Below are 576,716 nucleotides of genomic sequence, written 5' to 3' on the forward strand. Positions count from 1 at the left end.
TGATTCTTTGTTAAAATTGTGTTAGAACCATTGATATCCACTATGCCAAAAAGAACATTAAAGGTTCTTACCTTAATTGTGGTTTTTAAGCTATCATCAATAATCCTACCAATTTCACTCCAAAATGTGTTTAGGTGATGACATGAGTGAAACATGTGGATATCATTTGCTTACCTCTCGCCACATTTTAGACATTTCTTGGTCACCTGGGTGTTCATTTTTGACACTTTTTCGGGGGTCCAATACGATCTGTGCAAAGTAAACAAATGATTTTTCCTAAGAGGTGTAGAAATAATAATGTGCCATAAAAAAGTGCAGGATACTTGCCAAGCTTGCTGCAAGTCTTGAACCGGGTAGATCTTCTTCCACTTAAGACCTCTAGTTTCATTTCCACATTCCTTCTTCTCCACCAAGTGCCATTACCACTTCGATACTTCTTTCTTCCCAAGGCCTTTATGAAGTTCGCCCTCTAGGTTCTCAACATAGACTGGCCACATCGCTTGATCCAGCTGGTAAAACTTGAACCTAGATATTTCGTTCTTCGTCCTTTCCATTAACTCGTCCCAAGATTTGAAATTTCCGTCTTCCAACACCTCTCCCCACTTGATGATCCCAGCCCTTTTCAGTGGAAGTGCTAATGAGTCTTTCAGGCAATCGGAGGTTCCTGGAGAGTTCCATATCGGTGCTAGGTGACTATAGAATGGATATCGCCATAGTTTAAAGGCTCATCTTGGCTCCTTTAGTCAGATTTTTTTAAGAACTTTTGATGGCTGAACTTATAGAGGCAATGGTCATGTTTAGTCACTGCTTTTTGGTAGAGAGGGTATGACTCATAATTCCGAAAGAGATGCCTTATGTTCTTAAAGTGGAAAGCTTTATAATATGACATGAGATCCGGGCTAGCTATCCCGCCTTGCTTCTTTTTCTCGGTCAACTTCTTCTAGGTTATCATAACACTCTTAGACGCCCAAATAAAATAATGTATCTCACCCTGTATTTTTTTTATACTCCGTGAATCAAACTCCAGAGGTATTGTGTTGAAAACAAAAGTACATTTTGGTAGGACAGCCATTTTTATGGGAGTTCATTTTGCCATAGAAAGTATGATTAGTGCTGCAGAAAGAAAAATTAGGGCATATTTTGAGTGACTTCTCAAATCCTCTTCTATTTCATTAAAACATTCTTAACATGCAGACTGAAACATGCACTTTCATTATCAGCAGCAGACTTCCCTGGTGAGCAGTAGCTTTACTACAGTGATCTAATAAGCAACTAGAGTGCTAACATTCAGAATTTATGGCAAATGTGTGACACATCTGAATACCTTCTTGATGGAATCAAAGTAATAAACTGAAAGCATTTCCTACTGAGGAGACTGCAGTAAATGAGGAAATTAGGAAACTTCATAACAAATAAATCTCCCAATATGGCCACCAGAGACAAAAGGGCCCAAAGGTAGCACAAATGTCAACCAGATGTAGCCCACATGTAGCCCAATGACAGAAGTGTGCAAAACACTTTTCATTGTTTGTGTTTTTGCAGTTTTATATAGGGCAGACTTGTCATGTATTGGAGTGCTTTACATGAGCATTGGTTACATCACACAAGAACAAATTCATTTTGGTTTTAGACATGGGGAGATTAAGTGATTTGACCAGAATCACAGAATGTCGAGCTGAAGCAGAAACTCCCACTTGGTTCCCCAGTTGCAAAGTCTGCAGCTCTGGAAGTAACACCACATCCTCTCCCCTAATTGCAACATTTAATCAAGTGGTCAACTGGATAAAAAAACATAAAAATAACAAATAATTTAAAAGTGCTTTGTCGCTATTTGAAAACTCAGAAAATATGTTCTCATTTTAGTTTTTTAGAGCACTAACCATAATTTAGATGCAAATAAGACCCTCTCATATATGTAATTTCTAAAGGAAATGCCCTAGGTATTACAGTTTTGATTACATCAAGATGACGTCCACACTTTTGTGATAAATATAGAATGTTAGCAATGTAGCTGTCCAATAGGATACAGTTGAGAGGCAAAGACCGGAGGCACGGACTCTGAAAATTGAAGGCAGGTAGGAGGGCGCAGAGTCAACAATTTAACCACAGTAAGCAGGCAGGAAGGGCAGTGGCAGCACAATAGACTATGGAGGGCAGTGGAAAGGGGGCAGGGGCAACAAACCAACAATACAGGACTAGCAAGAGAGGCTGTGGCAATATAATAAACCATTGTGGGCAGAAGGAAGAGGCAGTGGTAGTACAACCATACATGCTTGCCAACAGACCCGATTCAGCCAGGAAACGTCCAATGTTTTTAAGCCCAAGTGGGCTTTATTTGATCTGTATACTGTCTACAATCTTCTCTTTTTCAATGTAAGTGAAAGGGGAAAATCAATATCCCAGTTTGTTTTCAAAATCTCCCTCTTACCAAGTTCAAAATGTTAGCAAGTATGGTACATTGGATCATGGAAGGCAGGAGGAATTGGGGTAGGGACATGGACTCGGATAACAGAGGACAGGAGGGACATGGAGAGGTGCACCAAACTGACCCTACATGGCAGGCATCAGGGTTTGCAGCAGCACAATACATCACACAGGACATGCGGGACGGGAGTGCTGCAGAACAATCCGTAGAAAGCAATAGGGAGGGGACAGGACCATGCACATGTACAACAGAGAACAGAGGGGAAAGAGGCAATGGTAGCTAGCTGACCATAATGGACAGACAGGAGAGAAAGCTGCAACATAACGGACCATAAAGGGCAGGAGGGACGGATCAGTGGCATTACAATGGAACAGACAAGCCAGGAGGGAGGGAATAGGGGTCTCAACATGGAAACAGAGGGCTGGGGGAAAGGGGCAGGGCAGGAGCAGCAAGATGACCATGGAGGTCAGGTAGGATGGCCACTAGAAGCAAGACACACCATGGAGAGCAACAGTGAGACTATAATGGCATGCACACATACCATGGAGGGAAGGTGGGAGGGGGTCAGTGGCAGCTAGCTGACCACACAGGGAAGGTTGGAGGGGTGGTGGCAGCACAGAAGACCATGCATGGCAAGCGGGAGGGTTAGTGGCAGCACAATGGCGGGCAAGAAGGAGGGTGCAGGGTCATGTACAAAGGACCATGGAGGATAGAAGGGAGGGTCAGGACCAGGGCACAGACAAGAGAGTTCAGGGGAAGGGGCCTCACAACAGACCATGCAGGGCAGGCAGGAGGAGCAGTTGCAGCACAACAGACCAGGGAGGACAGAAGGGTGTGGCAGTAAAATGGACGATGGGGGACAGGAGGGAGGGGATAGGAGCATGGAATGTGAGCAGGCAGGGTGGAGGTGACAGGGACAGTTTCCAGTCATCTAACAATGCTAGGCAGGTGGGAAGGGAGTGGCAGCTCAACAGAACACTCAGAGTAGATAGAAGTGGCAGGTCCATGGAACATGGTGGGCAAAAAGGATGAAGCAGGGGCATGCACACAGACATCGGAGGGTAGGGCGAAGGAGAATAGGGGCAGCAAGCTAAGCACAGAGGCTAGGCAGGAGGTCAATGATGGGGCATATGAATTGGGCAATGGAGGGCAGGAGGAGTGGACTGGCACATCACGCTAAATGGAGGGCAGTGGCAGCACATCGGACAATGCATAGCAGGAGGGAGGAGGCTAGTCCATGTATTCAGACAACAGAAGATAGGGAGAAGGTGAGTGGGGCAGCAAGCTAACTGTTCAGAGAAGGCAGGAAGACCAGTGGCAGAACAACGTCCACACAGGGCTGTAATAAGGGAGCAGGGTCATGGACTTGGACAATGGATGGCTGGGAGGAGGGCAGCTGGGGTGGGCGCAGCACAATGCCAGGCCCTGCTTCCAACCCCCCACCATCCACTGTGATATGCATCTTACTTAACGTTAAAAAAACTAGAAATTTGCTGAAAAAAACAAAGATTACAGGGACGGTATAGTTAGAATCATATTTCACTCATACACAACCAGTGAAATTCAGCATTTATAGTTACCTGGGCTAACTATAACTTACACCCCTGCAATGTACTGCTAATGACCTCAGATATTACATCATTCATGACATGGTCAGTTACATCACTCATGACATCACTCATGACATCTCAAATGTACTGTGAATAGAATGGAACTATATTCGCTAGAACTTTATTTAGGGATAGTGTGTGTGTATATTAAAACCCCTTTTTTTCTTTTCTTTCATGTAAGAACCATTATAATACGCAACGTACTCAGATTTATATGGCCAATAGCCTTTCTCTTTAAAGTAATGTGTAGTCCATTGTTTATGTTGATGTTTGCAATCCTAAGTATGTTTATTATGAATAAGTCACGTTGATGAACATACAGGTATGACGGTCACGAGACAAGATATGCTGAAATGCCCTTGTGTGCATATTAACACTTGTTTTCTTTTCTTTATTGTATCAATTCCTGAATTTTCACATTGTGACTAGGCCAATATGGCCACATGCTTTATGGATTAAAGTAATATTATGTAGTCCTTTGTTAATGTTGGCAACTTTAGGCATTTGTGCTTTTAAATAAGGATGCTACAATGACGTCTTGTATCGCTATCAATGTTCGGACGAGCCAAAACGCATGGATCACGTCCTTTGCAGATTAAATACTTTCAAACTACAACCTGAGTGCTGATTCCGTGAGAGGAGATTAAATACATATATATACAATTCACTGAAAGAAACACAAGTTTCAGGGACATTATAGTTAGAAATTAGCATTTAAAAAACTTCAGAAATTCACAGAAAAAAACCACAGGTTTCATGGACGTCATAGTTAGTTGGACATTTCACTCGTACAAAACAAGAGAAATGCGGCCGTTATAGTTAGTTGTGCTAACTATAACTTGCGCCCCCGCAATGCACTGCTGATGATGTCAGATATTAAATCACTCATGACATGGTCAGTGACATCACTCATGACATCACTGATGACATCTAAAATGACATCACTGATTACATCATCCACATGATCATCTAATGCACCACCTCACACCCTAAAATACAGACTAACATTCTCAAAACCATAGACACACCAATACTAGTACAGCTACAATATTCTGTGCACTATGCATGCAGACCTCTAACCAGCTACATACTATTGATATGCTCTTCTAAATACCCAGTTAGTACCTATGCAGTCTAGGAATCCTCCTGTCTGTCCGAAGCATTTCTCCAATCACCCATCCAGCACTATCTACTTATCCTATTACTCCACCAATACCTAAGCACTTATACATTCACTATACACCCTGTTTGTAATACTGTATTTATTCTAGTTACTAGTCATGAACGTATGGAATGGCCTAGCTACTAACACAATTACAGCTATAATATTTTGGGGCATATTATCAAGGGATTTATCTCCGCTTTTTTGGCATTAAAAGCCAAGAAAGCGGAGATAAAATTATCTCCCTATCAGCAACAGGGTGCTAACACGCAAATTCGCATGTTAGCACCCTTTTTCTCTATGCTTCCCCTTGCATCCCTAATGAGATGCAAAGGGGGCGTTCCAGAGAAAAATAATAGGAGAAATGTTGTTAAGCGACATTTCTCCTATTATCACTGCTTTTTAACACCTGGTTTTTTTCCTGACTTAGCCATGATATCCTATGGAAGGTGGATATCATGGCTAAGTTTGTGAGCCCCTATCATCAAGCTAACGCCAAACTTCGAGAGATTATCGTTGGTTTTCCAGCGATAATCTCTCATTTGGCAGTTAGCGCGAGGATTTTTATCACTTCTTAGATAAACCTTGCTAATAGCAAGTTATCTCTGAGATAATTTCCGGCGATGCTTAGCGTTAAAAAATTTGTTGCTAAGCATCGTTAGCGATAAATATCGCTAATCGTTGGTAATATGCCCCTTTGTGCACTATCCAAGCAGACCTCTAACTAGGTACATACTATTGATACACTCTTCTAAATACCCAGGGCCTTATTTATGACAGCCTTGCGCCTCCGGTGCATCACTTTTTCCCATGTTAAAAGTGACGCACCGGCGGCGCAAGGTCTTCATAAATAAGGCCCCCAGTTAGTACTCATGCAGTGTAGGAGTCGTCCAGTCTGTCCCACGCACTTCTTTAATCACTTATCTACCACTATCTACTTATCCTATCACTCCACCAATACGTAAGCACTTATAAATTAAGTGTTCACTCTGCTTGCAGCACTGTCATCATTCCAATTACTAGTGGTATTCTTATAAAAATTACCCAGGCACCAACACGAGTACACATAAAATATTCTGTGCATAATCCCTACAAATCTCTAGGCAGATACATACTATTGGTCCACTCCATTAAATACTGAAGTAGTACCCATGCAGCGTAGAATATCTCCTGTCAGTCTCATGCAATTCTTCAATCACCCATTCAGCACTATGTTCTTATCGTATCAGTCTGCCAATACCTAAGCACTTATGGGGCGGATTTACAGGCACCCTGTGCCACCAGTACTTTTTGTAAAGTTGTGATGGCGCCAGGCACTCTTTCATATTTACAAGGAGAGGAATAGCCACCCTGCATGGTTTTTACTTTCCTTGTAAATACGACCCCTTCATACACGGAACTTTGCATTGAAGGGGCATTCCATAGGTGTTGCTGTGGGTGTTCCCACGCAACACCCATAGAACAAGATACATCTCCAGATTTATGAGAAATCGAACATCTGGAGATGTGTGTGAATGCTGCGCCATCCTAGAGTTGGTGTAGCAAGGCGCAACAAGGAGAATTGTTTTCATTTCTCCTCATTTTTTCCTCTTTCAATGCATGCTGCATTCCACAGCATACATTGAAAGAGGAAAATGCCTTTACGGATTGTTTTTGTGCAGGAAGGTGTCCCTTCCTGCACAAAAACAATCTCCGCATGACACAGACATCCTTGCACCATGATGCAAGGGTGCCTGTGTCACCGCATGGCTGCAGTTTGTTCAGCAGTGCAGAAGGAAGCACAGAAATGCAACATATTCATGTACATATGTCACATCCCTGTGCTTCGGAAGTGCCACAGTGCAGTGCAGCTAAAGAGCTTGGAGTGTCACGCTGCAGTACTTCCTCATAAATCTTCACCGATAAATTCACCATACACTACTAATGCATTCTTTCAGTCAATCATGCTAAATACATATAATCAACCAAACTTTCACACATTTACCTTGTAATTATAGTTCTTTCTTTAACAAGATAAGGAAGTTCTGATAAAAACTTTTTTTTTCTTTTTTCTTTTGTAATTTTTTTGTGGACAAGTTTGTATTTTTTGGGGTGTTTTTTCAAAAAATGAACATAAAAAGAATGAATAAAACAGGAAACTTTGGGAATTACTTATCATTCCAAAAACAACAATAAAAAAATTAACAACGATGGTTGCGTTGAGCAGCACAAACAGCATCCACCGACTGTTCACGAAGCATATAAGTTTCTTACACTTCACGCAGTGTTGCTTGAGAAAGGCGAATTCTGGCCTAATGTCCATTGCAGGTGTTCCTGAGGACGCTCAAGACGTACTTGCCACAGCAGGTGAGGGGTTCAAAGCAGCTAGCCTCATTTCCTCCCGAGCAAGATTGAGAGGATGTGTGATCCGGAGATGCTTGTACATAGAAGCAGTGCCACAAGAGTATTTTTTTTTACTGCCTCTTGACAGGACTCGGTCAGAAATTTTGCACGTCACCTTTCTCGCATTTACTATTTTTCTCTCCAGGTGGAAAAGTGCAGAGTTTCCACACAACAGATTCCGGCCTCTGTGGAAGTGGTGCCTCCTGCAAGAATTCTTCTTCAGAAGATACTTCCTCCTACTGCTGCTGTCCAGATGCCATTTTGTTTGATATTTTTTGAAAAACACCAAATAAAACCAAGTAAAAAGGGTTCTTGTAGGAAAAGAGATGTCTCTCTAAAGATGCTTCAACAAGAATGATTCCTCCTACTGCTGCTGTCCAGATGCCATTTTATTTGATATTTTTTGAAAAACACCAAAAAAAACAAGTAAAAAGGGTTCTTGTAGGAAAAGAGATGTCTCTCTAAAGATGCTTCAACAAGAATGATTAAAATGGGTTGGGTCCTTCAATAGTTACAGTGGAAATGTTATGAACCAATTAATTGGTTTTTTTTAGGTCTTATGGGATCCACGCATTCTGCGCTCATGAAGCCCGCACCCGACGCGACTTCGTGAAAATATATTTAGAAATAAAATACGTTTATTAAAAGTACAATTATATTATTTTTATGAATATCTTAGATAATCTCTTGCTCTAATATGTATATTAAAGACACATAAATATCAATTTAGTACGTAATTTTTTTTGCGGGAGCCGCGCACCCAGCGTGCCCCATCACGTATATGACGTCATGCGGGACCTGCCACCACGCATGCTTCGCGTACCATAATGCCATGTGTCGCGAATGCGCGGGAGCAGGAGTCGCGGACTGGTCGCATACCAATCGCACACATCACGTAATATTAAAAATATATGATGTAACTGAAAAACACGCTGCGATCGCAAACCGTACGTGGATCCTTCACGACTTTTCTAAAATGGCGGCTAGAATCCACACACCGACCGTGATGTGTACGCTTTGGGTGCGTGACTCGGAAAAAAAATGGACAGAAAAGAAAATAATATAAATGTATTTTAAAATAAAAAACACGGAAAAAAACAATAAAATTATATTTCAGTTTGAATTTTTTGTAAAAATGTTTTTGCAATTCTCAGAAAAATATATAATGTTATTTAATGAATAAAATATTTGTAAATAAACAGTTAGAAAACTGTAGAACATCAGCACAAAAAATATGTATAACTACTATTATACTTAAAAATTTGCATTTACAAAACCTTTCAAATTCACTGAAAAAAACATGATGTTAGATGTGACATCATCAGCAGTGCATTGCGGGTGCGCGAGTTATAGTTAGCAGAACTAACTATAACAGAGGAATTTCTATGGTTTTGTATGAGTGAAATGTCCAGCTAACTATAACACCCCTGAAAGCTTTTTAAATGCTAATTTCTAACAATAACGTCTCTGAAATCTACTTTTTTTCAGTGAATTTCAAAGCTTTTTTAAATGCTAATTTCTAACTATAACGTCTCTAAAACCTATGGTTTCGTCAGTGAATATATATATATATATATATATATATATATATATATATATATAAATATATATATGTATATATATATATCCAAAAACACAAGGTTGCCCTATTTCAAGAACGCCAACACAATTGCGAGTATCTTCCTCTTTTTTATTGTGGTCTCAAGCACAGCTTGGTAGCTTCCCCATGAACAGTGCATTTCGGGCTCCTGCCCTTTCTAAATGGCTAAACACAAAAGTCCCGGCAGCTGTAGAGACTTTATACCATTTGTCCTGCCTCTTTAGGACTTTGTTAATGCAATATATGATGGGACTGGTAGTCCGTATATTTACCAAATGGTTGCTTGATCGGGTTTTCATGCCACAAATTTCATTCCCCAAGTGGGTTTCCATGGAGAACCGCCTTAAGCTCCACTTAGAGAGGTCTGAAGTGGGCATGATCTTGGCAACAGATGATGGGATGGAGGAGGAGACTGAACCTCTTCCTGACCTCCTGTCAGCCTCAGAACAACATGGGTCAGTGCATGGTGTTAACCTCTCTTCCACGGTTTGACGGGGAGGACCCGGACTCGGGCCCTCCTGTTAATCTCTCCCCTCTTTTTGCCCAGCATACAGACTCCTGGAAGACGCCAGGGGACACGACCCACAACCCAGGGACACGTACACCGGACCCGTGTTTCTTTAATTGGGCGGAGCTGGAACCAGACACCGCCCACCTGCCGCCAGTAAAGCCCAGCCCAGACTCTGCTCAGGTGTGTGTTACACCCGAAGGAGGAGAGAGTTGGCGAGGAGGAGACGAAGCGGAAGGAACGGACTGGAGATCGAGGAAAACGGGAGACTGGTGGACGGCGGAGGAGAGGTCGGAGGAGGAGGAGGTGCGAGGAGTGGCGAGGTCGGAGGAGGCGAGAGGAGAGTCGAGGACGGAGGAGGCGACCCCGGAAGAGCGGAGCCTGGAAGGAGCCGGAGACGGAGACCGTGACTCCAACGACAAGCCGGGAGGCCAACGGGACGGTGCAGCGCCCAGCCACACTTCCCGAGAAGTGTGGCTAGAACAGGTACGGGCTCGTTTCACGGGCTGGACTGGACGGAGGTGGAGCAAACCTCCCTGAGGGCGTATTCGGCACGCCTAGTCTGTAAACCCCCCCCCCTCACTTACCGGCACTGAGACAGGGTTTCTAAACAGCACGGGTGTGTCCTCACTACCCCTCCCCTTTAGCACCGGCAAGAGGGTGCCGCACTAACGCTGGTGTCCTTTTCTTCCTGGTACCTGTTGAACCGGCGAGGACAACGGCGGAGGGTCGGCCTACGAATTCCAGGAGACACCGGGAGCGGAGACTGGGAACAACGAGAAGCGTAACTGGGGAGAACGAAGAACCCCTCCCTTTCTACCACCTACTAGCGCAAAAGCGGCGATTGTATAAAATAATAAAGCCCGCTTTGCCAAGCACTCCGGTGTCCGCGAGCTTACTCGATTCCCCAGGCGAAGTGCCACACACCCTGACCCATGAGCAACAGAATGACTGCCGCCAGTTGCTGGGACAGTTTTCTAATCTGTTCTCCCTGGTTCCTGGTGTCACAGATTGGTGCGTCCATGCTGTGGACACAGGAGACAGCTTACCTGTAAAGCATAAATCCTACAGGGTAACTGACAGGGTGAGGGCTTGCATGAAAGAGGAGGTCTCAAAGATGCTTGCGCTAGGGGTGATTGAGTCCTTTAGCAGTCCTTGGGCCAGCCTAGTCGTCTTGGTCCCGAAGGCTGCAGCGCCGGGAGCCACACCTGAACTCCGGTTCCATGTGGACTACAGAGGGCTCAATTCAGCCATGAAGACTGACCCCATCCCCAGAGCTGATGAGCTCATTGATTGGCTAGGGGCTGCACGGTACCTCAGCATGTTTGACTTGACGGTTGGGTACTGGCAGATCGCTTTGACTGATGGGGCAAAGGAGAGGTCAGCATTCTCCACACCAGATGGGCATTTCCAGTTCCGGGTTATGCCCTTTGGGATAAAGAATGCCCCTGCTACCTTTCAGAGGTTGATCAACCAGGTGTTGGTTGGACTGGATGAGGTCAGTGCTGCCTACCAGGATGACATCGCAGTGTTCAGTGCCAGTTGTGAGGAACATCTGCGCCACCTCTGGGAAGTGTTGTTGGCGCTGCGAAAGGCAGGCCTCATGATCAAGGCGATTAAGTGCCAGCTTGGGCAGGGTTCCATGGTGTTCTTGGTACACCAAGTTGGGAGCGGCCAGGTGGCGCCCCCTACTACCCAAGATTGAAACCATGCTGTCTTGGGAGCCCCCCCAAAACCCAGACAGAGGTAAGAGCCTTTTTAGGACTCACAGGGTATTACAGGAGGTTTGTCAAGTGGTATGGCAACATTGTTGCACCGTTGACAGGGCTGACTTCCAGGAAGCAGCCCAGGAAAGTGATTTGGACTGACACCTGACAGAAAGCTTTTAAGGCCCTGAAAGCTTCCATGTGCATGGCACCCGTGCTCCTGGCACCCAACTTCTCAAGAGAGTTCATCGTTCAGACAGACGCTTCAGAGCATGGTGTGGGGGCTGTTTTGTCACAGATGAATGAGGAGGGCCTAGATCAATCTGTAGCCTTGATCAGTAGGAGGTTACTTCCACGGGAACAGAGGTGGAGTGCTATTGAGCGTGAAGCATTTGCTGTGGTCTGGGCACTGAAGAAGCTACCATACCTGTTTGGGACTCACTAACGGGTTCAGACAGACCACAGGCCCCTCGGATGGTTAATGCAGATGAGGGGTGAGAATCCCTAACTGTTGAGGTGGTCTACTTTCCTACAGGGCATGGACTTTACGGTGGAACACCGCCCTGGTAGAGAACATGCCAACGCTGATGGTCTGTCAGATTTTTCCGCCTTAGTGATGAGAACTCCCGGGAGGTAGGGTAGTTCTCCCCACATTTCAGCTGGAGGGGACACGTGTTAGACCTGGCAGCATCGGCGTGGGTTTCCCTTCCATTTTTGCTGTTGCCTCATGTGTTTTTGCTGGTGTTAGATGCTTTGGGCACTGTGTCACTGCTGTTCAGTGCCACAGTGCAAGTGCTCCCTATTGTAAATTGAGATGTTAATCAGTTGTTCCATGTTTGGCTATTTGGTTTACTTGTCAGACCCTAGTCTAGTGCACCAGGGGTGCCCAGGGCTTGTAATCCAAATTCTGATAGTGGGCCTGCAGCACTGGTTGTGCCACTCACAGAAGCAGCCTTGTAAAATGTGTCTAAGGTCTGCCATTGCAGAGCCTGCGTGCAGTCTGGTACTGTCATGCTGACTGGGCAAGTGCACCCACTTGCCAGTCCCTAAACCTTCCCTTTTCTTCATATCAGTCACCCCTATAGTAGGCCCCAGGGCAGGATGCATTGTAAGTATAAGGTAGGATATGCCCTGGTGTGTGTGGGATGTCCTAATAGTGAATTACAGCCATTTTCGTGTTTCACTATTGCAAGGCTACCTGTTATCCATAGGCCAAAATGGGCTGTTAGAATTGTTACATTTTATAATCCTAACTGACTCAGAGAACATGGTAGAAATTCAAGTTTAGTATGCCTGATAAAATTCATATCTTAGTGAAGTTGTTTTTTTATATTCTGTGTTTGAAAATACCACTTTTAGAAAGTAGGTATTTTCTTGCCTAACTTTTCCAGCCTGCCTCTGCTAGGTTGTGTATTCCTTGGTCTGGAGTTTGTGACTGACAGGGCTGGGGGATTCCAGGAGACAGGCTGGGGCAGCCCAGTGGTGAATAGAGGGATCTGCATCTAGATGGGAGGGAGGAGTTGCATATGGGACCTGAATAGGGCTGGGCCTTCCCTCTACAATGCTGGCTCCACCTCCAGTGGTGTGTCTGATGTATCTGCCCTGCAAACTGAAAGAAGAGAAGGAATCAATCATGTCAACAGAGGGCTCCAGGGCTGTGCCTTCCCTTCCCTGTGCTGGCTCCACCTCCTGTGGGACGGCTGATGTGTCTGCCCTGCACGGTGAATAGAAGGAAGGAGTCCTGTAAACAAAGTGCTCTGGAACTGATTTGGACTAGGTAAAGGCCCCTCTACCCTCTGAAAACAAAGGATTTTGGGTCATAAATATTGGGACCCTGATCCCAAGAAATTAGATCACTTTGGACTACAAAAAGAAACCTTTGCTGAGGAGAGGAACTTGAAGAAACTGAGGAGAGACTATCCTTAAGCTGAAGTGCTGCTTGTGGGATATGCCTGCAGTGGTTGCCTGACTGCCAAAGAAAGGAAAAAGAACTTTGTGTGCTTTACTTTCAACTTGTGAAGGATATCCAAGGGCTTGGAAAAGAACTTGTCTCCTGCTAAAGTCTCAGGGACAACAGCCTTCACCCACCAGCTCCTCAAAAGACTTCCTGAAGTGCTTGCAGCTGTGCTGGACTTTGTGGGGGATTTGCGTTTTGCAAGGAGTTGGAAGCTACGCAAGATTGAGAAGCGTGTCGCAGAACCGCCGCTGCCACTTCACAACACAAAGAATTGATGTCACAGCAGATGCTGACGCATCCCCGGGAAGCGTGTCGCAAGAGAGAAGGATCGACGTTGCATCAGAAGCAGCTGCATCTTTGAGAAGCGTGTCGCAGGGCCTGTCGTGGCTCATCACCGGAGAAGAGGATCGACGTCACCACAGACGCCGCCACAGCACCGGGAATAGTGTCGCAGGGCCTGTCGCTGCTCACATCGTTGTGGAAGCACCTTGCATTGCCAGTAGAGAAGATCGACGTTGCCGCTGATGCCGCCGCATCGCTGTGAAGCTTGTCGCAGGGCCAGTCGCGACTCGCATCTTGTAAAGTATCGCGCATCGCCAGCGCAGAGGATCGACATCGCCACAGACACCGCCACAGATGCCATCGCATCACTGGGTACCAGGTAGCATCAAGGAGAGAGCGTCGTTTTTAATTGTTTACACCAGAACTTTGCCACATTTCCCTTGCTGCGACATTGCTTGTCGTGGAAGCGCATTGCATCATAAGGTACATTGACGCAAAGTGTTGCATCTTAAGAACTGAACTTAACTAAGCTAAAACTACCATCTGAAAGTACAGTATTGTGTATTTTTGTTATTTATTGGTCTTGTGGTAACTCTATATAAAGTATACTTATTTTTTATATAAACCTTGTGTGGTGTCCCTTTGTAGTGTTGTCACTGGGTTACTGTATGTGGTCACAAATGCTTTACACCCTGCCTCTGAGATAAGCCTGTCTGCTCGTGACAAACTACCAAGGGGGTGATAAGGGGTTATTTAGGAGTGTAATCCCCTTATCCTGACTAGAGGCAAAGGTTCCTATTTGTCACAAGTGCCTACCTGTGCCAACTAAAGACCCCCAAATCTAACACAGGTATTATGCCACCTAATGGGAGACCATTCAAACTATCTCCACAGGCCTGCAGCCTGTTTAAGCTGATGCTAGCACCACTTATGAAATATATAGTTTTCACTATATCAAAGATCACTGCACTTAAAACCTAAGTCACCCCTACAGCTGGCCTCCTCAATCCTGAAGGCATGGTGCTTGGTTCTAAGTGGGGGGGTGCCCCTGCATGAGAAGGACATCCCTACAGCCTTTGGAGTGCATTCTCCCAGGTTGTAAGTGAGACAGCCATATAACATATAGATGGGCACTGCATCGTTACAAGATGACCATCTCGAAACTGGCTGTACATACCCCCGCACTGTAAACTGTGTGGGTGGTATGATTCCAAGCACTGTAAATGCCTTCTGTTAGGCCCTCAGTGCTCCCGGTACCAGTCTACTAGACCTGGACATAACAACATGGCTGCTGCCGACCAGAGACACAATTCTGCCCTCCTGCTGCTGAGCCAAGCTCGACCAAGGGAAGGCAGAACAATAGGCCTCCTGTCACAGGGAGGTGTGACCACCTCCCAGACAGGGTTTAGTGTATTGGGGCAGGGTGAGGGTGCTTGCCAGTGCCACATAGTTTTTGTGCAGAGCACATTTGGTGTCCACCATACATAATCCAGCTCAATCCAGTGCAGAGAGCCATTGGCTCCTGCTCTGGTGTGAAACTGGACGAAGGACAGGGGAGTATCCTCCCCCTTGCCCAGCCCCTTCTTAGGGAGGGACTCCTGTATCATCCTAGCCCTTTCCTTAGCGTGTTTAAGGGCTTACCTGTGGGTGGGTCACAAGATTCTTCATGGGACATGATACAACTCAGACACCACTTCAACTTCGACTGTCTGGGCACTCTGGACTTCGCTGGACTTAGCTCTGGGCATCAAGGCTGCAACCGGGAGGAGTCCTGCTGCTCCTGATCTCTTTGCTCTGCTCGTCTGCTGCAATGTCCATGCCTGTGGTCCATACAGAAAACCTTCTAAGGCCTGTAGGGATCCAAGACACCTGAAGGAATCTCCCTTGAAGTCAAGGAGTCACTTCCCTGCTTCTGCAGGCACCACAACTTAGCTGACTGGTTTGCTGACCCTGGGCTCCCACGGACTCTGAAAGACTCAGCAACACAGGTGGTGGTTCTCCACATCCCTTGAGGCCTGCCCTGTCCTCTCACCTAGTTTGAGACCAGTATCCCTCATCGGAGCTGCAGGAACCAAACCTCTGTGTACAGCGTCAACTTGCCGTTGCAGAGGCTTGTTGGCTTCCTTCCATCAAGAGCTTCAGGCTCCAAGTAGCACCAACTGCAAGCATCTCCAGTGACCAGAATCGTTGACAGCACCATATTGCTTGCACCATGGGCCTGTTTCTTTGGTGAGCTGCTTGAGATCCTCTTGCAACTCCAGGACTTGTGATTAGGGTAATTTTTTAATTCCTTGGGCTTCCCTGATTACTTTTGGCCTGCCCTGAGTCCCCTGCTGGTAGTGAGTCTCCTGGACCTTGCTAGTCCCAACATTGCACCGTTTTCAACTTCCACATTGGTTGCAGTTGCCAAGGATTGTTGGGGCTCCCACCGGGCACTGACCCCTTAACTGTCAACATCCAACATGGGACAGCTCGTGTACGGCTTCTGGTCTTCCACAGCATCGCCTGGTCCACACAATTGCAGTTCCAAGGTTACCATCAGCTCTCCTGCAACACCTGACATCGGTGGGCATTCAGCTTCTGTGCCTCCTGTTCACTCCTGAGTGGCATGGACTCTGTCGACTCTGCTTACAGGTTCTTCACAGCTTGAATTCACCTTTGGGTTCCACCGGACACTTTCACCTTCTCTAGTTGCGGCATCTTCCTGAGGTCTCCCATTGAGTTCGACAATGGTTTCTGACACTTCACACCTATGCACCCGGCTTCCCTGGTGCAGGGAACCTGGTTCCAAGGGTATCAATGGCTAGGGTGGCTCACCAACCTCTTGTCTTACACGGGGTTTCTTCAGGGTCCACTGGGAAGAGTCTTCTCTCCTTAAAATTGCAACAGCGACTTACACGTTGATTTGTAGGGAGAATGCGGTTGTGTTTCTACACTGCACACAACCTCCGGGGGGCTCCTTGATACACACCTTGGATGGTTCCTTGGGTCCCCAGCACTTTTACATCCTCTGACTATTGTCTTGACTCGAGTTGTGGTTCACCTTCCACTATTTTACTATATGGTTTGGTCTCCCCCTGGGGGCCACTGTGTTTTTCTGTGCTACTTACCTACTTCTATTGCAAAGTATTTTGTGCATTGTGTATACCTCTGGCTAGTACCTTGGAGTGGGCATACATATTTTCTCCTATCCTGAATTGGCATTAGCCCTCCCTTTCTTAAGAAAGTTGCGTTGCTGTACTCGGCTCCGACGGCAGGTTGAGGATCAATGGGTTAGTGTTCCCTTCAATCCAGGTGGATCAGGGTACACGGCAGGCCTCTTTCCCCACTGCTATTTGCTGTGGCTGAATTGCAGCCAGACTTAGGCAGTATCATGCCATGTGTGGATTTGACTTCACTCCGCGAGTGATACTTGTATCCCTGTACGCGTACGATATGACTTTATATGTCCAAAACCCAGCGGAGAATCTGGACCCCCTAAAAATGGGAGGTGATCCGATTTGGGGGTGTTTTGGAGGTCAACATAAATTGGGGGAAATCCATCATCTTTCAGCTCACACCCGTCACTGTCCCGTTCCAGTCGGAATTTCCGCTACAGTGGGCAGATTCTCCTGTAAAATACTTGGGGGATCAAGCTAAGTCGGAGCACTGAGGTCTTATGGAGCTACAATTATGGCAGGCTGATGAATTGGCTGGAGAGCAGCTTAAAAAGGTGGAAGACAATCCTGCTTTAATGGGCGGGTCGACTGGCTCTTGTCAAGATGGTGGTTCTCCACAAGTTTTTATATATATTTGTCAACCTGCCGCTCCCACCAACTGCGTGGGAGACCCTTGCGCTACCGTTGAGCAGGGAGGAATGGGAGCCCCAGATATGGAGTTGTATTACAACTACCCCAGGTGCAGTTTGGTTACCACTGGGTTTACCTGGCATTATTCGTGGCGCACACTGCCCCGGAGAGCGATAGAGTGGCTCCAACTCCTCTGCACATGGCGATGTTTGGACCCCAACATGTACCCCGAGCAGAGATTGACACGGTGGGATGTACAGTGTCTAATAAGCAGGGCTCGTTTGGAGGCACTTTTTACCCCATCTATACCACTTCTCAGACACCCTGCACTGCCTTTCACCGCAGAGATGGCGTGTGCCAAAGGTTAAGGAAGCTGCAACTCCACACAATGGGGCGAACATCCCTGATGGAGTATTCATTACCCTAGACAGAGCGCTAGGGAATGAAAACACCAGAATGCTGGGCAGACTGACATATTATCAGCTGAGGGCACTTTTTGAGTCTTTCCCAGTGACGCCTCCGACATTCCTGGTGCTGGAGGATTTCCTGATTAATCCCTCGCCACCAAAAGTTATCACTTGTTTGTACGCCGGAATGCAGCGTGCATCGCCAATATGTGTTCCATCTGTGCAGTGGGAATGGGAGGGGCCCCATTAAAGAGGGAACATGGTGTTTCCTGTGTGGGGTCATCAGGGTTGTGATGCTTGGGCTTCGCAGTTATACCGGGCGACGGAAGGCTTTAAATATCTCGGTGTGTTCGTATCCCCATGCCCCACAGTCTCCTGGGCTTTAATATTACCCCATTTTTGGCTAGTCTCAATAGTGAAACAGCAACATGGTCCTCCCTCCCCTGTCCTTATACGGGTGATCGGCTATCTTTAAGATGGTGTCGCTGTCCCGGATCTTGTACCGCCTCCAAAACTTCCCTTATCCTATTCTGCGCTCTTGGTTTGCACAGGTGGATGCCATACAAAATAAATTGCAACATATCTTTTCTTTTAGTTAAGCTTTTGAGGAGGAAGCTTGAGGATGAATGGCCAAAGCAGAGAGGACATCCCTGGTGGAGGGGGATAGCTGGTCATCCTTGAATATTAAACTTGCTAGTTGGCTTCGGTGATGGTTGCTCTCCGCACATGTGCACAACCACGTATTGCGGAGGGATTGCGGCAGCAGATATCTATTCCTTTTATGTGGCTTCTCACATACTAGTGGTGAATGAATGGTGGTGCAACTCCCCCACAGACCCGGCATATGCAATTGAACATCCTGCTGGGAAGGTCACGATCCAGCTGTGGCGGGCAAGGTCCAACAGATGGGTTGGAATGGGAAGCATACCCAGGCGACCAGACTTTAGCATGGCACATATCTCCGCCCTGTGGCCGCCCTGAGAGGGTTCTGGGGATGGGACTTAGTGGGAATTTATACCCTGGGAGATGTGATGCGGGGTACGACACTGAAATCCTTCCAACAACTACATGCGGGGTTCGACCTACACAAATCACAATTTTACAAATTTCTCCAACTTCGTCATGCACTCCTCCTTTGATCCGCACACTTGAGACCCTCCCGGAATTCCACCCTCTGGAAGGCCGACTTCTCATGGGCGACCTTGGCCTCCATAAGATAAGGCAAATATACCAAACCCTGATGACTCACACACCGACGACACTAGACAAGACGCATATGGCGTGGAAGGCTGATATCCCGGACCTGACGGATGATGACTGGGCTGAAGCAATTGCCAGCCCACGGGGCGAGGCGGTCTCCACCTGATACCACCTGATATAGTTTAAATACCTACATTGGGCGTATTACACATGGACCAAATTATGGCGGATGGGTGTTATTCAGTCCCCTACATGTTTGCGGTGTGACCGGGAAGAGAGGACATTCTTGCACACAGTCTGGAGTTGCACGGTGTTGCAACACTTTTGGTGTAGAATTAGGTCCTATCTTGGTGAGGTTCTTTCATGGGAGCTTCCGCTTGACCCACGCCTCTTCCTTCTGCACAGCACTGACGACATCAGGGGTAATAAGTATAAGCAACACTTATTGTTTTTAGATCTCACTATTGTCAAGAGGGACAATGCACAATTATGGAAGACAACATCTCCCCCGACCCTGGGCAAATGGAGACAGATCTTGACAGATGTAGGGTGCCAGGATTTCAGTATTACTAGCACTTGGATGCCCTGCAAAGTATAGGAAAATATGGACCTGTTGGGCATCATACCGAGGCATAGAGCTTCCCTCTCCCACCGACAGACCCTTGAATGGTGCCCCATGCCCCTGTATGCTCTCTAAGCGGCCCAGCCTGTATTGTCTGTCACCAGATCGCTATAAAAATATAATTTGTAGTCAAGTGTTGAGATCAAAAATGGTCTGCAGTTTGTTACATTTGTATTACTGGTATGTTCGGCCAGTATTGAATATTGGTAAAAATGCTGGATTTTTCGTGATAGTAATCCTTTTTCTCCTACAGGACACTGTAGGGCTGTTGCCTGACCCTTTATCAAAAGACCAAATAAAATATGTTGTTAAAAAAAAAGGGAACATGGGCCTATTGTTGCGCACAGATAAAGGCGATGTCACCTAACTATAGGTTGTGACATATCCACTTCAAGTTTCTCCATCTGTTGTATAGAACCCCGGCGTGAATGAGCAGAATTGGGTTATGGGAGGATGCATGTTGTGGGTGTTGCCGAGTGCTGGAGGCCTCCTTCTTGCACCCTGCCTGGGAGTGTCAGGAGGTAGCGAGGTTTTGGGAAGGCACCTTTGACGCGTTGAATGCAATGACTGACTGTAGACTTGAGCTTTCACCCTAGGTGGCCCTCTTAGGATATGTACGAGAGTGTCTGCAGAACACAGGAAAATGGTGGTGATGCAGCTCTTGCTAGCAAAGTTAAGAGTGTCAGTTTGTTGGGGACCACAAGCATGGCCCGAGAGTAATTGAATGGCTCAGGGACGCAGCGTTTTGCCACAATCTGCAGTAGGATTATTGGGAGTTAATGACTGCACAAGTACACCCGAAGGACATATGGGCACAGCGGCAACACTATCTTGACTCCCATTCTCTCGAGAACAGAGAACCCACCTTGGCGGGGACATAGATATCTCAAATGGGTAACGGGAATTCTCCGGCGACAACGCTGCACTAGCTGTTAAAACTGGTGTGAAGAACACGTGGAGGCCTAGAGAGCATCCTCTCTCTCTACCCCTATCCCCGTGAATCTCCATCCCCGCTTCTATTTCAACTTTCTCTCTTTCTCTTTTCTATTAAGCCTGAAGCCATCTGTCAACTCATAGGTAACTAAGAGCTGGACATTCGTCTAATCACGAAGTATAAGAATGATGATCACTGCTTGATATGCTCGCCACTATTATCTTGTAGCACGAAATGCAAGCAAAGTCTTTTGCTGCTTGTCTTCCTGTTTAGAATTGAATAAAAAGAATTTATAAATAAATAAATACCTCTGGCTAGGAGATATCTGTATGTGTTAGTGAGTGTCCTATAATAAATACATATTTTTATAAATACACCTTGTGGTTCTTTTTCACTTAATCTATACCTATAAGATTATGTTCTAGTAAAACAAGCTGCTTTATACTCCTTCTGGACTAAGCCTGAAGGCTGCTCGCCACAGCTGCCACTTAGAGAGCTTTATAAGGTTGTCTAAGAAAACTAAATTCACCATAAGGGTTGTCTGGATCAATGCAAGGTGTCCACTGATATAAGTGTACATTATATACTGAGCCAGCCTCTCACAGTGGGCCTCTGTGGGTCTGTGGGTCTGTGAGTGGGTATGTGAGCGCCTTTGCGGAACTCTGAGTGGGTGTTAAAGTGCCAGGAAAGTGGTTCCAGCACCAGAAATATATAATACTAATATAATACTAATGTCCTAGGAACAGTTATGTATTGAGCAGAAATGTGGGGTATCTCCACCACTGAACACTCTCAGTTTACCAGTCAGCACTCCCCTGACTCATATTTTCTTGATTTGGCCCAAACGAAATTTGTTTACAAGCTGGACTACAAGCACTTATTGTTCTGGTATTGCCTATGGATGATTGAGGAGCTAGCTCCCTATCGAGTGGTAATTAGGGATCTTATGTCACAGCACAAGATAAACACAATCGCCTGTTGTTGCGACTTGAGGGAATTAATAAGGAAATTGGGGTTGAAGGATTATTGGTCAAGACCGGATTACGTAGACTAGGGCAAACAATATTTTTGGGAAATAGATTCAGGTGAAGGGTGTGCCAAATTCTATGGGCTCACTTACTCTAGAGTTTATGGATTTCAAACCCTTCTTGGAATAGGAAACTTTCAATAAAATGATTCCACCTCTTGTACGGAAACTGTTCCTTCAATTCAGATATAAGACCCTTCCAACCAATTTTTTTGTGTAGCAAGTGGAGAAGCAATGTATCCTCCGGATGTAAATGTCTGGCTTGCAAAAGAAGCCTTGAATCCATAGTCCATTTGTTAATCTGTTGCCTGTTTTACAAGAACTTGAGGGCCAAGTGGATTATTCCCATGTGTAGTCTCATCAGACCTGGCCACTATCTAGATGTGCTTAGAATCCTTATTACAGATATCCGTAGAGTAGTGGTCTTTGGCCTAGCAAAATTCCTGTTAGCTCTATGGATCAGATGCTCAAAGGGCATTGTATAATAATTCTTATAGTGTAGCTATTTTATTAATATATATTTTATATAGATGATATGATTTTTATATGGCTTTTATTCTCACATGTCATTTGTAAGTGTTTTTATAGAATGTTTTATTATTTGGCCTTTTCATAACCACCTTGCTGTCTGTAATCTATGTTTGTATATATTTGGCTGTGATGTACTTTTTAAAATCGTTGTGATCGAATTAAAGTTATGATGATGATGATGGTAAAGTGCCAGCATAGAACTGTGAGTAGGTACGTGAATGTCTGTGTAAGTATGTGAGTAGATGTGAGAGTGCCTCTATGGTTCTGTAAGTAGATATGTAAGTTGATGCATGGTGTATGAGTGGGTGTGTGAGTATTTGCATAGTTCTGTGAGTGGTTCTGTGAGTAGGTCTGTCAGTGGATTTTTGAGTGTCTCTGTGAGTGCCTGCATGGCTCTGTTAGTGGGTCTGTGAGCGCCTGTGTGGTTCTGTCAGTGGGTGTGAGTGTGCATGTGTGCGTTTGTGAGTGAGTGTTTGAGTGGTTGTGTAGGTCTGTCACAGAATGTGTGAGCTCCTATGTGGGTGTGTGAGTGGGTCCCTGAGTGCCTGTATGGGTCTGTGAATAGGTGTGTGAATACCTGCATGGGTCTCTGACTAGGTCTGTGAGTGCCTGTGTTGGTCCATGAATGGGTCTGTCAGTGCCTGCATGGTATTTGAGTTTGTGCATAAGAGCCTGTGAGTATGTTTGTGAATGTCTGTGTGGGTCTGAGTGGGTATGAGAGTATCTGTTTGGGTCTGTGAGTGGGTGTGTAAGTGACTGGGTTTGTCTGTGAGTGGTGTGAGACTGCCAGTGTGGTTCTGTGAGTGGGTGTGTGAGTGGATATGGGGGCCTGTGAGCGAGTGGGTAGGTGTAAGAGTACCTGTGTGAGTCTATCCCCCACATGCATCATTTTGCACTTCCTAATTTGCGAAAAATAAGGAATCGCAAATTAAGAAGTGCAAAATGCTATGCATCATTATTTTCGGTATTCATTTGTGATTCGGTAAAAATTGCGATTTCATCCCAAATGAATACCGAATTCTTAAGTTAATTTTCGCAATTCCCATTGATTCCTATGGGCCAAAAGGCCCATAGGAGTCAATGGGAAGGCATTAGCAAATTGCGAGTGGCACTTTGAAAATTTCATGGGTGCAGGGGGGGGTCCAAAGGACCCCCCCCTGCACCCCTGAAATGTATTTTTCGCATCATGTTTCACACACACATGTCCTAAGGACATGTGTGTGTGAAACATGAATGTTGAAAAAAAAACATTTTCAGCATTTTAAACATTTTTTCCAAATTTACCGAGTGGTTCAACCACTCGGTAAATTTGGCACCCTAATTGCGAATTTTACACTTTTAAAAGTAATGATGCATTGCTTTTAAGAAATCGCACATCTGCGACTTCTTAAAAGCACCAGCAATTTTAGAACTCGCAAAAATGTTACGAATTCTAAAATTGCTTCATGCATCCCAAAAAGCACTTTTGCATTCGCAAACGGCCGATTTTAAGGAATCGCACCGTTTGCGACTACAAAAATGCTTGATGCATGTGGGGGTAAGAGTGGGTGTGTGACTGGCTGTGTGGGTCTATCAGTAGCAGTGTGAGCGACTGAGTGGGTCTATAGATCAATGTTTGAGCGCAGCTCCGCAACTACTGAACTGCTTTATAGCAAATCACAAAAAGGGCTATTTCTTGACCAGGAGCTACATCTCTGTAATTTTTATGTAATTCTATCGAGCAGTTTGGGCGGTAGTCATGTTTAAAATCCCTAAGGGAAATTGCATGAGAATCAAACATTTGTTTAACCCCCTTTTTTTTCAGCCCCCACTTAACAGAACACTCCACAACTTTTCATACAGGCCTAGACATACCTGGCCACTTTTTTTTAAAGGTTTGTGAAGATTTGTTAAATGTAACCAAAGTTATCAGCAAAACAAAAAATGCTTTTCCTATGGATAACTACCTACTGGCGACTGTCTGTAGGTCATATATCAATATATGTTGCCACTTCATGCTTGCCAAACACTTTTCAAAGTGGGTGCTCCATAAGTGCAGGTGGCTTCACATTATTAATACCAAAACAAAGCTCCATATCAAGCCTCAATGAGCACTCAGTAGGTTTCAGCAATCCAATGTATTTACTAGACAGACATGTTTTGGCACACATTACCTTTCTCAATGCTAGTTATGAAAGATTATAGTATCTAAAGTCATTAAATTAATCTTGGCTCACTCCCATTGGAGGATCTGTCATAGTCATGGGTAATGAATCTGCTTTTCGCTAAAAGAACACACCCTAACCCAACCCTCCCAAAAGGCAAGGCAAGACCCAGCACTTCCTTAAGGCGAGGTAAGAAAACAAATCCAAATGTAGGTAAAGTAACACACACAAGTTTATTAATGCAACATTTTAAAAAGACAAGCCAAATAGATCAGTCATGGTAGACTCAAAAAACTGTTGATTAATGCAGTGTTCAAAAAGGTAAGCCAAATATATCAGTAAATGCACACATTCCCAAATGTCAAATGAATGATTAAATGAACAATTGAAATAGAATGCAATATATATATACACAAGTAGCAAAGAATAGAAAATATATACAAGAGAGAGAGAGAGGTTAGGAACACCTCATCGATTGAATTTGCATCGTCCTTGCCAGCTCAAGCTATAGGAAGTCCATCAACAGACCAGGAAGGAGTTTCAATCAGTACTCAAGTTCCATCACTATTCAACAGAAATACGTCTATTCTGTGGTGAACGTCCCACCTGGCCCCCGTCAGCTCCGAGCTTAAATATCATTATTCAACATGAGGCGAAGCTTCTAGAAAACCTCGCCCTCTTCTCATTGGGAAAAACCGAGCAGGCTGTACTAGTCTGCGTCAAAGCCAAGACGGGGGCTGGCCAAGCTCCCGTATTTTGACCTCGAGGCAGAGTTGCACATTCTACATATAATATCCAGTTCACTCTGGTCAGTGAGGTGTGAAAAACAAGTGAGGAGCAGAAAGACCTTGAATATGAATCACAAGCACTGCTGTGTAAGCAGGAGCAAGGCAAAGTCAGACATGAGGCCATGTCAAATCCAATAGTAAGAACTCATAATTCTGTGCATGCAGAAGCAAGGTAAAGTCAGAAAGCAAGATGAAATGAGACCATGTCAAAGCCAAATGTCAAAGTCAGAAAACAAGATGACATGAGGCCATGTCAAAGCCAATAGTCAAAGTCAGAAAACAAGATGACATGAGGCCATGAGGCCAAGTCAACGCCAATAGTCAAAGTCAGAAAACAAGATGACATGAAGCCATGTCAAAGTCAATAGTCAGAACTCATCAGCAAAGCAAAGCCACAAAACAAGATGACATGAGGCCACGTCAAAGCCAATAGTAAGCACTCATAATTTACAAGCAAGGCAAAGTCAGGTCAAAGCCAATAGTAAGCACATATAATATAAATGTACTGTTCTACTCCGTGACAGCTCTCACTGAAAGACAACAAGATTGGAAGACAGAAGAGAAGCAAGCATATGCAGGACCGTCTCATTTATCCAGGCTAAGGTAAAATAACACACTAAAGTCAGTTAAAATGATGGTATTTGAGGGTCATCATAGGGTGCCAAATCACAAGAGCGCCTCTTTTACTACATCATCAAAGGGAGGCTGCTCGTTGTCCATAAGTTACCTCGTTATCACGCCACCATCATTGCATGGTGTTTCAGACCAAAGTTAGTTCCAATCATGGTGTCCATATACTTATCACAACTTCAGTAAATATGTTTACCCACAATGGGTGTGGGCCTTCTAGTGCACCATGGTCCATTGCTGGAATGCTCTATCAGTGGGTCTATGGGTGCCTGTGTGGTTCTGTCAGTGGGTGTGAGAGTGCATGTGTGCATCTGTGAGTGAGTGTTTGAGTGTTTGTGTAGGTCTGTAACTGAATGTGTAGGTGCCTATGTGGGTGTGTGAGTGGGTCTTTGAATGCCTGTATGGTTCTGTGAATATGTGTGTGAATACCTGCATGGGACTGTGACTAGGTCTGTGAGTGCCTTTGTTGATCTGTGAATGGGTCTGTCAGTGCCTGAATGGGTATGTGAGTGTGTGTGAGTGCCTGTAAATATGTTTGTGAGTGTCTGTGTGGGTCTGTGAGTGGTTGTGAGAGTCTATGTGGGTCTGTGAGTGGGCATGTACGTGACTGTGTGGATCTGTGAGTGGGGTGAGACTGCTTGTGTGGGTCTGTGATTGGGTGTGTGAGTGGCTATGTGGGTCTGTAAGTGAGTGGGTATGTATAAGAGTACCTGTGTGTACTTGTGAGTGGCTGTACTGGTCTATCAGTAGGAGTGTGAGTGATTCTGCAACTACTGAACAGATATACAGCAAATCACATAAATGGCTCTTTCTGGACCAAGACCTACCTTTTAATGTAATTCCGTCCAGCAGTTTGGGCGGTAGTAATGTTTGAAATCCTTGAGGAAAATTGCATGGTAAACAAACAATTGTTTACCCCCTCTTTGTCTCAGCCCCCACTTAACAGATCAGTCCAAAACATTTCATACAGACCTAGACAAACCTGGCCACTTTTATGGGGAAATGTTTGTGAAGATTTGTCAAACAGTGCCAAGGTTATTAGAAAAACAAAAAATGTTCTTCCTATGGATAACTACCTACTGGCAACTGCCAGTAGGTCATATTTATATGTTACCACTTCATGCATGCCTAACACTTTTCATAGTGGGTGCTCCATATGCGCAAGTGGCTTCACAATATTAAATCCAAAACAAAGCTCCACATCGAGCCTCAAGGAGCACTCATCAGGTTTCAGCAATCCAATGTATTTACTAGGCAGACATGATTCGACAAACATTACCTTTCTCGATGCTGGTAATGAAAAGAGTATTGTATCTCAAGTCTTTAAATGCAACTTAACTTACTCCCATTGGATGATCAGTCATAGTCATCAAAGGCGAACTGCTTGTTGTCCATGAGTTACCTCGCTATCATTACAGAGTTTTTCAGACAACAGTTAGTCCCAATCATGATACCCGTGTACTTAGTATAATTTCAGTAGATATTTTTACCCAAAATGGGAGTAGTCCTTACGGTAAAGCAAGGTCCATTGCTGACATGCTGGCTTGGTTAATACATTCCTCCTTTTTTACGCCAAGGGTGCAGTTTCACTTGAATAATATATTACTCTGCGCCCCTTGCTTGGCCTCCAGTGGCAAAGCAAAGTGTCACATACAGTATATGCTGGTTTCAGTAGCCCACGCCTCCATTTGGTAATGTTGACTCAGTATTAGCCAGTTGGACAATCCATCTTGGCTGCGATGATTTAAGCAGAACTTGTTAAACGCTTTAACACAATTGCCACTTCATGTCTTCCAAACAATTTTCAGAGTGGGTGATCCATACATGCAAGTGGCTTCATGTTATTGAATACCAAACAAAGCCCTACACGGAGCTTCAAGGAGCACTGAGGGTTTCAGCAATCCAATTAATTTACCAGACATACAGGTTTTGGAACACAATGCCTTTATCAATGCTGGTTATGAAATAAATATTGTATCTCAAGTATTTAAATGCACTTTAACTCACTCCGATTGGAGGATCAGTCATAGTCATCAAAGGTGGACTACTTGCTGTCCATACGTTACCTCACTAGCATGCCGCCATCATTACATGGTGTTTCAGACCGTAGGTAGTCCCAATCATGGTGCCCGTATATTTAGTACACCTTCACTAGATATTTTTACCACCATCAATCAATCAATCAGGATTTTTTTTAAGCGTGCTACTCACCCATGAGGGTCTCAAGGCACTGTTGGGTGAGGGGTGCAGCTCCGGGTTTGCCAAAAAGCCAGGTCTTGAGGCTCTTGAGCTGAAGGTGTGCAAGATGGGGGCCTTACTGTGCACCAAGGTCCATTGCTGGCATTTTGGCTTGGTTAATACATTCCTACTTTACTTACCCCAAGAAAGCGGTCTCACATGAATAATTGTACTCTGCCCCCTCATTTGGCAGCCAGTGCCAAGTCAAAGTGCCACACACCGCATACGCGGGTTTCAGTAGCAAATGCCTCCATTTAATTATGTTGACTAAGTGTCTCCCGGTTATACACTCCATCTCATCTGAAACAGCTCAGACAGACTTAGTAAAATACTGTACCACAATTGCCACTTCATGCCTGCTAAATACTTTTCAGAGCAGGTGTTCCATGCATGTATCCCGTATCTTACGCAGATGATACGCAACTCCTTTTCCCCTTCAAAACTCTTTCCACTGAGGTTAGGAACTCTTTCTCATCAGGCATGAGAGAAGTGGCAAAATGGATGTCTACCACCTATCTCCAATGTAACGTCAACAAAACGGAGATCATGTTATTTGGGGAGGCTAAGATACTATGGACTCCGGAATGGTGGCCATCAGAGTTAGGAGCAGTCCCTGAACCTAAACAGGTCGTGAAGAATTTGGGAATTCGGCTCGATCACGACCTATCACTAAAACAACATACCAGCTATATTTCAGGGATATCCTTCCACACCATCGGCTTGCTCCGCAAAGTCTTTCCACTCCTACCTGACTCAGTAAGAAAAATTCTCGTTCAAGCACTGATCCTGAGTCGGATCGATTACTGTAACGGTTTGTTACTCTCTGCCAACGAAGGAGTGCTGGATAAGCTACAAGTCATTCAGAACACGGCAGCTCGCCTTGTTCTGAATGCCCCCCCAAGAACTGCCTCCAAACCCCTCCTTAATCAACTACATTGGCTCCCAGTTAGACAAAGGGCAAAATTTAAAATATGTTGCCTAATCCATAAGTGTTTGAACGGACAGGGACCCGTCTATCTTGAGCGGAGATTTGTTCCTTATGTTCCAGCACGATCCCTCAGATCAAGCAACAATCTCCTCCTTGTGGTCCCCCATGTCAAAAGGGTCAGACATGGAGGTAGAGCTCTGTCTACCATGGGTCCTAAGCTGTGGAACAAATTACCCCTGGCTCTAAGACAATGCAAAGAGCACCTAATATTCCGTAAACTTCTAAAAACTATCTTATTCAAAAATGAAATCTAATTCCATCCCTACATTATGTCCGCTGATTTACCGGTCAAAAAGCGCAGAGATACTCCTGGCGGAGTGATTCAAGCGCTATATAAACCCATAAATAAATAAATGTAAGGGGCTTCATGTTATTGAATCCCGAACAACGCTCCACACAGAGCATCAAGGAGCACTCAGCAGGTATCAGCAATCCAATTTATTTACCAGACAGGCGCCTTTCACCACACATTGTCTTTCTCAATGCGGGTTATGAAAAGTGTATTGTATCTCAAGCTTTTAAATGCATCTCAACTCACTTAATATATGATCTACTGGCAGTCGCTTAGGTAGGTGGTTACAGTTAGGACCTAGTTTCCTTAGGAAAATTGTTTTTTGTTTTGCTAATAACTTTGGTGCCGTTTTGTGAATCTTCATTACATTTTCAAAACTGCTTCTTGATGGAAAGGTTCAGCTGCTGTCTGGAAAATTTGGTGGTGACTCATCAAGTGAGGGCTAAGAAAAACAGGCAGTTCCAAAATGCATTTTTCCCATGCAATTTCCCATAGGGATTTTAGATACAACTACAGTCCGAACCGCTGAATGGAATTACACGGAATTTGGCAGAGAGCAAGACTTGGTCCGGAAAGAGTGCTTTTGTAATTTGATGTAAATCTGTTCAGTAGTTCTGGAGTTAATAAATAAGAAATATTTATGTTTATCTAGAGACATCAGTCCATCATGGTGGATACGTGGATCCACCCGCCAATGGCAATGCCGTGATGGGCCGACCGCAACCTGAGAAAAAAGTTGCGGCTGCCATTTTGTCTTGAAAAATAAAACTTAAAACTGATAGCAGGGGTCAGGGGAGAAGAAGACAAGGGGATTTCCAGTACCTACAAAAAAGTGAGATGTAGTCATTTTTGGACTTATAGAGGTTCGGGACAAAATGGCAAAGCTCCATGCCAAAAGAGGCAACCTCTGCAGCTCCAAAATTGTGATTTGTCCTGCTCTGAGCTTTTACCATCAAAGTTCAAGGCTAATGTGAGACCGTTGAAAAAAACATCCAACTTTCATGAGAGCTCGTTATTTTTATCACCCTGCCTTGCACTGCTGGAGGATTTTGAGAACCAAAATGGTTACTAAGTCCGAATTTAAACCTGGACAAAGTACAAACTTATTCCAGTGGCAATATGACATCAGCAGCTACAGAATTTATTTTCTTGGTGTCGAAATCAAAGAACTAGGAGGGACTCTACCTATCTGACTTTGAGGGACCCTCAGTGGCTAAGCAGCCTCCGTGCCCAGTGTTGTAGTCTGTATTCCAGAAAAAAGACTGAGGGGGCGTATTTAGGGTTTAGTAGAAGGAAAGGAAAGCCTTAAAATTGCCCTCCTCCTGACTATGAAACCTCTGGTACCTTCACCAAATTTAGACGCAACAGCACCATTATGTTACCATTAGCCGAGCTTCAGGTGGCGATCCACCACAGCATCACTAGGTACTAGTGTCACTCAGACAACCCTTACTGATTTTTCCTGCCTTTATCCACCATGCAAGATTTGGCCGATGTGGACAGGGAAAATGTAGAACTCCTCTTCCCCACACACATTGGAAAACAATCTCCATGTGTTGCTGCTACTTGTTGTTTGTTTTGGAAAACTGTTTTCCTGTTTGAGAGTTTGTTTTTTCTAAGCAAAAAGTCTGTAGAGTTGGTGCTGTAAACGTGCCACATACTTCTAACGTGTCATATACTAATATGACCGGCCAGAGAAGCAATTTCTAAGCACACCCCTGGTAAATCACCCTCCAAGTTCCAACTAATCCACTAAGTTCTAAAACAGGTTTTGAGATTCTAAGATAGTATGGTAAATTTGTAGGATTACCCCTCCTAAATTAATAATTTAAAATTTCACAAAAGAACTACATCCTACTCTTTACTTTACCAATAATATTTTCCAATGCTTTCTCAAAGCCACAATGCAAGGGGGTACTCAAGAAGGTAACTTAGGTTTGTGAATAGTTTACATATGAAGTCTACACTTACACCTTCATGTAACTTTACTTCTTTGTGCTATGCAAAAAGTCCAAGTGTAAAGTTTCTCAAAAGTATAGACTTACACATCTCCACCCTCTGAAAAAGGGAGTGGAGCCAAATTTACAAGCTTATGTTACCACTACAAAAAAAGAAACAATATTAAGTCCAGCACCACAAAGGGACACTCAGTAGATAATAATGGTGGTAGGGACTTAAATTATATTAAATTACTTAAAACAGTTCAAAATATAAATAAATATAATTTAATGTTTTATACAATAAAAAAATTAATACCACACTGTGCATGCTTGGATCCGGGAGACCAATAGGCACCTCCCGTGACCGATCCCGAGGGCCCCAGGTGAAGGAGGGCCTGCTACGGCCCCCTGAAGTCCGATTCCCACAGCTGATTGTCTCACTGAGACCGAGTCGATACGGAAGTCCAAATCATGCATTGTACTCGCTCGTTCAGAATCCAGCTCCATTGCACGGCAGGATTCAGCTGCGAATGAGTCGGGTGGGCAGGATTGGGTTCGGAAACGATTCGGTCGACGCGGATGAGGTCTTCGCATCGCACTTGGTCGTTCAAGACAGGGGGCGATTCGGTCGTAAAGATTGGATCCGAATCAGATTTGCACATTCTGGAACCTGTCTGTAGGCCTTCCTAATGACATCGTAATCTGCCCCTTAGTAGTAAATATTCCCCATTTTCCAGCCGCTCCACTCTCCCACATTTACTACTAAAACATATACTAACGTGTGCGGAGACTCCAGAGTCAGAGAGGAGAACAAGCTATGGGGGTGATTACGTGTTTGGTGCGGCGGCTCTTGCTGTACTGGTGGTCCGACCACCCTTTTTTGAGTTTGGTGGGCATATCGACACAGGCCTGCTGCAATTGCCGGGGAACCTCAATTCCCCGGCAGTGTTGCAGCTGTGTGAGGCAGTAATATGCTGGGGGTGCCATTGATGCATTGCCAAGCATATTGCCAGTTTCCTCACTGCCAGGCTTTTCATGGTGGTGAGCCTGCCATGAAAAGGCTAATGATGAGGGAACTAAGGGAGCCCTACTGGGGCCCCTGGTGGCTCATGCCATAGGGATGCATGCAGAGAGGAACATGTTGTGCCCCCTTGTGTGCATGTGCCCTCTTTCCTGCACAGTATGACTGCAGAGTCCAGGCCATGCAGGAACGGGCTTTGGCGCTCCCATTGCAGTACCTTTTTGAAAGGCACCGCCGTGGACCACCAAATGACCATCCGCCAGATAATGAGAAACCTCGTAATCTCGTGGGTGGCTGGTGTTGGACTTTGTCGGTGTGGAAGTGGCAGCTTCACTCCCACACTGCCAAAGTCATAATCAGGCCCTTGGAAAGGTAGAGGCCTAAACTCTGCACATACATTTGTAATTAGCATTTTGTAGCATCTTGTAGTACATTGTACTACTACAAAACATACTACAAAATGCAGTTTATGATTAAGCCCCAGTGTTGGCACGTGTAATTTATGGGTTGTGTGTGTGTAAATGAGCCTTTTTAGGGGCCCACCGGTGCAGGGGTTCACCCTAATCTGTCCACTGGTCCTTGAACCAACAAACTGGAGATTGGCACTGAAGCTGGAATATCAAATAACAAGTTTATTAATCACTCATGAGCGGGACTACTTCGATACAACACCCTCGGGCACTGTATGAGGTAGTACAAGGAATAGAGAAACCAAGGGTCTTTTATACCCAGTTTGTTGCACAGTAAGCATGGAGACTGTAATAGAAGGCAGAAGCAAACACAGGAATAGCTATTGATTAACATGGTCAGACATATATCACTTGGCCAGCAAAGTGGGAGGATAGACAGAACTGCTTACATCAGTTGAAATAGCCTGACAGTTACATTCTAATACACAAGTGCATTCTAGCAGCTACAGGCCTTTCTTAGCTTACACAGTGCTCTTGCTCAGTACTGAAGGAGTTAACCACAGTTGATGACTCAAGCAGAATAGAAAGGCAGGCAAGAGTGAAGACGGCAGAATCACATGGCTAACAAAATGGGTGCCACAACTAAAATGGCTTCAGCCTTATCTAACTGCAATTTCTGCGATTTCCACAGACAGCCCTTTTAGCATTAGCTGAAGACATCCGCTATGCAATAGAAGAAACATGAAAGTTATCACCTATATCAAGTTCTCTTATTTCTTGGTCAGTTACTAGTCAGGCATTTACATTCTTGGCATTTTGTTTGGTTGGTGTACATGAGGTACAGGTAGCAGCACAATGGGAACAGAGCATCAGGCCGTAATGAAGACACAGATAGTAGGAGAAAATAATGGCTATTATCACAAACAGAACTGACAATATTTTCCTACCCCAAGCAGAAAGCAAATCCCAAAACCACCCAGTCCAATTCCAAGTTCCAGGGCTCTGATGTATTTCAGTGGCTATCTTATTCTGTTTTGGAAATAGCCAACAGCACATGTTCTTTGTGAGGGCTAGAGTACCAATGATATGTTCAGGGGGCAGAGTAGTATTCATCAAATTGTACACAAATATGGTATAAAAAATATGAATATTAAAACAAATACAATCATTGTTCCAAAAACAGTCTTTGTTTTGGGGGACCAGGAGTGCCAAACAGGGCCAGGGGAATTAGGACGAGGAGCCGCAAAGGGCTGCTCCTCCTCAAAAATGGGACGACCAAAGGGGTGCATTGCTAACAAAAAAGGTACTTGGGGAATTGAAGCCACTCTACAACTAGTCAGAGGGGTGTCTTCTCCCTGTGTCCGTCTGAGCCTCACAGGCAGGCTCTTATCGTTCATTAACCGCCTGATTCATCAAGCTAAACTGCACTCGCAAAGGGCAAGATTCTCCGAATCTTGCCTTTTGCGAGTGCAATTTTTGCATTTGGGATTCATCATCCCAAATGCAAAATTCGCTATTTAAGAATTCGCAAATTTGCGAAGAATTGAATTTAAGGAATCTCTATTTGAGATTCGTTAAATGCAATTCATGAAGCATTTTAAAATTGCGAAAATGCAATTTTGGGCCGCTATTTACCGAGAGGTCAGACCTCTCGGTAAATAGCAAAAACTTAGAAAAATGCATTTAAATGCATTTTTCTAAGTTGCATGTTACACACACACATGTCCTTTGGACATGTATGTGCGCAACACCAATGTAGATTACATTTCAGGGGTGCTACAGGGTGTCCTTTGGACACCCCTGCACCCTTGAAATCGCATCCTTATTTGCGATTAGCTAATTGCTAATCGCAAATAAGGAATAACTCCCCATGCATTCCTATGGGCCTGTAGGCCCATAGGAATGCATGGGGAGTTATTCCTTATTTGCGATTAGCAATTAGCTAATCGCAAATAAGGAACATGTAGGAATCGCAATATTTATTGCAATTCCTACATGAATCCCGTTTTGCAAGTCCTTAATAGCGATTCGTTATGAATCGCTATTAGGGGCTCGCAAAACCGGAGATTGATGAATCAGGCTGTAAGTGTTCACTTCTCCCACGGTGGAGCTACACAACTTGCAACCCAGAAAAACAATCACGGCCCAGGCTAAGGAAAAAGTCTTTCTTTCAGGATATGGCAATCACCCTCCAGGGCAAATACCCTCAACAATCCTGTCCAGTGTCTCAGGCAGTGCACCAGTATTCTTCACTCCAATCTAACAGGCACCAAAGACACAGCACCTGTATCCTAAACTCAAGTCCTTCCCTAACTCCTGCGTTGCTCTGCTGGCGCACTGCTCTTTTGTAGGGCCGCAGTTTGTACCTAGTGTGCCCAGGCACCTCCTTATCAACAAACAAAGGTGCAGACTTGCTTTAACTTGGAGACCGGATCTCAGAGGCCTAATGCACAAAAACTGGAGTATCTGAAGCAACCCTTGTTTCATAGAGGGTCCCCTCAGGCAAAACTTATTTGCTTCTTGTTATGGGTCTGTGCCTCTCTTACCTAGACATCAGAAAACAGGAACAAAGTGAAGAATCAGCTCTCCATCCTGATTTGTGACCCCGTCTTTCACCCAAGAATTATCCAACAGTGGTAGGGGTACACATTTCACGTCACTTTCATGGACCCAGTGCTTCCGGCCTTCTACCTTCACTGCGGTCCTAGATGCCAGCAACACCTGTGCAGGTTCCCTTCACCTCGGCTCCAAGCAGGACTTACACTGAATCCCCAGGCTGGATCTGATGTCTGGGCCCCTCTGGCAATGGTTGTAGGGCAGCAGATATCTGTTAGTGAACAAAACAGAAATCTTTAGACACAACATATAAATAATCAATCAAAAGAGGAAATTCTATTTCAAAAACGCCCCTATATTATTCATCTGAGGAATCTAAAAAAAAAGGAATTTTGAAAACAACTATATTTTTTAACAAACTTGTACCTAATAAGTCATAGAAATCACAATACAGCTTATACTTTGTGAACCTTCGCTATTGTGCAAACTGCAGACACCCCTAAAATGATTTGTCTTACATAAGAATAACCATGTTTTCCCCTTCATGACCATGCTCTCATAATATAGGTGTAGCGGGTAACTCTAAAACTGTGAATGTAACAGAGATCCATATTACATGAATAACTGGTAAATTAAAAATAACCTAGTAGGTACAAGAATTTTCGAGCAGAACTTGTTTGTGACAGACAAGAAAACAAGCAAAAGAACATTTTGTTCTGTAAAATGTGTGCTAATGGCATATGGGCATCTTACCTAGCATTGTGAACCATATGCATCATACTTTTCATGATCTGGGCCATGTAATATCATAATCAGGGGAGAAATCTATTCACCAGCTCTAGCAAGGGCTGTCAGCTGGATTACATAGACTAACTAATGAAGGGCTCGTGATGCCTCTGCGACTTATGTAGTGCTGTAATAACGTCAACAATAATTGTGTTGCCACCTGGGAAAGTGGAACAAAAATCAACAACATATAGTTCTCCTTAAAGGTCAAATAAGGGGACATCAGTCTATTCTACCCATCCCTTTCATCCTTATCCAATTCCAATTTCATCAGTTTACAGACAGAATGGGCAGTTTTATGGCGTATTTATTTATTCATTTTGTTAATTCTAACAATTTGTTCAAACAGTATTGCTTAATAGCCAATTAGATGTGCACTGGTGAGGTGCTTCGTCTCTATTTATTCAAGAACATATTGACAGCATCCTGTGAAATGAATGACTAAAGCGAGCCCAACCGATTGTCTCATGGCCATTCCTAGACAGCTTAGACAGGCAAAAGAGATGGAGAGAGAGAGAGAGAGAGAGCACAACAACAAGCTGTCCTGCGTACTTTCCACGCAGAATAGCTCACAATACTACACATAATAGACACATAAACCAAGAAAAAAGACACAATAATACATATACCAAGCACAAAAAATGTGTGTTACTTAATTTTGCTTACCCTTAATTTGCCCAGGAGCTAGTCTCCTACCCCCTTTGACAGTAGGTAACCTAAGCAGGTGACCTCCTGTCAACAATACTTACCCCCGTTGGCAGCTGGCCACAAACAGACTTGTAGGAGGTAAATAGCTAGGGGAATCCATACCAAGGAGGCCATGTCCAATACTATTGGACTGTACCACTTTGTAAATTTTGCTGTACAAGCACATGGAGCTAACTAAAAAACATTAACACAATGACCAACTACCAATTCCTTTAGCTCAGTTCAAAACGTCTTTATTTCGAAATTTCTTCATAAAAGACAACAATAAAATATATACATAGTACAACATAATAGATGTTAAAAACACAATTCATTCATTACACAGTAAAATAGGATTAAATAGTATCGTAAGACGTTACATGAGTCATATAAAAAAAAAGAAGTTGTTTGTCAGTCATAAAACGTGGTGATTTAAACAGTTAGTTCCTACAATTGACTTGTTTATCTTTTCCCACCAGATAAGTGTCTAGCTCTGATGATCCAAGCCCATCCAAGGAATTTTGCCATACCTATAGATATCCACTCTGTGCTGTTAGATCTTAACATTACCAAAGCTTCCGCACACACACGTAGGTTGATCCTTCTGCAAATGGGTTGAAGCCATTTGCGACGGGGTGCGTAATAAGCTGGACAAGCAAAGAGGAAGTGGCCAACAGTTTCTTTTAGCTCACTACACCAGGGGCAAAACGTAGTTGATTGATTATGCCATTTATTTGTAAATGCCCTTACTGGTAATGTGCCAACTCTAAACTGGTGGTAGAGTTTCCTGTCTGCGCTTTTAGTAATATTGTCCCAATAATTCTCGGTATGAGGGACCAATTTGTGAAGCAGAAAAAGACCAGTCAAACTGGATGTCTGTGAAAGCAAAACTTAGTCCTCTGTTACTGTTGTCCAAAAAAGTAGTTTAAATTCTTTTTTCGACGGGAATACCTGATTTCCCGGATCTGACCACTGTGAGTGAAGACCCATTTTGTAAAGTGTGGCCTTCACAGTCTTAAACCAAGGTAGGTTACCTGACCCCAAAATCGATCTTACATCCAGGATCTCATTAGCAAACATAGAGAGTTCTGGTGTAGACCAAATGCGTCTCCATAGGGCAACCATCCTGTATCGAGCGTGATTTTTAATCGAATGGCAGCCCATGTCTAACATAAGGGGAAGTGATGGTGTTGATTTTGGGAGCCCTATCAGGCTACGGAAAAACTTGTTTTGGATTTTATCTAAAGGGGCAAGATCTACATTACCCCATAAATCCGAGCCATAGAGGATGGCGGACCTAATTTTTGCGTTATAGATTTTAAGTGCTGGTAGAACCCTTTTGGTTTGGGAGCTGCGCTGTTCCTTAACTAAGCATCCCGACAAACGTGCACATTTTAAGCAAAGTGCCTCGATCTTCTCCTTCCAGCGAAGCCTGTAGTCTATAACTACCCCTAAGTAGGTCATCACCTCTACTTGCTCCAATATAATACCATTCATTGTAACTTGACCCCTTAATGGTTTGTTCTTAGTCAGGACCATTAATTTGGTTTTCGAAACATTAATTTTAAGGTAATTTATATTACAAAACTCCACGAATTTATTTATTGCAGTCTGGAGTCCCCCCTGTGTTTTTGCCAATATCAAGGTATCGTCGGCAAAGATTAGGAGGGGAAACTTAGTCCCACCAAGAGCTGGTGCATCTGTCGGTGTATCTGCTAAAAACTGCACTACTTGATTTATAAAAAGTAGAAACAGGGTAGGTGCCAAAACACACCCTTGTCTTACACCAGGTGACACTGGGAAGGACTCAGTCACCTGGCCCTGACTACCCCATCTAACCCTTGCGAAGTTTTGGTCATGCAATCTAATAGTTAATTCGAGAAGTTCCAGTGGCATACCCATTCGCCTTAGGGCCATCCACATCTTCTCTCTAGGGACCAAATCGAACGCGGATTTGAGGTCCACGAACGCTGCGTATATAGTACCTTCACCTAAGTGCACTGTCTTCCAGTATATCAGATTAAATCTTAGCACTTGGTCAACAGTGCTTATACACACCCTGAAGCCAGCTTGCATCGGGGACAGTATGTTTTCATCGTTCATCCAAATCTGGATTCTTCCTAACAGCATTCTAGCTTTGACTTTCTGTAGGGCGTCTATAAGGCTTATTGGGCGGTAGTTCCCTGGGATGGTCTTATCGCCTTTTTTAAATACGGGAAGGATTTCAGCCCCTTTCCAGCAGTCGGGTACCCTGGCACCTCTGGCGATGGCATTAGCCAGTGTAGTTATGTAGGGCACCCAGTTATTCAGATCATGTTTAAGGAGATCCACAGGGATGCAATCCATGCCTGGTGCCTTGCCAGTTTGGACCAGCCTTAGTGCATTTGCCGCCTCAACTTCATTAAAAACTAATGGCCCACTATTTACCTCCGAACAAAGTAACATATTATGCACCCCTGCATTGTTACTTTCCATCAGCTTGCCGCAAAACTGGGAAGAGAAATACTCAACCCAGACATCAGCAGGGACGTGGTTTGTTGGGGTTTGTAGGTCTCTCGACCCACCCCACTTCACTACCTCCAGAATTTAATCTGATTTGAGGACATGCTGGCCTCATAAAGATCCCGCCAGCGTAGATCATCCCATGAGGTCTTTGCACATTTTAATGCTTTCTTATATTTCAGCCTTTCCTCTTGGATATCAGCAGTTACTCTTGAATTAATAGCAACAATCAGGGTGCTATGGGCGTTACAACAGGTTTTATCATACCACTTGGCACCTGAGGGTTTACCACCTTTTTTCACTTCAACCCCAGTTTTTGTAAAAAAGGTTTTTAATTTGGCAAAAAGGGACTCATGGATTGTACTAATTTGGTCGAGGAACCCAATTCGTCAAATATTGACCTTACTTTTGTAACCGCCTCCGACACCTCACAAGAGATTTTTCCAATGGTGTCAGGGGCTTCCAAAATCCTGCACCAGCGAACCCTATGACAGTCGTTAGTAAGGGCAGTCTCAGCTGTAATGCAATTTGTTACATTTTTACTATACAAATCAACATAAATTTTCAATTTAATTGCCAAGGGATTATGATCACTTTCTGGTCTCCCAATGATTTCCATATCTCCTAGTAATGCCCAAAACTCCATTCTAATTAAAAAATAATCAATCCGACTCGAGCAATAGCCATTATCAAAGGTAACATTTCCTGCTAAGTCGGAATTTGACCTTCCATTGGCTGCCCTTAAACCCCACTCCAGACACAATCCAAGCCACTGCAGTACGGCCTCAGTGATCTTTTTAACAGGTGGTATGGCAAGGCTGGGGATATTCCATAACTCATCTACCTCTCCATAACAACCATCATCCAAGCAGGACAGAGGTTCGAACGTGCAGTTTAAGTCCCCTGCCACTATGACACACTTATCTCTGCCAATCGTATTCAATAAAATCTCTAGGTCCACTATTATTGCAGGGGCCTTTCCTCCAGGTAGACCCCTTGCATAAATATTGATTATATACAGGTCCTCACAGTTTGCTCTACTAAGTTTGAGCCCCATAATGTCAGCATTTGGGGTAGGCAACATGAGGGGCCTATAACAAAGTGATTGTCTAATCCAGACAACCAGCCCACCAGACGGACGACCCTTTGTCCCCTTGAGGGCTGGTTTGAAAAAATGTAGATATCCTAAACGTAAGACTGCCTCGATTGACCAGCTTTCTTGAAATAAAAGGATATCGTACTGCTCTATAAAATCACCCCATTCGGCCCCATCCAATTTACCTTTCAACCCCGCAATGTTCCAAGAGGCTATCTTTAGAGAGTGTGCCTGAGCAGCTACATCATTGCAGTGTGCCCCCTACTACTCTCATTTGGTAAAAAGTTATTTTCACAGCCATCCACCAGATTTTTGACGGGGGGGCCCTCTCCTTCTAAATCCCCTGGTAAATCTTCTACAACGATTGTAGTTCCTCCATAAGGGCCTGTCTCCTTATTTCCAACCTCTAAAATCATTACCTCCTGAACCTCTACCTCGTCTATTACCAATCCCACATCCCAGTCACCACCAGGAAGATCAGATTTCCCATTCCTACAATAAGATGACTTTCCATTCAGTACTTCGTCATAAGAGGAAACTTTACCTGGGGTAATAAAAATACCCGTACAATCTTGATTGGCCTCTGAATTGGAGAACGGAAAAATGAGTCAATCATTAAAATCCAACCCCGAAAGTGGTTCATACAGGTTTTGCAACGGGATGTTCCAAAACTCATTATAGTTGGTGAAATTAGTATGATTATTTGGTGTGGGGAAGTGACTAGAAGGATGATGACATAGAGGAAGGGGAAAAGGATTGTTGAAATTATTGGCTGGGCGGGAAAAAAGTGGTGCACGATTGGCCATATTCAGAGGGTGAGTGTATCTGTTAGGTTTAGAATAGGAAGGGGGTCTAAACAGAGCCTCTGGATAAAAATAACTTAAGTTTCGAGTTTAAACACCTCTTTCATTGTTTCCTGGGTACCAATCACTAATATGTGAAACAACTTTGTGGTCCTTGAAGTTAATGATCACAATGTCTCCCTCGATATCTTTCGGACGAAGACCCACCCAATTACATCTTCTTACCGAGATTATATCACCGTTTAGGTGGGCAGGGAGGGGTCTATTAGTTCTCAACCAAAAGATAACTTTATTTTTCAAATTTGCATTGTGTTCACGATTTCCACCTGAAATCGGGGGAACACCAGTTAAAAGGATCACGAAGTTTGCCGACTCTGGCGGTAAGTCCACTGTGGACCTACGATTTGTGTTATAGCATTTGATTTAGTTACCCCTGAAAACATAGTTGGCTTGGTCTTAGGAGGAGGTGATTTATTCGGAATCAACAGCGTCTTCTCTTTGACTGGCTTAAGTACTGTCGTCTGCTTAATTGAGGTTAGGGGGGCACTTGTGTTATTAGAGGTTGCCTTTACATTAGTTTTAAGAGATCTACTAGAGATTAAAGTTTTTGTACTAGGCTGGCGATTCAAACAGGGCTGATCTTTAGAATTCACAGGATCAGGATGCGTGTTCAAGTCTGCAGCTGCCATGAGGCAATCCATTTTTTCCCCCAAAACCCTCACTCTCTCCATAAGTGGGAGCATGTACGATTTTAGAAGCTGTTCAAAGAGGTCGATTGTCTCTTTATTAGACATAGGTGAAAAATCTTCGATGAGGGGTGGCACAGAGTGGGTTCTTAATGAGGCCTCACTCACAAGTGGATCAGTTAAAGTGGTTTTGGGACTTACTAATAGGGGTACAGGACTCGAGGGATTTTGACTTTTCCGTTTTAACCCACCTTTTCTCCTTTTTTTCCTTGGCGGAGAGCAGAATGCCCTTTGTGAATTCAAGGACTTAGTCTTGGTCTTACTAAGAGTATGTTTTGGAGATGTCTCGGTGGTTGCTACTATATCAAATGGATGAATAGTCAATGTTGAATGGAGTTGCGGAACTATAGTCGGGGCAACTGGAGTATTCAAATCGATAAGGCTATTAGAGACAATAGGAGGACTATTTATATTGTCTTCACTAATAGTAGCAGAGTGCGCAGGAGTTATATTATGATCTCGGAAAATATTAGGGATATGGTCGGTGCTAAATAAATCAACATCTAAGTCCGACCTACCAATACTGCCCAAATCTTGAGTAAAAGTTATATCTTGTTGGGAAGTCATCGGTTTCTTTTTGAATTTTTCAATAGAGCGACGACGCTCTGCACGTTTCTCGGCTAATGAGAATTCTTTATCAATTGCCTTATTTGCCTTCACAAATTATTTATCGAGAGGCCCAAGAATCGAAACCCCAACACAGGAAGGTAGAGAATTTGACATATCTAAAAATGACCTTAACATGTGAGGCTCCCCGGAGACCAGCTAACCTGAAACAGCAGTAGGCAGGATATGAGAAGTGTGGATGTAAGAGACTAGGCCCAGCCCAGCCTCCTTCAGCCCCTGACGGCCACAGACGGCCTGCCCTTGTTCCGGGCTTCTCCCGGGACGCTCCCGCGCGCTCCCGCTCCGCGGTAAGTGATGATTGCAAATATAGGTATTTGGTTGGTGGGGAGGGGCGAGCAGGGAGAGCGGCCAGATGACAGAGGCTCGGGTTACCAGGGCTCCTGGGATATGAAGTCCGGGTCCCGACGCTCGCAGCCCTGCACACAAGTCCGCACCCACAACAGCTTCCAGAGGTCCAGGGGGGGTGCACACGGCGCTGCGTGACCCGCGGAGCGGGTTCCGCGAGGTATGGAGATTTAAAGCTGGTGTGCGCAGTAGACAACGAAAACCACGGGTCCAGTCAGGTCACAAACAGCGTCCCCTTTAGCTATTGTGCTGTTTTAACATGATGGCCATGAATGCAAACTTAATTTCATTGCCTCCTTATCTAGTCATGGCACAGCAACTTGAAGTTGAAAACCATTATTCTGTAAGCATGTCAGAGCTGCTCTCTGCACATGGCCCACAGACACTGCTGCCCCTCCTTCTCTCCTATGGCTTCATAGAACCTGCCTGGTCTTTTGCCAAAAATAATAAGCAAAGCTTCCCCTCTCTCTCTACGCTCTGGCCCCTTCCTTCGGAATGTCTTCCAAGGTCGAAGTGCCAGAGCAAGCCTGTCAGAAAGAAACCATCCTTTGTGGGTATTTTGCTTTCAGCCATGCCAGTTTGCTAAATACAGAACTTGCCCTCTGACCCTTAAACCTGTTGTCCCTCGTCTGAGCAAAGTTATCCCCATGTGGACATTACAATTCAAAGTAACTCTTTCAGAAGCATGACTAAAGGCATCCCTGCTCCGTGCATGTGTGCTGATATTTTAAAGGTAGGATGTAACTTTTGCGCTTCATTTTTTATTCTTGTGCACTGTGCGTTCTAGCACCTAAAGAACTGGCTCAAAAGTTTAGTTTTCAGAATGCCATAATGAGCCCAGAACAATTGTGCATTAAGGCGTGCTATGTAATTCACATGTCTCTAAAGCTACTCTTTTTACATAACTTTTAATTGTATTTGAGACTGCAGCCATTAGGCCATACTAGAAATCATATTTTTAAGCTTGTCACTAAGATACAGTAATATTGTCATTGCTAGAGAAACGAATACTCACCTTTTTAATTTTGATGCACAATATATTTAGCCATTTAAACATTGAAATCCTAATGCACAGTTTGCACAGGGTAATTTTTTACATCGCTAAATATTATTGAATTTTCACAGTGGTGTTATTAGACATTATAACAATCATAATAATACAAAAACGACTTTAGTACCATGACTTTTAATAATTTTTTTCATGTAGTCATTTTTTGAATAATGATCACTAACCCTTTTGTTGTTTTTACATATGAAAAGAAAGCCTCATTCATTTCCTTTTGTCTTTAAATGCATTTGTTTATAACACTTACAAAACTTCTTTTGAAACTAAGCACAGAAGCTTTACTGAAACATAGAATGCTTGTTCCACCCTTTTCAAAGGTAGTAATTATTTGCCATCAGATCCACCTCCCTCTGCTCCGACAGACAGCTTCCTTTGGACAGACAGCTTGAGCAGCTGTTAAAATCCCTCTTTCTGGTGCTGTGAAGGAGGATCAGTTCATTCTATTAAAAACAAGGCATTCAAAGCCAGGCAAAATCTATTGCTTTCAGTATGGTAAAAGAAGGATGCTTTTATTTTGGCAGCAACCAATTACTCATATCATGTGAATGCCTTTTAATATTTAATATGATGTATCTAAGGATAGTGCTGTAATGTTTTGCGCAGCTGATAGGCAGTACTAACATGTTGGGCATCTATTTTTTATTTTGTTAAGTTCTAGTTGTGTAAAACACACAAATTTGTTTTTCTCTGTGAAGCCTACTTTTCCCTATTGAGTGCCTTTTTTTCTAGGTAAAGTTAGTTGTAACATTATATAGCTCTAACTATACCCAAAGGTCTCAGAGCGCTTTATTTGTTGTGAGATAACATTTTCTCTTTTTATATAGAATGCTAGGCAATTCTGCCTTGAGTTTCAATTCTAATTTTTTACCATTGTGGCAATATAATAACTGAATGTTCATACATCTATACTTTGTTATCGCTTTACTTTCCATGGTAGCATGCAGCTACTTAACATATTTTATATCATTCATTCTTTGAAATTTAAAGTGTAATTCTTCCAATGGCATCTGCAGAACACAATGATGACAGCAAACCAAATTGAGCTCATTCCAGGCATTTTTCCAGAAGGGGCCACACACTCATGACACACAACACAGCTTGCTGAGGCAAACCATCCTTACACAAAGAGCACAGTCGCTACTCACTCAAACAAGTACTTCACAAGCATTGCCACCGGTGCCAAGACACCCAAACACACAATAAACCCACAAATCAACACCAGGACAAAAACAAGAGGCAGCCCACAGACTGTACTCAAACCAAACCAATTGTAAATACACAATCAAACGTATCTTGTCGACTCTTTCTATGAAACAGACACTGCTCAACATACTGAACCTTCTTAAAATCAAAAATGACACATTTGCTGGCCATTATAGATCAGGGTCCTTTTTCGTATATTTGTTCCATAGTGTACTATACATTATGGAAGCAATACCATATTTAATATACATAAACCTATTAGGTGTCCCCTCCAGGGGAGCCAGCTGACTTACTAGATCCATATTTCAGATCCTCCAAGACTACAACACATTCTACAAAGTGTGCTAGGAGCAGGCATGCCAAAAATATTAACATAAAATATAATATTATAATCAAATAGTATTTATCCTAAGTATAAAAAGTAGGGACAAAAATCTCCTCATTACCTGACTTTGTTTATTGCAACAAACAAACAAAACCAGAATCTTGGCCAAGCAAATCCAAAATCAAAGTGCCGCTTCAGGACCTTACCAAAGAAGCCCCAGACTTTTTGCAAACACTCTGTGTCTTTATCAAATCACAAGGCATGCCTATTACAGGCATCCTCAGATCCATTCAAAACAAGATAGGGTAAAACCCCCAAGCCTTTGCAAGAAGAGACTGAATTACCAAGTGGCCTGGTGGAACACTCAAGAGCGTTCGGTATCTCTACTTACGAATTTTACTAAATGACAAAAATCTCCAGCCTCCACCTGCCAAGCTCTGGGTTGACCTAATGGTCACTGCAATACTTACGCCGAAAGAGATCTCAGTCAGGACCGGCCAACACCGGGAGGGTTAGATCTTGAAAACTAGAAAAACACGTTGGTCTGCAAAGACAAAGAGTCTCCTCGGGCACATGTGGTTTTGTGCATAAAGATAATACCAACAAATGATGTAAGAGACAAAGTACCCAAGCTGAAAACGAGCTGTGACAACCTAATGCAAACTGGAAATCAGGCTCTGATAATCCCACACAAGTTACCTGGGGCCAGATGCACCACCATTCCATTTTGCGGGTTGCAATTTGCAATTTTTTGCAACTCACAGTTTGCGACCCGCAAAACAGAATGTACTAATGTGTCTCAGAAAAATGTTGCATTTCCAAAGAGGTTGCAAATGACCTGCCTCATCCATATTCATGAGGCAGGTTGCAATTTGTCACCCATTGGGAATGGCCAGCGCTCACAGGGATGGTGGCCTGCTGGGGTCAGCAGACCACCATTTCTGTGACTGCTTTTTAAAAAAGGTTGTTTTAAAAAAAGTGCAGCCCATTTGCCTTAAAGGAAAATGAGATGCATTTAAAAAAGAAAAATGAAACGTTTCTTTTTTATTTTCTAAAAATAGGCAGTGGTCTGTGGGACCACTGCCTGCTCTTAAAACATTTTTTCACTGCCAGTCACTAAGGGGAAGTGGCGCCCTAGGGATCCTTTCCCGTTTGCGACTGACTTACCATCTATGGAAGTAGGTGGTAAACTGCAATTGTTTGGCAACCGCATTTGCTGTCGCAAAACAATCATACATGGCCATGCGACTCGCTATTATGAAGTATGAAGACACGCCCTTGGAAGCCCCCTCTCTAATAGCGACTCGCAAACCCTATTTTGCAAGTCGGAAATAGGTTATTGACTTGCAAAATAGGGTCGGGTTTGTACATGCTGCAACCCTTTTTAGCAGTCACAAGCGGCCCGATTTTCTGTTTGTGACTGCTAAAAACTGTCTTATATCAGGCCCCTGATGGGTAGAGCAATCAACAGATTAAGTTGGATTCCTAATCTGCATAGCTAGCGATTAAAGGCTCTTTACACATTGGCAGCGTCTGTTGAAACACCAGAGTTGCCTCAGCGTTATTAAAGGGTTTTTGTTTCTTGTTTGTGTTAACCACTGTTATCAGTTACTGGCAGCGACGCAGTAATGATTAGCTATCATTTCACAAACCAAAAGATTGGTTTAAACCTATTTTGCCTCCTACATGTATGTTTTACAGTACATTCAATGTGGTTGGCACCTCAACTGTCAGAGGCACCAATGCGGTGATGATTTCTACACATATTTTACCATGCTGCCTTAGTTATAATGATATTTTAAGCAACCTACCACTCTACTGCAGAAGTGTAATCCTTTGTGTGTGAAAAAATAATGAATTCCATGAAGCTATTTGCTAAATCTAACTTTCCCATCTGTTTCAATTATTATAAGACACAGGGAAGTACAGTTTTAAACGTATCTTTGAGAAAGAGATGCTGCATGTAAGTACAAGTATTTGAAATCAGGACACTGTTTTTATTTCAAAAGAGGAGGATGTTATAAATCCACTACCAGCACGCAATATGTATTTTGAAGAGCCCTCACCATGTCTTACTTTGGCACAGAGGGGCTTATTTACAAGCCCCTTGCGCTGCCAGTGCATAATTTTTTTCCCATATTAAAAGTGACGCAGGGGTGGTGCAAGGGGCATGTAAATAAGCCCCAGAGTGTTTCACCATGAGACTAAATCCTAAGTGTTAGCACTTTTGTCATAAGAAATCATGAACTACAACAACAGTGCAATAACGCATTGTTTAGCTAAATTGAGATGAAATATTAATATCTAGAAATATTAACAATGACACTACTGCTAAGACATTAGAACAGCACCTCTGTTCCTCCATTGCATTCTTGTAACAACCACGGGGCATATTATCAAGAAATTCTATTTCCTAACTGTAACCTACATGTAACCTTTGTTTTTTACTGTGAATTTCTATGGCTTTTTACATTTTAATTTTATTTTTGTCATAAGAAATCATGAACTACAACATTAACACATTGTTTAGCTAAATTGAGATGAAATATTAATATCTAGAAATATTAACAATGACACTACTTCTAAGACAGTAGAACAGTACCTCTGTTCCTCCATTGCATTCTTGTAACAACCACAGGGCATATTATCAAGAAATCGCGTTAACATTATCGCCATTTTAGCTGCAGAAAACTGCCGCTAAATCGGCGAATATGGGCTTGATAATATGCTGTAGAGAATTCCCATAGAAGCCCATGTTGACACCAGAACATGGGCTTCTATGGGAATTCTCAAGGGCATATTATCAAGCCCCTTTTCACCGCTTTAGCGGCAGGAAAGTGGCGATAATGTTATCGCTGTTCTTGATAATATGGCCCAAAGTTCTTTAGACAAACAATAGTTTGTGTACTTTGGAAATTGTTGTTGATTGACAATGTACTGCCACGCAGCAGGGCTTTCAGACACAGGCAGCCTGAATCCAGTCAGAGCCGACACTCCCTGACCACAACCAGCCTTTCTTACTCTGAAATTCACGGCTAAACAGGCGATAATTTTAACGCCGTGCTTGATAATATGCCCCCACGTTTTCTCGGATTGTGTTCTAGAAGTGTGACAGGCTTTCTCGTGTTAGTATCACAATGCTGTGGGGCACAACCGGAGACGGATTTCACTTTCACCGAACAGATGAATCAGCGGCACTAACTGCATAACACTGCTAACTGTACAACCAATACTATAATGACAATTAACCCCTTCACTTTGCCTAAATGTGTGAAGGCATTTATCAAACCAAAGATGAATGAGCAAACAGATTATCAGTTAGAAAAGAAACGTGTACACACAAGAATGCTAGTATACTTAGTATTCTATTTCATAACTATTCCAACTTGATTCTGCACATACAAGTTCAGAAGCTACTGATTGAATCTGCCTTGAAAGCCTCATTTTATAAAACTCAGAACATACCGAGGCTCTGGTTTTTCATACTGTTTTAAAAGAACAAAACCACTGAAATTCACCACTTATAGTTATCTCAAGTAGCTATAATTCACACCCTAAAGCAGCTGTGACTTGGTCCCTTGCCATGCACTGCTAATTAGTTCAAATATTACATTGCTCATGGCTTGTCTCTGACATCATTGATAACATCACTGCAATATCTGCTGTGACATCATTGATGACAATACACTGCATGACAGGGGCATGAGTTTTAGTTACTTTAGGGCTCCATGTAGAGTTACTTGAGATAACTACAACTGATGATTTTTGTTTTCTCTAGTTGTCTGTCTGCAACATACATGAGAAATAATGTTGCAGGCAGCCAATACAGGACTGGGGGACTTAGTCCCCTGTGCTGGGAGTTTAAAAAAAAAATTATATAAGGGGGCAAGGTAAGGGTATCATGCCCCCACCCCTTTTTTTAAGTGCGTGATCCTGTGGCAGTCCCGTGTGACTTCAGCAGAATTGCAGCCTAACTCTCTGTGGCTCATTGAGACACTGTTGACCTCATCTGCCAGGGCTGAAATATGAGAATAAGGAATGACGCCCCCCCTCACTGGGCCATCTCCTGGGACTCAGCACAATATGAAAGGGGAGGGGAAGCACAAGCCCCCACACTGAGCCTCACTGGAGTCCCCGGGAAATGTGCCCCTGCCATGCACAGCTAATTACCCCACATTTTACATGATTCACGACGAGTTCTATAACATAATTGAAAACATCACTGCAACATTTGAAATTACATCATTGATGGCAAAACTGTGCGTGGTCGGTGTGTGATTTATAGTTTTCGTAGGGCATGAGTTACAGTTACTTGAGATAACTATAACTGGTGAATTTCAGTGATTTTTGTAGTTTAAAACGTTCTGTTGCCACTCAACTTTCTTCCACTTCAGCTTTTTCTGAAATGTTTCATGCTAATTGACCGCTTCGCCGCAGTGTGGCGGAATTTGATGCATGCGCAAATCGGACGGCCCCCGGCCGTCCAACGCACACACCCACCGGACGTATCGAAGAGGTTAATCTAAGGAGAGGCAAGAAAAAAACAGGGGGTTAAAAATAGTGCAGAAAGCATGCTTTTTGTGATTTGCTGTAAATCTGATCAGACATTTTCATGGAACTAGTGTTTAAAGAGGTGCTTGTGTTGGCCATGAAGGGGTTAAAAAGTTAAGTATATCTGGATTGTTGGTGTACAGATATACTCTGATTGTCCAATTTAATGGGGACTAGTCTATCTTGAATGACTGGCCACGACCTGAACAATATGTTTTGACAGCTATTACAGGGTTCAGAGATATGGTCTCTGCATCCTGGAAATCAAATTAAGAAAATATAAGGGGGGAGGGTGCGCACACCTTGATCCCAAGGTGAATGTAGCTAGGGGTAGGTGCCAAAGGGACAGCCCCTTGATTGGCTGGCCACAGCATTGACAAAATGTGTCACCTATTACAGAACTCGGGGATATTGTCCCCATTAAAAGGCTCTGTAGTGAAAGCCCATTTTTTTAGGATCACAGAAAGGATCAGCATAAACGGTGATAACAGAATTTAGTCACAATATTCATTATTTATTGGTGGTACCATACTAGTTTTAGGAATAGTGGTGTGTTCTATGGTGATTTTACCCTTTGAAAAATGCTGATAGTTTGCTGGGATTTGTTGAACCAGGTTTGAGTGAAACAATTTTCTCCGATGGTTTTCTCATAGGTGCCGAGGAAGCTAAAATTAGAGTACATTTCCTACACATTCCCACTATCTTCCCCAGCCCTGTGAGAATAAAGTCTGATATTCTGAGTACTAACCAGGGCTGGGGAGGACTTTATTGCCTTTTGCCCTTTAGGCTATTGGATATTGGATTCGAGTCTGGAAGACCCAAGCCCTCGTAGTGTTTCAGAAGACCCTGCAGGACCTCCTGAAAAGTCAGAACCGTAGCAGTTTACACTGGTTCAGACATATCGAGCACATTCTTAAGTTAATAGTCTGCTGGGACCTATGGCACAACCCAGATATGATGGAAAAAGTCATATTACAAATGGTAACAAAGAAATATTGGTCCCATATGCTGCAACAGCATGAGGCCAAGAAAAGTGCCCCACTGACAAAATATCTGGCTTTTAAGTCCAAACCTCAGTGGGAGCCATTCCATGATCTGATAGTTCCTCACAAGAAAATGCCTCTATATCTCAGGTTTAGACTAGGAACTCCAGAGGTTCAGTCCTTAACCAAATAATGGTCCAAGGCCCCCAGTCGCAGAGTTGACAAGTGCTGCTGTTATTTGGGCGAGGAACAAACACTTACGCATTTTATGCTTCTTTGTGTCATTTGAGATGTCATCAGCGATATCAGGAGTGATGTCACTGACCATGTCAAGGGTGATGTAATGTGTGAGGTCATGAGCAGTACATTGCACGGGCTAAAGTTATAGTTAGCTTAGCTAACATAACTGCTGAATTTCTCTGGTTTTCTATGAGTGAAATGTCAACATAACTATAATGTCCCTGTGACCTTTGTTTTTTTCAGTAAATTTCTAAGGTATTTTAAATTCTATTTCCTAACTGTAACCTCCGTGTAACCTTTGTTTTTTACTGTGAATTTCCATGGTTTTTTACATTTTAATTTTATTAGTATAACATTCTTGCAATCTTTGTTTTTTTAATACATTATAATATTTTTTTCAATTATGTTCATTAAGTATAACATCTTTCTCCTTTTTGTTATGTCAAAATGTGTTATTTTTTAATGCTGTGGTAGATTGTCAAAAATAAGTCTGCTACAAGCACAGTCAATGGCCAATCCCGTAGCTTAATATTAGTTAACACAATAATGAAAAAAAAACAATATGCAAATACAAAATATGTGAAAAAGGTGAAGGATTCATTGTTTAGAAAAATACAATCAGAAACTACTGTAAATAATATAAAAATAGTAGAGCGAGGGCAGTACATTGATGCAAAAAGGTAGAAAGCAATACAGTACGGAGTTCAAAACTAGATGAGATACGAGTGATAATCATAGTAAAATGTATATATTGATAGTACATTTTTTGGGCAAACAAAATTGAGCTCTAGTAATATTTTATATGTAAGTATTATAACTGCATAAATGTTTTGTTTTCAATAAAAATTGGGATCTGCTGATTTCTTGCAGAACCGCAGGCTTGTCCGGTTCTAATTCTATGATTTATGTTCTGATCACGTAGTAGCAACAAACTTACAGATCCAATCCTGTGATTCACCGAAATACTAGACAATCATTTTAGGAGTATAGGAACTGTATAATTATATTACAGTACCAGACTGAACCAATTTAAAACTTTTTTTAATGTTTCTTTTCAATTTCCTGCTGAAATGAGCTATTTTATTACTAAGCGAATCTGAGGGTTTCCATCGGAACCCGCGGACTTGCTCAATAATAGAAGCCAAAGCTTTATTTCTATTGGTTCCACTTGAAATACACCCAAATTTTGTGGAAAAACACACCCAAAACGAGTTTTTGTTTATTGTCTGTGTTAAACATTGTTATCAGTTACTGGCAGCAACACAGTAATGATTAGCTATAATTTCACAAACCAAAAGATTGGTTTAAACCTTTTTTGCCTCCTACATATATGTTTTACAGTACATTCAATGTGGTTGGCACCTCAACTGTCAGAGGCACCAATGCAGTGATGATTTCTACACATATTTTACCTTGCTGCCTTAGTTATAATGATATTTTAAACAACCTACCACTCTATTGCAGAAGTGTAATCCTTTGTGTGTGAAAAAATAATGACTTCCATGAAGCTATTTGCTAAATCTAACTTTCCCATCTAAGTACAGTTTTAAACGTATCTTTGAGAAAGAGATGCTGAATGTAAGTACATGTATTTGAAATCAGGACACTGTTTTTATTTCAAAAGGGGAGGATGTCATAAATCCACTACCAGCACGCAATATATATTTTGAAGAGCCCTCGCCATGTCTTACTTTGGCACAGAGGGGCTTATTTACAAGCCCCTTGCGCTGCCAGTGCATCATTTTTTTCCCATATTAAAAGTGACTCAGGGGTGGCGCAAGGGGCGTGTAAATAAGCCCCAGAGTGTTTCACCATGAGACTAAATCCTAAGTGTTAGCACTTTTGTCATAAGAAATCATGAACTACAACAATAGTGCAATAACGCATTGTTTAGCTAAATTGAGATGAAATAATAATATCTAGAATAATTAACAATGACATTACTTCTAAGACATTAGAACAGCACCTCTGTTCCTCCATTGCATTCTTGTAACAACCACGGGGCATATTATCAAGAAATTCTATTTCCTAACTGTAACTTCCATGTAACCTTTGTTTTTTACTGTGAATTTCTAAGGCTTTTTACATTTTAATTGTATTAGTATAACATTCTTGCAATCTTTGTTTTTTTAATACATTATTATAGTTGTTTCAATTATGTTCATTAAGTATAACATCTTTCTCCTTTTTGTTAAGTCAAAATGTGTTATTTTTTAATGCTGTGGTAGATTATCAAAAATAAGTCTGCTACAAGCACAGTCAATGGCCAATCCCATAGCTTAATATTAGTTAACACAATGATGAAAAAAACCAATATGCAAATACAAAATATGTGAAAAAGGTGAAGGATTCGTTTTTTAGAAAAATACAATCAGAAACTACTGTAAATAATATAAAAATAGTAAAGTGAAAGCAGTACATTGATGCAAAAAGGTAGAAAGCAATACAGTACAGAGTTCAAAACTAGATGAGATACGAGTGGTAATCATAGCAAAATGTATATATTGATAGTACATTTTTTGGGCAAACAAAATTGAGCTCTAGTAATATTTTATATGTAAGTATTTTAACTGCATAAATGTTTTGTTTTCAATAAAAATTGAGATCCGCAGATTTCTTGCAGAACCGCAGGCTTGTCCGGTTCTAATTCTATGATTTATGTTCCGATCATGTACTAGCAACAAACTTACAGATCCAATCCTGTGATTCGCCGAAATACTAGACAATCATTTTAGGAGTATAGGAACTGTATAATTATATTACAGTACCAGACTGAACCAATTTAAAACTTTTTTTAATGTTTCTTTTCAATTTCCTGCTGAAATTAGCTGTTTTATTACTACGCGAATCTGAGGATTTCCATCGGAACCCGCGGACTTGCTCAATAATAAAAACTAAAGCTTTATTTCTATTGGTTCCACTTGAAACACACCCACATTTTGTGGAAAAACACACCAAAAACATTCAGCTTGATCCTGGCTGTTGGTGAAGAAAGGTGCAAAGCTAATTGGTACCTTCCATTATAGCCGAAGCAAATGTATCAGCCTGCTGGAGCTGCACAAGAGGAAGAAGGAGTCGTGGAACAAGGAAAAGTTAGTTCCACCAGAAAGCAGAGTGATATGTGTTACTGGTTCATTGTCCTATCTGGAGAAAAGAAAGCCACTTCCAGGTATTTTAAATGCAAGTTGTGTGGGAAGCAGCTTTCGAGAGGTAATATGTAGGAAAACAATCATTTTTTTCAAGTCACCAAAACTTTAGGGATGTTCCTAATACCATTTCTAGGCAGAGGATACAAGGTACTTCCACAACACTGTATTTTTTCTGAAACCATTATCAAGTGAGGCTGGCCAGGTTCCAACCAATATCAGGTAACATTTGTTAAAAGCAAATAAGAGCTGTTATTTAAAAGTTCATGATGTATGGGAATAAATGCAAGGGCTGAAACAGATAAGATACAACCAAGCCCTTGAATAAAAGCACCACACATTCCATGCAAAGATATAGTGTCACACAGAAGGGAGTGTCCAAAAGGATTTCTGCAATTTGCTGGACTTATACACAGGGTCATCCTCCTTTTTATTTAAACAGATGTAGGTGAAAGGAAATGTCCATGAATGGAACAGTTGTGAATTGTTCATGGTTTCATACCAACCAATAGATTTATATTTTTAACAGTCATGAAAATTGTTATGGGTAAAGAAATAATACCATATATTAAACAGGTATTATTTCAATGGGGTCGTTACTTTTTCCTGTGTGGTGCATTTCATTCTAGCTGAATATACAAAGTATTACTACTCAATAAGTAGCATATTGTGGTGAGTTGGTCAACCCTTTTATATTCTCTTTGACATTTTTTTCTCAAGACCTGAAGAAGAAAGAAGACAAATGAGATTTCCTCAAGTTTATATAAGTGTCTCCATGTAGCCCTTGCTGAAAGTTATTATTGCCCCAGTGACTTTTAACTCCTATTGTGACACTTTCTCAGAGACACCTGCTCCTTCCATGCTATGTAAAGATGAAAAGTGGCTACTGAGCAGTGTCCCCCTTTCCTTAGGCAAGTTAAACCAGGTTTGACTGAGAATCCTTGGTATCCTGACATGACAGTTGGCAACATCAACATCTCTTATGGTCAACCACTATTGACCTATGGTGATGATAGTTCTGCAGAAGCAATTGTAGGAACTCTAACAGTTATTTATTTAGAACACCACACTTTAGCAAATCATAACCCCATAAATCCTTTAATCACCCTGTGGTAGCACCAAGTACTCTCTGTTTTTCTAGTTATCCATTCAGATCGCCAATTGTTAGTATATCTCACTGAACTATTTTCTTTCCACTCCATGATTTTTGCTCATTATCGAGCCACCATGAAGAACTTGGATGGTCCCCGAACAGCGTTATTCTGGTCCCTGTCACCGGTGTCCTCCATTGACCATAGTCTAAATGAGTATTCCGTTTTTGGGCTAGTTTTATTAAGATGTTTCAGTGTACAGTTAGACCATTTTTAGCACAAGTCGTCCCATTTGTCTGCAGCATTGAAAAAGAAAGAAAAGCCAGGTCTCTTCAAGTCCTGCTCAGCTATATTGGGTACTTAATAACTCCTTATGTCAAATGTCATTGGTCTACAGTCCACCATAGACCTTGTAAAAAACGTTTTCTGCATTTTTGTCTTTTTCCTTTTTTGTCACCCTTTCACAGAGACATTGCTCTGTCCACGCTGTTCGGTTTTGTGAAGAAGCAAAGTGGGTATGGACGGGACTTGTCCTTACTTTGGACAGCCTAAACCACATCAGACTGAGTGTCCCTCAAATCCTGCACTTGACGCCTACATTTAGTGTCATTGTTTATTCTAAGTGCCTGACACCTCAATACCTCACAAAGAGGTCTAAGGTAGGATGATCTAGTGAAGGCTGTGCAGCACCTGTGAAGTTATGGTTAAGCCACAGGCTCATTTAGAACCTGGTGGAAGGCCTGCCTGCCTGTCTGGTCAGTGAATTCTAGGGCCACTGCGAACCCCGACTCAGCACATGAACCCCCCAAGAAGAATTGGACGAAATCTTCTTATCTGCTCGTAACAAACTGCCGTCCCAAATATCTTCTTTCTTGGAAGTAAGAATGAACCTGCATTCTTCCCACCACCTGGTACGACAGGGTCTGCCATATAAGAAAACTGTCTATAGGCTCAAATGAAACCAGCCCCTGTGCCACTAGAGTACCTAAGTTGTGCAGGAATCACGGACAGACCAGCTGCCTCTAGCCCTAAAACAATCCTGGGGCATGCACTGCCACAAATGTATCAACTCGCTCCAGGAACTCAAGTTGAAAAAAGCAGTCCCGGCCCGGCGCAGGCCGCATGTTGGAGAAAGCTAAAGGGGGAGGGAACAACTGGAGGTGAAAGTGTATGAAATGTAGATTCAGAGAGGAGCGTGATGAGGAAGTGGGTCAAAGGGCCGATCACAAATATTCCCATTCATGACACGGTAGCCCAAAGTCACACATTTCTTATTGTCGAATGCATGCTTTTCATCTCAAACCATCTTGCGAGTTGCGGCTAATACTAGCATCACTCACATTGTACAGCAAAATACTCCCTGCAACAAAAAAATAGTTTAAAAAAAAGCTTTATTTTCGCATCTGAGAAGCCACCGCATCTCTCGTCATCTCTCATCTGCCCAGAGTTCACTTCGATAGCATACATAACACTGCCTGCTTCTGTTTAGAAAACTCCGCATGTTTAAAGTCGTCAGCGCAGGGCTGTAAATGACAAGCGCTTGCTTTCAGTGGCGGTGACCCCGCACACCAGAAGCGAAAAACAAGCATTCTGGGAATGATTGAGTTCATTTATTCATAGCAGACAGGCACCTCTCGGTGCGCGAGCGCGATAAATACCGGCTCAGTGAAACAGGCGCGCAGAAGGACTCAAAGCAAATACCATAAGTGCACTCGAAGGGGAAAAAAAGTTATGGAAAATCTATTTTTTCTGTATCCTATTTGAAATCAATCTGAATTCATTTCTAGCCAATGCATTCTTAAATAAATAAATCATACGTGTTTTTTTGCCAAGAGACAAAATATGGCGGTCCTATCTCATCTGATGTCCACGCACACTGAAACACACTTTCTTTAGTTTGCTATTTACATGTTTGTTTTTGCCTTGATTTGAAAGCTCTCTAAATGCTTGCAATCTTTTCGCTCTGATAATGGGATTCACGTTTCTTTATAGCTGTGATTATGCTGCTTATAATTGACTATCAAGAATCACAAAATCCCTAATTTGTTTAACACGGTGGGGCTTGATAGAGCAGGTTGGTTGAACGGAGAAACCATTAGATTAACCCTTTTTACTTCCGTTCTGATTTTAATTGACCTCTTCGTGGTGTAACAAACCCTTTACGTCAACAAGCTGTCACCCTTGACGTTGTGTGTCAGTGAAGCGTAGACAGTGGCTGCAGCTGCCCCTCCTGGTTTGCCCTTTGGCTCTTGCTAGCCCCACTCTCACTGGTGTGACGTCAGCACTGTTTACTTTTCACTATCTGCTCTTCCGATTGCATCTCAATGGGGCAATGGTTCAGCACTATAACAATATTGGGCTCAAAGGGTGCATCACCCCTTTTTCTGAATAAAAGGCTCCGACACATTAATTTAAACCTCCAAATCAGATACTGATCATATAAGTCGCTATATATTTTATTTGCTCCAAAATTGCCAAGCATACTAGTATTCAATTTGTAGGTGTGAACTGTGGCAGTTAAATGCAAGGAAGTCCAAGCTTGAAAATAAATCTGTTCTTTTGTACTGTGTAAGTCAGGAATAGCCTCTGAATAATGCAGAAGTCTGATAACACTTCAGCTTGCACACTGCTCGATGAAAAGACATTCTTTCCTATATAGTGACATCCATACTGACAGATTACATCTTCCTTTCTCTTTGAAAAACAATGAGTTGATGCCTAATTTCTAATCAAAATGTGCATGCAGAAGAGCCAGAAGTGGCACAGAGAGAAAGACAAAATGATAGACAAGAAACACTGAAAAATATGTGAATAGAGAACTAATGTCATCAGGAATATCAGACTCTGTGGCCTCATTTAAAGGTCCGTTGAAACTGTGGAATTGCTCAATATTAGCACATAGCTCTAACACTCCACCAACTTTTGAGTAACAAATATTGTAATTCTAAAATTTAGTAATACCACATTGCAGTATGGAAAACCATGACCCATTAACACTAGCATATTGTAGACTGTACCTTAAATCTCATAAAGGTAAACAAAAAAAAAAAAACTGAGGTAATTGTAGTGCCTTCAATTAACGAGTCGTGGTCAGGCAGAGCCGCCCTCTTCATATATTTATTCAGGACATCAGACTCACGTACTCTTCCCTCAGCACTTTCACCAACTGTGTTGTATATATTTTATTTCCCTTTCACCTTTCATCCCAAACATTTTCCTATATCACAGTACATATTGGACACGTTACTTACCTTAGGTAAAGCTTTATTCTGGTGGATACAGTATCTGCCTGTGGATTCCTCGCGTTTTTTGATTACCCCTTGCACCAGCATTCCACAGAAACTATATACTATGGGTGCATGAAGTGCAGAAAAAAATGTCAGTAATTATGCTTTCTCTAGATTACACATCCAGGTAGCAGGAGGTTACATCACAAAGGGTCTGCATTGGAGCACTTCGGCCTTGAACTTTACTCCGAAGATAAAGGAATCCTTCTACTCCCCATACCTGCCGGCCTACAGAAGTTTTTGTATGCCTGACAAATGCCAAGGTTGCTACAGCCAATAGGTATGGCTAAAACCAACATGTAAAAATTGTGTTTTCATGTGTTAGGACAGTACATTCGGGTCTTCTGTGATTGATAAACCATGAGTTAAAAAAAAAAAAATTGCATAGTTCTGGGAGTCTTTATCGAATCACCTCGAAAGCAGGCAACATAATGGACCATTTGATCCCTTTGTGCATCTCTGCCTTTTTAATTTTCACAGAGAGCTTTAAAGGATTGCTCTGGTGTGTATTTATGTGCCACCACTATCTTCTGTTCGGTGTCTAATTAAATCATTTTCTATCAAATAAAACCACCTAATCTGAGATTTCTGCTAACTGTCTGCAGTGCCCTAATCAGAGTTAATTTGCATAGAAAATTGATCGCAAATATTAACTTTGGTCTGAAGGGACTCGCCTAATAAGGGCTCAATTATTTTAATATGCATGAAAATGAGGCATCCAGTTTTATTGTCTGAATCATCACTTGCTGATCAAGCATAAAATAGTGTTTATAGTATAAAACCTTCGCAGAACTCAGATCTTTAGATCGAGGAAGAGGCTTTTTTTCTGCAGAGGCTTTACAGCAGGAATTTCATTCCAAGAAAGGCAAGGGATATTCTTTGATATTTGAGCAATCTTAATGTATTAGTCTTAGAGTGTAGAGCTAATTAAAACCTGCATTCTGGAAGGCACGTTTTCTGATGCTGGGCATCCCAGAGGCCACTCATTTCGTTTTATCAAACATATGCTAAATGTACTATTCATGGAAATCCTCCAAGTATTGCTTCACGCTCTTATAGTGACAGCAGCCACTTATTAGGCCAGTCACTTGAATTTTTCTGTACAAAGGAGAATATGCATTAAGTGCAAGCTGCACATTGCCTGCAACCGAGTATCTTGATAGAGCTTGATTTTGTTGAGAGGCAAATTCTAGGAAACATCACACCGCCTTTTTCATATATCACCTACTTATTGTTGCATAGGGCTTGCACTGTGAAGGAAGTGGCTCATAAGAATGTTCTGGCTTTGGAGTAAAGCTTAGGAGACATACGGCGTCTTTTTACAATCTAATGTAGCAGGCTCCATCTGCTCTCGAACACGTCTGCCTTAGGTGTTCACAGCTATCAAGTGTCAATCATATTGTTTCAGAGGCAGGCAGTGAGTGTTGGCCTCTGACATGAAGTCAATTGGAAAGCAGTGAGCCGACAGTCATTTTTATTCATCAAACCCTGCATGCACTTCCCATGCTTTTATCACACCATCACAAAACTCACCTGCAATTTGGATAATACATTTAATAACTGGTGACTCGTTTTTTTTTTTTCTAGCATTCGCGATTTGATAATGATGCTATTTTCGGTGGTGTGGAAATTAAGCATTTCTTACCGGACCATGCACACACCTGTTTGCGAGATTTAAAAAAAAAATGATTTTTATGCTTGAATTCAAGGGGAAATGAGCAGGCACACATATGCAGATATTTACAACAACAACCACTGTCTGCTTCAGAAGGCTTGGAAGCAGCAACGCTTTAAATATATTTTTAAGGTACAGCAAGGTGTGTTTCAAAAGCGAGCTCTTCCTTCACAAACGCGTTTCAGACGTTGCTATGGCGCGTGAGTCCAAGACGGCCCACTTTATTCCAGGAAACCGAGACCACCCAGAAAAGACGGAGTCGCACGCAAGGGGGGCTTGGGGGAGGGAGCTGACCGAAGGGAGGTCCCCTCCCCCGGGCGTTTTGGGAGGGTTGCGAGGGGTCCTTCTAGAAAGGGGTAGATCCTTCGAGAATTGGGCTGGTCTAGTAGTTTTGACCAGCCCAAATATAAATTCAGGTTACTCCGCCCCCTAGACACCATTTTAGGTTTGGTGACCTGGTGGCTAGGTGGGCTGTTAGCGTTTTTTGTAGTTTGTGAGGTAGTTTGTTCAGGTTTGTGCTACTTACTTCTGTGTCATGGAGGATTATCGTGTCCTTGAAGCCATGCGCCTCCTATCCGAGGCAGGTCGCATGGATGTGCTGGTAGGAGGGGGGCCGGCGCGCCCACAGCGCCAGGCCTCTGCTGGCGTGTCCGCTGCGGTTTTGGCGTGCTCGTCGCCGAAGAGGAGACGCCCGAGCCAGGTAAGCGAAAGGGGCCGGTCCCGTACGAGGAAACCGGCCCCTCCTGGGCATGCGCGCCTGGTGGTGGGGGATGGGGAGGCTCCGGCGGTGTCCGGCGCTTCCAACACGGGCGTGAGAGCGATGCGTGTGGCCCCCGCGTCTCAGGTGAGAGTCGAGGTAGAGGCGGGGGGAGCTCAGGTCATTGCCGGCGCTATGGAGGGGCAGGCGCGTGGTGCAGGAGGCGCGCTGCCTTTCCCCCCGGCTGTGAGGGCGGGCGGGGCGGCCCGTGTGGAAGCGTTGGCTGTGGTTTCTGTGGCGGCGGGAAGGCGGGGGAGAGGGGGTCGGGGAGGGAGCAAGAAGCGCTCCGCTTCGGACCCGCTGGTCGAGCGGCGGTTACCGTCTGTGGAGGTTCTCTCTGCACGAGGAGCGCGCAGAGGCTCCGTGCAATTTGTTTTGCAAGGGGCACGCCAGGAGCTGGTGGAGCCCATTATTGATGTTTTGGAGAGGGTGGTAGCTGAGTCACAGTTTGCTCCTGAGGCAGGGTCTCGTTTTTTGTTATCCCCCTCTGGACAATTAGTGCCAGAGCCACGTGCTGTGGAGGGGGGGGGGGGGGTCAGGTGTTTTTGTGTCAGGTGTGGTGGGGGGCCCTGGGGGCTTGGAGCACCATGGTGGTCAGGTGTTGTCTTCCCATGTATCTGGTACTGCTCTGGTGGATTTGGAGGGTAATGTGGGCAGCCCTTTATTGTTTTCCACACCTAGTTCATCGGTGGGTGCTGCTTTGTCTGTGGGTGGGGGTTCCAGGGGAGAGGGAGAGTGGGCCCAGATGGGTGAGGGGGGCCCCCTTTCTGGTTTTGCTTTAGGACAGGAGGCTTCTCGGCCGGGGGGTTTTGGGTCTTCTGGTTTTAGGGAGGTCGTTGACTGTTTTCAGAGGGAGGGTAGGAGTGTGTCACAGGTGGGCCATGGTTCCTTTTCTTGCGATATTGATGTAGTGGGACATGCACCTGGTGCAAGTTTGTCGGGGTTTGGAGGGGCAGTTGTGGATACTCTGGTGGGGGTTTGTCAACAGGGGGTTAGGAGTGGAGGGGGTGTGGGTTTTCCTGGCAGGATGTCGGGGCATGAGGGTGGTTACAAGAAAGTGAGTGGTGGGCCTGTACAAGGACCTGGGAATGCGTTTCCTTGTGGGATAGGGGATGCTAGAGGCCCCTACATCATGTTCGGTTCTCCTGGGTGGGAACATTTTGGTACTGCAGGTCTGGCGCAGCGGAGTTTACAAAAGGACGGTGTAGGTCAGGATTGGCGCGCGAAGGCTAGGGTTCAGGCTCCTTCTTCAGCGGTGGCGGTTGATAATTTGGATTGTAGTGAGGATGAAGAGGTGATAGGTGATTCTCCGGTCAGGGAGGTGCCTTCGAGAATGGGAGTTCGAGGACGTTCTTTAGACAGATTTCGAGTGATGAGTGTTGGTTCACGTTTGCGGGAGGCAGATTCTGGTTTAGGTGTGGTATTTAGGGACCCTAGCACACCAGTCCAAACTTTTTCTTTTCAGGACAGGGATAGGTGCGGCGGCCCAGATTTGGCAGGGCGTGGTCCAGTCCAACTACGCCGAGGTGAAGTGAGGAGAATGCCTAGCGCGGCCCTCTCTTTTCCACCGAGGGAACCCGACGCGGTCAGCACACGAGGGTCCGGCGTGACCCCGCTGGCCCCAACGAATAGCAGGTCTAGGTGGTCTGCCTTACCGGCGGCTATGGAGCCACAGAGTCAGCGCCAGGGGAGGTACAGGCGTGTACAGTCTGCTCCCCCTCATGGAATTTCTACACAGAACTTAAAATGTAATATGGCTGATGTTGGGTTAGGTAAGACCCGTGGTGTGGTGTTTCCTGCTGAACTTGATTCAGTGGTCCTGGATTACGATGAAGATAGTCCAGAGGAAGGAGAGTTGCGGGACGTGGAAGGGGGGGTACCCTCTCATGTTTCTGGTAGTGTTTTTCAGGCTCCAGCGGTGCAAAGACAAGTAAAGGAGAGACGAGAATGCGGCCCGTTGGTCAGGGCGCCTCCAAGACGAGATACATTGGTATCGGCACCACAGGCTGGGCCTGCGAGAGTGGTCTCTTTGTTACCAGGTGAGCAGCTAGCTACACAGGCCAAACCAACTATGGTGTCTGTGGGCACGGGTGGGACAGAGGTTCTTGGGGTTGGTGAGGGGCGGTTGGTAAAGGGACGTTATGTTAAAGACACGGCTGTGGGCACTGATGAGGTTTTGGACATTACAGGTAAAGTTGAAAGTAGTACTGGTACAGAGGCCTCAGGTGTTACAAAAGAGCCATTGGCCAGCAAAGAATTGAAAATTAAAAATGTGCCCTATATGGGAGTCACGAAGCCTTTGGGTGCCCATTTAATGTTGAGTACAAAAGAAAGAATTTGGAAGGGTGAATATGTGGAACTTCTTAAGTTGCTACACAGAGAAGTCCGGTCCAAGGAAGGGTCCAAAGAAGAGGAATTTGAGCTGGCAAAACGACCTAGAGTTCTCTTAACCATTGAAAATTGGACGGCTGCGTTCCTTATATATGCGAGTGTGTACTGTGAAAAATTCCCTGAGCGCAGCGTGTCTCTTTTTAAATACATGGATGTTATACGCAAGGCGCAGCTTACTGGGGGGGGTTTGCTTGGTCCCAGTATGACGAGGAGTTTAGGGCTAGGATGGCTTGGGATCCAGAGGCCAAGTGGGGGGAACTGGACACTGATTTATGGCAGCACACTATGGGGTCGGCTTCGGGGGGTAAGACGATTTTTACAGCCAGTGGTCTCCCCTTAATTTACCGGCCCTTTCAGGGCAAGCCCACCAGGGGAGGGGTGGGAAGTAGCTCAAACACACAGCCTGCAGTTGGCGCGTGCTGGGAGTTTAATAAAGGTTTCTGTACTAGAGAGTACTGTAAATTCAGACATGAATGCTCAGGTTGTGGTAAGCGACACCCCTTGTCTAGATGCTGGGAGAACAAGCCAGCAGGAGGTCAACAGGGGGCACAGTCAGGTGCAGGGGGTTCGGGGACGTCCCAACAGTCTTCAGGGGATAGGGGTTTTAGAGGTAATCGGGGTTCTGGGCCCAAGGGCTCATACACCGGTTAAGTTGGAACAGTTGCGCCTTGCACTTCAGGATTATGATGATGAAGCTGTGAAAGAGGAATTATTGGAAGGTTTTGAGTTTGGATTTCGTTTGGGTTACATGGGTTCCAGACAAAGGAGATGGTCTGCTAATTTGAAATCAGCGTCTGAGTATGGCGCAGTGGACAAGACAAATTAAACAAAGAAGTACGTGAAGGAAGGATGGCAGGCCCTTTTCATGATTGGCCGATCCAGAATTTGATAATATCACCGGTTGGAGTAGTCCCTAAAAAAGATCCGGGACAATTTAGGCTTATTCAGCACTTGTCATGGCCGGAGGGGTCGTCTGTGAACGATTTTATTGACCCTGATTCTACTTCAGTCTCTTATTCCTCAGTTGACGTGGCCATGTCACTTGTTGTGACCGCGGGCGCAGCTGCTGAGATGTCTAAGTGTGACATTAAGTCTGCCTTCCGGCTGCTGCCTGTCCATCCAGATGACTGGTGTCTACTGGGCATACAATTTTCAGGACTCTGGTATGTGGATAAGGCATTGCCGATGGGTTGCTCCATATCCTGTGCTCTTTTTGAGCGTTTCAGCACTTTCCTACAATGGTACTTTACTCATCAGTCTGGTCACTCACTGGTAACGCACTACCTAGATGACTTTTTCTTTGTCGGGTCCCCGGGCTCCGCGGAGTGCCAGTCTGCTCTGGACATCTTCCAAGGGCTTATGGAGGATCTGGGAGTTCCTTTGGCTCCCGAGAAAACTGTGGGTCCTGCTACTGTCTTGTCCTTTTTGGGAATTGAAATCGATTCAGTGGCAATGCGGGCTCGCTTGCCAGAAGACAAAAAAGTAAAGATGCTGGAGTTGCTTGAAAGAATGTTGTCAAGACGGAAAGTAATGGTGAGAGATATTCAGGTGCTGCTAGGTCACCTCAATTTCGTGTGCAGGGTGGTAAGAGCAGGGAGAACTTTTTGTCGCAGATTAGGTAGGGCCCTTGCAGGCCAACATTTGCCTCACCACCGTGTTCGCTTATCTGCTGGTGTAAAAGAGGATTTGAGAATGTGGAAATTTTTTCTCTCTTCTTTTAATGGGGTACCTTTGGTTCGGGATGTTGATTTCCAGTGGGATGTACAAACGTTTTCTGATGCGGCAGGTAGTGAGGGATTTGGCTTGTACTGGAATGGCAGATGGTGTGCAGAACAGTGGCCGGCTGAGTGGTTGAATGGTGGTCGGAGCATAACCTTTTTGGAGTTTTTCCCTTTACTAGTGGCTTTGACTCTGTGGGGGGAGGCCTTGGCACACAAAAAGGTGCTGTTTCGTGTGGACAACATGGCTGTGGTGGAAATTGTTAATCGACAGTCTGCTAGAGATGAACAGGTGTTGAAGCTCATGAGAGTTTTCGTGCTGGGCTGTTTGAGACACGACATTCATTTTCGTGCTTTGCACATTCCTGGGGTGGACAATGACATTGCAGATGCTTTGTCTCGTTCACAGTGGGGGAGATTCCGTGGACTGGCCAGGGAGGCGGACAGATCACCAACACCGATGCCGGATCATCTGTGGCACGTAGGCAACGTCGGGTCTTACAATTGGTGGTAGGTTCTCTATCTGTGTCTACACGTTCAGCATATTCCCTGGCTTGGAGGGAATTTCTGGAGTCCGGCGCTTGCAGGCGTGAGGAGGTTTGGCGTCGTTCTGAGGATGTGGTGAAATTCATGCTAGATCTCATGGATAAAGGCCTGACTAGAGTAACTATTGCTGGAAAACTTGCGGTAATAGCTTTCATGGGTAAGTTGGTGTGGGGTTATTCTCCTTTGGCAGGTGAGATTGGCAGGAGAATGCTTGAGGGATGGGCCAGGGAACAAGGTCATTCCAGCAGAGCTAGGGCCCCGTTATCTTGGCAGATGCTGGCGCGGTTGATAGCTATTTTGCCTTCGGTTTGTTCTGATGATTTTGAGTCTTGCTTGTTCTCGATGTTAATGGCATTTATGTTTTTTTGAGCTTTCAGGGTGTCGGAGTTGTTGGGCTCAAAATGTAAGCCTGGAATTTGTTGGCGTGATGTTTTTCGTTCTGATGAGGGGGTACATGTTTGGTTAGCTAGTTCCAAAACCGATCAGAAGCATTTGGGGAAGGGAGTGTGGTTAGAAGCGCGCTCTCCTATAATCACTTGCCCTTTGCTGTTGGCCCGGCGCTGGCGCTCTTTATCAGGGGGTGGTGATGGGACTCTTGTTTTCCAGCATATTAATGCCACCCCTGTTACAGCATACCAATTGCGCATGGTTTTGCGCAAGGCACTACAACACTTGGGTCTGGATGGGAATTTATATGGTACACATTCTTTTCGAATTGGTGCTGCAACTGAAGCTTTTAATAGAGGATGGACGCCAAGGGACATCATGAGGTTGGGGCGTTGGTCTTCTAACTGTTTTCAGCGTTACGTGAGAACCCAGGCGGAGGAGGCGCTTGCTTCATCTTCCTTTCCATAAGCATTAACTATGTTTTCTTTTATAGGATCTGTCGCTGGGCCCCGTTCTCCAGTGGTGACGGTCTGGATAGTTGGGCACTCCTTCGTGAAATGGGCCCGAGTCCAGGCGGCGCAGAGTTACTTCGGAGAGCTATTGGGTTTTAATGATCAAATGTTTAGCATCGTTTGGAAGGGGAAAGGTGGTATGCTCTGGAGAGAGTTAATTCCATGTCTCAACAACAATATGGTGGGTGGGCTTTGTCCTGACATTTTGGTGATTCATTTAGGAGAGAACGACCTCTGTACCACGAAGGGTGTTGTGTTGTTGCGGGCTATCAAAAAAGATTTGGGTTTACTTAAAGAATTTTGGGCTGGTTGCCACGTTTTTTGGACTGAACTAATTCCGCGTAGGATCTGGAGAGGAGCGGTAAACCCCTGAGCTGTAGACAGAGCCAGGAAAAAGGTGAATTCGGAGGTTTCTAGATGTTGCAGGTCGCTTGGTTTCAGCAGGATTTCTCATAGAGAGATACGCTTTGAGACAGTGGGGTTTTTCAGGGATGATGGAGTTCATCTTTCTAAAATTGGGATGGACCTCTATTTGTTGGAGCTTCGTGAAGTTTTGGCACGATCGCTGTCGATGCAGCGTTAGCTTTTCTTAGTCTCTGCTTCCATTTTCCTAGTGAGGGGGCAGAAAGGGGGGTGGTGTAGTTTTCCTCCCCCCCCTGCCTTTCTGGGTGGCGGGGTTTTTGTTGTTTCGCTGCTGTTTATTGTAAAGTTTTGGTGAGTATTGGTCTGATTCATTGATTGACAGGTAAAGGGGAAGTTGGTCATTGCTTGACCGTTCAGGTTTTGGGGGGTATTGACAGGGGTGTAGGGTCAGGCAGGCTTTTGGTTATAGAGGGCCTGGTTTTCATTATGTGATGGGGATTGTTGATGACGTAATATGTTAAGTGATGACGTAATAATTTAATGGATGATGTAATGCTTTATTCATGATATTATGTTTATAATGTTATTGTAATGTTTAATGCTGTATTGTTGGGTGGGGGAGGGGCCAAAGAAATTTAGGGGAGGGGGTGGGGGCGGGGGCTTGAAGTTAATTATTTATTTAGTGAGGTCTAGTTTTGTCAGGCGTTGCCAGGTTTAAATATTGTAATGTGCACCTGTTTCCTAATAAAGCGGCCTTTTTCACACTCAAATATTCTGGTCTACTTTTCTCCCTCACCCCTCGCCCTCCCTCCCAAGGTGGGAGGGAGCTGACCGAAGGGAGGTCCCCTCCCCCGGGCGTTTTGGGAGGGCTGCGAGGGGTCCTTCTAGAAAGGGGTAGATCCTTCGAGAATTGGGCTGGTCTAGTAGTTTTGACCAGCCCAAATATAAATTCAGGTTACTCTGCCCCCTAGCCACCATTTTAGGTTTGGTGACCTGGTGGCTAGGTGGGCTGTTAGCGTTTTTTGTCCCTCCCTCCCTCCCATCTTGGGATTGTTACTGTTTTTGGCGTATTTTTTCCGTCTCCTTTATTTTGATAGTTTTCGAAAGCTTGTTCCTTTTCTAATTTCTGTTTTTTGTCCAAAGACTGTTTTTCTGGGTGACAGGTGTACAGGGGGTTCTGATTTGTATTGTCGCTAGGAACAGGGGCGGTGCGGGGTTTTTGTTGTTTCGCTGCTGTTTATTGTAAAGTTTTGGTGAGTATTGGTCTGATTCATTGATTGACAGGTAAAGGGGAAGTTGGTCATTGCTTGACCGTTCAGGTTTTGGGGGGTATTGACAGGGGTGAAGGGTCAGGCAGGCTTTTGGTTATAGAGGGCCTGGTTTTCATTATATGATGGGGATTGTTGATGACATAATATGTTAAGTGATGACGTAATAATTTAATGGATGATGTAATGCTTTATTAATGATATTATGTTTATAATGTTATTGTAATGTTTAATGCTGTATTGTTGGGTGGGGGAGGGGCCAAAGAAATTTAGGGGAGGGGGTGGGGGCGGGGGCTTGAAGTTAATTATTTATTTAGTGAGGTCTAGTTTTGTCAGGCGTTGCCAGGTTTAAATATTGTAATGTGCACCTGTTTCCTAATAAAGTGGCCTTTTTCACACTCAAATATTCTGGTCTACTTTTCTCCCTCACCCCTCGCCCTCCCTCCCAAGAATTGTAGGTGGGTATTTTGAAAACCTGACACGATGGAAGCCATTCAGTGCCCTGGTGTAATTTATTTGATAGGACAGGATGATAGCTGTGTGCGATGTAAATATTCTACATTTTAAGAACTGGTGAGTAAAAAAAAGAGAATCCTCATCCACGGTGTGCTCTACAATTGGAAAAATGCACGTGGCAAGTTACAAGCCATACAGCTGTTTTTCAGCAGGAGCTATTTCCAAGGAAGTGCCATATCCCCAAGGTATCAATGCGGCCCTTTTCTATTTTGTACTACACCCAGCCATGACACAGGTGCACAGGGGCACACTGGATCACATATACACGAATACGTATATGTTTTTAGTTTTGATACAGCAACGAAGAATACTTGTGCCCAAATAAATACAGCAAAGAAGCAAGGTTACAACTATATGTGTCACAAATAAATTCATGTAGATAATGGAAGTCCCATTCATTCTCTCTATTGCCATGTGAGTTGAAGGGGAATTGCAAACAACCCCATACCTCAATTCTTGCACTGCCTTCATTGTCAAATGTAGACAGTGCTGTCAGGTGGTCCCTCGTAATACCCATGGGTAATACCACATAGCCTTTAATGTCATAAGCACTCCATCTTTGAAAATACTTGACATGAGATGAGGGCAGTGTATGAAAAGTGATGGTTCTCAAAAGTCATCGCCTGCCTTGACGTGTCTGGGACATCGAGGAAGCTGCTCCTCCTTCTTGCACGTGCACCTGACCCTGATAACACAATGTTCTCTCCAAGAAGACTCATTTAAAGCTGCCCAGAAATGTTTTCTGTAAAGCCATATTTCTTAACAACGTATAAAACCCAAACCTAGGTCAATTTCCAGGCAGAACAACATTAAGCCGTTTTATGCTCCGTGGCCAACCAATATTCACATCCATCACAACAGCACTTCCTCCCAACTTCCCATTATGAGGTCCCCGGATGCAGGAGTGTTCATTCTGCACCACTGGAGGTATTGATATCGGAGCTCCCGTTAACTCTGGAGGTGTGAATTAATTGGGGCCCTTGGAGGAACTCTGAACCCCCCCCCCCCCAGGAATTAGAAAATACAGGGGAATTGATCATTCCCGGTCCAATTCCCGAGGTAACCACCGTGCCTACCACGCAGTTAAACACAGACATTTTGACTGCTCTTGGCGTGAAGAAAAGAGGTCTGCTTTGGTAATTTGGTGGACCTCATAATTCCCAATGGGGAGCAGTGTTATTGGCACTATCGGGAACTACAAGCCTCGCCCAATGTCTCCTAACACCTCTAATCCCCTTGCCTGTCCCAGGTCGATCTTCACTGCCCGGCACCCTAAAAGGCTTGCCGAATAATTTAATAAAACATCCATAGATGAATGATCCTTAACACAGCATCAGGCGCTCGGCATCATTAAGAACTGGCCAGTCTACGCCAAGCCCATTTGTCCATGGTTTCATGTCTTACTGGAACGCAATTAAATGATTTATTTTCCCCAATTCTCTGTTATCTGTTCCCACCTAACCATAATTCCTTAGACAACAGAACCCAGGAAATGAGGTGGACTGGCAGACAGATCTCGGAAGGGATCACAATTGTATGCATTAACTGTCCTGAACGCACTTTCTCTATCTCTATCATTCAAATCCCTCAATCAATCTATTCTGATGCCACAATAATATGCTCTCCTTTGAAACCCGTTTATTCGCCAGTTTCAACATGTTACTGTCCTCCTTACATAGACTCAATCGCCATATCCATCATAAAAAAAAAATTGTAGGCTTAACCCAGGAAATCCCAGTGCCACCCTTTGTCATTGGGCACACAGTCATCTCAAAATTCTGCTTTAACATAGACATAAACAGACAAAATCACCCTAAATTATGGGTGGATTACTTTACCATAACTTCTTTCCTGAGTATTGGCGTTTCCTCTTTAAAGGAGCTAACATCAGTAGAAAAAACAAACATGGCTAAAAGTTTAACCGACAATTAGAAAAGACCCGGCATTTTCAAGATGCCAATAAACTTGGCTAATAAGCATAACATGTTAGAAGATTAAGAAAAGTGTTCCAGTCCTGCATATAGGTTCAGCAAGGCATCGAATAGCATGGGAAATCAGAACCATAAAAGAAATTCGGATCAATGTATCTGTTGAATAGGATTTTTAAATGGAAAAAAGCCCAGAGCCTGTGAATTTGTGGAAGTGCTGAGAGGGATTTAGTAAATTCAGGTGGTAGAGTCTGAACAAATTGCACGGCAAAAGAATTACTAGGGCCCTCAGAATGAGTGATCAGGTAAATAGGCCAGATTTTCTCGGCCCATTACACATACTGGGGTCCCCGGAAAATGACCCATTATGGCTTGAACCCTGAGGTTCAGCTAAGAAATTAAGAATTACTACGAGGTAATTCCTCATTTTGACCAGATTTTCACCCAGTGATTAGCAAAATCTCTGGGTGAAAGTTAAGAGACTTGCATTGTTCCCTTGGATGGATTAAATCAAATGGGGCCATTAACCTTTATTACCAGCCCCATTGGAATTAACAAGCCACTCCTAATGAGGCCCTTATGTTCAAGAATGTATATAAACTAAGGAGTATAATAAGGACAATGTTAACAAGAAATAAGAAACAGTCACAAAACTGATACATCAATATGTCCTCATCTCTTCTCCTGTTATACCAGAAGAACTCTGTTACAATACCACTAGATATTTTCCAGAAAAACTCAACACCAAGGAAATATATTGGCAAGACCCATCTACGAGTGAATGCATGAGTATGGATTCACATGTAACAACGTCCTTCAATATTCACTGCCAATTTTCGCTTGAAAACCCCTTACTGAAAGTGGCTTAAATTTTCTTTTCCAACTTAGACCACAACCACATTTAAAGTGTTCTACGCAATCGCTGGCTCTCCCACATCAACACTGTACTGCAACTGGCACTGTGCTGGAAGTCTCAAAATTGTGTGTACCATCCATCCATCAAATAGGTGCCTATTAACCTGCTGTGCCAAACTTGAATCCAAAGTCCAGCTACATTACATCCAGGACTAATTACCAAACTTGCAGCATATATCAGTGAAGATCTACTCCAAACTATTTACAATGATGACTCTGTCGTAACTGACTTCTGGACATCCATTCCATTTGATGCTCTGGCCAACAAGACTCTGGGGCTGATTCCGATTAGGGTCGGAAGGGCTCCAAACCATGTTCGGAGCCCTTCCGACCAAATCGGTACGTGTCGGACGGATTTCTTTCCGAATGGGTCATTCCGATGGGCTTGGTCGGAAAGGAATCCAACCTGGATTTCTGGATGGCCTACAATGGGCTGGAAGAGCCCGTCTGCCATCCGGAAATCCTCCTGTACTCCCCCGGTCGCCTCTTTACGACCGAGGGAGTAAGATGGAAGTTTTTCACTGCCTTTTCGTGCCGGTGTGTCTGGCATGAAAAGGCAGTCGGAAACTGTGTCTGGGGGCCCCCAGCAGGGCCCCCATGGGTGTGAGGCCACCAAATGGCAGCCTGGGTGCACCCATAGTGCCCCTCTGTTGATCCCTGCACCCCTGATTGTGAACCATACGAATGCGACCGAACAGGGTTCAGTCACGTCATACTAGCAGGGCCGTAACCGACCACAGCAGGTCGGATGGTTACGGCTCCTGACCGATGAGTCAGTCCGACATCGGAATCGGCCCCTCTGTCTTCACAGATTTATAATATGGTAAGGTACCAAAATATTGTGGCCTAAATATCGTTTACAAAAAAAACAACCCTTGGAGTTATTAAGAGAAAACCTACACCCAAGTGAGAAATATTCATATTATCGATATTCTGATATAAAACAGTCCAATAGGAAGGGGGATGATGTAGTCTCTTGGTGTGTCTGTGTATGCAAAGACTGAGATGACATGCTTTAGAATCTCGACTGTCGATGCTGTGAGAATGCAATGATGCATTGAATATTTAGGTCTGAGTGTATTGAATGAAGGTCAGCAGTTAATTACAGCTGGAGGGAGGAGGGACCTGACCTGATCTATCAGGCTGTGGCTGTACCTAAGGGCCTATAATGAATTAAGAAAAATAACTCCTACCTAATATTCTCTTCAGTCACTTATGCTGAAGACTCTGCCCTTCAACTACAACATTTGGCGACGAGATTTTGAACACGACTTGCATGGAGGTGCGGCAGGACTCTGACTGCAGTGAGGATCTGTTCTTGTGAAAGGTGATGGCTAGTGAGGAGCTACAGAGAGGCCACGAGAAGAAGAAGGATTCGTTTGGGTCCATCCAACCTCAAGTTTGCCATCAAGGGGCATCAGCATGCACTGATGAGGAGGCCCAGTGGTTGCGCGCGGAGAATAGAGGCCTACTAGACATTTGTCAGAAGACATTTAAATGTCCTTGTGAATGCTGCCTGGAGGTGCTGTATTGAAATCATACATCTGACATAATGGTCAGGAGAAGTTGAAGAAGGGCGAGACTGCTGTTTAATTTGTGCCACCTCGACCAAACATGTAGGTACTGGAATGGAAAGAAAGGGGTAGGGACTTCCTCATTCCAATGCTAACTCATGAGGTCAGGCCTGCGAACCACAAGACCCAAGACAGTACGAGGCTTTGCAGTTTATAATGCCTCTGGAGAAGCCAGTGGAGGTTGGTGCAAAAGAGTGTTCAGGAGTAACTATGCAGCACCCTCAAGAATCTGTTGTGCCACTGCAGGTGGTGCCCTTTACAGCCACCATCGTATTGTTCAGTAGGTGAGTAGTCTTCAGTCATTAACTTCAGCATTAAACAGACAACTCTGGAAGTACAGGGCCCAACGTCAGGGACTGTGTGCTGAGTCCCACAGGAGAATGAGGTGTGGTTGGAGCGCAGACTCACAAACTGCCATGCACTGCTGGGGAAGTGTATGAGAGTGCTCTCATCGTGGTTTAAATCACTCTGCGGTTATGCATCCAGTTCAAGGATGTGATGTGCCGATTTTATTTCGGGATCTAGAGGAATGCCTGCAAGCCTACAAGAAGAGGATAACGATGAAGAACTTGCAGTTAAGGATGACTACCAGAAGAAGTGGAGATAGGACCATGAATGCACTTCAGTTCAGAAAAAAGCCTGTGCGCTTAGTCCGTTACGTGGCAGCACAGTGAGTAGCTTGTGGAACACTACAGTTGTCTTGAAGGCCGTCTTTGGTGATTATTCACTTTTCCAAGACAGTAGAGCAGTATCATGCAAAATGGCTTTTATGGTTGAGATTTGTGCTTGGAAATGCTTTTCGATTTTTTAACTGTCTGTTTAGGAATAAGTGTCGGGAAAATATATTTATGCAAATCGAAAGTAGGTACCTCTTTGGTGTAGTGTAAGATTAATGACATTTTAAGAACGTATGTGAGAAAATAGAATATGTGTTGGGGAACAGATAGATCCTGAATAAGTAGGTTAGTGAAAATGTTTGAGAACAGTTTGACTCTGTACTATTTATCAAACGTAGGGCCTTGTCACAATGCGCAATCTTGGCTTTGCCAACATGGGGCATGGGATTACCCTGTTTCTAGTGTGTGAATATGGGAAAGTGTACTGTACTCAAATCAAATCAAATCAAATTGAGCTTTATTCGGTTGTACGTAGAACATCCATAAAAGCACAGTACATATTGCGTCTAAAAAAGTACAATTAAAACGGTTGTATTAAAAAATGGTACAATATCAACAATATGACAGTTTCCCAAAGTTCCATTCGTCCCGTAGATAGACACTTTTTACTCCTTTATATGGAAGCTACGACCATAAGAGTATAAGCTGCTAAAGCATAGACATGGAATGGGCCAATACAATCGAGGTAAAAAAAGGTTACAGGTTAAGATGAGTGACAAACAATGCGTCATCAATTATTATAAAAATACAGTAGAATCTAAAAGAAAAATAGAACTAATCTATTTTACAGATACACAAGATACGAGTCACTGTTACTCTAAATTCTGGCTGTGCTTGATAGTCAATTTCAAGAAGTTTACTATTGATTTAGCGAAAGATTCAACTTCTAGAAATTGAAGCGCAAGGAATGCCGGGCGACACCTACAGAAGCCCATAATTTTTAAAATAGGAGTGAGCCACTGTTTCCTCAGATACTGGTAAAACTTGCAGAAAAGTAACGTGTGGATCTTAGTTTGGGGGGAGCAATCATCGCAGGGGCATGGTTGAGGGTCTTTTTCCCAGCTATTGATCTTAGGGAAGGTGACTAGATGGTGGAAAATGTTAAGTCTTAATCTTGTTAGCAAAAGTCTCTCATATCCTGAAAACTCAAAGGTTAAATAAGGCTGGACCATCATTGTTGTCTGAATCTGTAGTGAGTGTTGCACAGTAGATTTAGAAACCTCATTGGATAATCGTAAAGATTCTAGGTGAGTCGGACACGCCTTATTAAACTGTTTCCTTGGTATTGCTGCAACTGTAGAGGGCAAATTGAAAAACTGTTGAATACCAAGGTCGCTCAGGGATTTCCTGACATATTCTAACCAGGTGATGTGGTGGCCCTTATCTAGGGAAATACAGTCCTCAATGAGCTCCCTACAAAGAGAGGTTTCACTGGTGGACCATATGCGGTGCCACAGAAGAAGGGGTTGGATCCTTATCAGATCTGTTATAAAAGTCAAGCCCAACTCCATGTGGCAGGCATAGTTGGAAGTTCCCTTTGGGACAGCCAAGATGAATTTTAAAAAGTTGTTTTCCACCCTTTGGACCTCCTCAAGCTTGGCAAAGCCCCAGATCCCGGCACCATATATTGCGCTCGAAATACATTTGGCCTTATAGATTTCAAGAAGTTCGACCGGGGGGCGCCTGCCTAGTTTATTAGCAAAATTAACCAAGGCCGCTGTTGTCCTTTTAAAGGTAAGCTTCCTTGATTCAATTGCAGGCTTCCAGGTGCATTTGTTGTCAAATACTACTCCCAAATAGGGATAGGTCGCTGTGGAGTCCACATTTGGGTTTTCAATATAGATGGGCTTGATATTCTTCAACCTTGGGCCTGCGGACATAACAAACGTTTTTTGATGTTAATCTTTAGGTCCAGGTTAGCCATGAAGTTGTGATACTTTACAAGGGCACGCTGAAGCTCTAGGGGGGTATGCGCTAATATGACAGCGTCGTCAGCATAGAGTAGGATCGGTATAGGGCGCTTATTTATAGTGGGGAGGTCCTTGGAACCTGCAACCATGGCTTTTTCCAGGCCATTGGTATAGAGATTAAATAAAAACGGGGCTAGGACACAGCCCTACCTTACGCCGCGCTCTACTCTAAATGACTTTGTTAGTTTACCCCCAACTCCAAATCTAACTCTAGCTGTAGCATTTGAATACAGTTCTCGCAAGAATGTTAACAGGGACTTATCCACTCCCATGTCAGCTAAAATAGTCCACAACTTATTGTGAATGACGCAGTCAAATGCTGCTATAAGATCCACGTATGCCATGGAAATGGCCCCGCCTTCGCCATGACGTATTTGTCAATTAATAGGGATAAATTAAGGGCTTGCTCTATTGTGCCCAGTCCCTGGCAGAACCCGAACTGGAGATCGGACAAAACCTTGTTATCTGAGGCCCACTGCTGTAAACGCTCTAAAATGATGCGACCGGCCACTTTCCCCAGGGAGTCCAACAGTGAAATAGGCCGGTAGCACGACGGTAATTGGCGATCCCTCTTCTTAAATATGGGCACAAGGATGGATTGGGACCATGAGTCGACAAAGCCCACCTCGCAAGTTGCCTGGAGGACCCAAGTTAAAATGGGCGACCAGAGTTACATAATAAATTTAAAAAGATCGATGGGGACGCCATCGGGGCCTGGAGCTTTGCCATTTTTGCTAGCCATCAGGGCTGTCTCCACCTCCTCATGAGTTATATTAATGGGCATCGGGAAAGAAGTTAAATTTAGCCCAGAAGAAAAGAATCGAGTTGCAGATGAGGGTGAGCTGAAAATCCGCTCAAAATAGTCAACCCACGTCTGCTCCTCGATGGCAACGTCAAGGCTGGGGTTCTGCGTTGTACTTGCTAGCAAGGGGGATTTCAAGATCTTCCAGAACACAGCACTATCTCTTATGGCACAAAGAGGAATGTAGTTGGATCCAAAGCTCTTTTTTCAGCGTGTTCTTCCTGCTTCTTAGGGCCTGTTTATAAATATTTCGGTAAGCGGCTATTTCCTTAGAGGATCTATCCTTTTTATGTAGCGCTATTTTTAAATCCTGGTAGGCTTTCGTACAAGCGCTGTCAAACCAGCCCTTATTGGTCGATTTCCCTGTGTTCTTTTTAACGAAAAGGGATTCTCTGATTGTTGTTCTTAATGTTAAAAAACTAACCATGATCTCCTCACTGGTAGTGGCTAAATCAAAGAATTTCTCAAGAACTGGTCTTAGCTTGGAGACCAGTTTGGTGGTAATAGCCTGAGGATCTGCCATTTCCCACTTGAGGGAGTATCCGTTAAGTTTATCTAGGGAGAGGTTGTTTTGGATAAGGGTCGACTTGATGTTAAACCGTTCCGTTTTCTTAGACAGTTCCAGTGTAATGCTATTTGGGGAATGGTCACTAAGAATTATATCATGAGTTTTACAATTAATCAGGTCCCTTGATACGTTTGCTGAGATAAAGATAAAATCAATTGTACTTAAACAGCCTCTACCGTTGAACGTAGGAAAAACGGGGATAGGGGGGTTCACCAGATCATTAGCCAGGTTCAATTCTAGGCCACAAAAAATTTCGTTCAGACACTGGCCAACCGCGGTGTGGGGAAAATGAGTTACAGGGCTCCCACTTTCATCCTCAACCACACATACTATACTCGCACTCTGTTTACAAAGGGTCTGATTGAAGTCCCTGCCCCAAATTATAGTCAGTTCCTTTTGAACCTTAGCTAACAGTTCATAGAGGAATGCATTTATCTCCTTTAGGGTTTTTATTAGGTCAGCTGTGTGGAGGTTATTGTAGAAATTCACAATAACAAGGGGTTTAGAGTAGCTAAGGTGTAAGACAAGGATTTGAAAGTTTGACTCCAGTTTTAGTGGGGCAATGTTTGTAAAATGGAGGAGGTTTGAAACAAAGATGGTCAGTTCACCCTTAGCTCTACCAGAAGGAGAGGGTAATGCTGGGGAAAAGTATGTTCTGTATCCCTCCAGGTGTATCTCTGAGGTGGCCCAGGTTTCCTGTAAGCATAAGATACTGAATCTGATAGTGAAATCTAACCAGACGCTATTCCCAATCTTTGCACGGAGCCCTGCGACGTTTCAAAATAGGATCCCCATAGTTGAAACGTCTTTGTGTGTTACCGGTTCCGTGGCTATTCCCGTATGTTCCTCATGATGAGCGGGATTGCTAGTGATTATAATTGTATCATCACTCTGCTCCGTAATACCTTCATTATTCCTGTTCGTGGTAGGTATAATGTCCATATTATTTGAAGTAGATACTACAGGGTCAAGTGCTAGCTGGAAATAGCCACTGTTTCCACCTGGTTGCGCCTTTTCTTTTTGTGGGGAAAAAGATCCTCCCTCATTTATTTTAAAATTGTTATTGTCTACTAGATGTATTCCCTTGCTCCTTCCTTTTTGACCTAACCTTGGACTGCCCATATCCAGACATTGTAGTGGGATTCCAGTGTTTTCAATAGTTTGGGGTTCTATAAATACACAATGGTTACGAACTGGAAAGTCCCCCAAAACCCGGGTGCAGAGTCAATCGACTCCTTCCAACCCTGCAAGCATAGAATAGTGATTTAATGTGGGGATATTAAAGCCGGGGTAGTTGATATTGTGACCATGTATAAAAGGTGGACGAGGTGGTCTCTCCAGTTGGGACTGAGGATAAAAATAGGTTAAGTCCCGTGTTGTGATTCCTTCCCCACTTCTGCCGTCAAACCATTCCCCAATGTGTTTGGTTACTCTGTGATCCTTAAAGTTTACAATGATCACGTCCCCCGTTAAATCCTTGGGTCTATGGCCCAGCCACCATATTCTTCTAACGTGCAGTATTTCCCCGTTTATGTTTGGAGGTAGCGGCCTGTTGTTTGCCAACCAATAGACCACTTTGTTTTTCAGAGTTCGAAAGTCTTCAGTTCTTCCTTCCTCTAGTTCTGGTACCCCCGTCAGAATCACTACGTAGGGCACAGCCTGTGGAGGGAGATATACGTTCCTCCTGTGCACCCTTGGGGGATTGGGGTGGAATTGAGTCTTACTTTCTTCCATCCGGGTTTTTCTAATTTGGCCGTTTCCTGGTTTTTGGACCTGTCCTTCCCCCATTTTATCCTTAGGGTTTGTATATCCCTTAGATGTTTTATTAATGATCTTGCTTTCCTTCACTGATGGGTGCTGTGCTTCCTTACTCTGTTTTTTATCTGATGGAAGAGATGATGAGGGTGGGTTACAGGTGTGCTTTTTATAAGTGTTTGTTATTAGCTCCCTGGTCTGGTCTGCATTCCTCTGTATCATTGTTTCCAATTCCCCCACTTTTTCTGATATAATTTTTACCCTATGTACTAGGGGAAGTATCAGTGACCTAACTAATTGCTCCATGTTCCCCATTAATTCTTTCATGAGGGGAGAATACGGAGGCTGATACTCCAACCTGCTTTTCCTAACTGGAGGGCAGGGTTTCGTGTGTATTCTTTCCATCCTCGGAGGATTATGTACTGTTTTTAAAGACTTAGCACTTCTGCCTTGGTGATTACCCCCCCTACGTTTTCGCTTTTTTTGCAGGTTGATCTGAGCCTGTTTCACATTTGGACGGTTGGGTGTTGGTGAGTCAACAGAAGATTTCTCCTCAGATGAAATTACCAATGGTGTTTCTACATACGATGCGTCTTTGTTAGATTCGATTGATTTATTCTGATCCCTTAGCTGAAGTGGGATACTAATGTCACCCTCTTGATTTCCCCCCAACTCTGATTTGCTGGAGAATCCTTTCAAGTTTTAGTTTAATCATGCAAAAATACATATGAATACTCAGATATTTTGACTATATATAACCTGTAAACTGATTACCCCATCAGTTAGGAACATGATATATACTTAAGGGAAACACTGTGGAATGACATATAATGTAATTGTTAACATGTAAATGAATGTAATAAATTGTCTGTATATTGCTAAGGTTTTTTTGATTATGTGTTTCAGAAGAGAGAAAAAATTGTGTGGCTCCTGAAGAAGGCGTCTTGCGTACGCCGGAACGCGCGTCGACCATATTAGTGCCACTATTTTTTAGTCATTATTATAATATTGTTAATTTGTGGTTATTTTTTTAACAACGGTTTTATCTTTTTTGAATGCGTATGTACATTGTATATTTCAATAACGAGACCATTTTTTATGATGAATACATTAAAAACAATGTTTTTATAAACTTTTGATTCCGATGTGTTTTCCCTTAGCTACTTGTTCTTGTTGTTTCTTCTTGTTTATTAAATGCCTAGGATATTACACACATATATTGTTTTACCTGTCCTAGGATTTGAATAATTTTCTATCCTGGGGGCCCTTGTTTTTTTGCATCTTACCATCTATGTTAGAAAACAACTGATCCATAAGGCGTTGGAATACACTAGCAGCAGACGCAAGTCCGAATGGCAAGCGTTTATACATATAAACTCCAAACGGAGTAATAAAAGTTGTCAAGTGTTGGGAATCCATAGCCAAGGGAATCTGGTGGTAGGCAGATTACAAGTCAATAGTTGTAAAATATCTGCTACCACCTAAATTCGCTAACATTTCCTGAATTCTTGGCAACGGATGGCAATCAATAAGGATATTGCGGTTCAGTGCCCTCAAATCAGCACAGAGCCGGATCTCGCCGGAACTCTTATGTGCTACGACACTAGCAGAAACCCATTCAGAAGATTCTACAGGGGTAATAATGTCTTGAGCACACAAATCCGAAAGCATTTTTTTAAGATCATCACGAGCAGATAATGGAATGGGTCTACATTTCTGAATAACAGGCACAGCGTTCTCCTTAAGAACAATACTATACTCAAAACAATTAACTAATCCAACCTTATCAGAGAACACAGGAGCATATTTACATAGTAATTTTGATAAAATAGGATCATCAGTAGTCATTGAAACTTCATCCGAAACAGAGAGGTAGGAAGCTCACCCAAAACAACTGGATCTGCATGCCCTGGTTTAAGCATAATTCCCAACTTTGCTTGATCCTGCCAGCCCAATATGTCACGACCGTTAACGGCCACATATACTTTAGTAAAAATTTGTCTCCCTCTGAAGTTGATAGAATCCGAAAAATAACCACACATAGTGATATCGAATTCACCAAATGCCTTAGGCTTAAGTAAAACATTGCTCCAAAATTTTTCGAAGGTTCTCAGATGCAAGATGGTGATTGGAGAACCCGAATCGGCCATGACATTGATATTGACTACCCCAATCAACATATTGCACAAAGGACCCTTACACTTTTTTGTGTCACTATCCAAAGTGTTAATCTCTATTGTAGAAAGTGTATTACTCATAGCTTGGCACAACTCATCCTCATCAATTTCAAGAGAATTTACCTTTTTCTTATATTTTTCAGTTCTACATTTAGTATTAAAATGCCCAATTTTCTTACAGGAGATACATTTTTTCCGATGAGCTGGGCATGTAGGATTGTTGCCCATATGGTATTTAGAACCACATCTATAACAAAACCCCTTACTATTAAAATGTGGATTAGTGTTCTTAGATTTAGTAGCAACAACACTAACAGTAGGATCATTGCCTTTTATACTGGTGGAAGGATCCACAGTAGTGAACTTTCCTGAAGTCTCCTGTGTTAAAATTTTTGAAGAGACTACAGACCTTTCAATACTACGAGCGATATCCATAACCTCATCCAGAGATGGATTTTTACAAGTTAAGATGCGGTCTTGAATTTTTTTGTTGAAACAAATGAAAACCAACTGATCCCTAATGCTGTATCCAAATAATCACCAAACTGACATTTGGAAGCTAAAACTCTCAAGACTGCCAGGTAATCCTCTATTGACTCATCTTGCATATGCTTTCTTTTGAAGAAAACATGCCTTTCTACCATGACAGAAGGCTCATCAACGTAATTCCTTCCAAGCCTAGCTAATGCCTCCCTATAAATATTCCAAGCGTCATCACCAGATGGTGCTGGTACGACAGGCAAATTGTCAAAGACGTCCTGGCCAGCACTACCTAAATGATTATATAATAACGCTCTCTTTCTCGAGGCAGAATACTTAGTAGCATCAATAGAAGACATATCTCCTAAATAAACATGCACTGCTGAAAAGAAATAAAAGTTAAATAGCAAGGTAAAAAGGCATAATAAATAAAAACACATTTTTAAAAAAAATATTTGCAGTATTAGAGAATATGAAAGTCACCATATGAATTGTTTTATCCAATAACTTGTGCTTATCACGGAAGTATAAGCACTAGCAATGGAGAAACGAGGTAGTGGCTTCTAAACAATAAAACTGTGAAACATGGAGATAATTCCTTGGATTCCTCACAAATAACTTTTTCCGCACTAAAACGGCAATTATAAGCTTGAGTCCCTCTGAAAACACGATCTCCGCAGCACCCAAGCCGCAAAATGCATCCAAGATGGCTCCTTGGCGTGACCTCCACGCTCAAACTTGACGTGATGACACGGTAGCTTGACCTTCTACCGGTACGTCACAGCAGAGAAAGAAGGAAGACGGACGTGTCAATGGTGGAATGCAGAGCACGCAGAGAGAGATTCTTTACTCACAAAGGCTGACGCGCTGATCGTGAAATGGAGTGAACACAGGAGGAGATTCTTCGCTCGAGGAAATAATCATTGGGCACAAGGCAAGTCTTTTAAATGTCGCACAAAGTCAATTAACGTGATGAAATATGCGGAGGGTGGTGAAAGTTCACATAAATATCTCCAGACACTTGGATGTGTCTAAACACAGAATTTACGGCGCTCTAGTGTTCAACAAAATGAAAAGAAAACTAATATCGGAGCGATTTTGGTGGTTAAACTCAAGTTAGCATATGAAATAAAATGAAGCTAACGCTGGAGTAAAAACCAGTATCAATCCGATAATATTAAAATGAAACAGTACCTTAGAAGACCGAGTAAATAGTTGAAATTAGTGTCCATGAAGCCTTTTCATAAACAATGTCCATCCAAAGTCGGTGGGTCTTTAAAACGTCGCCAATAAATGTAGGAAGTGAAATCCTTTCTCCGAATAAAAGAATAATCCAAAAGGTAGTTGAAAAGATGTCAGATTTATTCCATACAGAAGACCCACGACTGAACACATCAGGAACTGCCACAGGACTGAAAGATGCATCTTAACCATTCTAGAATGCAGAATACATAGACACAGAGCAACATGCCTAGCTTAAAGAAGTACACTCTCTACAGAGTGTTGGCTCTGACAGAATTCAGGCTGTCTGTGTTTGAAAGCCTTGCTGCGTGGCAGTACACTGTAAATCAACAACAATTCCCAAAGTTCACAAACTCTTGTTTGTCTAAAGAACTTTGACCTTTGGCATACTTCCCCTTATTGTCTGCACGTCCTTTGCTAGGCACTTGTAGTATAATGTTGCTGCAACAAAGACCCGGCTTAATGAATCCAGGATTTCCCTTGCCAAGACCCTTTGCTTTTCTAAATGATTTTTATGGACATTTGGATTACAGAGATATATGACATCAGTGATGTCACTGAGCATGTCATGAGTGATGTAATATGTGACTTCAACAGCACTGCATTGCGGGGGGTCGAGTTATAGCTCTACTAACTATAACAGCCGAATTTCTCTGGTTTTGTACGAGTGAAATGTCCAACTAACTATAATGTCCCTGAAACCTGTGTTTTTTTCAGTGAATTACTAAGGTTTTTTAAAAGCTAATTTCTAACTATAACGTCCCTGAAACCTATGTTTTTTTCAGTGAATTTCTAAGGCTTTTTTAATGCTAATTTCTAACTATGACGTCCCTAAAACCTATGTTTTTTTCAGTGAATTTCTAAGGTTGTTTAAATGCAAATTTCTAACTAATTTCTAACTATAACATAGCAGTCGCGTTTGCAAAGTGGTGGAGAAAGGTGAGCGTGGCCTCCGAACACCTCTTAGCAATCCCACACATTTACAGGAGATAATAGGAGGGGTAGTTAGCCCCCAATATCAACCTTGGGTGCCAACTTCCCCTCCTATTACCCCCAGTACGTTCCACACAGCAGGATTGCTAACTTCCCATCCCAGGCCAAGCCCCCTTTCTCCACCAAACACAGCCCCATGCGTTGTAAATTGGGGAATTAATTCCCCTTGAATACTGAGGGTCCCTTGGGGCCTACTAGCCCACCACAGAGCTGGATTGCAGAGTGATGATCCAAGGCCACGCCCCTTTTTACACCACTCCGAAAATGCGGCTCCTGACGCACTGCTGCTCAGAGGATGAAGTCCACTTGTTTCCTGAGGTCCTCAGGACTCAAGAGGACTTCATCGCCCCACCATCAGTGCGCCTCTGCAATTCAGCTCTGTGGCACTTACTGGAGGTCTATTCAAGGGGAATTAATTCCCCAACTTACAATGTGCCAGGGGGCGCTTTTGCAGAGTGGTGCAGGGAGGGGGCGGGGCCTCCGGCGAGCTACCAGCTTTTGTAAAAATATATATATTGTTTTTAGAACGGGGGCTGTGTGGCCCCCCTTCTTTTGCATTTTTGGGGCCATGGGGACCCCATCCCCAGGGCCAGACCCCTTTTTCTAAAATGTTTCTTTTAAACGGTAAGGGGGCCGCGTGGCCTCCCTCCCGAGGCCAATTTTGGCCCAGGGGTTCCCATCCCCTGGACCTTTTTATTATTTATTTATTTAATTATTTGGAGGGGGCCACGTGGCCCCCCTCCTCAGGCCACTTCTGAACCAGGGACCCCATCCCCGGGGGCCTGGTCTCACCGTTGGGGACCGTGGGGGAGCCCCAATGCCCCCACAGTCCCGCCGGCTCCCTGCCTACTGCAGGAGCCAGTATTGCTTTTGCAGAAGGGGAGATGCTGACATGCAGCTCCCCTTGTACAAAAGCAATTCTGCTTTGGTATTGGGAAGCGAAAGCAGGTTTCCTGCTCTCGCTTCCAAAAGCTAAAGCAGTGTTTGCTTTGACAGGACGGGAGCTGTGCTCACACCCTGTATAGCAAACATCAAAGTTACGGGGGTGGGCACCCTGTGACATACCAGGAGCCGGCCCGGGTGATGGTCCCCAGGGCCATCAAGGGCTCCTGGAGGGGTGCTATGCAGCCCCCCTCCCTTCATTTGTAAAGCCCCGGGGAGGTGGTGGTCCCCAGGGCCGGGGGGCCATAACAGACCCCCAAATTAAAATAAATAGTGCCCCGGGGAAGTGGTGGTCCCCGGGCAGAGTTGGGGGCTTGAGCCCCCCACACACATTATTTATTTTAGCCCCGGGGAGGTGGTGGTACCCAGGGCTTGGGGGGCTCGTGAGGCCCCCCATCGTATTTTAATAAAGCCCCAGGGAGGTGGCGGTCCCTCGGGCTTGGGGGGCCCGCAAGGCCCCCCACCGTTATTTTAATAAAGCCCTGGGGAAAGGCGGTCCCAGGAGCTGCAGGGGGGCCTTGTGCCCCATGAATAAATTATAGAACCCCAGGGAGGTGCAGGGCCCGGGGCTCTGGGGGGGCCCACGGGCCCCAACTACAGAAATAAGGATTGCCCCAGGACCTTGCCCACCCAGGGGCTTTAAAAAACTAATCGTGAAAGGGCGCGCTTCGTTTTATTTTTTTCAATTCCATAACCTGGCTGAAAATGTTTTTAATAAAATGCTTTTTTAGGCCTTGGGGTCCCTGTGGGACCCCCTGAGCAGGCCTGGGGGGGGGGGGTCAGGGTGGTTCTACCCTGCCCCATTTTTAAGTTTTTTAATGTTTCTCATACCTTTTTCCCTCTCCCTCCGTCCGGGGCACTGATGGCTGCCAACACTTCCTGGTTTGAAGTGTTGGCAGCCAATCAGAGGCAAGCTCATGCTCAGCCAATCAGATGTCAAAAGTCTCAAATATTGATATCTGTAAATCTTTAAATATCTCAAAAACCACTGAACGGAATTACACCATTTAAATGTGTGCTCTCTGGACCAAGAGCTATCTCTCTGCCAAATTTGGTGTAACTCCGTTCAGCAGTTCAGGCTGTAGCTGTGTCTAAAATTTCATATGGAAATTAACATGTAGAACACACGTTTTGAGACCCTCTTTTGTTCTCGGCCCCCCTTGACAAATCACCCTGAAACTTTCAAGACAGGAGCTGATCTGAGTGAACAATTAGTTTTAAAAATTTTGTGAAGAATCGTCAAATGGCGCCAAAGTTATTGGCAAATCAAAAAGCGCTTTTCCTATGGAAACTAGGTTTTAACTGTAACTACCTACTGGATATATACATATATATATATATATATATATATATATATATATATATATATATATATATATATATATATATATATATATATATATATATATATATATATATATATATATATATATATATGCTTGTAAATTACCCCCCGTGGGCTGCGCTGGGGGCACCTTCCCTCTGTTGCATGCTGGATACAGTAGTCCCACACGGAGCCTATCATTATCCTTAAGTAGGTCTATGATAAACGATAATATTTTTTAAAAGGCATTGTTTTGCCCCCAGTGTGTCTCGAACAAGCCTCCAGTTAAATCACTTCCAGTGGCTTTTGCTGCTTACCGGAAAGGAACAGTTCCAATCACACAGCCTCCTTCAAATCCTTTGGATGGTGCTACCCCCCACGGTCTAGGCAGCGGTGCAGATATTGTCCAACAAAATGCCACAGAAGCTTCGGGGTGCACACAAAAACCACTGACACCATCCGGTTTATTTATCAGGTAACTTGCTGCTTTATTCAGGATTCCATTTCTGACCTGACGTGTTTCAAGAAAACTCTCTTTTTCAAAGGTCATATCCCCTCACGGGCGGATCCGTATATGCATGCTTGTAAATTACTACACGTGGGCTGCGCTGAGTGCACCTTCCCTCTATTTCATGCTGGATACAGTAGTCCCACACGGAGCCAATAATTATCCATAAGTAGGTCCATGAGAAACAACAATATTTTTAAAAAGGCATTGTTTTCCCCCCAGTGTGTCCCGAACAAGACTCAAGTTAAATCACTTCCAGTGGCTTTTGCTGCTTACCGGAAAGGAACAGTTCCTATCACACAGCCTCCTTCAAATCCTTTGGATGGTGCTACCCCCCACGGTCTAGGCAGCCGTGCAGATATTGTCCAACAAAATGCCACAGAAGCTTCGGGGGTGCACACAAAAACCACTGACACCATCCGGTCTATTTATCAGGTAACTTGCTGCTTTATTCAGGATTCCATTTCTGACCTGACGCGTTTCGAGAAAAAAAACGGATGGTGTCATTGGTTTTTGTGTGCACCCCCGAAGCTTCTGTGGCATCTTGTTGGACTATATATATATATATATAGATATATATATTATTGCTCCACTGCCAAAAACCTTGACACACCAGCACTAACAGTCGGTTAAACCTTGTCAGGTTTATTGCACAAAAAAAACAATGAAACAGACGCGTTTCAGCACTTGCCTTCGTCAGTGTCAGCTGGCGACGGCGAGGCGGAAGTTCATAAAGGCAATCATAATCAAAATAAAAAATGGACCAGGGTCCAAATCATAAGCGCCATCTTGAAATGGCAAAAACCAAATTACAATTTCATCAATTCAAGTACATCAGTTCAGATTACTTTTAGAAAAGTACATGTGGTGTTTACTATTACATTACACCAAATAAATAATTATATATATATATATTACCTACTGGCGGTCGCCAGTAGGTATATATAGTTAGGATTTTTTCTCTATGGGTTTTTTGAAAATTCTATGTCTAATAACTTTGGCGTTTGTGGACGAAATTGGCTGCAATTTTCAGGAAAATGGCACATTTTGTTTCTGAGCAGCCCTTGAAAATTTGGGGGGGGTTCGTCCAGTGGGGGCCGAGAAAAAAGGGGGGTCCCAAAACGTGTTTTTAACATTGAGTTTTCCATAGGGCGGTTGGCCTCACTTTTAGCCCGAACGGCTGAATGGATTTGCACGAAACTTGGCAACATTGTAGGGACTGGTAGCCCGATGTGCCTTTTGTAGGTCTCAATATATGTGCTCCAGTGGATTTTGAGAAATTAACGTTTAAAAAAAGATATATATCTGTAACAGCGGACCGGTTAGCGCTCTGGTTCGCGGACTTTTCGCGCAACGGAGCTTTGTGAAGCGAAGCTGATTGGTTCTCCGGCGTCTGTCAACATTCCAAACAGTCCGTAGCGGCCGCCATCTTGTCTCTCGGTAGGATCGAGAGACAAGAGGAGGCGAAAGCGAAGGGGCAAATGACCATAAGGGGGAATAGTAGATCCTCGCTGACCCCCTAGGTTTGATGTGGAGGTTTTAAAAGGGCCCCGCGGGGCAAAAAAAAATAATAATAATAATAATCGAACGGCTGAATGGATTTGCACGAAACTTGGTAAAATATTAGGGACTGGTAGCCCGATGTGCCTTTGCTAGGTCTCAATATATGTGCTCCAGTGGATTTTGAGAAATTAACGTTCAAAAAAAGATATATATCTGTAACAGCGCTCCGCTTCGCGTACTTTTCGCGTTACGGAGCTTTGCGAAGCTGATTGGTTCTCCGGCGTCTGTCAACATTCCAAACAGTCCGTAGCGGCCGCCATCTTGTCTCTCGGTAGGATTGAGAGACAAGAGGAGGCCAAAGTGAAGGGGGAAATGACCATAAGGGGGCATAGTAGATCCTTCCTGACCTCTTAGGTTTGATGTACCATTTTGCCAAGTTTGGTGTAATTCCGTTCAGCCATTCAGGCTGTAGACGTATGTAAATGTCCTATGGAAAATTGCATGGGGAAAACACATTTGAAAGTGTTGAAATTTAGAACCAATTAAAATGTTACTTTGGTTTTGTATTTGTGTGTGATGAAAGTTAATTGGTTATGTATATATGTCAAATGAGAGGAAACCACAGCCATTTTGCGATACTACTGTCTGAGGTACATTTGTGAGGAATTTTTGGTGGTGAATTTCTGGTGTTTGATTTACACAGTACTAACACTTCTGCTACTTTTAAAAAGGTGAGTGGTTAATTTGTAAGGGGAACTATGTTGTACACTTGAAGATAATTTGAAAAATGTTTTCTGTTATTTATTTGCAGTCCTTCTGTTATACTAAATACTTGATGAAGTTAGTTTTATATTATGTATTACTAAAAACGATAAATGAAAGTGATTATTTTTTTCTGCAATTTACAGCAAGCAATTTCAAAATAAAATGGCTCACAATGAAGAGACCGTGGCAATTTCTTTTGAATTGTCCACTACATTGATTGAAATTGAGAGCACCAATAATGAAATATTGTCACAAGGAGGACATGACTTGTATGATTCCATTAGATTGATTGAAATGGACAGCACCAAGAATGAAATATTGTCACAAGGAGATGACTTGAATGATTCCACTACATTGATTGAAATTGAGAGCACCAATAATGAAATATTGTCACAAGGAGGAGATGGCTTGTATGATTCCATTAGATTGATTGAAATGGACAGCACCAATAATGAAATATTGTCACAAGGAGGAGATGACTTGAATGATTCCACTACATTGATTGAAATTGAGAGCACCAATAATGAAATATTGTCACGAGGAGATGACTTGAATGATTCCACTACATTGATTGAAATGGACAGCACCAATAATGAAATATTGTCAGAAGGAGGAGATGACTTGAATGATTTTTTTGATCAATCTCTTGATGGCGAATTTATCGAGTGTTTGGAGACCATAGAGTTACAAGAATCATCATTGCAGACTTTTAATGAGGAGATTCCAGATGAGATGATTGAAGAGGAAATTACTGATGAGGACATGTTACTAGTTGTTTCAAATTTAGAAAATTCTGAAGAATAAATTTATATTTAGAAATCAAAAATTGTTTGAGACATTATTTATTTTTATTTTTAATTTATGAGGTTGTAGCGAAGTGATTGTAGTATAAAATGAGACTTATAGTATAGAGTGCAACATTTTTATGTTACATGGTAAGTTTACTCATATTTACTTCCCTTCTGCCACTATATTATCTCCAATGTGTATTTGACATGTCTTCTTCATCTCCGGCCTCCTTTCTCTCACTGTGTGTCTCCGATGCATCTTATCGCTGGTATTTTGTGTAATTACAGAAGAGAGTAAAATAAAATAGTTCGGAACGTGAAAAGGGGGCAAAGTAGAGTACTCCTCACCCCCTAGGCCTTTTTAGGCGGTCCCAAAAGGATCAGTTTCTGCTTTCCTGAGAGATTATGGTATGAGTTCCATATACCACAATAACTTGCATTACAACATGCAAGATATCTATCTCCTATTACCAACTTTTGGAGATATTCGCGCTAAGCGCGAATATCTCCAAAAAGTAACACCTGCCCTGAGCAGTTCTTAGCCATGTTATCCAATGGGAGGTGGATAACATGGCTAAGAGTATTAGCTCGGTAATGCATGAATATCGCTGAGTTTTTAGCGATATTCATGCATTGCGGCCGTTTATTATCGCATTTGCGATAAACCTTGATAATAGTAAGGTTTATCTTCGATAATTTCTGACGATGCTTAGTGGTAAAAAATTGGTTGGTAAGCATCGTTAGCGATAAATATCGCTTAACTTTGGTAATATGCCCCAACGTCTGTTAACGTTCGATTCGAAGGAAATGAGGAAGTGTTGAAAAACATTGTCTGCGCCATCTTGCCTTTTTTGAAATGCCACACTTTTGTCGTGCACGGCAGCCATTTTAGATGTCTTGACCAGACCCACTCTCTGCACGCTGTCGATTCGTAGCATGGCTCCTCACCCTCGCAAGCATCTTCCCCAGGCACTGGTCACCCCCGCTCTCTGTCTTATGCATGGGCAATAAACCTCCCCCCATCTGCGCTGCTCTTCCCTGAGAATCACACTGTGCCCGCCCGACACCTCCCTTTCGCCCTATTCACTACCGCACCCTGTGACACTCCTCTTCCTCTGTGTCCGATTGTCCAGGCTATCAGCTAGCCCTGCAGATGTAGTTTATGGCCCCAGCTGTAAAGAATCACCCCTCTTCAAAGGAGTTATAGTAGATCAAGGCCCACACCCGATGAGATCCGTCACACCACACGTGTTCCTACTATCTGAAAACTATCCTGTATTGTGATTGGGGAGGGGACCGAGCCTGAAGCGGAAGATTCCAGGAATGACTCTTTGTACATCAAAGTTTTTACAATTATGTGTCACATAAAAAATATATAGCACTCCAACAAAGTAGTAGGAATATAAAACTTTAATAACATATAAATATATACAACAAAACAAAAACAGTAATAGATTTATTGAAATTGACAGCACCAATAATGAAATATTCTTGTCAGTAGCGGTCTGTTGTGCGAATAGTTCCAAGGCAGCAGAACGCGCTGAAATCTGGATGTCACGAAGGTGATGTCTAGCAAGTTGCCGCCCAGCAAATAACGGCGTGGGGCGCCGCGGGGGTGAGTGAGTCCAGTAGGCACCACAGCTATTCTTACCGGCATTGCAGAATTACTGCTGGGGACAATGCCTGTGCTGGAGCAGGGTCACAGCAGAAACAAAAAGGATTCTGTTGAAGATGTTGTTGGTTTTCAATTTGAAAACAGTTCTGGTGTCAACTGCTATGCTAATGTAGTGGTTAATGTTTTGTTTTCTCTAGAAAATGTAAAAGAGGGGGAGGCAGTCCAAAGTTCCGTTAAAAGGGCAAAGGAAAGGATCGGTGGTTTGAACTATCAGTCAAAAAGGGGAGGGGGTGCAACAATTTTTCCTACCGGGTCACACTGTGCTTTCACCGGAAGTGAGGTCTGCAGGATTCTAGTAATTCAAAGTGAGGCTGGCGCCGACGTCCCGCGGATACAGTTTCGTCACTCCACGGGTGATCATGGCAGTCATTCCCCATCGGGGGTCGGAGACTCCCGCGGCTCCTCTAGAATCTTCAAGGTCGTGGAGGACTACGGTGGTGGAGTCAACCAGTGACCGGGCCATTTCTTTATGCTGGGCCCGCTCTTGCCAGGTCGACCGCCATTTTGAGAGTTCGGTAGCTACTGGCGATCGCGGGGTCAAATGAGCGGACGGGCTCCACCCTGCCGGGCGAGACGTTGCAGCATGGCCACAGTGGAAGAACTCTTTTCCGGGCGCCTGGACCGCTGAGGGTGCAGCTGGGAAGCCTCCACTGGGGAGGCGGGAGAGGCCTGTTCGCACCGTCTCTCCCTCCCAGTGCACCCCACGGCGTCTCGCTTGAGATTTGTTATGGCCGGACCAGGCGATGAGGACGAGGGGGGGGGGTCGGAGGCATGTGCAAGACATCCCCCCCCAGGGTTGTTGCAGCAATTATACAAGAAAGAAGAAGTGTCCCGTCCGTCTTCGGGCCGGGCTTCCGGTAGATGTCGGCCGGACGCCCCTGGCTCTGGCCCCATGAACGGGTTTCTTGGTTTATCGGCTGCAGCCGGATTCCGTCGGTCTCGGCCCCCCGACCGTTGGTGGCCGGACCGGAAGAGCATGTGGCGGGACTACCTGCAACTCTCAAGGGCCACCGCGGCCGGACTGGGAGAGAGAGGGGAGGGTCGAGGAGACATTCCCCCCCCCTGCAACTGTTCAGCGTTGTAAAGGCAATTCCCTGGCCGGGTCCCGTTGGTCTCGGCCTCTCCTCCGGCTACACCCTACGTTAGGATCTCCGAGGCGTGGCAGCAGGACCTGCCTTATATGGGCTGCTCCCGGCTGGGCGTAGCCGGAACCCTGCCCCACCTTGGAAGTTTCCAGAGTGGGGGCGGATGTTCTACTGACTTGCATTTTCCCTAGTCTATCGATTTTTTTGGCGTGGCAGGCGGTGGGACAGCGAGGGGTGATTTGGTTTCTCTTACTGTTTTTCTGGTCTCTCACCACTGGCATATTTTAACGTTTTCTTGTTTCTAGGACATTAATAGGTTTTATCATTACGTTATGTTATCGTTTCTTTGTTCGTTGTTTAATAAAAGTTCATGTTCATCAGTGGCCTACTGATTTTCGTTTTCCTATTCTTTTCTTTCCAGGTTGTTTCATGCTAAAGTTTCTGTTAACAGGATACAGTGATCACTTCGTTATTATTGCATATGTCCTTTTCACTAGGGGTGCTCTCTGGTCGGGCCAGATGACGTATGTCTAGTAAATGGTCCGGGTGAAACAGGTGCATCAATCAGTGGGGAGTAGATAGGCATGACAGATTACAACGGGGGAGAAAGGTCCGCATTACGTACCCTTTCACTACTTGCAAAGATTTTCCTACGTTTATTTGCAAACAGGGAATACCTCCAAAAAGAACTAATTCCCAAACAGTCAATGTTCGGACAATCAATCAATCAATGAGGAATGAAATAGGTACGACGTGTTAAAGGCTTGCGTTACCTACCCTTCACTATCTGCAAAGGGAGAGAGAATATTCCTATTCTTCCTCGTTTGCAGGTAGAGAAGATCCTTAAGAGAATTAACATCGAACAATTCAATGCTCGATTGAAACAATCAACAAGGGGTACTGTGAACACAAATGAACGCCGCTTATGTACATACGCATTGCTATTTTCAACAGGTTGTTCCTAATGTTTCTATTTTAGCGAGGTCAAAAAGAGATCCCATTAGTGGCCTACTGATTTTGCTCGATTCCTTTTGTTTTTTTACACGATTTTTCGCTATCTGCAAAGACTAAACAGAGTATTGCGACTCTGTGCTTGTTTGTAAATAGAGAATGAACCAAAGAGAACAATCAATCAAATGGAGAGAGAAGCAGGCACGACGGATTACAAAGGGGGCAAAGGGCTGCGTTAACTACCCTTCACTATCTGCAAAGAGAGAGTACTCCTAATAGAAATGAGGGGTGGGGGGCAGCATTCAAAGCAGATCAGTGTGCATAAACACGAAAATGTTTTTACTTACCACGTACTTGACATTCGACAGCTTATGATATTTGCTATTAAAAAACCATTGAAATTCACTGAAAAAACCATAGGTTATAGACCATATATAGTTAGGAATTAGCATTTACAAAACCTTGAAAATTCACTGAAAAAACCATAGGTTATAGACCATATATAGTTAGGAATTAGCATTTAAAAAACCTTATTTTACTCACACAAAACCATTGAAATTCCATATATAGTTAGTTGCACTAACTATATATGGCGCACCCGCAATCCACTGCTGATCATGTCACATATTACATCATTCATGACATGGTCAGTGACATCACTGATGACATCACTGATGACATCTCAAATGACATCACTGATGACATCTCATTTGACATCATTCTTGTGCTAATACGATAAACCTCTTCAGACTCTAATATAACCTTAGATACACTCAGTGTATACAGACACTCACACACTGCCACTCATCCATGGAGTTACTCACACACCCAGTCAGTCATGCAAAGAAACAATCTCACCTCCATTTCTTCAACTATACAGTTAAACACACCTTACTTATTGAAACATATACTAACACATATTTACTCTCTTATACAATCCCTGATACAAGTTCACAATGATCGATACAACCACTCACTCATTCAGTGGCTCTCATGCACAGTTATTTATATATGCCAACTCTCACATGTACTGTGTTTTACATATGTACTTACTATGACATGTAGCATTGAGATATCCATTCACTCATCAATACACTCATGCACACAGTCAACTGCCCATGTAGCTGTTTCCACATGCACTCTTGAACTCATACACCTAGTGAATAAACTGCTCACACATCTATGCATAGAGTCTCACACCTTCCAGCCACCCCCACACAAACTCAATCTCCCATAGAAATACTTGGGCAACCAATTAATAACACATATAGCCTCTCGTATAGCTAATGATCAACACATGCAGCAGTTTACAGAACAACAGACATAATGATGCACAAATTAAGACAGTTTAGTCACTAACCCATGCATTCAGTGAGACACATTTAATCACTCACTCATACAGTCAGTCATGCACCTACTAAATCCTTCATCCAGACACTTATACATCCACTCAAGACATATTTTAACTTTACAGAAAAATACAGTCACTGGATGTTGTCATCAGTGATGTCATTTGAGATGTCATCAGTGATGTCATCAGTGATGTCACTGACCATGTCATGAATGATGTAATATGTGACATGATCAGCAGTGGATTGCGGGTGCGCCATATATAGTTAGTGCAACTAACTATATATGGAATTTCAATGGTTTTGTGTGAGTAAAATAAGGTTTTTTAAATGCTAATTCCTAACTATATATGGTCTATAACCTATGGTTTTTTCAGTGAATATATATATATATATATATATATATATATATCCAAAGTTACTGTTTCTCGCCGCACAGTTTGAGGGCAAAAACGGATAAGGACCACAAATGTAGGTGCTGAGTTTAATTTGATCACATGACATAGTTTGGCATTGTCATAGGCTATTTAAAGTAACCAGTGCAAACATAAGCATTGACACATGATGTTAATTTACAATGAATATAAACGAAAGACTTGGCGGGTTCAGGTTTCAGGTTCATATAAAAGCATTTCAATTCTAAAATCTTTCATCCAATGCTTCACCCCAAATTATTGTAAATTTTTAGTTTATAATATCCAGTGATATAAAGTACCCCTTTTATTGCTCCCCCCCTAAAGCTAGAAGCTACCAATTTCTCGATCTTAGGAGACCTTAACTTGCATTTTAATGATCCCAACTGTAATATTAGCCCCACTTTAATTACTGACTTAGCTGCCTTGAATGTCTTTATATGTAATTCTGGCCCCACCCATAAGGCAGGTCACAATTACACCCTGTCTTTTCCAACTTAACAAATATTGCATGTGAGCCAGCCCTCCCCTTACTATGGTCTAATCACTTTTTGGTTGGCTTTATGCCAAAACAGGTTAGAGGACGTGAGCCTTCGTCCACCACAGCTGGAAAATCTGGTTTCAGAAGCTGGAAAAAAAAATAATATTGACTGTCTTAATCTTCACCTTCTGCACTCTATGCCGGCCTTTACCACAGTTAGTACTACAGACGCTGGCGCTATTAGAAAGCTGACTAACTTCGTCCATTGACACCTGCCTTCCTCTGTCTAAGAATAAAATAAATAGGCATCGCCCCCCTGCCCCATGGTTCTCGTACAAACTCGAAACAGAAAAAAGAAGTGCAAAGCGCTGGAGAGACGCTAGAGAAAAGACTACACTCCGGCTTCAAAACATGCTTACAAACAGGCCATCAAAAGTTATCATGCCCTGTGTAATGCTGCGCGCAATAAATTCATAACTAATAACATTTTGCTGTCTCAAAACAGCCCCAAAATCTTGTTTAAGGTGAAGCAAGAACTGTCTATCGCTACGCACCAACTCGAGCCTCCAGTGCTAACCGAAACCCAATGTGAAGATCTAGCGTGTTCTTTATAGAGAAAATTGACCAAATCTACTATGAATTTGATATTATTGGAGAACCACTTTCTAAGACCAACAATACACTGTCAGATTCTACTCCTTTTCCTGATAAGTTAGCTAAAAAGGACAGACCTGATAATATACTTGACAGTTGGTTACCCCTTGATATTATGTCTTTTAATCACATCCGAACTAGTATCAAATCAGGCTCCCCTAAGGGTCCCTTTCCAATTTCTGTTCTTAAAAAATTGGATCCCCATATTCTTAGACTTATCATGGAACTTATCAATGCCTCGCTTCTTGAAGCAGTAGTGCCAGCTGTGTGGAAACATGCTATGATCCTTCCTCTGCTAAAGAAAGCAAATGCTGATCCGGAAGTTCTCTCCAACTTCCGCTCTATCTCGTTGCTCCCCGCATTTTCCAAAATCTTGAAAAAACATAACACCCGCCAATTGACACAATTTGTGGACTCCCAAAACATTTGACATCTGCCCCAATCCGGTTTCAGAAAAGGTTTTTCCACCGAATCAACGCTTCTGGGAGTCACCAAAACTATCCGCCAACAACTTGATAGGGGAGACACGGTGGAACTCATGTTACTTGATTTCAGTGCCGCTTTCGAAAACGTGTCCCATGAGACCCTTCTTCAAGTTTTACATCCTAAAGGCATTGTCTACATAGCACTAAAATGGCTGGCACGTTTTCTATCCAGTTTACACAACAAAGAGAGGAGTACCCCCTGTCGGCGTAGCAGAGAAAGTCTCTGTGCCTAAAGCTTAAGGCTTCATGAAGAGCTTGTGCCCAACCCATATATAGGACAAAGCATGTCCTTTATGAAGACCTATGCATTGGGACAAACCTCTCTTCTCTTTTAAAAAGGCGAGGAGTATCAAGGATGCAGTGGTGAGCACCAGACCAGCGACAAAAGCGGTGGAGAATGAAACTGTACTGAACGCTTGGGGACTACCGAAAGTCACCGGCCACTACAAGTGTGGGAACTGCAGCGTTTGCCCATTGACAACTAACACCAAAACCCTACAACTGGAACCAGAGAAGATCTGGACAATACGAGGTCACACCAATTGCAACTGCGAGAATGTGGTCTATCGAATAACGTGCCCCTGTAATCTACACTACGTTGGTATGACCAACAGGAAGGTTAAAATACGTATAGGGGAACATAGAAGCACGATCAGGTGCAAGAAGTCCATGACCAGGCTAACAGAACATTATCTCTCTGCAGGACATACGCCTGACGACCTTCATTGGACAGTTATTGAACAAATAAACCCGGGTCACAACCTGACTCAACGTCTTTTTGAGAAAGAGCAGAGATGGGTTTACAGGCTGTCCACCCATAAGACAGGTCTGAATGACAATATCCAGTGGGGTCCGATCATGGTGTAATTTGCTTATACATTCACTGCTAACTTCCACCCTCTAACGCAGAGTTTGAGGTTTTACCGTCCATGCCAAACGGCGCAGCAAGATTTCTTGTGACCTGAATATAATATAATATTGATATGGATTTGGTTATAAAACTGTGTTTAAATCGTCTTTTCCACCCAATGCCTATAGATGAGATTGCCACATCCCAATCGCCATTAAAAAAGAACCGGAGGTGTTATACATACTGTTTAAGCACCTTTCCTTCCCGTTTTTCCCCCCCCCGCTGATACCGATTTTTTGCCGTGTCAAAAGAATGCCAGAACGACACATCGGTGAATCCGTCTTATCTCGGCAAGTACTATGGGCGTGCAGGGTTACCATAGCCACCGCGTTCCAAGCCTCACTTTGGAACCGCAGCTCTGGGATTGGTACCACCAACCCATGTGACCCTGCCAACACGCCCTTTCCAGGAATACGGAGTTCCTAATATCAAGCTACCTGTCTCCTTACACTTCAGGGATTCCTACGGGGCGTACCGGTGTGGTAACCAAGTAGGTTGGCCGACTGAGGAGCAGAAGCTAAGTTCCAAAAACACGGTCCCCCTGGATTATGTTGTTTTGGATTATGTCCTCATGCACGACTAGTCATCCAGCCACTGACGGCGTTCTTGTGCCCGCTCTTACTATCACTCCCCAGGTGATGTAAGCATCGCCCTTGGAACCCTGGACGCCTATGAAGCGGAATCTCTCCGCAATCTGAGTAAGCATTGTGCTTTATTGAAACTTAGGTACCCTCATAGAAAATCGCTAGATTTGCGATCTGTGTAGTCTTAACGGTTCAGCGTTCTGAGCAATACCACCATACTCTCTAATAGTGCTATTACAAATCTGCATTGATCTAATTCTCCCGAGGGTAATATCGTAAAATACGGTGCCAGCACCCAGGTATCGACATAGGTATACCTCTACAGTCATACAATCCTTGCACGTATCTCTCACTTGCCGACTTATATGTAGGGCACCAAAGTGAGTGCGGAGAGTGACTATGTTATATACCTGCTACGCATATTGTGGGGCTGGCACCCCCTCTTTTATATATATTTTTATATGTTTTGTGTACCACTTCTATGTGTTTTGTGTACCACTGTATGTCCTTTGTCTTGTGGTCCCAACCACCCACTATTCTGGAACCTTTTGTCCACAGGTTTTTCTTCCAGATCGGGAAGGAGAAATTTTGAATAAGAAACATAATTTTTTGTTTCCAATTATCACTGACCGAGGGCAGAACGCACCTTAGCGTGTGCGGACCACCCAGGTCACTCACTGGTCCTGACGAATACCCACAATTGTTTGATGGTAGAAACATGTAGACCTATATTTTTAATTCACATAGCACACGTCGCTATTTTATACACTACACGTCTTGAGCACCGAGGCATAGGTGTCACATTTCTTTTATAAGGTGTCCAGTCACTCAGGAATAAAGTCTTGGAGTGAGTAGTACTGGCCCCTTTTTAAACCACTTACCACCGTTTTATCACTGCACATATAAAAGAAACTATTACCCGCTCCACTGTAATCAGGTGTCGTAGCACACCCTGTTGGCCTACGGGGTGGGACCCCGATGATGAAGCATGTCACCAACTAGGTTGGTGAGTGAGGGGTCTTCATAAAGGACATGCTTTGTCCTATATATGGGTTGGGCACAAGCTCTTCATGAAGCCTTAAGCTTTAGGCACAGAGACTTTCTCTGCTACGCCGACAGGGGGTACTCCTCTCTTTGTTGTGTAAAATTGAACAGGGGAACAGGAGTTCCCACCCTCCATTCTTGTTAAACACCCTACTCTCTCTTATTGTTTTCAACGTTTTCTATCCAGCCAAAAATGTCAGGTTTTCTCCCCAACGGCCAGCTCCAAATCCCATGCTTCCCCTTACGGAGTTCCCCAGGGCTCTATTCTAAGCCCTTTGCTCTTCAACATTTACATCAGCCCTCTGGCGACCCTAGCTGAAGAGGTTGGGCTAACCATATATTCATACGCTGATGATACCCAGCTCATCTTTTCCCTATCAACTAAAGACACTTCTAAGGGATCCTCTCTTCAATCAGACTTACAAGAAATTGCTGGATGGATGCACACTAACAAGTTGAAGCTGAATGGAGGAAAAACTGAACTCTGTGTTAACAAAGCTCTCTGGGGCCCACAACATTGGCATCTGCAAATGGGTGCCCTTCCCCAACCTTCTCAATCTGTTCGCAACCTTGGCATTATTATAGATGATCAACTGTCTTCGCAACAGCAAGCGGTCAAGGTTGCCTCAACTGGCTTTGTAATTTTGAAATGGCTTAGAAAAATCCTATGGATGCTCCCACCACTGACACAAAAAACTGTGATTCAAGCCATAATCGTGTCCAGATTGGACTACGGTAATGTTTTGTACTTAGGTACCAACAAGGAGGTGATCCAGAGGCTGCAAGTGGTCCAGAACTCGGCGGCCACACTTCTTTGCCAGCTACCTCGAACGGCCTCTATCACAGGGACTCTCTGAGACATACACCGGTTTAAGATAGAAAATCGGTCTAAATTCAAAGCCCTCTGCTACATGCACAGAATTAACGCTGGTATGGCTCCTCGTTACCTTCGTACCTTAGTTCACCTGTACAATCTTACTTGCCTTCTCAGAACATCAGAACAGGAAAAGTTTATTGTCCCTAGGATCAAACTCACTCGAATGGGTGGTCGGTCCTTTGCTTACTTGGCTCCCTCCTTATGGAATTCTCTTCCACTCCTACTTCGTTTTGAACATAACTATGTCAAATTCGAAAAAGCCTCAAAAAGTGGTTATTTAACCTCCGAGCTCTGACTTTCCGTTCTCTTTTTCCTGCATGGGTCTGTAGGCGCTGGGAAACCTCTGAGTAGGTGTTGCGCCATATAAAAATGTAAATATAAATATGAAAAAGTACCTCATTCAATTGTAAAGATACAAACTTTGATTGATATTGATTTCCTCATTGTGCCAACAATTAATACAAAGTGCAAAATATTATTAAAGTGCAAACAAAAGTGCATGATAACATTCATCAAAGATGTGACATCCAATAATGTGCATATTGCTTCTTATATACTGTTACATGTATCTTGCTACAGTAACTACTGCTTGATCCATTGACTCGATTATTTCCTGGTACTGGGGCCCCAGTTACCCTCATTGAACTGTTTAGCCAAATGGTGTTATCCTGCTTCATTTATATATTTGTGAATCGTATTTTTGTTAATGTTTATTGATTTTTCAGTTATTCATGTTTTTCATTTTTATGTTTCTTCAGGTATACCTTTTGCGTTCTTACGGTTTACGGCGACCACCAGTAGGTTGTATATATATATATATATATATATTCGCTCGCTTTCCACAAACATTCCCGTGCACTCACAGGCGGGTGCTATTAGCGGCTGTGGAGCGCCGCATAACATAAGAAAGAAGAAAAACAGCACTCCGGAGGGGGCAATTTCAACAGGCTTTATTATTCAAGCGAACAAACGCGTTTCGGTGTTTAGCCTTCGTCTGTGTCAATGACACCCTACTCGTGACCGACTGATAAAATTCTCGCAATGCAGTGGCAATTGACATAGGACTACATCCCCCGTACATTATACAGCGCCATCTTTGAATGTGTTGCACTATACACAGACCTATGTATGTTAACATAAGAATATAATTTAGCCATAAATCGGCGTACTTGTGGTCGCATATAATTACAGAGGGTATACAAATCAATTGGTATTGCCGTTGATCGGCTTAAGTCCCTCAATACATAGCCACAAACATTGCGATAAATATCAATTTCCGCAAACTCATTAATAAAACAGCACGTTTTATCCCTACCATTTAGCACCCATAGCAATCTATTTATCTCATAGACTCGATCAAACTCCACTAGATAATCTAAACATCAGTATTTCATAGATGTAAATACTTAGAATAATTTCATAAATATAAGTACATTAAAAAATGTAAATACATCAAAAAACATCAGAAAACAGAACCAGCTTATAATCAAAACCAACATTCAAACTTTTACTTTCCCAGATGAACTGCCAGTTCCTCCCCGCTGTTCAAACCTTTTGGAGATTTAGTTGACAGGTTAATAATATATCTTGACTCAAGCCTACGCAGTTTCCTAAGTCAATCCCCTCCTCTAACTTTCACTGGTATACAGTCTAGTCCGAAATATTGCAGTTTCTTCCTATCCTTATTGTGATGTTCAGCAAAATGCCGGGCTACCGGATATGCAGGATCTGCCTTATCGATCACCCGCAAGTGCTCTAGAATTCTGATCTTCAATTGATTGATTGTGCTCCCAATGTAGCGTAAGCCACATGGGCAGACCAAGCAATACACTGCAAAAGAAGTGCCGCACGTAATGAACTTCTGTATCTCCATAGTTCTTCCTGTGTCTGGTAAGTTATAGGTGAGTGACTGCTCGCCCTGCAAGCCTTACACCGGCTGCATGGATAGAATCCTTTCATTTCTTTCAAGGTATTCATTCTAGGTGCAGGTTTCTCAAGGTGACTTCTCACCAACATATCCCTAAGGGACCTAGCTTTGCTAAAGGTGACCAAAGGATATTGTGGTAAGTCATCCTGCAGCACATTGTCTGTTAGAAGAATATGTCAATTCTTCTTCAGCATCTCTCTTAAATGATTCGCCTCCAGAGAGTACGGGGAAACCATCCTAAATTTTCCTTCATTCTCGGTTTTCCTATTTACAGATTTATTGCTCAAGAGTTCCTTCCTTGGAATCTTTCACACCCTCTTGAGTGTTTTTTCCAGTGCTCCCTTGTCATAGCCCCTTAGACTAAATCGTATTAAGCATTCAGAGGCAGCCGCCTCAAAATCCTGATCTTTCTAACTATTCCTACATAGTCTAAGGAGTTCACCATAGGGTATCTTGTGGACCAACTGGGATGGATGATTACTGCTAGCACAAATGATGGAGTTGCCAGCAGTTGGTTTTCTGAAAAGTGCAGTGTGGATTTGCCCACTATCAACAAACACCCTGAGATCCAAATAGTCCATTGCCACTGGACTAATGGAACCGGAGAAATGCATGTTGTACTGGTTGTTGTTAAGAATATCAATATATTTTACAGCCATACTCATCGTCCCTTGCCACACAATGAATAGGTCGTCTATGTAACGGTAACATCGTACCACCTTACCACTTTCCTGTCCCACTTGCGCAGCTCCTGGGCACCTGCTCCTCCCACCAGCCAACGAACAAGTTTGCGTAGATGGGAGCGAAGCAGGTGCCCATTGCTGTCCCTGACACCAGTCTGAAAAATTGATCTTCAAACAAAAAGATATTATTAGTGAGACAGAATTCCACAAATTCCAAAATCATCATATTATGCTGTGCAAAGCGTAATTGCCGTTGGTCTAAATAGTATCGGACTGCAATCAAACCATGTTGGTGTTCAATACTGGTATAGAGGCTGGTAATGTCCAATACCATCAGCAGATAGTCAGAATCCCAGGTGATATCTGAGATCTTATTCAAAAAGTCCTTAGTGTCTTGAATATAGGACTGAAGGTTTGCACCAGAAGGGAACAAAAAATTGTCTACAAATCTGGACATGTTTTCTGTCAGGCCATTAACAGAAGAAACAATAGGTCGGCCAGGTGGACATAAGTTATCTTTGTGAAGTTTAGGGAGATGGTAAAAGGTTGGAGTCATGGGATTATCACTCCGTAAGAAAAGATGTTCATCACTGCCCAGCATGGAGAGATCATACCATTTTCGTATCAGGTTATTGTACATTTTAATGCTCTGCTTATATACTTCATTACAGGTTACCTCATTATGTTTTTATCTGACAGTTGTCTGATTGCTTCTTGATGGTAGTATTCTCTACTGATTCAGAAAAGGGGGTGGTGATGGACAGAGCATCTGAGTTAAACAGAACACTCATACCCAGTCAAAAGATCAGGGCTTGATCCATCACTGTTTTTTAGCTCACTGCACCATCCCAGTTGAGAACCTGGCTACATGCAAATTAGTCTGTCCCTGGCCCTGTGCATCATGGGAACAGGGCAGACCAAACTACCAAGCCAATTCTTTGCTGGAAAGGAAACAAGCTTCCGGGGACCGGTTTCTGGTATTGCAGCCGTCTTCGGCCCGGCTTGCTTGAATCCTGATGGTGCAGTGAGCAAGGGACTCATGACTTTCTTCTCTTTCTTGGTCCACACCATGCACTAATGCTCGTTGCGCCATGTTCATATTGGTACTTGGATTGAAGTCCTGTTCCAGTCTCAAATCCTCTAGTGCTTCCAAGCCCAATAAATCCTTGCTACTCAGTATATACATAGCTGTCAGTCTCATTCCGTGTGTCTTAGAGTCTTTGATGTGAGGTCTCAATTTGAAGTATTTGTGAAGCTTGAGCTTACGTGTAAAACGGAAGAGGTCAATTCGTGCTCGTGTGTATTCCAGATTGCTGCTAGGGCAGAATGTCAAGCCAAGACTCAACAATTCCTTTTCTGTGTCTGTTAGTACTCTCTTGGTTAAATTTACCACAGTCAAAATCTTGCTCTTCCTCTTCCTCCTCCTACCGCACCCTGCTCTTCTGGTCTTCCTGCAGTGGCCTCCGGAGGTTTGTTTCCCCCCCCCCGCAACCATGATTGTCTTATGATTTTGAACTCGTTGTGAAAAGGGACCACATTGCCCCTTTGATCCATCCTAGGATGTGACAACTGGTCATCACTGGAGTCATTATCTGTAACCTCAGATTCAGAGGTCACCACATTTGGGTCTGCTGCTGTTTGCACATTTTGGCGGAGTGCCTTTCTAATTTATATATATCTTCACTCTGCGTTTCTCCAGAACTCACTCTTCCAATACGGACACGGACCATTGATTTTGTGCTAAATTAGTTTATTGCTGTGCCACATATATATATATATATATATATATATATTAGTTATAGTTAGGATTGTTTTCCATAGGTAATCCGCAACATTCTATTGGGAATAACTCTGGCGCCGGTTGAGGAATTTGTGTGAAATTTTCCAAAATTGTGGCCAGCTCCGTTGCACTCCTTCCCTGAAAGTTTCGGGGGGGATTTGTGCAGTGGGGGCTGAGAAACAAAGGGGGTCCCAAAACGTGTTTTTCCCATGTTAATTTCCATAGGACCGTCTGACAAGTCTACAGCCCGAACCGCTGAACGGAATTATGCCAAACTTGGCAAAATTGTAGGGACTGGTACGCTGTGTTTTCTGAAAATTGCTCCAGTGTTTTTTTTTTAAATTAACTTCAAAAACACATATATATATATATATAGGCGCGCTCCGAGTGCTCCCGGGTGCGTGTACCGGGGAGCGCACCCGGCGCGCTACGGGAGTGCGCGAGCGGAAAGCTGATTGGCTGTCGGGTGTCTGTCAACATTCTAAACAGTCCGGAGGGTCCGCCATCTTGTGTCTCGGTAGAATCGAGACACAAGAGGTGAAAAAAGAAAGGGGGATATAATTAAAAGGAGGCAGAGTAGACACCCCCTGACTCCCTAGAAGGACCCTGAAGGGCAAAAAAACATATATATTTTTTTTAATTTTCGCGGGGTAAGCGCTGGCTGCGCTCATCGTTGCGCTCTCCGGTACGTGCACCCTGAGCGCTCCACGGGGAAAAACAGTGTAAAAAAATTGAGTAAAAAAATAATGTAGAGTGTTTAGTGGTAAGTGAGCTCTGAAAAGAGCTGTTGTGTTAAGTGGGTGTTTTTTGTACCTACAAGTAGGTACCAATGCAGAGTCTTATATTCAAGAGGAAAACTCTATTCCCCTCATCTGTAAAATGAATACCATCTCTCCTATAGATGTCTTGCATGTTGAAACGCAAGTTGTTATGGTAAATGGAACCCATACCATAGTCTCTCATGTAAGCAGAAACAGATTTATTTACATGTTTCCTTGCTTTCTCAATCTGTGGACAAAATAGGTTGGACCAGTTCCATTTTTGCCTTTGGCATATATTAGAGAATACCAAGGCAGTTTTTGGAAAAAGTGACATCAATTGCCCAAAGATGTCCGTTAAAAGCATTTCCAGACATACCCCACTTAATGTGCCTAAATCATTTCCACCACAGTGCACAATTATAAGGTCAGGTTGTGGTAAATGCATAAAGGATTTTACCAATGGTATCAATTGGTGACTTCTCAATCCTCTTTGTCCAATCCATACAATGTCTACATTTGGTAAATCAAGGTTGTAAATACCTCTGTTAGTTGCATATTTTTGAGCCCAGTGGACATAGCTATGCCCCACAAACCAGACTTTTGTCATTTTGAAGATAGGTGTGTGAAGGTAGGTGTGCTTCTAGTCAGATGAGTTGTGGAAATGAAATGGCAGTTTGATTATGAAAAAAAAGTGTTTGAGAATCAGTGCAGATGAATAAGTAGATATGATTGGAGCTTTCTTAAAATTCTCCACTGAAAATTAGGCTGCATGGTTTTTTTTTGTAAGAAGTCATTTCAATGGTTGAGAAAAAGTCATTTAAAGAAACATTGCATTTTATTAGCTAGTAGATTGAGAGGTCAAGCAGGCTTGATGGATTTTTTGCAACATAGTAAAATGAACTTGTGAACTCTGTGTTGGTTTTAGAGGGAGTTACCATGGTTACTTGGTGAATGAGCACTGGGGGGATGGGTGAATGTTATGTGAGTTTTAAAGTCTTGAAATCTTCAACCAATTCAAATGTGTAGTTTGGTTTTGAATTTGGGGGGGGGGTGTCATTTTAATTGGCTATGTGCCAGAATATGGCTCTGAAATCAGAAAGAATCTGTGCAATTATTGAAAGGCTCTCAGTGAAGGAAGCATTGTTCAGAGATTCTGCTTAAGAATATCTGTTGACTGTGACTGACACTGTTTGACATCTTCCAAACCATTTATAAAGGTGAGTAATGAATCTTTTAAAAAAGATAGAGAGTTTAAATATTTTTTACAAGTATCATAGTGTGTGTTTCTGTGATTTAAGGAATGATATTTTTACCTTTTTCTATAATGTTAGCTGTGTGTTAATAAGGTAGTCTTTTTTATAAATTGTTTTTTATGCTTGGATTCAATGCTGGTTTAGAAATTGTGTGATGGTTTCATTGGAGTTGTAAATATGGTCATTTTTTTTCAAGCACATTGTGCAACCTGTAGCATGGGTGGAAGGAGTGAATGTCTGGAGAGGGATAGGAATAGCAGATAGAAACCCATATGAAATGGTGGGGAGATGCATAAACACACAGCTATGTCAAAGGTTGTGCACGCAGCTTGTAAATATGCAGGCAGACAAAGCAATCTTTGACATAGCTGTGTGTTTATAAGGTAGACTCTCACAGTTATAAGATCTCTCATGGCATTTCATATTCTTGTCTGGGTGTATATTTACAAGCTGTGTGCACAATCTTTGACATAGCTGTGTGTTTATAAGGTAGACTCTAACAATGTTAACATCTCTCACATTACATAAGATAAGGTCATGGGATTGTTCCATGTGAAAGGATGTATTGCTGGAAATTATTTTTTTTCTACCATTTTTTACACTGTTTTTCCCTGTGGTGCGCTTGAGGGCCTCATTTATGAGGCCATGCGTCACTTTTATGCCACCGGTGTGTCACTTTTTGTGACACAGCAGTGATGTAAAAATTGCACCTTGTTGAGTTATATTTACAAAGTGACGCATTTAGGTAGATGCGTCACTTTGTAAAGCCCTGTGCCATATCATATGTGCGTCAGATGTAATGTATGCAAAGGGGGCGTATTGACGCAAAGAAGGGTTGTACAAATGACACAGTGAAATCTATGAGATTTCACTGCGTCACTTTAAGGATGCTGTTGTGTGAAATTTTTGCACCTGTCTCACAGCAGGTGTAAGACTGACGCAGGCCCTTTCACATAGAGCTTGCCCCATGTGAAAGGAAGCATTGCTGGAAATTATTTTTTTAAATGGTATAAATTGAGATAGAATATACAAAAAAAGAGAAACATATTTATAATATGCGTGCGCAATCTTTGACGTAGTTGTGTGTTTATGCATTTTCCCACCAATGCTGTGAGAGATGTTAACATTGTGAGAATCTACCTTATATATATGAATATTGTGGACATGTGCGTAAGATCACACTGATGGGTGAATTAAGCTTCACTCACAGTGTGATCTTAGGCAGATTAGCAGGATGTTACATGTAATGAGAAATTAATGTTATGTGTTGCTTATATATAGGTGGCCTGTTTTTCATCTGTAGAGAAAATGAAACAATATGAGCAGAGACACACATACTGCTTGCAGAGACAGACATGGTACATTATATCTAACATTCTGATCATGTGCCTAAGATCACACTGTGAGTGAAGCTTCATTCACCCATCACTGCGATCTTAAGCAGAGTCACACATACTGTTGGCAGAGACAGACATGGTACATTATATCTAACATTCTGATTATGTGCCTAAGATCACACTGTGACTGAAGCTTGATTGACCTATTATTGTGATGTTAGGCAGAGTCACATATACTGTCGGCAGGGATAGACATGGTACATTATAACTAAAAATTTATTAATCTGTCTAAAATCACACTGTGAGTGAAGCTTGCTATAATGAACAAATAGAGTGCTAACATTTAGAATATATGGCAAATGTATGACACATCTGAATGCCTTCTTGATGAAACTAAAGTAAACAAGCATTGAAAATACAATAGATTTGGTGTGATATTAGGCACATGTGCACCATATTACATGTAATCTACCATCTCTATGTCTGCAAGCAGTATATATGTTTCTGCTGATATTATTTCAAATTATTTTCAGGCGAAAAACAGACAACCTATCTATAAACAAAACATAACATTAAATAATAAATAATATTTAACATTGTGGAAGCGGTTTGTAAGTATGCCAATGAAACCTTTACACTATTTCTGGACCAGCATTAATATCAAACATTGAAAATGTATGGCAAATGTGTAACACATCTGAATGTCTTGTTGATGGAACCTAAGTAAACAAGCATTGAAAATGCAATAGATTTGGTGTGATCTGAGGCACATGTGCACGATAGTACATGTAATCTACCATCTCTGTGCAAGCACTATGTATGTCTCTGCACTGAGTATTTCTCTGTATCTACAGGCCAAAAACAGACCACCTATATATAAACAAGACATAAAAATTAATTAGTTAATCGTTTTTGACAGAAAGCAAAGCACATGTAATGTAAATGAGCCTTTTGTTCTATACTAGTGTTTATATTGTTTACTTATTGCAATTGCTATGTAATATGTTTGTAGTGGTCTATAATATGTTATTTTTTGTGTTCCACAGATTACAATCATCTATACAAACAAATGAAAAGATGCCTTCTAAAAGAAGAACAGAAAAAAATTATAAACTAAAATTAAGGTCTAAGGAAAAAGAAATTCAAGAACCAACCAAAATAAAATCTTCAGAGAAAAAGAAAAATGCTCCTGGTAAGCAAAGTAGAAATTTTCTGAGGAAGTTAATGAAATGTGAAGCAAAAAAAAGTTGTTTACCTAAGAAAAATGAAACACCTGTATTTTAAAAAAAGACAGGATATCCTTCTAAAAATGTTAGACGTGTACAAGGAGATAATATCTTGCAAAGAAATAGAAGAAGCAAACAATTTTCTGACATTCGTAGATGAATGTTTTACAACAGGATTATATCAAATTTATTAAAAAATATAAAAAGTTATAAACAAAAGACAGCTTTTTACAAGAAAAAAAACATAGTTAAGATCGTGGATGAAGCATTTAAAGTGAAAAATAAATTGTTTTGTTTAGTAATGAATAGAATTCGTACACTAGATAAGGTAATCAATGTTTTCAAATCAAAATGTAAGTGGAGGAGAGTAATTAATCGGACTAATTTTTGTGATGTTTTTTCTGGAGAATGGAAGCATAGTTCAAGTTGTGAGCCATTTTTTAATGAAGAAAGTTACTTTCAGGATAATGATTTGGTGCATGCAGTTGACACCAGTGGTCGAGCATATGAGGTGAAGGACTGTTGTCCGGTTAAAAAAGAAGAGATTGTGCCTAGAAATACAGAAGAGGTGTTAGCTGATGAAGTTTTAGGGAGATGTCCTAAGGCTCCAGTGTATACATGGAATTGTAGTAGTATTTGTAGTGTCCGACAGGAATCAATTGATTTGTTTCGCACTTTCTTACGGACATATACTAAGAAAACTGTGAAACAAAAAATGAAAATTTTACAAGAGTTAGATCCTTGTAGAGTGAGAGAAAAAACAGGTTTGCAAGGGCATTCACTGGCTTGTCTTTCAAGAAAAGTATGTCAGAGTGTTTTTCACCATTTTAGGATGTTCGCAGTGCATCATAATAAAGTGAGGAAATTAGTGAGAAGGTTGTACTATGCAAAAAGTCCAGCACTTAAACTAAAACAATTAAACAGTGCTCTTTTGCATGGAACTGAATTAGATGTCAAAAACATTTGTGATGAAATTGAGTTTTGTTACTTTGGTGAAAAAGAGGTTAGTGCAGAAATTGATACAGTAATGGAAGGTAATGTAGAAGAGAATGTAGAGATTTTAAGTACAGAAAAAATTGAAAATGAAATTATAAAGTTTAAGGTCAATTCAAGTGAAAGGCCTAATTTTTCTTGTGCTTGTTGTCGACGGACTCATTATAAGCATCAGACTAGATTAGTTGATTTATATGTAAAAAGCGAAAAGATAAATAATAATGAGTGGAAGGATTTTGCAACTTATTTGTTGGTTGAAAATTGTTTTGATTTGGGCTCTGATCAACGTATTTGTACATATTGCTATAATGAATTAAATGAAAATAAAATGCCTGCTAGAGCTGTTCATAATAATCTGGAGTTGGTAGACATTCCTTCTGAATTGATGGATTTAAATACCTATGAGTCTATTCTGATTCAATGTGTGTATCCTTTTCAGGCTATTGTTCGCATGGAGCCTAAGACAGGGAAATTGCCTCCTTCAGATTTACAGAGAGGATTAAAGGGAAGAGTTGTTTATTTGCCTCTAGATTTTAAGAAAAATATTGATACCATTGGTGTTGAAAAAGTAGAAGAGGAACCTCTGGTTATTCTAGTTAATGGTGTTCCGACAAAAAGTAAGAAAATCTGGCAAGAATTAGTGGATGTTAGGAAAGTCAAGAAGGCAACGTTGTATCTGGTAAAAAATAATCAGTACTATAAAAATGTGCATGTGGAAGATGAGGAAACAACTGCACAAGACGACACTGATGTCTCTGCTGGACAAATAGAAAAAGTTGATGTCTCTAGAAGTGAAGAAATTTACGAACATTATAGTGTTCATCCATTGCATTCCAAAGACGTAATGGGGAATGCTATTGACTTGTTTCAGATGAAAAAAGCCGAAGGAAGTCCCATTAGTGTATGGGAAGAAAGTTTAGAAGCTCGTTGCTTTCCACAGTTATTTCCAACAGGTGAAGGTGGACGATATGACGACCGACCTGTTCAAATTCCTGCATCTGAATACCGGACTTTAAGATTATATGCAGAAGATCCAAGGTTTCGTCAATGCATTCCATATTTGTTCCATCTACTGTTTGAGAGTGACTTGTCTGGACTTTCCTATGCAGTAAACCATATATTGAAAAGTGGAGCACATCTGCAAAATGTTTCGGCAAGGGACTTTATGGATAAAGTAAAACTGCAAGACAGTATTTTGGAATCTCAGCTAATTAATCTCATGGCATGTCAGTGTGGTACTAACGAGTATTGGTACCGTCGTCATGGGGAATAGAAATGTATGCTAAGAAACTTAGGAACTGCTACATGGTTCCTCACTCTTAGCTGTGCTGAGTATGCTTGGGAAGACTTACTTGAATTTCTACGAGAGGCAAATAAAAACATTGAAAACGTTGAATACAAGACACCTGGAGAACTGTGCTCTTTGCATCCAGTTAATGTATGCAGGTATTTCAATCATAGGTTTGAAGCTATGATGTCTTTTATTACAAACAAACAAAAATCCTCCGCTTGGAGAGGTGTTGGATTTCTTTTGGAGAAAGGAGTATCAAGCAAGAGGTGCTCCTCATATACATATGCTGCTATGGATTAAAGATGCACCAAAATTTGGAGCAGATTCAGATGAGAAAGTGATGAGTTTCATTGAGCAGTATTCTACATGTGCTGTTCCGAAAAGTACAGAAGAAAACAATTTAAGACATCAAGTTTTACGCTTTCAAACCCATTGTTGTGGGAAATACTGTCGTCGAAAATACAAATCCAAAGACAAGTTCTACACGAAATGTTGTTTTGCATTTCCACGTCCAGTAACATCGGAAGGAAGAGTCAACAATTGGATGTCTTCTCTCCGACATACTGTGACAAGAAAATCACCCAAAAATACATACAACCTAAGAAGAAATGAGGAATCCAAATTCATAAATGACAACAACCCAGTCATTTTATCCATGTGGAATGCTAACATGGATATTCAATATGTGGCTGACAACTCTATTGCTGTGGCTCGATATGTGACGTCTTACATCACAAAATCAGAAAAGACGGAACTGAAGGAAATGTGGGAAGATATTTCACATGAAAAGAGTCTAAGCAAGAAATTATACAGTTACAGTCTAAAGATGTTGTCGCATCGTGAAATTGGAGCGTATGAATGTTCTGATCGGTTGTCATCAGCAAGTCTATATGCCAAATCTAGAACCATCATTTGGGTGAGTCTAGGTCTTGCTGCAACACGAAACCGAGTTTTAAAATCTGTACAAGAAATTGAGTATTTGGCGGAGAAAGAACCAGACAGTACAGATATTTTGAAGACAAACATGTTGGATACATACTATCCAAATAGAAGTACTCACCTTGAGAACGCTTGTCTCTATGAAGTTCTGCAAACCTACACTTTTAAAAGGAATGTCAAAGAAGACATCAATAAAGGTGTATATGCTGTAATTGGATGTGAAGGCTGTTTAGTAAAACAAAGAAAAGGCCATTGATTAATCATCAAAAATTGAGTTGTGATTCTCCAGACAAAAGACAATTTTATTACTTAGCACTTTTACAACTCTTTAAACCTTGGCGTAGAGAAGAGGAACTACTTGGAGATTTTCTTACTTATGAAGATTCGTTCAATGCAACCAAAGATACCATAGAATGTCCTGTTTTTTCAAGTTATCTGCAAATGTTGAACGAGGAAATAAAGCAAGAATCTACAATTGCAGCAGAGATTGCTAGAGACAGTTCTCAAGACAGTCAGAGTTCTGCTTCATTGAGTCAGGATTCACTAGGAGGACCAATTATACAAAATGAAGCTGCCACTGCTATGGATGAAGTTGAAAGAGCCATGGAACAAGCTCAGGAGGATGTACTTGATTTAGAAGATTTGGAAAAAGAACTAAACATTGAGCAGAGACAAATATATGACGAAGTCACACAACAAATTGAGCATGGTTTATCACATGAGAAAAAAGAGTGCTCATGTACATCATTTGTGCCTATCCGACTATATGTCAGTGGAGAAGCAGGAACTGGGAAAAGTTTCCTGATTAAAGTGATTGCAACATATTTGCAGAAAACAACGGAATCATCGCTCTCTTGTGTTGTTACTGCTCCAACTCGGTTGGCAGCACACAACATTGAAGGAATTACTTTACACCGCTTATTGATGCTGTCAGTGGAGCATGATAACAAATTACAATACCACAAGCTATCTGGAGAAGCTTGTTGTGAAGTTTCAAGAGTACTAAAGAAAATGAAACTTCTTATCATTGATGAAGTAAGCATGGTATCAAATGTAATGCTTGCTTTTGTGCATTTAAGAATGCAAGAAACTCTTAAAACAGACTATGATGTGTTATTTGGAGGAAAACACATCATTGTTTTTGGAGATTTACTGCAACTAACTCCAGTGAAAGGACAGCCAGTGTTTAAAATGCTTACGCATGAAGATACCAGGAAGTGTTTAGGAAGCATTGGAAATGTTAACATATGGCTAAATTTCAAATATGCAGAACTGCTTCAAAATATGCGACAGGCAAAGGATGAAGATTATAAAAATATTCTACAAGATGTAAGAATTGGAAAACTAACTGAGCATGGCAAAGAAGCTTTACATGCACGATTAATTTCAAATTTGTTTCCAAAGGAAAATATTCTCCCAGAGAATATTTTTAAGAAAATTCCTGAAAACAAGTCTGTCATATGCTTGATGCCAACTCTGCAAGAATGTTCAATCTTCAACACCAAAATGTTAAAGTTGGAAAATCAAGAGATTGTGAAACTGGAAGCTATTGATAAAATAGAACATGAAGGAGCCACTATTATTTTGTCAGAAAAGTCTAAAACAAAATTGGATTCTTTAGAGAAGACAATATCCAAAACTGCTGGTATGGAAAAGACTCTGTATGCATCTTTAAATTGTCGTATAATTTTACGACGTAATTTACATGTGGAGAGAGGTTTAGTAAATGGAGCAATGGGTCATGTTGTAGATTTTGTGAATTACCGAAATAGAGATGGAATAGAAATTATAAAAATTAAATTTGATGGTATTGAAGAAGTACAACAAATCACTCGTTGTTCTGCTCGCTTTTTGCTAGTGAATGATAAATATGTCCGCAGAAAACAGTTTCCTGTGTCTTTAGCATATGCAGTAACTAATCATAAATCTCAAGGTTTAAGTGTTGATACTGCTTTGGTGAATATTGGAAATTCTGTGTTCAAGGAGGGCATGGCATATGTTGCTTTATCTCGAGTCGGATTGTACTTGATTGATTTTGATGAGACAAAGATTAATGCAGATCTTAATTGTGTAAAGGAATATAATAGGTTAAGAAGAGAGTATGCTCCAAATTTACCACAATATCCTCTGTTTGAAAAGCGTGTGGTAGGCCGAAAAAGAAGAAATGAGAAAAATTGTAGTGAAGTTCTAGCAAAAAGAAAAAAAGTAGATGAACCAGTAATTGTAAGCAGAAAGGAAATGGATTCAGTTAAAGATGTTGTTGGATATCAGTTTGAAAATAGTTCTGGTGTCAACTGCTATGCTAATGTAGTGGTTAATGTTGTTTTCTTTCTCCAAACTGTAAAAGAACAGATTGCTGAAAATCGTGATCAAACACTTTGTATTAAATTCAGTGTTTGGGAAATGTAGCAGTGATAGAACAAAAATACAAAGTATTTCTGAAATTAGAAAGGTTTTAGACATATGTTCTGGTCTAAATCAATTTTCACAGAATATTCAGCAAGATTGTCAGGAATTTCTAATGTATATGCTTGTTGTTTTACAAGATGAAGGAGTAGATGTAGAAAATCTTTTTGGCCTTTCTTATAAATGGCAACATGAATGTGACAATTGCTCCTTTTCAAGTAGTACTACAGTAGACACTGAAAGATTTATATATTTGACTTTACCAGACTGCAAATCAGTGTCTTTTAATAATCTAGTTAGAGCAGCAAATCAAAACATGGTGTGTAGTCAATGTAAATCTGAAATGTTATCAACTTTATTTTTAATAAGATATGGACAGTATGTTATTTTAATGTTTCAACGATGTAGACCTGATGGGACTAAATTGACAACATTAATTAAAAATTTTGTGGCTTCTCAGTTATCAATTTCAGGAAGAACCTTTACAACTGCAGCAATTATTTACCATGATGGTCCTTCAACAACATCAGGACATTACACAGCTTATTTAACATGTCAAAAAGGTTGGCAGCTCTGTAATGATACTCAATTGACTTTCAAATAACGTTTGCCTTCTGACTTACTAAATTCTTACCTGGTGTTCTTACAACCGAAATTTTAGGGAAGGTAATTGACCTATGAAGATTGCAGCAGTTAATATAACTTAGTTTACTCTTCAAAATTACTTTCTGAATGAGAGTGATGAAGGTAATAAAAAACATGTAGTTCTCATAGAGATAGTATATGTTTATTATTTAAAGTGCGCTGTGAGTATTGTAGGAATTATTTATTAAATGTAAGCTAGAGATGGAAGTAAAACTCTTGTTTCATAACGTGAAAGATGTTGGAGCTTTTCTTTCAGAAAGTCGGGTAAATGAGACATTACGAAAACAGTGGACTAATTTCCATAAAAAAGGACTTTCCATATACTATTTGGCCTCGTGGAAAAGTGGATGGATCAAAAGTGAGTTTAGATATGGTTTTTAAAAAATTACATTATTTTAGTAATTATTTAATGGGTTTTTTAAACACAATCATTTTGATTGTGGTTTTTGTTGCCCACTGTTATATGATGAGTACTTTTGAAGTCACTGTTTTAAGTGAAATTCAATATATTCTGAGAACAGCAAAAATAAACCATTTAACATGTTAACATTATTTTGTATTTTGTATTATTAAATATATAATATTATCCCGTTCTCTTATACTCACTTACCTATTTCCACCCTCTATCACTTCTCTTAACTTACCTTCACTGGCCTTTTTTGACTCTCCCTCACCTCCCTTCCCTTATTCCATTTTCCACACTTATTCTCATGAACCACTCCTTCACGGCTCATTACCTCTATCCCATCCACCAATTTCCAGCTGTCACTCACTCTACTTCACTCCCCTTCCCTTTGTTTCTTTTGTTTATTCCCTCAATAATGCTCCTTCTCTCATTCACCTAATTACACTTCACTCACTTATTTTCTCACTTCCTATATCCTCTCACATCCTCACTCCCTTTCCATCACAGCCTGTGTCTTAGCTTCAGTCTCTGGATCCTCTCAATCTATCACTCCTCTTCCATCATGCTTACTCCCTAAAAATGACCCACACTCCCTTCCTTACCTTGCTTTGCTCTCTTACTCAGTTCCTTTGTGTCACTGTTTCCTTTACTAGCTGTATATTCTCACTCCTTTACTTCATTTGTCTCAAGCTCACTTGCTTTTATTGTCTCTTTATTTTTCCTTTTTCATCAACCTTCCTGCATTTAACTCACCCTCACTTACCCTTGTTAATCTCCTACTTTGTCTCTTGTATTGTAAAATATATATTATAAATATTGTAACTTATTTTGTTTTGTCTTTCACAGATATAAATTTAAATGAAAATATCAAACTAAATTGAAATTACTTATAAGGTAAGTTTGATGTAGACTATTTATTTTCTCTATACTATTTTCCATAACCTCACTACTCTTCTTTGATACTCCCACACCTCTTTTTTCTTTTGGCGCTTGCCTCACTTATTTTAAATCCCCACATTTACTCTCTTTTTTCACACTCTTTTCTTACTCTCACCTTCTTTCAGATGTACTCTTTTATTTTATATCCTCTGTCTTCTCTTACTTTTTTGTTTTATTTTTTCCCTTCCTTTACTGTCTTTACTCCACTTCACTAATTCCTTCTCTTACTCCCTCTGTCCTCTTACTTCTACACTCCCCTTACCTCATTCTCTCCATTTCTTTAGTCTCTCACTCGTCTTCTGTCGAGATCACTCCCTATAACTTAGTTATAGTCACACACTCTCCTTTTTTGATACCTTCTCTTTTACTTACCTTCCTCTCTCTTCCCATCCTTTGCTTTTTCATTCTTTTCCTTTCTCTTACTCTTCTTACTCCACTTCAATAACTTCTTTTCTCAAATCCTCTGTCTTCTAATTTATTCACTCCACTTTTCTCAGTCTTTTTCTATTACCCTCAAATAATTTCCAGTAATGCATGCTTTCACATTGGGGCAAGTCTCATGTGAAAGTACCTGCATCAGTCTTACGCCTGCTGTGAGGCAGATGCAAGATTTTGACACAACAGCGTCCTAAAAGTGACGCAGTGAAATCTTATAGATTTCACTATGTTACTTCTATGAATTTTACTTGCGTCAATACGCCCCCTTTGCATACATTACATCTGACGCAGGTATAATGTGGCACAGGGGTTTACAAAGTGACGTATTTACCTAGATGCATCACTTTGTAAATATAACTCAACTAGGTGCAATTTTTACATCACTGCTGTGTCACAAAAAGTGACGCACCGGCGGTGTAAAATTGACATATGGCCTCATAAATGAGGCCCTCAAGCGCACCACAGGGAAAAACAGTGTAAACAATTGTAGAAAAAAAATAATTTGAAGAAATGCATCCTTTCACATTGGGGCCAGCCCGATGTGAAAGGGCTTGCGTCAGTCTTAGGCCTGCTGTGAGGCAGGTGCAAGATTTTAACACAACAGCGTCCTGAAAGTGACGCAGTGAAATCTCTTAGATGTTACTGCGTCACTTGTACGACCCATCTTTGTGTCAATACGCCCCCTTTGCATATATTATACCTGGTGAAGGTATAATGTGGCGCAAGGGTTTACAAAGTGACACATCTACCTAAATGCATTACTTTGTAAATATGACCCAACAAGGTGCTATTTTTACACCACTGGTGCGTCACAAAAAGTGACGCACTGGCGCAGTAAAAGTGACACATGTCCTCATAAATGAGGTACTGAAGCGCACCATAGGGAAAAACAGGTCTTCTCTTTTATTTTATTTCCTTTCTTTTGTTTTAATTCATTGTTTTATATATTTCCCTTATTTTATTCTCCTGACTACACTTCAATTACTACTTCTTTTTCTTTGTCTGTCTTCTTAGTTCTACGCTTCCCTTCCTTTAATGTCTTTCTGTTAGCCTAATTCTCTCCATCCCTTTAGTCTCTCACTTTTCTTCTGTCACGCTCACTGCCTATAACTCGTCCATACTCATACACTCACATTCTTTCAGACCTTATACTTTACTTTCTTACCTCTCTTTTCCCATCCTTCACTCCTTCACTCTTTTCACTTTCCTTACTCCTCGTTCTGCAGTTCAGTAAGTGCTTCTGTCAATCCCTCTGTCCTCTAACTTACTCACTCCCCTTTTCTCACTCTCTCTGTGTTACCCTAATTCTCTCCGTCCTCTTAGTCTCTCACTCCTCTTCTATCATGCTCACTCCCTATTAATGAGCCATACTCTCACACTCATCTTCTTTCAGACCTTCTCTTTTACGTTCCTTCCTCTCTCTACACTCCCCCTTACCTCATTCTCTCTCTGTTAGTCTCATTCTGTCCGTCTCTTTAGTCTCTCGCTCCTCTTCTGTCAAGCTCACTGCCTATAACTTAGTTATACTTACACACTCACGTTCTTTCAATCCCCCTACTTCACTTCTCTTCCCCTCTCGTCCCTTTTTTTCCTCCCTCACTCATTTTCTTATCCTCTCTCATTAAAATTAGGACTGGGGATGGCAGCGGTGGTTCTCTAATGCTCAAACAATGATCATAATACTTTGTTCCCCGTAACAAAGTCCGGCATCACAATTTTTGCATTTGATGGAGGCCTCATTAAAAACAGGTTGATTATTTGGGATCCGCTGCTCTGGTCGCCCCCTGACCGATGCAGTTATTCCTCTAGTTGAAGTAGAGGCACTATTTCTTGGAGCCTCTCGTGCCAGAGCCCTGACACTCTTTCGGGCATAGTTCTGGGTGTGCCTCCTCTGCACGTGCCGAATCATAGTTTGATTACCAAAATTGTACTTCATTCTGGGGTCTTTTCTGCAAAATATAGTATGGCACATATTGAACTCCACGTTTGGAGTATTACAATTCTCTGTATTCTGAAAATACAAAAAAAGGCGGCGATAGTGTACATTAGAGAGAAATAGTGAGAGAAAGAAGGCATGAGATGAAAAAGAGATGTGAAATGCACATTGGAGAAAATATATTGGGAGAAGGGAAGTAACTGTGAGTAAACTTACTATGTAATACAGAAATGTTGCACTCTATACTATAAGTCTCACTTTATACCACAATTATTTCACTACTATCTCATAAATTTCAAGTACAATAACAGAAAAAATGTCTCAAACAATTTATAATTTATAAATATAAATTTATTCTTCAGAATTTTCATAATTTAGAAGTACTTCTAGCATTATTTGATCAGGAATCTCCTCATCACAACTCTTCATAAATGACTCCTGGAACTCAACATCGTCCAAACATTCCAATAATTGAGCATCCAATGTTTTATCATTAAAATCCTCCATTCCATCTTCTCTGAAAAGAAGGTCTTCTACATGGATAGTATTATGAATAGGATCATTTGACACCTCAATCAAACTCTCCTCAACGAAGGTTGCAGAAATTTCAAAATTAATATTAATGGTGTCCTCATTGATATTCATATTCTTTTCAAATTTCTTGCTGTAAATAGCAGAAAAAAATCACTTTAATTTATCGTTTTTAGTAATAGATAATATTAAACTAGCTTTATCAAGTATTAAATTCGCCTTGCAAATTAATAACTCACCTTTTAGAAAGGAGTAGAAGAGATAATACTGTGTAAATTTCACACCAGAAATAGAACACCAAATATTCCTCACAAATGTACCTCAAAGAGTACTATCACAAAATGGCTGTGTTTACCTCTCATTAGAGAACCATTTCATTAGTAGAAAACCAACGACACTTTATCACACACAAATTCAAAACAAACCAAAGAAACATTTTAATTGGTTGTAAATTTCAAAAGCTAATTGGCTCTTGGGTGTCTGTAAACATTCTAAATTGTCTGCATAGTCCGCCATCTTGTGACTCTGAAGAACAGAGACACAAGATGTGAAAAATAAATGGGGAAATAATTAAAAAGGGGCAGAATAGACACCCTCTGACCACCTAGGTTTTCTGAGGAGGGCCTAGAAGGACCCTGACAGGCAAAAAAATGTTTGCGGGTAAGCGCTGGGTGCGTTCCCGGGTACGCTCTCCGGTACGCGCACCCTGAGCGCACCATAGGGAAAAATAGTGTAAAAATTCAAGTAAAAAAAAAATAATGTAGAGTGTTTAGAGGAAAGTGATGCATTGCTGGAATGTGTCACAAAAATGATGCAACTCCAGCAATGCATTCTTTCACATACGGCCAGTCTTATGTGAAAGGGCCTGCATCAGTCTTACGGCTGCTGTTAAGCAGGTGCAAGATTTGGATGCAAGAGCGTCATAAAAGTGACGCAGTGATATCTCTTAGATGTCACTGTGTCACTTCTACGACCATTCCTTATGTCAATACACACCCTTTGCATACATTACAGCTGGCGCAGGTATAATGTGGCGTAGGGGTTTACAAAGTGACGCAACTACCTAGATGCGTCACTTTGTAAATATGACTCAACAAGGTGTATTTTTTACACTACTGGTGCGTCACAAAAAATGACACATCGGTGGCGTAAAAGTGACACATGTCCTCATAAATGAGGCCTTCAGTCTTCTACTCATGTGTCATATTTAATTTATGACGCATTATGTCAGAAGTACTTACAGATACATCAGTATTTCTGACGTATCTGTAAGCGCAAAAGTGAAGCAATGCTGGAGTGTGTCATAAAAGTGACACAACTCCAGCAATGCATCTTTTCACATGGGGCCAGTCCTATGTGAAAGGGCCTGTATCAGTCTTACGCCTGCTGTGAGACAGGTGCAAGATTTTGACACAACGCCGTCCTAAAAGTGACATAGTGAAATCTTTTAGATTTCACTGCGTCACCTCTACAACCCTTTCTTGCGTCAATAAGCGCCTTTTGCATACATTACACCTGATGTAGGTATTATGTGGTGCAGGGGTTTACAAAGTGACACATCTACCTAGATGCGTCACTTTGTAAATATGACTCAACAAGGTGCATTTTTTACAGCACTGGTGCGTCACAAAAAGTGACGCAACGGTGGCGTAAAAGTGACGCATGGCCTCATAAATGAGACCTTCAGTCTTCTACTCATGAGTCATATTTAATGTATGACACATTATGTCGAAAGAAGTTACAGATACGTCAGTATTTCTGACGTATATGTAAGTGCAAAAGTGATGCATTGCTTGAGTGTGTTACAAAAGTGACACAACTCCAGCAATGCATCCTTTAACATGGGGCCAGGCCCATGTTAAAGGACCTGCGTCAGTGTTACGCCTGCTGTGAGGCAGGTGCAAAAATGAGGCCTTCAGTCTTTTTTTTCACTTTCTCTGTTTCTTCACTGCCTTACTTACCTGGTCTCACACTTACTTGTCTTTATCCAGTCTGTATCTCTAGTCTTTCCAAAACATCACTGCTCTTTCCTTACCCTTCCACACCCCCGTTCCTTTACTACATTTTCTTCGCATATCCACATTCCCCATATTCAATATCCTTCTCCTCACTCTCCTTCCCCACACTCACCTTCTTTCAGTCCCCCTACTTCACTTCCCTTCTCCTCTCGTCCCTTTCTGTGCTTTCTTACTAATTTTCTTCTCGTTTATCAATGCACTCCACTTCACTTACTCTTTTTCATTTTTTTAAGAACACAGCTCTTTGACGAAAATTGGAGGTAGTTCTGAAAAGAACTTTTTTTTCTTCTTTTTTCTTTTTTTTAGAACAAAAACAAAAACAGGGAATGGGAAACTGCTCAACAGGAGCAAAAAAACAAAACAAAATTAGGGCTGGGAACGGCAGCGATGGTTCTCCATTGCTCGAGCCATGAGCAGAACACTTTGTTCCCCATAGCAAAGTAGCTGATCGCAATACCTTTATTAAAAGCAGGCTGAATGTTAGGGATCAGCTCTTGTGATTGCTCCCTTCCTGATGCAGTTTGTCCTCCGGTTGAAGTAGAGGCCCCATCACTGGGAACCTCTCCTGCCAGAGCCCTGACTGTCAAAGGCTCCAGATGCTTCGCAGAGGCTGAACTGCTGCTAGTCCCAAACTCCCACTCACTGGTGTCGCAGCGAATTTATCTACTAGACCAGCAAGGGGGGGAAAGGGGAAATGGAGTGAGAAAGAAGAGACACTCTGTTGCTGGCACCCCGGTCAGATTCTGGACTCTTCTACTGCTTCTCCTGACATCTTTAGTGGGGTGTCTAATGCACACAAAGAGGGGTGGGGGTTTGAGAACACTACACTCAGAGTCATTTAACATTCAATACTCTACATAGCCTTTATCCTACCAGCTCACTGCAGAGTCTCCGCCTCTCTTCTATATTAAGTAAGTGTAGGGTTTGAAGATTCTATCTAAAAGAGAAATAACTACATTAATAACTTTTTCCCATGCAGCAGAAGGATTCTAGGAATGCTCCACTCAGAACTAGCCTACCTGTTGAATCTCCAGAATGGACTTTCTATTGTCTGTACCTTTATTGTCTCTTATTTCCGCTGAACTTATGTACAAGCTGTGCAAATCTTCGAACATCCGTAGCGCGCAAAAAGGAAACAAGGAAGGAGAGAAAGGAAGGGAAGGATAAGGATAAGCGCACGAAGGGAGGTTCTGAACAGCAACAGTACCTTTACGTCAAACAGACTGAAGTCCAAGTATACGAGATTACTGGCTTGTCTCCAATGTCTCTGAACAGCTAGCACTGATGAAAGTCTCAGAACTGGCTCATGCGAACTGCTTACTGCTTCGAAGGTCCACCAATCGCCTTCCTGACGATGAAGGGAAAATTTATAAAGGAGTTCCGTTTTTCACCCAACGGACTAAGAACTCACTCTGACGTTTCACACTGGAACTGCTAGATAAAGAGGCTTCTTTTATCTCCTGACTGAAACTACTCTGAAATACTAATTCCGTTTCCTCCCGCTATGAAGACAAACGCGGAGGAACGGACACAGACTTCTCCTCAGGGAACGTTCAAAATTGAAGTGCGCAGCTCACCCGGCTCGCGCGCCCCACATCAACTAAACCGCCTAGCCAAGCAACTACTTACAGCTACCTGGCGTCTTTGGCGGCCATCTTAGGAAGGACGTTAAAGTTACAGATACTGCCATACGTTGACAGTTCTAGGTTTGATCAGGAATCGAGAGTGCCTAACCCTTCTAGAACTATAAACTGCAGCCACGACATGCCTCCTGACAGTACCCCCTCTCAACGACCGATTCATCGGTCCTGGCTTGGATGGTTTCTGTGCATGAAATTTTTTAATCAGGGAGGGGGCATGAATATTATCTGCTGGCTCCCAGGATCTGTCTGCAGGACCATACCCCTTCCAGTCAATCAGATAGTGTAATTTCCCTCTTCGGAATTTAGAGTCCAAAATATCTTTCACCACATGTTCCGGATGACCAGCAACAAGTATAGGATCAGGTGGCTTAGACAATCGCAACTTAGGAGCAACTGGTTTTAGAAGAGAGACATGGAACACCGGGTGAATTCCTAGCGTAGCCGGTAATTTTAATCGGACATTGACTGGGCCCAATACCTCCTCAATTACATAAGGACCTACAAATCTTGGTTGAAACTTCCTGTTACCTTTCAAATGTAAATTTTTTGAAGATAACCAAACCTGATCTCCTGCTTTGTATGGGGGAGCTAATTTCCTGTGTTTATCTGCACCTTTCTTGTAAGACTGTTTAGCTCTGATCAGATTAGTCTCAGCAGATTTGTGTAAAGAATCCATGTCTTTCAGCAAGGTTCCAACTGCAGGAACCTCAGAATCAGCATTTATCAAAAATGGATTAGGATGACGACCAAAATTCAAATAAAACGGAGAGTACCCAGTCGAAGCACTCTTCGCATTATTGTTAGCGAATTCAGCCATCCACAGCAGGTCCGCCCAATCACCTCCCGCTTCAACCAGAAACAAGCGCAAATATTGCTCCAGTTCCTGATTTATGCGCTCTGTCTGCCCATCTGCTTCGGGATGATAGCTAGTGGTCAGTCTTCTCTCCACTCCCAATCCCTGTAAAAAGGCCTTCCAAAAATGAGACACAAATTGAGGACCCCTATCAGAGACTACCACTTGTGGAATTCCATGAATCTTGACGATATGTTCACCAAACACTCTAGCTAACTCCGAGGCAGAAGGGGACCCCTTCAAAGGAATGAAGTGACTCATCTTAGAAAAAGTATCCACCACCACCAAGATAGTATCATAACCCTTGCTCTTAGGAAGTTCCACAATAAAGTCCATTGAAATAGTATGCCAGGGATGAGTGGGGGTGGGCAAAGGCTGCAACAACCCGGAAGGTGCCTGTCTGCTAGGTTTACTTCGAGCATATAACTCACAGGATAAGACATAACTTTTGACATGAGAGGATAACCCAGGCCACCAGAAGTACCGCTGCACCAAATCCAAAGTCTTCGCGATTCCTTTGTGACCAGCCAACGGATGGTCGTGACATTTCCGAAGGGCCTTCACTTGTAAAGCTGTAGTCGGCAGATACAAGGCGTCTTTGTGATACGGCAACTGCTGGTGTACTCTTCGATCACTATCCTGAGCTGCCCAATCCTGCATTTCTTCGACGGACAAGCTTTTCCCTACTTCCTCTTGAAAATTGTCTATGGCAATGGTACAAATTATTTTGGAGGCAGGAATAATAGGCTGAGCTTCCACAAGATGTTCACTTTCTTGCGTGTCTATGCGTGACAAGGCATCCGCTTTTCCGTTCTTGGGACCTGGACGGTAGGTGATCACGAAGTTGAAGTCAGCAAAATAAAGAGACCACCGCAACTGTCGAGGCGTCAAGGTTTTGGCAGATTTGAGGAATTGCAAATTCTTATGATCAGAATACACGGTAACAATATGCTTAGCCCCTAGCAAATAGTGTCTCCAGTCCTCAAAAGAATCCTTCACCGCCAATAATTCTTTCTCGGCAATCGTATAATTCAACTCTGCAGCACTTAACTTCCGTGAGCGGTAGGCCACTGGATGAAGTTGCCCAGTGCTCCGATGCCTTTGAGAAAGTACCCCTCCAATTGCCTGATCCGAAGCGTCTGCTTCCACATAAAAAGGTTCAGAAGGGTCAGCATGAAGGAGAATAGGAGCCGACGTAAATCTTTTCTTTAACAGACGAAAAGCTTGCTCAGCATCAGTTGTCCATTCAAATCTCACTCCTTTCTTAAGTAGACGAGTAATGGGCACGATGAGCTGAGAGAATCCTTGAATAAAACGTCGATAGAAGTTAGCAAAACCCAGAAATCTCTGAATTTCCTTCACATCCTGAGGTGATGGCCAATCTTCCACGGCACGCACTTTCTTAGGATCCATTACCACACCTGAGGGAGATAAGATGAATCCCAAAAACTCACTCGTGTAGTATTGAAGACACACTTTTCCAACTTTACATACAGGCGATATTGTTGTAAACGTTCCAAAACTCTTCGAACATGCTCGGGATGATCTTTGGGATCTTTGGAAAATACCAATATGTCATCCAAGTAGATGATGGCAATTTTATCAAGGAGATCTCCCATCACATCGTTGATAAAATGTTGGAACACTGCTGGAGCATTGCAAAGACCAAAGGGCATTACCCTATATTCAAATAGACCAAATTTCGTACGAAACGCTGTCTTCCACTCGTGTCCCTCCTTCATACGAACCAGATGATAAGCACCTCGTAAATCCAGTTTCGTAAAGATCTGCGCCTCCTTTACCTGGTCTAGGAGAACCGAAATCAAAGGTAAAGGGTAACGATTCTTGATAGTTACCTGATTCAAGGCGCGGTAATCAATACAAGTCCTTAATTTTCCTTCTTCCTTCTTTGGTATGAAAAACAAAGGAGAGGACACAGGAGACTGAGAAGGTCTAATAAATCCATTTGCAAGGTAGCGATCTAAATACTCCTTCAAATGTTGATTTTCCGCTTCTGTTAACGCATAGATCCTACTGCAAGGAAGAACTGCTCCAGGTTCTAGTTCTATGGTACAGTCATATGGACGATGTGGTGGCAAGTGTTCCGCTTCCACCTCACTGAAGACGTCTTGAAACTCTTGATACTCCTCTGGGATATCGACAGAATTGATGACTCCAATGAACTGCCCTCCAAATGATAACAGATTGGCTAGCGAGGGAACCTCGATCCTTTTCGAATCCTGATAACAATGTTCCTGACAAAAGGAAGACTGCATCCTCACAGTCCGATTTTCCCAATCGATAGTCGGATTATGCTGGGACAACCAAGGCAAACCTAAAATGAATTGAAACTGTGGGGCATCGATAAGGTTGAACTGGAGGATTTCTCGATGCCCATCAGCTTGAATTAACTCCAGACATTCCGTGTGACTTGTAATAGGACCAGACGACAAGTTGGTACCATCCACTGCTCGTACCGGTTCACTTTTCTCTTTTCGAATGGCCTGAATGCCCATCCTTTTAGCATACTTTAGATCGCAAAAATTGCCTGTAGCACCAGAGTCCAACATAATAGCCACACTAGGAAACTCATATTCTCGGAATTTTAAAGTCATATGAAGAATAACGTGTGGTGACATTGTCTGCAAAGTATTCATGATCAAATGAACTTCAGGAGTCGTCTTAGCTTCCTCGACCACCAGAGCGACTCCGTCTACTGGTGGCTGGAGTCGTTTCCCTTCATGGGAGTCTCCGGACGCTTAGTACATTCTCTTACGAAATGACCTGGACTTCTACAATAAAGGCATAATTTCTTCTGCCGTCTTTGCTCTTTTTCTTCTTTACTCAGAGGGCCACGGACAGCTCCGATCTGCATCGGCTCTGCTTCATTACTACCTTTTCCACTGTCAATTTTCATTCTATCCAGACGAGGAAAATTCATTCTCCAATCCTTCCTCTTTTCTCCTTTCCTCTCAGAATTTCTAAAATCTAATTCCAAAACAAGATCCACTAAAGCAGATAGTTCTTTAGGTCTATTGGGTATCTGCGACAGAATGTCTTTGAGCTCATCACGCAATCCTCGGTAGAACAAAGCAGCTCGTTTCTCTTCAGGCCAATTGGTTTCAATAATAAGCTTATTAAACTGCGTTAAATATGTCAGCAAATCCTTAGTTCCTTGACGCAACTCCAACAGTTCATTGTTGGTGGCCTGAGAAACCCGTCTCCTGTCCAAAATCCTCAAAAATTCCCTCTCAAACTGGACAAAATCATAAAGAAAGGGGTCATCTCGGGCTACCAAAGGCATAGCCCAATTTGCCGCATCTCCACCCAAATAGGAAAGAACAAAAGCTACCTTTGCTTTGGCATCAGGAAATAAATTTGGGCGGCACATAAAATGTAAGGAGCCTTGGGTCAAAAATAACTGAACCTTTTGGGGATCCCCCTGAAACCTTTCTGGGGCCGCTAAAGGAATAAGAGGAGAGACTGAATGGATAACCTGAGCCACTGTTTTTGGGTCCGTACTGTGAGCGGGAACCTGTGTGGACGAAGACCCACCCGCAGGATTCCCCATGGCCAACCCATCCACCTTCTGGGCCAATACTTGAGTCTCCTGTCGGGACGCCCCTAATTCTTGTTTCAAAATCTTATTTTCCTCTCGGACTGCTCTTATCTCTTGCTGGATTCCCCCCAACATCTCTCCCAAGGCCTTCAAATCAAATCCCTCAGCCATTCTGCCCAGGCGAAGCAAACTTCTTGGGCACTTCAATCTGTCAAAGGCTCCAGATGCTTCGCAGAGGCTGAACTGCTGCTAGTCCCAAACTCCCACTCACTGGTGTCGCAGCGAATTTATCTACTAGACCAGCAAGGGGGGAAAGGGGAAGTGGAGTGAGAAAGAAGAGACACTCTGTTGCTGGCACCGCGGTCAGATTCTGGAATCTTCTACTGCTTCTCCTGACATCTTTAGTGGGGTGTCTAATGCACACAAAGAGGGGTGGGGGTTTGAGAACACTACACTCAGAGTCATTTAACATTCAATACTCTACATAGCCTTTATCCTACCAGCTCACTGAAGAGTCTTCGCCTCTCTTCTATATTAAGTAAGTGTAGGGTTTGAAGATTCTATCTAAAAGAGAAATAACTACATTAATAACTTTTTCCCATGCAGCAGAAGGATTCTAGGAATGCTCCACTCAGAACTAGCCTACCTGTTGAATCTCCAGAATGGACTTTCTATTGTCTGTACCTTTATTGTCTCTTATTTCCGCTGAACTTATGTACAAGCTGTGCAAATCTTCGAACATCCGTAGCGCGCAAAAAGGAAACAAGGAAGGAGAGAAAGGAAGGGAAGGATAAGGATAAGCGCACGAAGGGAGGTTCTGAACAGCAACAGTACCTTTACGTCAAACAGACTGAAGTCCAAGTATACGAGATTACTGGCTTGTCTCCAATGTCTCTGAACAGCTAGCACTGATGAAAGTCTCAGAACTGGCTCATGCGAACTACTTACTGCTTCGAAGGTCCACCAATCGCCTTCCTGACGATGAAGGGAAAATTTATAAAGGAGTTCCATATTTCACCCAACGGACTAAGAACTCACTCTGATGTTTCACACTGGAACTGCTAGATAAAGAGGCTTCTTTTATCTCCTGACTGAAACTACTCTGAAATACTAATTCCGTTTCCTCCCGCTATGAAGACAAACGCGGAGGAACGGACACAGACTTCTCCTCAGGGAACGTTCAAAATTGAAGTGCGCAGCTCACCCGGCTCGCGCGCCCCACATCAACTAAACCGCCTAGCTAAGCAACTACTTACAGCTACCTGGCGCCTTTGGTGGCCATCTTAGGAAGGACGTTAAAGTTACAGATACTGCCATACGTTGACAGTTCTAGGTTTGATCAGGAATCGAGAGTGCCTAACCCTTCTAGAACTATAAACTGCAGCCACGACATGCCTCCTGACACTGACACTTTCCCGGGCAAAATTCTGGGGGTGCCTCCTCTCCACATGGCGAATCATTGTGGAGTTACCAAAAGAATATTTCTTAGTGGGGTCACCCCGTGACAGGACAGTGTGACAAATCCTGCACTCCACTTTTGGAGCATTTACTTTCTTCTGGTCATCAGGAATAGACATTTTTTTCCAAATAAAGTGTTCTTTTATTTTCGGCTGAGTAGGCTCTTCATCAAGAAATTCATTGGAGTCATCTTCACTGCTGGATGGTCTGGCAGCCATGATAATCCAAGATTTTATTCCCACAAATATCCGACAGCAAAAAGGCAGGTCTTGCAGTCACAAAAGTGAAAGAAGAAGTGAAGGAAATGGGTGGGGATTGCATTCTTTGTAAAAAAAACTGTTAGGAACCAATGAAAACAGTTATTTTAAGGTCACATGACTTGACGCGCTTACGCTGCGCGCACCGGAGCGCTTCCGGGGGCGCTTACGCGGCGCGAATGTAGGCGCTTCCGGGGGCGCTTACGCGGTGCGCCTGAGTGACGTTTTGGTAGCCTTACGGAAATGCAAAATCATTTTCATTTCGTAAATCTAAAATAATGCTTTTTTAAGTATGGTACTGAATGTCTTGCATTATTATTTAGTTTTCATACATATATTTTTTTACGAACGCAGAAATAGCGCTCACGCTGCGCTCTCGGAAGAGCTTACCGGTGCGCGCACCCTGAGCGCTACAAGACAAAATGATACGGGTAAGCTCACCTGTGCGCGCACCCTGAGCGCCCCAGAAAAAAAAAACATTTGAAATAAAAAAAAAAAAAATAATTTATTAAAAATTAATACTTATAAAAAACAGCAAATAAAAAAAAAATCATAGGTTACAAACTTGATATAGAAAGGAATTAGCTTTTAAAAAACCTTTGAAATTCAGTGAAAAAACCAAAGGTTTCACAAATGTTATAGTTAGGAATTAGCTTTTAAAAAACCTTTGAAATTCACAAAAAAAAACATAGGTTTCACAATCGTTATAGTTAGGAATTAGCATTTAAAAAACCTTTGAAATTCACTGAAAAAACCATAGGTTTCACACTCGTTATAGTTAGGAATTAGCATTTAAAAAACCTTTGAAATTCACTGAAACAAACATAGGTTTCACACCAGTTATAGTTAGCTGAACATTTTACTTATACAAAACCATTGAAAGTCCCACGTTATAGTTAGTTGGACTCACTATAACTCGCGCGCCCGCAATCCACTGCTGATGATGTCACATATTACATCATTAATGACATGGTCAGTGACATCACTGATGATATCACTGATGACATCTCAAATGACATCACTGATGACATCATCCATGTGATAATATAATGTATTCTGACTGGTGAAGTTGAGATTCATAGTATTCTCGTTTAGTTCACGTACAAAATTTTCAGCACTCTTTCTCTCTCTCTCTATATATATATATATATATTCACTGAAAAAACCATAGGTTATAGACCATATATAGTTAGGAATTTGCATTTACAAAACCTTGAAAATTCACTGAAAAAACCATAGGTTAGAGACCATATATAGTTAGCTGGACATTTTATTGACATAAAACCAATGAAATTCCATATATAGTTAGTTGCACTAACTATATATCGCGCACCCGCAATCCACTGCTGATGATGTCACATATTACATCATTCATGACATGGTCAGTGACATCACTGATGACATCACTGATGACATCTCAAATGACATCACTGATGACATCACTGATGACATCTCAAATGACATCACTGATGACATCATCTAGTGTCTGTGTGTTTTTGTAAAGTTTAAATATGTTTTACATATTGAAGAATGAGTGGATGTATGGAAGACTGAGTGTGTGTGTGGCTGGCTGGGAGGTGTGTGACTCTGTGCATATCAATGTGTACTTGTATCAGTGATTGTATAAGAGAGTAAGTATGTGTTAGTATATGTGTGAAAAGTATGGTGTTCTGTGTTTAACTGTATAGATGAGGAAATCGAAGTGTGATTGATTCTTCACAGGACTGACTAGGTGTATGAGTGCATATGATAGTGTTGTAATAATGAGTGACTGTATGTATGAGTGATTGTATGGGTGAATGAGTGAATGTGTGTGTAGACGTAGGAATCAGTGAGTGCGTATGTAGTAACTGGTATTGGTGTGTCATGATGTCATCAGTGATGTCATTTGAGATGTCATCAGTGATGTCATCAGTGATGTCATTTGAGATGTCATCAGTGATGTCATCAGTGATGTCACTGACCATGTCATGAATGATGTAATATGTGACATCATCAGCAGTGGATTGCGGGTGCGCGATATATAGTTAGTGCAACTAACTATATATGGAATTTCATTGGTTTTATGTCAATAAAATGTCCAGCTAACTATATATGGTCTCTAACCTATGGTTTTTTCAGTGAATTTTCAAGGTTTTGTAAATGCAAATTCCTAACTATATATGGTCTATAACCTATGGTTTTTTCAGTGAATTTCATTGGTTTTTTAAAAGCTAATATCTATAGCTGTAAAATATATTCTTTATTACGTGACGTATCACGTAGCCACGTGAGACGCCTCATGACGCGTCGCATAACCGTGACGTATCGGCTCTGCAGCGCAAACAAAACCCGTAACGTAAGCGTGCCGGAGCAAAATCCACACGTGCACATATCTTGAGGCCTTGCAAAGGCACATCAAACAAACAGTCCCTACAATTTTGCCAAGTTTGCTGGAAATCTATTCCCTTAATTTTTTTTTTACTGTTTCTCTTGGTTTTCCCCTTGTTATGCTTACCGGGACGCTACCCGGTATGCGAACCGGGCGCTCCAAAAACACAAGATGGCGGACTCCCGTTACGCTGCCGGTTAGCTGCCCGGTTCGCGTACCGGGAAGCGCCTCTACCGCGAAAAATCGCGGGGGACTTTAATATCCCCCTCATCAATCCTAGGGGGTCAGGAGGGGTTTACCTTGCCCCCTTTCCTTCATTTCCCCCTTCTTTTTTCACCACATCTTGTCTCTCGAACCTACCGAGAGACAAGATGGCGGCCGCTCCGGACTGTTTACAATGCTGACAGCTACGCTGCCGGTTAGCTGCCCGGTTAGCTGCCCGGTGAGCTGCCCGGTGAGCTGCCCGGTTCGCGTACCGGGACGCGCCTCTACGGCGTAAAATCGCCAAAATTTTTTTTATTTTTTTTTGCCCCGCGGGGCACTTTAATATCCCCCTCATCAATCCTAGGGGGTCAGGAGTGGTCTACCTTGCCCCCTTTCCTTCATTTCCCCCTTCGTTTTTCACCACATCTTGTCTCTCGATCGTACCGAGAGACAAGATGGCGGCCGCTCCGGACTGTTTAGAATGTTGACAGACACCGGAGAGCCAATCAGCTTCGCTTCGCGAAGTTCCATTACGCGTCAGGTACGCGAACCGGGGCGCTAACCGGAGCGCTGTCACAGATATATATATTTTTTTAAACGTTAATTTCTCAAAATCCACTGGAGCACATATATTGAGACATAGCAAAGGCACGTCGGGCAAACCATATCTACAATTTTGCCAAGTTTCATGTAAATCTATTCAGCCGTTCGAGCTAAAAGTGAGTCCAACCGCCCTATGGAAAAATGAATGGGAAAAACGCGTTTTGGGACCCCCCTTTTTCTCGGCCCCCCCTTGACGAAACCCCCCCAAATTTTCAGGGGCTGCTCAGAAACAGAATGTGCCATTTTCCTGAAAATGTCAGCCAATTCCGTCCACAAACGCCAAAGTTATTAGACATAGAATTTTCAGAAATCCCATAGAGAAAAAATCCTAACTATATATACACCCACTGGCTACATATGCATGTAATTTACATGAAAGTTTTAAAAACACTAATAAAAGCAAAGCTAAAAAGCCACCTCATTACAAACAGAATGGCTTTAACTTAAACGAGGGCGAGATCTATTGCATTTTCAATGCTTGTTTACTTTGGTTCTATCAAGAAGGCATTCAGATGTGTCACACATTTGCCATAAATTCTGAATGTTAGCACTCTAGTTGCTCATTAGATCAATGTAGTAAAGCTAGTGCTCACCAGGGAAGTCTGCTGCTAATCATGGTTTGCAGCCATTTTCCCGCATTTTTTATCCCGCAGACTTTCAGTCCGCATACCATTATCCCGCAAGGTCATTGACCTCGCATACCATTATCCAGCATTTTTTCAAAACGCATGTGCATTTATCGCGCATGCCTTTACAAAGAATTACGTTTTAAAGGCATGTATGGTAAATGCATTTGCGTTGTGAAAACCACGATGACGAGAGAGGTAAGTGGGTTTGTGTTAATTTTTTCGTGGGTTAGTGATTGTGTAGTGTAGTGTAGTGTTGTGTAGTGTAGTGTTGTGTTAGTGTAGTGTAGAGTTGTGGTGGTTGTTTAGTGTAGGGTCATGCTGGGGGTAGTGTTTTAGGGTTTAGGGTTGTGTTGTAGTGTTTGCGTAGTGTAGGGTCATGCTGGGGGTAGTGTTTTAGGGTTTAGGGTTGTGTTGTAGTGTTTGCGTAGTGTAGGGTCATGCTGGGGCTAGTGTTTTAGGGTTTAGGGTAGTGTTGTAGTGTTTGCGTAGTGTAGGGTCAAGCTGGGGGTAGTGTTTTAGGGTTTAGGATAGTGTTGTAGTGTTTGCGTAGTGTAGGGTCATGCTGGGGGTAGTGTTTTAGGGTTTTGGGTAGTGTTGTAGTGTTTGCGTAGTGTAGGGTCATGCTGGGGTGTAGTGTTTTAGGGTTTTGGGTAGTGTTGTAGTGTTTGCGTAGTGTAGGGTCATGCTGGGGGTAGTGTTTTAGGGTTTTGGGTAGTGTTGTAGTGTTTGCGTAGTGTAGGGTCATGCTGGGGGTAGTGTTTTAGGGTTTAGGGTAGTGTTGTAGTGTTTGCGTAGTGTAGGGTCATGCTGGGGGTAGTGTTTTAGGGTTTAGGGTAGTGTTGTAGTGTTTGCGTAGTGTAGGGTCATGCTGGGGGTAGTGTTTTAGGGTTTAGGGTAGTGTTGTAGTGTTTGCGTAGTGTAGGGTCATGCTGGGGGTAGTGTTTTAGGGTTTAGGGTAGTGTTGTAGTGTTTGCGTAGTGTAGGGTCATGCTGGGGTGTAGTGTTTTGGGTAGTGTTGTAGTGTTTGCGTAGTGTAGGGTCATGCTGGGGGTAGTGTTTTAGGGTTTAGGGTAGTGTTGTAGTGTTTGCGTAATTTAGGGTCATGCTGGGGTGTAGTGTTTTAGGGTTTTGGGTAGTGTTGTAGTGTTTGCGTAGTGTAGGGTCATGCTGGGGGTAGTGTTTTAGGGTTTAGGGTAGTGTTGTAGTGTTTGCGTAGTGTAGGGTCATGCTGGGGGTAGTGTTTTAGGGTTTAGGGTTGTGTTGTAGTGTTTGCGTAGTGTAGGGTCATGCTGGGGGTAGTGTTTTAGGGTTTAGGGTTGTGTTGTAGTGTTTGTGTAGTGTAGGGTCATGCTGGGGGTAGTGTTTTAGGGTTTAGGGTAGTGTTGTAGTGTTTGCGTAGTGTAGGGTCATGCTGGGGTGTAGTGTTTTAGGGTTTTGGGTAGTGTTGTAGTGTTTGCCTAGTGTAGGGTCATGCTGGGGGTAGTGTTTTAGGGTTTAGGGTAGTGTTGTAGTGTTTGTGTAGTGTAGGGTCATGCTGGGGGTAGTGTTTTAGGGTTTAGGGTAGTGTTGTACTGTTTGTGTAGTGTAGGGTCATGCTGGGGGTAGTGTTTTAGGGTTTAGGGTAGTTTAGTTGTTTAGTGTATGCTAAAGGCATATTCGTTCTAAAAGTTTTCGTTATTTTAATTTGCGGCCTAATAGTACATGCGGGATTTTTTTTGCGGACTGATGGTATGCGGGATTTTGTCATATATTCGCTAATCATACTTTCTATGGCAAAATGAACCCCCTCATTTTGTTCCTTTTTAAATTAAATGTTTTAAGAGTTACCACTTTATTCCAAACAAGATGGCTTCAGGTGTGCCATACCTTTGTAATAAGTAGGACTGTTAGCACTCTAGTTGTTCTTTAGAACACTCTGGGACATTCTGTCATTGGGCTATAGTTGGGCTACATCTGGCTGATATTTGGGCTACATTTGTTTTTTTTTGTCTCTGGTGGCCATCTTTGGGCTACATTGGGCTACATTGGGCTACATTGGGCTACATTTGGGCTCCAACATATATATAGCCCAATGTAGCCCAATATATATTTTTCAAAGTTAATTTTCGTAAAAACCACTGGAGCCTATATCTTGAGACATAGCAAAGGCACATCGGGCTACCAGTCCCTACAATTTTGCCAAGTTTGGTGTAAATCCATTCAGCCGTTCAGGCTAAAAGTGAGGCCAACCGCCCTATGGAAAATTGCATGGGAAAAACACGTTTTGGGACCCCCCTTTTTTCTCGGCCCCCCCTTGACGAAACCCCCCCAAATTCTCAGGGGCTGCTCAGAAACAGAATGTGCCATTTTCCTGAAAATGTCAGCCAATTCCGTCCACAAACGCCAAAGTTATTAGACATAGAATTTTCAGAAATCCCATAGAGAAAAAATCCTAACTATATATACACCCACTGGCTATCGCCAGTAGGTAATATACATATATAAACATATATAATCTGCATATCTATATAAATATAAATGCATGCATACATATACATATATGCATACATATGCATGTAATTTACATGAAAGTTTTAAAAACACTAATAAAAGCAAAGCTAAAAAGCCACCTCATTACAAACAGAATGGCTTTAACTTAAACGAGGGCGAGATCTATTGCATTTTCAATGCTTGTTTACTTTGGTTCTATCAAGAAGGCATTCAGATGTGTCACACATTTGCCATAAATTCTGAATGTTAGCACTCTAGTTGCTCATTAGATCACTGTAGTAAAGCTAGTGCTCACCAGGGAAGTCTGCTGCTAATCATGGTTTGCAGCCATTTTCCCGCATTTTTTATCCCGCAGACTTTCAGTCCGCATACCATTATCCCGCAAGGTCATTGACCTCGCATACCATTATCCCGCATTTTTTCAAAACGCATGTGCATTTATCGCGCATGCCTTTACAAAGAATTACGTTTTAAAGGCATGTATGGTAAATGCATTTGCGTTGTGAAAACCACGATGACGAGAGAGGTAAGTGGGTTTGTGTTAATTTTTTCGTGGGTTAGTGATTGTGTAGTGTAGTGTAGTGTTGTGTAGTGTAGTGTTGTGTTAGTGTAGTGTAGAGTTGTGGTGGTTGTTTAGTGTAGGGTCATGCTGGGGGTAGTGTTTTAGGGTTTAGGGTTGTGTTGTAGTGTTTGCGTAGTGTAGGGTCATGCTGGGGGTAGTGTTTTAGGGTTTAGGGTAGTGTTGTAGTGTTTGCGTAGTGTAGGGTCATGCTGGGGGTAGTGTTTTAGGGTTTAGGGTTGTGTTGTAGTGTTTGCGTAGTGTAGGGTCATGCTGGGGCTAGTGTTTTAGGGTTTAGGGTAGTGTTGTAGTGTTTGCGTAGTGTAGGGTCAAGCTGGGGGTAGTGTTTTAGGGTTTAGGATAGTGTTGTAGTGTTTGCGTAGTGTAGGGTCATGCTGGGGGTAGTGTTTTAGGGTTTTGGGTAGTGTTGTAGTGTTTGCGTAGTGTAGGGTCATGCTGGGGTGTAGTGTTTTAGGGTTTTGGGTAGTGTTGTAGTGTTTGCGTAGTGTAGGGTCATGCTGGGGTGTAGTGTTTTAGGGTTTTGGGTAGTGTTGTAGTGTTTGCGTAGTGTAGGGTCATGCTGGGGGTAGTGTTTTAGGGTTTTGGGTAGTGTTGTAGTGTTTGCGTAGTGTAGGGTCATGCTGGGGGTAGTGTTTTAGGGTTTTGGGTAGTGTTGTAGTGTTTGCGTAGTGTAGGGTCATGCTGGGGGGTAGTGTTTTAGGGTTTTGGGTAGTGTTGTAGTGTTTGCGTAGTGTAGGGTCTGCTGGGGGTAGTGTTTTAGGGTTTAGGGTAGTGTTGTAGTGTTTGCGTAGTGTAGGGTCATGCTGGGGGTAGTGTTTTAGGGTTTAGGGTAGTGTTGTAGTGTTTGCGTAGTGTAGCGTCATGCTGGGGGTAGTGTTTTAGGGTTTAGGGTAGTGTTGTAGTGTTTGCGTAGTGTAGGGTCATGCTGGGGGTAGTGTTTTAGGGTTTAGGGTAGTGTTGTAGTGTTTGCGTAGTGTAGGGTCATGCTGGGGGTAGTGTTTTAGGGTTTAGGGTAGTGTTGTAGTGTTTGCGTAGTGTAGGGTCATGCTGGGGTGTAGTGTTTTGGGTAGTGTTGTAGTGTTTGCGTAGTGTAGGGTCATGCTGGGGGTAGTGTTTTAGGGTTTAGGGTAGTGTTGTAGTGTTTGCGTAGTTTAGGGTCATGCTGGGGTGTAGTGTTTTAGGGTTTTGGGTAGTGTTGTAGTGTTTGCGTAGTGTAGGGTCATGCTGGGGGTAGTGTTTTAGGGTTTAGGGTAGTGTTGTAGTGTTTGCGTAGTGTAGGGTCATGCTGGGGGTAGTGTTTTAGGGTTTAGGGTTGTGTTGTAGTGTTTGCGTAGTGTAGGGTCATGCTGGGGGTAGTGTTTTAGGGTTTAGGGTTGTGTTGTAGTGTTTGTGTAGTGTAGGGTCATGCTGGGGGTAGTGTTTTAGGGTTTAGGGTAGTGTTGTAGTGTTTGCGTAGTGTAGGGTCATGCTGGGGTGTAGTGTTTTAGGGTTTTGGGTAGTGTTGTAGTGTTTGCGTAGTGTAGGGTCATGCTGGGGGTAGTGTTTTAGGGTTTAGGGTAGTGTTGTAGTGTTTGTGTAGTGTAGGGTCATGCTGGGGGTAGTGTTTTAGGGTTTAGGGTAGTGTTGTACTGTTTGTGTAGTGTAGGGTCATGCTGGGGGTAGTGTTTTAGGGTTTAGGGTAGTTTAGTTGTTTAGTGTATGCTAAAGGCATATTCGTTCTAAAAGTTTTCGTTATTTTAATTTGCGGCCTAATAGTACATGCGGGATTTTTTTTGCGGACTGATGGTATGCGGGATTTCGTCATATATTCGCTAATCATACTTTCTATGGCAAAATGAACCCCCTCATTTTGTTCCTTTTTAAATTAAATGTTTTAAGAGTTACCACTTTATTCCAATCAAGATGGCTTCAGGTGTGCCATACCTTTGTAATAAGTAGGACTGTTAGCACTCTAGTTGTTCTTTAGAACACTCTGGGACATTCTGTCATTGGGCTATAGTTGGGCTACATCTGGCTGATATTTGGGCTACATTTGTTTTTTTTTGTCTCTGGTGGCCATCTTTGGGCTACATTGGGCTACATTGGGCTACATTGGGCTACATTGGGCTACATTTGGGCTCCAACATATATATAGCCCAATGTAGCCCAATATATATTTTTCAAAGTTAATTTTCGTAAAAACCACTGGAGCCTATATCTTGAGACATAGCAATGGCACATCGGGCTACCAGTCCCTACAATTTTGCCAAGTTTGGTGTAAATCCATTCAGCCGTTCAGGCTAAAAGTGAGGCCAATCGCCCTATGGAAAATTGCATGGGAAAAACACGTTTTGGGACCCCCTTTTTTTCTCGGCCCCCCGTCACGAAACCCCCCCAAATTTTCAGGGGCTGCTCAGAAACAAAATGTTCCATTTTCCTGAAAATTTCAGCCAATTCTGTCCTCAAACGCCAAAGTTATTCGACATAGAATTTTCAAAAATCCCATAGGAAAAAAATCCTAACTATATATACCTACTGGCTATCGCCAGTAGGTAATATATATATATATATATATATATATATATATATATATATATATATATATATATTCACTGAAATGATGAATGATGTAATATGTGACATCATCAGCAGTGGATTGCGGGTGCGCGATATATACTTAGTACAACTAACTATATAGGAGCAATTTCAATGGTTTTGTATGAGTAAAATGTCCAGCTAACTATAACACCACTAAAACTTATAGTGTTTTAAGTGAATTTCAAAGGTTTTGTAAAAGCTAATTCCTAACTATATAACTCCTGAAACCTATGGTTTTTTCAGTGAATTTCAAAGGTTTTTTTAAATGCTAATTCCTAACTATATAAGGCCTGAAACCTATGGTTTTTTCAGTGAATTTCAAAGGTTTTTTTAAATGCTAATTCCTAACTATATAAGTCCTGAAACCTATGTTTTTTTCAGTGAATTTCAAAGGTTTTTTAAATGCTAATTCCTAACTATATAAGGCCTGAAACCAATGTTTTTTTCAGTGAATTTCAAAGGTTTTTTAAATGCTAATTCTATTAGCGGATAACGTTTAAATATATTAATATCCTATTGGGACCACCTGAGCAGCCCTAGGGGGTCAGGGTGTTCCTACCCTGCCCCCTTTTTGTGTTCTACACGTTTGTTTTTCTGCTTTCTTGTGCCTAATTCCTAACTATATAAGGCCTGAAACCTGTGTTTTTTTCAGTGAATTTGCAATTTTTTTTAAATGCTAATTCCTAACTATATAAGGCCTGAAACCTATGGTTTTTTCATTGAATTTGCAAGGTTTTTAAATTGCTAATTCCTAACTATATAAGGCCTGAAACCTATGGTTTTTTCAGTGAATTTGCAAGGTTTTTTTAAATGCTAATTCCTAACTATATAAGGCCTGAAACCTATGGTTTTTTCAGTGAATTTCAAAGGTTTTTTAAATGCTAATTCCTAACTATATAAGGCCTGAAACCTATGGTTTTTTCAGTGAATTTCAAGGGTTTTTTAAATGCTAATTCCTAACTATATAAGGCCTGAAACCTATGTTTTTTTCAGTGAATTTCAAAGTTTTTTTAATGCTAATTCCTAACTATATAAGACCTGAAAGCCCACCAGGAATCTCCAGTATGCACCAGGGGACTGCATTGCAGCGAGGTGTAATTAAGCCACGACCCTTTTTACACCTCTCTGCAACGCAGCCCCCGTGCATGTTTGAAGAGGGGGAACTCATTCCTCCTGCAAACTGGGGGCCCCTGGGGGCCAACTAGCCCACCTGGAACCTCCAGTATGCGCCAAGGGGCTGCATTGCAGAGGTGTAATGAGGCTATGCCCCTCGTTACACCTCTCTGCAACGCAGCTGCCTGGCGCGTTTGCAGAGGGGGAACTAATTCCCCTTGCATAATGGGGGTCCCTGGGGGCCAACTAGCCCACCAGGAGCCTCCAGTATGCACCAGATGGCTGCATTGCATAGAGGTGTAATGAGGCCACACCCTTTTTACACCTCTCTGCAACGCAGCCCCTGTGCATGTTTGAAGAGGGGGAACTAATTCCCCTTGCATACTGGGTGTCCCTGGCAGCCATCTTGTGCCTTGTTCGAACAAAGGCACAAGAAAGCAGTGAAACAAAGGTGTGAAACTCGCAAAGGGGCCAGAGTAGAAACACCCTGACCCCCTAGTCCTGCTCAGGGGGTCCCACAAGGACCCCCAAGGCAAAAAAAATATATGTTTTTTTTTTAAAAAGTCGCGGGGTACAAAAAAACAATAAAAAAAATATAAAACAACAATAAGAATAAAAAAAACAGAACTACCTCCAATTTATATAAAAATGCTACATTTTTAAAAAACTCTGTCTTTCTTTTTTTCTCCAGGGTACGCGTACCGGTACGTGTACCGATACGTGTACCGGGGCGCGCACCCCCTCAAAAAAAGAAGAAAAAAAATAATGAGTGTGTGTGTGTGAGTGGTGTGTGTGTGGGGGGGGGTGGGTGTGGGGTGTGTGTGTGTAGGATGTGTGGGGGGTGTGTGGGGTGTGTGTGTGTGGGTGTGTGTGTGGGTGTGTGTGTGGGTGTGGGGGGGTGAGGAATGTGTGTGTGGGTGTGGGTGTGTGTGTGTGTGAGGTGTGCGTGTGGTGTGTGTGTGTGTGTGTGTGGGGGGGGGGTGTCAGAGGTGTGTGTGTGGGGGGGTGAGGTGTGTGTGGGGGATGTGTGGGGTGTGTCTGTGAGGTGTGTGTGTGTGTGTGGGGGGTGAGGTGTCTGTGGGTGGGAGTGTGTGGGGTATGTGGGTGTAGGTGGGGGTGTGGGGGTGTATGGTGTGTGTGTGGGTGTGTGGAGTGTTTGGGTGTGGGTGGAGGTGTGGGTGTATGAGGTATGGTGGGGGGTGTGTGTGGGGGGGTGGGTGTGGGGTGTGTGTGTGTCGGGTATGTGTGTGGGGCACCCCCTCAAAAAAATAAAAAAATAATGAGTGTGTGTGTGGTGTGTGTGTGTGGGGGGTGAGGTGTGTGTGGGGGATGTGTGGGGTGTGTCTGTGAGGTGTGTGTGTGTGTGGGGGGGTGAGGTGTGTGTGGGTGGGGGTGTGTGGGGTGTGTGGGTGTAGGTGGGGGTGTGGGGCTGTATGGTGTGTGTGTGGGTGTGGGTGTGTGGGGTGTTTGGGTGTGGGTGGAGGTGTGGGTGTATGAGGTATGGTGGGGGTTGTGTGTGGGGGGGTGGGTGTGGGGTGTGTGTGTGGGGGGTATGTGTGTGGGGTGTGCGTGTGTAGGATGTGTGGGTGTGTGTGTGGGGTGTGTGTGTGGGTGTGTGTGGGGGGGGTGTGGGGGTGTGTGTGAGAGGAGTGTGTGTGTGGGTGTGTGTGTGTGTGTGTGAGGTGTGTGTGGTGTGTGTGAGGTGTGTGTCAGAGGTGTGTGTGTGTGGGGAAAGGTGAGGTGTGTGTGGGGATGTGTGGGGTGTGTCTGTGAGGTGTGTGTGTGTGTGTGTGTGTGTGTGAGGGGGGATGAGGTGTATAGGTGTGTGTAGGTGTGTGGGGTATGTGGGTGTGGGTGGGGATGTGGATGTGTAAGGTGTGTGTGTGGGTGTGGGTGTGTGGGGTGTTTGGGTGTAGGTGGGGGTGTGGGTGTGTGAGGTGTGTGTGGGGTGTGTGTGGGTGTGGGGTATGTGTGTAGGATGTGTGTGTATGTGTGGGATGTGTGGGTGTGTCTGTGAGGTGTGCGTGTGTGTGTGTGGGGGGAGGTGTGTGTGCGGGATGTGTGAGGTGTGTCTGTGAGGTATCTGTGTGTGCGTGTGTGTGTGTTGGGGGTGAGGTGTGTGTGTGAGTGAGTGTGTGTGGGATGTATGGGTGTGGGTGTGGATGTGTAAGGTGTCTGTGTGGGGGTGTGGGGTGTTTGGGTGTGGGTGGAGGTGTGCATGTGTGAGGTGTGTGTGGGGAGTGTGTGGGTGTGGAGGTGTGGGGTTGTGTGCGTGTGGGTGTGTGTGGGAAAATACTTGTAGGTACCTAAAACAGCCACAGAACCAAAAGCTCTTTTCAGAGCTACCCTACCTGTAATCACTCAAAATGATTATTTTATTATTTATTATTATGATTATATAATTTTTTTCACTATTTTTCCCCATGGTACGCTCCCCGGTACGCTCCCCGGTGCGCGTACCGGGCGCTCCCCCCGCGAAAAACTAAAAAAGAAAAACATTTTTTTGCCCCGCGGGACCCTTTAATGGCCCCCACATCAAACCTAGGGGGTCAGGGGGGTCTACCCTGCCTACTTTTGGTCATTTCCCCCTTTGATTTTTGCCACCTCTTGTGTCTCAATCCTACCGAGACACAAGATGGCGGCCGCTGCGGACTGTTTCGAATGTTTACAGACACCCGAGAACCAATCAGCTTCCCGTGCGCAAGTCGCGTGGCGCGCCCGGAGCGCTCCCCGGTGCGCGTACCGGGGCGCGGCCATAGATATATACATTTTTTTTAACCTAAATGACTCAAAATCCTCTGGAGCACATATCTTGAGACATAGCAAAGGCACATCGGGCTACCAGTCCCTACAATTTTGCCAAGTTTGGTGAAAATCCATTAAGCCGTTCGAGCTAAAAGTGCGACAGATCGCCCTATTGAAATTAACATGGGAAAACACGTTTTAGGACCCCCCTTTTATCTCGGCCCCCGCTTGACGAATCCCCCCCAAACTTTAAGGGAAGGACCGGAGCGCCGCGAGGCAAAGTTGCTGATAAATTCAGGCAGATCCCTCAACCGGCGCCAAAGTTATTCCCAATAGAATGTTGCGATTTCCCTATGGAAATCAATCCTAACTACATATATATACCTACTGGCGACTGCCAGTAGGTAATATATATATATATATATATATATATATATATATATGAAACCCCTCATTTTGTTCCTTTTCAAATTAAATGTATTAAGTGTTACCACTTTATTCCAATCAAGATGACTTCAGGTGTGCCATACTTTTGTCATAAGTAAGACTGTTAGCGTTCTAGTTGTTCTTTAGAACACTCTGGGGCATTCTGTCATTGGGCTATAGTTGGGCTACATCTGGCTGATATTTGGGCTACATTTGGGCTCTTTTGTCTCTGGTGGCCATCTTGGGAGACTGCATATCAGAATTTTTTTATTGAAATATAAGAGGATTTGAGAAGTCACTCAAAATGTGCCCTCATTTTTCTTTCTTCAGCACTAATCATAATTTCTATGGAAAAATGAACCCCCTCATTTTGTTCCTTTGCAAATTAAATGTTTTAAGTGTTAACACTTTATTCCAATCAAGATGACTTCAGGTGTGCCATACTTTTGTCATAAGTAAGACTGTTAGCGCTCTAGTTGTTCTTTAGAACACTCTGGGACATTCTGTCATTGGGCTATAGTTGGGCTACGTCTGGCTGATATTTGGGCTACATTTGTTTTTTTTTGTCTCTGGTGGCCATCTTTGGGCTACATTGGGCTACATTGGGCTAAATTTGGGCTCTAACATATATATAGCCCAATGTAGCCCAATATATATTTTTTCAAAGTTAATTTTCGTAAAAACCACTGGAGCATATATCTTGAGACATAGCAAAGGCACATCGGGGTACCAGTCCCTACAATTTTGCCAAGTTTGGTGAAAATCCATTCAGCCGTTCGAGCTAAAAGTGTGACAGACCGCCCTATGGAAATTAACATGGGGAAAACACGTTTTGGGACCCCCTTTTATCTAGGCCCCCGCTTGACGAATCCCCCCCAAACTTTCAGGGAAGGACCGGAGCGCCGCGAGGCAAAGTTGCTGAAACATTCAGGCAGATTCCTCAACCGGCGTCAAAGTTATTCCCAATAGAACGTTGCGATTTCCTTATGGAAATCAATCCTAACTATATATACCTACTGGCGACCGCCAGTAGGTAATATATATATATATATATATATAGATATATATATATATATATATATATATATCTATATATATATATATATATATATATATATATATATATATCTATATATATATATATTCCATCAAAAAGAGCTGCCCTGGAGAGGAAGGCACTCACGGAGTGCGGACTTCTAGACATGAAAGCTGCAGCAGCTTCGTGGTTTACCTTATTCTTGCAATTCTGGCTCAACGCGTTTCAAACTGTCTGCTCTTGTTCACGAGCCCTTCGGGTAAGGAAAAACACAGCGACCAACGGATCTGGGACACCTGCTTTTTATTGGAAATTGTTAAACCCATGTGGGCGTGTTAATGTTCACCATATGCCACAGTGTATTCTGGTATCCGCAGTCCCAAAATCCATAATTACTGCCCAAGTGGGTGGCGCTGTGATCCCAACATCCTTTAAAATAATATCCACAGTGGGGTGAAAAAAATAAAACCAATGCAGTCAGTTGCTATATTCGCACTATTCATGCTGCACACTCCGTTTCCTTTGGTGTTTGGAAGATCCGAACACCTGCGCAAAGGCGAGATTCAGACGAGGCGTCAGCACTACAGGTGGTAGTGCATAAACCCGAGAAACCTATAATTAATATATCTGATTACCAACTGTCACCCACCGAACAGGACGTCCTCTCGAAAGGACTATCTTTTGTGCCTACAACAGTACCTAATAATTTTAATTTGAAAATTGAATTGCAGCAATTCTTTAGAAAGATTCGTCTGAAACACCATTTCTTAAAAGTTCCCTACAATCCTGTCTTCTCAGGCAGTGGATTAAGACCTCCCTCTAAATTTAGTCCTCCTACACACCTGTTGGATCATAAAATAATGGCATACGAACAGGTGGTAACACGTGATGTGGAAAGTGTACTAACCAGACGGCAGTACGTCCCTTATAACATAAGTCGACAAGAAAAAGCTGCCTTACACTCCTTGAAAAACAACAATGATATCGTAATAAAGCCCGCCGATAAGGGCGGGGCTATAGTGATTCAAAGTCTTGAAAAATACAAAACTGAAATACTCTCCCAACTAGCTGTGGAAGGGAATTACATCTTACTCAAAAAAGATCCCACCAAAGAGATAAGTGAGTCCATCTCTAAATTGACGGAAAAAGCATTGGAAGATGGGTTAATCACCAAATACGAGCATCAGTTTCTTAACAACAAGCCTCCGCGGATGCCGACCATTTATACTCTCCCAAAGGTGCATAAAAATCTGGATGCCCCACCTGGTAGGCCCATCATATCAGGTTGTGGGTCTTTGCTTGAACCTTTGTGCAAGTATGTGGATGTGTTTCTAAAACCTATTGCCATCTCCACACCCACATACATAAGGGACACGATGCACACTATCCAGTTGGTTGAAGGACGTCCATATGATAGTAATAAGTGCTTACTATCTACTATGGATATTACAGCGCTATACACAAACATCCCTCAGCAAGCAGCGCTGGAGTGCATAGAATATGTCCTGAATAAAAGAGATGCCCCGCATAGAGTTCCTACGGAGTTCATTATTCAATTACTTTCAATTGCCATGTCAAAAAACTTTTTTATGTTCCAGGGTAAATATTATATTCAGACTAAGGGGACTAAGGGGATGGCTATGGGGGCAAGCTTTGCCCCCAATCTAGCCATCATCTTTATGAGTGAATATGAAAGAACATACATCTTGAATCAATACAACCCATACCGGAATAATATTTTACTATGGGTCTGGTATATTGACGACGTCCTCCTTATCTGGGAGGGCAGTAAAGTTGATTTAACGGAATTCCATATATGGTTGAATGATTGTTCAAATGACATCAAATTCACGGTTGATTTTGATAACAACTCAATCAACTTTTTGGACATACATATTAAGACAGAAGCTGGTTTTTTGTATACTAACTTGCACAGAAAGAGCAGTGAGGGAAATACATTGCTCAGATACACCAGCCATCACCCGCAACCTCAGGGACAATTTGCCCTTTAGGCAGTTCCTGAGGTTGCGGAGGAACTGTTCCAAGAAGGAGGATTTTTTTGATGAATCGTCACTCCTGATAGCAAGACTAGGTGAACGAGGGTATCCCCTAAGGCTACTGAAATAGGCACGTAAACGTGCGTGGCATAACCACAGAGAACACCTGTTGAGTGTGAAACCAAAAACTACTGAGGACAGACTGGTATGTGTTACGACTTTTAACACAAAAAGTAATGCCATAAAGAGATGCATAAATCGGCATTGACACCTGATTAGTGGAGAACTTGGAGGGATTGGACCACCACTACATGTGTTCCACAAGGGTAGAAACATCAGGGAGCATTTGGTAAAATCCCTACTACCGATGAGGCAAACCGTGAATCAGACGACACTTTGGGGCTTACCTGCGGTGGTAGGACATACCAAATGTGGCATGCGTAAGGCATGTCCACTGACAACAGAGTGCACCATCTTTAGCTACAATGACTGTACATATAATTTGAAGGATCATAGTAATTGCAATACCGCAGGGGTAATATATGCCATCATGTGCCCCTGTGGGTTGTCGTACATAGGGCAGACCATACAGAAGGTCAAATGCCGGATCTTGCAACATATGAGTCGTATACGCTGCAGCTCTCCGGGAGCACCGTTGGTGGAACATTTTTTGAATTTTAAGCACTCTGAAGACAGTTTGAAGTGATGGGTTGTAGAAAAAGTATCAGCCAACCAACGTGGTGGAGACTTACATAGCATCCTCAACAGAAGGGAGTGTACATGGATATATTCCTTGGGTACAGTGAACGCTGGATTGAATGAGCTGGAGGAAATTAACAGACAAGTTTCATTACTGGGGGTTTATACAATGAGTAAAACATCTATCTGTAATCCATTACATCTGTTTGAATTATATTCTTAAGGGTGAAGTGTATTCTTGTATGTATCACTCTCTAAATTATGGTGAGCTAATGATATGTATAATAGCCCTGTGTTTTGTAAATATTCAACTTAATAATTTACTGAAATTGTGGATAATTGGCATGTTTTCCTCTGATGTATAACAATTCCCTGTGTTCTGCAACTATAATTATTTGTGACCCTAATTGAGTACAGCATCGGTCGGTGTAATTCTTACACATTGGGTCTAGCTGTTCCCAATCTAAAATGGCGCCCGTTCAATCGCGTCCGATTATAGAAATCTGATGTAAATATAAATTGCGTTTTTTTAATAGAACTGTGCACTAATTCAATGTAGCATTGTAAATAGAAATACGGACAAATGTACTCTAAATTAAATATCCGGGCTCACGAAGAGTCCTTCTACTATGTCCACCATGATTGGGTACAATAGGGATTCGACACATGAGTCATGTGATACTTCCTGAAACACGGAAGACTTTTGGAACGATTTGGAATTTGGGGATTGAGTAGCCTGCAACTACGGCAGTATGGTAAGAGACTCCCTTCACAACACGGAGGTTTCTGCTGAGTCCTGCCAGTATGTGACATATAAGTCACTTTGGGAGCGAATGGTAAACGAAGCATCGCTTTTTCTCTCTTCTTTCCACAGCTTCCTGATCGCTTGGGACAGGAGCGTTTTTTTGTGAGTTGAGGCACTATTTTAAAGGTAAACATATTGGGTGCCATTAGAGTGCTGACTTTTTATGTATTATAAGTCTAATTGGACATATCCTTATGGTATTCCTTCTTTGTAACAGTTTCCTGATCGTTGGATACAGGAACTGGATTCGAGTCCTAGACACAGCTGATTAGAAAACTCCTGAATATGTTGAGAGATGGATGATTTAATCATCGAAAAGGTAAAATATAATGCATAGATCCATGTGATTGCGATGCATGCATGGTCTAATAGTATGAGTTGCCTACACCCTGCATTAATTATGTCTTGCAGAAGTGAATTCTACTCGGTCCAGTAAGGAGGCACACCTTGTTGGCCCTGTACCCGAGGGTAAGCACGCTGCCCTTGTGGGGGGTTTTAATTAACTCGTAACAATATTTCACTACAACAGGGTAATTCCCCTTTTATTTCTTGTAGGGTCACCTGTTACCCTCTGTTGCCCATCCAATTTCTGTCCTGATGAAGACTCGCACGGTCCAGGTTCAAATTACCGGACAACCATAAGTCGAGTCGAAACGTCGACGATATTATCTCTACCGTGGACCCATACTTGTGATAAAAAAGTGCACACAATTGACATTTATGTCTTTTTATTTGAATTATACTGACATTAGTTGTTACGATTGTTTTGTGTGGCCAGGTAGTTTCAAGACGGAAAACGTGAAACCGTAATTGTATAATAATATTGTGAACATTCTGTCTATTATAACTTTGATTTTCCTTTTCCTTTATTCACTGTATACACTCTTTTGATCACTCTTCTTGTACACGCTCCTTTGGGCAACTTTCTATTCTGAAAATTTGTGAATTATCAATTGTACGATCAAGAGACAATAAATTAAATATTGTACTCTGATTTGATTTAGTGTTGGTGTAGTGATATCTCTCCTTTTTGTGCTTGAAGTAACTGAGTTCATTAGTGCATAGGTGCGGATTCTATGGGAACGCCCATGAACAAACAAGATTCTAGCCTGTCTGCCTAAACAAAAGAGCAGCGCATTCCATGTATGATCAAGATTTGCCTTCAAAATTGGCTTCCCTTTGAAGCGCGTCTTTTGTGCTCACACCCACTCTTGGCCATCCTGCCAGTTGGAGATCACAGCTCCTCCCACAACATATCCATTGTTTGACTTCCTGGGAGTCACTCTCACTTTCTGCCAGAAGTCTTGAGAACTGAAGCTTGTGTGCAACTGTGAACAGCTACTGGAGACTTTGAACAACAATGTGGCAACCTTCTACGGTTGCCCTTTGTATAAAAGTTACATTAAATTCAACTTGAGCAACAAGTCAGCTTTAATGCTATGAATCGTTTGATACCTTGAATGACAATGTTTAGTAGTCCCATTTAGAAGTTATCACTGCCGGGTTGTAAGTGATTTTTAACTCTATACTCATCAATGTGGCTAGTAGCCATTCCACAGTATAAAACGACATTTCAGGGCTTCTACTGCCAGGACATGTAAAATTAACAAAACACATGTCCATCCTTTTAATATAATGCACCCTGCCTTTAAGGCACGGTAGGATTGCCTTAGGGGTGACTTATAAATATAAAGTTTGACTGGCAACGTCGAGTGAGCAGTTTTAAGCTGCTCTGCAAGCCTGCAATGGCAGGTTGGTAGTCATGTTTTCCTTTCTCATACTAGTGTTAACACAATGAGTGCTTCAATCCATGAGGGACACTTAGATTACAGTCACTAAGTACCTCTGGTACCACACACTAATGGCTTATAAGTAAATTAAATTATGCTATCTGTGGGTAGACTAATAAGACATATACCTTTTAAGGGTCATAGTACTAGCACTGAAGGCTGTTTAGCAGGACATTTTTAGTGGATAACCCAGCAGCATCAATCCAAAAGTTAGTTGGTGATCGTGCAAAAAGAGGTGTTTCCTTACATGCAAGTTACTTAAGCTATATCCTTGACCAATAGAAGTAGCAGAGTGGAGAAGTCCTGTGTCTTTTTTTTCTCTTGTTTAACCCACATCTGCCACTGATCTGCATATTCATGTAGATACGGTCACTGGTTGAGCAGTGCGAGACGGGGAGGAGCATTGCTTGTGCTGCATCCAAGCACAAGGTTACTGCAACCTGGCAGAGCAGTATGCAATTGGGGGGTATGTATTTGGGTGTTGGGAACATGGGTAAGAGAAGTAGCCCTGTAAATAGAAGAAGACAGGTGAAATGTAATATCTTTTGGTGTTGCAACTGCTAGTCACATCTTCTGCTTATGTGATCTTGGAACATTTGCCCCTGAGTAAAATCTGAATGTTTTCATAACTGTGTCATGCTGAAGGGAGAGTACATTAGTGTGAAGCGATCTGGTTGTTTTTGTTTCACCTGCATGTGCTCTGCAACCAGTTGTCACTCACTTTGTACAGGTGGGTATGGTTTGACTGGTGTGTGGTACTAATGGCAGAATCCATTGATGTTTGTTTGTTTTATTGTGTCAGCTGGTTTTAAAAATTGAAGTAATGTATACTGTACTGCACTTCGTGTCTTATTTTGTCAATAGTTGCAGCTGGTCGTACTCGGACAGTCATCATTGTGTTCAGGAGATGCTAAATATGGTGATTGCCTTGCATCCATAAGACATAATGCTGGGTGCAGCATCTATATGCTTTCATCAGTCTGGCATTTGGATATGTTGGTCTGGCTGGTTAGTGTGACTGTGGTCTGGCCAGGTAGTGTGACTGAGTGTGGGACATTTTGTGTAAGGAATAGGATGATGTAGTGTCATTATGTGACTGCGTTGTCCTGTGTGTATGGGTGATGGATGATGTACCTTCTTGATGAGTCTGTGTGTGCAAATGCTGAGTGGGCATGGTGTGGAATATTAAATGCTCTTACATTGATAATATACTGATGCATGGAATGTTGGCATGTGTGAGCTGGTAAAAGTCTGGCAGTTTTTTCATATGGAGTGAGGATAGAGCTAATAGGCTGTTGGTCTAACTTAGGGCTTGTCATAGAATAAACAATGTATCACCTACCTGCCTGGCACCTGACTTCTCAAGTACAAAATTTGTGGCTATCTTTAAAAAACAATTTGATGTACAATATGGGATGGCTTAGCCATATAATGGTCTAAAAATCATATTCAAAAATATTGCGTCTTAAATATCATTTGCACAAATATTACCAGTTAGAGTTAGTAATAGAAAATCTGTACCCAAGTAAGAGATAACTTTGTAAACAATATTTTTGCCATGATATGTATGTCAGGTTATATTTTTACTATCAATATTCTGACGTACAACCATCAAATATTGTAAGAGCCTGTTAACTAATCAATGCGTGCTTCTTATCCTTTTTCTACAACAGGAGGCAACCATTACATGAGGGGTTCTATCATTTGTTATTCCCATTCTCACCCGTGATGCTCTGGAAGTGTTCAATATTATTCAACATGTACCTTGGAATCAATTCATCCCTCCTTGGAATACTGACTTGGTCCAGCTTTGCCATTGCCTCTCGAACGACTGTAAGCAGGACCAATCAAAGTGCACGAAAAGTCCAAGCTATGTGGCACTGATGGCTAAAGTTTGTGTCAGGAAGAGTAAGCATTCACGGCCTAATAGGTGAGTATATAATTTATTAAGCTCAGTCTATTAGGAAAGATATCTCTAAGCTTTAGAAAGTTCACACGTAACAGCTTAGCAATGAGATTATATATACTGAGTACACCATTGTTTAATACTGTCCTCTGGAAGTCCCTTTTGCTTCTCAGAGTGAGGTGTGTGTAAGATAAAAACATTTTGCTCTTAACTTCAATCTACAAGGACCAACTTTTTAAAAATAGGATGAACCTTAATCTTTCTGCTAATTTATTCAATGGTTTCATATCTGTCCCTAAGGATCAGTATGAGGTTTATTCTGGGAACAGAATGGCCGTTGCTGGCTTCATCCCTATCCATTTCCTACCCAAAAAAATAAATCCCTCAGCATGTCATTTAACTATTTATTTTCCCGAGTTTTATTGGGAGGCCTGTAAAAACTTGCAGAAGCGGCATAAGTAGAAGTAGCTAAGTCTCTTTATTAAAAGTATACCCTGACACCAAGTTGCGTGTTGTCTCTTCAGTAACCAAGCAGCAACCGCCAACCTCAACTGCTGCCTATACCCAAGGTTCCAATTGGAATGTGACTTTGTCATGAAGCCTTGGGCATACGCTCACACCAAGGAAGGATCGCCTTGCAGGCATTAAGTAAAACACAACACGTCTCCTTTTTATCAAACAATTAAGTGCAATTTCTTCCAGGAGAACATGGAATACTTTCCAAGAGGAGGTAACAGAAATAACCAATAAATGAGTATGTGCAAGGTGATGAATGCAAAATTGGGAGGAAAGGACAGGGAAAGGTTATGGAGGTAAATTCCACCATAATAAAGTACAAAAAAACAAGAGGATTACCTGGAGATAACAACAATAGATAATTCACCCTACACATGTGGAAAAAATAAGTTAGGTGCAAATTATTCACACACAAAATCCCGCAACTTAATGGGTACTTTTTAACTTCCCTGCCCTGTCTACTCACATGGTATTCTCTCCTAGTAAATTCCGCCTTATCTGAGTCATCGTGATTGTAACCACCATGTTCAACAACCTCATCATCCATGCCTTGTATTTCTCTACCCCTAAGCACAGCTTGAGCATCAAATTCCTCTTCCTCATTATCATCAGTGGCACCATCATCCTTGCCCTCACTCTGCACACCACTACCACACCACACCACCATTTCAACCAAAATGTCACTCACGCCACCTTCAAGGGTTCCATCCTCTATGATTTCATCATCCAAAAGCCAATCAAACTTGTGGTTGCCCGATATCCTGTGGCATACAGGGTCAGATTGCTGCTGCACAGCCATTTTCTCCCCCTTGCACAACAACAATGACGAGAAATGCTAAATCTTGCCAATACTCAGAAGAGCAGAATTACAGAAAACTTTCACAACCACCATATTTTTTACTAGTGCTCTGAGAGAAGTTTCTCCTACACACCAACCAAACACCAAAAAGCGTTCTTGGGTGCTGACAACCATCCCACATTAGCTTTAGTGATGGGAGTTCTACCTCTTAATAAAACAAAAGGGCTCAAACCTGTAGATACACGGTGTAATACTGAAAGCCTGCAGATTGTGTATTAATTGATTTCTCCAACTTAGATCATTACCATTTGCTAGTTGAACTATCCCTTTAATCATGCGATTGAATCTCTCAACAGCACCATTACCTGCTGCGTGGTACAGAGAGGTAGTCTTGAGAGTGATGACGTTGTCCTTCATAAATTTCTAGAAGGTATCCGAAATGAATTGGTACCATTGTCACTCACAATGCATTTGGGTAAACCCTCTCTCAAAAATAACTTCTGCAAAAAATTATTAATAGTGATGGTATCAGTTTTAAGTACAACCTCTACTTCTGGCCACTTTGAACAACTGTCCACTAAAACGATGAGGTACAACTGTTCTCCATTCTCTCAAATGGGACCTTTAATGGCAATCCCCAACCTTACCGGAGCATACTGGGACTAGAAAGAGGTGGCAAGGATGGTCTAAAAGTGTGTTGGGATTTGTGCGAATTTTCGCAAGCCGAACAATCCTTCACCTTCCTTTCAATTTCTAAATCCAAACCTGGCCATCAATACGAGTTCTTCACTCTAGTTTTCATTTTGCCAATGCCTCAATGTCCCTCATGACAAATATCAATAATTTTTGACCAAAAACTATCAGGAGATATTACTTTAACATTTCTCAAAATTAGCCTACCTCACAAGACAATTCATGTCTCAACTCCCAAAAAGTATGCAGTTTCGCCGGGATACCTTTTTTTGCTGGCCAACCATCCTTGACATACTTGACATGACATGACTTGACATACTTACATCAATGTCCTGGACCAGCAACCATTCCGATTGTGAAATACAGTGAATTTCTTCCTGAATGTTCCCCACACAAAATGACTCTAAATTAACTCCGGGCAGAGACCTCGGCTCTGCCCGTGGAATGTGCAGAAATTTGCCTTCTCCACTTTCCAAGGAGAACGCAGAGAAGGCAAATCTCCACATACTCCGGAGCGGAGTTTGCCAGCCCCTGCCTCCACCTCCCTATTAAGAAATAAGTTAACTATAATTCTTGAGAAAACTTGCGAGAAATGTGCATGTGCTGGAGTGTGCGCATGCACAGTTTTCTCAAGCATTACTGGCACGTTAAGGAAGAGGAGGAGGGCAGCCCAGGGACGCTGCGGTACACAGGTAAGTGGTTTTAAGTTTCTTTTTACTTAAGGTTAACTTATTTCTTAATAGGGGTGGAGGCGGGGGTATAGCGTGGTGGAGCAGACTTTGTTTGCAACTCCGTGGACCTCTACGTAGCCCCACTACGCACACTTCGCTCAGACCTGCTGTAAGTCTGTAACAGAATCATTCTTACAGGGTAATGGCAAGTGACTCAAAAAATCTGCTACCACGTTTTTACACCTGGAAAATATTGTACTGTATAATTGAAATCCATCATTCTCACCGACATACATGCTAAACGAGGTGAAGCACTTTGCAGACCTTTTGTAGTTTGAACCTTCACAAGAGGTTTGTGATCACTTCTGGGAGTAATCCTGAACACCTAGATTTCGAAGAAACACATATACTGAATAACGTGAACCCTTACCAACAACAGATACTATTCTGGAAACGTTACATAGATGACGTTGTCCTAATCTGGGAAGGGAACAAGGAAAGTTTGGAGGAATTCCACACCTGGTTAAACACCAGAGACGAATGGCTCAATTTTACACTGCCAACAACAGGAGTCTAGATTTTTGGGATATCACCATCTTTGTAGAAAATGGCACCCTACAAACTAAAACCTTCTTCAAGCCGACAGCAGAGAACAGTTTACTCTCATACAAGAGTTTTCATCCCCGTCCTCTGAGGGAAAATCTCCCGTACAGCCAATTCTTGCGGCTACGGTGTAACTGTAGCCGAACTCAGGACTACAAGCAGAAAATTTGTGCACTAAATTGAGACTTCGTGAACACCCAGACAAGACCATAAAGAAATGTAAAAAGAGAGTCTCTAATTAACCCAGAGAGAGCCTACTAGAGACTACCCCGAGAGAGACAGAAAAAGATCAAACAACGTGTGTTACAACTTACAATATAGCCTCTAACAAAATCAAGAAAATTATCAATAAGAACTGGCATATCATCACATTGGGGGTCTTGACCTGGCCAAAACCTAGATTCGCAAACAAAAGAACCAGAAACCTCAAGGATATCCTGGTTCACACTCAACCATCGCCACCAAAACGAGGCAAACAAAGACCACAACTGGGCCATTATCCTTGTGGCTCATGCTCTGTATGCAATCTAACAAGCATAACAAAAAGCCTACAACTACTCCCTAATTTTAAATGGACAATCAAGTATCATACTAACTGTAACACCACCCACGTGATATACATGATTACTTGTCCATGCAGTTTACGCTACATTGGAATGACCTGCCACAAGGTTAAACAACGGATAGGTGAAGATAGGAGCAATGTGAGATGCCAAAGAATAACAACAAAGATGAGTAGCCACTACATAGAGGCCAAACATACAATAAATGATCTGAAATGGGTGGTACTTGAGACCCTCACCACATAAACACACAATGCAGAGAAAATACTTTTTGAGAAAGAACAAAGGTGGGTGCATCGCCTTCGAACCAATGAATTTGGACTAAATGATAATATCCCTGTGGTTAAGTCTGAGCAATTGATGGTCTTGCTAACTCAATAAATCTGGATACTAACAAGAATCTCTCATGAATCATGGATCTGAAACAAAGCCAATATTATTAACATCAGGTAGACACTTCACTAACAGACAACTCTAATTTAGACATCCTGTGGTTACTCTACTAAATCCAAATGCTTGACTCAGACACTAACCAGCAGATCATATCTTTAATACTGAATACAAACAAAAAAACAGAACTCACAACTCTCCTGTAATAACCACAATCATTGGAGAGCCTTAGCTAAATCATGCCTCCCTATTTGACCTTAGTCCAGGTCTTCTATGATTCCTTCCCATATTCCTTTATAGCAATTGTCTTACAGTAATTATTAATACCTTTTTGGGACTGCAAATGATGATATTGCATCCTTAAATAACCGGATAATTACCCGAACCCCCTCCCCTGGAATCCTGTACCAATTTCCCACAAAAGTATGAATTAAAACGATGAGTCTGTTTTCTCTCTCGGCCTTCTCGCAACGAAACACGTTAAGAGAACAGGAAGCACATTGCAAGCCTCGACCAGGGACTCAGAGGCAGCGACAGCACAAGCGTGGCTCACCATGCACAAGAGGTCAACGCGGCGTCCGAGCATCGAGTCTCCACACCAGAACCGTAATGTACCAAACAACTGTGACAAGTTAAATTAACTATGGTTACTTTTCAGCAGGCACATACCTCTGGGATCACTCGATGAGGTCAATCAACTTTGACGCAGAGGTACGCGATATGAATTAAGCAGGGGGGTACCATGATATAACCTATAATCTTGTGTTTAGTATTTACTCCTCTCGAAAACTAACATAGTCATCGTATTAATTACAATTGACAACTACGCTCATAGGCGCTGTTTAATGAATACGAGTCACGGAGACGTGAACAGAGACGCCTGTAACGAACAGTATCGGTAATAATTCCCAACCTTTGTTAATATTTACAATACATACGAGCCATCACCGGGGGTCCTGGTCATTTTTGTAGAGACTTACACTCACCGGCAGATTTTGAACACCGTGTCATAGCCGCATCGAGTCATATGTCTTCAGGAGGACATTAGTACATAATACGGGCTGTTACTAGGGGCTCTTACTAACAGCAACACCTTCATATGGACCATACTAGATTATCGTACAACTACACAGGCACAGATATAATGTGATGACACAAAAATTATAAATAATGAGAGAACATTTGCCATGAATAATGAGAGAATATTTGCCATTGTTAAATGAGCGGGAATTTGCCATGCCATGCAGAGAATTGCCATTTTTTAGTTTCTTCCCTTTTATACAGTTTTTACCAATTTGGTACAAATACAGCATCATGTTTAATGTAAGACTGGCTGACATATTATGTTTGCACGTTCTGTCTTCCCTCTCTTTTCTTCACAGGTACTGACAGACCTCACCCCAGTTAGGATAATATTCCTAGACTGATCTAACCTAAATAAGTAAGGTCATTTTCTCACTACTTTTGGTCCTGATGAAAGCCTATTTGACCCCCTCTGGGCACACGAAGGCTGAAACATGTCAACCTTTTTAATGGACTAATTACAGTGCGGGAGACCCCTAACTCCTCTTCCTTAGCACGCCGATAATTTTATCTAGCCTGAACCCAGACTCAATAAAAACCTAATTCTGGATATTCAAGCTTTTTTAACAAAAATTTTTTTTCATTCTTTTACCCATTGACAATTTTTGATCACTGATCACTACTGGTTTTACCAGTGGTTTACCTCCAGGTGGAGGAAGCATAACCACTAAACCCAATGCTGCCACGTACCTTCAAAGGCGGAGAATCAAAATATACCGCCACCCGAGCCTAGGCACGTGATTGAGGGTTTTTTATCGGTACTGTGACACGAAAGAATAAAAACCCTGGTGACCCAGGACAAGTGATCCTTCCCCCTCTGATTTTTTTAACTATACATTAAGGAAGCTGAATGGATCACGACCACTTCCTTCTCCCCCTCCTTGATTCTACACCCAGATGTACTGACTGAAGTACAACAAACCTCACACACATGCAAGAGCCTCCCGTTCTATGACACAGTACCTCTCCTCCGTAGGTGTACTAGAAGGGAGGCAAATGAATTGTTTCTTTTGTTGCCTTTCAAATCAATTTGACTCATCACTGCACCAAGACCCCCTACCACTGGCATCCATAAACACGATACAATGTAAAGAGGGGTCAGAGTCATGTAAGGGCGGAGCCTCACAGATTTCATTCTTAAATTTTTATAATGCTTCTTCGCATGTACCCGTCCATCCAAACTTATTTTTCTGCTTTATGAGCTGTCTTAATTAGAAAGTCTTAGAGGAGAAAAGCCACACGAATTAGGCATAGAACTCTGCGAGACCTAACAAGGCTCCTACATCATCCATCTTCCTGGAAGATGGGGCTTCCCTTATAGCTGACAGTAACTCTTTCTTGAGTTTCATACCTGCTCCAGTAATCTCATGCCCCGGGTAGGTGACACTAGTCTCAGCAAATTTGCACTTGCTAATATCAGCTGAGAGACCTCTGTCATCCAGGATTTTCATAATTTATCCAGCTTAGCATTGTGGTCTTCTCTGTTAACACCCATGACCATAATGTCATCTTGAAAAATTAATAAATCAGGCTCATCCTTGAAAATAATCTGCATTAATCTCTGGAACTTTGCTGCAGCAGAGGCTAACCCGAAAGGTACCCTTTCAAACCTAAAACATCTAAATGGTGTTACAAAGGTAGCAAGACACCTGCTGTCAGGATGAAGTGCTATTTGATGATATGCAGCAGTGAGATCAATTGTGGAAAACCACTTGATTTCACTGGTGTGAGACAGCATCTCGCTAATTTTAGGTAAAAGGGAATTGATCAATAAGAATATTCTTATTAAGATCTCGGAAGTCCACACATAAGCAGAGTTTACTATTAGCCTTTTTAGCAATGACTAGGGGGGGGGGGGGGGGTGACCCATTCTGTAGATTCATTAGGTTTAATGATTCCAGCCATTTGTAATTCACAAAGCTCTTCCTCAACCTTACTCTTAATGGAGAATGGAATGCTCCTTGACTTGTGTACTTATGCAACAGCACCCTGTTTAAGATGTATTCTGTGTTGGAAACCCTTAAATTTACCAATTTTACTGAAATAAACTGTAGGATATCTTTAAGCAATAAAGGTGTGAAACTCTTCTTCTGATTGTAGGCACAGTACAGGATCTTGAGTATTGGATCCAATATTATTCTCAATTCACCCAGATCCAAGCATCCAAGCACTGAAGGACCAACACCAGACACATACAGTTTTCCCATCATTTCCCTGCTTTTGAATTGGAAACAAAGTTCCCTATATCCCAACCAGTAAACTTTTTGGGAGAGATGTCAGATTCACTAAATGATTTCCTATAACATGTACACATTTATCCAACCACACCTTCTTGTAAATTATGGTTTAGGGTCATACTGAATCTGCCAGTATGGAGACTTCAACACCTCCAATGGACATTTTGCACATGGGTTGCCTCCTTATACCTTGCACATTGAGAACATCATTATCTACATGTAAAACGCTCAGATTCAAATCATCATCATCAGAGAAATAAGATTCATCAAAACTAACTGGTTCCACAAATTTTGCATTAACATCCCTCTTCAATTTACTTTGACACACTTTGAAAAAATGCCCAACAATCCTGCATTTGGAACACTTCTGCTTGTGTGCAGGACAATTCTTGTTGTTTGCTAAATTAAAATTGCTCCTACACCTAAAAACAGGTTCTATCACCATCCAATTTTGCTCTTGTTTGTTATTTCTTTCCTACTATAAATAGATTCAGTTGAGGGTTTATGAGAAATATTCCTTGTATTTCTGACTCTAGCAATCGTAGCATTCTCCCCAATACCTAATTACTTGTTTTACTCCGACAAAACAGCTTTCTCACTCTTTACAATGTTGATCACCTCTTGGAGTGAAGATTCCCCTTTCGCCCACAATTTATTCCTGTATATTGCAATTGACAGCTTGCGTCACAATTTGATCCCGGATAAATTCATCATGTAGTATGCCAAAATGACATGTTAATGCTAGGTTTTTGAGCGCAGCCATGAGACCCTCCACAGATTCCTCCACCCTTTGTTTCCTGTGAAAGAATTTAATTCTGTCAACTGCAATGCAAACAGTGGGTTTGAAGTAATTAGAAACGGTACACAGTCAAAATATCGAGTTTTAAATATCGACCTACCAAAATATCGTGTTTGAAATTTCGAAGGTCATGAATATCGATGTCAAGAATATCGTTGGACAGAATATCGATCCTAAGGTAAGTAATATTGAAATTATTTATATCGATGTAAGTAATACCGAAGTTAGTAATATCGATAGCATATATATCGATGTAACTAATTTCGATGTCACTAATATCGATGTAACTAATTTCGATGTCACTAATATCGATATTAGTATTATTTTTATGTTTTTTATTATGTATGTGTTGTATGTATTTGTTAAGTATTTAAATTAATTTATATTATATGTGTATTTTTTTATATATTAATAAATACATTTTTAAGTAAATTATATGTTTTAGTACCGGAGCGGGTTGTGGGTTTATAGGGGATTAGGGTGGGAAGTAATTTAATTGTAAATAATTAATGATTTTTTTATGTGTAATTAATTTTTACTTTAATTATTAATTGGCAATTAATTATTTTAATTGATAAATTAATTATTTAATTGGTATTTATTGTAAATTTTTCTTAAATGTTATGTTTTAGTACCGGAGCGGGTTGTGGGTTTATAGGGGAATAGGGTGGGAAGTAATTTAATTGTAAATAATTAATGATTTATTTATGTGTAAATAATTTTTAATTTAATTATTAATTAGCAATTAAATATTTTAATTGATAAATTAATTATTTAATTGGTAATTAATGTTAATTTTTATTAAATGTTATGTTTTAGTATCAGAGCGGGTTGTGGGTTCATAGGGGAATAGGGTCGGAAGTGATTTTATTGTAATTAATTAATTATTTTTATGTATAATTAAATTAGTAATTATTCATTAATTGGCAATTAATTATTGTAATTGATAAATTATTTTTAAATTGGTAATTAATGTTAATTTTTATTAAATGTTATGTTTTAGTACCAGAGTGGGTTGTGGGTTTATAGGGGTATAGGGTGGGAAGTAATTTAATTGTAATTAATTAATTTATTTGATGTATAATGTATTTTGTAATTATTTATTATTTGGAAATTAATTATTTTAATTGATAAATTAATTATTTAATTGGTAATTATTGTTAAAATTTATTAAATGTGATGTTTTAGTATTGGAGAGTGTTGTGGTTTTATAGGGGTATTGGGTGGGAAGTAATTTAATTATAAATATGTAATTCTTTAAACAATTTTTTTACTGATAAATAATGTATTAATTAATTATTAATTGGCAAATAATTATTTTTAAACATAATACATTTATTTAATTGGGAATTAATATTTTTAAATCGTAATTATTTTTTATTAACTAGAAAAAATCATTCAATAATTGGTCAACTGTTTTACAATTTATTTATATTTTGTATATTGTTTCTTAAATTTTATTTGTAAATTAAATCTAATTTATTTTTTATTTTTATGATAGTTATTTTTATTATTTTCATTATTTGGTGAGTAATATTTAATTATTATTATTTAATGGTGTTTGTTGTTAATTTATTGTCAATTAATGTATTTACATTTCATTGGTTTTATTAATTAGTAATTGTATTTTATTGACGTTGATGTATTTAAAAAATTATTTAGACATTATTTCAAATATAAGAATAATGTATAAGTATGTTAAAATAAAATTCTACGCTATTAAACACTTTCCCTGGTGTTGCACCCTCTGGAGTGGGAATAGTAATTTTTACCCACCCACTATCCAACGTTTTCCCTAATATTGCACTCTCTGGAGTGTAAATAGTAAATTTTCCTCCTACGCTATCCAAATGTTTCCCTACTGTTGCACTCTTTGGAGTTGGAATAGTAATTTTACCATTATGCTATCCAACGTTTTCCCTACTGTTGCACTCACTGGAGTGGAAATAGTAATTTTTACCCACCTGCTATCCAACGCTTTCCCTACTGTTGCACTCTCTGGAGTGGGAATAGTAATTTTTACCCACCTGCTATCCAACGCTTTCCCTACTGTTGCACTCTATGGAGTGGGAATAGTAATTTTCCCCCTACGCTATCCAACTCTTTCCCTACTGTTGCACTCTTTGGAGTTGGAATGGTAATTTTTACCTGTACGCTATCAAACGCTTTCCCTACTGTTGCACTCACTGGAGTGGGAATAGTAATTTTTACCCACCCGCTATCCAACGCTTTCCCTACTGTTGCACCCACTGGAGTGGGATTAGTAATTTTTACCCACTTGCTATCCAACGTTTTCCCTACTTTTGCACTCACTGGAGTGGGAATAGTAATTTTTACCCACCCGCTATCCAACGCTTTCCCTACTGTTGCACTCTTTGGAGTAGGAATAGTAATTTTTACCCACCCGCTATCCAATGCTTTCCCTACTGTTGCACTCTCTGGAGTGGGAATAGTAATTTTTCTCCCTACGCTATCCAACTCTTTCCCTACTGTTGCACTGTTTGGAGTTGGAATAGTAATTTTACCCCTACGCTATCCAACCCTTTCCCTACTGTTGCACCCACTGGAGTGGGAATAGTAATTTTTACCCACCGCTATCCAACACTTTCCCTACTATTGCACTCTTTGTAGTGGAAATAGTAATTTTTCCCCCTACGCTATCCAACTCTTTCCCTACTGTTCCACTCTTTGTAGTTGGAATAGTAATTTTATCCCTACGCTATCAAACGCTTTCCCTACTGTTGCACTCTTTGGAGTTGGAATAGTAATTTTTACCCACCCGCTATCCAACGCTTTCCCTACTGTTGCACTCTCTGGAGTGGGAATAGTAATTTTTTCCCCTACGCTATCCAGCTCTTTCTCTACTATTCCACTCTTTGGAGTTGGAATAGTAATTTTACCCCTACGCTATCCAACTCTTTCCCTACTGTTGCACCCTCCGGAGTTGGAATAGTAATTTTTACCCGTACGCTATCCAACGCTTTCCCTACTGTTGCACTCTCTGGAGTGGGAATAGTAATTTTTACCCACCCGCTATCCAATGCTTTCCCTACTGTTGCACTCACTGGAGTGGGAATAGTATTTTTTACCCACCCGCTATCCAACGCTTTCCCTATTGTTGCACTCTCTGGAGTGGGAATAGTAATTTTTCACTCTACGCTATCCAACTGTTTCCCTACTGTTGCACTCTTTGGAGTTGAAATAGTAATTTTACCCCTATGCTATCCAAAGATTTCCCTACTGTTGCACCCTCTGGAGTTGGAATAGTAATTTTTACCCGTACGCTATCCAACGCTTTCCCTATTGTTGCACTCACTGGAGTGGGAATAGTATTTTTTACCCACCCGCTATCCAACGCTTTCCCTACTGTTGCAATCTCTGGAGTAGGAATAGTAATTTTTCCCCCTACGCTATCCAACGCTTTCCCTACTATTGCAGTTACTGGAGTGGGAATAGTAATTTTTACCCACCTGCTATCCAACGCTTTCCCTACTGTTGCACCCTTTGGAGTTTGAATAGTAATTTTTACCCTTACGCTATCCAATATTATTTATATTTATTTATGTATTTAATATGTTACATAAAGTGGTTTTTAATTAATTTTTAAAATATTGAAAGTATATTTCATTGTTATTTATTAAATATAATTATTCATTATTATTTATGTTATTATTTTATGAGTGTTGATGTATTTTTAATTTATAGTATTTGTTAATATTTTTAATTAATTTAATAAATATATATATATCTTAATTAAGTATATATTATATATTGTTTGTTTAATTTTAATTAAATGTTTAATATTAAATATGTATTATTTATTCATTTTAAACATTATAAAAAAATTTAATCAGTTTAAATTATATATAAGTAATATTTATTTAATGTAACTTTTTTTTAAATACGATATTTTTAACATCGATATTTTATTTTCGATATTTTTGTACTTACCATGTTGTAGATAGGGTGTCGATATACTTGCCTTCGGTATTCCAGCGCCGATATTTTGTCTGTCGATATTTGCATTCTCGATATTCTGTCATAGATCCATTAGAAACATCCTCTAAAGCATTTATATCCACATCACCTTGGCCAGCTTGTCTTTGTTTCTTGTTGATGCAATTATTAATTTTCATTCCTTGAGCACCTAAAGAGTGTAGTAAAAAATGTTTTTTTCCTATCCGTGGTAAGATCTTCATCATCGTCAAAAGTAGTAATTTAATTTTCAAAATACTCACGCCATTCCTTCCAGTTGAGTGAAGAGTTCCCAGACGTTGGTATAAAGGTTTGTGGAGGAGAAAGATTCCACATTTTTCCTGAAGCCATCCTCACAAGAAGTGAGATTTAAGAACAAAACAAAACACATTTTAAAGAACCACTTAGACCCAGAAGGTTATGAGGACTAAAAAGAGATAACAAAAAGAAATATGAGTATTAATGTTAATAATACCTCCCTGCTGGCAAGTGAATGGAAAGAAAATGTTGAGATTTGAATAAAGTTAGACAATGTGCCAAAAAGAAATGTGCACACCACTGAACCAATCAAAATGCCAGAATAAAAGATGAAACTTTACTGAAAGGAAAAAAACTTCCTAAGTTTCCACAAAGTTCCTAATATAATATTCCTTTCAATATGTGTTTTTTTCCCTTTTAGCATGAGACATAAATGCGCGAATGAGTGAGCACATCACTGAAGAAGACACAGGAGTAAGGAAAATGCCAGTGTGTAACAACACAATAGAATTAACACCTTCACTGCTTGGCCTTTCCCCCCCCACTGCTAAGCCTTTTTTTGGCTATTTGGGGTAGTGTGCGCTTAGGCCCCTGTAACTTTTTGACCACATAAGATATCAACGCCAAATTTGTGTCCTTTTCTTCCAACATCATGGGGTTTCTAAAGGCATCCAGGGTTTGTGGATTCCCCTGGAGGGGTCCCAGAAACTAGTAAAAAAACAGCATATATTTGATTTTTGGGGGAAAAAGGGCTGCAAATGAAAGTGTCTGGGTTTTTCCCTGCAAATGGTATCAAAAAAAGGGTTTGTGGGGCTGAAATCACCGTACATAATTTCCTCAGAAAACCAACATTTTTTGCACAGTTTTGCCATTTCTCTGGGTCATAGCCTATTTTTGCTATTTTGTGTGCTTTCAACCTCCTTCCAGTTAATGGTAGAAATTAGTATAAAAGCAATAATGGATGCTGGAAAGCTATATATTGTAGAACAGTAGACAAAATTCTGAATTCAGCAAGGGGTCATTTATGTAGATCAATCAAGGTTTCTTTATAGAAACTAACAGTTAAATATAGGAAAAATTGAAAAATAGTTGAAAAATACGGCCTTTTGTGTCCACGTTTTCACCTGTAACTTCTACTAATTATGACAAATCTTGGAAAGCAATATACCGTTATATATGCTGGATCTTACTGGTTGTGGGGATATATAGGTCTTGTAGGTTCACCAAGAATCCTACAAACCCAGAATCAAAAACTGAGCAGCAATTTGCAATGGCTTTTTAATATGTACCGGGTATATAGCAATTATTGTGGGAAAATGTACACATGGAAAAATAGGTATGAAAGACACCTATGTATTTCGGAAATGGGAACAAAATATAGAGTTTAGAAACAGTAGATATTTGCACATTTCTGAAATTGGGAATACTCATATTAGCATGAGAATTTTCTTTCATTTTTCAAAATGACTTCTTTTTTACACAATATCTTTCATTTGGAAGGCAGAAATGCATCGAAAGTCAATAGGTAATAACAGTTGCTTTACAAATATGAATTACCCTAAGTCTCCCGAAAAAGTGGTATCTCACTTGTGTGGGTAGGCATAGTGCCCACAACAGGAAATGGCGCAAAACGCAACATGGACACACCCCAATTTCACAGTGAAAAATGACCGTTTTTTTGGCAAAGTGCCTAGCTGTAGTCTTTGAGCCCTAGCTCTGTCGGCACCTAAGAAAACCTAGCAAACCTATACATTTTTGGAAATTAGACACCAAGGGAAATTCAGGATGGGGTGACTTGACTGCCTTTCACCAGGTTCTGTTACCCAAAATCCCTTACAAACCTAAAAAAAGTCAAAAAAACAAATTTTCCTCACATTTCTGTGGTGGAAAGTTCTGGAATCTGCATGGATCCACAAATTTCCACCCACCCTGCGTTCCCCAAAGTTCTCTGAGGAAAATGGTACCTCACTTGTGTGGGTAGGCCTAGTGCCCGTGACAGGAAATGGCACAAACCGCAACGTGAACACACCCCATTTTCACAGTGAAAAATGACCCTTTTTTGGCCAAGTGCCTAGCTGTAGTTTTTTAACACTAGCTGTGCCGGAACCTAGGGAAACCTAGCAAACCTATACATTTTTGAAAACTAGATACCCAGGGGAATCCAGTATCGGGTGACTTGACTACCTCCCACCAAGTTCTGTTACCGAGAATCCCTTGCAAACCTAACAAATTGTCAAACAAAACCCATTTGCCCCAGATTTCTGTGGTGGAAAGTTCTGGAATCTGCCTGGATCCACAAATTTCCATGCACCCGCGTTTCCCAAAGTCTTCCGAGAAAAATGGTACCTCACTTGTGTGGGTCGGCCTACTGCCTGCTACAGGAAATGCGCAAAACGCAACTTGGACACACCTCAATTTCACAGGGGAAAATGACCCTTTTTTGGCAAAGTGCCTAGCTGTAGTTTTTTAACCATAGCTCTGCCAGCACCTAGGAAAACTTAGCAAAACTATACATTTTTGGAAACTAGACACACAGGTGAATCCAGGATGGGGTGACTTGACTGTGTCCCACCACTTTCTGCTACCCAGAATCCCTTGCAAACCTAAGCAATTGTAAAAAAAAACACACTCCCCCCACATTTTTGTGGTGGAAATTTCTGGAATCTGTGTGGATCCACACATTACTACCCACCCCGTGTTCCCCAAAGTCTTCCAAAAAAAATGGTACCTCACTTGTGTGCATAGGCCTAGTGCCAGCGACAGGAAACGGCGCAAAACGCAACGTAGACACACCCCAATTTCACAGTGAAAAATGATCCTTTTTCGGCAAAGTGGCAAGCTGTAGTTTTTTAACCCTAGTTCTGCCGGCACCTAGGTAAACTAGCAAACCTATTTATTTTTTAAAACTAGACACCCAGGGAAATCCAGGATGGGGTGACTTGACTGGTTCCCACCAGGTTCTGTTACCCAGAATCCCTTGCAAACCTAATAAATTGTGAAAAACACACATTTTCCCCACATTTCTGTGGTGGAAAGTTCTGGAATCTGCATGGATCTACAAATGTCAACCCACCCCGCATTCCCCAAAATCTTCAGAGAAAAATGGTACCTCACTTGTGTGGGTCGGCGTAGTGCCCATGACAGGAAACAGCAAAAAACGTAACGTGGACACACTTCAATTTCGCAATGAAAAATGACCCTATTTGGCAAAGTGCCTAGCTGTAGTTTTTTAACCATAGCTCTTCCGGCACCTAGGGAAACCTAGCAAACCTATACATTTTTGAAAACTAAACACCCAGGGGAATTTAGGATGGGGTGACTGGACTGCATCCCACCAGGTTCTGTTACCCGGAATCCCTTGCAAACCTAACAAATTGTCAAAAAAACACAAATTTTCCCCACATTTCCGTGGTGGAAAGTTCTGGAATCTGTGTGGATCCACAAATTTCCACCCACCTAGCGTTCCCCAAAGCCTTCCAAGAAAAATGGTATCTCACTTGTGTGGGTCGGCCTAGTGCCCGCAACAGAAAACAGCGCAAAATACAACATGGACACACCTCAATTTCGCAGGGAAAAATGACCTTTTTTGGCAAAGTGCCTAGCTGTAGTTTTTGAACCATAGCTCTGCCGGCACCTAGTGAAACCTAGCAAACATATACATTTTTTAAAACTAGACACCGAGGGGAATCCAGGATGGGGTGACTTGCCTGCCTCCTACCAGGTTCTGTTGCCCAGAATCCATTGCAAACCTAAAAAATTGTTAAAAAAAACACATTTTCCCCACATTTCTGTGGTGGACGAAAGTTCTGGAATCTGCGTGGATCCACAAAGTTCCACCCACCCCACATTCCCAAAGCCTTCCAAGAAAAATGGTATCTCACTTGTGTGGGTATGCCTAGAGCCCGCGACAGGCAAGGGCCCAAAACCTATTGAGGCGACATCAAAATTTCCTATCACAAAACAACCTGGTATTGCAAGGGGGGTCCCATGAGTTTTTGGCCCCGAGCTTGGCGGCCATCTAGGGAAATGTACCAAACCCACACATTTCTGAAAACTAAATACCTGGGGGATTCCAGCAAGGTATGGCTTGCGTAGGTCCCCCAAAGTTTTCCTACCCAGAATCCCCTACAAACCATAAATGTAGCTGAAAAAATCACTTTCTTTTCAAATTTCTGTGTGGAAAAGTTCTGGAATCTACATGGATCCACGAATTTCCTCCCACCCAGCATTCCCCCAGGGCGCCCGATAAAAATGATGCCTCACTCATGTGGGTGGGTCAAGTACCCCCGACAGGCAAGGCCCCAAAACCTATTGAGGCGACTTCAAAATTTCCTATCACAAAACAACCTGGTTTTGCAGGGGGGTCCCATGTGTTTTTGGCCTCGGGCTTACGGCCATCTAGGGAAACCTAAAAAACCCACATATTCTGAAAACTAGACACCCAGGGGAGTCCAGCGAGGTATGGCTTGCATGGGCCCCCCTAACGTTTTCCTACCCATAATCCCCTGCAAACCTCAAATTTTGCCAGAAAATGCCCTTTTTTCTCAACATTCTGCATGGGAAAGTTCTAGAATCTGCGTGGATCTACAAATTTCTTCCCACCCAGCGTTCCCCCAGGTCTCCCGATAAAAATGTTACCTCACTTGTGTGGGTAGGCACAGTAGCTGCAACAGGAAATGGCCCAAATCGTACTGTGGAGACTTCAAAATTACCTATAAAAAAACTACCTGGTTTTGGGGGGGGGGGGCACCTGAGATTTTCGCCCCGGGCTCGGCAGCCATCTTGGGAAAGTACCAAACCCAAACATTTCTGAAAACTAGACACCCTGGGGAGTCAAATGAGGCATGGCTTGCGTGGATCCCCCAACGTTTTCCTACCCAGAATGCCATGCAAACCTCAAATTTAGCTGTCATTTTTGCGGGGGAGGTTGTGGGGACTTGGGCATGCCTGTTTTAAGCAGCCTAATTCAAATTTGCCCAAAAAGAATCCCTGGTGACTAGTGGGCTTTTTGCGCCCTTCCCCCGGGGCTGAAAGTCCACTAGACGCTAGGGAGTTTTTTGGGAAAATTTTAATTAGGGTGGGGGCTGCCCAAAACAGGCATGCCAATGCCCCCACCCTAATTAAAATGTACCCAAAAAATCCCTGCAGTCTACTGGGCTTTTTGCCCCACCAAGGGGCAGATTGGGGGCTCATGCCCTCATCTGCTCCTCGGGGGGCAGAAAGGCTGTAATTTTTGTGGGGGAGCGGTGGGGGCATTGGTTTGCCCATTTTTGGCAGCCCCCAGCCTAATACAGATTTGCCCAAAAATATCCCTGGTGTCTAGGGGGCTTTTTGCCACCGCGGGTGGGCAGATTGGGGGCTACTGCCCATCTGCCCCCCAGGGGTGTAAAAAGGCTGTAATGGTTGTGGGGTGGAAGCATTGGCGTACCCGTTTCGGGAAGCCCCCACCCCAAACCAAATTGCGCAAAAAAATCCCTGGCGTCAAGTGGGCTTTCTGCCCCTCCGGGGGACAGAAAGGCTGCAATGGTGGCATTTAGTGGACTTCCTGCCCCCCGGGGAGGCAGAAAGACTGAATGTAGCCCATTTCTTTATGGGGGGAGCGAAGGCCCTTGCCCAAGGGGCCGCTCCCCCCTTCCTGGTGTCTAGTGGGTGGATCCCTGGCGATCCCCCTGCAGGGGTACCTGCTTGGGGAGAATCTCCCCTTTCCAATGATACCTCTCGCATCTTTCTACATGCCCGGGGGGGCTAGGATAGCCCCTTGAGCACATAGAAAGTGAAACTGAAATGAGCCTAAAGGCTCATTTCAGTTTCGGTTTCTGTGCAATGATGACAGCGCGATGTGCACATTGATCTTTATGGCACAGAAACCAGGAAGGGGCCTCGGGAGCAGGGGAAGCTCTTCCCCAGCTCCCAAGGTCACAGGGGTGAAATAGAAATCCCTCTGCTGTCTGCAGCAGAGGGATTTCGTGCCCCATGCCTCATGACGGAATGGTTCCGTAATGAGCACTGGGGCACCGATGCTCATGACGATGATCATAAATCCATGGGCATACGCTCACGGCAAGGAAGGATCACCTCGTGGGCATTAAGTAAAACACAACAAGGCCCTTCAGGACTAAGGAGTAAATATTGCAGCCCTATAGTGTTCTGCTCTGGTGGGAAACCTTATTCATTCCTCTCAGAGAATATATATAGAAAAATAAATTGAGAGAGAAGTAAGAAAAGGAGAATAGAACTGTCATTTCTCAGTGGGTGGCAGCCATCCTACATCTTGTGATCATCATGCCAAAATCAAAGAAAGTTTAGTTTCGCACAAGCATGTCGTAATTATAGTTGCACCAAAGGTTATTGCACTTAGTTTCTCATCCACATTTTAAACATTAGTAATGAATTCAAAAGGGCTCGTTGCCAGGTCCATGGACTTAGTTTAAGTAGAGAGGCTAAGGACCTGTACAAAGTGGATGTGTGGGTCTACACCATTGACACTACATGGCGGGAAGATCAAATTAGGGACTCCCCAATATTAGTGCACACCATACTTGCCCCTGAATATCACCTGACCTGCAATCTTGGGTTCTTTGGAACCACCCAGACAAACAAAAAGGGGTGATCCAGCTGCATATATGGCCAGGAACATTTGCCGTTATAGTCCCTTATTCTCTTAGGACATAGCAAGTAGTACACAAGCTGTGATCTTAAAGTCACTGAAAGCTGCCACATCAATGCCACTTAAATGAATCAGCGAAATCACTGATATATGCAGAATCTGAACTGAGTCCAGCAGCAGCCTTCTGTTCAGCAAGCTTGTAAAAGGGGAATATTGGTAGAGACCCAGATAATAGCTCCACAAATATCCAACTTAGACACTCAGCAATAAGCTGGTAAAGGGAAGTACATATGCCTCTAACTTTGACAACAGGAATAACAGGCAAAAGAAAGAAGCAGCTGTGGTCTATGGGTAACTCAAATCCTCATCTTACACCCACAGAGTGCAACCTAGACTCATTCTCTGCAAAAGGACATAGGAAGGACTGAAATGGTCATCTGAAAAGGAACACTGAAGAACTACAGCAGTGGCAACATCCTAAACCCTCATTGGTTGGGCTAAGGGACCATGACCACCTATGAAGACATACCTTACATTCAATATTTTCCAGTTTCTCAAAGGGAGTTGACTGTGAGCCCTACGAGATCAGAGTCTGGGAACCTGAGGGTCAGCACACAGTATGAACTCTGCAGAAAGCAAGGGGAATAATGTTCTGTAGACTTCAAATGGTCAAGAAATATGCCAATGGGCTTCTGGTTAAAGTGACAGAGAGATCCCCAAAAACTTTAAAACACATTTGTAAAGTATCTCAACAAAGGGAATATGTACTTATGGTTACAAGATAGGGGAAAGGCGAACTGTGGTGGTTTTCTCCTTCTACCAACCTTGCCTTCAGAGGCTGTGCAGTGCAAACTAAATGCTAACAACTACTGAGTTGTGAGAGCCTCTTAGAAATGGCTATTGAAGCCAATCCGGGGTGATGAGAGGGAAAGATGTCTTCCAGAGACATCAACCTCTGCCAGAGGTAGGAAAACCATGAATTAACACCCAAAAAGAAACTCGCCAACACCACTAGTGTACCCTACAACTCTTTGTGAGAGCCCCCACTCTCAGGTGATAGGGGAGAAAAGCAAACAGGATATCCTCAAACAAAGGGGGCAAGTTAGCATCTACCTGATCCCAAAGAGCCCTCACTCTGAAACTATAGCTGTCAGAGAGAAAACAGCATTTGGTATATGTACAATTATAGCACTCAAACCACATTACAGTTAAGAAATAATTATTTAAAATCCAAAGTCAATTTAGTTAAAAGGATACAACCTTAATCATTTTAATGCTATCAAAATTAAGATAATTGAATGTAGGGATGAGGAGATAGTAAAACAGCTCTATAAAAAGCAATGATACATCAAAGTCAATGTAAGTTAATTGGGAGCAGTTGACAGGAATCTAGGCACCCTCCTTGACTAATCCGTAATGGGAGCATGGTTAGAAGCAAGCTGTTGTTTCATCTAGATGAATAATTAAAAAGGGCTGAGTTCTATGTACCCTGTGTGGCTGTCTGGTTAAAGAGTAAGTTCAGGGAAGAGTTAGTGGATCATATCAGCCACACTGTTACTATGTAATTTTCTGCTGAAAATGCCATCCTTGTTCAGTAGGGCAAGGGTGGAAGGCGTAGCCAGTGAAAGCCCTAAGATATTCTATATATATTTCTACACTCCTTCTGTATTATTGAATTCTGTAAAAAACATTCGGTGGACAAAGTCTGTAACCAGCAAAATCAGATTGTTTTGGGGCAGCCTTGACATCCTTTCCAGTCCTCCAGAGAGGAAACCTTTCTAAGCCTTGGTATAAAAAGCTAATTCTACCTTCTTCCATGGTGCTCCAAATTTTCAAACAAAGTCTTATTGAACATCAAGTTTTAGGAAAGCGTTCTGAGTGCACTCTCTACAACTCCCAGTTAGGTCCACAGCCAAAGGTCCAGTTCCAACTGGTATTCTTCTAAGTTGATAGTGATTTTTCTATCTCGAGAACCTTGTTCACCTTCCCACTTTCCAGGGAAGTTCCAACAGTCAAGCAAGATTCCCTTAACACAACCTCAACCCAAATGTCTTTATTGGTCAGTCAGCAAAAGGCTTCCTTCCTAGTGCAACTTTTCCAGTCCCACTGATTCTAGAAAAGGCTGGAGGCCATTCACCCCACAGCCCTTTATCAGGTAGATTTAAGTACTTCTATGTCAGTCATCTTTCTTCATGAGAGTATTCCTACTGCAGTTTTTGAAAGTGCAAACATATCTGTCATTGGCAAAACCCAAAGAAGATTGAAAGATATCAGGTTACTGGTTGAGGGGGTGGAGCCCTTCTCAAGCAGCAACCACAATTCTTCTAAGGGTGAAGTCACAAACAAACCCTAAGTTATCCTGCGCTCAATCCTCGGGTAACTATGGTACAGAGCAGTCAGACCTAATTCAGTGGCAATGATTAAAGTATTTGTGCAAAACTTCAAACAGTAACACAGTGAAAACACACCACAAAATGAGCCCACAAAAGGATTAGAAAAGTAGAGTAATCTTTCAAATAAATCAAGACCAAAACAACAAAAATCTAATCAATAGACTTGGAGATATTAAATTGTAAAGGCTTCAGTAAAAATAGCGCCAAAAGGCTACTTAAGTGGGTGCCCCAATCAGTGCTGCAGGCCCACTTGTAGCATTTAACTTACAGGCCCAGGGCATAGATAGGGCCACTTTACCAGGGACTTACAAGTAATTTAAATATCTCAGTTAGGTATAAGCCAATGTTACCATGTTTTAAGGAGGAAGCATATGCACCTTACCACTGGTTAGCAGTGGTAAAGTATGCAGAGGCCAGCAAAAGGGAGATCAGCTCAGCAAGAAAGGAGGAGGAAGGCAAAAAGTTTGGAGGAAGACCACCCTAAGGCTGACAAGTCTACCAGAGATCAAACTAAGGTTCTTGGAATATATATTCCAAAGGTTTGCTACAGTGTAACCCAGTTCTTGTGTTAGAAAGCTAATTTATAGTAAAATATAAAAAAGAATGCTTTGTGCTACAGCAAAGTCAATGTGCCAGCATCTCCTAATCTCCTCTTCAACAATCCTTAAACCCCCCCAAATTTCAGAACACTCCTGCCTGTAAAGTATCAAACAAAATACATCTAGGTGTCATCTGTCCTCACTCAAGAAGGCTCTGTTTTATCTGGACGGGTACTTCTACAGAAAGGGAGCCTTTGTGAATGCTAATGATGACTACGATATGTACCCTGGATGTGTGGCTCTGCTTTCCTGGGCCCATTGCGTTCAAGCTCCAGAAGTAAGCAGTTGGCCACGGTGCTACAGAGATAATAAGACATGAAGTAAGACAGTTAGCTGCGAGCCATAGGGGGTTTGCATAGGAAAAGGAATTAGGCCTTTTACTAACATTAAATTAAGTTAAACAAGCAGCCCAGTAGAAGGTCAGATAATCAAAATCCATCATTTCTGTTCATTTTGACATATATATATGCATCTATTCACTGCACATTTTGAGTTTGCAACATTTCCTTAACAAAAATTAGCAAAAACTAATTAAACTCAACATCCAGGAACACATGTGTACTATTAATAAAAGGAAAACGGCCAGTAAATTGGTGATACTTTTATGGAACCAGATCATCAACCAACAAATTTCAGTTGGGATATATTGGAACATCTGATCCTACCACACCACAGGGCTGATAAAACAAAAAAGAAGAAGCACATGGATATTCTCTGAATGTTTTGAGCAAGATAGATTGAAGGATGTCATTGATTGGAATCATCTGGTGGCAAAGTGAGGTGCCATGGTTAGATACATCTGTAATGTATTTTACATTCTTGTAGTAGCGGCAAGTCTGCATGGAAAAAAATGAAATAGGAGAGTTCTAATACCTTATTTACTCGTCCACTTCTGGGATTCCAATTTCTTTGTCGTTTCTGAAATGTAAGTAAGTAGAAAAATTGTAGAGAACGTGATTGCTGAGGCGTCTTGGTGCTAGTGGTTACTGAAAATGGAACTGAGTACAAGTTGCAATTTATTAACAGGCCATGCTGCTCTTAAACAGCCATGTCTTTAAAGACTTCCTGAGAGAAGAGTGGTTCAAGTTCCAATGGCATCAAATTCAAAAGTTTGTAAGTTACAAAGGAGAAACGTCTCCCTCCACAAGTTCCGCTTATTCCTGTGTTATTATAGTACAGTGTCAATCATTTTTGCTTTATTGTGGTGCTCGAATTGTTGTGCACAAGGTAACATTTACACAATGTTGTGTTTATAGTTACATAGTTCAAAGTAATCTTATTACAGGGACCTTTTTTTTTAGCATTTTCTGCTTTCCAATTCATTTCCTCAAGCACATAGTAATCCCAGGGAATATGTCCCTCATTGTGGCTGACCCACAAGCACTTGTAATGCTACCTACCTGACCTATTAGTGTGGCATCATTAGTTTCACCCATAATGCACTAATACCAGTACCTTGCAGACCAGACACAGATTATGTCTTGAACCTCTGAGCCAAGGTGTCCTAATAACCAGAAAAACACCAGCACTACTACTAGGGGCTACATTCATCACATACCACCTCAAGCAAGAAAGGTAACACGCACAAGTCCTCCTCCTCCCAGCACTAGCATGCAGAGCAACCTCATGACATTTCTAACTCGTAGTGCTGGCAGCCTCTGTCTTCTTCTCCTCACTGTCGAGTATTAACCAAGCTCCATAGCTCAACCTCCACTTTCCTTTCACCTTCCCATTCTCTTTGCAGGCGAGTAGCTCTGTAGCTTTACTGCCCCTTTTTACCCCCACATGTGCAAATAGCTTTGTACCTATTGTCATCCTATGCATCAGTAAACTGAATTTAAACTGTAATTCAAAATATTAGCTGGTATATTGGAAATGCCATTTACATTTTATACTTTTTCTTATTTGCAAAATACAAAGTAAGCACATGATGTGAAAACATACTTAGGACACTCAATGTTTTTAACGGCCATGGTCCTGCTAGAGTTGTGTGTTAACATCTATATGCTCATGGAATTGGAACATACAATAATGCATTTTCAAGCCTCGATCTCGTATAAGAAACAGTAATAGAATGAAAAGATCAATTAGTGTGAACCAGTGAATGATGTCACATTAGTTCTCAAAACTCAAGCAGATATCATCAGACAAATGAACACCCAAGGCTGGTGCAGGTAAGATCAGTGGGGCGGGGTGATGGAGGAGTCAACAGATGACGATGAGGGAAAATTTAATCACGGCGAGCGCAAGGTAAGTGTCTTTCTTTTTTTTAAATGTAATTTTCCCTCATTGTCTGTTGACTCCCCACCAACCCATCCTCCCCCCACCTCAGCGCTCTTACCTGCACAGGCAGCAGCTGCAAATGAACATTCGGGAATGTATACTGTAGCATACAGATTTTATACTCACTTGGACCATTGTGTTTCTGGGGCAGATCCTGTACAGGAAGTACATGATATGCGGGGATGTGTTAGGGAGTGATATGGGAAGTATGATATAATGCACAGTGTGCAAGTGAATGCTGGAGGATAAGGTTAACTGCAGCTCCCATGTGGCGTAATCTATTTGCACGCTCCAGAGTTGGAGAAGATGCTACAACTGGCAAAGAGTAGGGGATCCGTGCCCAAGAAAAACTAGACTGCTCTCCCTGAGAGTTTGCAATGGTACGTCAAAGTCTGAGACTGGCATATATGGAGTTAAAGCCCTTCTCCAGCCCATTTACAGCTACTGAAGAAGTCGTAGGCCCTGCAGAGGAGCATATTCAGATGGCCACCAAAACCGTTGGTGATGTGGTCGATAGAAACGCTGTGCTGCACCTTGAATACAGAGCAAGTAGTCAGAACAAGCAAGAAATAATGATAGCATCAACAAGAAACAACAAACAAGAACTTAATCACCATCTCTGGTGATTGAAGCATACTGTAACTCATATTCAGGCACAAGGATGGCAGTTGCAGAAGTTGTCGGAGCCAGCCTGCACTGTGATCACCTGAACGGCATGTGCCAACACAATGGTGTAGAAGGGAGCGTGATATATAATGTAGCTGTGTTCCCGAAGTCACCACCCCCTTCCAACACTTTTAAGAAACAGACCATTGGTGCCAGGTGGGCTGCATGGATGAAACCTTCAATAACTTTATAGATGCGCTAAAGGAAGATGACAAGATGATCATCAAATATTTGAAAAAGCTTGCAGGTGATGGAGTGAAAGACGTGCAACAGAAATTTTCACAGACTGAAAAGTAATAGAAGTGCTCAGAGCCAAGTTTAATCCAATGGCAAATGTCCAGTATGAAAGGTACAACTCTAACCAAGCATGACAACAGGTTGGTGAAACAATGGATGAGATTGTTGAAAGACTTGATGCACTGATTAAACATTGAAAGTTCTGTGACTTCCCCAACGAAGAAGCCATGTGCCTTAGAATCATCGATGGCTGCCTTTCGGATTCTTTTAGAAAACATATGTTGAGAGAAACATATAGTCTAGAGAAAATGCTGATGGCTGCAAGAGCAAACGAACAAGAAGAACGACAAGCTGCTGACATGGAAGCAGGAACATCACACAATGAGTTAACAATGACTGTGAAAAGCAGTTACAAGTACAAGCAAGATGCATGTAAGTTGACGTCTTCGAAGAAATCAAAGCTGTGTTTTCGATGTGGGTTTTCATTTCCCCATGAATCTAAATGTCCCTCCCTAGGACAAGTCTGCAAGGGTTGTGGAAAGGAGAACTATTTCATAACTGTTTGTAGAGCCAAGGACAAGTCAAGTGTGTCACATTTGAAAGAAAAGATGGATGCAAGAACATTCCAGAAGCACTCTCACCACACCCATAAAACCAAAAGCAACATCAGCTACAACAAATAGAAACCAAGCAAAATAATTTGCCGTCAAGTTGATCATTTGACGGTTCTTCAATGTCACTTTTGAGTACTAGCAAAGGAGGTGGGTGTTCGCTGATGATATCTACCAAAAGACGGTGTGCACATGCGGTGTTACTTGCCTGTAAAGAAGATCACAGTTCAAACACAACCCAACAAGCAAAGTGCCAAACTTCATTTTGACACCGTCCCAAAATCATATTGAAAGTGAACAGTCACCCGATACTCTTCACTAAAGACAGTGGTGCATCAATTAATATCATGTCAGTGGAAAAGTTTAATAGGCTTTCCCCTGTGCCCTACCATACTCCATCAGGCACAAAGGTATATCCCTGGGTCGCCCATGCCTTGCAAAGAAAAGGGTCATTCACAGTGACAATGTGACGCAAAAATACATCAGTGCAGGCCACCATTCAAGTTCTACAAGGTATCTCGTCTAGTACATGCTTGCTCAGCTTTGCCATTGCTGCTGACATGGGGTTGTATCCATCAACTACAACCTCTGTGCGCAGGTTAAGATCACATGATGATTCCCTTCGCTATTCCTAGGCCTAGGAAAACTCAAGACTATGAAAGTGAAGCTCCATATCGATGACGATATTTGCCCTGTTGCTCAGCTACACCATAGCATTGCTTTTCATCTACAAGAAGCTGTAGAGAAAGAGTTGGAAACATAGGTAAAACATGACATCATTAAAAAGGCAACAGGCCCCTTCCTAGGGGTTTCGCCCATAGTAGCTGGATCAAAAAAGAACAGTAATCGAGGGGTGAAAATTTGTGTTGATATATGCCAGGCAAGCAAAGCAATTGAGACAGACACCCGGTCCACATATAGCAGACCACATCATGCAGTTGATCGGAGCCAAAGTCTTTTACCATCTTAACCTGAATAAAGGATACATCAACTCAAGCTGGCATAGAACTTCAGGTATATTATTACCTTTTCGACTCGTGCTGGTTTGTTCGGATACAAGAGACTTTGTTTTGGAGTATCTTCAGCTGCTGAGATATTTCAACGGTGTCATTTGTTAAATAATCCAACCTATTACATATGCTTTCAATTATAGTGAAGACATACTGGTTTTTAGAAAAACACAGAAAGAACATCACATAGCCCTTACCCAAGTATGCAAGTATGCTAGCTACTTCCTAATGCAGGTCTCACTCTGAATGCTCAAAGTGTGAGTTTCACAAAAACAAACTTACGTTTTTTGGGAACATATTCCCTGATGGCAGAATGACTCCAGAGCTCGATAAGGTGCATGCACTGTCATCCACTTGCCCCCGCCAGGATGTTATCATGCTGAGATCTACTCTATGCATGGCCTGCTACTGTTCAAGATACATTCGCAACTTTGCTACAGTGAGTGCCCAATTAAGAGACTTGACAAAGAGAAATGTATCCTTTCAGTATGGACAAACTTTCAAAGAAACAAAACATGCAATTGAGAATACAACTGAAATGGCCAACTTCAACCCCAAGTTACATACTGAGATAACAGTGATGCAAGCCTGGTGGGGTTAGGGGCAGTTCTTGCTCATCACAACGGCACACGAATGCTCAGTTGAAGCCTGTCTGAAACAGAACGTGCCTACTCTCAGCTGGAGAAGGAGAGTCTGGCTATGGTGTGGGCCCACAAACAATTTCATGTATACCTCTATGGAAAACGATTCACCGTCATCACGACCGATCAGGCGTTGTTCACTATCTGTGGAACTCCAAAGGCTAAGAGATGCCCCCTCTCATCGAGAGCTGGGGGTTGAGATTGCAAGAGAACGACTATGAGATTGTGCACAAACCTGAGAAAGACTAAAACCCACCATATTACTTTCCCAAATTCTGCTACATTGTTATAGTTCAACATCTAGGACAGATGAGGAATGTCTGATTTTTTGGGGGAGTTCTGGCACACTTTATCTGGAACAAATCATTGCTGCCACCAACACTGACAAAGACATGACCATCATCAAAGAACTCATTACAATGTAATCATTGAGAAAAAGTACAAGACCCCTTGCCGCTGATGTTGAATTCCAGAAGTTCAAAAATCTATAGGAAGCGTTACCAGTTAAACAAGAAGGCGTAACATTAGGAGACTGTAGAATCGCCATTGCCGAGAGCCTAAGGCAGCGGATCATCAAGCTGGCCAAGAAGGATATTGTGTCATTGTAGCCACCAGAAAGCCTTAAGAGAGCAAGTGTGGTTCCCTCAACTGGATGAGCGAGTCGAGAAAGAGTTGAAAGCATGCCACATTTGCAATTGCTTGTCCCCCAAGGTGACACAGTACCCAGTGACAATGTCTGACCTACCTTCCCATGCCTGGGAGAGTGTTTCAGCTGACTTATTTGTGCCATTAGGAAATGGACACTATCTCATTGTAGTCATTGGTAAATATTCACTTTTTCTCTTTGGTAGAAACCCAGTCTTTGATAATCCATGACAAAGTCATAGAACGGATTGAACCTTGGGTGTCCGGGAGATCCTCAAATCTGATAATGGTTCGACCTTTTTTTTTTCTTTTTTTAATACTTTATTTGTCATTTTCACAAGCATCGCACAAAAACCATCAGCAGTGTAAAGAGCACACACCATTGTATATTGAAGTACATCAAGTCCGTCACTCCATAGCACAGCAGTAAATATTAAAAAAGGGAGGGGGTAGCTATCGCAGTGGTTCACAGATACAAAATAGCCGCGAGCTCAATAACATCCCCATATATCACATGCATTTGGTACATTATTAACATTGTAAAGAGTTTGGTAATACCGTGGGTTAACCCACCCCTTCTGGGTACAGTTGGTTGTCCAATTGTGCTTGACGTTCCGCCGTAAGTTTGGCAATATAAGTGCGGTATGGTCCCCATATGTCCAAGGGTCGAGATGGAGTGGGAATGGTGGAAGAGTATTCGACACAGTTAACATTGCAGGAGGCCAAGCTTTTTAGCCAGGATTTCACACTTGGACTTCTTTTGGAGCACCAAAGCAGGACCACCTCCCTCTTGGCCAACAAGAACCCCAGTGCCGCGGTCTGCGGACTGCCTGTGGAAATTTTGACACATAGCCCAGCAAGGCAATTTCAGGGGAGGGAATCAGGGGAACACCCAGTATCTTACCAAATGTAGTATGTACCTGTAACCAGTAGTCATGCAGTCGAGGGCATGTCTTTTTTTTTTTTATATATTATAAAAAAATGGTTCGACCTTTAATAGCAAAAAGTTCAAAGAATTTCTTGTTCGACTTAACATCAAACACCAAAAGAGTACACCCCTCTGGCCCCAAGTCAATGGTGTAGTTGAAGGATTCATAAGCACCTTCAAGAGGGTCATTCAATGAGCATCCACCAACACGACTCAGAAAAGAAAGATGAGAGTGTATGCAGATCAGCGCCACCATACCCAAGAGACAGTCTTTGACAAAGGAGACTGGGTACTGGCCAAGGACGAAAGTGGAAAACAGACACTCCTTTTATTGCTGACCCTCTACAGGTCGTGGCATGCAAGGGACACATAGTGACAGCACATTGTCCTGAAAAATACATCACTCGGGACACATCACACTTTAAACACCTAACTTGACACTTGTTGACTCTTAAGGCCACAAGGGAGGTGACCCTGCCCGCAGGTCTGACTCAAGCACCTAAACTTGTGTTGCTGTTGCCCTATCAGGGTGGACCTCGATCACCCAAGCCGGCAGACAAGTGCGAGTGCCTTGCTGATTAATTGAGGAGATTTTTTAATGATGCCTGCCACTTTTCATTTAACAAAGGGGGAGATGTAGCAGATTGATTTTATACACACTAGAACCCTCGTGGTTCTGGGGTGGATTCTGAACAGGAACTATGTGATATGCTGGGAGGTGTTAGGGTGTGGTTATGAGGAGTATGATGTAATGTGTAGTGTGCGAGTGAATGCTGGAGAATAATGTAATGCTTAACCACGGCTGTTGTGTGGCATAATCTATTTGCAGGGCTGGGAAAGATGCTACACCTGTGATGGTGGTTCTGAAAAATGCAGGACTGGGTAAAGGGAAGTTCTCTTTCTCTACACTTAAAAGCTCCTTTAAAATGGGTGGGAGGGGCGTGACCAAGATGGCAGACTAATAGAACATGCCTTCTTGTCCCTCCACTGCCGCTGTCTACCTGAGATTGCCGTCCTCCCTCCCAACCGCTAAGCCCGGGCCTACTGTGCCTCTCCACACTGCAGAGATGGCCTAGCACCAGGGGACATCGGCTGAGGTGGCGAGGCTTATTTCTGGACCACGCAGAATCGCCTTGCCCCACTGTTGTATTCAGCGGCTGGCTTGCAGTCTGTCGGGTTGGACAGGCTCTCTGCAGAGCAGACAGGCTTGGAGGTAAGCCGACGTGAGTCAATAATTGTAAAAACGGGCAAACCTTCCAACTAACTGGAACTGATCTTGTCACAAACCATCAAGCTATTATCTTATTGACTGTGGGGGACAGAAAGTCAGGATCTAAAGAAAAAGGGCATTATGAGGTCAGGCCGTATTCGTGGCAATGTAACAGCTAAACGAGAGTCAAAAAAACGTAAACGAAAAACCAACATGTTGGAGGACGCAAGGGATGAAACTTCAGAAGAAGCTGGTCAGGCAAACTTGAAAAATAGTACTCTCACTGAAATAGAAAAACTAGCAGATAGAAACTCCTCTGTATCAGAAATGAGTGGGTAACTATCAAAACTGGAATCTTGCAATAAATCAACAATGAGGCAGTTCTCATATCAACCAAAAATCTTTACGAAATTTAGCTTCTTAAAAAATGTGGGGTACGCCCTTCTTTCAAACACAAAAGAGGTGCAAGGGCTTCAATCACCTCTTCAACCTTTTCAAATAAAACAATCATCACCAACCACAAAAGAGCGGACTTCAACTCACAAAGGGTAAAGTCCAGACCAAAAAAGAGTCAACAATAGAGCAGTCAAAAGCTCTCTACAAACAACTTCAACCCCGCAATCCAACCAAACATGGATGACGTTTGAAAATATAGACAATACACAAATAGGTAAAGTCGAAGTCGTCCAAATTCACAGGCAATTTGAAACAAACAAAAGGGCTGACGACTCACAAAAAAGAAATCAGGATAACCTTGAAATCAGCTTGGATCTGATCAGTGTCAATAGACCAAGTAAAAACAAAAACAGACTAGGTAACTGTGCAATAGCTATGACACCAAAAATGCACAGCCAAATAAGCCCGCTGGAAAAATCCCTGCTGATGTGCACTAACCCCAACAAAGAAAGGAATGGGGAAATACAGGAAAAAACAAGCAACCCAATTCTAATTGACGCAACATTAAACTCCCTGTTAGAGTCATCTACTGGGGGGGGAGGATTCAAAGATAGGATCCTGGGACCAAACCCAGCTGGGAAACTAGAAGAAATAGAAATGGCCTCATACTTTGGAACGGAGGGACAAAACCTAACTGGGAAAACAGAAGGAACAGAAATCGTCACAGACCCCGGAATGGAGGACTGGGAAGGTCTTATGGCTGCTTATACTGATGGTATACCCTTTCTCCTCTGTCGCTCCACCCTTTATTCTATGTACACCCTTCCTCTCTCTTTCGCTCTCTCCACCCTCTCTAATTGGGCATTATATCTTCACTCACTCTGGGCAACTCCACAGCATCACTCAGCATCACCACAGCAGCACTCAGCACCACCACATTATCACTCAGCACCACCACAGCATCACTCTGGAACACCACAGCATCACTCTGGAACACCACAGCATCACTCTGGAACACTACAGCATCACTCTGGAACACCACAGCATCACTATGCGCTACCACAGCATCACTCAGGGCCTCCACAGCATCACTCAGGTCCTCCACAGCATCACTCAGGGCCTCCACAGCATCACTCAGGGCCACCACAGCATCACTCAGGGCCACCACAGCATCACTCAGGGGCACCACAGCATCACTCAGGGGCACCACAACATCACTATGCGCTACCAAAGCATCACTGAACGCCACAGCATCACTTGTCGCCTCCACAACATCACTCCGCGCCATCACTGCATCAAATAAAATACACTGAACATAATCTTCACAAAAGTTATTTACAAAAGTTTAAGCTATTGCCATTATAAATTACAATAACTTTTATTTAAGTATAAATTATTTAAAAAAATTAAAAGCCATTGTTATTGGTCATATCAATACATCTAAGTCACGTAAATACAAAACATGTTGCATTACAAATGCCATAGGTGCCACATTTGCAACAGTTAAAAGTATTGGCATTGTAAATGACAAAGCTATTTTTGTTTTCAGGTATCTGTGGTAACCTCCGTTGGTGTGTGTGTTCGTGTTTTTGTTTAGGCTGTGATATGTGACTGTAAGTGTGTTTGAGGTTTTGTTTTGCTTGTTTCGACTTGTTAGTAGAGTCACTTAGTAATTTGTAGAGCGAGGAGACGAGCTCCTCCCCGAATGTCTGCCTTTCAATTGAAATGATGTCAGCCCGAGTTAAAATGCAGTCTGACACTTTGAAATGCCCACAGTGAAACCTGGAGTCTGCTGAGGCTGTCCCCCTGAGCTCTGTGTACAGAAAGCAGGTCGGCCCAGCTGCCCATGTGGGTATCTATCTTACCAGACATCATCTCAGTTCTCGGTCACTCAGCATATACTAGCTACCACACCAATGTTTTTCTTTCTTCCTTCCTTCCTTCCTTTTTCTTTCTTCCTTCCATTTCCTACCTTCCTTCCTTTTTCTCTTTCTATCTTTCTTTCTCCTTCTTTCTTTCTCTTTCTCTTTTTGTTTCTCTTTCTTTCTCTTTCTTTCCCTTTCTCTTTCTCTCTCTCTCTCTTTCTCTCTGTTTCTCTTTGTTTCTCTTTCCTTTATTTCTTTCTTTCTCTCTTCTTTCTCTTTCTTTCTCTCTCTTTCTATCTTTCTTTGCTTCTCTTTCTCTATCTTTATTTCCCTTTCTTTCTCGCTCTCTTTTCCTTTCTCTTTCTCTCTTTCTTTCCCTTTCTCTTCCTTTCTTTCCCTTTCTCGTTCTTTCTTTCTTTCTCTCGAGTCAATGGGTTTAAAGAGTAGATAAGGGGGTGGGCAGGTGGGATAGTAGTGGTGTCACCTAACTGTAAGGCATACTGACGCATGTTTCTATTCCTCCAGCTAAATACAGGGCCTTTTCTGCGTTCCAGTCACGCACTAGTGGGGTTCAAGCGAAGTTCAGAAAAGTGACACCCACTCTATCTATCGCCCTCACTCTATCTATCTATCTATCTATCGCCCTCACTCTATCTATCGATTACCCTCACTCTATCTATTTACCTATCTCCCTCACTCTATGTATCGATCGTCCTCCCTCTATCTATCGCCCTCCCTCTATCTATTGCCCTCCCTCTATCTATCTATCTCCCTCCCTCTATCTATCGCCCTCCCTCTATCTGTCTATCGCCCTCCCTCTATCTATTTATCGCCCTCCCTCTATCTATCGCCCTCACTCTATCTATCGCCCTCCCTCTATCTATCTATCGCCCTCCCTCTATCTATCGCATCACAACAGCATCACTCAGCAGCATCACTCGTCGCCACCACAACATCACTCAGCGCCACCACAGCATCAATCTGTGCAACCATTCAACAACAACTGGTTCAAATATGTTCTCTCAATGTTTCAAGCTTTATTACAAATATCACAAAAAGTTTTTAATATTTCACTTCTGTTCTTGGATTTTCGTCACAATATTATACACTGAAGATAATCTTCACAAAAGTTATTTACAAAAGTTTAAGCTATTGCCATTATAAATTACAATAACTTTTATTTAAGTATTAATTATTAAAAATAAAATAAAAGCCATTGTTATTTGTTATATCAATACATCTAATTCATGTAAATACAGCACATATTGCATTACAAATGCTATAGGTGTCACATTTGCAAAAGTTATAACTATTGCCATTGTAAATTACAAAGCTATTAATTTTGCTATTTTCAAAACCAACACATAAATAAAAAAATTGTCATTTACAATACCAATAGCTCAAACTTTCCTAATGTGAGACCTATTGCATTGCAAATGCTTGTTTCCCTTTCCCTACACACTATAGTCTAAGTGTAGTCACCCTCAATGCAAAGGGGCTTAACATCCAACTAAGTGCAGAGCGATTCTGTCTTATCTGTCACAGACTGGGGCTTATTTGTAACTCCTATAAGAGACACACTTGACATGAGACTGGCATAGACTAGGGTCTTGTGACTTTGCAGCAGTATTCCTCCTCCACCAACTCCAAAACTTCTGGAGTGGTCATTTTGGTCTCCTGCTCTTTTCGCGGCTGGGTAGGTTCTAAATTATCAGACATCAAAGGGCGACTGTTGGCATATAGTGTGAGTGTTAGGGACTCAACATTTACATTGGCTTCCCTGTACGGTTCTAATGACGGTCGGTAATGCTTCCTCCAATGAGCTGTTGCAGAGGTGATGACCTCCCAAAATTGACTGGTGCTGTTGGGGGAGGGACCTCAACCTAGTCTTCTACAATGATCAGAACTGATCAGCACATCGCTAAGGTCACACTGGGGCCCATTCCCGGCAAGGAGCACACTGGCTGCGGGAGACAGGCCTACAGGATATTTGGTGAGACCAGCATCCCCAAGAGCAGGACTGCACATTCCACTTGCATGTCGATAAGATGTAAGCCCATCTTGACTATTTCCTGGGTATGTGGGAGGTCCAGACTTTGGTTGCAAACATAGAGACAGTCCTTATAAGACCATTATGCTGTATCATTACCCTTGCCCTCTCCTCCCAGTGCGGCGCATTTTCCGACCATAGAGACTGCGAGAGAGCCTACTTTAGATGCCTGACACAGTGAAAAAGGTTACCCAAGCCATAACTGACTACCTTGCCATCAACGACACTGCTGAGACCTCCATCACTACACTCTGGGAGACCCTTGAGGTTGTGATTCAAACTCCGCCACAACAAAAGGGAGAGCCTACATATGACCAGGAACTGCAACAGATCCACAGATGCACCGGGACCCCAGGGTCTGGCAATAGCTAGTGGCTGCACATGTGCAGTTAGCGGGACTGGACATGTACAAGGCTGAATATGCATTGCTCAGACTGTGACACTCCTTCTCTGTAGAGGGGGCGATAAATGCGGGAGGCTGTTAGCGAATAGACTCAAGGCAGAACAGCAAGTCCCTTCTTGAGCTGGATAGTACAGACATCGTAGGAGATGTCCCCATCGCGTCTGCCTTTCAAGACTATTATGTGTAGCTCTACACAGAGCAGGACCTAGCCCTAGCAGGACCTAGCCCTGGAAGGTCCTGATATCGTCCTCAAAGCGGCACGCATGCCACACCTGACCCCTGACGAAGCAGAGTCTCTGGACTGCCTGATCCGGATAGAGAAAGTCATCTCTGCCATTGTCAGACAGAACCCACTTAAATCACCAGGACCGGACATCTTCCCAGCCCTCTTTTATAAAACCTTGGGCACGGCTCTAGCCCTGATCTTGACCCGGCTCTTTAACTGCATTGCTGGCCCGTCTTTGATGCTGGATGCTTCCATTGTTATTATTCCCAAACCTGGGAAAGACAAAAGGACAAAGGCGTTTGATTGGGTGCATTGGCCCTATACAGATGTGATGCTCAAACACTTTGCTATTGAGGAGAGATTCTGCACCTGGATCCTCAGTAACTATGGGGCACTGTGAGCAATGCTCAAGGTTAATGGTCAGATCTTGGCTCACTTTCCTATCAACAGAGGAACTCGACAGGGGTGTCTGCTGTCACCCCTGCTGTTCATTCTGTATATGGAGCTCCTGGCCAAGCACATAAAGGGCAATCCGAGCAACACACCACTAGCCTCCATGCTGACGAGTTGATAGTAGCACTGAATGACCCGATCAAAGACTCCTGGTCTTTCAGGATGAGATCGAGGACTTTGGAAATGCTGCCAGGTTTCGAATTAATCTTCAAAAATTACAAGCCCTCAATCTCTCAGTCCCTCCAGCAATGGAGACATTACTGAAACACCAGTATCGGATCCAATCGTCAGCTACTACCATCCCCTACGTGGGGTCCACCTGGCACTGACAGTGAAAGCGACAGCAGCCCTCAACTCTCACACCTTACACCGGCAGCTGCGGAGGGATCTGGCCCAATGCAAACACTACCACTGTCCTGATGGCTGAGTGGCTGCATTAAAGATGACTGCCCTCCCAAAGGTCCTGTTTTTATTTCAGGCCCTCCTGATAGAGCCTCCAATAGGCATGATTCAGACGTTGTGAGGGAAGATGTGCTACTTTGTCTGGGCAGGGGGGATGTCAAGATTACGGTCAGAGTGTGCCGCTGTCCGCGTAATGCGTGACAAACGGCATTCCACCCGGACCGAACTACAGTACCCAGTACCACAAGCGGCGACGTAACGCAACGACGCCCAACACGCAATACCAGGAATTAAAGTGCGGTGGAGACTACGGATGGCACCGATAATTCTTGCAGTGTTTGCGCTTTGGTCGGTAAGCGAGGTAGCTGCGTTACCGTGAGTATCCAACCCCCTTTTTTTGAGTGATTTCGGGTGGCGCCCGGCTGGGTGTCACATTGGGTTCGAGGACGGCTGTCCAAGGATACACGCGGGGGTGTGTATCAGGCATAGTATAACGAACATTGGTTGTACGTTGAACTAACGTGGTTTTCCCTGTTGGAGGAGAAGAGCGGCAGCTCTCTCATGCAGGGAAAATAATATCGGAGACTTGTTCAAGAAAACATGGTAGATGTTCCGTTTCAGAGCCTGTGTTAGGAACTTCTTTCAACCCTCGCTTTTGAATAAGGTGAAAATACTTAAGACAGTTTTAGGAGTATTTCACCTCTCTAAACAAAGACTATTCCTGTATAGGAAGGATTCATTCCTGTTCATGAACTTTACCTGAATCAAGAAAGGATTGTTGGTGATGTAACCTACGGTGTCCTATTTTGTTTCATTTCATGCACAACCTTTTTGCATTATTCTTTTCTCCAGTACAGGAGAGAAAATCCCTGGTGGGGGTAGTACACAGAGAGACTCGTGCAGCCCAAATCAGAACACAGCAGTAATGTGTTAGTTGCTGTCTCTGGTATTACCCTAAGCCTATCTCTCCTGTATACAAAGCCTGGGTTATTTTCCTTTTCAGGTAGGGGTTCTGAGACAAATGTGATTTCATAACACTCTTAGTTGAGAGGAATCCACAGAGGTTAAGAGGGGGGGTTTATTCTAAGCACCGTGTTTTTTGTCGTTACAGATCTCCCTCCCCGCTGTCCCCTTCCTTTCCCGCGCTCGCGGAATGGTTCTGTGAGTCTGTGTATAACACTTCAGGCTCCGGAATTGTTGTGTGGGTGTGGGTTTAGGCATTTTCTGCACAGCCCCGAGGAGTAGTGCCTGACAGAATTATCGGCCCAAGAATACTGTTCTCCTCTTGGCTATGTTGAAAGGAAATGGCCTCGCTTGACGATGTTCTGGCAGCCTTGGCCTTAGTTCAGACGGAGCTGGCTGCCTCCAATAGAGAGGTGGCAGCTTCCAGAACTGAGAACGCTCAATTAAGAGCCAGGATGGATCAGTTGCAGGGGAATCCTTTTGATGTCGGGGATCAAGCTACACCCACCCCCTCCTTAGTTGTAGAAATGCCCACACAAATACCACTAGCTCCCCCTGAACGGTTTTATGGGGACAACAAAAAGGTCCAAGTATTCTTAACTCAAGTGTTATTACACTTCATGTGTAAGCCAAAAATGTTTTCAACTAACCAGGCTCGGGTGGCTTTTCTCATCTCTTACCTTGGGGGGGAAGCGGCTCAATGGGCTGTCCCAGTGGTTAGGAGAGATGACCCCCCCTGCTCTATGATTGGGACGAATTCATAGTAGAGTTCGAGAAAACGTTTGACCGTAGAGCTGAAACGTTTTCAGCAGATATAGAGCTGTTGGTCCTTAAACAAGGTAATTCTGACTTAGTAACTTACCTGAATAGTTTCCGTCGACTGGTAGCAGAAATTGATTGGCCTGAAGCGAAACAGTCTGCGTTATTCTATCAAGGCCTGTGCGATGAAATGAAGGACGTGTTGGCACACATCGACCCTCAACCACGTACCTGTTCCGCTCTTATTGACCTTGCTCTACGCCTGGACCACAGGATTAGGGAACGAAAAGGTGAACTAAAGAAGAAAGAACCAACAGTGGCGGCTTATGATAGAGGAGTTGGAGAAGAAAAGACCACCTCGACATCTGACTCTATGGAAATAGGAGCTGTTATGGCTGCCTTAACTCTCAACGAAAAGGAATATCGTCGGAAGAACGGTCTCTGTTTATATTGTGGCAGGAAGGGGCATTACCTAAGGGACTGTCCGGTGAAACCCAAGACCGGAAAATATAAGACAGGACAAGTCGCAGCAGGAGCTTCTGACAAAAAGGCGGAAAACTCCAGTGCTTGAGAGCGAATGGAGGGGAACTCTCAAGCAAGACCATCATCCCTTCGATCACTCCTTGTTGTGAGCAAGAAAAGAACCACGTGTTTTTGGCCATGTCCCTGATGGTCGAGTCGGGAGAAAAAGAAATCAACGCTATGGTGGACTCTGGGGCGACTGGTTGCTTCATGGATTATGCAGAAGCCGCAAGATTGGGAATCCAGCTCATCACCAAAAAACAGCCCGAAATGGTATACGCAGTGGATGGTAGTGAGTTGATAGCCGGTCCCATAAAGTATCATACACCTGAGTATAAACTAGTGCACAACGACATGCATCAAGAGATGATAACATTCAATATTATCCAAGCCCCGCAATATGGTGTCATATTAGGACTACCCTGGCTCCAAAAACATGAACCTCAAATTCATTGGACATCCAAGACGATCAGTTTCGTTTCTGAGTTTTGTAAAGAGCAGTGCATGGTAACATCGGAGTGCCCGTCTCGGAATCTGGCCTTGTTACATAAAGTCGCCACGGCCGCAGAGAAAGAAGTGGTGTTGCCTTCTTGTTATTCTGCCTTTGAAAAGGTGTTCAGTGATACCCAAGCCGAAGAACTTCCACCACATAGGCCCTTTGATTGTCGGATCGATCTCATTCCTGGATCTATCGTTCCGAACGGAAGGCTCTATGCTCTTACAGTGCCTGAAAACGACTATTTGCGCGCTTATTTGGATAAGTATTTGGCTATCGGGTACATCCGTCCTTCGAGATCGCCAGCATCGTCTCCTTTGTTTTTTATCCCCAAGGCGAACGGAGAGAAGATGTGCTGTATCGACTATCGTGCCCTCAATTCCATCACGATTAAGAACCAGTACCCGCTGCCATTGATCCCGGTTTTATTGGAGCAAGTCAGAGCAGCCAAAATATACACATAACTCGACCTGCGAGGAGCATACCATCTGGTTCGCATAAAACAGGGGGATGAATGGAAGACAGCCTTCAAGACGCGGTATGGGCTCTTCGAATATCTGGTGATGCCCTTCGGGCTTTGTAACGCCCCCGCCGCCGTTCAGTTTTTTCTGAATGAGGTGCTAAGAAAATTCCTGGATATCTTTGTTGTCGTTTACATCAACGACATCTTGGTGTATTCCGACTCGACAGAAGAACATCGCATACATGTAAGCAGGGTGTTGGGTGCCTTGGAACATCATTGTCTCTATTGCAAAATCACAAAATGTGAATTTCACGTAACCACCGTTGAATTCCTGGGGGTAATGCTCACACCATCCGGTCAGGTTATGGCGGAAAGAAAAGTTAAAGCTATAAGAGACTGGCCTCGTCCATGCACTGTCAAAGATATCCAGTGCCTTCTGGGATTTGCTAACTTTTATAGACGCTTTATCTCTGGATTTTCTGCCCTGGTTACCCCCTTAACCCGTCTCACGAGAAAGAATGTTCCTTTTCTTTGGGATATCGAAGCACAAAGCGCTTTTGATGGATTGAAGGATGCTTTCACACGGGCTCCTGTCTTGACCAATGCCATTCCGGAACTGCCCTTTGTGGTGGAAGCTGATGCCTCCGAAGTAGCGTTAGGGGCTGTTCTATCCCAAAGACACAAAACCACCGGTAACCTACCTCCCATTGCTTTCATGTCCCGGAAACTTAGTCCTGCAGAGATCAACTACACCATAGCGGAAAAAGAACTGCTTGCGATACGGGATGCGTTTATGGAGTGGAGACACTGGTTGTTAGGAGCAGCTCATGAGGTTACTGTGTATACTGACCATCGCAATCTGCAATTCATCAGAGCAGCCCGTCATCTCACCCCCAGGCAGCTGCGCTGGATGATGTTCTTTGAGGAGTATAGGTTCACCGTTACCTTCCGGCCCGGAGTGCACAACAAAAAGGCTGACGCTTTTACCCGGCAAGAAAATCCTACCATGCATACCATAACTCCACAAAGATCCATCATCGATCCCTCCAAAGTGGTGGGGGTCACACAGTCAAGGGATTTTTTGCGAGCGGTGCGGTCAGGGATACAGTCCTGTGCCTGGAGAACATGGCTTCGTCGCCATCCTGAGTGGAGGATGAAGCAGGGAGTGGCCGTGAAGGGGTCACAAGTCCTTGTACCTACCAAGGCCTTGCAAAAAACTGTGTTTAACTGGTGTCATGATACCGCTAGTGCGGGACATATGGGATGGGCAAAAACACTCGAGAAGGCGTTGAGACAGTTTTGGTGGCCTTCCATACGCCTCAATATGGGCCTTTGGGGAAAAAGTGTGTAACGTGTGCTCGCATGAAATCAGACCGTCAACAGCCCCAAGGCTATTTGCAACCACCGCCCACTCCTGAAGCACCATGGGAGAGTATCTCTGTGGATTTCATTGTTGGCCTCCCCAAGGACCAAGGCAAAATGGCCATTCTGGTAGTAGTGGATTTTCTCACAAAGATGGGACATTTTATAGCTTGTGACCAGGTTCCTACAGCAGGTCGTTTAGTCCATCTCCTACTAACACACGTGGTGAGGTTACATGGTCTCCCGAGGTGCATAGTGTCGGACAGAGGGGCACGCTTTTGGAAGGTCTGGTGTGAGGCCTTGCACATATCTTCTTCCTTATCCACTAGTTTTCACCCTCAGTCCGATGGCCAAACGGAAAGGCTTAACCAGTCCTTGAAACAATATCTCCGTTGTTATGTTCAGGCTGATACAGATTCATGGGTCGATTGGCTGTGGGTGGCGGAACTGGCATACAACAGCACACAACACTCGTCCACAGGTCATTCACCTTTCTTCAGTTCATACGGTCCTCACCCTAGAGTTAATCCCCTAGTGCTACCTAGTAACACAGTGAGGCTGCCGGATGTCAAGACAAGATTGGTGCGCATTCGCAGAGTTCTTCTAGCGACGCGTAGGAATCTTGTTCGGGCCAAGGGGAAGTACAAAGCACAGGCGGACAAACATCGCAGGCCGTGCCCAGTGTACAAGCCGGGTGACCTGGTGTGGTTGTCTACCAAACACATTAGATTTCGGAGACATAGTGTGTTTAATCCCAGGTTCATTGGCCCCTATTGGGTGGTTAAACGGGTGAATCCTGTGGCTGTTATGTTACGTTTGCCTGCTCATTTCAAAATCCATCCCGTTTTCCATGTGTCTTTGTTGAAACCCTCTCTTGTCCCTGTTCATCGTGCTCCCTTGCCTCTATGGGTGCAGCACGACTGTGAATATGAGGTGCTGAAGATCCTTGATTCCCGGTGGGTGAGAGGGCGATTGCAGTACCTAATTTCCTGGAAGGGCTATGGCCCGGAGGAGAATTCCTGGGAACCAGCGGGTTCGGTGCATGCTCCCAGACTCGTGTCTCGTTTCCATAAGCTACATCCCGACCGGCCCGCCCTCGGACAGCGTCCCTTGTGAGGGGGGATGTAATGTCAAGATTACGGTCAGAGTGTGCCGCTGTCCGCGTAATGCGTGACAAACGGCATTCCACCCGGACCGAACTACAGTACCCAGTACCACAAGCGGCGACGTAACGTAACGACGCCCAACAGGCAATACCAGGAATTAAAGTGCGGTGGAGACTACGGATGGCGCCGATAATTCTTGCAGTGTTTGCGCTTTGGTCGGTAGGCGAGGTAGCTGCGTTACCGTGAGTATCCAACCCCCTTTTTTCGAGTGATTTCTGGTGGCGCTCGGAGACTTGTTCAAGAAAACATGGTAGATGTTCCGTTTCAGAGCCTGTGTTAGGAACTTCTTTCAACCCTCGCTTTTGATTAAAGTGAAAATACTTAAGACAGTTTTAGGAGTATTTTGCCTCTCTAAACAAAGACTATTCCTGTATAGGAAGGATTCATTCCTGTTCATGAACTTTACCTGAATCAAGAAAGGATTGTTGGTGATGTAACCTACGGTGTCCTATTTTGTTTCATTTCGTGCACAACCTTTTTGCATTATTCTTTTCTCCAGTACAGGAGAGAAAATCCCTGGGGGGCTAGTACACAGAGAGACTCGTGCAGCCCAAATCAGAACACAGCAGTAATGTGTTGGTTGCTGTCTCTGGTATTACCCTAAGCCTATCTCTCCTGGATACAAAGCCTGCGTTATTTTCCTTTTCAGGTAGGGGTTCTGAGACCAATGTGATTTCATGACACTGTTAGTTGAGAGGAATCCACAGAGGTTAAGAGGGGGGGTTTATTCTAAACACCGTGTTTTTTGTCGTTACAGATCTCCCTCCCCGCTGTCCCCTTCCTTTCCCGCGCTCGCGGAATGGTTCTGTGAGTCTGTGTATAACACGTCAGGCTCCGGAATTGTTGTGTGGGTGTGGGTTTAGGCATTTTCTGCACAGCCCCGAGGAGTATAGAGACTGTGCCTGACAGAGGAGACCTCGCATGAGTTGGGAATAGAGTTATCAGTTCCCACGAGAAGGGGGTCCGGGGATCCCCAACCTCCTCCACTACTACCAGGCAGCACAACCCCACTATATATGGTGGAATGGACCAGGAAAGAATCTGAGGAATATTGGCTGCTTATGGACAGGGGGGTAGCTGGGATGCATCTGTAGAAAGTCCTATTTCAATGATGCGCACAGAGGGCATGGGGTCTTTATTCCTCCCTGGTCACTAAAGCCACTCAACGTATGGGATCGGGCAGCGAGACGTAAGAAGTTGTCATCATTCCTTTCCCCACTGACCCCGATCGATCCAATGCCCTTTGTAAACCTTGAGATATATAGGGTACTTTACAGCTATCATAGGAGCCTGCCATATGAATTAGTTTTTTTATAATACACTAGGAGATCTTATTCTCCCCCTTAACGTTCTGGTGAAGATATCCCAGTCTCTTGCACGAATCTCAACTGCTGCTCCTAAATAATAGTATCTTTCCATCTTTTCAGAGGTTTTTCCCGATATGAGAAGTCGTGTCAAACAATATTAGTTGTGTTTACGTATTAGCTCACAAGTAAGTATAATTGTGCTTGTCTATTACATGAATTAACGAGTAGCCGATTAGATCAACACACAGTGTGTGTTATTCATTATAATCGATTTAGATATAAATTGACCTGTGACAAAAAATATATATTAATACTTAGAAATGGATTTTGTAAGTATCAGTTAGAAGAAACTGAGAGACAAACGAATCACAGTCCTTCTGTCCTCTCTCCATATCTTTCTTTTTCATTTCCTTAATAGCTTCATATACATCTTTGTAGACCTATCTATCATTAACTGTCTACTATAATTTCATTATTATTTTTGATATCCAACTTTGCGTTTATCATGTCAAATGAGCACTGAAATCAATATTCTTCTCTATAATTCTCCCTTCTGGTGGGATTACTTGTTTATTTGTTGGGTTCGCTTAACAACTGTACCTACTTCCATTTGAATTTCTTTGACAGTCTATGTAAAATGTTGTAATATAACGTTGGCTTTGATCACTTTTTCGAATTATGAATATGAGTAATTACTGCTCTTTTTTAATTGTTTTTCTAATCTGTGAAATCAATGAATGTATTTCTAGATTAGTAACTATGTTTTTATATTTAGGAACTTGAAAATCTGTTTGTCTTGAAGAAGGCGCTGGTCGCCGAAACGCGCGTCGACAACATATTTTATAATTAATTCAAGAATTGACATTTTGTCTTTGGTTTTATGAAATTGTGATTATTGTGTTTTATTTGTCTTTATTGTAATTCTTAATTATTTTTGTGTGTATTATAATTCTGTTCCAACCAATTTTTAAATTAAACACGAATGCCTTTGTGGCTTTCCATGTATTTTGCTTTATTAAAATAAACTGTCTTGTTTACGGAAGTAGGTTGTTGCGTCCTATCACTATTATGTGGGCAAGTTTTACAATGGGGCTTGATCTTACCACTTACTGGCAATGGCATACAGCGGGATGCAGATCCATAGGCCACCTCTACGCTGAGGTAGGCTCTATCTCTTTAGAGCAGATAAGTAAGGACTATGGATTGACAGTGTGTTCGTGGATGTCCTGAGGCGGAAGCCGGGACTTGTATGTGAGCGTGTGCTGAGCTTACAATATTACGATATTATAATTATAATTTTTAACTGCACTTGTGACCGTATTTAGCATTTATATTGCTGAAATTTTAAAATTGGGTTATTGCGCTTTTCGCACTGGCACTGACCCGCTTAAAATCGTAGCTGCCCACCTTGCCAGCTTGTCCATCCCCATTGCAGCCGATTAGGCGCTGCTTGGGGTCTAGCATTTCAGTCGACATCTTGGGTGAGGAGCAGGCGAGCGGTCTAGTGCTCGGCCCATCCCACCCTCACAGGCATAAAAACCCTGACAGTTTCCGCGTGCACCGATTGACAGTGTGTTCGTGGATTTCCTGAGGCGGAAGCCGGGACTTGTATGTGAGCGTGTGCTGAGCTTATGATATTACGATATTATAATTATAATTTTTAACTGCACTTGCAACCGTATTTAGCATTTATATTGCTGAAATTTTTAAAATGGGTTATTGCGCTTTTCGCGCTGGCACTGACCCCCTTAAAATCGTAACTGCCCACCTTGCCAGCTTGTTCATCCCCATTGCAGCCGATTAGGCGCTGCTTGGGGTCTAGCATTTCAGTCGCCATCTTGGATGAGGAGCAGGCGAGCGGTCTAGAGCTCGGCCCCTCCCGCCCTCACAGGCATAAAAACCCTGACAGTTTCCGCGTGCACCGATTGACAGTGTGTTCGTTGATGTCCTGAGGCGGAAGCCGGGACTTGTATGTGAGCGTGTGCTGAGCTTACGATATTACGATATTATATAATTATAATTTTTAAATGCGCTTGCGACCGTATTTAGCATTTATATTGCTGAAATTTTAAAATTGGGTTATTGCGCTTTTTGCGCTGGCACTGACCCGCTTAAAATCGTAACTGCCCACCTTGCCAGCTTGTTCATCCCCATTGCAGCCGATTAGGCGCTGCTTGGGGTCTAGCATTTCAGTCGCCATCTTGGGTGAGGAGCAGGCGAGCGGTCTAGTGCTCGGCCCCTCCCGCCCTCACAGGCATAAAATGGTTCCCCTGTTTCAGAAGCGCAGCGGACGAGCGCAGGTGGCACACCAAAGGCGATCCCGTCTGCGCCCGTCCGCGACCGGATGGGACCTGGGGCCGGACATGCTGCCCGTCTGATCCCATATTCCCGTAACGAACTTCTGAAATACAATGAAGGACATAGGTACATATCAAGGGATACGTGCAGCAGGGCCAGGAGACAAGGGATCTGGGCAGACTGCACTACCCTCAGAGAAATCCCTAATACACCGAGCATTGGCCCCTACAACCAGGTGGAGCCTGCTCCCTATCCACACTCCTTGACCATCTTTTATCTAAATACCCGTTCCTTCGTGAAACATCAGCAGGACATTTTTTTGCTGTTGGTCACTGATAACCCTGATATTTTTTTATTAACTGAGACCTGGCTGACCCCAGACTCTGCCTCTGATATAATAGCAGCACTCCCTTCGAATTACTACATTATACACGCGGACCGCGCGTCAGGCAAATCTGGCGGGGGGTTGCAGCAATTATCCATTCTACATTGAAAGTCACCACCCTCACATGCCTCAATTTGCCGGACACGGAAAATTTAGTATTAAAACTTGAAACCCTTTATACTACCATTTCTTGTGTACTTCTGTACAGACCTCCTAATTCCATGCCATCTTTCCCTCTTATGCTAAGTGAGCAAATTGCTAATTTGGCTATGGAACATGCCAGGATTTTTCTGGTAGGCGATTTTAACTATTGGTTTAATGACCCCTTGGAAGGGCCCCATTCAAGTGAGCTCACAGTGCTTCTCATGAACTTGAACTTTTCGCAACAAGTGCACTCGCCAACCCATTGCAAAGGACATATCTTGGATCAGATTTGGTCCAACTTTTCCTTAACCACAACCCCGGTAATTATCCCTTGCCTTTGGTCGGACAACCTTCTTCTCAAATTTAAGCTTACCTGTTTCCCCATTAAGACAATCACCACTCCAGCTGGTGGTAGAGCAAGGAAATGGAATACATTAGATAAAACAGAGTTTCTACATACATTAGCTAACACTGTTCCACTTCCTCACCCTGACATCAATTTATCTGAATCCAATCTTGCTGGCTGGCTTCAAGCAGCAAGTGATATTCATGTACCTTATAAGGAAATCAAATTGGCCCGGCGCGCAGACGCCCAACGATGGTTTTCGCAAGAATTAAAAGTTAAGAAACTGTCCTTGCGCCAATTGGAGCGGCAATGGCGTCGCAGCTACTCCCCTGATCTAAAAACCAGATTTATCACGGCCAGGAAAGACTACATGAAGGCAATCCTTTCCACAAAAGCTGCCTATTTTTCCTCCCGCATCCTCAACTCGTCTGATAGACCTAAGGACATTTTTTCTATTCTTAATGAGCTGACCTACTTAGACAGTGTCTGTCCTAGTGTGACTCCAACTCAGACCTTCTGTGATTCACCTAATGTCTATTTTATCGATAAAATTGCGGCCATCAAGGATAGTATCCCAAAATCCTTAATTAATACCTCCTCTGAAATTCGTATCACTAACAACACCGTCTCACTTAATAGTTTCCTACTATCAGCCCAGAGCAATTTCAGGAGCTGCTAGTAAGAGTTAAATCTGGTACCCCCTCGGACAAATGTCCCCCTTATATTCTTAAAGAGTGTTTTTCTGCCCTCCCGGCCCCGGCCTATACTCTGTTGAATGACTCCCTCACCTCGGGTTTAGTGCCCCTTGCATTTAAGGAAGCGACGGTCATACCGCTCCTGAAGAAACCTGGGGCCGATCCAACCTGCATGGCAAACTATCGCCCTATCTCTTTGCTTTCCTTTTTAGCAAAAGTAATGAAGGCCCACGTAGCGAGATGCCTGTCCAACTTTCTGGAGGTATCAAACTGCCTAGAACCCCATCAGACAGGGTTTCGTCCTGCCCACTCAACCGAGGCAGTGGTAGTCACGGTTCTAGATACTCTCCGGGACTGTGCTGACAGACGTTCCCCCCAGGCCTTGGTGCTGCTTGATTTGTCGGCCGCGTTTGACGCGGTCGACCATAACATTCTGATCGACCGTGTCAACCGGGCCGGCATTGGGGGCATAGCAGCCTGTTGGCTGAAGTCCTTCCTAGAGAACCGATTCCAGGCAGTTCGCCTTGGAGATCTGGCCGGTACAAAACAGACCATCACATGTGGAGTACCACAGGGCTCTTTGCTGTCACCCCACCTGTTTAATCTCTATATCCTCCCGTTATTCCAGGCCCTAAGAGACAAACAGGTGACGGTGTTCAACTATGCAGATGACCTGCAATTGCTCTTTACTATCGATAACTCTGAAACTTCTATTTCTCATTTTCAGACCTCTATGAGGTTCATCCAAGCATGGATGAACCAAAATCATTTAAAATTAAATCCGGGAAAAACTGAGCTGGTGCTCACAGGAGACAGTGCTAAATATTGGGGCTTGCATTATTGGCCATCGGATATGGGCCAAGCCCCAACCCCCTCATTCTCAGCAAAAACACTTGGAGTCACCCTGAATAGTGATCTCTCACTAAAAGCGCAAGTGGGTCAGGTGGTCTCCAAGTGCTTTTTCCAACTCAGGAAAATCTGGAAGGTGCGACGTTTTTTCATCCCAGAGACCATTATCCAGGTGGTGATCGCCACTGTGCTCTCTCACCTGGACTATGCAAATTCCATCTATTTAGGCCTACCCCTCTATCTGCTGAGGCGCCTTCAGATGGTGCAGAACTACCCGGCCAGATTGATTCTGGCTCAACCTAGATGGCAATCAGCCACCCCATTGCTTAGGAACCTTCATTGGCTCCTCATGGCCCAACGTTGCTCCTTCAAAACAGGCTGCATGATTTTTAAATCCCTTCACTGCAAAAGCCCTAAATTTATTGATAAACTTATCACGAAACATATTCCTTCCCGCAACCTGCGCTCAGCCCACCTGGCCCTCCTCCAGAGACCTGCTTTTAAACGCAAGCGTGCTGGGAGTTGCAGATTTGCTATTTTGGCTCCCCGTCTGTGGAATACCTTCCCTCTTGAGATCCGGACTTGTCCGGATGTCCTGTCATTTAGGAAAGCATTAAAGACCTGGCTCTTCAGACAAGCATAACAATAAATCCAGCACGCTTCATAACCTCAGGCTACGTTCTCTGTCTCTTATCAGCGCCAGGAAACCAATCGGTGGCAGTGCGCTTAATAAATTATTTTTAACATAACATAACATATGCGTTGCCAGAAATGGAGCTAACGCACTGCCTCCAAGTCTGATATTGGCTTACTCACTCAAAAGTCTGCACTGGGGCGCTTCACCCACTCACCCCTTTTGAGAAATGGCTAGCACTTAGATCACAGAAAACCACCTTATCAAGGAGCTATATGCCATCCTCCAACAGACTACCCCTGCGACCAAGACTTCAAGGCAGGAGCGATGGGTCCTTGAATTAGGGTGGACGCTGACACCCAAAGACTGGGATGAGATTTACTACATGGTGCAACACACAGCTCACAACACTGTTAGCATTGAGACAGCTACTAAAATAGCTACGTACTGGTACCTCACCCTAGTGTGACTGCATTGGGGAAAACCATGCGCGTAGCGCTAGGCCAAAAGAGGAAGTGTGGGTATCCCGGGACGCTGCTTCACTTGTTGTGTGGCTGCCCTAAACTTGCACGGTATTGGGACATGATTCTGACTGATATAGACACCTACTGTGACACGCAGTTGCCTCGCTTCCCCGCATAGACTATTTTGGGGCTCCTGAACCCTCTTACCTTCCCCCTTAAATCCTGCAATGGGTGGCACATTGGTCTCTCACTGGGGGCAGCACTGCAAAACATCCTCTCACTCTGGGGCCGATAAGCTACTGACATACCTCGGGTGGTTGCATCGTCTATGGCACATATTAGGGATGGAGAGACTAACCGTCACACTAACCAATCAGAGTGATTCCAATAGAGAACTCTGCCCTCCTCAGATTGCCCTCCTCTCTGTGAAATTTTGGGAGCTGACGTGCCCAAGATACTTTGGCCTACTGCCCTTGGTGGGACCTAAGACCTTGGCACGGAAAGTGAAGGAACCCCGAGGTGGACCTGCAGAAAGCAAAAAGTGCGTTACTAAACACATGGGGCAGATTTACGAGCCCCGTGCGACACATTTGCACTGCCGCTGAGTCACTTATGTGACGTAGTGGCGGCATAAAGCAAACGCCACACTGCGACAGATTTACAATATGACACATCTAAGGAGATGCGTCACGTCGTAAACTCCTACCCCACATTATACCTGCATCAGGTATAATGTGGGCGTACTGTCGCAGTGTGGACGTTCCGTCACAGGAAAGCCTCGGAAAAGTGCCTGAGTGAAATCTACAAGATTTCACTCAGTCACTTTTCCGATGCTGCTGCGTCAAAACCTTGTGCCTGCTCAAAGCAGGTGTAAGGCATGACGCAGAATGTTAAAGATAGGCCGGTTTGGAACAGTGCTGGAGTTGCGTCGCGACACGACTTCAGCACTGCGCCAACCTTACGCCAGCAGATACAACACGCATCTACCTATCCTTGCGCCACGGCGTGCCACATTTTGAATGCGGCCCATCCGTGGTGGCGCATGGGTGGGTTTGCGTGACGCAAGTTTACTGGCGCATCCCTGCTGGTTTGCAGAGATGCGCTAGTCCTTGTAGATCTGGCCCATGGTCTTGGATGTGAGTAGTCCAGAGTGTGGGTGGGTGGTGGGTTTGGGGTTGGGAGGTAGAGATCATTTTTGGGTCCTTGATTTCAATTCAATTTTGGAAGCGATAATTCGCTTACTGTTTCCTGGTTGTATTCTTGAAATGCAAAAAAAACAGATCTGAACCTTAAAATATACCTTTTTTCTATTATTTCCATCTAAACGTATTAGTTTCCTGGTGCTAGACATTATTCTAACGGTCGCTTGGTGAAAATTAAGAGTGTATAAATGCCCTATTACAGTAAAAAATTGAACGGGCCACCTGGCTCTTGCTCAATTTTCGGAAAGGTTGAATTAAATTATTGTTTTAACACCATTCTTCTAATTTCTGACTGCTTCGCTGTAAGGCCACGTGTTTAATGAGCGTGATTGCCAACATTTGAATTGCACAAATATATGCGAACATATATATCGATGCTAGCTTGAGCCATGTCTCTTTAAGGATTTTGGAAAAATAGACTTCTAAGCACTACATTTTGGGCGGAATTATAAACAACCTTGGTAGTGATAAACTGTAGAGCTGTACTATTTAGCGCCATGCTGCATATTGTAAGGGTATGATATTTTTTCGCGGATTCATTTGGAACGGTTATTTCTATTTTGTCGAAACAAAGATTAATGGGTCTTGCGTCCTGTATAGCAAAACATTAACATTCAATACTGCTGCCACAAATTTGCTCTTTTCTCGGCAAAAACCGAACAAAACAGCAAACCTATGCCATTCTTAATATGGCGCTAAAAACAAACGTGGTGCTCTCTAAGGGCAGTGCTGTACTGACCATGACATTACTACGCGGATTTAGCCTCTATGCTGTATCTTCCCTCGAGAAAAAAGCTAAAACAAATTCTGTTAATTATTTTGTTGAGAACTGCTAAGTGACTTGACTTTAAAGTCACCACTTAGCTCTTGGTGCAGTGTATCATGAACTACTATTTTCGAAAAGACCTTTAATCCTGTCATAAAGATTCCTAATGGGTTTGTGTTTTTGTAAATTTCTCTTGAAATCTACGATGAAAAAAAAAACAGCTCGGGAAAGCTGCAATAACATGAAATATTTTTCTGAAGCTAACTTGAAAGCCTCACACATCCCGGGATATACAAACGGCACAACCTTTTTGCCTGGTCAGCTGGAGGCCTCCTAGCGCGTGGCCCTCAGATCATGTGTCTCTTCTTCCGACATCCTGCTGTTATCTTTTGTAACATCATCCCTCTGTGAATACACCCGTGTTTGGAATTGTTCCCTGCTTTCTGGCGATTTACTGGAGTCATCAAATTTAGCCTTTGTCAGCTGCTTCCCTCCCGAGGCCTGTTTTGTAATTCTTTCATGTCTCTGTTTGTAAAGGAACTTTCTGGAACATCTATTGATGCATATCACCTGGAATGCCAGATTCACGTTCAAGGACTCTTACGCCTGTATCTATGTCAGGAATTTCCCTACACGCAGGTCCCTTTTCCCTGTCACTAGAACATGCATTTATGGGGAGGACGGGGGAGTAAGAAACCTGTGCAGCACAGCCCTCCATGGAGAATGACGCATCAGCATGTGTCAGATGCTTCCTGATGCACTGGCTGCCTTGAGCCATGTAGAGACAGGGCCTGCTGCCGACGACGGGCCTCCACCCCCTTAGGCGAGAGAGCTCATATCCCTAGACAAATCTCATCCAGGAGAATTAATCGTATGTGCTTGGACTCCTAATTTGGGTGTACATTTGAAGTGATGTACACTGAGACTCAAAGCCTGTGTGAGAGTTATGCTACTGAAAGGCTGCACACTCACACAGTGGAACTGCGTGTTAGAATTTGGGTTGTAGCTTGGCTGGGGTATGAGCCATAGTCAAGCAGCAACCACAATCCTAGTCAGGGTAAGAAACAGGCAAACCCTAAAATTAACCTATGCTCACCCTCTGGTAGCCTGGCACAGAGCAGTCGGGCTTAACTTAGAGGCAATGTGTAAAGTATTTATGCAACACTTCAAACAGTAAAATAGTGAAAACACCAGACAAAAAAGATTCCACACCAGGTTAGAGGAATAAAGCAAAATGTAATAAATAAAACATGACAAACACAACAAAAATCCAATAAGTGGAACTTGAGATATTGAATTTTAAAGTTCATGGGGTAAAATAGCACCTGGAAGCAAAAAGTGCTTATTTTGGGATATCTGGTCGCACAATACTGGAACAAAGTCAAAAGTTCAGGCTGACTGCGATGAAGCGCAGGCCAGCTATAGGGACCCAGTTTGGCTCACTGAACCAAAGTACGTGAATCCTAGTTGCAAAGTGCTTGCGTGGGTCTGCGTCAAAGATGAGTAGTGCAGTCTACACAACGCATCAGTTTCTAGATACGACGAGGCTGCACTGCGAGGTCCTGATGTGGCAACGACGAAGATCCTGTCAACTGAGCTTGGGATGCGAAGTCCGGTGTTGAGGTGTTGAGGATGAGAGGAGCAGCAGAGGCGATGCATTGGTTCCAATGAGCGGTGAAGCTGCGATATGGAGATCCGGCATTGCCGTTAAGGCTGCCATCGACGAGGGATGCGAGGAGCTTGCGCTGGGTAAAGCATTACAGAGTGGTGGTTCTGAAGGGAATGCGTCAGTCCCAGATGTGGGAGGCTGTGGTGGTGCGGGTCTATTGCAAAGGGGCCAACCCACGCAACAGCGGTGATGCGTCAGTTCTGCTCAAAGATGTACTGCTCAGTCGAGAAGATGTATTGATTCTGCTTTGGGTGCGTGGCTCAGCAGAGTATGCATCCATTCCGCTGGTGATACATCATAGGCCCCTTTCCAAGGGTGAGGGGACTGGGGTGGCACCACTTGGCAGGGCAGACTCACAGATGGGAGAGTTTAGGTGCAGAAGCAGGTTGGTTGGAAGTCTTTTATGTCCCTTAGACTTTAAATCAGGAGGCCGGCCAGCTAGCCCATGGAGTCATTCTGGGTTCAAGAGATGCAGGTCCAGTCCTTCTCACCCAGGCATGAGGGCAGCAGGCCAGCAGGTCAACACAGAAAAGCACAAGTCCAATAAAGAAGCATTCCAGAAGAATGGCAGTCTCTTTAGTAGCACAGCAGTCCTTCTTCCTAACAGAGTCTTCACAGGTCCTGATGTGTACTGAAGTGTTGGTGTCTGTGGTCCAGTACTTATTCCCAGTGGCGTCTTTGAAGTTGGGGAGACTTCAAAGACAGGGTTTTGAAGTGCACAGAAGCCTTGTCCTTCCTGCCCTGGCAACAGACTCACTACAGTGGGGTATGCAACCCTTTGTGTGGGGACAAGGCACAGCCTATTCAGGTGTAAGTGAGGCTGGGTCCATCTCCTCTCTCCCATTCTGCCAGAGTGACCCATCAAGTCACACATAAGTTCCCATTCTGTGTGGCTGTCTAGGGGGAATACACAAAGCCCAACTGTGGCCCACATGTGATCAGAGACAAGCAACAGGCACCAAATGGCTAAAGTAAATCAATGCAAACATTTCTGAAAGTGGTACTCTCAGAATTGCAATTTAAAATTTGACTTCACCATGAGTTTTAAATTGTGATTCCAGCGACACAAAACTTGAATCAGTGATATCGTCCTATTTGGAAATTACTCTTTAAACTCTAATAAGGTAATCCCAATGTAATCCTATGTGAGCTATAGGCCTTGTTGTAGTAGTGAAAAACGACTTTCAGAGGTTTTCACAACCAGGACATGTTTTACTTCAAAGTACATGTTCTGCCTTTTAGATGCAGTGCATCCTACCCTCTGGGGTGTCCATGTCCTATCTTAGGGGTGACCTATATGTATAAAAAGGAAAGGTTTGGGCTGGGCAAAAGTTGTAGTTTGCCAGATTGACATGGCAATGTAAACTGCACAAACAGGCTCTGCAATGGCAGGCCGGATACTTGTTTAGAGGGCTACTTAAGTGGGTAGCACAAGCAGTACTGAAGGCCCACAAGTTGCATTGAATCTACAGGCCCTGGGTACATGTACCACACTTGACTAGGGACTTCTAAGTAAATAAATATGTCAATTGGCTATGAGCTAATATTACCACATTGAAGGGGAAACAGCATCTTGCACTTTAGCACTGGTTAGCATTGGTAAAGTGCTCAAAGTTTTAAGAACAGCAAAAACGAATAGAACAAGGAGGAAGGCAAAAGGTTTGGCAGTGACCTTGCAGAAAGGAGCTATTTCCAACATGACGTATATCACAATATCATCTCCTTCACATGGTCACCTTGTGAAGAGCCGTTATCACGAGGTGGAAGAAAAGGGGCACTTGAAACCCCTGCAAAGAGAATGTTTTCAGCTCATTTTTGAGGTATCTAAACAGCCAATGTCCATTTTGGGTTTTAAAAAATTAAGTGGGGTTTAGAGGAGGATCATGTTAGCCACAGAAACATTAACAAAAGCAGTGAAGGTAAACTTCAAGTTATTTTGCTCCAAGAGAAAGGATATGGATATAGTGGCATCCCCGTCGATCAAAATATACATGATTGCTTGGACAGGGAGAAGGATGTGCGTGACTGGGCAAACCTAAGTAATGTGGATTGTGGGGGGGTGTTCTGTGTAAAGCATCCGTTTATTTTCCTGGAATACTCACGGACGAAACAACATAATGAGATTGCATGTGTTCAGAGAAATTACAAAGCAGTGTTCAAATTTATGATTCCAGGAAACATGGCTGTGCAGAGAGCCCCCGCAGATAGATGGCTTTTTCGGGGTCTATATGAAGGCAGTAGAAAATACCTTAGGGCGACCCTCGGGGGCACTGTCAAAATTAGTATCCATTAAAATCACCTCAAGCGCATGGCAAGTTAAAACAAGGTGCAAATGAATACTAACTTGTGGTAATCAATTAGCGAGCATATGCAGGGAGAAGCAATGTATTATTGTTTTAAATATATCTATATGCATGCAAGAAGCACTTCTGATTATAATAAAAATATCGAATTGTTTAAAGAAGATGTGGTTAATATAGGTATTCTGTATTCCTACAACTTGATTATTTTGATGGGAAATTTTAATCATAAACTGCTTTCTGAGATTGTGGATGAAAAATATGAGGATTGTTTAGCTGCTTTTAATATACAACATGTTTGTTTGCGGTCAAACGAAGCTTAAGGGATGATGTAGCCTTGTTAGATGTCCTTGAATTAAATGGTCTGGTGAGTCTAAATGGTTGAGCGCCCAGCAGGAAAGTTTTCCCATTTGTTAATCAGTATTATCCTATTAATTATGTGTTTGTACAGCTATGGGCCTTTGAATTAATTGAGAAATTTGGGGTCCTTCAGTTGGAGGCGAGTGATCATAACCCCCTAAGTACAACCCTCAAATTGGATATTGTACCTAGGCAGACAAGGGACCTCCCTTTAAAGGTTGGTTGTCCCAAATGTGTAAGAACGAGACTCTCGGAAAAGCACTGTAGCTTATTGAAAGTCCTCCAACATAATTATGAAGGATTGTTCTCTGGAAAAGTACCCGTGTATTCTTTAGCCTGGTATAATGAAATTATAAAAAAAGTTGTTGATTGTTTAAAAATAGAAGTCACAGCCTTCAACGCTACACATAATAAACTTAAATCCTTGGAACAGGCGTGGAATAGCTGGTTTGATATAGAATGCAGAATTCTAAAAAGTTATATTTGGAAACTTGAAAGACACCTAAGGTATGCAAGAACTAGGAGTGGGGGGGGGTAAGCCTTCTTAGCTTAAAGAAAGGATTAAACATCGTGAATGCTAGGAAGAAGCAGGAATTAAACACAAAATGCTGGGAAACTATGATGGAGACTACACAGACGAAAAATATGATGACATTTTGGAAGTTGGTACAGATTGGGATAGGATATTCCTAGGGCCAATCATCTGGCTCCATGGGTGAGGACGCATGGATAGAATTTCTAGAGGAGGCCTATAGTAATGACGCCACTACTGTCCAGCGCCCAATTAGTTTCCTTGTCAAGAAGGAGACAAAGGAGATGTTCTCAGAGTTAACAATTACAAGAGCTGCCGGCCCTGATAATTTACTGGTGGTAATCATAAAAACAAATACTGCATGGTGGTCCAGTCTGTTTATCATCCTCTTCCAGGAAATACTCTCAACAGGAAGATTCCCGGTTAGCTGGAAGGGAGCGGTGATTAACCCCTTGTGTGCTGTTGAGGAGCTCAGCTCATCATGAGGGACGGTGGAGCTGCCCTCATGACGAGCTGAGCTCGTCACAGCCGTTGGAACGTTCGTACGCGGGGATAATTTCCCCGCTGCGCTGAACGTTCTAAAAACGGGTGTGGTGTGACGAGCTCAGCTCGTCATGAGGGCAGCTCCGCTGTGCCTCACGGCGAGCCGAGCTCGTCAACAGCACAGCAGCGCTGCGCGCGGCCCCCTCCCCCCCGCTCAGCGGGGGAAAAACACCCCGCAGCGAAGGGGCTAAACCTATGTATAAAAAAAGTGAGTTTGCCCTCCTAGGAAACTACTGACAAATAAGCCTTTTGGATTTAAATGGTAAGGTCTTCTCAAAATCCTTTTAGGGATACTAAAGGAGGGGGCATAAGCAAATTCTATTATCCCTCAGGGACTGGGGGGTTTTAAGGAAGACCACTCAACGATTGACCACTGCTTTAGCATATGGGCCATTGCTAAGTAATACATAGAGCAGTGCGGAGTTTTGTATTGTTGCTTTGTTGACTTCAGCTCTGCATTTGATTCTGTTGATCAAGTCTTCTTATGGGAAGCTCTAAAGAAATATGGGATCCCTAAAGATAAGCTTTTAATTTTGCAGTAACTCCACAGGGATAATTGGGGCCAATTTGAATTGGACAGTGGAAGATCCATGTCTAAGAGAATTAACATAAGAAATGGCCTGAGACAAGAGTGTGTATTGGCACTAACATTGTTCTCCTTGTTTCTGGCTTATCTCCCTAATGTCCAAAATCATCCAAATGCTTTGAGCCCAAAAATGAATTGTGTACACATTAGCTCTCTCTCGTACAAAGATGACTACGTGATTTTCAATTTGACAGGAATTGGGCTTCAAAGAAAATTAGATAGATTTATGGGTTACTGCAAGAAGAAAAAAATTACAAATAAATATAGAAAAGGGGCAAGTGTTCGGAAGGGGAGGGAAACATAGGAAAAGCATGAGTTGAGTAATAAATAAAGTCAAAATAGAGAGAGTTAATAAATACAAATACCTAGGAGCATGGTTCTCTCATATTTTAGGATGGAGGGATCACCTTGCCTCGACACAAGTCAAGGCTCTCTCGTTGGTAGGGGGAGTAAAGACATTTGAAAAACACTACGGGGGCCCCTCCATGCCGCCAGTGCTGATGGCCTATCAGACCATGATAAGGCCACAGTTTCAGTATGGTGCCAAGGTGGTCAGTGTAGAAGATTTAAAGATTTGGGACCTTGAAGAAGGAAGGTGCCTAAAAAGATTACTCCCACTCCCATCTCCTAGGGTGAATGCATTTAGCACATGCAGAGCGTTAGTCTCTGCATCTTTAGCATGGTTTCCCCTGACATTTTGCCTCTTCCTCATGTATTTTTGATGCTGTGCTGGGTTTCGTTTTTGCTAGCTTAGATGCTTTTGGCACTTTGCCACTGCTGATCAGTGTCAACGTGCAAGTGCTCCCTGTGCAAATCAGGGAGAACAATTGGTTCTCCCTGATTGGCACATTTGATTTACTGGTAAGTGCCTGGTAAAGTGCACGCAGTGTGGCAGGGCATGTAAATCAAATGCTAATAGCGGGCCTGCAGCACTTATTGTGCTACACACATGAGCAGCCCTGAAAAGGTATCTCATACCTGCCACTGCTGTGTCTGTGCGCAGTTTTACACTGCCATGTCGAACCTGGCAAGTTCACCCACTTGCCATGCCCTAACCGTCCATTTTTTTCCACATGTAAGGCACCCCACAGGTAGGCCCATGGTACTCCCCTGGGCAGGGTGTAGTGTTTGTGAAAGGTAGGACATGTACTAGTGCGTGTGACATGTCCTGATAGTGAAATATTGCCAATTTCTTTTTTCACTATTGAAAGGTTATCTGTCCCGTAGGATAGAATGGGAAATACTTTGTTGCATTTTACAAGTATAACTTCCCATTGGGACAAAATGGAAGAATAAAGTTTAGGTTTTCTGAACTCAGAATGTAATAACTCATCTTTTAGTAAAGATGTTATTTAAATTTTGTGGTGGAAAATGCCACTTTCAGAAAGAACGATGGATTTAACCCAGCTCTTTTGACTGGGGAAGAATGTGTGCATTGTCAGCATTCCGTCCATCATTTGTTTGCTGTAACACTTTTCGCCATTAGTGGGATGGGTATGCCCAGATGTGGGTCCCTTGCTCAGTGTGCCACTGGATTCAAGCTAGCCTGGCTGAAGAAAGGTGATATACCCTGAAACCGGTCCCAGGATGCTTGTTTCCGGTCCAGGGAGGACTTGGCCTGACAGTTCGGTCTGGACTGTTCCCATGGGGCACAGGGTTAAGACTGATTTGCATATGGCTGGGCCCGAAGTGGGTTGGCGTAGTGGGCAAAAGAACAATGGATTTAACCCAGATCTTTTGACTGGGGGAGAATGTTTGCATTGTCAGCATTCCATCAATCATTTGTTTGCTGTAACACTTCGCGCCCTAAGAGGGATGGGTATGCCCATACTTGGGTCCCTTGCTGACTGTGCCACTGGATTCAAGCTAGCCTGGCAGAAGAAGGGTGACATACTTGAAACTTTCACAGGATGCTTGTTTCCAGTCCAGGGAGGACCTGGCCTGGCAGTTCAGTCTGGACTGTTCCCATGGGGCACAGGGTCAAGACGGATTTGCATATGGCTGGGCCCAAATTGGGGTGGCGTAGTGGGCAAAAGAACCATGGATTTAACCCAGATCTTTTGACTGGAAGAGAATGTTTGCATTGTCAGAATTCCGTCAATCATTTGTTTGCTGTAACACTTTTTGCCCTAAGTGGGATGGGTATGCCCAGACATGGGTCCCTTTCTTCACTGTGCCACTGCATTTAAGCTAGCCTGGCTGAAGAAGGGTGCCATACCCTGGAACCGGTCCCAGGATGCTTGTTTCCAGTCCAGGGAGGACCTGGCCTGGCAGTTCGGTCTGGACTGCTCCCATGGGGCACAGGGTCAGGACTGATTTGCATATGGCTGGGCCCAAACTGGGGTGACGTGGTGGGCTAAAGAACAATGGATTTAACCCAGATCTTTTGACTAGGGGAGAATGTTTGCATTGTCAGCATTCGGTCGATCATTAATTTGCCACAACACTTTTAAAAAGTAGGCATTTACTTGTTTAATCATTCTGTGTGCCTCTGCCTGTTTGTGGATTGACTGTCTGGTTTTGAAGTGTCAGGGGCTCGGGATGTGCATTCACTGTAGACAGCCAATGGGGGGGGGTTGAGGTGTTCCCGGCCCTTCCTGAATGACTCAGAGCTGAGCTGAATAGATCATGGCTGCATTTAGAGTAGTGGAAGGAGATTTCCTTGCAACTGAATAGGTCATGTCTCCCTTGCACAATGCTGTCTCCATACCCTGTGGTCAATCTGCCACAGTGAGGACAGAACTGGGTTGGACTGGGCTCAGAGACCCTTGGACAAAGAGGAACAAAGACAAAATGGGGTAGAAGTAGTGGAACTTAAACCCCAGAGTTTTAGATCACTTCTAGACTCAAGATGAACCTTTGCCAATGAGAAGAACTGGAGAGCTGTAGGGAGGAGTACTACCCCTTTTGCTGTGTACTGTGTGGGGTTGGCCTGCAGTTGCTGCTTCTGCTATGGATAGGACAAAGACTGGAACTTTGCTGTGATCCTGCTTGATGAAAAATCTCCAAGGGCCTGTGTGAGCTGGATATCTGTTCTGATGAAGTCTCTGGGCCACAAAGACTTCACCCCCTACTCCCCTAAACTCGATTGCGGACAGTTCTGACCTGCGAGGTGCCTGTTCCAGTTTTGGCCATCTGGAGGTTGTTCCTGCTGTTGGGAGCTGGAAGCAACTTGAAAAAAGCAGGAAAAGCAAGCTCTGAGTCCGTCGGCGACACCCCCGGGACAGAGTGACCTGCAAGGAGCACCAGCCGGCCTGCACCGCACTCCCACGGCCTTCGGTGCCTGCAGAGTTTGCAATTATCGACATTTCCCAACACCAGCACTTGCACCAACTTCGTCATTGCCAGCACCGGCATCCTGTTATCATGGCACCGATAACCGCCGAGAGTGACTTGATGAACTCCTCAACTTCTAATCATCACTGGAACCGACGCCTCACCGCCGATGCAACCGACTTCCCCTGTCCTGGATTCAACACGCGCCTCCTCGCAGACACGACATCTCACCTCCCCTGTGGCAGCCAGGGAGCTGGCCTCGACCACGGCACTGAAGCATCACCTCTGCGACGCCATGCATCATCATAGATTTCACTATCCAAATTACCATTTGTTTGGGGGTCCGCATGACTCCGTGCCCGATTTCGCGCACCTAGCGGTCGGCGCCATACTTTGGATTTATTGCTGTCACGAGATCATAATAGCCCCAGGTGGAGCTATTTGTTTTGTACATTCTTTATTTTGGAAATAACTGTTTTTGAGTGCTATTTTACCACATGTATGTTGCATTTTTGTCGTTTTGGTCTTGTTGAGTTTAGATAAAGATACTTTATTTTTATAAACTGGTGTGGTGTCCATTGGTGGTGTGATCACTGTATTACTGTGTGTTTTGAGTACAAATACTTTACACATTGCCTTTGGGATAAGCATGTCTGCTCGTGCCAAGCTACTGAGGGGGTGAGCAGGGGTTATCTAAAGTGTGTATCCCCCTTACTGTTACTAGAAGCAAGGTTTCCTATTTGGACAAAGGTACCTACCTCTGCCAACTTGAGACACCCAGTTCTAACACAGAGATAAAATCTACCTGTCATGTAAAAGGGAGATCTGTCACAGTGAGCTAATCTGAGCTAGTGGAGTTAGAGGGAGGATCCAAACATGTTGTAGGGAATTAAAAATAAATGTTGCAGATGGTGCCAATCGGATAGGAGTGAGTAAGGCGGCGTTATGATACTAGAGTAAGGGTGCAAGCAAATAAATTATTGGTTTGAAATGAGATTCCTAGATGTAACGTGTGCCATGGGTCGATTTGTATTGTCTTTTGAATCCTTTTTACAGTCAATCTGAGATAAATGAATTAACCTGGATGGAGTTCTTCTTTTAATCCACTACGATGTTTTAGAATATATACATTTTATTTCCTGGTTTATTTGTGTTTTATTGGTTTTTTTTAACAAGTGTTTGTCTTATACTTTAATATTATATTGTGTCTCAAGAATATGTTTAAAGGATTAAGGTCTAAATAACATATGTTTTGACTTACTGACTGGCAATGGGAAGGCAAGAGACGAGCACAGCCAGGCCCCTTCTTTTGTGAATAAGGAGCATGACAGCCTTTGTACTTGCCAGGGCATGTTCATACATGCAAATTGTAAGCAACAGCTGTCCACATATGTGCAACAAACGTTGGAAACAGACACCGCAATTGAAAACCTGTTTTATAAAACCAAGAGTCCAACTACTGTCCACAGATGAAAAAGGTTTACCTTTCTGACCCACTTTAATCATGTGTCTCCTCCTGAGAGCTCCTTTTATCTACTTCTATTTGAATCTTCCTACTCAGCTATTCAATGCACCTTTTAGGCCTCGGCTACAAACAACTCCACTGTCTCCTGGCAAGACTTATGTCTATAATACATTACGTATAGTTAGAGTGGACTTTTGGTCATTCCCTTGCTCATAATTAGATGTCTTTGATGTCTTCCTCACTTTCCTGCTCCTGCTTCAATGGCTTTCCTGCTAATTCTCATGTTTGTCCCACCCAGGAGCATTTTGATCTCACAGTTTTTAAATTGGTTAATGTATACACTTCCACTGCCAACGTTAGACCTTGCATAACAGTGCATGCAAGGGACTTTTTCGCCCCCCTCTCGCCCTGTTCCGTATTCCAACTGTCTTGTATTTTTCGCCCCTTTCTTCTTGTAACACCCGCTGTCCACAGATGTTTTAAGGCAAGGGTAAAGAGGAAATTGCCCAGGGCCTCAGCCTTGAGGGAGAGCCCTGGAAAAGTTAACTTTATCTCTTGTTAGCTCACCTCTGTCTATTTCTATATTTGCACTTCTCTTCTTCTCTCTGCTACGTCTACCTCTGCCTCTCTTTGCTCCTCGCCATTTTAGGGATTTGTGGGGTCCTGGGTAAGATATATTACAACTGTGTTTGTGCTACAATTAGCACAAATGCGAGTAATACAATTCAAGGTTGTTATGAACCAAGATATATCTTGCCTGGTGCCCCAAAAATCCTTAAGATGATACTGCCCTTCCATAGCCCCACCCAGCATCTTCTTGTATCCACTCCCCCTAGCTAATTTATTGCAGCCCTCCATTCTATCAGTGGGCAGCCATTTTAAAATGTTTTTGACCATTTCAAGTTATCGCATGCATGTGTACGTGTGGCCAGCATCTTTCCTTAGTTTTGTTTTTATTTTTACCAATCAGACTGTTGTGGATGCAGCAGATATCAGACGACCGAAATTCTCCTGCTCAATGTACCACTGTGTGCCCCTTATGCCTTAAGAACTTGCTTCAGTGCTTGGCACAGCTCATTGTTTGTACCAGACTTCGCAATCAGCGGTCCTGTTATGTTAATAGAAACGCAATGATGTTACAATACAAAAGCACTTCTTTTACTCTGCATACACGCATCCCACGATATACACATACATTTGTTATAGTTCCGAAGCTGTTTTTACTTTCCATATGCTTTTTACCTCTGTAAATGTTTTAAAAGCAATTGTGTTTCTTTGGGTGCACAATGGCATCGAGGATTAAGCTGTAATGCATGTTTATATACAATGACACTATTGTATGTACAGTAAAGCCAATGCTTGTGATATAGCACGTGCATTTACAGTAACACAAGGCTGAGCATAGTAATGCAGCCAGCCTTCTAAATGCATGCCTAGCAACATATGTGCATAGCAATATGTATGTGCATTGTAATGGACATATGAATGTTTAAGTTAACTGTATGCACAATAACACAAGTGTGGTTGTATGTTGAAAAGAGTATTAATTGTTAATCCAAAAGTTATTGTCGCATAACTAAAAGTTTTTTAATTTCAGTACTGGAACCTATGTCCGTTCACCCTAGCAAAAGAGGGTGGGCATTATGTCTTTGAGAATACGGTGCAAGAAATTATCTGTACACCAAAGCACTGGTAACACTCAGCTATGTCTTCAAGTTTCCATTCCCTCATATATCAGTCTCTTAAGTATTTTCTAGAAAAGTGATATTAGTGTTCTTAACTAATATTTTGAAAAACGAATTAAATGAATGTTTTAGGGCCATATGTATCAAGCAGAATTGCATTCGCAGAGGCCGTAATTCGCAGAATTTCGGCGTTTGCGATCGCAATTTTGCCAAATGGTATGTATGAGGCAAATCTGCGTGTAAAATAAGGAATCGCAAAATGTGTGATTCCTTATTTTGCGATTGCATTTAAGGAATCGCACATTTTGCGATTCCTTAAATGCAATGTAAGAAGCGATTTCTTTGAAAAATGCACTTTTTTGCATTTTTCAAAGTGCACTGTGAAGCACATACATGCCCTTAGGGCATGTATGTGCGCCACATGTGCACCCATGCTTGTCCTTTTTACACCCCAGCACCCTTGAAATTGCATTTTCAATTTGCGATTCACTAATTGCTAATCGCAAATTGAGAATGTCTTCCCATTCATTCCTATGGGCCTTTCAGCCCATAGGAATGAATGGGGAGGTATTCCTTAATTGCGAATCGCAATTTGAGATTCGCAATTAAGGAATATGTAGGATTTGCAAAATTTATTGCAAATCCTACATACGTAGCATTTTGCGATTCTCAAATAGCGATTCGCTTTTGAAACATATGGCACTTAATGTCTTCTTCTCTAAAACTAACCCCCCCAAAACTAAATTGCTTCAACTCCATATAAGCAATTCCCCTCCACTAGTCCAAACATGGTTAGAGTCTCTTCGCTCAACAGGCATCACACCATATCCAGTACCATCAGTGAAATTCATTGGCTTCATTATCGACTCCAAACTCAAACTAGGTGAAAACATCAATAAGTTAACCAACTAACTATTTCATGATTGTTGTTCAGTTTCTCATCGGTGCTGCAGTATCAGACCCCAGTAACAAAAGCTGCAGAGTACACTTGTGTACCCCTTGGGGGCTGGTCCCAGAGCTAATTTGGGTTCTCAGTCTGGCCCTATCAGAGTCAAACCATATACAACTGCCGGTTAGATATCAACAAGAGGAAAAACTGAAATACCTAAATCAAGGAAACGTAAAACAGCCAAACAAGCCTTCTCCTGCCTGTCCCTAGACTTTGGAACTCCATCCCGGATACCCTCAGAATGAACTCAAACCTCCTTTCATTTAGGAAAGATTTCCAAACCTCATCTCTTCAGAAAGTATTTTCTGGCCTTATCTTCTACTTCTATGGGTCACCTACTCCCTGCTCTGTCTTAATGCTATGTTCCCCTTCTCAAATGCTCTCTGTAAAGTGCTCCGCTACCATTGTGGCTAGGACTATGCTAAATAAATATATAAAAGTGCAAAGACTGTGTATACACTGCACAATTCTGAATAACAAGATTTGCTTACCCTTTGAGTGCAATGAATCCCACTCCAGTTACACCATAAATTGGGACAAATCGGTCCTATATCCCACTGGTAGGTTACTGGAGTTGTTGGCCCTCCCTGGAAGGCTGCAAACAGGCAGAGAGGGATTCTAATATCTTTGGATGTATGTCACTCCAGACTGAGAGAGGTTCCTAGATCAGATTCTAAAAAGGATGATGGAGGAGTTTCAAGTGGATGCAGACTGCTGGAAGACATTGCTGTTAACGGTAATGGGTAGAGCAGCCATGTTTAAAATTGTTACCCTCCCAAATTTCCTCTATATTCTCCAAATACTTAGAATGAGATCTCAGAGAAGCTATTTATCAGGAATGATAAAGGAGTCAGGAAACTCTTGTGGAACAATGGGCATCTTAGGGCAGCATTTCGTACTCAGCAGAGCAATCCATATAATGGAGTATTTCCCTCCCTGATATTCAATCTTATTATTGGGTGTTCCACCTGATCGGTTTCAAGGATTGGGGATACGTGCCGGGCAACTACCCCGACATGTATGCTAGAAAAGACCCAGTTTCATGTCCAGCTCTTGTAACATACCCTTTATGTGGGGGAAAGGGACGAGAGACCTATTCCCTGCAACTCAGGTGATGATTGAGGCATGGACCAGGACCAATAGGTGCATAGAATGGACAAGAACGATCCCCCAGGGGACCCCACTCTAGATGGGGGTGAGACTCTGGGAACTTGGAAAGTTGAAGGATTTGGGGCCTTGGGACATTATTGGTATCTCAAAGGTTGGCATCATCCTGGAAGAGGGCAGCGTTATACCATTTGAGTCCCTTCAGAACGACTACCAACTCAGGGTATGTAATACTTCAAATACCTGCAACTTCACCATGCCCTGGGTGCAGAAGGCATTGATCCAGACTTGCCGGAATATGCAAACCTAGAAGACTGACTGCTTTTAGGGAAGTTTGAAGACAAAATGATCTCCTGCAGCTACAAAACCATTATTAATAATATACCAGACTCCCTGAAGAAATAGAGGTAAATATGGGAAGGTGAGGTAGGGGAATTGGATGACTTGGATTGGGAGGCAGCACTAATGTATCTGAGGGAAGTGGCCATCAAATCTAGGCTGTGGTTTATACAATTCAAAATCCTCCACCTGGTCTACTAACATCATGTACGAATGCACAAGATGGGAAGAGTGGCATCCCCAGACTGCTTCAGGTGTAGGGAAACAGAGGCTGCTTCTTACATACACTTTAGACATGTCCCATCATACAACCCTATTAGCAACAATTATTGCATGAATTAGGCAAGATTGTTGGGGCATCCTTCCCTTTTGAACCCAAATATGCTCTCCTTGTTATCCCCACAGATGTGGATGTTCCACATGCTAAGCTGCTTTTCTGCAATCTGGGACTGGTGGTGGCAAAGAGAGACATGGCCAGGCATTAGGGTGCTCCTGATATACCATCCCTCCAGGAATGGAAAGGGGAGATGGATCTATATATGGCTGTTAAAATGGTCACCTATAAAAGTAAGGTGTGCCAACGCAAATTCTATAAGTTCTGTGGTGGTTGGATGAAATATTATGATCTTGAGCTGATGGAGAATGATAATGAGACCCATGTCGAACAGAACATGTGACCAGAATGATGCCTTTACATGTACCTATTTGCTCCTTGTGTCTTGTTTGCTGGAACATCAGTCATTTTCTGTGAAATGTGTACAGACTGATCTTGTGCTGCTGCTCTTCTGCTCTGCTGACTTTAATGTTGTTGATGCATTTGTGTGCTCCTTTTGTTATTTTTCACAACAAAAAAAGTAAAAATAAATAAACAAAGATTTGCTTACCCTTGACCCCGGTATTTCTTATAAACGTTGAAAGAGGGTCATAGTTTCCACCATTGATTCATTTATTGTAAGACCTTTTCTCAACCCCTTAGTTGATGTTTCATCTATATGTGGTGCGCCAAGCCTCTAGACTCATATGTATGCTACTCCTTAAGGTGAACTTGAGCCCTGTTTCATCACTTGAACCCAGGTCTACCAGAGTGATCCCAGGGGCTAGTTGTCTGGGCTCCTAATCAGCACCTCAGAGAAGGAAAAGACTCCAACCATCTTGCACCCCCACCAGGACCCATGCTGAGTGAGTCCTACTGCCCCCAAGTGGTGCCCCTTCAGTACTGGTCCCTTAGAAGTGGTGCTAAAAATACCAAACTTGGGACGGAGAAAATGTTTGCCTAAAAACTGCTCTGAGAAGCAGAGAAAGGACTGGGCCAAACCGGCTCACCTATTTGACCAAGGTGCATTGCTGGTTGGTCTGATTTTGCAGCAGCTCTTGCTACATTGTTCTCCGAAGCAGCAAATTCTTATCAGCTGTCCTTCACCAAAGGGTACCTGGCTTCATCTAACTCTTCAATGGCTACAGCCTCCAGCCTAGTCCCACTGGAAATTTTCAACTTCCAAAAAAGAGACTAAACCTGAATGGAGAAATCTTCACTGCATCTTCGTCAATCGGCTCCACAAAGATGACTCACGCTCCCTCTTTGGACATCACCTGCAACCTTGCCCTGCTGAACTTTACCATCTCAGAACACTTTTTATCAAAATGTATTTTAAGTCCAAAAGTAAGCGCCGACCAATTCACTTGTTATATCTAACTATCGCTCAGCCATATTTTTAATTTGACCTGGTCTTACGCAACTAGATGTCCACGGTTGGTGCTTTGATCATTTAGGCACCATTTCTTAACTTAAACTTTAAAAAATCATAACTCTGGTTCTACTAGTTTGATGTTTTTGTTTATTTTGATGTCAAATAATGTATTACAATGTACTCTGCATTTGTAACATGGTATGGGAATTTGTTTCTTTTACTTTAATATTGTTTGTGTGCTGCATTAATGGTCCTAGAACCTAGTTCAAAGAAAGCTGTGAATCAAAAGGACATTAGTATGGATAATTGATCAAAGTACAAAGGAGTTTAGTACCAAATTATTTAAACAAACTCCTTACACCTAAGTCAATGATTTGGACATCTAATGTGAATTCACCAGAATCAGAAAATAAATTAATTGGTGAATATATATAAAAAAACTGTTTGGTTTGTTGCTGTTTGACTTCACATTAGATGTCCAAATCATTGACCTGCACACCAGACTGGATATGTTGCTTTGCTCGAATAGAATGGCTCCGATGTTGTCTAATGCAGAATACCTGGGGAGATCCATATCTGACGACAGCACCCTGCTATTGCGATTTGCCCCTACTCCTGAGAGGGCCCCCAACTCGTTGTGTCGACTAGACCTCACCCTACTAGAGGAAAAAAGCTTTAAACAGCGTCTCTTGGATTCTATTGCCGCTTTCTTTGAAAACAACCAGGGGGCCACTAGATCCCTCTTAGTGGAATAAGATGCATTTAAAGCAGTAATCCGAGGAAAGTGTCAGGAACAAGTGGTGGGAGCCAAAAGGGAGATCACCTGGAACTTGCTACCCTGGAGGATCAGATTCTGTCATTAGACAGGGAGATTGAGGGAGAGGCTGAAGCGCAGAGTAGACTTGCAGACGTAAAAACTATTTATAACTCCACATAGGATAGGCTGAGGACATTGGACTATCGTATATATACCAAGAACATCAACATGTGGAGGGCAGTAGGGCGGGTGAGGTTCCGTGACAATTTTAAGTGATGTTTTTTGATTCGCACGAATATGGTCGAGTCTGGTATCTAAGAACCGCAAATGACGAGTTTAGTAAGTGTGCGCAGTTTCGCTGTGCTAACTTAAACCGTTCATTTGATATGTGGGTTTTTCATCTGTACCCACGGGTTCCATCTTAGATACGGCATCCATTTTGTCTCTTGCCCTCAAGTAGCCAGCGAACGGACACTGTCCGCTTCGTCACCCTGGGACTCTCAGGATATTTGTGGAAGACACATGTACTTTGTAAATATCTTTTACGATGAGGGGGATGATACTGTAAGGCAGATGGCCCCGCTCGAGGCTCATCTTGCCGTCCGGTTTATTGTCTCAGCCGTGCATCTCATTAGGCACGTCCCTTTGATGCCTGTATCTCGTGTTTCCCGATACCTCCCCTTTTACACCCTTTTCGATTTCCCCACTGTCTCCATCTCCCTCTGCACCTGTCTTTGTCCCTATTTCGATCTGTTTTACTGCCGATTGGAATTCACTAATGTTGGGAAGATGGGTTTTTACAGTTGGGAACCGCCAAATGTTTCCGCACTTATGTTCCGGACCTTATGTGTACCAAAGTGACCAAAGCGACCCCTCTGGGGGATAATTATGGGAACCAGGTTGTAAACTTTTGTGTACCATGTTGTCCTATGAGTTAATTTTGTATAAAAGGAGCGATCCACAGAACCAATTTGAAGCAGTCTCCCCAAGTTGCACGCGTTGTACTTGTCGTGACTTCTGTGTTCCCTGCAGCAATAAACCTTGAATCTTTGACGCCGAAGGAAGTGTCCCGTGTCTCTGTAGTTTGTGCGCCGAAACAGGTATCCCATGAAGGTTATAGGTGTTGTTCCCTGGCACCGCTGGTACTGTTAAAAAGTCCAGTCCTTCAGTTGGCGCCCAACGTGGGGCGACTTCAGCGGTACCGGTCCGGTCCAAAGCCTGATGATCGTGAGGAACTTCGTGTGAAATCTCCGAGGGAAGGTGCACCCCGCTTCATCGATCCTGTTGTCGAAATAAGTGGCCCGAAGTTTTTCCCTGCGAAGATTCCCGCCTCCTGACGGCTGCGACGGACCGATGCCCTGACTGTCGACCTGTCTTCGACGCCCGGCGTAGACCTTATGTACAAGCGAGACGATAGACGGGCCTTCCTGGTGACGCCATTGAAGTTCTGAGTTAAGTATTTGTGGGTCGCTCCCAGTCCTTAGTGGTTGTTCTAGCTTTTTGAAAGCTTTGTGGTTAGCCTTTAAGGCTTTGTGGTAATAGCTCTCCGAGCTTTGTAATAGCCTTAAGGCTTTGTTGTATTGCATGGTCCCATTGCATTTGTGGTTCTTAGTATTGGTTCTTAGTATTATTTGACAGTTGCAATTGCCAAAAACCGAGGGTTTTGACTTACACGAGGTTTTATTGCTTCGGTAATCCTTGAAGTTTGATACTAGGTTAGTGTGCACGATGCCTAGCCATAGTGATTTGTTTCGTATTTTCAAATGTTGCGCAATGGATTCCCGGTTGGAGGACTCGTGTCCGATACCTCCAGTTGGAACTCCGATACATGATCTATATAGTCGACATGGGGTGGGTCCTATAATCTATAATGATTACTGGATCCGCTATACAAAGAAAGACGGTGACCTTAGATGGCCACCACACGGAACTTTTGAACTTTCGATTTTAGATAATCTTGAGGCTAAATTATTTTTAAAGAAAGCTAGGCCAGCTATGTTTGATTCCTTTCGGATATGGCGTAAAGAGGCCAAACAGAAAGAAATCAAACAACTTAAAAAGGATAAAAAGCAAGAGTTTGTTCCGATAATGCAAGCTATAAAAGAATGTAGACAAGACAAAGAAGAAAAAGATATGGAAATCGCTACTAGATTGCATCACATGAAAATAGATAAATGTTACCCAGTCTTACCGAATAATCTAGAAAAGAAAGAAGAAGATTTAAAGGAGGATTCCTTGCTATCATACTTGATGAAATCACCACCTCCTTATGTACAGGGTGCTACTGCTCCTGTAGCTCCTCCTATAGCTCCTCCTGTTGTTCCTCTTGTTGCTCCAGCGGCTGCGGGCCAGCCCGCTGTTAACCCTACGTTTGTTCCACCACCTGTCCTCGTTCCTACTGCTCCTGTACCTGTACCTTTGCAGACTGTTGTTTCTGCTACTCCGACTATCTTGTCCGTTCCTACTATGCCTTCCTTCACCTCTAGTGTTGTTGCTCCTGTTTTTCTTTCTCCTTCTGTTCGTAAGCGTGTTCCTAACTCTGTTGCTACCCTTTATTCACCTCTTTCCGGTCCGTTATTTTCGTCTGATTCATCTGAAACTCCTCAGAGACGGAGTCAGATCCCTAGTGGTAGGGAGAAAGAGACGTTAGTAACAATGGCACATAGGTGGATAAGACATCCTGCTAATTACACTCCGCGTGTAGTATTTGATACGTTTTCTCAGTTTAATGAGCCTACGCAGAGATTCGTATTTGAGGAAATGTGTAACTTTTTGAGAGAAGAATGGTACAATAATGATGTAGATGATGTACCGTCCGACATAATTGAACTCCAGAGTCACTTTTCGAACGGTATGATTATAGGAGACGATGTACGACGTGCCGTGGAACGCTTATTAGCATTCAGACCCACAGCACATTCTCGGGTGTCATTAGATGATACCACTGAGAACTGGAAAGCGGTTCCTGGTCAGTATCCCATGAGAGAAGTCCCGCCACTGTGGGTGCCTGGAGATCCGCAAGCTAACCCTGCGGTTTTACCACATTTTCGAAGGGTGTGGATACATCTTCCATGGAAACGATCGGAAGTTTTGCAAGTGAAGCAATCCTTACCCGATCCGCGTAAAAATCCGGCTGGTTATTATAAGGAGTTATCACAACTGATAGAAGCTTCTATTATGAATATTGCCGACATCGACATGTTGTTTGGCAATGTTGTACCGCAACCAGTTTGGGCTAAAATTCGTCAAGCCAATCACGCAGCTGAATTAGGGGGTGATTGGGCTGCACTGCTAGCAGCTGATGCATTACAAGTTGGTGGGGCTAAACCTGAACAGTTGATCTTGGATTTGCCTCAGAAAATCATTACGCTCATGAAAACTCTCATGCCAGCGATGAAGGTGAACTGGGATAAGTTATCAGCTTGTAAACAAAAGAAAGACGAGAGTGTCTCGGATTTCTTTACAAGGTTTGAGGAAGCGTTTGTCGACCACAGCGGCCAGGACATGGGCGCTGAGGGAGGTCAGCGGTTATTCGTTGACAAATTTTTGTCAAATTTGCTGCCTGAGCTATGCAACAAATTAAAGAATTCAGAAAGTGCGTGGGCAGTTTCAACCCCTGCGCAAATATTAGCAACGGCTCAGTATTATGAGAATAGGGAAAAGGAAGAAAGTGATCGTGTAGAAAAGAAAACGAAAGAACTCAAAACGAAGGTTTTGTTGCAGCAAGCATACCCTCCACGATCAAACCAAAATGATGCACAACAGCAGTATCGACCACGAGCACAGCTCGATAGAACACAGCCGCGCTCTGACAACTTTGATCCCAGATCTTCACTTGGGTATAATCAGTGCGCATATTGTAGGAAAGAGGGACACCTAAAATATGATTGTCTTGCTTTACGGGACCGTCTGAATGGTGTGTCGACACGAGGAAATCGTGGCGGTGGTCCTCAGCAGGCACCACGTGGTAGAGGTCGTGGTTCATCCCACAATCAGATTGATCGTCATCAAAATCAATCGGATGCAAATAATTATTTTGACCAGCGAAATGCGGGGTCAGTTCGATCTGCACAGTATAATGTTGATGATTATTATATAGACCACGAGACTGTTGTAAATGACCACTACTAGGACAGCCAACGACAAAGAGAGGGAGTAGTGTCAGTTCCGGTCGATCAGAGTGGGCCTTACGTTGCAGTGACTACATCGGGTGTAGTTGAGCCTTTTCTGTTAGACACTGGTGCGACGAAAAGTTCCATCATGCATTCAAAACTCCCTGGCGCACCTTTGTCTGGCTTAACGAATGTTTCCGTCGGATTCTCTGGCGCCCCTGTTAGTAACCCAGTCTCTAACCCTTTGCCTCTTATGATTGGATCTCGTGAGCTAACGGCTCCACTGATTCTATCTACAGGTTGTGGTGAAAATCTTTTGGGCCTGGATTTGTTGAAACGATTATATGCAACATTGTATTGTTCCCCTGAAGGAGTGGAGCTTACATTGGGAAGGAGAGTGATCTCTCCCATGTATTTATCGGTTGATAAATTCCCACCGGAATTGAATTCCCTCCCTGCGTCCTTATGGGCCACAGGTCCCAATGACGTGGGCCTGTTCGACATTCCACCCTATGTGATTCAATTAAAACCAAATGCGCGATTACCGCGTTTACCTCAATATCGTATTTCTCTTGAGGGCGAACGAGCGCTGTTAGAAATCGTTCATGATCTCATTGGAAAAGGTGTTGTTGAAGAAACTCGTGGAAACGTGTGCAATAGCCCTGTATTACCAATTCTGAAACGAACTGACCCAACTAAACCTCCTGTGTATCGTTTTGTTATAGATTTGAGAGAGGTAAACAAAATAGTGGTTCCGCAATTTCCTGTGGTCCCTGACATTACGGCTTTATTAACAATGATTCCGGCATCTGCCTCCTGGTTCACAGTGATCGATCTAAAGAATGCTTTCTTTAGCATTCCGATTGCAGAGGAAAGCAGAGACCTGTTCGGATTCTCATTAGGAGGTCGCAGTTTTAGGCTAAAACGCGCTCCACAGGGTTACTGTGAGAGTCCATCAATCTACAGCCAAGCACTTAAAGGTCAGCTTGATGCCTTTGTATTGCCTAAAGGTGCAGCTTTGATTCAATACGTTGACGATCTTTTAGTGGCAGCTGATACAGAAGCTATTTGCAAAACGGCTACAGTATCATTATTGCACTATCTACATGACTTGCACCACAAGGTATCACCTTCAAAGCTACAGTATTGTTGCCAAGAAGTTACCTATCTAGGTCACTTATTGTCAAGAGAAGGGAGAAGGTTGACCCCAGAGAGAATTGCAGCGATTTCCCGAATGACTGTGCCAAAAACCCAAAGAGATGTTCGTGCCTTTTTAGGTATTACGTCCTACTGCAGACAATGGATTCCAAATTTTTCATTGTTGGCGAAACCATTGATAGCCCTTACGTGCAAGGATGTTTCATCCCCAGTACCTTGGTCTGAAGAATGTCAGAAAAGTTTTTCTGAATTGCGTGATGCGCTGTGTTCGGCTCCTGTGTTGGGTACCCCTGACTACAGTAAGCCGTTTACACTATACGTTCACGAGAGGGATGGTTGCGCGTTGAGTGTTTTGACACAATCTTTTGGTGGTAAGCAACGCCCATGTGCCTACTTTTCTTCGACTTTAGACCCAGTAGCAAGAGCCTTGCCAAGTTGCTTAAGGGCAACAGCGGCAGCTGCGGCGTCCATTCGACAGTCTGCAGGTCTAGTCATGGATAATATGCTCACGGTAATGGTTCCGCATGCAGTCGACACTCTATTGAACCGAACGAAAACTCAACATCTGACAAGTGCAAGATTGTCTGGATATGAGTTGACATTGCTGGCCAGTCATATACGGATAAAACGATGTAATGTGTTGAATCCAGCAACATTGCTGCCGATCGACGCAGAATCAAGTGGTGAAGCAGTACATGACTGCTATCTCAAAACTGAAGAGGAAACCAAGGGTCGCATTGACCTAAAAGATACTCCATTGACAAATCCCGATGGTACTTTGTATGTGGATGGTTCTTGTTTCAAGTTGCCGAACGGTGATGTGACGACTGCGTATGCTGTAGTTACATTGAGAACGATTGTGGAAAGTGCAAGATTAAATCAAAATTCGGCTCAGGCTGCTGAGCTAATTGCTTTGACGAGAGCGTGTGTATTGTCTAAAGATAAACGGGTGAATGTGTTTACAGATAGCCAGTATGCATTTGGTGTGGCACATAGTTTTGGACGACTGTGGAGAGAGAGAGGATTCCTTACGTCACATGGTACGAAGATTCAGCATGGCCAGCTTGTAAATGATCTTTTGGATGCACTTACGTTACCTAAGCAAGTGGCGATTGTTAAATGTAGTACGCATCGTAAAGTGATGGATGATGTTGGTCGTGGTAATGCGTTTGCGGATGAGACTGCTAAGGAGACTGCCCGGAACCTTAGCACTCGAATGTATGTGACGAGTTCGGTTAGGTGGCCTGCAGAATCAAGTATGTGTGAGAACACTATCGAGAGTGTGAAAGCAATTCAGAATGAGGCCACCGAGACTGAAAAGACGAAGTGGAAAGAAAGTACGGGAAAGTTGGATGCGAATGGTTGTTGGACTGACTTATCGGAACAGAAAAGATGGATGTTGCCTGATGCGTATGTGCTGGCTATTGTGACTATGGCACACGGGTTAGCACATATTAGCGCGAAAGGTATCTGTAAATTGCTGTTTCCTGTGTGGAAGAATGATGGTATTACGAAATGTGCTGAACGCTTGGTTAAGAATTGTATGGTGTGTTTGATGCACAATCCTGGTAAGGGCACTCCCACTCCACCTGGCCATTTTGCCCCTCCTGCGTACCCTTTCGAAGTTATCCAGTTGGACTTTATCCACATGGAGAGATGTAATAATTTGAAGTATGTGCTGGTTGTGGTGTGTGCATTTTCTAGGTGGATTGAGGCCTACCCCCTTAAGGATAATACGGCTTTATCCACGGCAAAAATTTTACTCAAAGAGTATTTTTCCCGCTACGGAATGCCTCGGGTTGTGTGGTCAGACAACGGAAGTGAGTTTGTTGGGAGCGTGATGAAGAGTGTGTGTCGCGGGTTAGGGATTGTACAGAAATTTCATAGTGCCAATCATCCTCAGTCAGCCGGTTTGGTTGAAGGGTACAATGGCACCCTTAAACTAAAACTAGCAAAGATTCAGGCCACGACAGGTCTTTCGTGGCCTGACGCTTTACCCGTAGCATTGCTGTCAACAAGGGCAACTGTACACTCCCGAGTAGGGCTCAGTCCCTATGAAATAGTGTTCGGTCGTCCTGCCAATGTTTGGGGGGTCCCTAGACCGGGTGCCTTTTGCGAACTTGAGTATCCAATGTTAATCGATTATCTTCATGACTTGACTGCTAAACTGAGGTTAATTCACCAACAGGTTCACGAAGCATTGCCGACAGAGACGGAGGGTCCAGGCCACCAGCTCCAGCCCGGAGATTGGGTGGTAACGCGCAATTTTTCGCGCAAGAACAATTTGGATCCCAGGTTCACTGGACCCTATCAGGTCCTCCTTGCCACGAGAACTGCAGTTCGTCTTGAGGGGCGGAAAAATTGGGTGCATGCCACCCATACCAAGAAAGTCCCCATTCCGTTGCCAGCAGACTCGTGGGTAAGGAAAGGCATTGCATCAACTGAAACCGAAGGATTGCCGGCGTTGGTACCTTTCAGCGACGCACAACCTGTCGGAGAATCCTCAGTGCAGCAAAAAGGCATTATTGAACACTTGTCATCAGAAGACTCAAGACCAGAACATTCAGCTGATCAACAGGGCATTGTCCCTTCAATGGATCTTTTGTTTAACGAACAGACACGTCCTGGGAAAACCCGATATTTTTTAAGATCCAGCACTAAAGACTAATAAAAAACCCCGTTCTGTCCCTTGACAAGTGCATTATCCCGTTTTCCATGATCAGTTTGAACACTCATACCATTGTAATTATTTTGTATATATTCATTGAGCTTCGTTCCTTACACTTTTTGTTTCCACAGCTGAGAGACATTTGTTTTTATACATATATATATATATATATTTGTGAAATAAAGGCCGTAGGGCCGCGCGTGTACTTCCTCCTGGTTAGTAGGTCTTGACGCTAGGTTAAAGACCGTCGATTCCTGGGAACTCCTAGGAATTGACTATTGCTACACAGAACGAAGTGCGTCAAGAAACGTTGCGGACGGTCATAGGGAATGGCATTTTTGAAGCTGATGGACTTGGAAAAAGCTCAAGCACAAAGATTCAAGCTGCAGCAACTCAGTCGTACCAAATGTTTTGTGTTCCAAATATTTGTACTGTTTGTGACTGGTTCTGCGTTATTAGCGGGTGGAGTGTATTACACAATGTCTTACTTCTTGCCTTCTACTATACCTACTCCTACCCCTAATCTTAAACTCATCTCCACTGACTCTCCTCATTCTTTTCACATCTTACCTGAACACGAGCAGGCTAGACGTGCAGAATTCCGCAACAATTCCTTTATTCAACTCCTTCATCAGCATCAGTTAGTGGTTAACACTACTAATTGTTGGGTGTGTGGGTTGATGCCACATACTACGGATAAGGGAATTCCATATCTGGTGTTACTGTATAGCTCCCAAGGGTCTGCTCGAGCATTTCAAACAATGTTTCGAAGCGCACTGGGTTTCCACCCCATTCGAGAACCACGTTCCCCTTACTCTGGTCCTACCTCGTACCAAAAATCTTTGTCTATAGCTATAGAGGATTTAGATAGCGATATCTATGATCCCTCGCTTATCCCTGAAGAAGAGGTACAAGCCTATAGGGTCCTAAGTAGAGGCGAATATAGTGTGTTCACTGGTGAAAAACAGCTTAAAAGCTCGCCTCCGATATGGGTCGTACCCCACATTGGTAATTTTTGTTTAATAGGTCGCGGCCGTAGATCGAAAGCCCGACTTGGAGAGAGTGCTTGCACTGAAAATTATATATTGCCAATGGTCTCGTCCCCTGTGTTTTTGGCTGCCAAGGGTACATACTTTATTTGTCATGATCGTGCATATGCATGGTTGCCCTCTGACTTCATGGGCTCATGTTTTATCGCAAACTTGTTGCCTCCGACGTTTACTGTAGATGCAGATTATCACAAAACTAGAGTTGTGAGGGGCGTAATTAGCGAAGAGGATACTGCCGGTCAAGAGGCAGGAGACTTTTTCAAGGGTTTCCTCCCATTTTGGGGACCAATGGTTAATAGTAGGAACCTAAGACAGTTGACTCGAGTGGTAGAATCGACAGCTAATATTACTGCCAGTGCCCTTGGTAATATCACCACAGAACTTCAGGCGGATAGACTTATGACGTTACAAAACCGTATGGTTTTAGATGTGATCTTAGCAGATCGAGGTGGGGTATGTAAGGTGATCCATTCGAGCTGCTGTATTTTCATTCCTGATAACGCTCCGACTGTCTATCAAGCCATCTCGAAGTTGCATAAGATCTCCGAATCCATACACGTGGATGTAGGGGATTGGACGCTACTTGGATGGTTTTGGGGCCTAATGTCGACTTGGGGTTGGAAAATTCTGACGATCATTGGAGTCGTTGTAGTGTTCCTGTTCACTTGTTGCCTTTGCGTGCAGTGCGGTCCTGCCTTATGTGGCCTCTGTGCTACAACGTGTATGAGACAGCCACCTGTTACCAAAGGGTCTCGGTTGGACAGAGCTATGCTACAGCAACATCTCGAGGGTCTGATGAATATCGAATATGATTCCGACTAGTGCTTGCCTACATGAGGGCAAAAGGAGCGTCTGAGGTTCCGTGACAATTTTAAGTGATGTTTTTTGATTCGCACGAATATGGTCGAGTCTGGTATCTAAGAACCGCAAATGACGAGTTTAGTAAGTGTGCGCAGTTTCGCTGTGCTAACTTAAACCGTTCATTTGATATGTGGGTTTTTCATCTGTACCCACGGGTTCCATCTTAGATACGGCATCCATTTTGTCTCTTGCCCTCAAGTAGCCAGCGAACGGACACTGTCCGCTTCGTCACCCTGGGACTCTCAGGATATTTGTGGAAGACACATGTACTTTGTAAATATCTTTTACGATGAGGGGGATGATACTGTAAGGCAGATGGCCCCGCTCGAGGCTCATCTTGCCGTCCGGTTTATTGTCTCAGCCGTGCATCTCATTAGGCACGTCCCTTTGATGCCTGTATCTCGTGTTTCCCGATACCTCCCCTTTTACACCCTTTTCGATTTCCCCACTGTCTCCATCTCCCTCTGCACCTGTCTTTGTCCCTATTTCGATCTGTTTTACTGCCGATTGGAATTCACTAATGTTGGGAAGATGGGTTTTTACAGTTGGGAACCGCCAAATGTTTCCGCACTTATGTTCCGGACCTTATGTGTACCAAAGTGACCAAAGCGACCCCTCTGGGGGATAATTATGGGAACCAGGTTGTAAACTTTTGTGTACCATGTTGTCCTATGAGTTAATTTTGTATAAAAGGAGCGATCCACAGAACCAATTTGAAGCAGTCTCCCCAAGTTGCACGCGTTGTACTTGTCGTGACTTCTGTGTTCCCTGCAGCAATAAACCTTGAATCTTTGACGCCGAAGGAAGTGTCCCGTGTCTCTGTAGTTTGTGCGCCGAAACAGGTATCCCATGAAGGTTATAGGTGTTGTTCCCTGGCACCGCTGGTACTGTTAAAAAGTCCAGTCCTTCACGGGGAGGCTATTGACCTGGTTGATTAGACCAGAGAGCAGGGGAGCTTCAATACTGGGCTTTCTGGTACGGGGGAAGGTGTACTTTGCTCTCTTTGGGGCATTAATGAATCTTTCTGGGACTATTATGAGAAACTATATGGGAAACCAGGGACATACGAGCAGATAGATGAACTGACTAATTGGAAGGGTTCATACTACAAGAATTAGATCAAGACGCTCAAGATACTCTGGCACTCCCGGTAAAAGATGGGGAACTCAGAACGGCCATTAAAGAAATGGCGCAGGGGAAACACATGGGCTGGATAGCCTGCAGGCAGAATTTTACTCCTCCTTTATGGATTTATTGGCCCAAGGCTGGAGCAGATGTATGCAGCAGCTTTAGTGGAGTGGTGTGGCTCACTGGTTAGAGGTGGCAGACCCGGAAGCAGAAGTCGGCCCGGGACCAGGGTTCGATTCCCGACGCGGCAGGGTCGTGGGCCAGGGTCAGCGGACTCGATAATTCTCGCTTCGGTGCCTACTCTAACCTGGGGTCGCACTCGGCAACTCTGGGCATTAGCTTGCCTAATCTCTACAACTGCCCCATCAACACAGGGGATGCCTGGCTCCACCTTGGGGATTCCCAGCAGGGACCATCCCACAGGGAAAGCCAGGACGGGTTCCCCAGCGGTATACAGCACCAGGACGCCGGCTGGCAACAGTGCGCTTTAAAAGTATACACATTACATTACATTTAGGGGAGAAACAACTACCACCATTGGTAAGAGAGGTGCTAGTGATTCATTTACCAAAAACCAAGAAAGAGGTAGCAGAAGTGACAGAATTCCAACCATTGTCTATGCTAAACCTGGATTTTAAGGTTTTGAGCAAAGCGCTGGCATCTCGGTCGTTGCCGCAGATGCAGAGATTGGTCCATACAGACCAGAGTGTGTTTATTCCCTCATGTTCCACCTCTAACAATTTGAGGAGATTATGCAATATTTTGTTCCACAGAGACCTGGTGAGGTACCCTGAAGCCGTAGTAGTGGCTGTAGACCTAGAAAAGGCCTTTGATTCCTTGAGATGGGATTTTTTAATGGCAGTAATGGGGAAGATGGGACTGGAGATGGTTGGCTGGAGTGGGTCCGTACTTTATACGAGAATTCCCGCACAGGTAGCACAGCATCTGCCCCATATCTCTTTATAGAGGAACCCGCCAGGGATGTCCCCAGTCGCCGTTGCTCTTTGCCATGGCGATGGAGCCCTTGGTGGAACAGTTCAGGCAGGAAGGTAAATGCCTTGGATTGGCTCTTGACGGGACTGACCATATAGCTTAGTTATATGTGGACGACATACTGAGCTATCTCTGTAAAAACCAAGTGGGATCCCAACAGTGCTGCGCATCCTAGCAGAGTTTGCTGATCTCTCAGGACTGCGTGTAAACAAAAAAAATATGTATTCCCATTAAGTCCTGCTCTTGGCCAACCGTTGAACTTCCCACCGGATCTGGAATGAACACCGGGCTCTTTCAGATACCTGGGAATTCAGATCTACCATCGTCAGGTAGACATGTTAGAGGGGAACCTCGGAGGTGCCCTGAGCACGCTACTGGCAAATGTTTCCTTCTGGCATTAGCTCAAGCTGCCGGTGCTGGCCAGAATGGCATTGTCCAAGATGGTGAATTTTCCCCGACTCTTGTATTTTTTTGTTAACCTGCCAGTAGTGATCCCGAAAAGCTGGTTTCAGACCCTGGATACATTATTGAGAGACTTGGTGTGGGATGGGGGATGCAATAGAGTATCCTTACAAACACTGCGATTGAGGTCTGGGTGCTCCTGACTTTGAAGCCTACTATTTGGCAGCGCAGCTCCAGTGGATGGCCAGATGGCTAGATGGAAGGGGAATGGAAACTTTGTCACTTCCAGCTAAAACTGTGCAAGGGGCTCTGTACCCTAGAATGCTCAACCCCCGCCAGAAGATCAAACACATGGGGACACCACTTTCAGTGGCCGTAACATGTTGGGATGGATGCACGGTGAGAACTGGGGATACACTGCTTTAGACACCAAGTTTACAAATCACAGGACTACCACAAGTGGGAATGGGTCCCCCTCTTACACAGAGGTAGTTACAGGGTTGGGAGGAAGCAGGTGTGTTCACGGTCGGGGATTGTTACCGGGATGGCGAACTGCTCCCCTTAACTGAGTTTCTAGAATACCATGACTTACAGCCTGGACAGTTTCTGAACTATCATAAGATACGAGGGGCTTTGACGGAGCTGTGGGGAGTTGCCATGAACAAACCACCCACTCATGCGGCCTTACATGAGATGGTGACTCTGGGCTAGGCAGGACAACTGGTAAAATGGTTGTACCTGGCCATAACTGAAATAACCCATCGACCTTTGCCCTGACTGCAAGCGAGATGGGAGGGCACCTGATTAGGCAGCTGAGTGAGAGGGAGTGGAAGACGGTCCTGGGAAGCCCAAAAAAAGTGTCCAGGAACACTGCCTTTAAACTCATACAATTCAACGTACTCCATGAAACTTACCTTACTCCTCATAGGTTGAACGTAGTATATAGTAGGGAAGACCAGGTGTGTGCCAGGTGGCCGCTACTTGACGTTGACTGTGACCACATGATATGGGCCTGTCCTATGGTTACATACTTTATACCTACAGCCCTGAGGAGTCGCGGAAACAATTTGGTTTCTTGCGATGAAACACGTGTCGGCTGGCTTTCTATGAATAATAAAAGAAGAACTGATATATTGGGGGACCACTTCTTCGCCCATGAATTTTGAACTTTATGTCCATTGTGACATCATTTTTTACTTTAATCCTCATATAAGTGTGCTGCAGAAATTGTTTTCATTGCATTTGATGTGTCCTCAAAACACATCTTGAGGGGTTACAGGGAATTGCCCCTTGTCTGCATGCACCTTCTGCCTCACAGCATTTCTTTGTGCGTTAACCTGAGCAGTGCGCCCAGAATTTCCCTCACATCTAAAACCCTGTCCTCTGTAGTTAATTTGGGCCTGTCCGGGGCTCCGAAAATACTGGATCAACATTGTAGATACAGTAAATGAGGTTTTGGCTCGGAAACTGACCTGCTCCCCGGAGGTATGCCTGCTGGGCCTTTTCCCGAGACCCAAATCCAAAAGAATGGGTCATAGGTTTGTAGACTTGGCTTTCCTCCTGGCTAAATGGAGAAGAGCGCTCAGATGGAAGGCAAAGACGAACCCTCGAATCGTAGACTGGGAAAATTATATTTCCTGTTGGGCCAGGGCAGAGGAAAAATCTCTGAACCGGGATTTCTAGATCACGAAAAGATGCATACCCCTGGCGGAACCATGGGCTGACATACTGAGGGCTTGGGACACACGTGATGCACCTGACCGAGATTCACAGGGGAGCACATCGGAATCTGAGGGAATAGAAGAGACACGTGCCCATTGACCACATAACAATATTATAGAGCCCTGGTGAACCTCTGGGACCCTGGGAGGGAGGTGGGCTTAGCCTCTTGATGCCACAACGCCTGGATGTAAGAAGAAGCAACAATATCTCAACTGGTATCATTAAGAGTCCTGGCCCTGTGTCTCCTGTCTGAGCCTTCCCACAATCAACTGTCCATACCTCTTTGCCCTTCGGATTGATCCTTCCTGCCAGACTGTGGACATGGATCCGTGCCCCATCCAGGTCTCCAGCCTCTGGCCCCACCATACACTGACTTTGCTCGCTGCGCCCCTTGTACCCTCAGATTGACCTTTCCTGCCATGCCCCGTCCAGCCTCCTGCTCCGCCAAACACACCACCCGGCCAGAGCCCCAGCACTGCTCATCCTGCAGCCCAGTCCTGAAGATGATCCTGATTTAATAGGATTGAAACGTCGTTGACTCCTCAGAGCAACTGACGGCGCATAACCTAGTGTGGTTCAATCAAATTACTCAGTCATTTCCTATCTAATCATTGTAAATTATTGCCTTGAACCACTGATTTCACTGTACATATTTCACCCATTTGTCACCGTGCGCCTTTCCCTGATCTCACATTGTCACTTGTGTCGCCACTTTTTTGAGTCACGAGCACAATTTTGCACCAAGTCCAATTTGGGTTGCCTATGCATTCCTTGTCTACAGTGCTGTTACAACTGTACTCTTTTATTTTGTGACTTTAATTATATGATGCCTTGTGCACATTTCAAAAACTAACCCTGAGTCTCCCTTCGTCCTTCCTTGTAATGTATTGTACATACTTGTCTAATTGACTCCCTTAATCATACCAGTTGAGTTTTCGTTGCTTCTTTTTACATACCTATCCAGATCTCAACCTGGGTTATGAGTTATACTCCTGTTGTTTTCACAACAATACCTGGATGACACCATCATTTTCTTCGGTTTATTTGATACTGGTCTTTGCCCCAACATCCTGTGAGCCTTCATTGATTACCCTTCTCGTCTCCCCCGTAGCAGCCCCCGACCCGATAGAAGAATCAGTCGAGCAGTTTCATACATACCGATAGACAGAGGACCCCTGGTGGATTTATCTAAGTTTTAGTGGAGTGTCTGAATGGTATTTAAAATGCACTGAGTTTGGTTTTCCTTTTTCTTTCCTATTATTTTTTATTGAGTTCTTGTATGGCAGTTACACAAACGTTGTGCAGAATATGTAAATACGAAATGATCAAGACCGCAGGCAGACTTAGATACTCCAGGTAATGCTCCCAGCTGCACCAGGGAATCAATATGCATTAGTATAAACCTGCAGGGTATCTAAAACTACATTGGATAAAATCACTGGGAAACATGATGTTGGAATAACTATTGTTTACTCTATATCCCTACAAATGTATACCTGAGCTTGATATGTGACATGATTTTGTTTTTTGAAACTGTGTAGTATTCTAGGGGTTTTGAACCTACATTGATTGTATCGAAGATAATATTATAAATGTCAATGAAATAGATATTTTAAAAAAACCTGTATCCATGCTTCCGTATCGAGGCTTCGCCAGGCTGACATTGTTTATTCTCTTGTGATTGCCATGTCGCCTCATGGATGAATAATAAACAACAACATTTGCACAAAATATATTTGAGGCCTTGCACTAAATGTTCAAGATGTCGCTATAGTGTACTTATGAAGTAGAATCGTAAGCAATTGGGTTTCAGAGAAAATAATCCCTCACCGTAATGCAAGTAAATGGGTGTCAAAAGTCATTGTGTAGAACAGAAGGCAACTTAAGAAATGTGTGCATATAAAAGGACAGTGTTTCTTCCCGGGCCTAAAATACCCATGCAACAATTTGGACATTATGCAGATGGGAATTATACTATGAACCAGTGATTTATATGAACCAGAGAACCTTCTGTGCTCTGAAAGATAGCAAGTACAAAGGAGAGGGTCAGGAAATGGTAGAAGTGGATGGGGTTGGACAGTGCATCTTGAAGGGAATATCGCAGGGGGAGCTGTGGGGCTCCAGCTATTAGGCCTTACATGGTTGACATGGGAGCAAGTAGACTTTGCACTTTGTCTGGGGGAATAGTTGCCCAGAGCATCATGTAAGAGATAGCTGCCAAGCAATATAAGTGAAACCACTTCCTTGATCAGCCCTTCGGGGCTTCAGGAATACTAATACTCTGTTTAAAACTGCTTTTTTAATTACAAAAAGTTGAAAGTTTAATTAAAGTACAATTTGGAGTTGAAAGACGGATGAATTTGCATTTTTGCGCAATGCCTAGTAGTGGAATGTAACAGAGATGTACCAGTTCGAATGCAAACCTATAAGCAATGGGGGTTTGGGACATGCTTAATAGCCTGTCAAAACTCACCCTCTACCAAAGTTACAAAGCTCCCCTAAAACGGAGTAATCAGGTACATGCAAAATCTGTTCAATTATGCCCATGCACATGTGGAACAAAAATAAAGCATCAGGCATTTCTACATTGTCATTCTTTTTACAATCTGCCAAAATTCACCCTTCAAAACCCCCGAAGTTCCTCCAAAATCAATAACAGCGCCTTCGCCCACGATTCTCAACAGTCACTCCTGCTTCCCCTCCGCAGACTTCATCCAGCCTGCCAAGATGTAGCAGCGACTGTGACCTATATAGCATAATGAATCGGGTTGACCTATGTTATATCAAACTCAAATATGTGAAACATTCAGCCATTTTGGGGCTTGACCAAATAGGTTTGCCTAGTCTTTTCTGTAAATTCCATTTTGTGTATTAGTATCGTGAGGATATCCCAGGCATGCCCGACTTTGTAACCAGTGCAACATATTGCAAAGGATGAATGTTTAAATATTAGCGCCCATGTTTAGCATGTTTTAATTCTGCGTAATGCAGCAAGTCACCTTGCTGCGCTGAGTGAAAGGGAAATGGCAGAATGTGCCATTTTTACCAATATACGGCGCATTCCTGTCTTTTCCTAGCACTGGCTCACCTTTGGCTGTGTAGCCCCAACACAAACACCCATGCGTCATGGTGTAAGCGTGCCTGCATTGTAGGCAGGATTGTTTTTGTGCAGAAAGGGACACCATCCAGCACAAGGAACAATAATCCTGAGATGCATTTTCATCTTTCTACATGTGCTGCAGAATGCAGCACACATAGAAAGAGGAAAAACTAGAAGAAATAAAGATGTTTCTCCTCGTTATGCCTCCCCAATGGAGGTGTAGCATTTTGACACATTTCCAGGTCTACCACTAATAGTAAATGTGGGAATGCACCAAAATCCATGGATGGATGCATGGGAACATCTACGCTCAACCCATGGAACAGATCTCTGGGGCAGAGTAACACAAGTCACTGCTTTGTGTTACTCTAGATTAATCAAGTCATGCAGGGCCACGAAAGGTGACCTTGTGTGTCTTGATAAATCTCACTTCGATTTTGCGTGGCCCGCAAAACCTTGACAAATCTTTCCCTAAATGTTCAAGGCATCTCTTCATTTGCTCCAGGAAATGTGTCTTTATGTTTGTAATGTTTTCAATTGAAAAACGCCGAACTTCATATCTAACCACAAAAGTCGCATTGTTCTCATAACATTTTATGGTTGGGGGTGAATAAAAGCTATGTCAAGTAGCTTTGCAACTCAACATTTTTATTCAAATTCCTCAAGGGACGTATTTGCAGTTTCTCACACAAAGCACCCTGCAGCCGGGATTACTTTTCAAAACTAGGCACTTTAGTAGGTAGATTTCAGGCAAATGCAGGCAGTTATGACCTGTTGGTCTTGGAAGGTGTTACTATTCATAATTTCCTAGCAGCTCAAGCATATAGCTCATATATAACCGTTCACCAGTTCACATATATCATGTCTGATTTCGACATTACTCCTCAGAATAAGAATGCCATACGTTGCACATAACTCACTCAACAGTCGATGCTCAGAACTTCAAACTTGTTAATGCTGTCTTTGCAAGCAAGACCTTACCACCCCATCGTTTGATTTCTCCTGGAGAAGGGCTGCATCAAGAGAAATATAACACCCTGGATCTATGTGAATTATTGCAAGACAAATCTAGTGCAAAACTTTCCCCTACCTATAATGCACTTGGAGGAACAGAAACACGCACAACGCAGGTTTATTTCAACAAGGGTAAGGTATAAAACATGCCCAGATACCTCCATCTGTATGCCGCGTACACTGTAAACTAGTCAACAGAATGTAGGCAAGAAGTTCATCTGCATAGTTTTAGAAAATATTTTAAAACAATGTAAAATTATTTAGAGGCCAGATGCTGCTATTTTTTCTGTATCGCGATACCACTCAACATCCGTTTGGGTAAAAGAGCTGCTATTTCTGCTGCATCGCCCTTCCTTCTAACATGCGTTTAGGTGAAATAGCTGTTATTTCATCTGTATCATAATATGTACTAGCATGTTTGTATAAAAGAAGTTATGTTTTCTGTATCACAATACCTACTAACGTGCGTTTGGGTAAAGAGCTGTTATTTCTTCTGTATCGCGATACCTACTAATGTGTGTTTAGGTAAAGAGCTGTTATTTCTTCTGTATCACAATACCTACTAACGTGCGTTTGGGTAAAGAGCTGTAGGGGCATATTCTCAAGGAATCATTGCAGATTAATCGGCTCTTTATCGCAGCCAAAGAGGCGATAATTTTATCACCCCATTCACAAGCTGGTGCTAACAGCCCATATCACCAGTTTACCTGTGATAGCCACCGATGAGACCCCGTCAACTAACGCTAATGAGATGCAGAGTAGGCGTTCCCGTGCAAAAAGCAGCAAACACACCACTCCGCAACATTCTCAACGACCAGCAAGATCGGCGATAAGATCCCAAAACAGGCAATAAGGCGCGTTAGCCACATGAATATAACACCTGCTCTCACCTGGTGTAAAGTCCAACAACAACCTGCACCACAAAAGGGAGCCCAGCCCAGAACAACACCAGAAGAACAACAGATGCCATGGAGCCAACAAACATGCAACTCGGACACCCAAGAAGGCCACAATACCCACTGCCACCACACCCATCGCTGCCCCCCCCCCGGTACCACCCTGCCACCCCCGGACTACCACAGAAGTAGCGCAGACATGGACGGCGGACCTGCAGAAAACGCACCAGCCTCACAGACCTAACACCAGAGGATGTCATTGCCCGCTACAGGCTCAAAAGGACAACCATCCGCCGCATCCTGAACCTCATTGCCCACAGGCTGGCGGTACCAACACAGCGGACAACCAACATCACACCTCAGACAAAGCTGCTGGCTGTGCTGCACCTGTTGGCCTCTGGTACCTTCCAAATAACAACTGCCTGAGTCGGATGAGTCTCACAGCCAGCCCATCACAGTTCTTCACAACTGTCTTGGATGCCATCTTCAGCTTGGTACCCCAGCACCTTCACTTCCCCCACACTGCGCAGGAACAGCTGGAGACCAAGACAGGCTTCCACGCCATAGCTGGCTTCCTACACGCGTTGGGGCAATTGACTGCACCCATGTGCTACTTGTGCCCCCTGCCAACACTACACACAATAACCGCAGCAGAAAGTGCACGCATTCCATCAATGCACAGGCAATGGTGGACCACCGGGGACTCTCCACCAACGTCAACGCCGACCACCCAGGCAGTGTGCATGATTCCTTTATCTTCAGCCAGTCCATTATCAACTAGCGCTACCAGGATGGCACCCACAAAAATGAACTGCTCATTGGCAAGTACCAAATGAACACACCACACACCTCAACTCCACAATCATGCAACTCACAACACTGGGATTACACATGTTACAAACTCACATACAACATGCCAAACAACATGCCCACCCACCAGACATGACAGCACAACTTACTGTGGGAACCTGGGCCAGCAATGTACATGAGCCTTCAATGGCATGGCACTGCAGCCACACAATAGCAGATTGTGGGGAGAGGTGCGAACAAGGCATGTGCGAAGGAGGCAAGTGACCCATGAATGAGAATGTACACAATGCCAAGTGTGGTGTTGATGTGCTGGACAGACTGCAATATGCAGACCACACACATATCCATGTCGACATACACCGCTGGTGTTTGGAATGTAGTGGACAGTGGACGCAGCCATGTCAGCCCAGCCAGTGGGGAAGCTTGTGGAAATGTAGCTTGTTACTTCCCCCCGTAAGCGTGAGTGGAGTGGGCTGGCCCGGCGTTCGCCAGGCCAGAGTAGGGGTGTCAATAAAAAGCACGCAACTCTGGGTTGTGGTTCTCTTCCGGAATGCCCAACGTCTCTGATTTGTAGTTTTGTAAAGCGCGCTATTGCCCATGGGCGTCTTGGCGCTGGGAGATGCAGGAGACCTGATAGCTTCCAAGTTATATATTTTCTAGCCTGCAGTGAACAGCCAGGTTTTCATCTCTTTCCTAAATGAGAGCAGCGAGGGGCTGTTTTTGATTGCCGTCGGGAGCATATTCCATGTCTTAGCTGCATGCAGCAGAAAGCTCCCCCCCCCCCCACCGGGCTTGTTTAAATCTGGGTACCTGAATCAGTTTTTGATGACTGGATCTTAAGGTCCTAGATGGCTCATACCGTTTCAGGTGAGTTCTCAAAAACTGGGGACCCATCCCATAGAGGGCTTTGTAGGCCAGACACAGGGATTTGAATTTTACTCTTTTTCCTATTGGGAGCCAGTGGAGAGATTTTGCGCTATTGGCTCATACCTGGGAATGTACAACACCAGTCTAGCTGCTGCATTTTGTAGACGTTGTAGTGTTGCCAGATGCTCGGCCTGGATTCCAGCATATAAAGTGTTTCCGTAATCCAGCCTCGACAAGGCCAGCGTAGTTACCACTGTTTTGCACGACTCCTGGGGGATGAACGGCAGAAGTTTCCTGATCATTTTCAGAATGTACCAGATGGAAGAGGCTAATTTGTTAGTCTGTGTCTCATATGTCAGTTTAGTGTCCAGGACTATTCCTAGGTTTCTTTCCTTATTTACAGGGGATGGGCCTTGGTCCAGGTTGTCAGGCCACCAGTTAGGTCAAGCAAGAAATCCCTTTAGGACACCTTTTGTAGTGACACAACGTTCAGCAAATAATAAAGACAAATAACATTAACATAAAACTATACTTATGAGGCAAGACACAAACAAAATTATGAAAAGTCCTGAACAATTTATTATACAATGCAAAGTTAAAACATCATTCAACACAAATTAAAATAACGGGGAAGAGCATAAATTAAGGAAATATTAGATTCCTATTTCATAAAAAGGCGGCATGAACAGAAAATTGAATTCAGCGAAAACGTCAGAATTATTTTCTAGGCATTGTAATACACAATCCTCCTTATATCATGCGACGCGTTTCGGTGGATCAAATGGTTAGACCACCTTCATCAGGTTTGTACATAGTTTCTTCCCCACAATATTCTGAAAAACAAGAAAAATCAGTTTTGAGAATGCATTGTTGGTAATAACCGTTTTTTTAAAAAAGGATAAAAAGAGTTTTAGCTCTATCACTTACATTAAAAAATAATTGTGCACAACATATTTCACAATGACCTCATTGTAATGCCTCCAACTATACACCAATGAACATTATACCAATAAACATTATAAACAAACCACACATAAGACTGTATAACAAAACCATTACATCACATTTCATTATCATTTTATTACATTTTATCACATTTTGTTACGTTTTATCACGGCTAGATATACAAAAAAACTTAATACCATTCTACCCAGCCAATTGATAAACATCATGTGACACATTGAGAAAAACCTTCATTGCAGAAAATTCTAGCATAGGGTATAAGCAGTGCATCCTTTCATTTTATGTTCCTGCCGATTTATGAGTAAACCCTCATGATAGATAATTCTTACATATTAGCAACGTGGGCATAGACCTCACTCCTACTCAGTGACTAATGGACCCATTGAAGAGTGATAAATAGGTACCTCCTGGGAAAGATCAAAGGCGAAAGCAGTAATAACAACCAAATACTGTTAGATGGTCTATAATCACGTACCTTAAAACTCTCAAACCTTATCGACTTCTAATGAATGGTTCCTACGTTAATGGAACACCTTATCTCGCCAAATGAGTTCAAAAAAACCTCTCAGGCTCAATAATCTGTTTATGTTATATATTTGCTTATAACGCGCACTAATAGTCACGACTGTCCTGGCGCGGGAGAGGGTTCAAATATCAGCTAAAAAGAAAGCGAGTGGTCTACAAGGTTTGCCTAAATAGGAAAGTTTTTAGATGTTTTTTAAAATATGTGAGGCTTGTTGTATGTCTAAGATGGTCGGGGAGTTTGTTCCATAGCTGGGCGGCTCTGACCACTAGGGATTTACCCCCAAGACGAGTTCTCTTGAATCTGGGAGTGACCAAGTGTCTGAGGGAGACAGATCTCAGATGCCGCGGAGGATGGTAGAAAGCAAACCTATAATCTTAGGTAGGACGGGCATGGGCCGTGTAAGGCTTTGAAAGCCAATGTCAGAATCTTAAAGCGCACTCTGAGAGCTACTGGAAGCCAATGAAGCTCAGAGAGTTGCTTCCGCACACTAAGACACCTGGGAATGTTAAATAGGAGCCTTACTGTCGCGTTCTGGACTACTTGCAGTTTGTGAAGCAGAAAGTCGGGAGCGCCCACATAAAGGGCGTTGGCGTAGTCCAGACGCGAAAGTATCAGTGCTCTGGCCACTGTTTCTTTAGCTTCCTGGGGGAGAAGGGGAAAGAACTTCCGGAGGGTGGTAAGGGTCCCATAACAGGTTCCCGCCAATCGCATGATCTGATCTCGGAAGCATAGATCAGCTCCGAACCAGATCCCTAGGTTCTTTGCAACCCCGCAATTCCCAGTGGGGCACGGCAGTCCCATGGGCCAAATGGATTCTTTAAATCCCGCTGGAAAGTGGCCGTACAGGAGAATCTCCGACTTGTCCTCATTGCATTTGAGATCCGCCTGGGCAAGCCAGTCAAATACTGAGGACAAGCACTGCTGGACTCTCTCTGTGCAGAGATTGTTCTTGTCCCACGTGAAGAGAAGTTGGGTGTCGTCGGCATAAGCCATTATTTTCGCACCCAAGCTCTCAGCAAGATAGACAAGGGGGGTCAAATATACATTAAAAAGTAGGGGACTCAAAGTCGACCCTTGGGGGACTCCAGTATCTACCCTGCTGTTCGAAGAGTGATAAGGGGGAAGCCAGATTTGTTGGAACCGGTCTGTGAGAAAGGATTCGACCCATTTGAGAACCGCGCCAGTAATGCCAATATCCTCAAGCCTAGGGAGCAGCTTGGCATGGGGAACCGTGTCAAACGCGGCAGAGAGGTCCAATAAAATTAGAGCCGCTCTGCCGCCCCCGTCCAGGCACTCCCTGATGGCCTCGGTGACCTCCACTAGCGCGGTCTCAGTGCTGTAGGAGGAGCAGAATCCGGATTGGGCAGGATGTAACGCCCCCGTAGATTCCACAAACTTCTCCAGCTGTCGAAAATCATCCTTCTCGCAGACCTTGGCTAGGGCCGGGAGCAGGGAGATGGGCCTATAATTAGAGGTAATCAAAGGGTCCGCTGTAGGTTTTTTGATCAGTGGGAGGAGTTTTGCTTGTTTCCACTGAGGTGGTACATTACCGGTTAATAAAGACTCATTAACCAGGTCTGTTACTGTAGATGCAATAACCTCCGCCACACCGCTCAGAACTCTAGCAGGGCAGGGATCCGCGGGGGACCCAGATTTCAGCGCTTTAAGAATAGCCAAGACATCCTTCTCTTCAACCTTTATAAAAGAGCACAATGCCTTTGTGCCGATGGATGGAATAAAGAGTTGAAGAGAGATGTCTTGTTCATGGGCCTCCTGACCTGGTGAAGGGTGTTCAGAGCCAGTAGGCTTAAGACTCTCTTGAATTTTCTTTATTGTATCTGTAAAGTAAGTTGACAGTTTCTCACACCATCCCTCAGCTAAAGGGGCCGCCTGAGTTTCTGCCACCGGGGACGTAAAACTTTTTACAATAGAGAAAATGTATCTACTGTTGTTTTTTGCTTTTTGAATCCTGTCTGCGTAATAATCTCCCTTAGCCCTCTTAATTGCAGCGTAATACTATTTTTGCCCTGCTCGGAGTTTCGCCTTAGCTAGTGGGCAATACTCTCGCCTCCATGATCTTTCCAGCTCCTTGCATCCTATTTTTAAGCTTTTAAGATGTTCCGTGTACCAAGGGGATGGCGGAGTGGCTCGCGGTCGAATTGTCGCTTTAGTATGTGGTAACAGGCTTGCCGAGGTTGTAATCCATGTCGAGAAATTCTCGACTGCTTCTTCCAGATTTCCCGACTTGTCCGGAACAGTGTGAGACAGGGATGATGCCAGAGCTGGGATACTAATCCTCTGGGGAAAGGGGATCTTTTGCACACCAGCTAAGGCGCAAGCCCTGTCAGTTTCCCAGGAAAAGCTTACCAAGAAATGGTCTGACCATGTGACTGGGCACGGGGTATCAATTATAATACTAAAGTTGGTATAGACAAGATCAAGGCAATGTCCTCCAAGGTGAGTAGTATCCTGACCTTGTGTTCTGAGATGCGCTAAGGTACATAGATCATCCAGGTTCCTGACCCCCAGGGCTGTAGGAACATCCATATGTATGTTGAAATTCGCCAGGAGCAGAAACCTGGGGAATCTCAGTGCTCTGTGGGAAACGAGCTCCTCCAGAGCTTCAAAGAAGGAGCCTAGCGGGCCTGGAGGGCGATAGATCAGCAGCCCGCCCAAGGTGAACTGCGAAGAGAGAGCAATCGAAAATTCCAGTGCTTCTCCGTCCTCAATGGCACCAGAGCATTCCTTAATCAGAGACCATTTGTCTCTGTAGATAACTGCTAGTCCTCCTCCCCTGCCCAAACTACGATCTAACCTTGTTATCTTGAAGCCCCTGGGTATGGCCAGTACAATTGTAGGGGCACAGTGAGAATGAAGCCAAGTCTCAGTAACGAATAAGAGGTCAAGCGAGTTATCGATTATCAACTCGCGAACCTCTTCCGTATGCTTGACTAAGGAGCGGGCATTGATGAGAACAGCTCGGATTCTGGAGTCACCCTCTTCATTGACCAAAGAAGAAGGAGAGGGGGGACCCGGTCTAAGTTGGAACTGACATACGGGGCAAACCACATCAGAGGAATGTTGAACCTCCCATACCTTGCAGTCGCCGCACAAGTTTTTATTAAGGGATAGGAGTAGATCTCTACTATACGTGATATGGGAGTTCGACTGATGGGGCCCAAACCGAGCAGCCTCTCTGGCCCTGCGCGCTTCCGGGGCGCGGACGGGCGCAGACGGGCTTACCTTAGGCGCACCTAACAAACAAAGATAGAGAATATCTATTTACTAATCACCTAAGTTAGAGCTTTACAAGATTTCAAACAAATGATTTCCGGAGTTAACGACCAACCTTTATGGCTGCTTAAACATAAGGTAAGGTTGGACAATCTCCAGCTGTGCTCTGATCAGCCACCGATGTCAAGCATGGTATACACAGTAAACCTGAGGAACGATAAAAAACAGGAAATGCCTATGAATATCTATTTTATCCCGCTTTCAACGAGGAAGAGAGACCGTGTCTACTTTTTCACTTACATTCGTTAAGATTTCGAGGCACTCAAGGGACACACGGTACAAGCGAGGCAGCGTCCTCCGTCAGTAAGAGATGCATAGACACAAAGTTGCCGTGCAATTGTGGTTCCAATATTAGATATTTTCGGATACCACCAGATCGCGCCTACGTTAAACAATGAAAAGTATAAATAATTAAAATAAAGAATAAACCGAAGGCTCAAAAATACGATACTGTCGCCGCAAAGAACGCGCACATGCTTACCGAGATTGGTTAGAATTCCGTCGTTCCGTGTGTCGGTAACCTTCACCTTTTGTGAACCGCCGAGGTACTGACCCGCCGTTTAAGTACTCCTGCAAACGCGGGAAACCGCTAAGGTACGGCAGCTGTGACACCTGTTCAATGACCCGAACTACAACAGGCATGAACAGCAAAAAAGGACCATCTTTTACACAAGACCTTTGTTTATATAGGTCATTCATTCCATCCAATATGGCCGAAATAGTTGTAAGTTGCCAATTAATTATTTGGACAAGCTTAAACCCGCGCGCAAACTATTCCTCAGAATAAGCTCAAATGCCGACTAAGCTCAAATGTCGACAATTCGTCCATAAGTGCCACACAAGCATATTAATGACTACTCTATCCACGCTACGGATCCATATCCTAATTGATATCAGAAGAGGGTATAGATAAACCTCAATATTTTTGGAATCTAATGATGGAAAGTGAGACACTGTATGTCTCTCACTTCGGGAGCAGCCACCAAATATTTATATAACGCAACTGCCACGTTGCCATGTTACAATTGACAATAATCAATCCGTCATCAGACACCGCCCGTCTTTAGACTTGGACATCGGGCCAGTATAACAAATATATACTTGCAGAGTTACATTACTACATTTAAACTTAAATAGAAAGACTGTTACTCAAGTACATAGAGAGGGATAATTTTTTTTAAACTAATAATTCCCTCGGAAAAATCTATAAGTATACAACTGACCAATGAAACACTTGTGATCATAATGCCCAAAATAAATTTTGAGCACACAAAATATAGCAGATGGAAAAAAGAAGAATATAACAAGTGGGAAAAAAGGGGAGAATGCCCACAGTGCAACTAGAGGGCCCCAATAATTCAGTCCCATTCCTCTCTCGAATTCAGACCATTTCTGACAGTATTGAAAAAAGAGATATACCATTGCTCCCTTTGTTTACGAACAGTGGTGATATTACCACCCCTCTTGCCAATTTTCACCCTCTCCAGGATGAACCACCTAAAATCACTCTCTCCATGGTTCTTCTCTAAAAAATGTGTCACAATGGGAGCTGTAATCTTTTTGGTTTTTATCGCTGATCGATGCTCTTGGAAGCGAATACGTGCTTCTCTACCTGTCTCTCCAATATAACACAGACCACATGGGCACTGGAGAAGATAGATAATATTTTTACTTCTGCAGTTGTTATGCGTTCTGCATTTCATCGTCATTCCATTAGTAGTGAACTCTGAAGCGACTACACACTGGGGGCATATATTACATGAACCACATCTCGAGTTCCCAATAACTTTGGTGTTGTCCAATGTTCTTTGTGAATCAATAACATTGTCCCTATAAGTGTGAACCAGTAAGTCACGTACGTTTTTATTCTTCTTAAATGCATATAGGGGTCTCTCAAGGGATACTTCCTCATCATGATTCAGAATGTGCCAATTCTTATTGACCACGTTTTTTATCTGGTTACTAAAACCAGAAAATGTCTGTCAGGCCACCAGTCCTGGGACCAAATGTTCATGTCTGTCCCCAATAGCATGACTTCGCTTTTATCCTCATTCAATTTTAGGCAATTGCCCTGCATTCATTGGTTAATTTGTTCCATGCATTTTTTAAATCTATCTGCCGTCTCTTTGACATTGTTTGCAATTGACACCACGATTTGGGTGTCGTCAGCAAATGAGACTGGAAGGAAGCCGCAGTCCCTTATTATTGCTGCCAGGGGTGCCATGTACAGGTTAAATATAGTGGGACTTAGTGATGACCCCTGGGGTACCCCACATGGGGAGCTGAAAGATTTAGATTTTGCCTCTTCCAACTCAACCGTGAACATCCTGTTGGACAAGCAAGAGGCCAGCAGAGATCGAGCCGACTCGTGCACTCCTGCTTATGTAAGACGGCTGAGGAGAGTGTCATGGTTTACCATATCAAAGGCCGCTGAGAGATCTAATAGGATCAAGGCGGCCTTTCCTCCACCATCCAGTACACTCCTAAGTTCCTCAGTAGCCATCGACAGGGCTGTGTCTATTCCATGCCCTTCTCGGAAGCCAAATTGTGAGTGGTCTAGGACATTTGCCTCCCTGAGGAATTAGGACAACTGTCTATTCAGTAGTTTCTCCAGAACTTTGGCGGCAAACGGTATTCTTACAATGGGTCTATAAGTACCCGGTTCTTGTGGGTCTAGGGTAGGTTTCTTTAATAGTGGCAGTGCTGACGCTGTTTGCCATGCCTCAGGGAAGTGGCAGGATTGAATTATTTTGGTGAAGAGCAGCCCTAATTGCTCACTCAATAGTTCGGGGAAAAGGTGCATCACCTTAGGTGGACAAGGATCAGATGTGCCTCCAGATTTCGTTAACCTAACCACCTGGAGAATCTGTTCAGTTGAAGGTGCCTGAAAGTAGAATGAGTGGTCCCTTATAGGTGGTGAAATTTCGGCATTCGGTTCAATGTTGGGGAGTGTGTGAGTAGGATTTACTGTCCTTTTAAAGGATTTGTATACCCTGGAGACTTTATCTACAAAAAACTGGCCCAGGTTGTTGCAAAACTCTGAGCTTATTTCTGTTAAAGTTGAACTGTCAATTTTTGGTAATTTTTTAACTGTGGAGAAGAGTTCTTTGCTCGAGTTTTTTGCCTCCTCTATTTTTTGTATGAAGTATTTACTTTTTTCTGCTAACATTAGTTTCTTATGGATGGCCAGCGTTGTTTTGTAGTCCTCTCTTGGCCCTTACTCATATTTCGACCTCCATTTTTTTTCTAACTTCCCGCAGAGTTGCTTTTGCAATTTTAGTGCATTTGTAAACCATGGTTGTCAAGGGGTTTTCCTCCTTGAGGTGTTCTTTTTTTGAGGAACTGCTGCTTTTATGGCCGCGTTGATCCAACTTCAAATTTGGTTTGTGGCAACATTACAGTCCTTGTCAAGTTTCGGGATTGACATTGTTAGATGATCCTTTAAAATAGGGGAGTTAATTTTTTGCCAATTAAGAGAAGTAACGTGCTTATGATGTGGTGCAGCTACTGCTATGACTTTTCCTATTTTTATAGCAAATACTATTGCCTTATGGTCTGACCATGGCACCGGTAGGACTTCTAATATTCTGATGTTCTTGTTAGATGTGAATATCCCATCGACCGTGTGGCCTGCCTCGTGGTTGTTCTGCGTTGTGATTTGTTCCATGGCTAGATTAGATAATGCATCTGACAGTGTTGTTAAGCTGGTATTGGAGCTCTTTTCCAGATGCAAATTGAAGTCTCCCAGAACCGTGAAGTCTGAGTTCTTCACACTGGATTCCAAAAATGGGCTTAATAATTGTATCAGAGGTGTTTTTGACCTAGGCGAGGTTGGTAATGTTTATTTGAAAGTGCAGAATCTCACAATCTGGGTTACCACTCTCATTTAGACCCTTGGCCCTTAAGTCATTTCTATGGATGATGGCCAGGCCTCCCCGCGTTTCTCCTTCCTGCCTGCCCTGATAATAGAGTATCCTTCAAGAATCGCTAGTGCTAGGTCAATATCAGAGGCCTGGTCCGCCCATGTCTCAGTAATGAGAAGAGTGTCAAGATTTTTGGCCTCTATGAGTTCTGCTGTTTCAAAATTATGCTTGACTAGTGACCGTGTGTTGATTAACCCTCCCCCGAAGGTCTTAGCTATAGGCCTGTTACTCTGAGTACACCGCATATTTCGCCTCTGACTCTGGGGGGAATCAAGGATAGGTGACATGTTGGGCAGGATTTATCTTCTATCTGCAATGGTAGTTTGGGGCATGTTGATTTAGGTCTGAGAGCAAGTAGGTCATATCTGGAGTAGCCAATCCTTATTGGACCTGTCTCAAATTGTGTAAGGGTTGTGGCCTTGGCAGCCTCCTCAGACCATCACGGCCTCCGCGACAAAGGCCGCACTACTCCTTTCGCTTTGACATACTCCACTGGCATACACAGCGGACTAGTAGGTCACACATTTGGAACTGAGTCTTGAGTACACTATGGCAGAGAACATTATTTATGGCAGTGTTAATAACGCTATACCCCCTTCGATGTGGTGCCACCAAGTCTGTGTATAGCATTCCAACCACACGTGTCTGCGGGCCCACGTGGACTACTGCCCTCGGGTCACACAACGCTCGAGTTGGTCACACATTTGGAACTGAGTCTTGATTTTTCAGTGGCAGAGTACATATCATTGCATGCATTTCAGTCAGGAGGAAAAAAGGATCATCGTTACGGAGGTGATCGAACACTACCAACAACTGCCCTGGTGTTACTAACTCTGTGCATCGTGAGCCAACGACACATGGCTCTGGGCCAGTGCTGACCTCTGCCTCCGGCCTACACTGCGGTCGAGTAGGTCACACAATTGGGACTGAGTCTTGATTTAGCAATGGCCGAGTTCATATCATTGTACCAGCATCATTGCAGACTGCATCCCCTCTCAGCCCCGGTGCCACTAAGTATGTTCCCCAAAATTAATGGACACTCTCTGGTTGAACTTTGGTGGAGTCTGAATCTATGGACTGGGGGTTGTCTTCATCCTCATGTAGCTGATACTGAATTGGTGGTAAAAACGAGGCTGTAGCATTCCACTCCTCCATTTACTGCTTCCGCACGGTACTGCCCTCTGCATCATGCCCCTGAGGACACCTTCCAATGTTCCCCGCAACTCTCCACCACATTCACCTCGGACATCGATGAGGACCCGCTCAGTCCACGTGGACCTTCCTCAGTGCACCGCAAGTCACCGTCCTGTGGCGGTGTGCCTGTGCCGGCCGCAGTGCATCCAGGGCCACTAACTCTGTGCAGCTCAAGTCAGGGACCCTGTAATCTGAGATATTGTATGGCCTCTTAGACGATAACCTCGGGGTCATCGACGCCATGTGTATGTGGCTCTGCGCTGTCCACTGCTTCCGGCCTCAACAGCAGTCCACCAGGGCTCACATATCAAATCAAATCCTGACCGGCCCAGATGTCACATCTCTGCAGGAGGCACACGCCACCACCGCCAGGACCACCTCCAACCGCCAACTGCCAGGGTCGAAACAGACTAACGGAGTTACTCACAACTGTCGTGGATGCCATCCTCTGCCTGATACCCTGCTCAGCCCTCCAACTCAATGCACCACAACACATGGACCTTTGCTGATTGAGTTTTGTGCTGTGTATAGGTTATGCAGCAATGTCACCTCAGGCCGTGTGGGAAACTTGGGACGATGATGAGTAAGATGATGCAGGTGTAACACACCCCACTGCAGCTGCATCAGGTATATCCCAAAGGGACACAATCCTAGACAATTCATTCACATGAGCACGCTCAGCTCTAGTGCCCAAACCTCAGTGCACTGCAACTCACGTACACTTATGTTTGCATATTGGGGTGACCTCTGTACTTACTCCGGCTACCACCATGATGCTTCACATTTGTTCATGTAATGCTGGTGTTTTCTGTTTCCATTTTAATAGTGAACACTGTTCAAGTTGTTGCCAGCACCAACCACTCAGTGAGGGCTGGCTTACACTCACCCCACACCCATCCAGCACAGGTGTCAGTGTACATGTGACCCTGCCAATAAAGGTGCCAGGCGCACGTGCCAGTAGCTAGTTCCACAAACTATCTGCTTGTGTCCATGTGGTTATAATGTATGCATGAGTGCCGCGGGCCCCACAACATTACATTGTGCTGTGTACAGCGGATGCAACTATGTCACCGGAGGCAGCGGATTAGAGCTTGGACATGTAGCTTTGTCGTCACCCACTCAATACGTAAGAGGTGTGGACTGGTCCATCGTACGCAGGTCCGGCGTGGGGGTGTGAATGATAATTGCATGCCTCTTGGCGTGGTTCTGTACTGGAAATGTGCATATGCATGTGTCTCTTTCGCAGTGAGGGTCTCCTTTGTGGGGTGTAGGTGGTCCCTGAAGGGAATTAGACACCTACTTATGTGATCTAGTTCGTCTTCCATGGGTTTGGATCCCATCCCCACCTGTTCGACCACCTCCTTTTGGCATTCTGACACCTGGCATTGGAATGCCATGTGTGGCTCGGTGAAGTGTTGGGAGCCAGCCGTGCTGGCAGGTGCTTCCTGCTGTGTGGTCTGTGCAGAGGCTGGGTTCTCCTCTATGTAACTTGGCTGCCCTGGCCCTGTTGGTGGGTTTCCTAGGATGTCCATAAACTGTTGTAGGGCATCAGTGTCGGAGGTGTGGTGGTCCTCTCCAGCATCACTGATGAGTGTTCTGCTCTACTCTGCTGGAGGTGTTTGTTCCTCTGCAATGTGAAGGGGAGATGCATGTTGACATTGTGTTGACATGAATGATGGCGCATTGTTCTTGTTTACATGCAGACTGTATGACAATGTACATTGTGACTGTTTGGGAGGTGCTGGAGTTAGATGCGGGACAGTGGACATTTGGACTACATGACGGATGTGAGGTTGTATGCGTACATTTCCATCTCACAGTTTCCTGCTCTGTTAGATGTAGTCGACCTGCTTTTTGCGCAGGTGCGGAGCCAGTTTTGTCCTCTGTTCTGCAGTGTTAGGGTTGCACATTGTACCACATTGTCGTCAATGTGGATGTGCTGTTATTGCAATGTATGTGTGCTGGGGTGTGCCACGAGGATCGAGGGTCAGTGTGGGTGTGTAGTGATCTACACATCTTTGTGCATATGGGCCATTGTGCCCAACTCCCCCTGGCCCCCCAGTCCCTGGTCGTTACTCACCCTGTTGATGTTGTGTCAGGTCCTCTCAAGCTGTGTCCAGACTCCCAACTCCTTGCACCGTCTCCACACTGATCACTGACGCCCCCATTTCTTCCAGCTCCTCATGTCGCCATTGCTGCCTTCCTGTTGACAGTGGGTTTGTGCTTGGTTTAGATTTTCACATCATGCCAGGGCCTCTTGGCCTCCCCCATTGGCCTCCTCGACACTCCGACTGCATTCACCTTAGTCTAATTGTGGGTCAGTTGATGGTAGTGTTGTCACCTCTGTGACGCTGATCTGGTTTTCCAGCAGACTGCACCCCGTCTTCCTCTCCCTCTTCTCCTTGGCCTTCCCAGACCCCGTTGTTCCTTGCTGGTGGTCTGTGGGACTTGTGGGGTTCGCGTTGACCCTTGCACTCGGTCCCGGTGCATGTTGCTACGCACTTTGAAATGTTTTTGGTGTGTTCTTTTTGTTGCTTTTATAGTGCATTTTCCTGCCTGGCGCGTGGGATTTTGCAGGCCTGTTCCTGGTTTTAACGGCTTTTTGTATCGCGATTGGCCTCATCGCAACTTTTTTTGTGTTTGTGTTTTGCAATTTAGCGGTGTCGCGTTCACTTTATCGCGGACATTTGCTGCATTGTCATGAGCCTATTGCATTTTACCTCTGTGTTGTGAATACTTAGTTTACACGGCGTTATTTTCCGCGATAGACTGCGATGTTGAAAGTTAGGTTAGGCTAATTTTGCGATAGTTATCACACGTTCTTGAGAATATCCACTGTTATTTCTTCTGTATCGCGATACCTACTAAAGTGCGTTGGGGTAAAGAGCTGTATTGTGATACCCATCAACCTGTGTTTGGGTAAACTTACAATATAAATGTGACAAATATGAATGTTAACTGGGGCTGACGGGGATAAGAGATGCTATCCCTGGTTCACCCCGGCACAGCACTAGCGCCCCCCGGTTTCAGGATGACTATGATCATAAGACAGCAACAGGAACATAAGTTGAGCTGTGAGCTTATAAACATGTTTTCATTCTGGAGCCTCCATTCCTTTCCATTATTCTAATAATTTAGCAGCAAATAAGATGCTGTTGAGAAGGGGAGGGTGATAACGGGTTAAATATGTGATGTCACAACGTCAGAGCGTGCCTTTTCTACTACTCCTGGCAGGTTGGTGCATCAACCTTTCTGGCAATAAATCAACTGCATGTGTGTATACAAGACCAGACGTCTCTTGCATTTGGCTGCATGCTTTTGAGTTACCTTGTTTCTGGTTGTTGCCAGTTTTGATCAAATCTTCCTGATCCACTTAAATTGCAACCCGGTGCTGCCTAATTCTTCTTTACTGGAAACTGTCCATTGTTACCATATCTAGTTAGAGCTCTAATGCACTGTAACCAGACTTTATGGGTGTGCTCGTTTGCTGTGATTATGTTTATATGAGAAAACATGTACAGCTATATTTCGGTTTATGTTCCGTTGATGGGTGGCACATCCTGTGAATGAGCGGAGGTGAACGCCATTTTGTTTTCATGATAGACAGATGAGTAGCCACTAAGCTCCAGATGATCTTTCTATTGGAAATCTGGCAGATGGATACAAATTGTAAAAAATAGATGGTATCTGGACACATTGTAAAGACAACAGCTGCTCTACTATGCCTCTCTAGCTCACATTGTGCTAATTTACAACCTGTAGGCTACAGCAGTAATGAACATATGGGTTGTCAATTGTAATGCATCAAACTGACATTGCAGACATTGGAACGTAAGCATTTCTCGGCTCGCAGGAATAGCAGCACTGCAGTGTTTTTTCATTTTACCTACACGCTATGATAGGTCATTGTGGTTTTATCAAACACATAACAGTGTTTGGAGCCATTTCATAGTGCTAGGAAAATGAAATGCCTGAAATAGAGACAGAGGGAAATGAGCAATACATTATGTAGGGGTATGGATGCCAGTAAGGATCAGTTACTCTGTTTTCTGTAGTAAATGTGCATTGATGCTGGTACATTATTGTATAATGTAATAGAGATTTACCTATTGTCCTCGCCAGTGTGTGCTTCAGGTCATTTAGGAAATATATCAGAATATCGATTGTCAGTTCACTCTGCAGTTTTTTGAGTCAATATCACACTTACTTGAAGAGAAGACAGAATACTGTTTCCCTCAGTTTCAGGTTGCTAAAAATGCTTGGCGTTTACTCTGGCAGAGATTTTGGTACTTACTACTAAAATCTCTTTCAGGAACTTTTCAACAGAAATGGATTGCATGTTGAAGTTAAAGAAATCTCCATTCCATTCTACCCAATGTTAAATAATTTGAATTTGAATCTAGAATTTATAAAGTGCATAAAACCAAAAGCCATTGAAGCACTCATGCTAAATAAGGTACCAAAAGGAAGAAGACAGCGCAAGCAAATTAAGAGCAGACAAACAGGCCAGTGAGTCACCCAGGCAATAAAAGTATAGAAATGACCAGGTTTTCACTTGCCTATTGAAAGTAGCATAAGTTCCACAACATGACAGCTCCTACTGTGAAGGCTTGTTCCCTCACCTCACTTTCAAGAACCTCTAAACTATTACCTTTCTCTGTCCTGCTGATCTCAGGAGTCTGCTAGGAGAATACCTATTAAATGTGGCCCTAAGATGACATGAGCCCTGTTGATGAAGAGCCTTATGTACCAGGCACAGGCCTTTAACATTTGGCCGTTTTCTCACCGGCAACCAGTGGTGAGTCCTCAAGCACTCTCTAACTGAGATGTACTTCGGAATCCCCAGGAACAACTAGGCAGCAGCATTTTGGATGGCCTGAAGCTTATTTAGCGAGTACTGGTTGGCATTTAAGTAGAGGGCGTTACAGTAGTCAAGGCGAGATGTAATAGGCGTAATGACCCCTGACACACTTAGCTCCTCAGGAAGAAAGGGGAGAATCTTCATTAAGGTCTTAATGATCCAAAAACAAGAACTCACAATTTTATTGACCTGGGTGTTAAAAAATTGTCAAAGATAACCCTCAAATGTTTTGCCGTGGCCACCGGAAGAGGATGTGCACCACGAGTTTCCAGCCACCAACGTTCGGTCCAGATCTAATTTTCCTCCCCAAAAACCACAATCTAAGGTAACCTGGGCTTCTATGGTAATTCACAAGGGCATATTATCAAGCCCATTATTGCCACTTTAGCAGCAGTTTCCTGCCGATAAAAGCGGGGATAATGTATCGACCTTTCTTGATAATATGGCCCTCAGTCTTTTCCCCATTCATTTTAAGCCAGTTCTCCCTCATCAGAGTACTGACTTTGGCCATAGAAGACTCAAACCTATCTCCCACCCCTTCCCAATCATCAGAAATGGAAACGATGATTTGAGTGTTGTCAGCATAAGATGTCACCTTGAAACCAAAGGAAGACACCAGCTTCGCCAGGGGGGCAACACGCAGGTTAAATAAGGAAGGACTGAGGAAACAACCCTGTGGAACTCCGCAGGGAAGCTGGAAAGGTTTGGCCCTAAAATCATTGCAGTTGACAGTAAGAGTCCTGTTCACTAAAAGTGACTCCATCAGGTTTAAGGCAGCATCCCACAGCAGAGCATGCCACAGCCTGTGTCCCAAAACAGAAGGTGATATGGTGTCAAAGGCTGCAGACAGATCAAGCATAACCAAAATAACTGCACCTCGGTATGACTTGCTGGCGAATTGAAACGTCCCCCGCCAGTAGCACAGATTCAATGCTGTGGTTCCTCCTAAACCCATTTTGGAAGAGTCCAGAAGTTCATGGTCGCTTTAAAACTGAGATAACTCCTGTTTAATGTGTTTCTCAAGTTTTTTAGTTGGGGTTGGCAGCAGGGAAATCGGGCAAAGATTTTTAATATCACCTGGATCTCTATTAGGCTTTTTCTTGAGGGCGGTGGCAATCACCTCCTTCCAGCACGGGGGAAATGCTCCTGAGTCCAGAACCTGGGAATAAACGTTCTCCAATGTTTCTGTAATTGGCTCAGAGGTCTATTGCAGTACACTGGGTGGACAGCAGTTATCCAGCGATCCCAAAGGGATTTTCCCTAAAAAGGGTTTTGATTTTATCCGCCAGAAAGGGAGAGAACCTGATTAGATGACGGTTACAGGACTGTCCATGGGTGTTGCCTTCCTCCTCCTCAGCAGCTGTTTGAACACCAATTCTTAAATATTAGTAGGGTAGAATTTACAGGTAACTGTTGTAATGCAGTAAATATTTAAAACTTAGCTAAGATACTACCAGTGAACCCATGAAAGATTCCTGCAAGTGACACTCGCTATTGAGAAAACCGATTATTTGTATTGTTTTGATGGTTAATTCTTTGATTTTAAAATTGAAATCTCCCTCTTGATTAGAATGTACCGAGCATCTGGGTTTGCATATTTTAATTATTTAATGCTAGAAAATGAGCTCTTTCAAATTTCATCTATTCAATATTAAAATGAAATCCATGTTGAGATTCGAGATGCCATGACCCATAAGGCAGTGTTATGATCAAAAATCCTCATCTGCTTTTCGAACCTGGGAGATTCTTGGTCAAGATGTCAGAGGACATGGAAGACGAGAAGGATTCACAGCCTGGAAGCAGAAACAATGATACAGTAACCCTGTTTATAAGCTTGCCAGTTGCAGGTGGCACAAAACAGTAGGGTTTTAGTGGGATGTGAGGGAGGGGTAAATTTTTCGATGCCTAATCAGAGGGCAAACGTGGAACTGGGGCTGCGGTTGGCCTATCTGCAATTTTAGCCGGGCCTTGCCAAGGCCCAGTTCTGGAGCTTGTTTTACTGCATCGGGACATAACTTTAATTCTACATTTGTAAAGCGCGAACATATCACCCCTAAGGGTATCAAGGCACTGGGGGCGTCAGGAAGATTAAGTGAGCCTTCTCTCAGAGTCACATGGTGATGAGCTGTGTTGCCGCAGGTACCGGGGATCGAACCCTGAGACCCACGCTCCGGAGACAGTCGCAGGGTATCAAGGCGCTGGGGACTGGGGGGGGATTAATTGAGCCTTCGTCCAGAGTCACATGGTGATGAGCTGTGTAGCCGCCGGCTCCCAACTGTGAACCCCCCCCCCATCCCCCCTCCGGAGTCAGTCGCTCTGGCCGCTGTGCCACACCTCTAATTGGGTACTTGCGAATATGACTGTTCGGCACATAAAGTGGCCACAACGTTGTACATGTTCTTGGAAAGAACCATTATCGCTGAACAGCATTACTAAATGTGAGAGACTGGCACACATGTTTACTAAAAGAACGGCACTGCTACAATGGTCAATTGGCAGCGGTGCCAGTGGCACAGAAGTCTTTTCACATGGCCATCAGGGCCACAGGCAAAGAGAGGCACCAGTTCCCTTATCACAGGCTGAGTGGAGCGAGTGTGGGCAAACCTGTGCTACACATTTAAGGTGCCTCGCTCTGAACTAATCTGTGACCTGTACCACGTGGCGGTCTGGGATTGCCTTTTCAGTTTCAGAGTTAGATTTAGATCGCAGTCAAAGTTGACCCAGGGGCAGATAAGTAGCCTTGCCAGCCATGTTTTCCACTGAATTCTTGTACTTGTAGTTTATTTTCTCAAATGACGAACAGCAGTAGGCAAGCGTCTCACCCTGGACATAAACCACTCAGGATGAACCAATCTCTAGCATGCAAGAGTGAGAGAGGAACAAAACAAGCACTGCTTCTGCAACGTACACTGTCGCATTACCTGGGCTGGATTACTCACTACCAGCCACAACCATATCTTATCTTTTTGCCAGGCAATAAAAACGAACCCACCTGTGTTTCTTTGTTTCGAAATGTGTTAATGAAAGTCCTTAAGAAGAAGTTAAGAAGAATAACGTTTTCACCAGCTCTGTAGACCTGCATCTTTGACATTGTTATGGAAGTGTGATATTTGCAGCCCATCTCAGCTTTAAAAGTGGATCCCTGCATGGCTGCTTGTTGTTGGTGCTTCTATAATGCTGCACCTCTCTAGGAGGGGATCTAAGGAGCTCTTCTTTGTGATACAAAGGTGCATTGCTGACTCAGGAACTATGTCAAGGAAAGCGAAATACTGACAATGGTGGCAATGGTGGGCACCATGGAAGGCCCCAGCAGCTAGTGGAGACCTTGAAGAACATCTTTAATGCTCGTCTCTTCTATGTTTTACAAATTGAGCAATGCCTGTAGGTCACTAGCTGGAATTTCAGCCAGCTAAACTCGGCCATCCATCCATCAACTTCTCCAACGCAGGTCTGCCACCTCACTCGGTGCCACCCTGTGTCACAACAACAGCTCCCTGCACACGCTCACCAGCTGAAAAGCAAACATCACTTCTGAAAAGAAGCTTAGATGGAAAAGATGTGTTTATTTAGACCAATGGCCTTTAAACGATACAGCAGTGGAGAAGTGTGGCTCAATGGTTAAAGCGGCAGACCCTGATGCAGAGGTCTGGCCCGAGACCAGGGTTCGATTCCTGCCTCTGATGGTCTCGGCGGATTGATTTCTCGCCTCGGTGCCTACTCTAAGCATGGGTCCCACGCTGCAACTCTGGGCATTAACTTGCTTAGTCTCCACAACGGCCCCCAACAGCGCTTGGGATGCCTGGGGATGCCCAGGAGTGGACATTTCACGGGGAATAACCAGGAAGGGTTCCCTAGCGGTATGAGTACAGCGCCAGGACACTCAGGAGTATCAGTGCGCTTTACAAATATGTCTACATTTACATTACATTAAAATATGGTAACAAATGCATATATAATAGTAATTTCCATCTAGTAAAACCATAAATAAGTTGTTTTCCGATAAAACTTATATTTCAATAAAATCGGTATACAATTCTTAAAAATAAACACTGCATTAACTGCCCTCATAAATCTACCAATAGTACATGCTATATCTAAGAAATGCATCTCAGTTAAATCCCTACATCCGTACACAGAACAGGTATCAGTTCTACACCTCTATAAAGTCATTTAAGGGGTTTTCCTTCAGCCCAGCTACTAAAGCCTTTAATTGTGTGTTTTCGGCACGGTAGGAGAGGCTGCCCTATCCACATGGGCTCTAAGTCCTGTCCCCCCGCGGTGTCACCCACCCCTCCATGACATTTTAGATAGTAAGAGACTCAAAGCCCTACATCCTGCATGCCCAATCAGCTACCTCACAAGGTGAAAAATGTTTCCTGATTGGTAGGAAAAGTAAGTTACATTGAATAACACTAACGCCTAATATTTACAATGCTTAAAGATTCTTGGCTTGAAGCACTACTTTAAAACAAATAATCATTTATAACATTATTCTTATAAATACCTACACGTGTAAATGTCAGCAGTTACTAATTCTAAGAATGATTTAATTCGAATTTGCTCTGACTGACGAATATATCGCACAAAATTTCTGCGACTTCAGGCCCACTAAGTTCACTCGCTCACCTCCCTTCTTGTGGCTATTCAGTGGCCCCATAGTTTTCAGGCCTGGGTCTGACCAGCCCTGATAACACAAAGGGAACACAGGGACCGCCCTAATTAGAGGCACCGTCACTGTCTGAAAACTGTTGGCACGTGGTTGCAATATGTTTCACATATTACCTAATTTATAAATTTTAAAAGTCTACAGCTCGAGTCTGATTACTGAGGCAGACAATTGCAGCCATCTGTTCAAATGATTCCAAGGGCACTCAGTAAGAGGCTTTATTACTGCACAACGTGAACGTGATGTAATTAATCTAAACAATTGCATATGTTGATGGAGGGATGTTTGGAAATAATTAGGTATTGGCATGTGTGTTTATTAAATACTTTATAATTACAGATGGAACTGTTATTTTATCCTCATAGCTTGCTTTAGTAAACTGGAGCGGGCTGCCGCAAATCACGCTGGTTCATCATAAGGTGGGTGGCACCCAAATTCCAGTTAGAAGCTGTTTTGAATTTGTACTCAGCCTATCTACTTAAGAATTCAAAGGGATTCTTTCAATCAATAAATGTATTCAAGCATGAGTGTTGGAGATTGGGTTACTGTTTGAGGGGTTAAGCCCTGCTCAAGAAGCAAACACAATCTCTCTCAGGGTAAACCATAAGCAAACCCCAAATTAACCTATGCTTAACCCTCTGGTAGCTTGGCACAGAGCAGTCAGGCTTAACTTAGAGGTAATGTGTAAAGTATGTTTGCAGCACTTCAAGCAGTAATAAAATAAAACACAACCAAAGAAAAATTCCACACAAATTTAGAAAAATAGATCAAAATGTAATAAATTATTTGACACCAAAATGTAAAAAATCCAATCAGTAGAACCAGAGATATACAATTTTTAAAATGTAAGAAGTAAAAACAGTGCCTAGTATCAGTAAGCACCAACTGTGTTTATCTGGTTTCTCTGGACTAGAAACAAGTCACAAGTTAATGCCGACCGCAATGGAGGGCCCGGCCAAATACAGGAACCCAGTTATGCCAGCTGAACAAGAATACCTCAAAACCTGCTTGCAGAGCGTTGTGAAATCCTGCATCAAGGATGCGTCACACAGCGGAGGCAATGCGAGGTCCTGATGTGGAGATGCGTTACGCAGCAGTGATTCTAGAAAGCTGTAAGGCTGTGATACAAGGTTCTGCCTCATCGTCAAGGATGCCACTGACGAGGGGCTTGCGATACAAAGGCCTACGTCGAAGATGCGTTGCGCATCTCCGATGAGGCTGCGGGCTGCGATACGAAGTCCTGCATCAGAGATGCATCTCAAAGCAGTTCAAATACAGACCTTTTGTGAGGAGATTGTGCTGCACTGCATTGGTTCTGCTGGGACCACAACTGGGCTGGCAGAGAACCTTCAGGTCTACTTCCAATGGTCCAGGATGATGAATTCAAGGTGGTCCCTTAGACTCTTCTCAGGAGGCCAGCCAATTATCCCTTGGATTCACTCTAGTGGCCCTGGTTCAATTATTTACACTTGGTGCCAGCTTTGAAGTAGGAGAAAGTTCTGGAGGTTTCCAGCCCAGAGGAGCTTGCCTGCCTCCCCCCACCTGGTTCCAGAATGTCTGGGGTCACAATAGGCTAGTGTCAAACCCTTTGGGAGTGTGATCAGGTGGAGCCTTTGTGATGGACAAGTGTCATATGTTACACCTCCGCCCCCCCATAAAGTTAGAGATGACCCATCCTGCAGACACTTATTCTCCCTTTGTCTCATTGTCTAGGAGCAATGCAGAAAGACCAACTGCTAGCTACACTCAGTCAGGTGATCAAGGATACAGGCAGCAAACACCAAATGGTTGGAACACGAAAATGCCAACTTTCTAAAAATGACATTTTCAGAACTATGACTTAAAATCTCACTTTACCATGAAAAGGGCTATTAACTCTGATTCTTTATAATCCAAACTTAATATTCCCACCTGCTCCCAATTGAACTTTATCACTTATTAAATGTAATAAGGAAACCCAATGTTATCCTGTTGGAGATGTAGGCCTTGCAGTAGTGACAAATAAAGTTGAGTGTTTTTACTATGGCATGTGGAAAACTTGAAAGTACATGTCTCACTTTTTAAATACACTGCACCCTGCTCTATGGACTGTTTATGGCCTACCCTAGGGGTGACTTATATGTATCAAAAAGGAAGGTTTAGGCAGCCAAAAGATTAATTTTAGCAGGTCAAATGGCAGTTTTTGAACTGCATACATAGTCTGCATTGGCAGACCTGAGATGTTCAAAGGGCTACTTAAGTAGGTGGCACATCAGTACTGCAGGCCCACTCATAGCATTTGATTTACAGTCCCTAGGCACGTTTAGTACAACTTTACTAGGGACTTACAAGTACATTAAATGTTCCAATTCAGTGTAAGCCCATTTTATCATGTTTAGAGGGGAGGGCACAAGCACTTTAGCACTGGTTACTAGTGGTAAAGTGCACAGAGTCATAAGACCAGCAAAAATTAGATCAGCGAAAAATGGAAGAGGAAGGAAAAAGGTTTGGGGGAGCCACCCTAAGGCTGTCAGGTCTAACAATGAGTTATCATTTTGCCTTGCCTCATTGGAGTAGCCAGCAAGGTTGCTCAGTGTGATGAATGTTTGCTGACTACAGCTCACAAGTCTTAGTCCGGCAAGGATAACTCTGCCTTCTATCCTTCCAAGTCTGTAAAGTGAGCAGCATTCAATTGTACTGATTAAGCATTTGTTGATTACAGCAGAGAGAATCAACACTAGCAGAGTATGAGCAGCTATAAAAACGAGTTACTATTATTTGTATGAAAAGTGATTTATTAAGGTAACCTAGCCACACATTCGCTGTTCGCTAGAATACATAGAGTTAATGTTAGAATGGTTAGGTGCCAAGAAGTGGCTTATATTACTCGTAACCTGTCACCACAATGGTTCTAAAGTTAATAAGTAGAGATTTAGAGAAAATAAAGCAGAGAGCTGTACCATATGGAAGGACTTATGAGAGAATATCAGATAATACATCAACAGCAGTGACTTCCAAAAGGGCAGGAGATATTAACATAACTTCATGTCTGCTCATGAGCAAGTCCTGTTTTTTTTTCCATTAGCAGCTGATACATTAACGTTTTTTGCTCTTCTCGATTTTCAGTACGATATTTTCATAGCTAAAGGTATTTTGCTAACCATTGAATTGTATTGTCTTATTCACATATCTTTATTGCATGTGAAAATGCAATTTTCCAACCGCTTCCATCAGCAAACAGGAGCAGCATGTTGACTTGCATTCCACCTGAGATGAGCAGAGGCTGCATTACACCCTTGCTTTTCCCCAGCAAGATCATCTGATGGCCTGTGCATGTTCAGCAGCACACTCAACATCCATTTCATGACTGCGTTGAAAAATACATTTTTTCACTTTCTCTGTCTCATACTGTAATTGTAAGACATTGAAGAGCTCTTTCAGTAAGTAGCACACTACTTCAGCACCCAAAATTAATAGTTTGTAGGCCAATACAATTTTCTTTTCTTTCTTGTGCATTAGTTGTGTTGTTTGTGCTCTTGATTTCTTATGTGTTTAGTACTGTTTATAATGGAGCTAGAATGATTAGAGTGGATTCGAGAAGAGCAAGTAGTACGATTGATTTTGTACGTAGTGGTCATGTGTGATTGTTAGTTGGGTGGCATGGCTAAGAAGAAGGGGTGAAAGGTTGAGAAGGATGTTTGGGAGTTCATAGTTATCAGAAAGAGTTGGGATGAGTCAGAGGGAAGAGGGATGGGAAGGGTGGATGTTGTTTTTTAATAGCAAAATCTGAATAATTTATACATCATGATCGAAGCTTCAGACTCGGATCTCATTAAATTCGCTGACTTCTTCTCCACCCACAAGAAACAAGTACTTCACTCCTCCAGGTACCCCCTGGGCCTGCTGTCACCCCCGACTCCCTTCATAGCACCGGTCCACTCAACTCCAATTCCAAGGGTAAGGGCCTCCCATCTAGGCCTACTAACGCTGCTGCCACTCCCCCTCCTAGCCCCTCTCTCCCTCCTACAGGTCGGATTGCAGCGAAGCCTCGCAACATCCTCTCCAATCAGTCCATATCCAGAGACAGCATCTCCCCCAGTGCGGTCAGAGAACTTCTCTCCACCTCCCCCTGACCTCTTGCTTCCGCCAATAAGTCTACACCACCGTCCCCAACCGCCTTTCCTCACCCCTCACCCTCTCGCTTAGCAACCAACAATCTCCTCACCCTCAGTTCGCCTATCTTTCCCTGCAGCAATCCCGTAACCTCCTCCTCTCCGAGCTTGCCAAGCCCTCCTCTCTCACCTCCTCCCAGTAACCAAGACTCAGGGGGATCGAGCTCCCCAGCTGGGCCTCCCACTCCTGCCACCAGACCCTGTTCCGAACCTCCGGTCCCTTGTCCGCAAGCATAACCTACACTTTTGGATTTTGAAACCCTGAACACCAGAGCATCCTTCATTTATTTATTTATTTATTTATTAATTTTCTAAAGCGCAACAGCTACCCAACAAAGGGTTTCCCGGCGCTGAGAGACACTAAATTGCAGAGCAGGATGTTAAACTCTGAGAGGGAGGCTAGAACAATTTACTGGTTAAAAAGCCACGTTTTGGTTGCTTTGCGAAAGTGGTCATAGCGAGTTTCCAGACGTAAGTTCAGTGGGAGAGTGTTCCATAGCTTGGGGCCCAGCAGTGAGAAAGACCTTCCTCCGATCGTAGCTCTGCGCACTTTCGGTACGCAAAAGAGGCCTTGAGATGCCGACCTGAGACAGCGGGCCGGCATATAAGCCTGCACAAGGGATTGTAGATATCTGGGGGCATTACCCCATTTGATTTTGTGCATGAGGCACAGAGTCTTAAATTTCACGCGATTTTCGATTTTTAACCAATGGAGCGCCTTGATGTGTCCAGATATTCTCTCCCTTCTGGGGCACTTGCAGAGTAATCTGGCCGCGGCATTTTGGGCAAGTTGGAGACGTCTCTTGACTGCTTGTGTTGATCCCAGAGATCCAGAGAATCCAGACATCCCTATTTGATTTGAAGAACCCTCTAACCCATGCTGCTGGCCTGCAGACACATTTGCCCTCGCAAACTTCCTTACTACCTCTCGAGGAGGAAACTCAAGCCCTCCTCTCATCCTACATGACCTCTCCCGGCGTCCCCCTTCCTCCTGACAAGGAAATTGTTTGCCCGATCCCTACTATCGCAATCAACACCAATAGATCCTCATCCCTCTGTGTCATGATTACGAGGCAGCATACAGCCCCCTACCCGCACCTTCCAGGTTGCGCCTGACATGTACGAAAGTTGAATGGACTACATCTCCCATAAGGCCAAGGGACATGTAGCAGGCCGACAGGATGGAGCGCACTCCTACTTAAGTCCCGCCTCCGGAGAACACGGCGCTTGACAATCTGCCGTCGGAGCCTGGTTGCTGTTTGCCGTGACCTGTCGTACTTTCATGTACTCCGTGCGTTTTTGTGTCGGAAACAAAACGCATGCTTTGAAGCGCCACCGCGCTTTACCTGATTCTGCCTGTACTTTCATGTACTCCGTGCGTTTTTGTGTCGGAAACAAAACGAATGCCTTGAAGCGCCTCCACGCTTTACCTGATTCTGCCTGTGCTCGCGGCTATCCCGAGGGACCGAGGGAGGAGCCGCGTCCCTGTGTTCCTGAAGCCGCACAGGAGACGCCGACCCTTGCGCTGTGTGGGAGAGAGGTGTAACCTCTCCACAGCGGTACTTTGTTCTTTTTACCACCAGTAGTCTCGGTTCTGGAACCGAACCTCGAGACCTTGGCCATTGATTATTATTTACCTTTGCACGTGATTTGCACCTTGGAGATATCGGAGCCTCACAGAACTGGAAGGCCACCTTTGGGGAACCTCCGTTGCTCCGAAGATAGGAGTCGCAGGAGGTATAAAGACAGCGCCTAGCTGTGTGCAACGGTGCCTGCCGGAGTTCTTTCTCCTCACGCTGGGCTAACACTCCCAGGCGCCCTCCTTCTCTGTCACCCCTCAACTCTACGAATAGTCCGGTGGACACATTCAGGACTCATTCATGTAAGTGTGTATGGATGGTGTGTGTCTGAGTAGGTGGGGGAAGAATTGCGGTACTACTCATTCTGTTCTTGTTTTCTCCCTACTGCAGGGGTCCAAGAGGGAGTATAGAACAGGTCTCCTATTCCTGTGACTGGAACAGGCTTCTTTATTATTTTGTCCCCTTCCCCTTTTCCCTCGAATACTTCACTACCCATAGTGCTCTGCTACATTGTGGTGGGTGTAGTGTTTTGGGGACATTGGGAACTACTCTTCACGGCATCGTTCCTGCTGGCTGTTCTGAAGGTTAGTGGCTTAGTATTGTTGGCGCTACTGACACCTGACAGATTGTCAAGCCCAAGTTACTAGCCAGCCCGAGCGATGGATACTAATGCAGTACTCACCTCGCTCTTGGAAAGTTTTAATGCCTTACAGCATGAGGTTCAATCCTCTAGACTTGAAAACCAAGAACTTAGGAAAGAGATGGGTACCATAAGGAGAGAGGTAGCGGGGATTTCTAGACAAGGAGGCAGATCCTATATCCGGGAGGCAACCCTACCCCCTCCTTCTCAGGCCACCCAGCCCACCACGGTCACTCCCCCAGACGGAGGGTTCTTTACTCCCAGTCCCCATGCCCAGATAGCTGCAGGACCCGTTCCTAAGGTGCATGTTCTTCAGCACTCCGGAATCCCATTGGCCCCTCCTGAGAGATTCTACGGGGATCCGAAGAAGTTCGAAACTTTTCTGATCTGAACCAGTGTCGCCTGCATTTCTTGTGCAAACCTGCCATATTTCAAGACGAAGCAACCAAAACAGCGTTCATGATGTCTTATTTGGGTGGAAATGCGGCGAGCTGGTCTATACCTCTAATGGAACGCAACGACCCTGTATTACAGAACTTCGCAGAATTTTGCCTTGAGATGAGAAAACTGTTTGATCGCAAGTCACACATGCTAACCTTAGACCGAGAGTTGTTGACCCTTCTGTAGTGTAGCTCCTATTTTCCCAATAGGCTCTGCGCATTGGAATAGTACCTACAGCAGTAAAGGCCTAGGCCAGACGTTAACTAGGTCTACTACTGTCGAAACTAGACTTAATTTTTGGGTTTGCCAGCTAAGCTCAGAGTTCGCTAGAAACTTTCTCGAATGTTCAAGGAAGGATGAACTCCCCTGATTAGACAAGAAGGGATTTAGTTTCTGACAACCATAGAACATGACAACTTTGCTCTCCCCTAATCAAGAGTCAATCTCGAGAGTCGTGTGAGCACAAGGCAATTATTTTACTCAGTCAGTACGTGCATTCTTAGTCTCATCAGAATGTAGAGAAAAGGAAGAGACGGGCGTGTTCAATAAAAGATGTTATTTATTGATCAGTCTCTTTTCTCGTACAAGAGAAATGGATCGATATTATTGCAATACTTATAGTTAAGTAAAGTGCATACATTAGAAGCAATAGTATAAAATAATACTGTAAAAACATTGATATGGTTTCTGAGCCATATGATGTTTAAAATGATTAAAATATATTTACATACACATATACATTTGACTAAACGTGCTCAACTGGTGTTTCTAAATACGCCTACCCCGTGTACCTGACCTAAGTCTAATGCGTGGGCGGGAATAGAAAGTTACAGTTTAGTTTAAGTTTGTTTTTGCCAAGTGAATAACTAAAGAATTCTCTAGGAGGGGTTATTCAGTTCTGTACCTGGAATTTAGGATGAATGAGGAATGGTATCTCTTTCTCTGCTCTCGATATTCCAGGCTGCCTGCGAGGGCTGCCCAGAAGCGCCGGTGCTGGGTCTCTCGGCTTGAGATAGCAGCGCGTCTCTCAGCGCGTCAGGAAGGCGGGGCTGCTGCCTGCGGGGTCTGCTTCTGCTCTCCGCTTCGGCAAGTATGGCTGCTCCGTCTTGTCACCACGCGTGTGTTTGCATAGGGCAAGGTCGGCAATATTTATACCTTAAAGGTGCCGAGATTGACGTAAGGATGGACATAGGTACGTCAATAAAGATGTCATACGACTTGCTCGTTAGCACATTCTTTACTAAAGTTCTCTGTGAAATCAAAACAATGGCCGCACGGATTATCCAGGTTGTCATAGGTTTGATTTGTTATGAGAACGTCGTATGCCTTATCAGGGGCTGGAGGAATATCGCTTGTCTAATTAGATCTCAAGCGTTATGACCTAATCAGATAACACGTTCCTGTGCCGTAGTGTGACTGCGTCAGATAACGGTATCTGCATCATGGGGGATTTCTTGCCTCATGGGCTGACTGTTAGTTAACTAGCTAGTAAGTTTAACCAGAATAGGGTCAGGAATAGGGGGATCGAATCAGAACCTATAGAAATACACGACACCCACTCCACGCTAACTATGGTCATATCTACTAATCTATGCATAGTATAACATAGTACAACATACTATAGAGTATAGTGTATACCTTACCACCCCAAAATACATAAATGCATTTCGAAATTTTCAAATATACTGAAAAATTGCAGTCATATATATTGTATGCACTTAAGCTATGAATTAAATGCAAAAGTGAACACGCATTGTTATGCATTATTGATTGTTGGTATATGATCAATACACATGAAATGGCTCTTAATATGGCTATACAGAAAAAAAGTCGAAACCATTTCATCACATAAAATCTATTGCGAACATACCAGCGGGCAGCTAAAGTCTATAAAGTCTATAAAGTATCTAAAATAGAAATCTTAGTTCTCTAGGAATAGTCTCTTACTTTAAGCAGAAAATCAGTGTCCCGGGAAAAAATATATAGAAAAATATTTTAGGGGCTTGCTGAAAAAAGTTGCTGTCCGTGAACTGGATTGTAATTGTTCATGTGACTTTATTTTTAAAGTTGAAGGCCGAATTCAGGGAACGCCGTGTGCGAGTTTACTCAAAAGTCTCTATTTCTGTTCCGGAGAGAACATCATATCATTCAGGCTTTCGAAAAAACTGTCAACAGCTTCATGGGAAAGTTCCTCTAAGTCGGAAATAGGGGTAACCATGCATTCATGCGCATGATTGTCTCCATTGACATTCTGATTTGCATTGCTGACAGAAGGTCGTACCTGTTCGATGCTGCTTTCATCTTGAACTTCACTACTCTTCAATCGCAGTGGTGAAGATTCCAGGAATGCCGTCATCAGAATTGGCAGCCTTTGAGGGCAGCACAGTGCGTGAACCTTGGTAGGAACCAACAGTGTATCTGCATCCACCGGCGCATCCGATTGTAGCGTCAGACAGGTGTCTAACACGCATTCTTCTCCGCATAGCAGACACCTTAGTACAGGTAAAACACACCTTTGCCACATTGGTCGAAATGATAGAAACCAAGTCATGTTTAGGTCTCTAAGCCGGGATAGTCCCAGGATTTTTGATATCCGGTCCCGGTATCCAATGGCTAGGATCGTATCTTCCATTGTCGCGAGAGTTTGATCTGTGACATGGGTTGCCATAACGAAAAATAAGGACTAGGAATAGGATTCCTGCAATTAGTCCTAGGATCAGGGGAAGTCCGCCAAAAATCGAATGGACGAAGTCTGGAAAAATACCCAGTATGGCTTTGAATGGTGTTAATGCCATCGAAAATACTGTCTTAAATACCTTTGAGACCCCTGTGGTATCAGAAATATTTAAGATTTCGCTCAGGATTTCCGCGAAATGTACGGGGGAATTAGTTGATAATAATGTATGTATCTCTGCAGTCGTCCTTGCGACTTGTAGATCATACGTTTCTTTAGATGACGTGAGCCTTGTAGGCGTCTGAAGAAGCACTGTTTTCATTCTGCTTAAAGTGTCTATTCGAATAGAAGTAATTTTCAAACTGGGCCATGCCCTCGCCTCCCTGTCTGGAAAGGAGCTGGGGAACAAAGAACGTCCACAGCACTTGACCTTCGCCGTCGTAGTGACGAGATAAGGAGTCCCGGGCATAAGACTACAGCATCTGCGGTCTACAATAAGAATGTAACTCCCATTATAGAGTCTTTGAAAGAATGGTTCTATTTCAGTTGCAGGTGCGCCTTGCTGGTGACATGAAAGGTTGTATGAATTCCCTTCACAGGCTCCGTGCAAACTAATACCGTTACACAGAAGCGTGCCGCTTAGTGACATAGCACAATTGATGCCACTAAGAAACACTTTCTGTCCTTTGTTACTGATACATGCATGTGAATAGGGCAGGTTCCATGTTGTTTTAAGGTACCCCTTTCCCAATTTCTCGTACATGCCAGCCTGTATATATTTTTGGCAGTATTGAAACCTGAAGGTTGAGATTGGAATATTTATGATTCCGTGGATTATCCATTCACTGACAGGTCGTTCTGACATTGTCAACGGTAATCTTTCTAGTTTTTCAATGCTCAAGATTGTATAATCAGCACCCTTCTGCGCCATACCGATTTGTCTATCAGTAAGGTTAAAGATTTGAAATAGTGACGTTGTGTTGATTAAACGCCAAGGCACATAGCCTGAACGCAGATTTTGTAACGTCCAGCCAAGCTGTACAATAGAACGCAATTGTGACTGACCATGTTGTAATAACAGTAAGTCTTGCGATAATATATCGATTGCTGAAGACACAATGCTGTCCAATGAAAAAATTCTGGAGGACAGAGTCATTAACCCATTGTCCACTACAGAAAGTGATTTTTCCAAATTAATACGGTCAATTTCCCGTATTCTTTCTGCTGTCTCAATTTGAGTAACCTTCCAGGCCTCATTGTATGCTGCATATACAGAGGCTGCTATGAAACGCTTTTGACGCTGTTTGCGTGGTCCCATTATGAAATCACGCAAGTCAGCACCATCAGTAAGTAAAGTTAGGTGTTGCTTAATTTCAGGCAGTGTGGAAGTTTGTAGCCATTGAAGGCATAATTTGCCCACACTGTAGGTTGTTATTATCCCTGGGTGATGTCTTTGGGGATATCTAGGGTCTGGCCTGTTCATTTTGAAACCCTGTGTTTTATTCAGGAATCTATCTTGACAGTTATTTGTATCTGTGGGCCAAATCAACCATTGTTTCCAATCAGGATGTGTTCTGTTTTGGTTAAGTATATGGTTTATGTCTATTTCTTCATCTGTTTCAGAGTTATTGCTAAACATTGTTGGCTTTGGAATAGATAGGTTATTTAAATCTTTGATTTTGGCTAAGCCAAGACAGGTGGTTTGTTGAACGGTGTCATTTAAAAATATCATTTGTTCTGGGATCATGCAGGCTCTAAACAAAGCTTCTATACCCTGTACTTGCCATTCTTTTGTACCCCAAACACTTTTCAAATCAACATGTTTGTCCCAATAATCAAATCCAAAAGTATTCATTTTTTCAAAGAAAGAATCTGAATATATCAATTTTGTGTTGGTTATCATGGTTTTCATCCCTGTCTTGTTTGATAATTTGTAATAAAATGTTTCAGCATTAGTTATGTTAAAACCTGAAAAATATGAATATTTGCCATACACGGTTCTAGAGCTCCCTTTTGGAGGTGTAGCACAATGTTCCCATTGATTAAAATTTAAAACATTTCTAGGTTGTGCAGATTTATGCAAGAAATGGTTACCATAATGGTTATAGCAGTACATGCTGTCATAATTTGTAGAACCCTGCAAATAATCATGTTTTGTAAATTTAGCAGACATTACTAAGTCAGACATCATATTGTTTATACTTTCAAAGTCCCAATCATCAGCAAATGAGTTTGGTTTTGCAAAGTCACTCAAGGAGATCTTGATTTGGTGTGGATATTTCAGGATCTCGACCGGACCATAAATTTCATAGTCAGTGTTGTCCCAGGCTACCCCACCAGATATTGGAATTGCTGTGAAGTTGGCTGAAGAAAGTTCTGAAGAAAGTTCTCTTTTCTCGACGTGTGAAGATGTGTGTGGTTTGAGGACCAAGTTGATGTTCTGACTTGCTGTGTCCATTTTAGCATATTTTCCCTCAATGAAGCGTCCCAAGGTAAATACCATGATGAGCCAAAGTATGAGGATAAATGCACCAAAACCCACCCAAAATTCAATCCATGGAGAAACTAGATATGTTTCTTTCAGTTGTTTCAAAAGTTCCTTCGCTTTGTCTTTAAAGGATTTTGATGATGGCTGTGTCTTTTGTTCGCTGAAGCCTTCAGAGGAATCATCGAAGTTGATGAAGTAACCGGATGCAGTTCTGTCAATTGTTCCAATTGGTTCAGGATTTTTGTTTCTTGCATTTTCACTTGGTACTTCTGTATAGATTGGTGTGTCTCTGCTAAATGTCTTTATTTGGGTTTTCAGAGGTCTAAGTTCTATTGCATTGTTGCATAGTCCTTGTTGTTCTTCTGTAGGCGTTTCGAATGTGATGAGCCTCTTTGATAGGACCTCTGTACTGGTAGCAAACCTTGGTGTTCTGCTACTTATTGGGAGTCCACTTGGCCTACTGTTGGTTATCGGCCACATGTTGTGGTTTTACCAGGTCGATGGATACAACTCGGTTCTCCTTTTTTCCAGCAAGTGGCGGTAGTACAACTGATCTTGTCCCGTTGACAGACAATACAGGAACTGCTTTTCTGTAAGAAGGCCCAAATTCCTTCTTTACCGCGATCTTCTCCCTGACTAGATCCCCGACTTTTGGAATCCAGACAGGTCTTGCTGGGACAGGTGGTGATTCTTCAGTGGTCGTTGGCTGTTCTTTCAACTGTATGTTGCTCAGGTCTTTTCTTGTTTTGTTTAAGTCCTGCAAAATAGCCAAACGGTCTTTGACATCAAAGCTTTTTTCTGTTACCACTGAAGTCTGACTATCAAGGTCAGAGATCAACATCCTAGTTCCGAATAATAATTCGTACGGACTGAATCCCTTCAGAGAATTTCTTGGCAAGTTATTTAGACTACGTTGGACACTTATTAGATGTTTGACCCACCCAGCTCCCGAACCTAATATCCTTTCTATTATAGATTGCTTTCTGTCTTGGTTTTTTCTTTACACCATCCCATACCCTCAGGAAGGAAGTGAGAAGATTCCCGCTGGGCTGTGCTCATTTGGCCATTCTTTCCCCCCCCCCAGGCTGGATTGCCTGAGAAAAAGAAAAAAAATGGTCGAACGTAGCATGCTCTTAGCGTATATGCCATTTAGACTCGCAAATCTTGTATAACAGTCCGGACGTCAGCCGAGTGCTGTGGATCTACATTATAAGTGGGAACTAGCCTGTATATGTTAATCGCAAGCCCTTCTTTTTAGTGGTGATGTTATCTGCCTTGATACGACGAGGTATTAAACTGCTTCTCTCCCCACTGCGATCTCTGTTGCAGTTTGGGCAGTTTTTTACAAACATGGTGTAGTGCAGGCTCATGCCTGGCCACCAGTACCGTGATTGTAATTCTTCCAGAGAATCTTTTAATTTAAGGTGTCTGAGACCCTCGCCCATGTGTGCGTCTGCGATTAACAAGTTTCTCCTGTCCATGTTTGGAATCACTCTATCCCCCACTCCAGGGATTCGAGCAAAAGGAATGGAGTTTGCATCTATGATGTATGTGTAATTGAGTGGATAGTTGATCGGTAACGCCGAGCAGTCGCCTTTTGATGACGTTTTTACTGCCAGCACTGTTTCGCCGTCAATGTATTTTAATGTACGCTTTTTTCGATCTACGGGAGCCGGTTTACTGGCTGCCGCTGCGGCTGTTTCAGCCAATGAATTCCCTACAACGTGAACGCCATCACGCTGGTGACTCAGTGAGTGTGTCACGTGAGTCTTTGGTAGTTCTTTTTTCAAAAGAGCTACCTGTTCCCAAAGCAATCTCTGATTTATTGGTGCATCCGTGTCATCTTTGTAATCGTTCTGAATCCAGGTCTGCAAATCCTTGTTATATGCTTTGACGCAGAAATATGAATCTGACACTATAAGTGTCGGGAATTCGCGATCCGCATTATCTAGCGCCATTTTCAAAGCTAATATTTCAGTTTGTAGTTCTGAATTAGTTTCTACTGAGTGTGATTTTGTTAATAGAGGTCTTAGTTTACCTCCGTGCCACACTTCTTTTGTAATCTCACATGTGGGATTGTATGCATGTTCTCCCCAAACGGAGGGTTGAGCATGTCCGTCTGTATAGATTACACAGGCGTAATGTCGTAGAGGCAGAATGTCGATTGGCAGAGGATACGTTTTTTCATATTTTAGATTTTTTAATTCTTCTAGTTCTTAAAAGACTGTTAACCAGGCAATACTTGATAATTCATATCCTCCGTACTGGATTTTCAGATGGGCAATTCTGGACTTTTTGAAGTTGAATTTGTAACCCTCTGCAGCGAAACCAAGTATTATGGTGTTCACTCTTTTCAAGTGAGTCTCCAAGTCATCATCTGTTAAGTAAATGTCATCGACATAAGATAATGCTTCATCATCATATAGTTGTAGTAATTCTGTTACTCTCGCTGAGAATACCCCCGGGCTGTTCTTGTACCCCTGGGCTAACCGACAGAATTGTTTTTGAGTGCCATTTACTGAAAATGCAGTTAAATATCTGCTCTCTGGTGCTATGTTTTGACAAAAGAATCCGTTGGAGATGTCCAAGGTTGTTTTGTATTTTTTGCGCACTATGTTATTCATTAGTGCAGCACTGTGTGAGTTTTGCACTGCAAAAGTTTTGCAACATGTGTTAAGGTGTCGGTAATCCAAAACTAGACGGTACGAATTGTCTGGTTTGGAGACCGGAAACAAAGGATTGTTCATTTGTGAGGTGCAAGTTTCAATCACCCCCTGGTATTCTAGCTGATCTAGTATTTCATTTACTTGTTTTTTAGCTTCTTGCTTAATTGGGTACTGCCTTTGTGCAGTAGGTTGTGATTTTAACTGGACTTTGTGAGGAGGAGAATCCTCATCCCATCCTACGTGATTTTTATATAAAGCAGGTGCTAAGGCCACTGCCCACTTTCTAGCAAGTGTGTATTTTTTATGAATCGGTATTTGATTCGAGAAGGCAGGCATAATTACTTCTTCGCCATGAGGGCACTCCCTGACAAACTCCGGTGGCCAGTCTTTTTCAGCTAGAAGGATGTCATAGCCCTTGGATAGGTTATCCCAAAATAGTCCCCTTATTTTCCTAGTCTTATCTCCCTCTATACGTAATGTTATCTCGTATATTTTGTGGGGCTTGCTAACTCTGGTATCTGCAGTTTCCACTTGAAGGTATTCATTCGTGTCCACTGTCTCCAGATGATTCATAAGGACTTTGCGAGCTATGCTCACCTCTGCTGCGCTGTCTAGCATTGTCTGAGCCCATTCTCCGTTTTTCAGTTGTGTCCTCAGTATTCTCGGCATTGTTAACTACCTTGATACTGGCTACCTTCTTTTTTGGAAATTGTGATTTCTTTTTCAGTTGAGCAGGTTCCTTGTCTTTGGACTTGGCGTGCTCTTCTGATCGTCCTCTTCTTTCCGATTTCTGCGAGGAATTCTGAAAAGATTGAGACGGACGTGTATCAATGTCTTGATATCTATCAGGTTTTTTAATATTATCCCTATTTCTAAGGTTATATCTATTCCCAGAGGGTTCACTCTGAGGTGACCTTTGTCTCGGGTTTGGAGATTTCTCTCTTCGCCTAGGAGACCTTCCTCTGGACTGGAATTTCTTTTCTTTAGGATTGGATTGTTTATTTCCATCCCAGTTCTTTTTTGGTGAATTATTATTAAAAAATATTTTTTCTGGACTTGTAGTCAGTTGCGGTTTTACTGGTATTCCACCTAGACTATCTCTGCCTAGTTCTTCATAGGATTTTTCTATGATTCTGGCAATTTCAGCTGGTTGGTCTGCTATATCTGTCTCTTTTAACCTCTGGCGGATCGCCACGTTTGCTGCTTCACCCTTTATGTTGGCTAGTAATATAGCCGAGACCTGCTTGAAGTCTTTCAGTAATTTCATACCAAGAGTTAAAGCAGGTTCTGGACCGTATTCATCTTGAATTTGTTTTAGCACATCTGGTATTACCGAAATGGATGGAACACCGTGCGTTTTTGTGTAGATTGAAGCAAAGACCGTACCCCAAGTGTCACAGTCCTCAATGTGTGGTGCGATTCCCATTGGGAGACATATAGTCAGAATCCTGTGCTTTTCTAATGGGGTGGTGTCAGGAAACACCGCCTCTATTTGGGTGATTTTCTGTGCCAACCAGAATGGTATCTGTTTCCGTTTAGCTGGAACTTTACCTAGGCAGGATTGGATGTTCTGTGGTGTGATTTTATTTGTGTTCCCCTGGTGAGGGGTCAGCTGTGGAATTTTAATCGCTGGCTGAATTGTTGAAGTCCGCATTACATACTGAACTAATTGTCTGTGAATTTTTAGTAGTTGTTTTAGCTGTATTAATAGCTCTGGTGCAGTCATCTCGTCGATGTCTGGATGTGGTGTGTATCCGGCTAAGACCGGCCACGTTGCTCCTGGTCTTCCTAAAGGACCGAGCCTTGTAATGTGATTATTATGTTTTAGGGCGCCATCAAATAAGAGCAAATGCTCTTGGAATTTGAGTGGTACTTCCACCTCCTCGAAAGGAGTGTACGTTTCAGGAGGTTCCTCTACTTTGTAATAGTGGAAGTACTTTGTTACAGCATTTGCTGCTGGAAAATGTATCCATGTATAGTATACCTCTGTCTGCCGATATTCGTGTGCCTCAATTACGAATATGACTGTGCCACCTCTAGGTGTCAGTCCATTTTCTATAAGTTTTAAGGTTATAGATCTCCTTTTGGCGACCTGGATGAGTATTATATCCGGGTCTGCTGTTTGCATGGTAGCATCAGCATCTGCTATTTCAGTAGCTAATCTAATTGCCTCTCTTTCTCCATCACTGTCTCCCATTTTACTGACAGGATGGTATTATTTTTATTTGCAGATCAGGTTTCTTTATGGAAACAGAGATTAGGTGCACAATATTTTGGAACTGTTTTATCCTTCAACGTTGACTAGACCAAGAACCATACATAGGAGTTCCCTCCTGCGAGGTTTTGGAGGATATAATAACCTTTCACCCACTCCAGACGTCTTTGGAGTATTTGGGAGAAGGGGTCTGAGTGAGAAAGCACGACTGAGTTACTCTAAATGTCTTACGTTAGTTTTATCGCCCTTTCCAAACACGTTGGGCGCCATGTAGTGTAGCTCCTATTTTCCCAATAGGCTCTGCGCATTGGAATAGTACCTACAGCAGTAAAGGCCTAGGCCAGACGTTAACTAGGTCTACTACTGTCGAAACTAGACTTAATTTTTGGGTTTGCCAGCTAAGCTCAGAGTTCGCTAGAAACTTTCTCGAATGTTCAAGGAAGGATGAACTCCCCTGATTAGACAAGAAGGGATTTAGTTTCTGACAACCATAGAACATGACAACTTTGCTCTCCCCTAATCAAGAGTCAATCTCGAGAGTCGTGTGAGCACAAGGCAATTATTTTACTCAGTCAGTACGTGCATTCTTAGTCTCATCAGAATGTAGAGAAAAGGAAGAGACGGGCGTGTTCAATAAAATATGTTATTTATTGATCAGTCTCTTTTCTCGTACAAGAGAAATGGATCGATATTATTGCAATACTTATAGTTAAGTAAAGTGCATACATTAGAAGCAATAGTATAAAATAATACTGTAAAAACATTGATATGGTTTCTGAGCCATATGATGTTTAAAATGATTAAAATATATTTACATACACATATACATTTGACTAAACGTGCTCAACTGGTGTTTCTAAATACGCCTACCCCGTGTACCTGACCTAAGTCTAATGCGTGGGCGGGAATAGAAAGTTACAGTTTAGTTTAAGTTTGTTTTTGCCAAGTGAATAACTAAAGAATTCTCTAGGAGGGGTTATTCAGTTCTGTACCTGGAATTTAGGATGAATGAGGAATGGTATCTCTTTCTCTGCTCTCGATATTCCAGGCTGCCTGCGAGGGCTGCCCAGAAGCGCCGGTGCTGGGTCTCTCGGCTTGAGATAGCAGCGCGTCTCTCAGCGCGTCAGGAAGGCGGGGCTGCTGCCTGCGGGGTCTGCTTCTGCTCTCGGCTTCGGCAAGTATGGCTGCTCCGTCTTGTCACCACGCGTGTGTTTGCATAGGGCAAGGTCGGCAATATTTATACCTTAAAGGTGCCGAGATTGACGTAAGGATGGACATAGGTACGTCAATAAAGATGTCATACGACTTGCTCGTTAGCACATTCTTTACTAAAGTTCTCTGTGAAATCAAAACAATGGCCGCACGGATTATCCAGGTTGTCATAGGTTTGATTTGTTATGAGAACGTCGTATGCCTTATCAGGGGCTGGAGGAATATCGCTTGTCTAATTAGATCTCAAGCGTTATGACCTAATCAGATAACACGTTCCTGTGCCGTAGTGTGACTGCGTCAGATAACGGTATCTGCATCATGGGGGATTTCTTGCCTCATGGGCTGACTGTTAGTTAACTAGCTAGTAAGTTTAACCAGAATAGGGTCAGGAATAGGGGGATCGAATCAGAACCTATAGAAATACACGACACTTCGTCAGGGTTCCCAAGACCTACTGTCGTACATTACCACCTTCAACCGGTTGGTTGTGGAATCTGACTGGCCTCCAGCGAAAAGGACTTCCCTTTTTTATCAAGGACTACGGGGGGAACTCAAAGATGTGCTCTCACAGGTTGTGCAACTACCGCAGACATGCGAAGAAATGATTGATCTCACGGTGCAACTGGATCACCGATTACTCGAAAGGAAGGGAGACCGGTCCAAAGCTGACGTTCGTTTTATGCCTTCTAGACCTAGACTAAATCAAGAAGAACCCTCAAAACAGAGCGACAAATCAGAACCCATGCAGATTGGGGGAATCCGGGGCCCCCTGACGACTGAAGAGCGAGACAAAAGAAGGAAAATGATGCTCTGCATGTATTGCGGAAAAGCAGGCCATTTTATCAAGGACTGTCGAGCTCGAGCCCAAGCCTCTAACCAAAAACCGAACTCAAAGGGACAGGCCGTAGTCCGAGGAATAGAGGGGTCGGGAAACGAACAGGCCTGAACCAGGAAGAGGTCACTGGTTCAACATGCGCCTGGACTACGATCTCTTCAGTGATAGCAAACACCCTCCAGAGTACAGCAGCCCACCTCACTGTGGAAGTCCGGTTCTATCCAGAGGAGACCCATCAAATCATGGTGGCTGCCCTGATAGACTCAGGAACGACCGGTAATTTTATCGACCAAACCTACTCTCGTTTGATAGGTGTGGAATGGCAGAAGAAGAAGGCCCCCACGCAAGTCCATGCCGTGGATGGAAAAACCCTCACGTCGGGACCTGTCTGGTATCATACAGTCCCTCTCCGTATGAAAATGGGAGAACAGCACTATGAATCCATCCAATTCGATGTCATAGATGCCCCGCAGTTCCGGTTGATATTGGGCATGCCATGGCTCATGGTACATAACCCTACTATCAGATGGGCAGAGCGCTCAGTACAGATGGACTCGTTGTACTGTCTCGAACATTGTACACGCCAGAGGATGGCAAAGGAGAAACCACATGAAATCAACAGGGCCGTTTGCCTCGCCACCGCTTGCCCCCCGATGGAAACATGCAGCACAACCCTCTTGCCTGAAGAATACGAGGCATATCGCTCGGTGTTCGATAAACAATTGGCTTCACAACTACCCCCGCATCGGGCATACGATTGCCGAATAGAGCTGATCCCGGGAGCTGAAATCCCTTGTAGCAGGGTATATGCTTTAACGGAACCGGAAACGCGTTATCTCCGTAATTATATTGATGAACATCTTGCCACTGGTTTCATCAGGCATTCCTCCTCACCGGCTTCGTCGCCCCTCTTTTTCATCTCGAAGAAGGATTGTGATGAACTTCGCACCTGCATCGACTATAGGGCCATTAATCGTATCACGATCAAAAATCGATACCCATTACCCTTGCTTCCGGTTTTACTGGATCAACTAAAAGGGAGCAAGTACTTCACGAAGTTGGACTTACGCGGAGCCTACCATTTAGTGAGAGTGAAACAAGGGGACGAATGGAAGACCGCCTTCAGAACCAAATTCGGACTCTATGAATACAGAGTGATGCCATTCGGGCTCTGTAACGCCCCTGCAGCCTTTCAGTACTTCATGGATGAAGTGCTGAGAGGACTGCTAGAGACCATCTGTATCGTCTATATCGACGATATTCTAATCTACTCCACCACTCTTATTGAACATGTGCAGCATGTAAAAACCGTATTGGAACGTCTCCGACTCAATTCCCTATACGCCAAATTGGAAAAGTGCTTGTTCCACGTCCAGGAAATAGCCTTCCTTGGGTATATCATAAACAAGGACGGATTCCAAATGGAAAAAGGCAAGGTGGAGGCGATAACCTGTTGGAAAACACCTTCCAATGTCCGAGCTGTCCAGTGCTTCTTGGGATTCGCGAACTATTACAGGCGCTTCATCAAAGACTTTTCGCGGATCATCCAACCCATCTCTAGCCTTCTCAGAAAAAACACCCCGTATGTATGGGGAAAAGAAGCGGCGAGGGCCTTTGAGACGCTCAAGGAGAGATTCACTAATGCACCAATCCTACGACATCCAGACACCCAATTGCCTTTCATCCTAGAAACAGACGCGTCCCAATATGCACTAGGAGGAGTGCTCTCCCAAAGACATCCATCCACGGGGCAACTCCACCCAGTGGCCTATTTTTCGAAAAAACTGACTCCTAGTGAGATCAACTATTCCATATCAGATAAGGAGCTCCTCGCAATTAAGAGGGCATGCGAAGAATGGAGACATTACCTTCTTGGGGCTCGGCACGTAGTTGAAATCTACACCGACCACCGAAACCTGCTATTCCTAAGGACAGCAAAGGCGTTGACGCCCCGGTAATTGAGATGGACGTTATTCTTTTCCGACTACGATTTCATAATCAAGTACAGACCAGGACCCCAAAACGGTAAGGCGGATGCCTTGTCGCGGAACGAAGATGTTCATGAAACAGGCCAGGAAGAAAGAACCGACATACCCACTATCTTACCGGCATCCTGTTTTACGGGCTTGCATCTAGGGTTGATCGAGTCCCATGACTTCCTGGACGACCTAAAGGTGGCGAACTCAGCACTAGACAGCGATGCTTGGATTCAAGAGGACCCCGAATCCCGCACAAAAAAGGAAGACCTGCTGTACCAGGCGCATGCCCTATATGTCCCACACTCAGCTCTCCAGAAAAAGGTGTTGGCATGGGCTCATGACTCCAACTTGGGAGGACACTTGGGACGGAGTAAAACCATCGCCACCATAGAACGCTCATTCTGGTGGCCTTCGCTGCGAAGGGATGTGGAGAAGTACTTACAGACCTGTGCAATATGTGCACAAGGAAAGGCAAGCCATACAAGACCAACATGACTTTTGCACCCTCTCCCCATTCCTCCTAAACCATGGCACACCGTTTCTATGGACTTTATAGTCGAGATGCCGCCATGTGATGGTTACACCACTATCTTAGTCGTGGTGGATCACTTGTCTAAAATGGGCCATTTTATACCACTCAAAAGATTACCCACATCCACGGAGCTGGCATTCGTATTTCTCCAGAACATTGTACGATTACATGGAATCCCAAACGTTATAATCACTGACAGAGGGTCGCAATTCATCTCCAGTTTCTGGAAGGCAATGTGCAAATCCATGTCCATAGAAGCGAAACTGTCTAGCAGCTATCACCCCCAGACTGACGGAAAAACGGAACGCCTCAACCAAACTCTGGAGCAGTATCTTCGTTGCTTTTCCCTACAGAACGCCACCGACTGGTATCCGATGTTATGGGCTGCCGAATTCACATACAATAATTCTGAACACAGCACGTTAGGGTGTTCCCCTTTCTTTTGTGTCAACGGAGTCCACCCTAACATACTCCCGTTTGAATGGCCTCTACAGTCTCGTCTGCCAAGTGTTTGTGAACACCATGCTCACCTAAAAGCGCTATTGACGGATGCAAGGCGGCATTTGCTAACCGCCCAACGCGCTCAAAAGCAGCAAGCAGATAAGAAGAGGAACCCTGAACCCGCCTACCAAGTTGGGGACAAAGTCTGGTTAAGCACGAAAAATCTGCCTCTGAAAGGCGCGAACAAACTGAATCCCCGATATGTGGGACCCTATGGAATTGAAGAAGTCATCAACCCTGTCGCAATGCGACTGTCCTTGCCCGTTTCCTGGCGCATCCACCCTGTTTTTCATGTCTCTCTCCTTCTCCCATGCCCTGTGAGCACTAGGTTACCAGTTCGTCCTACACCCATCGAGGTAGAGGGTTGGGAGGAGTACGAAGTGCAGTCCCTCCTGGACTCCAGAGTGGTGCGGGGAAAGGTCCAATACTTGGTGGACTGAAAAGGGTTCGGGGTGGAGGACAGAACCTGGGAACCTGTAGAGAACCTCCATTGTCCTGAACTGTTGGAGGAGTTCCATTCCACCCACCCGGGGAAGCCAGGTCGACCTCCGAGTCGGCGGTCCTTGAGAGGGGGTTCTGTCATGATTACGAGGCAGCATACAGCCCCCTACCCGCACCTTCCAGGTTGCGCCTGACATGTACGAAAGTTGAATGGACTACATCTCCCATAAGGCCAAGGGACATGTAGCAGGCCGACAGGATGGAGCGCACTCCTACTTAAGTCCCGCCTCCGGAGAACACGGTGCTTGACAATCTGCCGTCGGAGCCTGGTTGCTGTTTGCCATGACCTGTCGTACTTTCATGTACTCCGTGCGTTTTTGTGTCGGAAACAAAACGCATGCTTTGAAGCGCCACCGCGCTTTACCTGATTCTGCCTGTACTTTCATGTACTCCGTGCATTTTTGTGTCGGAAACAAAACGCATGCCTTGAAGCGCCTCCACGCTTTACCTGATTCTGCCTGTGCTCGCGGCTATCCCGAGGGACCGAGGGAGGAACCGCGTCTCTGTGTTCCTGAAGCCACACAGGAGACGCCGACCCTTGCGCTGTGTGGGAGAGAGGTGTAACCTCTCCACAGCGGTACTTTGTTCTTTTTACCACCAGTAGTCTCGGTTCTGGAACCGAACCTCGAGACCTTGGCCATTGATTATTATTTACCTTTGCACGTGATTTGCACCTTGGAGATATCGGAGCCTCACAGAACTGGAAGGCCACCTTTGGGGAACCTCCGTTGCTCCGAAGATAGGAGTCGCAGGAGGTATAAAGACAGCGCCTAGCTGCGTGCAACGGTGCCTGCCGGAATTCTTTCTCCTCACGCTGGGCTAACACTCCCAGGCGCCCTCCTTCTCTGTCACCCCTCAACTCTATGAATAGTCCGGTGGACACATTCAGGACTCATTCATGTAAGTGTGTATGGATGGTGTGTGTCTGAGTAGGTGGGGGAAGAATTGCGGTACTACTCATTCTGTTCTTGTTTTCTCCCTACTGCAGGGGTCCAAGAGGGAGTATAGAACAGGTCTCCTATTCCTGTGACTGGAACAGGCTTCTTTATTATTTTGTCCCCTTCCCCTTTTCCCTCGAATACTTCACTACCCATAGTGCTCTGCTACATTGTGGTGGGTGTAGTGTTTTGGGGACATTGGGAACTACTCTTCACGGCATCGTTCCTGCTGGCTGTTCTGAAGGTTAGTGGCTTAGTATTGTTGGCGCTACTGACACCTGACACTCTGTAATAGAGGAGTAGATAGCAACAACTTAACCCACGTACCCTTATCCTCCCCTTCTTACAACATTCGTACTGACGCTCCTCTCTCTGGCCTCCTTCTTAACTGCCGTTCTGCTGTGAGACACGCCTCTGACATTGCCGCCCTCATCCTAAGCCATAATACAGATGTAGCTATCCTTACAGAGTCGTTGCTCAATGAATCGTCATCTCCTTACTTTGATTTATTGGTCCCAACATGCTATAACATCAGTAGACTGGATAGACATATAAAAAAAAGGAGGAGGCATTGCATGCATCTACCGCTCTGACCTCTGTATCAAGGAACTCCATGCAGAACCCACGGACTCCTGTGAATATCTTGCTCTCTCCATTAGTAACAACTCTACTCAGTTATGCAATTTGCACATCTTCTACCACCCCCCAGGCAAGCACAACACATTAATTGATCTCCTCATGGAAATCATTACCTCTAAGGTCTCCCCCCACTCCAATGACATTTTCCTTGGTGACTTTAATCTGCACTGGAACGACCCCAATGACTCCCAGGTCAACGCTGTCAGAGTCTTCCTCGCTGACTAATCACTTACCCAAGCATGCACCCTGCCCACCCACTCAAAAGGTGCAACCTTGTACTGGATAACCGCTAAGGCAATGGTGGTCAGGCTGATTTCTATAGAGCCTTGAGACTGGTCAGATCACCATGCCATCACCTTCATAATACCTGACTACCACATGAAAAGACTTGGGCAACCGGTGAAACCGAAACGCTGGCTCAAAGACACTAAGAACCTTGACCTCGAGAAGCTGACTACTCACTGCAAGAATGACCTACACCCCCCCCCCACCCAAATCTATCTACGGTCAACGACCTCACAGTGCACTACAACTCGACTATGACCAACATTTTGGATGATCTAGCCCCACTAAAGCTCAAAAGGTCCCTAACCAAAGACAAAATACCCTGGATCAGCGGACCCCTCAATAGCGAAAGGAGAGCTCTTCGACTCAAAGAAAGGAACTGGAGACAGCATCCCTCAGCCTCCCAACTCAATCTTCTACGCCAGGCCAGAAATACCTACAACACGAATATCCTCACTTCCAAAAAAGAATTCTTCAAGTCAGAACTGGAAAATGCCAAGAACAGACCCTGCAAACTCTTCGAATTAGTCAGATTCGAATCTAACAAGCTAGCGAAGTCATCCAAAGAAACGACTAAATCCCTAATTACGTGCAATGAGTTCTCCTCCTTCTTCACAACCAAAATCAACTCGCTAGGAATCAAACTTAATGCTACCTCAATCTCCCCTCCTCCTCCTACCGAGTCCCTTCGCTCCTCTTGTCCCCTCCTAGTAACACCCAAAAACAAAGCTCACTGGTCCAACTTCAAACTTTGCGATGACCACTCCTTCTCAAAAATTCTATCCTCCTTAAAACCGAACACCCACTTCAACAACCCCCTCCCCCCCAACTGATTGGCAGTGACCTCCCTACTCATCGTTCCCATCTAAACCATAATTATCAACGCTTCCCTTCTTCAAGGGTCCATACCTGACTCTCTGAAAACTGGGCAAGTCCTCCCCATCCTAAAAAAAACAACTCTGAATCCGGAAATTCCAGACAGCTTCAGACCAATTTCGAATATACCTCTTCTTGCGAAAGTACTGGAGAAATGTGTGCAGCTACAACTGAGCCAGCACATCGCTAATTTCAATTTGCTTGACGATTTCCATTCAGGGTTCAGGCCAGGGCACAGCACTGAAACTACCATTCTTTACATCATTGACGACGCCCTCCTAGCCCTTGACCAAGGCAAAACGTGTCTCTTGATCCTTCTGGATCTTTCCTCGGCATTCGACACAGTCAACCATGAGAAACTTCTTGAACGCCTTGAACATAGGATGTGTCTAGGAGGTACCCTAATCAAATGGATTGGTTCCTTCCTCCAGAACCGGACACAGAGATTCTTGGTCAACAGCAGTCTATCTGCTCCTTCCCCGATTTCCATCAGTGTCCCACAAGGCTCTACTCTGTTCCCAACCCTCTTCAATCTCTACCTTGAGCCATTGGCTGAAATTCTTTGCACGGCTAACATATCCTTCCACATATACATTGATGATACTCAGATATACATCAAAATCTCTTCTCTTAGGGAGATTACCTATCTGAATGATGCCCTGAAACTGACTGTTCAATGGCTTGCCAACAACCAGCTCAAACTGAATTCCCCAAAAAAAGAGGGCCATATTATCAAGGAACGGCGATAACATTATCGCCGCTTTAGCGGCAGGAAACTGCAGCTAAAGTGGCAATAAGGGGCTTGATATTATGCCCTTGAGAATTCCCATAGACGCCCAGGTTCCCACCAGAACCTGGGCTTCTATGGGAATTCATAAGGGCATATTATCAAGCCCCTTATGGCAGCTTTAGCTGCAGTTTCCTGCTGCTAAAACAGCGATAATGTTATCGCCGTTCCTTGATAATATGGCCCAGAGTTCCTTCTCATCTCTCTCTCAAAAAAATCCAACAACATCCTGAAATGGATTAACTCAATCACAGCACTCAACTGCACACCAACCGTAGTGCACTCTGCCAAATCTCTCGGGATAATCTTGGACAGCAACCTGAATATGCATGAACATATCAATTTGATGGCCAAAACTGCTAGGTTCCATCTGAGCTATTTGAGAAAGCTGAATCCCTTCCTTTAAACTGCCGACCTCAAATCCGCTGTTCAGGCGTTAGTTATTTCCAGAACTGAATATGGCTGCTCTACACCATCGGGCCTACCAAACACTTCCAGAGCCCCCTAAAAGTTTGCCTCAATGCAGCAGCTAGACTCTTATCGGGCACAAACATTTTTTACCACATTTCACCACATTTGAAGGCCTTGAACTGGCTTCCTCTTGAAGGCAGAATCCAGCTTAAGCTGGCCTGCATCACACACAAAGCCTTGTACACAAACTCCCCAGCATATCTCGCCCAGAATATTGTGGTATCTGGGAGTTCCAGAAACTCCTGGTCCGCCAGAGACCATGTACTCCAGCCACCCCGCTTCCACAAGGAGAACATTTACAACCGAGCGTTCTCTGGGTCTACACCGAGAATCTGGAACTCGCTACCTTCCTCTATCACTAAAACACTGTCTCTGTCAATCTTCAAAAAGGAAGCCAAAACCTTCCTAATGAGCAAATCCCTCCATTAACTCTCTGTTGTTGTGCACTCCGCCTCTTTCACAGCTTTGGTTTCTGTGCATAATCTCCTGTAATGCTTGGCCCTCTCTGTATACCAATTCCCACTCCTTCTAATGTTCTGTCAGCTCTCTATGCCATTTCATTTCTTTTGGTTCGCTCGATTACAATTGCTGGTTTTCTCCTACTGTCGCTGACATGTCGCGATTTTGATACTATACCGATTATTGTATATAACTTTAGCCTTTGTTCTATTGTAGTCAATTCCTTTACGCCGATTTTGTTACTGTACTGATCATTGTACATAACTCTGGCCTTGTCCTATTGTAAGCAATTCCCTCACCCTCATCCTTATATTTTTGCCTATGCCTAACCTGTACGTAACGTGATTATCCCTGTAAAGCGATCTGATACCCTAACGGGTCATGTTTGCGCTATATAAAACCTCAAATAAATAAAATAAATAAATACATATACATGTATGTATATACACACACATGATTTTTGGAAAAGTTGTGTTTTCCCGATGAAACCCCTCAACAGGAATGCCCATATGTACATTCAAACAGCAGTATTTATATGGTCTGCAGTTCACATTTTTCATGTGGCATATTTTTGTATGATTTCAAATAACTCTAATTATGGTATATATTCATATATATACACATCACACTTAATGTAGTTATTAGTAGATGGCTTAACCCTCAATATATGTACCTATATGTATCTAGAATCAGCAGTTTTGACAAGGTCTGATATACACAAGTATCTTGTGGTGTAATATATAATTTTCCTCTTATATAAATGTATATTGCTTATAACAGGCGGCATAGTTCAAAGTACAATGATGTTTACTTGTATGATGACAGCTCTATTCCATACTGGTGGAAGTATAGCTGTTCATGTCTCAGTATACTGTTGTGGTACATTCTTGATTTTTGAGTATAACCTCAAGTGGGCACGAGCCAGCTCTTGACTAATCATCTGAAGTGGATATGGTGGTCTATGCATCTTATGTTTATAGTTTGGGAGTTCTATAATCTGGCTGCTTGAACAGAGAAAGATGTTCCAGTTATATTTGTCCTCATGTATGAAGGAATTATGAGTCTGGGAGCACTTGAAACTGCACTTTATTTGTACATCTCTGCAATGTTAGACTATTGCTTTTGCATGATTTAATGCCTATTTTGTGATCCATTGCTGTCTTCATGGAGTTCAATTTGTTGCTGGTTTTTATATGAATTGTTTCATTTTTCATTTCTATTTATATAACTTTTTTTAAAGTGTCAGATTGTGATGTTTATTGTATATACGTTTATGATCACATTTGTGTCCGAAATATAGTGCCTTTTGACTTTTTGGCTTTTTTTATTCAGGGGGCCAATCCTGAGTGTAGGTTCCTTTGTTGTATGTATTTGTTGATTTTGTTCCTAATGAAGAGTGGTCCATTGCCATGAATGCTTTGAGTGACATACATAGCTTCTTGAAAGAGGATCTTCTGCCATTGATAACTAATGTAAATGTGTGCTTGTGGCTTTACATGTAGGAGGAGTCTAGTGTCAGCAATTTGAATTCTTTTTTTCCTCATATCACCTAAGAGAGCCTGCAACAAAGAAAATAAAACTGCATCGTTTAACTATCCGCCCGGCGGTCACTGCATTCGCCCTGGTCCACTCCCAACTGGACCTTCACTTTTGCCAGTGAATCTGTGTAATCATAGGGATAGTTAACCAGCACCCACGGAGCGACAACAACGTAGAAAATCAGACCATATAGACAAATTAGGGCTCTTTGCATCCCCTGATCGAGACAGCATATCTTAAGTGCGGCCCTGACCCGGTCTTCCACTACTGGAGGCAAGGGGTCCCTCCATTTCAAGCAAATTTCCCTCCTGGTGATAAGAATCAAATAAAAGAGTAATCTTCTGTGAGGGTGCCTCACCAACGTGTTTAGTGCTCTATCCACACCTAGGAGGATAAGTGTTGCATTCAGTTTAATTTCCCGATCGAAGATACCTTTTAACACAAATTCTATATCCCCCCAAAAAACTCTCAGGCACGGACATTAAGAGAAAATGTGGACATCATTAGCTCCTATGCAGCCACACTTCACACACTTAGGGGGAGGTTGAGGGGCAAACTTGGATATTTTGTATGGAGTCCAATAGAGGCGATTAATAGTAAAAAAATATTACTCTTCAGATTACCAGGTTTAACAGTTGAATACAAAGTCTTCAACTAATTATCTCAAGCTGGCTCAATGTTCTCCTCTTAAAGGGTTCCTCTCCACACAGAATAAGGGGGCGGTAGTATCTTTTCCTCTGCTACTAGGAATCTCTCATACCACCTTGCCACTCCTTCTTCTTAGGCCTAATATCCTGAAGAGACGACTCCAGCTCATAATCACCCCCAATCTCCTTTTTTTTAATGCCACAGACCAGGAGGATAGTTGCATGAACTTAAATCTAGGCAACTCATTACCAGATTTAGCCTTTAATACTACCCAGGGGTGCACTCACTCTGACAAATCCAAGTTTGACCACGTTGTAACCCCCCCCTTCTAAGTGGGAGACTTAAGGCATCCTGTAGACATTTTGGGGTTCTGGGAGAGTCCCAAACTGGGGCTAAATCTGAATAGTATCCCATGCCCCACCTCTTCCTGACTCCATACCAAGTTTCCAAGACAGATCTCAATACCTTTAAATGAACTTTCTTTAAAAACCTGGGAGCACCAAACTTATATAGAAAGCCCTACACACTACCATCTCCCCAAAAGAGTCCCCCAAGTAGAACCAACCGGTTTTGCTAGAAGCATTTGGATATTTTTAAATTGAAAGGCAACACAGTACCATTTAAAATCTGGTAGAGCCAACCCCCCTTGCTCAACTTGCATCTAGGTTTCCTCCAAGATAGCCTAACTCCTTTATGGGCCCAAATTAAACTCACCACCTTTCCCAGGATTTTATCAATGCCCTGTTTAGGGAACCTAAGAAGGATAGCATTAAAAAGATAGGTTAATGTAGGAAGAATAACCATTTTTATCAAATTAACCCGTCCAAAGATTGTCACTGGGAGGTTTTTCTATGTACTTAATAGGCTTTCAATCTCTTTGGTAACCCTTACCAAATTAAGATGCAGGATTCTATCTATATCACTTACTGCTGTGATACCCAAATATCTCAGGGTGGAGATGACTTCCCCCTCCCAGTCCATGATGTTCCAACACATAACCTCCGTTTTAGCAGTGTTTACTAGGTAGCCAAAAAAAGAGCCAACCTCCACCAATAGTTGTTCCAAACTCACAATTGAGGTCACTGGGTCAGCTGTATAAATTAATAAATTGTCGGCGTAAAGCGCAACTTTACAGCTATAAGTCGGGGAACTACATGGAACAACAGAGGCATCTAGTCTCAGCTGTTGGGCAAGAGGCTCTATATAGAAGTCAAAAATGGGAGGAGATAAAGGACCGCCCTGCAATGTCCCTCTCGGTATATTAAAACTGGGGTATATTCATGTAAAGCTTTATTTCGACATTTTTGTCTTGAAGCCATAAAAACATTTTAAAAATATATTCAATTACATTAAAAAAACATAGTCACAAAAATACAATAACTACATCTATAGTACATCAAGGGAAGTATCATCATGGAATATATACACTGGAAGTGGAAATACATTACTAATTCACTATGAATATTTAACATGACAAATACAATCAATAGTCAATTACAAACCCGGATTTAAAAACATATCTACATTGTATAAATAATTAAAAAGCCAGTAAATTAAAAAACATATCTTTTTATAAAAACTTATGAGTTTGAAGGATTTCCTATAGAAACTGGATTGCGGGGTATCGGACCCTATGTTTTTACCCCAAATTTCTTTCTAATCAAACAGACACTAAAGAGGTACCTGCTGACTCCAAAAGCTACCAGCTGAGAAGTTGTAGATTTGAGTATCCTCTCCGCCTCTTTATATGATCTTAAGCCCAAGTTTTAGCAAAGAGGTTTGATCCATTTCATGCGTGGGTATTTGTACACCGGGCAAAAGAAGAGGATATGGGCCTCATCTTCTTTATGTTTGAGATCACACAGATTACAAATATACAACTCATTTCCTGTGCTTTGTCCCCACCTACAGGTGTTTGCATTTAATTGTAAAACTCCATATCTATATTGTAAATATACAGTTTTAGCCAGTGGTGGCTCAATCTCATCCATAAACTGCTCAAACATGGGTATATCCTTAAATTGCAAAAACTTTAAGGTTAAGGAACCAATACCAGAATCATGTGAATGTCCACTATTAACGTAACACCAAAAAGCAGCTTTTGCCTGTTCTTTGCAGTTAGATGTCAGTGCCAGTGGGTTATTCCAAAAATGTAATAACCCTATTTTGGTGAACCAAATTGATATATGTCTCAGCCATTTAATTGAATTAAATGTATCCAAACCCTTGATTTCCAGTAATCCGAGTCTATAGTCGACAAGTTCAGGGGTAGACCATAATCTTACCCAGTAAAGCAATGGTCTTAAACAACATAATAAATCTGTACGTTTTATATTAATATCCAGATATACGGGGGTTAGGGGCATTCTTAAGGGTAATCTCAACAAACGCCTAAAGAACACATTTTCATCTATATCAAAAGTCTTTTTTGAATATGGTCCCCATATCTCTGCCCCGTATAGGGCTGCAGATTGGACTTTAGCTTTGAATACTTCCATCGCCGGGGTTATGGCTTTGGAAGCACTCCCTCCGTGGATTTTTAAGATAGGAAGAGAACTATGTTTATATATCAGCCTGCTTTTTTCTAATTGGTTCTTCCAGGATATTTTGCTGTCTAGCCTAATGCCCAGATAGTCAAAGAACTCCACGTACTCTAATTTTGTGTTTTTTATTATTATTTATTATTTTTATTATTATTATTATTTTTATTATTTATTTATATTTTATTATCTGTATGTAACTTTATAAGGATTGTAAACAGGTCGCCCGGAACACCCATTTTCCTCAGAGTATCCCAAAGAAGGGAGCGTGGAACAAGATCGAACGCCGCACTAGGTCCATAAACGCTACGTAAAGGCTACCCTTCTTTATTTGTACATATTTCCAACATATGCACATGAACCTAAACACCTGGTCAACAGTACTTGTCTTAATTCTAAACCCCGCTTGATATTTGGAGAGGATTTTAGTTTCCTCCATCCAGTGTAAAAGTCGATTTAAAATATGTCTGGCAAAGATTTTCTGTAAAATGTCGATTAAACTAATCGGTCTGTAATTGGCTGGATTATAGCGGTCCCCTTTTTTAAAAATAGTAACTATTTCCGCCCCCTTCCACGTCACGGGGATAGAGGTCCCTGCCAATATTGAATTGCACAAAAAATTGATATATGGGCACCATACTTCAGTATTATGGATAAATAAGTCCCGGGCAATTTGTCAGGGCCTGGAGCCTTACCCGCCTTAGTGGCGTGTATTGCACGTAGGGTCTCTTCTTCACTGAATTGGGATAGACCAGTACACAAGGACGAGCTATTTCCCTGTTCAATAGTACCCAAACACACATCTTCCGAGTCATATAACTTGAGAAAATGGTCACACCATGTTTCCTCGTCGAGATAGTAGTCCATATTGGATCAACCTATTTTGTTTTTTTTAGATATCAGACTCCAGAAGGTGCTTTGGTCATGCTTCCTAGCTGCATTTAGGAGATCTTCCCAAATTGAGTTTTCCCATTCTTTTTTTGCCCGGAAGAGAGAGTGATTGTACTCTTGTCTGCACTCTCTTATCTGGATCTGATCCTTAAATTTGACAGCTTTAATTAAATTACCTTTCGCTATGCGACACTGTTTATTATACCATGGGGTTTCTAATTCAAACTGCCCACTTTTATTACTTTTATCATTACCACATGTTTTACTCAGAAGGGGGGTCAGGGATTCTACCAAATGGTAGTGCATGTTGAGAACTTCCTGGGAGCCCAGACACAAGTTATTGTATAAAGAGATTGTGTCTGAAAAAGTATTATAAATACCGGCAAGTGTTTCTTTTTTCGCTAGAATATATGGCCACTTTACAGCTTTCCTATTATTGGAGACCTCAACATCACCCGCCTCCCTTATAGCTTCTATTTCAGCAAGCGGTTTCAAAAATAAATTAGAATGTAACCCCAATTGTAATGGAAAATGGTCGCTTTCAGGCCTATTCTCAACTCGGAAGTCCAACAGTAAATACCACAGATTAGTAGTAACCAGCATAAAGTCAATGAGTGATTTGGAAATACCCTTACTATATGTATAATTCGCAGGTTTATCAGAATCAAATCGACCATTACAGGCCCTTAACTCATTGGTCATGGCTAGTTGGAAGATCTGTATAGCTGCCACTGAACTTTTGACTGTCTTTACACTATCTAGTATGGGTATACTATGAGCCCTGTCTTCATCTTCTAATAGATTTTCAAGCCCCAGTACAGGTTCGAATTGGCAGTTGAAGTCCCCACCTATTATAACTTGAGGATTTGATTCTAATGTATCCAAATATGAATTCAGCTGTTCTACAACCATGGATTCCTTATTATGTGGGTTGGGCCTGTTGTAAATATTTATAATATGCACGACCCCCATTTCCTTCGTAATCACCTTTACCCCAAGCAGATCATTAGAAGGGAGGCAAAGAGGCAGAACAACAACATTCAGGGTTATTCTTACCCAAATTATTAAACCCCCTGACGGTCTACCTCTTGTAGACGGAATTGCCCCACAGTAAAAAGCCTTATAACCAAGTCTATGAATCATGTCAATTGCCCAGGTTTCTTGCAAGAGTATAATATCATGCTCTTCCATGAAAGAATTCCAAATACTATCACAAAGATTTCTCGTCACCCTTGCAATATTCCATGACAACATTTTTACTTCCGACATCGTTTTGAATAATTCTGTGCTACTAGGAGAGTCATTCATGACCATGTGTACATTTGGTAGTTCCCCCCTGCTTGATCGAACCATAGACCCATTACTAATAACTAATTCTTGGCCTTCCATACATACTAGGGGAGGCTCATTTTCGCCCGGGACAGTAAACACATCTACAGGTGCCCCCCTTGGGCGTTCTCCAGTAATCTTAGTAGGAGTTAAACCAACCCATTGGGTTTTGTTAATTTCAATTTCAGGAACCACTGTACATGGTCTAGCACACCAGCCCGACAAAGCTTCATTAGGAGGAAGAGAAAGCTTTTCCCCGACTCTGGACTCTCCATCTTGTCAACTGCCCCACCATGACCAGTTTGTGTCCACGCCCATATTCTGCGGCGGCATTTCACCGCCCGGTGTTGGAGGATCAAAAAACGAATACCTACTACTCCTCATAGCCTCGTGGGGTAGACCTCTGTTGCTTAACACTGTTTGCTTTGGGTAGAAGTAACTAAGATCACAAGTTCCAATTCCTGAATATCCTCTCTGTTGTTCTTGGCTGTACACACGGTGGGCTACTGAAGGATCTTTGAAATTGACCAAGATACAGTCCCCCCTTATATCTTTTGGTCTAGTGCCCAACCAATTAACTCTTCTAATGTGTATGACCTGACAGTTAGTAGTGTGGTGCAGAGGCCTGTTTTCTCTTAGCCAATACAAGGTCTTATTTTTAAGTTCATCATAGGATTCCTTTCTATCTTGTTTCAAAGGAGGTACCCCAGTAAGGACTACCACGTAGGGATGGCAGCCAGGAGGAAGGTCCGCATTTGGAACATGTATTGGCCCTGTTGGACCTATGTTACAATCGGGTACTGGTTTCTTAACGTTGTTAGCTTTGGTGTTTTCGCTAGCACAGTTTGCACTGCGATTAGTGGTGCCTGCCCCTTCGTCAAGTCTTAGTGCCCTTAAGGTTTCAGCGATTGTAGGCACTTTCTCACTTGTTGGGGGATCAGGTTTCCCTTTACGTGGTGCTGGTCTTGGAGGGGCAACAGTTGGTAAATCTGCAGTATTTTGCAATGCCCCAAGAGGGGCTGGTGGAGAGCCCCCCTGTACAGCAGGGCCTTTTTTCTGAGTCGGAGCCTTCTCTTTCCTTGGTTGTCGGATTTGCTCGGGTGGATTTGTAGTTATCGAGCTTGTTTCTCCCCTTGGCACATCAGCCCCAATTTTTGTGTGCAATTTAACTAACGATTTTAGTGCGAAAAAATTATCTAGTGAGACTTGTTCAAATTTGTCCAAGCGATCCGAAAGCCCTTTCAGTCTTTCGATCACAGGAAGAATCAAAGTTGACATTAATAGTTGGATCTGTTCCATAAAGGGTTTATCTGCGGGGGGATTTGTTAAGCGATTAACCTGGTCAGTATCAGATTGGCAACTGTCTTGGACATTTGAAGGTTCCACCTCTTGTTGGTCGCCTCCTTTCTTAGTCTCAGTCCCTGTAATTTTGCAAGGAACGCCCTCTTTCGCATAATTTCTCCGTATTATTTTGAAAACTTTTCTTCTATGGCCCTTACGTGGAGTAGCTTGTCTTTTCCTTTTTGATGCTACACAGTCTGAGTTTACCGGAGAGGCTAATAGTTGTTGTCCTATAGGTGCATCATGTATCACTATCGTAGGTAGAGTGGGCGATATTGCTACTAATGAAGCTGGATGATCCGGCACCACATCAACACTACCTAGGCTTCTATTTACCACCTCAGGGTCGGGTAGAATTTCGAGATTTTCAGGACTTTCCCTGAGCTCAATTGCACAAGGCTGCCTATTGCCTGGTGTAGTATTTAGCAGGGGTACCACTATGTTAGTGTTAACGGGAGATATAACCCGTGCCAGTGCTCCCAAAGAGGAGCGCTTGTGTTCAAGATATTCGCGTGATAGTCTTCGCTCTGCTAAGATAATCTCCTTCTCCACAACAGAAACTGCCCTGGTTATAAACTGGTCCATAGTCCTTATTGTAGAGTCGCCCCCTCTCCTCGTACATCTTCCAGAGCGAGTTGACATGGATGTATAACTAGACATATATTATTATCAACAGTTTACCTGGGCAGTATATCTGGGAACGTCTGCATTACCGTGATCTGGTGCTTAGGGGGGTGGCCCGTCCCGGCCCCTGCTGGCCCCGGACGGACACAGACGGCCCGCCCTTTGCCCGGGCTTCGCTCGGCGTCCCGTGAGCATCCCGCGACACGGTCCCCCACCAGATTTTATGGGTGGGAGGGCGGCTGTGGGCGGGGCACGCAGGGGGCGCTGACCGGATGTTGGTTGGTCACGCAGGGACTCCTGGTAAAGTGAGTCCCTGCCGCGCAACTCCCCTGCAGCCTCTCAGCGCCTCGATGGACCTGAAGCACGGGGAAACAGGCAGCCTCGCCGGACAGTCCTCCCAGGCAGCGGCTCCCGCGAAGCGGGAGCGGCAAGAAGTAACGCCGGAACAGGAACAGGTACAGATGGGCAGAGGCGTCCACAAGTATCCTCACAGCGTCCCAGGGAATTTCAAAGGGTCACTGGGGTATATTGTACCATTGAAGATAAGCCTGGCTGTTTTTCCCACGTAGATCACCTTAAGTGTATGACTAAATTTAGGACCGAATCCCATTGAGCTCAAAATCTCCCATAGGAAGATCCAGCATACTTGGTCAAATGCCGTAGCGGCAAATATCGCTACTAGAGCCAAGGGAGCAGATCGATCTAAGGCAAGATCTACCATACCAATTAACTGTTGGGTCTGTTCCTGAATATATCTCCTGGGAATAAAACCCTTCTGATCTGAATGGATAAGCAGAGGGACGAGCTTAGCCAATCTCTCTGCTAGAATACTCATAAAGATCTTATAATCCGCATTGAACATAGAGATTGATTGACAGGAATCTGCCCTAGGGGGATCCTTAGACGGTTTCAAAATAAGGACTAAAGAAGCCTCTTTCCAGGATTTAGGGACCTGTCCACCATGCCTGTAGATAGAATTAAACAAAGCTTCCAAGAATGGCATGAGCTCCACAATTAGAAGGCTGTACACTTCATTTGGTAGAGCATCAGTACCTACGGTTTTGCCCTTCCTGCCTTTAGCTACACTCAGGTGAATCTCCTCCTTAGTTATTGGGGTGTCAAGAGCCTCATTGCTCACATCTGTTAAATTGGGGAGCTGCATCTTCCTCCGTCAGACCTTAATGCACTATAAATCTGGGGAGATTTCTTCCCCATATAGACTGGAAAAGAAAGACACTAAAAAGGCCTGCATATTTCCCTGCTTCCCTGAGGTGTCCCTTACCTCATTCACAACCAGTTTTTCGATAAAATTCCTAGACCTGTCTGACTGAGCCTTCCAAGCCCGTAATGCGCCAGCTTTTTCCCCATATTCAAATATCTTCATAGACCTTGCGTTCCACTGAGCTCAACATTTTTGGTCCTGGTAAACCATATATTCTAACCTCGCATCTTCAAGTTGTTTCTGTAGCCATGCCGGTGCCTCAGGAGGCCACGATCTAGCTTGGAGCAGGCTGCCCTCTAATAGGCCTACTTTGTCCTCTAAAGCCTTTAAGTTTAAACGTTAAGCCCTTTTTTGAGTAGAGGACAGGATTTGTATTTCACCTCTAAGAGAGGCCTTAAACGTGTCCCATACGACATCCAGGGGGCGGGTCCGAGGTTGTCCCTAATGAACAACCCACATGCTTGCTTTAATATCCCTCCCACCATGGTTTTGGCAAGAATGGCTCTCCTTAGAGAAGATCGACAATTCACAGCCAGGGAGAGGCTCATTGCCGCATGGTCCAAAATGTGTCCTGGGAGGATGTTTATAGATGGTATTTTCTCGGCAATGGTCCTGTCTGCAAAGAGATAGTCCAGCCTGGAAACGTGGCCATGCTTTTTACTATGAAAAGTAAAACCCTGACTAGTCTGCATCTTATATCTCCATACATCCAACAGGACCAAATTCAACAACAAATATTTTAATGATCGACGAACCTTGGGGGTATTATCATACTGGCCTCTGTTGGATCTATCTTGTACAGGGTCCAACAGAACATTAAAATCACCCCCCATTATAATAGGGGCCGTAGCCTCCAATAGGCTTCATTCTAAATTAGATAAATGGGAGGGGTCATCAATGTAAGGCCTATAAAGTAAAGCACAAGTAAGCTCCCCCCCACAATCTAAATTAGCTATCAGCCTTGATGACACAGCCTGCTCCTCTCTTAATTAAAATTGCAACTCCCTCTACAATGTGCAAACTATTCTGAGACTAGGAAAACTGGATCAAACAGATATGAGCACTACTCTCTTCCAAATACTTAATTCCCAGTCTCTGCTTATGTTTGCACCTCATCCTGTTTGCCCCCACATGTAGCATATCAAAGTCAATAATTGCCATGGGCTGCCATAATGACATAGTTGGAAAACAAAGATGATAAAGGGGATTTTCTTTAAAATTTTCTCCCACTGCTCTCTACCTCATGCCGCCCTTAACCTCCCCCACTCAACCCCAGTGCCCAACCCTCCCAGCCCTGGGGAACCCTCCCTACCAACATAGGCATAGAGCCTTGAGGGCTTCAGGATCAGCAGGAAAAGAAAAAAGAGGATAAACTACATGCATCGGGACTCTCCCTGCTACCCCCACCTCACCATCTTAACCCCCCCCACCTCTCTACTTACTAACTCCCTTCTTAATTTCCTCAATCAACATATCCGCTTCCTCCACAGAACGATGTATGTACATATGGTTGTTCCGCATTGTACAGAGGGATGATGGAAACTTTAGCTGGGCTTTAGTGCCAAGTTTATTCAGTTGCTCCATCCTTTTCCCCAGCTCCCATTGCCTTAATGAAGTAGTATGACAGAGATCTAATCTTGTAGGAGCCAGCTGAAAAGGATCCTTCTTTTAAGGCGGAGGACAGAATAGCCTCCTTGGCAGTGTAGGTAAGGAAATTGATCAAAACTCTCCTCATGCCCCCCTTAACCTCCCCCACTCAACCCCAGTGCCCAACCCTCCCAGCCATGGGGAACCCTCCCTACCAACATAGGCATAGAGCCTTGAGGGCTTCAGGATCAGCAGGAAAAGAAAAAAAGAGGATAAACTACATGCATCGGGACTCTCCCTGCTACCCCCACCTCACCATCTTAACCCCCCCACCTCTCTACTTACTAACTCTCTTCTTAATTTCCTCAATCAACATATCCGCTTCCTCCACAGAACGATGTATGTACATATGGTTGTTCCGCATTGTACAGAGGGATGCTGGAAATTTTAGCTGGGCTTTAGTGCCAAGTTTATTCAGTTGCTCCATCCTTTTCCCCAGCTCCCATTGCCTTAATGAAGTAGTATGACAGAGATCTAATCTTGTAGGAGCCAGCTGAAAAGGATCCTTCTTTTAAGGCGGAGGACAGAATAGCCTCATTGGCAGTGTAGGTAAGGAAATTGATCAAAACTCTCCTCGGCTTCTGTTGTCCGGGGTTCCTCTTAAATGGATCACAATGCACCCACTGGATTTCAATGGAGAGATCAATATCTGACTGTTTTTTTTAGGGCTGTATCCTGCAGCAATTCTATTACAAAAGCCTTTATAACTGCGCCTTCCACACTCTCTGGGATATTGATGAGTCTGATATTATTCCTGCAAGAATGATTCTCGAGACATTCCAGGTCTTCTCTCATTTCCTTATTTTGGCGGGTTAGCAGACACATCTCTACAGACATTTTATCCATAGCTTGTTTAAGCTTAAAAACCTCCTGCGCTAAAGCCTCTGTTCTCACAGAAACTTCCATGTGTGCACAAACATTTAGGAAATTCAATATATAGTGGACCTTCAAAGTTTCAATAACAATGTATCAACTCCCAGATGCTGATCATTATCAAAAAATATATTTTTATTCACACACAATATTTAGTTTTTTCATCTTTGTTGTTAAAAATCAATAAAACGTCATTATATTCATATACAGAAGCTCTTATTCAATTCATTTTAAACCACATGATTGGTCTATATCTATAATGGTCCCCAATAAATCTATTCAGGCATACTCCCACAAACATCCAGTGCCTGTCCTATCATGGGTATTGTAAGGGTATAATACAGAAATTCTGAGCAAGTTTTATTTTAGGCAAAACATGAGTTGTCCATTGTATGTATTGCAAATAGCCTCTAATCTTTACGAAAAATATTTTGAGAATTTCTTCATATTGAATATCTCATAATTTGTTGGGGATTTGATTTCAACAGTTGAGGTATGACCACTGTTTTAATTGAAAAGAGCATTCATAATTGCCATGGCTGGAAAACAATTGTTCGCTACGCGCATTTCGGCTTTAGGGCTTCATCAGGAAGCCATGTGTAGTATAAGGCCATAAAAACATATGCGTTACCAATTACTGGTCCTACTTAAATGTATAATTAGCTGTAAAATGAAGACATGGTATGTCACAGAAAGAGGAGGAATATAGTATAAGTTCCTCAATCAGAATAGAAAAAAGAGAACGATAGAGGCCAATTATAGCCCAAGTTGTGCATACCAAAAAATCAAAAAAGATGTGTGAGCGTAAACGTTTTTGAAGTGCCAAATCCATGCATATACTATGCGTGCAATAAAATCAATGTAAAGACTGTTTAAAAAAGGTTCAGAATAAAGAATCCGTACTCCCAACTCGTGTGTATAGCATGGCTCTTACTTCTTGCATGCTATTATCTTATCAATATAGGCTGATCATGTAGCCTTTGGGAGGATGTTTTACTGGTTAGTTTTATTGACCTGCATATACAACCTAACAGGAAAGAAGTTTCTTAGTGTGATGTCATGCATTCGGTGATGGATAATTATGAACTAAATCTGAAAGGCTTACCAGTTATTAGGACATAAAAATGCATCCATTACACGCCGTTAATAGGGGGTGTGTTGTTTAAAATGATGAGATGTGCCCTGATTGGTTAGGTTGTATTAAGGCGGCGATACTGATATTTTCATATCTGTTGATATTGTAATATATGATGGCGGCCTTCTTAACATGGTGTATAGGAATTGAATTGCCTTCAATATCGCGAGGCAAGTTAATGTACTTCTTAAGAGAAACATATGGTATTTCATCAGTTGATAATATTTGTAAAGTTATTACATATAGGGAATATTTGGAAATGTGTTTCTTTACAGACAATATGAACGATCTTTATCACCGTTTCACTAAATGGCAAACATTTGAATATCCATGCTTCTTTTGAGAGAGATGGCCGTGTAAGATAGAGAGCTTATGAATAGTAATCGAGCCAGTAGCAATGTGCAGCTAATATGGGATTGTGTCCTATTTATTGTGGCAGCCATGTTAACAAATGCATTTAGTCTAACCAGGGGGGGTTTAGAGGCACCATAAACAACCAAATCTGAAGCAAATGCAGGCAAATTTCTGACAAATATTTAGGTGTTATTATATTTGATAGCCTGATCCCATGGGATTTTGTTGTTCTCCCATTTTTATAGGTGTCTAACATGAAAATCCAATAGACCTCTTCCTCCAGTTTCTGTGCTAAAGCCACACAAGATGCCTGTACAACGACCTGGTTTTGCTCAGAGATTGCAAATCTCCTCTTCATCTCCTCCTTGACGGCCAGTAGATGTCCACCAAAGTTTCTCAGCTCACCTGAGAAGGGTGGCTAAAAGCAGGTGTTAAGTGTATAAGTTGTGAAGGCTCCTCCTATCTAATATGAGATCATCTCCACAAGTCTCTGCTACCTCTACTGCCTCCAGGGCCTGAAATCGATTAGACATAGAGAGAGAAGATATAATTGAAGTTACATCACGAGGAGCCTCCAACAAAGAGGGGACAGTAGAGGTCTCTGTATTAAAGCCCTGAATCAAAGCTGCTGACGGCTCCATTCTGAAGGAGTAAAGACCTACAGCCTCTCCCTGAGGAGCAACAGCTGGGGAAGCCAGAACCTTATAACATGATTTAAAGGAGGGGGTAACCTTAACCTTAGAAGTAACAACCTTCTTCCCCCTGCCCTTACTCCTTGGGCTCTTGCCAACTGTAATGGTGGTATAAGTTGTTTTCTCCACTTTCCCTCCTAGGCCTCGCTTAGGTAATTCCGGGAAATGTATATCAGTACTAGAGTGGAAGGGCGGCAAAACTTCCAGCCCTGGAAGAGATGTTACAAGACCTCCCCTATTGCGAAGAGTATATCTGCACACTTTCCCAATTGAAGCAGAAAGTCTATTCTGAGTGGTCTTATCTCTCTCCATATGCTGCCAGTTAGACCCCCAACTAGTCCCTCTGAGAGTGTATGTAGTCTCTTCCATGGTCTTTTCCATAGAACCCCTATTGTGAAGTGCTGGAACACTTCAGTTCTGTTCAAAAAGGGGTATATGGGGTATATGGGATCAACTTGATCGAACAAAATTGCCATACAACACCCCCCTTAGTGAAAGGATTAATCTTACTGCCCTTTCCTGGAGGACTTATCCACCGAATGCGTCTCTGGGCTGAAGGTAACTTCCAAATTGGATCCAGCTCATGCAAAACGTTCCAGCAAGTGCTGACTCCTCCGCTGATGACCTGGAAGCAGGAGCCCACAACCCGGCAGTAACGCAGCTCCCCTGCTGCTCCCTCTCATCAGGGAACCCACCTCCACACATGCAGGTACGCATGGATGCCGCCGGGCTCGGGAACCATCAAAGGGGAGGCACTGCTGCCAGGCGCACTCCCCCTTTGTCAGCAGAGAGTGAGGAAAAATTTAATTCACCGAACCCCAGGTATGCAGGAATCAAAACTGAGGCAGTGGAGGGCAGTGATAAGCGAGGGAGTCCCGTTCACCCAGACATCCTGCAGACAGAAGACAAGCGGCCGTTAAGCGGCGACCACCATGTTCCCCGTGCCATTTTGAATTCTTTGTACTGTTCCCATGGCTAGTCGAAGTTAAGCCGTTATACAAATAATAATGAAAGGACTGTCATCTGTGCACAACAATCGGGTATTTCATATCTCTCATCTAACTCCTCAATCATTAGGGTCGCCTGTTCTATTATTCAAGACACAATACCTGTTTCTGCATTTCCATTTTGGGCTTTCACACACAGACGTAGACGGTCCCAGTTCAAGTGAAGCTTCCACTTTATTCTCTTGCCTAAATCAAAGATTCAATTAGGCATAAAGATACCCTCTGGTAATGCTTCAATGGATCATTTTCACTTTCTTTTCTTACATAACCCAGCTTAATCAAAATATATTTTATGTAAAAAAAAAAGAAGGCAGGCCCCCTAGCAGTCCTCAATCTCAAAACATAAAACATGATTTTTATATAGACATTTTTTAGATGGAAGTAATTTACTATCTAAGGAAATTGTAACTGCAAAATACTGCTTTGACTCATAGATGTGGGCATCAGTTCTCTCTTTTTTTCTTACTTTTATTTTGCTTTATTTATGTTGGTAGTAACCATTAAAATAAAACAAGGAGATGCCTCTACCTGCAGTGCCCACGCGTGTCTGTCCAGTCCTAAGGGTCAGATTTACAAAGGGCTTGCAGTGTTCTTGCATCACGCAAGGACACACAAGGCAACACAAGCCCTTAACTGGGATTTCCAAAGCCAGACAAAATATAAGGGGGAGCCATTGTCAAAAAGACAGATCTATATACTTTGTCAGAGTGTCACCACAACATTAGATCAATCAAAACTTGGGAAACACTATTGAAAGGCAGGCAGCTACCAAATCAAATGGAATTTAGTGTCCGTCCTTCTGCTTCTAAAAAAAGCCAAACTTAGATCATTCTGATCCTAACAACTACTGACCTATTTCCAGACCTCCTCTTCCTGTCAACATGATGAAGAAGGTTATGAACACAGAAATGACAGCCTTCATTGAAACGCACGGACACCTTGATCCCACCTCAATTGGCTTTAGATGCCATCACAGCACCGGACTTGCTCTGTTAGGCCGACCATTGATGCAGGAGCCAGTGCTGCATTAGTGTTTTTAGTCTTTTCCATGGTGTTCGATGTAGTCAACCATAACATGTTACTTGACTGTCATGTGGTTATGGCAGATTTTAACTCGCCTACTTTTACACTTCTGTGTGACATTCTTCGATGTGCCCTGCCCTTTTTTAATATTTATGTCATCCCAATGGCAAAACTGACTCAGTCTTTTGGGTTCTCTGTAGTATCTTATGCCAAAGACACCCAAATTGTTTTATCTGTAACCAGTGACCCCACTGATATGGCCAGGCGCTTTCATAACTGCCTGCGTAAAGTTGGGACCTGATGGCTTTAAATTGTTTAAGCTATACTCCAATAAAACTGAGGTTTTTCTTTTTTGGGAAAAATGCTTCCTTTTGGTCTCCTATGTGGTGGCCGCAAGAATGTGGATCACTACCTATATCTGCAAACAAGATGAAGAACTTGGGTGTAGTTTTCGATGAGAATCTCTCCTTTCATATTAAACTTCTTCGTAAGATTATTACTTTCATTTCCCATGATCTGCAAAAAAACTGTAACCTCAGCCCTTGTTCTTTCTAAGGTTGACTATTGCAACATTCGTTAACATTACGAAAATATGCATGGCCAAAATCCAGATTGTCCAAAATGCAGCTGCCCGTCTGCTTCTGGGCATTCCTAAACATAAATCCTTTTCTTCAGTGCTTAGTCCCCTGCACTGGCTTATAGTCAGGAAGTGCAATGGTTTCAAGGCATTGTGCATCACCTTCAAGGCACTTCACGGTATTGCTCCGGAGTTCCTTCAACACAGATTTCGGTGGCTCGCTTCACTTAGACCACTGTGGTCAGCCTCAGCACAGAATCTAATAGTGTCCAAATATAAAAGAGTGGATGGGGTGGCAAAAGCTTTTTTGCTAGCACTACCATGCATTGGAATTCTCTTCCCCTGGAACTCAAAAGAAAACATGACCTGTTAGCACTCAAACATGGCTGTTTCATCAGTAGTCTTTCTTATTTTTCCCTTTTGGCAGTTCTACTCTCTGGGCTGGTGCCTAGACACCCTTGGGTGTTAGATGCTCTCTATAAATCTCATTTTCATTTCATTTCATTACACAGACACAGGAATTGTACCATCATACAATAACCTTCATTACAACGCATAACATTACACTTGCATTTTCATTATTCCTAATTATGTTTGAATAGACTATTGAATCATGGGATATAAACATTATTTTGGAAATGTCATTACTACAAACATACTGTGAAACAGATTATCTTAGGCAAGAATATATATTTTTTTAAATATAATAAAACCTTCAAGAATATTTTTGTTTTTAATAAAATGTTCTTTAAAATAGTTGTATAATAATGTTTTTAATGAATGTAATATGTTTAGCTAATATATTAATTTTAGGGGTTTGTACTGTTAAAATATTTGTTATGAGTTTTTTGAAATTTTGTTTGTCTAATTTTAGATGTTTTAGTAATTTAGTTTTACATTTAATTAGAAATGTATAATGTAGTAGACGGCTGGCTGGTTTTTAGGAGTATACGGTGGTAAGTAATTTATGATTCATTTAAATTTGATGGTAGGTAGTTTGTTATTGTAAATTAATTATTTAATTGATTATTAATGATGAACATTGTTTAATTGTTATGTTATATTTTTCTTTTTTTTTTTTTTTTTTCTTTTTTTGTCCTCATATATGCCACCAGTAGATAATTGCTCTAAATAGGCGCTCTTCAGGCCACTGACACAAACTCCCGTTACCAGCCCTCTTGTTTGTGGATAGCCGATGAAGATTGCCCAGAGGTAAGGTTATTACTCGTCCAACTTCCTCTCGTGTTGATACTTGCTACAGAGAAAGGACAAGTCCACAAAACCTCTGGCATAATCATTGGACTATTTCTCACACCAGGCATTCAAGGCTGACCATAATTTAGCAGACTCATCTCCACCACATAAAATATCCAATTTACTCACCGCCATGATGTTTTTAAGGAAATCTGCAATGTCGGGGGAAGCGCAGACTTCCACTCTTTACAGATCTCTCTTCGGGCGATCACTATTACATAAAAAATAAACTGTGATATGTTGCTATTAATATCATAATCGGGTTGGAGACCAAAAAAAACCAGACTTAAAGTGTATATAGGTGAAAATGAAAGTACCTCCTCCAAAAACCCACAGACTTGTCCCCAAAAATTGTTAATACTTGGACATTCAAAAAACATATGTATATCATCTGCCTCTTGTGACTTACATCTGGGACAAGGATATTGAAGTGCGGAGATCTTAGAAAGTTTCGCAGGAGACCAGTAAACCCTGTACAATGTATATAGATGATTTCTTCTCAAGTTAGAAGGTTTAATTATTTTTTGGGACATAGAGAAAGAATCTGCCCATAGTTTAACAGGATTATCCGAAACCTGAAAGATAGCGGGGTCCCATAACTTTATAATCTCCGCCTCTTGATTGTCCTTATTACTTATGAAGATTTTGTACCATTGGGCAGTCTCCCCCTTTCTTATCGTGTTATTACTAATTAGGTCTAGAAGGAGGCTCTCATCACCAGAATCCGAAGCTTGACTTCCCCACCAAGCCGATAATTGATAGAACTTAAATCTCGTGAGGGTTCCCCCGGTTAAACCTACCAGCGTTTCCCATTTAGTGCTCTTGATGTATCAAGAAGGTCACCCCATTTGAGGAGACCCGCCCTCTTTAACGGAAGTGCTAACTGATCTGTCAAGCATTCGGGAGTACCAGGGGAATCCCATATCGGGGCATATGTATGATAATAATGTATGCCTAACATCCCTCTTATTTGTAGCCAGTTATGTAAAACAGCCTTCAAGAGCTTCAGTCGTACTTTTTTATAGAATTTTTGGTCTCCAAATTTAAACGTAAAGAAGTCAACCCCGTATGGAAGATCAGACAACATGGCTCGGAAGAGTATACCATTAGAGGTGGAATCTAATTTGTTCGCTAGAAGTCTAAAATTTTTAAATTGAAAAGCATAACAGTATAGAAGTAAATCCGGGAGAGCAAGGCCACCTATTTTTAGTCCTCTCCTCAACTTCCTCCAGGCTATCCTGGGAGATTTTGTCGCCCAAATAAAGGAACCTATCCTACCCTGTAAGTTAAGAATATCTTTCTTATTGAATGTTAGAGGAATGGAATTAAAAAGGAAGGTCACCTTTGGCAAGATGATCATTTTCACCAAATTTACTCTACCGTAGATATTTAAAGGCAAAGAGTTCCATCTGGTCAAAAGTTTCCTAACCTCCTTTATCACCACATCCCAACTAGTTTTAGGAGTTTCTACCAGATTATGATTGAGCTGTATGCCCAGATATCTCATCTTGGTTTTAGCTTCTGTGATAGGTACTGCGATATTCCAACACATGATATCGGTCTTTTCCTTATTAATGCCATACCCAGAAGCGATACCAAACTCCTCAGCAAGTTGGAATAACCTTGGAATTGCATCTAGTGGATTCGAAGTGTACAAAAGGAGATCATCTGCGTATAGAGCTGTCTTAACTGTTAAATCTCCGATTTTAAAAGGGTGAATTATAGGATCCTGTCTTAAAAGACAAACAAAGGGCTCAATATATACATCAAATAATAATGGAGATAAAGGACATCCTTGCCTCGTCCCTCTATGAATATTTAACCAGTCTGACAGTCCACCATTCACCAGGATCCTGGCTCTCGGGCCCCCATATAAAGTTCTAATTCCATTGATGAAGACTTCTGGAAAACCAAATTTCCTCATCGCTTTCCAAAGAAAGAGCCAATTCACCTGGTCAAATGCTTTAGCAGCGTCTATTGCGACGATAGCAAGAGGCTTCTTTTTCTCTGTGGCGTAGTCTATGGCAGCAATTACTTGGAATGTGAGCTCGTTTAATTGACGGCCAGGAATGAATCCCCTCTGGTCAGGATGGATAATAGATTTTATGACATTGGCCAATCTGGTCGCTAAAATTCCAGAATAAATTTTTAGATCGGAGTTCAAGAGTGAGATGGGGCGATAAGATTCTATCTTTTCCGGATCTTTATTCGGTTTAGCTATTAATGAAATTGTAGCGTCCAACCAGGAAGATGGTATTTGGTCTCCCTGAATGAAAATTCTATAGAATAGTTTCTGAATTGGAACTAGAATTTCTTCAATATTTGCTTTGTAAGTCTCTATTGGGAGGCCATCGGGACCTGCAGCTTTATTCCTTGCCATCTTCTTTAGTTGGAGTCTAATCTCCCCTTCTGATATGTTTTTTGCCAAAAGAGCTATGTCTGAATCTTTTAATTGTGGTAAATCATCCCAGAGTGGCAGAGTATCCAGCTCGTCCATTGAGCAGTTAATTTTTTCCGTATATAGCTCTTGGTAGAATGTTCTAGCTTCTTGCCTGATTTCGTCATCTTCAGACAAAACAACTCCAGACCCACGTTGTATCAGAGTTTTGATGTTGTTTCTAGATCTGTCCGACCTGGCTTTCCACGCAAGCAGGGACCCACACTTCTCTCCATATTCAAAATTACGTAATTTACTGACTTCCCATTTATCCTTGAGTAATTTTTCAGTTCTCGATCTAAAATTCAATTGTAAGTCTACTAATTCTTTTTCCAATTTTGGTACATTAGTTCTGTCGCCTAGAGTAGCGGAGAGAAGCTGTTCTTCTTTTATTTTAATTAACCTTAGCTCTTTAATATCCATTTCCTTATTAAGCTTCCTATTTATGATCATCTGGGAGCTGTATAATCCTCTTAGATAAGACTTGAATGCATCCCAAACAATATTCTCAGGAGCGGTTTCATCATTAAATTCAAAGAACTCTGTGGACTTTTCTTTGACTTTGATATTAAATACTTCATTTAAAAGGATAGTCCTATCCAGTGTCCACCTATATTCGGGAAAGTTTTTCTGAATATTAATATTTAATTCAACCACTAAATGGTCAGACAGGCCAATCGGAGTATAAAAGATAGAATCCGTGGTTGCTAAGAGCGATTGATCTAATAGAAAAAAATCTATTCTGGAGAACTGGTGGTATTTTTTGCTATAAAAAGAATATTGTTTTTTTGTGCCATATTTAACTCTCCAGACGTCTGACAATGTATAGTCTTTCATAATGTTCTCAGGATCAGCTGGTTTTTAGGAGTATACGGTGGTAAGTAATTTATGATTCATTTAAATTTGATGGTAGGTAGTTTGTTATTGTAAATTAATTATTTAATTGATTATTAATGATGAACATTGTTTAATTGTTATGTTATATTTTTCCATTGAATTTGTTTATTCATTATATCTATTCTAATGTTATTAATTTAGATAGTAATTTACATTTTAGTAGTGGGTTGTTGGGTTTGTAGAGGACATGGTGAAATGGTAATTTCAATTACATTGATTTATTATTGATATGTATTCATATTTTAGTTTTAATTACATATTTAATTGATGATTATGTGAAACATTTCATGTTATAATTGTGTCGTTTATTTAGTGTTTTATTTTTATAGTTTGTAGTTTAATATTTATATGTTTGTTACTAATGTAATTTGTAATACTTTGTGGTTTTTGAAGAAGATAGTGGGAAGATATTAAAGTTATAATATTTTTATATTCATGTCCATTTCTATTTATAAGTGGTAATTTGAAAAATAATTTGTGCAGTTTTAAAGTTGTACTTATTGTGATAAGTATTTGTTTTATTTGAACTGTTAATTAATTACATGGTGAGTGTGTTATAGTTTAATATGTGAAATTATTTGTATAAGATTTGTTTTAGAATTCTTGTAATATAAATATTTAGGTATTTGTTTAAAAAATGTGTAATTCATCTAACATTTTTTGTGCTTTGGAGGCAGGGAGGTGAATGTTGTTATAATTAATGTCATAATTTGTGAAAAATATTTTTTATAATTTAAAATGTTTTCTTTTTGTTAAATAATATAGTGTCTCACATAATGTAATACTCTGCATTTATTAGGCAATACAATATCTGTATTAATGATTAGGGCTACTATTCTTATAAGTAATCCCCCAAAGTCCAGCACTTCCCCTACTGTTGCTTAGACTAGAGTGGCATTAGTAAATGTAATGCCTTCAAAGTTGAACACTTTCACTAATATTGCTTACACTGTAGTCAGAACAGTGATTCTAATCCCACTGCTGTCAGGCAGCGCCCCGCTCTTCGGGATCCAGATGATGCACAAAGGGGTCCACCTCCACACCTCCCCAAGCTTGGTTCAGATCGGTACCCAAAGCTTAGAGGTGGTCTGGCGAGGGAAAAATGTATAGGGCCGGGATGGTGCCGCCCGACAGGAGTCAACCTGAAAAACAAAGGAATAACCTGTTACCACCACTCTCTGGCCCCTCACTACAAAAGACATCTCAATGAGACCGTAAGCGTACCTGGTATATAAGTACCGGTGGGGAACAACCAACACGGTCACCTGGCGCTCTTTCAGTGTGTAACGGCCTGAGTATACCGGAGCCTCACACCCCGATAACACTACTGAGCCTTAAAGGATTCGCCCTTCCCCGGTATTGTCATCGTGAATACCGATGGTTGACTAAGTTCATACTTCTGTTCCGTCACAGGAGAAAAATGTGGGACTTTCAAAGTTGCACCAGAGCCCAAATCAAATGAAAAAAAAGGAAACAATAAGTAAAGGAACGAACAACAAGCAAGGAGGGTCTAATGGCCAGAAGCCACAAATCCTACCGCCATCCTCCACTGGAGTCTACAGAAACACTGGGCTCACACGTTGACAGCAGTAGGCGTTTCTTCCTTCCATCGAGCGTTGCTCGCAAAGACTTCCCTCTCCAATCCTGCCAAGGGAAAAACAATGTTCAGCGTCCGTGTCTTCGCGCTCAACCAGCGAAGCACCACAGCGCCACCAGTGTATCAGCCGACACATCGCGTCCGTCTAGGGAACACAGGTTTCAAAGGTAGTCGTGTCTTCGCGCAGATCCTTCTCTGCGAAGCACCACAACCACTCGACCAAGGAGACCGCGTCTCCGACGCTTCCTCTCCGAAGCCGCTCAGTTCCCGACCCTGTCGGGTCGAACACCCTAGAGTTCGTGTCTTTGCGTCAGTGTCAACGAAGCACCACGACCAAACTAAGGAGACCGCGTCTCCGACGCTTCCCCTCCGAAGTAACACAGTTCCCCACCCAGCCGGGTCGAACACCCTGGAGTCCGTGTCTTCGCGACGGTTTCAATGAAGCACCACGGAGAACCAGCAACTAACGGGCAGCCGCACCATTAGTCTAAACACCGCTAAACGAATCCAGTACAACCCGACTTCCGGGTTCAGTTCCTATATGTAGGTTCCGCCCCTCGTATCCTTGGGTCTCCTGGGACATGTAGTCTCTCAACTCTAGGTAGGCGCCATAGTCCGGGTCTCAAACCCTGACAATTGCATTCCAGCACTTTCCATATTGTTGATGAAACAGGATTATTATTATTATTCAATATTGTTTCTGTTTTTTAATCAATTTTTATTTTAAAATGCATATATTATTTTGAGTAAAATAGGCTTTTGGTGGGGTTAAATATTTTACTATAAAGGGGCTGATTCTGATGCGGGTTGGAAATGCTTCCCGACTGAATCGGGTTGGAAATGGTTTCCAACCCACTTGGATCGGGACAGTCCGACCGATGCAGTACAATGCATCCGGATGCTTCCCGATACGATTTGGTTGGACTCCCATTGACTTCAATGGGAGCATATGTTCCTAACCGCATCATAATTGGGCCCTGGGTCGTTCCCGATCCGTTTTGGAAGGAGCAAATGCCACTAGGAGGCCTTCCTAACCGCATCAGAATCAGGCCCTAGGTGGGAAAGCTTTCCAACCCGCATCAGAATCAGGCCCTTAATAGCTTGATCTAATTAAATATTTCATTTTGTAAGTGTTTACAATATGTTTTATGTTATTGTTGATATTCTTTTTGAAGTTACATTAATTGTAAATATATATTTATATTTATGTAGTATATATGTATCTATATATTTACACATTTTATTAGATTTTTATTATGTACATTAAGGGGCGATTACAATGTTCGTCAGATAGCTTTCGACTTCGAGTCATTCCAATGCTGTTCTGACCGGCTGTCAGAGTCTTCCGGTCAGTCAGACCCGCACCGTAATCCCCAATGGACGGTGTTTCCGCTGCTGGGATTACAATGTCAGTTTCCGACAGCCTTTCGGTGCTGGCCTTTCCGACATAGAAGGTTTGTCAGAAAGTGACTTTGGGGCCCCTAGCAGGGACTCCTTGCCTCTGCGGCCTCAGGTGGTGGCCTTGGAGATACCTAGGGTTCTCCCTGTAAATGCCTGCACTGTGTGCCACAGGGTACAGGGTTTTACACAAACCCCCATTTCTTCATGGGAGCGTGTAGTACGGCCCGTTTACGGACATAGCATAAACTCCCATAGAGAAATGTGACTAAACAGTGTTCGGTTGCATCGTAATCAGGTGGTCAGCACCACCGTCCGGAGGTCAGTCAGACCCGTTTCCACCATGCATCATAATAGGCCCCTTAAATATTATTTGTTATATGTTTATATAAATATTCACATTAGATTATATTTTTTATGTTTACTATATTTATTTTCAGTCATACTCCTTTAAATGAATAATTACATAATTTGTGAAAACTACTTTGTTTACACATATTAATTTGATACATTTTAATATTTGGAACTTCTTTTTTAAATTCTATAGCTATTTTTAAGACTATTTTTACATGTTTTTGTGCAAAATGTTTTTTCCACAATATTTTTGACTTGGTATGTTTGTCATTTCTCTTACATGTAAAGGAACAATATATATTGTGATGAATGATAATTTTGCCATATTATTTTTGTCAACAATATTTTTACCATGATTATTAGTAAGGCAATCATTGTTAATAAACCATTACTTATTCAAACCCTTGTGCATGAGTCTTTTTTTCTTTAACCACTGACACTTTAGAACCAACCAACACATGCACCCACACTCCCAAAATCTATGTGCAAAAAGACACAAGCTCCAATAATGCTTTGAAAAACATTGAAATCCTCTCCCAGGTCCTAAATGTAATCTCCTGGGAGACTTATAGTCACTTTTGGGCAACTTGTCTGGGGGACTGCTGCACCCCTGGCAGGACCCGGAGCACACTTGGTACTCCGTTGATGCTACCCATAGCCTCTCTTTGCAGCACAGAAACAATATATGCAAAATGTAAGCCCTCCTTAGGACTAATGGGGCACTCCAAAACACCGAGGAATTTATATTTTATTAGCGGGTTTGCTGCATTCGGAAAACTGCTATTTAATAAAATGCTGCTTTACACTGCAACTTTCCCTTTTTGTTACAGAGAGACCCACAACCATGTTATCTGTGGGGGCGGGGGGAGGGAGACCAAGGGCTAGATGTAGGTAAATGATATTTACCGATTCATAAATACCGAATTTTACCGATTCGGTATTTATGAATCGGTAAATATTAAGGGGGGAGATGTAGGTATTTCCAGATGTGGAAATACCGATTCGGTAATATTCGGTATTTACCGAATCGGTAAATACCGAATCAGTATTTCCTATTGATTCCTATGGGCTGTGAAGCCCATAGGAATCAATGGGAAATACCGAATCGGTAATTACCGATTCGGTAAATACCGAATTCTGCAAGGGTGCAGGGGGTGTCACTTTGACACCCTCTGGCACCCCAAAAATAGGCATGTGCGCCATGTGGCACACAGACATGCCCTAAGGGCATGTCTGTCTGTCACATGGCTAGGTGTGCATGCACACATGTGCATGCACACCTGAATTCAGTATTTTAACACCCAATTGGATTGGGTGGTAAAATACCGAATTTGTAGGGCCTTTGGGACTCTGAAGAGTCCCACCTACATCTGAAAGTTTCTGAATCGGTAAAAATACCGATTCGGTATTTTACCGATTCGGTAAATTTACCGAATCGGTAAAATATGCCCCCTACATGCCAAATCTTAAATACCGGTGGGTAACGGCCGAAATCGGCCGTTACCGACCGGTATTTAGACTCCTACATCTGGCCCCAAGATCCCTGCAGGCCCTCCCAGCTCCTCATAGGTGCACTGCACTCTTGGCGCGGTGTACAGGAGCCTCCACACTTTGGTCTCCTACCTACTGACAGCGCAGGCAGAGAGATGTTGGTGTGTCATCACTTTCCCAAGACACAGCGATCAATAGCGGTAGATGTACATCACCTCACCTCTGGAGTGCAATGGCGTTCATCTTTTGTCCCATGGGGAGGGTCACTCAGGGTCCACCAAAACAATTACCTGTTTGGTGGCAATGAGAAATGTAGTTCCGAGAGAAAGGTATGTTGTGCCGAGGGGGCGCCTACACACCCCTCCCATGAAAAATTATTTTCTATTTGTGGTAAAAAAAATGTACTGCAAAAGCACAGGAAGAACAGAACACGAGTAGCTGGTGTGGTATTTAATGCATCCTCATCACAAACAGTGACACAAGGACACTGTTTGCGCTAAAATATAGTGCAGAATGTCTGATATGAAGGTTTCACGTAATTATGCATGTTTTTGAGTAATTTTGCTGTACTTTTGTGTAAACACACATAAGCATGTTACGCAAATTTCAAACACCCTACTGCACACACTGGGCTGAGCTATACGCTAGTTTTACTGTACTCACATGTTCGCTTGTAAGTAGCCTGGAGCATTTAGATGTGCTGCTGCTGCTACCTTACCTTAAGAGATACAAAAGGGGATGATGGACGGAGCGTTTGAGCAAATCAAACACTTAAGAGGCCGACTCTTGCGGTTAGTCCTCTCAATCCATTTCTACAGAATTTAACATTAGTGCTACTCAGTTGGTGAGATTAACTCACAGTAAAAGTCCAAACGCAGGTAGGCAAAAAGAGAAAATTCAAATTTCTTGAGGCAACCCATGCAGGATGTATTATTGTGTTCAGTGTGATGTGAACAATTGTAGTTCAGTCCACTATGTATGCAAGCAGAGAGAGTGAAAGGGGCTCGGCATGCTTGCCCAGACTGAAAAGTAAGAGTTTTGAATTTTCTTCATGGACAAAATGGTAGATGAGGGAGAGAAGGAGTTTTGGTGGATGAGAGCAGATTTAGGTGCAGAACTGAATGCAATTTCAGAACAAGCTCATATACAACTAGAAACAAAATGTATCTGACCACCGTCAACCGATATGCACGACTTAAAACGAGTTTGAAGTTATTACTGGTCATTTTTCCTAACAGGAAATGAATAAAACTCCATAAAAGTCAAGTTTTTACATAGGTTTTTACACCAACTGTATTAATAGTCTTTAAAAATGGCTTTGTCGCATTCATCATCAAGCTGTGGAGTCCTCCCTTCATAGGAATGTAGGCCTCTTCTTTCCACACTTCATATTTAAGTGTGCCCATTCCCATTGCTGTGATAAAGCTTCCTTCAACTGACATATCTCATTTCATTGCTCTCTTTTGGAATCTACAGTGCCTTGAAGCAACCTAAGGAATAAGGGGCCTTGTTACACCGCCATCATCAGTGGCGGTCCCACAGCCATCGGACCATGGCGGTCTTCCCGCCACACTATAATGGCGTGCGGATGGTTGGCGGTCAGAGAGATCAACTGCCCCGTTTACGATGGGCTCAAGGAGTCAACAGGTGCGTCAGAGGGACTGCCATCCCTACAACAGTGGCCTGCTCAGGCACGGCCATAGGGATTACAATGCCCCTTTCTGACGGCCATTTTATGGCAGTTAACCCCCCATGAAAGGGCAGGCGCAAAGGGACATGGGGGCCAATAGCGGGCCCTCCTTTCCCCTTGGCCCTCTGATATGGGCCCTGGGGGACACCTATGGTGCCCCCCTACATATCCCTGCACAATGTGGTAGGCACAGCATGGTGCCTGCCACAAAGTGCAGGGAAATGCAAATTGTGTTTATTTTGTACTGTCGCGTGTGCTGTACCTCACAGCACACGCTTACAAAACATAACATTGCGATCACCAGATAGGCAATCGCATCATAAGACAGCTAGTCGGGCGGTGCCATTCCCGACAGGGATAATTTGCGAAATCCTGATAGATATCAAGATACTGATACACCTTCCTCTCTTACCTTTCAGACTTTCTCACAGAAATCCAAAAGAAGAGGACAATCAGAAGAAAAGGAAGAGCGCGTGAAGTCCAAAGACGACCAGCACGTTCCAAAAAATAACTAAACTCAATTCACCAAAAAGAAGGTAGCAGGTATAAAGATCAGACATGCCGAGGATCTTGAGGACACAACTCAAGAACAGGGAATGGGCTCAAATGATGTTGGACAGCGCAGCAGAAGTCACCATAGCTCGCAATAACTTGAAGGATCATCTGGAGACAGTGGACTTGAATGAGTACATCTAAGTTGAAACTGCAGATACCAGGGTTAGTGTCCCACATAAGTTATACATACTAACTCTCCGGATGGAGGGGGACATAACTAGAAAAATAAGAGCACTATTTTGGGAGAAGCTCTCTCAGGGTTATAACATTCTTTTAGCTGAACAAGACTGGCCACCTGAATTTGTAAGGGAGTGCCCACATGGCGAAAACATCATTATGCCAGCTTTCTCCAACAATATTCCAATTCATAAAAAATATACCTATGCCAGGAAATGGGCAGTAGCCCAGGCTCCTGCATTATATAAAATTCGTGTAGGATGGGATTAGGATTCTCCTCAACATAAAATCCAGTTAAAAACTTAACCAACTGCACAGAGGCAGTACCCAGTTAAGCAAGAAGCTAAAAAACAGGTCAGGAAGATATTAGATCAACTTGAATACCAAGGGGTGATTGAAACATGCACCTCGTCAATGAACAATCCTTTGTTTCCTGTCTCCAAACCAGACAATACATATCGTCTAGTTTTGGATTACAGACATTTAAACTCTTGTTGAAAAACTTTTGCAGTACAAAATGCACACAGTGCAGCTCTAATGAATAACATTGTGCGTAAAAAATATAAAACCACATTAGATATTTCTAACGGTTTCTGTTAAAACATTGCACCAGAAAGTAGGTACATGACCGCTTTCTCAATCATGGGGACAAAGCGTCAATTCTGTCATCTCCCTCAGGGATTCAAGAATAGTCCTGGGTTATTTTCAGCCAGAGTAACAGAGTTACTACAAACCTATGATGATGAGGCATTATCATATGTCGATGACATCTCTCTAACAGACGATGACTTGGTTAGGCACTTGAACAGGGTGAACACCATAATATTGGGCTTCGCCTCTGAAGGGTATAAATAAAATTTCAAGAAATCAAGAATTGCCCATTTAAACGTCCTTTTCCTAGGATATGAATTATCAAGGCTGGCAGCAAACTTTCTAGAGAAATGTGCGCTGCTCCCACCTCCAAAAACGCTGAAAAACTTACAGTTGATTCTAGGTTTCCTAAATTTCGGAAAAACGTACATTCTAAATGACGCAGAAAGGATTAAACCTCTCTACGAATTAATCAAACCAGATTTCAAAACAGTTAATTGGACACAAAAACACACAGATATTTTGCATTCAGTCCAAATGGACATGTTGTCAACAAAACATTTGCAAACACGCATAAAGGTACGCAACTCAGTGATCCGAATCATCCGAGGAAGATGCGAATTCAAGTACTTAACCTTTAATGAAGGAGAAAAAGTACCAATAGCTTACAATTCTCACTTGTACACACAAGCCGAAATGAAATTCACTTCTACAGAAAAAAGTCTGACAGTGGTTCAAACTGCAGTAGCAAAAGAGAGAGCCCTCGCACAGGGTAAATGCATAATGGTTGTTACTCCTGTACCTGCCTTCGAGGCAGTGACGAAAGCGAGCATTCCGAATGCAAAAGCTTTACATCTGGGATGGATACAATTGGTTAATTCTCTTGCTGCAACAGACGTTGGATACGTTTTCGACCCTTATTTGAGAACACAAGAATTTCTACAATATGAACAAGAATGTCCTCTGGCTACTGAGATTTTGCCTCTAGAACTGTATGAAGGTATCATTTATACTGACGGATCAGCACAGCCCGCTATTGAGGGTAAACAAGCTTATAGTGCTGCGTGCACGATCGTTAAAGGTCGCTGGCGAGATGGCAAATTCCGACCAATGGTCCCTAAAACTCAATCTCTAGGAGATTGTACAGCTCAGCGAGCTGAACTACAAGCGTTCAAGATGGCGCTTGAAAATACTGATCGCGAATTCCCCACACTCATAGTGTGCGATTTGTATTACTGTGTTCAATCTTACAATGAATACTTGCAGAACTGGATTGAAAACGGTTTCAAATACGCAAAAGATGGCACAATCAAGCATAAGTTGCTTTGGGAACAAGTAGTTCAGTTACGACAAGAACTACAAAAGGCTCACGTGATACATACACTGAGTCATCAACGTGATGGCGTTCACGTTGTAGGGAATTCAATGGCTGATGAAGCCGCAAAAGCAGCTGTGAAAACGGCTTCCGTAGCTGCAATCACTCGTTCAAAAACAAAAATAGACAGCAAAATAATGCAAGCTGTCAATGCTTCAAGCAAAGACAGTGGTAAAAAATTACCAAAAGGCTTTCCACTCAAATACTCATACATAACTGATGCAAATAACGTTCCTTTTGCTCATATCCCTGGAGTGGGGGATAGAGTAATTCCAAACATGGAACATAGATTAGGACTAATCTTAGCAGCACATGAAGAGCTCGCCTCCACACACGTAGGTGTTTCCGCCACAGTGTCATTAATAAAACAAAGATACTGGTGGCTGCGCATGAGGAAACAGACCAGAAACTATGTTTTGGAATGTGAAATCTGCCAAAAAATGAAAGTCTCAACTGTGAAACGTCCTGCGCAGACGTCCTTGTTAATTTCATAAAAACCATTAGCGTGCATTTACCTGGATCACTGCGGTCCCTTACATAGGGATGGTAACTACAAATATATAATGGTTGCAGTGGATTCATGCTCAAGATTCATTTGGATGTTGCTTCAGCGCTCGCCTGACGCTCAAACTGTTATACAAGATTTGCAAGTCTTTATCTGCACATACGCAGTCGGCACGCTACATTCTGACCAGTGTCCTGCGTTTAGCTCCCGAGCTTACAAAGAGACCATGGCCAATATGGGTGTTGCATTGCGGTATTCTAGTCCATTCCATCCTGAGGGAAATTCGGTAGTGGAGAGAAAAAACTGGGACATAAAGCAATCTATAACAGCTAGTGTACTAGGCTCGGGTGACGGGTGGGTCAAACATCTAATAAGTGTCCAACGTAGTCTTAACAATCTGCCAAGAAGTTCTCTAGGGTGTATCACTCCATATGAAATCCTTTTTGGAACTAGAATGATTGTGCAGGATTTCGATTGTCACACTTCAGTGGTAGAACAAAAACCTTTTGATATCAAAGATCGTTTGGCTGTTTTGCAGGACTTAAATGAAATAAGATTCAGACAAAGTAACATACTCCTGAAGCCAACAACCACTGAAGAGAAACCATCCGTTCCAGCAAGACCTGTCTGTATTCCAAAGATTGGCGATCTAGTCAGAGAAAAGATTGCGGACAAGAAGGAATTTGAACCTTCTTACTGACAGCCAGTACCTGTCCTAGCCATCCACGGATCAAGAACAGTATTACTGCCGCCCCTTGCTGGTAAAAAGGAGAACAGGTTTGTGTCCATCGACCTGGTCAAACCACATCATGTGGCCGATCATAAGTAGTAGGCCAATTGGACTCCAAAGATGTAGCAGACGCCCGAATCTGGCTACTATACAAGAGGTTCAAACTGAGAGACTCATCACGTTTGAAGAATCTGCAGTGAGAAAAGAAGGACTATGCAACAAAGCCATGGAACTTGTACCTCTTGAGACCCAAATAACAGTTCGTCAAGAAACGCCTGTCTACAATAAAATAGCAACTGACTATACAAATATAACAAATGATCAAGTGGCTCCAGCGATTTCACCAAATCCTGATGCAATCCCTATAATTGACAGAACTGCCTCTGGCTATTTCATTAACTTAGATACGTTTTCTGAGGATCCCAGCGAACCTTAAACGACGCCAGTAAAAAGAACTTTCAAAGTACAAGCAATAGAACTTTTTCACAACTGGAAAAGACTTATCTGGTTTCACCATGGATTGAACTTTGGATTGTGTTGGGTGTACTTTTTCTTCTACTTTGGTTGACTCTTGTATTTACTTTGGGAATGCTGATAAATGGCAGATATTTTAAAAAGGACACAGCAAGTAAGAACATCAATTTACTCTTCAAGCCACACAAATCATCTCATCGTGAACAAAGAGACTTGTCATCAGTGAACATCACAGCCGTTCCTATACCAGGTGGTATAGCTTGGGACAGAAATGAATATGACATTCTTGGTCCGGCGGAGCTGATGAAGATTCCTCACCAATTCAAGATTTCCTTGAGTAACTTTGTTTCATCTAGTACTTTTTCTGATGATTGGGTCTTCGAGACTGTTAATAATATGATGTCAGACTTAGAAATGTCTGCAAAGTTTACAAATCATGAATACCTAGAAGGTTCATCAGATTATGAACAAATGTATAGTTATAATCACTATGGTCATCATTTCTTGCACGAATATGTAAATCCTAGAAATAAATTTACTTATAACCAATGGGGACATTGTCCTATGCCACCAAAGGGTAGCTCAAAAAAAAATTTGGGCAAATTTCCATACTTTTCAGGGTATAATGTTTCAAATCCAGAATAATTTTACTTTAAAAATGTTAATAGGACAGGAATGAAAAGTATGTTGACAAATACAAAGCAAATTTGTTCTGCGGCCTTTTATGCTCAGCTGTCCACATTAGGTTTTGACTTCTGGAGAGACATATTGAGACAAAAACTGTCTGGGGCACAAAAGACTGGCAAGTACAGGGATTAGAAGCTTTATTTAGAGCCTGCAACATCCCAGAGCAAATAATGTTTTTGAATGACACTGTTCAGCAGACATCTTGCCTTGGGTTAGCCAAGATAAAAGATTTAAACAAACCGTCCATATCTACACCTACACCTGATAGCAGTAACACTTCAGAGGGGGTGGTCGACGTACATACTATTTTGCTTCACAACATAACAGATCCTGATTGGAAAAAATGGTTAAACTTGCCCACAAACACAAACAACTGTCAAGATAGATTCCTGAATAAGACACACGGGTTCACATTAATTAGGCCAGATCCAAGATATGTTCAGAGACATCATCCAGGGATAGTAACATCATACAGTGTAGGGAAACTGCCTTGAGTGGCTACACAAGTCTACACTGAAGGAAGTAAAACAACACTTATCTTTACTTAAAGATGGCGCTGACCTGAGGGACTTCTTACAAGGACGTAAAAAACAACGTCATAAACATTTTATATACACCGGTATCTATGCCATATATAATGAAGCATGGAAGATTATGCAAGCAGAGGCTGTGTAACTTATACGAAAAATTGATGGTATTAATTTAGAGAAATCTCTCTCTGTAGTTGACAATGGGTTAACGACTCCGTCCTCCATGATATATTCTTTGGACAGCATAGTATCCTCTGCCATAGACATAATGGAACAGGACTTGGAAAGAAGACTGTTCAATAAACCTTTTTCTATTTCTCTGCAACTCTGTTGAAAGAAGGCATGCACGATTGACTGAGTAAAATACTTATCTATTGTTTCCGCGACTCTAGAGATATATTTCTTATTCTTGGGAAACAAAGTTGTCATGTTTATGCGGTTGTCAGAAACCAATCCCTTCTTGTGAATTCAAGAAAGTTTCTAGTGACAGCTGAGCTAGCTGGCACTCACTATTAAGGTTAGTATATTCGATAGAGACCTAGGGGCCAGACGTAGGTAATCCAAATTTACCGATTCTAAAATACCGAATTTTACCGATTCGGTATTTTAGAATCGGTAAATGGTATGTATTTAAAAATTCGGTAAATAATACCGAATCGGTAAAAATCGGAATCGGACATTCGGTATTTACCGAATCGGTATTTACCGAATCAGTATTTCCCATTCATTCCTATGGGCCTTTTGGCCCATAGGAATGAATGGGAAATACTGATTCGGTAAATACCGAATCGGAAAGCAAACAAAAGTGAAACTTAAGTAGGCAGCCAATCAGGTGCCACCACCCTCCCCCTCCCTCTCAGGAAGTGGCTACACAGGCAGCTGCAACTAATTAGAAGCTTCTGAAGAGGCATTTGGAGCAGAGAGTCCCTGAGCAGCAGAAAGAGTTTTGTGCACTTTTAAATCTGAAAAATGGCAAGTAGCAAAGACAAAGAGCAGCCTGGGAGGAGGAGGAAACTGAAATTCAGCAGCATGGAGCTGCAGGTCCTTGTTGAGGAGGAAGTGAAGGTGCACCAAAAACTGTTTGGCAGGCAGTCCCTCACTGTGGCAGAATCTGCCAAAAGGAAACTCTGGCTGGACATACTTGACAAAGTAAATGCAGTTGGAGTGACTACCAGAGACACAGAGGACCTGAAAAAGAAGTTCTACGACCTCAGGAGCCAAACAAAAAATTAAATTGTCCGAACACCACAAGCAGGCAACCAAAAACTGGTGGAGGGAAGAACCCAGCACCCCCCTTACTGACCTGGAGGAGATGGTGGCCTCAACCATAGAACCAGACAGCGTCTGCGGACTGGGAGAAGTAGACAGCTCAGCCAGAGCTCCATACAGAAAAGGTAAGATGCATGCACAGCCTCCCCCCCCACACCATCATCCTTACCTGTACCCTTTGTGTCTAAGTGAACCCCAGTCCAGTACTGCTAGCACTACACAGGAGCAATGCATCATGGGAAATGTAGTCAGGAAATGTAAGACCATTTCATACAGCACAGCAACCAGCAAGTTAGGGAAATGATTGCAGACAGAATAAAGCGAAAGTGAAAAAGATTTAATTGTAGTGAGTGTGAGACAGTAGCGCTTAGCTAATGTACGCTCATATGTCCACAGGTGACAAATCTCGCAGGCGTTCCAAGGAGACTGAACGCACGGCACCAGGGAGGGATGAGAGTCAGGCGCCAGGTCCAAGTGCACAGAATGTATCACAGGACAAAGGTGCATCCAGTAGCCATCCTCCTTCACAAGACACAGAAAATGCTCCAGAGTTGCAGGCGTCCCCAGAACGATCAGAATCCCCTCTGTTGCTGTCATCCCCAGAAATGCCAGCATCACTGCATGAAACAACACCTGCATCACAACCAAGCAGGAGGCTTGTTGTTGCCCCACTATTGATAATGGAGTCAGCAGCAGGTGACATGGAGGGGGAAGACACACACACCTTGCCTGTGGATGGTAGCTCTGCCATACTGCAGTCCAGTGCAGAGGTGGGCCATACTGGCGCAAGACGCCGCAGAGTCCAAGAAAGCAGTGCAGCTGGACGTGTGGAGGGTTCAAGTGTGTTCCGTGGCCTGGAGGGGAGCCTGGTAAAATTCCACAGGATGCAGGGAAAAGCCATCATGTCTTGCCAACGCCAAATGAGGAACCTGAACAACAACATGGGAGACATAGGAAAGGGCATCAGGGAACTAGTAGATGTCAACAAAGAATTGGCTGCAGGGATGCGTGAAATGTCACAATCGGTGCAGCTTCTGTGCACCAAACTAGACAATGAATTTGTATCAAGGCGCAAGGAAAGGCAGCGTGCTCATCAACAAAATAAAGCCATCAACCGCCTGGCCACAGCCACATCCCTGCTATGCAGGAGAAGCATAAACATGCAGGAGGGACTAACCCAAAACAGTAATGAGGTCCCTAGGGGCATGGCCAGGATGACCAGTGCTCTTGAGGCGCTGTTAAATGCACAAACAGCACAAACTGCTGCTCTAGATGTGCCAGAGAGTGAAGAGAGCACAAGTAGGCTACAGACCAAACGCAAAGTGAGCACAGTGAGCAGCAAACAACTGCCACTGGTAAGAGTGGACGCAAATGATTATTTTAGTTAATGGGTAAGTGACACAGGACTCACATTATTGAATGTTAATAATTTGTGTTGCACATTTGTGCTTTAGTAACCTACGTAGTGACACAATTAAACTACGTTGGGTCCATACTACACCTGTCTGTGTCTCTTTACTTACTTAAAAAAAGTTGTGTGTGATCTCTTCCCGTCTGTGTCTGCCATCAGTTGGTGTGGCAACTCCAGCTGTGTGTGGTTCAGGCACTGGTTGCTCGTCATCATGGTCCTCATAATCAGAGATGTCAACTTCGGTGCCCTTCTTAACCGCAAGGTTGTGCAACATTGCACAGGCTGCAATTCTCTTGCAGCAGGTGACTGGTGTATACTGGCGGGCCCCTCCACTTTTATGTAGGCAGCAAAACCTGCTCTTCCACAGACCAAAGGTGCGCTCCACAATGTTTCTGGTCGATTTGTGTGCCCTGTTGTATCTCCTCTGGCTGGGTGATGAAGGGTTGAGGTAGGGTGTGAGGATGAAGGACCGGGGGGCATATGTACTGTCCCCTATTTGTAACAAGAAAAAACATTACTCACATGCACACAAACACATCCATCTGCAATACGTATCAAGGGAGTTTCACACAGTGTGTTACCTAGCAAGTATCCTTCGTCGAATTCCCCCGCTGTCAGGCATGCGTAGATGCCACTGTTTTGGAAGATGTAAGAGTCGTGGGTACTCCCGGGAAATTTGGCTACCATTTCAGTGATCATGTACTTGGAATCACAGATCACCTGTACATTTATGGTGTGGGTGGACTTCCTGTTCCTATAAATGTACTCTGTGGCAGCAGGTGGACATATTGGTATGTGGGTACCATCAATACAGCCAATGATGTTGGGGAAATGTGCCATCTGATAAAAGTCTGTCTTTGTCCTGAGCAGTTCTGCATGCGTTGCAGGGAAGCTGATGTAGTAATGTATTCTCTGCAACATGGCGTCTAGGAATTTCTTAAAGAAATGGGAGAGGCAGCTCTGGGACACCCCACCTACCGCAGCAACCACACTCTGGTAACTCCCAGATGCAAGCAGGTGTAGGCTGCACAGCACCTGCACATGGGGTGGGATGGCGTGTGCCCTGGGGGCTGGATGGTCCAACAGTGGGTAGAGGTCCCTGATAAGGTCCAGGATAGTTTGGGGATCTAGCCTGTATCTTTGTAGGATCTCTGGCTCAGTTAGCTGGAATAGGGTGATCCTCTGCCTATTCACCTGCTCCTCCCTCCTCCAGATCCTCTCTCCTTCTGCCTGTAGCCGTAGCCGCCTCGCAATCAGATAGAATGCCGCCATTCTGGTGAAACTGTTGCATTTTGGGGCCTTTTTTATAGCCTGCACCTGGTTACCACCTGCTTTCAATCCATGGTAAATACCGACTCTTAAATACCGAATTTCATGCAAATTCGGTATTTAAGAGGTTACCTACATCTCAATAGTCATTTTTACCATTTCTTAATTTCCGAATCGGTAAATTTACCAATTCAGTAAATTTACCGATTCGGAAACTTTACCGATTCGGTAAATGTACCGATTCGGAAACTTTACCGATTCAATAAATTTACCGATTCGGTACATTTACCGATTCGGATGTTTTTGGGTCCCCTACATCTCAAAGGCCAAATACAAGTCGGTAAAGGCCGAAATTCGGTATTTTCGGCCTTTACCGACTGGTATTTGGTTACCTACATCTGGCCCTAAGTCGACCTCAGACCTACGTCTAATCTATAGGATATATAATTCCAATGCGCAGAGCCTATTGGGAATATAGGAACAACACTACATCTCCCTCTATCATGGTCATTAAGTCTAACACATACTGATGCTGCATCACCATGAGGTGGATTGCTCTCAGTTCTTCTTTGATTGAATTAAGGCAGAGCTCAGTGATGTTCATCATTTTAAGCATTTCCCATCTGGTGAGCTGAAGCCAGCAAGCATTGGCTTTTGTCTGCACCGTGAAGAAGGGTATGGACCCTCCCACCGATACTTGTCATTACGAGAATAGTCTAAATTCTTCTGGAATGTCCTTGTACTGACCTCTGCCAAAATAATTTACAGTTCTTTTTTCACAAGCTTGATGCAGCAAAGTTGTCTTTTTCCTTAGTGGGTGCTGGTGCAAGTCAGATAGTTCTTCTCTAGGAATGACCAGGGTAGGAGTGAGTATGGTGATGAGAGAGCAAAGTCTGCACCATTCGGGGATGAGCTGAGTGTTGGCAAACTCGCTGCACTGCCAACATATCCATCAGTGTGAAGGTACCCCACAGCATATCCGGAATGTGCAGGATTCTGCCACAGTTTTCATTCGTGCCCAGCGGAAGCATTCTTTTACCTATGAAACATAAGGAAAATAATGTAAGTTTCCCACCAATTAGGGTTTGGCCCTGCCCTTCTAGCCAAGTGTATCCACCCACCTCGGGATCCCAGATTTCCGGACATGGGGTGTCAATTCTTTCGTTCAACCCTCACCTGTTTCTCTTCATATCATCGAGCTGGATGGCCCTACACAGAAGCTCCATGTCAGAGGTCCACTTGTTAGGGCCACACTTGGACTGCAAATGGAGGCAGGAATGGATGTGTTTGTGCATTGAGTTGGGGGTTTTGCTACCTCCAAGAATCCCTTCGCTGGAAAGTCTCGGTGCCAAACACCATTCTCCCCTATGGTGCCCTTCCTGCACATCCTGTTTAGCTCAGTTTGAATGCTGCAAAGCATAGTGAAAAGGTATATAGCCATCAAGTTGGTCTCGTAATGGGTCAGATTACCTACTTCTGTGTGAGGTTCTACCTTGTTGGGCTTGGATTTTGGCACTGATTCTGCATATGTACAAGTGGAGAAGGCATTTTGCTTTTTCAGCGGCTACCTTTTGGGACAGGTAAAGGCTATCTGTGCCTACTGCATTCTGTACCAATGAACAGACATAACAAGACCTGGATGATGTCTTAAAGCTCATGGCAGTCATGTGCAGATACCACATGTTGCGTAAAAGGGCGCTGTGTAGTGCATGTGAAATGCTAAGGTTTGGGTCTTTGTAATTATAAGTGACATGGGAGAGATCGCTACGCAATCGCTGTGATAGTTTCTAAACGGACTCCATTTGGCCAAACAGCTCTTTGGCAACGAATAGGAGTGGTAGCGCCTAAACTAGAAAGAGGATGCATAAAAGTGCAAAATTACATAACTTGGGATTGAACATTGCAGGTCTCAGGTATGGATCTAGGGGGTGATGCCTGTGGTCCTCTGGTTATCGGGTGTTTTAGATCATAAACAATTCACAGTACAGTTTGGAAGCTTGATCCACATTTTTTAGATCCACGTTGTGGTGCAAATGTGGCAGCTGATGGGTAGTGCACTTGGTGGTTTGGTGGTTGGATTGCTGGTCTGTTGGTTAAGATCGTGGTTTGTTTTTTAATTCAGAAAAACATTGCCTGTGCGCCATGTTAATAATCAAAAATCATGTAATTGTTGAGTGTTTTGTGGTGGCTCAAACATGCCCTGAGATTGGGTTTCTCTCAGCATGCAACGTGCAATGTGCCCCTCCCTTGTGGGGCCAGAAATCTTGGTTCTACCCTTTCTCTAGAGGTTTCTCTTTTTGGGTTAACTTTGGGCTATTTTTGTTCGGCTTTGAGCACTTCCCTAGATCTTACACATTTGATTTTTCACTTATCATGAGGCGAAGGGGGTCGTAAAGTCGTTCTGTTACTCCCATGTACCCCTGATCACCATCTTGTGGTGTCTGAGGTTGGGGATTACTGTTTTCCACAGGTGGTGTATGTGAGGTTTGGTGCATTGGACAATTTCTAGGCCTGATACAGGTGTGAGTGCAGTCTGTGTTCTTTCGGCTGGAGCTGTGATGGACTTGGTGGCCTCCCCTCTCCCTCGGACCATGTCTTCTCAGTCGTGTTTGGATCTGCGGTTCCTAGCTTGTGTCTGGGGACTTCCAAATAGCGGGCATGCTAAAGGTGTGGCATGATGACTGAACTTTGCAAATTCAGAAAACCCAAATCAAATAACAGAAAGCATAGCCGAGATCATAAGAACATGGGCGGCCCATGGCTAAGGCCAAGAATCCTCGTCGAACTTTGCCTAGGGATGATGACTGGACGGGGACTGCCTCGCAACTCTGAGATGTCTGGCTGAACTGATGAACCTCTCAATGGTGCAGACGCCATAACAGCGCTTTGCAACTTATTGACTCTTGTGTATGTGCTGCGAAGGTTGTGAGGTCTTCACTATCCCAAGCGTACGGGTATCCTGGTTCCCAGTACTTGAGGACAACTTTGTTTTAGAACTGAAAGGGGGCCTCCATCCTGTCAGAGGCTGTTGTCAGAGGCTTCTAGTTCTTGGGGGCACTGTTGAAACTACACACCATGATGGAAACATGGGTCACAGTGTGGTAAATAAAATATTACCCTGGCAGAATTTCTAGGCATTAACAAAGTATCATGCATCAAATGAGAGACAGGATCCGTGGTGTCCAAGTTAAAATGGGCTTTATTCCAATAACTCGAGTCAAAGGGAGAATCAGTTCCATCACCACAGAGGCTCAGGAAGGGTCATCTAACAATTATTTACTGAACATAGTATATATACATTTCTTGTACATAGGCTAAGCAGAGCAAGAAAGAAAATGAGATAAGAACATGTGGGTGTACATGAGGGTGTGTACTTTGATGAGTCATAGGTAGGTGCTAGGTAGGTGTCATAGGTGGGTGGGTACTTAGAGGAGGAGTTTGGATAGCTAGCTGGAACTATGCCCTAATTGTGCAACTTTGAGCATGACGTGCAATTGACGTGTAACTGGGAGGAAGCTGACTTTCAACCTAGTAGAGAGATCTCTTGTGTCAAGGCGACCAGCACATCTAGTACAACTGATATCTAGAGTCAGGGGATGTATTAGCTGATTATTCGTTCATTGCATGAGGGCTGTGAGCTCTTCTATGGATGCAAGCACTGTAATCCACTTAAACAGAGACAGAATGGCTGGGCCCTATCTATGCAGATGGGTTCTGTGTACCTTCTTCACCAGACTGTAATGTGATTCTGTAAAGCAACAGATAACTGTTATTCATAATACTGTCTTGGCAGGCCTCTTGCTGGGCTTCTTGCGGCTTTCAGTGTGTCAGGAGTCATGAAATGCAAATACATGGGCCTTATGCTACCTTAACGTTTGGGAGACTTTGATGACTGGCATTTCTAATGCAGGACATGAATGCAGAGGCCTAGTGATTCAGGCCACTACAAGGAAATGCATGGATGACATGCACATACATGTAACATAGGGTATACGCAGGGGAAACATTGGTCAGGCAAAATTTCATTTTCCTCATTCCCTCCTTGTCCCCTACGTAACGCTTTAGGATACATCTATATTCATGAGACCGTATAGTTCATCATACAGAATCATTTGTTCATCTTTAACTCTTTGTTTACGTGGATGGGGAATACAGGCAGTAGCACACAGGCCGCAAATGGCCGGGCCACACTGCAGACAGAGACAGCAACCAAATACCATAAGTAGGGCCATTCCTAGGAAGGACATGACCTTCCATCCCCAAGCTGATATTATACCCCAGAACCAACTGGACCAAGTCCATGTGCCTGGGTCTTGATGTATGGCATGAGCAATTTTGTGGAGCCTTGTTATTGCTTCGTACACAGATGGTGCATTATCTGGGATGAAAATGCAACAACTAGATCGGATGACTCTACAAGCTCCGCCCCTATCCGCCAAGATGACGTCTAGAACGAGGCGGTTTTGAAGAACGACAAGTCTAATAGCAGACTGTTCCTGGGTTAAGTTCGCCAGGGCAGATGCAGTCACATTCACTACTGCTTCAAGAGTCCTTGTTAACCTGCGTATCAGTTTACTGTTTTGGACGGGGCCAACGAAGAAAAAGAATCCTTTGTTGAAATCTGTATATTGCTCCCAAGTTGTTTCAGTCTGATCGATCCCTGCGGAATCTGTCTCTCTCCTTTGTCTAACATGTTCTAGTCGTGAATCTCTGTGATAATTGGATGGGGCTAGAAAAACGGGTGGCAATAGGAATGCTATATAACAAGTCCCACCCCAGTCTAAGGGCAGATGTACATAGGCTGTCTGACCACAAATGAAATAGGTATGGCGTGATGTTTTGAAAGAAGAAAGTCCTTTATCGTTAAACTCCACTACAGTGTTACACTCGCTGTGTCCCATAAGTACTGAGCCTTTCTTACTAACACATAGGTCACCTATTGCTGGCAGGACTGATATAAACGGTGGACCTGTATGTTGCTTGGGCTGAACATTTAATATTATAAAATTAACGGATGCATTTCCCTGCTCGTACTCTTCATTCTCTAAATCAGTTCCCTTCCTTTGGGGGAATCCGTCTTTGTCTGGAAAGCATGCTTCATTCATTGCTTTATTCAGGTTTCCATATATCCAGCCACCTGGATAAGCTATGTACTTTCTATCTATTGAGGTCATTAAGGCAAACCATGCTCCACATGAACTATTGTGTTAGAACGGTAATGGGTAGAAGGGCAAGACTCCCTTTGTCTCTTGATAAGGTGGCATTTGGCCACATACCCAGCAATCAGTTGCATTGCTGGTCTGGTGAGAATGGTGTAACATACGAATAAAAGTATTGTTACGTAGTGCAAGTCGATATGACAATTCATGAGGAGGCAGGTCACTGAATGTGTGCTCTGCGGTGCTGTTACTGGAAGAATGTATATGTGAGGAAATGGGAAAGAAAACATGTAGCAATAAACTGATACCAATTATAACAATGCACAGAATAAAAAAAATGATCAAGGTAACTATACATCTACTGCGTAAACTCTTGCAGTATTTTTCCTTCTTATCTCTCTTCTTGCTATTCTCATATGTGATCTTATACATGTCAGAAATCTAGCCTAACCGATTCACCACCGAGTGGACTTAGACAATTAAACTACGTCTGACTTACTGGATCGCTACTTAAACCTATACTCCTGCTGTGGAGTCTTTTCTAGCAAAGGTCAGTGTTCTTTATAAAAGTTCCAAAGTTTCAAATAGTCCAAAGTATCTTTTGTAGTGATGAAGGTGAGTTCGGCCTTTACGTCCTTCCACCAACTTCGGTCCTCGTGGTTTCGGCGTCTTCCAACGTGGCTCAAGGGGGCTTGATCGGTCAAGATTCCGGACACAAGTATAGAATCTTCTGGTGCTATGGCATGTTCCTTGACCTGGGTGTTGTCAGGGAAGGCGGCAGCAACCTGTGAACAACAAGAGAGTAGTGCAGAAATCAAGGAAGCCAGGTAATCTGTCAGCATGTTACTGTCAACATCAGGTATTTTCTTTGGCATAGGCGTACCCCACATATTTGGTGGTCTACCGAAAACTACTTCATAAGGAGATAGGCCTGTTCTGGAATGAGCTACCATTCGCATGTAAAAGAGGGCAACCGGCAAGGCCACCATCCAATCCACGCCTTTTCCTGTACAGATCTTAGCAACTTTTGTCTTAATTGTCTGATTATGTCTTTCTACAAGGCCTGCTGCTTTTGGGTGTCGTACACAATGGAACTTCCTTGTATAACCTAACAGAAGTGACACTTGTTTCATTAATTCAGAGGAGAATGGCTGACCGTTATCAGAATAGATGACACGGGGCAATATCTGGGGAAGAACTCACGCACCAATTGCCTGGCTGTTGTCACAGCAGTATAACCTGGAACTGGATATGCTTCTGTCCATCTAGATAGTGCACACACAACTACTAAGACATACTTGTAACCTCTACATCTGTCCATTTGGATGTAATCCGTCTGGAGAACCTCAAAAGGGTGGTCAGGAGGATGAAATCCGCCTTGATCCACCGGAATGCCTTTACCTGGATTGAACTGGCAACAGATCATACATGTTCGCATATTCTGTAAGCTGTCTAACATTGCTTTTTCTCTTAAGTGTGCTGGACTATGGGCTGTGTTGATGATTACTTGTACCATAGAATCTGAAAGAAACCATGTGCTTTTTCCCTTAGTCATCCAACCTTGGTCAGTCTGGACCCCTCCTTGTTCAGTCCATTTCTTTATCTCATCTGCAGTGGCATGTGTCTGTATGTCGAGTACATCTTGAGTGGGATCCCTGACTGTCATACATGTTGTCAGTAATGGTACCTCTGTCCTTGTCGTGTCTGTTGGTGTCTGTGCTGTAAGTTTAGCTGTTCGGTCTGCCAGGTCATTACTCTGGGAAATGGTGTCTGTAACTTTGGTGTGAGCTTTGCACTTCAGGATAGAAATGGCTGTAGGTAAATGTATGGCTTCTAACAGGGCTTGAATAAGCTGGTCATGCTGAATCATGGTCCCATGGGAGGTCAAAAAAATTCTCTCCCTCCATAGGACCCCAAAATCAGGAACTACGCCATTGTCATATTGTGAGTCAGTATAAATGTTCACTTTCAAGTGCTTAGCTCTTATGCAGGCTTGCGTCAGAGCGATGAGCTCTGCTGCTTGTGCTGACAGTGTGTCTATTTTCTGTGTCTCTATGACTTCTGTGGTCACGGCATACGCTGCTACTAACTCTCCTGCACTCGTTCTCATGCATGATCCATCTACATAGAGCGTCAGGTCAGGGTCTGGGAGTACAATATCTGTCAGGTCTTGTCTTGGTCACTATATTCATAACTTCCACACAGTCATGTGGTGGTGTATTTACTGTACTTGAGGGCAAAAATGCTGCAGGATTCAGAATGTTACAACGTCTGATCTCTATGTGTGGCTGAAATAATGTCAGTTCATATCCTGTCAGTCTCGCTACAGTCAAATGTAAAAATAAATAAAAATATGGCGCATGATATAATGCTCTTTTTAATTCCTCAAATGCCAAGGTGTGTTCTTGTGTCCAAGGGAGTACAGTCAAAATGGCTGCCTCCTGTGTAGTTAACTGTATGAGTGGTTGGCTAGATATGCATACTGGGGAATCCATTGCCTACAGTAAGAGGTGAGGCCAATAAAGGCACGTACTTCCTTTTGTGTCTTGGGCTGTGAAAGGTTAGTAATGACCTGTATGTGATCTTGTGTTAGCTGTCCACCCTCCTTGGAAAGCAAGTGTCCTTGCACACCACTTGCTTTTCACAGAATTACATTGGGGCCTTGTGCCCCTAGTCAGCCAGAAAATGTAGAACTGTCAGTGATGCATTTTCGCATTCTATTTCTGAACGTGCTGTAATCAGGATGTCGTCTACGTACTGTATCAGTCCTGTGTTGGCAGGCATGTGAATACTGTCTAGCCTTTCCTTTAGTGTCTGACTGTAGATGCTAGGGCTCACTGTCAACAATCTAGCAAAAATGATTTATATAAAAATAAATAAAATAAATAAAAATGAATTCTCAATTCAAAAGCACAATTCTTATTTTGGGGAAACCTTTTTCCAAAAGCTCTGCAGTATACAAAAATCCTACTCTAAATCTTGGGAACTGTATGACCATACCACTTACAATATGTTCTCTAAATGTATTTGAATAAATCCAAATTATTCTTGTCATAGACAGAAGGCCTAGAGCCTCGCCACTCCTCACTCCTTTGAGAAGCAGCCCCTCCCTCTAGAATTATGTTTGCGCTCGGAGTTTTGAATCAAATCCAAGCCGGGCTTCACTGTGATCTAACATTGAATGACTGCCAGATGCTTAACCCATCTGCAAGAGCAAGACTCCTGCCAATTATTCTGTTTACACTACTGAAGGAAAAACGTATTCATTTGCAAGCGTGAATTTATCTGAAGTCAATGAAGCTTTTAGTGTTGACTGTAAGGAAGAACAATTTTTCTGTACACAAGTCAGAGGGGCTGGGGAGGTAACTTCGCTACGAACTCACTCCTTGCTCACCTACCCCTCCCCTCAGAGCCAGGAGCTGGCTCAGTGTCAAACATCACTAAGAGGAGACAAGCCTCTTACTCGTCTCTGCTTCTCTAAAATTGGGTCGCTGCCAACGCTGAGCTCATTGAAAGAGCCAAGCGTCTGCCAAGTTCCTTAGAGAGTGAGCTGCAAGCCTCCTCCCTCCACATTCGAAGGAAGCTAGTGTAAGTCGGAGGAGTGGCCCTCCCTTTACATAAACAAAGGGATCGCGGAAAGAATTGGAGTATGGCCAATATCAACAAGACAGGCACTGCTCGCTCCAAGAGGGAAAAGCCCTCCCTTTACATAAACATTTACTGGGAGCCAGGCCATCTCGGTCTCGGACGGACTGTCTCAAGGTCGAAAAACACATTCCTTGTACGTCATAACATATCTCTTCCCAGGCCAGAACCATTATTCTCTAACTAACTGAAGCAAATTTAAAACGTGTTAAAAAGTAAATTAATAAAGACATGTATTTTTCTGTAACTTAGTGACATGTTAGCATTTTAAAACAATTCTGTTACAATGTACTGCTACTTAAAAGCCCCACTTTCTAAAAAAACACTTTTGTCTAACTAATTCAGCTAGAAGGCAAGACATTTGAAACATGGGCAGTTGTTTAGCAGGCAAATTAACACACAAATATGGGACAATGTGCTTCTGCACACAAGGCTACGCATTTTGCAGTTGAGAGAAAAAAACGAATTATCATGGACTGTTGGGTTGGGACTGTTCTCTGCATACATCAATTGAAGTGTCTCCACTAAATGTTTATCTGAAACCATCTGTGTAAGCATTGCAGCCTAACTGACCTCTGAATCAGACATAATAAATCCTATTTTCCAAGTCTTGTTTAATGAACACTGCTTTTATCGTGCAAGAAATAACCTTTCTATCAGCAGCCTGTCAAAGTACATAGGTGAGCCTTGAAACTAAATGAATGCAAATTAAACTAATGTAGGGGACACATAGCAATGCATTAAGATGGTGGTGTATTATAGCTATCAAAAAGGGCCACGTTCATTAACTACAAATAGCCATTTTTCCTAAGTAAGTGTGCAAGCTCTTCTATTCTATTCTAAATTAAAAAAAAACATGTTTTCTAAGTGAGTCTATTAACTGTCACAACGCTATTCTAAAGGGCAGCTTGCATTGGGAAAAATATTCTGTAGAAACATTCCTATTTAAAAAAAAACATGGGTCTATTCTATAATTTCTTCTCATCCGTGAAAACATTAAAGCACTCTCCGTGTAAAAACCCTTATCTCAATAAGACTGGTTTATTTACAACTACCGACCTCTGAGTCAAACACATTAAATCAAGTGTTCCAAGGCAAACCCTTTACAAATACACTTCTTTACTCTCCATGCAAGATTTTACCATTCAATCTGCAAACTGACTACGCCCATTGGATAACATGACAAATCGCACCTCCACACCAAACATGCCTTTTCCACCACTTCCACAGCTCAGATCCCTTTCAAATTTAGCATCACAGTAGTCCAAGCTATTCCCTAAATCCTCACCAAACAGCAACCAAATCCCTCCACTGGAACGGGTACGAATTTCCGCTCAAAAACACGCCCCCCGCAAACACCAAAAAACACCAAAATCCCTCAACACCTTGTTAAACAGCATGTTAAAACAAATACTGCCTACTCAGTACAAGATATTAACTATTTGGCAGCTGAAGCACAATCATTCCCCAATGACTGCAGTACATGGGAAAGTCATGAACTCATCTCTCCACGTTATCACATAACACGTACGCACATCTTCAAAACATTTTCTCTAAGCACTTGAAAGAGATCCAGCTCTCTCCTGACTAACGTAATGATAACAAGCTCTGCACAAAACATAACCACATGGCGCTATTCACAAGCCATATTTACAAGAAACTCAACAAGTCACGAAAATGACACGCTATTTACAAGGAACTCCACAGTAAACTTATAGCTCCAACTCTAACTCTAGCTAGTTCTTCTGAGAGGACGTTATTCTTTTTCTTTGGCTTTTTCCTCTGCTAGTTTATTTCTCTCTACTTTGTTGAATTCTTTCTCTGTTCTCCTATGTGACTCTTTGTGCCATAACTCAATAGCGTCTTTCTGAGAGGGTCTTGACTTCTTTTATACATATCATGACCAGGTGTATCTCTTGGCGGGATGTTAACTGACTCTTCTAGTATACCTTTCCTGATCCCTATCTGACGTAATTTTGAAAACAGTGGCATGTTTGAAATCAATACAATGAAAACACAATACACAAGAATAGACTGAAACAAGTAACAATTATTCACACTAGAACATCATAACATTGAAACACTAAAACAGATACCATTACAGAGAGTTAAACATGTACTTGAAAAACAGTTTTGTGCACTGAAAATACAGTACAACCATACCGGTCCCAAAAATTGAGACACGTCTTGACCGGGCCCACGTTTAACCGTGGACCCGTCTTGACCGTTCCCACCTTTTACAGTGGGCCCGTCTTGAAACTTGATGCATTCCCCATAGTGGTACTCACCGGGAAAGCAGAACTTGAAACTTGAAGGCCTCGGAAACTTGACTTGACTACGCTCGCGCCTTGGAACAGGTGGACCTCTGGAGACCTCGGACCTTGCTCTCTCATGGGCTGGGCTCAGGTTGAGACGATCCGCGTTCCTCACCGCCTCACATGGATGCCTGGTCGCAGTCCGTCTCCTCCGTGGGCCTGAGGGAGTGGCAGGAAGTCCTGCTGAAGCGCTTTGAAGTCCGTCACGGCTGTAGAAGGGGGCAAAGACTAGACCGACAACTCCGGCGAGTGGGGAAAGGGATATGTACCTGTTCGGGCGCCAAATTATGTGGTAAATAAAATATTACCCTGGCAGAATTTCTAGGCATTAACAAAGTATCATGCATCAAATGAGAGACAGGATCCGTGGTGTCCAAGTTAAAATGGGCTTTATTCCAATAACTCGAGTCAAAGGGAGAATCAGTTCCATCACCACAGAGGCTCAGGAAGGGTCATCTAACAATTATTTACTGAACATAGTATATATACATTTCTTGTACATAGGCTAAGCAGAGCAAGAAAGAAAATGAGATAAGAACATGTGGGTGTACATGAGGGTGTGTACTTTGATGAGTCATAGGTAGGTGATAGGTAGGTGTCATAGGTGGGTGGGTACTTAGAGGAGGAGTTTGGATAGCTAGCTGGAACTATGCCCTAATTGTGCAACTTTGAGCATGACGTGCAATTGACGTGTAACTGGGAGGAAGCTGACTTTCAACCTAGTAGAGAGATCTCTTGTGTCAAGGCGACCAGCACATCTAGTACAACTGATATCTAGATTCAGGGGATGTATTAGCTGATTATTCGTTCATTGCATGAGGGCTGTGAGCTCTTCTATGGATGCAAGCACTGTAATCCACTTAAACAGAGACAGAATGGCTGGGCCCTATCTATGCAGATGGGTTCTGTGTACCTTCTTCACCAGACTGTAATGTGATTCTGTAAAGCAACAGATAACTGTTATTCATAATACTGTCTTGGCAGGCCTCTTGCTGGGCTTCTTGCGGCTTTCAGTGTGTCAGGAGTCATGAAATGCAAATACATGGGCCTTATGCTACCTTAACGTTTGGGAGACTTTGATGACTGGCATTTCTAATGCAGGACATGAATGCAGAGGCCTAGTGATTCAGGCCACTACAAGGAAATGCATGGATGACATGCACATACATGTAACATAGGGTATACGCAGGGGAAACATTGGTCAGGCAAAATTTCATTTTCCTCAACAGACCTAATGCTTGAGAATGGGGACCTTTTGAGCTGGTGATTGGAACCCGTCCCATTTGACTTCAGATGCAGGAACCTGGGTGCCTGCTTTTTAAGTACTTGATCTGCAATTCGCCCCGCTCCCTCATCAGTCAAAGAGTAGAGGCTTAGATCCCGCAGGAGCCCTAAACGGTGAACTTTAGAGAGGTTATCCGATTGGCAGAGCACATATAGGAGCCCTGTATCCCCAGATGCATGTAAATGTTTGCATTCCCAATGTTGTCGCATTGGTGCTTCTTTTGGCTTTTGGTACAGTTGACTCTTGCGATGTGGGTAAATGGGGGGTTTACCCTGAGATTTTATCTTAATGCACATTTGGACTGTGTTTGTTTGAAGGCATTATGTCACCAATCAGTTACCCCTCCTTGTCGGGGCTGTGGCCCCGGTCCCTGTTGATCTGAGTTGCCTGTCTGTCGTTTCTGTTGCCACATTTGTCCAACTACCTTATCACTGTTGCAAGGATGCGGCAGATGACTGGCCTACCTGTAGCTGAATAAAGGGTGTATTTGTGTTTCCCTGAGCTTGATTCTGGGGATTGGGATTTTGTGGAGGCTGACCCTGGCCCATCGATCTCAGTTCATGGTATGCTTTTAACCAGCATCTGTCTGCCATGTGGCCCAACCTGTGGCAATAGTAACATTCCCTAAGGTCTGGATTGCTGCTAATCTCCCTGGCCGCTGCAACTATAGCTAGGTTGAAACCCTCTGGGGATTTGCGGTGGAGCCCCCTTTAAGAATGGTGCCATTTGCACCTTAGCAGCCAATACAGCCCTTCAAGGGCAGTCTTTTTCAATTTGTGTTGGACCAATTTAGCAATGTCTCTCTGGGCTTTCTCCTGTTTCTCTCTATCCTTCTGTTGTTTCTTTTTGTGTTAATGGAATATACAGGCTTGCATCTCTTGCCAGGGCTTGGTGTCTAACCCAAACATGCTGTCCAATCTGCTTTGTATCTCGGTGGGCAGTCCCTTTTTAAGAATACTGTAAATAGAAAAGTAACTTGTGGGCCATGTCAGTCCACTACTCTCTTGTCTCTTGACCCTATCATTCCCACATCCTATCCAGAATATCTGTCATTGTCTCGCCAGGCTTTATAGTGTCCCCCATTATCCCTCCTATGTCAGGGCAATCAGGGAACATTTCCCTCAGGGTCATCAATATTCGGTGCAAGTATGGATTGAATGCGGCCCGTCATGCTCCGTGTTTGTCAGCGTAATTGCTGGGATGTGAGCTCGCACAAACACCACCTTGTTCTGCTCTTTAATAAGACTACATAGCAAATTTTTGATATCGCCTATCACATGTTTTTTTCCAGCTGTGTTCTTCTAAAAGCATGACATCCTTTTTCCTGCTCCATCCAGCAATGGCATTTACCTTGTCCTTAGACACTCTTTATCCATTTGATCCCACGGGACATAGATGGTCCCTGGCGTGCCCTTCTGTAGTAGGTGGTACATCTTTGCTTAGCGTAGCTCTACTGGTTTCTCCTTAAAATCCCATCTTTTTAGGCATTCTTGAATGTAGGGGAGCAGTGTGGGTCTTTGCCCTGCTCCCCTCGAGTGCAAGCAAAAGTTCCTATATCTTGGTTAGGTCAGCACCAGACTACCTTGGTCCCTGATCTCCCGGTCAGCCTCTCTCTATTGGTGAGGCTCGGCTACCAGCCTAATATCTCTCATCTAATTCTACCTCTGACTCTTCATTGATTAGTGCCCTGTGCCTACCCAAGCTTTCCTCAATTAGGGGGCGCTCTGCTCTGTGTTCTTGCTGTGCTTCCCAATCGTGCCTTTCTTCTACATCCCATCTAGGTTGCTTCCTTCGCTCTGAGCTATACACTGTTCTTTTCGGTCAGGCTTTGCCCTCATATCCACTCTCTGTTGTTTCCTCGTTTACCTGGGCAAGTCCTGTAGGTCCACTCCCATCATTGGATCCCAGACGGCTAGAGGACCCCTCCTCACTAAAACCATTGATAGCACAATCTAGAACGGCTCAAACCTCCCTGTCACATGTTTGTCTCTGCTTAAACAGAGAGGGTGCATGTTTTCCGCGCTGCTGGATTTCTATGTATCATGCTCGTCAGACAGGGTGCCAAACATATGGGAGCCCTTGCACCAGCTGGGGTTGCTCTGTGAGTGCTTGGGCAAACTTTCCTGTTAGTCTCTCATGCCAAGGCCTAACTGCTTATTGTTCGGTGGAGGGCCCTCGACTTTTTCAACTGATAGATTCAAGTATTCTAATGCATGGAAAGAGGACGAGAACACCTGCATATGGGGAAGGTGCACTTGTTTGCTATCTGTAGTGCAAGACTGTTGATCTGGGCCTCCTCAAAGATGGCCCATAGTTCTAATAATGCCTCTCCCTTATCTTTCTTTAGACCTGTGTATTTGGTCTGTCTGTATGTTCTCATGTGTTCAAGTATGTTAGTGTTGAAAGTTCCTTCCTTTGGCTAAGGAAGTGTATGTCTCTTCATGTGTGCATGCCTTTCTTGGCAAACTTGATTACGTTTTTAGTCTGTGTGGGGAACCAGGTTTGCATATGTCTTAATGGTGTCTCCATGATGTGTTTGGTAGTTTTAGAGAACAAGATAGCTTAGCTACTTTGTTATAGGGACTCTCTGGTTTGAATCTGAATCGTTGGGAAAATATACACAGGCTTACTGTTTCTGATTATGTAACTCTAAGCTGAATATTTTTTCTTTTATATTATTTATTTTATTGATATATATTTATGTTAATTGTGCTATTAATTTGTTTATGAAAAATGTATCTATTTTGGGTGCATGAGGAGACTTCTAGTAATAAACACACAGCAGTCCATTCAAGGTGCGAGACCTTTAGAGGAATCCAAAAATTAATATTCAAAACATATCTCCATACCACAAATGTTTATATAACATTACAGACCAAACGGAATATGAATAAACAACTTTAGTTTTTTTGTCAAATGCATACATTACAGAATATATATTGACAGTTCACATGCAGTCAAAGGTGAATCAAGTGCAGATGGCGCAGTGCTAAAATGTGAAATAATATATACAAAAAACATCCATATGAAGACACTGTAAAAGTCCCCTGGTTTTACATGGTATTCTTTGTTATAAGAATGGGGGTGCTGTGAAACACATTGCAGTCCCTCCTATTACAAAGACCTTGTTCAACAAAAACGAATGGGAAGATTTGTCAATGTTTCAAACCCATACAGTTTAAGGCCTCTCATCAGGATCAAGTCATATGACCCTTCAATCTGTTAGTGACAAAGACAGAAACCAGATACCTTCCTTGTCCCAATGGACTCTCAGTGATACAAACACTCTTCAACAAAGGGATTGAAAAGAGGAAATCGCTCATCACCCTGAAAGTTAGTTTGAGCCTCTGACAACATTTCCGCAGTATTATTCTTAGAATTCGGTACACTGTGTGAAGTGGTATGAGATTTAATCAAAATGTACAAATCAACTACACAGCCCTTTCTCACCAGCTAGTGTGTGTGGTCAGAGCTTCCATAGTGCCCAGAATATACCCACATCTTTGGTGCATATGATCCCATGTTCAGCAGTCCCATCCAACATGTGTAAACACAAACACACCTGTGTAACAACTCATGAACATGTTCAGTGGATACTAAGTATCCTATCTGCATAGCGTCGCCATTTAAGGCATCACAGTGAGAACGACAAACTTGCCACACCATAACTCAACACTACATAGCCATTAGTGGCCAGAATGACAAAATAACAGTGAAGAAAGTGTCCGTAGGTCTCACATAAGCACGTAAATGTAGGTCCCAAATCACCTGTATAATAGGAACGTCAATACATTTAGTTAAACAGCAAGTTACTGGATCAAACAATCACGATAATTTGAAATAGAGACAATCAGTACTATCGTCATCAGTCCGTTCAAGAAATATGTGTCTCAAATCTATTAAACCCAAGGCACCAACACTTACCGTGAGCGGTAGATACATATGCTGCACGGATCACTGACTAAATATCAAGGGACAAAATATAGACAACCCAAAATATAGATTCCAAAATATCGACAGACAAAATATCGAATTCCTATCTACAAACAGGTAAGTACCAAAATATCGAACTCAAAATATCATTTATATATATAAACTTTGTAAAAATATCGAATTTCTTAAAAATAATGTAAAATGTTAAACATATTAAAAATAAATAGCTAAAATATACTTAAAAATACTTAAATTACCTTAAAATTATTAAATAACTAATTTAACTTATAAAAAAAATATACAATCATATCTGTTAAAACATATATATATATTAACATAATATTAATAAAAAATACACAATATTATTACCGTAGGATAGCGTAGGGGTATAAATTACTATTCCCACTCCAGAGAGTGCAAAAGTAGGGAAAGCGTTGGATAGCGTAGGGGTAAAAATTACTTTTCCACTCCAAAGAGTGCAACAGTAGGGAAAGCGTTGGATAGTGTCGGGGTAAAAATGACTATTCTCATTCCAGAGAGTGCAACAGTAGGGAAAGTGTTGGATAGCGTAGGGGTAAACATTACTATTCCCACTCCAGAGAGTGCAACAGTAGGGAAAGCATTGGATAGCGTAGGGGTAAAAATTACTATTCCAACTCCAGAGGGGGCAACAGTAGTGAAAGCGTTACATAGCGTAGGGGTAAAAATTACTATTCCCACTCCAGAGAGTGCAACAGTAGGGAAAGCGTTCGATAGCGTAGGGTTAAAAATTACTATTCCCACTCGAGAGAGTGCAACAGTAGGGAAAGCGTTGGATAGCGTAGGGGTAAAAATTTCTATTCCCAGTCCAGAGAGTGCAACAGTAGGGAAAACATTGGATAGCGTAGGGGTAACAATTACTATTCCCACTCCAGTAAGTGCAACAGTAGGGAAAACATTGGCTAGCGTGGGGGTAAAAATTGCTATTCCCTCTCCAGAAGGGGCAACAGTAGGGAAAGCGTTGGATAGCGTTGGGGTAAAAATTACTATTCCCACTCCAGAGAGTGCAACAGTAGGGAAATCGTTGGATAGCGTAGGGGTAAAAATTACTATTCCCACTCCAGAGAGTGCAACAGTAGGGAAAGTGTTGGATAGCGTAGGGGTAAAAATTACTATTCCCACTCCAGAGATTGCAACAGTAGGGAAAGCGTTGGATAGCGTAGGGGTAAAAATTACTATTCCCACTCCAGAGAGTGCAACAGTAGGGAAAGCGTTGGATAGCGTAGGGGTAAAAATTACTATTCCCACTCCAGAGAGTGCAACATTAGGGAAAGCGTTGGATAGCATAGGGGTACATTTTACTATTCCCACTCTAGTAAAAATAAATTAATATAATTCACATAATTATCAATTAATCAATTAATAAAAATTAATTATCAATTTGGAATTAATTAATTATCAATTAAAAATAATTAACAATTTATTCAAAATAAATACCAATAAATTAATTAACATATTTAATTAATTATAATTAAATTACTTCCCACCCTATTCCCCTATGAACCCACAACCCGCTACAGAAAATAAATTAATTTAATTCACATAATTATCAATTAATCAATAATAAAAATTAATTATCAATTAAGAGTTAATTAATTTCCAATTATAAATTAATTAACAATTTATTCTAAATAAATACCAATTAATTAATTAACATATGTAATTAATTATAATAAAAATTACTTCCCACCCTATTCCCCTATAAACCCACAACCCGCTACAGAAAATACATTAATTTAATTCACATAATTATCAATTAATCAATTATTAAAAATTATTTATCAATTAGGAATTGATTAATTACCATTTAAAAATTAATTAACAATTTATTCTAAATAAATACCAATTAATTAATTAACATATTTAATTAATTATAATTAAATTACTTCCCACCCTATTCCCCTATAAAGCCACAAACCGCTACAGAATTAAATTACGCAAAAATTAAATAACATAAAATTAATTACTTAAAATAAATTACAAAAATATATACACTTGTCACACATATACTAACATACAAAAGACTTAAAAAAATGTGATATAAAAAATTCGATATTTTTAATAAACTATATTATGTACTTCGATATTTTGACTGTCGATATTGTTAAAATCGATATTACATTACTTACCTTCAAAACGATATTTTTGATGTCTATATTCTGTCCATTCGATATTTTGTCAATTCTATATTTTGGAGTCGATATTTAGGTTAGTCTATATTTGGAATCGATATTTTGAGCATTTACCATGCTGCACGATACACCACCGTGCATACTGCACGTGTAGTCAAGGGAAGACAGAGCAGACACAGCTTGCTTATCTCCCCTTGTTTCAGGCCACTTAGACTGCTAACCTATCTCAGCCATCTTGGAGAAGCTCCCCAGACTCGGGTGTATCCTCTTCACACAATCACTAGATTTAGCCACAAACATTGAGAACATGATGACTTTATCAAGGCTGAGTGCAGGCACTGGATGAAGTTCCTTGAAGGACATGAATTGACCCTTGCACTGATGTTGTTTTGTGTTGTAGGGTTTCGGTGAATGACCATTGACTGGGAACTGGTTTTGAAGCAGTACATGTGCATATGCTCATGCTTGACGGAGTAAGGCATGGTACATGAGATAGGCTGTTGAAATTCTCCACTGGTGTGATACTAATCCACGCACCACTGTCTCTAATTAAGGTTATGGGGCAGTTGTTTAAAGTAATCTTGGAGCAGTGTCCAAAGGAATCTGCTTGCTTAATATTATGAGTCTTTTCCGAGTTTCAGTCTTCTTTGCAAGCAGCAAATCCCACATATGCCTGTTGTTCCTTAGTCAACATCATTAGCGCACATCAATCTTTTTCATCAGCACTTGATAATAATGGTGAAGAGGCTTTACATGATGAATTTGAGGAAGATAAACTCTGTTTAGTTTCTATTTGTCGTAATTGATGTTGCCATTTGGCTTTGCGGGCGGGGCGAGAATGTTTCTGTAACTTTCCAGCATCATTTTCTCTGCTGGCTGTGAAGCATTTGGTTCATATTTCGCATTTCAGACTTTTATGAAATACTTTCCTTACCCACCGCCTTTACATATCTGTCTGATAGTGGGATATTTACCTTCATGAGAAAATGGAGATCCACATCAAAACACAACTTCTTTTTATTCAATTACATTGACTAGTGACTAGTATGCATCTAACTTGTGTTTATGGTTGCTTTTCATGATCAATGCTGATTCACCTTCTTCTGTTCCAGCTTCCTTATCAGCAGTCTGTCGATCTGCATATTCTTCTGCCCTCACAGCCACTAGAACTTTCTCTAAACTTAGTGTCTCTCTCAACATGCGTCTTCTGAATGAGTCTGAAAGACAACCATCGATGACTCTAAGGTGTCTAGCTTCTTCATCATTGAATTCACCAAACTTGCAGTGTTTGATAAGCACGTCAAGTCTCTCAACAAGCTCATCCATAGTTTCACTAGCTTGTTGCCATGCTTGATTGAAAATGTTTCTTTCATAGTCTACATTTGGCATTGGATTAAACTTGGCTTCTAAATCTTCCTTGATTTAACAGTATGATACTGCATCAGTTTGTGATAATTCTTTATCACTTCTTTTACTCCATCACCAGCAAAGTTCTTTAAATACTTAGAGCCTCATTTATGTTTTTTTGCGGTAGGGCAGCGCAGCAGGCCTTGCTGTTGAGCTGCCCTACTGCAAAAGTAAAAGGCAGGAATTCGCCATATCTTTAGTTACGGCGCATTCCTGTCCTTTTCACCTGAGCCAGCGCACATGGTGCAAAGGTGCACGTGTTGCTGGGATGATTATTTTTGTGCAGGAAGGGAAACCTTCCTGCACAAAAACAATAACAATAGGCTTTTTCCTCTTTCTATGTGTGCTTCAGAATGCAGAAATAGATATTTCTCCTCATTGTGCCTCCCTTATGCCTCCCCTGAAGAGGCGTACATTTTTGGTGCTGCCTCAGACTTACGATTTCTCATAAATCTGGTGTCTGGGGCAGTGTCAAAAAGCCATGGATGTTGCTGGGAATGCCCCAGCAACACTCATGAAACAACCCTTTCATGCCGTATCCTGAGTGAAAGTGGCAATTAAAAGACACCTAACATGGTTTTACGTGGCCTTATAAATATGCCAGTGGCGCATTGCGCAAACGAAACATGAAAAAGATGTCATTACGGCAGTGCAAAAATGCCAGTAGGATGATTTTCTTATTGTCTGCTTCTTCCAGTGCGTCTATGAAATCATTGAACATCTCTAACCATCCAGTCCATCTGGAGCCAGTATTCTACTTCTTCTGTGTCAAATGGAGGTGGTGGTTTCAGAAACACAGCGGCATCGTATTTAACTTTCTTTTCTACTGCCATTGAGAGCATATGCTGTTCAGACGACTGTCGCTGTTCAACCATACCTATCACTTCTTCAAGCCCTAGCTGTGTGCTTGCACTTGGGTCATCACGCTCTATCAGAGGTTGTAAGGCACCATATTCTTTCCTGAAGGTAAGTTACTGTTCAGTCTCTAGCACTTGTTCATCACAACCTTCAGTTTTTTGCATCATACCTGGTTGTTGTTGCCTTTAGTATTTCGCTTTTTATCGATGATAGCTCTGTGTAATGATGTGGCGCAGTATCTCTTCATTTGGCCTTATCAGTGGGTTTCTGCTGGGCTTTTCAAATATGCTCCTATGTAGGGCCTTCAACTTCTTCAATGACCATGTCTGGGATGGACGTGACTTTGGCTCCACAGATGGCAACTTCAGAAGGCTTTGCATTGATTTGGGGCCTATGTGGCATGCACAAGCAGTTTGCTGTACCATTGCAAAATTTCATGGAGAGCAGTCTTGTCTCTTCGGGGCACATATCCCTAATTCATCGCAAGATGAGCATCCTCCCGAGTCCGGGAGCATGAAAATGAACATGCCACACACAGAGCCGTAACAGACATCTTTATTATTTCATATATGATCACACACTGCACACATTACGTCAAGATTTTAGTAGCCACACCTTAACATCTCCCAACAGATGTCACAACATCCTTTTAAAAGTCATCCCAGAAGCACGAGGGCTCTAGCCCTCCTAACATCAAAGACACTACGAACTTGTTGCATGAGACTGCTGAATATGAGATCATATGCACCAGAGATTTGGGTATATTCCAGGCACTATGGATGCTCTAACCACTGTAATGGCCTGCTAATTCTGCCAATCACCAGGACATACGACCTTATCCTCTCTTGGGACCCAAAAGGACACAACACTTCACAATACTTACCCGAGAAAGGAATATTACTGATAGCTAATTAGGGTATTTGGCCATTGCCGAGAAGCTCGCAAACAACAACGCAAGAACAGTACCACTGGCAACAACAACGCAAACAACGCATCCCGGGGTACGACAACGCAAACAAGGGCCACTGGGTACAACAACGCAACAAAGCCCACCCAGATGAGACTACATAATCACCGCATGCTCCTCCTAACAAGGCCACGGGGTGGAATAATTGTTATTTTGGGCTTCCCTGGATGAGAGCGGGACATCCCTCTTTCTACAATTACCTGCAGGAAGGGAAACTTACCATCCTTCCGGTGCTACAGCATTTGGGTCAGAAAGGCCCTGACCTTCTATCCCAAGGAACACAGACAAATAATTATATACTCTGTGGTTTCTTTATTACACAATGATAGAAGGACAAATGAAAGAAATCACTACTATGTCACGATAGGCCTTCTTCAAATCAGTACCTAAGCAATTTCTAAATGCAATCAGTAAAACATATATAGAACTTACATGTATATAAATGTATGGAACCTGAAAATAGGAGTTAGATAAGAACAGCTAGAATATAAGAGTTAGTGGAACACCTCACCAAGTTTCTACACATCCCGCTTCCAGTTCGCCAGAGGGGAGTCCGTTTCTCCAGCCGAATCAGGATTCTCTGTTCCACCGTCACAGCTACACGTCTGTACTGTGATGAACTACCAGTGGTCGAGACCCGAACACCCCCTTTAGTACAAGTGGAAACGTTGTTCGAAGCTTCTAGCGAGCCTTGCCCCCTTTTCCCATCAGATTCCGTACCACTCCGCGCCAAGGCCACAGTAACAGCTAGCTAGGCATCTGTTATGACTCCGGAGCAGAGTGAGCACATTCCTCCAACAAGAACTGGTTCCTACCAGCATACGAAGTGCAGAAAACAAGTGAGAAGCAAAACACGACTTCTCACCCAGAAAGGCTCAGAAGATGGCGACAGCTTAGAAAATGGAGTCGCTTAAGCATAGGCCACTACTCCCGCAAAGAGCCCGAATTAGTATGCAAGAGGGCATTAGAGTATGCCAAAGCAAGTAGGCAAGCCCTGCCATTAAGCAAGATACAGTTGGAAATAGAAAAGGCATTATCAAGCCCTGCTTTGTAGCTAATTCTTATTATGTAGGCCTACAGAGCACTATATTAGAGCAAAATATACTGAGATGGCAGTGGGCAACGGTCATATTCGAGCCATTTCCATAAAAATGGCTTGGTCACTAAATTCCACCCATGACCATTGTACAACACCATTGAATGTATATAAACATTAAACAGAATGTAAATCATTAGCAGAATAATAGGAAACCTAACGAACAGATCTACTCCTAGTACCAGGTCAAAACATATATAAAAGGTTTGTAACACATTGAATACAACAAATAGCGATCAGAAAACCCATGGTCAAGAGTGCACCACCCAAAATAGAACGAAGCAAATTAAAATCAGGCAGCCACCCAAAAAGCCAATTAAACCACCCTTGATCCAAATTTTGACGAACTTGTAAAGACAGATAGTGCAAGGCATTAATATGAGACTGAATAGATTTAGAATGGTCAGCGAGATTAAAGCAACATAGACCTTCAAAATCCAAACACCCATGATCATGCTTTAACTAGATATAATCAATAGCAGCTCTATTTTGTAAGATAGCTCGGTGTTCACCCTGTGCATCTAGATTTGACCATAAGACAAGCCAGTTTACTAATGGCTCTGGAATTGTAAATCGATAGTCCAGGAATACCTACAATTGAAGCAGCTAAACTAATGTATTCTGATTTGGAAAGTAAATGCAAATTACATTCACAATGTTCATCCAATGGAGGTGCTTCACGTACAGTTCGAGTATGTGTAGAGGGAAACAAAGAGAACATTATAAGGCTAAGTCTCATTAAGGCACCCGGTCCACCAGAAATGTTCGCTGGAATAAAGGACCAGGTAATGTTCCCACATGAAAAGAGCCATCCAGTTGGCAGTAAGACATTTTTGTAATAACTAACGGAAAAGATAGCTTGCCTACAGGTCATGGAATTACGAACTGAAGAGCACATGTAGGGTTTACGACTGTAGCACAACACCTGTACATGCTGGGGAAGTGTGGAAACATTTTCCAATTTAGTTGGTATACATTTGCCAATTAATCGTGGGTCACACGTAAAATTGAAGCAAACATCTCCTTCTGTGATGTTATAAGTGGTAACAGCGAAAGTCAGAGGTGCATTTAAATCAGTTAATACTTTGCAGGATGCACAATATTCGTACGCTGACAGTTGATTTTTCACAGTCTCAATGCTAACACTTTTGTCGATGTTTGTAACGTTGAAAGCATCAATCAGAACAGCTGTCGGAGTTGGAACCGAGTCTAAACACGTGGAAAGAACATCAGGGACACTTCTCATGTTCGACATGCAGAAATAGGAATTGTTGAGTATCCTGCGTGCAAGATTATCCCACACGTTTAATTCATCAGTCAGGATTGAGTTCGTTCTGTGCTCTCGGACGATCGTCTCGCTTCCGATTCTCCCCGGCTCATCTCGGCCCCATGCGTACCATGCCGAAAGGAGTCCAGCGCCGACACATTCTACAGCCACAATCCATAGAGTGACCTAGAGAAAATAAGTCAAAAACAGGCATTATTTATTCTCGAAGATAACATTTGTCAGCTGGGACACAGTCCCACTTTTCCTGTCCAGGTTTCATGACTAGTATTATTATTGCCTGTGGCGATTATTTCAGCCGGTTCATAGGGTTGATTAGGCGACTGTACCCACACTCTGGCTCCTGGGTTTTTATCAGTTGAGCCAAAACCTCCTTCTCCACGTACAGTTAGGAGGGTTGAGGCAGTCCCTTTTCTCACCACACCTCCAAAGACTGGCATTATAACCAATTGGGCAACTCTATCTCCAGGCTGGACTGTTAAATCCAGATCACCACTGTTCAACAGAATAATTTTGATTTCGCCTTGATAATTAAAGTCAATTATGCCACCCAGCACCTGGATGCCTTTTAGCGTTAGTCCAGAGTTTGGGGCGATCAGACCAAAGTGATCTGCTGGTATTTGGACACCAATTCCAGTTTCAATGAGGACGATATCTCTTTGTTTTAACACATGCTGTTTCAAAGTATGCAAATCTAAACCAGCAGCTTCAGGAGTCGCTCTATGTGGAGCCAAGGGTCCGGGAGTAATCTCCCAGTAGACAATAGAAGCCACTGCTGTATGGGGTTGCACATTTACAGAAGGGGACAACATTCGCATAATGGGTGTATCGGAATTATTTAAAGCACGATTATTGAGAAATTGTAGAGCACTTAACTAAATGGCTTCTCCAATTATGTAATGAACCATCAGACAGTTTTCTCAATTGATCTTTTAAAAGACTGTTCATCCTTTCTATGAATCCTGCAGCCTCTGGGTAATAAGGAATATGAAAAATCCACTTGATATTGTGTCAAGCACAATATTCTTGTACCATTCTCCCTTCTAAGTGTGTGCCTTTTCCGATTTAATTTGTAATTGATTTCCGTAGTAGAGCATAATCAAATCCAAGGACTTAAGTGTATTTATCTGGGTAGCACGTTTATAAGGGGATGCAATCAAATATCCTGAATATGTGTCTACAACTGTACATATATATTGACAGCCTCTACAGGTTGGAAACTGACCTATGTTGTCTATCTGCCAAATCTGTGCTGGTGACTTATCTCGATGTAACTGACCTCTCATTACCTGTTGGATCTCTCGTTTTCGGGAATGCTGGCAAATGGGACACTGTAAAATGACGGTTCTAACCACATCATGGGGGAGATATATCCCTCTATCTGCTGCCCACCTGCTAGTGATCTTTTCTCCAAAATGTCCACACTTTTGATGTGCCCACCTCGCCAATCCAACCAGGTCAGAATTCTGCGTTTTCACCTCTGCCTCAGAGATTTTAGCATTTTCGTCTGCAATGAGGTTAAACCACCTATCAAGTGAATCAAAGGAAGAGTGAGCATCGACATGAAACACTGATACAATGCTTTGAGGCAGCATATCCCACACCTCTTTCCACAACTCCTTTCCCCATAATTCTTTATTAATAATTAACCAATTATACGCGTACCATGTGGGAAGCCATGTCGCTAATCCATTAGCAGTGGACCAGGAGTCGGTATAAATATGGCAAACTCCCGGTAATTCCTGTTTCAAAGCCCAATAAACAGCATAAAGATCTGCAAACTGACTGCTCTTTCCTTCACCGGTTTGGCTCAACAATATTTGAGTAACAGGGTTGTAGGATACTGCTTTCCATTGCCTTTTTGCACCAACATACCTGGCTGAACCATCCGTAAACCACACATGCTTCCTATCCTCCACAGAGAGATCGCTAAATGGCTTTCCCCATTTAACAGGGGATTCTTGTACTATAGGTACGTTGTACTCCACATCAGTCTCTTCTATTGGCGCCTGCGCCACCTGCTCATGTCACATCGCTGTACCCTTAGGACTCACTCGAGCCCTGTCCTGTATGTACCACTTCCACTTGATCACACTAGCTTCCTGTGCATGTCCGATTCTATGAGTTTTAGGAGAGCTCATTACTCATTGCATGATTAGAATCTCAGGTCTCAAAATTACATCATATCCCAAAGTCAATTGTTCTGTGTCTACCAAAGCCCAATAACATGCAAGTAACTCTTTGTCAAAAGGTTTATAACGCTCACCAGCGTCAGGCAATTTCTTCATCCAAATTCCTAGGGGTACTTTTGTCTTGTTTTTGCCATTAACTCCAATTCGCATATAGACCCTGTACAGTCACATTCAAATCAACATCACCATCTCGCACTGGCCACAAATCCAAAGCATGCTGAATAGCCTCTTTTGCCAGTTCAAACACAGTCTGTTGCGGCTCACCCCACTCAAATGCATTTTTTTTCTCTTGTATAAAGGGGCCAAAATCTGACTTAGATGGGGAATGTGCTGTCTCCAAAATCCAAACAAACCAATAAATCTCTGAGCTTCTTTCCTATTTCGGGGTACTACAAATCCTTTAATTTTCTGTCTCACTTGTGGGACTACCTCTCAATTTCCCTGATGCCACTGAATACCTAGGAATTTTACACTTTGTGCTGGACCCTGCAATTTATCAGGATTAATCTCCCATCCTTTGCTTTGCAAATAGGTTACAATTTGATCTAACTGAGTTTGGACTTGCTCTTGTGTCTCGCCTTGAATCAATATGTCATCAATATAATGACAGATCTGCACTCCAGAAAGTATCTGTACCTCATCTAAATGGTCTGCCACCAGCCGGTGACATATCGTCAGACTATGCAAATAGCCTTGAGGCAGACTTCGAAATGTCATTTGTCTGCCACCCCATGAAAACTGAATTGCTCCTGACATTCGGGAGCTATAGGAATAGAAAAGAAGGCATTGGCAATATCGATAGTTGCATACCAAGTCCCTAAATGTTTCTGAATTCTCTCTATCAACGTAACAGTGTCAGGGACGGCAACAGTCAAAGGAGGTGTGTGTTTATTCAGTTCGCGGTAATCCACTGTCATGCGCCATGAATTATCACTTTTGCGCTCCGGCCACACAGGATTGTTCCATGCAGTAGTAATCGGAACCACAACCCCTGCGTCCATCTAGTCTTAAATTGTAGCACTGATCTCATCATGCCCACCTAGAATTCTGTATTGATTCATCAAAATCACTTTAGTCGCCTGAGGCACCTTTACAGGAGGAATTTTCAAGCGACCTACTCTCACAGAGTTAGCTGAGATATAGTATTTTGTTCCAAACTGATAATATCCATCATCTAAACACAACATCATTCCTTTTAAAATGTCAATTACAATAATATATTCAGAAAGGGGCACAACTAGTACACTATATTCTCTTTTTGGTATTCTTCTGATTCGTAATTGGAGATTGGCTTGCACTGCTGGGGTCTCTTTACCACCTAATCCTGTGATTGTAAAATACTGTCCTCTAAATTTCTTAGGATTTCCATATATCAAAGTGGCTTCCACTCCTGTATCTAATAGGGCTCGGGCCCGTTGCACATTACGATGCCGCCAAAAAAATTCTATATCTACATAGGGTCTATGATCTTTGCGAGCCCAATTCTGTACCAGGGCTTGACCTAGTCGTTTTCGTCGCTGTCTTGCCCCCAGGATAAATCAGGGTAAAGACATTCATATTGTTTAGGAAGTACATCTTCCTCCTACACTCTCTCTCCATAATATGAATTTCTCATATTTCTGTCACTCTGCGATCTTCGATCGGGGATCTACCTCTTTCATTTCTAAGTCTCAGTTCCGGAGATCTGCCTCTTTCATTTCTAGCTCTGCGATCTGAAGAGTCTTCCCTCTCGTACCATGTTCTATATACTGGAGATTCTTCCCTTCTCCCTCGATACAATTCATCACCACTTCCTTCCGAATGTCTCTGTCCATGATCCTGTTTATCAACTCTCCTGCTCCCTTCTTTTCTGTCTAAACCTCTTTTTTGAAACATGCTCCATAACTTTGGAGTAGGTTCCCCATCTATTTCTTCTTTTCTCACCCCATCCTTCATTAGAGCTGTAAACAAGTCCCATCTAGTTAATCTGTTATTATCTGTACGGACCTCAGGTCTAGAGTGTCTTTCTGACTTCATCTATTCTCCCAGTTCATCCAACTCATGAACTGCCTCAATCACCTGCGCTAAAGTGTTCCCTGTTTGATTTATTAACAATGTCATCATTACCTGCTTATAAGCAGGAGGAGCAGTACGAATAATCGTATTTCTTACAGAAGTGTTAAGTAGTCCTTCCATTAATCTGTGTGCAGTATCTAGGAAAATAGAGGTTTCCATTACCTCTTCCTTTAGTCTCTGTGTCTCATCTATCAATGTATACCATGGCTTCTCATTTACTTGCCAGTCTAATTCAGTCGGGTATTTATGACGACATCCGGCCACAGTCAATTGTAATAGGCTAATCTGGTGATTAAGGACATAATTTCTGAAATGTTCCTAAATTGTCAGGTCTGTGCTTATCGTTCAAAATTTCAGTGCATCTCCTTGGTCTAACATCACGCCTGCAGCACCCAAGTCATAGATGTGAACCATCCGTGTAATAAGTTCTCACCAGGTCTCTGCCGATACCTGTCCCAAATATCATTAATCTTTTGTTGCGTAAAATCCTCTAAGCTATCTAAAGCCATTCCCCCAATGGGTATTGTGGAACACCCTGCAGCTTAATCCGATGTATCGCCTGCGCATGCACCTCTCTACGCTCTTCTGATTTATTCTCGGTTTCAGTTTTAATAGGCTCTGTTTTCTTGTCCTCTTCCTCACCCGAACCAGAAAACTCTGAAGAATCCCAAATATTTCCATCTAGGCATGGGCGGATTTTGCGGATCCACGATTCACGAATTTGCGGATTCACGGATCGTGGATCCGCAAAATCCGCGGATTTAGCGGATCTGCGGATTTGGGGGCGGGGCTTCCTCGAGTGTGTGGGCGGGGCCAAACGGACGGGGCTTCCATGCGAGCGCACATGCCTCTTGTGTGTCTAAAAGGTCAGAGACCGATCAGAGCAGCAGATTAAGAGACAGAAGCCCCTGGTCACAGGAACAGCACGGGGATTGCGCTCGTAAAAGTCAAAGATGCAAATGCCTTGCTCTGGCCAGCATCACAGAGGATTTTCGATGGTATATTTGGGAAGAAGGCACATCTGCCCAGCCTCCCAACGCTCACGATTTTTTTTGGGCTGATGAATGAGTCACTGCATTTGCGCTTCAACTAGTTCCAGCGACCAAGTGTGTGTTACTATGCAATCGCGCCGAAGTGCGCAGGGGTCCCTTGAGTGAAATGTCCATCATAGTGGGTAAATGGCGGGAAGACGGTGCACACCTCGAGTGTGTGGGCGGGGCCAAACGGACGGGGCTTCCATGCGAGCGCACATGCCTCTTGTGTGTATAAAAGGTCAGAGACCAGCATCACAGCGGATTTTCGATGGTATATTTGGGAACAAGGCACACCTGCCCAGCCTCCACAACGCTCACGATTATTTTTGGGCTGATGAATGAGTCACTGAATTTAAGCTTCAACTAGGGCACATGCGTTATTGATATCTGCAAGTGTTTCCTGTTGAGGTTTATTTTTTGTGCCAGGACCGTCGTGCCAGAATGAACCCTGCCAGAAGACACCATGTAAATAATTTACGATGGCGCCGGCAAGCTGCCAGCGCCATCCTGCAAAAGTTACTTAATTAGCTTCAACAGGAAGCTCCAACTGATAAAATAAAGCAGGCGCTCGAGCCCCTGCTTTGTCTTATCTGTTAGAGCTTCCTGTCGAAGCTAATTAAGTAACCATTTGAGGATGGCGCTGGCAGCTTGCCGGCGCCATCGTAAATTATGCATTAGGCTTGAACTTTTGACCGCAAAATCCGCTCCGATCGCGGATTGCGGATTCTCTGTAAATTCGCGAGAGTTCGCGGATCGCGGATTTACCGAAAATCCGCAAAATCCGCGATCGGAGCGGATTTTGCGCTCATGCTTATTTCCATCCCACTTCTCGGGATTCCAGTCTAGCCCTGCTTTTGCAATGACTAAGTGTACTTTCCTCTTATTAACTCTCCCTTGCTTGTTCCTGTATTTGTACTTTGCAATACGCACTGCAGCCCTTTCCGCTATGGTCTGATAAGTCCCTATCTTGTCCAACAATAAAAGTAGTGGCATTTTTTGCTTCAACATACTGTTCTTCCAATTATATACACTCACGCTGCAACTTCACATATTTCTCATGTATTATTCTGTAAGCATTCAACAAAACCCATCCTCTCCGTCCTAATATAGGAAACTCTTCTCCTCTGATTACCGACACTTTTTGCAAACATGAAACCACTTGAGCCGGTTCGGCTTCGAACAAACACGCATTACAGTTCCCACTCAAACCAGCACATTTAGCCCATTCATGAGCCAATACTCCACACGGAGTCAACCTTTGTTTTCCTAGAAAACATTCCTTCTTTTTCCCCTATAATCCATCTCCTGGATCCTGTGAGTCACGACCCCAAGATGTAATGGCCTGATAATTCTGCCTATCACCAGGACATACGACCTTATCCCCTCTTGGGACCCAAAAGGATACAACACTTCACAATACTTACCCAAGAAAGGAATAATACTAATAGCTAATTAGGGTATATGGCCATTGCCGAGAAGCTCGCAAACAACAAAGCAAGAACAGTACCACTGGCAACAACCACGCAAGCAACGCATCCCGGGGTACGACAACGCAAACAAGGGGCTACTAGGTACAACAACGCAACAAAGCCCACCCAGGTGAGACTACATAGTCACCGCATGCTCCTTCTAACAAGGCCTCGGGTGGAATAATTGTTATTTTGGGCTTCCCTGGATGAGAGCGGGATATCCCTCTTTCTACAATTACCTGCAGGAAGGGAAACTTACCATCCTTTCGGTGCTACAGCATTTGGGCCAGAAAGGCACTGACCTCCCATCCCAAGGAGCACAGACAAATAATTATATACTCTGGAGTTCTTTATTACACAATGATAGAAGGACAAAAGAAAGAAATCACTACTATGTCACGATAGGCCTTCTTTAAATCAGTACCTAGGCAATTGCTAAATGCAATCAGTAAATCATATATAGAACTTATATGTATAAAAATTTATGGAACCTGAAAATAGGAGACAATAGTTAGATAAGAACAGCTAGAATATAAGAGTTAGTGGAACACCTCACCAAGTTTCTACATATCCCGCTTCCACTTCGCCAGAGGGGAGTCCGTTTCTCCAGCCGAATCAGGATTCTCTTCTCCGCCGTCACAACTACACGTCTGTACTGTGGTGAACTACCAGTGGTCGAGACCCGAACACCCCCTTTAGTACAAGTGGAAACATTGGTCGAAGCTTCCAGTGAGCCTCGCCCCCTTTTCCCATCAGATTCCGCACCACTCCGCACCAAGGCCACAGCATCAGCTAGCTAGGCGTCTGTTATGACTCCGGAGCAGAGTGAGCACATTCCTCTGACAAGAACCGGTTCTTACCAGCATACGAAGTGCAGAAAACAAGTGAGAAGCAAAACACGACTTCTCACAACAGAAAGGCTCAGAAGATGGCGACAGCTTAGAAAATGGAGTCGCTTAAGCATAGGCCACTACTCCCGCAAAGAGCCCAAATTAGTATGCAAGATGGCATTAGAGTATGCCAAAGCCAGTAGGCAAGCCCTGCCATTAAGCAAGATACAGTTGTAAACAGAAAAGGCATTATCAAGCCTTGCTTTGTAGCTAATTCATATTATATAGGCCTACACAGCACTATATTAGAGCAAAATATACTGAAATGGTAGTGGGCAACGGTCATAATCGAGCCATTTCCATAAAAATGTCTCAGTCACTACAAACCACACACACTGAATGGTGAGGAAGGGCTGTGTAGTAGATTTGTATGTATGGATTCATTTTCATACCATTTCACACAGCGTACTGAATACAAATAATATTACTTCTGAATTGTCAGAGGCTCAACCTAACTTTCATGGTGATGAGTCATTTCCTCTTTTCAATCCATTTGTTGAAGAGTGTTCATATCATTACGAGACTATCAAAACTAATGATGGTATCTGGTTTCTGTCTTTATAGCTTGCAGGGTGAAGGGTCAGAAGACTTTGCCCTGATGAGACCCCTTCCCTTCTACAGGGTTGAAACATCGACAAAACCTCCTCTTGTTTTTTATTGAACAAACTTGTTGAAAGAGGGATTGCAAAGTATTTCACAGTGCCACAATTTTCATATTAAAGAATACTATATATAACAAGGGGATTGTACAGCAACTTCGTGTATATCTATTTGTGAATATTGTCTTAAGTCTGAGCACTGCTTCGTCTGTATTTAGTTCACTTTTAACTGCATGTAAACTGACAATATATATATTCTCTAACATTTAATTGAAAGAAAAGACAAAAGATGTTGTTTTATATTCTGTTTAGTCTCTAACATTATATGAACATTTGCTTTATAGAGATTTGTTTTGTTTATTCATTATTGGATTCTTCTAAATGTTTTGTGCAATTTGAGAGGAATGTGGTAAGTGTGGTGCAAATGATTAGATTGTATGAATTTTAGTTAGGTGTTTCTGGAGACTTTGTGGACATGTTTGAGGGCAACCATCAATTCCACGTCCATGAATTCTGCACCCAGGTCTACATCCCACCTCTACTTGAAGTTAGTGAGGTCTGTGCATTAATTTAGTCTTATAGAAGTTAATGATCATTTGCTGACCACTGCTCCATGTCTGCAATGTATGCCATGCTCAGTCAGTCTCTGATTAGGCGTTCATGTATTCTTAGAAGCTCTGGTGCAAAATTACATTTTGCTGTTTAGCTGTGTTAGACCTGGCCTCCCTGGCGTGGTTTTCCCTCTAACATATTTCCTTCAGACCCCCTGCTGACTTCATTTTGCTGGCCTTAAGACTCAGCACTTTACCACTGCTAACCAGTGCTAAAGCACTCTCTCCTTAAAATATGGTAGAATTGGCTTATACACAATTGGCATATTTAATTTACCTATAAGAACCTAATAATGTGGCACTTCCTGCGCCCAGGGCCTGTAAATGAACTGCTACTAACAGCTCTGAAATACTAATTGTGCCACCCACTTAAGAAGTCCTGCAAACATAGTTTTAGGTCTACCATTGCAGCCTATGTGTGCAGTTTTAAAACTCCATGTTGACCGGGAAAAAGAAACCTTTTGCTAGGCCCAAACCTTCCTTTGTAATACATGCAAGTCACACCTTCGGTAGGTCCTGGACAGCCCAGAGGGCAGGGTACAACGTACTTAAAAAGTGGATCATGTACTTGTTCGTTTTGCATGTCTGGATAGTGGACATTCTTACATTTGTTTTTCACTATTATAAGGCCTCTCTTCTAGGTTTTTACATTTAAAAAACTGCAACTTCCAAATGTGAACAGGTAACCTATTTATGTTTGGTGTCATTGTAATTGTAATAAAAAGTCCCAATTTATGGTGAAGCTGAATTTTAAATTACAATTTTGGAAATGCAACTTTTCGAATCTTGGCATTTTACTGCCCTAACCATTTGGTGCTTGCAGGCTGTGTCTGAGACCCATGACTGGGTGTAGTTAACAGTTGGGCTTTATGCATTCCTCCTAGACAGCCACACACAATATGGAGCTTAGTGGGCCTGGATAGGCCATCACTAGCAATATGGGCGGGAGGAGCTGGGCACAGCCCTACTTCCACTTGAATAGGCATTGTCCTTCCTTCACACAAAGGCTGCATATTGCCTGTAGATAGTCTGGATCCAGGGCCACGATGGCAGGGCACCTGTACACTTCAAAGACATGCGCCTAGAAGCTTCTCCCCACTTCAAAGTCACAACTGAGAATAAATACTGGACCTCAGACACCAACTCCCCAGTACATTTCTGGACCTATGTATACTCTGCTAGGAAGAAAGACTGTTGGTTGGGCTAATGAAAAGGGATGCCACTCTGCTGAACTCCTGCTCTGCTGTGCTGACCTGCTTCCTGCTGCTGTCTTGATGGGGTGAGAAGGACTGAAGATGCATTTGCTGAACCCTGACCCCCAAAGTGACACTAAGGGTAAATTGGCTGGCCTCATGCCTGAGCTTCAGAGACAGAAGGCTTCAATAATAATGAACCCAGCACCTGGACATCCACACCTGTGAGTCTACCCTGCCAAGTGGTGCCACCCCAGACCTGGACCCTTGTAATTAGGCCTAAGGGGGTCTGCCAGCCTTAGTGCATCCAGTGGAACCAACACCTCTCCTTTGCTGCACAGCCAACCCCGAGCAGAAGCGATGCATTGCTAATGCTGCACAGACTGAACCTGTCACAAAGACTCGCTTCGCCGCTGCAGCCCCTTCAAAACCACTAATCAATGGCAGCCTCGGCAACAACATTGGATTCTGCATCGCAGCCTAGTAGCTCCTCAGAGCTGGCACATCTTCCTGACTGTGCGATGCATCCTTAATGCTGAACTTTGCATCAATGGGATCCTAAACGACGACGCAGGGTCTCGCATCACAGGTTAACCACACCTCAGAACCAAAGCATCACTTCAACTGTGCAACGCATCTTCAACATGGATTCAAACAAGGCTCTGCAAGCCAGGATTTAAGGTATTTTGTTCAGCGGGCCTAACTGGGTCCCTGTAGCCAGTCAGAGCTCCATTGCGGGTGGCCTGAACTTCTGATTTTGTCCTAGTTCGGCACGACCAGTTATCCACAGTTGACGCTTTGTGCTTTTTGGTGGTATTTTCACTAAAATCTTTAAAATTACTTATCTCTGGTTCCACGTAGTGGATTTGTGTTTGTTTGGTATTGTTTTGTTTATTCAAAATCGCTCTATTTGTCTGACTTGATGTGAAATAATTTCTTTGTGGTGCTTTTCATGTTATTACTGTTTGAAGTGTTGCGCAAATACTTTTCACATTGCCTCTAAGAGAAGCCTGACTACTCTGTGTCAAGCTACCAGAGCGTTGAGCACAGGTTCATTTAGGGTTAGCTTGTGCCTCACCCTGCCAAGGATTGTGGTTGCTGCGTGACCAGGGCTCACACCCCAGTCAAGCAACAATCCAAGTTCTTACAATAGATTTCCTTTTTCGGAACAACATGGTCTTTGATGAGGCCATTTGTTACAAGATGGCACCCTCTTGTCACCATCTCTAGTGGTGACATAAATTGCCTTAATGTGGAACCCCGGTGCTTAGTCATTGCTCTCTTCAAACTTCAGGAATTCAAATTGGAGTCTAAGGTGAGCAGAAGGGCCAGTCAAGTACAAAGAAACAGACAAATGGAATGTTCTACCCCTGAGCCCTTTGTTTCTTGATGACCAGGAGGAAAAACAGCTTTGGCTGGCTCATCTAGAGATTCTAGATGGTTGATAGGGTAGGAGGTTCTAGGTATGGTATCCAAACTTGTCACCAAGATTGTAGGGCCACTGAGGTCAAACGTCTGTGTAATACAGCAACCCATATGTATGGCCAGTCAGATTGTAAGTGACTAGCAACAGACAGAATATTTCGGATCAATATGGTTTAAAAAGAAATAACAGTAGTTTCAATAGTACCAACAGTTTTAAAAATTCTGTCGTCTAACAGTATTCACTTGGCAAATCGGGAAATCTTTGAAATGTTTTACAAGTGCTCCTTTAGAAATGCCTGTAAAACTCATTTTGCTCAATTTATTAAATGAATTGCTTGAAAATGCATCATTGAACGGATTTAAAAAAAATCCCCCTTGAAGTAATGAGGGCCACTGACCATGCCCGCTTAATCTGACATATTTAGTGATTAGTGGTACACCTCACCACTTTCAAGGTTCCCCAGCTTCCACTGCTCACTTTTGTATGTAGCCCCAAGCCATGATTGACACTACATGTGCATTTCATTTTTACTGTTTATGTCAATCAATAAATCAATATAAGCTTTATTTGGTTTTAAGGATAAAAATCTTAAAAAGCAGTACATATATAGAATAACACATTCGATAAAATCCTTCCTAAAAACATAGTAAATTTAAAGCCACTTATTTAGCCACAATCTATAAAAATAACCCCATACAAAAATGCTATCACAACTGTTCCTCAATCTTACATCAACTCTGATTAAAAAAAAAATAAGAACGTTGAGAATGATTTCTCCTGCAAGCATATGCAAATGAATAAGGGCTGGGTGGACCTGAGAAAAATTGCCCCTTTTTAGTACAGGGAGAAGGTATGATTTCCTAGCGACGACATAAAAAATACAAAACATGATAAAATGTAAGATGTCCTGAGGAGACCTATTGTCACAACGTCAGAACAAAAATGTTTGACCCCAATTCCCAAAGGGTGGGTAGGCTAACAAAAAAGGCAATAAATCCAACCAAACCGCAAAAATAAAAAATGACAATGACAACTTTTAACACACAAGAGGTAGGGCTCGGTGGAGGGCAAGGTTTTCATTAAAATATATCGACAAACTCTGAGCTTCCGTAAAGCACCCTCTTCCCTGGCCGACAGTCTCTGTTAAAAAAAAGTGATCTTTTACCAGGTTAAGGCCCTTCATACTGATCCCGACTGGGTTATTAACAAATTCTGTCATTTCTAGACTAAACAAGGAGTCATGAATATATTCAAACCAAGGGATACGAAGAAAATAATCAAGAGGCAGGCTGTCTTTTATAATGTCCGTGCTCGATTGTATTCAAGATCAGGACAAAATACTTACCCAGAGATAAAGAGGATGAAACGATAAAATGTCAGATAACTAGGCCAAGCCCAGTTCTCTGTGTGCCACGAATGTGGGGGAACTTTGTGAAACAGATACAGAAAGCTTCTCAGAAAAGCGATCTCAGCCATTTGCAGCTCTTCCTGGTTGATGCCTCCCCTAATCTCACTACCATATGCTACTTTGAAGACACACTTAGGCCTATAAATCGGTAAGATGTCCCAGGTGGGACTGCTGCACAGCTGTGATGCAAAGTTAAAAACAGCAGCAATTGCCCTAATAAAATTCTCCCTATTCCTGTTAACTAAAGGACGCCAACTTAGGGCAGAATTTCACAACAAACTCAGATAGGAAAAGAGGCTAGTCTTTGGCACAGGAGCAGGTCCGACTTTGAATGCGGACGATTTAGTAGTGGGCGGGACAATCACCATCACATACAGTTGTTAATAATTCACTGAGATATCTAGTAGCTCTATGAAATAGATGAAGGAATCCAACAAAGACTACAAACCCCTAGCAGTTCTTGCCATTAAAACTGCATCATCCGCATAGACTGGTAGGCAACACTTCCCCACCCGTGGGCAATCTACCTTAAGATCAATTAAAACTTGCCCACATTTATTTATATATAAATTAAAAAGAAAGGGGGCCAGGATACAATCCTGCCGCACCTCTCTTTGGATTTTAAAGCCTTGTGTAACATTTAGAACTTTAGACTAACGTATGGCAGCCACTGTATCCCTATGAAAATCTCTCTAAATTAAAAACGTTGTCCGGGTCTACCCCCATAGATTGCATTATCTGCCAGAGCTTGCATCTATTGACAAGGTTGAATGCTGATGAGAGATCCATAACTGCCAGGTGGATGGAACCGGAATGAGCGATGGTGTATTTGCTAAGCACTAAGTATAAATTCAGGCATTGAGCTACGGTTGAACACCCAGAACAAAATAAATACTGGACCTTGGATAAAACATTGTTAAAATCAGCCCAATTAGATAGCCTCTCCAAAAGAATACGTCCCACAACCTTGACCACCCAGTCAAGCAACAAGATGGCCCTGTAACAGTGGGTACTGTCCCTGCCTCCTTTTTAAAAACAGGGAGGATGATAAATGTTTGCCATGTGGAAGGGGGACCAACTATCACTTCCGAATTGATAAGGGTGATCAAGATTGGGGCCCAAACCTTCACATCTTGCACAAAGAGGCCGGGTGGTATCCTGTCTGGGCCCGGATCATTATTCTTAGACAGTTCCAGGATACCCTTCCTGACCTCTTCATCAGAGAATATGAGAACAGATTTCTCATCTGCCGCACCCACACCCCCACAGAATGTGGGAAATGGGAGTTTGTAGATTACCTCATAGTGGCCCACCCAACTGTCTTCAGTGATATATGCCTCCGGAGGGGAGGCAGCATCGGCTGCAAAAAAGGGGCAGTTGATGATGCTCCAAAATTTAGAACTACTTCTCAAGGTGCTGGCCTCAGTCAGATCTGACCAGGCCTCCTCCTTTTGGATGGTCATGTGTATGGTCTGTTCTAATTTGTACATGCTATGGCTATTATTTAATAAGGAGGGATCCCTGGGTTTAGCGTACTGTTTATTTCAAATTTGGAAATGTTTAAGCCTTCATTGGCTGTCTTTTGTCCTGCCAGTGTCATGAGTTGGGCTAACTTTGCCACCTACCTGCCTTATGTACTGTTGCAGTCCCAGTCCTACCCTCCTTCAGTTGCCTGACATTTATGTTAGGCATCCCATGGGCCCCCAGAACACGTCTGTTGTTTATAAGGGCATTATGCTTCATTTGTGAACCTGAGTCCTGCTCCTACACTTCTCCCCACAGTTCCTGTTAAGGCTGTTTGCTGTAATTTTAGAAACAGCTGCAATTTTGGGCTCGGTTCTATATAATCGATGCCCAAACCTGAGGCCTCTACTTGTCTTTACGCTATAGAAAAGAGAAGACATGCCTTCTGTGCACCTGCAGATTCAGGCTTCTGCTGGCAATGCCTCACTTATCCCTGTGATTAACTCTATTCCCAAAATTATCCTTCAATTAGGCAACAACACCTAAAAGACAAAAGCAAAGAAAAGCAGAATAATGAAGGAGACAAAATCTGTGTACGAAGACGCATTACTGTGCAGCATCAAATAAGGAGAAACATATGGAAAAGAAAGTTAGTGCACTAACTAATTTTCTTGAAAACGTTTGTGCTGATATCTCCTAGAATTTTATATAGTGAAAGACAGAGGGCCTGATTTCGAGTTCGGCGGTCCATTGGACTGCCAAACCAATAGTGGCGGGCCACCCACCGTATTACAAATACTGCAATGGGACTGCCACAGGCCCACTGCAACCACCGGGGATCATGGATTCTGCAGCTGTGGTGTGGCGGTGGGAGGCTCTAATGTGCTGCTGCCGCATCCCCAAGCATATTAGGAGTTTTCTTATCAACACAGTTTTCATGTCGGTGAGGCCGCCATGAAAACTGTGGTGTGAGGAAACAAAGTGGATCCTACAGGGCCCCCTGTTGCATCAGGCCCTCAGGATGCATGTGCCCCCTGTCTGCATGCACCCCCTGTTCCATCACGGCTTGGGTTTTATAGTCCATGCAAGATGGAACACACAGTGGCTGAAACATGGCACTGCCTTTCTAAGGCTCTCCTATGAGCCTCTGAAAAGGCTGTGGCATGGGCCAGCTTCCACAGGACCAGCCGCCCAGATTACAGTCTGTAGTTCACCAGGCAGTTGGCGGTGGAGTTTGGCAGTGTGGGAGCGGGGCTGTGGCGTACCATCCTGCTCCCACACTGCCAAACTCATAATTACAATAACACTTGGCACCAATTAGGTGGAAAACTTTATAGGTCTAAATCCTGAGACTCTCGAGAAGCATGAGTCAAGAAGATTTGTTTGAAAGAACCAGGTGAAAAGACTAGAGATAGCGTGGTGTGAACTAGACAGAATAGCTTGTGACAGTGTATGAGGCTCTAGTGTGCAGTGTAACTGTTGATTGCTTTTTGTAGTCCAGGTGCCCTTTCAGTTCTGTCTTGAATATTGAAAGTATGAAGGCCAATCCTTTCATTTGAGGTGTTCTACTTCAAAATAGGAAAAATAACAGTTAACTTATTAGTAATAGCACCAGTGAGGAGCCATCCAGATGCATGCCAGTGTGTAACCAAATGCCGTCTCCTTGTACATAGCTAACACTCATTTTCTTAATAAGGACAAGGGTTAGCTTTCCCACAGCAAATAGAATAACCATCCTGTGTGATTAAATCCAGAACCCTGGGAAACCTAGATGCAGAGCAATGAAAGACCCTCCAGCCTTGTTACTCTCTCTCTCTCTCTCTCTCTCTCTCTCTCTCTGTCTCTCTCTCTCTCTCAGTTTCTCTCCTTCTCTCCAACCCCCCTTCTCCTAAGTGTAGTGTTAGTCAATGTTGCACATTATTTAAAGATGCAGAAAGAGACCAACTATTGGAGGAGTAGCCAGACAATCTTCACTTCCACAGAGCAGAATCCTGTAATTCAGGTGAATTGCCAGCCTAATGTCCACTTTCAGGCATTTTCATAAACTTCAGCCAGGAATGTGTTTTGGCTCTTCAGGTGTGATGATTGGCAGAACTGGTTTTAAGCCAGAGAACCTTTTTTAAATTTAGTTTTCCACTAATGTTAGCAAACATCCAATTTCATAATTAAATAAAATGTATTGACTAAGAAGAATATAACTTTGAATGACTTCTCTAGCTATCTATGAACATACCTATTTTTTATCGGACCTTGCATTGTTGAACATGATTTGTTACCATGTTCATTATGTCAGATCTTCCGTTTTATTACTGGTGACACCAGCACTATTGAGGCATTACTTGTTGTAGCTCATGTATATACCTTTTTGTACAAGGATGCTTATCTTCTTTGCTGTTAGTAACAGCATTTGTTTACACTTCTTGATCCCAACATACATGTTGACTGTGACATTCACACTCTTTTTTGTCAGATTCTGCTTTAGGCAGACTGGACTGTTTTAAACGTACACTCTAATATGGCCGCAGACTTAACTTTTACTCGTTAAGGCATTTCAAGACCTCACTACTCGTTTCATTATATTTTACGTTCTGGTTAGCTACTTTAATTTTTGTTCCATTAAAATAATTTGTTTTTGCACCCATCAAATCTTTTTCACACTTCAGCTGTATACAACTTAACCTTTATGCACATTCTAAGATGGCCACCGTTGTACATACCCATCACTTCCTCATACTCTGTCTTTGCTTTCGGGGCTCCACTTTATACACAAGGGACACTCACGGTTTTTAAACTACCATTAGCCTAATGACGGACTCTCAAAGGCCGTTACTGAGCCATCCAACTCATTTGTTAAAGTAAGACGCCCTTATGGGTGTCCTGACTTAGTATATGTGTGGTACTTTTTAGGTCTCGCTGGCGTTGCAGCGCAAAGCGCTGCCGCCAACGAGACTATAGTCACCTTCCTCCCTGCCAAGGGAGTCAGAGCTGTGAACGAGCAGCTCCAAGCCTGGGCACGAGCCGACTCAGGCCCGTGAACGCACAGGAACGCCAACGTGCACGTTCACGGCGTCACGCGTCTCTTCTGAGGCGCGCTCCAGGCCGACTTGCGGTGTGCGTGCTCCAGCGCTTCTGTGGCCGGAGGTAGACGGCATGTGGCAAGTGAGGGCCGGGGGGGATTTGTTTGCTTGTTTATTACTTATTTTTTGTGCAGACTTGTCTGAGATTGCAAACCAAAGCAATACAAAATAGCTTTGTGGTCTCGTGGATAGAGTTAGAACTACAGCGTTGTTGTCGTGGCCTCGTGCACCTGTACTGTCTTAGAAGTGCTTAGTTATTGCATTGTCATCACAGTGTACAGTTGGTGGTACGTTACTCCATATAGTACTAGATGGACGGACTTGTGTTGTGATATCAGTAACATTTTGATAGTGAGTGACGTATTATCTCCGGGCCTGATACCATGGAGCTCCGTGTGTTGGCATACCCTGTAGTAATATTAGTGTGCGGCCTGTTTATGTAACTCTTCTGGCAAAGGGCTGCTGGTGCATGTACACAAAGTCCCAGCCGATAGACTCGCCAGCTGCACCATATGACAGTGTTTACTTTTGTAGTAAACGCTTTCCCCGAGGTGAACTATAAAGGCTGTTTTTTTTGTTTTGTTTTTTTTTAAGCCCAAATGTTGTTTTAACTTTGTAAAACAATTGCAAAAACAGAACTGCAGCTGTACTTGAAAGGAGCTATTTTTGGGTAGCCTGGCTGAGCTCTGAGGGTAATGAGCCGACTGTCACGAGGACGGGCCGCGTCACACCTCCGCCGGGCGGGGGGAGGAGGGGAGGTCTGAGGCTCTTCCTCTGTACTCCTGCATTTAGACGCGTTGTGTGCGCGCGCCTGGCCCGGGCTGCCGCTCGCGGCTCCGTCTGCCTGTCGTTCATATCAGATTCACGCACAGCTCCGCACTTGTGGGAGCTCGGGATACATATTGGCAGGCACTTCAGAGCGCAGCGATGCCTCCGCTGACAAAGGCCCTGTCAAGTGCATTCCTTGTAATATGAGAGGCACTGCATCAAATCTTGGTACCTGCTGTATAATACAGAATTATTACTCGAGTAAGTCACCGCTGATGTCTGTTATTTCATGAGGACTGCTTCGGATCTTGACCGTATTTTTTTTACTTCTGACCTGTAATGGCGTTTGCTCCATTAACGAGCTATATACTGTATTATATACATTGTCTAAGGGGCGCCTCCGACCTCCATAGCTACACACCAGAAACTAAAAACACTCAAGTCGGTGCTTGAGTAAACGTCAACCCTATCGGCTTTGCTAATACTTGTTTAATGTGCTACCAAGACTGATGTAGGGCGCGTACGTCATAAGCTTCCATTTTAAAAGCATATTTCAATGGAGCTTTATTAAATGACATTTTAGACACAATCAAAACTTCAGAAAACGTTACTATTCAAAACTGTGAATTGTAAGGTAACATTCCCAACCTCTGTTCGATAGCGACCCTCCAGTCGATTTTTGTCGTTTTGGTTTCTAAAAAAATCATACAAATCTGTTTTTTATAAACGTGTCATATTACCTTTTGTGTTGCATGACTTTCTTATTTCGTTTCTTTTTTAAATTAATTAAAAAAAATATATATATAATGAATACAGTCACAACCACTGTTGCAGGGTTAGCCAAGAATGGTAGTAGTCGTTTGTACAATGGTGAATATATTGCTAGCCCCTACTGCTTGTACTTTGAGAGTGAAAGAGAGGTAAGAAGGAAAGGACAGAAAAATTAGTGGTGAAACAAAAGAGGAATGAATATAGTACAGGCATGTAGAGAAGAACAATCGCTTAACATTACATTGGCATCAGCTGTACATACTGCATTACATCTGACACTGCTTCTAAATACTTAAAACATTTTCCTTTTTAGGTCTCGCCTCTCAATGCGCATGCGCATTGAGCGGAGCGAGACTATAGGGTCTTAAACAGACCTTACCTAGACTGGCGATTTGATGCTGTGCCCGTGTGCTTTTAGGTCAATGCGCAAGTGCATTGACCTAAAATGCGCGTGCACAGCATCAAATCGCCAGCCATCTGTTGCCCAGCTTGGTGCCGCTCCACCCCCTGCCAGATCAAAGGCTTTTCACGGCCGGCCGGCCGTGCTTTCAGTTTCATGCCGGATCAAAGGCTTTCACGGCCGGCCGGCCGTGCTTTCAGTTTCCCGGGTTTCAGTGTTACTACTTTTCACTGGACTTCTCGTCATGCTTTATTTTTCTTGCCCATCTTGTCCCGCTTATCCGATCCACCCCCCCATGTCATTTTTGCAGGAATCATTATAACATAATTTACCGTTACCGAGGATGATGCTTCAATAATCTTCTAGGTAGAGCTATTGCGAAGTTAACCACCGCCAAATGGTTTGTCAAAGAATTTGTGATGAAGCCTGCATGCCAACCGTAAGTCGATATATAATTGGGCTGCTGATTGACTTTATTTGTGTTTACTCCTTGCAAGCTACTCCTTTGGTGTGGGAACTAAGGGCTCTTCTGAGGTTTGGAAAAAATGCACATTCTTATGAAGATATCTTTTGGCTCGCTCACTCCGTAAACTAGGCATCCCTGTTTTTTAAGCCTGGTTTCTTTTTTAAATTAGCAGAACAAAGAGCATATAAGCTAAAAATGTAAACTGTATTAATTGCAGTGTTTTCCTACTGCTTAATTTGAAAGGAAACGTGCTGGTGCTATTATCAGATAGCAATTGTCTGCTGCTGCTGAGCGCCACAACCCACCATCACCTCCACATCCACCTCCACATCCACCACCACATCCACCACCACATCCACCGTCACATCCACCACCACATCCACCGCCACATCCACCGGCACATCCACCACCACATCCACCGTCACATCCACCGCCACATCCACTGCCACATCCACCGCCACATCCACCACCACATCCACCGCCACATCCACCACCACCACATCCACCACACCCACCACCACTACATCCACCACCCCATCCACCACCACCACCCCATCCACCACCACCACCGCATCCACCATCACCACATCCACCACATCCACCGCATCCACCACCACATCCACCATTACCTCCACATCCACCATGACATCCACTGCCACATCCACCACCACATCCACCACCACCACCACATCCACCACATGCACCACCACCGCATCCACCACCACATCCACCACCACATCCACCACCACATCCACCACATCCACCGCATCCACCACCACCACATCCACCACCACATCCACCACCACATCCAACACATCCACCACCACTTCAACCACCACCGCATCCAACACCGCATCCACCACCACCACCGCATCCACCACCACCACATCCACCACATCCAGCGCATCCACCACCACCACATCCACCATATCCACCACCACATCCACCACCACATCCACCATCACCTCCACATCCACCATGACATCCACCGCATCCACCACCACATCCACCACCACATCCACCATCACCACCACATCCACCACCACATCCACCATCACCTCCACATCCACCATCACCTCCACATCCACCATGATATCCACCGCCACATCCACCACCACCACATCCACCACCACCACATCCAACACATGCACCACCACCGCATGCACCACCACCACATCCACCACTACATCCACCACCACATCCACCACCAAATCCACCACCACATCCACCACATCCACCACCACATGCAACACATCCACCACCACTTCCACCACCACCGAATCCACCACCACCACATCCACCGCATCCACCACCACCACATCCACATCCACCATCACCTCCACATCCACCATGACATCCACCACACCCACCACCACCACATCCACCACCACATCCACCGCATCCACCACCGCTACATCCACCACATCCACCACCACATCCACCACATCCACCACCACATCCACATCCACCACCACTTCCACCACCACATTCACCACCACCACATCCACCACATGCACCACCACCGCATCCACCACCACATCCAGCACCACATCCACCACCACATCCACCACATCCACCACCACATCCACCACCACATCCACCACCACATCCACCACCGCATCCACCACCACATCCACCACATCCACCACCACATCCACCACCACTTCCACCACCACCGCATCCACCACCACCACATCCACCGCATCCACCACCACCACATCCACCGCATCCACCACCACATCCACATCCACCATCACCTCCACATCCACCATGACATCCACTGCCACATCCTCCACTACACCCACCACCACCACATCCACTGCATCCACCGCCACATCCACCACATCCACTACCACATCCACCACCACATCCACATCCACCACCACCACATCCACCACATGCACCACCACCGCATCCACCACCACATCCGCCACCACATCCACCACCACTTCCACCACCACATCCACCACCACCATATCCACCGCATCCACCACAACCACCACATCCACCATCACATCCACCACCACATCCACCACCACATCCACCACCACATCCACCGCCACATCCACCGCCACATCCACCACCACATCCACCGCCACATCCACCACCACCACACCCACCATCACTACATCCACCACCACCACCCCATCCACCACCACCGCATCCACCACCACCGCATCCACCATCACCACATCCACCGCATCCACCACCACCACATCCACCGCATCCACCACCACATCCACCACCACATCCACCATCACCACCACATCCACCACCACATCCACCATCATCACCACATCCACCACCACATCCACCACCACATCCACCACCACATCCACCATCACATCCACCATCACCTCCACATCCACCATGACATCCACCGCCACATCCACCACCACATCCACCACCACCACATCCACCACATGCACCACCACCGCATCCACCACCACATCCACCACCGCATCAACCACCACATCTACCACGACATCCACCACCACATCCACCACCACATCCACCACCACATCCACCATCACATCCACCACATCCACCACCACATCCAACACATCCACCACCACTTCCACCACCACCGCATCCACCACCGCCACATCCACCGCATCCACCACCACCACATCCACCGCATCCACCACCACATCCACATCCACCATCACCTCCACATCCACCATGACATCCACCGCCACATCCACCACCACATCCACCACACCCACCACCACCACATCCACCGCCACATCCACCACATCCACCACATCCACCACATCCACCACATCCACCACCACATCCACATCCACCACCACTTCCACCACCACATCCACCACCACCACATCCACCACATGCACCACCACCGCATCCACCACCACATCCACCACCACTTCCACCACCACATCCACCACCACCACATCCACCGCATCCACCACCACATCCACCATCACCTCCACATCCACCTCCACATCCAACTCCACATCCATCACCACATCCACCACCACATCCACCATCACATCCACCATCACATCCACCGCCACATCCACCACCACCACATCCACCACCACCACATCCACCACACCCACCACCACTACATCCACCACCCCATCCACCACCACCACCCCATCCACCACCACCACCGCATCCACCATCACCACATCCACCGCATCCACCACCACCACATCCACCGCATCCACCACCACATCCACCATCACCACCACATCCACCACCACAACCACCACCACAACAACCACATCCACCACCACATCCACCACCACCACCACATTCACCATCACCTCCACCTCCACATCCACCACCACATCCCCCGCCACATCCACCGTCACATCCACCGCCACATCCACTGCCACATCCCCTGCCACATCCACCGCCACATCCACCACCACATCCACCACCACCACCACCCCATCCACCACCACCACCGCATCCACCACCACCACTGCATCCACCATCACCACATCCACCACATCCACCGCATCCACCATCACATCCACCATCACCACCACATCCACCACCACATCCACCATCACCTCCACATCCACCACACCCACCACCACATCCACCACACCCACCACCACCACATCCACCACCACCACCACCCCATCCACCACCACCACCGCATCCACCACCACCACCGCATCCACCATCACCACATCCACCACATCCACCGCATCCACCATCACATCCACCATCACCACCACATCCACCACCACATCCACCATCACCTCAACATCCACCATGACATCCACCACCACATCCACCACCACATCCACCACCACCACATCCACCACATGCACCACCACCGCATCCACCACCGCATCCACCACCGCATCCACCACCACATCCACCACCACATCCACCACCACCACATCCACCACATCCACCGCATCCACCACATCCACCACATCCACCATCACATCCATCACATCCACCACCAGATCCAACACATCCACCACCACTTCCACCACCACCACATCCACCGCATCCACCACCACCGCATCCACCACCACATCCACATCCACCATCAACTCCACATCCACCATGACATTCACCGCCACATCCACCACCACATCCACCACACCCACCACCACCACATCCACCACCACATCCACCACATCCACATCCACCACCACTTCCACCACCACATCCACATCCACCACCACTTCCACCACCACATCCACCACATGCACCACCACTGCATCCACCACCACATCCACCACCACCACATCCACCGCATCCACCACCACATCCACCATCACCTCCACATCCACCTCCACATCCACCACCACATCCACCACATCCACCACCACATCCACCGCCACATCCACCACCACATCCACCACCACATCCACCACCACCACATCCACCACACCCACCACCACTACATCCACCACCCCATCCACCACCACCACCCCATCCACCACCACCACCGCATCCACCACCACCACCGCATCCACCATCACCACATCCACCGCATCCACCACCACCACATCCACCGCATCCACCACCACATCCACCACCACATCCACCATCACCACCACATCCACCTCCACATCCACCATGACATCCACCACCACATCCTCCACCACATCCACCACCACCACATCCACCACATGCACCACCACCACATCCACCACCACATCCACCACCGCATTCACCACCACATCCACCACCACATCCACCACCACCACCACCACATCCACTGCATCCACCACCACCACATCCACCACCACCACATCCACCACCACTTCCACCACCACCGCATCCACCACCACCACCGCATCCACCACCACCACATCCACCGCATCCACCACCACCACATCCACCGCATCCACCACCACATCCACCACCACCTCCACATCCACCATGACATCCACCACTACATCCACCACCATCACATCCACCACATGCACCACCACCACGTCCACCACCACATCCACCACCACATCCACCACCACATCCACCACCACACCCACCACCACCAAATCCACCACCACATCCACCACCACATCCACATCCACCACCACTTCCACCACCACATCCACTACATCCACCGCATCCACCACCACCACATCCACCACCACCACCACAACCACCATCACCTCCACCTCCACATCCACCACCACATCCACCGCCACATCCACCGCCACATCCACCGCCACATCCACCGCCACATCCCCCGCCACATCCACCACCACATCCACCTCCACATCCACCACACCCACCACCACCGCATCCACCACCACCACTGCATCCACCATCACCACATCCACCGCATCCACCACCACCACATCCACCGCATCCACCACCACATCCACCACCACATCCACCATCACCACCACATCCACTACCACATCCACCACCACATCCACCACTACCTCCACATCCACCATGACATTCACCGCCACATCCTCCACCAGATCCACCACCACCACCACATTATTTACAAAATTAAAAGCCATTGTTATTTGTAATATCAATACATCTCAGTCAAGTAAATACAACACACATTGCATTACAAATGCTATAGGTGTCACATTTACGAAAGTTAAAACTATTGACATTGTAACTGACAAAGCTATTAATTTTGCTATTTCCAAAACCAACACAAATAAAAAAAAGTGTCATTTACAATACCAATCGCTCAAACTTTCCTAATGCGAGACCTATTGCATTTCCAATGCTTGTTATGCACTGGCTGCCACACACAAGAGGTACGTAGCAACAATTTTACCTATTTTATTCACACAGATACGTTGTATTTTTTAATGCAACGCTGTCTCTTAAATAGTGCATAATTGAACGTAGAGTTGGATACAACATCTGGTTCCTTGTGGTATGTTGATAACTCAGTTGTTCGTGTTTCTTAGTCACTCGATAAATGTATATTGCACCACGGCATAGAACTAACATTTGAATTAATATGCATGCAACAAACATCTTGGTATTTCTTACTTCTTTCGACACATGCAGGAATCTGCAATCCTGGCACAGGTCACTTTGACATATTGGAATAGTAAACCGCGCTCGGTTTATCGCCATTCATCGCAGCACCTTGTTGACAACCCTTTTAGATATTTTCAGTCGTTACTAGCATGACATGGTAGCCGTACTTTTTGGTATCATATTCCACAGACAAATGATGTTTATTTCACCATTAAGTAAAGCTGAGATGCCATTCTTTATCCTCTTTTATATCTGACACTCATGTCACTATGGGCACAATTTTTGTATGTTGGTACATTCTCACTAGTTCTTAATTCATGGTTATGGCATACCCGCCTCTCGAATCATTGAACAGTGCAATTTTCTGATCATTGTTTCAGAATGATTCCCCTAATGAAGGACACCATCCCGAATTGCATTGGGAATTCACACAAAGCAACCTACGAATGTATCCACATAGAATGATACACGTAATGTTGTTCTCATAATGGTAGGTGAAATAAGTGATCCTACTTGAATTAGATTGATTCAAGAAGGCTTTATTGGTATACGAAGCACCCACAACACGTACACCTCCTGAAAATATCCTTGCTTCCAAGAACCTAGAAGCAACTGACATACCAGTCACGGCTAGAACCTTAGAATCAAATACATGCACTCACATTCCAACATGACTTCCTAAAGTGTATTTAATATACTCTTACAAAAGTAGGCTGTTAGTTTGACCTCTGCATGCTCCATGCTTACTTTTATACGTATGATGTTGGAATAAAAAATATATGCTTTAACAGTGCTTTACGTAAGTTAGCATTCACGGCGCCATTTTGTGTAAGGGCACCATTTTGTATCATGATCGAAACTGATTCTTTGCCATTTACGAGAAACGGCCTGCTCTAGGTTATGTATCTTCGGAGCTGAGTTTTGCTACATAATGAATGCACTGTTCTTATTAGCGCATACCATTCCTTTAGACGTAGGCCTTATCCCACTTGTCTAGTGGTGGGTACAGGCAGAGTGACCTTGAATAGTAGATAATGTGTGCCCCAGCCTCAGAATCTAAATTTACTCCTTTGTAATTTACTGTCCAGCTGCATCTCCTTGGAAAATTCCACGGTGGACGTGCTATCATTGGTTTCGAAGTGTACATAATGTATCGTTATGCTTGCTGATGTCAGTCCCTCTGCAGCACTCCTAGCTACTGGGCATACAGGGCTCTGCTCTGAGTGTACTTTGAATAAGCTGTTATTGGTTTTTATTTTCTACTGCCTGACCGACTCTTCATTTGGTACGAAAGGCTGAGAGGTGGTTGTGAGTGACCCGGGTGACCCAAATTAGTCCACTTCCTTCAATATAAATGCCCTAAATAGAAGGGTTCATAGGTGTTATGCATCATTATTATTATAGTCATGCTGTACTCCTGTATTATGGAACTGCCCTGTTTGTCCAGCTTCTGTAAACATAGATATCTGGATTTTAATGTTAGTGTCTTTCCCATTTCCTTTAACTTGTTTGCTTAACCTCCCACCCCTCCGCCATACCATATATCCGGTGTACACGCAAAATATAGAATCCGAAATATAGGCAGGCCAAAATATAGACTCCAAAATACAGATAGGACAAAATATAGTCACCAGAATATAGTTAGTCAGAATATCAAAATTGGGTTAGGAAATATCGATTTCCATAATGATGCCATTCTTTATCCTCTTTTATATCTGACACTCATGTCACTATGGGCACAATTTTTGTATGTTGGTACCTTCTCACTAGTTCTTAATTCATGGTTATGGCATACCCGCCTCTCCAATCATTGAACAGTGCAATTTTCTGATCATTGTTTCAGAATGATTCCCCTAATGAAGGACACCATCCCGAATTGCATTGGGAATTCACACAAAGCAACCTACGAATGTATCCACATAGAATGATACACGTAATGTTGTTCTCATAATGGCAGGTGAAATAAGTGATCCTACTTGAATTAGATTGATTCAAGAAGGCTTTATTGGTATACGAAGCACCCACAACACGTACACCTCCTGAAAATATCCTTGCTTCCAAGAACCTAGAAGCAACTGACATACCAGTCACGGCTAGGACCTTAGAATCAAATACATGCACACACATTCCAACATGACTTCCTAAAGTGTATTTAATATACTCTTACAAAAGTAGGCTGTTAGTTTGACCTCTGCATGCTCCATGCTTACTTTTATCAATCAATCAATCAATCATACCATTTGTATAGCGCACTACTCACCCGGGAGGGTCTCAAGGCGCTTGGGGGGAGGGGTATGCTACTGCTCGAACAGCCAGGTCTTGAGTTGTTTCCTGAAGGCGAGATGGTCCTGGGTCAGCCGAAGGTGGATGGGGAGGGAGTTCCAAGTCTTGGCAGCCAGGTAAGGGAAGGATCTTCCTCCAGCGGTGGCTCTTCGGATGCGTGGTACGGCTGCGAGGGCGAAGCTGGTGGACCGTAGCTGGCGGGTGGGCGTGTAGAAGGTCAGGCGGTCGTTGAGGTACTTGGGGCCCAGGTCGTGGAGAGACTTGTGTGCGTGGGTGAGGAGCCGGAACGTGATCCTCTTGTCGACGAGGAGCCAGTGCAGGTTCCTCAGGTGGCTGGAGATGTGGCTGCGTCGGGGGACATCCAGGATGTGTCGGGCGGAGGCGTTCTGGATACGCTGGAGTCTTTTCTGTAGCTTGGCTGTGGTTCCGGCGTAGAGGGCGTTTCCGTAGTCCAGTCGGCTGGTGACGAGTGCCTGGGTGACAGTCTTCCTGGTCTCGGTCGGGATCCAGCGGAAGATCTTGCGAAGCATACGCAGGGTGTTGAAGCACGATGAGGAGACGGCGTTGACTTGTCTGGTCATCGAGAGGGAGGGGTCCAGGATGAAGCCCAGGTTGCGTGCGTGGTCGGTTGGCTTGGGTGCGGTGCCCAGGGCTGGGGGCCACCAGGAGTCGTCCCAGGCGGAGGGCGAAGATCCCAGGATGAGGACTTCCGTCTTGTCCGAGTTCAGTTTCAGGCGGCTGTCCTTCATCCACTCGGCGACGTCTTTCATCCCTTCGTGTAGGCAGGTTCTGGCGGTGTCGGGGTCTCTGGTGAGGGAGAGGATCAGCTGGGTGTCGTCGGCGTAAGAGATGATGTTGAGGTTGTGCTGGCGTGCGATGGCTGCGAGAGGTTTCATGTAGATGTTGAAGAGGGTGGGGCTGAGTGAAGATCCTTGCGGGACGCCGCAGATGACTTCGGTGGCCTTGGAGCGAAACGGGGGAGGCGGACTCTTTGTGTTCTACCGGCGAGGAACGAGATGATCCACTCCAGTGCCTTCTCTTGGATACCGATGTTGCTGAGGCGCTGGACTAGGGTGCGGTGGCAGACCGTGTCGAACGCAGCGGAGAGGTCCAGGAGGATGAGGGCCACTGTTTCCTCCTTGTCGAGCAGGGTCCGGATGTCGTCGGTGGCTGCGATGAGGGCGGTCGTCGGTGCTGTGGTTGGCTCTGAAGCTGGACTGCGAGGGGTCGAGGGATCCGTTCGTCTCGAGGAAGGCGGTCAGCTGTCTGTTGACGATCTTCTCGATGACTTTAGCAGGAAAAGGGAGGAGCGAGATGGGGCGGAAGTTTTTGAGATCGGTGGGGTCCGCTTTAGGTTTCTTCAGGAGGGCGCTGATCTCGGCGTGCTTCCAGCTCTCCGGGAAGGTGGCGGTGTTGAAGGAGGCGTTGATGATGTTCCGGAGTTGGGGTGCGATGGTGGAGTCGGCCTTGTTGAAGACGTGGTGTGGGCAGGGGTCGGTCGGTGATCCGGAGTGGATGGTGTTCATCGTGCGGGCTGTGTCTTCGGTGGTCACCGTGGTCCAGGTGCGAAGGGTGGCGGTGGGGGGCGTTGGTTCGACGGTTGGGTGCGTTGGTGGGGCGCCGAAGCTGCTGTGGATGTCGGTGATCTTGCAGTGGAAGAACGAGGCAAGGGAGTCGCAGAGGTCTTGTGACGGAGTGATGTCGTTGGTGCCGGTGCTGGGGTTGGAGAACTCCTTGACGATAGTGAAGAGCTCTTTGCTGTCGTGGGCATTGTTGTCCAGTCGTTCCTTCAGGGATTTCTTCTTTGTGGTGCGGATGAGCTGGTGGTGCTTGCGGGTAGCGTGTTTGAGGGCGGTCATGTTGTCGGTGGTCCGGTCGAGGAGCCAGGCTTTCTCGATGGTGCGGCAGGTCTTCTTGGAGTCCTTGAGGTCGTCGGTGAACCAGGATGCCTTCTTGCTTCTGGGTCTGCTGGGAGGGTTCTTTAGTGGCGCGAGGTCGTCGGCGCAGGCGTGAAGTTGCGGGCTGCTTCGTTGGGGTCCGTTGTGTTGGCGGGTGGGCTCTGGCTGAGGGAGGTGGTGAGCTGGTCTGCGGTGATCTTGCTCCAAATCCTGTGAGGTACCTGTTGCGGTTGGTGGTGGGTCGTGGATCTTTTGAAGCTGAAGTGGACGCAGCTGTGGTCGGTCCAGTGGAGTCCGGTGGTGTGGCTGAAGGTGATGTACTTGCTGGAAGAGAAGACGGGATCAAGCGTGTGGCCGGCATAGTGGGTGGGGATGTTGACCAGTTGCTTGAGTCCGAGGTTGGCGAGGTTTTCCAGCAGGGCGGTGGTGTTGCGGTCCTTGTTGTTCTCCAGGTGGAAGTTGAGGTCCCCGAGGAGGATGTAGTCAGTGGAGGGGAGGGCATGCGGGCTGATGAAGTCTGTGATGTCTTCGCTGAATTGTGTGCGTGGTCCCGGGGGTCTGTAGGCGAGGGTGCCTCTGAGGGTAGTCTTAGGGTCGGTGTGAATCTGGAAGTGGAGATGTTCGGCTGCGGCGAAGGAGTCATTGGCGTTGGTCGTGATGCGGATGGTGTTCCTGTGGACGATGGCGATGCCTCCTCCGGTCTGGTTGATGCGGTCCCTCCTGATGATCTTGTACCCGTCCGGGATGGCGATGGCGATGTCGGGTGCAGAGGAGGCGTTCATCCAGATTTCCGTGAGGAAGGCGACGTCCGGTGATGTAGCGTCGAGGAGGTTCCAGAGTTCCACGGCGTGTCTGTGGACGGAGCGGGTGTTGATCAGGATGCACTTGAGGTTGTTGCTGCTGGTGTTTGTCTTGGCGGGTGCGGGGCAGGTTCGGAGGCAGGTGAACTTGCAGGTGCAGCAGGTGAAGGGTCCGTGGGTGCGTCTCGGGGTGGCTCGGCAGCAGGCGTGGGTCCGGCCGGCATTGAGTGCGTTGAGAGTGGCGGCGTCGTAGGTCAGTCTGGTCGTCTTGCCTCGGCGGGGAGGGCCAGGGGTCCTGGCGCTGGGCGCGGGCCAGGCGCGGACGGGCGCAGACGGGCTTACCTTTGGCGCACCTTCGGCGCTAAATCGGCGCTCCCGCTGCGCGCGTCCACTGCGCGGTCGCTCTGGGGGCGTCATAAGTAAGGAGCCGGGAGGGAGAAGCAGCTGGGTGGCGGGAGCGGGGCGGCGAATGGAATCACAGGGGTGCGGGGCCGCAGGGAGGCAGCGGCGGGAAATTCCAAGAAGCAGCGGGCAGCGGGAAATTCCCAGGAGCAGCGGGAAATTCCCAGGAGCAGCGGGAAATTCCCAGGAGCAGCGGGCAGCGAGCGAAGGAATCTGCAGGCAGGAGGCGGCAAAGGCAGGCAGGAGCGGCAGCAGTGAGTGGGGCGACCAAGCCCTGTGGAGGGCTGAGCGGTACACATTCCAACATGACTTTCTAAAGTGTATTTAATATACGCTTACAAAAGTAGGCTGTTAGTTTGACCTCTACATGCTCCATGCTTACTTTTATACGTATGATGTTGGAATAAAAAATATATGCTTTAACAGTGCTTTACGTAAGTTAGCATTCACGGCGCCATTTTGTGTAAGGGCACCATTTTGTATCATGATCGAAACTGATTCTTTGCCATTTACGAGAAACGGCCTGCTCTAGGTTATGTATCTTCGGAGCTGAGTTTTGCTACATAATGAATGCACTGTTCTTATTAGCGCATACCATTCCTTTAGACGTAGGCCTTATCCCACTTGTCTAGTGGTGGGTACAGGCAGAGTGACCTTGAATAGTAGATAATGTGTGCCCGAACTCAGAATCTAAATTTACTCCTTTGTAATTTACTGTCCAGCTGCATCTCCTTGGAAAATTCCACAGTGGACGTGCTATCATTGGTTTCGAAGTGTACATAACGTATCGTTATGCTTGCTGATGTCAGTCCCTCTGCAGCACTCCTAGCTACTGGGCATACAGGGCTCTGCTCTGAGTGTACTTTGAATAAGCTGTTATTGGTTTGTATTTTCTACTGCCTGACCGACTCTTCATTTGGTACGAAAGGCTGAGAGGTGGTTGTGAGTGACCCGGGTGACCCAAATTAGTCCACTTCCTTCAATATAAATGCCCTAAATAGAAGTGTTCATAGGTGTTATGCATCATTATTATTATAGTCATGCTGGACTCCTGTATTATGGAACTGCCCTGTTGTTCCAGCTTCTGTAAACATAGATATCTGGATTTTAATGTTAGTGTCTTTCCCATTTCATTTAACTTGTTTGCTTAACCTCCCACCCCTCCGCCATACCATATATCCAGTGTACACGCAAAATATAGAATCCAAAATATAGGCAGGCCAAAATATAGACTCCAAAATACAGATAGGACAAAATATAGTCACCAGAATATAGTTAGTCAGAATATCGAAATTGGGTTAGGAAATATCGATTTCCATAATATCGAATTTAAAGTTTCGATTTACATAATATCGAATTTTTTTAGCGTTATGTATTGTAGTATGTGTTACAATTATGTACTGTTTTTTTAATGTATGTTTAATTTTTTTTAAATAATGACTGTTATGTTATTCTTTTTTTTGTGTGTAATTTAATTACGTTGCGGGTTGTGGGTTTATAGGGGAATAGGGTGGGAAGTAATCTAATTATAGTAAATTAAATATATTTTTTTATATGTATTGATAATTATTTGATTGATAATTAATCATTATTTGGTAATTAATTGTTCTTAATTGGTAATTCATTTTTCCTAATTGGTAATTAATTTTGATTTATTGGTAATTCATTTTTATTCATTGATTAATTGATAATTATGTTAATTGTATTATTTATTATTTGGAGCGGGTTGTGGGTTTATAGGGGAATAGGGTGGGAAGTAATTTAATTGTGATAAAGTAAATATGTATTTTTATTTATATGTATTGATAATTAATTATTAATTGGTAATACATTTTTAATAATTGATAATTCATTTTTTTTATCAGTAATTATTTTTTATTAATTGGTCATTATTTTTAAGTAATGTTTTATTGGTATTGATAATTAATGTAATCTTATTTTAATATTAAATCATTACTTTCCCTACTGTTGCAGTCTCTGGAGTGGGAATAGTAATTGTTACCCTCCCGCTATCCAATGCTTTCCCTACTTTTGCACTCACTGGAGTGGGAATAATAATTTTTACCCTCCCGCTATCCAACTCTTTCCCTACTGTTGCCCTCACTGGAGTGGGAATAGTAATTTTTACCCCTACGCTATCCAACACTTTCCTTACTGTTGCACTCACTGGAATGGGCATAGTCATTTTTACCCTCCCACTATCCAACATTTTCCCTACTGGTGCACTTACTGGAGTGGGAATATAAATTTTTACCCTCACGCTATCCAACGCTTTCCCTACTGTTGCAATCTTTGGAGTGGGAATAGTAATCTTTACCCCTACGCAATCCAACATTTTCCCTACTGTTGCACTCACTGGAGTGGGAATAGTAATTTTTACCCCTAGGCTATCCAAAACTTTCCCTACTGTTGCACTCACTGGAGGGGAATAGTAATTTTTACCCTCCCGCTATCCAACGCTTTCCCTACTGTTGCACTCTTTGGAGTGGGAATAATAATTTGTACCCCTACGCTATCCAACTTTTTCCCTACTGTTGCATTCACTGAAGTGGGAATAGTAATTTTTACCACTACGCTATCCAACACTTTCCCTACTGTTGCACTCACTGGAGTGGGAATAGTCATTTTTACCCTCTCGCTATACAACTAAATTTCTACTTTATTTTACATTACATTGAATAGTTTTACATTTTAAGCTTTGTCATATTATTTTAAGTGTTTTATTTTATTGTTTTTTAATATTTATTTACTTTTATATTATTTTTAATACATTTAAAAAATTCGATATTTTAGTTTACTATATTTTGACAATCTATATTTTGTATTCTAATATTTTAGTACTTACCTGTTTGTAGATATGCATTCTATATTCCGTACTTCGATATTTTGGAGTCGATATTTTGGGCATTCTATATTATGTCCCTCGATATTCAGTCACTGAACCTCTATATCCTTGTTCTTGCGTTCCAGTTGTCCTGGTCCCTATTGTCCCCCTCTACTGCCCCCAATCCCTGAGTGAGTACGCAGCCATCACCTCGCCTGGATTTGGTGTGTTCAATAGGGTTTTATTTGTAGACATGCTGATTGTTCTGGCAGTGCCCCCAAGGGGTTGTATGTGTATCTGTGCGCAGTCGATCCACTATTCCTCTCCAAAATGTCTAATGAAGAATTGTTGCAAAAATAGGAGGAAAATGAAACAAAAGACAAATTGTAGTAAGAGGCAAAGGGATGCAAAAGAGTGGGTGGAAGAAAGTGTAACATAGCATGATGTAAAACACAAAAGCAGTGGAAAAAGATGCCAAAGAAAAACAGTGACAAAAGGCAGAGAGGTGCAAAGGAGAGTGTAAAAGCAAGAATGACAGAGCACAATGCAAACATGCAGAATCAGTGGGAAAATGTGCACAAACAAAAAAGGCAAAAAGGCAGAACTGTGTAAAAGAGAGTAAGAAAGTAAAAGTGATACAGGACCATGCAGAGATGCAAGAAGAAGATGAAAGCAAGAGGGAAAGTGAGAAAAAGACACAGTTAGAGAAGCAGCAGTAGATGGAGGCTGGGAACCTCAGCTGCATAATAGTGGGGTCCACAAGGGCGAGGCCTGGTCAGAGAACCGGGCACAGATATGTCTCACGTGGCACCAAGCAGCTCATACTTAATACAAAACCTACTTGAATAACAAACGGCAAATAAATGACCAATCACTTACCATTGATTATGAATCAAATTAGGAACAGACTTTATTTGGGAGATTCAAAAAAGCAAACTTCAAAGTCTTAAATGCCAGAACTGCTTTGAATATGGTTATTGAGAATTATATGGGCCGGAGGGTCCCATGGCCAAAATATAACAACTGGGGACTTTCACTTCTGGTGTTATAGGGCCCCCATACCACAGACCTCTAAAATGGGAATCAATTGACACTTTTAGCATTTCACACTCAGGATAGTGAAGCAAAGCACACTCAGGATAGTGAAGCAAAGAAGTGCAAGATTTACTCAGGGAGGTTCTTCTGTTGACTAGAGTGTCAGTGTTTTTTCTTTTAAAAAGGAAAAGTACTTACACTATATATAAATTCCAAATATATACAAGATGGCAGTTGAGAATATCCTATAAAGTATTGTGCAACTTCAGAGAGCACACAAGAAGAAAAGGTCAAATATTCCATAAATGCAAACTATATTCCCACAGATGGAGGCCCACCTAACGATTCATGCACCAGTAGGCTCTACCTTGTAAACCTACCCACATAGGCCTGAGCAAACATCTGATACACAGTACTAAAAATTCAGGCTAATATCTTTGTCAAGGGTGTCAACAGTAACATATTGTTGTAACGACAGAGGTTGTCATGCGTTGTCCTATCTAGTTGGCACGAGACAATCCCTGTCACACGACAACATCCTCGAGGACAGGTATTGTGATGTATTCCTCTTTTCCCTCTCCTATAGGTCACCCCTTCTCTTCACCACCCTACGCTCTTGAGTTTACAGTTTAATCGAATTTACTGGCAGTTTTACCTGAGCTATGAGATGTATTAGACGTGTGTAATGGCTCGCTATATTAAAGTTACTCTGACAAACCACAGAAGTCTCCAGCTTCGTTTCTACAGTGTGGTGACGAGCGGGTGCAGCCCCTTATGTTAATGTTTGGGATTTGATTATTCCAGTCACATCTTCTTGGAAACTGCCTTTACGATTGTGCCTCTCTCTCTGGATCTTCATGTCCATTGCAATCCTGTGAGGAGATCTCCTGGCATTGATGTGTGCGATCTACGTATCCTAATCAGGGTCTGTGGACGGAAGAGCTTCAACATTGTGAAGAGTGAAGACAGCCTACAAAGAGACAGTGAGTTTGCGTGACTGCAGTGTGCCCTGCGATTTTCACTCATCAAGAGTCTGAGTAATTGTGATAACATACGTGACCATACGTCATCGATGACACACTCAACAGTAATTTCTAAAAATGTGGGCAACTCTCCTCTAGAAAACTGAGCGTAAACCTGCGTGTGGCGGCCAATTTCTACTCCACACTTCTTCATTTCTACAGTATATTCATTCTGTAATCGGAAGGGGGGACCCAGGGAGAGCCGTGCGCGAGCCGGTCTCTCCCTGGGAAGGTTCGCGCGGACGGATTGGCCACAGGTGAGGTTAATTAGGGAGAGAGTCTATATATAGGGCCAGGGCAGGGTTTAGAGAGGGCTTTTCGGCGGGAGGCGGACAGCGGAGTTTGTTTTGCGGAGGTGGGGTGGGCTCGCATAATCCATTCCGGGGGTGCCCCCCCTTGTGGCCGGAGATTCTGGTGGCACTGGTTGGACGCGCGCGTCCTTTCAGGACGGCGGCTGGAGGCATGGCTTTCGGCGGTTCTGCCTGCCTGTCTACACCGTCGACTCGACGGACGGCGCTGCTGCCATGCCCCATGAGCCGGTAAGTGGGGGGGTCGGGCGCAAGTTGGTTGGTGCTGCCCCCGCGCCGCCGGGCGCTCCTCCAGGGGTCTTTTCTGCCCCTCTCTGGGGCGGGGGCCAGCTGGGGGGCAGCTGGTGGTGGCGGGGGGCGGTCCTTTGGGTGGGCTGCTCTTTGGGTGGGTGTGGGTGGGGGCGTTTTTTCCATGTGCTTGTGTTTGGTGCCCTTGTGTGGCTTGCACACACCGCTTTGCCCTTGTGGCACGCGGTTTGCTACCTCTCACATGTTTTTGCCTTTGATGCTGGCACGGGTGCCACCTTTGCCTGCATGGCGCTTGTTCTTGTGCCTGAGTGTCTAGCACCTTTTGCAGTGTTGTACCTCAAATGATGCTTTGTTTTCTCTTGTGGCTGCGCACTTGTCACTTTTTCCTCCTGTGCACTTTTTGCTGCCTCGTGTATTTTTGGCTGCTCACGATTTTTACTGCCTCATGTGTTCTGTTTGCTCCCAGTTGTCACTATTGCCTTTGCTGCCTCCTGTATTTTTGGTTGCTCACAATTTTTGCTGCCTCATGTATTTTGTTTGATCACGGGTGTCGCTGTTGCCTTGGGAAACGTAACGTCTGCTTTTGTAATGTTTCTCATTGTGTTTAATTTCTGTTCCTTTTGTGGGGCGCTCTGACACCTTCGGGTGGAGTCCGCGCTATATAAAAATGCATAGGTAAATACATAAAATAAAAGTGGTGGGGGGAGCGAGCCCTGTCGTGGTGAGCAGCTTTCCTTAGCTGTTTCGCACCCCCCAATGCCCCTGCTTCACGGTCTGTCTGGGTCGTGGATGGGTTTTTTGCACGGAGGGGTGGTAGGGGCTGCCTTTTTTACCGCCTGCAGTGACGTTGTCATTTTTCTTTGTGAAGACATTGCGGACTGCGCATGAGGCGGTTCAGCCTGGGGAGGTGGCTCAGTAGAGGGATCTGGAGCGGATTCCTCTTCTGGGGTGTGAGGCGCAGTGCGCCATGATGATTTTATGGCATTTTTTCGGACATTGCTGCAGTTGCCTACAGGTACGGGGGGTTGGTGGTGGGTGTGGCAATATGGGGAGAGTCTCCCCGTCAGAGCTTTCGATCTATTGATTGGGGATGGGGCTGTTGGTGAGCAAGTTGCTCTTGGGACGCTGCCGGTGCGGCAAGCTGATGGGCATGCTGAGTCTGGAGGGGACGCTACCGCCGTCCAGGATGGGCAGACAGGTGATGCTACTACACCTATGGTTCATGACGAAGGGGACGAGACCATGTACTTCAAATTACCCTATACAGGCCTTGTTTCAGTCTGGGGGGGGAGGGCGCAGGAGGGGGATCTGGAGCGGATTTCCCTTCTGGGGGTGAGGCGCAGTGCGCCATGACAAAAATTTTCATGGCACTTTCACGATGGTGAATGATGGCAACTGGCCCAGTGGCAGGGGTTTATGCTGGGCATGCAGATGAGCTGATTCTGGAGGTTTATGATGATGATCTGGAGGTGGGTGCATTCCGAGATGTGGAAGTTCCACTTGTGACAGTCATGACTCGGAGGGGAGTTTTTTGGGGCATTCTGGTTCACTTAGTCTTTTGCAGGAGTCTTGTGCGGACCATGCAACGGCACGTTTTTTGCAGGAGTCTTGTGCGGACCACGCAAAGGCACGTTTTTGCAGGAGTCTCGTGCGGACCACGCAAAGGCACGTTTTTTGCAGGAGTCTAGTGCGGACCACGCAAACGCACGTGTTTCATCGTTTTCTCTTCATCCAGCTAAGCCGCGACAGGGGGACCCTGTGGTGTTTCGACGGAAATTGGTTGAAAAGGGGAGAGTCTCCCAGTTACGTGTACTTGTTGGGATTGGGGATGAGCATGTTGGGGAGCAAGTTGCTATTGAACCGCTGCCTGTGCGGCACGCTGGTGTGAACGATAAGTCTCGAGGGGACGATGCCGCCATTTCACATGTGCGGACAGGGGACTCTGATCGACACAAGGCCCAGAAGGAAGAGGATACGCTCCACCGTATGACATGGCCTTATTCAGGTATTGGTATGCCACTGGTTTCTCACTTGTCAGGCAAAACAAAAATCCTGGATTTGATATAATGCTGTTGTTGCTGTGTCACCTGACAGTATGGTAGGTATAAACATGTGTTCCCAATGTGGGGGCAGGCACCCTTTCACATACTGCTTCCTGGGGCAGTTTTTTTGGGGGATTTCAAGGGGGCGGGGGGGACAAGGGGGCAGAGGCCAGTTCTTTCGGTTTGTCCCACAGTGCTCCTACTCCTTTCAAGGTGACGGTCTTGGAACTGTGGTTGCGGGATTTCTCTGGACTTTGATGCAGCAGTGCGCTTGTTATGGGGCTTCGCGGTGGGTTTCACGATTGGTTACAGGGGACCCGGCAGGGTCGGGGTCAGATGACTTGCACTCCGCGAACATGAGTCCCCAGGTTGTTGGGAATGACTTGGAACTTGACCTTGTTGGCATTTGCATCTTCTGGGTGGGGCGCTGATGCGCTGCAAGCTGGCCTGTTCACTGCAGTGTCAGGGTCGCAGTGTTGCATTTTTAGAGTTGTTCCGTTTGCTGGTGGCCCTGTACATCTGAGGCGCGGAATTCCAGTACAGGACTGGGTTCTTCCAGGTTGATAATTTGGCATTTGTGGGCTTGGTTCCTGGGCGAAGAGCAAGGGATTTGTGTGTGCTGCAGCTGTTGTGTGCTTTCCGTTGCGGTGCCTGCAGCTGCATATTGTTTTCAAAGCGCGACATATTCCGGGGACCTCTCATTACACTTGGTGGACACCGGTTTTTCGCACGCCACTATCCTGGTCACATGGCTGGGATTTCTTTTTATGGGCAGCTCAGGTGGGGGAGGGATCCGGTGGGGGGTGTTTTAGGTTGAACAGGTTTTTGGACTGTTTTGGGTAGCCTACAGGCTGGTTCTGGGCAGCTGCGGCAGCCTGTCCTTTTGCCTTCCTTCGGCACATGTTGTCCTAGTTGCCTTCTTGCTGTTCTGATGATTTTGAGTGCGTTATGTTTCGGTTCTGTTTTGTGTGGTTATTTTTGGGGCGTTTTGGGGCTTCCGAACTCTTGGGTTTGCGTACCGGGTCGGGCATGTCCAGTACGGAGGTATTTGTGGAGGGATATGGATTGCGCCTTTGGCTAAGTGTCTGAGATGGATCAGTTGGGTGGAATACGCGGATTTTACTGGGGAGGAGTGGTTTGGTTTCTTGTTGCCCGGTTTAGGAATGGGAGGTTGTTCTGGATTTCCTCTGTTTTAGGCCGGGAGTTAAATTTGCTGTGAGGATGCCAGCCCAATTTTTGTTGCCCAGTTGTTGACCGTTTTCAGGAATGTACTTTTGGGTTTGGGGTTGACTCCTTTACCATTTAGCACTCATTTCTTTTAGGCTTGGGGCGGTCCTGAGGCTGCACGTTTGGGGGGGGATTAGTCTCAGATACACAGAATTGGGAGATGGAGGTCGAGATGCTGTGAGAAATTTGTCAGACGGTACTGCACCTTCTTTTGTTGATATGTGTTTTTTCTCCTAGGTCCTTTTGCGCAGGATGGTCACAGTTATACGGAGGGTTTGGTTTGTTTGTCACTCCTTCTTGCAATGGGCCGCAATCCCTGCAGCATGCCATAATTGGTGGGAGGTCTCTTGGTCTCAGCAGTTCACGCATGACGTGTATTGGCATGGTACTTGGGGACTGTTTTGGGGGGATTGTTTCATTTTTGTCTCCGCTCTGTGAGGGTAGGGGGGGGGTCCGCCAGTCTTGCTAGACCTTCAACTGGGTGAAAATGATTTAGTTTTCTCTATCTGGTCTGTCTTTGTTAAGAATGCTGCAGATGGTTCCGGACGTCATCGCGGACGCCTGGGAGAGCACCGTGGTGATCTGGACGACATTTGTGACACGTCTCCGCTGGAATGGAGCTCTACATTGCACAGCTATGGGCAGAGCGGGGACACTGAACAACTCTATGCAACTGTTTTGTAATGGCATGATGTTTTCATTTTGGCTCATCCTCACTTACAGGTTTCTGAGCGTCACTTGTTTCATGAGGATGGGGTTCACCTTTCTCAGCTGGGTCAGCCCTTCTCTCTTTTGGAATTGCGGGATTTGATCGCAAAAGTTCTGGATGTGCAGTTTGTGGTGTTCCCGGGCTTTGTTTAATTTACTGTTTTGGTGGGGCAGGAAAACTCTAAAGGTTTTCCTGGGTGGCGGTTTTTAGTGGGGGGTGGGCAGCCTGGAGCGGGTTGGTCCATCCTCAAAGGGCAGGTAAAGGACAGGAGGGGATAGTACAGGATTCAGTTGCCTGGGTTTGTTAGGTTTTATTTGGTGGGGGGTTGACTTCTTATCAGGGTTGCTCAGTGAGCTGAAGGATTTGAGTATTAATAAATAAATAATCGAAATATGTTGAGAAATGTTTTGCCTACACCTGTCTTAATAAAGTGGCCTTTCTTGCTTACCAAGAAGTTGTGGACAATAAGTTCTTGCGCGAGGGGGGACCCAGGGAGAGCCGTGCGCGAGCCGGTCTCTCCCTGGGAAGGTTCGCGCGGACGGATTGGCCACAGGTGAGGTTAATTAGGGAGAGAGTCTATATATAGGGCCAGGGCAGGGTTTAGAGAGGGCTTTTCGGCGGGAGGCGGACAGCGGAGTTTGTTTTGCCCCACCCACCCTCCCCTCTTTTTTGTCTTTTAGGCCTTTTTTCTTGCGATTGTGCTTTAGATAATTTTGTTGTTAGGTTTGCCACGCTAAGACAGGTTGTACTCTTTTCTTTTGTAGGCGGTTTTTAGTGGGGGGTGGGCAGCCTGGAGCGGGTTGGTCCATCCTCAAAGGGCAGGTAAAGGACAGGAGGGGATAGTACAGGATTCAGTTGCCTGGGTTTGTTAGGTTTTATTTGGTGGGGGGTTGACTTCTTATCAGGGTTGCTCAGTGAGCTGAAGGATTTGAGTATTAATAAATAAATAATCGAAATATGTTGAGAAATGTTTTGCCTACACCTGTCTTAATAAAGTGGCCTTTCTTGCTTACCAAGAAGTTGTGGACAATAAGTTCTTGCGCGATGTGCCCAGGGTAACACGCACAACGCTACATGCACAGCGCTATTTGCCTCACATTCATCTACTCTGCATTGGAGCATGTTGCAACGGTGACACGCACACCTCAGATATCTCATTTGCACGTGCAGCGCTAACTCAGCTCACATTTATTTCCTCTGCATTGGAGCGTGTTGCAAAGGTGACACGCACACCTCCGGTATCTCATTGCTGTACTTGATGTACTCTCATGTTTGGCATTCTTTTAAAAAATATTCTGGTGACATGCACACCTTTTTATTCTAATTGTGCGTCATCTTAAATATCAACCAACGTTCAATGAGTCATATCTTCAAGCACGTTAATTCTATGTCAGGACGGAGGCGAGGATTATGCAGTCCTTTCTTCTCTTTATTATAATAGCAGATTCAAAGAAAATAACACAAAACTTTCTGGAACAACAACTCCCATGAGCACATGGGGCACAGTGTCCATAGTAACCGCCAGCCAATGGAGATGGTGTCCTTGGTATAACTGGCCGTGACGTCCCTTCCGCTTCCTCTTTCTTCTCTGCTCGTCAGATAAGTCACTTTCATATCTTTCTGACTTCTGTGGTGTTTTTATTGTTAGAGATTCGTTAAGCGATTTGTGCCTAGGCATTACTATTATGTTTCTTGAAGTGCACTTACTAGCTAGGCATTACTGCTATGTTTTTTTGAAGTGCGCTTACTAGCGCTGTTGGGTCGGCAGAGTGACGCGCGCCAGGCGCTGCTTGCGCCGTTACTGCCGCTTCCATCGCGGACCGTGTGAGGCGCGCCCTCGCGTTTTTCCCGGCTCTGTGGGGCGCCGTGGTGTGAGGAGACGCTGCGCTCGCGGTCTTCTTCTCACCTTGCGGCGCGCTGAGGCTGAGGCGTTATACCTTTCGCCTCACCAACCCTCGCCTGACACCCTCTGCGGTGATCCTTAACTGCGTGTTGCGGCGCACCGCCATCTGGTGGCGGAAACAGGTACTGCACCTGCATTTTTAGCAGATAGGCTGCGAGAGCATCGGGGAGGGGGCTGCCCTATTGTATTTTAGGATAAGGGTGTTTGGTGCTCACACCCTCACAGTATACAACCTCAGTGCAGGCAAAACCCCCCTTTTAGGAGGCGGTAAATTTATGCATCTTCCAACCCTGGCCGCCGGCGGTGGGTCGCGCGTCTTTTCACAGGCTCTGCCACGGTGCTGGCGCCCTGGCGGGAAGGAGTGGACGCTCTTGCCCATTGTTCCCCGGGGTGTCTGGTACCGCAGTGCCCGTCAATCGCGGACCTAGAGGCGCGCAGGGTGGGAGCCAGAAATCTGCTAAACGTCACGCGGGGTTCTGGGGGAGTTGGCCGCTTGAGGGACTCCTTCAGCATGAGTGCGCGGACGTTAACATGTACCCTGCCGGGAGGTGTTCTTCCCCGGAGAAGATGGCGACGAGGTCGCCCCGGAAACGGACCAGGAGTATGGTTTCCCCTTGGAGGGATTGGGTGTTATGGATGAGGACTCCTCGGAGGATGAGGAGGAGTTTTTTCCGATCAGCCTTTGGGGGCCGAGGAGGGTGACGAGTTTTACCACCCTCGATTGTCGGAATGGATCCGGGATCCTAATCTGGTGACGTATGTCGCGGGCAAAGTTCGCCAACCCCTGGACCAGGAGGTTGGGACGCGCATGCGGGGTGCATGCCCTCGCCCGAAATTGTAGGGCAGGTTGGATGTCACCTCAGATATTGACGGAAAGTTTGACGAAATGTTCTGCGCGTTCTTTGCGGAGTTCATGACGGATCCTAAGAAGGGCATAGATCGTTCATGGCGCAACTGTCAGGATAGCTCCAGGACGCGGTGGGCCCCGTGACTCAGATCATCCAGTTGGCCGGGAGGGCCAGGGAGTCGGGGACGGCGATGTCCACGGAGGTCGTGGCAGGTTGGGCACAGCTCGCCCTGTGCTTCTTGGGTACTACGAACTGTGCATTGGCGGCAGAGATGAGGGGGTCTCTCCTCATTAAAAAATATCCCAGGCTTGGGGACCTGGCCTCTTCAGACGCAGGGCCTATTGCGCAAGGCAAGTTGTTTGGCGAACCCTTTATAATGGAGTTAAACAAATTTGTCACTACTTTCTCCGCTCTGGACAGAGCACAGACGTCAATCATAAAGATATTCCCGGACGGGTTTCTGCTGGGGCCGGTAGAGGCCCTAATACTAACAAATACCAGTAGAGGCCCTAATACTAACAAATACCGGCAACGGCTGGAACGACGGCAGACAGGCAAATTTCTACCCCAGTAGAGGCGCCGGCAGAGGGGCGCGGAAGGGGCTTCCGTGGCGGAGCCAACGCACCAGGAGGTACCCCTTTTTTCCCCGTCCGTCCTGGGGGGGGAGGCTACGGGACCGTCTCCACAACTGGTGCAAAATCACTTCACACCCGTGGGTTCTCCAAACAGTCCGGGGTTTCCGGACAGAGTTCTACGGTTCACCCCGTCAGAGTGCAAGCACTCGCCCTCTAGTTTTCCTCCGAGGACAGGGTTCCCGTCAGAGTGCAAGCACTCGCCCTCTAGTTTTCCTCCGAGGACAGGGTTCTGCTCGACGACGAAGGGGCAGAACTCCTCAGGAAGGGTGCGATTCGCAGGGCGCATCCTCACCCGTCGAGGTTCTTAAACTACACCTTTGGTCCGGAAGGAGGACAAAGGGTTTCGCTCAGTCATAAACCTGCTGCACTTCGACAAATGGCTGGTCTACCGCCATTTCAAATGGAGGGGATTCATCTCCTGAGCGGTATCTTCCCCAAGGGGGGGATTGGATGATACATCTGGACCTGAAAGATGACTACCTAGTTATTTATCGAGTTATCGAGTTTATCGAGTTTATCGCACTCCCCTTCGGCCCCATAGTGCTTTACAAAGCTCCTGCGACGAGCGGTGTGGACACTACGCGAGAGGGGCGTACAATTGATCATATATTTCGCCAATATACTACTTCTCGTTCAATCGCAGGACCGGTTGCGCTGCAACTTGACTATTTCTCTGCCCAGGAGCTGGGGTTGGTAGTGACTTCCCAGAAGTCTGTCCTACTTACGATGAGACAGACCTCTTTCTGAGGTCCCTCATAGACTCGGAGTCGGCCTCCCTCAGCCTCCCTCAACATAGGTACACAAGATTCGCAGGAGCTCTCCCAAGTCCTGCTGAAAGACAGACCTCCCTTCGACAGCTAACTAGAATCGTGGGCCTCCTTCCATGCTCATTTCAGTAGCGAGATATATGGCTCACTGGCAGTTCACAGGGACTGTGAGTGCTTTTCGCTGCGGCGATATAACGATAGGGGGCCGCTGGTCGGAGGAGGAACGCCAGCTCCACAGCAATTGCCTGGAACTCCTCCAGCTTCACATCACTTGCTTGGAACCCCTAGCGGGTTCCTTCGCAAGGAAGTCTCTGACTTAGAAACAGGTGTCGTGCTGCTTCTTGCTGCGCATAGACAATGTGTCAGCGGGTCAGTATATCAATCGCCTGGGCGAGCCTCGGTATCGGGCCTTCGCAGACCTGGCGAAGGACTTCTGGCACTATTGTCTGAAGAGGCGGATTTTGGTGTCGGCGGAGTATCTTCCGGGCACACAGCATTCGTTTGCGGATTGGCATTCCAAGAACTTCCATTTCAATCTTTATTCGGTTTAAAAAACCTTGTAAGATACAATACATAAAGAAAAAATCATAACACATCATTATAGTACATAGAAAATAACAGCAGTGGGTAAAAATATCATCACATCTTATTTGTGCAAAGTACGCAGAAATCATCTAAACTGGGATTAGCTAGATCCTGGTCGATCCCCCTTCTATGAAGAACACTAAATAAATATACACAATAGTAAAATAATAAATTAAATTTCTGTTTTGTTTAAAAAAGTAGTATACACCATAACAATAAAACAGGCAGCACTATAGCTAATAAACAGTCAATAACATGTTGAAATAGCCCATTACATTCAGATTTTCTGATTTTTCTTTCTCCTGATCAAGGCGACACACAGGAGAAAACGACTTAGGCTGAACACAATCGGTTGTGCAGTATCTCCTTTGAATATTCTAAGTCCAACCTTAATTTGTCTAAGGCCTAGCGTATTACAAATTGGCTTAAGCCATTTTTTCCTTGCTTTAAGGTATGCTGGGCATATAAATAAGACATGAGACTCATCTTCTTTCATCCCCATTTCACAGAACTCGCATATATTAGAGCCAACAACCCCGGTCAACCCCTTATTACGGTTCCAGCTAGATGTTCTATCCTTTAATAGCAAAATGCTATACCGGAACTTTAAATATAGGCTTTTAGCCAGTGGAGGGTGAATTTCATCCATGAGGGGCTCTAATTGCATATTCATTTTGATTTCAAAGAATTTCGAAGTCAGAGTGCCTGTTCTGGGATTTGCAAGCACTGAGTCTCTAATATAGTCCCAGTACCTTTGCTTCAGGATGTTTTTTGAACTGCTTGTAAGAGAATCAGGGTCAAACCAAAAGTCACTTAGACCTAATTTTTCAAGCCATTTTTTAACATATTCTAGCCATGGCAAGTACGTAGTATTCTTTATAGCCAATATTTCTTGCAATGCTTCTCTATAATCAGCCAGCTCTTCAGTGGACCATAAGCGGACCCAGTAGAGTAGCGGGCGAAGAGAAGCATAGTCATCAGTACGCCTGAAATTAAGGTCCCATAATACGGGTGTCAGTGGTGTTGACCCAGGTATCCCTAGCAGTTGCCTGATAAAGGAATTTTCCCTCACTCGGAAGGTATCCTTTAAAGCATAGGCCCAAAGGTCCGCACCATAAAGTGAGGAAGATTGCACTTTATATTTAAATAATTCAATGGCTGGTGAGACCGCTTTGAAATGGCTGTTCTTGTGCTTCTTTAAGATTGGTACCTGATTTTGGGTTAGCCTTAGTTTTGAGTTCTCCAATTGTGTCTTCCATGTTGCATCACTGTCTAAAATAATACCCAGGTATTTAAAATTAGAAACTTCTTCAATAGGTTCATTGTTTATTTTAAAAACCTTATTAAAACCTTTATGGGGGTTGATTGTCATAACTTTTGTTTTTGAGGAGTTAATTTCTAATTCCTTGTCATGACAATACAAACTAAATGTGTTTAAAAGGTTTTGGAGCCCCCTAGGTGTCTGAGAAATTAAAATTGTGTCGTCTGCAAATAATAATGCCGGAACGGCTTGCCCACTCAATTTGGGAGAGTCATGCTCGCAGCCCAAAAGAGTATCAGGGATGTCATTGACGTACAGAGAAAATAAGGTAGGTGCCATTACACACCCTTGCCTTACCCCTTTTGCTATTTTTATTTTCTCAGTGACTTCTCCATTCGGTCCCCATCTAACACGTGCATAATTGTTCTCATGGAGTCTAGTTAAGATTTGAAGGATATTACCAGGGACGCCCATTTTGTTTAATGTCTTCCATAGGGCTGCCCTGGGAATCATATCAAAAGCTGCCTTTAAATCAACAAAGGCCACGTATATATGGGAACTCCTTATAATGGTGTATTTCCAGACTAAACATAAAAATCTAAAAACCTGGTCTACAGTGCTTATCTTACATCTAAAACCAGCCTGATATTTTGTGTAAATAGAGTGCTCTTCAATCCAAGAGGTGAGCCGACCAAGAACCTGCCGTGCAAAAAATTTTTGTAACACGTCAATAAGGCTGATAGGTCGGTAATGCGAAGGATTTGACCTATCACCCTTCTTGAACAGAGCCACAATCTCTGCCCCCTTCCAGGTTTCCGGAATAGGAGCTCCTTGAGCAATTTCATTAGATAATAAGTTGATGTAAGGAGCCCAGATGTAATTTTCATGTTTCCAAAGGTCACCTGGTATTCTGTCAGGGCCTGGTGCTTTCCCTGACTTGACTGCCTTGATTGCGGAGATAGTTTCTGTTAGAGAAAAAACAAGAGGTGCATCATATGCTGCCAAAGGGGCCTGTAGACTATCCCAGCCTCCACTCTCACCTGAACTTGTACAGGAATATAACATAGTAAAGTGCTCGACCCATGTCTTTTCCTCTAGAAATTTGTCTTTACATTCTGTCGTCCCCCTGGTGCCTCTAGCAATGAGGCTCCAAAAAGTGGTCTGATCTTTGCACTTACATGCGTCCAATAGATCAGACCAAACCCTTTCGTCCCACTCTTTCTTGGCCTTTGATAAAATTCTTTTATACTGTACTCTCCTGATTCTCACAATATCCATTGAACCCCCCCTGACCGCTATAATTAAATCTGTCTTGGCTTTCCGGCAATCCTGGTTATACCAGGTAATCCCGGTTTGTTTATTTTTTTGGGCATTATGTGGTCTTTTTATTGCCCTGGTCAGGATCCCGCCAAGTCGGTTAGTTAAATGTTCATGGGATTCTATCAAACTAAGATTTTGGATATCAGTGCTGTTATCTAAGAGTGAAGACATATGACTCACAAATACATTGTAGATTTGACTAATGATTTTGGAGTTGCCTAGTACTACTGGCCATTTCAGGGATCTACGGTTATTTGCTACTAGAGGATCTTGTGGCAAGGACATAGTGCTATTAGCACTTTTGTCGAGGGTTTTGAAGATCTGGGTTTGAACAGATAAGATCAGAGGATAATGGTCGCTTTCCATGCGATCATCCACTATTAGATCGATGATCATGGCCCACAGGTTCAGGGAGACTAGTAAATAATCTAAGTGGCTGGAGTGTGCCCCTCTGGTAAACGTTGGTCTACTAGGACAGTCTGATGGCAACCGCCCATTACATGCACGTAAGCCTGATTCTAATGTCAAGTTCAATAATTGTAAGGCGCTCACTGAGCAAGGTGCTTTATAATTTGTATCTACTAGGGGGATATTGTTGGCGCTGTCCTCATCCTTATAGATGTCTTCTAGACCTCTTATAGGTTCGAAGCCTCTGTTAAAATCACCACCTATAATTATTTGTGCATTTTTATCAAATCCCGCCAAAAGACTATTCAAGTGGGTTACAACTATTGAATCTTTACATGATCGATGTGGTCTATTATAAATATTGATCACGTAAGTGCTACAACCCTTAGTGTTTTTTAACTTGAGTAATAGAATGTCAGGATTATTTATATCAATTTGCTCAAAGGACAGGCCTCCTGTAATTTTCACCCAGATTGTTAATCCACCAGAGGGTCTCCCTCCATTTGTGTTTACTGCGGGTATGAAAAAGGATCTATAGTCCACCTTAAAGTAGTTTTCGAGCCCCCATGTCTCCTGAAACATGATTAGATCCCCACTCGTCAGGTAATCGTGCCAAGACGGGTCTGAGAGGTTTTTTTTCAGACCCGCTATGTTCCAGCAGATGATTTTCATACTTCCTAAAACCCCTCGAGTTTCTACTACCTGACATGGTGCGGTTACCCTAGATGTCTCTAGATGCAGTTGTTGTACTATTGTTTCAGCTGGGTGTAATAGCTGTTGCAAGATTTCAGTAGGTGCAATCTGATTTGATTCGACTGTAGGATACAACCTAGGATGTATGTAGTTTATACTGCATGGCGTTGTCGGGGCCCCTCCCTCAAGTCAGTCGCAGTCAGCTAAGCCGGCTAAGGCTTCAAACCTATTTGAAGTGCTGACTCCCCAGTTGTAAGATGGGGCTCCGAAGCCCCAACCATTTGTGGGGGCATTCCATCTCGGTGCAGGAGTAATGGGGAAGGGTGGGTTCTGATGAGAGCTCAGCCATCCTCCACTAAAGTCAGCATTACCTATAGGTACTGGGGTGTTAGGATATAATACATTCTGCTGCATACCTGGCCATCCTCCATTATATTTAGCATTTCCTGTAGGCCCACAATTGTTGGTTATTATACCAGGCCCTCGTCTGCCCATTTGATTCCAATTTTGCCCTGAGGTAGTGTTTTGAAAAATATTGTGTTGATTTGGTAGCCATGGACCTACCCTATTTTGGGGAGCGAAATTCGTGTCAAAAACTGATGGTCCCCCTCCCCAACCATGCATTCTCGTTGACCAAACTGGCTTCCGGGGTTTTTGAATGTTGGCCTTTTGTGATTCATTATAGAAAAATTCTAATGTGAGAGGGATTATAGAGCTACTTCTCTTTTGTGGTGGAAGGATATTTGATAAAATATCCGGAAGAGCAGCTGCAGACGAAAAGTTTAATATCACACAGTCGCCCTTCCATTTTTTTTGCTTATTTCCTATCCAACCAACCCTCCTTGCTGTTTTAATTTCATCAGCCAACCGCTGTTCACCCCCCTGTGCTATCCGCATATTATTTGAGAGCCAGTGTAGTGCCTTGCTTTTTAGTGATGAGGCTGACTCAGTTTGGTCCGGTAATAGGGTTGGTGTATTGGCTAGCACTAGCACTAACGGTGCTGCTTCAACGACAAATTGTGTTTGATTTTCTTCAAAACAAGAGTGCACTATAGCATGTGTTGAATCAATTGGTCGGACAGTTGGGGCTTCTAGTGGCAAGTTGATAGTATTTTGGCCAGAAATTTGTGGGCATTCTGCAGGAGTTACTACTGGAGGGATAGCATCTAGTGTTACCTTGGATTCATTATCTTTCTCTGGGAGATCACTGCCTTTATTGACATTACTAAGGGCATTGCCTATTTCATCTGCTAAGACATTTTGTGTGCTTCCAAGTTTCTTTATCTCTGCAGAATGTTTGTCAATCTTACTAATAAGTGGCTTTATAATTGTCTGTATTTTTATTTCCAACAGCTCCGCTATTTTTGACATTAAATCCTCGTCCAATGTGTCCCTCAGATTATTTTCCTCGTTGTTCTTGCATGTATTTTTTTCCTTTAGTGGTGATGATATGGCCTTATTTTTTCCAGAGCGTGCCCCCCCACGTTTGCATTGCAGTCTGCGACAGGCTCTAACCGCCCTTGAGGTCTGTTTAGCCGGTGGGTCATCCTCCACGTCTTCTTTATCATTATTTCCTTCAACCTCAATGACAACCTGTGCATCTGAGTCATTAACCACGTGTTGATCAGTATCCCCCACATTCAATGTGCTCACATCAATATTGACAGTTTCTGGGGAAACTGGTGCGTGGTGATCGTTGTTCAAATCTATTAACAAGGACTCATTGATTTGTGAGGTGGTGGGTGGGCTCATTGGATGAAGAATAGGTGATTGGGACAGACCTAGCGATTGTCTGCGTTTGCTGTTTATTTTGCTAACCACTTGAACAAGATAGTTCTCCATGGTGTTCTTTGGTGTTTCGGATGCCATGTGATGTTTTTTTTTACGCATAATTTTGCAAAGATATGTGAAAGTCTTATACCCACTGCTCAATTAATTAACAAGTATCACTCCCAAGATTAAAACAAAAAGTCTTACTTCAAACTTGTGCAGATATCCAGCTGACTCCTTTACAAAATCGTTAGTATGATTGACTGTTATTGGAGTTTCCACGTGGGCCCCCTCCTTATCCCTGGCTCCTGGGCGATTCGATAGAAGCTATATAGCCTGCTTTCCGACCCCCGTCTGAATAGCTAGGGCTCAGGAGGCGGTCAACCAGCGTCTGGTGCACCACTACTTGCTGTAGACAATTATGAATGTGGTGCCCTGTTGCACAAAAGGGTATTAATAGGGGGGTGGCCTAGCCTGGCCGACTTGTGCCGATGAGGGCCGTAGAGGGCCCGCCCTTTGCCCGGGCCTAGCCCCGGGCGTCCCGCTCGCGTCCCGCGACGCGGTGGTTCCCGAGCTTTATCGCTCCGTTGGCGCTCTCTGGGCGCGAGCCGCGTCACTCAGCACGCGCCGCCGCGAGGCCTGCCGGGATTTGTGGTCTCCCGGAGCGGCGGCGCAGAGTCCGGTGCCTTTGGACTCTTGGCGGTGGCGGCGGTGTTCCCTAATGCTGTGTCAGCCTACGTCTGGCTCTCGGATGCTGTGTCAGCCCACGTCTGACTCTCGGCGGTGGCGGCAAAGGTCAGTTGTTCCCCCCGCTCTGCCGGGGTTCCCGAGCTTTATCGCTCCGTTGGCGCTCTCTGGGCGCGAGCCGCGTCACTCAGCACGCGCCGCCGCGAGGCCTGCCGGGATTTGTGGTCTCCCGGAGCGGCGGCGCGGAGTCCGGTGCCTTTGGACTATTGGCGGTGGCGGCGGTGTTCCCTAATGCTGTGTCAGCCCACGTCTGGCTCTCGGATGCTGTGTCAGCCCACGTCTGACTCTCGGCGGTGGCGGCAAAGGTCAGTTGTTCCCCCCGCTCTGCCGGGGTTCCCGAGCTTTATCGCTCCGTTGGCGCTCTCTGGGCGCGAGCCGCATCACTCAGCATGCACCGCCGCGAGGCCTGCCAGGATTTGTGGTCTCCCGGAGCGGCGGCGCGGAGTCCGGTGCCTTTGGACTCTTGGCGGTGGCGGCGGTGTTCCCTAATGCTGTGTCAGCCCACGTCTGGCTCTCGGATGCTGTGTCAGCCCACGTCTGACTCTCGGCGGTGGCGGCAAAGGTCAGTTGTTCCCCCCGCTCTGCCGGGGTTCCCGAGCTTTATCGCTCCGTTGGCGCTCTCTGGGCGCGAGCCGCGTCACTCAGCACGCGCCGCCGCGAGGCCTGCCGGGATTTGTGGTCTCCCGGAGCGGCGGCGCGGAGTCCGGTGCCTTTGGACTCTTGGCGGTGGCGGCGGTGTTCCCTAATGCTGTGTCAGCCCACGTCTGGCTCTCGGATGCTGTGTCAGCCCACGTCTGACTCTCGGCGGTGGCGGCAAAGGTCAGTTGTTCCCCCCGCTCTGCCGGGGTTCCCGAGCTTTATCGCTCCGTTGGCGCTCTCTGGGCGCGAGCCGCGTCACTCAGCACGCGCCGCCGCGAGGCCTGCCGGGATTTGTGGTCTCCCGGAGCGGCGGCGCGGAGTCCGGTGCCTTTGGACTCTTGGCGGTGGCGGCGGTGTTCCCTAATGCTGTGTCAGCCCACGTCTGGCTCTCGGATGCTGTGTCAGCCCACGTCTGACTCTCGGCGGTGGCGGCAAAGGTCAGTTGTTCCCCAAGAACTTCCGCGACTTCAGCAACTGGCGACTGCACCAGGCGGTCTTCCAGGTCTTGATGGACTGGCGGGGGCCGTGCTCGGTGGACTTTTCGCGTCCCGCCTCAATCGTCAACTCCCGAGGTTCGCGAATTGGAGGCCGGACCCGGAGGCAACAGCGGTTCATGCGTTCTTGCAGGGCTGGACACTGGAACAGGCTTATGCGTTTCCATTTTTTCTCATGATTTCATGAGTGGCGGCTCAAGTTCGCCGATAACAAGCGTCCCTGATCCTAGTGACCTTTTTCTGGCGGGCCCAGGCTTCGTTTCCTCTATTGGAACTGTCTCGAGACTGCCCGATTTGAATGCACTGTTCCCTTTATTGCTATCGGGCCCTTCTGGAAGAGCCTCACCCACTGGTGCTTCAGGTGATCTGGCACCTCCTGGCTTGGTGGATTTTCAGGGGCCGTTGGCAAGACGGACGCCTTTTGGCGTAGGCTGTGGACCTCATCTATAGAGCCTGGGCTCCGGGAACTGTCAAGAGGTAACGCTAGGCTTGGCAACGGCGGCAAAGTTGGTGTCTGGGAAGACGCGCCGAGACTGTGGGGGCAGGCGTTAGCCACTTCCTGATTTTCTGGCCGTATTGGCCTAATCGGGACTAGCCTACCGGACTATTAATTCTTTCAGGTCCGCCATGTCGGCGGGACATGCCCACATTGACGGTAAACCGGCGGGGGAACACCCTTGGGTATGTAAACTGAGGAGGGGTCCAGACCCTCTGTACTACGGTTCCTTGGCTCCTGGCGGGATAATCAATACCTTACCAGGAAAGAGTTGTCGATCAAACTAGCGATCCTGCTGTGTCTGGTTTCGTGCACACGCATCTCGGACGTGAGGGCACTGGTTATTACGGCACCTATGCTCACCCCAGATGGAGTCACTTTAACGGTCGCTAGGAGGACCAAGACCGGTATCAGGTCGGTATCATACCCTTCTTTTCAAGACCAACCCATGCTGTGTGTGCTGCGATGCCTCAAGGCGTCTGTGGATATGACGGCGGAATATCGCCCACCTGGAGAGCGTCAGATCCTTCTTGCTTTGCAGAAACCTTTAGAGCCGTCCCGGCTCCATCCATCGCCCGGTGGATCCGTTGGATCATGACGGAGGTGGGGGTGGATGTCACCAGGTTCGGTGCTCACTCCGCAAGAGGAGCAATGGCCTCTAAGGCCGTGCAGGTGGGCGGTCGGCTGGAGGATTTATGGCTGCGGCGGACTAGTCCTCTGAGTCCACATTCAAGTAGTTTACTTTAAGCCCATCTATGGCGCGGCAGAACTGGTGGTGGATAGGCTTTAAACCTGCATAATCCTCGCCTCCGTCCTGACATAGAATGAAAAATTTCCTAGCTCACGTAACGGAAAGTTTCAATTCTTTTAAGGACTAGGAGGCGAGGATTATCCCTCCCGAGACTTGCTGGTCTCGACCCACCCGTAATCCTCGTATTTCGGTAAGTAATGACTTAACGTTTACTTTAATGTGTTATGATGCTGTCTGGCCTACGTTGGAATACAGTTATTGTATGTTCAAATGGGTTGTGTTCTCTTTGACATGGTTTCAATGGGGGTGAATTCTTGGAGGTGCGGTAGACTGCCTTTATATGCTTTCTTCCACGGAAGAGGAACAAGATAACGGTTGTCTTGTGTTGATTTAGGACAAGACCAGACGGATTGATGAACGTTCCCGGGATTTTCCTCACAGAGAAGAAGAGGAAGCGGAAGGGACGTCACGGCCAGTTATACCAAGGACACCACCTCCATTGGCTGGCGGTTACTATGGACACTGTGCCCCATGTGCTCATGGGAGTTGTTGTTCCAGAAAGTTTTGTGTTATTTTCTTTGAATCTGCTATTATAATAAAGAGAAGAAAGGACTGCATAATCCTCGCCTCCTAGTCCTTAATAGAATTGAAACTTTCCGTTACGTGAGCTAGGAAATTTTTCATTACAGTGATGTGCACACCTCTCTTCAACCTCTATAATGGTATTTAGTTTTCACACGCATATCAAATAACTTTGTTTCTCCCTACTTGTTAACTATTTGCCCAACACTAAAGCACACCACACGGTGTTAAAAGATGTTTGATAACTATTACTTCACTAAGATTAGATGAAGGTTATTATATATATCTAATTCACTATGGGCCAGATGTAGGTAGGCCGTTACCGATCGGAATCGGCCTAAAATACCGATTTTCGGCCGTTTCCGATCGGTATTGAGCGTTCGATATGTAGGTGACCAAAAATAGGCTGAATCGGTAAATTTACCGATCGGTATATTTACCGATCAGTAAAATACCGATAATGGAATTTTACCTAGCGGTAATGTTACCGATCGGTAATGTCACCGATCGGTAATGTCACCGATCGGTAATGTCACCGATCGGTAATGTTACCGATCGGTAATGTCACAGATCGGTAATGTTACAGATCGGTAATGTTACCGATCGGTAAATAAGATTAGGTAAAATTGAACATTGAGATGTAGGGAGGCCCAGAAATACCGATTTTGCCTCAAAATCGGTATTTGAGAGTCGGAATTTACCATGGATTCAAATCAGGTGGTAACCAGGTGCAGCCTATAAAAAAGGACCCAAAATGCAATTCAGTTTGCACAATGGCGGCATTCTATGTAATAGCAAGACGTCTACGGCTACGGGAGGAAGGAGAGAGGGAATGGCTGAGACAGGAGCAGGTCTACAGGCAGAGGGTCACCCTGTTCATGCTGAAAGAGGAGGAGATACTACAAAGGTACAGGTTGGCTCCAGACACCATCATGGAGCTCATCAGGGACCTTAAACCACTGTTGGAGCACCCCACCCCAAGGGCACATGCAATACCAGCACATGTACAGGTGCTGTGCAGCCTCTACCTGCTGGCGTCAGGGAGCTACCAGAGCGTGGTTGCTGTGGCGGGAGGGGTGACCCAGAGCAGCCTCTCAAGGTTTTTTCACAAATTCCTTGACGCCATGTTGCACAGGATGGAGCATTACATTTCATTTCCATCCACCCATGCTGAGCTGGTACAAACGAAATCAGACTTCTACCAGATGGCAAGATTTCCCCATATCATCGGATGCATTGATGGGACACACATCCCCATTTGTCCCCCTGCTGCCACAGAATACATTTACCGCAATAGGAAGTCAAGCCACACCATCAACGTCCAGGTGATTTGCGATGCAAAGTACGTCATCACAGACCTTGTAGCTAAATTCCCTGGAAGTACACATGACTCCTATATATTTCAGAACAGCGGCATCTATGAACGGCTGTCAGCAGGGGAATTTGGCGAAGGATACCTCCTAGGTAAGACAGAGTCTGCGACAGCATTCACACATATTGCAGTGAGATTTACAAGTATGCATGTGAGTAATGTATTCCCATTTCCCTTTTAGGAGACAGTGCATATGCCCTACGTTCTTTTATTCTCACTCCCTACCTCAACCCCTCCACACCCAGCCAAAGGAGGTATAACCGGGCACATAAAAGTACAAGGAATGTGGTAGAACGGACATTTGGCATCTGGAAGAGCAGATTTAGATGCCTTCACAAGAGTGGAGGCGCAAGGCAGTATACCCCCACAACATGCTGCAAAATCATAGCTGCCTGTGCCATGTTGCACAACTTGGCTGTGAGAAAGGGTACAGAGGTGGAGTTGTCAGACTACGAGGACCATGACGACGACAATGCCGTGCCTGACATACAACCTGCTGGAGTCACAACACCAAGTGATGGGAGATACAGGCGTGAGGAAATAACAAGCAACTATTTCTGAGTAAGTAATGACACACAGACAGGTTGTGAATGGAAGTAAAGTATTTATCTGTTGGCACGAACTTACAGCACTTAGGTGCAACAAATTAAAATGTACAAAGGTGGGGACAACATGTCCAGGGTTACTTCACCCAAACTTGGAGAGTCACTTTCTCTGCCGCTTCCCAGACACACTGGGATTATCCCCGCTGCCTTCCTCCAGGCTTGAGGGCTCAGCTGGGCGCCTCTGGCTCCTACGAGCAGGCACCACAGCACTACCCAAGCTGCTGCGGCTACTACTGTCCTCTCCTTCAGCCACATCCAGGGCAGGATTGTGAGCAGCATTAGTGATCATCATTGCCTCTAGGGCACTGGTTATTTTGGCTATGCCCCTTGTGACCTCTGCCGTATTTTGTGTTAGGCTTTCCTGCATATTGTTTCCTCTCCTGCATAGCTGTGCAGTGGCAGTGGCAAGGCGATTCAGCGCCCTGTTGGTAGCGCAGGCGTCCCTGCGCCTTGCGTTGTCGATGTGGTCCATCTTATCGCACAGCTGCGTGATAGCAGATGTAATACCAGCAGCTAGGTTGTCATTCGATTTTACCATGTCCCTGCTGCAATTGGCTATATCATTAATGCCCTTCCCCCATCTCTCCTACAGTTTGATTGAGGGCACGGAATTGCCGGTGGCAGGCCTGGATGGATCTGCCCTGCATGCGCTGGATGCGCACCATGCTTCCCTCCAGCCCCCGGAAGACAGTGCCTTCTCCAGTGCCTCCTGCAGTGCTGGGCATGCGGCGACGTCTGTGCATGGTGTCTTGATGAGTGTTTGCCTGCAGTGCAGCATGAGGCATAGGTGGAGTTTGCTCAGCCTGATCTAATGCTGCCTCCATCAAGGGCAGTGTGGCCACGAGTCGCCTCCTGGCTGGTGGTGTTGCAGGTGCAGCCTGTTGCATTACTGGGGAAGTCTCCGGTGAGAATACTAATGCAGGTGATTGTGACAGGTGTGGGGAGGGTGGAAGGTCGGGGGTGAGGCCTGTCTCCTCCTCCTGTGCAATGCCACTTGTGTCCTCCTCATCTTGCGATGCTTGCACATGGCTTGGCCCTGCCTCCTCACTCTCCTCCCTCGCTGCTGCAGTCCCTGGTGTCGATGTGCCTTGCTTGGCTGATGGTGCCCCTAGGTGTAAATAAGCGTATGTACATTGATTGTTACTGTGTCACAGTGACTATAAATAAATCTTTACACATTTAACTTTCATGATTCTGCAATACTTTCACTGCCTTGCTGATGTCTGTTCAGTTATACATGGTCTAATATTAGCTGACTACATTTCCCATAATGCATTGCTCCTGTATAGTGCTAGCAGTACTGGACTGGGCTTGGCCTGTGCTCAGAGGTTTAAGGGATGCTGCTTGGTATGGGGTGTTGTGCTGCGCATGCATCTTACCTTTTGATTTGGCTCGGGCTGAGCTGTCCACTGCTCCCAGTCCCACCACACTGTCTGGCTCGATGGTAGACGCCACCAACTCCTCCAGCTCAGTCAGGGGGGGTGCTGGATTCCTGCCTCCTCCAGTGACACCAGCCTGTTTATGCAGCTCTGCAAGCTTCCTCTTGGTTTGGCTCCTGAGGTCATAAAATCTTTTCTTTAAATCCTCCATGCTCCTGCTGGTGACTCCCACTGCATTTACCCTTTCCACTATGTGCAGCCACAGCTTTCGCTTAGCTGACTCAGCCAGGGTGAGGGACAGCTTCCCAAATAGTTGGGTGTGCACCCTGACCACCTCCTCAACTAGGAGTTGAAGCTCAGTGTTGCTGAACTTAATTTTTCTCTTTCTCTCACTGCTGCTTGCCATTATTCCTGGGTTTTAAACACAAACAACTCTCCCCCTGCTCCTCTCTCTGTGTGCTCTGCTCTGCCTGTCTCCAGAACTTTCTAATGAGTTGCAGCTGGCTGGGCAGGCACTTCCTGGGAGGAAGGGGGAGGGTGGTTGCACCTGATTGGCTGTTGTGTTCAGTTTCACTTTTGTTTGCTGCACGTTTGTTTGTAATACCGATCGGTATTTACCGATCGGTATTACCGATCGGTATTTGCCGATCGGTATTACAGATCGGTATTTCCAATGCATTCCTATGGGCCAAAAGGCCCATAGGAATGCATTGGAAATGCCGATCGGTAAATGCCGATCGGTACATACCGATCGGTAATACCGATCGGTAAATACAGATCATCCGATACCGACTTTTACCGAATCGGTAAATTATACCGATTTTTTACCTACATATCATTTTCCGATTTTTAAATACCGATTCGGTAAAATTCGGTAAAATTCGGTATTTAAAAATCGGTAAAATGGATTTACCTACATCTGGCCCCTATGTGTGTTAAAGCTCTTAAATGTATCTAATCCTCAACACTTTTGCCCTGCCAAAGGGGAACCTTGCATGTCATGGAAGGAATGTAAAGAGTGTTATTGCAATTACATTGATGCATTTGAAGATGAGGAGTTAACAACTGACAAAAAGAAAAAAGTCTTACTTTAGTGCCTTGGTCCTAGTGGTTTGAAAACTTACAATAACATTTAAAAAAAATATGGGAAGGTGCTGATGTTTTCAAACATGCTCTTGAGGCTCTTGATGCACATTTTTCATCTATTGTCTGCGTAGCTGTGGATCGCTACAAAGGTTTCCAACATAAACAGGGCAAAAAGGAAAACATTGAGGAAATGTTTCTGCTATAAATGCATTAGCAGTAACATGTAAATTTGACAACTTACCAGAGGAATTCATACCTGATCAAATCATAATGCACGCTAGTAATCCCACTATACAAGATAAGTTAAGGGTTAATGGTGAATCTACTTTGACAGATATTGCTTTAGTTGAAAAAGAGGAACGCACTGGAAGATGTGCTAAAGCTGTGCTTGAACAGACCACTGAGATAAAATTAGTCTAAACCACAAATACTAATAAACACAAAACTCAAGATTACAAAAACAAAAGTGTCTCTCACTTGGAATATAAAAACCAGACCGTTGATGAAAAAAAGAAACTTGAAGAAAACTAGTGTTGACTCTGATATGAAGTGTTACAGTTGTGGATCCTCTTCTCACTTAGCCAATTAGATAAAGTGTCATGCTAGATTTAAAAAATGTGCCTCATGTGGTGTAGTTGGCCACTTTGCTTAAGTATGCAAGAAAAAAAAGTATAAACATGGCAAGTCAGTACAACACGTTCATGAGATTATAGTACAAAATCAGAGGAACCTAATGAGTCAGAATCAGACAACATTAACTATGTATTTTCCATTGATTACAATATTTTAGACGTTAACCTAACTAAAATAAAGAAACCATTTGCGAGGTAAAAATGGGTGGTGTGTCAATGAATATTGTCGCTGATTATGGCTCTCCCTTTACAATATGTAAATGAAGACATCTGGAAACAATACTTTGCAAATAAAGTGCGACCTTCTCTTGAGAAATCCAAAGTAATTGCGAAAAGTCATAAAGGAGACAATATTGAATTCATTGGTACTCGTGAACTTGAATTTGAATTCAAAAATAGAAAAGCTCTTTGCAAACTATTTGTAGCAAAATAGGACCATCTGTCCTTGATTGGTGCGAACAAGCCGAGTTGGGCATCATCCTTGAGCCAATAGTGCAAATCCAGTTTTGTTCATTTGCTATACTAATGAATATATTACCAACATTCTCAAAAAATTCCCTGAAGTATTTTCTGGAACTGTGGGTTTACTTAACAATTTCCAAAATAAAATTTAATTGAAAGAAAATGCTGTACCCTGCATTCATGAAGTAAGACACTTACCAATCTCCATTAGAGAGGATGTGCATAAGGAACTCAACACATTGGTTACCAATGACATTATTGAGAAAGTAGAATCTGCTGAATGAGACCTTAATAAGAATATTATTGTGAACTAATTTCCACTACCTCGCATCAATGAAATGTTTAGTGTTACCAAAGGTATGAAATGGTTTTCCACCATTGACTTAAAGTCTGCATATCACCAGGTACCGTTACATGCTGATAGCAAAAAAATACACCACATTCATAACATCGTTTGGTTGCTATCGCTACACTCATGTACCATTTGGTTAAGCTTCTGCTGCAGCTCTTTTTCAAAGGTTAATGTCTACTATCTTTGAAGGGACTGTTGGTGTGAAGTTTTTCCACGATGATATCTTGGTCATGGGCTGCAACAAAACGGAACATGATACACGCTTGAAAGAAGTTTTTTAAATTTTAAAACAACAAGGTTTAACTGCTGAACTGGATTAATGCAAGTTTGCCCAAAACAAAGTTGTGTACCTGGGTCACAGTATCAGTCTAGATGGCATTAAACCCAAACAAGATCTTGTGGATGCTATTGTTAAAGCTCCCTGTCCCACCAAAAAAGATGAAGTCAGGGCATTCCCTGGTTTAACAGAGTACTACTCTAAATTCATACATAATTTTTCAGAGAAAACTTACCACATGCGGCAACTCTTCAAAAATAAAGTAAAATTCAGTTGGTCCTTATTGTGCCAAAATTCATTTGAGAACATTAAAAACAAAATTAGTAATGCACCATTCCTCACAGGTTTTGATCCCAAAGCTCATATCATTATCACTACTGACGCCAGCAACAAAGGTCTTGTGGCTGTTCTTTCACAGAAAGATTACGTCAACTATGAATGGGTGGTTGCCTTCGGATCACGTTCCCTAACCCCATCAGAAGAAAAATAAGAAATGTAACCTGCAGAAATTCAGACAAAAGTCTCAAAACCTTTGAGGTCCCCTTAATTCCCATTGAATGTCCCAGTATACCCTAGGAAAGAATTGGTTTGGATATAGTTTGACCTGTTGAGGGCCATGACGGAATGATCAAATACATTTTAGTTGCAATGGATCATTTTTCTAAATGGCCAAAAATCTAAATTGTTCACAATGATTGCACTGGTGTGATCTCTTTTCTAGACAAAATATTCTTGAGTGAAGGTTTATCCAAATGTATCATAACAAACAATGGATCACAATTCACACCGGCTGCATTTAAATCCTTGCTTGAAAATAATTGCATTACTCACAACACCACATCCCTCTATCATCCCGAAGGAAATGGTCTTGTTGAACATTTCAACAGAGTTATAAAAGACAGCATACAGTTATCTAGAAAAAGTAACCTCAATAGGGAAGTAGAGATATTTAAACTTTTACGGGCATACAGAATCACCCTGTGTGCTACAACAGGTGAATCCCCATTTGTCATTATGAGAAGTAGGCAAGCCATCAGCAAGGACCTCAGTTGGACGCCCACATCCAAGCAAATAGAATGGTCCCCTGTAACCATTAGAAATAAACTAGCACATGCACAAGAGTGTTACAAAGATTTGTAAAAACATGGGGTGAAAGATCACTCGTTCAAATGTGGTGATTTTGTCAAAGTCTACTTAGAGAGAAAAGTCAAGAAAGGGGAGAGCAGATTCACTCCTCATCTTCACATTTGTAAACTGTACAAAAATGCTGCGGAACTGAGCAATGGCAAGTTTTGGCATATGAATATATAGGCAATGTGTGCTCTGGAGAGTAAACCACACTTACTCAACTTCCAAAATAGGAACAATTGCAACAATTACTTATGGTTTGATTATGAGGAACCTATTAGCTTTCCAAGATCTTTGAAATATTGTAAAGAAATGTCTAACTAAGATAGCAACATCGATGTTGATGATGTTCCATCTTCTTCTGAAGGTGCCAGTCATCAAGCGTCGGATCTTTGCGGTGAACCCAATTCAATCTCTGAAGCTGAAGGCGCTGATGTTAGTCAGGGTGTCACTGGAAGATTTGGTAGACTCATCAATAAACCCAAAAAGGTCAATGACTATGTCAGTTATTAACTTCATATCTCTTTGTGATATTTTAAGAGAGGAAGATGTGTTGTAATGACAGAGGTTGTCAGGCGTTGTCCTATTTGGTTGGCACAAGACAATCCCTGTCACGTGACACCCTCCTCGAGGTGTATAGGTTCAAAGGACCTTATAACCTTATAACCTGGGGTCCATCTAATGGGATTAGTCCTAGAAGGGGCTTACCCTCTTTCACAGTATCCCAACTTGGAGAATTAGGTGCAGGTATCTTTCCTACCCCATCTTGAGCTCTCAATCTAATGTACTTTTGAATCCCTCTCTGAGCCTTCTGCTCTGAAATTTTCACTTTCATGCTTAGTTAATGAGAGCAAAAAAAATGAACTGTTAAACACTGTTAGTGAACCCTGTAACTGGAATCCAAGGATCCCAGCACTGGCACCCAAAATGAGAAATCAGGTCAGAGGGTGCCAAAGCCAATTAGAAGTTATTGGGGCCTGAAAGTTACAGTTGGGGCCCAATAACGTCTAATATCATTTTGACCTTCTGACATGAAATCTGGGGGGTGGGTCCCCAAAGCCACAGGAATTGGATTTCCAATCCAAGTATGTAGTTCAATGCATCAACAATTAATTAGAAAGACAGTTGGACTGCAACCCTGATACTAACCCACTAAGCAATCTTGCACAGGCAGTGTTTTCAGGTTACTATCAGTCCTTCTAGATGAGTTAAGGAACACAGTGCAGGGACACAATGGCAATTAAAACAATTTTCCATTCGTACATAACCGACTAAAAGATAGCATAATGAAATGGGGCATGTAGTTTAAAATGTTTATTTTAAAATCCTCAGTCTGGTGCAAGGAATATATATCGCAACCACTCAGAATGCGAAAATAAGATCAGTTAGGCATGTAACAGGCAGAGAAAGCAAGATAAATATTTCTAATATTTTCTGCGAGTTTCTGACATCTTATCTCCCAAATTCTATTCTACCTACAGCATTAAATAACAAAACCTACCTTTTGAGTTTCATAGGATGGATCAGATAGCATACCTTTGACTAGCTCGCAACAGCTCTTCCCTATCAGAGCTCTGTCGCTGAATCAGGATACGTGCTCTAGATAAAGATGCCTGCAGCAAAGCTTCTGCAATCAGCTCTCCGACTGAGAGCAAGGGCCTCTGCAAAATGGCGTGACCTCTGGCAATAGCTATGGCACAAAAACCTCTCCTAATCAATGGTCAGATCCTTCTGTTTTTATACCATTTGATGACTGATTTTATCTCATATTTATAAAATAAAACAAGTTTTGGAGACACTGAGCCTACTGTCAGACTAAACTAACATGGTGCAAATTGTGTCAGCTCAACCAACATGTGGATATTAAGCATCTATTTTTTAAACAATAAGCTTACACTAGAGAGGAGCCATTTTGTAATCACTGCTCCTATTAACATAAACAAAAAAACATGTCAGCCTACAGAACTGTCCGCCATGATGATATCAGCAATAGTATGGTGTTCTAAAAACGTCACACTTTCTTATTAAAGATAAAGAGGATCTGACGGCAAGAACGGAATTAAAACAAAATAACAGAGATAGCACAGTTACTGTGTTCAGGACACCTCAAACCCGGATTGCTCACGCTTATGCATTGCCAAATATTTTAAAATACTCCTGGTGCACACAAGCTTGAATGGTGTAGATTTTGCAACTATAGACTAAGGAAAATTGTGAAATTTCCAAAGCGTGTTTTTATTTCCTTTTTCTTCTCCATGGAAAAACTGTTTTCTACCTAATGTATTTTTTCTAAATTAAGCACAGCATGTGAACATGAGTGTTCACCTTGTTTGCATTGCATTTATTTTCCTACTGATTGTCTCCTGGGAAAGTCTTTTGTACCGCTATAGAGGGCACTTACAAAGCCAGACATTCTGTATATATTTTGTGAGAGTTCTTTACACAGAGGAAACGCTTCTGCGTGAATAATTCAGATCATTTTGCTGTTGTCAATTATGATTTCTCATGCATAAATCCCACTTATGCCTTGGAAAGACTTTGTGAATTGGTCTTTGTCATTGTGAATTAGTACATGTACGTCTAGTGCTATCACACAACAAGGTCAGTTGCAAAATGGAAAAATATCCAAAACATGTTTATGTCAACTTTTGGCATATCACCTATTTAAAGCAATACGTTTTTTTACTTCTGCCTAGGAAGAGTTAACTGTATTCTATTTCACAAAAGTATTTTTAGCATCCAACACGTGACTTCAACACTTTTTAATTTTTCAGAATGTGGCCTACCTACCCTGTTACCACAGCTTTTGGGCTTGATTTCCAATGCTTCCCAAAGTGCAGAGATCCATAACTAGAAGCCAGGGCTCATGCCTCTGTCAGCAGCTGTCAATCAATACAGTGAGTGACTCGAAGACGAGCAGGTCCCTGTTAGTGTTTGGAAAAATCAAATAACAACAGTAAGCTTTGTTACTTCCCTATACATGCACATTCAAGAGGATGCTTTTCTTATCAAGCGAAATGAAAAACCGAAAAGCAACCGACTGTGAGGAGCATTTGTAAGTTGTAACTCGTTTTCAGTCCATCAAAGCTCATGAATATAAATTACTAGTATTTTACAGTTAAATGTATACATGCAGAGGTATTTGTGTTTAAGTTGTTTGCTGCGTTTATACTGAAAGGCAGGAGCCGGACAATTGGTTTATCCTTACTTCAATAGGCGCGTTGATTTTCTAAATGTTTCAAAGCCCCACCGAAATAAGTTCCAGTGGGTATTGTGTTTGAGTCAGGAATTTTCTTTCAAACGAAAGCATCTGTAATCTGTGCACCTTTCTTTGTGAGCTAGATGTAGGAAGTTCTCTTTTGAAGGTAATATTTTATAGCACTGCCTGCCAAATTTGTAACTAGGCCCTGAATCTCTTTGCACCTATAATTGTAAATAAATATGAAGTTTTATTAAATTGTAAAAAAATGAAATATGTGGGAATCAGAAAATGAAAATGTATAACTCCACAATTGATGTTCAGAGCTCCATTGCTATCCTGCAAATATATGACATTATCCTGCAATCAATTACCCCGCATACCATCACCCCGCAAAATTTTACCCCGCATATGACTTTACCATTACAACGCAAAGGCGTGCATGGTGAATGCATAATCTTAGTAAAAGTACTTAACCATATATATATATATATTCACTGAAAAAACCACAGGTTTCAGGCACTTTATAGTTAGGAATTAGCATTTAAAAAACCTTCGAAATTCACTGGAAAGAAAACCATAGGTTTCAGGCAGGTTATAGTTAAGAATTAGCATTTAAAAAAACCTTAGAAATTCACTGAAAAAAACATAGGTTTCAGGCAGGTTATAGTTAAGAATTAGCATTTAAAAAAACCTTAGAAATTCACTGAAAAAAACATAGGTTTTAGGGGTGTTATAGTTAGCTGGACATTTCACTCATACAAAACCATTGAAATTCCTCCTTTATAGTTAGTTGTACTAACTGTAACTCTCGCGCCCACAATCCACTGGTGTTGATGTCACACATTACATCATTCATGACATGGTCAGTGACATCACTGATGACATCACTGATGACATCTCAAATGACATCACTGATGACATCATCCAGTGAATGTGCTTTCGTTCCATATGTCAATTTGTATTATATATATATATATAGCAATCTGCATTGAAGAACGAGTGGATGTATAAGTGTCTGGATGGAGGATTTAGTAGCAGTGTGATTGACTGTTTACTTGACTAATATATAGTGACTCACTAAATATAGTGGATAGTGACTAAACTGTGTGAATATATGTATTATTTTCTCAGTTGTTGTGTAAACTGCTGCACCATTTAGTTACTAGCTAAGTGAAAGTGTATATTAGTTATTGATTAGTTAACTGATTATTTGTATGGTAGAGTGAATGTGTGTATGGTATGGTGGTGTGTGTGTGACTGCCCAAAGATGTGTCAATAGTTGATTCAGTAGGTATATGACGTTAAGACTACATGTTATATTCATTGTTTGGGTGAATGAATATGTATATGGATGTGCTGATGAGCAAATATACCTCTCAATGGTACATGTCTAACAAACTAGAATAACAAAAAGCAGTGTATGTGACATTTGTTCTATATAAATAAGTATACATGCGACTCAGTGATTGCATGAATGACTATATGGATATCTATATACTTATAATAGTGATAGTGATTTTATAACACTCTAAGTATGAGTTACTATCTATATGGATAAAAGAAGTGGTGTTTGTATAAGTGTGTAGCTGAGTAAATATAAGTAGGATCCATTGTTTGGATAAGTGAGTAGGATGACTGCATAAGTAAATAGGAAGTGTGCTGGTGTGTAATGTCAATATAGGTGTATACGTATATTTGATAGTGTTCTATTGATCATTGACACCATGTATGAGTCAATCTATAGGTAATTCATTACATGTTTGTGTAGATCTAGGAATGACTGCGTGGGTTTTTAGATACTTGTATTGGTGTGTCAATGGATTCAAATATGGTACTCTATATTTTTCAGTGAGTGATGAAAGATTATAGTAGTGTATGATGAGGTGTATATGATTGTCACGTGGATGATGTCATCAGTGATGACATTTGAGATGGCATCAGTGATGTCACTGACCATGTCATGAATGATGTAATATGTGAAATCATCACCAGTGGATTGCGGGCGCGAGAGTTACAGTTAGTACAACTAAATATAACGGAGGAATTTCAATGGTTTTGTGTGAGTGAAATGTCCAGCTAACTATAACACCCCTAAATCCTATGTTTTTTTCAGTGAATTTCTAAGGTTTTTCAAATGCATAATTCCTAACTATAACCTGCCTGATACATATGGTTTTTTCAGTGAATTCCGAAAGTTTTTTAAATGACAACTCCTACTTATAACGTTGACCACTTCCCCATATTTTCAACAAGTAACCAGATCTGCAATGCTACCTAAAAAATCAGGCAATAGTTCCACTTACCACTAACAAATTAACATCAACATTTAAGTACTGTAAGAATGACCCATGTTTAAAGAGCAATATGTGTTAGAGATTGTAAATATACACTTCCGACACCCAACAAAATCACAATACTCAACGCCACTATCACTACAATCACCCCCACGGACCCCTCCCCCCTACTACCTCAAAGGCAGCACAAATCAGGACAACGAACCTTTCTAAAATAATATATCCTCTCAACAGTACACTAGCTTAATCTACAGAGATGTGGCAACCAAGTGTGTATAAGGGAAAGAACTCAAACATCAAAAATAATGTACACAACGCTAAGACTACCGGTGAAATACTATACACAATTCACTATAGAAATCAAAAACTTTTCAGTGTGTACATATACCATTGATACGTGTACTGTACTGAATAGTGGACACAACCATATTATCTCATACACTAGGGAATATTTCGGTCATGTAGCTGTGTTCACCCCCCCCCTTTGAAACAGAAGCGGAGTGGGCTAGTCCAACGTAAACAACGTCAACGTAAGACTATAAATAATTAGTCTATGCCTTGGGCGTGGTTCACTTCTGCAAAGAGAACAGATTGCGCCGCAGCGAAGGTCCGCACCCTGCCACGTGGCTGCTGCCATGAACGCATGCCTCCTTGAAACAGGCCCATTCCGAACTCAGCGCCACAACACCGCACACTTATGTCTGTATCGACTAGTGGTTTCCATCGACACTGCGTACAGCAGGGTTTACAACTTGAATTCAACTTCGGATCTAAATTTGTTGTCGGTATCTGTGCTGAGAACTGCCTTCAATCTACTCTGCGGTCAGTAGAGTTGACAACTTGATACCAGTTGCGCATCAGCACTACAGAAAACATTTAATTCAGTCTTGATTTATTTAAAAGAGGGAAAATTGCACTATGTCCTCAGATTTTATTAAGGTTTGAACAATAGGAAATTCAGCCTTCATTGATTTAATACAGAGACAATTACGGACAGCATGCAAGTTAGCCTTGATTTATGAAAGGCAGAGTCAATTTTGTTAATGGATGCCACAAACAACGTTCTTCTATGTCTGTACTAAGTACTACCTTCAAGTGTACACTGCGATCAACAGAGTTTACCACTTGATACCAGAAGCGGTGAAGCACTACAGACAACAGTGAATTCATTCTTGATTTATTGAAGACAGAGACAATTCTACTCTGTCGTCAGATTTTGTTAACGTATGTGACAAAAATGTATTCGTCGATGTTTCTGTGGACTACTGCCAAAATTTACTCTGCCGACAGCCGGGTTTCCCCAACTTGAATTCATGAATTCAACTTTCCATCTACACTACGAACAGTAGGGAATTCAGCCTTGATTTATGTAATGTACAGACAATTCTATTGTATGTGTTCAGATTTTTTTTACATAAGTCACAAAAATCATTTGTCAATATCTGTGCTGACAACTGCCTTAGATCTACATTATGAGGGCTCTCGATTCAGGTGGAATGGCAATTGCACATGACGCATTCCAATTGCCAATAGACATTGTACCAGTGCGACCCGCCCGAACCACGAATCATTGCAGGATGCGCACACGCTGCGTTCTTCAGGTACCACTAACTCACTGCACCACAAATCATCTCCCGTGGCCTTATTAAGACAGAATTCACTAGGCAAAAAACATTAGTCCCACTGCGGCCTGCCAGGACTACGCATCATCACAGGTTACGTACACGCTCAGTGCCAAAGGTACCAGTAACTCACTGCACCCTAATTCATCATCACGTGGTCGTATTCAAGCAGAATTCAATAGAGAAAAGACATTGGTCAGAATGCGGCCCCCCTTTACCACTCATTATCGCAGGGTGCATACAAGCTCAGCGCCAAAGGCACTACTAACTCAGTGCACCAAAAATCATCGCAGCGTGACCGTATTGAGTGAAGTGTCTTATTTAGAAGAAAATATATCATAGTTTTTGGAGATATACTTCAACTTACTCCTGTGAATGGACAACCAATATTTATTAGAAAACTTGATGTTAAAGACTTTGCTACCAGTGCGTCCTGCTCAGAGCACGCATCATCACAGGCTCCACAGAACTTTGTTGCTTCAGGTGCCACTAACTCTTTGCACCACTTATTATCGCTGCCTGCACACACACTAAATTACCAATACTCTGCAGCTCTAATCAATGCCACATAGTCGTGGGCTCTTGCTAACCGCTGTCGCCTGCCTACACTGCGGTCATCAGAGCTCACAATTAATTACAGTGTTGATTTATTATTTGCAGACTACAATACCAAACTAAGTATAAAATTTATCAAAACCTATACAATAGCCCTTTATTATGCTTCCTTTAACAACTTTTTTTTTATATCACATATAGATTTTCTTGAATAATAAATTTCACGCTGCAAGTGCAAAGGTACACTTATTCATAGTCAACACTGTGGAAAGCATAGGTCACAATTTGAACCTCACTTTTTCTTCATTGGAAACCTGAATTTCTTTTTTGGAGACCAAAATGGCTACACCACTGGAAGAATCATCTGATTCTGATCATTTTGTTGCTGAAGAATTCATAACTATCGATAGCACTTTTTTCCCCCTCAAAGTACATACAATCCAGTATGCAACATTCAATTCTTTGAGTGCAGCCTGTTCAGACCACGCATCATCGCAGGATGAGCACACGCTAAACACCAGACATACCACTAACTCAGTACACCATAAATAATCACCACGAGCCTTTATTAAGGCAAAATTCTGTAGTCAAAAAACATTATCCCAGTGCGGCCTATCCAGACCACGCATCATCGCAGGTTATGTATACGCTCAGTCCCAAAGATACTACTAACTCAGTGCACCATAATTCATCACCACATGGCAGTATTCAGGCAGAATTTAACTGATTCTTCATTCATTAAGTATAAAGTGCAGTACCAAATAAAGTAACCTCCATCAAACCTACACAAAATTGCCTTTTGCTCTTACTAAGCCAGAATTCGCAAGACAAAAAACTTACTATCAGTACGTCCTGACCAGTCCACAGATCATCGCAGGCTCCACAGAACCTTGTTATTCCAGGTACCACTAACTCAGTGGAAACCAAAACAAGTATAACACCTATCACACCCTACACATTATCCCTTTAGTATACTTCCTTCAAATTTTTTTTATATCACTTATAGATTTAGTTGATTAATAAAATGTATGCTGCATACATGTTCGGTCTTCCACTTCCACTATGATTGCTGATGATGCACTCCACCCTAAGATGTACACTGCGGACAGCACGGTTTACAACTTCAATTCTCCTTTGCATCTACACTATAGACAGTAGGAAATTCAACCTTGATTTATTTAATGCAGAGACAATTATACTGTATGTATTCAGATTTGTTAAAAAAAGTGAAAATAGCATTGTTCTATAACTGTTCTGACCACTAGCTTCAATATACACTGTGCACAGTAGGGTTCACAACTTAAATTTACCTTTTCATCTACACTACAGACAGTATTAAATTCATCCTCGATTTATTTAAAGCAGAGAAAAAAATAGTGCTGTTGCACTGCTAGTATGCGCAAGCACCTTCAATCGTTGCATTCTGTGAACTTTGATAACAAAGAATGTAGAAAATGCGCCAAAATGTACCTCCACCACTAGCAATACCAACTACCTCTGGGATATCACCTTCAACATCGCCACCAGACATACGTCGCCATTTTGGGAAGGTTAGAATGCACTACGTGAAATGCAATCGTTTAATTTGTTATGGGGGCAATCAGTAGACCTAGTTTACAGAACAATTGATAACCATCAATGCTAGTTTCCCCCCCCCCTCAAAGTTCATATAGTCCAGTATGCAACAGTGAATGATTTAAGTACAGCCCGGTCAGACCAGGCATCATCGTAGGGTGAGCACACGATAACACCACACGTACCACTATCTCAGTACACCGTAAATATTCGCCACATGCCCTTGTTAAGGCAAAATTCAATAGTCAAAACACATTTTTACCAGTGCAGTCTGCCTGAACCACGCATCATCGCAGGCTCAACACAAACCGCCCCTACCTCAGTGCACCACAACTCATGAACCCTTTACGATAGAATGTTTCTATGTATTATTTCACATACAATGTTCCTACCTTTGTATCAACAGAAGTCATAAACCGTTATGATTAAATATCTGTCTATGATAACATATTTACTATTCTACTTGTTACCAACAACAACGTAATAAAATGGAGTCGAGCACACGTGCCCGTACCCACTTAAAATATCTATCTGTGTCTGTGTATTTATTGTGTTAGTAAAATGCTACCATATTATATTGTGCTATAAATAGCATATGCAACCAACTTACCTGTGACAGTCAGTGTGGGCTATTCCTCTTTTTTTTTTTTAAAGCATATTTATATAGCGCAAAATCAACCCAAAACTATATCAGCTATTTAAATGAGCACCGTATTTACAATACATTTTCAGGCACGCGTACATTACGTCCTTACTCTACAATAACAGGATGTGGACGCAACTCCGAGACTCGAACACTGATTTCCAGCATCAAGTTCTACAGTCTACCTGAATGACCACATACGTATATATATTAGCTGCCCTTCATGTGCCAAAAACGACAACTTACACCTTCCACAGCCCTGTATTACTACAGCTACAACACTCCACTGAATGTACAATAAACATTCATAATCTCAGAAATACGTAATGTCTACCATCTTTTATGTATTGAACTATGAACGAATATAGAGTCTGTGAAACCCCGTACCTTCCATGTTGGCCAAGTTGTGGAACTTTACAGATATAATGACACATTTGCTTTTAAGACCCGGATGACGTCAGCACTACAAAACGGATACCCGAATCACTTGATTTCTCATATAGCTCATGACATGGCCAAGCCCATATCTCTAGAATCATGGTTCAGAGCCTCACGCAGCACTAGCATACGTCAGGCCAGCCCACTCCACTAACGCTACCAGGAAAAAACAAAAATGAAACATTGCCCAGATTTCCATTGTAGTGATTTCTAAGTTCTAGGTCTAGTTGTCAGAACAGCACACACACTCCCTCATGGCTTGTATACACCCACACCACACCCATCCAACACATCCGTCACTACACACATGACCGTACCTATAAAAAAGTGCTGTACACCATTTTAGAGTTGCAAGCGCTGTGATGGCCCATCCTGGTGGTTCGGCGGTTCATGTAGGCCCAAACCACCGAACAGGGGGCCCACCACCACGTGCATGGCCTCTTTGGTTACTGAGTTAGTGGTACCGGAAGGACTGAGCGGGTGAAGAACCAGCGATGATGATGATGGGAGCACGAGTATGTCGTTAGCCATAGCGATATCAAGACTCAGCACCATATGTGAGACTTCTTGGTGGTAGAGCGGGACTGCATGATGTAGAAGGTGTCCTGTCCACGAACAGGTGAGTAGTGAGGCCTGGGTACGCATCGGAGGGTGTCGAAATACTGCAGCAAACTGGATACAAAAAAGCGACGCAGCGATTTAGGTTTACGCAGTCCTATATAGCGTATCTTACTGCATGTATATATTTTTTTCCAATAGCAGGAACGTTTTTATAATCGGTCAAACGTCCGGAATATAAACTATGCAAATAGTTGTTTTCAAATGCAAGAGGCAATGTGTGTGAAAGGGCGATGTTATTCAACTCCACATTAAGATAGTAACAAATACCAATCATAACATCTTTCTTTTACTAACTTTTAGATGTAGAGCTTCAGGGTGCATTATGTCCCAGCACATGGTGAAAAACACACTGGTGACTGAAAGGTGAGCTACGAATATTCTCACTCTCTCACTTCCTCTCTCCTTTGATAAAAAAAATAACACACAATGTTAACTTCCTTTTTATCTTACAGGTTGTGTTTCACAAATTGGCTTCCCCCTTAACACCTCTAAAACTCAACATTCGAGGATACTGCGATGATGCATGGCCATCGTAACAACTTCTGAGAAAGCTGCTTCGACACGCAGTGGACCCTCGTTGAAGCAGGCCAATGGCACAAGGTGAGCAAAGAAGCTTGTTTCCGAAACAACGACAAGTCATCTATGAAAGGAGAGAGTGAGTAGTGTGCAGCAGCTTGACTGCGTAGGAATGTACAATTACCTCAGGTCAATTAGAATAGATAGGTTACAACAGTTTGAGTGGCAGATGTACGAGCCCTTTGCACCACTTTTGTGTCACTTTTAACATAGGAAAAGTGGCACAAGGAGCTTCTAAATCTGCCTCTGACTTCCCAAGAAAAACACTCACATCCGGACTCTGCGAGTCAATGGGGTGCAACAGTCTAGATACCCAATATTGAGAACTCACCGCTATGCAGTGGGAATGCACGGGATATACTACTTTGGAAAAAAACAGCGCACAGACACCTCCTTACAGTGGAACTTGTTGTAATATAGTATCCTTAGTGTACAAATAAATAAACCAAACATATGTGTGCATTTGTATATACTATGCTATTACTAACTCTATATACTATCTTTCAGATAACTAAACTGGAGGGTGCACTATGAACCAGCACATGCTTGGGCACACAATGGAGGCAAAAGATGAGCTACGAGTATTTTCTCCAGTATTAACTGCTTCACCTATAACTTTCTCTTTCACTTTTAATGTTGTTTTTTCTCTCTTTCTCTCTCTCTCTCACTCTCTCTCACATCTTTTCTCTTTCTCTTTTAAAGGTATTGACGCTGCTATCCACTCTTACGTGTAGAACCAAAGCTGAGTTCAAGTTGTGAACTCTCTTGGTCACATAATTTACACAAGGTAAGCAGAGCAGCCTAGATATACAATCCCTCCAATTAAATGCATTAGAATTAATAGAGCTTCTTTACAAGCCCCTTGCGCCACTTTTGCGTCACTTTCAACATTAGTAAAGTAACACAAAAGTGGCGCAAGAGTCTTGTAAATAAGCCCTAAAGAATATTGTCCTGCATAATGACTTGATGTCGCACCTACTTCTGTCTCATCTCAGAATCATTTTAAAGACCAGTGTAAATCTGACACAGTAGGAACTTCCATACAGACACCTCTTGAACGCGGGCCTATAAGACAAGTAAAATGTATCAGGCACACTGCACACATAAAAATAAGGAAATATCGCCAAGTGTTACCTTGACTTGTAATGTTTGACCTCATTTAGTCACATCGATATAATTTTAAACACTAATTTTCATTTTTGTTTTGCAGATTACCTACCGTACTTCTATTGGAGTCCATATCACATTTTGTTTATTATATTGTTTTGTTAAAGTTATGTTTCTAGTTATTTATTATAATGTTATCTTTAAGTTATGTTTTCCAGTTATATATTGTTGTTTTAATAAAAGTTAATAAAAAAAAGTATATATGTCTTCTTTTTTGGGGGGTGGCGGTCCCCAATAGAAATTATATTTATAATTTGAAGTATAATTCTGAGGCTAACTCTTTACCAGATCTTCTCCAGAGTCTATAGCTACGACTAACGGCTCCTATGGAAAAGTTTTAAAACTCCAGCACAGTAACTTTTTCCATTAGCAACACAGTGTGAGTCTGAGAGGGCAGTATTACAGACTATCAGTACCAGCATGCCCTCAGCAACGCCCATATGGGCGGGGATCTTCATTACTAATATATATGGTTGTTCTTATACTCTTCCTGGCTCCGTACCTGCCAGTGATCAAGAGTTCAAGGGAGCTCGAAACGCGTATGGCTTCTGACACGCCGGGAGCCTGTTGTCAGCGTGGCTGCCTGCGGTGATTTGTGCATATGCCCTGCTGCGTGTGGTGTCTTCAAACAGGGCAACCTTTGGTGAAACAATATATATACATATATATATATTTTGATATATATATATTTTTTCTATTTTTAAATTACCCTTTGCACCCTAAATACCAAACCCACCCTGATCCCTTAAAATACCCCTTCACCCCAAAATCCTAACCCACCCTTAACCCTAAAAATACACCTGTACCCCAAAACCCAAACAAACCCTGAACCCTAAAAATACCCCTGCACCCCAAAACCTAAACCACCCTAACCCCTAAAAATACCCCAGCACCCCAAAACCCAAACCTACCTAAATCCTAAAAATGCCCCTGTACCCCAAAACCTAAACCCACCTGAACCCTAAAAATACCTCCTGCACGCCAAACCCCAAACCCACCCTAAAAATGCCCCTGTATTCCAAAACCTAAATACCCCATAAACCCTAAAAATACCCACTGCACCCCAAAAACCTAAACGCACCCGGAACCCTAAAAATATCTCCTGCACCCCAAAACCCAAACCCACCCTAAATCCTAAAAATGCCACTGTAGCCCAAAACCTTAATACCCCCTAAACTCTAAAAATACCCCAGCACCCAAACCCACCATGAACCCTAATAATACCTCCTGCACTCCAAAAGCTAAACTCACAATGAACCCTAAAAATATCTCCTGAACCCCAAAACCTAAACCCTTTAAATGCCCCAGTGCCCCAAAACTTAAATACCACAAAACCCTAAAAATACCCAAGCACCCCAAAACCCAAACCCACCCTGAACCCTTAAAATACCCCTGAACCCCAAAACATATACCCCTACATCCCAAAACCATATACTTACCTTAAACTTAAGTATGAAAAACATATGATTTTACCATTCATGCATTTACAACGAATTTTGTTGTAAACGCATGCATGGTAAAATCATATAAAATGTAATGCCATGCTCTATAATAGTATTGCGGGGTAATGGTACTTGCGTTATCATGGTATGTGGGGTGATGGTATGCGGAGTAAAAGTTTGTTGTAAAGGTTAATTACCCTATCCTGCTAGGTTCGCTCTATTTAAGTATCAGAAATATGGAGTTCCACCATTTTCTCTCTTGGTTTTAATAGCTGTCAAGGGCCTTTGTTTCATCTAATGCCAAATAGAATGTAACATTTTATTTCTAAGCTGAAGATGCTCAAACCTACCTACGGGCCTTTAGAGACTTTAAGGCAATAAAATATAACAAAGTTTAAAGATTTAGCAGGAAAGGTAGATTATAATCTTTAGTAAACTTGTTTCTAAAACATGGCTATATGTTGTGACAGGATAGTGTGTCTTCAGTCTCTTTTGCCTGTGGTATCAAAGACGTTCATGAGGCACGTTTGTGGCTATCCCGTCTCCTCGCGATAACCTGCTTGACCAGAAGTGTGTTATAAAAGTCTGTCTTCAGTTCAAAATTCCTCTAATCATAAAAAATTGATCAAACAGCACATTGGGCCAGATGCAGGAGGGAATTTTAGGTCATAAACTTTGCTGAATAGGGCTGTTTGTGACCGCAAAAAATGTTTTTTATATACAAGTACAAGTAAATTCAGTATTTGGAAAGGATGTATTTAGGGTGTACTTTCCAAATACCAAATATTAGTGGTATGTTTTAATGCTTTGCTGCAGAATTAAGGTTGCAAAACATTAATATTTTACCACCCCCTTTGAGAATGTAAAATAATTAAGGTTAAGTTAAGCTTTTTTTTAAGAGCATTACAGTTTTCTTTAAGGAAATTGTAATAAATTTTTTTTAAAAACAGAAGAAAAGATTGCTTTATTTGAAAGCAATCGCAGCCAACACGGAGCGTTTTAAATACGAGGTTTTTGATACTTGAGATACTTTTAACTATTTACACTGTGCTTTGCTAATTGGAGGGGACACGGGTAGTTGCCTGACACAGGGCCACAGGTCTGGGGCATTGAAACTGTGTTATTGTACATCGAGCCTACCTGCCCTTCGCCGCATCCCGGTCACTTCTCCCCGGTCCACCGCAGCTTGAAGTGCTGTTTGTGTGGAGGGAGCGCAGGGTGACTGGTGCGGTTACGTCAACTTTCGGTGGCACAGGCCATGTCGCCAATTTGGTTATCGCTCTAGTCTTTGCCGCGGCTGCCATAAAACCAGCAGATGGAGCCGACGCGCAGCGGACGCGCGCAGCAGGCGCGCCAAAAGCAAGCTCATCTGCGCCCGTACGCGCCCGGCCGGGACCAGGGGCCAGAACCCCTGTTCGGGCACTGAGGTATGCACAGGAGACACTATGGGCACTATAACTGTGGGCTAGAGGACAGTGTACGTGCAAAATTGCAAGCGGTTGGTGAACAGTCACCTGGAGGGGAGTGGGAGGGGGCCCGGAGGACTCTGGGGCAGCCCCGAGTCCCCATAGGAAATGGTCTGGAGGTAGCAGTCCTTAATACTCGCTCCTTGCAGAAACATCAACTCAAAGTATTTTCCCTACTACAAGAGGGTAACATCGATGTCTTGGCACTCACTGAGACGTGGTTGGGGGACACCTCTACCCCTGACATGGTGGCAGCCCTGCCTGTAGATTTTGACGCTTTCTGGCACAATAGGCCAGGAGAACCTTATGTTTACTAAAATACTTGCGGAAAACTGTGACTGTGCTGATATCTTGGCGATAAAAACCTCTTTGAAAGCATCCTGCTTTATACTGATGGTAGTATATCGTCCCCCCAGATCCACCCCTGACTTCTATGAGGGTTTTCTGGAACTTATGTCTGACCTATGCTCCAGATATAAACACCTCCTAGTGGTGGGGGATTTTATGTATCATTGAGACAGGACGCAAAGAGAACCTGCGGAATCTCTATTTGAGTTAAACATGAGCTCTATGGACATGGTGCAACTGGTAAACGGACCTACTCATACTAAAGGGCATACTTTAGAACTAATTTGGTTTTCTAAACCGCAGGCACAGATAACCGATATCAGTCCTTGTGCCTGGTCGGACCATGCGCTGTTGAGATGTTGGGCCCCCATGGACAGCCTACTCCTGCGACCCCACCTCTGTGGAGGAAAGTTAGACTGTGGAAGAACGTCGAAGCAGACTCCTTGGTCGCTTTACTCCACTCTATCCCTGTCCCTGTGCTAAGTGAGGATAACCTGGACCACAAATGCGCAGCCCTGTTCTCCCGATTACTTCAGGCCATTGATTCCTTGGCACCTGAACGGAAGGAAAGGGTTAGAGAAAAAAAACAAATCCTTCGTCAAGCTGAGAGGAGATGGAGACTTAAGTATGATCCACTAGATTTAATAACTTATAAAGCTCGCCTTGGCACGTATAAATCAGCTATCCCAGGTAAGAAGGCGGCAACTCAGCACTTGAAGAAACCAAACTCTGCTAGATTGCTGAAACACCCCAAAAAAAAATCCTCCAAGTACAATGAACAGCTCATTTTGAAGTACGTAAAATATATTAAACCAACACTAACTTCAATAAACCAAAGCTATGAATGTTCAGATCAAATAATTCAATAATTAATAGAGTTGAAATAACTTCTATGCACTTTTACCAAACAAATTCACCATACCACAAACTATTAAATGAAATAAAATCCCAAACCATCTGGAGACCCCTTCAAAAATCAGCATTATGTGTAAAATGCATACCAGGAACTGATACAGCAAACACTACAACCTATTAATAGAATCACCCTATTGCAAAACACATTGACACATATTAAGCCCTCTTTTGGACTACTTTGCAACATGCTGATGGAATATTTATCTCAACACCATGGCAAAATCCAATAAAGCAGTGGCATGGTGGCGCAATTCCTTCCTAGAATCTCTAGAAGTAAATCACATTTCACTATGGCAATTTCTAGAAATTAAAAAAAAGAAAAGACCAAAGTTATTAAGTATAAAAAAGAATTAACCCAACTAAAATCTAAAGTCTCAAAACAAAACAAACAATGCATAGAATTTTACAATGCTAAGACAATTTTTTCCTAACAATCAAGGACTACCATTCCAACACTCTATAGCAAAAACATGACTCTAATAAACCCAGTCCAAAACACAAGCAACCACATGTAACCCTAACCTTTTCAGAAATAAATGAAAGAATATGATTATGAATATTATTTAAACACTTTTTACAAATCATTCTTTACAATATAATAAACATTCAGCATAATCTAATAGGACAGAACAGCAAACATTATTTCATCAAAATATAATAAATAAATAAATATAAAATACTTCTAAACAACGTTGTGATCTACCAAATATCATTTAAAATATAATATAATAAATGCACTGCATTAAAAGAATGATAATAATAAACCACCTAGAATAAATTGCAATACAATAAACTTTTCCTCAGTTAAGAAAATAAAAGAAAACATAACTATTAATGAACAGATGAACATACCAAAGACGGCAATGATCCAAAAGACAGTAATTCTCTTAAAAAAAACTACCCTCTACAAAATGTAAAAATATTGGTTATAATATAATTACAGTTCCAAAATACCGATAAATTAATGACCAAAACTAAACACTTGTAAATGAAAACAAAAACACCCACCCACGTAATACATAAAACTCCATAACCATTACGAAGCAATAGAAAAACAATGCAAAACCAGAAACAATCACTACATAGCTAATAAACATAATATTATTATCAGTACAATGCAATGAGGCTAACTACATTTGACTATCATAACTACAATGATTTTAGAAAATAACACCAGTAAAAAGCGAATACTAACCTCTGCTTACTAAACAAATCACAACTATCACAACCATCCGCGATCTGTTGGCGGTTCGCGCTGCGGGTGTCTTCTCTGCCCTGGGTGTAGTGGGTGTGTATTAATATTTTCTAGTGCAGGTGCAGCTCCTGTGTCCTCGATGGGCCTAGCTCTGCTTTCAGGGTCCTTGGACACGTCTTTTCCTTCTGCATGATGGCGGGCTAGCCTTCTGGGATAATCTAATGAGAAGCCTGGAGATGCCGGGGTTTGAACACGGGGCCTCATACATGTGGTGCATGTGCTCTTCCGCTGAGCGACATCCCCGGTTCTGCCTCTCATCCTTGCTGCTAGTCTGCCTGGTGGCTCGTGGGGCTGTTTTTTTCCAGGGTTTCTTGAGGGCTTGCTCTGGCTGCCTGCTACTCTGCCTTCGGGGCGGCTGACTTTGGCCTTGTGGTTGCAGTTGCTTTCTGTTGTTCCTGTGGTTTCTGGGCATTGGGTTGTTGTGGCCTGGTAGTTAAGGTCACTGACTCTTACTCCATAGGTTGTGAGTTCCACTACTGGTGTTGCGTGGGTTGTGAGTTCTCGGTCACGTCTGTTGGGGATGTTCCTTTCATTGTTGGATGTTTTGTGAGCTCTCCTTGGGCTCTGTGTGTACGTGCATGGCTAGGGTTGGGTGCTGTGGGTCTGGGCTGTTGTCTCCCCCCTTCCTTGTTCATGCTGCCCTCTGTGGTCACCTACTGAATGCAGATTGGTCCATCTCCTACTGATATTTGGCTCTGCTCGGGTCTCTCGAGCCCTGACCATGTTGCTCCTTGTGGTGGCTGCTGCCTGCTGCGTACAGTCTTTCATTCTGGACCCAGTCTTTTGTGCCGTTTCTTTGCGCTGGCATTCTGGGTCCTCTGTCCTGGGGGGTGGGGATTAGTTCCTGTTTCTGGCCCCCCTGATGTTTCCGCATGGCTGGGGATGTTTCCTCTGTGCGCTGTTGCTGGCTGGCTGCTTTCGTTCTGGTTGCCTTGTGCTCCCCCGGATGAGTCACTGTGGCCTTGTGGTTAATGTTGCATTGTGCGAATGGGGGGCTTCTTCTGTGTCTGCTGGGCCTGTCTCCTCCTGGTGTGGGCCACGTGGCAGGTTGGCCTCCTGGGTCGACCACGTGCGGTTGCATCTGCCTCCCTTGGTGCTAGGACTGTGGATTCCTGGTTCGTCCTCCTGGGTGTCCTGGTTCCTCGCCTGCTCGCTTTTCCTTGCCGCTCCTGTGCCGCGTTTCCACTTGGGGTGGTCCTTTGGTCCTCTCTTCCTTTTCTTCCGTCTTCCTCTTGTGGTGTGTCTGCACTCTGGAGGTTCTGTCCCGGTGGTTCCCTGGCTGGGTGCCTGCCTGGGTTTAAGGAGGCTGTGGTCTCTAGCCCCTCTGTGTCTGGTTTTGGGCTGCATCTTTGCTGCCTTCTCTGATCCTGGTTTTGCCTGGTTGCTGGGTGTGGTGCTGGTTTGGGTCTGGTCCTTCACTATTTTGCGGCCAAAGACTGAGTCGTCCTGTTGGACCTGGTCACGTCTGCTCTCCGCTGTTTAGCAGTGTGGGGTCTGTTTGGTGCCTGGATGGGTCTATCCCTGGGGCAACTGGGTGCTGTTGGCTGTTTGTTCTGCCCGCCTGGGGTTGCCACGGGCCATGGTGTTTGTTGCTCCTGTAGGGCAAGTAGGGCTTCTGGGGGCCTTTTCTGCTTCTGGCCCTCCCTGCCTCCGGCCAGGTTTTGCCTGCTGGTCCCTGGTCTGGGCCTTTTTTTGGGTGGGTTGGGGCTGGTTTGTGGCCGGCTTGTGTGGGCCTGGGTGGTTGAGTGCTCTCGGCTTCTGCTGCCGGCTGTTCTCTGCTGTGTTGAGTTTGGCTCTTGACCCGGTCCTGTGGTTTCTGGGTCTCCGCCTGTGGGTGACTGTTTCCTCGGCGATCATTTCCTGACTCTTGGTGGGGTGGGTTGGTTTCGCCCCTTGTGACCTGGGCTTCCCCTTTCCAGCTGCTATTGTCTTCTGCCTGGGCGGCTGTTCCTGTCTTCCCTGCATGCCCCCCTGCTTTTTCTGGGGCCCGCTCTTATTGGCGGTGTCTGTCTCTCTGTGCACCCTCCCTCCGTTCGGGAGGGGCAGTCGCTGGTTGTTTCTCTTGCCCCTTGGGTTGACTGCCTGCTTGCTTGGCTGCTGGTTTCCCAGGGCTGGCTTTCTGTTTTGGGGCTGTGGTTGGGGGCTTGTTGCTCCTCTGACCCTTCCTGGCCTTTGTTTTTGCCTGTGCCCTGCTGGGGCCTTCCCTGTTTGGGGCCTTCCCCGGTTGTGGGTTGGGCCGCTGTGTTCTTCTGGTCAGGCGGGTTTCTTGGCTTCGGCCCTGGCTTGCCGTCTGCTTGGCATTCTCTTGTCTGGGTTCTGCTCTGGGGGTTTTGTTTCCCCAACTCCGGCCCTCCCTTGGTGGATGCTGGGCCATGGTGTTTGTGGGACTGGGCGGTCTGTTTGGCTTCCATCCTGGCTGATGTTGCCTCTCTGGTTTGGCTGGTTATGTTTCCCTCCCCCCTGGGGTTTGGGCTGCTGGCTCTATCCCGCCCCTTTCGGGTCTGTGCAGGTTCCACGTTGTTGGTCCCCAGTCTTTGCTGTCCTGTCTTTTGTTTGGTCTGCTGTCTTCTTGGTCTCTTTGGGGGCGTTTTCTGGCTGGCTTGTTCTTCTGTCCTGGTCTTTGTGGCCATTCGGAGTTGGCCTCACCTGCCCCTGCTGCTCTGTCATTTCCTGTCGGTCCCTGGTTTGGTTGGGGCCTTGTTCCTTGTGGGGCATTTGGCCTTCTAGGGTTCTGGTCTCTGGCTCTTACCCTGTCCTTTTCATTTTGGTTGGGGTCTGGCTGTCTGGTCCTCTTGGAGTTCTGTCGGGAATTGGTTCTGTTGGGTTCTTGGGCCTGCTCCTTTCTGGCTCTGTGGGCCGTCTGGGGTGGTGTTCCTAGAGTTGTGTTTCGTTTCCCCGGCTTTCTTGTGTGTGCCTTGGCCTTTCCTGGCTCTTGGCCGATTCCTGGGCGTTCCCCGTGGCTCCGCCTCCCCCTCGGAGTGCTTGGTGGTTGTCGTTTGGCTGCTCTGGTGGTTGTTACTGGCCTTTCTCTGGTGTATGGCCGGTTCTTTCCTCCTTCTTGGTTTGATCTGGCCCATTTTTCACCCTTCATGCTTGGCTGCGTCTGTGGCTGTGGGGCCTTGCCTCCTTCGCCTTTTGGGGTTGCTTGTGTGTCCCTTGGTCTGTCGGGGATTCCCTTCTTTCTTGTTGGAGCTGGCTCTGTCGGCGGCTGCTGTGGGATCCTGTGCACCTGCCTGATGGAGCTGGGTTTGTCGGCATTTTTGTCCGGTGCGTTCCTTGGTCGTGCTTCCTATTCTCTAGTCCACTGCGTTCCGGGATGTTGGTTTCTTTGGTGCCTGTTTCCCTTCTTGGGCTTTGCCTTTGGGTTCTCTTTGGGGTGCCTCATTTCAGCTTCCTTTTTGGCCTGGTCACCCTTTTTCCATGCTCTCCTCTGTTTGGCGGGTTGGCATTTTCCCTTGGTTGGCCAGGGTCCTCTGTTCCCTGTTTCTCTGGTTGGCTGCCTCCTTGCTGTAGCCTTCGGTTTTCCTTGGTTCCGGTTTCCAGTCCTTGATTGTTTCCCTGCTGGCCTGTTCTGGTTTGCTGGTCGCTACGGTTGCTGGGGGTCTTCTTCTTTGTGTGGCCTCCTCGCTGTCCTTTTGTTGTGGGCGGCTTTGGTTGGGGGTTTTTGTTTGGTGTGTTCCCCCTCTTCCTTGTTCTGGGGGGGGACTCCTGGTTTGTGCTGGCTTCCCTCTGTGGGTTGTCCTTTTCTTCAGCTTGGTCGTCTCCCGTTTGTTTTGGTGGGTGCGGCCCTGCTTTGCGGGGTGCTTTCCTGTCTGGGTGCTCTGCCTGTTGTTTCCGGCGGTTCTCCCTTTTGCTACTCTTGGGTTGCTGCCTTTGGTGTGGTTTCCTGGGTGTGCCTGGGGGTTTGGAAGGCCGGGTTTTCTGCTTCGGTATTCTCCACTTTGTTAATGAATGGAACGAGGACATAAAGGACCAGGGGGTAATGCTCTACTGCTCACCAGTAATCTTCAGTACTCCGGGTCCAGTTGTCCCCGTTCCATTCATAGGCCCCTCCCTCCCGGACATCCGGCCTTCCTGTGGGGGCTTAGTTGTTCAGGCGGAAGGCTGGGTAAGTAGTGCTTATGTGCTCACGGTGGGAGGGGCTAGGGTTAGTATCCCAGCATTCCTCTTTTCTTTTTTCTGTCGGGAGATGAATATCTTCACTTTGTTGATGAATGGGACGAGGACAACGGGACCTGGAGTAATGAAGATTACCGGTAAGTAATCTATACCACTATTTTAAAGAGAGAACTGTGTCCTTTGAGCCAGGTAAACTCGAAATGTACACCACCAATCCAAACACCCAATACATGTTTGAAAACGTCAGGGCAGGCAGAAGGACATAGGCTATATAAATTTAAAAAATAAACGTTATTTAGAAAATTTATATTAAAAAAAAGTAGTCCCTCCAAAGTAGCGCCGGCCGCAACGTGCGTGCTCACGTCAGGAGCACTGGGAGGAGCGGCGTCCGAGGAGCGACGGACATGGCGCGGGGGTGGAGCGGTGACCTGAGGAGCAGCGGACAGGCCAGCGGCGGACAGGTGGTGAGGAGCAGAGAGGCGAGGAGCGGTAAACTGAGGAGCGGCGGATCAGGTAGCCTCCGGGGACAATGTCCAGGCAGGCGGGTGTCGGGCCAGGCGGGGGACGGGGATCGGCTGAGCCCAGATACTCCTGCTACCATTTGGGGTTACTGCAACATGCTGTAGTATGTCGGGCCAGGCGGGGGACGAGATGTTGGGATGCACAGATACTCCTGCTACCATTTGGGGTTACTGCAACACGCTTTAATAATGAATAAATGCATGTGTGTCTTTATGGAGCACAGAGGCGAAAGTCAGAGTCTCGGGGGCATAACAATCACCACCTCATCTGTCTTCCCATTCACTGTCAGAATCTACTTGGTAGTAGACCCCACCACAAAGACAGGTGAACGCACCTTACACTGGGGCAGCCGGGGGTCGGGGCAGGCGGGGGTCGGGGCAGGCGGGGGACGGGGCGGGCGGGGGCACGGGCTGCTGGGCAATGTCGGGGCAGGCGGGGGGTAGGGGAAGCCTGAATGCTGCCGGACAAGGTCGGGACGGGCTGCTAGTAGAGCATAATTCCCAATCTAAGCCACATTGGGGAAAGTGTTGGACTTTTAGGATTGTACAATGACTATTCCCACTCCAATCTAAACCACAATGGGAAAAGTGTTGGACTTTGAGGTGTCTAAAAATACTATTCCCACTCCAAAGTTAGCCACATTGAGGAAAGTGCTGGACTTTGAGGATGTTGATTAACTATTCTCACTCCAATCCAAGCCTTACTGGGGAAAGTTTTGGATGCTATTCCAACTTCAGTCTAAACCACATTGTGAAAAATTGAAATCTTTGAGGGGTGTAGAATTACTCTTCCCACTCCAATGTAAGCCTTTGAAGAAAGTGTTGGACTTTGAGGGGTGTACAATCATTTCCCCTATTCCAATCTAAGCCACACTGGGAAAGTGTTGGATTTTGACAGGTGTGGATTTGTTATCCCTACTCCAATCTAAGCCCACTGTGAAAAGTGTTGTACTTTGAAAAGCTTCACTTACTATACCCACATCAATAAAACATTGCATTTATTTTGAAAAATAAAGAAAGAAACAATTATATAAAACATACAAACAAATATGGAAAAAACAAATGACATAAAAATTAACAATATCTATTTTAACCCATATAAAATGTTACTTAATGGATACTTGTTTTATGAATAGTATTCAAAAACATATTATTAAAAAAATGCAAAGCAAATAACACAAAGGCCTACAGTTAAAGTGTATAGCACTCATATAAAAATATGTTTCTAAAGAAAATTCAAAGGGCCTGATTATGATGTCGGTCAGATTTGCATTCGACCGACTTCTCTACCGTTTTCTTAACCGACTGATGCAACTGCTCATGGTGCAGTCACAAACTCCCATTTCCCTATGGGAGATTGTGCGGCAGTCGGAAACCATCCGCAGCACAAGTAGCAGTTACTGTAAATGCCTGCACGGTATGGCAGGCACCTCACGGTGGCTGCCATACTGTGCAGGAATTTACTTAGGGCCACCATAGGTGCCACCCAGGCCAACAACCGGGGGCCGCAGAGGGAAGGGGTCCCTGCTAGTGTCCCCCAAAGTTGCTTTCCAACAGGCTTTCCACGTCAGAAAGCCTGACATGGAAAGCTTGTCGGAAACCGACATCATACTCCCCGACGGCGGAAATACGGTCCCTAAGGGATTATGGGGCTCATTAGGATCGCGGATTTCCCGCATCCTCCGGGCCGGCGGAAGCCACCGCCTGCCCGGAGGATGCAGGAAAACCGCCGCAGATGCTTTAAAGACCCACCGCCAAATTAGGATGGCTGGTGGGTCTTTAAATCTGTCCGCCGCTTTTCCGCCGCGGTTGCCTTCCGACCGCGGCGGAAAAGCATTAACATGGCTGGCGGTGTCTATCAGACACCGCCAGCCATATTATGATGGAGTAGAAAGTATGCTTTTCCACGGTGACTTTTCCGCCGTGGAAAAGCATACGGACCTTCACTTTGCGGTGCCTGCCGCTTTGTGCTCGCAAATGCCGTGCATGCATTTTTAACATTGCGGCAGGTGCAGCTTGAAGCTGCACCCGCCGCAATATTGAGAATAGAGGATGTGACCGCCACCCTGGCGGTCACATCCTAATCTGCATGGAGGGACTGCCGCTGCCCCTGCGGACGGTCCCTCCTACTCTATGGTGGCGGACGGACTCAGGTCCATCCGCCATCATAATCGGCCCCTAGGTGTGGTTTACGACTGGCCTACGGGCTCGTTGGAAGCTAGTCGTTTTGACCAGCAGTTTTAAACTCTGACTGCCCTCTTTGTGATAAGGTGGTTGGAGTTTAAACCTTGGATGTCAGTCGGAAAGCTTCCGACCTGTGGTTGGAGGCTTTCCGACCGACATCCAAATGAGGCCCTAAGTGTAGGATAAAACTGTTTAGACTAAATATAAAAAATAGATACAAAAACTATAACAGAATACAAAATACAAAAGAGCCTGGTTACGATCTTGGCAGATAGGATACTCTATCACAAATGCGGCAAATATCCTGTCTCCCTTATTACCAGTTCCAGAGGATATGATGGAACTTGTAATATGGCTGCCAGGACATCCATAACACATGTGATGGAGTATTCCATCCGCCAAAGATTATAAACAGGCCCAAAATCTTTACACAACTTTAAGAATATAAACTTCAGTGGAGTAGTGTGGCTCACTGGTTAGAGGCGGCAGACCCGGGAGCAGAAGTCGGCCCAAGACCAGGGTTCAATTCCCGATGCGGCAGGGTCGTGGACCTGGGTCAGTGGACTTGATAGACCTGGGTCAGCGGACTTGATAATTCTCACCTCGGTGCCTACTCTAATCAGGGGTCCCACTCGGCAACTCTGGGCATTAGCTTGCCTAATCTCCACAACGGCCCCATCAACGCCGGGGATGCCTGGCTCCACCTTGGGGACTCCCAGCAGGGACCATCCCACAGGGAAAGCCAGGACGGGTTCCCCAGCGTTATACAGCGCCAGGAGACCTCCGGGTAGCAGTGAGCTTTACAAGCTCAAATACATTACATTACATTACATATTTTAATGAGAAATTACACAATCGAAAAGCATGTAAAATCCTCCCCAAAAGTTTTTTAAAAGTCATTCTTTTCACATTAAAAACTCCCCATCTAATTCCTTTACATACCTTACATCCTGCTCCTAATATATTGTGCATATTTTAAAAACTAAAACACATTTCATATAACTAACTAAAAACTCATTTTAAATTAATGCATATAAAAAAATAACTATTATGAAAAAACAATCAAAATAAATTAAAAGTAAAAAAAATTACACCCAACCATATTTTCCTATGAACCACACATTATGCTTCTTTAAGAAAAGTATAACACAAAAACATATACACAAAAAACAAAACAACAATGTTTATTACAACAATATTACAAATTCACAAAAAATTATATTCTTCCCTTCAATATTTAAACTGATCATATTTAGGTCAGCACAATATAAATGTAACAATTTTAATAAATAACAATATTTTGTATTCGATATTGGGGTAAAACACCTCCCTCCTATCTCACCACTCAGGGAACACCCATGGAACAAGGTCTTGTCCAATCACACAGTCACAGAAGGCCTCACTTTCAGGAACTCTGACTGGTTACAAGAAAACACACAGTGGTCGGAGTCAATGTGCACATAGATAACTTCCAATGTATAGAAATGCAAACTCCAAGCACCCCTGGAATCCTTAGTGCATTATATAAACAATGAAAAAACAAATGGAATCCATAAGACTCAAAGGAGGTTATTTTTTTGAGAAGAAACATATACAGCCTGATTCATCATTGGTCCGTTTTGCGAGTCCTTAATAGCGATTATTAAGGAATCGCTATTAAGGACTTGCAAAACGGGATTCATGTAGGAATCGCTAAATAAATTGCGATTCCTACACATTCCTTATTTGCGATTAGCAAATTGCTAATCGCAAATAAGGAATAACTCCCCATTCATTCCTATGGGCCTAAAGGCTCATAGGAATGAATGGGGAGTTATTCCTTATTTGCGATTAGCAATTTGCTAATCGCAAATAAGATAGCGATTCCAAGGGTGCCAGGGGTGTCCAAAGGACACCCTGTAGCACCCCTGAAATGTAATCTACATTGGTGTTGCGCACACACATGTCCAAAGGACATGTGTCTGTGTAACATGCAACTTAGAAAAATGCATTTAAATGCATTTTTCTAAGTTTACGCTATTTACCACGAGGTTTGACCTCGCGGTAAATAGCGGCCCAAAATTGCGATTTCGCAATTTTAAAATGGTTCATGAATTGCATTAAAGGAATCTCAAATAGAGATTCCTTAAATGCAATTCCTCGCAAATATGCAAATTCTTTATTAGCGAATTTTGCATTTGGGATGATGAATCCCAAATGCAAATATTGCACTCGCAAAGGGCCAGATTCTCAGAATCTGGCCCTTTGCGAGCGCAATTAAGCTTGATGAATCAGGCTAATAATTCTTAACACGGATATAGAGGCTATCACAACTCTCTACATTAATGAGTGTATGTTAGAGAAGAAAGCAAAGAAAGAGATAAAGAAACAGAACTCAAAATCGCCTCAGGATAGTCGGTATCCCATCAATACACAACCATGTGCCCAGTGTCATCATCTGGGGTCCCAAACAGCACTCCTATGTCTCTCTTGAAAATTAGAGAGAACTCTAAGAGAGCTGTATTCTTCTTTGCGATACTTGCAGAAGGAGAAACAAATAATATTTTGTTTAGAAATGGGGTGAATTAAGGTAATATCTATTGTGCAGTGCAAAAGATACTGTGTAATAAAGTACTTAAAAAGGATAAACTAATGAGATAGTTTACTACCCTTTCTGCTACTAATCCTAGCAATGTCTCATAGTTTTCCTGTTAAAAACAGAGTGAAAGTGAGAAAAAAGATACAGAACAGTTTGAAATTAATCACTGTTCACACGGTGGACATGTTTCAGCCACTCAGGAATATTCTCCCTGGCTTTCTGCAGGACCTATATAATTATATTGTCACTGCAATCATATTAAATCAAGAAAGATCATACATACAGAATTACTGATGTGATATTCTCATTCGAACCCTTGTTGTAAGCATGATGGCTGGACTGCATCATTGCTTCACAAGGGGTAAGCCTCACCTCACTCGGCACCAGCTCAAATTGTATTTGAGGCCCCGCTCTAACCGTCGGTGTCCCCGGGCAGAAACTCCACTCCAGCGGAGTTTCTGCTCGGGGACACCTGCATGGGAGGCGAAGGTGCTTGCCATACTGCATCCAGAGAGTCTCACAGGAATAGCTGGGGGAGTGTAGGCTGGTAAGTACAAACAAATGTAGACCATTACACAGCTACGTACTGTCTAGCACAACTATAAAGCTACATCTCACAGGCACAAGTATACCCATATGCCCCCATTCACTCCATCTGAATCACCCCAAAGGTAGCCAACATTTACAGGGTTGTATGTGTCCAGGCAAACAGCACTAAAACTCCCACCATGCCCCTGTCCCACCCCTGAGCAGGATGTAGCACTCACCCAACGCAGAAGCATGTGCCAGCCTTTTTATTGCTCATCTTCACCTAACAGGTAGGTAGGTGGGGGCCTGCACTACTACTCCCACCATGCCCCTTGTTCCCCAGCTCATCAAGATGGAACACTCCCTCCCACCCAGATGCATGTGTCAGCCATTGTATTGTACACTTACAAATAACAGGTAGGTAGCCATCTGTCACGATCATAGCGAGATAGGGATGATTGAATGCGGGATTGAAAGGTTGAGACTACATCTCCCAGAACACCTGAATCTTGGTCTGTCTTCTGTTTCCTTCATTACTCCCTGCTTCCTATTTAGGCTCCTCCCTTTCCTCTGTTCGGTGCTTGTCACTTATTCACCTGAGAGGAGATCTTCACGGAGGTATTATACGAGCCTGGATTATCCTGCTGCCTCGGATCTTCCCGTAGGCAATTCCTTGTGTACCCAGCGGCATTTCCTGGAGCCGTGGACTCCCCTTTTTGAGTTCCAGAGCCGCTTTGAGACTGTCCTAGGCAAACCACGAACGCGCTGGGCGCAGACGTGATCTTTGCCCCTTTTTTGCAGCGTCGGGGACCCGCTCTGCAAAGTTCCTTCAATTCTCGCGGGGCGGAATGGTGAGAGCTTCTGCCTTGCGCCATGTCGAGCTACACTACTCCTTCCATAACCCGGCCTCATAGCTTGGTGTTCGCTAGTGAAGTAACTGGCGGCTTCTTCCAGGATATCCTTTTCCAAGTCTGGGACCTACTGAACTTAGAACCACCGGAGTATTCAGCCGCTCTATGATTCAGAGATCATTGGCAGATAAGTAAAGGTTTTTTGCCTTTAATCATCACTTGACTCTCTTATTGGATACAGGACTACAATAGCCTTTGGAATATTCTTTTTCTTTTCTTTATTTTTGTTTTCTTTTGTGCCATTTTCCTAGGGTGCTTGTGGCAGCATATATGAGTGAGTGCTATTTTATGGTTACATATAATTACATATAGCCTACCACGCACAGAAGCAAGGGGGGGACTCTTATTCAGGGGTTCCGGATACAGAGATTAGAGTGAAGTTTTATCCTCCCTCCAACCCAAGCTGTAGATGGTTTCTGGCTGCCACAGAGTTTTGGTTTATTTGTCCCTTTTTTCCCTTCCCCTGTGGGGGTCACATTTGGCGAGTGTTGATCACAAGCTCGTGGGTGTGGCCGCTAAGGAGGAAGGGAGAAACTAGCGTCTGCATCGCTCCTTCTGCATATCGCACCTCTTCCTGCATCGCTCCTGCTGTATCCGGCTTTTTGTAAGGTTAGTCCACTAGCCTCACTTGTGACACCATCTTCACAGGGAGGGCTGTTTCGGGGAGGGAGGCCTGCACTACTACTCCCACCATGCCCCCTGTTCCACACCTGAGCAGCTCCACACCCACCCAGAAGCAGTTTGAAGCCATTGTATCACTACAAACAAACATTCAGATAGGTAGCCATCTTCCCTTGGGGGCTGTCTGGGGTGGGAGGCCTGTACTACTACTCCCATCATGCCCCCTGCTTTTCCAGCTCAACAAGATGGAGCACTCCCTCCCACCCAGATGTGTGTGCCAGCCATTGCATTGTACACTTACAAATAGGAGGTAGGTAGCCATATTCGCAGGAAGGAGGCGTTGAGGGTGGGAAGATTGCACTACTACTCACACCATGCTCCCTGTCCCACACCTTTGTACACTTACAAATAACAGATAGGTAGCCATCTTCACGATGAGGGCTGTTTGGGGTTGGGAGGCCTGCACTACTACTCCCACCATGCCCCCTGTCTAAAACATGAGCAGGGTGGAGCACTCCACACCCACCCAGAAGCAGTTGGAAGCCATTATCACAAGGAGGGCTGTTTGGGGGTGGAAGGCCTGCACTAGTACTCCCACTATGCCCCCTTGTTCCCCAGCTCATCAAGATGGAGCACTCCCTCCCACCCAGATGCATGTGTCAGCCATTGCATTGTACACTTACAAATAACAAGTAGGTAGCCATCTTCATGGGGGGGCTTTTGATGGTAGGAGGCCTGCACTAATACTCTCACATGCCCACTGTCCCACACCTGAGCAGGATAGAGCACTCCACACCCACCCAGAAGCAGTTTGAAGCCATTGTATCGCTACAAACAAACATACAGGTAGGTAGCCATATTCCCTGGGAGAGCTGTCTGGGGTGGGATGCCTGCACTACTACTCCCACCATGCCCCCTTGGTCCCCAGCCCATCAAGATGGAGCACTCCCTCCCACCCAGATGCATGTGTCAGCCATTGCATTTTACACTTACAAATAACAGGTAGGTAGCCATATTCACAGTGAGGGCTGTTTGGGGTTGGGAGGCCTGCATTACTACTCCCACTATGCCCCCTGTCCCACACCTGAGCAGGATGGAGCACTCCACACCCATCCAGAATTAGTTGGAAGCCATCGTATCACTACAAACAAAAACGTACAGGTAGATAGCCATGTTCCCTGGGAGGGCTGTCTGGGGGTGGGAGGCCTGCACTACTACTCCCACCTATCCCCCTTGTCCCAAAGCTCAGCAGGATGGAGCACTCCCCCATCCACAACCATGTGGCAGCCATTGTATTGCCCTCATCAAACTAACAGGCATGTAGCCATCTTAACAGGGAGGGCTGTTTGAGGGTGGGAGGCCTGCACCACTAATCTCACCATGCCCCATGTCCCACACCTGAGCAGGATGGAGCACTCCACACCCACCTAGAAGCAGTTGGAAGCCCTTGTATCACTACAAACAAACTTACAGGTAGGTAGCCATCTTCCCTGGGAGGGCTGTTTGGGGGTGGGAGGCCTGCACTACTACTCCCACCAGGCCGCCTTGTTCCCCAGCTCATCAAGATGGAGCACTTCCTCCCACCCAGATGCATGTGGCAGCCATTGCATTGTGCACTTACAAATAACAGGTAGGTAGGCATATTATGCTTTGTTGTCACACCACTGAGCAGGATGGAAGCCTCCACCACACACACACACAGATATGTCACAAATCCAAGCCAAATGTGAAAACATAACAAGTAAGTAGCCAGTACATGCACCCAGCCATTCGTCTCAAAAAGCATGGTGCCATATGTCACCAGCCCTCTCATTGCACAATTATATACACCAATACTATTGCCACTCACATTGTGCAGACAGCTAAGCAAATGAAACTGTCACAGCAACTAAAAAGGGTGACACACCAAGTCACATCTAGAAGAAAGTCAGTGCACAATCATGCACTGAATGCCACGTGTAAGTGCCATGGAGCCAGAGCAGCAAGGACCGTATGAAAACAAAGAAAGCATGGTTGATAGTACAAATTCAGATATGCATATGACATGACAAAGGTATGAATGAGATAACAATGGCCAGTTCATGCTGAGATGTAACGTCTGCCAGGGCAGAAAAATCAACAAAGAGGCTTCACTGAAGTTCTTTGTTGCGCTACTCCCAAGATGGCAACATGTCCCTTTAATCAGAAAATATGCATGTGGCACATGGTATGTTTTGACACCATGGGCAAGTAATGCAGGCATCTTAACATCATGTCAGGAGGCTCAATAGTGCACATACAAAGAATGTGATGATCAGTCAACTGTGTAGTCAATCAATCAATCAATCAGTGACACTTATAGAGCGCGCTACCTACCCGAAGGGTCTCAAGGCGCTGGGGGGGGGGGGGGGGGGGGGTGCCGCTACTGTTCGAACAGCCAGGTCTTCAGCTTCTTCCTGAAGGAGAGGTGGTCTTGGGTCAGGCGCAGGTCGGTCGGGAGGGAGTTCCAGGTCTTGGCGGCCAGGTAGGAGAAGGACCTTCCTCCTGATGTCGCTCTTCGGATGCGGGGGACGGCGGCGAGGGCGTGGTTGGCTGATCGGAGGTGGCGTTTGGGAGCGTAGAAGTTGACTCGGCTGTTGAGGTAGCTCGGGCCTTGGTCGTGTAGGGCTTTGTGTGCGTGGGTGAGGAGGCGGAACGTGATTCTTTTGTTGACGGGGAGCCAGTGAAGGTCTCTCAGATGTCCGGAGATGTGGCTGGTTCGTGGGAGGTCGAGGATGAGTCTGGCTGAGGCGTTCTGGATCCGCTGGAGTCTCTTCTGGAGCTTGGCGGTGGTCCCGGCGTAGAGGGCGTTGCCGTAGTCCAGCCGGCTGGTGACGAGGGCCTGGGTGACGGTCTTCCTGGTCTCGGTGTAGTGTACAAACAGTGAATAATACACACCTAACACAAAGCTTGTGGGGTGCACTACAATGACCATTTCCCATCTGACCCACATCATCCCCCCCGGAACATGGACTCGTAGATGTTGACTACCGGGATTCAGAGGATGAGGAGATTAAAGCCAGCCCATCTGGTGTGCCAGGGCGCAACAGGTCCCAGGACCCCATCTCCCCCCACCACATCTGCTGCAACAACAACCTCTCTGCAGACCCCTGCTGTTACAGCCTGTGTGTCCTCCACCACTACCACCATCACCACCACCACCACCATCACCAGTGCTGCCTGCAACACTCTCCCTGTCCCAGAGGATGACCACTCCACACAACCAACTGAGGAGGGCAGGGAGAGGAAACGGGGGCCTACAGTGGTCAGGCAACAGGTCCTTGGCAGCAGGGCAAGTGGGAGTGGCAGGGCCAGTCACAGCAGTTGGATATGTTCTGCGAGGCTGCAGGTGGGGCTCCAACATAGCACATAGGTTTTGTAGGGTGACTCTATCCAGACGGAATTTCCGGATGACCACCACATTCTCTATGTCTGCCAGCACTGTGAAGGGACGATGCAGATTTGGTCTCCTAGTTGAGATCAAAGTGGATACATGTCAATGCAATACACCACAAGATGTGAACAACATCTTACGTTTTGACTGACACAACGCCAACAATGACTGTCATCACAATTGAGTCACAGACCAGCTTACAGAGGATGACCATCCCACACCACCAACTGAGGAGGGCAGGGAGAGGATGCGGGGGCCGACAGTGGTCAGGCAACAGGTCTATGGCAGCAGGGCAGGTGGAAGTGGCAGGGTCAGTCACAGACAACCAGAGCCTGGGACCGAAGCCCTGGACAACATATAGAGAGTCCTTGTGGCCTATGAACGGGCCCAGGGACGAACGAGCCAATCAGAAGAAGATTCCCGTGAGCTCCTCCTGCTGATGAAGTCCATGGACACCCACTTGGGCCAAATTGTGGACCTCTTGGACCAGCTAGTGGCGGTACTGAGGGACAGGGCAGTGCCAAAAACAACATCTCCCCCTCCCACTGGTGGTCCGCAGGATGACAGTTCAACATCCTCCCCTGCAGCCACAAAGAGGGGTGAATCCTCAGACCCCACAGGCCCTACAGCAGGCCCCCCCCTGCCAAGCGACAAAGGGCCGTCCCAGGAAATCCCTGGGAGTATCCTGTGGCAAAGCACCTGCCAAACATCCATCACGGAGCCAGCAATGATGGCAACACTCTTCACTACTGCATTGACTCTTTTGGACTTACCCACACTGCCTTGTGAATGGCATCTGGCTGTTGGACTGGTTCATCACATCAATGTGGTGACTACTCGGTTCTCTCATTTACCATAACTGTCAGCTCACTGCTTCACTAATCACCTCAATGTAAATGTTCACCCCCTCACATGTCACTATTGTAAATAAATACTCCTTACACATATGCTGTTGTTTCTGCTCTGTGTTTATTCCAGGATGCGCAGTCTCCACCATGATTGCAATGTACCAGGAGTATTGAATGTATGTAGGCAAGGAGAGGCTGAAGGGACCTAGGAAAACACAACAGAACAATATTCACTAGTCTGGGTGTGGCATCACAGACATCACACAACACTTACCATCAAGCCAATCCATCATGCACAGATCACAATGAGCAACGGTGCCAACATACACATCCTGTAGATGTACCAAACTACCCTGTCCAAGAAACATTGTCAGCCACCACTGAGTCAACAACCAGCTGCAGTCACAAGGCTCACATACATCCTAACAACAACAGCAACATCATCATACAATGGGTCCGTTGTACATCATCACTCACCTTCAAATAAAGTAGCAGTTGATGAGGGGTAGACGCAGGTCGACACCTTCCTCCTCTCCACTATCATAGTCACTGGACACAGGTTGGTTTGTAGGTGGGGGCCTTAGCTGTTCATCAGCATCCAGGAGCAGGGGCATCTGCTTGCGAATGGCCAGGTTGTGAAGCATGCATCATGGCACCACAATCTAATACACCTTCCTGGACAAGTACATCAGTGCACCTCCGGTCTTGTCCAGAAAGTGAAATCGTGACTTCAGGAGACCAAAAGTACACTCCACCACACAAAGTGGGCATCATTGCAGAGGTCTTAGGCTGGTGTCCTGGGATTCCGCAGTGGGCTCAGCAACCAAGGATGGTTGAGATATGCAGAGTCACCTAGGTGTGGGAAACACAGAGAAACCTTGTAATGTTACTGTGGCAGAGGACAGCATGTCCCACACACAGCACGCTAGTTGATTATGCACAATCACCTACACTCCAAGTACGCTCAGGAAGCAGATTAGCCATCAGCAATGGTACAATGCTGTTACGCATGATGTATGAGTCATGGGCTGAGCCTGGAAATTTGGCACAGACGTACAAGATGATCATATCCGCCTGGCACACCACTTGTACATTTATGGAGTGGAAATGTTTATAATTCCTGTAGATGCCTGTGGTGGAACAAGCCCAACAAGTGTGCAATCAATGGCACCAACAATATGGGGGATGTGTCCAAGGGCATACAAATCTCCCTTCAAAGCCGCCAATTCATCCCCCCCCCACCCGGGGAAATGGACATATCTGTCCTTGTAGATCATCATAGCAGACAGGAGTCACGCAGCACCATGCTGAACATAGGTTGCAACATCCCACCTGCGCTGAACACTGTGTGCTGGAATGATCCAGTGGCAAAAAAATGTGGGCCGCCATCAACTTAGATGTGGGGGCGAAAGCAGTTGGATATGTTCTGCGAGTCTGCAGGTGGGGCTCCAGCATAGCACATAGGTTTTGTAGGGTGGCTCTATCCAGACGGAATTTTCGGATGACCTCCACATTCTCCATGTCTGCCAGCACTGTGAAGGGATGATGCAGATTTGGTCTCCTCCTAGTTGAGATCAAAGTGGACACATGTCAATGCAATACACCATGAGATGCGAGCAACATCTTACGTTTTGACTGACAAAATGCCAACAATGACTGTCATCACATTTGAGTCACAGACCACCTTACATGTCGGCACACCTGCAGCTACACTACTCGTACACTTACCCCCTTTCACACAGCAAGTACCTCCGAAACAACATCTGACTATGAGAATGCACAAAGGGGATAGGGCCACATCTAGCATGAGCAGGCATGGGAGTATTTCATACAGCATATGCATGAAACTGCAACACTACTGTCTCATACCTAGCCGCTGTTCCTGCCACACATTAATGCGTAAGTTTAACATGGCACACATCAACAACACAATGACAACAGGCTATGCTTAAACAACAAGTGTGTACATGAGCCAAGAAAAGTAGACAATCAAATCTACACATTGTTCCTTAAGACATACATCACTGTGATTTTCCCAACACTTTCACACATTGACATGTGTACCCATTGGAGAGTCCATCACAATACTGTTCTGTGTACATGCCCATCAATATCACAAGTGACATGTGAGGGAGTACATGCCAATGTCCAAAATCACATATACAAACATGGCACGTCTAGTGAGCAGTGGGGTAAATGTTACATTGGCATTATGTGCACAATGATGTGACATTATTCATGTGGCCACTGTGCACTGTTGATAACTGCCCGTTGGCCATTGACACAGACTAATGTGTTCATAGGTGCTGTCACGGTGCTCTGCTACCCAAATCGCGGTCACTCATGTTAATGTATGGCACTAAATCGCAGTAGCTACCGCCTGGCACCAGCGGTGTGTCACCACCAATCCCCAAAACGCAAGTGCCGTAGTGATAGCCATATACACATGCTCAGATGGTGGTTGGCATGCTCCGACACCCAAATACCGGTAGCTACCGCCTGGCACCAGAGGTGTGTCACCAACAATCCCGTCATGAACCATGCCCAGACAGCCAATGGGAACTGCAATTGCGGACGCCCAATGCAGTTTTGAAAATAGTGGTAGGCGTGCTCCGCCACCGCGGGGCCAGTCATTGGATGCAATTGAAAGAAGCACCACCGCGGTAGCGCCCACCTGGCCCCTGCGGTGTGTCACCGCCATGGACCATGCCCTTACAGCCAATGGGTACCGCAATCGCGGTCGCCCAATGCAATTTTGAAAATCGCAGTAGGCGTGCTCCGCCACCGCGGGCCGGTCATTGGATGCAATTGAAAGATGCACCACCGCGGTAGTGCCCTCCTGGCCCCTGCGTTGTGTCATCGCCATGGACCATTCCCTTACAGCCAATGGGTACCGCAATCGCGGTAGCCCAATGCAATTTTGAAAATCACGGTAGGCATACTCCGCCACCGCGCGGCAGGTCATTGGATGCAATTGAAAGATGCTCTACCGCGATAGCGCCCGCCTGGCCCCTGCAGTGTGTGACCGCTATGGACCAGGCCCTTACAGCCAATGGGAACCGCAATCGTGGTAGCCCAAAGCAATTTTAAAAATCGTGGTAGGTGTGCTCCTCCACCGCGGAGCCGGTCATTGGATGCATTTGAAAAAGGCTGACCTGGAACACCAATTGCAGCAGCTAAGAACCACTGAAACTAGCCCAGGGGGCTACATATGTGTGGGAAAGAGCCTCACATTACCACAGATCACAGAGCCTTGTGCCTGCCACCCCTCACCACTAACGGCTACTGCTGCTGTCTCCAGAAACTGCTGCCTGCCACCCCTCACCACCAACTGCTGCTGTCTCCAGGGACTGCTGCCTGCCACCACTCACCACCAACTGCTGCTGCTGCCTCCAGGGACTGCTTCCTGCAACCCTTAACCACCAACTGCTGCTGCTGCTGTCTCCAGGGAGTGCTGCATGTCACCCCTCACCACCAACTGCTGCTGCTGCTATCTCCTGGCTACAGTGATGTCGAGGACTGAGATGATCCGTGCCAGTCCCTTCACCAGTGAGGAGCTGGAGGTCCTGGTGGACGAGGTGCTCACACAGTATTCAAGGCTATATGGTGCCCCAAATGTCATGGTAAGTCTTTGACAGTGTGAGTGAGTGCAGGGGGGATACACATGAAATTGAGCTGCTGCAGTATATGCCTGAGAGTGTGGGGTTTTGTCATGCACTGCCGAGCATGCTTTCTCCAGGGGGGAGGGGTGTGTAGCCTATTTCACACGCTTCCTTGCCTGCACATCAAGATTTGAGGGACATGTATTGTCTTGTCAGCCATACAGTGGCGCAACAAGTTGGTAATGCAGGAGTCAGGAGGACAGTGATTGCTTGTGTGAATGGCTGTGTGGGTCCCTGTTGTCCTTCTCAGTGTGAGCCCACCTGGCCTGCACAGTCACCACCCAATCTGACAAGGACACGTCACTGAATGTACAGATGTGTCTTTTTTTCCTTACTCTCCATCAATCAGCCATCTCAGCCCTGTAAATTGCACACGACAGGCCTTGTGAGAAGGGTGTGGGTTTGTGAGATCATGTACCTCAATATGACATCCATGACACAGTGGGCCAATCATAGGGCAAGGACATTGAGGGCTGTGCAGTGTTGTACACAGTGAGTCTACCCCCAAACATATATCAATATGTAATGTATGTGTTGCTCTACCTAAAAATGGACATTAGATGTGGGCATACTACACATGGCTTTCTGTGCTGCATCCTGCATGTGTATGAGATGGGCAGGTACTGTGTCCACCCTCAAACCTGCATGCATTTACCTGTGGTTCTCACATGCTGATGTTCCATGTGAGATGCATTCTTGTCTCTGTTAGACATATCTGTGGATTTGGGATGAGTTAGTATCATGCTACTGTACTGAGAGATATTGGTATATAACACTGTGTCACTGATGTTTCCCTCTCTTTTCTCCCATGCCTGCAGCTCGAAGTACACCAGCATAAGGCCGTGTGGAGGGCCATTGCATGCAAGGTGTGGGCTCTGGTTGTCCCCAAATGATGGCGCACCCAATGTCACAAGAGGTGGGATGACATCTTCCGGCTGAACAAGAACGTGGAGATGACACTGGGGCTGCTCCCTTGGACTGGCAGGTTGGCGCGGCAGAGCATGACACCACTAATGGCCTGCATCTTGGCCATGACACAGCCTGAGCTGGATGCACGTTTGAAGGAGCATCAGCAGCAAGCTAGTGGTGAGTATTCTGGGAAGGGTGACTTTGGCTGTGAGTGGCTGCATGTGTACACAGCCTGGGCCAGCGCTGGGCTATGTGATGTTGGTAGTGTGATGCAGTGACTTATAAGTGGCCTCTGTGCTGGGTGCAGCTGTCATGCATTTGCCCTACCTAGACTTCCTAATGTAATTTGAGTACTGGCCATTGTCGTGGGCTTCAGGTATCGTCTGCATTGGGGTAGTCTGGGAAATCACTTGTAATGGAACGGCAGTGTGCCTAATCTGACTGTGCTTTCATCAATGCATGCATTGCCTGACCTCAGATTTGTAAGGCTTAGGCATGCAACAGTAGTTGTGCCCCAAAGTACGACATGGTGGATGGCATGAGCTCATGTCCATTGTAGACTGTTATGTTGTAGTCTGTATCTGTGCTGTCCCCTTCTGCTCCATCCAGATATGACAGTGGCAACATGTCATGGGGTTCAACTTTGCCCCATCAGGGCCCAGGGTGTGCTCTGAGCCATTTGTGTGTCTGGTTGAACGGAGCCACCGGCGAGATATTGTGCTGTGTGGTCATCACATGGCTCACTTATGCCTCGGTTGCTTGTTTGCACGCAATGTTCGAGTTTAAAATTGATGTCGCACCATGTTATTGCACAGGGTGTTATACAACATGTAGATTCCATCATCTTCAGTGATTCTTTGCTTCCATATGATTGTTCTGTTTATGCCAATGAACTGACCCTACATCTCTCTCTCTCTCTCTCTCTCTCTCATGCAGCATCTCCCGTGGGCACAGAAGGACAGGTGACGGACACCAGTGGTGAAGCATCAAGCACAACAGCTGGACACAAGCATTGTGACACAGATGTGACCACCTGTGCAGGATCTCATGTACCTACTCTGCACTTTGTCCTGGCTACTGGCCGTGTTGTTCACTGCTGTTTGGCCCTTGCCTGTGCTGGATCTCATGTAACTACTCTGCACTTTGTGCTGGCCATTGGCCTTGCTCTTGTCTACTTGTAGTACCTATCTGTGTCATATGTGAATAAAACCTTTACTCTTGTTGTCTGCCTTGTCAGTGTCCTTGCTAAATAAAATATTTTCTGTGTGGGTGTAGTTTATTGTGACACATGCACTATATGCCACTTTAACATTGCCAATGGCATGTTTCCTCTGATCATGTTTTATCCACTTTGGGGACCCAGACTTGGGCATCTGTGGGTGTTGGGTTAGCTGTATGTGTGTTTGCTGAAGGACTGCTTAGCTTCCTGGGTGTGGTGTTGTCTGTGTGCTGTTTTCATTGTTGTTGTGAGTGTTCATGGCATGTCACTCATATCTGTGTGGAACAGGTATGCTTGTTTTGCACACACTGCCTGGTGTGCATGCAGGGCTGTGAGTGTTTGGTGCCTTGTCCTTGCCTGGTGTGCATCCCCTGATGTACTGCTGTGTTTGCAATGTGATTTCTTGGAATGTGCATCTGTTGTGTGTCTGATGTGGCTGTGTGCAGTGGTTGGGCTGTGTTGTCTCTTGCAGTTAACAGATGCTCTGTGTGTGGTGTTCTATTTGCATGACAGTGTGTGTGTTTTGTTTGTATATTTCATTCATATGTGTGTTGCTACTGTGTTGTGCCTTACTTGTGTGTCTGCCACATGAACGTATGTCTATTCTAGTTCCTGTGGTTGTATACGGTGCGCCCTTGGTGTTTCCTCCTCTCATATTTGAGCTGTCTCTTGTCATTCTTGTGCATGTGCAGGCATGGTGTACACTAAGAGACCATGTTGACTTAATGGGTGGTGTGGTATGTCTGTCTGTTTGTCATTGTAGGCCCATTTCTCCTGGTTTGTGTCCATGATTGTTTTATGATGATGCACTTCTTGCCTGTGTTGTGGTATGTTGTCTGTGCATTGTTCATGATTGATGAGGTTGTAAACTCCTGTTGTGTCTGTGCTCCCATTGCCTTTCCACAGTTTTGCTACACAGGTCATGCCTGATCTTGCTGTGGTTCTGTGCGTGTTTTTAATTAGTTATGTGTTTGGCTGTTATTTTTGTGCACACATTGGTTCAGGTGTGTGTGTGTGCGCGTGTGTGTGTGTGTGTATGTGTGTGTGTGTGTGTGTGTGTGTGTCAAACTCCTGTCAAGTAGTTGGATACAGATATGTGGCTGTTCACTGTTTGATTTCATACCCTTCCTTTCATCCCTGTGCCTATGCATGGATTGACTTGCTGTCTCCCTGAGTTGTTGCACCAAGGTAACTGTGGTTTGACTTCACTCACTGTGCCAGCCATGTGTGATTTGATGGGCTGAGGGTGTTGTTATATGTTCTTTCTCTTGCATGTGAGGTACACATGCTTGGTGGTTGGCTGAGGGTGTTGTTATATGTTCTTTCTCTTGCATGTAAGGTACACATGCTTGGTGGTTGGCTCCTTGGCCTTCCATTTGTGTGTACCTCACTTTGGCTTTCCTATATGTTGTACTCCATTGTTGCTTGCACGTGGTCTGTGTATGTGGCTGTGTGTCAGTGTGGGGTATGTCTGTGTGACTTGGCAGGCTGTGTGTCCAGTAGAGTGATTGTTCATTATCTGTGTGTGTGTTCATTTTGTGCTTGTACTCAGTTTTCTTGCTATGAGTGTGGTGTTGCCGTTGCCCTGTGCTTCTGTGCTTTGTGTTGTCAGACCTCGGTCACAGGACATCACTCTCCCGGCAGCTACGTGGCAATCTGCGTCACCCCTGAAGTCTGCCAGCCCTCCGTGGTAGGGTTCGAGCCCACCCTGAGCCTGATTTTTGCCAGAGTGATCCATTTGTTGTACTTGTGCTTGGTACTGTTTTCGTGAGCTTGTAAACTATTATCGTAATTGCGTCTTCCTCATTGTTCCCCTTCATTGTGTTCTTGCTGTTTCCTGCCGTTTTCACCCCGTTTCCGGCCCCACTCCCCCCTCCCCCCTCCCGCCCCCCCCTACAAATGGCGACTGCTGCGCGGTCACGCCGCTGACACGCCGTAGGGACCGCACCCAGCGCCAGAACCTCTGTCACCCGCGACCTCCACAGGACCCGATGCCACTACGAAATCTTCAACAAGGCAAGCTCCATCTTCGCACCCCAACTCCGAAAGATCATCAACAGCTCCTTCGAGACCACCACCTTCCCAGAGAGCTGGAAAAACGCAGAGATCATCGCCCTCCTCAAGAAACCCAAGGCGGACCCAAGGGACCTCAAGAACTTCCGACCCATCTCCCTGACACATCTCCCTGCTCCCGTTCCCAGCAAAAGTCATTGAGAAGACCACCAACAGACAACTGAGCCACTTCCTGGAGGAGAACAACATCCTGGACTCCTCCCAATTCGACTTCCGCAGCAACCACAGCATTGAGATCGCCCTCATCACCACCACTGATGACATCAGGACCATACTGGACAAGGGCGAAACCGCAGTCCTCATCCTCCTGGATCTCTTGGCCGCCTTCGACACGTCTTCCACCATACCCTGCACAAATGCCTCCAGGATGCAGGGATCTGAGGCAAAACCCTGGACTGGATAACCTCCTTCCTCACCGGCAGAAATTAACGAGTCTGATCCGAAGCCACCATGATCACCTGCGGCATACCCCAAGGATCATTCCTCAGCCCAACCCTGTTCAACATCTACATGGCATCCCTCGCCAACATCGTCCGAGCACACCACCTTAACATCGTCTCACGTGCCGACGACACACAGCTGATCCTCTCCCTCACCAAAGACCCGGCCATCGCCAAATCCAACCTCCACGAGGGAATGAAGGCAGTCGCGGATTGGATGAAGACCAGCAGACTGAAATTGAACTCAGACAAGACGGAGGTCCTCATCCTTGGCCCCACCCCTCCACATGGGACGACTCTTGGTGGCCGACCTCGCTGAGAGCTGCCTCGACACCCACAAACCACGCACGCAATTTGGGGGTCAATCTGGACTCAACGCTCTCTATGACCCAGCAAGACAACACTGTTTCCTCCTCCTGCTTCAACACCCTCCGAATGCTCTGCAAGATCTACAGATGGATCCCCACCGAACCAGGAGAACAGTCACCCAAGCACTCAGCAGCAGGCTGGACTACTGCAACGCCCTCTACCCAGGAACAACAACTGCACTCCAGAAGAGACTCCGATGCATACAGAACACCTCCGCACGCCTCATCCTCGGACTCCCCCACCACAGCCACATCACCACGCACCTTAGAGATCTGCACTGGCTCTCGGTCAACAAGGGGATCACCCTCAAACTCCACACCAATGCTCACAAAGCACTCCACAACGCTGGACCAGCATATCTCAACGAATGACTGTCCTTCTACACCCCGAACCGCCAGCTTTGATCCACCGACCTCCCCACCATCCCACACATCTGCCGAATGGCCACCGGTGGCAGATCATTCTCCCACCTTGCTGTAAAGACATGGAACACCCTCCCGCCCAATTGCACCACACCCAGGACCTGCTGACCTTCAGAAGACGTCTAAAGACCAGGCTGTTTGACCAGTAGCTGCCTCCCCCGCTACCCCTGCCCATCAACCCCCACCCCTTAGCGCCTTGAGACCCTCACGGGTGAGTATTGCGCTCTACAATTGATTGATTGATTGTGTTGCTCTGCAGCCACACCTGCTCTGGCTTTGTTCCTAGTTGTTTGGTGTGTGGTGCAGGGTGTGTGTTCACCTGGCTTGTTATTGTGCATGGGAGAGCACAGGAGGGGCACATGGTACGTCCCTTCATGTTGGGGGGGGCCTAGTGTGTTGAGGGTGGAGGTGTGGCACTGTGGTCTTTTTGCACTGCCCATGCCTAGTGCTGGCCCTGCCTTTTGCATTGTTCACATGTTTTCACGCTTCTTCACCGCTGCGGTGACGTGACCGGGACATTACTTCATGATCCTGGTAGATGGGTGACCTGGATGCGGAGGGGTGATTTGGTGACAGGTAGGACATGTGTGGGTACACTTGTTTATATGTTCCTATCCCCACCAGCATGTCTGGTGTGGACAGGAACCCTATATCGGCCCATGAGTTGTGTGTTGTCGTTGTGTGCGGGATTGTGTGTTTGCGTACCTGTGTGAACCTATCTTGTGAAAGTGCCTGACAACAAAATGTATGTCTAACTGTGCTAATCTTTCACATCATTAGTCACTCATCTGCTTTGATCTGAATATGGACATTCAAATGCATGTATGGAAAAGTCAAGAAGCTTAAAACTCGTTGTGTGCGGGATTGTGTGTTTGCGTACCTGCGGCATTGTCCGTGACGGTCCATGAGTTGCTGGTAATGTATCAGGTACAGCACAAGGAAGACGTGTAGAGCTGGATCCATTGCTGTCAGGACCGGGTGGAAGGGACCGGGACTGTCGTGCTTCCGCCGTCTCTGGTTGGGCGGTTTCTCCGCTGCGGTGCGACTGGCTGTTTGGGGCATCCTGATTTGTACAGCGGATGGAACATCATTCCACATGGCGGTGAGTCTCCATTGGCTCTCACCGCCGCAGTGGCTGCCGCGCTTTGATAGCGTTTTGCGTCGCACCGCGGAGGACGGGAAATGGGCTATGTTTGGCCATACTAATATGGCGGGCGTGAGGACTAATGCTGGCGTGTGGAAAATAACATTTTCCCCCACCGCCAGCACGGCTGTGGTACCTCCGCCCGCCATCCTAGTAGACCCCTTTGTGTTTGAAGTGTTCAATGTTAAAGTTACAATTTAATGCTGAAAACCTTTTTGTGAAATACACAGTTTTTAAAAACTGAATCCTCTTATGTTTGTGAGGGGTTAGGCTAGCATGCTTTTCTGGGACACCATTTACTTCATCTCTAAGTTGAAATAAACTCTTTGTGACTGCCAGAACGATCAACAATATAAAGGAATGAATCGTTCCAGCTAGGTTTTATTCATGATGCTGATAATATTCAGAATTTTGAACACATAGTTACTTTTAACCAATTTGCTGATTTGATCATAGCTCTAAATGTTTGTCCTGTGTGAACCTATCTTGTGAAAGTGCCTGACAACAAAATGTATGTCTAACTGTGCTAATCTTTCACATCATTAGTCACTCATCTGCTTTGATCTGAATATGCACATTCAAATGCATGTATGGAAAAGTCAAGAAGCTTAAAACTAGAGTACAAACCAAGGCAAACAAACTTAGGTTATAGTCAAACTCTTGATAGCGGAGATTCCTGATCTGGAAAAAATGGAGGAGCCTATCTCCTAGAAACATCATAACTCAATGATACCCAAATCAGTTCATCAATCAAAATCTTTGTCATCATGCTCAACAAATTAAAAGAAACCTTCATCTGAATATCCATGGAAGTTCTTCTAGACAAAATCTGAACTCTTCTTCCATACTTGTAGGAAACAAACAAAATAATACCGAACTTGTATGACAAATGGTCTTTTACAGAAAGAATAGTGATTAGGGTAGAGCAAATAGTTCCAGAAGATTCTGAGGAAAGCAATCTTATATCCTTTTTCAAATCATTCATCCCTACATAACTAAGTTGACCTGACTCTAGGAATAAGAATAAATGGCTCACAGAATAGGTCAAAGACCAACATTTCCTTCACATTCAGCAAAGACCTTAGAAAAGTGATAATCCTATTTACAGAGTTCATAGATCTGGTCAAAGTCATTAATGCATCAAAGAGTAAGAAGCAATTATCTCTGGGAAAAACTGCTTTTAGAAAAGATGTAGCAAATGCAACTGCATGTAGGAGAAAATCATTTCTAGACTTTAGACCAGTTCTTTGAGCCTTAAATAATCTACCAGATTGCAGGGGCGAAGACATGAAATTATCTAACACTTCAAACTCTTAATCAAATTTTGTGTGATTTCCAAATGTGAACATGCTTTTCGTGATCAAATGATTTGACAGCTTGATATTTAATATTGTACATAGTTTTGTTTTAGTACCTTTTTCATTTTTATTGCTGTGATTGTCTCCACGAATACTTACTTATCTTCCTTTTTTTCCTACAGGAATAATACGTTGTATGTCATGCAGAACTGTTTCTTCCATTCCTTTTCTTACCATTGTTCCAGTTGTCCCCGGGAGAGGATTATAAGTCTTCATCTTTGTGATTTTTACATACCTGTATTTGTTTCCACATAGGTATTTCTCTTAGTCCCCCACTGTAATGGCTTGTACTCTCTCTTTTTTCCCTCTTAATTTTTCTGATTTTCTTCTTTTTTTCTGATTGTTCTTTTATTCATTTGGACTATCTTCACAATTGTTATAACGAGGACATCTTCAAATTGTATGTAGACTTATGTTTCTATTTATGTACTTTGATGTCATTATTTCAAAATCAGTTCATGGAATGTTAAAGGTTTAAAGAATCCAATCAAAAAACTGAGGGTTGCTGGTCATCTATCTAAACTTAAAACACGTATTGCATTACTACAAGAAACTCATCGTACACGTAAAAGCTTCAACAAATAGAATAATGTTGGGTGGAAACAAATGTTAGTTTCTCCAATTTCTTAGATGACAAATGGTACAATTATCTTGCGCATAAAAAAGTAGACATTAATATAATCTCTCCAGAGAAGAATGAGGTATGGAGATGGATTATCAGAGGATAGATAAACAGCATACTGATTATTATTTTTAATGTCTATTTCATCACACACCGTTATAATTCGTTCTGGAATTTTGTAGCTAAAACAACATTGAATATGCTGGTGAAAGCCACATACTAGGAGAGGACTGCTTGTGATTGTTACTCCATTCCTGGATAGGAATTGGCATCTTAAATAGGTTTACTAGATGCTTTAAGGCTGTCATGTGCTTCCTATATATTTCTATACAGAATCTGCACTTTTGGATAATATAAATTGTGGGTCTGGTGGCAGATTGATTCCAAGCACCCCCACCGAGAATGTTAGCCTGTTAGCATTAGCTTGCTCACAATGCCACAAGAATCTCCTCTTATCGGGGAGAGAATAGTTTCCGGCAACCTTAGAACATGACAACCCTGATCTCTCAGAATCGTGGAAACAATGTACTACTTTTCGCTCAGTCACTCGTGCTCACTTATTTGGTCTCATAGAGTTACACAGAAGAAACAGTTGGGCGTGTTACAATAAGAATTTATTGCACAGTTGTTCTTCTAGTGTAAAATAGATGTGCTGCAACAACCGTTACCCAGTAGCAGATATATATGATTAACAGTACAGTGAATATAAAAGGATAGTACAGTTCTACCATCTTGCAATAGTCATGAATACATACAAGAATATAAAATGCATGATAAAAGAAAGCACATACTCCTAAGATGTCTATCTAGATGTACCTTAGTGTACCTAGCATGTGAGTAGGTGTTAAGCAAAGAATCCCTCTAGGTTTAGTCTAACCTCATTACCTGAAGTGAGAGAGTGTGGGACCCCGTCGTGGTCTCGAGTTAGACACCCCACAAGGGATGTTTAGACTACTGTCAGCTGGAGCGTCTGCATGCAGGAGCCTCAGCATCTCTGATCCGTGTGTCAGCCTGGAAGTCTTGGTTCCCTCTAGCTAACACTAGCATGAAGTGATGTATTTATACAGAAAGTACATAGAGGTTATACAACCCAGAATTAAAAAGTCCACTTCTTCTCCCCTGTCTTTCAATTTCATATAGAATAAATTAAATTTTATTCCAGGGAACAATTAGCTCAGAATCTCCTTAACTCAAATGTTGTTGAGAATTTAATCTCCGTTCATGCTCCTGTAATGACACGTTTTTATCTCATTCTAATCCAGAAAAGTCAGGAAGATGAACATTTACTAATTCCTTATCAGCTGACCCTACTTTTACACTACTCCCAAAACACTTTCACACTTATTGCTTGCGATTCTTTCAAGACAGGAGCTTGAGGTTTGTGGTCAATTTTGTGGCTAATGAGAAGAGAAAGATGAAAAATGTAACTAAGCATTGTCTTGACGAGATTAGAAAACTTGGGCACCCATTCAATACCTCCAATTCCAGAAAGTATTTTGACGAATTAGTTAAGGATAAACTTCATTTAAGCAAGATATATATTGAAAAGTAGTTCTAGATACTATGGAGATCAAAAGGAAACAGGGACATTTCTTGTGGAATATTTGAAAGTTAAGGAGGAAAAGTCCAAGGCAGATTCTATCAAATGGAAAGCAAAGATATTCTCCAAGAGATTGCTGACTTTTATAAATGCCTATATACCCCAGTAATCACAGAAAAATATGAAGAATTGAATTGTCTGCACTCAATATAAGGAAACTGTCTGTCTGAGGACCATTTTTTCTCAATTGGAAAAAGATGTTTCAATTCAAGAAATAATTAAAGATGTTAGTGTATAAGAGAGGGGGATAACTTGTGCCATGTGGCTCTACAATTGAATTCCCTATTCCCTCCCACTTCTTGAAAGTTCTAGAATTTGTATTGTTTTCTTTAACAGTGGTTCAGGGGGAAGCTCAGTTCAAGAGCCAATGATTTTCCTTATTCCAAAAAAAGGATAACACTTAAAATTATATAAAACATGTTGGCACTTTCTTTGGTAAAGGTAGACTAAATCTTCCTGGACATTTTAGCATTAAGACTGAATCCCCTGTTACCACAAGTCAACGGATGAGAACAATTGAGTTTTGTTAAAGGAAGATTATTGACTGATAATACTTGAACATTTATTGATGAATGATGTAAATCTGTGAAATTTAAATATCCATTAGATCAATTATCTTGGATGCTGAGAACGTTGAGAATGAATTGGAATTCTATATTTAGAGCATTACATTGGTTTGATTTTGGCCCTTTCATAACTAGTTTCATTTCTTTATTGTGATCCTCGTCTAAGAGCCTTAATATGATTTTGGTGGTCTTGTAGTGGGCCGCCACCCTGCTCCAAGACCGTCAAAGCCATAAGAAACCACCTGTCAGCTCACAACTTTTTTTGTCTCTGGCGAGCGGTTCTTTGGCGGTGCATATGAAAAAGGCTCCGCAATTTGAGCATCAATGGCAGTCCCTCCAGGGTATGGACTGTCTAATCTTTTGCCTGTAGGAATTGTGGGTGCATGCATACAGGGGGCATCGTGGTTCTTTCACAGTCTTACTGCACTGTTTATGAAAATGGCAACAGCAATGGGAGTGTCAAAGTCAGTCCCTGCAGAGCATTTAACTGTCAAGTCTATGCCCTGCAGGAACTGTGGGTGCATGCATACAGGGGGGCACACCATATGCCCCCCTGCATGCATTCCCTGGCACAGAGGGCCCCTTTTGTTTCCTTACCACCACACTTTTCATGGAGGGCTCACCAACATGAAAACTGTGGCAGTGAGGAAACTCTTAATACTTAGGGCCTGATTTATAACTTGGTGGAACTACTGTTGTCCTGTCGTGGCAGCTGTTACAAGTATTCCATCAAGCTGACAGTGGTCCGCCTGCCATATTTAGATGTTGCAGCAATAGACAATAGGCCACCGCGGCACAGTCTTCTCTGCTGGCAAACAGTACTGCATCGCCATCAGGCCAGTGGGTTTGCGCTGAACCGATTTAGATGTTTCCGCTGTGCTGGCATTGTCCTTGTGGGGGTTTGCTGATAGAGTGAGTTTCTGGTGGGGTGGAGACTAGTAAGTACAACGTATTAGTATGTCAATACACATATGTCATGTTTGCATGAAAAATATATGTAGGTAATGTGTTATGCCCCTTTGTGTTACATATTGCATTTAACTCACACAACTAACACACCCTATTAAGTGCCCACCCACAGGCACCACTAGCACAACACCCCCAAGAACCACAACAACAATGTAATGTTTGGTTTCAATACAGGTGTGTTCAATTTAACTTCATAAGTAGAAAAATAAACACTACTGCATTACCCTAAGACAAATATTAAATGTGAGAGCAATGCAGAAATATATGAGGCTACAACAAGTGCGAACACACGATACATAGGACAATTGTACACGTAGCTTACATTCAATCTTGGTGATCACTGAGTCATTTGGCATTGTAGTGCAGTCAGAGCAGTGAAGGAAGTACCTAAATGATGGGGTACAAGATGGAAGCAGGAAAAAAGGTATGTTTTACCTCATTACCTTCAAACCACCAACTCAAAGTAGGAGGGATTCTCTCCACAGTTGCCTCGACAGAAAGGCATATCGTAATCAGCTCGGTTGGACTCTCGCCTGGAGTCCCGCTGCCAGACGCTCTGCCTATGGCGCTGTTGATGCAGATGAAGATTCCTGGCGGGGGCGGTGGGACTGTGGTGATCTTTCACCCATAGACCCGCCAACATCTAAATCAGGCAGGCGGACCTCCAAGTCGGTGGGCGGTGAATCAGTTGTAAAAGCAAGGGCAGGACCTTTACCATTAAGATCTAAATCAAGCCCAAAGCTTTTTTTGATTTTTCTGAAAATAAATTAAATGAAGATAAGTCTGGAATTTCACCTTGAAGCAAAATTTGTAAGAACCCATTTTTGAATCATAGAATTCAACAAAACTAAAATCTTTGGGAATTTAGGGCCTGATTATCATGGTGGAGGGACTTCAGTCCAATGGGGTCACATTACCTATTTTTTGTAGTGCAGCATGTGTTGCTGGCTGCAGCACATGCCGCAAGACAAAAAGGGGTTACCACACATATCCCTGCGCTACGTGGCAGGCGCCATGCCTGCCACATGGTGCAGGGACATATGTGCACACAGCCTAGGGCCAAGGGGGGAGGGGGTACTGCTACGGGCCTTCAATGTCCCTCTCTCCAGCTTTTCCATGGCGGGCGAATCACTATGGAAAGGCTGGCAGGAGGGACATCGTAATCCCTACGGCGGTGCCTGGTAGGCACCGCCACCAATACAGGAATTGCAAGGCCCTTCGCCGTACCGGAGAGCTGCGTGGCGGTCAGTGTTTCCAACTGACATCCTAATGTGGCGGGCAGTGAAGTTGCTCCCAATGGCGGTGAGTCTACCACCGACAGCCTGTCGATGGGAGAGATGAACCTCTATCAGATTGATAGTAGTTCTGATCCATGATTCCGTTCAAGTTACTCATATTCATTGTCTAACAATAAACTCTCTTTTGATGAAGTTTTTATGGAAAGGGAACACATCATGTTTATCTATTTCTAGGTTAACTAAGAGCAAACAAGAAGGAGGTGTTATTTTTCCAATTCTTCATCTATACTATAAAGTTTTCTGTCTTAAACAATTATGCAAGACGAGCAATTCTGTGATAAACGCAATTTTTTAGTGCAACAATGCCCCCTCCCATCCAAAATGTACATGAGGATGCAGTTTGAGCTAGGAAATAGCTCTAAATGTAAAAGAACATGTATAGCAACCAGCCACTTTCACTCATTATATGTGCTCTTGGGGCAGTATTTGTCCCCTATTTACTGCCGCCATTTATCTCTGTTATCTTAGCGCAAATGGCATCCTCTCATCTAAAATGGAAGTGAGTCTACATTTTGCACTAGATAACAGTTCTTGCAAAATACAGCAGAACAAAAATAGTGAGCGTAAGTGGCCATTCGCTATTCTTAAACAATCAGTTTTGTTCTAGCTGTAGGATTTTTGCCCCCAAATTACTCTTACTTAGGCCAACAGGAGTAAACACTTAATTATCAGTAGTTACTGAAATCACTCTGATTAGTCCAGGGTAATCAGAATACTGCCCATGCCAAATTATTATTAGAGATATTAATGTGCATTGGGGTGTAAATTACTGGGATAAAACCTGGTTAAGACATTTTTTTCAGCTCATACGTCTCTTTTTTATCTATAACAGATTATTAATAACCCTGACTTGTTTACAAAAATTTGCTATTTGCTATTGTTGGTCTTGCAATGCCATTAATAGTGGTTTAGGACATATGATTTTAATTGTCCACATATCTACAATTTTTGGCAGTCTCTATGGAGTAAACGTATTACAAATTTTCCGACCAATATCCCTGATACAGATTTTTTTCATGAAGAGTCATAGTTTTTATTTTATTGTAAGTTATTTAGCTTATAAGTATACACATTTTACTATCAATAATATATTTATAACCCTTTTAAATATTGGTCATGATTATCTGAAGATACGTTGTATTATATTTTTTAAGTTAACGTTTCCTTTCCATCTCTCATTGTTCGTCTTTTTTGTGCTACATTACATAATATTGTAATGAAGATTTATAAGATTGGTTGTTAATTATAAAATTGTGTTATATGCTTATTATTTTTGCAACTTGTTTGTGAAAGGGTGATAGGGAAAGAAGCTGGCTAAAGAGGAGAAAACAAAGAGCAAGGAGAGAGAAAGAAACAATAGGAGTTGACCAAAGAGGCTGGTCCACAAATGGCAGAGGGAGTGGCAGTGACAGGATGCTGGAAGAACGAAAGAAAGATGTAAAAGAAGAAGGCATCCTGGAGAAAAGTGTGTTTCAGAGGCATGTGGACACTGGTGATAGAGGAACCAGAAGCAGCTGGAGTTGAGAGAAGTGTAAGTGGTTTGGAGGATGGCAAGCCGGGAGTGGAGTGTGGAGGCCAGGAGGAGGAGGATATGTCAGAGCATGACCTGAGACTATCTCCACAGAACAATATCCTCCAAAACAAAGAAGATGCTGCATACCCCATAGCAATTGGTTTTGGAGCTGAACCATGCCAAAGGCAAGTAATCGGTACTAGTGGATAGTTCAGAGGTGGGATTGTGATGGGGCACTGAGGGATGTGGATACACACCTGGACACAACTGGGAGCATGAAATGGGCATGCAAGGAGGTGAATGTACAGGGCCCTTGGTCTGGCTATATGATATTGTTGATTGGGAAAGGCATATCTGAATATGAGGAGGTGGCACTCATAACCACATTTAAAAGAATTAGCATTCTTTAGAGCTTAGTCTGTTCTCTTTTAAGGAAATCTTGAAGACTTTTCCACTGGTGAGAGAGAACCTACAAAGAAAAAAGCAGGACAAGTACAGGGAAGACTCAGTTGGAATATAAGGGAAAGGACTAACCCCCAGATTCATCAAGAACACATTTTGCTATTCCTTAATAGCGAAAAATACCGATTCGCTATTAAGGAATAGCAAAATGCTATTCATCAAGAAATCACTTCAAAAATAGCGATTTCTAATGATTCCTTAATTGCGACTCGCAAATTGCGAGTCGCAATTAAGGAATATCTCCCCATTCATTCCTGTGGGCCGAGAGGGCCATAGGAATGAATGGGAAGGCAATCTCAATTTGCTAATCGCAATTAGCGATTCGCAAATTGAGATTGCGATTTCAAGGGTGCAGGGGTGTCCAAAGGACACCCTGTTGCACCCCTGAAATTGATGTGTGCACATATGTTGCGCACACACATGCCGTTAGGGCATGTGTGTGCGCAACATGAAACTTTGCATTTTTCAAAGTTTTTGCTATTTACCACGTAGTTGGACTTCGCGGTAAATAGCGGCCCCAGATTGCGAATTCGCAATTTTAAAATGGTTCATGAATTGCATTTAAGGAATCTCAAATTGAGATTCCTTCAATGCAATTAATCGCAATTTAGCCATTTCTAGAATTGCGATTTTTGCATTTGGGATGATGAATCCCAAATGCAAAAATAGCGCTCGCAAAGGCATAGATTCTCAGAATCTTGCCCTTTGCGAGCCGATTTTAGTTTGATGAATCTGGCTGTAAGAATGTGTGGGGCTAGTGGGATTTATGGAGCAACCAAACAATGTTTGTTCTTGAACCTGGTTAATGAGATGCAGCAAAAGAAAAATCTCAACTTGAGCTCCTTCCTAATTAGTCTTCGGTCATTATTTGGGACAAAGTTATACTTATAAAGTTTCTTGGAGCATATTTGTTTACAATTTGAATGAACCTAATAAACCTCTCAAATTCAACAAAAAGTAACAATACTAAACAAATTACTTAAAAGGAGGTTTGAAAAATATAATGCAGCAAGATCAACGGGAATTAATTGGAGACTAAAATCTCACAGGTCTCTTTCTCTTTCAATTGATGCAGAAACAGAATTTGGTTAGCTTGATTTCCCTCCTTATCCCCCTTAAGTGCAAGCTTTGGGTGGTATTTTATGAAGGGGTAAATAGAAACTGTAATTTTACATTCCTTTTTCTTTTCGAATCAGCACGTTAACAGGAGTCTCCCCCCTAGTTCCTTGTTATTCCAGACATGATTACTCTTTGCTCTTGGGAAGAGATGCGTCACTGATTTCAGTCATCTATCGCCCTCCTCCTCTGCTGTACATTTTTCCATAATAGCTCTCACCTGTGCTTGTATGTAGATGCTATTGCTCAGCTCCATTATTCGTCTTGCATCTTTTGATTTTACCAACAGCTGCTGCTGTTTTGGCCATTGACGTTACTTTCTCTATGGGAATAGATTGTGTCACGTTTAACACTTATAGATATATAGGGGCAGATTTATGTCGGACTTGCGGCACGTTTACGCCGCCATTGCGGCACGCAACAGCGGCGTAAACGTGGCGCATCCCTGCGACCCATTTACAACGTGACGCATCTAGGCAGATGCATCATGTTGTAAAGCCATGCGCCACCTGTGGGCGTGACGACGCAGGGTGGGCGTTCCGGGGCAGGTGCGCCTCGCAAAAGGCACTTTTAGGCCAATGCTGCGTAAGGCTTGACGCAGCATTGGACAGATAGGGCCCCCCAGAGCATTGCTGGAGCTGCGTCGCGCTTGCGACGCAACTCCAGCAATGCGCCGCCTTTACGGCACAGATGCGTGACGCATCTGTGCCGTTTTTGCCCCATGGTGCGCTGCATTGTAAATGTGGCGCACCATGGGGGGCGGAGCTGCGACGCACAATAACTGGCGCATCCCTGGGGATGCGCCAGTTATTGTAAATCTGCCCCATAGGCTCTATCACACAGCAATGCGGTCTGCCGACAGAGGTAGCTTATTGATATTTTTATGTGATTTTCTTGATCTGTAGCTTCCCTCCTCCTGTAACATGGCCTTCTTCTCGTTGGGTGCATGCCCGGCGTCTTAGTCCTCCTTTTTAACTTTGGTGGTTTGTAAACTTCTGAAATGTCACTTTGCAGCTACTTCACAAGTCTGCCTTTATTATCATTCAGATCAGTTACAATTCTAGTCCTTTCATTGTGACCAAAAGTACAGCATGTAAGGCTTTTGGGCTTCCATATAATATTCTTAACCAGGATTTATCTGAATTCAAGCTTGCAGACCATCCTTCCACATACAAGGAATGAACTGTAGATGTCCGCATGTACGCTCTTATTTGAACTTGCAGTGTTTCAAACTTCTACTTAATGCAAAAGCTCCTTAATCCCAACTCTTTATTTAAAGTGGCAAAACCACATGATCTTTTTGATAATCCCACATCTAGTGGGTGAGATCTTCCGTCTGGTAAGTAGCTCTCCTCTGTATAATTATTCTTTTGGATGCACAAAAGTTAATTTTTCCAAAATATTGCGTATAATTTACTAGGCCACCTGGGAATTAAAATTTAGCTTCGTATCCTTGAGGTGAGCAATTTGCAAATCTTGCTCACCATTTTTAACAGTATATTTTTCTCACCTGTGTATACTGTTGCTGTTCCACTGATCACCAATAGTTCTTTCTGATGGTGCATAATAAGTAGTCATTTTTGGGGCACAGCAATCGAAGAAAACAGTCAGATAGAGAACAGGGGATATTTAGGACGTATCTGGTGGCTTGAGTAATCAAGCACTGGCAAACCCTATAGGTTTGGCCGTGGCAAGCAGGTGCAAAACGTAATTTTTTGTTTTTGTTTTTTTAAATCAAGCCTAAGTAAAAAGAAAAGATACCACTGCCTAAATGTGGCATGTAGATTCTTGCAATAGAAAATGGAATTCAAAAAATAACCATTGCATAGAATTTTAACGTAACAGTAAGGATGCCTCCTAAAAGGCATGTGCACCTGGAGCAGGTATAGAATATTATTCTTATGATTTTTATTAGTTCTATGAAAAGGTACTTCTAATTTTGAAATGCTGTAAACTGGTAAGAATTGAGACATGCTCACATGTTTAAAAATAAAAAGCGAATAAGAATTGAAAGAAAAAAGTAATGGTCCATCAGCCCTGGAACTGAAGTGCATTTCTTTTTAGGTGGATGAGCGCATGTGAGCAGGTGAAATGCCATCACTCACAGATCAAGAGAGTCAGTGACTGAAGTGGGGTGACCCATGCTCTTTGCTGAGGTGGACAGAAGCAAAATATGAATATCTGCTGATCAAACCACTTGATTAAGACGGCTGACCTAAAGTTCATCTATGTATTTTTCATGATTTTTTCATTTCAAGAGACTGGCCAGACAGCTTGTGCTGTATGTAGGCCAAATCTATAAAGGGAACAACTGAGGCCAATGCCATCATTCTGCCAAACCAAACTTGCTACACCAAGAATACAGGGACCTCAGTCAACATCATGACACTCTCCCTATTAACCGACTGGGCAAGGACCCACAGCCTCCCTGTCTACCTAGGCTTCATCGACTGGTAGTCTGCATTTGATAGGGCTGACAGAGGGAAGTTGTGGCAGAAATTGGGCAACCTAAACATCCTGGCCTGCATGATAAGGGCCCTCGAACTCTTGCACACACAAACATGGGTCAGAATCAAAATTGGAGATGGCTCTTGACTATCCAGGCCAATCAAGATCATGCATTGCCTTAAGCAGGGATGTGTCCTTGCCCCTACACTATTCAACTTGTTCCTATCATACATTCCTCCAAACTCTTAATGAAGTTAACTCTTATCCGCCAAAACTAGGGAGCTTTCGAATCTGCTATATGCGGACGATCTTGTCTTGATTAGCAGAACCAAGGTCAGCTTGTAGCGCTTTCTTGCTGCAACCTTGGCTTACTCCTCAAGGAATGGACTGGCAATTAAAAGAAAACAAAAATCTTAGCTGTCCAGGGCTCTAGAACTCAAAAGCCCTTGTGGTTTCCGGACCAAGAAAAATTAGGGTTGACAAAAAGCTTTAAGTACCTTGTACGGCTACCTCGTAGTCTAATTCAAGAGAATTGGCAGTACAGTGAACAGTTTGAAGAAATTAACAGGAAGGGTAGTGCGCTGGCTTACAGCCTTACATCACTGTAGATTCTGTGTACATCACTCATGCCGATTCTGAAGGTGGCCCAAGCAAAGGTTCTTCCAATCCTGACCCATGGTATTGAGCTTCTTAAGGGCAGGACAGTGTAACACTGGATAAAATGTTACTCAAGGTATATAAGTCAATTTCCCACCAACTCTCTTACTCATTGCCTGCCCAGATTAGGCTAGAGTTTGGTATCGTTAAACAGTCACTTACATAGAAGGCAAGTGCTGCCACAAACTCAAATTGTGAAAGGAGGGCTGTCTGGGCCATTATCTTTGGTCGAATTTTAAAAACAAGGCATAGTTCCCTGGCAAGCACTCATCTGCTAGAGGCCTTGAGTACTCTTGACTTAACGAACACCTGGGACTTAACCATTAGCCATCTGGAGTTTAAAAAGCTGGTTAAATCAAGTACACAGTTGCTGTTGTTGCTTGAGGACAAGGATTGTCTGTCTTGATGCAGACATGGCTGGATGATAGTCCATAGTTACACCAGGCTGAAACCCCAGGGCTACCTAAGGGAACCCTACAGCGAGTGGATCAAGATACAGTTTCTGAAACATACACTGGGGGAACTACCGATCTCAAGAAACGCTGCTGTATGTATTAGATGGGAACTACAAGATAACTGCAGGCTAAGTGACCAGGGCTAGGAAGATATCATTCACATCCTCTGTCTGTGCACCACCTTAATGGTGGACCGGTACAATCTCCTACGAAGAACATGGTCCTGCAGGAAGGCAGTGGTGGCCTGCTTCGAACCATCGGACATTAGGTTGAACTGTGCAGTGATGTAAATCCCCTAGAGAGTTATGAAAAAAGACAAGTTAGGAAAATCTCAAAACATGACATCTCCATTAATCCTCCCATCCCTGTACCTCCCAAGTCCAGGGGGCCAGGCGACCAGTTAGGTTGATGAAATAATCCTTAATGACAATGCTTGCTTACCCCAATGGCTGTACTTTTTACTTCCTTCTACTGGCACACAGGCTTGATTGGCAGAAATAGCCTTGGCCACTTAATTCTCTGCTGCCACGGGCTGCTGCCTTAACCCTTGCCCTTCAGTCAGTAACTGTAGGAAGGCACTTGTGACCGGAGAAAGCACTTAATTCATTGAACCTGCAGCACCCACACTTTATATCGATAACATCCACTGTGCACTGTTATCCCGTTCTTGGACGCCGCACCTAAAACCCGTTGCCTTATTTATTACCTATATATGAACATTTTAAGTACAAAAAGCCCCAATGCACCTTTGTTTAAGTTATTGCACATTACTGCTTCAATGTCACTGCACTTTATCTTCTGCTCTTGCACTTTCTGGTCACATAGTCTGTAACAAGGGTCTTTTTAAGTAAATTTGCAGCTCTGGGAAGGCGCAGTACACTTGGAAATAGACCCCTTTTTAAGGTATCCGTTATTGACACTTTCCTATTACCGATTCATCCAGCTTAAAGCATAGGGGGCAATTTTAAACTACTTTAAGTTATAGAGCAGGAAGTGAGCCTCTTTTGCAAATTCTCTACAACGTTTTGACTCATATGGATTCTCTGCTTCCTCAGCGATGATGACAATGCTTTTAATGATAATGTGTTTTTTTTAGTGCGTTTTATTTTGAATTTTAGTAATGTTTTATTGCGTATGGCATTGCAATAGTTTTTAACGAATTACCCAACAAAGACTTCACATCTTATAAAAGGAACAACTGGAAAAGCAAAAGCCTCTTTTGTTAGAGTACCCCATGATTTCTAAGGTCACGTGACCACACTCACATACCCCCATGCACTGCCACAATGTCTCTGCTATTAAAATGTGTAGACCTGCCTGCCGAGATCATTAGTAGGATTTTTTGCAAGTAAATACTAGTTAATGAGCGAGCAAGGCTGCATGCATAGTGCAGAACTGCTGACTGAACGGTCTCCATGATGTTACCATGCATACACGAGTGCAGCTCTCAGGTGGTGTTAGCAACAGAAAGAAATTGAATGTGCTAATCACTTCATGGATCTCGGCGCTGCTAATTAAAATGCATTACATTATGGTATGATAGCGCAATACATAATTACAGCGAGCGGGATGGCTCAGTAAGTGAAATAGTCACTGGTGCGATACTCAGTAACCTCACCTGCAGGCTGCAAATTCGAATTACAGCTGTTCCGAGTTATCTTTTCATCCTTCCAAGGTCGGTAGGTTGAGTAGCATTCAGCTGGGTAATAATAACACTGCTGTTAACAGTTCTTAGTACCAGCAGAAGTGCTGTATAAAACATAATACTTGCAGAAAAAGATAGAAACTTCATAAATGGACCGTGACAAGTTGCATGAAATCAGATTTTCATCGCATAACTAGCAGTACGCCAAATGCCTTACACTGCTCTTTTTGTGACAGGAAGATAGTGCAGACCTCTTCAGCTCAGCATGACTAGTGTTTGGAATCTGAATTGACAGAGTCATTTATCCTGTCAGTGCGGGAGTGAGGCGGGTCACTCTGACAAGAAAATTGACGCTATATGAAGCATATTCGTCTGTCTTTGTTACTGACTGTTCATCAAAGTAATTATCCCTTTCGAGTAGATTTAATGTAAATATAATATTTAAAGGGTAAAAAAAGTGTAGATTTAATGCAGTTTTTTATGGGCAATAAAACACTGTAATATGATTTGAAAGATTTAAAAAGAATCAAATGTAAAATAAATATACAGGGTCACTATTTCTAAAAAAGCAAAGAGCAGGTAGCAAATGGAAACATCATTCTGATATGGGAAAATAGGAAGGCATGGAAGGGCAGAACCCAACCACGAAACATGCACATTATTTATTTTATTTCCTGTCTCTGTTCTTATATTCTGGAGAAAGGTATTAAACAGTAAAATATATCATCACTTTCACAAAAATCTAGTTACGATAGCAAGTGCCACAAATGGCAAAAGTTAACAACAGAGAGACCACAAAACTCCACAGATCCAGCTTTCCTCATGGTTGATCGGAGTACAGGTTCGAGGCAAGGCAGGGTTCCTGTAGCCTTTCATCTTTCCGATGATGCTGATATGAGTACTAGTGTGCTGGAAAATAATAACAATGTGTTAGGACCCAGAGAAGTGCACTTATAACCTAATTTTAAGTCCATTTAACCGTAGTCTGCCCTCTCATTTAAAGTGGACTACCCAGCACTCGAGTCCTCTGATTCTAGTGGTCACATCCATCATCTGTAAAGATCTAAGTTGAGCAGGCAAAGCCCAAATCTTCTGCCCCGGTGTACACCTGAGACATGTGAATAAACAGTAATAATAATCTTTATTGCGTGATTTAAAAATAAACCATTGCAAGTACAAAACATTTAAAAGGTTCAAGATTGCATTTAGAATGTTAAATTCATTAAAAGTCAGTATGTATAGATGATAACAAATGAAACTTCCATTTAAAAAGTCATATTCATAAAAAGCCAGCAACAGCAAGTAAAGCTTTGCAGCATTATTCCAATGGGGGGTCGCAAACTCTGGGCAGCTCAGTAAGTTTTTTTGCAGCGCGCTCCATGAATCTTACTAGGGCACAATTTAATTTAGTGTTCCTAGGGTCGAAACAGGCCAAAACTGCTGCTCTACAGCTTCTAATCATGTTTCTATTCCAATTATGCTTGAGTAGGGCCCGTCTCTCTGTCAATAGTAGAGGGCACAGGCATATGATGTGTATGATGTCTTCTTTGTGGGTCCCACAAAGTCGGCATTGAACTTTTCCATGTTCACTTTTCCATTTTGGCCAATGAGTCAACAGGTTAATAACACCCAGTCGTAGTTTTAAAAAACTTAGTTTCATCCGAGCACTAAACGATATAGTAAGGTACGGCTGTGGAATTAGCAAGGCATAAGATTGAAGGGTCATCCACCCATCGCTTCTTTTTGCAAGGCTGGCTTTGTCTTCCACTATTGATAATTGTTTGGTGCTGATTTTCGCTAGCCTTTTAAATTCCATCTGGCTAGCATGCAAGTTCCAGAGGTCATTTAGGGACAGGGTTTTTAAGCCTTTTGACCAGTATTCATGTCCTGCTCGCCATGAGTTGTTATCAATGCTGGCCCACAAATGGTATCCTAAACTTCCCTCCTTTGATAACCTCAATTTGTGACAGCACACGAGGAAAGACATGGCTCTGGCCAATCGTTGTTTGCAGATGCCAAGTTCCAACCTAATTTGTGCCGGTGATGTATGGTTTGGTAATTTGAACACAGACCTGTAGATCTTAGTAATTATTTTATCCAGATGGTCACTGTCCAATCCTTTTAAAGCTTCGCTGCCGTAAGTTAAGGTAGGAATGATTTTTGCCTGGGCCACCTGTAGTGTGGGTGCAAGAGTAGGGCCTTGTAGTTTCTTTTGAATTAGTCCGATTGCAAAAGCGAGTGCCGTACCCTTCCTTTTTTGCTCTTCTAGGTGGGATTTGTATTTTCCATTGTTATTGAAAGTGACTCCAAGGTACCTTTGGCAATTTGATTCGACAATGCTTTCATTGTTCAAAGCCCAAGACAGTTTCTTAACTTTCCTTGAGTGCACTGCTAAAATTTTCATCTTCCTGTTGTTGATGCGAAGCTCATTGTCGTTTGAGTAGTCAGAAGTAGCATCCAGAAGTCTTTGCATACCGATCTTTGTTTTACTTAACAGTACCACGTCATCAGCATATAATAGATTTGTCAGCGGCAAGCCAGATAGTTTGGGAGCGTGGGAGTTGACCTTATTAAGAGCTTCAGGGAGGTCAGCTAAGAATAGATTAAAAAGTGTCGGGGCCAAGACACAACCCTGTTTGAGGCCTTTTTCCATCGGAATCGGGCAAGACAGTCTTGAGCCGTCCCCGATCTTAATTCTAACCCATGTGTCCTGGTGTAGGAGTTGTATGGCTCTTAGGAGGGCCTCTGGAATGTTAAGTCTGGACAACTTCTGCCAGAGTTTACTTCTGTTGACATTGTCAAAAGCCGCTTGGTAGTCTATAAACCCCATATAAAGTGAACAAGAGCAGAATTTCGCTTGGTCAATTAAGCATGAAAGGGTCATGAGATTGACTGAGGTACCGGTGTTTATTGTGAAACCTGTTTGATTCGGAGGAATTATAGAGTTTTCATCAGCCCATGCCCTAAGTGAGTTGAGCAGCACTCCCGCAAAATACTTTGCTTCGTTGTCAATGAGTGCGATGAGACGGTAATTCCCTGGGGATTTTTTGTCCCCGCCTTTGAAGATTGGTGCAAGGATGGATCCACGCCAGGAGGGCGGTATGGTGTTGTTTTGCAGACATGTGTTAAAAAGGGGGCTTAGTTTCGCAGCCCAGAAAGTTGCATCTTCCTTGAACAGAGCTTGAGGAATTCCACCTGGACCAGGCGCGCCATCCTTGCGTCCCTTTTTTTATTATTTTTTCATTTTCGACCCGGACTGTCGCAAATTTGACGCAGCTTTGGGTCGAGTGACTTTCTTTTGTTGGTGTCATTTTGTGACCTAGCTTCTTTAGGGAGTTTGAAGTGTTCAGGAGAGGTTCCAGGACAATCTCTGTTTGTGTTAATGTGTCCATGGGAGGGGGATTTGGATGGTTAACGAGCAGTTCCTGGTCATTAAAGTGAGAAAAGAAAAATTCAACCCACTCTATTTCAAGAATGCTCGAAGAAGCAACTTTGGATGTGCGCCCAGATGCACTACTGAGACATGTAAAACATATGATTGCTAAGACAGGTTTTGGTGGTTACCCGTATTGTCAGGAATGCTGGGATGTTCCTCTTTATGGGGAGGTTGAGGATGGGGTTTCCTCATAGTGCAAAATATTTTACCTATGGAGAAGAAAAATAAAGTGAGAAAAATAAAGCAAAAGTGATTCCCTTTTGCATCAATGAGTGTGGAAATATACACACACGTTAACTGTACATACGTTATTTAAAAAAAAGTCAGAATTTTCCTTTTAGGTTTGGGAAACTGATGTAATTCAGAGTTATGCTATATATGAAATGAAAGATCATGTGTGCATACTTCGGGCTAGCTCCTGCAGGATGAGTTTACAGTGTTATTGTAAACAAGTGGGTCAAGTAGGCCATCTCCAGTGCTCCATTTTGACAGTGTAACATGTCTAGAATATGCCAAGTTCTTTATTACCAAGAATAGTCTAGTGCAGATTCGATTACTGGCCACAGTTGTGGTGTCTCTCGCTGCTCCTCATTTGGGTAGTTTTTCTATACAAACTACGAATATATCCTTATAAAGGCCAACATTTTCTTGTTAGTTAGGACCGGAATTGAATGTGCCTTTTTCTTGTCAGTTATCTATGTCACCATTTTCTTCTCATCTTTAGATATCGAGTGGCTTACACTTATTTTGCTATGTAGCTGATACCTCTTACTGTGAAATTTGTGGTCCATTCTTGATATGGGCATTCTGGTGGTTCTGATTCCAGGGTGAGCTGTTAGGTTGTGCTGGTGAATGTGGCTGTGGTTTAGATATATTTACGCCAACTATAAGAACATGAGAGATGTCTGCTGCTAAATGTGGAGGTGACATTTGTGTAATATGTAAAAACATAAATGCAGAGGCCCAAACGTTTTCTTAGGATCCTATTACTGAAAGCCAGTGTTGCCATAACCTTTAAACCACTCCACACTTCCTTCTTCTTGCTGGTTCTTTTTTCATCCTATTTACTGCCTTCAGCATTGATTTCCTATCTCTCTTTCTCCTTTCTTCTCTTACTATCTTTCTATCTTGCTTTGGGTCAATCGCTGTTGTTGCAAAAGGAGCCCCAATCTTCTTGGTGCCTACCAAAGGCACATTAAGTGGTGGATAGGGCTGAGTAAGCATACATTGCATAGGAGAGCAGTCTCACCTCCTGAGAGTGCAGGCAGTTGAAGCAATCACTTCTACTTGAAGATGTGCTGCACATGGAATATTACGCCTGGTGGGGTATGCTGGCAGCAGAATTAGTCTGTCAATCCTTGGGTAAAGGAACCTGTACCTTGACAAAAGGCAAAATTGTTTTATGTGTAGCTTACAAAAGCTTGACTCTTCTGCCTAAATCTGGAGTGTTTGTGGGTATACTCATAATGTACTCAAATTTACTCATGATATGCCTGCTAAACATATGTGTGAGGTCTTAAGATCTGACGTCACTTCTTGTGATGTCATTTCCTGTAAAGTCATGGCTGTGATACCACTTCCTCTAATGTCACTTCCTGTGATGTCACATGCAATGTCACGTGCTGTGATGTCAAGGGCCATGATGTCACGTGCCTTGATGTCACCTGCATACTGACTAATTTGGTCAGTCCCCCTACTTCTTTTTTAAGGACTTGTGCCCTGCTGCATCTGCTGCAGTACTGATAGCTATGTCCCTGCCTATACCTACCCGTTTCTCGGTATGCCACACTTGTTCGTGCCTTTCCACCTTTCCAAGTCCTTGAGCCTTTGATGGTCAAGGCTGAACCAGGCACAGGTTACTCCTGCAGCTTGAATTCCACAAGAAACCGAGTTGCCATGCCTTTTGTCTACTTAGTGCCAGGAATCCATCCTGCACCTCATGGACTCGCTTTGCCAGAATAATATAGTTTTGGTTATGAATGGCATTAAGTGTATTTTTAAGGTATTGTGGAGATGTTTCATAATATTATAAAATATACTATTAAACGTCCACTGCTGATCGAGACACTTCCAAGACCTTCGTCTTCAGTGTGATGCTTAAATCGAAGACTTTTGGAGCCAAATTGCATCTCGCTTTGAGCTGTTGATATGAAGTGACTGGTCCATATGTAGGGTACAAGTATGTATCTGAAGGTTTCCACGACAAATGTGCCTCCTTTGATTTTTACAAGGGTGTTTAAGTCAGCAGGCACATATCCAATTGACAATAGCTGTCAGACATGCTACATTATTGTCAGGTAGCAGTGATGAAGAGGCTGTGAAGCCACGGATTCTAAAGGGCAGCGAGGCAAATGCGGTTTTATAGCAGAGAGCTGGCAGGTTGTGTTTATGGACAAGACAGCATGCACTTCTCTGAACAGTCTGTATTTTAGAGATCTCGCCCTGCTTCAGATGTATTACAAATTCTAGTTTTCCGTGTTGCCTGCCTACCCGCAGAGATCCCTGCATCAATGCAATGCAGTTGAGAGATGACTAACACTCCCTTCTAAATTCCAATCACACCTGCCCTTAGTTACAGCGATTTCCAATATTAAAAAGATGTTGGAGATGCCATGGCACAGATCATGTTTAAGAAGTGCAAATAAAGATCTGGGTCCATGCCAAAGCCATGAATTGTGAGTCTATCCGAGGTAGGTGTCTCTTTTACGGTTATCATCACTCGCCTGTCGCGGAGATCTATCGCCCCTTCCTGGTTTCTTTGCAGTCTTCCATTCCCATCGAGAAATCATTGCAGTTCTTTTTCCATTTATCTTGTTTTTGATTCTTCTTTAATCCAGAGAAATGCGCTCTGCTTGTTCTTCCAAAATCAAGTACATGGTGGTTTATGTCTTAACAACAGATATTGGCAATGGGATTCTGCAGCAGAAGAAAGACTGCGGAAGTGCTTGCATTAAATTGCACTTAAGTTTAACTAGGGGTTAGAAAACTAGATGTATAAATTGAAGAAAGGGTATTTTAAGGTAGTGGAGGGAAGTGTCCTGTATAAAAAATGTACTCACATATTTTCGGGTCTTACTTGATACCTCTGCATACCTATTATTACCAATTATTTACAATATACATAGTGTGGGTTTTGGCTCCGTCCAACACTGTATTTCTCTCTGCCCTCCTATTATTAGCTATCTTGTGCATCATTCCACCTCCGATGGAGTGCTTGCAGTGTAATGCATAAGGAACTATTTTACATCTCAAAAGTACACTGCATCATCATGCCGTAAATCCCCCCCCACCCCCCTACAGTCTGTGTATAAAGAAAGCAATTATTTTTGTTTTGGGTTTCTTTTTCACTGCAGCAGGCTTTGTATATTTTAGTTTGGACTCAAAGTGCAAACCGGACCAACTAGCTTTGCCAATGCTTGTTAATCTGGTCATTGACTTGTTGCCTGCACTCCTGCTTACAAAATGGCTCTTTCACACAAAATAGTAATGAATTGTTGGAGATCTGCCAATACCTGTTCAAAACAGTCACTCCATGGATGAATATGCGTGTCACTGCCAGAGAATGTTATGTGCCAGAATTTATCTTGAAGTTAGTTTTGAGCTATGTTTTAAGAACTAATCAGTGTGAACACCGTTTTATGTGATTGTTGAAAAGATGGATGGTAGTGCCAGGAGGCAAAGAAGGTTGGTCAGGTGGCTAAACATTGTTTGCAAATTACAATGTTTCTATTGTGAAAGGGACCTCTGGGCGACAGGATAAGGAAAGCCCCCCCCCCACATCCAAAACTCACAACCACCAGCTCCTTACACCATCTACTCTTAACATTTTCAGATTCACTTATTCTTCAAATACACATCAGCCCCACAGTTTCTGTTTCAAGGCTGAACCAGGCACAGGTTACTCCTGCAGTTTGAATTCCACAAGAAACCGAGTTGCCATGCCTTTTGTCTACTTAGTGCCAGGAATCCATCCTGCACCTCATGGACTCGCTTTGCCAGAATAATATAGTTTTGGTTATGAATGGCATTAAGTGTATTTTTAAGGTATTGTGGAGATGTTTCATAATATTATAAAATATACTATTAAACGTCCACTGCTGATCGAGATACTTCCAAGACCTTTGTCTTCAGTGTGATGCTTAAATCGAAGACTTTTGGAGCCAAATTGCATCTCGCTTTGAGCTGTTGATATGAAGTGACTGGTCCATATGTAGGGTACAAGTATGTATCTGAAGGTTTTCAGGACAAATGTGCCTCCTTTGATTTTTACAAGGGTGTTTAAGTCAGCAGGCACATATCCAATTGACAATAGCTGTCAGACATGCTACATTATTGTCAGGTAGCAGTGATGAAGAGGCTGTGAAGCCACGGATTCTAAAGGGCAGCGAGGCAAATGCGGTTTTATAGCAGAGAGCTGGCAGGTTGTGTTTATGGACAAGACAGCGTGCACTTCTCTGAACAGTCTGTATTTTAGAGATCTCGCCCTGCTTCAGATGTATTACAAATTCTAGTTTTCCGTGTTGCCTGCCTACCCGCAGAGATCCCTGCATCAATGCAATGCAGTTGAGAGATGACTAACACTCCCTTCTAAATTCCAATCACACCTGCCCTTAGTTACAGCGATTTCCAATATAAAAAAGATGTTGGAGATGCCATGGCACAGATCATGTTTAAGAAGTGCAAATAAAGATCTGGATCCATGCCAAAGCCATGAATTGTGAGTCTATCCGACGCAGGTGTCTCTTTTACGGTTATCATCGCTCGCCTGTCGCGGAGATCTATCACCCCTTCCTGGTTTCTTTGCAGTCTTCCATTCCCATCGAGAAATCATTGCATTTCTTTTTCCATTTATCTTGTTTTTGATCCTTCTTTAATCCAGAGAAATGCGCTCTGCTTGTTCTTCCAAAATCAAGTACATGGTGGTTTATGTCTTAACAACAGATATTGGCAATGGGATTCTGCAGTAGAAGAAAGACTGCGGAAGTGCTTGCATTAAATTGCACTTAAGTTTAACTATGGGTTAGAAAACTTGATGTATAAATTGAAGAAAGGGTATTTTAAGGTAGTGGAGGGACGTGTCCTGTATAAAAAATGTACTCACATATTTTCGGGTCTTACTTGATACCTCTGCATACCTATTATTACCAATTATTTACAATATACATAGTGTGGGTTTTGGCTCAGTCCAAACACTGTATTTCTCTCTGCCCTCCTATTATTGGCTATCTTGTGCATCATTCCACCTCCGATGGAGTGCTTGCATTGCAATGCATAAGGAACTATTTTACGTCTCAAAAGTACACTGCATCATCATGCAGTAAATTATTCCCCCCAACAGTCTGTGTATAAAGAAAGCAATTATTTTTGTTTTGGGTTTCTTTTTCACTGCAGCAGGCTTTGTATATTTTAGTTTGGACTCAAAGTGCAAACCGGACCAACTAGCTTTGCCAATGCTTGTTAATCTGGTCATTGACTTGTTGCCTGCACTCCTGCTTACAAAATGGCTCTTTCACACAAAATAGTAATGAATTGTTGGAGATCTGCCAATACCTGTTCAAAACAGTCACTCCATGGATGAATATGCGTGTCACTGCCAGAGAATGTTATGTGCCAGAATTTATCTTGAAGTTAGTTTTGAGCTATGTTTTAAGAACTAATCAGTGTGAACACCGTTTTATGTGATTGTTGAAAAGATGGATGGTAGTGCCAGGAGGCAAAGAAGGTTGGTCAGGTGGCTAAACATTGTTTGCAAATTACAATGTTTCTATTGTGAAAGGGACCTCTGGGCGACAGGATAAGGAAAGCCCCCCCCCACATCCAAAACTCACAACCACCAGCTCCTTACACCATCTACTCTTAACATTTTCAGATTCACTTATTCTTCAAATACACATCAGCCCCACAGTTTCTGTTTCAAGGCTGAACCAGGCACAGGTTACTCCTGCAGTTTGAATTCCACAAGAAACCGAGTTGCCATGCCTTTTGTCTACTTAGTGCCAGGAATCCATCCTGCACCTCATGGACTCGCTTTGCCAGAATAATATAGTTTTGGTTATGAATGGCATTAAGTGTATTTTTAAGGTATTGTGGAGATGTTTCATAATATTATAAAATATACTATTAAACGTCCACTGCTGATCGAGATACTTCCAAGACCTTTGTCTTCAGTGTGATGCTTAAATCGAAGACTTTTGGAGCCAAATTGCATCTCGCTTTGAGCTGTTGATATGAAGTGACTGGTCCATATGTAGGGTACAAGTATGTATCTGAAGGTTTTCAGGACAAATGTGCCTCCTTTGATTTTTACAAGGGTGTTTAAGTCAGCAGGCACATATCCAATTGACAATAGCTGTCAGACATGCTACATTATTGTCAGGTAGCAGTGATGAAGAGGCTGTGAAGCCACGGATTCTAAAGGGCAGCGAGGCAAATGCGGTTTTATAGCAGAGAGCTGGCAGGTTGTGTTTATGGACAAGACAGCGTGCACTTCTCTGAACAGTCTGTATTTTAGAGATCTCGCCCTGCTTCAGATGTATTACAAATTCTAGTTTTCCGTGTTGCCTGCCTACCCGCAGAGATCCCTGCATCAATGCAATGCAGTTGAGAGATGACTAACACTCCCTTCTAAATTCCAATCACACCTGCCCTTAGTTACAGCGATTTCCAATATAAAAAAGATGTTGGAGATGCCATGGCACAGATCATGTTTAAGAAGTGCAAATAAAGATCTGGATCCATGCCAAAGCCATGAATTGTGAGTCTATCCGACGCAGGTGTCTCTTTTACGGTTATCATCGCTCGCCTGTCGCGGAGATCTATCACCCCTTCCTGGTTTCTTTGCAGTCTTCCATTCCCATCGAGAAATCATTGCATTTCTTTTTCCATTTATCTTGTTTTTGATCCTTCTTTAATCCAGAGAAATGCGCTCTGCTTGTTCTTCCAAAATCAAGTACATGGTGGTTTATGTCTTAACAACAGATATTGGCAATGGGATTCTGCAGTAGAAGAAAGACTGCGGAAGTGCTTGCATTAAATTGCACTTAAGTTTAACTATGGGTTAGAAAACTTGATGTATAAATTGAAGAAAGGGTATTTTAAGGTAGTGGAGGGACGTGTCCTGTATAAAAAATGTACTCACATATTTTCGGGTCTTACTTGATACCTCTGCATACCTATTATTACCAATTATTTACAATATACATAGTGTGGGTTTTGGCTCAGTCCAAACACTGTATTTCTCTCTGCCCTCCTATTATTGGCTATCTTGTGCATCATTCCACCTCCGATGGAGTGCTTGCATTGCAATGCATAAGGAACTATTTTACGTCTCAAAAGTACACTGCATCATCATGCAGTAAATTATTCCCCCCAACAGTCTGTGTATAAAGAAAGCAATTATTTTTGTTTTGGGTTTCTTTTTCACTGCAGCAGGCTTTGTATATTTTAGTTTGGACTCAAAGTGCAAACCGGACCAACTAGCTTTGCCAATGCTTGTTAATCTGGTCATTGACTTGTTGCCTGCACTCCTGCTTACAAAATGGCTCTTTCACACAAAATAGTAATGAATTGTTGGAGATCTGCCAATACCTGTTCAATAAAGTCACTCAATGGATGAATATGCGTATCACTGCCAGAGAATGTTATGTGCCAGAATTTATCTTGAAGTTAGTTTTGAGCTATGTTTTAAGAATCAATCAGTGTGAACACCGTTTTATGTGATTGTTGAATTGATAGATGGTAGTGCCAGGAGGCAAATAAGGTTGGTCAAGTGGCTAAACATTGTTTGCAAATTACAATGTTTCTATTGTGAAAGGGACCTCTGGGCGACAGGATAAGGAAAGTCCCCCCCCCCCTCCCCCCACATCCAAAACTCACAACCACCAGATCCTTACACCATCTACCCTTAACATTTTCAGATTCACTCATTCTTCAAATACACATCTCCCCACAGTTTCTGAGCCAAGATCTGGTGAAGAGTGGCACATTCCACCAAATCTACCTCCGTAGGAAAAAAGGAATTGCTTTGAGTGTGAAGGCCGCTTTGTATATCACAATATCGATACAAAAATATCACCTGACAAATATATTTTGTCCTGAATCCTGTGCACACAAAAAATTGTTCCATTATGTATATACTTTCTATTATTAACTCTGTAGAGGAGATCCCTTTTGTAAACAAGATTTAGGAAAAAATATTTATGTCAAGCAATATTCTGATCCCTGGCTGCTGGATACATTACGCCTCCGCCTCACCCCCCCCCCCCCTCCACCCCAGGTTTGCCCCCCCACCTCACTGTCCTCCCGACTCATTCCCCACTGGACGCGCCAATACACCCATTTAGCTATACACGTGATGCTCAAATATATGCTCCACTGACATGTACACTTTGGCTCACTCCTACATGCAGGGATCGACTTTTAGTTATTTTTTGTCGTTATTTCACTTTGTTACTCACATATGGTTAAATGATGGAATTGATTTGTGTAATATTGACGGTCTTCTGTCCCTATAACTCATGTAACCGTTTCCAAATGTACCTTGCCGTGGAAAGGTGAGGCGACTCATATAACATAGTGTACTTTTTTTTTCATGACTGTATTGGATTCCCCTGGCAGCCCGCCTTAGCCATTCAAGTTATTGTCATTGTAATGCCTGCCGAAGTTGGATTATGTAGTCATACAGATGCTATTGATATTATTTTGTTGAAAATAATAAAACCAATTTACAAAAAAAAAACTATATTCTGATAAAATTCTGGTACCATAACGTTAATTTGGTGGACCTAAAGAGAAAGAACTGGATCTCCAGAGAAAGTCAGAAAACAGCAGCTGAAGAGTATATACACTAGAAATAGCTCCTGAAACTACCTCTACAATTTAGATTAATTTGCAAGGACATGGAAGTATCTGACAACAAGCTGGGCTGCATTGTGGAAGTGACGTTTGTTGGAAGAGTGGCCAGTTTCAAGGGATAGCTTAGTATACTATTGGAAAAGGCAAGTGTGTGAATATGTTTTTGGTAAATTACGAAACCGCCAATTCACAAAAAATCCATTTTCCTGTGTACTTTCACCCACTTGTAAACCTAATACTGCACATAGTAGTAACTGTGCACTTTTTTGCTTTTCTCAATTTCCAATTGTAAATAGCAGACTTTCATGTGTCCACCCCCTCAAAACTTGGGGGGAGCCTGCTAGAACATTTTACAAGTTCCTATTAGTAACGTTTCACATGTAGAAGGAGGCCTCCTCCACCGGAACGGAGGTCTCCCTATTGTAAAGTATAGGGAAAAATAATAGAAGTTGTATATTTATTTTACGAAATAGTAAATAGATTTTAATGTAAAAAAAAATGGAAAGTAATTTGAAATAATTATCGATGTGTTAAGCTGAAAATAATTTGAAAAAGTAACTTAATTTATAACTATTGGTATTTAAAACTTTTAAAAATATACCCCCTCACTATCATATTTATACTTAATTATTATTCAGTAAAGTTTTGTTTAATCAAATTTTATAATTGGTATTTTTATAAAATGTTTGAATATTTTAATTATTGTTAAACAAAAATGTAAACAATAATGTATTTAACAAAAAAAGTTACATTGACTATAACTTTATAGTGAAACAACATACATTCAAATGTGTGTGTAATTTTAAATAATACATAATTTATTTAAAATACATTTGTTTTTGTTATTGGATGTTCTTTTTAAGTCCCTGCCTCCTCTACATTCTATGAGAGTTTGTTGCAGTACCTGAGTGTGTCCATATGTGGTATTGACCCTAATCCAAGGTTGAGCTAGAGAGACAATGTACTACTGTTTTAGGTCCATATTGGCTGTGGTAAAATTAGAAGTGAAGGTTACCTTTTTGGAGGTGGGTGTTTTCCTAAACCCCTCCGTTCCTTCCCAAAATCCCTCCACCTCCCTCCCTAGTTCCCTGCCATTTAGTAGTATTTCCCATTTTTCAGCCACTCCTCCAGTTCCTCCTACCTTTACTACTAAAACATGTACCTATGTGTGCATAGCTCTGAGCAGTAGTATTGTAGTATTATTAAATATACTATAAAGAGCAGTTTGTGACTAGGCCCCTAGGTAATTGTAATCTGTGACATGGGTGTAGCAATTCACCTTTTTTTCTTGCCTTTATGGACTTAATGTTGCTGGTATTGAGATGCTGAGCACTGTGTAACTGCCACTCAGTCTCACAGAGCATGTGCTCTGACCCGAAAAACGAGATATGAAATTGGATACACCCCACTGCCTTTTTTTAACATTCAGTTAGGCTATGGTATGTTGGGAGAAAAAATACACCACTGGTATAGAAGTGAAAATTCATATGTTGGCTGTAGTGTATATTTTATTTTGACTAAAATATACGGCTTGAGGAAACACTATTGTGTCGTGGCTGGTTGCATTTTACACCCATTGTAGTATCACATGCCAAGAAAAGTACTTTTATAATAATCAATACAATAAGGCCTGGCTCTAGGGGCATCTGTAAACCCACAAGGTTTCTTGATCTGCAACTGTGAGACATACTAAATATTATAGAAAAGTATGTCTCCATGGTTTAGCCAAAGGCTGCTCGTCACTGTGATGGAAAGGTTATATTTTAATCTGAGAAGCCTAATTGTAAATAAAAGTCAACTTTCATAGTTCACCCTGAAAAAATAAGAAAAATATTTGTTTGGAAGTTATTTCCCACTTTTTATTAAAAAACAACTAATTGAACGATGAAAGTAGTTTTTTGTGGTACGTGTGGTGAAGAAGTAACCTTTACAAGGTATATTGTGTCTTGTCTGACAGCCAAACAAATTTGAACCAGTTCTGCTGGCTGCCTTTTTCTATTAGCGGAATTAGCATTCCAGTTAAGCTTGAAATATGTGCCTGCTAGATAACAACACACTTCAAAGCCAAGAAAACTGTTGTAGGTCAAACAAGGATCGCTTACTAGGAATTAGTCATTTGGGAAGAGTAGGGTACCACAAACGAAAGAAGACAACAATCTTCATATTTTCAAGTAGATTTCAAATAGGGGTCAAGTGACTTAAACCTTATCACCCAAAAAGGATTCTGAGAAACGCATCTTTGCCCACCATAGGAAGGTGAACTGTTACCACATCAGGGAGAGTAGCTGTTACCTCATTTACATTTACAGGAATCTGATTCGTGCCATTATAAATTAGGGATTCTTGTAAGATTTGCAGTAAGTTGGCAATGAAGTGCTGGAAATGGAGGATACATTTTGGTAGGAATACTGGTGGGAGTGGATATAGCAAAATTACCTAACAAAGGCTAGTGTACAAAAGAATAACACTTCACCACTAACTCTTTAGAACATTCTTGGACCCAAAAGAAAAGTGACTTACTGGGGTAAGTTACTTTTGGTTGACTAAGATGTAAGTTCTGGTCAAGGAGCAACCACAAATCTTGTCAGGGTGAGGCACAAGCCAACCTTAAATTAATCTGTGCTCAAATCTCTAGTAGCTTGACACAGAGCAGTCAGGCTTAACTTAGAGGCAATGTGTAAAGTATTTTTGCAGCACTTTAAACAGTAATGAAGTGAAATAACCACACAAAAAGGACTCCACAGCAGATTAGAAAAATTTAGCTAATAAAACAAGACCAAAACAACAAAAATGAAATCAGTAAAACCAGAGATGCAATTTTAAAGATTTCAAAGAATAACACCAATAAGCACAAAGCGCCAAATGTGACTATCTGGTCATGCCTGACTGGGACAACGTCACAGGTTCAAGCCGACCAATATGGAGCATGGGCCATCTAGAGGGACCCAGTTAGGCCCGCTGAACAAAGTACCTTAAATCCTGCTTAATGGAGCATTGAAAGGTTTGCCTCAAAGATACATCACATGGTCAGAGCGATGCATCAGTTCCAAGGAGCTGCAAGGCTGCATTATGGAGTCCAAAATCATCAGCAAGGATGTCACCTACGCTGAGGATGTGTTGTGCACAGGTAGTTCTGATGAGGCGGCGTGCTGTGATATGGGTCTTTGCAACCAAACTGATCCATGCAGCAGCAATGCATCGGGTCTGCTCAGAGTTTTACCACACAGCTTAGGAGATGTGTTGGTTCCACTGGATACCCAGAGGCTGGCAGAAAATGTTAGGCCCATTTCCAAGGGTTTTCTGACTGGGGTAGCGCCACTTCGAAGTGTGTACTCACAGATAGCAGAGTGCAGGTGCTAAGGTCGAGGTTGTTGGAGCCTTATGTGAGGCTCCACTTAGGAGGCCAGCCACCCACCCCTTGGAGTCACTCTCGGGTCCTGGGTCCAACAGATGCCAGTCCATCCTTCTCACCAAGGCAGGAGGGCAGCAGGCAGTAGGTCAACACAGCAGGTAAGCAGTTCTCTCAGAGCAGCAGTCCAGCAGAGTGGCAGTACTTTCAGCATCACAGCAGTTCTTCTTTCTTGCAGAGTAACTATAGGTCCAGAAGTGTTCTGAAGAATTGGTGCCTGTGGTCCAATATTTATACCCAGTTCTGCCTTTGAAGTGGTGAGAAGCATCTAGAGGCATGCCTTTTAAGTTCACAGATGTTCTGCCTTCCTTGCCTTGGCTACAGACTAACCACTGGGAGTATGCTGCTGTTTGTGTGGATGCAGGACACACTTATTCAAGTGTAAGCGGGGCTGTGCCCAGCTCCTCCATCCCATTCTGCCAGTAATAGCCCATCCAGGCACACCTAAGCTCCCTTTTGTGTATGACTGTCTAGGAGGAATACACCAACTGTCATCTACACCCAGTCATGTGACCCAGAGGTAGACTGAAGGCACCAAATTGCTAAAGCTGGAAAATGTCAACTTGTCTAAAAGTGGTGTTTTCAAATTTGTAATTTAAAATCCGACTACACCATAAGTTTTAATTTTTCATTAAAATCCAAAGACACAAAGCATAACTGACTTACTTGTTCTCATTTGGAAGTTACAGCTTATTTAAATGTAATAAGAAAACTCCAATATCGAACTCAAAGGTCGATGTAAGCCTTGCAGTAATGAAAAACAAAATTAAGAGTTTTTCACTACTAGGACATGTAAAACTTAAAAGTACATATTCTACTTTTTAAATGTAGGGTACCCTGCCCTCTGGGCTGCTCAGGGACTATCCTAGTGGTGAATTTATATGTGTTACTTAGGAAGGCTCATTTTGCCAGGCCGAAATTGCACAAACAGGCTGTAATGGCAGGACTGAGACATGTTTAAAATGCTACTTGGTGGTGGGGGTTGGGGCACGATGTGTGCTGCAGGTCCACTACAAACATTTAATTTACAGGCCCGGGACACAGGTTGTGCTACTTTACTAGGGACTGACGAGCAAATTAAATATGCCAATTGGGTATAAGCCAGTTCTACCTTCCTTTAAAGAGAGAGCACAAAGCACTTTAGTACTGGTTAGCATTGATAAAGTCTGCCGAATCCTGAGGCCACTTAGGACAACAAAAACAGAGTCAGCAAACAGGAGGAAAAGCCACACCAAGGATACCAGGTCTAATGCTGGGGAAAGAAGCTGGGAGAAAACACCTGTAGAACTCGTGCTATTTACTTGCACCATGGGATGGGAATTACTCTCAAAGTGTCATCTATCTGACCGCTTGTTCACTGACACAGAGATATAAAACCAAGGAGAAGAACTCCATCCTGTCGGGCAGGTACAACTGCCAATAAGTGAGTGCACTCTTCTGGGCCCTGTAAAACCCCTGGCTGGAGAAATCTGCTACATCAAAACTAATTGGGACTTTGGAAAAGAGGAGTCTCTTGAGCACCCTCCACCCAAACACTAATTTTCCTTTTTGCTGTCATCTAGATCGACTACAAGGTTAAGCTCAGAAATGGGAGCAGTCAGAAGTTTGCAAAAAAAAGTCTAAAAATGGGGGAAAAGGTCAACCTCCATCGTATGGCACAGACATTTCACTGTAGAGATAAGAGAACAGTGACTGATGAAGGCTACTGTGTCCCAGGCTTCTCATCATCAGTGCTCACTATGAAAAAGTTATGACATGCAGTTATGAAAGGTTGACATTTTTCATTGACCATACATGTATGTCAATTTCTTCAGACCAGAGACAAGTACAATTTCCGAACAACAGATATATAAAGAACAAACCATATTCAGCTGAACTCCAGTGCCAGAAGTATCAGTGTCCACCAATCAAGTTATTGAGGCTTGATGTAAAAGATATTCTTACAGAGGGAGAATATGGTCCCACTTTATGGGGGCTAAAGAGTAATGGTATGTATTATAAACATTTGGAAAAATGTTTGCTGCCCATAAAATTAACAATGATGTTTCATACCTTAAGGACACTCAAATTGAAAAGAATAGGTCCAATGTATTCTAACAAATAGTATTTAGGTCCTCTGCTCATTGAAGATATTACCAGACAGAAGGCTTAAAGGAGGTACACTTATTAAATGCTGAGAGGAAACACTCATAGACTTATTTATCGCATTTTGGCGCAGGACAGCACCACAAGGCACCTTGCTGCGCTGCCCTACTCCAAAGTGAAAGGGCAGGGATTACCATTTTTAAAAGCAATAAGGTGCATTCCTGTTCTTTCTGCCTGTGCTGGGGCCATTTTGACAGCCTATCGCCAACGTAGCCACCCTTGTGCCTATGTTGCATGCAGAATTGTTTTTGTGCATGGATGGGCACTTTCCTCTACAAAAACAATCCTTCCTATGAGGCGTTTTCCTCTTTCTATGTGTGCTTCAGAAAGCAGTCCACAGGGAAAGAGTAAAAAACAAGGAGAAATAAACATATTTCTCCTTGGTGCAACTCACCTCGGGAGGTGTACTTATTTGACACTTCCCCAGGTTTACATCACTTTGCAAATCTAGGGCAGCGTTAAATTCCATGGGCGTGGGAAAACCCCCTGCAACAACCATGGAACGCCTCTCGGGCACAGAGTAAGGCAATAAGGCAATTCAATGATTTGTGCTTCATTACCTTACCCATGATTTATGAGGCCACTCAAAGCCATGCAGGGTAGATTTGTGTAGCTTCATAAATATTTCAGAGAGCCTCGTCATGCATGTACGACTTTACGTTAGTGCAAAAGTGACACAGGGCTCTCATAAATAAGCTCCTCAGTTCATCTGCTCTTAGTTGTATATTTTCATAGACAAGGAAACCCAAGGATATGTCAGGGACCATGGGACAGATATTTATAGAAGAACTGGTTGTCCCTTACAACAGAATACTAGACAAAAATAAACATAGCAGTCAAATAGTTTCTATGACAACAAAAATCAAATGAAGTAATAACACAATTTAATTAATGTTGAAAAAGTGTAAAAGAGAACAAAAGGAATAAAGTGGGAAACACACGAGGCACCAAATAAATAAGTTAACACAACTCAGACATTTGCAGAGTGACTACATAAATGATAAACAATTAGGGGTCGATTCCGAACTCGGTCGGATAGCCCTCCCAAAGCCATCCGTCGCCTCACCTTCCGAACAACTCAGTCCCGGAGCCGGTCCGTCGAAATGATGTCAAATGTGTGCATTTCCTGAGCAACACGCAAGCTCCGAATCGAGCAACATTTCCCGTACGAGCCAGCTCCGTCAACGCAGAATGGACTCGCCCGGAAGCATTACCATTACAGTTTCTGGCCGGGCAAGTAAGATGCGTAGTTTCTCCGCGCCAAACATGTGGCCACCTCCAGTACGTCACAGCATCCGGAAGAGCAGTTAATAAGGTCCGTTTCGCGCCACAACACAAACACCGCATACGAGACGAAGCTGCCATGTATCCGATCGTGCATGTCATCCCTGTACTGTACGCCTATGACCAAATCAACAACCGGAACCAACTTGTAAGTCAGACACCTACCACCCACTAATACTTGATGATCCCACGAAAGCCAAAACACACATAGGAAGTGGATGCCCACACCCCAGCACAGTCCACCCTAGAAGGGGTAGATGACCATCCACCCAGCACAGTATACCCCAGAAGGGGTGGATGACCATCCCCCAGCACAGTACACTCCAGCAGGGGTGAATGCCTATCTCACAGCACAATCCACCCCAGAAGGGGTGGATGATCATCCCCCAGCCCTGTCTACCCCAGAAAGGGTGGATGCACATGCCACAGCATAGTCCACACCAGAATGGGTGGATGACCATTCTCCAGCACAGTCCACCCCAGAAAGGGTGGATGCACATGCCACAGCATAGTCCACCCCAGAAGGGGTGGATGACCATCTCCCCAGCACAGGGTTGACGACCATCCCCTCAGCACAGTCTACCCCAGAAGGGGTGGATGCACATCCCACTGCACAATCCACCCCAGAAGGGGTGGATGGTCATCCCCCAACACAGTCCACCCCAGAAGGGGTGGGTGCCCATCCCGCAGCAGAGTCCACCCCAGAAGGGGTGGATGCCCATCACAGTCTACCCCAGAAGGAGTGGATGCCAATCTCACAGCACAGTCCACCCCAGAAGGGGTGGATGCCCATCCTACAGCACAGCCCACCCCAGAAGGAGTGGATAGCCATCCTACGGCACAGCCCACCCCAGAAGGGGTGGATGACCATCCCACAGCACAGTCCATCCCAGAAGGGGTGGATGACCATCGCACAGCACAGTCCACTCCAGAAGGGGTGGATGACCATCCCTCTAGCACAGTCCACCCCAGACGAGGTGGATGACCATCCCACACCACAGTCCACTTCAGAAGGGGAGGATGACAATCCCCCAGCACAGTCCAGCCCAAAAGGAGTGGATGCCCATCCCCAGCACAGTCCACCCCAGAAGGGGTGGATGTCCATCCCACAGGGCAGTCCATCCTGGAAGGGGTTGGGTGCCCATCCCCCAGCACAGTCCACCTCAGAAGGGGTGGATGACCACCCCCATCACAGTCCACCCCAGAAGGGGTGGATGACCATCCCCCAGCACAGTCCACCCCAGAAAGGGTGGATGACCATTCTCAGCACAGTCCACCCCAGAAGGGGTGGTTGACCATCCCCCCAGCACAGTCCACCCCGGAAGGGGTGGATTCCCATCCCACACCACTGTCCACCCCAGAAGGAGTGGATGACTATCCCCCCAGCACTGTCCACCCCAGAAGGGGTGAATGCCCATCCCCCAGCACAGTCCACCCCAGAAGAGGTGGATGCCCATCCCACATCACAGTCCATCCCAGAGGGGATGGATGCCCATCCTCCAGCACAGTCCACCCCAGAAGGGGTGAATTCCCATCCCCCAGCACAATCCACCCCAGAAGGGGTGGATACCCATCCCACATCACAGTCCATCCCAGAGGGGATGGATGACCATCCTCCAGCACAGTCCACCCCAGAAGGGGTGTAGCCCATCTCCAGCACAGTCTACCCCAGAAGGGGTGGATGACCATCACCCAGCACAGTCCACCCCAGAAGAGGTGGAGGGCAAACACTCCCCCCTACTCCCATGCCAGGTATGTGTCTTGTGCACAACATCTAGATTCAGTGACACCTTATGCAAACAAATGCTGTTACATCCATCACTCTAGTGAACAAAGGTCGATTGGGGGTACAAACCCCCAGCATTGACAAGCACATAGGGTAGATTGGTTACCACCCCCCATCACTGTCGTGCCTAAAAGATGAGCATGGGGTTCAAACCCCGAACATTGCCAAGCACATAGGGTAAATGGGTTATTACCCCCCTCAGTGTTGTCACCATAAGGTGATAGGGGGTCAAACACCCAACATTGACAAGCACATAGGGTAGATGGGGTATCACCCGCCATCAGTGTGGTACCCAAAAGATGAGCATGGTGTTCAATCCTCAAGCTTGGCCAAGCACATAGGGGAAATGGGGTATTACCACCCCCCTCAGTGTTGTCACCATAAGGTGATAGGGGGATCAAACACCCAACATTGACAAGCACATAGGGTAGATGGGGAATCACCCCCATCAGTGTGGTGCCCAAAAGATGAGCATGGGGTTCAAACCCCAAGCTTTGCCAAGCACATAGGGGAAATGGGGTATTACCACCCCCTCAGTGTTGTCACCATAAGGTGATTTTGGAACCAAACACCCAACATTGACAAGCACATAGGGGAGATGGGCTATCACCCCCCACCCCCCATCAGTGTGGTGCTCAAAAGATGAGCATGGGGCTCCTTCTTTTGCGAGCACATAGGGGACATGGGATATAAAACCCCCATCAGTGTAGTGACAAATGGTGAGTGTGGGGTTCAGACTCCCAGCATGTGCAAATAATCAGGTATGACTATCTGAGGTCTAAAACCACTGGCAATGTAGTGACAAAGTAGTGGTTGTGTGCCAAAGAACATATATCTGTTGAGGCAGACATAGTTGGGCCTTACAAAGAAAAACATGCCATGTGGAGACAAGGATTGCCATTGTGGGCTAACACTGCCACCAATGTTCATTTTGACAATGGAAGAAGTGACCATCTAAATGCATAAACACGCATTTGTTCACATACAGACACACATACAAAGGAATTCTGCAAGAAACTAAAGTGTAGACAAGAACCGGCTCCACACTGTGACAGCAATAGCAAATCAAGAGCATGATGAATGGCCAAATTGAAGATGTTTGACTCCCTGGGAAAGTAGCTAAACAAACAAAACCATACATTGAATCACTGCTGACAAAGCAAGTAGAAATATGCGGGTCAAGATGTGCTAATACAAACAGCCAACCACACACTGCAGAACAATCACATGTGTGTGTGTGTAAATGTCCCAAGGCTTCCCCCACACGATGGTGGTCTAAACTCCACTGAAACATATGCATCATGAGTATAACCCAGATGCATCTCCACCATTGTGTCACAGACTATTGGCAATTTGGCATTGTTTGATGTGCAGGTCAACAACAGTCACATATGGAACAATCTTGGTGGCACTCCAAACAACACATCAGGAGACTGACTCACCATCCCTTGTAACCTCAAGGCCACTACGCCGTGGTGACAGTATCCAGTATGATGACCCAATGTGTTGCCAAATCATGGTGTGAACGGTACTCTTGAGCACACTCTCTCTAGTGCACTGTGTCACGTGTCTTGTCAGAACACCTTCCCTTACACATACTCGAACATCACTCACAGGGCATGGCCTGTAAGGTAATGCTCAGATAAAAAATAATCTGCAGAGAAATTAGAATCACGCTAATATGGACGAATTTTGCTCCATACTCACAGCTCCAGCTCCTACCCCGGAAGATTCCCTGCATGCCCAGGCAGCAGACATTACAATCTGGCTTGAATCTGCTAGCAAATAGATTGCCCCATTCAAGAAAATAAAGACTATGCAACCCCATGATGCCCAACGTTGGTTCTCTAACGAGCTAAAATTAAAATAACTTGCATTATGGCAAGCCAAAGGTAGGTGGAGACATGATTACTCCTTGGAGAAAAGAGCCTTTTACATCACCTCGCTCAAAGATTATAAAAATGCAATTCTCCAGAATAAAGCGGATTACTTTTCTGCTAATATCGTTAACTCAGCAAATAAGTCTAAAGAAATCTTTTCCATAGTTAACAAACTCACCAATTCAGACAGGGTTATAGCTAAACCTGCCCCCTTGCAATCTCTATTTGACTTGCTCAATTCCTATTTCATTGACAAAATTAGTCTGATTAAAACTAGCATTCCGTCAGCTTCCCCTGTTATAGCCCCTCTACCTCCCCGTAAAAATACACCTGTATTTAACCAAATCCCCCCTATTTCAAAGGAAATCTTCTTTGGTCTTTTAAAAAAGTCAGCTTTGGCTCTCCCACTGATTGCTGCCCACCTCATATCCTCTGCGAGGCTTTCCTTACTTGCCCCGACCTCCCCTTATCACTACTCAACAAATCGCTAAAATCTGGTACTCTCCCCAACACTTTTAAAAGTGCTGAGATCCTCCCAATCCTGAAAAAACCTAATTTGGATCCATCTGTGCTCAGTAACTACCGGACCATCTCGCTGCTGTCCTATCTCGGGAAAATCCTAGAAGATCATGTGACACACTGCCTGAGCTCTTTCATTGAACAATCTCACTTCTTAGATCCCCATCACGTAAGATTTAGGCGGCACACTCAACTGAGTATGTCATCCTCGCAGTCATGGATGAACTCAGAGGAGGGATGGACAGAGGGCTCACCCAGGCCATGGTACTCCTTGATCTGTCAGCTTCTTTTGACACAGTCGACCACGATATTCTGATCAACCGTGTCAGTAATGCCGGAGTCCAGGGCATGGCTTTGAGATGGATTTCTTCCTTCCTCACAAATCGGTTCCAGGTGGTTCGCATGGTGAATTATTCATCCCAGAAAATGAAATTGACATGTGGGGTCCCTCAGGGGTCCTTCCTCTTGCCCTTGCTGTTCAATCTATACTTATTACTCCTGATCTGGTCTCTGCGTGAGAGAAAGGTTGTCACTTTTAACTACATCGACGACCTTCAGTTGGTATTTAATATCAGTCCTACTATCTCCTTAGAGCTCTACTTCCAATCTACATTACGTTTTATCAGCACCTGGATGAACAACAACCAACTGAAAAAACTGAACTCATCCTCACAGGGGGATCAGCTAACCCTTGGAACGCCAATTTTTGGCCCCCTACTCTAGGGAGTCCCCCACTCCCTGCAGCGTCCGTTAAGAGTTTAGGGATCATGATTAGCAACGATCTTTCCATGAAAGCTCAGATAAATGGAGTGGTTTCAGAATGCTTCTTCCATCCCCGCAGAATCAGGAAGATCAGTAGATTCTTAACCATTGAGGCCCTAACTTTGACTGTCCTTGCCTTGGTAATATCGTGTATTGATTACGCCAATTCCCTTTACATTGGTATCCCCGCATATCAACTACAATGTTTGCAACTGGTGCAAAATCACGCAGCCAGACTCATCACCCACCAGCCTCTACGACATCACATTAAACCAATATTGAGGAGCCTTCACTGGCTCCCGGTGGCTAAAGTTCTGCCTTCAAACTGGGATGCACCACATTTAAAGCCTTAATGGAGAATGGCCTTGCCTTCCTCTCCTCCAGGATTCAGCGCTATATCCCTCCCGAGAACTGCGCTCATCGAATCTGAATTTGCTGACCAGCCTCGCTTTTAAGCGTAAGAAACATGGTGGGCTTGGATTCGCAGTACTGGCTCTACAGCCGTGGAATGCGCTCCCCGTAGAAATTAGGCTCACAGCCTGTTATTCACAGTTCCGGAAACTACTTAAAACCTTTCTGTTCACTCAGGCATATCTGTAAGTCAAATGCATCACTGTCGCAGCTCCTCTCTTGCTCTTCAGTGCCATGAAACCGTTTGGTGTACGTGCGCTATATAAATTCATTTAACATAAGACAACAGGGGCCATGCCAAGAGGCAAGTCACATTTGGCCAGTCGACACACCACACACCTTGATCACACACAATGTGCAGCAGCTAAGCCTCCATTGAATGGTGACATTGCACATGCACCCATGACAATCCCAGGGGCGGTGGTTGGATCTGTGTTTCACAAACACAAGACACATAGCTAGGCATAACACATGCTTGAATTTATCACTCCCCTTAGGACCGATGACATGTGCATAATGTGAAATGTAACAGACACATAGGGAAACCCAACACTGTCCCATAGCAATGATATACCCAATGAGACCTACAAATAAGACATGTTGACATCAGGTGAGAGGGAAGGGAAGAATCTGCTGAGTGTGAGCAGTCATACACACATACAAGTGGCAAACGCATGAAAACAGAGGAAATATAAAAAACTCACTAATGTTGGTAGCGCAGATCTGAGTTGTGGAATCCTAATTATGTTTAATGTGAGTTTACACACAGTGCAGGCACTTATAGCAACCAAAACCTGGGGGTCACCAAATTAACTCAGTTTGTCCCATGCACCCACAGCACGGACACTCACAGTCAAATTAGTTATCAAATCAATGGATAATTTTACAAGCCTTGCTGACAGGAACATCTGCAGGGGCTTCAGTCTTGGTAGAAAAAAGGCTGTCGACACAAGAAATTAATGCTCACACATACCATGGGCTTAAAAAAGGTCACAGAGTAACACATTGCCAAGAGGCGATTTCACTACTGTTGAAGTTCCGCTGTGTCAAGCTTGGTCTTGGCATGAGCCTGCCTTGTCTGAATGAGAGTCGGACATTGACTAGACTATTACAACACACAGAATACTTTGGTCCAATCATCCTGTGTATAGGTGTGTTTCCCAAGTTGGCTGCAAGTACTCAGAATCCACGCATCCCAAGTGGCACCAAGTGCACAGATGACTTGTTCATCATCAATGCCATAATATGCATGTCCATTGGAGTGGTGCATACCATTAAAAACAGTAAAAATGAGTATAAATGTCAAGACCAACATATGTGCTAAAGTGTATGCCAAAGATGGGAGAGGTTGTGAAAAGAATGTCACACTCCTATAATAATGTTGCTTGTGACAACAATTCATTTCAGCCTACGGCAACTCCACAACATACTGTACTAGGACACATATCACATGGACCTCAGGCAGTCCATCACATCACCTATCATGATTTGGCCTAAAACAATGTTGCAACAGCATTTGCAGTACAATAATCAGAAACATTATGTACACCCCAAAAATTTGCCAAAATAAAAAAAAATGCTTTATTCAGTATTTAAATGTTTCGTCACGATTCTCGCAAATAAACAAGGCCAATGGCCAGTCCATATCAATGAGTCCTTCAGGGTGAGTTTAATACATTGCTTGCCTGCACTTACATCACGAGGGGACAACTCCCCAAGGAGGGGCACCTTCTGAGTCAGGCCAGGAACCTCAGGGACAGGATTAGGGTGTAGCAGGATGGGTAATGGGAGGGTTTGGGGCAACTGGAGTGTCTGTAGCAACTGCAGTGGACAAATCGGATTTAGGGGGTCGTGGAGCTACTGCAGTGGACATGTTGGTCTGAGGGGGTGGGGGCTCCACTGCAGTGCCCATGTCAGATTGTGGGGGTGGGGGATCCACTGCAGTGGACAGGTCAGATGGGCGGGCCAGGGTCTCCACTGCAGTGTCTGGAAGTGACTGAGTGTGTGGTGTTGTGGGAGTGGAAGTGCCTGTGGTAGGGGGTGAGGGCCTAATCATCTTGGTGATGGTGTAATGGTGTGTGGGTGAACCTTGGATGGCTTTTGGTGTGTGAACATTGGGATGGGTGGTCTTGGGTTGGGCGGATGTAGCTTTGGGGGTGAAGTGTGGGATGGTGGTAGGCTTTTGACTTTCTTCATCCTGGAGGATGTACGGGTGGGGACCTCCGTGTTCCCACTCTTAGGGGAGGGTGTGCGTGCAGTGGGGGATTTCCTCTCTGTATGTGGTGACATTCTCTTCCCCTTGCGAGTTGGAACTGATGTTTCAGTGGGGAAGAGGCCTAAGTCACAGAGGAAGACCCTCTGGGAAGGGGGGATTGCAGGAGAGTCAAGGGTAGGGCTTTTTGAGGGAGTGTTAGCTCAGGAATGCACAGTGGTTGTGGATGTGTGTGTTTGTTTTTCTCCTATCACCTGTGTTTGTGATGTCAGTCACCTGAGTGTGTGTGCATGTTTTTTGGACTTTTTCTTAGCTTGCTGTGTTCTGCTTTTGTCTGTTGGTGTGTGTGCATGTGCCTGTGTGAGTGTGCTTTGGGCAGGTAGGTCAGTGTGGACTGTGGATGGGCCAGAGGTAGGAGGGGTGTGGGACTGTTGTAGGAGGGACACTGCTGCCGTCAGTGAGGAGGCCATGGCCTATTTTGTCCACTGTAGGACAGACATGTTTGTTGATATGACACCAATTGGGTCAATAGACTGATGTGTGCATGGAGGACACTCAGCATGGATGTCTGCGCCACATGCAACTGTTTCAGCAAGTCCACGGACTCCACACTCAGGGCAGCAGGTGTGACAGATGCAGGGGTCCAGTACCTGGACCAAAGGAGACATGCTCCCTCACACAAGAGTGTCCACGGACCTTTGGAATAAGAGCAGCTGGGAGGGTGGCAGTGGTGGTGGTGGCGGGGACAGACTCTGTGGGTGCCGCCTCCACCCTGGTAACACCCACCTCCACAATGGAGTCATCACTGGAGCTGGATTGTTCCTCAGCTGATGTTGATGTGGTTGAGCGGGCATCAGTGTTGCTCCCCTCACCCTCTGTGTCACTGGGTCCCTCATCTTCCTTCACAGTGGACCCCGTCTGGCTAGCTGCTTCCTCCTGGTCTGTGAAACTCTCTCCTCCAGTTGGCGTTTCATGATGCTATGAACAAGGAGGGGAAACAGATTCACATCAGTCATCTGCATATACTTGACAAGAGATTACTGTTCACAACACATCACAGAGCAAGGCCTTGCATAATGTCAAAGCCACATATGTAGATAAGTCACCTGTCAGTCTGCCTGTGAATCATGGTTACCAAACACAATGGAATGGAATGCAATGGAAACATCTGTTAGGTGTATCTCAATTTAAACTATGTACATGCCCAACAGGGCACTGTCTTGGCTGTTGTCTGATCTGTAAAGCCCCTTGATTGTCAGGGCTTAACCCAAACATGTCCCATCTCATGCAAGGAAGTCTGGAATTAGGCACGCAAATGGGATGAATAAATACCTATGTTTACATGATGAACATACTCCCATCCACAGTAACCAATATGGGCTCATGTCGTGAACTCCAATGCTAAAAAGGTCTGCATGCAGGACAACTGACAAGTACAAAACTGCATCTTAAACATTTTCATGTGCCACACTATGCCACAGTACTGTCTGCCTAAACAGTCTGTGCTGACTTTTGTTACCTGGCCAGTGAATCAAGATTTAACAGTCAGCACCAAGTCACACTCAAGTAAACACTGTGCAAGTAACATTTGTAGTGCACAAGTATACATGTCCCCTAAGTGCTACATAGAATTCGAACACTTTGACAAGCTCATGTTGTTTAACTGAGACATTTGAGTATATGTCAAAAATGTAAATCTGTATTTGTAAAGCGCGAACTACTCACCCTTACAGGTCTCTTGGCGCTGGGGGCCTTTGTGGAAATTAAGTGAGCTATTGCCCAGAGTCACATGGTGTTGAGCTGAGCTGCCGCCGGAGCAGGGATTGAACTGTGAACCCTGTGCTCCGAAGTCAGCTGCCCTGGCCTCTGCACCACACCTCTCCACCTATATGAGACTATATGACTATATGAAGACTGATATCTCAATACAGGAGCATTTTGCATACTCCCCAAAACAAAGTAATGTAGCATACACATATCTGTTTAAGCCACCAATATGCACAGTCAAGGGATGACACACACATGATTTTTCCTGTGTATATTTACATTTACATTTACAATTGGCATACATGAGATTTATGTCCATATCCGATAGATTAGCCACATGTGCTACAAAATTGCTCTTCCTGTACACACTCACATAGAGTCAAACAGATGAATCTTCATTTGCAATGGTTACAGTGTTGCCTGACACACACAAATGGCATATGAAAGTGTCCCTGATGGCCAGAGTTGGCATACCTGTCCTAGCCCAGGTGAAACATGGGATTAGTGGGAATACGTGGCTGCTTACGGTACATTATTTAAGCAAATACAGTTCATCTGTCTGAGACGCCAACATTTGTTGTACCTGCTGCACGTGTGTGCAGTATTCATGTCACAAACCTGTGTTTACCCCAATTATCTCATTGTCCATTTAGGTATGTACCACATGAGTGCAGGTCATATGTCTGTCAAGTTGCTGACACATGTCAGACAAACACATCACTCATGACGGTCAACTCAATGCACCTGTCGTACATAGTGCTGTACACAGTGACCTTGGACTACAGCTAATACACAGGAGTCTAGTGACACGTGTCACAGATGGAAAGGGACACACCTGGGCATCAGATGACAATGGGGCATCTTTACATTTAGCAACACAAGTGTTGTTTCAGCAGACACGCGACTTGTGATAGTGTTACCAGGCTGAGGGAGTAAAACATGCATGTCAGACATAGTACAGCTAACTGGCTCAAATTCACCCCCTCCTTGCTGTTGTCTGGCTTTCAACTGCCCATCCAGGTGAGGGAAGACCACAGTGAGTATCCAGAGCAGGTGGGGAGTCAGGGTCTGTCGTCCACCCATTTTGGAAGGAGGTGACAGCTTCAGCTGGACTCTAACAATCCTCCGGGTCCAGCCACAGAGGTCTTGCCACCTCTTCTGGCAATGGGGGATGCGGCGTTTGAAGACCCCCACAGATCTCACAGCCCGGACGGTGGTCAACCACATTTCCTGCATCTGATGGGTGTTGACCTGTAAGGATGACAGAGTGAAACACCATTACTGCACATGCAACATGTTTGTTCTTCACACACATGGACATATAGGTCATTGGTAGTAGGGCAGAAGATCTGTTACGGAAGTTCATGTATCAGCAGGGGCAGTTGTGCTGTGTTTAAGTCTGCCTTCACAACATGAGTACAGTGCATGAGATGAAATAGCACAGGATACACGTTTACTTCACTGTCCCTGTCCAGTACATGATCCTACACACTGTGAGAATTACATGGACTATGTGTGCATGCATGTCCTTGGTGATCAGAATGCTAGTAGTGCCTGTTATGACACATGGTGTACTGAGAAGTCAGTGCAGTCAACACTCACCTGGTTTCTCATACAGCTTGCTGTACTATGGAAGGAGGCTGACCAGCAGGGCCTGGTTTTCCTCCTCTGTGAAAGCCGGGCCCTCGCCATTGCACCGCCGCCCCAACGAGGAGCAGCCCAGATGATGAAGCATGACAACTGTAATGGGTGTGTGAGGGCATTATGATCCAACAAAAGGATCCCCACATCTAGGATCCCCTCATTAGGGCACAGTGAGGACCTAACGTTTGGCTTCTACATACAGCTACTTTTGTCCTTCCACCTTTTCCTTCCTCCTTTGAGAGAGAAACAACATAGAACTCTTTTGTATATTGCGTTTGTTGAAGCACATCCTATGTTGCACCTCCCCACTTCTCCCAAAGTGGGAAATAGCCTCTTGTCCCGACCCTTTGTTCTTGACTATAGATTTGGATACATTGTTGTTGTTGCCCAACCAAATTTGTGTGCATGCGATCTGTACAGAGTGCTAAAACGTGTCTATCCCCATGATGACCAACAAATGTATGAGTCCGGCTTGGTCTTACAGTGTACGCCACGTCTTTTGAATAGTCACCCACGTTGGTCCCCATGACAACCAATATCCAATGTATAGATACTACTTGGTCTTGGAGTGTAAGCTGCGTCTTTTGAATAGTCACCCGTGTCTGTCCTGATGATGGCCAGTATCAAATGTGTGCGTCCGGCTTGGTCTTGGAGTATACGCAGCGTCTTTTGAATAGTCACCCACGTCTGCCCCACAGAAGGCCAATATCCAATGTATGCGTTTGGCTTGGTGTTGGAGTGTACGCCGCGTCTTTTGAATAGTCACCCACGTCTGCCCCACAGAAGGCCAATATCCAATGTATGCGTTTGGCTTGGTCTTGGAGTGTACACCGCATCTTTTGAATAGTCTCCTGCGTCTGTTCCACAGAAGACCAATATCCAATGTATGCATCCGGCTTGGTCTTGTAGTTTACGCCGCATCTTTTGAATAGTCACCCGCGTCTGTCACCATTATAGAAAACAGCCAAAGGATGCCTTCCACAATATTTTGGCTGAGGCTCAGGTGCTCTACATCAATCAATGAGCCTGTCACACTGTGTAGGAAACCTCATTTCCTGCTTCATTACTCGTGTGGGTACATAGCTTCACATGTCATATTGGACAGAGCTCTTTGGAGCACACACTCCCATGATGAGCCATGTTTCATGGGGACAAAATCCTCTGTGTGTAATGCACATCACAACTGTGAGTGACAACTTTGCAGATCACCACCCTAGGCCTGGACACAGTTCCAGGGGCCCATTGTGTGATCACATGTTACATACACCCTGAATTACAGCTGTAGTGGACTGTGTGTTACCAAGTGTTCCTGAGCTACTATTGTGGGTTTAATCCAGAGTTTTTGCATATTGTGATACGCACATAATTCCTTTTGTATGTTGTAGATGTAAATCATTTTAAACATCCAACTGTATTTGGCATGTGAGTTGCTGTTCTGTCTGTGTGTCACAGACATACATGTTTGCCATGCAAACAAATTTAAGCGCACAACATGTGTGTTTTATGGGTGTGATGGTACGTGTAGGTCAGACGTTATATAATGACAGTGTCCATTGGCATTACAAGATCCCTGTGTGTGGGCCATACAAACACCTGTCATTTGGACAACACATTTATCCTCACTAGTCACTGAGGTGTGTGTTTGGTATGGGACATTTGTTCAGATGTACTGTGACAGACCACGTAGATTGTTCGCAGCACAGCACCGCACTTGTTGTTTAACCATCAGGAGCTGAAATGTTCGGTGAGGGGAACATAGCTGGCATATGTGTCCATGCTCAACAGCACACACCTGACTTCAATGAGTCTTGCTATGATGTAGCATGTGATATTTTGCATGTTCATTGCAACATATGAAAGGGAAATGATAATCTTTTTTTTCTCACCTATGTACCGCAGGAGACCAGCTGTCCACAGACCTTTCCCAGACCTGGGAACCATGGCTGAACGTGACAGCATCCCATGTTACTGCTTCACCAGACCACTAATTGAGGATTTGGCAGAGCAGTTGACCCATTTTGCAACCTGGACTGCCATATCCATCAGCGCTGACCCCCAGGGTGAAGGTGATGGCAGCCCTACTTTTCTTTGCCAAGGGAATCTTCCAGTATACTGTGGCTACTGCTGGTGGGTTGTCCCAGACAATGTTTAGCTGTGTGCTTCACGATGTTTTGGAGGAAATTTTGAATTTGCTGAACCGGTACATCAAATTCCCAACACCACGACAATTTGCTGACATCAAGAGTGACTTTTATGCTCTGGGAAGGATGTCATTGGCTCCATAGATGGTACACATGTGGCTTTGGTACCACCACAAACAAATGAATAGACATACAGGAATTGTAAGCATTTTCACTCCATCACTGCCCTGGTGGTATGTCTGCCTGACATGACAATCTCACAGGTCTGTCCACATTTCCCCAGATCTGCACACAACGCATAAATCATGAGGAATAGTAGGATCCCACAGATGATGTCACAGCTGCAAAACCAGCGTGCCTGGCTTGTCGGCGAGAAATGTCTGTTTACCTTGTGTGCTTTTTGTATCTTGGATTTTAACCCTCTTTTCAGACCCATGATATGTTAGTTTGTTTGTATGTAGGTGACTCCGGATACCCCAACATGCATTGGTTGCTGACACCACTCAGGAACCCTGTTACCCCTGCTGAGATACGTTTTAATGAGGCATATGGGCAGACCAGGCGAGTGATAGAGCGGACATTTGAACTACTGAAAAGCAGATTCCGCTGCCTGGACCGGACAGTAGGGGCACTCCAATATGCACCAGAAAAGGTGTGTAAGATCATCATTGTGTGTTGCATGCTACACAACCTGACAGTGAGGGAAGAGCTACCTCTCATCCAAGATGATGATGGCCAGCAGCCTCCAGCTGGGGAGGATCCAGCCTTGGGTCATGTTGCCAGTGATGATGAGGGTGAGGGGGATGTTTGGACACAGCTCATCAACCAAAATAGTTTCTCATGATTGTGAGTATACAGTGATGAGTTGTCTAAGCTTTCTATTTGCCTGATATGTGTATGTAGTGCAATATCTCTGCATACGTGTGGCTGCATGCTACTTGACATGATCCTTGCAGTTATGTGTCCGTTGAGTTAGTATGTTCACTATTACAGTTTTGACATGAGTCCTAGGTTGTTTTCACGAATCATGAGACTTGTGTATGGAATGTCTATTGAAGATGTATGCAGTTATTTTGGTATTTCAAGACTGTTGTATGTCTGTCCTTCATAGGGTCCTTTTGGCTGCTGTCTGGTGACATGTGACCTTCAAAACACACAATGCTGTTACAGAGTGCAAATTCTCTTGGAAACAGGAAGCGGTGCCATACACCCCAGTACTGACATTCCTGAACCTCTTGGTTACTTTGTTCTCATTGCCACGGTGAAGATGTTGTATTCCGCTTTTGGTGTCCGTATATAGGTTTTCCTGAAACATGTCCCTATATAGGCACAATTTGCATTGCCCTTATTTGGGCATAAGATCCCAGTCCTTATTTAGGCATTAGCCATGCTATCCAAATACAGGCATGATCATCTACATCCATCCACCCCAACGTCACAAAGAGTTCTTAGAAACCAGACCCTTAAGCCATTGGGAGTTTCCCTAGCCTAGGACTATCGATTTCTCCAAGAACTAATTTTTTATGCATGAACCGCTATTCCCTAAGGGTTCATTCATGATGTCTTCTCTGCCCGACTTTCCGTCAATGCTAACATTCCTAAACACCTTCCAGGTATAATTATGCCTTCCCTTACCATGGTAAACCACGGCTCAGCTGCACGGCCTCATGACTCGCCACGGCAAGTAAGGAGGAGACATCAACTTAGAGGAGCCCGTGTCCCGACTGACGCACTGACAAGACGCGGTCATCCCTGCTCGCAGAGAATCAAGATTCCAGTGTTCTGAGTACCTTCACGGGGTGTTGGAGTTCGAGACCCAGAAAGAGATTCCCACCCCTCTCATTCTAAGGTATGGAGCTGACTAGAACCTAGAGGGACTCTTGGCATACCAAACTATAGCATACCATACTATAGAATACAGCACCTACTTCTTACATCGTACTACACTTAGGTTAGGTACACTGTGGCAGAAGTAGCTAGAGAACGCATCGTATGAGTACTCACATTTTTGCCTATGTTATTTATGTATATGAATATATGTCTCATAGCTAAAAGATAGTGCTAGCGCAGTATTATTTCTTTCTACTGCTTATGCTGTACATAATATATCTTGCATACTGTCTTATGATAGTAACAGCACATATCTCTTACACGAGAAATAAGACGGTTCAATAAATCCTTTTTATTGAAACGCTTGTCTATTCTTTCTCTGTAACTCTGAAGAAACTAAGCATGCACGATTAGCTGAGTGAAACTGTTATCTATTGTTTCCATGATTCTGAGAGTGTTCCGATTCTAAAGGGAAACAAAGTCGTCCTGTTTATGCGGTTGCCAGAAACTACTCCCTTCTTGTTTACAAGGAGTTTCTAGTGTCCTCTGAGTTAGCTGGCACACAAAGTAATTACGTTTAATATACTATATAGGGGCATACTGACCTCAGTCCTATGCCAAACTTATAGTGTATATTATTCCAATGCGCAGGGCCTATTAGGGAAATAGGAACTACACTACATGGCTCCCAACGGTTAGGTAAGGCAGTAATTTAATGCAAGGTACTGAAGTAACTCAGTTGTGCTTTCCTCAGAGACCCCTACTCACATACTCCATAAGATGTCTGGAGTGGGTAGGGTTACGTATCCACTAAAACTGAATAGGACAACAATCCTATATTAGCTGTTTGGTTTGTTCAACGTTGAAGGATACAGTGATCCAAAATATTGTGCACCTTATCTTTGTTTCCTTGAAACTTGCTCTATATTTTTCAAAAACAATGTCCCTTAACAGGGATACTAACACCGACAATGGTGTAGCTGTGGCTGACCCACTCGTAACAGCTTTTAACAATACCGGGTTTAATTAAACCGATGAGGATGCTATACCTATCCAGCCAAATATAAGGAGAGCCATCACTCTAAAACTTATACAACACGGCCTAACACCTAGAGGTGGTAGAGCAGTTTTCGTGATAGAGGCACACAAATCATTTCAGACAGAGGTATTCTATTCATGGATTGTATTCCCAGAATCAAATCCAATAACAAAAGTGTTTCACTTCTTTAAAGAAAATGAACCACCTGAGGAATATATTCCTTTTGAGGATATTGAAATTCCACTCACATACCAAGAGCATGATCTCTGGTTTAAAGGCGCCCTAAAACATCACAAAAACATTACCAGGCTCGGTCCAGGAGTAACATGGCCGATTGTAGCCAGCTACATACCTCATCCCGACATCGAAGAGATGTCAGACGATGAATTACTCACTCAACTAAAAGGGTAAATAAAATTACACAGACACAACTGTCTGAAGATCCTGAAATGGACTCTATTAAACAAAATCCTAAAAAGAAGTGGGAAACTAATAAACAAAATTCAAAACAGAAACGTTCTGAATCCCGAGGTAGGTCTCCTCAAAAAGATCCCTCTAAAAGGAGGTATAACTTCAGGATTAGGGATAATTTAAGAAAACCTGACTACTGATACACGTTCCTCTCGCACCTTTCAGACATCCGAAAAAAGAGGACTGTCAGATCACAAAGAAGAACGCATGAAGTCCAAAGAGGATCAACACGTTCAGAAAAACAAATCAAAACCTCAATTCACCAAAAAGAAGGTAGCAGATCTGAAGATCAGACATGCCGAAAATACTGAGAACACAACTCAAGAACGTAGAATGGGCTCAGACAATGCTGGACAGTGCAGCAGAAGTAACAATAGCTCGTCAGATCCTGAAGGAACTACTGGAGATAGTGGACTTGAGGGAGTTCATAACAGTAAAGACTGTAGACACCAGGGTTAGTACTCCACAAAAGTTATATGAAATAACACTCCGGATGGAGGGAGACATACCAAGAAAAGTGAAAGCACTCTTTTGGGAGAAACTTTCAAGGGGTTATGATATACTTCTAGCAGACCAGGACTGGCCACCAGAATTTGTCAGGGAGTGCCCACGTGGCGAGGACATCATTATACCAGCCTTCTCCAACCATATTCCAATTCACCTAAAATATAATTATGCCAGGAAATAGGCAGTTGCCCAGGCTCCAGCATTATACAAAAATCATGTGAGATGAGGACTCACCTCACCACAAAATACAGTTAAAAAATCAACCTACTGCACAAAGGCAGCACCCAATAAATCAATAAGCTAAAAAAACAGGTCAGGGAGATCTTAGATCAACTTGAATACCAAGAGGTGATTGAAACATGCTCCTCCTCAATGAACAATCCTTTGTTTCCTGTATCCAAACCAGACAATACATATCATCTAGTTTTGGATTACAGACACTTGAACACTTGTTCCAAAACACAGCATTAATGAAAAACATTGTGCATAAAAAGTATAAAACCACATTAGACATTTCAAACGGTTTCTTTTGTCAAAACATAGAACCTGAAAGCAGGTACTTAACAGCTTTCTCAATAATGGCAACCCATCAATTTTGTCGACTCCCACAAGGTTTCAATAACAGCCCAGGGTTATTCTCAGCAAGAGTAACAGAGTTACTACAAATTTATAATGATGAGGCATTGTCATAAGTCGATGACATCTATCTGACAGACGATGACCTGGATAGGCACTTGAACAGGGTGAGTACCATTATACTGGGCTTCGCCTCTGAGGGCTGTGAATTCAACTTTAAAAAATCCAGAATTGCCCATCTCAATGTCCTTTTTCTAGGATATGAGCTTTCAAATGAAGGCAAAAACCTGGCAGCTAACTTTTTAGAAAAGTGTGCGCTGGTCCAACCTCCAAAAACGCTGAAGAATTTACAGTCAATTCTAGGTTTCCTAAATTTTTGAAGAACTTTCTAAATTATGCATAAATGATTAAACCTCTCTGCGAATTAATCAAACCTGATTTTTCAATCAAAAATTGGACACAAGAAAATACAGAAATATTGCGTTCACTCCAAGCTAATATGTTAGCTACAAATCACTTACAAACATGCGTAAATACCCGCAATTTAGTGTTCCGAATAATTTCAGGTCAATGCGTATTCACCTATTTAACATTTAATAAGGGTGAAAAAGTACCAACTGCATACAAATCGCATTTGTATACACAAACAGAAATGCGCTTCACCTAAATAGAAAAAATGCTGACAAACCGCTGTAGCCAAAGAAAGAGCTCTAGCTCAGGGAAAACACATTCAAACTGGCACTTGAAAATACAGATTGCGAATTCCCCACACTTATAGTGTGCGATTCCTTTTACTGTGTACAGTCATATAATGAATATTTACAGAATTGGCTTCAAAACTGATTCAAAGATGCAAAAGGTGGCACAATAAAGCATAAAACTCTTTGGGAACAAGTAGTTCAGTTGTGAAACAGACTACAAAATACTCACATGATACACACGCTGAGTCATTAACGTGATGGCGTTCATGCTGCAGGGAATCCATTGGCTGATGAAGCTGCAAAAGGGCTGTACAAACGGCTGCTGTAGCTGCTATCACTCGTTCAAAACGAGAATAGCCAGTGAGATATTGTTGGCTGTCAATACTTCAAGCAAAGGCAGTGGTGCAGCGTTACCAAAAAAGTTTCCAATCAAGTACTCTTATGTAATTGATGCAAACAACACTCCTTTTGCTCGAATCCCTGGAGTGGGGGATAGGGCAATTCCAAACATGGAACGGAAAGCAGCTTTGATTTATGAAGCACATCTTGGGGAGGTTCTGTCACATCAGGGGATCTCTAAAACAATATTAACATTAAAAAAGATGTACTGGTGGCCTTGTATTAATACACTTATTCACATCTTCATCATTAACTGCAGGGACTGCAATAGACAGCGTAGTGCAGAACGCGATCAGACACCAGACTACAAAGTAGCCTGCCCAGTACAGACACCATTGTTAGACAGCATTAGACTATCTACGCGCAGGCGTCCTTTTGGACAAATGCAATCCCATAAACACTAAGTCAAGGTTTCTATGGATGTGGCCTCAGCGCTCGGCTAACGCTCGAACTGTTATAAAAGATTTGCGAGTCTTTATTGGCACATACACAATTGGCACACTACATTTTGACAAGGGTCCTGCGTTTAGGTCTCGGGCTTACAAAGAGGCCAAGGCCAGTTTGGGCGTAGCATTGCGGTACTCCTCTCCATTTCATCCTGAGGGAAATTCTGTTGTGGAAAGGAAAAACCGGGACATAAAGCAGTGAACAGCTAGGATATTAGGTTTGGGTGATGGGTGGGTCAAACATCTATATGGGGTCCAACGCTCATTAAATAATTTGGCAAGAAGTTCTGTAGAGTAGTTCGTGTATTCCAAATAGGCTCTGCGCATTGGAATAATATATCCTATAGATTAGATGTAGGACTGAGTTCAACTAGGTCTCTATCGAATATTCTAAACTTACTTGTGTGTGTGCCAGCTAACTCAGAGGTCACTAGAAACTTTCTCGAATACACAAGAAGGGATTCGTTTCTGACAACCGCATAAACATGACAAGTTTGTTACCCAAGAATAAGAATATATCTCTCAGAGTCGCGGAAACAATAGATAAATATTTCACTCAGTCAATCATGCATCCTTCGTTTCTACAGAGTTGCAAAGAAATAGAGAGACGGGCGTTTTAAATAAAAGGGTTTATTGAACAGTCTTCTTTCTCATGCAAGAGAAGTGAACTGCTACAATCGTTATGCAGGCTGCAAAGTATAATGCGCACAGCGAGAATAGTATTATAAAATAATACTGTAAGAGCATTGTATGGTTTCTAAGCCATATAAAAATACATACATAAATAACATTGACTAAAATACTCAACTGGTACTTCTAAAATACGCCTACCCCAATGTACCTAACCTAAGTCTAGTACGTGGGAAGAAGTAAGTATTGTGTAGCGTAGGTTTTAGTTTTTGCCAAGAATCTACCAAAGATTTCTCTAGGTTCTTATCAGCTCCATACCTTGGTCAGAATGAAGGAGGTCTGGTATCTCTGTCTCAGGACTCGATTTCCCAACACCCCGCAAGGGGAGCCAGAAATACTGGAACTGGATTTTCTGCAGGAGAAAGGCAGCCTCTTAATCAGTGCGTCAGCTGGAGAGTCGGCTTCCTTCTGCACTTGCTGTAGCGAGCTGCGTCGGGCAAGTAGGTCTTTGAACTGCTCCGAACCAACGTATCTTGCTAGAGTAAGTGAAGGTATATTTATACCTTGAAGGTGTTTACGAATGCCATAGTTTGACATAAAGTCGGGCATATGAATATCGGAAAAAACCCCTAGGGAATAGTTGTTCTTTGCAAAGTAACTGAGTTCTTGGACAAATCAATATTCAAGCAAGGGGATGTTCCCTAACTGCTTAAGCTAGTTTTCCAAGAAATCGTTGTGACGTTTTGTACGGGTGGAAGTAGCCATGCCTGTATCTGGGTAGCATGGGCTCGGCCTAAAAAAGGGATTGATTTCTATGCCTATATAAGGGCAATGTGAATTGCACCTATATAAGGGCATGAATCGAGAAAATTCACTCAGAGCTTTAAACGCCACACAACACCCACTCCACTTTCTTATGTATGACATTACTAAGTTCTAAACACATAAAAACATATCTAAAAATGATGTGTTAAAACCCACCCAAAATACATAAAAATGCATTGGTACTGGTTGTACAGGAAAAGCATATGTGCCGTACGCATTTAAAGTAATGTTTCATTCAAAGCATATAGATGACATTTGAAAATGCTATCCAAATGAATCACAAAAATACATTTATGAAATGCCTTTTAATTACAGAAGAAAAAGTCGAGATCATTCCATGGCAGATTATATAAACTGTTTGAATGTGAACAAGGTCAAATATTGTCTCTTGGAAGTTTTAAAAGAATCTCTATGAATAAATCTACTTTAAGCAGATTACTTTGTGCCAAATTTGGAAAAACAAAAGTTTGATCATAGAAAAAATAGAGTTCCAAAGTTAGGATTTTGTTTTGAAAAATAAAGGTTGAATTCAAAGTCTCTCAGAACACTGCGTGCCAAATCAAAAGTCAGTGTTATTGTTTGGAGAAAACATAAAATCTTCTAAGTCTGAAAAGAATTCGTCTAACATTGTAGGTGAAAGTTGGATTACCTTGTTAAGAAGATTAATTGCACATAGATCTGAAGCATCGCCGTCAGCGTTGGTCGCATTAGCAATGTTCGAATTGGATGGTATCTGTGTGCCGCTTTCCTCTCGTACCTCACCGTCAGCATTTTGGGTCTGTGAGATCTCAATGAATGCCGTCATCAGAATTGGTAGCCGCTGAGGACAACACAGTGCATGAGCCGTCACTGGTCCAAGCAAAGTATCAACATCCATTGGCATGACTGATGGGAGTGTCAGACAGATGTCTAGCACGCATTCTTCTCCACATAGCAGGCATGGTAGAACAGGTAAGATGCAATCTTGCCAGATTGGTCTGAATGACATAAACCATGTGGTACTCAATTCTCTTAAACGAGTTAATCCAAAAATTTGGACTATGCGCTCACGACACTTAATCGCCAGTAGAGTATTTTCCACAGTGATCTGGGTGTCTGCTGTGGATTGGCTTGCCATATCGAAGCAGTAGGAGCAAAAATAGTATCCCTGCTGCGAGTCCCAAATGAGAGGCAATCCGCCAAACACAGATTGCACGAAGTTTGGAAATATTCCTAGGACTGCTTCAAAAAGTGCTAACAATCCCGAAAAAATCGTCTTAAATACATGTACAATACCACTCGTATCAGACATGTTTAGGATACGGCCTAACATTTCTGAGAAATGTACAGGGCAGTTTGTAGTTAATAGGGTGTGTATCTCTGCAGAAGTCCTTGCGACTTGCAGATCATAGGTCTCTATGGCCGAGGTCCATGGCACAGTTGTCTGTAAAAGAACGGCTTTCATTCTGCTTAAAGTATCAATTCGTATAGAAGAGATGTTCAGTGAAGGCCATAACGGCAACTCCCGGTCTGTCTTAGTTTTTGGAAACAATACTTGCATACAGCAAGTGACCCTGGCTGACACAGTTACGAGATAGGCTAAATCTGGCAACATGCCACAGCAGCTGTGATCATTCAACATAATGTAACTTCCATTAGAAAGTTGCCTAAAAATTGGATCAATCAATGCAGCTGTTGAAACTTGCAGGTGGCAGGATAAATTGTTAGAGGAACCATCGCCGGACCCGTGGAAGTTTATACCCTGACAAACGAGAGAGCCGCTTAGAGCTTTGTCACAATTTTTACCACTAAGAAACACTTCTTTCCCCCCACTCCAACATCTGTGTGGGTAGGGTAATTCCCAGGATGTCTTAATGTATTCTTTACCCAACCTTTCATATAGACCTCATATAGACCTGCTGGTATATGTTTTAAGCAATACTGAAAATGGAAAACTGTAACAGGCAGAGTGATTGTACGTGTATTATCCATTCAATGGCTGTTTTTTCAGCGACTGTAAATGACAATCTTTCCCGTTTTTCAATGCTCAGCACTGTATATTCTGCTCCCTTCTGTGCCAGTTTGATCTGTTTATCAGTGAGATTGAATTCTAAAAACAGTGACGTGGTATTGATTAAATGCCTAGGGACATAGCCTGAACGAAGATTTTGTAACGTCCAGCCTAATAGCATTATAGAACGTAATTGCGACTGACCGTGTTGCAACATGACCAAGTCCTGTTCCATTATGTCTATGGCAGAGGATACTATGCTGTCCAAAGAATATATCCTGGCCAACAGAGTCGTTAACCCATTGTCAACTACAGAGAGAGATTTCTCTAAATTAATAATTATTTAGGCATTAGCCATGCTATCCAAATACAGGCATGATCATCTACATCCATCCACCCCAACGTCACAAAGAGTTCTTAGAAACCAGACCCTTAAGCCATTGGGAGTTTCCCTAGCCTAGGACTATCGATTTCTCCAAGAACTAATTTTTTATGCATGAACCGCTATTCCCTAAGGGTTCATTCATGATGTCTTCTCTGCCCGACTTTCCGTCAATGCTAACATTCCTAAACACCTTCCAGGTATAATTATGCCTTCCCTTACCATGGTAAACCACGGCTCAGCTGCACGGCCTCATGACTCGCCACGGCAAGTAAGGAGGAGACATCAACTTAGAGGAGCCCGTGTCCCGACTGACGCACTGACAAGACGCGGTCATCCCTGCTCGCAGAGAATCAAGATTCCAGTGTTCTGAGTACCTTCACGGGGTGTTGGAGTTCGAGACCCAGAAAGAGATTCCCACCCCTCTCATTCTAAGGTATGGAGCTGACTAGAACCTAGAGGGACTCTTGGCATACCAAACTATAGCATACCATACTATAGAATACAGCACCTACTTCTTACATCGTACTACACTTAGGTTAGGTACACTGTGGCAGAACTAGTTAGAGAACGCATCGTATGAGTACTCACATTTTTGCCTATGTTATTTATGTATATGAATATATGTCTCATAGCTAAAAGATAGTGCTAGCGCAGTATTATTTCTTTCTACTGCTTATGCTGTACATAATATATCTTGCATACTGTCTTTGATAGTAACAGCACATATCTCTTACACGAGAAATAAGACGGTTCAATAAATCCTTTTTATTGAAACGCCTGTCTATTCTTTCTCTGTAACTCTGAAGAAACTAAGCATGCACGATTAGCTGAGTGAAACTGTTATCTATTGTTTCCATGATTCTGAGAGTGTTCCGATTCTAAAGGGAAACAAAGTCGTCCTGTTTATGCGGTTGCCAGAAACTACTCCCTTCTTGTTTACAAGGAGTTTCTAGTGTCCTCTGAGTTAGCTGGCACACAAAGTAATTACGTTTAATATACTATATAGGGGCATACTGACCTCAGTCCTATGCCAAACTTATAGTGTATATTATTCCAATGCGCAGGGCCTATTAGGGAAATAGGAACTACACTACATGGCTCCCAACGGTTAGGTAAGGCAGTAATTTAATGCAAGGTACTGAAGTAACTCAGTTGTGCTTTCCTCAGAGACCCCTACTCACATACTCCATAAGATGTCTGGAGTGGGTAGGGTTACGTATCCACTAAAACTGAATAGGACAACAATCCTATATTAGCTGTTTGGTTTGTTCAACGTTGAAGGATACAGTGATCCAAAATATTGTGCACCTTATCTTTGTTTCCTTGAAACTTGCTCTATATTTTTCAAAAACAATGTCCCTTAACAGGGATACTAACACCGACAATGGTGTAGCTGTGGCTGACCCACTCGTAACAGCTTTTAACAATACCGGGTTTAATTAAACCGATGAGGATGCTATACCTATCCAGCCAAATATAAGGAGAGCCATCACTCTAAAACTTATACAACACGGCCTAACACCTAGAGGTGGTAGAGCAGTTTTCATGATAGAGGCACACAAATCATTCCAGACAGAGGTATTCTATTCATGGATTGTATTCCCAGAATCAAATCCAATAACAAAAGTGTTTCACTTCTTTAAAGAAAATGAACCACCTGAGGAATATATTCCTTTTGAGGATATTGAAATTCCACTCACATACCAAGAGCATGATCTCTGGTTTAAAGGCGCCCTAAAACATCACAAAAACATTACCAGGCTCGGTCCAGGAGTAACATGGCCGATTGTAGCCAGCTACATACCTCATCCCGACATCGAAGAGATGTCAGACGATGAATTACTCACTCAACTAAAAGGGTAAATAAAATTACACAGACACAACTGTCTGAAGATCCTGAAATGGACTCTATTAAACAAAATCCTAAAAAGAAGTGGGAAACTAATAAACAAAATTCAAAACAGAAACGTTCTGAATCCCGAGGTAGGTCTCCTCAAAAGGATCCCTCTAAAAGGAGGTATAACTTCAGGAATAGGGATAATTTAAGAAAACCTGACTACTGATACAAGTTCCTCTCGCACCTTTCAGACATCCGAAAAAAGAGGACTGTCAGATCACAAAGAAGAACGCATGAAGTCCAAAGAGGATCAACACGTTCAGAAAAACAAATCAAAACCTCAATTCACCAAAAAGAAGGTAGCAGGTCTGAAGATCAGACATGCCGAAAATACTGAGAACACAACTCAAGAACGTAGAATGGGCTCAGACAATGCTGGACAGTGCAGCAGAAGTAACAATAGCTCGTCAGATCCTGAAGGAACTACTGGAGATAGTGGACTTGAGGGAGTTCATAACAGTAAAGACTGTAGACACCAGGGTTAGTACTCCACAAAAGTTATATGAAATAACACTCCGGATGGAGGGAGACATACCAAGAATAGTGAAAGCACTCTTTTGGGAGAAACTTTCAAGGGGTTATGATATACTTCTAGCAGACCAGGACTGGCCACCAGAATTTGTCAGGGAGTGCCCACGTGGCGAGGACATCATTATACCAGCCTTCTCCAACCATATTCCAATTCACCTAAAATATAATTATGCCAGGAAATAGGCAGTTGCCCAGGCTCCAGCATTATACAAAAATCATGTGAGATGAGGACTCACCTCACCACAAAATACAGTTAAAAAATCAACCTACTGCACAAAGGCAGCACCCAATAAATCAATAAGCTAAAAAAACAGGTCAGGGAGATCTTAGATCAACTTGAATACCAAGAGGTGATTGAAACATGCTCCTCCTCAATGAACAATCCTTTGTTTCCTGTATCCAAACCAGACAATACATATCATCTAGTTTTGGATTACAGACACTTGAACACTTGTTCCAAAACACAGCATTAATGAATAACATTGTGCATAAAAAGTATAAAACCACATTAGACATTTCAAACGGTTTCTTTTGTCAAAACATAGAACCTGAAAGCAGGTACTTAACAGCTTTCTCAATAATGGCAACCCATCAATTTTGTCGACTCCCACAAGGTTTCAATAACAGCCCAGGGTTATTCTCAGCAAGAGTAACAGAGTTACTACAAATTTATAATGATGAGGCATTGTCATAAGTCGATGACATCTATCTGGCAGACGATGACCTGGATAGGCACTTGAACAGGGTGAGTACCATTATACTGGGCTTCGCCTCTGAGGGCTGTGAATTCAACTTTAAAAAATCCAGAATTGCCCATCTCAATGTCCTTTTTCTAGGATATGAGCTTTCAAATGAAGGCAAAAACCTGGCAGCTAACTTTTTAGAAAAGTGTGCGCTGGTCCAACCTCCAAAAACGCTGAAGAATTTACAGTCAATTCTAGGTTTCCTAAATTTTTGAAGAACTTTCTAAATTATGCATAAATGATTAAACCTCTCTGCGAATTAATCAAACCTGATTTTTCAATCAAAAATTGGACACAAGAAAATACAGAAATATTGCGTTCACTCCAAGCTAACATGTTAGCTACAAATCACTTACAAACATGCGTAAATACCCGCAATTTAGTGTTCCGAATAATTTCAGGTCAATGCGTATTCACCTATTTAACATTTAATGAGGGTGAAAAAGTACCAACTGCATACAAATCGCATTTGTATACACAAACAGAAATGCGCTTCACCTAAATAGAAAAAATGCTGACAAACCGCTGTAGCCAAAGAAAGAGCTCTAGCTCAGGGAAAACACATTCAAACTGGCACTTGAAAATACAGATTGCGAATTCCCCACACTTATAGTGTGCGATTCCTTTTACTGTGTACAGTCATATAATGAATATTTACAGAATTGGCTTCAAAACTGATTCAAAGATGCAAAAGGTGGCACAATAAAGCATAAAACTCTTTGGGAACAAGTAGTTCAGTTGTGAAACAGACTACAAAATACTCACATGATACACACGCTGAGTCATTAACGTGATGGCGTTCATGCTGCAGGGAATCCATTGGCTGATGAAGCCGCAAAAGGGCTGCACAAACGGCTGCTGTAGCTGCTATCACTCGTTCAAAACGAGAATAGCCAGTGAGATATTGTTGGCTGTCAATACTTCAAGCAAAGGCAGTGGTGCAGCGTTACCAAAAAAGTTTCCAATCAAGTACTCTTATGTAATTGATGCGAACAACACTCCTTTTGCTCGAATCCCTGGAGTGGGGGATAGGGCAATTCCAAACATGGAACGGAAAGCAGCTTTGATTTATGAAGCACATCTTGGGGAGGTTCTGTCACATCAGGGGATCTCTAAAACAATATTAACATTAAAAAAGATGTACTGGTGGCCTTGTATTAATACACTTATTCACATCTTCATCATTAACTGCAGGGACTGCAATAGACAGCGTAGTGCAGAACGCGATCAGACACCAGACTACAAAGTAGCCTGCCCAGTACAGACACCATTGTTAGACAGCATTAGACTATCTACGCGCAGGCGTCCTTTTGGACAAATGCAATCCCATAAACACTAAGTCAAGGTTTCTATGGATGTGGCCTCAGCGCTCGGCTAACGCTCGAACTGTTATAAAAGATTTGCGAGTCTTTATTGGCACATACACAATTGGCACACTACATTTTGACAAGGGTCCTGCGTTTAGGTCTCGGGCTTACAAAGAGGCCAAGGCCAGTTTGGGCGTAGCATTGCGGTACTCCTCTCCATTTCATCCTGAGGGAAATTCTGTTGTGGAAAGGAAAAACCGGGACATAAAGCAGTGAACAGCTAGGATATTAGGTTTGGGTGATGGGTGGGTCAAACATCTATATGGGGTCCAACGCTCATTAAATAATTTGGCAAGAAGTTCTGTAGAGTAGTTCGTATATTCCAAATAGGCTCTGCGCATTGGAATAATATATCCTATAGATTAGATGTAGGACTGAGTTCAACTAGGTCTCTATCGAATATTCTAAACTTACTTGTGTGTGTGCCAGCTAACTCAGAGGTCACTAGAAACTTTCTCGAATACACAAGAAGGGATTCGTTTCTGACAACCGCATAAACATGACAAGTTTGTTACCCAAGAATAAGAATATATCTCTCAGAGTCGCGGAAACAATAGATAAATATTTCACTCAGTCAATCATGCATCCTTCGTTTCTACAGAGTTGCAAAGAAATAGAGAGACGGGCGTTTTAAATAAAAGGGTTTATTGAACAGTCTTCTTTCTCATGCAAGAGAAGTGAACTGCTACAATCGTTATGCAGGCTGCAAAGTATAATGCGCACAGCGAGAATAGTATTATAAAATAATACTGTAAGAGCATTGTATGGTTTCTAAGCCATATAAAAATACATACATAAATAACATTGACTAAAATACTCAACTGGTACTTCTAAAATACGCCTACCCCAATGTACCTAATCTAAGTCTAGTACGTGGGAAGAAGTAAGTATTGTGTAGCGTAGGTTTTAGTTTTTGCCAAGAATCTACCAAAGATTTCTCTAGGTTCTTATCAGCTCCATACCTTGGTCAGAATGAAGGAGGTCTGGTATCTCTGTCTCAGGACTCGATTTCCCAACACCCCGCAAGGGGAGCCAGAAATACTGGAACTGGATTTTCTGCAGGAGAAAGGCAGCCTCTTAATCAGTGCGTCAGCTGGAGAGTCGGCTTCCTTCTGCACTTGCTGTAGCGAGCTGCGTCGGGCAAGTAGGTCTTTGAACTGCTCCGAACCAACGTATCTTGCTAGAGTAAGTGAAGGTATATTTATACCTTGAAGGTGTTTACGAATGCCATAGTTTGACGTAAAGTCGGGCATATGAATATCGGAAAAAAACCCTAGGGAATAGTTGTTCTTTGCAAAGTAACTGAGTTCTTGGACAAATCAATATTCAAGCAAGGGGATGTTCCCTAACTGCTTAAGCTAGTTTTCCAAGAAATCGTTGTGACGTTTTGTACGGGTGGAAGTAGCCATGCCTGTATCTGGGTAGCATGGGCTCGGCCTAAAAAAGGGATTGATTTCTATGCCTATATAAGGGCAATGTGAATTGCACCTATATAAGGGCATGAATCGAGAAAATTCACTCAGAGCTTTAAACGCCACACAACACCCACTCCACTTTCTTATGTATGACATTACTAAGTTCTAAACACATAAAAACATATCTAAAAATGATGTGTTAAAACCCACCCAAAATACATAAAAATGCATTGGTACTGGTTGTACACGAAAAGCATATGTGCCGTACGCATTTAAAGTAATGTTTCATTCAAAGCATATAGATGACATTTGAAAATGCTATCCAAATGAATCACGAAAATACATTTATGAAATGCCTTTTAATTACAGAAGAAAAAGTCGAGATCATTTAAATGGCAGATTATATAAACTGTTTGAATTTGAACAAGGTCAAATATTGTCTCTTGGAAGTTTTAAAAGAATCTCTATGAATAAATCTACTTTAAGCAGATTACTTTGTGCCAAATTTGGAAAAACAAAAGTTTGATCATAGAAAAAATAGAGTTCCAAAGTTAGGATTTTGTTTTGAAAAATAAAGGTTGAATTCAAAGTCTCTCAGAACACTGCATGCCAAATCAAAAGTCAGTGTTATTGTTTGGAGAAAACATAAAATCTTCTAAGTCTGAAAAGAATTCGTCTAACATTGTAGGTGAAAGTTGGATTACCTTGTTAAGAAGATTAATTGCACATAGATCTGAAGCATCGCCGTCAGCGTTGGTCGCATTAGCAATGTTCGAATTGGATGGTATCTGTGTGCCGCTTTCCTCTCGTACCTCACCGTCAGCATTTTGGGTCTGTGAGATCTCAATGAACGCCGTCATCAGAATTGGTAGCCGCTGAGGACAACACAGTGCATGAGCCGTCACTGGTCCAAGCAAAGTATCAACATCCATTGGCATGACTGATGGGAGTGTCAGACAGATGTCTAGCACACATTCTTCTCCACATAGCAGGCATGGTAGAACAGGTAAGATGCAATCTTGCCAGATTGGTCTGAATGACATAAACCATGTGGTACTCAATTCTCTTAAACGAGTTAATCCCAAAATTTGGACTATGCGCTCACGACACTTAATCGCCAGTAGAGTATTTTCCACAGTGATCTGGGTGTCTGCTGTGGATTGGCTTGCCATATCGAAGCAGTAGGAGCAAAAATAGTATCCCTGATGCGAGTCCCAAATGAGAGGCAATCCGCCAAACACAGATTGCACGAAGTTTGGAAATATTCCTAGGACTGCTTCAAAAAGTGCTAACAATCCCGAAAAAATCGTCTTAAATACATGTACAATACCACTCGTATCAGACATGTTTAAGATACGGCCTAACATTTCTGAGAAATGTACAGGGCAGTTTGTAGTTAATAGGGTGTGTATCTCTGCAGAAGTCCTTGCGACTTGCAGATCATAGGTCTCTATGGCCGAGGTCAATGGCACAGTTGTCTGTAAAAGAACGGCTTTCATTCTGCTTAAAGTATCAATTCGTATAGAAGAGATGTTCAGTGAAGGCCATAACGGCAACTCCCGGTCTGTCTTAGTTTTTGGAAACAATACTTGCATACAGCAAGTGACCCTGGCTGACACAGTTACGAGATAGGCTAAATCTGGCAACATGCCACAGCAGCTGTGATCATTCAACATAATGTAACTTCCATTAGAAAGTTGCCTAAAAATTGGATCAATCAATGCAGCTGTTGAAACTTGCAGGTGGCAGGATAAATTGTTAGAGGAACCATCGCCGGACCCGTGGAAGTTTATACCCTGACAAACGAGAGAGCCGCTTAGTGCTTTGTCACAATTTTTACCACTAAGAAACACTTCTTTCCCCCCACTCCAACATCTGTGTGGGTAGGGTAATTCCCAGGATGTCTTAATGTATTCTTTACCCAACCTTTCATATAGACCTGCTGGTATATGTTTTAAGCAATACTGAAAATGGAAAACTGTAACAGGCAGAGTGATTGTACGTGTATTATCCATTCAATGGCTGTTTTTTCAGCGACTGTAAATGACAATCTTTCCCGTTTTTCAATGCTCAGCACTGTATATTCTGCTCCCTTCTGTGCCAGTTTGATCTGTTTATCAGTGAGATTGAATTCTGAAAACAGTGACGTGGTATTGATTAAATGCCAAGGGACATAGCCTGAACGAAGATTTTGTAACGTCCAGCCTAATAGCATTTTAGAACGTAATTGCGACTGACCGTGTTGCAACATGACCAAGTCCTGTTCCATTATGTCTATGGCAGAGGATACTATGCTGTCCAAAGAATATATCCTGGCCAACAGAGTCGTTAACCCATTGTCAACTACAGAGAGAGATTTCTCTAAATTAATAAAATCAATTTCTCGTATTCGTTCTGCAGTCTCTGCTTGCGTAATCTTCCATGCTTCATTATATAGAGCATAGATACCGGCGTATATAAAACGTTTATGAAGCGGTTTAGTAGGTCCTTGTAAGAAGTCCCTCAGGTCAGCGCCATCTTTAAGTAAAGATAAGTGTTGTTTTACTTCCTTTAGTGTAGACTTGTGTAGCCATTCAAGGCACAGTTTCCCTACACTGTATGTTGTTACTATTCCTGAATGTTGTCTTTGAACATAACTTGGATCTGGCCTAGTGAATGTAAACCCTTGTGTCTTATTCAGGAATCTTTTTTGACAATTGTTTGTGTCTGTGGGCCAGATTAACCATTTTTTCCAATCTGGATCTGTTCTGTTGTGATGCAAAATAGTAAGTACGTTGCCCTCTCCCTCTGAAGCATTATTGATATCAGGTGTAGGTGTAGATATGGACGGTTTGGTTAACTCCTTGATCTTGGCTAACCCAAGACAAGATGTCTGTTGGACAGTGTCATTCAAAGACATTATTTGCTCCGGGATGATGCAGGCTCTAAATAAGGCTTCTAATCCCTGCACCTGCCAGTCTTTTGTGCCCCAGACAGTTTATGTCTCAATGTTGTCTTTCCAAAAGTCGAAACCTAACGAAGACAACTGAGCATAAAAGGCCGCAGAATAAATTTGCTTGGTATTTGTCAACATACTTTTCATATTTGTCCTATTAACATTTTTAAAGTAAAATGATTCTGGATTTGAAACATTAAAACCTGAAAAGTATGGAAATTTGCCATAAAATGTTTTTGAGATACCCTTTGGTGGCGTAGGACAATGTCCCCATTGGTTATATTAAGTACATTTCTAGGATTTGCAGATTTGCGCAAGAAATGATGACCATAGTGATTATAACAATACATTTGTTCATAATCTGATGAACCTTCTAAGTATTCATGATTTGTAAATTTTGCAGACGTTTCTAAGTCTGACATCATATTATTAATAGTCTAGATGTCCCGATCATCAGAAAAGGTACTAGATGAAACAAAGTAATTCAAGAAATCTTGAACTGGTGTGGAGTCTTCAACAGCTCGGTTGGGCCAAGACTGTCATATTCAGTTCTGTCCCACACTATACCACCAGGTATAGGATCGGCTGTGATGTTCACTGATGACAAGTCTCTTTGTTCAAGTTAAGATGATTTGTGTGGCTTGAGGAGTAAGTTGATGTTCTTTCTTGCTGTGTCCTTTTTAACATATATTCCATTTCTCAGCATTCCCAAAGTTAATGCAAGAGTCAACCATTTAGAAGAAAAAGTACACCCAACACAATCTAATGTACAACCTATGGATGGTGAAACCAGATAAATCTTTTCCAGGTGATAAAAAAGTTCTGGTGCTTGGTTCTTTGAAATTTCTTTTAGCTGGCTTCATTTCAGGTTCTCTGGAATCCTCGGAAAACGTATCAAAGTTAATGAAATAGCCAGAGGCAGTTCTGTCAATTCTAGGGATTGCTTCAGGATTCGATGAAATAGCTGGAACCACTTGATCACTTGTTACATTTGTATAGTTAAATGCTATTTCACTGTAGACAGGCGTTTCTTAACAAACTGTTATTTGGGTCTCAAGAGGTACAAGTTCCATGGCTTTGTTGCATAGTCCTTCTTTTCGCACTGCAGATTCTTCAAAGGTGATGAGTCTCTCTGTTTGAACCTATTGGATAGTAGCCAGATTCGGGCGTCTGCTACAACTTTGGAGTCCACTTGGCCAACTGCTTATGATTGACCACATGATGTGGTTTTACCAGGTCAATGGACACGAACCTGTTCTCCTTTCTTCCAGGTGGCAGTAATACTGTTCTTGATCCGTGGATGGCTAGGACAGGTACTGGTTGTCTGTAAGAAGGCCCGAATTTCTTCTTGTCCGCGATCTTTTCTTTGACTAGATTGAAATGAAATGAAATGAAATGAAATTTGGGTTTTCTATAGCGCATGGCTGCCCGTGAGCGTCCCAGCGCTGAAGATTGCAGAACCTCTGGGGGGGAAGGCCGGTGGTAGGGAAGAAAGTTATGAAGGAAACAGATGCGTTTTGAGAAGCTTCCTGAATTTCATGAGATTAGTTTCAGAACGAAGATAAGATGGCAGAGCATTCCAGATGGTAGCCGCTGTGACCGAGAAGCGGCGTCCTCCCGTTCTGGCTTTTTTGATTCTGTGGACCGTGGCCAAATGATGTTGGGCTGAGCGTAGGGACCTGTTGGGTGTATATGGGAAGATCATTGCTTTCAGCATTGAAGGCCCTTGGTTTTGCATAGCTTTGTGAGTGGTACACAGGGCCTTAAACTTGACCCTTTCGCGGATCGGCAGCCAATGTAGTGCCTTGAGGGCAGGTTTGGCTGAAGCTCTACGGGAGGTCCCCGTGAGGATCCTGGCCGCAGCATTCTGTGTTCTTTGAAGGATGTTAATCGTAGATTCTGGGGCCGCCAAAAAGAGGGCATTGCAATAGTCCAGTCTTGATAGGACTAGACCTTGTATTAGCAATTTCTGTGAGGGACCTGGAAGTAATGGGAGGATCTTTCTGGCGGAACGCAGTAACCCCACACATGTGCCAGCTGTTTTTTTTGCTTGCGTTTTCAGGGATAGGTCATATTCAAGCCAGAAACCCAGACTTTTTAATTCAGTCTTGGGTTGTGGGATAGGGCCCAAACAGGCTGGCCACATGGCAGAGGGAAGGGATGAAATTTTGTTTCCCAGCAGCATGAGCTCAGTTTTCGAGCCGTTGAGTTTGAGCCTTGAGGTGGTCATCCAAGCGTGAATTCCTTCTAGACAGTCATGTAGATTTTTGAGCTTATCCTCTTCAAGTGAGAATGATACGATCATTTGGGTGTCGTCAGCATATGTGACGGCTTTTATCCCAAAAGGGGAGACCACATCTTCCAGGGGGGCCATGTATGTGTTGAAAAGTGTAGGGCTCAGTGAAGAGCCCTGGGGTACCCCACACTGGAGAGGGAGAGTGTCGGATCGCACATTCCCTTCGCAGACCTGGAATGTTCTGTCTTGTAAGAACGATGAAAGCCAGTTAAGGGCTGTGCCCCTCACTCCTAAACTGGAGAGGCGCTTGATCAGAGTTTTGTGATCAACCGTGTCAAATGCAGCGCTTAGATCCAGGAGGATCAGTAACACCGATCCCCCTGAATCCAAGATGCATCTGGCCTCCTCAACCACTTTAAGAAGGGCTGTCTCGGTTCCTTGACCAGGACGGAAGCCTGTCTGTGTGGGTCGGAGAAGGTTGTTGGTTTCAAGAAAGGCAGACAGTTGTTGGTTGACTACCTTCTCCGCAATCTTACTTAAGCCTGGTAGGAGGGAAATTGGGCGGAGGTTAGTGAGGTCTGCAGGGTCCATACCTGGTTTTTTTTGTAAAGCCTTTACAATGGCATGTTTCCATTTTGGGGGGACTACTCCTTGGTTAAGGGAGGCATTGATAAGGTTGGTAGCCAGATGCGAGATTGTAGGTCCGACTTGTTTAAGAATGCGAATGGGAGCTGGGTCGTTGGGGGAGCCACTTTTCAGGTTGGAAAGAGCTTTCAAAAAGTCGTCATTAGACAGTTGGGTGAAGCTGTCTAGAATTGGGCTAGTGATGAGAACTGGTGGAACGACTTGGGGGGTGTGATCAATTAAAGGAGGAAGTGACTGTAGGATATTGGTAATTTTGTTTTGAAAAAAACAAGCTACTAGATTGCATCTGGCAACTGTGGGTTGTTGATTTGAGGGGGGATTGGGTATTTTGAGGAGGTCTTTAACTATTTTATAAGTCTCGCGAGACGAGCTGGAGGCAGCTCTGATTTTTTTCTCAAAGAAAGAGGTTTGTGCTGCTTTTCGCGCAGCTTTGTATGTCCTCATTGCTAATTTATATTCTGCCTTGATGGTAGGGTCCCATTTTTTTCTCCATTTGCGTTCGTGAGTTTTGCAAATTCGCCTTAGGTTCTTGAGTTCCTGTGTGTACCAAGGTGATTTGAAGGTGGTACTTTTGTTCTTAAGGTCTGTCTTGGGGGCTACTATGTCCAGGGAGGAAGTGAGCCAATTGGTAAAGTTGTCGTTGGCTCTCACTGGGTCAGGGTCTGGTAAAGGAGTGGAGCGTATTAACTCCTGAGTCCAGCTTTCAAAGGGTATTCTGGACCATAGTCTGTCACGTTCTTTTGGAAGTGGCTTGTGGCTTGTGTTTGTGGTGGTTTGCCACATAAAAGGGATGAGGAAGTGATCAGTCCAAGGGAGGGGGAGTGATGGGCGAGTTTCAATTGTTGTGAGGTTAGCAAAGAGAGGGTCCAGAAGGTGGCTCTTGATGTGAGTTGCCTCTGAATTAATCAAGTGAAGGTCGAGTGTTTTTAGGTCTGAGATAAGGTCCATAGCAGTTTTATTTGAGCTGTCCTCGAAGTGTAGATTTAAGTCACCAAGCAGGATGAAATTAGGGGTTGAGATACACGAGGCGGTGGTAGTTTCCAATAGCGCATTAATAAAATTACCTGTGCTCCCCGGAGGACGGTATACCAAAATGCCTGAAAGGGATTTATTGGGGGTTAATTGAAGTAGAAAGTGCGCACTTTCACAGTCCTCAATTCCACCTTCATGAAGCCTGCATGTGAAGGAATTTCTATATATAATCGCTAGGCCGCCTCCTATACCCTTTGTTCTGTTCTGATGGTGGATAAGGTAATTCTTGGGTAGCATGCTCACAATGTCCGCCTCTGAGTGAGGCGTCAGCCAGGTTTCTGTGAGGAATAGAATATCTAATTCTAGATCTTGAACTAGATTCCCACTCTTTGGAATCCAGACAGGCCTTGCTGGGATGGATGATTTTTCTTCAGTGGTTGTTGGCTTCAGGAACACGTTACTTTGGCTTTTTCATATTTCATTTAAGTCCTGCAAAACAGCCAAACGGTCTTTCATATCAAAAGGTTTTTGTTCTACCACTAAAGTCTGCCAATCGAGATCCAAAATAATCATTCTTGTTCCAAAAAGGATTTCATATGGAGTGATTCCCCCTAGAGAACTTTTGGGCAGATTATTAAGACTACGTTTGACACTTATTAGATGTTTGACCCAGCCATCACCCGAGCCTAATACCCTAGCTGTTATAGATAGCTTTATGTCCCGGTTTTTTCTCTCCACTACCGAATTTCCCTCTGAATGGAATGGACTAGAGTACCGCAATGCAATGCCCAGTTTGGCCATGGCCTCCTTGTAAGCTCGAGAGCTAAATGCAGGACCCTGGTCAGAATGTAGCGTGCCGACTGCGTATGTGCCGATAAAGACTCGCAAATCTTTTATAACAGTTTGAGCGTCAGCTGAGTGCTGAGGCCACATCCAAATGAAACTTGAACACGAATCCACGGCTACCATGATGTATTTATAGTTACCATCCCTTTGTAAGGGACCGCAGTGGTCCAGGTAAATGCAAGCTAATGGTTTGTCTGAAATTAATAGGGGCATCTGCGCAGGAAGTTTCACTGTAGAGACTTTCATCTTTTGGCAGATTTCACATTCTAAAAAATAGTTTCTGGTTTGTTTTCTCATGCACGGCCACCAGTATCTCTGTTTTAATAATGACACTGTGGTGGAAACACCTGTGTGTGCAGAGGCGAGCCCTTCATGTGCTGCTAAGATTAGTCCTAATCTTTGTTCCATGTTTGGAATTACTCTATCCCCCACTCCAGGGAATCGAGCAAACGGAACATTATTCGCCTCAGTTATGTATGAGTATTTGAGTGGAAAGCTTTTTGGTAATGTTTTACTACTGTCTTTGCTTGAAGCGTTGACAGCTTGCATTATTTTGCCGTCTATTTTCATTTTTGAACTAGTGATTGCAGCTACGGAAGCCGTTTGCACAGCTGCCTTCGCGGCTTCATCAGCCAATCAATTCCCTGCAACGTTAATGCCATCACGTTGATGACTCAGTGTATGTATCAGGTGAGCCTTTTGTAGTTCTTATTGTAACTGAACTACTTGGTCCCAAAGCAACTTAGGCTTGATTGTGCCACCTTTTGTATCTTTGTAACCGTGTTGAATCCAGTTTTGCAAGTATTCATTGTAAGATTGAACACAATAATACGAATCGCACACTATGAGTATGAGGAATTCGGAGTCACTATTTTCAAGCGCCATCTTGACTGCTTGTAGTTCAGCTCGCTGAGCTATACAATCTGCAATATCCTAGAGATTGTGTTTTAGTGACCATAGGTCAGAATTTGCCATCTCGCCAGCGACCTGTAACGATCGTGCATGCAGCACTATAAGCTTGTTTACCCCCTGTTGCCGGTTGGGCTGATCCGTCAGTATAAATTATTCATTCATACTGCTCTAGAGGCAGAATCTCAGTAGGCAGAGGACATTCTTGTTCATATTGTAGAAATGATTGTGTCTTCAAATAAGGGTCAAAAACTTCTTCAACGTCTGTTGCAGCAAGAGAATTAACCCATTGTATCCATCTCGGATGTAAACCTTTAGCATTCGGAATGCTCGCTTTTGTCACTGCCTCTAAGGCAGGTACAGGAGTAATGACCATAATGCTCTTACCCTGTGCGAGGGCTCTCTCTTTTGGTACTTCAGTTTGAACCGCTGTCAGAATTTTTTCTTTAGAAGTGAATTTCATTTCTGCTTGTGTGTACAAATGTGATTTGTAAGCTATTGGTACTTTTTCTCCTTCATTAAAGGTTTAGTATGTGATCCGCATTGTCCTGGAATGATTCTGATCACTAAGTTACGTACGTTTACGCGTGTTTGTAAATGTTTTGTTGCTAATGTGTCTGTTTGCCATGAACGCAATATTTCTCTGTGTTTTTGAGTCCAATTAACTGTTTTGAAATCAGGTTTGATTAATTCGTAGAGAGGTTTAACCCTTTCTTCGTAGTTTGGAATGTAAGTTTTTCCGTAATTTAGGAAACCTAGAATTGACTGTAAGTTTTTCAGCGTTTTTGGAGGTTGGAGTAGCGCACATTTCTCTAGAAAGTTTGCTGCCAGGCTTTTGCCTTCACTTGATAACTCATATCCTAGAAAAAGGACATTAAGGTGGGCAATTCTCGATTTCTTAAAATTTAATTTATACCCTTCAGAGGCGAACCCAAGTATGATGGTGTGCACCCTGTTCAAGTGCCTATCCAAGTCATCGTCTGTTAGATAGATGTCATCGACATATGATAGTGCCTCATCATCATAGGTCTGAAGTAACTCTGTTACTCTGGCTGAAAATACCCCTGGACTATTCTTGAATCCCTGTGGGAGATGACAGAATTGACGCTGTGTCCCCAAAATTGAGAAAGTGGTCAAGTACCTACTTTCTGGTGCAATGTTTTAACAGAAACCGTTAGAAATATCTAATGTGGTTTTATGTTTTTTACGTGCAATGTTATTCATTAGTGCTGCACTGTGTGCATTGTGTACTGCAATAGTTTTGCAACAAGAGTTTAGATGTCTGTAATCCAATACTAGACGATATGTATTGTCTGGTTTAGATACAGGAAAGAAAGGATTGTTCATTGACGAGGTGCATGTTTCAATCACCACTTGGTATTCACGGTGTTCTAATATCTCCCTGACCTGTTTTTTAGCTTCTTGCTTAACTGGGTACTGCCTTTGTGCAGTTGGTTGATTTTTTTAACTGGATTTTATGGTGAGGAGAATCCTCATCCCATCCTACATGATTTTTATATAATGCAGGAGCCCGGGCTTTTGCCCATTTCTTGGCATAGGTATATTTTAAATGAATTGAAATCTGGTTGGAGAAAGCTGGCATAATGATGTTTTCGTCATGTGGGCACTCCGTGACAAATTCAGGTGGCCAGTCTCGTTCAGCTAAAAGAATGTCATAACCCTGAGAGAGCCTTTCCCAAAAGAGTGCTCTTATTTTTCTAGTTATGTCCCCCTCCATCCGGAGAGTTACTTCATATAACTTAAGTGCGACACTAACCCTGGTATCTGCAGTTTCAACTTGGATGTATTCATTCAAGTCCACTGTCTCCAGGTGATCCTTCAAGTTCTTGAGAGCTATGGTGACTTCTGCTGCGCTGTCCAACATCGTTTGAGCCATTTCCCCGTTCTTGTTTTGTGTCCTCAAGATCTGCGGAACGTCTGATTTTTTGACCTGCTTCCTTCTTTTGGGTGAATTGAGTTTTCTTACTTTTTGGAACGTGTTGATCGTCTTTGAACTTCACACGTTCTTCCTTTTGTTCTGACCATCCTCTTCTTTTGGATTTCTGTGATAAAGTCTGAAAGGTACAAGAGGAATGTGTACCAGTATCTTGATATCTATCAGGTTTTCTCAAAGTATCCCTATTCCTGAGGTTATACCTCCTTTCAGAGGGCTCCTTTTGAGGAGACCTAGCTCTTGAGAACGCTTCTCTTTAGAAATTTGTTTAGTGTTCTCCCTTATCTTTTCAGGAGTAGTAGGGGTGTTTTTAATAAAGGCCTTTAACTATATAATTCAATTAAATTTCGAATATTACTAAGTAATTCATCGTACGACATTGCTTCAATGTCAGGGTCAGGTCTGTAGTTGGCTAAAGCTAGCCATGTTGCTCCTGGTCTACCTAGTGGACCGAGCCTGGTAATGTGATGTATATGTTTTAGGGAGCCTTTAAACCAGAGCGCATGCTCTTGGTATGTTAATGGAATTTCAATATCCTCGAAAAGAATGTATTCCTCTGGTGGTTCAACTTCTTTGTAGAAGTGAAACACTTTTGTTTCTGGATTGGCTTCAGGGAAGACTTTCCATGAATAGAGTACCTCTGTCTGATGATATTCATGTGCCTGTAACACAAAAACTACCCTACCACCTCTAGATGATAGGCCATTTCTTATAAGTTTAATAGTTATGGCTTTCCTTAAGGTTTCTGGAATGCTTATAGCATCATTGTCGGTCTCTTGGAAACCTGTAAAGTTTAAAGCTTGTACGGCGTTGTCGCCTGTAGCTCCAGCGGTTGCGATGTTGTCGCCGTTAATCGACATTGTTTAATGAAAGTTGCAGAGCAAGTTTCAAGGAAACAAAGATAAGGTGCACAATATTTTGGAACACTGTATCCTTCAACGTTGAAAAACCAAAAACAAATACATAGTATTATCGTCCTACAAAGCTATGGCGGATATTTTCCCTTTACCCATTCCAGGTGTCTATTGGAGTATTACGGAAAAAGGGTCTCTGAGAAAAGCACAACTGAGTTATTTTAGTATCTAGCGTTAAATTAGTTCCTTACCAAACATTGGGCACCATGTAGTGTAGTTCCTATATTCCCAATAGGCTCTGCGCATTGGAATAATATATCCTATAGATTAGATGTAGGACTGAGGTCAACTAGGTCTCTATCGAATGTACTAAACTTAATTGTGTGTGTGCCAGCTAACTCAGAGGTCACTAGAAACTTTCTTGAATACACAAGAAGGTATTCGTTTCTGGCAACCACATAAACATGACAACTTTGTTTCCCAAGAATAAGAATATATCTCTCAGAGTCGTGGAAACAATAGATAAGTATTCTTGGTCAATCCATGCATGCTTCGTTTCTACAGAGTTGCAGAGAAATAGAGAGCCGGGCGTTTTCAATAAAAGGGTTCATTGAACAGTCTTCTTTCTCATGCAAGAGATTTGAACTGCTACAATCGTTATGCAGACTGCAAAGTATAATGCGTACAGTGAGAATAGTATTACAAAATAATACTGTAAGAGCATTGTATGGTTTCTAAGCCATATAAAAATACATAAATAACATTGACTAAAATACTCAACTGGTGCTTCTAAAATATGCCTACCCCAATGTACCTAACCTAAGTCTAGTATGAGGGAAGAAGTAAGTATTGTGTAGCATAGGTTTTAGTTTTTGCCATGAATCTACCAAAGATTTCACTAGGTTCTAATCAGCACCATACCTTGGTCAGATCGAAGGAGGTCTGGTATCTCTATCTCGGGACTCGATTTCCCAACACCTCGCAAGGGGAGCCGAAAACAAAAGAGCTCGATTCTCCGCACGAGAAAGGCAGCCTCTTGATCAGTGTGTCAGCTGGAGAGTCTGCTTCCTTCTGCACTTGCTGTAGGGAGCTGCGTCCGGCAAGTAGTTCTTCGAACTGCTCCGAACCACCGTATCTTGCAAGAGCAAGTGAAGGTATATTTATACCCTGAAGGTGTTTAGGAATGTCATAGTTTGACATAAAGTCGGGCATATGGACATCAGGAAAGAACCCCTAGGGAATAGTTGTCCTCTTAAAGTAACTGAGTTCTTGGACAAATCAATATTCAAGCAAGGGGAAGCTCCCTAACTGTTTAAGCTGGTCTTCCAAGAAATCGTTGTGACGTTTTGTACAGGTGGAAACAGCCATGCCTGTATTTGGGTAGCATGGGCTATGCCTAAATAAGGGATTGATTTCTATGCCTATATAAGAGCAATAATTGTACCTATATAAGGGCATGAATCGGGAAAATTCACTCTGAGCTTTAAACGCCACACAACAGTTCTCTGGGGGGGTTCACTCCATATGAGGTCCTATTTGGGACAAGAATGTGTGTTCCTGATCTCAAACGTAAAGGCACAGTGGTGGAAAATAAACCCTTTGATATCAAAGATCATTTGGCTGTTGTACAGGACCTAAATGAACTAAGATCGAAACAAAGCAACGTGTTCCTGAAGCCAACCACCACTGGGGAAAAACAGCCATCCCAGCAAGGCCTGTCTGGATCCCAAGCATTGGGGATCTAGGGGCCCGATGTAGGTAAAATAGATTTACCGATTTTTAATTACCGAATCATACCGATTCGGTAATTAAAAATCGGTAAATCTAAGGGGTTGAGATGTAGGAACATCCAGATGTTCCTGCTACCGAATCGGTAAAAATCTGTATTTACCGATTCGGTAAATACCGACCGGTAATGGCCCATTCATTGCTATGGGCTTTGAAGCCCATAGGAATGAATGGGGCATTACCGGTCGGTATTTACCGAATCGGTAAATACAGATTTTGACAAGGGTGCAGGGGGTGTCACTTTGACACCCTCTAGCACCCCCAAAAAAGATTCGGGGGCCATGTGGCAGGCAGACCTGCCCTAAGGGCAGGTCTGCCTGTCCTATGGCACAGGTGTGCATGCACACATGTGCATGCACACCTGAATCGGTATTTTACCATCAAATATATTTGATGGTAAAATACAGAATCGGTAAGGGTTGTGGGACTCGCAAATGAGGGATACTCCCCATTCATTCCTATGGGCCTCTTGGCCCATAGGAATGAATGGGGAGTTTTTGCGAGTAGCAATTTGCTACTCGCAAATAAAGAACATGTAGGAATCGCTATTTTATTAGCAATTCCTACATGAATGCCGTTTTGCGTGTCCTCAATAGCGAGTCGCTATGATTCGCTATTAGGGCCACGCAAAATGGCATGTACATGAATCAGGCTGTAAGAGCAGTATTTACCTAGACTGGTGTAGAAACCAAACCCTGGCCACGGGTCAGTTAAGGACAGGAAACCCTCAAGGAAGGATACCCCTCAAAGGACAGCAGGTGCAGAATGGACACCCAGGATAGGACAGGATACCCTCAGATTAGGAATCAGGACAGGACCTCAGGACAGGACAGCAAACCCTCAGGACAGGACCGCTCAGGACAGGACCGCACCCGCAGTTTGGAAGCAACGCCTGCGCTCCACCCTCTCTGCAGCTATCGATCAAGACCCCGATTGGATCAGCGAACTCCCAGCAAAGTGCTTCGCCAGCACTTTAAGGTTCAGTAAAACCTTAGTCTATGGTCAATTTCGGACAGAGTGCTCCGCAGCGCTCTGTATCTTCAGTCACCTATTGAGTACGATGGGTCAGTGACAGGTCAGCTAAACCAGACAAGTCGGACAAATTCCCTAGGTGAACCCAGGGTAGATATACAGTTTGGGGACAGGGTACCACCCCCCAAATGTTGCAAAGTGTCAGAATCCCCAATTTCGATTGGTCCTAAGGTAGGATTTGGGTAATACACCAATCATAACACACTATTTGGATGCTTCATTTACATATCTGGGTACCGCCTAGCGAGATCGGGGTTCCCATGAGAAACTGCATAGAAATACAATAGATATATTACATTGTTTCGGAAAAAGAACATGTGATTCCGTCCTGCTAGGGTTGCAGGTCAGTTCTCAGGAGCATCTTGCCCATCACTGCCAACTGGCGGTGTTCCATCAGCCAAGGTTGTCGGTGCCCCAGAAAGTCGCACATGCGTAGAAGGGACCTCCAAGATGGCTTTTGGTGCAGTTAGACCCCCATTCCCCGCGGTACATGAAAAGTAAGCGAAAACAAATTAATACATAGAAATAACATTATGAAAACACATCATTTGGTTTTGTACTTTCAACTTATCACTATAAAATATACTTATGCAGTCTAAATGTTAGCTACATTTAACAGGCACAAGAGCAGTGGCACGAGCAGTACCACGTTACTGGCAAGGCTATGTATTACGCATGCGCATAAATTTCCCTCCACTTCTGCAGACCCGTCAGGACACGTGAGTGTGACTGACGCATGCGCAGTGACTAAATACAAGCGGCGGCCATATTTTACGGACAAGGATTAAATGCATTAGGAATACACATAGGCAAGCTTCATAAACTTTGCTTAAACTAAATATAACGTTAGTAAGACGTACACTTATTACCTTGTTACACATAAACGAGGTTCATGAATACAGCAAGTCGCAAAATATGCGAAGCTTTGCTTCATCAATACCCTCTTTGATGATATTTACTATCATCACAAAATTTAATGGAACCAGATGCCAACTTTCTTTCACACTTTGTACAACTCTATCTCTTCCAGCAATTTCTCCAGTTTCTCCCTTTCAGTTTTGGTAGGGTGAGAATTTTTCACCTTTTTATAGATCTGATTATTCACTTCCTCCAATTCGAGCTCATCCACACTTCGTTTCACCCCTCTTGCATTCACTTCATGCTTTCTGGTGTGTTTACGGCATTTGCAACAGACAAATATGAAAAATAGGATGAGACCTATAATTCCAATTGGCATCAATACTTTAAACAATAAGCCTTTACCTATACTAGCGAACCAATGACCTACATTTGAGAGACCATCTACCAGTCTCTTCCAGGCACTATCAACCTCGAGTGGTCTGAGTTCCTTTGCCAAATTAGTAATGTTTTTCACATATCTTTTGATCTGTACACTTTTATCCGGAATATAAGTGCAACAATGTTGCGCCTTCAACATCCGGCAGACTCCGCCCTCTTTCGCCAATAAGGTATCAAGAGCAAGTCGATTCTGCAAAACCATTGATCTGATCGCAACCATTTCGGTATTGACCAGCAGAAATCCATGAGCTGTCTCAGTCGACAACACATCCACTATAGTGGACAATTTGCAAATTCTGTGAGTGTTCAGAACCACTCCCACTCCAGGTATCAGTGCACTGAAAATACTACCCATAATCTCACCTATACTTTCTCTTTTACTACGCACTAAGCCATTAGTATTTTCACTGCTTCCAGCAACTCCATTCACATGGTATATTTTCGGGAAGACAATGCCAAAATAGCAACTTCCATACCAGTGATCCGGCAATTTGAAATAAGCCTTGTCCCCACAAATATAATAAATTCCAGGAAACACAGGCTCTGACCCATTTTTGAAACCCCAACCTCCAATTACCTTGTAATTATGTTCGCATTCACTGGAACCAATGAAAATGTTATTATAATAGCTAGTCTTCTCGCGGTGAAGACATAGCTTGCCTTTCCTTTCAAAATCCAGCAACAGAGCAGGACCCGCCCCACCAGTTGAGGTGCCTTCCATGTTCTCTGCCCACTTTGGCTTTTTCTGACTTTCGTCATTAGCCTTCTTTTGTATTTTAATTCTCCTTTTCTCTGCCATATTTAGGAACATCTTTTCCTGCTCATGCAAAGAACAAGTCAAGTTATCTCTGTGTGCGTCAGCTATGTCGATATTACCTATGGTTAGGAAGTAATCTCCCATGTATCGTATTGCGTCACTTTTGGTATGTACAGGATTCAAGTTCCCACGTATAGGAAGCTCAGAAAAGATCACGTCATTATTAGAGTAATAGTACTGTAACGGTCCTCTTTTGTTAAATAAACTAGCTAAAATGCTACAGGAGATTCCGTATGTCAGCGGTAAGTGATGGTATGTCACGCCTTCAGCTACAGAGGTAGGTAGCTTCATGCAGACATAGCAATCCACAATTTCCATAGTCTCTACATAGTGTATTAACAAGTTTGCAAAAACATTTAAGCGTGTCTTGTTTTTAATTCTATGATAATGTAGTTCTCCCTCATCTGATGCTTCTAAGTCTTGTTTTGTTTGTCTCAGTGCTCTCTCATGTCTAGCTACACTCTGTGTTGTCAGCTCTTCACTGTCAGTATTTACAATTTCAGTAGGGACAATATTAGTATCTTTGCTTACAGCAAAGGGAATGAAAATTGTTAGTCCTATCCAGAGTAATATCAGGACAACTATACTACAGACACATACCTTGCAGCAAGTTTTGCAACTGCTGCGACTAGGTCTACCATTCACGTTTGAATCAGACATTTTGGCTTCAGAAGAAGTTTCTCAACCCCTCTTTGTGTCTCTACACAAGTATCTTACTTTGTGCAAATTCACGGTGGCTCTTCTTCCTCTTCGTCAGAGTACTCAGGGACGGGCTCTCCGTCGCTTACGTCAGTGATATCGAGATCTTCAAGTTCTTCTAACACAAGTGTCCATTCAGGTGACTTGTACTTTTTGTTTTGTCTCTTTATCCGATCACTCCTTCTTTTGGAAGTGTCTTCTGGTTGTTCTGCTATGCGAGCACTTCTCCTTTCTTCTGCACGTTTTTCTTCTACTGTTTTTATTCTCAGTCTCAATTTCTTTATGTATCTAGGCTCCAGATGCTTTCTTTTCTTAAGTCTTTTTGTTGGCACTTGGACTTCGTTTTCTTCTCTTGCCCTCTTATTTTCATTAGCTTGTGGCAATTCTGCTTCAGTTTCTTCTTCTTCTATCTGACTAATTCCAGGGCTGGCATCTGTTTCTTCTGCCTGGGTACTAATCTGGCCTTGTTCAGGTAAATTGTGTGTTTGCTCTTCAAGTGTCTCTGACTCTGTTTCCTGAACACGTTCTTCTAATTCTATCTGATCCTGTTCAAGCACTTCGATCTCTGGACTTTCTTCCGCTCGAACTATTACACTATGTCTAGTCTGTCCCTTCCCGATATCAGGTGTCAGTGGAGGAGTATCAATCACTTGTTCTGTATTCCTCTCTTGTTCAGGATCCTTCACTTGTTCAGTATCGGGCACCGGCTCTGCAGCATTCACTTGTTCTGTATCAACCACGTGCTCTGTCCCTGTCTGACCTTCGCCTTCCTCAGTTTTGATATGAATCTCAAGATTCTGAGGTTCTTCGCCTGTGCCTTGCTTTTCCTCTCTAGTCCACTCTCTACCTTCCCAAAGTCGTTCACTTGTTCGAATGGGGTCTTCGGTGAGATCAATCAGGGGAATCCACTCTTCTGGCCATATGCTCGGCAGCTCGTCTTCAGCTACTTCTGGCTCAGCTTCTTGGACCCCTTCAGCAGGCTGCGCTCCTGGTAGTTCGTTATCAACTATTCTTGGGCCAACGTCTGCTGATTCTGTAGCTCGACTGGTACTGGGCTGTACGTCGTCAGCTACTTCTGGTCTGGCTCCTGCAGAGTCCTCTGCTGGACGCCCTTCTGCCTCAGGCACTTCGTCTGGTGGTACCTTCTGGGTGTGGCTGGCGTGTATCCAACGCGGAACCCCTGCACACTTGACTGCTGTGGTAGTAACCAGAATCACCTGACGTTTTTCTCCCCACCTTGGCTCCAGGCAGCTCTTCCGAGTATGCTTCTTTATCTTCACCCAGTCCCCCGGGACCAGTTTGTGGAGAGGAGTCGTTGGATTGAGGATGGCGTCTTCTCCGATCTGGCGAGAGATAGAACGCACTTGGTCACCCAATCTCTTGCAGTATTCAAGCACCAAATCATCAGTAATACTCAACAATTTGCTTCCTGGCACCCATGCTTGTCTCATCACTCTTCCCATAATGATTTCATGGGGACTTAGGCCTGTCTTGCGATCAGGAACACTTCTGAGTCCCATCAGGACCAGGGGCAGGGCCTTCACCCAAGTCATGCCAGTTGCATCACCCAGTTTTGCTAGTCTGTTTTTGATAGTTCCATTTACTTGTTCCACTATTCCAGAAGCCTCTGGACGGTATGCACAGTGAAGCTTTTGTGAGATTCCAAAGGCTTTACAGAGTTCGTCGATCACCTCATTCTGAAAATGTCGGCCTCTATCTGATTCAATAGTGACTGGAACCCCGAACCTAGGTATCAATTCTTTTAGCAAACACTTAGCTACTGTTATTGCGTCATTTTGGGGAGTAGGGAAAGCTTCCACCCACTTTGAAAATAAACAGACCATGACAAGGACATATCGCTTCCCTTCACACCGGGGCATGGTGATGAAGTCAATCTGTATTCGTACAAAGGGACCCCCTGACCTCCCAATTTTTCCCAATTCAACCATTGTTTTCTTTCCTGGGTTCATCCTTTGACATGACAGGCACCTCTGGCAGAGGGACTCTGCTACTTTCCTGAACTTTTTACTGTACCAAGTCTGTTGGAACACTAGAATCATGGCGTCCCTACCAATGTGTGATCCTTCATGTATCAATCTCGCCATTGTGCTAAGTAAGTGTCTAGGTAACACAGGCATACCAGTTGGACCTAAGATGACACCATCCACACGTCTTGGTCTACACCCATCTTCCTTCCACTTCTCTCTTTCTTGCCAAGGTGCCGCCTGCTGCCACTCTTTCACTTCATCCCATGTAGGCACTTCTTCAAACACCTGAAGTTGGCAGCTGGTTCCTGGCCCCCCTCGTTTTGGATTTACGATATACCGATCTCTGGCGCACCATTGGGCCACTCGGTCAGCATAATCGTTTCCCAGTGATACCTTGTCCATGCTCTTCTTATGAGCCGCACATTTTACCACTGCCAGTTCCTTTGGTAACTGGATTGCCTCTAAAAGGTCTTGAACAACCTTTCCATTTCGAATGGGGGTACCTGATGAAGTCAGGAACTCCCTCTGTAGCCACAACTGGCCGAAGTCATGCACAACCCCATAACAGTACTGACTGTCAGTATACACTGTTATGCGCAGGTTCTTCCCAATTTGGCAAGCTTTTATCATAGCAATCAATTCGGCTACTTGTGCAGACTTGATATGATATAGGTAACCTGCTTCCTCAATTTTCTCTAAGGAGACTACCGCATAGGCAGCACTCAGGCCTCCTTGTTCATGCCTTAGACATGAACCATCTACAAATAATTCTTTGTCATGCTCAGGCAATGGCGTTTATTTATGTCTGGGCGTGGCTTGGTGTTGAATTCTGTTAGATCAATACAATCATGTTCATCATCCACCCCCCCTTCCATATCCTTTGGGTCGGGAAGTAAGGTGGCTGGGTTCAGAATACTGCACCTAACAATGTTTACATTTGCAGCACCCACAAGAATCCTCTCATATTTAGTCAGCCGACTAGGGGTGAGATACTGAGTTTTTGTTCTGGTCAACAAAATTACCACTCCATGTGAGACATACACAGTTACCGGATGTCCCATGACAATGGACTCACTCTGCTCTAAACTTGCGCAGGTAGCAGCTACTGCTTTCAGACAACCTGGTAATCCAGCAGCCACTGGATCCAGGGTGGCAGAGAAATATGCCACAGGCCTTCTCGTTGTGCCATGACCTTGTGTCAGGACCGACAATGCACAATTATCACGAGTGTCACAGAACAGGGCAAATTCTTTGGAATAGTCTGGCATTCCCAATGCAGGGGCTGTACACAGACAATCTCGCAGTTTCGTGAAGGCTGTTAAGCTTTCATCATCCCATTCTACAACATCTGGAGTTCCTCTCTTGGTCATTTTTATCAAGGGCCTAGCTAGGACTGCAAATCCCAGAATCCACTGCCTGCAGTATCCTATCACACCCAGGAACATTCTGATCTCTTTCTGAGTACGAGGTAACTGCATCTTTTGTATTATTCTCACTCTTTCTGACGTCACTTTCCTGACCCCTTTCTCTATCTGGTGCCCCAGATATTTCACTGATTTTGCACAGAACTGTAATTTGTCAGGGGCCACTTTATGTCCCTTCTCACTCAGGTGGTTCAGTAGGGCAATGGTGTCAATCACACAATCCCTATGACTTTTAGACGCCACCAAGAGGTCGTCTATGTATTGTACTAAGACAGATTTCCCAGGTAAGACCAAAGTTTCCAAACATTTTTTCAAGATCTGATTAAAGATAGAGGGGCTCTCTGTGTACCCTTGAGGGACCCTGTTCCAGCAATACACGTGACCATTGAAGGCAAATGAGAAAAGACATTTGCTATCTGGATGCAAAGGAATGGAAAAGAATGCATGACATAGGTCTATCACAGTGAACCATTCAGCATCCCAGGGAATCTGATACAGAATCACTGCTGGATTCGGGACAATAGGGCAGCAGGGGACCACTATCTTGTTGATTTTTCGTAAATCCTGCACTACTCTGTACTTGCCACTAGGCTTTTTAATGCCCATAATCGGGGAGTTACATGGGCTACTCATTACTTCCTGTATGATGTTTCCTTCTAGCAATTTCTGTATTTCCAGAGTAACACCAGCTTTCACTTCTGCATTCATTCTGTAGGGTTTAGTATTGGGGTATACTGCATTGTCCTTGATGGCTATCTGTATGGGGTCCACATTTTTCATTAACCCTACATCTTTCCCAGTAAAGTCCCACACCTCTGGCTTCACTGCTTCTTGGAGTTCTTTGGGTAAATCCTGCATGGTCATTCGTTTAATTTCCGAGTCAGGGCGGACTAACATTATTTTATAAATGCCGTCTTCATCTGGGGTCTGAATTTCAACACCCTTTGGTGTGCAAAAGATGGTACAGTTCATTTTGCACAGCAAATCACGTCCCAGCAGGTTCACTGGACTGGTGTCGCAAACGACAAATCTATGCATTTCCTTAAAGTTTCCAATTGAGATCTCCATGGGCTTGGTAACAGGAGTACTAATCAATTGATTAGATACACCCACTACTTGGATGGCTTCTCCCGAGAGGGGTAGGTTTGGAACGTCCACTGTTCTCACAGTAGAACGGGTAGCGCCAGTGTCCAACAGAAAGGTGACATCATTCCCGTCAACCTTTCCTTCAATGTATGGTCCGGACTGGTCTACCGGCAAGGAGGCGCCAAGTACGCACTCCTCGTCCTCCCCTCTCAGGCCCCGTCAGTACTGGTCATCACAAAGGAAGGTATCATTTAAAAGATACTGCGAAGTTGCTGCATTTCTGTTCTCATTGCTTTCCCAGACTTCTATCTCATCTCCCTCTGTTTGTTTTCCCTTGTATACCTGCTTTGGTGCGCGGGGCACCTGCACTGTCTTTACCTGTGGTTGAGTCTTTCTTGGTCTTTCTTTCTGCGTCTGTGGAGTTAAATCAGGTGTTTTGGGGTTATCATCCGGCAAGTAAGGACACTCGTTACGCCAGTGTCCAATTTCGCCGCACTGATGGCAGGGAAATTTCTTCATAGCCTCCTCCCTGCTCATTCTGGGCCGGGGCTTACTTCCTCCCCCACCCCCAGGACCTTCGTTCTTAGCATTTTTGACCATTGTACTCAACTGCTTTTCCTGCTGTTCTGCGAGCTTCACCTGAGCCCACATCACTTTCTCCTTAAGAGCTTTTTTCTTTTCTGCCATCTCGTCCTCGCAGTACTTTGCGTACCGCAGGACCTCGTCTACCTTTTTGGAGTGCCAACAGATTTTGTTATCTTTTATCCACTGACAAATTTCAGGTCTTAAACCGTTTACAAACCTGTAAATGAAATGCGTCATGTCCTTCATCTCGATGTTATCTATACCACTGTATGTTTTAAACACCTGCAACAGCCTTTCATAATAGGAGTGCACTGTCTCCTCTCTTTCCTGCGTTGTTCTATCTATCCTAGTCCAATCAGTTTCCTTTGCTGGCACCTTTTCTTTCAAGTGCTGAATTACCTGCTCATACTTTCTCATGACTTCCTTCGAAGGTTCCCCTGTTTCTTTATCTCTTGTGTACTCCTCACTAGGCCAGGCTATGGCTATTTTACACTCGGTCCATAGATCGACCGGGACCACAATGTCGAAAAACCCATCCAGGTCTTTCCACAGGCATTTTTGCACCTTTACGAACCTTTCCACTTGCCGGTACCATTCAACCGGCTTCTCGCGCAGTTTCGGGAAATCGTTAGTAAAGGACACAATATCCTGTCTGGACCATGGAACGTGCACATACCTCCCACCTGGTACCTCACGCATGGGGCATAATGTTTCAGGCTTGTCTACTTCTCTTAAAGGGAACTCAGGGGTAGCTTGTCTGGATCGAGCCTCATCTTTCTTTCTTGCCCACCTGCTTCTCCACCTTTCCACATCTCCCCATTTTTGCAAAACTGCAAGCAATTCTTTAATCTGCACCTTCTTCCCTGACACATTCAGGTTTTCTAAATCCTTGTCTGAGAATTCAGCTCTGTAAGGCTTTTGTAAGGGCTTGGATCTTGAAATATCTACCCCCATACTAGCTGCGGTGTCTGTCAGCTTTTCGTGGAGCACCCTGGTACTTCTGGTAAGGCTTTTACACATAAACAGCAATTCTTCTTCAGAATATGTGTTTAATCTGTCTAACCCCACATTTCCCGCCATCAATTCCTCTATTTCTACCCTCAGCTTGTAGAGGTCTAAAGGTTTCGTTTGCGGAGCCTGTTTTTCTAAATCACGACTCCAACTTTCAATCTCTTCCGGAGTTACCAAGGAAACACTCCTAGTCCCTGTTGCTGATTCTAATTTAATTTCTTTCGCATCAAAAGGATTATGCCTCTTCTGCACTCCCTTTCCGGTCTGTTTGTTTGGTAGATCCAAGAACACCACTTCGGACTCGCACTCACTGGACTGATCGTCTATCAGTAGGGGCTCTTGCCTCGGCAGGGCCATTATCGGGTTCATAACTGGAGGGTTCGAACTTCCTTGACTATTCCCATACAACGGGACTACTGGTCCGATCGTTACCGGAATAGTCAAAGCTTCAGGACTGGTATTTAACTGGGAGATTTTCTGAATTATTTCTGTTCTCTGTCTAGCTAGGGCTTCTTGCTCCCTTTCATCTAGTACTCTTCCTAATGTCCGGTCAGGTATCATCTGTGGGGTCAGGTGAGGGGTAAGACTCGGGGCAGTAGGATGCGTTTCACTTGGTCGTCCGCCATAATTTGGTTTTGGGAACAAAGTTCCTGTGCCAAATGACCTACGCTCTTCCCCATATGGAGGCTGCAAAAAGGGCACTCCTGAAACTACTGGCTTTTCTTCGTTTTCATACAGAGGTCTGGGGAAAAACGTTCTTTCACGGGAATATTTTTCCTCCGAGCTCACGGGCATTCTAGGATATATATCGCGTATCTCTGCGGGTCCGGGGTTCTCAAAATAGGGCAACACCTGGCCACCTCCCCCTCTACATAGAGATCTGTCCTCCTCTTTGATAGATGGACGCTGGGGATGGTCTCCTGCACTGGAAGGTCGGGCTCCCTCATTATAAGGGGGCGGACTTCTTGTAAAGATGTCATCTAACAATTCATCGTCTGACTCCCCAAGGGCCCCCCAATGCTTACTCTTTTCTGTCCTTTTCTCTCCCCCAGAAGGGTTACCTGCGGGCATCATGGGAAACAGACCCTCAACAATCATGCTCTGTCTCCACTGTTTCATCCTCTTGTCCCTAGTCTCCTGTTTCAGCCTTGGGTACCACTTGGTCAGACCTTTGTCCATCCGGGGTTTCTCTCTTTCAAAAGCCTCAATCTCCCATTCCTCCAATGCCTCATACTGCGTTAGTCTCGGTCTGGGATGCAATTCATTCATTCGGGTTCTCAAATTAAATAAAATTCTGCCATTGAAAGTACCGTCTAACGGAAAAGCCAATACTCCGTCATCTTCTGTGTACCTTACCCAATTCTCCAACCACACACAGGTGTTGTACCCTCGGTCAAACATCATGAATGAGGCGGGAGTATTCGGTGGCGGGATAGTAACGCCCTCTCTAGATTTAATCGGTTTGTCCGTTTTGAAATAATTCTTTACCCTATTTACAAGGGACATCTTTCTCTTAGCTCCGTACATAATATCGTATCTATTAGCTTTCCACTGATCCCTTTCAAACCCTTGGTTTCTTGGATCGGGTCTAGTCTCTGGACAATACGAGTGCCACATATGATTTTTACGCTTTCCTCTGTTTACAAAGTTACCTCCAATCAGAACGCGTCTTGCAATTCCGTGCGACCAATGAGGTGCACGCGTTCAAATATTTTCGGCCAATGGGTGCGCGGCCCCTTCGTGAGACTGTTCTCACGCTCCGGCGCTTCACCCCTCCTTTACAATTCCAGCCCCGCTACCCGCCCGCTGCTTCTACCAATCCCAGCGCGGCACGGAGTGACGTCAGAGGCGCTTCGCGACTGACTCCCTCCCTTCACAAGGTAACGGAAACTTTCTTTCCTTTTAAAGTGCTCAGTGCTTGGTTATTTTACAACAAATACACATTCGCCACAGTGCTCAAGTGTCTAGACAGGATAGCTTTGTTTTACTGCAAGTAAACTACTTCCATTTACTTTTCACGCGCTGCGGGTAGATCTCTTCCGCCTACCCTTCACTCTAGCATCGGTGAACCTGTTATTCCCCTAAACTCATCCACTTCTCCGGGATATATCCGAGTCTAAGGTTTCCCAGCGGACCCCTCTGCTTTCACCCTAGCTCCGAGGAACCTGCTACTCTTCCGATGTGACCCTTACTAGGTTACGCCACTATGGGAAGTTTGCCAATGAACCTCGTTACTGACATTTATTCACACATGTATTCAGAAAACCCTAGTTAGTGCTTCCCGGTTATCCTAACCTGCACCTAACTTTCCTTAAGCCTGTGACCTCAGGACAATGGATTCTATTCACCACTTGCCCTTTCAATTCCCCGGGGAGTTCGGACAACAAGAAACAATACGGTTTACAAACGCATGGATTAATACATATAACAATATAAGAACAAGAATAATAATGAAAAACAATTCATTGATTTCATCAGCGTATTCACAAGAGAGTGATCAGTCCCCTCGGAACAGCCGCTCTTATAGCAGCATTAATGTACTAGCAGCTACCGACTTAACTAGTCTAACTAATCCTGCCTAACCTTTAGCTAGTCCCTAACCATCCTCTGATCTACCAGAAAAACTGATAGAGCGCGCGAGGTCACCCAGCCAATGATTCCGCCGTTTCCGGCTTCAGGGCCCATATACTTTCAATTCACACTATTCATTGACAGGGCGACTTCACGGGCTGCTACCAATTGTGTGTGTTCCCTACTGTTATTACTCAGAGTACCCGACTTACCATCCACCGACACGGGTACCTATGACCTCAACGGATCAGGAGCCTAGCTGTAAAAGGAAAGGCAGCAAATGCAAATTCAAATGACATTCAATATTGTTTGTAAATGACCACGGACAACTGGAAGTTTTAAAATGTTTATCTAAAGTTCGTTTTCATCAAGCATTAAACTTACAAGAATAAGGCAATCAATAACCAGGATAATGAAAAGTACATAACTATAGAGAAATAAAGTCAGGGTAACCATTTAAATGTAATTATAAGATAAAGAAAAAATGCTATGCATTCAAGGCAAGGAGTTTTCAGACAGTTTAAGTAAGGCCGTTCTAGACCATATCAGAAAATGACAAACTGCAATGCAAAATATGATTTCCAAAAGGTAGGATAGCATAGGAACAATTTAAATTATATGCAATTGACTTTATGATTCAATAGTTTGCGGCAAAAGCATGGAAAATTAACATGTGCAAAGGTGTGTCTTTATTTAGGCAAAAGACTGAAATATAGAAAGGTGCAAGTTTTAAAGAACTTAGAGCAGTATTTACCTAGACTGGTGTAGAAACCAAACCCTGGCCACGGGTCAGTTAAGGACAGGAAACCCTCAAGGAAGGATACCCCTCAAAGGACAGCAGGTGCAGAATGGACACCCAGGATAGGACAGGATACCCTCAGATTAGGAATCAGGACAGGACCTCAGGACAGGACAGCAAACCCTCAGGACAGGACCGCTCAGGACAGGACCGCACCCGCAGTTTGGAAGCAATGCCTGCGCTCCACCCTCTCTGCAGCTATCGATCAAGACCCCGATTGGATCAGCGAACTCCCAGCAAAGTGCTTCGCCAGCACTTTAAGGTTCAGTAAAACCTTAGTCTATGGTCAATTTCGGACAGAGTGCTCCGCAGCGCTCTGTATCTTCAGTCACCTATTGAGTACGATGGGTCAGTGACAGGTCAGCTAAACCAGACAAGTCGGGCAAATTCCCTAGGTGAACCCAGGGTAGATATACAGTTTGGGGACAGGGTACCACCCCCCAAATGTTGCAAAGTGTCAGAATCCCCAATTTCGATTGGTCCTAAGGTAGGATTTGGGTAATACACCAATCATAACACACTATTTGGATGCTTCATTTACATATCTGGGTACCGCCTAGCGAGATCGGGGTTCCCATGAGAAACTGCATAGAAATACAATAGATATATTACATTGTTTCGGAAAAAGAACATGTGATTCCGTCCTGCTAGGGTTGCAGGTCAGTTCTCAGGAGCATCTTGCCCATCACTGCCAACTGGCGGTGTTCCATCAGCCAAGGTTGTCGGTGCCCCAGAAAGTCGCACATGCGTAGAAGGGACCTCCAAGATGGCTTTTGGTGCAGTTAGACCCCCATTCCCCGCGGTACATGAAAAGTAAGCGAAAACAAATTAATACATAGAAATAACATTATGAAAACACATCATTTGGTTTTGTACTTTCAACTTATCACTATAAAATATACTTATGCAGTCTAAATGTTAGCTACATTTAACAGGCACAAGAGCAGTGGCACGAGCAGTACCACGTTACTGGCAAGGCTATGTATTACGCATGCGCATAAATTTCCCTCCACTTCTGCAGACCCGTCAGGACACGTGAGTGTGACTGACGCATGCGCAGTGACTAAATACAAGCGGCGGCCATATTTTACGGACAAGGATTAAATGCATTAGGAATACACATAGGCAAGCTTCATAAACTTTGCTTAAACTAAATATAACGTTAGTAAGACGTACACTTATTACCTTGTTACACATAAACGAGGTTCATGAATACAGCAAGTCGCAAAATATGCGAAGCTTTGCTTCATCAATATATTCGGCCCGTTGGAACTTTTGAAGATTACACATTTATTTAAAATTTCTTTAAGTGACTTTATTACCTCAAGTACCTATTCTGATGATTGGGACATTGAGACTGTTAATAACATGATGTCTGATCTAGAAAGGTCTGCTGCGTTCTCTAACAATGAAAATGTAGATGGTTCATCAGACTACAAACAGCTTTATTGTTATAACCACCATGGTCATCATTTATTGCACAATCACCTAGAAATGTGTTTATGTTTAACCACTGGGAACATTGTCCTACACCACCAAAGGGTAGTTTAAAAACGTTTGCAAATAAGTTTCCATATTTTTCAGGGTACAATACATCTGAACCAGATAACTTTTACTATAAGAATGTACACAAAACAGGACAGAAGAATATGTTAACTAATACAAAGCAGATTTATTCTGCAACCTTTATTGCCCAACTGTCTAGACAAGGGTTTGACTTTTGGAAAGACACAAAAACTGTCTGGGGTTCAAAAGAATCGCAAGTGCAGGGGATAGAAGCTTTTTTAGAGCCTGTATTACCCCACAGCAAATAATGTTTTTGAATGACACTGTGCAACAAACGTCTTGCCTTGGATTAGCCAAGATCAAAGACATGAACACACCTTCTGTACCAACACCTGCAAGTAATAGCACTAAACCGGGAGTGGTCACAGTAGACACAATACTACACAGATCGCTATCTGTTTTAAGTGCTTTTAACATCTTTTTTAATTGTGGCCTGTTTTTAAAAAGCCTTACGATCTTAGTAGACACTCACCTGTGCAAAGAGGTGCGCTCCCCCTGCCCCGGTCCACCACTGCTTTCTGCGCCGTTTGAGTGGAGGGCCGGGCGCCATCTTGGGAGAGTCCCGGATCCCGGCGGGACCGTAGGCAGCGGTCTAGCTGGGGGAGGGGTTTGGGTATATATTGCACATGTTTGTCGGGATGCGCAGCGGGCGCGCCAAAGGCAAGCTCGTCTGCGCCCGTCCGTTCCCCGGAAGCGACCATCGCCAGCCACTCTGGTCGGGCTGCGCCTGTTCTTGCCAGTAGGAAGAGTGTTTACACCCGCGATGAACTGCTTAAGCTGAAGGGCACTAGCTGTGGCGGAGGTAAGCAGTGGGATGTCTTCCACAGTTTATTAGAACCTGCCCGGTCTGTAAATTCTGCTTTCACACCAATTTGATCAACCCCCATATCTTAGACTCCGGTGAACCTAGGATTTTGACAGCGCTCATTAATGCGCGCTCGATGGTCAAGCATGCATCTGACATTCATGAGCTTTTGTCAGACACCAAATTGGACGTTCTCTTCATCACGGAGACTTGGCTTAATGAGTCTTGTGCTCCGGTAGTGGAGTTCGCAATTCCTAGGGGATACAAAACTGCCAGGGGTGAATGCAGAACCGGGAGAGGAGGGGGGACGGCGGTGGTGTTTACGGACAAGTGGTCATTTACGAGCAATGTCATAGGAGATTGGGCGGAGGGTGAAGCCCTGGATTTCGCTTTCACCCTTTCCCCTCACTTTACACTGGGTGGTACACTAGTCTATCATCCGCCGGGTCCTCTCGGAACCTTCCTCAAGGCTTTTGACGATATTATTATTCCAAGCGCAATCCGTTACCCTACGTTTCTTCTTTAGGGGGATTTTAATATCAATCTAGATACCCCGAGCGCTCATGATGCGGGGGCTCTCTTGGATTCTTTGGGCTTAGCTCAGCTGACACAATATGTGAAGTTGCCATCCCACTCGGGCGGCCATCTCATAGATTTGGCCTGTGCTAATTTTGCCATTAAGGTAGAAGATCCTGAACCTGTTACGTGGTCTGACCATCACCTGATTAGGTTCTCCTGGACATCGGGCAGGCCTTCTAGAAGCCCTGTCCTGCCTCCCGACCTACACCCTGGGAAGATTAATCTTCCAGCCCTTTCGTTGGCCCTACTTCAGTCTCATCCGACTCCCGCCTCTGATTTGGAAGGGGCCGCGAACAGTTTTGATCACTGGATTAGTCAGGGTGTCAGCGCTAGCTCCAAAGCTACTTGTGGCAGCAAAAGGTGCTCTCTCCCCTCGCAGCCCTGGTATTCTAATAAGCTCAGGGATCTCAAACTGGGGTGCAAAAAGCTGGAGCAATGTTGGCGCCAGAAGTATTACATATCGGCTAAGATGACCCTGCGCTTTGCACAGAGGGAGTACTATATGGCCATTAGAAAACCTAAAAGCGACTACTTTGCCCGGGAGAATTGCGCTGGCTCGGAACAATGGTAAGGAGATCTTTGCTATTTTCAAGAGCTTTCTATCACCCCGTGCAGAACAAAGGTCACTTCCTGTCTCCCAACAATGGTGTGAGGAGCTGTCCACTTTCTTTGTGGACAAGATATTAAGGATTCAGGATAGTGTAGGCACGCATTTCCTTCTATCAGCAATCATATTGGGCTCAATTTTGGTCAAATTTTGTATTGTGGGCTCTCCTCCACAGGCATCTTGTGTCAGGCAAATATTACTCAGTCCTGATGATGATCCCTAGATTTTCAAAGGGAATCTAATTGTTGTCAACCTGTAGTACTATGACTATTGAAAAAGAAAAAAATCCCCAAAGGTAAAATAGACATTTTTATCATAGTCACCCACCCCATTATATTAAGAGGAAGAAGTGTCCATCGGGCCAATAAGTCTTTGATCTTTTTCATGATCACTCCTTAATAAAGTTCTTTATAGCAATTAGCCACATTTATCCCTAAATAACAAATTGGATTGGGATTAGAAGCCTGTAGCTGAAAATCTAAAGGAAGAATATTAAAAGAGGTGTTGAATAAAAGCAACTCTGTTTTTTTCAGGTTAACTTTGTATCCACCAATCAATTGGAATTGCTCAAATTGGAAAATGTAGTTCTTATATTTTGACACGTTGGTTAGTGTTGTAAAGAGCACGATTTGTTATTGAATGAGTGAGACGCCAACCTATAACTAGTAAAAAATATGAAGAATAAATACTTTCTTGTTATAATGTAGCAGGAGCCAAATTGTGTGAATATTTGCTTGATGTATGTATATAAGCCCGTTGCTCAATGGCCTTGTTAAAAGGGTCTCCTGACAAGGGGGGGCTAAACTTTCCGGACTTTAAGCTATATTTCTGGGAAACTTTTTTAGGACGTCTACGACGCCTAATTAATACGGTGACTGCAGATATATTATTTCTTTACTTTTATGTTAGATATGGACTCTAATATGTTTTTGTGGAGGGTTAACGACCCCAATTACTTTAAAAGGGTTAGGTTTAAGACCGCCAGGGATTTAGTTAAAATATGGCGGAATATCTTGGATTTTTGTCATACCTCCTTTTTTCACCCTAAATTACCACTGTGGGGTAATCCGGGACTCCCGGAAATTTTCAGTTACGGCGCAACAAACACATGGCTGGTCCACGGCATAAGGACACTTGGGGATCTTTATGGAGCACAAGGATTTTTGAGTTTTGATACTTTAAAAACGCTATATAAAGCAATTGACTTCATGAGATATAAGTATATACAGATACACGATTTCCTCATCCGAAAGATGAAACTCTCTAGTATTTCGGATTCGGATATCTGGGACTGTGTGTACTTACATAAAAATAAGGGGTTAATTAGTGCTGGCTATAAGTGCTTCAATACCTATAAAATTAGCTAGTGTAATAAACTTGCGGAAAAATGGAGCAAAATGTTGGATAGCAATATTAACCCTGCGATGATTAACTCATCGTTGCGTAACATTAATAATACAGTCTTTTCGTCTAGTTTAAGGCTTCAACAATTCAGAACGACATGTATGCTTTATCATACTCCAGAAAGAGTATCCAAGTGGGCCGTGAACTCCTCATATAATGACCAAACTAAATGCCCGAAGTGTGCGCTAGTAGCGGCAGATTTAGTGCACATGCTGTTTTCTTGTCCCATGTTAGCAGAATTTTGGAGAGCCTTGGACAAGATAATCAAACAAAAACTGACTTGCATTCTCCCGCTCACAGCGTCTTCAGTTCTACTTCATATTAACACCATTAACACCTCACAAAAGGCTATAATTACCATTATGCTATCCTGCGCTAAACTTACAATTGCCCGCGCCTGGATCTCTCAAAATCCCCCGCTAATCATGGAATGGTGGGCCTTGCCTAATGAAATTCACAGTATGGAATCCTCGCTTGCTAGATCTAGAGGTATTAAATCATTAATGAGGTTCGATAAGATCTGGGGATCTTTAAGCATTTAAAGGTTGTCTGGTTTTTTGGGGGGAATTAGTCTCTTTTTTTTCTTTTTTTTTCTTTCTCTTACCTGCAATGTCATACGTTATATAAATCTACTTTGTTTTTTGTTTTGGAATTACTCCGATATTGTTATCTATGTAATGTTCATTCTGGTATCGCTGTTCTATTTTGGCTTCTTTTCTGGTTTATTTGTATATGTTTTTTCTGAGTTGCAATAAAAAAAATTAAAAAATAAAAAGATGTATGTATATACAAACTACAGAGCAAGTGTGTGGGTTCCGGTAGCCATCAAGTTGGGTGGTGAGCTAAGTTAGCTGTAACGCCAAATGGAAATATTAGATATAATTACTGCAGGAGTTTCATTCTGTGAGTTCATTGAGTCCTTGTTTGTCTACAGACTCAGAAAAGACCTACTTTATTGTGGAGCATCTGTTCTGCTGTGTGCAACTTAGTGTCAAAGTGTTCCAAAACAGTCCACTTTAAATCAGATTGTTTGTACAATGATTGTGATTACTGAATTGTCCTACACATTTAGTAGCTAATTCCCTGTTTTTAAAGGTCATGATGTGCTCCCGTATGCATAATTTTTGGTAATTCAATGTAGAATAAGCCACCTGGGCATTGCTAGCGACAGCTAAGAAAAGACATGTTGCAGTTTGCGGGTTATGTCGCCACCAAGATTCTCATTTCGTAGGACTACCTCTTTGCTCAGTTACGTTGCAAATATTGCAACAGAGAGAGGAGGTAGGCAGATCCCATAACATTTTTACTTCCGAGTCCATGGTGAATGGACGGGTGTGACCAATCTATCTTTGAAGGATCTGGCCCTTCTGAAAACAAAATCTGGCTTTAGGACCAATACTTCAACTATTTTCAGAATGTGCCAATTGTTTCTAATGATGCCACATATCTGTGTTTCTATAAGATCATAATACCAGATGTAATGTGCTAATTTTCTGCTGTGGGATGATGTTCCAACAATGCTGCATGAGGGGCATTTCATGCTCTCCCAAATGCTTGACAAATTACTTTACGTAGATATTTTCATGCTTCCAACCGTCCTTTTAACTCATAGCATGAATGAAAAAAATGTGAATTGTACTCCATTTCCTTGAACAGCTGAAGAATTGTCCTACAGACACATTGTCTCTCTTAGACAATGATGGTGTAATGAACCATAATGTACCAGGGAGTATCCGTCCTTCAATATATAAGGTACCATAGATGGGAGCTAATTTCCATCTACTAGGATGTCCAAATGAAAGACAACAATCATGGTTCTTCTATATGTTCAGGTGAAGATCAAATGTTGGTCTTGTTTATTTATCCATTCCATGTACATTTCCAGTTCTACTTTTGTATGCCTTCTCAGGTGCAAAGCACATAATTTATATAACACTTACACTTCCATGAGTTAAAATGGTGGATAAAGTATTAAATTAACTCAAAACAATGTTGTTCTCAAACCTATCTTTGTGTAACTATAAAGGCCCCCTGTTACTAATAAACGTTCCTAGGACAGGGAAAATATGAATGATTTCTCAAACCTACCTACATAAATGCAGTCCAGACAAGTAGTGAGGTTGTTCCCATTGAGATGCAATTTATTTGCAAAAACATGTCATTTTCAAATTTGAAAACATTTGTGAGGGCTCATTCAACACATTGTTTGACAAAGGCAGGTAAGGCGCCAGAGTACTATTGCCTTCCTCATTTGTCCTGGTCCTCTAACCTTAGGGTGACTATCTATGGGAAGTTAGTGTACATTGATTCTATATCTATTGTAATAAAAAGCAACCAATTGCTACTGACCTAGGCAGAAGCACCTTAGACCTCTCTACAACAATTATTGTCCACTTGAGTTCTTACCACTTCTAACCACCAGACAATCAGAAGCCCCAAACACTTTTCCATTCTTTCTACTTCCCTCCTCTACATATTTCTCATCCATGTCTGCACAGCAAAGGGTGGAAAAATACAAGTGTTCTGTCTCTTTGGGGCTATTAGGGCCTCTTCACAAGCCAAAGGCCATAATCAGTGCATTTCACAATCCTCAGGTCCCCCTCAAATGTCACCATGTACATCTTCTCCAACTCACCATGCTACAACCCCACAAACCCATGCTTACACAAACAATACAATCCTGCACTTCACCCATTCGCCTCCAAGGTAAAAACCTCTTTCATACCCAATGATAACCACTCATATTAAAAACACAGAGCAAACCCTTCCATTCATGCTCCCCTGAACTCACTCCATAGTCTTGATCACAGCTAACTGGATGCCCTTTTGTCACGGAGACCTTGCTCAGGACAACTACTATGCACCAGCATAGTGACCAACAAAACTAACTATAAGAGGGAGTCACATTCATCCACAAAACATCCTGTGTTGCACAATCCAGCAGCTGTGTTAGATAAGACCAAAGTCAGAGCTACTCAGCAAACATCTAAGGTAACCAGGTGATAGTGTAAGCATGGAAGAACAATGGTCTCTTGGGATGTATACAAACAAAAAGACAATAAGAGATTTAGGAGTGGCTCACAAAAATGAGTTTGAAGAGGTTTCTGCCACAATTTGTCAACAGTTCAGCCTCTGGACTCCCATCACCAATGAAGCAAACATCAACAAGTTGGCTCTGCTGTGAAAACAAAGCCCTTCTTGCCAGAAGCAGTTTTCCAAAGCACCATCTAAGTTGAAGTCCTTCCCCACCCTGGTGTTGGCAAGGCTAACTTGCCCCTGAAATTAATTTAATAATCCTGAAAAATGTTCAGGATAATGTGTATCATTCAATGAGAGAGCTATAAATATGCAAAGTCTCTCATCACCTTCCAAAGAATTTTACTGACTCCTGCATGGCTACACCATCTTTTAGAAGTTTCTCTTCTAAAAAGCTGTCAAATAACGGTTGCTTCAGGATACTAGATAAACAAGTTTATGCTCTATAGAGCATCGTGAAAGATGTGCAGGGGCATCAAGGCAATACATAAAAAGGTGCAAAAAGGAGAACACTGGGTGCCAAACCATTTCCTTTTAAACCGTGGAATCAATGCCACTCCACATTTGGCAAGAACAATCCATCCTCCAGTTTTTAACTACAATCCATAATGCTTAGGAAAAGTCCAGAAATTAAGGCCATAAGGATTACTATTCTAATTCATACATTTGAGGGTTCTAGTTTTCTTTTGTAACTCCAGTCCCACAAACATTAAGTGGGGTAGGATTTGCTGTTTTAAGTGCAGTCCTACAAATATTGAGGGAAATGCAAAAATTAGGAAGGTGAGATTTAGTATTCAAATTCCAGTTCTACATACTTTGGGTAAAGTGCAAAAATTAAGGGGCTGTATGTACAAATTTATATATGGTCCCACATACGTTGTAGAAATTACAAAAATGAGGGGTTCTAATATAGTATTCAAATTCACAGATATTAGAGAGAGTGCAAAATGTGAAGGTGATAGATTTATTATTGAAATTCCAGCCCCACAAAGATTGTGGTAAACACAAAAACTGTTGAGTTCAAATATTCAATCCTAATTTATGTTCCAAATATGTGTTTAAAATGTTGCTGAAACTTTAGGGTTTGAATGTACTCTTTTTCCAAATGAAATCAAGCCCACCAAATATATTTCAATGTTTTAAATAGCAATACCTATACATCGGAGGGGCTTATTCTGTTGGGAGGGAACCGCATGGCTAAAACAATTTCAAGTGCGGCCAATTTTAGATGGACACTGCCTGAGCTGCCCTACTTAGGCAGTTACTTGACCCCAGATCTGCAGGAGTACACTAGAAGGAAGATCAAGACAATAATGAAAGAAATTGAAGCATTCTTAAACTTCTGGTGTACTCAGGCCATGACTTGGTTGGGGAGAACCGCTGCACTCAAAATGTCCATATGCCCAAACTCCTTGTATGTACCAGGTTTTGTCTCTTCCTTTGTCTAGAGGGGAATTCAGCTGGCTACAGGAGATATGCAACACCGGCCTATGGCGAGGGGAAAGGCCTCCCATGCATAATCGTGCATGCTCTGTATGCACTGTTAGCAATTACCATATTTTTGCATCGCAATCCCCCAGATTTTGCTTTCACTACACTCTTTTTGCTGAATCCATTTTTGTTAGCTTTAGGACTCTACACACTTTTCTCCTGCTAACCGTGCATATATCTAATTGGCATCTTTACTTTGCCTGCCCGTCTCTAGCATACAATACGGTAGTGCCTGTAAACTAAATACCACAGGTTGGTGGCAGCACACGTGTGCCACCCACTAAAGTAACGCTGTAAAACATATCTCATGCCTGACACTAAAAATAAACTTATGCTTAACCTTCTAGTAGCTTAGCACAAAAGTAGTCAGGCCTAACTTACAGGTAATGTGTAAAGTATAAAATGTATGCAGCACTCAAACTGTAATACATTGAAATTATAAAACAAGAAGAATCACAAACCAATTTAGAACAATAGAGAATATTTTAATAAATAAACCTACAGTAAAACAGCGAACATCCAATCAGTGGAACCAGTGTCCTATGTTTGTAAAGTTTAAAGTACATAGAGCAACGAGAGGTGTGAAGCACCAACTGCGGGTATTTAGTCAATCTGGAACAGGGCAAAATGACAAGTTCAGGCTAGCCACAATGGAGCATGGGATGGGTACAGGACCTGGTTCAGCATGCTGGGAGTTGTAGTGTCAGTCTTTGGTCCTTGGTATGTGGTGCTGTGATGCGAGGCTCTGAGTTGCTCTGTTTTGGTTCCAGTGAAGCCATGGATCAGAAGTTGGGCGTTGCTGTGATGCAAGGCCCTGTGTTGCTCTGCACTGCTCTGTATCAGAGCCAGTAAAACCTTCAGTTAAGCAGAAAACCGTACATTCTGATCCAAGTCAATGGTTCAGCACCTTGAGTATAGCACGCTTGGGTCAGGACTCACTCCCACAGATGCCAACAGAGGGGACCAGGTCAGGTTCAGTTGGAAATGTTCAGCTGGAAAGCAGAAGAGGTTTCTGAAGCTTGTTGTGTTCATGTAGCTCAAATAGACAGCTATCCAACTGACCCTTGGAGTCACTGTTAGGGTCCTGGGTTCAAGGCAAGCAGGTTCAGTCTTCCTTCTTCAGAAAATCAGGCCAGTTTGTCTTCTAAATCTGCTCAGTCCATGTGTTTCTGATTTGAGGATCTAGAGACTCCACTTGAATGTCCAGTGCCAGCCTGTGGATGGGGGACACCCACTTGTATAGCCTTAAACTGGTTCTAGTCAGGCCCAGGTGTGAGCTGCATCTGCCAGTGACAAGGTATGCTACTTCTGAAGTCAGAACACCCCCATGCTACTCTTTGAAGTGTAACCAGTGCAGTGGCAGAGCTCCTCCACAACCATCCTGCCTGGAAGATCCACTTCCCTCTAGAACCTGGTCCTTTGTCCCCTTTCTGGTTCCAATATACATTTCCAAGTGGGGGAGCCATCAACAGTGAAATAGACTCTGGACACTGGCAGAAACACACATTTGGGTTAGGCAGGTAAATCCCTACAGTCTAAAAGTGGTATTTTCAAAATAGTAATTTGAAATCTGATTTTACCATTGAAGAGGGCTTTAGATTCTCACCCCCTTCAACAAGCTGGGCATGCCTGTCTGACGTTATTGTAATTATGGTTCAATAATTAATAAAGATTACTGAAACGTATACAACAAAACCTAAAATCATACATTTTCATGAATAGGTAACCAAAATAAATTATTTTTTTACTTTAAAATGATTTAGAAAAGTAAAGACCCAAAATATTGTTCAAAAGAGTTTATAATAAGCAGTGAAATATAAGTAACATAACCATAAATGAAACTTGATTGCTCCCAAAATCAGTACAATTGCTCTATTACTAAACCCCTTCTTGCTCAGTCAGCCAATAAACCCTATAACACATAATAAAATAAAACAATTATAAAAACATACCATAATAAGTGAACATCAGTATATAACATAACATATAATTGCTGTATTTTAAAATAACTAAAATAAAATAAAAAAGGGGAACATAAAAAATTAGATTCGTTTAGAGTAATCCCTCCCAACAACCCCAAAAAAACTGAACTTGTAAAAAACATCTTTAGATCACCAAATATAAAAATAATCACACAAATTAAAACATTAACATAAACTATATAAAATACACAACATTTAAATTTATTATTACCAGGATATTGTTATCCAACAATATTACAAAATCTTTATCTGTCAATTAAACGCTATATTCTAAAGCAAGTGTAAGTCCTGAAAGATTCACAGACAAAGTTGAAGATGTTATCCTTTAATGGTAGGTAATTTCAGAAGGATCTTCAGGAAAATAAACTCAGAAGTATCTCTTTGGCTGTTTTACATAACTCAAATTGAGATTGGAAGGCAATATTTATTGGAGGTATTAAACTGTAGAATCTCAATGTTTTGTGATTTCCCCATAACAGCCAAAACTTATGAAAAGTATGAAGGATCTCAAACCTAGCTTCTATAATGTCCAGAACCGCTTAAACAAAGAGTGAGATATTGTACTCGAATGATTAGATCATGAAGGGAATCTGCTATCATATAGTTATTCTGATTGGAGCTGTTTAAAGGTATTTAATTCTGGAGCATGGCCAGGCGGATGCCCAAGTCACTAAGGTCTGAAGTGGCTCTATGGTTTTTATTATAATATAGGAGCTGGACAACTGATAACAAGTTTCTACCTACCTTGTGACTTGAAAGGAAACTTCTTGTAATGCAACATTGAAAACAACCCCCCCCCCCATCTCACGAGGTTGAAGCCTGTTTCCACATCCAAAAAAATAATTGCTCCAGGAACATCTAGAGGGGAAAGTGTGTTAGATTCATCTGCAAAAAAAATGGGTACTGGATGCCAGATATTGCTGAGCAATAAACCTTGTGAATGCCTCATGAATTAATGAAAACTCAATATCTGATTGGCAAAAACTGTTTGCAAGAATCTTTTAATCAGTTTTTAACAGTTCTCAGGCTACAACATAATGGGGTGGCTTCATGGATTTCTGAAAACTAATCATGACCCATAGAGGCAATTAGGGTGGAATTTTGCCACCAGACAAAAAATTATTAAAAAGTGCCACTAACATTGAGCACATATGATGTGAAAATGTTGTACACATCTAATCAGTGTGGATACTTGTTCCTATGTGAAGAAGGTATAGAAAACTTTAAAAAAAGGTGTGGTTGGAATATATGGTTCCAGGGGGAGCGTCTTTACTTTGAAATGTTGCCCTCACACACCCATGTGGGTGTCATGCTTCATCATTGGGTGTTTTGCTCCTCGTGGGGCCGGCACTGTAATGCCCCACGGACCCTGTGAGAGGGCTCTTTGTCAGAGATCTTTACTTGTGTCAGCCATGACAGTGTATGCTGGTGTGTGGGGTATAATGAGTAAGGTGGGAAGTGTGATCTTAAAATAACCTAAAGGAGATCACATTTTATTCAGAGGCCCTTTGGTAATTAAAAACTAAGATGCATTAGTGTTTTCTTTAATGTTTTCTATACCCTCTTCACATAGGAACAAGTATCCACACTGATTAGACGTCTCAATTATAGTGAGGAGCACAGGCACTGACATTAATCTGGCTCCTAGCTTCCCTCTTTTTGTTTCACAAGAATGTTTTACACCATCGCCTTATGATTTACAGGTTGGAAATCATCTATCTATCGGAAAATGCATGGAAAATGCTATGGAAGGGTTGGATCTGCCTTATAAATGTTACTGTAATAGTTCTCAAATATTTTATTCATACATTCTATGCCCAACATGTCCTGAGCAGATTCTGGATATAAAATAGAGCCTATCAAATTGCAAACATGTTTTTTGAGCAGCTCAAACTAAAATGTACCCATGTGCTTCCCTTACTCATAGGTCTACTGACCCCTTGTTTCAGAGCTGATCAGTTCTTGGTGTAAGGAATACTTACTTCAAAGTATGATTTGATCTCTTCCATTGAGCAAGTAGAAAGAATTAGACTGAAATAACAAGCGTGTTCACTCTTCATAGGCTGTTCCTGAAGTAGCTGCTTATGCCATGTTTAGTTTAATTGAGCATGCCTTGAAACACAATTAGATAACTTTAAGTCACAGCCTTAAATGTCTCCCAGGCAAAAGAAATGCCAGTTCAGTCGAGATCTTTATAATGAAAATGGATCAAACATGCCTTGTTAAGCAGAAATAGATTATTAAACCTCTATCTTGGTGTTTCTTGAAGGAAATCTGCTCAGAAGCAGATTTCTAAGAGTACAGCTGTGTGATCCGAGAAACATGTGAGGAGGTAAGGTACCGCCTGTGCTGGTTATGAATCTTAATGGGTTGGGGATTTGTAGGCTGAAGATCTGATGAACGTGCTTTATTATAGGGTGTGGTTCTGTGACCTCACCCTGTAATAAAGGCACAAATCCATTTTGGGTCAAGTCAAGTTTGTTTGAAAATCCTTAGTTCAATGCTGAGTAACTGTGGTTCTGAGCAGTCAGGTTTTATCAAAGGAACAAGTAAATAATTAATAAGTACCAAAACAGTTGGATAAGAAGAAAAAACAACACAATAAAAATATGAAATCAATTTATAAAAAATAGCTTGTATTTTTATCAGGAAATAGACACCTCAACAATAAAAATCCAACAAAAGGATTCACATATATGAATTTTTGAAGAAAATATAATTCACTGATTTTAACACAGCACAATAAATCTTTGTAATATACAGCAACTCACGGTTTAGGGTTAGCCACCACATATAACTTCAAATGATTCTAAAGGGCACTTTCCAAGCAAGAAGTGAGTTACTGGGACCTATAAGGTCGAGTAGAACAGTTACCTCAGAGTCAAAGCAGTCACCAGTCCAGGCTCTATGGGTGAACCCCTAAAGACTTTATTAGAGTCGTCCTGAAGTAAGGGATACAGGATGCTGAATATGCTCGAGTACACTGAAGATGCTGATTGGGGACATGGTCTTCCTTGGACCACCCCTTAGTCCATGAACATGGTGGGGCTACTTTAGTCACAGGGGTCGATGTCCCATGAAATCCAGATGAGGTCTAACCAAAAAACGCAGTTGCCACTAGTCCACTGATCTCTGGTCGCAGCAAAACCAGTGATTCTCTTTAACTGGTGGTAATTTCCATTCTGGGTGTCAAAACTACACTCTGGTGACTCCTCTGTGTCCAGCAGACTCTGGTGCAACTTTTCATAGTGGGGTTTTGATCTCCCAGGCTGCGCTATGGTAGGTATTGGCAATCAGGCGTTCTTTGTTACTAACTGACCCACACAGCTTTCTTCAGCTTTTGTAGCTCTGTAGCTGTAACATGAAGTCAGTCAATGGAATCTTTGAATCACTTCTCCTGTCTGGACCTCAGTGATGACTTTTCCACAGGCACATACCTCTCTTTGCTAACCTAAAGAGAAGCAGGTGCAATCCACTCTTTGGTGCAGTCTCACTTTGTTGGGTCGAGGGAACAGCAGGGCAGACCTTCTTTGTTCCTCTCTCCAGCTTAGACATTGACCAAGGTCCGAGTGACAAAGTTGTCACTTTTATACCCAGTTCTTGCTCTTGGGCGGTATGTGCTGACTATTACCTTATGTGCAACCAGGTCCTCTCCCACCTACTGTCTACTTCCCGTTAAGTGTGGCATCTAGTCAGCCCAGAATGCACTATTCTGCCTACTCCCAACATGGCAGAACCCTTTTCTTTGAATGTTGAGCTCCCTAGTCTAGCCCAGAGGTGTGTGGGTTCTGGGGGGCCACATGCCCGTGGACAAAAATGGTTTGGGCTCAGCCGGCTTTCCCCTCTCTGTCCTTGATACCAGCTTGTATGCAAAAACAAAAGAGCAGCCCCTTTCGTGTGTGACTACCATTTGCCATTCAGAGATGGCTTTCCATTTGAAGAGCGCCTTTTAAGCTCACACTCTGTTTGGCCTTCCTGCCAGGAGAGTGACACCTCTTCCAACAGCAGACCCTTTGTGTTCCTTCCTGAGAGACATTCACAACTACGCCTAGGAGGTCAGACAGCTCCCTCGAGGTCCGCAAGCATAAACTGTCACTGGTTAACGTTGGGCAACATTATTTTAAATTTGATGTGAGCATCAAGAAGCTTTAATTCAACAATTATTTTGATACCATGAATTATCATTCAGAAGTAGCACTGCTGGGTTGTCAGCATAAGTAGCGTAACACAGGCCCCCACAGCCCCTGCGGTGCGGGGGGCCCCTGAGCTGTAGGGGGACCCCTCAGCACAGTTCTCTGGTCCAATAGCTCCTGATAAAATCCAGAGCGGGGGCCGCTCCCTGCACCTCGCAGGGGGGTCCCTCAAATTTTGTTACACCACTGGTCAGCATCTAATTCTGTACTTGCAATGAAGTTAGAAGCCTTTCCACAGTAAAAATTACAATGCTAGGGGGTGTGGTTTTGCCGGGACGCAAGATGGCCGCTCTTTATTAGGCTCTGCCAGCCGAACTCCCAATCCATCGAATATCTGGCATGTTAAGGGCAGCCGTGCACCTACTTTCGCCTGTACAGGGTTTCCTTCTATCCAGAACCCTGTATTTGCCATCTGTATTCCTCAATCTGTCCCCAGAGCTTTCATTGTGAGGAGGTGGATGAAGGCCTCTGCACGCCCTGATGCGACATACCTCTTGTGGTCCTGATTGGTGGAGCACGCTGGTTCCTGCATCTGGAAGGCTGGCCCCACTGTGGACTTATCTGCCACCCTTAGCTGCTGATGGCTGCTCTCCATGCCAGCAGCACCTGCTTGGCCATTGCCAGATGCCCCTGCGGGCCCAATGGCACTTCCTTGGGCTTGGGGGGCTTGCTCTTGCATGCTGCCCCTTGTACATTACAACTTGCCTGGTGCTGCAGTCGCCGCCTTACGCCAAAAATATTCCTGAATCCCATGTAGGGTCGCTGGCGACCGACCTGCCATTACTTGCCACTAACATCTGTCTTCTGAGCCCAACTATGCAGACCTGGGGCTTCTTCAGATGCCTAGGTGGGTCTGATGCTGCTTCCATGTGACTGGGGCCATGATACCTGCATGTGGCCTCATATTCCTTGCCATTCGTCTAGTGTTGCAGCCAGCAACTAGTCTCTATGAATTCATTGCAGCCTGTGTAAGGCAAAGTGCAGCTACCATTGAAGGTGGAGGGCGGACCAAATTGGAGGTGGAACAAGGAATTTCTCTGGCTGCAGGCCAGTCAGCCGGGCTTCAGGCCTTGCGCTATTCTATGCTCCTCTTGACTTTGGGAGAGCTATTGGTGTCTATGCCTACTCCCCTATTGGCTGCTGCAACTGGTGTGGCCAGGCCCAGTCCCAGTGCCTCCTGGGCTCTGCGGTGGGGTGTGGGCCTGCTGTTACAGGCCGTGGCCTGTGTTAACCCTTACCCTGAGAACTCGCTGTCTGCTGTGAAGCCTGTGGTTGTGTGGTGCTCAATTGTTGGGACCTGCTGGCCACGGGCGATGTTGCATGCCGCTCTGGGCACCCCACCCGGCACATGCATGGCAGGGGCTGCTGGGCCTGTCCTGAAGGTCCTGCGCACCATCTTTAACTCCCCGCCCCCCGATTCAACTTGCAGAGAACACTACCTTGGCCATGCTCAATTTGGGCCACTTCCCCACAAAATCTGCCTTGTCACTTTGCAGCTATATGAGGAAGAGGGCCCTTGGCATCTCTACATTTGGACACCTCGGCCAGCGGGGATCTAAAAGACTATTACACTGTCCGCATAGCTCCTTGCCTTCAACCACTCCATGCCGGGGCCACAAGGGAGGAGAGACTCCTCTCCCTGTGGTTGAGCCTGCTCGTGCCACTGGCGTACGAACCTCCCCTTGTACCGGGTCTCATCATACACTCATGTAGGCCTATCATCTGGAGTCGCGGGCCGGTCATGCCAGTTGTCTTTGCCCGCAACATTGCTCACAACTTGTCCTCTATCCACATGCCACTTGCATTGTCTGTGTTTGTGGCCCTAATCATGGGAAAACACAAAGCCAGCCCATCAAAACTCGCCTTACTCGCCAGGCAAAGCTGGGTTAGAGCTCTGAGCCTGATGCTGATCACCCAAAGGACGATGGCTCACAGGAACTTGACCTCAGAGAGCTCCTAATGAATGTGAAGATAAGTCTCAAAGCCTTTTGACGCCAAACTGGATTTGCTCACCAGTCATTCAAAACATGTCAAACAAAGCGTTGACAAACAGGAAACCAGACTTGATCAACTGGACGATCGTGCATTCAACGCGGACAACCTTCAGGCTGACTCCAAGGAACACCTGCTTCATATGGACAAGGTTCTTGACCTCATCAAAGCCAAAAATGAAGATTTGGAGGCAAGATCAAGATGCAACAACCTCCGGATCACTGGGATTCCTGAATCCACTGCAATCTCCAAGATAGAGGGCTTTGTCAAGACATTGTTGCATGACCTTTTTGGCTAGAGTTTGTCTATGGCATTCATTGTGGAGCATGCTCATCCTTTGCTTGGCCCTGGACCACCACCCAGCATGCCTGCCCGTCCCATAGTTACATGCCTACTCAACTATCGGGATCACAATGCAGTCCTGCGGCTGGCACAGGAACATGGTTCGATCCAAAACCAGGGGATCAATATCTCCTTTTACCCAGACTTTACACTGTCAGTACAGGTTGCTCTGCGTCAATTATTGCCATACAAGAAAATTCGTCAGCAAGTGAAAATATCATAGGCTCTCTTAAATCCAGCCACATTGAGGGTCTCCTTTAAGGGCAAATCACATTTCTTTATGGATGCAAAATCTGCCCTGAAATTCGCCAAGCACTAGTCAAAGGTCATCGATCGCCCAGGAGATCGCCCAATCTCACTGAGGAGACGCCACTTAGTGACCATGGCTGAACTGATGCTGCATCAGGCTAACATTGTCTTCTACCACACTTGCAAGTACTGGGAGGCTCTCCCACTGCTCACATTTGCCTTTATTGAGCAGGGAGCCTTACATTTACTCCACTTGCTGCATATGACCCCTTTTACTCTGTATTAGAGATCATGTTCTTTCATTTGTGTGGGTGGTCCTTTTGACTCCTTGTTCGGCCTCCTGGCCATTTTTGGCAGGGTCATATGCCTGGTGTTTCCTTGTCCTCCGGGAAGATTCCTGCTTTTTGTCTATTTTTGGAAAGGGTTTGCCAGGGTAGGGGTTGGAGATGTGTATCTCGACTTAGTTTGGGGGGTTGGTTTTAGGGAAGGGTGGTTTGGGTTGTTCTTTTGGGATATGGTTTGTTGTCTTGTTTGGCTTTTTCCCCTCAGTTCCTGCCACGGGATCTCTTACCTTTTGACTGATCCTACTCACCACTAACCACACTGCACTTGCCCTTCAAACACAGTATCCCATCTCTGTGGCTAACATGGCCACCTTGAATTGGATTACCTGAAACAACCACAGGAAAGCCTGCCCAATCCATGCCTATCTCAACAGACACAATATTGACATGTGTTTCTTGCAAGGGTCCCACATGCCCTTTGGGCCCTGGTTTGCTTACCTAGTGGTGTGGTGAAACCTACTCCTCTGCCTATTCCAACTTTGTGTGGAGCCTGTCCATTCCCAGATGGAAATGTGTTACACTTGCAGGTGTCTTGTTTTCTCTTCAATACACCTGAGCAAGACTTCAAAACACCAGGGCACAACAGGAATACTCTTCAAAATAGGACTCCACCCCCTTTACAATATCAAGCTACAACATAAACAAAGCTCAACACTCATTAACCAAGTAAAGGACAATATTTATTGGAGCAAGTTCCCATATATCAAATCTCAATATAAACATGTAAAATAAACGCCTACAGTAACTGTAGATACACATGAATAAATGCATAGAAATAAAACTGCATATACACAAGAATGAAGTAATTAGAAAGTGAAATACATCACTGGTTGTCAGTCTTGCATCATCCTGCCAGCACGACTGGGGAACCCGTTGACAGTCTCTGCAGAAGCTCTTCAACCGGGAAAGGCCTCCAGGTGGTGCATCCACCCCTAGAAATGCTTCTGACAAAACGCCAAGAGGTCTCTATCTATATATTCTTTCTAGCACAGAGAGAGGCTTCTAGAAGCTCCCCCCTCCTTCATCTGCACTGAAGGTGCTGGCTGCACTCTCTACATTGAGGCCACTCAACAGAGGTGGGCAGACTTCAATGAGAGCTGAGACAGAATTCTCACTTTCTCCTCCTTGGGCTACACAACCTACACTATCTGTTCTAGAAGCTTATCTCTCCTGCTCAGTGAAGTAAAAAACATAAACATTTCTGTGTGTGCGCAAGTAACCCAGCCTGCCTGCCTTTGCAGCTGAAAGGCAGGGTTAGACAGAAACAAGATAAAACCGTGCTCACAATATGGGGTTAAAAGAAAATGGAGTTAACGGTCAATGCATGATCTCACTATACAAATATATAATTGCCAGTAGTACAGCAGCTTATCTGCATAGGCAGCCAGTGACACTGGCTGCCGTGTATGGTCCCAATATAGTCGGCTCTGACTTTTTCTCTGAGATCTGGGCAAAAATATCCAGACTTGGGCCACGTGACTTTAACGCTATTATGATCAACCTACTGGAACATTCTGGCATCTCTAAAAGCCTGCACCCACATTCTATGATGACCCTAAACATGATAACCCATGGCAATTGCTTACAAGACATGTGGTGCCTCTTACACTCCTACATGCGTTAAGGCACCTGATTCCCAGCATTTCATAGTTCACGGTCTAGGCTGGATATTTTGTTCAAATCCAAGGATGTCCATACCTGTATGTCCAGAGTCTCTCACATGCCTCACACCCTCTCGAACCATGCTCCGGTCTTGCTAACGCTTCAGATCTCTAGGCCATTCCCCATGCTTTCACTATGCCCTTACTGGCAGGAGAGTAGCGTAATGTGGTATTTCAGGAGGAGATTCGCAAGGAAATCATAGACTACTTCTCACACAATGTGGGCTAGAATAAATCGCCTTCTGTATGTTGGCAGGCTTTCAAAGTTGTCATCCATGGCGCTTGTATCGCAAAGCAATCTGGGGTCCTAAATGCAATCTGAGGTACCCTTGCCCATCTAGAGCAGGATATCTGTACTCAGGAGACTCTCTATTTACATTGTGGCACGCAAGCCAGATGTTATGGGGAGGGTGACAGGCCAGGCAAACCTCTTATGGTTCGACTGCAAAGCCCGCTCATATTCAGTTATATGGCCAAACTCCTTGACTGCGAGTCCAGGCCTGTGTTTTCCACACCTGCGCTACTGAACATGATGTCCTCCTTTTATACCAGGCTTTACAGTGCCACCCGGATTCTCAGCTCGTCCGAGTTAACTGAGTACTTCAATACTATACAATTCCTCTGGCTTGACCGTTCTCACCATGCTTATTTAGACGCTCCATCATTAAGGAAGAGATCGAGCCAGTCATCAGTAGCCTTCCTGAGACAAGGCGCCCAGACTAGATGGGCTCACCACTGCCTTCTACAGGGAGTTTGCTCCACTTCTGGCCCCACACCTACTGGAAATGTACCAGGAATCCCTGGATACGGGCTCGCTGCCACCCTCATTGCAATAAGCAGTTATAATCATATTTCTTGAACTGGACAAACCTGCTAATCGCTGTGTTTCATACAAACCTCTCTCTCCCTCATAGATGTCAGAAATAAAATCTATGCCAAGGTGCTGGCCAATAGTGTACTACCCCTCTTGCCATGATAGTAAGACCTGATCAATCAAGCTTTATACATGGCTGATCTACGTCACATAACCTCCTCACATTTTCACGGTTATGCACCACCATGACCCTCAGGTCCACCAGTAGCTGCACTACTCGACTCTACTAAAGCATCTGACTCCCTGGAATATGTAGAACTCTTTCCTTTATTGGCGATGCTTGACCTTAGTCCTTATTTTATCAAACAGATATATCCTTAGGAAATTAGTACACTTCCTCTCCTCTGAGGCTCGGAAACAGGTAGTAGTAGCCCTCATTTCACCTCGCCTGGACTATTGCAATGCCCTATATCTTGGCAATTGCAAAAAGCTTATTCAACGCCTCCAGTTCATCCAGAACGCTGCAGCCAGGTTTGTGGTGAATGCCCCTAGGCGTGTTTCTGTTACAGAAATCAGAAAAACTCTTCACTGGTTACCAGTCCAGGCCAGAATAAATTTTAAGGTTCTGGTTCTGACCTACCGTGCTTTACACGGCCTGGGTTCTGAAGACATTGGATCTCTCGTGTCCTTTTACACCCCGGGTAGGGCCCTGAGATCGGCTCACAAAAATCTTCTGGCGACCCCCCCGGATCTTTAAGGCCAGATGGGGAGGGAGAGCCTTTTTCTCCCTCGCCCCTAAGCTATGGAACACTCTTCCCGCTGACCTTAAGGGCCAGCCATCTCTTGCCCTTTTCTGGAAGAATTTAAAAACCTGGCTCTTTGCAGAATCCTACCTGTAATATCTGCTTCCTTCTCTTGCCTCCGACCACTCAGCTGTGTTCTTTTTTCCATGCGCCTTGATGCCTTCGGGTTAAGTTGCGCCCATATAAATCCTCAATTCATTCATTCATTCATATGCCTCCTTTACATACACCACTGCCCGAGTGCACCTAAATAGGCTCATCTCAATCAATCAATCATAGCACTTGTATAGAGCGCTACTCACCCGGGAGGGTCTCAAGGCGCTTGGGGGAAGGGGGCCGCTACTGCTCGAACAGCCAGGTCTTGAGTTGTCTCCTGAAGGCGAGGTGGTCCTGGGTCAGCCGAAGGTGGATGGGGAGGGAGTTCCATGTCTTGGCCGCCAGGTAGGAGAAGGATCTGCCTCCGGCGGTGGCTCTTCGGATGCGTGGTACGGCGGCGAGGGCGAGGCTAGCGGACCGTAGCTGGCGGGTGGGCGTGTGGAAGGTCAGGCGGTCGTTGAGGTACTTGGGGCCCAGGTCGTGGACAGACTTGTGTGAGTGGGTGAGGAGCCTGAACGTGATCCTCTTGTTGACGGGGAGCCAGTGCAGGTTCCTCAGGTAGCCGGAGATGTGGCTGCGTCGAGGGATGTCCAGGATGAGTCGGGCGGAGGCGTTCTGGATGCGTTGTAGTCTTTTCTGTAGCTTGGCTGTGGTTCCGGCGTGGAGGGTGTTTCCGTAGTCCAGCCGGCTGGTGACGAGGGCCTGGGTGACCGTCTTCCTGGTTTCGATCGGGATCCATCGGAAGATCTTGCGGAGCATGCGGAGGGTGTGAAAGCATGAAGAGGAGACGGCGTTGACTTGTCTGGTCATTGAGAGGGAGGAGTCCAGGATGAAGCCCAGGTTGCGTGCTTGGTCTGTCGACTTGGGGGCGGTGCCCAGGGCTGGGGGCCACCAGGAGTCATCCCAGACGGAGGGTGATGGTCCAAGGATGAGGACTTCCGTCTTGTCTGAGTTCAGTTTCAGGCGGCTGTTCTTCATCCACTCGGCGACGTCTTTCATCCCTTCGTGTGGGCTGGTTCTGGCGGTGTCGGGGTCTCTGGTGAGGGAGAGGATCAGCTGGGTGTCGTCGGCGTAGGAGATGATGTTGAGGTTGTGTTGGCGTGCGATGGCTGCAAGAGGTCTCATGTAGACGTTGAAGAGGGTGGGGCTGAGTGATGATCCTGGCGGGACGCCGCAGATGACTTCTGTGGCCTCGGAGCGAAACGGGGGGTGGCGGACTCTGTGTTCTTCCAGCGAGGAACGAGATGATCCACTTCAATGCCTTCTCTTGGATGCCGGTGTTGCTGAGGCGTTGGACTAGGGTGCGGTGGCAGACCGTGTCAAACGCGGCGGAGAGGTTCAGGAGGATGAGTGCTGCTGTTTCCCCGTTGTCGAGAAGGGCTCGGATATCGTCGGTGGCTGCGATGAGGGCGGTCTCGGGGCTGTGGTTGGCTCTGAAGCCGGACTGCGAGGGGTCGAGGGATCCATTTGTCTCGAGGAAGGCGGCAAGCTGTGTGTTGGCGATCTTCTCAATGACTTTGGCAGGAAAAGGGAGGAGCGAGATGGGGCGGAAGTTTTTGAGGTCGGTGGGGTTCGCTGTTGGTTTCTTCAGTAGGGCGCTGAGCTCGGCATGCTTCCAGCTCTCCGGGAAGGTGGCGGTGTCGAAGGATGTATTGATGACGTCTCGGAGTTGGGGTGCAATGATGGAGTCGGCCTTGTTGAAGACGTGGTGGGGGCAGGGGTCAGTCGGGGATCCGGAGTGGATGGTGTTCATCGTGCGGGCTGTGTCTTTGGTGGTCACTGCGGTCCAGGTGCGGAGGGTGGCGGTGGGGTGCGTTGGTTCGACGGTTGGGTGCGAGGAAGGTGCGCCGAAGCTGTTGTGGATGTCGGCAATCTTGCGGTGGAAGAATGAGGCGAGGGAGTCGCAGAGATCTTGCGACGGGGTGATGTCGTTGTTGCCGGTGCTGGGGTTGGAGAACTCCTTGACGATGCTGAAGAGTTCCTTGCTGTCGTGGGCGTTGTTGTCCAGTCGATCCTTCAGTGATTCTGACCAGTTCTCAGCAACATGGGCACACAGCAGGGGTGCCAGCTATCACCATTGTGATGGAATCTCTGGCAGAGAGGCTCCAGCCATGTCCCTCAAACAGGGGTCATAGCTTCACTATGAGGGGCCTGGTGGCCTCGATGTACCCAGATGCCATACCCCATATGCAAGCAATCCCTGTGACAACCTGGCCCCGTTGGCACGCGATGTGGTGAAGTTTGGTGGCTATTCTGGTAAACAAGTGAACTGGGCTAAATCTATACTATTTCCATTAGAGATAACACACATCCATTCCCCACCGAGTACCCTCTGAAGTGGGCGGATGACTCGGTGCAGTGTCTGGGTATTTGGCTGAGCCACGATCCAGAGGAATTATGGCACGCAAATTAAGGCTGTGCCATGGCTTGGTTGCAGGACAAATTACCTACGTGGTCGAAATTACCACTCTCCCTCACCACACAGACCACAATTCCAAACATGATTATCCACCCTAAGTTCCTCTACTTTTTCCTTAATATTCTCCGTCCCTTCATGGCACTATTCCTTAAGCGTTTAAAATGTAACATGGGGACTTTGGCGTGGGTGAGTAAAGGCTGCATGTATCCTGGGAGCTCCTAACTTTACCACTCACACAGGGCGGACTAGAGGTGCCGGACATAATGCTGTATGCTCTTTGTGCACAGACTCAGTTTCTTCATCACTGGCTTTATTAAACCCCATTCCAACCACACACAGCAGTTGAGACAAACCCTCTGTCAACTGCACTATATGTAGAATACAAAGCTCCTAGGGCTGAAATCAACACAGTTGAGCGTGTACGCTGGGCTTTGGAGGGATTGAGGAAGAGAGTTGTGCTATCACTCCTATATGCTCCCTCCATTCCACTTGTCACCAGTCTTAAACAAGGGCATCTTGCACACGCACACAAGCACAACATCAGGCTAATTTCAAACCTTTACCACGATGACCAGTTCCTCCCACCATTTGATGCTGTGGCATCTTCATCCCCCTCTCTTCTAGATACACTGCTCTACTACCATTACGTGCCACATGCTGTGCCTTACATTACACCTTCCCATCTCTGCCGCCACCCCTCCTGGCACTGGTACACATCCTCACCTCCTTGTCCCAACATAAACCCATTACTTATCTTTACAATACTATACAGCGTTCCTCACAGATGGCAACCCCAAGAGCACGGGTGGCCCGAAATGAGGACATCACTCCAACCATGTTGGACGCAAAGTGGTCCTTTTGCTGTGGTCAATTGGAGCTACTCTCCCCCAACTACAGACTTCATCTCATTCACTTTAAATTCATACACAGCCTTTATCGCACCCTAACCCAGCTCCTTAGAATGAGGCTGGTCCCGGACTCCAGCTGTTTGTGCCATCCTACCAGATGAAGGGCTTCACGACCATCCACAAGATCACTGTACACTCACTCCCCTACATCCCCTTGGTGGGCCTCTTGAGTTACGTTTAGGATACACCCAGCACCTGCCACTGCATCACTGCCATATTACTCCTGTTGGCTAAACACAGGGTGTCCATACACTGGGGTAGAAAACCTGCTCCCTCCTCTGAGGCAAGGTTGGGTGATGTGGCATATTGGTAGGTACAATTGACCAACTTTTGGGAACTAATGTAGTTCCGCTCCTGCCCCAAAGAAATATTTGAGCCTTCTGCCTCTTATCTCCACAGCAGGGACTCTGACTCACCTGTGGAGGATATTGAGGTAGACCAGGGACACCTGGCTGTGGATAGGTGACTGTCACTAGCTTCAATGCACCATATGTTGGGTCACAATGTATTACTTTTTAGTTGTCAATCTATTACTTCAATGTCTCCCTAGATGGTTCCCTTCCATTATGTTCATGTAATAATTCTATGTGCTTTTATCAAACTTCCACCAGCACTGTGGGCATGTGCCACTGTTTCCATATCGGATGTTTTGAGCAGCTGTGTGTGTATCTTGTTTCGATAAGGATTGTATAATCCTGGCTTGGTTCCTGATCATTCTTCCCTGATGTTTTCCTTGCCTTCTTGCTCCTGCTCCCCAACTGCCTCCTTCCATCCGCACCTCAATGCTGTCATTGTATTGTTTACTTTGATAAATGGCAATAAAACATATTAAGAAAATCAAAATCCCCAATAATAATTTGCCTCTGGTAGGATGGGAACTGCCATGACAAATTGTAGATAAGAGTGAGACAATCTGCTGTTCTACCCCAATCATTGCAAGCCATTTTCCTGCATACCAATATAGCACGGCCCTATGACTTCACATCCATGTAGATATGTTTGTATTGAATTGAGGGATCCCTTGAATCATCTGTGAAAAAGAGCTGCAAACCCTCAGTGCCAAGCTGAAGCAGATGCAAAATATATAACCCCTGCCCAGGCATTTTAAAGCGCTATTCCTTTCTTTTTTGCAAGTAAGTCTCTTGACATATTATCAGGGAAGGTCACTGATCTTTTAAACAAATTATCAGGGAATTTTCCGTAGCATCAGTTGCCTTTCAAACTGGTTCTTTGAAAGCGGTCCATATTAGCCCCAATAAACACCCTTTTTAACCCTTGCCTCTCTCCATACGTCCAAAACACTAACAGCAATGTACTTTCTTTGATCAACACTTTTTTTCGTTGATTATTCCCCTGGTACCTCCACATATACACCACTCACACTTTTGGTCCTCCCCACTCTTCCTGAATCCTCCTACTGTGTGGATGTTGTGCTGTGCTTGGACACTGCCACCAACCATCACCTACCCTTTGAGAAAGCTGCGATGAATTTGCACCTAAAGTATTTCTCCCTCACTCCAGCTAAGCACTGTTTTAGCCACTGACCTCTTGACCTACTAATTCAAAGACATAGGACCAGGTGTCCAAAGAGTATTTGTGGTCGCAAACTCTCCATTCAAGAGTTTGTGACCACAAAAATGTTTTATGCAATAGACAAACGCCATTTTGTGATTCGATTCAGGTTACAGAATTGCAAAATTAGTTCAGAATGGCATATGAATCGCTAATGGGAAGGAGTATGCCTAGTGTATCGCATGAAAATCCATAGTGATTTGTTATGATATATATCAAAGTTGTGCATCCGTAATGCAGATGCAAACCATTGAAGTTTCACCAACTCCCAACAGGGGGTGGTAAGCTTGGAACCTCCTCCTTTTGTGAATGTACAAAAAACGTTGTTGGGGAATAGGTGGTCCAGGGTACCATTGTCTACTCTCAAACAAACTTTTAAAAAGTGCAGACGCTTTATTTTTTCAAGCAGCCCTGTTTCCTTTAAGAAATTGACCTGAATTAAAAAAAATCATATTAAAAAAGTGATCTTAAATATGCTTGTTTACAGCCTCCAGTACGTTACTATCTCTGTAGTGGCAAACATCGTGGTGAATAACAATTCAAAATCTACTTCATGAATACTGATGCAGTAGGTCGGATTGAGACACACTATGATTTGAAAATTTCTGAATCAACTTTTTTGTACATAGGTCAGTTTGCAAAATTGCACATTGGTGACAAACAATCTGGCTACAATGTGTGACCACTATTTTGTGACCAGTGTTTCACACATCTGGCCTCTAGAGACCTCATAAAGGAAGAGAATAAGAAGAATATATATTCCTTTTCCCATCCCTCTCAATGCATTTCTCTTTCCTTTTCATTTCCTTTGCGCTTCACCTTCCCTTTTTCCTTTCCTTAGTTCACTTCTTTTTTTATTTTTCCCTCCTTTTACATGCCTTTTTTTACATTATGCCTAGCAGTGCAGCGCATGCGCTGCTCGCTTTGCGAGGCATGCAGGACACACTATAGCGGGGGGAAGCTCCACCCACTTTCCGTGCATGTTTTTCATTGGCTTAAATCGGAAATGCTGCATTCTGATTTGTTTTCAGCTTGTTTGTCCCTCCTCCTTACGGCCATGTCGTCATTTTTCTCCTTCCATGGCTATCGGCTCCTTTACTTTAAAAACTCTTTTGTTCCCCTGCCCCCGTTCCCTCCCACAGTCCATTACTTCTCTGCCCACCACCACCCCCACCACTGATCATACCTTCTTGGACGCCCGCACGTTTGTTTATAATGCAATAGATCTCACGTAATACGAGTCCTATTGCATTTTTAAATGCTTGTTTTCTCATGGGATTGGCTGGCTGAATTGGCACTTTATTTTGCCTGACCTGTACAGCAGCTGGCATGGGGACGCTCCTGCACATGATGAGGAAGTTGATTACCAGGACTCAGGCAGCCGCCCAGCAGAGCAGTAAGAAAAGCGCGCTGCACCTGAACACCCACATACAATTTGAGCACTGCTTGTCACCAGACACAGTGGGGAATTTGTCCAGGCGTGGCGGGTGAGGAAGATGGGCTCAGCTCTCTTGACCCACACCTCTGTTTTTAGTAAACATCTCTGGTATTGCCCTAGGAGGCCAGTTTGTCAGGTATCCCCCCTAACCCCCTCCTCAGCATCAGTTATTTGTTCCTGTGTGTAAGTGTTGTAGGCAAGTATAAGAGACGTCGGCTTCTGTGCTCTTCCAGCAACACTGGATTAATGCCTGGGGTAAGGAGGACAGAGGGCGCGGGATTGTTTCTGGGTCACCCTCGCCCCTTCCTTCCATTCCATGCCCCAGACAGACTGCGCACCATTTGTTTGCAGGTTTATATAGCGCAAACTAAAACCCAAAGGTATCGGAGCGCTTTACACGACCACCTATTACATTACACAAGGACACATTCATTTTCGGTATTCATCTGGAGATTAGGTGCCGTGCCCACATGTGGAGTAGAAGTCGAGATTCAGGAAGCTCTGGCCATTACGCCACATCATCTCCCATCCACCCATTCCTATTCTATCTGAGCCTATTTTATACATGGCAACATTTAGGAATAGGAAAATGGTAGATTAAAAAAACATAATCGGGAGAACGTATTTCCCCGATAGACTTTTCATAAAACTGGCAATTACAGACAAGAGGTAGCCCAAAACTCGGGAGGTGCCCGCTCAATCAGGAATTTTGGCCTACATGCTATCTCTCAGCTTGTTTGGCAGTGTTTCGCATTTTTATCATTGCTACACTTGATGACCTCAACACCTTGTGTGGGGTAAATATATAAATAAATGGAATCTAAACTACCAGATTCAGAAAACCTGGGTCAGCAGGTCAGGGTTAGAGATTTGGGGCCAGATGTAGGTAATTCCCATTTACCGACTCTTAAATACCGACTCATACCGAATCGGTATTTAAGAGTCAGTAAATAGGAAGGTGGCAGATGTAGGTAAAAAAATACCGATTATGTAAGAGTCGGTATTTTCCGATTCTGTAAATACCGAATCTGTATTTCCTATTAATTCCTATGGGCCTTGAAGCCCATAGGAATCAATGGGAAATACAGATTTGGTATTTACAGAATCGGTAAATACCGAATCCTGGCAGGGGGAACGGGGTGTCACTTTGACACCCTGTAGCACCCCAAATGCAGGCTTGTGTGCCATGTGGCACACAGACATGCCCTAAGGGCATGTCTGTGTGTCACATGGCATAGGTGTACATGCACAGATGTGCATGTACACTGGAATTCGGTATTTTACCACCCAATAGGATTGGGTGGTAAAATAAGAATTCCTAAGGGCCTGTGGCACGGCAAACTGTGCCACCTACATATGGATTTACAGAATCGGTATATTTACCGAGTCGGTAAAATACCGAAGTTGTAAATTTACCGATTTGGTAAATATACAGATTCTGTAAATAACGACCCACCTACATCTCAAAAGCCAAATACCGGTCGGTAACGGCCGATTTCAGCCGTTACCGACCGGTATTTGGCTACCTACATCTGGCCCTTGGTGTTTGGTCTCACAAGGGCTGGCTTTAGGGCAGTGCGACCGGTGCAGCCACACCTGGCGCTGACTTTCGTGGGGCTTCAGGTGCTAAAGCCAGCCCTGGATCTCACACTGCTGCTGAACAGAGACAATGGTGTTTGAGAAACAAGGGAGAGACTGTCGCCTAGAAACCAACCTGGGGAACAAGTTTCGACTCTCGGCGTTATGAATGTGACCTCGTATAATGTAACTGGTGAATATGTAAAGTGCTACAATAACCTCCGGTGGAGTTCGCACTGTGCAAAGAATCATAGAAGGAGGAAAGGGGTTCTAGTGCCATTATACTGGTAGTGAGGTTCTGTAAATTACGAATTCGTTCGTGCTCAGCCTCCATTTTGTAAATCGCCGCCATCTTGTGTTGCCCTCACTCAGGCAGCGCGGCGAACGCGATGTTTTTGCCATTTCTGCATTCACGTGTCAGGTGGCTTCTTCGCTTATGTGTAACTACTGAGTGTCAGGGTCTGGCCGAGTACACTAATTCCTGTCTGAGCAGATTAAATCCCCGTTCGGACTATTTGTTGGTTCACACCATTCTTTCCTTCAGGTTATCTTATCTGCTGTCCTTCGCTACATTGCTCATGTATTCTCCTGTTTCACGACTATTCTTCTAACACATACAGCTGTGTTTTCTCTGCTTGTAAATCGAACTCGTGTGGATTCATTCGATAATTCACTCAAGGGGTCGAGTAACAAATACAACCGGGAAACTTGAGTTACTTTGGGCTTAAAGCATTGTTTGTAACATTTGTTTATGTCTACTGCTCTTGTGTGATTGCATGTGTGTTTGCATTCTGCATTGTATTGTACCATATATAAACCTGTGCGCCACGGAGTTAAGTGGCAGTCTCTTTTGAACCTCGTTATACTGACGACTTCTATGACCACTGTACTAGCTGCAGCTAATAAAATTCATCTTCTACGCCAGACGAAGAGTCTGTGTCTCTGTATTAGACAGGGCTGGTGAATCCCGGAGATTTTAGGCGTACCCTGCGCCACCGGGCCTTAAGGTTGCGGTTCTCCAACTGGCGCCCAACGTGGGGCGACTTCAGAGGTAGCGGTTAAGCCCGAGGGACGTGAGGAGCCCCGCAAGAAAATTCTGGAGGACGCGCACCACGTGATCGACCCCTGTATGTCGCAAGTGGACCGAAGGTTTTTGACAGCGCGGCTACTCCTTTCCGACGGCTACTGAAGACTGCTGCCCTGACTGTCGCCCTGCCTTGGACCCTTCTGATGATGTTTGGTAAAGCGAGACGATGGACGGACCTTCGCTGGTGTAGTAAGATCCTTAGTTAAGTATTTGGTGGGTCGCTCCCACAATCTTTTGCTTTGTTTTGTTTTGGGGTTTTTGATTCAGTTATTGCAATAACTGAAGCCAAGGGGTAAGTACGTTTGTGCTGTTTCATTGACTTATACCCCTTGTTGTTTGTGATTAGTCTAGAGATGTAACAATGCCTGGATTGAGTAAATTTTAAAGAATTTGTTGTTTAGGTTGCACAAGGGATTCCCAGTTGGAGGATTCATGTCCGATTCCTCCAGTTGGAACTCCCACTTATGAGCTCTATTCTAAACATGGTATTGGTCCCATTACCTTTAATGAGACATGGGTCCGATACACGAAAAATAGTGGAGTTTTGAGATGGCCCCCAAATGGTAGTTTTGACTCCGCTATACTAGATAATTTGGAAACGATTCTGTTTAAACGAAAAGCCCGGCCGGCAATGTTTGACTCTTTTCGCCTGTGGCGTAAAGAAGCCAAACAAAAGGAAATTAAGCAAGCGAAAAGGGATAAAAAGGCACAAAACATGTCAATTTTAGAGGCCGCTCAACAGTTTAAAAATAATTAAACAGATGGTGCGAATGAAATATCAGAAAGACAGCATCGCATGGCGATAGATAGATGCTATCCGGTGTTACCTATTTCCTCGTCAGAGAAGAGTAAGGAATTGGAAGAAGATTCCTTAATGTCCTGCTTATTGAATTCACCTCCGCCTTATGCCCAAAATCCTACTGCACCTTTGTTGCCCCCTCCTATTGTTCAACAAGTGGTTGCTCAACTGCCGATTATTCAGCAACCGGCTCAGTCCGTTAATGCTACCCTGCCTGTTTCTGCTCAGTGTTTACAGCCTACAATTCAGCCCCCACCTCTACCAATCCCCACTTTCGTTCCTCAGCCAGCTACATTTCAGTCTCCATTACCTTCTGCATCTGTATCACCTCCTATTCTCTCGAGGGACTCCCCTACGTCGCGCAGGAGATTAGCTGATGCTGTCTCCAATTACTTTTCTCCCCTTCTCGGGTCTTTGAATCTGTCTCCAGCTTTCTTTAGACAACATTCCCGTTGTTGACTTCCTCTTACGGACGAGAAAGTAGTCTTGGGTTCCCTCGCTCGTGAATGGATTGAGAGAGGACTAGACTATAGTATAGAAGATATTATGAGTTCTTTTCACCAATGGGTAGAGCCCACACAGAGATATGTTTTTAATGTCATGTGTCAGACTCTTATTAAACATTGGGAAGATATGGAGTTAGATATAGTTCCTTCTGAGCTATTAAAGTTACAAGCCGACTTTGATAAAGGTCTTATTGTAGGGCCACGGGTCGCAGACGCATTGAAAAAACTCATTGCGTTTCGAACAAAGTTTTTGTCTTTGTCCCTTTCCGAGACTGACCCTATCAAAACTAAAGGTATTAAAAATTATCCGATGCGCGAAGTTCCTCCAGTATGGAGGGATGCGGTGGTTGGTCCGCCTGCTGTCCCTGCTCATTTCC

General features: G+C 43.8%; 1 protein-coding gene across 4 annotated transcripts; it reads left to right on the forward strand.

Annotated features, from left to right (window-relative positions):
* The first annotated feature begins 82,386 nt into the window (after window positions 1–82,386).
* LOC144821303 (uncharacterized) lies at window positions 82,387–403,558 on the forward strand. 4 transcript variants are annotated; one of them, XR_013608322.1, is made up of 5 exons: window positions 82,392–82,545; window positions 151,202–151,458; window positions 315,780–316,077; window positions 345,546–345,814; window positions 403,349–403,558. XR_013608322.1 is itself a non-coding variant. In XM_078678180.1 (4 exons), the coding sequence occupies exon 4, from the start codon at window positions 322,628–322,630 to the stop codon at window positions 323,639–323,641; it is 1,014 nt and encodes a 337-aa protein (XP_078534306.1). In that variant the 5' UTR covers window positions 82,387–82,545; window positions 151,202–151,458; window positions 315,780–316,077; window positions 319,102–322,627; the 3' UTR covers window positions 323,642–323,751. The 4 variants fall into 4 exon arrangements, 1 of the variants encoding a protein (XP_078534306.1); XM_078678180.1 differs by lacking the exons at window positions 345,546–345,814; window positions 403,349–403,558 and adding an exon at window positions 319,102–323,751 and having other exon boundaries at window positions 82,387–82,545; XR_013608323.1 differs by lacking the exon at window positions 345,546–345,814.
* The last annotated feature ends 173,158 nt before the right edge of the window (window positions 403,559–576,716 follow it).

This window comes from Lissotriton helveticus, chromosome 1_1, assembly GCF_964261635.1.
Source record: "Lissotriton helveticus chromosome 1_1, aLisHel1.1, whole genome shotgun sequence".
NCBI classification, from domain to species: domain Eukaryota; kingdom Metazoa; phylum Chordata; class Amphibia; order Caudata; family Salamandridae; genus Lissotriton; species Lissotriton helveticus.

Bases quoted from the DNA above. Each gene is read 5' to 3' on its own strand.
- LOC144821303 (XM_078678180.1), top strand. From the start codon at position 322,628: ATGTACGCTCATATGTCCACAGGTGACAAATCTCGCAGGCGTTCCAAG.